This window comes from Pleurodeles waltl, chromosome 9 (genome assembly GCF_031143425.1).
Source record: "Pleurodeles waltl isolate 20211129_DDA chromosome 9, aPleWal1.hap1.20221129, whole genome shotgun sequence".
NCBI lineage: Eukaryota > Metazoa > Chordata > Amphibia > Caudata > Salamandridae > Pleurodeles > Pleurodeles waltl.
In genome coordinates this window covers 982297403-982840657 of record NC_090448.1, presented here as the reverse complement: position 1 = coordinate 982840657, position 543255 = coordinate 982297403, and the positions used below count along the sequence as shown (strand labels likewise).

Below are 543255 nucleotides of genomic sequence, written 5' to 3'. Positions count from 1 at the left end.
GGGGTAAATTCAAGGGTATATTTCAGAATTCCCTTTTTGACTCTGGTATTTACGGTGGACACACTCATACCCACCTCTCTTCCCTAAATGTGTGAATTTTCCTTTTCCTTTTCTGCCTGTTGCCCTTCATATTCACTTGCACCCTTCCTCTTTTTTTCTCCTTTATGGTTGAAAACCATCTGTACTCCCAGTCCATTTCCCTAAACCTTTCCCTATTTATTTAGAGTAAACCTTCGCCCTATACCTCTTTCCTTCGTATCCCACTTATCCTTAACCCTTTCTATTTACTGTCACGCTTTCCGTTTTTTAACACCATTATTTTTGGTTTTCTGACTTAATAACTAGGAAATTTTGAAACAGTTAAGTGTTTAAACTGAGAAAATAACAAGTTATTCCTGCCTACCCCTTAGCACCTCCGTGTCTACAGATGCCCTAGTATCATTATGCCTGCCTAGAATCTAGTCCAGGTACCCGCCTATACTCTAGTACCTCTAGTCCTGTGTATACCCTAGGGCCTCTCTTCCTACCTGTGCTGTGGTATCACCGGCCCAAATCCTATCCTAGTACCTTAACCCCTACGTTTACCAAGCCTAGGTTCTAGTACCTCTATGCATGCTAGAACCGACTATGGGTACCCCTCCTACACCCTAGTACCCCTGCCTATACCCTCATACTTCTACCTGCTCCTTGGTACCTGAACCCCAATATATACCCTATCTGTAGTGCTCCCTTCCCCATTATTCGTGCCATCTTTTTCCTCACCTGTTTTCTTCTGACACATTTTTGAATCTTTTTTCTGGTATTTTTCTTTTTCAGTTTCCTAAAATATGTCAAGGAAAACAGGTCCTGTTTTGGAAACTCACTAAATTATAGTTATTCTAGTTTCACCAGGCTGTAACCACCCTGCAGAGGTAGAGCCGTGTTGTTGTCCCGCGTTGCGCGTAAGAGTGTTTGCTGCTGTTCCAAGCTGCACATTGCTAGGAGTGTTTTGGTGCCACATTGGATTGCTCTGTTGTGAAGACATACCTCTGTCTGCCTTAGATCCACGCTGCACTTACCAGAGTTGCAGTAGTGCCAACATGCACTTATCTGTCTGTGTCGCAGTGTTGTTGAGGGTTACGTGCTCTACTTCTCTGTGTGTCCTGGAGATCCTTGGCCCCTGCTGCACTTACGCTGTATGTGCTGTAAAGTCGCATGCCATCTATCTGTGTGCGTTGTGCTGCCACATTGCTCTTATCGTTTATAGTGAGGCCACAGGGTGTGCATTCTGTCTGAATCGCATGCTGCACTTATATATGTATGTTTTAGAGCCATACTGCACTTATTCTTGTGCACTGTAGACTCCCAGTGCACTTACCTGTGTTAGCTGTCGAGTGATGCTATGCTTATCAGTGTCTGCTGCAGTGTGGTGTACCTACCTGTATATGCTGCAGTGCAGGTGGAAGTTTGCTGCATTTACCTATGTGTGCTGTAGAATAAGGCTAAGCTTATCTGCGTCTGCTGTAGTGTGGTGTACCTGCCTGTATATGCTGCAGTGCAGGTGGATGTTTGCTGCATTTACTTGGGTGTGTTGTAGAGTTAGGCTAAGCTTATCAGTGTCTACTGTAGTGTGGTGTACCTGCCTGTATATGCTGCAGTGCAGGTGGAGGTTTGATGCATTTACCTATGTGTGCTCTAGAATAAGGCTATGCTTCTGTGTCTGCTGTAGTGTGGGTGAGACTCTTTATGTACTTACCTGTATATGCTGCAGTGTAGGTGGATGTTTGTACATTTACTTGGGTGTGTTGTAGAGTAAGGCTAAGCTTATCTGTGTCTGCTGTAGTGTGGTGTACCTACCTGTATATGCTGCAGTGCAGGTGGAGGTTTGCTGCATTTACCTATGTGTGCTGTAGAATAAGGCTATACTTATCTGTGTCTGCTGATGACTGGATGAGAATTATGATGTACCATATATGCTATAATGCAGGTGGAAGGTTGCTGCATTGACTTGGGTGTGTTGTAGAGTAAGGCTACAGCTGTCTGTCAGCTGTAGTGCGGGTGAGAATCATGGTGTACCTACCTGTATATGCTGCAGTGCAGGTGGAAGGTTGCTACATTTACCTATGTGTGCTGTAGAATAAGGCTATGCTTATCTGTGTCTGCTGTAGTGTGGTGTACCTACCTGTATATGCTGCAGTGCAGGTGGAGGTTTGTACATTTACTTGGGTGTGTTGTAGAATAAGGCTCTGCTTATCTGTGTCTGCTGATGCGTGGGTGAGAATCGTTATGTACCTACCTGTATATGCTGTAGTGCAGGTGGAGGTTTGCTGCATTGACTTGGGTGTGTTGTAGAGTAAGGCTACAGCTGTCTGTCAGCTGTAGTGCGGGTGAGAATCATGGTGTACCTACCTGTATATGCTGCAGTGCAGGTGGAAGGTTGCTGCATTTACCTGTGTGTGCTGTAGAATAAGGCTATGCTTCTGTGTCAGCTGTAGTGCGGGTGAGAGTCATGCTGCACCTACCTGTATATGCTGCAGTGCAGGTGGAGGTTTGCTGCGTTGACCTGTGTGTGCCGCATTGCAACGCCGCACCTATACCTGTGTGTAGTGTCAAGGCTGCACCTGCATGTGCTGCACTGTGAGCAGTAGTCATGCTTTACTCATCCACATGCGTGAGGGTCGGACCCTAGACTAGTCAGCGTGCGCAGTAGTGTGCGGTAAAGTCTCACAGCGCCTCTCTTTGGCCTGCATTACGAGCTGCTCTGGGCAGTTTTCCAGCGCGATGCCTTTTAGTAGAACTAAAAGTTTCCGGCTGCATCCAGGAGCGGAATTATTGGGTCTGCAAACTCCCAACCCGATAATTCGAGGCCCAGAGACACAGGACCTGGATCTCCAGGTGGAACTACAGGGGTTAGGGGCAGCCGCTGTACCCTGTCCCTACCAGTCCGCACAATGCAGCATGCGGTGCCCAAAATCCGCACTCCCTGTCAGGTCTCGCGAGGGCCCTGAATAATTACACAGGAATGCTGAGGTGGTGCATACAACTCTTTATTGCACTTCTACATTCGCACTCCCTTTGCGCCCTTTTCCCTCCTACTTATACCCTTCCCCTCCTCGTCACCGTGCAGTCCATCTTACCCCGATGGTAGGGGTGACATACCCTTCACCACTTCCGCCTCCGCATAGTGGTGCAGTACAGCACCGGTGACGACACTACATCGCTCACCAACGGGGAAGGGAATGTTTTTTTTTTTTGTCTTAACATGAACAAACAGAACAAACGAGGTAAAGTGTTTACTGGGCCTATTCAGCTCTTTTCAGTGGACCCGTTCTCTCTCCTCTCCCGGAGGGTGTCCTGGGGTTAATCAATCACAGGCATAGTCCTCGTATCGTCGGGAGGGGCCCGGGTTGTGTCTTAACATGTATCTCCCACTCCTTGACCGGTCTGACACATGGGTCTCTTCTGCTCTCTCGTTGGGTGTTGTCGCTCCAGCAGGTTGCCTCCGCCTTTGATCCACTGTGGGGTGGGCTGTACTGTGTTCTGGGTCACCTTCCGCTTCTCTGTTTGCGGACTCTGGGCTTCCAGTATCCACATCTAAATCTGCCCATTCGTTAGTGTTGTCTATATCTCTCTCAACGGGTGTTGCCTGGGGTAGGTGTTTGAAGAATGCTGCATTGCGCGTTACTGTCTCCGGTCCTCGTCAGGCTGTTATCATGGTGCCTTTTACTGCAGTTGCGATCCATGGTCGTGCCTCGAATGGGAGATGGAATTTCCCTCCTGGGTGGCGATCCTTCACCAGGACGGTGTCCCTATTTGCACTGTCACTTGGCGTGCTCTCCGTTTCTTGGAAGCCTGCGCATTGGTGCTGGCTCTTCTTGCTGTTGACTTGTTTGGCGGCAGTGACCTCATCGCCCACGATGGGTGATGGGTAATGGTGTCAGTCACTGCTCTCCCGAAGCAGAGCTGGCTAGGGGTGGCTCCTGTGGTGGCATGTGGGGTGACTCTGTATTCTCTTAAAAAGGTATATATAGCTTGTTCCGGGTTCTACCCTTCAGCCATGGCTATGCGAATGATCCTGTTTAATGTCTTTACGAACCTCTCCACCTCTCCGTTTGCTTGTGGCCACTGCGGTGTGATGCGCCGATGTTTGGTGTTTGTTGACGGCAAGAACTCTGCCCATTCGTGGCTGTTGAAGGGGGGGCCGTTATCTGTGCACACCTCTCCGAAGAGTCCATGGGTGGCCATCAGCTTTTCAAACTTGGGGATGACTGTGAGAGCAGAGGTGGAGTGTACAATTTCGACTTCTGGGTAACGTGAGTAGTCGTCTATCACTATGACCATATGTGAGCCGTCAGGGAGGCTCCCGAAGTCTGCGCTGACTCGTTGCCACGGTGCTGTAGGCCCCTCTTCTGTGAGGATCGGTGCTGGGGGGTCAGGGTTGCCGCTGGCTTGACATACTAGGCACCGTTTGACTGTATCTTCCACCAGCATGTCCAACCCAGGGAACCACACTTTGTCCCTGAGGCGGGCTTTTGATTTTACGATGCCTTGATGTGCTCCATGTGCTAGGGATACTGTTCTGGCCATCAGGGTAGACGGAATGACTAACCGGAGGTCTCTTAATAGGCAGCCTTCATCGCTCACCGAGAGTTCCTGCCTTACATTGAACAGCGCGTGCAGTCGGGCTTGGGCTTCCTGTGTTCGGAAAGTGTCAGGCCGTTGGAGGGATTGCCAATTTCCCGTCCTGGTGGCTGCTATGGCCATCTGCAGACACTCGTCCTGGGTAGTTGCCGTGATGACTTCGCTGAGTGGTATGGGCAGGGGTCTGGCGCGTTCTACTACCATCCTGACGTACTCTTCTGTTTCCCTCGCTTCCTCCTCTTCCTGGGGTGTGTCAGTGCGGGCATGCCGGGATAGGAAGTCAGCCAGGTTCCTTGTGCCTGGTTGGTACCCCAGTGAGAAGTCGTATCCATGGAGCTGCAGGATCCACTTCTCTATCCTTGGAGGTGGTTTGGAGGACGAGCCTTTGAACAGCAGCAATAGGGGTTTGTGGTCTGTTACCACTGAGAATGGTTTTCCGCACAGGTATAGATGATAATGGCGGCATCCCCAGTGTATGGCGATGGCTTCTCGTTCAATTTGCGAGTACCGCTGCTCCGTTGGCGTGAGTGTGCGGCTGGCAAAAGCGATGGGTGCCCACTCTCCGCAATCTTGTTTTTGTGCCAGCACGGCTCCTAACCCTGTGGGGCTGGCATCAACGACCAATTGTGAGTGACGTTGCGGGTCAAAGAACGCCAGTGTGGTCTCAGCGGAAAGTGCTCTCTTCGTGGCTTGGAATGCGTTCTCTTGTTCCTCGCCCCATTGCCATTGGTGATTTGCTTGCGTGAGTTGCCACAGAGGTCCCGTGATGTCTGCCAGGTTTTGCATGAACCGACTGCAGTATGTGACCATACCCAGGAAGCTCCTAACCCCTGAGACCGAGGTGGGGGCTGGTGCCTCTTGGATGTCTCTGACTTTCAGAGGATCTGGCCCGTCTCCGTTCTTAGAGAAGCGATACCCGAAGAAACAAATCTCTTGCTTCAGGAATTCACACTTGTCTTTGTGTAGTGTCAGTCCTCTGCTTTGTAGTCTCTTGAACACTGCTCGCAGTCTCTTCAAGTGTGTTTCAATGGTGGGTGCGTGGACCAAGATGTCATCACTCATGTTGAGGACTCCCGGGAGTCCTTGTAGGACCTCTTTAATGACATGCTGGAATACTTCCGCTGCGCTAGAGATGCCGAAGTTTAGCCTTTTGTACCTCCAGAGGCCATTGTGGGTGGAGAAGGTGGTGATGGTTGGTGACTCTGGGTGCAGCATGATTTGATGGTATCCTGATCGGAGGTCCATTTTAGAGAACCAGTAAGACCCTGAAAGTTCACTGAGGATGTCGTCTATCGTTGGAGTTCAGTGTCGTTCCCTTTTGATTGCTAGGTTTGGTATGCGCATGTCGACACAGGTTCTGACGGCGTCCGGTTGTTTGGGCTTCCGAGCGACTACAATGGGGGAGACCTACGGTGTTGGGCCCGATACCCTTTCGATGACTCCCGCCTGTTCTAGAAGTCGTAGTTCCTGCTCAACTTTGGGGCGCAGATGAAAAGCCACCCGACGATGTCTGAGCGCTGTGGGGGTGACCGTCTCGTCGATGTGTAGTCGTAGCGGCGGCCCTTCGAGGCATCCAATGCCTTCGAACAGTGTCTTAAACTCTTGCATTAAGTCTTGGAGTGTGTTTACATGGATGGTGAAGGCGAAATGTACTAGGTTTAGATCTTGAGCAGTGCAGCAGCCAAGGAGGAAGCCTGTGCCATCTTTGGAAACGTATACTTTTGTGGCTGTTTCCGTGTTGTCATGGGTGATGTCGGTTGGGAAAACTCCTGCTATGTCTAGGGGTCGGCTGTTTCCAAATGCGAATATCTGTATGTTCGTGGGTCGGAGTGGTGGTAGCGGTTGTAGTAGGTTGTTATACACATCTATGGCCATTAAGTTTATGGACGCGCCTGTGTCCACCAGTGCCGGTGTTGGAGAACCTTTGACTATGACGGTGCATGTGGGTAGACGTCGGCCTCCGACTGCGTGGATTGCATGGACTGTGTGTTGGTCATTGTCCATGTTGCTGTCTGAGTCGTGGGCGAACGTGGTTTCCACCATTTTGACGGTTTTCCTTGTGGCGTTGGTTGCTTGCTTTGGTGCTGATTTGCAGAGTTTGGCAAAATGGTTGAACTTTCCACATGCGCTGCATATTTTGCCCCACGCTGGGCAGGTGTTGCATGTGGTGTTGGGCCACCGCACCACTTACATGGTCTGCCCCGTAGCCTCCCTTTGTAGGGTTCTCCTTTTTGTCGTGTTGTGTTTGTTGTCACTGCGTTGGCTGTCTCTGCCTTTACCTGGGTTGTCGGTGTTTGTTCCATGTGGGCTGCTCAAGCCCGCGCCAATTCTTGGGAGCGTCCCAGCGTGAGGATATCTTTCATCAGCATGTTGGGTTGCTGGAGGATGCGTTCTCTGAGTTTTGACGAGGAGCAACCCTGTATGAATTGTGCTCGGATTTCCTCCTCTTTGTCGGGGAGAGTGCAGGTGCTGGCTAGTTCCTTCAGCCTGGCATAGAAGACGTCGACGGACTCGTCTGTGGTTTGACGGGCTTGGCGTAATAGGAACCTTTCATAGTCAGGGTTGGCGTATGGCTCAAAATGCGCAGTGATCGCCCCTTTTAGTGTTTCGTACGTGCGTGGTCGCGCTTCGTTGACTGACTTGAATACTTTGTGGATGTCTGCTCCACCAATCTGGAGGAGGAGGGGTCTGCGCCGTTCTGGTTTGATGTCCAGGGCTTCGAAGTACGTCTCCAGTTATTCCACCCAGACTTTCCACCTTGCCGCTTGGGTGGGGGGGGGCGCCTGTGATGGTGAAGGGCTCCAGTGGCGGCACTCCGGCCATCGTGAACAGAGTTGAGGTGGGTGAAAGTAAGGCATGTCGGGTTTGGGCACTTGTGTCTGACCTGTGAGGCAGAGAAGGACTCCTGCAGGGATAGGGCTTCTGTCGTGTGCCTCCCTGGTGAGCCGGGTTACTTGTTGTGCCTTGCTGTTGTGTCTTCCTTTATTATAAATTTTTCCTCTTTTTTTTTTTTGTGTGTGTGGGGCGGACACAGAAGTGTTCTCCCAGGTGTGTCCCCTTTTTTTTTTTTTTTTTTTTTTCTTCAGGGTGCTGGGGCTGGGGTGTTTCTGTCCATTTCTTTTGTTCATTATTATTTGTTTGTTTTTTCTCTATCCCCTTTCCTATTTCTTTTGCTCCTCGCACGCGGAGCGGCACTTTGGGGAGCCCGGCGGGCGTGAGCCTCCGAGCATTCAGCCTCAGGGAGGGGTGGGGCACTCTCCTGGTGTGTGCCTCGCTCGCGCCTGAGCGGCGCGCTTTATTTAAGTGCTGCCCACCCTCGCGCTGAGCAGCGCATGCTTCTGCGGGGAGGGGGGGGCGGGTACCTGGTATCGGCACACGCTGGCTGCTCCACAGTTGGATCTGCGTCGCTGGAGAGGCTAGACCTGGTTCTTCAGGTCTTCAGCCACTCGGTGCTGCGTCGAGCCCGCGCACCACTCCTGACAACGCCCGCTGTGAGGAACTTGCCGCTTTTAGGTAGGCGAAGCTCCGAGGGGGCGCTGGCTAGCGTTTTCTCTCCTGCCTGTGTCGAGGCTCGCAGTTGGGTGCCCCGCGGTCGTGGGTGGTGTCACTACCTTCGGTGGTAGGCCCAATCTTCGTCGCCAATTGTCAGGTCCAGCGAGGGCCCTGAATAATTACACAGGAATGCTGAGGTGGTGCATACAACTCTTTATTGCACTTCTACATTCGTGCTCTTTTCCCTCCTACTTATACCCTTCCCCTCCTCGTCACCGTGCAGTCCATCTTACCCCGATGGTAGGGGGTGACATACCCTTCACCACTTCCGCCTCCGCGTAGTGGTGCAGTCCAGCACCGGTGACGACACTACACTCCCCTCCAGCCACCGGTGCCATGGCCTAGGGAAAAGGCCCACCGCTTATTTGCACCTGCTAGAAAAAGGGGGGGGAGGGGAGTTAAATGTCTGTAGATTTGAGAACATTATTTTCCTCGGAAGGGGAAAACACCTAGAATTAGACACGGTATTCCAATGTCCACGTGTTGTTTTGCATCCAAGGGACACAACTTGTAACCCCATATAGATGCAGGATACTGAGCACATTTACCGAAGGAGCTGTAATGAGGCTCTCTGTGATGGTAGTCATGCTGCACTATCAATATGTGCCGTAATGAAACAGACAATCCGGCTCGTGGAGAGCTCTGGAGCAGACTGATATTCAGGCAAAATTGCATGGTAACTGACTAATCAACATTTTTGCTGTTTCCATGAATAGCGTTTTTACACCCTGAATAATCTTAGTTTCAAAAAGCTTAAAACTGGTGCAAACTAGAGGCACATAAAGGCAGAAAAACGGGCTGCCATGGTGTGGAGGGCATGAGCATCAAATGTAGCACTTAACTCTAAAGAGCTTGTAGGAGGCAAACCACTCTCCTCCCTAAGATCTCAGCCAAAGTCAGACTCTAACTGGCCACTGGGTGTCACAAGCGCTGTCTGCACGCCCAGCACAGGACCTGAGGGGTCAATCAATCAATCATGGATTTGTAAACCGCGACTACTCACCCGTGAGGGTCTCAAGGCGCTAGTGGTGGGGGAGAGGGAGCTGAGGATCAGTTGAAGAGCCAAGTCTTGAGGCCCTTCCTGAATTGTGACAGGGTGGAGGACTGCATGAGGTGGATGGGGAGGGTGTTTCAGGTCTTGGCGGCGAAGCATTTTCCTCTGTCTGTGGTCTTGCGGATGCAGGGGATGTTGGCGAAGGCCTGGGCAGCGGAGTTGTCTGGCGGGAGTGTAGAAGGAGAGTCTGTGTTTGAGGTAGGGGTGCCATACATACTATGACTGCTCACATGCCATTCCTTCTGCGTTATCTGTCGGCTCTCTCGAGAACCTCGAGCTGCTCCTCCCACATCATAGACACTGCAGAGACCTTCTGTGACCATAAGTTAGACTTCCAGCAGCTCAAGGAGAACAGCCAACATGCCACGCCCCACCTCCATTACAGACAACCACACCCTCATGGCCACTGCACCACAGTTCACGCCTAGGTCACAGGGCAGCATAGGAACAGCCTGTGCCCCAGCTAACCAAGGACCAGGACACTGCCAGACCTGCATTAACAAAAGGCATGCGCAGTGTTGCATCTGAACTCAAAGTGCATGCTTCGATACAAATGGAAGCGGTCTCCTAGGATTTGATAACTACTGTAGAGATCCTTTGGGTGCTTGGAGGGAAAACAGTAACCGGTGGGTCCAGGCACTAACCTTGCCGAAAATAACAGGCACACTGCAAACAAAAACCTTGACATTAAGGGGGTTATTCTAACTTTGGAGGAGGTGTTAATCCGTCCCAAAAGTGACGGAAAAGTGACGGATTTACCACCAGCCGTATTACGAGTCCATTATATCCTATGGAACTCGTAATACGGCTGGTGGTATATCCGTCACTTTACCGTCACTTTTGGGACGGATTAACACTCCTCCAAAGTTAGAATAACCCCCTAAGAGGGAATTTCCTGAAACCCTGATTGCTGACTAATTCCATTGTGCCTGAAAGGGAAACATCAAGACACGTTTTCTACTTGACACATTCAGCACCTCCCTTTGTTTGGAAACATTTTATACGGTTCTGAATGCCTCCTCTATTACTGGTGTACCTTTGGGTGAAAATTAACTGTATCTCAATCCACGAGATTTAGTAGCAAAGTCTCTATTTACATTTGTAACAGTGACAAGCTCATGATTCAGTCGAAGGACGCGAATCTGGCTTTGTTTGATCAACTCTTCAATTTCCTTAGCCCTTCTTCTAACACCCAATTAACTTGTTCAAATGCCTGCCTTTACCATTTCCCTCCAAGCCTGAAAGTGACATGGTTGGCTTCTCTCCACCTTAGTTGTTTCCTTCTTACTTCCCCCGTCACCTCTAGTATGCCCTTTTCTGCTAGTCATCACTCCATAAGTTGTCTCGTCCACCTCACAGTAGGCTGGCGATGCTATATTTATGTCTACTTGCACATCTTGCAAACAATCCTAGCCAGGGATATCTCCTCTCTGTCCACCTCATCTAGCCCCATCCTGTTTCTTAGTGACCGTAGCTCAGCTCAATCCCTCTGATTCATTCCCATTCCTTGCTTCCTAACTCTGATACCTCCCTCCCCCAAATCTCATCTCTGTGCCTACATTGATAACCTTCCCTCCCACTTCTTTCTCCAAGCCCCTAGCTCCTGTCCCTGCAAACCCCTCATCCCCTACCCAACCATCAGGCTCGCTGCAGGCCTCTTAAGACTTGATACACACACTTCTTGAAGAACGGTTATAACTTGAATTTCACTAAGAGCCTGGCATTTTACACCCCCACTCCTCCAACATCCTCATTAGTTCTTCATGTCTAGATCCGACCTACAGACCTAATGGGCTTATCAAATCTGCTCTTTGAGATATGGAATCTATTCCTAACCCAGCTCACACACTATCTGTGGACCAGCTTGCAGAGAAAATCAACTTCCTAACTCATGCAGTTATCACGTTACGTTTCACTGATAGCCTCAGTTGCTGCCCTCCTACAAATCCCCAACCTCACTGTCTGCCCATGAAGGACAATTACCTTTGCGCTCGGTTGCACAGAAACAGGTGTGACCCTTGTCCTCTTAATACGAGATCCTTCTCAGCAATGGGGAACATGGGGATCGCTTTGAAAGTCATGAACTCTAAAATTGTCCCAATCCTGATGGGGTCTAAACACCTCTCAGCTTCCCCATCTCTACTGACAACACACCACATCGTTCGCTGCCTTTTCCTAAAAAGCCTAAACATAAAAACATCATCATGTTCTAACTGAACAGCTGGCCACTCCCTTTCCCAAGACCACCTTTTCTCTACATGCTGTCTGCAGCAGAACTGCGGTTCGGCAGTTATGCTTGACCTGGATAACCTGGTTCTTACAGAAACCTGGCTCAAACTCACTTCAAACATTTTTCTGGTCCTAGTCTCCCTCCACGGTACTCCTTTCTCCGCTCCGACTAATAATACAGGCAGGACGCTGGAGTATCAGGTACTTACATGGATACAATCTGCTTTAGAACCCTCCCAGTGAGCAATCCTGCTTCCTTCAATGCCTGTCCTTGGAAGTTTCTGCCGTATATGTCACCACTTTAAGATTCTGAATTGATTTATTTTTTAAAGCTTTTTTTATTAACGCCTTTAAGTAAATAAAAATATTAAAAAAGAAAGAAAAATAATAGCCGTGCAGAAACTAATTAACAGGTGGTAAGGGGAATAAAAATGATCATGATAAAATCTGTATGAACATAAATGAATCGTTACCTCATTGGCTTAGACTACAGACAACTTACTCCATTACCTTTAAAGCAAACAGATATGCAATTGCATGGCTGCTAAAGCGATAAATGTGGGCCAAAGAGCAAAAAGGTAGAATTAATCAATTACCAGACATAAAAATGCTCATTGGCATTTATATCAAAGAATCTCCATTAGATTAACAGATTAGAGCAAACAAGATTGGGTCCGATCCAGATATATCCGCCATTAAGCTAGAAATACAATGACAATGCTATCCCCAATTAATGACCAGTTCTTCTAAGTTATAAACAACAATCAATACAAAAGTGCATAGCGTGCTTGAAGTGCCAGGAGCCATGATCTACCAACCCATATTCTAACCCCGAATCCTCCCAGAAAAAGAATCTAAATGAGAGCATCAAGATAATCACAAATTTTCCCGATTGACGTTGCACCCAGTCTACAATTGGTACCCAAATCTTTTTTCCCTGCCACTCATAAAGTTTAAATACTGAAAAAAATCACCCTTGCCATTGGTGGAAGGTTGAAGGCTGAAGATCGAGCCAACCTGCAGCAATACGAATACGACCGCCATCGCAATGAATGCTAGAAACTCCCTGCCGATAGCCCCAGTTGCCTCCGTGACCCCAGAAGCATAATTTGAGGCGTCAGGTCTAGAACTGAATTTAAGATGTCCTCCACAAAGTTGGAGACTTCAAGCTCAAGCAGGTCCAACCTGGGGCAGGTAGAAAACATGTGTATCAAGTCAGCTTCCCTTGCTTGGCATCATGGACAACAAAGTTCCTCGGTGCCACCCCACTTGGCAATCCTTGCGGGGGTGAAGTATAAGCCATAGACTGTTTTATTGTGCTGTGCCTGTAGACCAGAGGAGCACAATATAGTGCTACCAAATTCTAAGGAGTCATAAAAACAGAGATTCCCAGTACCCAGTCTCTGCTGCCATTTAACATTGTGCTTCTCAAGGTCATCAGGCATGTCAGAATTAAGGATTTGATTAACCTGCCTAACCGAGCATTTCTCGGGGCCTAGCAATGAATCAAAATCCAGCAGGCCCACCAATTTTACTACTTAGGATATCACAAATTTGCAGATATAAAAAAAAAAGTCTCAGTTATTTAAATTACATTTTTCACGAAGTTCTTCAAATGATACCAGACTAGTCCCTTCGTAAAACTCTCCTATTTTGGATACTCCCTGTCTCCACCACCCGGACAGAAGGGTATCGTGAAAGATATTTGGCAGCTGCGGGTTCATTTAAACTAGAGTATACCAGTTAAGTCTCCCTAAACCGTTCTTTCCCCGACAAATGAACCAGTTCTTTTAGGCTGCAACTAGCACTTTAAATCGGACCTTCTTATAGTAACTGGGTTCCACCACCTCTAAAAGACATCCTTTAGAGTCTGGCCTGATTAAAAGCTGCTAAATGCCAGGTGTGTGTTCCATAGCTCCGTCTGCTTTACTGTCCATAAGAGGTCTCATATATTGAAGGGCAACGACCAAATGATACAACCTTAGATTCGGGAGTACCCAGCCACCCCTTTCTCAGGGCAGTGATAGAAATTTGTTTGCTCTCCTCGTTTTCCCATATGCTCATATAAACTTGGAAATCATGGTATGCATCACCTTAAAGCAAGAGCTCTCAAACTCTAGCGGTATAGCACAAAAAACATACAACACTCAGCAGAAGTAGCATTTTAATCAAGTTGCATCGACCCATAGTAGACAAGTGCAGGTTATTCCATCTCCCGCGATCTTGTTTGACTTTCCCGACTATTGGGGCCAGAATCAGTTTCACCATCTGATCTACGTTAGCAAAGACTCAGATCCCAAGGTACACCACATGCTCAACCACCCGAGCATCTTCAGTATCAGCTCAGCAGTTCACCACAAGCTGGGTTTCATTACTGTTCAGCGAGTATCCTGAGAAGTCCCTGAATCCAATAGTTTGAACTCAATTGCCCACAAAGCTGAGTCTGGATCAGTGTTGATAGCATATGCTGAATATGTGGCAAATATTTTCGTATTTTCCACCCATGTCAAAGCACTGGAAAAATAGCTGGAGTAGCCTCCACCTTACGGATAAAGGATTCAATATATAGTGCAAAAAGGAACACCGACACCCCTGCCGTGTTCCTCTTTCTATCAGTATAGGCTTGGACTGTCCTCCCATCATCTGTAGTAGGGCCACCAGTTTAGATTATATAGTTTAAACTGCCTTGATGAAGCCTGTCCCCAACCAAATAAGCACATGACCCACCAAAGGTATTGCCAATTGACCATGCCAAATCCTTTTTCTGCATCCAGCATGGCAAAGGGCCCTGGGCTCGTAGGCAACCTCAGTTGTGTTAAAAAGCGTTATGGTCCAGCAGATATGATCCTTAGTATCCATGCTGGGAACAAAGCCATGTTGGGTGGTTGACAATAATTTGGTGATTATACAGCTTAACCTAGTGGCCAACATTTTGGAGTAGACCTTCAAATCACTATTTATTAAAGTTATAGGCCGATACGATCCAGGATCAGAGGGAGCCTTCTCTTTTTTAGGAAGAACTACAATGTTGGCATCTGACCAAGACACTTGAGGCCTTAGGCACTGCTGCATCTGTGCAAAAGGTTCAAGCATAACCGGTAATAGCAAAAACCTAAAGGTCTTGTAAAAATCTAATGGGATTTGAACGGTCCCTACAGTCTTCCCTGAGGGCAATTCAAGGAGAGACCCCTGTAGCTCATCAGCAGTGAAGTTAGCCCCCAAAAGATCATGCGCCTCCAGCGTAGTTCCAGCCAAAGCCATACTGTCCAGAAATTCCTCAATGGCCTGTTCTCACCCAGAGGCTGGGCCTGATGGTCTTTTGTCAGACTCCCTAAAGACTTCTCTGATACCTTCGGGCCTGAAACCAGGTCGCCTTTTGTATCTTTAACTTCTCTGACATGTCCTGCAGCAACCTTCTGGCGCGTACGAACTACTAAAAGGTGCCCTTCCTGTTTGTTATACTCGTAGCATTCCTGTCGCCTAGCTAAACGGTTTTTGGCAGTTTTTTTTAGCCGTTCTCGTATTATTTGCAAATCTAGCGAATACAATATGTTGCTGCGCTGGGGCAGGGTCTGCCCCTTCCCTAATGGCTGTGGCCAAGAGAGCTTTGGCCCTGCTCAAGTTTAGAAAAAGCTCCTTCCAAAGCATTTGGTTCTGCTTCTGTCGTGTTAAGCTGAACCTTAGGGCTTCCCCTCGAACCCCCGCTTTGAAGGCATTCCAGACCACCTCCAAAGACGCACTCCCAATGTTTGATTTCAGGAATTCTGGGATCCGTACATTTATTATATGGATATAAGCAGGATCAGATGGAAACCCTCTCTCAAACTACTCGTCTAAGGATAAATCTATCACCAGGGGATTATGATCTGGCATAACATGGGGGAATAACTATGAACACCGGTTAATAACTCTGGCGACAAGAAAAAATAATCTAGCCAAGCCAAAAATCAATGTAGGGCAGAGTAGAATATAAAATTGTGATAAGGTTTTTTAAGCTCAAGCCTAGCATCTACAAGGCAAATCCCTTTTTGGAAGATACGGAGAGCTTTATACATGTGTGGTTTTCGGCCACCAATATGGTCAGTTTTGTCCCTCAGAACCAAACTAGACCCATTAAAATTGACATACCCACATACCACCTATGGTGTGGGCCAGGATGCCAGCTCTATAGAAAGTCTAAAACATCCAGATCGTCAGAAAGTGAGCCATATAATGAACATAAAGAAAAGACCCCTCCACCATACCTACATTTTGTTATGGCCCATCTTCCAAGTTTGTTGGCGGAGCAACATCTGGAATAACATACCATACCCCGGGCTAATATAGCCACCCCCCTGGTTTTGTACCCTGAGCAGTGCATGTGATCAGTGACAGGCCAGTGTTTCTAACAAATTCTTGCTAGTTTGCTCTATGTATGTGGAGTTCTTGGAGACAAAAAAAAGATCTCCTTTTAAGGCTCTTAAGTCCTCTGCCACCCTTCTTCTCTTTGCCCTATCGTTCAGCCCGCAAATGTTTAAATTAGCTATCTGCATTTTTGCCACAATACTAACAAACTACTTTCAACAGCCAATACCTCCTGTCGTTGACCCAGGAGAACGCTTCCCTCTCCCAGAAAACTCATCCACGTATTTTGGCAGTGCAAGACCCTTGCTCTTTCCTTCTGTTTGCCATCTCAAGTCACCCTTGATGTGACTATTTTATCATCTCCCGCCCCTCGCAGTATTCTCCGCTGTGGCCCTCCTTCATCCTCCACCTCACTGAGATCCCACCAGTACCCATCACCCCCACCTGCCCCCCCCCCCCCCAGACCCTTACCCCGAACACCACCCCTTCCCTGACCTAGGCCCTGCCCCTCAACCACCCACACCAAATGTGGCATTCAGGCCAACAATGGCCTGGGTGATGGCTCCCAATGTTACTCACCCTGCTACCTCCCCCCTGTGCCCCTTTGCCTCAAATCAGACATTCATCTATCCTAATCAGATTGGAAGCCTGCTAGACACCATATCACTGAATTACAATTCCATAGTCCTAATCTGCTAAATAGACTACACTTGATAAGGAGAGATCAGACCATCCAAATATTCTTTGGCCAATATTTCGGAAGTAAAAGCTCTGATTCTGCCTTTGAAGCTAGTTTTCAGTTGGGCAGGGGCCAGCAAAAATGCTTCCGTGCCAGCTTCTTGAAATGGCTTGATCAGCAGCTGAAGCCTCCACCTACGTTCCACCATAGCATGACAGTAGTCAGGGAATACAAAGAATGTATGGCCATTATAGCAACGTTGCGCATCTGGGTGCGCCTTCTCGATGACAGCCTGTGTTAAGAAGTAGTTACCATAATAAATGACAGTTCTGGGATGTCTCGCATTTGCCCGTTCCGAATGACTGTTTTTTTTTTTTTGCATGAGTGGAATCCTGTGTAACGTTGTACCTATGATTCCCAGTCCCAGGTAGCCAAATCAGGGAAGGTCCCTTTCAGCAGAATAATCGTGAATGCTGTGATGTCGCTGCCTTCGACCCCTTCCTTTATGCTGAGAAACCGAAGTTTGTTTTGCCTCTGGCGATTCTCAAAGTCCTCTATTTTCCACATCATGTCAGAAACCTGCCCCATATATGTTTCCACCTGACCTTGGAGGACCCCCATGTCTGCTTCCACCACCACCGTCCTCTCCTCAATAGCATTGAGCTTCTCCCCAATTTCAGTCAGGTTCTGGGCACTTTCTTCAAGGCCCCTTGCAAGTGTTTTGTTGCCAGCAGGACCCTCCAGCTCTCAGCTCAGGTTTCAGGCTGATGTTCCTTAATTGAATTATAATTGAGTGGCAACAAAGGGTCACCAGTTTCAGTGGTGGGGGCGATATGGCCAGCTCCTTCAGATGCCAATGAGCCATCTGGCCCCCACCTCTTGATAGAGGAGCTGAGTACCTGAGAAATCCTCTTTCAGGGCTGCTGCCCCTGGCTATAACCATCCTTATATTTTCCTGTTGAAGGGGCTGCAGACTTTGTTTTAGGCCTCTTATGCAATAGTTTCTGCTGTTTAAATGTAGCACTCAGCTCCGTTAAGAGACTGCTTTCACTAGCAACATAACGGCAAACACCGACTTCTTCCTCATTTGAACTGTAGCTGGGTCTATAACTAGATGATCCAGACCTATCAATGAGGGAATAAAACTTTCCCCCTCCTTCTCAGGAGCGATCTGAGCTTTTTCCGTCCACCATCGGATGAGCCACAACTTTGTGCCCTGACGCACTTGTTGCATTTCCAATGGAGGGATACCTTTCAACTTCTAGGCAAGTGCTTACCTTAGCCTGCGCTGGCGTATTGGGCCCAGCTGAACCAAGCTCCCTTCTCTCTGAGGATTTCCCAGACATATTATGCCAGAAGTAGACTATGAACTCATTGGACTACAAGTCCCAGGCTGCCCTGTCTTAAATTCAATGATACCCAGAGTCTCTGTAGCTGCAATGCCCAGCCCACTGGCTGTAGAGCCCACTGCTGGCCTGGATCACCCTGTCGCAATTGCTACTGGAACTGGCTTTCGGCCCGGCTTGCTGTCCTCCCAGTGTTGGGGCCCTAGTCAGATCTTCATCATTATCTCCAGTAGTAGGGATACTGTCACCCACACTCACCATAATCGTGGTGCCAGCTGAATCAAGGTGCTTTGGTGGTCCCATTATACTGTGCGAGCTAGCCGGAGCACCGGCATGAAAGAACTCAGTGATGTCAGTCTGCGGTGTCTCACGCAATACCTCCTGCTGGGTTAGCAAGACTGGGTCTGGGTTGGTAAGGCTAGTGTGCATGCCAAGAATGGGTCGCTCACCTCCTTAACATTGCAAATGACCACTCTTCTTTCTGTGGGTCCCCCACCTGCACGTTGTTGCTTAATCCTTCCAACACTCGGTGCAGATCGTCTTCCCGAGACGGCAGCCTCCATTTTGGCATGAGAGGCCCTGGAAGTTTTGGGCAACATACAGCTACAGGTAAAGCCGGTACTGCCGAAAGCTAAAGTCAGGACGCCGAATCCAATACCACGAGCCTTCTGTGTGAAACTGCCATAGTAGGTCCAAATAGAGATGTCCGTGCCCCAGGACACCATCCAAGGCGCAGATTTCGGCCACTCTCGCTGGCACTGGCTGAATCAGCTGCTGGCCATTTGGCAAATCTCTCTTATGCCATGATGATTCAGGTGTTGCCGCCACACCTTCAAGTCCTCCGGCTACCTTCAATACATCCAGTCACCAGAGCTCAAGGGAGAGCCGGCATACTGCGGCATCACTCGTTCGCCTCCTCCCACTTTCACCTCCTCCACTATCAGATTAAATGTAATTTATCACCTGATATGTGATAAAAACGAATTCATGGAACAATGAGTGGAGTACTTTGGAAACCAATTGATTCTTACTGAGACAAGTTCCTTGGATTTTTTTTTTTTACATTGGGGCAATATTCAATACTTAAAGGCAGATTTTCAAAGTTGTCACTCAGCACAGCAACCAAAATTGCATGAGAAGGAGAGAGCTGGACAGCGCCATATCTACTAACGTCTGAGGAGATATTGTGCTGTCCTGCCTCTCCCTCTAGTGCTGGTGCACAATCAGTCTGCTTTACGCTACACACACTTTTGCACTATAGTGCAAAGGTATCTGTGTCATGTCTAGCATAGAGTTTGCATTGGAAGGATACCATTGCAGTCCAAACTACTAGGCCTATAAAAACTTTAAAACTTTTCCCACGTTGGATGTGTGCCATACACTGTAACACACATCCAAAGTTAGAAAGGTTTGGAGAAATAAAAGCATTTATTCAAGTTAATGTCAATCTCAAAGAACCCTCATTTTATGGTACAAAATCATGTCTACTAATCTTATGATATCGGGCTTAAAAAAATCATGGGTGGTTGCAGGAGAACACCCACGTACAATGCATGGAACACTCCCTTGACACAAGGTGTTGCAAAGCACTGCATTACTTTCAGGCAACTTTCGCAAACAAAGTTTTGTGATGGAAATAATTTCCAAATAAACATTTTCCACCAGCTTGGTTCACTTTTGTGACGCAAGCCCAACTCAAAGGTCAGTAAATCTGCTCATAGTTGGCATATTACTCTCTGCTTTCCTTCTTGACGACATTCTCCTTCAACACTGCCACAATCTTAAACACTGTTAAGGCTCCATACTTGATCATTTTGAAGGATCTCTTACGGACCATGGTTAAGTCCATCTTTGTTGAGTGATCCGACCATCTTCAGGGCCGTTTCACATTAGCCTCTCTCTGTCCATTGTAAAACCTATGGTAACAAGAAACAGGAGACCTTTTGGTTGGGATCCTAGAATATAGATATCAACGAGTTTGCACATTGGGCTGGATGCATGTTCCCTCTATCAAAATTCATCGAGACAGTGTCACCACAGTGATTTATAGATATTGCATGAAAGACCTGATTTGATGACTGTGCTCCTGTGAAAAATAAGAAGGAAAGAATTAACCACTCGGCTCCCTGGTCCTCAAAAGAACTTTGAGGGAAGAATAGCTCTGCAAAGACTCGAGAATAAATAGAGATATACCCCAAATTGATCAAGCTTAGGGCTGTCAGAAGAAGTTTTAAAATGCACAATTTTATTGCTAAATCCCTTCACATAAAAACACGATTTTGCCAAGAAATGTCCAAAATGTCAATTTGAAGTGGTCAAAAATCCCGATTTCTGCTGGCACTCTCGACATCCCTGAATCTGATTATGAGGATTTCTGAAAGTCTACAGATGAAAATATTAATTCAGTTCAATTTTCACTTCCCCCGCCCTCCCATCCTCCGATCGATTGGAAATTCTTTGAATGGAGAAACCGTCACGTCTGTGTTTATCCCTGGCATAAAAGATGCCTGGGGAACCAGTGATTTCCTCGTGAATTATTAATTAAATCATATATAGTGTTAAGCATTGTCATTGGATTAATGTGATTGCAAAAGCATGATCTGCTATTATGTTTGCCCCTTACTAATGCCAGAGGGGCAAATGTAGTGGCAACCCTGCCTTGAAGAGCACCTCATGTTTTCTAGAGCGTTCCACCCCCTCACCCGCGCGCGCACACACACACACACACACACTCACTCACTCACACACACACACACACAGACACAGACGCACACACACACACACAGACACAGACGCACACACACACACACACACACACGTACTCTGTGCGCTTCGCCATAGATTATTACATGTGAAGAGTAGCGATTTTGGGTCATGAAAATATGAGCAGCTCGGTGACTCGCAGGGGAAATCTAATCTGACTTTTATGCAAATTCTGGCTGTTAATCAGATTTCGTAATCTGCTTTGGCTACTGAACCTACAAGATGGTTTTCACTTGCGGCACAGGACTTGATGCCACACAGTTCGGGCTGTAGACGTTCAGTGCATGAGACATCCCCTGGCAGTGATGAGATCAGTAACAGCTTTAGCTGAACTCCCAGAATGCACAGAGGCACGTTAGAGGCTTCTTCCGTTGTTACTGGAAACACGGGCTGATCTCAGCTTGAAGAGGTGCTTGAGGTAACGGTGGAGGCACATGAAATAGATCCTAACGGAGATATGAGGTGGTTTTTCCAACAATAATGTCAGAACTTGCACTCATTCTTTGATTTGAAAATCACTAGGTTAAGAGAGGGTGTATTAAGCACACCCAAAGCCTCCCCTGCCTTAGTCCTCCATCATCTGGTGTGTATTAACCTCAGACATCAGTAACCAAACTCACAAACAAAATCAAGGCACCTCCTTTACCTGTCACACCGCATTCACCGTATACAGGAAGCGGATCCTTTCTTGTTACCTAAGATCATGAACATAAGGGAATGCCGCCCTTTCCAATGGCAGAGTAGCTATTCCACTGAAAAATGCCACACTTACCCATCTGCTGAAGAAAGCAAACAAAGACCGAGTAAATGACAGACCAAATACTGAACTGACACAAATCATGGAAAGTGTCCAGCCGACAACTGTGGTACATTGAAAAGAATAACTGGCTCCATGACCTTCACTCAGGGTTCAGGGCAGCAAGTGAGAACGAGACAGCACTGGGCAACATCAGAGACGGTCTAAGGGCTACACTGGACACTGGAAACATTGGAAACAATGCAGCACTAATATTTCTCAGACATTCACCAGAGTATGATACAGATGATCACAAGATACTTTTTTTTTAAATGTGGAGGTCCACACTAGAGTGAAATCAATCCTCCCCATGAACTATAGCCAACAAGTAGGACTAGAATCGCCAAGTTGTCATCCATAAGGTTTCAAGGTGTGTGCCATAGGGATGGAGTACCAGTAGACTCCATGTCACTGGGATATCAGTTTTGCAGTCCTGGGCTTTCCTTTTACCAGCGCAATTGGCTGAATAGGATTAAACCAATCCTCTCCCTGTACAGAATGCACCAATACTTTATATTAAATTCCAGGACTGATAGCCCACGTAGAGTTCTATCAATTGCACTCCATCGCAATGATTCCAAGACTACTGGAGATGCAGCTGGAGGTGAGGGACCGGGGTTCTCTGCGGGGAGCTCATGATAATGCTACCTAACCCCGATAAGGATCTGAATGACCCTAGCTCATACCGGGCAATCTTAATGCTGAATGTGGATGTAAAGCTTGGCCACAAGACTGAGGCAGTAGTGCTGAGCTTGATAGCAGAGGACCAGTGTGGGTTCATACCAGGGAGGGGTACCCACATGAATCTCCGGCATCTATCGCATGCAATGCACTCAATGCGGGGAACGGCCCTCAAGGTGGCATAGGTAGCACTGGATATCATGAAGGTCTTTGATACCCTCTGTTGGCAATATCTATGGGAGGTTCTGCGACATTAGGGAGTGGCCCGAGTTTAGGTCTTGAGTGCGCCTCCTAATACAGAACTAGCTGCGCGGATGCGAACGGGGGGGGAACTCATGTCTGAGGCTTTACCGGTGGAAATAGCCACAAAACAGGGTTCTGGAACATGCTCTGTATCTCGGTGATGGGCAGAGTAGCCCTAAGCAAGATGATACTGTTGCCCTGTTATCTATATATACAATGCAGAACTCCTTCTGTGATCTTCCTCAGTCCATGTTCGCGGAACTGATTAGTCTACGCCTGACTTTGGTGTGAGTGGGTCAGGTCAAATTGGACATTCTAAAATTGGACCCTGTTGAGGGAGGTCTGGGACTTCTGGACCTGTGTCTTAATCACTGTGCAGGACACTTGCAGTATGTGGCCCTGTGGCGTGCAGAGGGCCCAAACTGGGAAAAATGATTGCTGGTGGTCTTGGCTACTTGTGTGTGGTGCCAGAATACCAACGGACCATCTGCGAACAGTACGCCAGGAAGCAGTGGCGTGGGAGTGTGCAGTCTGGATAGTCCTTTGTAGGGCACCTTGTGCGAGTCTACTACCACTGGAGTGACTGAAACCCTTCCAGCACATGCAGTCTCTGGTGGACATGATGCACTAGCTGTAAGACGGCGGGCAACCTATACTTAAATGGCACCTTTGTCACTAGGACAGATTTTGCTGAATTGTTTGGAGTCCCTCCGGGAAAGTTCCTCCTGCACAATATGGGGGATTTGGCAGTCTTTCCCAGAGGAAACAAAGGAGTCCAGCACGCTTGTGATTCTATTGGATCCTGGTATTAGCAGAAGCCTCAATTCCCAGATCTATCAGGCACTTAAGACTGACAAGTACATACATATTGACTATGTCCATGCAAAATGGTCGGAGGATCTGGATGCTACCCTTACGGACTCGGAGTGGAGTTGGGCTTTAGTCCAGGTAAAGGACACAGCTAGTAATGCACGTTTCAAACTGACACACATTTACTATCCCCACCAGACATATCTCACACCACAGAGGCTTGGCTGGATCTTTCCCGGTCTCTAGGCCGCTTGTCCTAGAAGTGGGTATTGCCCGGCAGATTTCCTTCACGACGCGACGATGCCCACGGGTGGTGGGTTACTGGGCGGAGGTAATACGGATGTTAAGGGAGGGAACGAGGGTCAAGCTGTGCAGCACTGAACATCCCTGCCTGCTGGGTGCGGAAGATGGGATACCGATTTGCTTTACTGGGCCTGGTGCTAGCCAGACAACGCATGGCGATCCACTGGATAGCCACTGGTCCCCCACTCTGGCAAAAATGGTTAGCGGATCTGAATGAGTGGTCAACTGCGAAGGAGGGTAGGCCGTGACAAGTGCATACAGAGGAGAATGCAGAGCTCTGCCTGGAGATGTAAGGGGCTATGGTGGAACGTCTAGGCAAGGAGGTCGGGCCCCACGGGAAACCAAGAGTCCCTGAAAATGGAACCAAAAAAGTCCTGTTGATGCAAGCCCAGGGTATGTGTGTGGTCCGCTTCTACGCCCCCCCCCCAACCCACCCCCTCCTCCGGAATTTGTACCATTGTGAACTGTACTGTTGCACTGGTTTGATCAGCGGCCCTCACCCCCCTTTGGTTTGTGAATGGGTCCGAACTACATTTCGCATATCTTCCAATGCTCACCTGCCCTGGATGTCAATTTTGCAGCACAGTTTTAGTTAATTTGTTTTATGTCTAAGCTTTTGAAGAAAAACAAAATGACAAAATAGACGTTTTAAATCCCAGGACCGGAAAATTGGTGCCCCAAGTGACATGGAGTCATGTGATCACCCTCCACAGTGAACTGTTTTATCCTCTTGTCTGGGTAATGTCTTTCATGATGTCTGTTGTCACCAGTGATCCAATCTCACAATCTCCATTTCTAAATGCCTCTTTGATGTCTTTCAATTGAACATGTCTACGAGACTGGTCAAGGTGTCAAGCTTGGATTACAAAGTACCAGGATTATGGATATTTCTGGATGAAGGAAAGTTTCCTTTGTCTTAATGGCTCCCAAACAGAGCTCTTATTTGTTGGCAACATCAAGGATGGCATGCTGTTTCACGTGTTCAACATCGAAGGGTCTGTCCCAACAACCACTCGTGGAGTGAAAAAATAATGGCATCGTTTTTTATTATAGCCTTTCTTTTGAACCCACCATAAACCTAGAGGTCAAAAATACAAACTTCCAACCTAAAAGTTTCCAAGCTACAATGTTTATACTTCATAGAGTTAATCCATTACCTTAACCAAAGTCTCTATCATACATACCCTTCTACAATATTATTAACTATGCAGCATCTGCAAAACTATGGATTAGAGAACTTTGAAGTGGTTGAAAGGCGACACACTAGTACTACATACCACTATATCAATAAATAATTGACTAAATTGCATATTTGTTTGAAGCCAAAAATATTTTTCAACTTTCTGACTGAAAAATACCCACACTTAAAAGATACAAGACGTGGGGAATGATTAAATGGCTGGCGGTGCTAGCCGTCAAATAGCTGAGGTGTAATGTATATTAGGAAAATTGCTGATTCTTGTGATGGTCAAGCAAGTGTATGCAGACGGGTACATTGGTCATCAGACATACTGTCCAGGGCTGGTGCAGTCCAAGCCCTGACATTGTAGTGAATCCTATCTTGTTTTAATGGGAAGCAAGAATTAGCTTAGCCCTCTGGCTTGTAGACTTATGCCCCCGTCACCCAATGATTTTAATCCCTACTTAGTTTGCTCTGTTTTAGCACATTCATTTAATTATATCTTTCAAGATGGCTGCATTGTTTCTAGTTAGGCCAATGTTTTAGTTTCATTTTATCAGTGCCACTGCGCAAGGGCGTCACAATCAAGCGACAAAGATAAACAAACTGTAGGTATTCACACTAGATACTTTACCTCTTTGCACTTTCAAGGGAATTGTTTATATATATTGCCGCCTCAAGCATGTCTTGTTATCTATTGTTTGGGAACAGGCATATGTCAGGGGTCCGATCAGACCTGTAACAATACATCTCACACAGACAGTCAGAGGGATTCCGACCAGATGCTCTTGCTGCTATCGATGCTGCACTTCGCCTTGATGCTGACCCTGTCTTCGTGTACCAACAGATTCTGATCTAGAGACCTCATTCCAAGGTAACGAGGGTTGAGGGCTGTTCTCATGAACACCGCATTGGCAGATTAGGTTTATCACAAGTAGCTCTTTTTAGGTTAGGGGTTAGGTTTATCATGTTAGCGTACTAGACATATCATATCTCATGTCATTTTATGTAATTGCAAGATGGTTGGGTCTTTGTACTAATGACTCGTTTTCACAATTCTGTTTCCTGCACTGTTCATTATCCTAATCATTGCAGCCCATGCAATTTATCGTAGATTGCAGTATTTTAACTAAATTACCTATTAAGCTTTTACTGCATCTCCTTCATTGCCTGTGTGTTTGATTGAGACATCATGTTCTTAGAGAGAGGGGTAATCTCCGTTTAACAACGACACTCCCTGAGATGTCGCACTCTTGAGTCCATGCATAAAGGCTGCCACAAATCACCTTTTACTATTTGGGTTTTTGGTGAGATACTGCTTGTGAGCCGGGAGGGTTGGGACGACAATTGCGACTTGTTGTAGGAAAGGCATAGTCACCTACAAACATAAGTACTGTTCTTCTTAAACCAGCAGTCTTGCCTAGAGCAAGAGTTAAACTACAACAACGTCAGGGCCCTGTCATGGCTCAGTGCCTCCCTATGTGTGATGGACTACAGCAGGTTTCACCAACGTTTTCAATAAAAATCATGCCGAGCTCCTACAATCATTAGTGCTGCAATAGTCACCACATCAGATAAGATTTTTAGTGGCTACCTTATGTAAAATTACCCGCAGTGATCACCTCTGCATCAGGCAGAATTGTCAGCTCTAATGTAAAAAAGCCTCTGTCAATTTGGAATGCCTTTATGTGGGTAATACATAACAGCTTAAATGCCTCTGGCACCAAGGTGATAATATGAGTAATAAACCTCCCCAAGCCACATGATTTATCTTTAAAATATCAGTTTTAAATATATTTTGGAAATTCAACCATCAGGTTATCAGTTCTAAAAGTACACACTTTTCGTTTTGAATATACATTTTTTTCAATCTTGGTGTACATAGAATAATTCAAGTCAAGCAAAAGCTTCTAATTTTGTAGACTGGACACAGGACAGCTACTTTTAGATAGCTGAAGAGCTACCAGTAGCTCACGAGCTACGCATTGGAGAAGTCTGGACTATAGCATCACTGCTGAAGGTAGCTCTGGGCGCCTAAGTCTGCAGCTCTGCAGTGCCAGCCCTACACACCAATCAGTCTGTCACCCCACCCTTTGCCAACTCTCCACAGAGTTTGAGAAGGGCAGGGTAAAAAGCAAGAGGCTGAAAGATGGCTCCGTCTCAGTGCATCACCATCCACCCTGTAAATCTGGGTCCATGCTGGTGTACTGCCAGGCTCCAGTTCTCAGCATCCAGCTTGAGTTCTTGAGGTGGGAACTCCTAATGGAGCCCTGCCAGCCGAAGAGCTGAAAAGGGACCCAGGCAGGCAGCTGTGTGTAAGTAAAAAATAATGCTCTGAAATGCTGTGTGCTTGGTGGTGATACTGTTTGCATCTGTATGAATGTGGGTGAGAGTGAATAGTTGAGGAAGCACAAGACAGTCTGTGAGCATGCAAGACAGTGAGAATGTTGTTGAAACTTAATTCATGAGACAGTGATTAAGCATATGGTGAGACAGTATGTGAGTGAGACAGCCTGAGTGAGATCGTGTGAGGCTGTGAGACAGTGCGTGTGCAAGTGAGTGAGACATTATATGAGCATGAGTGAGACAGTGTGGTCTGTGAGTGCGTCATTGGCCGTGCGAGTAACACTGTAACACTGGCTCTCCTTCCTTCACTTCCCTTGTGTTAGTAAACTGTAATACACTTCAAACAAGACTGTAGCTTGAAAACACAACACATACACACAATATGTATATCACCAGCAACTACAAAGCAGCTCTGGTAGCACTGGAGTGCTACCATGTGCCTGCATAGCTGGTATTTGTTTGGATATGTACTCTGATATTGGCATTATTCCCCTGCTGACCTGAGGTGTAGGCACATCTGCTGCTTCTGGTTCATCAGCTGACCTTGTATTCAAGTCTGCCTCTGTCATGTTAATGTTGTTGATGGCACCAGGCCTCACCTTGCAACATGCTGACGGCTGCTGCAGTCAAAGCCATGGAATCCCTAGAAGCGGTGGTGATGACTGGGGTGACTGTGGTGGGTGCGCCAGTGTCACCTGTGCTAAGATTTGAATGTAGTCCCCACAACAAGTGTGGGTGTTGTGGACTTCACACGCCCACTTGCAAGCAGCCTAGTCGTGACCTGGAGCTAGACAAGGTGTTGGCACGTGCTGTGCCTGTAACAGTGGCAGTGGTGACTGTGTGTGCTGCTGAGGATGAGGGGGTCCTGACAGTTGGGCTGTCTTTCCTAGGCCTCGATATTACAGCAGGTGGGGGTGCTCCGCTTGAGGAGGGCATGTCTGGATCCACCTGCAGTGTCACCTGCAAGAAAAGTAAATCTTGCTCTAAAATATGTACGTTTTTTGGCATGTACCTATGGCATTTGAGCCTCTATTGCAAACATGTTTAATTCTAAACTGACAAAGGACCAAAACATTTGTGTTTGCTGACACTAGCATACATTGGCCTCAGCCAACCAAACCACTCCCTGTCACCTACCCAGCAACAATCAACATGATTCCATTGCTTAACTGCTCTGAGGAATATAATAAGATTGTATTTAGAACTACCACCGCATTCCGGGTCATTATGGACACTATTTCCAGTCCTGGTTGTTTGTGTGATAGCCTAATGCATTCTGGGTGTTGTAGTTTTGTTTTGCTTCCATTGAACCAATTAGACTACCCGAAATCAGTGTAAGTGAAAAATAATTCAGGAGTGCAGAGTGTTCTTAATGACCTAGAGTGAGGTGGTCATCCTAATAGTTCTTCTATGCAGATGCTGTGCTCGGCCTCCACCCACCCCACTTCTGCATCTTGCGAGGACCATCCAATCAAAGACCAGCTTTCACCTCTACTGCATGGGCTCCACAACTGACTGACACCCAGGGAAACAGCAAATGTAGTTCCAAGGTCATTCTGTTTTACTAAATTAAAATCAGCATTAAATAATAATACCTGTATTATGATGCAACCGTACCGGCATCATTTGCTTTTCAGCTCTTCATGTATCTGTTTCAAAAAACTTTGAAATGGTCATCAGGCTTTGTGTATAAATTTAACTTTCAAAAGGTCAAAGTAAAATTCGCCTTTTCTTCATCATCTCCGGCTTTTATGTTGCCTTGAAAACCCTCAATACTGGATAGGTGGATGATACTTATAACCCTAGTCTCTCAGGATGTAAACACAAGCACCCCAACTGGTCCTCCACCAGTAGCCATGGTGTCACAGCTGTGTTTTGAAAGAAGGTCAGGCATACACCGTTCGGCAGTAAAGGTCAGGCATACAAACACGTCTTACAGTCCTCAATTGTGTGCGGGTGGGACGATACCGCGTTTAGCTTCGGGGTGATAATCTGTCAAATCTATGTCCATCTAAGTCCATACCATTACCCTGGTTTTGAGTACATCCTTAGCCAGAAATAGTTTTTGAGTACACCATTAGCTAGAACCTAGGCCATCATTAGCCGTACTCTGCAGCTGAAATAATATTTTAGATAGGTGGCTGTTATGTTGCAAGACTGGAAATGGATTACATTTTCCAAAAGGGTTAACCTTGTCAAACACCCTCTCTTCTAAAAACAGTTAAACAGGTACTGATATATTGGTGTCTAATCATCCCATCAAAAAGCTGCTGTTGTTTTTACAAAATGACTAACTTCCTCCCTGTGTAGATCTCATATCTTGTTTAAGCGTATATTTCATGACTACACTGCCTTTCCGGAACAGGAAATATTGCACACTTTAATTCTATGCACTATTTCCAATACTGCAAATACTGTTCATAAATGAAATACATGCGTAGACAGGAAAGGTGCCCTTTGATGCAGTTGTCTTGCTGTGTGATATTTCCTGGCTTGGTAACACCTATAAGTTTGTCGGGCTGGCACAGATAATTCCATTAACACCTGACGCATATCATTCAAAAAACAACACACCATTCCGGCTCATCCATTTGGGAAAGACAACTGAGGTCCACAGAGAGTGAAAGAGCAGTACGAAAGATGGCACCAGATGGGCTGAGGAAGAAACGCCCCTGGAGAAAACTGTAGGGTCCTGCTGATGCACTTGAGAAGTCTGATGGGCCACCTAATGGGCAAAACAAGCAGCAAGGTACGCGGTCAATTCTGGTAGCCACACAGCAGATTAATGCAGTTTCATAATACGCAAGACCTGTGACTGATATAACAAGCATTTGCAATGCAAGGGGTCTCGCATTTCTCCGAGTTAGAGCTATTAGCAGTTGTAAACTCCCAACCGGACTTTTCTTGCCACATTAAATTGAAAAAAAGAGAGCGATCGCGCTGCTACAGTTCACTCATAGTGAAACCTATTGGCAAAAGTGTAATTATCTATGTAACCGGCAAAAGCACAATTAACCATGTAACAGGGTCGATGTCATGGAAAGCGCTCGACTTCTGCCAAGTGAGATCGCGCTGCGAAAAAAGATAAAAAGTAGTCCACAAACTGGACGGAAAACAGCGAGCCCGGCATGTTTTTCAGTACTTGGTCACAGCGCTTGAGGAGGGCTAACCACTGGAGAAGGCATGACGTATGCATGCCTTCCACCAATAAAAGCAAGCAGATTTTAACAGGCAAGCGCACGAACCAATGAAAGCCACTGACGTGACATAGACGGGCTCCAAGCCCTTTTCTAACTCCTAAAGCGTCTCGCAAGCGAAACGCATGCGCAAGCGCATGCGACGCAGGCTCAACCCTAAAAAGAAGAATCAGCGACCTACAAAGGAAAGTGTGTGGCTTCGTGTTGAAGCAGCAGGACAACAGGGGCCAAGGTGGCAAAGCAACTCCTGTGTTAAAGATGGAGCCCTGGGAGGAGAGGGGGAAACCCATCATTCATCGGAGCAGGGATGTAGGACAGATTTGTGCCGATGAAGCAGAAATGGATGTTGAAGGGGGTCACTGAATAACATCTTATGCCACTTCTTATGTAACTCAATATTCAACCAACCCCCCCTCCCCAATAATATGGTAATGTTCATTAAAAGAACACGATGGGCGTGGCTTACAAATTCAACATTAGAAATGTCATAACACACACTAGGGTCAGACCAGTTGTCTTCCTCCTCTGTTTACTAAGACCCATCATTATGACAAACAGAGCTTCATTTACATTCAGAGATTGCACCCAGCACTATGTAACTGGGGCCATGTAAAGGAAGAGCCACGTGAAGGAAAGTAAACATACATCCCTGGCTTAGTGAATACTGAAAAGTAAATAGTGTTACCCTGCAGCAGGTATAGCCTTTAGACTCTCGCTGTGACAAGCAAATTGATTATTTACGTAGTGGTGTGTGTGGGATTATTTTGGTCTGCTCAGAGCTGCTAAAATCCACCTGAGAAACACCGTGAGAAAAAAGGATAAAATAATGCTAAAACTATTAGTGCTCCATTTAAAGAACGAGTGTAATGATATGTCACTGTCATTCCAGGCTGGGCGAGTAAAGGGACATATGTATCCAGGAGATGGTTACTGGAGACTGGAGCGTTAAATACAACACGGAAAAAGACACACTTGGTGAGACGTACGGAATATGGCTTGGGGGGCATAACACTGCCAAAACTCCATCGCAATGTGATAAAGGGTCAGATGTATCAAGGTTTTTTGCATTTGCAAATGGTGTGAATGCCCGTTTGCTAATGCAAAAAGCCAGTTCAGAATGTATGAAAGACATTCTGAACGCAATTTTAAGGAATCGCTAAAATAGCGATTCCTTAAAATTGCGACCCTGTTTAGAGAGTCGCAAATTGCGACTCTCTAAAATAAGAAATCGCAAATAAGGAGTCCTTATTTGCGATTTCTTAGCACATGTATGAAGCCATTCCTAAATGCGGTTTGGGCATTTAGGAATCGCTATTTACCACCAGGTTGAACCTGGTGGTAACCATGTACAAAATGTAAAAATGCATTTTAAATGCATTTTTTAAATGTACATGTAAAGCACACATACCCTTTTGGCATGTGTGCACCTTACATGTCCCAAAAAATAATTTGGGGAAGCAGCAGAGGGGACTTAGGACCCCAGCACCCTGGGGTTTTGCAATTCCAAAATTGCGATTTCTGGTTAAGAAATCGCAATTTTGGAAATGCAAAAAATTCGCAGATATGGGCCAAGAGGCCCATAGGTGCGAATGGGGCCGGTATTCAGTAATAGCATTTGCGATTTTTAAGAAATCGATATTACCGATTCGCAAATGTGATACATGGCATTTTGCGAATCGGAAATAGTGATTTCTTAAAAATCGCTATTTCTGAATTGCAAAAGGCCTTCATGATATTTCTGGCCCAAAATTATCCAGAAATAAGGTAACCCTTCTCAACAAAGGTCATGTTCATAATGTGAAATGTATCTTGAGTCCATAGCAGAAAAAATCTAAATTACTATACAATGATACCACTGAGGGAGAGCAGGATGGCAGGTCATAGTGAACCATCCAAGCATGTATACCAGGAGGGTACTTACAACTGCAAAGACAACCTACTGCATGAAACTGACAAATGCACCTGCCATTGACACGGTTATAGAGCCCTCAACATTGACAAGGTTATGTGCCCGTGCTCCAGTTGACTTCGACACAGCTGCCACAACCTCATATGCCTTATCGTGTTGTCCACCTCAGCCTCTGCTGCAACTGGTGACTGGGGCATCGATGCCAACTCTGGTGCCCCTTACCTTCAGAAGTCATGGATGTACTGGAGAAAGTGTGCGCTTCACAGCCCAGTGTGAGGCAGCAGACAGCCAATTGTGCCATTGTGTGCCCACTGAAATGTCACACATGGAGACCCCTCAGATGCGACACATTGGGCCAGTAATTCTTTGCGTAATCATAAAGAGTGCAGGGAGTGCTTCTTTTTATCCTGGATGCTTACACACCCTAGTAAGCTCATGGCACTGCGCTCTGCACCAGCACAATTCTCAGCACACATGTAACACTCCCCTCCCATGACCTCCTCTGAACATGCTGATGCTCCCATTGTGCCACACTAGTCAGTTCCGGAAGGAGGCCTATGCACAGTTCCAAATTGTATGGGCCTTCACTGTCACCTGGCTAGTGACAAAAAGACTGATATGCCCGTGTTTTATTTGACTTAGGAATTTGAATTTGGAGTGAGTGATGTACTTTACGTTTGAGGTTATTTGCTAGTGTAGGTAAGTGTGATTGATTAGTGCCAGCTGGGAGTAAGGTACCTGGTTTCTTTTATATTTATGGGTGTATATATATATCAACTTAGTGTGACAGAGTCATTTAGGGTGGATGATAGGTTTTACTTTAAGGGGTATATTTTAGTTTAGGTTATTAGAATACTTTTGGTTTCCTTAGGTTTGAGGATTAATTTGGCAAGCACATGGAGCTCTTTTTAAAAAATCTTCACTTTTGAGCAGTCGCTGAGAGGCCATAAATACATAGAATGGTGAAGTAAATAAGTATGTGTGTATTTCTAAAACTGGGGATGGTGATACATTTAAAATGCCCTACGATCTAGATAGCTTTGTTGTCGAAGTGTCATTACATCACCTTTTATATGGCTCAAAGTGCTGCTAACAGGCAGTAAATCAGAGTGTTAGCTGTTTGTACAAAGTGTCTGGGATCCCGTCTATGGTATGACGCGCATCCTGTTTCTTCTTTATGATGCCATTTCCTGTATGTTACCATTCTCTGCCTATTTATAGACCCTTAGAGCACGGTGTACCTCAGGGCTACACACTGAGTCCCACTTTATTCAATATATACGTTCGACCACTAGCAGAGACTGTGAAGCCCCTCGGGGTTTCCGTTGTCTCATATGCAAACGTAACCCAACTTATCGTCTCTTTCTCTGCTGACTTTTCGAAAGACATCACTAACTTTCGGAGCTCCATGTTGTCAGTGGTTGGTTGGATGGAAGACAACTGTCTAGAACTAAACTCCAGTAAAACTGACATCCTGCTGCTTGGAAAGCACATTCAATCTTGGGGAGAACTTGGTGGCCAGACAGCCGGGGCCCCCTCCCTCACAGAAATCATCCATACAAAGTCTGGGCATCTGGCTGGCAGCTCCCTCAGGGTGTGACACACGTCACCTCCCGGGACAGCACCTGTTTTGGCCTTCTGAGGGAACTGAAACATATTACCAGCTTCTTTCATCCTTACATTCAACAGCTGATTATTCAATCACTCATTCTGTCTTGCCTGGATTACTAAAACATCTTGTATCTAGATATTAAGAAACCAATCTCAAAGGAGCTTCAGTGCGGCTGTCAGGTTACTGTTCTCTCTCCCTAAATTCTGTCCCACCTCTGGCCTTCTTCATAGGTCCCATTGGTTTCCTATTGAGAAACATATTACATTTAAAGCCCTCTGTAGGGCACATAAGAGCTTGACTTCTCTTATCCTGTCTGATCGTATGCAACCCTATCTTTCAAACAGAGTGCTCAGCCCAGCCGAGTTACACCTGGCAGTGACTACTCAATTCCAAAGGAAAACAGCCGCTGGCTACTCCTTTCGTATTTTGGCCCTTTGGAACAGCTTGCCCCCGAGCTAAGGAACATACAGAGCCACTTCGACTTCAGGAAAAAGCTTAAAACTTGGCTCTTGACCTATTAGGTTCCCCAGTGTCCTCCTTTTTCTCTTCTCTTAGGTGATTAGATTTGTCCTTGGTGGGAAGCGCTGGAAAGCAGCCAAGCGCTCTAAACATTTTATTAACATAAATTATTTACGGATTTATTGGTTGGTAATATCCTTATTTTTTTCAAACTTGTGTTTTTTTAATCAGTGAACGTACATTACGTAACAACCAGTTTGGGTAATTACAGTAGAATTGCGCCAGAATCATAATGGTAAAGCTCAGTGAAAGCGTACAGTGACGTGGAGTGTACTGGGCAATGTTCCATTAGTGCAAGTCTTCTCGGCCTACCCTGGAGGGGGCGTCATTGTTTTCCCACATGCGTGTCGCAACCACTTGAGTGTAGCCATCAAACATACGATCATAAGGTTTTTTTTTTAAAGAAACATTCAAAACATTTCAAATATTAATGAACATGGTAATACCCTTTGTGGTATTACTAACCAGAAAATTCAAATGAGAGTGCTCCACATAAGGATTTGCATCCAATATATAGAAAACCAGTGGACCTGGAAAAAACTCATAATTCTGGCTCTGGTGCAAAAGTGCCTGCATTGGCACTAGGCAGCGCATAGTGTGCCAGCACAAGGGCAGGATTTGAAAGTACAATATTGTTCTGAGAAGTAAGGAGAGGGCGCGGTTTGAGTGATAAGGCCCGGACATGGGACCATCTGGGGGACTGCCTTAAAGACCCTAAGCTGGTAGCCCCTGACAGTTCCCCGTTGCCTGAGGGTGGGTCAGGAGAGAAGCATGGCTACATCGGTATGGGACTTCTACAGATTGTGGTATGTGTATCTGTGAACATCTGAGAAGGCAGAAAGATCACCGAGTACACGTGGTGCTGTATGTTTTATGGGGCATCTGGGCAGAGGAAGGGGTTAGGGAAGGGTGGGATGGGGGAGGTTTCCTTATAGTTGGGAACGGCCGTTCATTGTATAGTACAATCAACATTGTCGACATCCTGAGATATGTTGATTACAAGTTTATAACGATGGATGTACAACACTTAGGGCCACATGTAGTAAACTCCGAGATTGCGACTCGGAAATTGCGAGTCTGTCCGACTCGCAATTTCCGAGTCGCAATCTTGGATGCAGAACGGTGTCTCAGACACCGTCTGCGACTTGCTATGGGGTCGCAAAGACCCACCTCATCAATATCATCATAGCGAATCCCTGCACTCACAGGGATGGTGGCCTGCTGAAGTCAGCAGACGTCCATGTCTGTGACTGCTTTTTAAATAAAGCTGGTTTTTTTCTTCATTTTGCAGCCTGTTTTCCTTAAAGGAAAACGAGTTGCAAAATGAAAAAAATACCGAAACCATTTGGTTTCGTTTTTTCAGTGTAGGCAGTGGTCCATTGGACCACTGCCTGCTCTGAAAAAACATTCTGGGCAACATTCACAGAGGGGAAGGGGTCCCATGAGGACCCCTTCCCGTTTGCGAATTAGTTACCACCAGTGTGACACTGGTGGTAACTGCGAGTTGCTTTGCGACCGCATTCGCGGTCACAAAGCAATTCTGAATTGCGATGGGAGTCGCAAATAGGAAGGGAACACCCCTTCCTATTTGCGAGTCGCATTCACAAACTGCGAGTCGGTACCGACTCGCAATTTGTGAATGTGCATCGCGTTAGGCCGTTTGCATGGCGCAAACTGCGATTTTCGCAGTTTGCACCATGCAAACGGCTTCCTACATCTGGCCCTAAATGACATATATATTTCTCTGGTGTTCAGCCCAGAGCTATGTTGATTGTTATAATGCATATTAAAGTAACCATTTTGTAAAAAAAAAAAAAAAAGTATTTTGTCAGCACAAGGAGAGGACTAGAATGTGCCATATAATGTTAAATATTGCGCATGCGCCTCCATCACGCAACGCAGCACAGCACGGTGTCCTGCTGCGCTGCACTGGATGACATTTTTATGAATCTGGCCCCAGCTCTACAGCAACCGACTGTTCAACAGGGACCATGTCTTCCTAGAAGATACAATCACTGGGAGCATGCCAAAAGATGATTGTTGGGTCAGGGTAGTGCTCCGTGAAGAGGGGTCTTCAGCTTTTTTCTTAATTGTAAGAGTTGGTGCTGATATGATGTCTGTAGGGATGCTGATTTGCAGCAGGGCTTGCTTCTAGTTTATGTGTAGTTCGGGCATTCTCTAGTATTTGTATTTCCTAGTATATGTGTTGTTACCACAGCTTCTGTGATCCTGTTCCTTGTTGTCATAGCACCTCTATCCATGTTCCTATTGTATGCATGCTCCTTGTCCTGTAATCGAGTGTTTCTAGTTCTGTCCGCATACGTCCAGTCCAACTCTTATGTGTGCAGAGTCCTTGTCCTGAATTCAATATTCTTTTATCTGCATACTTCCTGCTCTCGTTCCTTCTAATCCTGCAGATATTAGGCTGCAGTTGAATGCCTTATCAAATGATCAACAGGAAAAGAGGGAGCAGCTCAGCTTGCTAAGTTAGATCCAGTCCAAGAAAATATGCATCTTGCGGTCCAGCCTGTGCACTAAAAGTGAAAGCCCAGTCCAACCTCTAAATAAATATCACTGTGTGAAGAGGGGGGCGGGCCTCATGCCAAGCGCTCCCTAGAGCTCTCTGCCCTCCACCAACCTCTCCACCCCCCCCAAAAAAAAACTCCACTAACCCCACCTCTGTCTCCACTCCCAAACTAAAAAGGGTAACTGAGAGCATAGCTCACATCCTGGGTTTTTTTCACACTGCTTAATGGACATGGGCTGCTTGCAACCTCCAAAAACTAGCAGGAAGGCCACTCTGTGCAGTAGTTTCCTGCTTGTTTTTCCTGTCACCGTGTGATTTCCCCTCCACACCGGGTAACCATGTGAAGGAAGACTAAATCGTCTGACACATGGTGACACCGTGTGAGTTGGCAGGTCTGCAATGACTGCACATTGTCGGACACTCAGGAAACCCAGGGACTGTTCCTCTGCAGTGGCAGAGGAGCGTAGCCCCCTGGCTAAGAGCCAGAAGATTAAAATTAAAACGATAGTTAGAATATTGTTTTATTTTTCATCTGCTGGCTTTTAGCCAGCAGTGCAAAGAGGGGCGGGCGGGGCTGGGCCACGAGAGGCAGGAGGGAGAGTAAAGTGCATCTAAGTGCGCATGTGTGTTTGGCCGTCTGTCTGAGGCCAGCCAAACGCACAGGTGCACTTAGGTTTCTCCAGCCCGGCTGCGTTGTACAGCTGGGCTGGAGAAACTGCACACACCCCAGGGCTGTCTGAGCGGCTGGCCAAGCCTCTCCGACCAATTCTGATGCTGCTTTCATGCTGTGTTTAGCATGAAAGCAGCGCCAGGTTTCCTGGGGAGCCTCTGCTGGTGTCTCAGTGAACGCTGGAACACCAACCATCCAGAGCAAGGGAGTGTGAGTCGGCAGGAGACGGCGGGAAAGGTAAGTGCTTTTACTTTATTTTATTTTTTTATTTTCCCGTCCCCGTTGTGACCCTCACACCCCACCTTGACATTTGCAGTGGCCGCCTCTGAGGAAACCACATATTTGGTCAGGAAAAGCCTTTCCCATTTGGGTATAAACAATGGCCTTCAGTCACCCACACACACATAGAAAACTCCCTGTGCGTCAGCACCACTGATTTTTTATTTTGTCCGAAACAGATTGCAGCTTTGGGTTTTTCCCTAAAAAACAATTTAATTAATTTGATCATTGTTTCTAAAAAAAACAATACCACGTGTTCCATGACATGGCAGTCCACCCAGCATTCATTTTTGATGAAAATGATTGTGGTGTTCCAGTGGGAGCACTTTTGACTGAAATACGCTGCAGAACAGGTTATTACTAAAAAGGGTGGAGGGCCTGACATTGAGTGGGTGAAGGTGGGCCTCTGCCACCCTGAGGGCACAGTGAGCTACCCACTGGGGTCCAAATGATCCTCCATTTCAAGGCAAGGTAGATTAGAGTTTTAAGTGAGAGTTTACCTCTTGAGTTTACACAGGCTTCAGAGTATGCTGCCCATGTTTTAGCACTTAGGAGATGATTAAAAATGGCCTTCTAGAAAACTGAGCTCAAATACAGCAACAAATGAACAAGCAAGAAAGTAAACTGTGTCACAATCCCCAGCACAATCCCCTTCAAGACCTATGAGAAGCAGACAAGAGTGCAGTGTCTTAAGAAGAAACTCAGACAATGCCTTGAGGATGGAGAGAAGCTGCTATCAGAACAAACATTGGCAAAGCCAGTAGTGTGAAATTGCAAATGTCAAACATTTTGTTTTACAATGCTTATTTGAGCAGCAACATCTGAAACATGTATGCTACAAAAAAGCGCTGATTTATTTTCTGTAGCACCAGTGCAGGCAATGAGCAGAGCAAATGGATCAGGGCCGTCCCCAGAGAAATATATTTACTTTCTTCCGATTTAATTTGCTCACACCAGGACACATTCAACAGCACACCAGGACTGTAGCGCCTGAACTTTATTTGCTTTGCGTCCAGTGCAGCACTTTCATGGTGAGAATTAAGTTTATTCTATTCACTTCCTGCTGCCAAACGCCTTATATAAAGGGTCATCAGAACTGCTTCTGTTCAAGTCCATTGTGGCCGAAGCTATCTGGAGCCCAACACCTTTCAAGTGATAAAGAAACTAACTATAATTTTGAGGTAGGATTTTGTCTAGTCCAACCCCTGTAGGTTAAAAGAGATGTATGGGCTGCAGAATTCCAGACGTATCTGTCTATATGAGTAATTGCACTAATGTTATTTAGATAGCTCTTACTGAATTATTTGTCTTTATTTCTTTTGGAGCGCTACTCATGCCACTGTAAGACGTCAGAACACTTTAGTCACCTAGGTATTATATATAGAGTCAATTAATCTTACACGAGTTCAAGTCAATATACAGTAATTGTTGCATAAGGCAATGAGGGCTATACGGTACAGTAGTCCCATCTCATTCACACAGGTAGGCATTACATGTCAAGAGCACTTGGTCTGGATAAACCCAGTGTCAGGATTTAAGATGCAGGTAGGGTCTCCAGCACACAGTGGCTGGTTTTGTGTGTGCAATAAGTTTTTATTACTACCCAATGAACCATTTGTAATAAACCCTAGACTAATGAAAAACTGAGAAAAACGCAAAGTGATTCTAAAAGTATCCCTTGCAGTTTGCATGCAGCTCCTTGATGCCAGTTCATAATCCCCTGTGCTACACTACAAGGGTTGTAATTTGTGACCTGCAGGTAACACAAGGGCATCCGCACCAATAGCAGTAAGACCCTGAGCTATCTGCAGAAAATACAAATCAGTGTCCTGTATGTTACATGTTGTGCTTTGCAGCAGGCGCATCAATCACCTATGCTATGGTATGATTAGTCAAGCCTATGTCTAAACCACACACTGATCTATCTTGCATTAAGTGCATTAACCATTATCGTACCGTTATTATAATCTGGAAATTGATACTTACACAACGATATCTGCAGCAGGTGCCTTAACCTTCTAAAATATTTCAAAATGCAATCTGTTTCTGGCCAATTGAGTATGCCAGGCGAAATTTACTGTCACGCTTGTTGTTGTGGAGAGTAGGGGGCTGAGTTTTTATAAAAAAATAAATGCAAAGATCGACCAACTGTTCATCTTCGATACTCACTTCTACGCCACTCACTACAACGCCCCCCGCCCCCGGTTCTAGTGGCACAGTCCGGCTCACAATTATTTCGCCACTGAAAGCATCCATTTCCAGGTAGCTTTGCCAGCGCTCACACCCAACCGCTATGGGGTCTTAGACTGATAAAAAGTAAGCGCCGAGCAAAGCGACCCTGCCGAAGAGCTTCCGGTGCGCTGCTCGGCATTGGAGGGAGCGGCCCGGCTGCATGAAGCGTGGCCACGGCCGCTGGCGCCGCTCCGGGCTCGAGTTGGTGCTCTCCGCCGCTGACGCACCAGCCGTGGGCAGTCGGCGCCTCCATCTTTACTTTGACGTAGACGGGTTAGAAAGTCCCCGGTAGTTGCTCCCCCACCTCTCTGCCACCGCTGTCGCCAGTTTCTGTGACCTTTTCCATGCCCGTGCGCGAGCAGCTGTGAGAAAGCCGGAGGTGTTTCCTCGCGGTGAGGCGAGCCCGTGAATACCCCTGACATCCAAGTGCACGGGGGAGGCCACGCAGCCCGAAGCAATTACTGGAAACAGGGGCTGCGCCGCCGCCCGCACTGGATGCAGCGCAACCTGCGGTAGGAACGGGGCGCTTGGAAGGAAGTCTTCTAAGTGAGCTTCCCTCATTCCATGCCAGGCTGGCCTTTTGGGTTATAAGCAAACTCCCGAAATTCCTTTAAAACATTAGAAGACCTGGAGATCGGGATGGTAAAATATTTTTTTTAATTTGCAGTGAGCAAGTGTAAAACTTTGGGCAATTACGCCCATTTCCGCTAGCTGTTCCGCACTCACCGAGCCGATTAACAAAAAAAAAAAGAGTACAGGCAAAATGTCCTGCAGCATAATGATTCCACAGAATGAGGAATACTTGTGACGTCCATCAATGTCAGGTGCTGGAAAATGTTTCTGTTACTTACCAGTAGTGAAGATTACCGGTAGGTAACAGAACTATTACCCCATCATGGGGTCCTCCTCGTCCCATTCCTAACCCATGAGGAAGTAACCAAACCCAAAGAAAACAAAAAGCTTTGTGCAAAACATGTTTACTGAGCAGAAACCAAAGCAAAATCACTTAACAGCAGCCGACAAAACGCCTGAATGAAAATGCCCATCAAGATCCTCACAGACTGACAGATGTTAGTGAGTAAGGAACGTATGCAGGGAGGACCAGGTGGCCAACCAGCACATTTCCTAGAGGGGAAAACCCCTCACCCTCTGCCCAAAAAGTGGACACCGCCCTGGTTGACCACCCCTGGACATCCTCAGGGAGAGACTCTGCCACAGCAGCGTAAGCACAGGCAATAGCCTGTCTAACTCAAATACTAAGAATTTGGGTAGAAACACATTGTCCCTTAGAAACAGAACCGCAAGCCACACAAAAAAGATTGAGACAACCTAAACAGTTTTGTACGTTCCAAATAGATCAAAAAAGCTCTTCTGACATCTAGGGTAGAAGGAAGGGAAGAGGAGGAATCAGAATAAAAACAGGAAGAACAACCTCCTGGGCAAAATGAAAAGAGGAAAAAACCTTCAGAGACAAACCTAGGGTCCAAACTGAGAACCACCTGATGCGGAAAAAACTTAGAGTAAGGAAAAACAGCCAGAAGTGCCCCCCAAATGGCCAATTCCCCCAAACATTTGGCAGAGGTTATGGCTACCAGGAAAACCACCTTAGCAGACAACCAGGCTGACCCAGCTTCTTCCAAAGGCTCAAACAGGCATCCTGCAAAACCCACAAAACAAGGGAAGAGTCCCAAGAAGGAACCATCCGTCAGACAAGTGGCCTCTGTAACCTGAAACTCCAGATTAACCGCAAGATCAGGGGAGACAAGGCAGAGAAGTTATCATAAAAAAAATATCAAGCCAGAATAGAAGCCCACTGAGCAGAAAGAGTGCTAGAGGTTAACCCTTCCAAAAACCCATCTCGTAAAAAGTCCAGGATCTTAAAGGGATCAATACCAGCAGGATCCTCAGACCGAGTGATGCACCAGGTTGGGAAAGACCCCCAAAGTTTCTAATAGGATTTAAGGGAAAACAGTTTACAAGAAGATTGAATCTCCAAAGCAACTTGGAACGAACATCCCAACTGAAGCAAACCTACCTGTTCAATATCTAGGCTGTCAGACAGAACAGAGGAGCCATCTGGCATGACAGCAGTGAAAACTAAAAGGGAGAGTGGCTGCGAGGAAGAACAAAAACCTGAACCCTGGCCAGAAACAGAAGGAGGGGAACCAGTAACAGTGGGGCCAATAAGGTGCAAAGAGGACCATGTGAGCCTGTTCCTCCCAGACTTTCTGAATCAGTCTGGGCAGGAGTGGAATTGGAGGAAAAGCATACAGCAACCATTGTGGCCATGGGATTGACTGAGCATCCACTGTGCACACTAGAGCAAACAGGAGTTCTGTGCAAAAGTGATGGCAGTGTGCATTGCCCAAGGAGGAAAACAGATCCAGCCAAGGAACCCCAAACCATTGACACACCCAGGGGAATAGGGGCAGAGCTAAATGGTACATCACCAAGGACAGTAAGTTCCTGCTGAGACTGTCTGCCCAGAAATTAATCCCCCCGATGTACACCACCCTCAGGTTCAGAACATTCTCCTCTGCCCATGCAGAAATCTGGGATGCAACCTGTTTGAGGGACCTGCATTGTGTGCCCCCTTGCTTATTCAGGTAAGCCCTTTCCACTTGATTGTCCATCCAGACCACAACCTGATTCTGACACTTTAAGTGCACTTGAAAAACATCCACGGCCCTCATCACTGCCACGAGTTCCCTCCAATTCGAGGACTGCTGACTCTCCCATGGGAAAAAAGGAGAACCTCTCTCCAGGTGATTCAACACAGCACCCCAAACCCACTCACTGGCATCCATTGTCAAGAGAACTGGGGGAGCAAGCTGAAACAGGACCCCTTTCAACAGATTGTCCCGGATCAACCACCAAGACATCCCAAGAAACCTGATCTGAGAGAGGGATCATAATGTCACTGGGATCCTATTGACTTAGGGCATTATTTACAATGGGCTTTAAATGAAGAATCCCAGTGACTGATGATATGATTTACAATCAGCTTTAAATGAAACCTTGTCCGGAGGAGCATAGAAGTGGAAGCTGCCTGCACTCTTAACCAGCACGTGTTGCAGAACTATGTGAACAAGTCAACAAGTCCATCACCGCCACCTGGAGAGAAAGAACCCTGTCATCCAGAAGCAATGCAGCACCAAGCTGAGTATCCAGATGAGCTCAGATAAATGTTTTCATCTGGGAAGGAGTAAGGTGAGACTTCGAAAGATTCTCCAGAAAACTAAGTTCACCCAATGCTTCATGCACCGACTCGACTTCTGGTTGTGCCTTTAAGAAAGATGGAGCAGTCAATAACCAATTTATCAACAAAAAGGATAAAGAACAACAGCTTTTAAATACATGAAAGCAACAAAGGGAGCCAATACCTTCGTGAAGAAGTAGCCAGGCCGAACAGGAGGACTTGAAACTGAAAGTGCTGGCCGAAGATCTCGAACCTCAGGAACAATGGACTCTCCACATGCACAGGCTGATGGAAGTAGGCATCTTGGAGATCCAGGGCAGCCACAAAGTCTCCCTTCATGAGAAGAGGAACGATTGATTGGAGAGACACCACCCAGAAATTCTCCACCAACAGATATTTGTTCAAAGACTAGAGGTTGAGGATTGGCTGAACTGAACAGTCTGGTTTTGGAACATACAAACAGGGTTGAGTAGAACCCCAAAGTCTGCTGACTCTCCGGCGCAGGGATCATTGCTTGTTTTTGCAAGAGCAGATCGATGCCCACCGTGAGACTATGTAACTGCCCGGGATCCTTTGGAGAAGGAGTAGCTCTGAAACGCAGGGGTGGAGCACGCTCTTTGAATCAAATCTGAAATCTATGTTCCACTACCGAAAGGACTCAGGTGTTACTTCTCACTTCCACTGTGGAAGAAAATCCCTGAGTCGACCTCCCACTGCAGTAATTTTTATTGCTGGACAGCGGGGTCACTGGAGGAAGAGGGTTGGGCTTTATTATAGAAGAAGGCCCCCCAACCATGGGCCCACCCTAAAGGGACGGTAATCAGTAAACTGAAAAACCCATCTTGGGAAACCCAACTGTTTCTTATCCATCTCTTGTTTGAAAAGGCGCATGATCTTCTTCTTCTCTTCAGTCTCCTCAACCATGTCATTGAGTTCCAGACCAAACAGTTTCAGGTCCAAATAAGGTAGCGTACAAATCAAGGAACATTGGCTCGCCTCGAGCTTCCAAGACTTCCACCACAAGGACTGTCTGCCAGAAATAGAAGCACCAGCTGCAGAAGTTGAGGCCCAGAGACTCTCATAAACAGTGTGCGATAAAAAGTATGCCAACATTTCCATGTTGGCCAACAGCTACGTAGGTTCCTCCTGAGCTTGGAGGCAATCAAATAAGGCATGAAAATCCTTTAGGAGACCCTGCGTTGGCATATACCATGTAAGTATTTGTCCGGATCCCATAGTTAGAGGTAGCATAAGCGCACTTCAAAACAGATTCCACCTTCTTATCTGCAGGGTCACAGAGGACCACATCCTCAAAGGCCATGGAGGAAGAGGAGGACATGGATGCCAGAATGGTACTAACCCTAGGGGTCTGAGGGAATTGTTCTTCAAAACCCTCCAACAAATACCTCTTATGGAGAAATCGAGGAATAGCTGCTTTATCAATATCTCTGCACACTTTATGCAGCATATTCCGAATGATGTCATGGAAGAGCAAGGAGTCAGAAGAAGAAGTATTACATTGTGTCGAAAAGTCGTCTTGAGCCAGGACTTGGGGGGTAAACCCCAACTGGTCTCTGATATGTGACATGACCTCTTTAAATTTCTCGGACTGTATGTATCCTCCTTTACACTCTTCTTGTTCCTCTGCCTCGTCATCCAAATGCTGATGTTTGGCTGGGAAGTCTTTGTCTTTTAATGCAGTTTCCACAGCCTCCTTAATTAAGGACTGCATATCTCCCCTTGACAAGTGCAAGAGTTCCTCGGACTCCTCCTGCTCAGGGGGTTGAGAATGCTTCCGCTTCTCCATTTGTTTAGCCATATCACAAGAATCACCAAAACAACCACCAGGAAGCACAAGGATGCGCTACTGTAGCGCCTGGTCTTCCTGTTTATGAAGGATTGACTAGGCAACCGTATTTCTTCTCACGCGGATCAGTTGCCCAATAAGTGACCACCTCTCCCTTGCCCTGCGCATCAATAGAGATACATTCAAGGGCTAGGGAAGCCGTCATGCTGGATGCTGCTTTTCCCGCACCCCCGGACGCGACCACAGCTCCCTGCCCCAGCTCAGCACATGAGCAGGGAGCGCATCCGAATCCAGTCCCAAAACGCCGCCGCATGCTTATGCAGTATGGAGTCAGCGCCGGCACGGCAAAACAGCGTGCTGTAAGTATACACAGACAAAAAGTAAACATTCATTAAACTGAATGAGGCAGAAACAAAATGAAGCAAAAAATGAACATTGAGTGTACTCATCCACGCGGACAGGAAACAAAACAAATGGAGGCAGAGGGAAATAGTCAATTAAAAAATATACAGAATAGAAGAAGGGCTTCAGTTCTACTCCTGTTGTGGGGAGGGTCAAAACTGATGGGGTAGGACTAGGACAAGGAGGGCACCAAGAGGGGGTAATGAAATGATCATCTTAATAATAATTACTTTAAGTTAATTAAATTGCCCGGCCTATAATAAAACAAGTGCCCAAGAAGGGAACCCTGTCCAGGGCACCTATCTGGTAGAGCACCAGGAAGACCCTGCCCTCAGGTGCTGCCCACATGCTTATCTGTCAGGGAAGTTACTTTCAAGAGCTCTGTCAGGGGCCCGTTCAGTGTATTTACGTTAGTGTCATTGTCATTGTGAGAAACTGGGGCTGATTGCAGAGGCCCCCTAACTTTTTGCCCCCATTTTCCACTTTATGCTGGTGTTTTCCTGACTCTGATGGTGCCCTGGGTACTGTTAACCAGTCCCAGGGCCTGTGCTCTGTGTAAAATGGATATGCAAATTAGGCTAATTATAATTGGCTAAGTTAACCTACCTATAAGTCCCTAGTATATGGTAGGGCATGTAGGTTTAGGGACCACAGCATAGGTGGTGCACACCTAGGTGCATTGCTGAGGTGCCCAGTGTCATTTTAAAAGCAAGCCTGCCTTGCTGGCTGCTTTTAAATTAAAGTTATATGCAAATTCGACTTTGGAATTAAAGGTACTTCCAAAGTCTTAAACTACCTTATTTTTACATATAAGTCACCCCTAAGGTGTGCCCTATGTGCCCCTAGGGCTGGGTGCCATGTAACTATAAGCAGGGACTTTATAAAAATAGATTTATAAGCCCTGGTGAGGTAAAAACAGCCAAATTCGTTTTTCCCTCATTGAAGTAAATGGCCTTCATAGGCTAGAATGGGCAGACTTTATTTTAAATTTTAAAGTCTCCTTAAATGTTACATACCAAGAATTTGGTATCAAATTGATTGTTATAATAAATCCCACAACTTCCAGTTGTTGGATTTAATATAACTAGTGCAGGTAAAAAGTTTAGACTTTACCTAAAAAGTTGCCAATTTCAGCTCTGCATTGTTTTTGCTCCTGTGCTCTGATTGGCCAGCCTGCAGCAGCTTCTGCCAGGCTACTTTAATGAGGTGTGAAGTGGCCTGACTTCACACAAAGGAATGTGCTTGGGGGAGAGAATCTCCCCTCAGCAGATGGGGAAGCAGGAAGGGGGAGGGCTGCCAAACTGGTCTTCAAAGGCAGAGAAGGACATCTGGAGCACCCAGCAACACCCCCACATCCTGCAACCCCAGACAGCTAGGTGCCCCCTTGATTAGATTAGGAGAGGGCAGGAGAGGGGTGTGTTTATGATTTTAGCCACACCAGTGGGTGGGCTCAGCCAGATCTCTCCTCTAAAAATCAGATTCATCCATTTTGGATTTTTAGAGACTGTTGCCTTCTGGGATGGATTTTTGCCACACTTCCCAGGAAGTGGTCATCACAGGGGGACGACCCTGTCCCTGATTGGAGGACCAGGGCCCCCCTGCTTTTCACCCAGGAGCAAGGATAAAACTGGCAGACCTGCACCCACGCCTCAGATCCCCACCAAATTTCAAGAAGAAAGAACTACAAGGAGAAGAAGGACTGCCCTGCTGGACCCCTGGCCTGCACCTGGACCCTGCACTCAGAAAGACTGCACCAGCTGCACACTTGGGCTTCACCACAAGAAGGACTTTGCCTGGCTTCAACTGGTTCAAGGAGGGACTCCCTGTTTGCTACAGGTGAAAAATTGCTAACCAGAGTCCCCTGCACCAACTCCTGAAAAAGTGACCAGCTGACCACTGCCCAGTGGCCAAAAAGGAGTTTGCGCCAGGTGCACTCTGGGAGTTGAAGTCCGCACTTCCCAAGGACCATCACAGAACTTCTGGACCCTTGGGGTGAGCTGTGGACCCCAAAAGAACCTTAAAAGAACATCTGGGTGAAGCCCCAGAAGTTTGGAAAAGATTGGAGAATTTTTGAAAAAAAAGCTCCATAAAGTGACCGACCCGACGCGGAAATTCTAGCCGGCTTGCCTCAACCGCGACCCGGCCTGACTTCGTGGTTCGTCCCGGTAAAGAAAAACATCCAAAAAAGAGACTAAGTCCGAACGTAAAAAGTTGACCGGGACCTCCCAGCCATCGTATCCGAGAAGGGCTCCATGGACGTCGGATCAAGATCCAGGTTTACCCCGGTCGAAGGATTTTCATCTAGAAAAAACGACTAAGTCCGAAGGTAGAAATCACCACCGAGGAAACCGACTTCGCGTATCCGGACAAGGGCTCCAGGAGGTCGGATCCAATTGGCAGGTTCGTCCCGGTGAAGAAAAACTTCAAAATAAAGACTAAGTCAGAAGGTAACTTTTTAACCGAGGCTTCCCGCGACCTGTATCCGAGCAGGGCTCCATCGCGGTCGGCCTGAAAGTTTGACTTTGTCCCGGTCCTGGTGCAACCAGATGACCCGATTGGCGCTTTTTGTTTCTAAGCGCTAGAAAATAATAATACTTTAAAAATTCATATCTCCGGTTCCCCTGAACCGATTTTAATCGTTTTTGTGTCATTTTAAAGATAAAAATATAAGCTATTTTTATAAATTGGTTTTGGGATTTTTAAACTGTTTCCTGTGTTTTATTTAATTACTGTTTTGTGATATTTGAATGCTTTACACTTTGTCTCCCAAGTTAAGCCTTGACGCTCGATGCCAAGCTACCAAGGGTAGAGCTGGGATTAATTTACTGAGACCTAACTGTACTTACGTGGAGGTTTGTGGCTTGTTGCTAGGTGTAGGTACCTACCTGCCCTACCAATAACCCATTTTCCAACATAATTGGAAGCAGCGACGGGATCCTGTACTTGTGTTCAATATCACGTTACAGTTTTAGATAAAACAAATTAAAAATCCTTTAAATTGTCCTAGTGCAAAAATTGTTTTTAATTTTTAATTTTAAATTTTTTTTAAAAAAAAAATTAATTTGGATTAATTTCAATTATTGAATTTTTGTAATTTTTCTAAATTCTTGTTTCCAATTTTTGCAAAAAGTTTTTGTTGACACAAAACTAGGGAACCATGGAGCTTGATCTGGCTAGCCTACCCACACTGACAGTAGTCCAGCTTAGGGGGTTGTGTATTGAGAGGGGGTTGCCTGCAACCACTAATCTCAGGAAGGAAATCCTGATTAAATCCCTGACAGCATGGGCTGAGGCCCAAGAGGTAGAGACAGAGGAAGCTCCAGAGGAGGAACCAAAAGAGGATGATGCTAACTCTAACCACTCAGGGGAGGAAAGGCATCAGACCCCAAGTGAGGAAGAAGAGGAACGGTCCTCACTGGACACAGTCACTAGGGGCAGACCCAAAGCTAGTGGTAGGAAGAGGGTCCTTTCAGGAGGAGAGAACCCATCCATCAGGGAAAGAGAGCTGGAAGCCCAGCTAGCCTACATAGCTTTGGAAGCAGAGAAGCTGGCCCTAGAGAAGAAAAAGTGGACATACAAAGAAAAAAGAGATGGAAGCAGCGATAAAGAAGCTGAGGTGTCCATGGGTGGGGGAGTTTGCCCCAGATTACCCAAGGGGGTAGTTCCTGCTTATATAGAGGGGGATGACATAGATAAGTGGCTAGGGGCCTTTGAGAGGGCACTCCAAATGAGAAGGGTTAAGCCTCAATACTGGGGTTCCCTTTTGTGGGAGTTGGTCCCCAACTCAGGGAGGGATAGGCTTCGGACCTTAAGGGGGGAGGAGGCAGATTCATACCCTAGTATGAAGAGGTGCTTAGTCAAGAAGTTTGGTCTGACCCCAGAGCAATATAGAATGAAGTTCAGGGACACCCAGAAGGTCAGTACCCAGTCTTGGGTTGACTTTGTGGACACCTCACTAAAGGCACTAGAGGGCTGGATTATTGGCAACAAAGTAAATACTTATGAGGGGTTATACAATCTGATCATGAGAGAGCACATCTTGACCAATTGTATCCAAGAAAGGTTACGCCAGCATCTAGTGGACTCTAAGCAGACCAACCCTAGAGAGCTAGGGGAGGCAGCTGATGAGTGGTTGAGAACCAGGGTGGTTGTCAAGTCCCAGGGGGGAGACTCCAAGAAGGGGGGGACAGGTCCCCAAAAACCTAAGGAGGGAGGTGGTAAGCCCACCACAGAGACTCCCTCTGTACCCCAGAACCCTAAGAAGGAGGAGAGTAAATCCCACTCCCAATCTGACATGCAGAGACAGGGAGACCCAGGGTTAAAAAAGCTCTTGGACAGTAGGGCTTGCTTTGACTGTCAGCAGACAGGTCACTTCAGAGGAGATGCAGCCTGTCCAAAGAAGGTGGTTAGCACTGGGCTGTCCAGTGTAGCCATAGAGGAGGACTCCTCAGATGATGAAGTCCTCCTAGCATTGTGCTGGGAGACAGGACCAGATGGTAAGCTGGTGATCCCTGAGGGTGGGAGAAAGCACTTCCACCACATTCAAGTGAATGGGATCCCTACCACTGGCCTGAGAGACACCTGTGCCAGTCACACTGTAGTGAGTGACCGGTTAGTGACCCCAGACATGTATGTCCCAGGAAAGACAAAGAAAGTCAGGATAGCCACAGGGGAGGTCACCTCCAAACCTGTAGCCATAGTGCCCCTAGAGAGGGAGGGTATCCTTGACTGGATTAGGGTGGTAGTCAGTGCTGACCTTCCCCTAGATTGTATCCTGGGCAATGACCTCCCAGAGGTGAGTCTGGTCACAGATGGGGTGGTCGCCCAGGGCGCCCCCCCTACCCAAAGTCCTGGGGAGTCAGTCCCTACAGTTAGGAGACAGGGGTCCCCAAGAAAAGGAAAGAAGAAAAGGAAGGGTAGGCCACTCTTAAAGAGAGTTCCAAGGAGCCAAAGGCCTTCTGCCCCAGTAGGGGGGGAGCCCAGAGTTGGCACTGGTGAGGCCTCACCTGACCCCAAGGAAGTCCTGAGTAGTCAGGCAGCTGTCCAGATGCAAGGTGTTGCCCCTGCACTGACAGAAGGGAGAGTGGAAGGAGGGTGTCTGCCACAGGAGGTGGTAGCCCCCCACTCTAGACAGCAAGAGGGGTACCAGGACCCCAAAGATGCCCCTAAAGCAGCTCAGCCACCTGTCAGTGGAGAGCTTAGGGTGTGGTTCTGGGTACTGACAGCTGTCAGTAGCCTCTGCTGGGTGCTAGCCTTCCTGGCAGCACTGTACTTGGCCTGGGAGGCAGACCCCAGGGCCAATAGCAAAGTAGGCCCCCTGACCCTATTGGTCATGGTGGGGTTGCTCAAGTGTTGGGTGACCTCTTTGGGTAAGCTAGGTGTTGCCCTAGCAAAGTTAGGAGTAGGGGAGGTGGGCACCTCACTACCCAAGTTGGCAGAGAGAGAGGAGGAAGACCCCCCTAGAGGGAAGTTTCAGTTTGGAATGGGTCCTTTCATTGTTGGGGTGGGTTCACTACCCAGAGGGAGAGACCCTGACAGGAGGATGTAAGGCAGAGTAGGCCCTGCAAAGGGACAGCCAGTTTTCTTCACTGTCTTCCTCGCCTAACAAGCCAGGAAGACTCTCCCAGGGTTGGGCTGAGTCTCCTGGGCGTGTGGGCTGGGGGGGGGGTTGTGTGAGAAACTGGGGCTGATTGCAGAGGCCCCCTAACTTTTTGCCCCCATTTTCCACTTTATGCTGGTGTTTTCCTGACTCTGATGGTGCCCTGGGTACTGCTAACCAGTCCCAGGGCCTGTGCTCTGTGTAAAATGGATATGCAAATTAGGCTAATTATAATTGGCTAAGTTAACCTACCTATAAGTCCCTAGTATATGGTAGGGCATGTAGGTTTAGGGACCACAGCATAGGTGGTGCACACCTAGGTGCATTGCTGAGGTGCCCAGTGTCATTTTAAAAGCAAGCCTGCCTTGCTGGCTGCTTTTAAATTAAAGTTATATGCAAATTCGACTTTGGAATTAAAGGTACTTCCAAAGTCTTAAACTACCTTATTTTTACATATAAGTCACCCCTAAGGTGTGCCCTATGTGCCCCTAGGGCTGGGTGCCATGTAACTATAAGCAGGGACTTTATAAAAATAGATTTATAAGCCCTGGTGAGGTAAAAACAGCCAAATTCGTTTTTCCCTCATTGAAGTAAATGGCCTTCATAGGCTAGAATGGGCAGACTTTATTTTAAATTTTAAAGTCTCCTTAAATGTTACATACCAAGAATTTGGTATCAAATTGATTGTTATAATAAATCCCACAACTTCCAGTTGTTGGATTTAATATAACTAGTGCAGGTAAAAAGTTTAGACTTTACCTAAAAAGTTGCCAATTTCAGCTCTGCATTGTTTTTGCTCCTGTGCTCTGATTGGCCAGCCTGCAGCAGCTTCTGCCAGGCTACTTTAATGAGGTGTGAAGTGGCCTGACTTCACACAAAGGAATGTGCTTGGGGGAGAGAATCTCCCCTCAGCAGATGGGGAAGCAGGAAGGGGGAGGGCTGCCAAACTGGTCTTCAAAGGCAGAGAAGGACATCTGGAGCACCCAGCAACACCCCCACATCCTGCAACCCCAGACAGCTAGGTGCCCCCTTGATTAGATTAGGAGAGGGCAGGAGAGGGGTGTGTTTATGATTTTAGCCACACCAGTGGGTGGGCTCAGCCAGATCTCTCCTCTAAAAATCAGATTCATCCATTTTGGATTTTTAGAGACTGTTGCCTTCTGGGATGGATTTTTGCCACACTTCCCAGGAAGTGGTCATCACAGGGGGACGACCCTGTCCCTGATTGGAGGACCAGGGCCCCCCTGCTTTTCACCCAGGAGCAAGGATAAAACTGGCAGACCTGCACCCACGCCTCAGATCCCCACCAAATTTCAAGAAGAAAGAACTACAAGGAGAAGAAGGACTGCCCTGCTGGACCCCTGGCCTGCACCTGGACCCTGCACTCAGAAAGACTGCACCAGCTGCACACTTGGGCTTCACCACAAGAAGGACTTTGCCTGGCTTCAACTGGTTCAAGGAGGGACTCCCTGTTTGCTACAGGTGAAAAATTGCTAACCAGAGTCCCCTGCACCAACTCCTGAAAAAGTGACCAGCTGACCACTGCCCAGTGGCCAAAAAGGAGTTTGCGCCAGGTGCACTCTGGGAGTTGAAGTCCGCACTTCCCAAGGACCATCACAGAACTTCTGGACCCTTGGGGTGAGCTGTGGACCCCAAAAGAACCTTAAAAGAACATCTGGGTGAAGCCCCAGAAGTTTGGAAAAGATTGGAGAATTTTTGAAAAAAAAGCTCCATAAAGTGACCGACCCGACGCGGAAATTCTAGCCGGCTTGCCTCAACCGCGACCCGGCCTGACTTCGTGGTTCGTCCCGGTAAAGAAAAACATCCAAAAAAGAGACTAAGTCCGAACGTAAAAAGTTGACCGGGACCTCCCAGCCATCGTATCCGAGAAGGGCTCCATGGACGTCGGATCAAGATCCAGGTTTACCCCGGTCGAAGGATTTTCATCTCGAAAAAACGACTAAGTCCGAAGGTAGAAATCACCACCGAGGAAACCGACTTCGCGTATCCGGACAAGGGCTCCAGGAGGTCGGATCCAATTGGCAGGTTCGTCCCGGTGAAGAAAAACTTCAAAATAAAGACTAAGTCAGAAGGTAACTTTTTAACCGAGGCTTCCCGCGACCTGTATCCGAGCAGGGCTCCATCGCGGTCGGCCTGAAAGTTTGACTTTGTCCCGGTCCTGGTGCAACCAGATGACCCGATTGGCGCTTTTTGTTTCTAAGCGCTAGAAAATAATAATACTTTAAAAATTCATATCTCCGGTTCCCCTGAACCGATTTTAATCGTTTTTGTGTCATTTTAAAGATAAAAATATAAGCTATTTTTATAAATTGGTTTTGGGATTTTTAAACTGTTTCCTGTGTTTTATTTAATTACTGTTTTGTGATATTTGAATGCTTTACACTTTGTCTCCTAAATTAAGCCTTGACGCTCGATGCCAAGCTACCAAGGGTAGAGCTGGGATTAATTTACTGAGACCTAACTGTACTTACGTGGAGGTTTGTGGCTTGTTGCTAGGTGTAGGTACCTACCTGCCCTACCAATAACCCATTTTCCAACAGTCATTATGGTAAGTACATTCCACAGCCCCTCAAAGCGCTCTTAATAGCAACGGAGTCGCAAGTACCGAAATCCACTAGAATATTTCTACAACCCTAGGGACTGTGGCAGAGAGAGTTGTATGAAAGGGCAGACTGCCATGACTGACTCTTCCTGGGCCCATGTGCCCTTCGAGATGCTTTCGAAATTGTCTGCATTCCCCAGTCCAGGGGGCCTCCCACTGTCTTTCCCCGGCAGTACTTCGCTTAATTTTGGGATTAAATTATACATCAACATCCACAGTTGAACTCAATATGTCTTACAACCTCTAAGGCTGTACCGTAGGCTGGGATACCTACATGCTGGTCGGTCCTGGGCTTGGAAACCCAGAATCAGTATACAGGGGATGAGGCGTAAGCTTGCTCAACAACTGGTGGAACCTAGGGGCCAGAATACACATCATTTTTTTTTCTCGCAAACACCAAACTGGGATTGCGATGGGATACCAATTGCCTATTTGGAAGGGGCATGTTGTGGGTATCCCTTCTAAATACTGAAGCAGAAATAAAGTAATTGCCGTCGCAAACCATTGAAAAGTTTCCTACTCCCAAGTTCGGGTGATAACCCACTCACAAAAGGAAGGTGCTCCCTTTGCACCCCTTCTCCTTTGTGATTGCTATGGAAAGCTTCAGGAATAATAGACAGACCATAGACAACTCTCAAAGGAACTTTCTAGGAAAACGGGCTGCTCTGCTAAAAAGTTTCTTTAATGAAAGGCAATCACAGACATGGTGGTCTGTTGACCCCTGCAGGTTACCATACCTTTGACAGCGACCAATCTAAAGAGTCACAATTTGTGACCCACCCCATAGATATTAATGAGGTAGATCACATTGTGACCCTCTCTGATTTGGAATTTTGGCAACTGATATTCTGGCACATAGGCTGGTTCACAAAATTCCACACTGGTTAAAAAAAACTGTTCACAAATTGCAACAAATTTTTGTGATCAGTATATTAGTACATCTGGCCTTAAGTTCTTTCCCACCCAAGTTGATAACCTCCGACATTAAATCACTCTTCAAAAACAAAAACTTTAGTTTATCCAACACAGCAAACTACAAACCAGGTAATTTCTCGTACCTAGGAAAAAATATTTGAAGAAGCAGTTTTTACTCAACTTTCCAAGTTTATAGAGAAAAAATAGTTTATGTCAGGCATACATTCTGTATTCAAACCAGACAGAAACACAGAGTCAGTGATCATATTAATTTGAGATGACCTAAAGCTAAGTAGACAAGCGGCAGCCCTATTGCTATGGATCTATCACCACCATACACTGCTATGAAGACTCCATCACCTCAAAATATGTGAAAATGCTCTAAAATTGATTAACTTTTACCTAAGCGACAGAGTGGAATTCCCACCAGCTTTCTCATCAGCTTCTCACACTTAACACCGTGGCATCCCTCAGGAGTCCAATTTATGTCCTCAATTATTCAACATCTACCTAACCCCTTACCTGACCTGGTTAGAGCATTCAATCTCACCTGTTACAAATAAGCGGATCATACACAAATCCTTCTAAAAATGACTGGTTAGGACAACCTCTACAAACCGAACTTGATGGCTTCCTTCGTGCAACAAAGGCAGGGGTAATGAGTAACTGCCTAAATTCTGAATTATGACATTCGGATACCACACCTCTAGCTTACTCATTGCAGAGAGGATTAAAAAATACCAGGATGCGATGCTGTCCAGAGGAATTCCCACAGGCTCTCATTAGCACATTAAATCCATTACATTTTGATGTCTAACCAATCAACCCATGGCACACCATCTGATGACATGCCTTCTCTTGAGAATACTATGCACGACTTACATGTGAGAACGCACCTTTGGTAACTCAAGACAGAACAATCCAACAACCTCCTCTTTGGGCAGCTGTCTCCAAGTGCCTGCCTATCAAGATTTCAGCAGCTCGTTCCCTGACTTGCTAGAAGTCCCCTCACTCTGCCACATTCTCCCACGACAAAACACTCCAAACCAGATAAAATTACAAAGTTACATGTAAAATAAATCCAAAAATGGCATCTGTAAAAAACATTCAACTTTCATACTCCTTCAACCAGGAAGTTTCCTAACATGTTTGCAACAATCAGTGGGGACTTCATTTTCCATTTCGATGTGGACCTCTTCACTAGATCTCACCATTCCTTGGCACAATGCTGCATGCCCAACATGGAATAATACATTGGTAGCACAATAGGACAGACAGTCAGGTTATTTAAAAGTGTTTTTGCAGGACTAAAGTGTGGCAGTAAAAAAAGCAGAGAAGAAATTTGGGGGCTGAAAGTTACAGCAATGGTAATTTGAAGGTGGTGGAGGAAGAAATAGAGGGCACTTGGGAAAGGGCCAGCCTTAGTTTGGGAGGCGCGAGCTGGCTGGGTGACCTAGATGGTCCGGATGATGGAGGACCAATAGGTTGAATGGAGAAATGGGGTTCAGCAGGGTTGGTAAAGGAGTGACAGACCTGATACAGGACACAGAGACAGGAAGGTACAAGCTATTAACGAAAAACGAATCAAGAAGGTGTGGATTCAGGGGAGGGGGAGAGGGTCAAGAGCCAAATAGGGAGTATGTTGATATATCCAGGAGCACTGGGGAATTGTAGTAGTTTCATGTATAGGTTACATAGAATGGAAATATTAGGCCCATATTTATACTTTTTTAGCGCCGCATTTGCGTCGTTTTTTGACGCAAAACAATAGTATTTTGTAAGTTTGCGCCGATTTTGCGTAAAAAAACGACGCAAATGCGGCGCTAAAAAAGTATAAATATGGGCCTTAGTGTGTATGCCAACACCGCTGAGGATGTCTATTGCAAGCTCCATCCTGCCAACACAATAAAGTAACCTTCATTTAACTTTAAAAGCTTATTTGCGTGCTCTTCCCATAATTCCCAACATCCGCTTTGCACAGGATGCACAAACTCCACCACATTCCATCCTCTGACATCACTATATTCCCTTTCATCTCTGCTGCTGTTTGTGGCTCCAAAAACAGACTAAAAGTATTCACAACATCCAAGGAGCCATGCACCACACTCACATCATAAAAACCCTGCATCATTTAGCATTTTGGCACTTGAATGAATTCCCTCTGTTATATGCCCTGTACCAGTGTAACAGAAACAAGGTGGGGTCTGGCCTTTGCAGTGATGCATATTATACGCCCTTTGGTCTCTGGGGTCTTTGGATGCGACATAAAGGTTATATATATTATTGCTGAATGCTGTGCACCTATGGCAATGACGTTGATTGATGTGATGTCACATTCCTTTTTCCAAGTTTGGAGTATTACATTTAAATAAAGATAAAAACAAATTATTGCATTGGTGCCTTCCTTCTTGATGAACACTTAAGTGAAGCAGTCACTCTTCTTGTGATAACTTTACTAATTGGTGGTCCCCCATCCACTTCGAGTGATATTCAGTTGTTTAAGGGAATTATTATCAATAAATAATAAAAACAAATCTGAACAAAAGTCGCAAAGTGTAAAAGTGGAAGGATAATACTGTAATAATAAGAGAGAGAATAGCTGAAGATAAAATAAAATCACCTTATATGTGGCATCCGAAAAGAAATGTTTAAGAAACAGTCTTCATTCAGTTGAAAAGGCCGGACAGCAGCTATGAATGAGCGCCGCAGACAGACTCTTGCTTAGAAATGCAGAACCTACAGCCAATTCCTTAGGTCCAGATATTTCCATGATTGATGTAATCCCCCTACCGGAAATTAGCCCATTCTGAGCCTCGGGTAACTGATTTGCGAGGAAGCATAATTGACTCAACGAGGTATATAGGCAACGTATTATCTAAGTAGGAGTCATCAAACAGTTTTGCATATCTACACACACAGGTCAGCGTATCTTGACAAAATTCTGTCATTTGGTCAACACTTTTTCATGAAAGAGAAATGGGCCAATGTCTCATTCCAAATTTCAGTAAGAGATAAATGTTAGATTGCTAGCAGCAGTTGGGCGCGCCAAGTTAAGTTGCAATCAGCGGAACTAGTCTACATTTCATTACATTATAGCCCTTTAACCTGCCTTCAGCAGCATGCCTGGTGCAGCGCCTGGTGCAGCGCCTGGTGCGAATAAGAGTTGCATCAAACACTAGTCCGGATTCACGCCTGAGACGGAAACTTAAGGAGATGAAACAGCAGCCTAAGCAAGTTATTTGTTTTCTGAGTGGCTGATGTTCCAGTTTCCCTAAAAAAGCCTTGATGCCATAATTAAGAGACAAATGGTTTTAAAGCATTGTTCTGTCTCCTGCAAGGTCGCATCAAGCATTGCTGACCATCAGGGCTTTGGGTGAGGGCGGGAGTGAGTGGTCTGCTGTTGCTTGACTCAGAGAGTTCAGTACATATATGATAAGGGCAGTGGCAATTGTCAGAAGTGGAAGATTCTAATCATAAACTTAGAATCATTCATGTCCCCAGCATCACTGCCCTGAAGATAATGCTGTTAGTAAACCACGAGGAAAAATATTTTTTGTTCCCTGTACATGATCTAGGGTGTTACTGTAGATGATGTAACACTATGGTTGTTTGCTTTTGTGAAGCACACATCCTGAACTTACGCATTTCAAGGTGCTCTCATGTGGTGATGAAGGAAAGAGGCAATGTGAAACATGTAATCGCCAAGGATTACACAATGTGGTCAAGTGGGAGCTGGATTGATGCAGGGATTTTTTAAAATCTGTCTATTAAACAAAAAAGGGTCGGACAGCAGGACTGCAAGAAATGACTTTCACATAGAGTTAGGAAAGCCAGCAATGCATTATTACGACATGAGATGTCTCCATTGAGGTGCAAATGGCGGTTTTACGGCCCACATAATCTTGTGCAATCAGACCAGGAATCATGGTGAAGTCTTCTCTTCAAATATCCCACAGTCTCCTCATTACCTCAACCCTGTATTCCTCCCATGCTCCCCATACTTTCTTCTCTTTGTGTGGGCAGCCCCTACTCTCGCACATCACCTTCTCAGCGCTCCCACACCAGTCTAGGTCTGACTTCCAGTCCACCACTAGTAGAGCCACAGGGGCACCACATGTTCTGGCTATATTATGTTTAGTTACTCCTGCGGCCAATCTCAACCAAATCCATTGATATTTTGGTATGTTCTGCTCCCCACCGGAATTCCAGTATCAGCCATTTGGCATCCAGGGGAATCACCACCTTGGAGACTCGGGACATCACTTGTGTAATCTGAGACCAATAAGTTTAAATTAGTGGATACTCCCACAGTGTATGGAAGAAAGGGCCCTCCCCATTACAGCCCCTCAGTCACAATGGTGTGGGTGCCTTGCATATCTTCTATAAGACTTTCCAAGGGTAGTATAATCTATGCAACACTTTGAGTTGAACCAACTGGAAGCAAGCACAAATTGCTATCTTCCAGGGGGCCCGGAGGGCCTCCTTCCATTCTTCATCATTGAGGACTCCCACGTCTTCCTCCCATAACACCATGATGCGAACTAGCGGTCCGGTGCATTATTGACCACTTTGTTTAAAATAAACTATGGTGACCCCTTTCCCAGGGAGAGGCTCAGACAGTATCCTGTCTTCCAAAGGGGAGGCCTTCGGTATCTCCCCCCCCTTCTCTTAGATATTCCCTGAGGGCATGACCCAACTCTAAGTATCTATAATATTCAGTTGTAGCCAGGGCATATTCCTGACTGAGAACTTCGAAGTGGATCATTGCCCGTTCTCTCCATATATCGCTCAGGTGCTCAACCCCTATCGTTTCCCAATTCAGGAACCCCTAAATCCCCACCACATCTGGCAATAAATCACTATGCCAAAGCAGAGTCATTTCTGTCAGTTCCCCCTTCCAGCCCAGATGTGTAATGCCATCCCTCCAGGCTCGGACTACTGTCATAGTATGTTTCGGGAGCTTCCTGTCCCCCCTGGTGTTGTTTAGTACGGCCTCTTGACCTTCCCTTCCCATCGCGTCTCTATCCATCCTATAGGCTAGATCAAGGATACACAATGTACGGCCCACAAGCCTCATGCGGCCCCTCTGACCTTCACTTGCGGCCCCTTGGGCAACAGAAGCACTGGGCAGCTGTTTGCTCGTCTCAGCACTAACAATAAAAATATTAAATAGACACACAATCATTTACGTCAAACTTAATTGGTGTTAAAGAAAGGAAGTAACTAGGGACTCCTGCACTTAATTTTAGAAATGCCTTCATTTTAAAGACATCTTGCAGCACAAGTGTAAAACTAAGACAGTCTGTTCAAAATTAAAAAAGTGTATTTAGCTAACATGCAGAATCTTTTTCCCTTAGTACAATTTATTTTATCAGTGCACTGAGATGTATTCATTTAAAAGTGATAGTTTTCAAACATAAATTTGGAAACATTAATTTTTTCCCTTACCCTGAGAACACCACCAATAGTAAATTAAAGTGGCAAGTCACTTGATATGTGCACTTTTTGGGTGGCCTGGGTTCCTATCATACATTAACATTATAGTTTATTAAATCAAACATAGAAGCAGGTTTTGTGCAGCGCACACCATGAATCATGTATTTTGAGGTCATTTTAAATATGATAATGCAGAAAAAGAAGGGAAAGTGAGACTAAACAATTGCCTAAGATCACAATTTGGAAAAGTGGGTAAGCCGGGATTAATTCCAGGTTTTCTGGTTTCCCATTGTTTATTTCAGCCACTAGATGTATATCATTTGCTTCTCCTACACCATGGGTACTCACAAACTTTTTCTCGGGGGCCAAAATTGCAGTATGGTTTGCGGCCGAGGGCCGCACTGAAGTGACAGTGGGGGGGTGGGGGGTGGGGGGGCTTAGAGGGGGAACAACCACCCCACCCCCTTTTTCAAAACATTGTAACACACACAGAACCATCTGCACACAGCGCCATCTGCTCCCACCCCTACCCCAGTAACACACACAGCGCCATCTACACACAGCGCCATCAGCACTCACCCCTACCCCAGTAACACACACAGCGCCATCTGCACACAGCGCCATCTGCTCTCACCCCTACCCCAGTAACACACACTGCGCCATTTGCACACAGCGCCATCTGCTCTCACCCCTACCCCAGTAACACACACAGCGCCATCTGCACACAGCGCCATCTGCTCCCACCCCAGTAACACACACAGCGCCAGCTGCACACAGCGCCATCAGCACTCACCCCTACCCCAGTAACACACACAGCGCCATCTGCACACAGCGCCATCTGCTCTCACCCCTACCCCAGTAACACACACTGCGCCATCTGCACACAGCGCCATCTGCTCTCACCCCTACCCCAGTAACACACACAGCGCCATCTGCTCTCACCCCTACCCCAGTAACACACACACACAGCGCAATCTGCTCTCACCCCTACCCCAGTAACACACACTACATTAAAAACAAATAAATAAATAACCAAAGAGCCTTACCTGACTCAAAGCACTGTAAAGATGCCACAAATGTAGAACGGCAGGCAGGCGGGCAGCAGACGTGGAGCCGGTGACAGGAAGCAGACGACAAAGCCCTGTAAAAGTTAGCTGCAAGCGCTGACTTTTATGGGGCTTTGGCTTCCAGGATCGTCACGGTAACGCCATAAACAATGGCCGCCGTACGTAAACATAGAGAGGGCCGCGGGAGCATGCGCAAAGAAGCCACTGTTGCGCATGCTCCCGCGGCCCTCTTCTATGTTTACATACTGCAGCCATTATCATATGGCATTTGTTGTGCGTCTCGCGGGCCGCCAATGTAGGTCCGTGGGGCCGCTGGCGGCCCGCGGGCCGTACTTTGAGTAACGTCGTCCTACACCTACCTTGCCACCAATTCCCCCAGCCACTCTACCCAACCGCCACCACCCTGGCATCAATGCGGCCCCCAGGCACATTACAGACCAAACATTTTGGCCCCTGGGAAAATGTTTGCGAGTACCCATGGGCTAGATCCTGTCAGTCTGCAAATACCCATTCATTAACTATGAGGAGCTGCAATGCCCAGTAATATTTTCGAATGTCCGATACCGCCAATCACCCATCGACAACCCCTCTGTGCAGTTTGATGTGCCTCTGCTACAAAGGAGCAGGCGGACCGCTCATTCTATTTGTCTGAACACCTCCAAAGTTATCAAATACAGTGTGTTTTGGAAAAAATAGAGACAGTGTGGCAAGCTCATTATTTTGTATAGCGCCGCCCTACCCATTAGGTTTAATGAGAGGTCACGCCAATGAGCCACATCACTCCGCAGTCTATCCAGTTGAAGGGACACATTTGTGTGTAGGAATGCTTGGGATCCCATGTAACACAGATACCTAAGTACTGAAAACCCGACGTGACCACCGGAGTTTCACAGCCCCAAGGTAGACAAGGACTCGCACTTGAGAGGGGGTAGACCACTGATTTAGTACAATTAGTTCTGTAGCCTGAGTGGTCCCAAAAGATTCCAAATATTTGCATGAGTTTGCGAATAGTTAGGGAAGGTTGGGTAACATACAGAAGAACATTGTCGGCATATAGGGAAATCCATTCTTCCCACCCTCTGGGTGCCTGTATCCCCGCACCAAAGGATCCTCACGAATCCATGCCGCCAGCAGCTCCAACACCAGACAAAATAGCCTGGGGGACAGGGGGCAACCCTGATGAGTACCCCTCTGCAGTGCAGAATCTCAGGAAGCCACCCCATTTACCTTCACCCAGTCCCAATTAGGCACCAATTTGTGGCCCAAACCCAAATTTCTATTAAGTTGCAAATATGTACTTCCACTCAATGGAATTGGATACCATCCTGGCGTCCACGACCATTAAGACAGCCTGTTCTTCTGAGGGCCCTGCCATCATGTGAAACACTCCATATAGGCGTCTGAGATTAAAGCCTGGTGCTCCTAGTGGGCATAAACCTGGATTGATCCGGATGTATGAGCGTGGTAATAACCTTGCGCAGTCTGGAAGCCGATATTTTCACTGCAACCTTCGTCTCCACGTTTAATAAGGAGATTGGCCTATATGAGCTACAGGACTGTGGGGGTTTCCACTCCTGATGGAGCACTACTATTGTTGCTGTTTGTTGGTCAGCCAGCAGGCATCCCTCCTCACAGGCCTCCCAAAACATGGCCAGCATTGGTTTGGATATATTACTTGCCAGTCCTTTGTACATCTCAACTGGTAGGCCGTTTGGGCCAAGGGCCGATACAGGGATTTGCTGCAATTCAGCCACTACATGGTTATCTCATTCTCTTTCCCATTTTAGACCAAAGCTTAATGGTTTGTGTTTCATTCATTGAGGCACTAAATCACCGTACTCTGTTAAATCTATCCAGGCTATGCATGTTTCTGAAGGATTACTGGTGGTTGTATTTAGGGAGGGTGAAATGTTAAAATGATAACCAGAGCACCGGTCCCTAGTTAGACTGATATCATTCGATCCATATAACTAAAAGTCTTTATTCATTGTCACCCATTCTTGAAATAATACATCCACCCACTCTTACCCATCATTTATTGAGCCGTGCAGCGACATCTCCAATCTCCAGCTATTCAATAAGGTTTGATAATGAATAATGTGCTGTAAAACACGCGACATTTGCATTTTTTAAAACATTTCTTAGCAAGGATAACCCCTCAAAGCATCCTTTGCAGAGGCCAGACTGGCTCGCTGCATGGAGTATGGTGGCGGGTGTGTCAAATTTGCCAGGGCAGCTTCGGCTTCCCAGTTACGCCTGGAGATAGGACATATCTGGCTTTGATAAGGTTGAAAAATGAGAGCAGCGACGGTCAGGACAGAGCTTTAGGAAGTTTATATAACACAAAAGTAAAGAGGATACTTCAGGATCCAGCTTAGACAGGCAATGTTTATGGCTGCTGCATTCATGCAGTCATATGTCAGGGTATTTGTATGTCACAGCCCTTTTTAGGTTGCAGCCAACCACAGCACAGCTCTCTGGTTTGCTAAAGACATCTTAGGGACTTTCAGAAAGTGGTCCTAGGAATGAATTCCGCTCGGTGATTCGCATTGGCTTTGTAATTCACATTTTCTGGCTTTCCATTTGCTGGCTTTATTTGCTTCAGGCTCTCCAGGTTCAGATTGTCCCTCCTGTTGCCTAAACCGTGTTTTCTGTATTCTTCCATGAATTCCCTTTCTGTAAACAGGCCTTTAAATCTTGTTCTTATCTTGTCATTATGGCAGTGCATTCAAAGACCAAGGTCAAATGTAAGGTGCTGTCTTCCAAGGGTGCGTGTTTACTTTTCTTTCTCTGACTTCAAAGTGAGAGGATTTATGTGACAATCTTACTGGATACTGGGGGTAGCAAAGAGTTTTCAAAATGAATCATTAAACTAGGTGATGCAATTTCCACACGTTATCGTCTGTTCACAGTAGAGTTTTGGAAGTAAAACTGTATGTCTGTGCAAATCTAACAGTCATTTCAGTTGAAAATGTGTCTGTAATGGCAGTGTGCTATCAGACCATGAATACTCCACTCTATGTCACTCTACTCTACTCTGCCCCACTCCATAAAACTGCACTCCACTCTGCACCACTCCACTCTACACCACTCCATGCCACTGCACACTGCACCACTCCACTCTGTCACTGCATTCTACGGCACTTCATACTACACCCCTCTACTCTCCCCTGTACCATTCTACTCTACACCATCTCACTCTTCGCCATTGCGCTCTACACCACTTCAATGTAGGCCACACCACAAAACCAGTAAATTACAGTGAATCATTGCCCATGATAAATGCAGGTTCCATACTTTACATTCATTTTGTATTACAATCAATGAGAAGTAAAGGTACATCGCATAGTATGAATAATACACACTGTAGCCAAATACTGATATCCTGGGCCCCCTCTATTCTATGTATCTGAATTTCATAGGTTGATGTGTTTAGCATGTATGTCACCTTTACAAGTTACTTACTCTGGGCCAGTGTGCTAATGGCCTTCGTTTCATGACATTTTTGCAGCCCCTGCCCATTTAAGGGACAGTTGGTTCTATTGTAGCTCTTGTCCCTTTGATGCAGGAATGGAATTCAGCTACCCCTTACAAAACACCATACCTGCTTTCCCAGCGTGTCAGGTAGAGGGGTGACCACCTCACTCCAGGTCATTATTCAGTTCTGAACTCTTATCTACAAATCATTGATTTCTGGTGGGTTATTCTAAATAGTTCACTGGATAGAAACACAATTTCTAAACCCAAAATGCCATAGGTTATCACACAGTGCAGGCAGAGATGTTTTAAAGGCATGAGGAAAGTGGGCTCTGGCCCATGGCCCCAGCCTTTCAGGGGAACCCCTGATTAAGCCATCATTGTTCTCCAGGCAGCCTTGCCTTGGGGACCTTGAATGATTCTTAAACTAATTGTTTAAAATACCATTTTCTTTTAACTTATTTTTTGCTGTGGGTGATGGGTAAGAGTGCAAGGAAGACATTTACAGACATTTTGCGGAAATATGTTTTTGTTTCATGCAACATCCATAAAAAAGTTTCTTTTACATTAAGGCAGGACCTCACATTTGAGAAATGGAAAGGGTTACAGAGGTTATTTATAGTAATATTCGTGAGCTGCTGTTATATTACAATATTGAAAACATACCTCACTATCCCTGAATATTAGATGGAAGGACATTTAGAATTTGGACAAGTGTGTCTGTCAGAAGAGGGCATGAAAGAGCTGAAATTGGATCAAAATTTCAAAGCTGTTCCGAACAGTGGTCCCCAAAATACGTTTTGCTCAGGCTTCCCAAAGTCCTTAAGCTGAAGTATTCATATCTGGAAGGCGGTGGTCATTTTATTTACGAACAGAATCCTGCCTCGTCATTTTTAATGAGTCAGGATTCTGCAAATCCAATTCAGAGTTAATTTCACACAGTGATAGAATATCCTTTGCAGTGCAAAACAACCCCAAATCAACAACCTAGTCAAACCTAAAAGAGCGACAGCCTTGCGACCCTGGGCTTTATACAACACGCCCAGTGTGCTTTATGGCGTGTGTGTTAACGTCAGTCTTTTGCTGCCACCTGGTGGATTCTAGAGGTAGACAAGCGACTAAAAGCCAAACTCCAGCGTTATATATCTGATTCTGACTCAGCCCGAGGTCCTCTTGGGCCGTCTAAGCCAAAACGAGCCCAACCTTAATGTGGCTACTGCCTGCACCCTACACTCTAACTACCTAAACCCAGAATTAAAAACAAATCAGTGAGCTTTGAAGTTAAAAACAGAGAGAGGATGATATACCCATCATGTGGCCGAATCCCAACGGTACAATGTGAAACCGGAAAACATGGATTACTCCCAGCTTTCCAAATTAACCCCACTGTGTGATCCTAGGCAACTATTCTATTTCACCAAGCCTATATCTTCTTCATTTTTTCATATGAGAGGACTTTCAAATACGGATTCTCGATGACCCCTAAACTAACATCTATGGTGAGTGAGTAGTAGACTATATTCATTCATATTAAGAATCCAGTACAACAACAACAAGGTGAAGGACGGAATGCTTGAGTTAATCTCATTATCAACCACAATAATTCCAGGAGATAACCACAAATTATTAAATAGATAGGAAATATTAAGCACAAGAACAAATGGTGCCACAATACACAGTAATGAAAAATAGAAAATTATTATTCACTCATAACATTTACACATTTCACAATGGCTCCACATGTTACACTAACATACTTTACAAAGACAACAGAGTAACAAAGGAGAAAAGTGACGGTACAAAATAATAAGATAAAAAAGGGAATACAATAAGTCAAGAAAACAATCAATTCTTGTGTGCAATCAGCTAAAAGGGCATCAACGGCCTTTCGACCCTTGTTGTTCAGTGGGTCATCATCAGGACATGAACATTACAGAGCACATATAACCATCTCTAAAAAGCAGAAATAAGACTCTGATAAAGCACCATAAACTAAATAAACAATATCAGTTTAAAAAGTGGACCCGGAACAAATTCTCAAATTATAGCCTCCCAGCAGTAATAACTCAGCGACAAGGAGTTAATCCTACAAATAATAATTACAAGACAACTATTAATATTGAACCGTGAGCCTCCTCAAACCACCATGTTCAAAAAATGAAAAGCATGCAGCAACCAATATCACACCCTCAAATAGTTTTCAATGCCACCATAAACATGAAATATGTTTAATAATTAATAAAAAAACACTTGGCTGTATACTAGATGAGAAGATCAATGCATTAACATATTTTGAAACACGAAATTACAAATTGCGCTCAACACTCTCAAATTTCACTCGAAGTAAACTGGTCGCAAACCTAAATAAAATGCACACTGCCACTTAATTGAAAGTTGTATAAATCACGTGGTCATAATAAAAATCATGCTTACAAATCAGATAGTCAAGATTTAAATAAAGACTAACAATTTGAAGACCTAAAATAAAGCCACACTTAGGAAGTGTCAAAATGACATTAAACAAATCACTTAGTCAAGATTTAAACAATGGCTTACAATTTAGAGATAAAGTATAGCCACATTTAGAAGCAAAATATAAAGTATCAAAATGACATAAACAGTCACTTACTTAATAGAAATCTGACTTTTAACTTACTAAGGCTAAAGTATAAGCAAGTTTAAAATAAACACAATGTGCGTATTGAACACGAATGAAATAAACTCACTGGGCACTCAAAGACACACAATTTCTGAGAATGCAAAATCAATTACTCCATCATTCAGGGTAACAAAGTTTAGCCCAATATCCTCTACCAAGTAAACCTTCCGGCAGCTAAACCGCCAACGTCATCTTGGCACTTTTATGGCCACTACTCACGTGTATCAATTGGTCAAATGCACATGCTCCAAACCTACCACTCTCATGACGGAGCATGCGCAGACCCAATAGCGACAAACAACTGTATTGATGTTCCTACACTACTTTTTAAAATAAGAAAAGCGAAGCCAATGCTCAAAAGCAAAGCACTTCGGTCATAATCAATCCAAAACCGCCTTAGTCATAACCCTTCACAGAAAATTATACAGCGAAGGGCACTTGAGACCCTAACGGGTGAGTAGTGCGCTATACAAGTGCTAATTTACAATAAAAACCTTGCAGACTGTCAAGTCACTTCTCTAAAGATGTAAAGAGAAAGGATGTGGCCATAACCTCAGCAATTCTATACAAACACCCAACGAACAGCATTTCAAAGCACTAGTTTTGTCGCTAATATTAATGTGATCAGCCCAAAGATCATACAAATCATCACCAGCAGTATCTCACAAAAAAAGATAAGTGTTTGGACCCAGCTGGAAGTAGAAGGGCGAAAAAAAGGGGCAGGGGGGGTGGGGGGGTGCATATCCCATTCTTAAACTAATTATCAACATCACAGTTTACATCTCAACAAGGGAAAACATTTGCATATATTAAAAAGCAGAATTCAAGAGTTAGCATGCAAAATTCATTTAAAGCAGACTCGAATAATAAACGTGTAATAAAAAAATACATTTTTCTCTTAAAATAAAAACCTTGATTATGCTGGCACAACATAAAGGAGGGAAACACAGAATGTAACACAGATAATCAACAAGTAATCAGAGAATTGCACTCTTCTATTGTGTTGAGACCCTTGGTAATGCTGTCACAGTGTAACATCCAACGGCATGCAGCCCTATTAATGGCCACCTCGTGGAGGTATTTTAATCATCTCAACAATTTGCCACCGTAAATCATTGGGTGAATGATTAAATTCCATAATGTGGGATACAAGAGATGCTGGCAAAGATTTAGTGCAAATACGTCTCTTGTGTTGGGACAATCTGGTTTTCACCATCTGTGTAGTTTGGCCCACTCCTCACCTAGCAGGCTCCTCGTCCACCAGGGAGGCAAGCAGACCACTTTCCCTAGTCCTAGTTACAGGAATTACAAGTCTGACTGATCTCTCCAGTTGAACCCAGCTGTAGAACAGTGCACTTGAACAACTTGTGGGGATCGTGCTTAAACTTTTAAAGAACAAGTCCGGACACAGATGTGATTTAATGTCTGGTCCTTTAATATTCCCATTGTGGGCATCAACTTCCTTGAAATCCCCCCTCCTCTGTCCTGTGCCTTTTCAAAGAAACAGTCTGCCACACCAGGAGTGGCTCCAATGTTAAGTGACCCACAACACAGGGTAGGGGAGTAACCAGGGATCACACTCAAATGTCTCATAAAGCTGCAAAGGCATAAGCCTTGCCCTTTTACACAATTCCTTGGTCAATTTAATTAACCATGCAGAACAAACAGACACAGAGCCCAAAGAAATGCCGACCCCCAGTGAAGGCCAACTTAATTCCTGCAAAAGTCTTAAAACCTGTCTTTTCATGTACCGCATTTCTTAAACATACTCTTTTGGGCAAAATCGGTCTTGGGTGGCTTGTGCTCCGATTCAGGTATGATCTTACCTGGCAATTCGGGCTGTACTGTTACTAACGGAGTAAGGTCATGCCTGATTTCTAGATGGCTGGGTCCAAACTGAGGTGTCATGGTGAACAAAAGGATGATGAAGTGGAATGCTATCCAGAGCAATTGCCAGTGGCTTGACTATTTGCAAGAATTTCTCCCCTCACCTCCTGGGTTTTTGATGCAATGCCCTAAGCAGCCAAGGGAATGCTCAGACGTGGGTCCTGTGCTCACTGAGCCACTGGAATCACACTATACCCCACTGAAGAACCTCAATCTGGGCAAAACAGGTCTGGGTTGCCTGCATTCCAGGTCATGGAGGATCTGGCCTGGTATTCTGGGCTGGACTGTTCCTATTGGAGCAGGGTGTAGACTGATTTGGCTGGGTTCAAACTGAGGTGGCGTGGGGAGCAGAAGTGCGATGAGCTGGAGTGCTACCCTGAGCAATTGCTAGTGGTTAGACTTATTAGAAGCATTGCTCCCATCACCTTTTGTGCGTTTAGTGTAACATTCTAAGTGGCCATTGATATGCCCAGACATGGGTCCTGTGTTTACTGTGTCGCTGGATCAAGTTACACCCCAATGGAAGAACCCCAAGCAGGGAAAAACTAGTCTTGAATTGCTTGTGATCTGAAAGGATCTGGCTTAACAATTTGCATTGCACATTGAACTGCAGGCTCAAGACTGATTTCAATATGGCTGAGTCCAAACTGAGGTGGCATGCTGAACAAAATATTGATGGGTTGGAATGCTTCCCCGGCGATTGCCTAAGCGTATTAAAGCAATTCCCCATCACATTTTGTTTGTTTGATGAAAATACTAGCACCCAGACACCCTGTTCAAAGGTATCAGTTGAACTTCACAAATATACGCTTCCTCATTATTATATCCCTATCAGGCGGTGCGAGCTAACACTAGTTTTCTATCAAGATATCAGATGCATTGAACCCCTTTAATTAATGCTGACCCCTGAAAGACCCATGGCTTGTGTGTGTGCTGAAACTAGGGATGCTTGAAGTACAGGCAAAAAAGACTCACACCCTCATTTATACTTGTCCTACTAATCTGCATTTTTTTCTGTACATTACACATTCCTGCTGTCTTTCCGATTCCGGTTGCGTGGATAATGCTTGTGCACTGCATTTATTTAAAAAAACCACACCCACACATATTTGAAACAATGTGTTTTTTTGGCATTATAGATGGCCGCACCTAGATATGCATATTCTGCGGATCATTCCTCATCGGGAATCAGGAAGTATGCGTTTGTGCATGCGCCTCAATTTTTGTTTTGTTCATGGAAGCAGCCGTCTTTTGGGGCTGAGGGGGAACACCCTCCTCCCCCCCATCTTTTGCCCCTCACGAAGAGTGTCTGTCAGGCTGAGAAAAGGTCAACTTGACAGACACTCTTCATTTTCAGGTCAGGCAGCCAGGATCTGGACATGTACTATTTGTGCAGGCTCCTGGCTGCCTGAGCTGAAATTTGCTGGGCTGAAGAAGTCACAGTTCTATGGGTGTGAGCTCTTCAGCCTAGCAAAGGTGCCTCAAAGGCCTCCCCCTCATGAGGAGGGGGAAGGTCACCGATTGCTTCGGACCTCGGCACTTCAGTTTTAAGCCGAAAAGTGCCTAGGGTCGAATGTCAATCAGTGACACCTTGTCACAGAGTGGGGTGGGGTGGGGTCTGCAGTCTCACTGACCCCATCCCACTCTGTGACGAGTTGGGACTTCTGCCTTCCCTCATTGGCCAGTGAGGGAAGGCAGCAGTCCCAACCCTTCCAGGACTTCTGAGGCAGAGCTAAAGGTAAGTGTGTGTGTGTGTGTGTTCTTTTTTAAATGAATGTTTGGTGCATGCATGTTTGAATATTTGATGAGTGTTGTGAATAGATACAAAATGTGCACATGTGTGTGAATGAATGAGTGTGCATGTGTGCCTTTGTGTCCCGCCCGCCCGATCCTAAAAGTACCGGCCGCCACTGCTTGGAAGGACAGTATAAATGTGCTTCTTTGCTTCCTGTGGCAAGCACACACGTTGGAAAAGTAAGCGTGTTTCATATAACGCTTCTTAACCTTGTTTAATCTTTGTCCTCGCCTGACAGTCTTTAGCTGTTAACTGTGAGCACCTGAAGGACGTTGCCAATGGTGCCCACAGCCCATCCTAGCGCACTGCGAGGTACAGGGCTGGGGTGCTGTCAGCAGCTGGTCTCCTTGAGATAATTATAAAAACTGGTACCTCGCTTTTCAGTCAAGCGCATGGGGTCGGCTTTTGGGCGGTTGGTCCAGTGCAGCTGCATCTAGCGCTGACTTTGGTGGGGGGGCACTGTGTTTAAAAATAACTTGTGGGCTTAACGGCAGGTGAATTTCCTTGCATCCAACAGTTTCAGGCAACAATAAAAATGTCAAGATAACTCTGGCGATTCATTTACTGCTGGTGAGAGATCAGAATTATGTCTAGTGCCAGTTTATACTCGTCAAAGTAGTGCAGAGGGATAACGTGTCTACTGCAAAGAACTTGTGCCATGCAGATCACAAAACTGAATGTTAGTGAACTGACTAGCACTTTAAAAAATGAAATCTATGTCCAGAGAGGGAGTATAGAGAGATGAGGGGCACTGTAGGAGACTGGCCACTTATTTAGGGCAGTTTTTCCCGCCCTTTCTGCCCTGTTGCGATGAGGGTTAAAATATGAGAAGTAAGAAGTCCAACCTAACTTCTTCCTCATAGTTGACCCTAGAAAACTGCATTTTAAACATCTATAAATGATGCTGCTAGTCTTATTCACAAAGGTAAAAACAGTCATAAATGTAGGTTTGTTACCAAATCAAACTTACATTCAAGGGGGTATACAGAAAATTAACGTACCCCCCACTTTGAACCAAAGCTCTTATGGCACCAAGCAAGGGAAGGAAGTCATTGCGACCCTCCCCAAAAGAGCTTGCTTGTCTCGCCCAACTCTTTCTTCTAAGTATCTATCTGTTCATCCTTTCATCCACCATTTCCTTATACAATCTAACATCCACCCAGTCTTTCATCCACCATTCAGTCTGCCACCATTCGCTCATTTATCTTCAAACCTGTCCATCAAACTTATCCACCCACCCTTTAGTCACGCTCCTTTAATCCATCCATCCTTTAAATCATCCATCCTATCGCTCATCTATCCATTTCACTCTATCCATCCACCCTTTTGCTTCAACCATCCTCCCTTCCATTCATTAAGCCACCCTTTCACTCAGCCATTCATTCAACTCATCCATCCACTCATTCATCCACCGATTTACCTTTTCACTCATCATCCATCCTTTCACTCACTCATCCATCATTTCACTCATCGCCATTCACCCTTTCCCTCATCCATCCATCCACCCTTACATCCAGCCCGGCATCTACTCTCCCTTTCACTGATCCATCCTTTAGTTCACTCACCCATCTATTGACCCTTTCCTTTATCCAGCCATCCACCCTTTCATCTAGCCCGGCATCTACTCTCCCTTTCACTCATCAATCCCTTCTTTCACTCATTCATCCTTTCACCCTTTCAGTCATCCATCCATCCAGCCTTTCACTCCATCCATCTATCCAACCACTCATCAATCCATCCATTCACCCTTTCACTCACCCATCTGTCCTCCCTTCCATCCAGCTATTCATCTATCCTCCTTTCACTCATCTCTGTCCTTTCACTCACTCACTCATCCATCCATCCTTTCTCTCATTATCCATCCATTCACCTTTTCACTCATCTATCCTTCCTCCTTTCACTCATCAATCCTTACATCTAACCTTCACTCATTCATCCATGCATCCATTGATCCACGCTTTCACTCATCCATCCATTAACCCTTTCACTCATCCAACCAACTGTCCGTTCTCCCTTTCAGTCATCCATCCTTACATCCATATTTTCACTCATTCATCCATATATCTGTCCATCCACCCTTTCACTCACCCATCCATCCACCAGTCAATCCGTCCACCCATCCATCCTATTTTTCTAGGTTTATTAGGGGCCTTTGTCTGCCGAGTTTGCATACAAAAGAGGCCCATCAAGAACACCACCCCTGCTGTAGCTGGTAACGCGATGGGTGGGGAGGGTGGGAGAAAGGAGGGGGGGAGGGAGAGCGTTAACCACGCCCCTACTTACATATGCCTGCCAGCAATTCAGAAGGGATTCCTGGCACGCACAAGTTCAAAACCCCTCCAGACGGCCCATTCCCGCAAATGATAACACCACAGTTGGTATGCGTTTGGAAAATCTTTGGCCGCAGTTTATTGAACAGTTAGTTTACAGCATGCCTGCCCTGCTTTTATGAGGGCCATAAATCATTCTGTCAAGTTGTTATGAGCGATAAATTTGCCATGTTTGTGGTTCACCTGGGTACATTTGTACATCGCTTTGCCTTTCCACTAAACAATAACTTCTTTGTTACATGCCGTTCATTCCTTTGCTTTCAATCAATCTCCCATTTGGTCCTTCGCCGTTATTCCTTTTTCCAGTAGGAAGGTACTCGTTTCTCTTTAGGCTTAACTCGCTACCTTGTTTAGTTCTTGTGTCCCGTTCTCCGGCGGACCCGGGCTGCGAGTGCCGTGTTTTCGAGTACCTCCGCTGGCTGCCTTACCCTGCCGTGAGGCATCCCAAGGTAAGTCGCCCTGCCACCCGCTGCGTTGGGTGTAGCCTTTGTATTGCTTTTTTATCTCTCCTTTCCACCACGCTGTCCTTTGGGCTACTGCTCGAGGGCGGCTCCCCCACTTCTTCTGAGTTATTCACAGCCGGCCAACTGCAGGGCGGCCCACAAGTTGTTCCAGAAGGCCTCGGTCCCCTGGCGGGACAGGTGTACCCCGTCTTTCGCAAAGTATTCCGGCCTCTGTATGTTGATCAGCCCATGTCTGATGCTCTCCCAGCCATTTTGCATACAGAATTTTTTGGCAGCCACGTTCAGCTTTTTCCTTGATCTGTCCAGTGCGCCTGCTGACATGGCTCCTCTCCATTCCTTCCTAGGGATAATTTCCGACCACATCAACGTTACTTTCCCTAGCGATCTGGCTGCTGACACGAGGTTTGCCCGAATGGTTGACAATAGCTCCCTCCTGCCGAGTTGTGCCAATTCGTTTCCCCCTAGGTGGATGATCATTACATCGGGTTCTGGGTGTTGTGAGGCCAAGAGCTCTCTGAGTCTGTCTTGGAAATGTTCCCATTTCATGCCTGGGAAGCCGAACAATTTCACCTCTGTACGACGAGGGCGTTGTGCATTCGTGGGGTCGCCCGATTCCCACCATGCCCGTGTTCTGTGCACGAAAGAATGTCCGATTATCCATGCCGTTCTGTGTTGACCTGTGTGTGTAATGGGGAAAATGAGGGTCTGGTTTAGGCTAGCACCGTTCCTCTTTGTGCTGCCCCCTGATGTAGCCTTTGTAGGCGTTGGAGCTCCATCTCCCGATTGCTTTGATGCCATGCTCTGGTACGCCGTGGCGTGCCGCCGTGGTTGCTGCCCCTATTCTGAATGAGTGGGTGCCCAATTTGTTAGCGGGGAGCCCTACCTTGGTCAGGGCCCTCCCCAGTACTGCTTTGAACTGGTATATACTCAGGAAGTCTCCATTTGCGTGCTTCAGTAGTGTTCCCTGCCCTTCTGGACCTAATTGGATGAATTCCTGTGTGCTGCAAACTGGGCATAACTCGTGGTCATCCAGGCACTTCAGCTCTATTATTTTCCCTTTTCCCAGCTGATCGGTCTTTGATTTCCGTATTAGGATTTGCATGTTTCCTTTCCCTATCTGCACGTCTTGCCTCTGTATGCATGTATCTGCCTGCCCGCTCTTTGCTGGGGCCACCAGCTCGCTTACCCTAAAAGCTCCAAAAAAAGGCCAGTGTAAATGCTGTCTTGAATAGGGTATATTCGAAGTTTCCGCGGCAGATGTGCCTGAGGGCACCCACCAGCTGCTTCAGGGTACTGAATTCGATCGGGCACTGTTGGTCCCGTGCTGGCCCTTCCAACCGGCGCCACCCTTTCATTGCGGACTTTATGTAATGGGAGTTTGCAGGGTCCCTGCCCGTTGTCAGTTTGCTGTAGTGAGCCACTGCTGTCAAATGTGCTTGTGCCCAAGACTTGGTTTTCTTCTGTGTGTAAGCCCACTGTAAGAAATGCTCGATAGCTCTTTGGGATTCCTCGTGGTCCTTAAAAGACTGTAGACCTGTCACGGCTAGCACTCTGTTTGCGTATGCTGCATAACGCTTCGCTGTCTTGGGTGCCAGGGCGTGCTCTATTAATGCCATTAGGTCCCCTCTACCAGGCCCCATAAACTTGTGGGGAATGGCGTCATCTCTTTCTCTGCTCCCGGCGCCAGGCTCCTGAACTTCCCCATCTGGAATTGAGAAAGGGCATCAGCTTTAATGTTTGCTGCGCCCTGCACGTGCCTCGCTCTTATGTCTAGGTTGTTTTCAAGCTGCATAAACACCATGTATCTCAGTAGTTTTAAAACGAATGCGCACTGGGATGCCCCTCTATTGATGGCGTGCACGACCGCTTGATTGTCAGACCATAAGGTGAGTTTCATGTTTCTCAGTTGTTCCCTCCAGATGATCAGGGACATTGCGATGGGAAATAATTCTAAAAGTGTGATGTTCCTTGTGAGGCCTCGGGCTGCCCAGGACTCTGGCCACTTTTTGGCGCACCACTTGTCCTTTAGCAGGGCCCTGAACCCTAAGCTGCCTGCCGCATCGGTGTACAATTCGATCTGCCTGGCAGACACCCAGCCCTCTCTCCAGATCAATGTGCCATTAAAATCTGCTAAGAAAGCCTGCCATGTCTGCAGGTCCTGTTTGACCCCTGGGGTCAGCCTGACGTGGTGGTGTTTCTTCTATAAACCCCTGGTTAGCTGGGTTAGTCGTCTGGCAAATACCCTTCCCACTGGGATGACTCTTGTGGCAAAGTTGAGTTTACCTATTAGCTCTTGTAGTTCCCAGAGGGTGGCCTTCTGTTTGCCCAATAGCCTTTTGATGTTTCTTTGGAGGTCCTTGACTTTGTCTAGTGGTATGCTCGAAGTGCCTGCTATGGAATCCAGCTCTATTCCTAGGAAAACTAGCCTGGTGGTTGGACCCGTGGTTTTGTCTCCTGCCAATGGTATGCCCAATGTGGCTGCTAGGGCTTGGAAGGAATCTAGTAGGTCTTGGCATTCAGGCCCGCTGGGTTCGCCTATGAATGGGAAATCATCCAGGTAGTGCAGCTTGACGCCCCTTGGGTGCTGTTTGTGTAAAGCCCACTCCAGAAGTGTGCTGAATTTCTCAAAGTAGGCGCAGGCAATCGAGCATCCCATGGGCATTGCTTTGTCAAAGTAGGTCTTTCCCTCAAAACTGAACCCCAGTAAGTGGTAGCTCTCTGGGTGCACTGGCAGCAGTCTAAAGGCTGCCTCGATGTCTGCCTTTGCCATCAGCGCGCCCCGCCCCTTTGTGCGCAATAAATCGACTGCGTCGTCTACTGATGTGTAACCTACGGCGCAGTGGTCCGGGTCTATGCCATCGTTCACTGACCTGCCTTCTGGGTAGGATAGGTGGTGGATGAGTCTGAATTTGCCCGCCTCTTTTTTGGGAACCACCCCGAGTGGGGAGATTATGAGATCAGGTGGGATGGGGTGTGGCAGGGGGCCCTCCACTCTCTCTAGCTCTATTTCTTTGTTGATTTTATACTTTATGATTTCAGGGAACTCGCTTGCTGAGCGCAGGTTCTTTGGCGTTGTGTTGTGTGGTTGTGACCGAGACGGTATTTTAAAACCTTGTTCAAAGCCTTCGCATATTAGTTTAGCGTCTTGTTTGTTGCCGTATTCGTTTGCCAGTTGCCTCAGCCTGGCTGTGACAATGGGGAATGCTGCTAATTCTACCTTTCTCCCCAGCCAGGCAACCGTGCTGGCGTGCCTACTTCTTTTTATCTTTCTCCCTCTTGGCGCTGCTCCCTCCCCCTCTTTTGCATTCTGTTGTGGGGTGCCCTCCCCCGCATGTCGAGCACACATGCCTGAATTTGCATGCTGAGCCCCATGTGCACTCGTCCTTCTCAAATTTGTAGCATACTGCCGTGGTTGGTCTGCTTGCCTGCTGCCCTTTCCACTGTGTGAACTGTTGTCTCTTGTGATAGGGCTTTGCTTTGTCATGCTTGCCTTTTTGGTAGCTCCCTCGAAAGGGCTGCTCGCCTTTATTTGCCCATGACCTTGCCTCTCTCGCTATCATCATTTTATGCATGTACCCTGCCACGTCCTCTTCGTCCCATTCCATATCTGGGTGTGCCTGCATTTTTAGCCTAAAGCCTTTGTCGTAGTCTAGCCATGCCTCTCCCGTGAATTGCCTCTGCGCCTCGTGTATTTTTGATTCGTAGAGCCACAGATCTTTTGCACAATGCGGGAATTTTTCAACTATTATACAGGCCATGATTCTAAATGCGTCTAGCCAGTTGTCAAAATTCCTTTCCTTCCTGACTCTGTTACGTTCTCTCCTCTCCTCTCCCTTTTTGTCAACTGTGGTTAGATCTAGGCCCTCCACTTGGATTTCTAGCAGCGTGAATATGTCTATGAATTCTCTGCGCCATATCCTTTCTTTTACTGCTAGTGGGATCAGACTTGCTAGCCCTGGCGCCCTTGCCACCATGTATGGTCTCCCCAGGGTCCCCCTTTTGTAAGCCTCTGGGGCTCGCCTGCCTGCTGATGGGCTGCGCCGCCTGCATGCGTTCTTATCCGTGTCCCATACCTGGGTTGGCCTTGCTGGGGGGTTTACAGGAGCTGTCTCCTCCCCCCCACTGTCGGGTGATGGGCTTCGCTCGCGCGTTATTTCTGCTCTAGGGGCCCTTGACCCTCTCCCCTTTTCCCTGCTGAGGCCTGGGTCACTCTTGCCTTCCGTGTCCCCCAGTTCTTTCGCCTCCTGTGTCCCCCCTGCTTTTACGAATAATAGCGGTGCCATTGATTTCAGACATTCTTGGACAATCATGCTGGTTTGCTCACCATTGTTCACCTTTGCTATCTTGCTGGGCCCCGGGGTCGCTGCTTCAGTGTGGTCGGCCGCTTCCCTCTTGTCTCCCTTTTTCATGCTTCTGCTCGTGTTCCGTTGCCGTTTCTTAGCCTCAGCCTGTGGTTCCTCGCCTTCCAGTGCTGCGCCACCTGCTCCCTTGTCATTGCGCTCTTCTTGTGTCATCCCCCCTTCTGCGCCTACTCCTTTTATCTGTTTCAGGATCCAGTCCTTGCTGCGCGTTGTTGCCGCTTCTCTCGCAGCTTTGATGTTCTCCTCGATGTCAAGCTCCACCATTGCCCGCTGTTCTCCATGGCGCCTTGTTGATCAGCCAGCTCGCAGGGTCGCGTCACCCCGACTGGGCTGTCCCCTGTTGCTGTCAGGCACTCAACACGGGTCGCATCGCCCTAAGGGCTGTCCCCGGTTGTTGCTGAGGGTGAGGTTGTAGGAGTTGCAGCCAGGTCGCGTCGCCCTGTGGGCTGTCCCTGGCTGCTAGCCCTCCCGGTTTGTTGCTTGCCTGGTGTGTGGCCCCTCGTGTTATGCTGCCCTGTTGTAGGCCTCCTGCCTCTTTTGCCGGGCGAGGGAAGGGTGTGCTTCCCTCCTACAGCTAGATTCAGTTTGCACGCTCGTATCCTTTTTTTTTTTTTTTTTTTTAAACTTCGCAGCTGATGCGCCTTGCACCCGCGCACTCAGCTGATCACCGGTGTTTTTGCCCTTGAGGGACGGGGGCTCGCCACGGGAAGCGGTGTAGCGCTTCCGCCTCCCTAAACAATGTTCCTGCCCTTGAGGACCGGAGGCTCGCCGCGGGAAGCGGTGTGGGCGTTTCTACCTCCCTAGTCCGTTTCCGCCTGCTTCTGGCAGCTTCCCACCTGGGAGAGGAGCTTGCCGCTGGAGCGGTGCAGGAGTTTCCCCTCCCTAACGTATTGGTCCTGTCCTTGCCGGCTAGGGGTTCGCCGCGGGAGCGGGTTCGGCGGGTTCTCCTGAGAAGGGCCGCGCCTTCACAAGCTCCGCCCCGCCTTGAATGGAATCCCCTTCTGCCGTACCTGGTCTGCACTGCTCCGGTGACGCGGCGGGTGAGTGTCTTCTGTCTTCTTGTTTTCGACGGGCGGCGGGGTTGAAGTCACTATCGCGGTAGTCGAATGCTGAAATGCGGGGCTCCCGATCCTTTCTCCTTCTCTGCTGTAGTTCTTCCGGTTGCTGTGGACGTGGTCGTGCTCCGGGCTGCTGGATTCAAAGGTGTCCCCCGTTGGAGAGTCGTTCCGGCGTGATTCTGTCGTTTTTCTCCTGCTGCCCGGTCTCCTGCAATCTTTGTAAATCCTTAGAGCCGGGCAGCCTTTTTATCCCCCATGTCTGCCCTCCAGGCATTCGGGCGCGATTCAAAAGATGCCTGCGCACCCCATTGGTTTACCTGTCTATTTCCTGCCCCCCCTTTCCGTTTCCGTCAAAACGTCCTGCTTGCGTTCTGGCCGGAAAGGGTGGGGTGCTTGTTTTTGTTTTTTGCAGGCACTTCCCCCCCCCCCCGTTTTCTTTGATCTTGCGTGCCGTGTTCAGCGCGTTTCTTGCTCTGGACCGTGGTGGGGTTTCCGCTTCGGCCCTCCTGAGTTCCCTACGGTCGTGGGCCTTCGCCCATTTACGGTCCAGTGAGCTTAGACTCCAGTGCAGAGTTCTCTGCACCTGCAGATCCCACCGGAAGGGAGACTAATGTTGCATTCCAAGGAGTAGTTAGACTTGGAAACTTGTTGACGCCCACACACACATATGTGGGCATTAGAAAACTCCTACAATTCCCCCTTTGAAGCCTTGAAAGATCAGTTTTTTACTGCAGCACAGTTCTGGCACACATAGGGATTTCGGAGCAGGAAGGCGAATGTAGGGGAAGAGGTTATTCCAAAAGGAAACATTATTTCCCTGCACAAGAAAACAAATATGCATTTGCACAGGAATTACATCCCTCTCTATGCGAGGAGTACTCTGCTACAGAGAACTCCATATAGCGGGAATTTGATCCCGATTGGAAGATCATGAGATTCCAAGTATCCAAATGGAATCTTTCCACTAACTACACATAAGAAAACACCAAAAAACAATGTACACTATAAACTATGGCTCCTCCAGTCCCACATAAGGACATCTAGAAACAGAAAGTAATACATTGACAAAGTGTAATAACGAGGTTTGAAGTGCTATCCAAGTACACGTATTGATATTTATTTTATTATTTATTTGCGAAACATACCAACTTAGCAGAAGGAGGTATCATTATATAGTGACAGCTTTACATCTCATAAAATCTATCCACTGTAATTTAGTAAGATACAAATTTTTTAAACAAGCATTTTCAATGCAACGGGTCTCGTATTTGCTCGAGTTAGAGCTATTAGCATTGTAAAACAAAAGAAACGCAGCGCGATCACGCTATGTAAAATGCAGCACGATCGCGCTGCGTGGAAAATAAATAGATAAAGTAGTCCGGACTCCAGGCTGAAAACATCGAGCCTCGTATGTTTTTGGTACTTTACCGGTGCTGTGTAGGTGGGCTAAACACCATAAATGGCATGACCTATGCATGCCTTTCACAAATGAAAGCAAGCGGATTTTAAAAAGCAAGCCCACGAACCAATGTAAGTGACTCATCTAAGGTCTTTTGAACAATGGTGCCAGGCATAGTTCTGTTACAATTTCCAGTTCTGGACAGATAATTAACATATGGACCATACTATACGATGGAAAACTATATAAATTATTTGAATTATCGATCTTTGCTCCATTTAATAAACCACCTGTTTTCAAATTAACATAAAATCTTCTAACTTCTGACACTATATTGGCGGCCAAATAAAATAGCATTTTTTCAAATGCTGCCGTATAATAAACAGGAAGCAACACATTTATTTTTAAGAGGTGATTAGAACTTTGTTTAAAAGAGTTTAATTAACAGAGGACTCTTCGAATATATGACCAACATTTCTACATCTAATTTGGCTGAGGCAACTTTCTCCATTTTGGTAAACTGATATAGCATATTTAAATCGGTTGCTAGCTCCTGAACAATGACGCTACACACTGTGTTTGGAGATGTATGTGGCATAGCATAAGAGTAATGCAGGATATTGGAATAGCCCTGATGCTTAATGCATGAGGTGATAAGGCTTCCAGTGATAAATTCTACCTTAAAGAAAAATAATCTCTCCATAGATTTCCTTCAACTTTACCAGCACATGCTACTTGTTTACATGTTGTGCAGTTCACGCCAAATAAAGGAATGGGTGGTATTTTTGGAGTATAAGGGCCATATGTATGAACACATTTTCCCATTGACACAGAATGGGTAAAACCCTTTGCTACATCTGGCCCTTAATCCGTAATAATGAGGACACATTTCTTTCTGTCTTAAGGGATGGCAATCATTTTAGCCTCTCAGCTAAAGAACAAAAGTTGATTCCCACAACTGGGATTGCCCAGCAGAAGTGGAAGGGAGGGAGTCTTCTGTGCTGCATTCTGGAGGGAGGGGCAGACAGCTAAAATAAAAAGAATAAGCGTTCTTGGAAGGATGTCTACTTCCCTAAAGTAATGCAAATGTGTGCAGTTGGTTAATCGGCAAATGTAATGGCTGCAATGGAGGCGTTAATGGATGGAGTCACTTGCAGCTTCCTGATGACAAAATATTTTCTTTTTGAGAAGATACTGTAAGAGTGTTCTAAGCTGAGCTATGGAGTGTGTGCTTTTAATGGACAGTTATAAAAAATGTTTGCACTAGGTATAATCTGCATATTACTGAAAGCTATACTTTAGAAGCACTTTTTATCTTTAGCCTAAATTGATATGTGCGTTTAGTGGCAGCCTATATTATACTTTGCATAATGCACGTTTAAAATAATGACAAAGATTTGCAATGCTTTCAGGGACCTCTTAGCACTTAAAATACACGAGTCACTTTTCCCTGCTGCATCGAACAGGATTCAATTCTGTTGGCCCCTGGTTGCAGACATATATATATATATATATCTGTAATAATGATCACATTAACCAATAGAGATTTCATAACATAAAATAGTGCATTTCCCCCAATTAGTTTTACTGTTATTTATTTTTCAGTTAGGGTGTGCGTTATTCTATTAGTAGTTACCTGATGGTGAGAGATCAATAAAATAGTTACATAATATTTTTCTCTTTTTAGCCACACTTTTGATTCTGCGTCTGCATTAACTGACCCCGTCCTCTTCAACTGCTGCATTGAAGCAATGCAGATAGGTAGGGGTAGGAAGTGAGAGAACACACGTTATTTTGTTACATAACCATCATTTTGTAAACCTTTCCATACAGAGAGAGTGGGAAAATGTGTGTGTTTTGTCTGTGTGTGTAAAACTTCCTGGTGAAATCTGACACTCACCATACCGAACTGAGAGTACCTATTTATCACAAAATTCTTTTATTAGCAGGGTGTAACACCCCAAACTACCCCCTTGCAGCTACACCCCTGTTAACTCGACCCATAGGTACTGGAGTGCGTTATATGAGCACTGCATACATTGCACAAGATTGCATTCAATGTATATAGGCATGGGGAGATTAGGTAGTTTGCCCAGACTCACAGGATATTAGGCGGATGCTGAGACGCAAACTTGTTTTCTCAGTCCCAAATTTGGCAGCCCTGGCCCTAACGCCTCTCCCTGGGTAGAGGGACGGCGGAAGGCAGACACCACATGAAGTCTTGTCGTATTACAGGCTCGAGATTGCAAAAGGGCCTCATGTTGAGCCACAGCAAGGCTTCAGAATTAAACCTGGCTCAAGCTTTCAGTGACTTGCCCACCTCTAGAATAGCTATATAATTTCTAAAAAGTGAGTTATAATGGCATCTGATGTCTTGCCTTCCTGTCCCCTCATTATGGACCTTTTTTGAGATATTGTGCCAGATTAACCTGTGATCTGTACATATTTATTACAACATAATATTCATTTTACAGAATTGTACAAAAACACTGTCTTCTGGTTTTAAATTGGATTTGGAAAAATTGGGCTAATATAGTCAATGGCGTAAGTGCACTTTGTGTGACCAGGAAGCCTGGTTCAAATTCCAGGTTTCCTACAAGGCTAAATTGTTTGATCTTAGTCAAATCAATATACTTCATGTGTCTAATTCACTTGATAGTGACATTTGAGAGCACTTTCATGTAATTGCGCTTAAGATGGCCGTGTACAAAAAAACACTTCTATGTGTCATTAGCCTGGAATGTTCCACCATCCATAGCTATAATATTGGCGGTGATGTAAGGAACACCAGGTACTTAGTTCACTTCGTTCACTCCTCGTGTTGCCAAGAGGGAGTGTTAATGAATGTTTTAAAATTCATGTTTAGAAACTTTCACTTCAAAGAAATGTCAATGCAGTGTTGTGATCTAATGCACTAAACTGAAACACTACCATATGTTTTTTAAACAGATTTTATTGTTTTATGCCAACATTTTATTGTTGTAAGTCAATAGTAGCCAGGTATATAACAAAAGATTCCATCTTACAAATACAGAAGAACAGTGCAGGGCTATCTATGAATAGTTAGCATTCAGTTTTTCAGTGTAACAAACTCACCCATTATAAACTCCCTCCCCACACCCCTGCCCAGTTGCAGCTGCTTTAACTATCAGCGTAGGTAAGAAGAATTAACCCTGTGCTGCTTATTAGAAACTGTTCGAGAGGGGAAATCAAGACTGTGTGTCAAATACAAGCACCCTTAAATCACTGCCTTGAGACGTTGCCTAGATGTGGCAAGAACAGCTACTATATAGAAACTAGAAGTAAAAGTGTCAGGGTTGGATTTTCTTGGTGTAGTCTTTAGTGCCCTCCACCAAAGTATCCCGCGCCTGTGCAATAAAATATTTGATCAGAACCAGCTCATTTTTCCCTGTGGAACAGGATGCTCTCAGATTGAAACCAAGGGAGAAAGACCTTGGTCCAACTTAAGATATCTGGTGGAATTCTTCCAGAGGAGGTTAATATTGTGTTTTGCTAGAAGAGCTAGGTCGAGGAACCTAGTGGAGGGTTTCTGAAATTTAGCCTGGGGGAATATGCCCAATAGGTCCACTTCTGGGGAATTCATTAGTAAAAGGCCTATCGTTGTCGACAGCAGGAGTGTGGGACAAGACCACAGCATATGAAGCAAATCAGCATCTAATTGCATACGAGGACATGCAGCTTCAGCTCCCTGGTATATATTTTTTAATTTGGGCAGGTGTAAGGTATACTCAGTTCAGAATATGAAACTGAATATAAATTGAATGTTAAATAGAGAATACTTAAAATGGAAGCTATGGGTTACTTTGGGGTGATATTTCAATATTTTTGGCCAGGCCACATAGTGCAGAGGTTTGGCAATGTCAGTCTCCCAGTTAGTACGTGTCCAGGAAGCTTCTTCATTTCAAATGTGGATGTGCACCACGTTTCAGATGTTTGCTTTTTTCGTTAGTGATTCTCTGGGTGCCCTAGTACCATTCGGGTACCTACAGCCTCAGGATAGGTTGGGGGCAGTGAGGAAATAGCAAAGCCCCACCCATCCCTGCTAGCCGCACAGAATGTCTGGCCTTCCTGGTGCAGCACATCCATGGTGGGACCAGTGGGATTTTCTGTGCCTACCCATGGCACGGTGGCAATACAGTGAGGGGTGCACCTGTCCTCCCATACACAGCCTCGGGGGCAGCGACATATCTAGCAAACAGGTCCCTGTCTCAGGGAATAGGGTACCTGTGGCAGGAAAATATTTGCATCTACTCCAGGAGAGATGGAGGTGCCCGGGACAATTATGAGTCAAACAAGAGGGACCCATGCATGCTTCCTTCCCCAGGAGCAGAATACTACATTTTAAATGGTGGCTGTGTCAACCCTCAGGGGGTCGGTCCTACTTGGGGATATTTCCTTGGATGACAGTGAAGCACCATGCACTTCATTCAATGCTGGGTTCCTCTGAGGGACCAGGCTGAATCCTGGGCCTTATAGGGCCTATATCCATGAGGGATGTATCATTTTGGCGCCACCAGAAATAAACCCCTTCGGGCCTCCGGGCCTGTAAGGCTCTTTTTTCAGTGAGCTGATTTTTTAAGGACTCCTTGTGCCAGAACTGTCTTCTCTTGTCCTTAGTGCTCCTTTCCTGCTGAAGGGGGCATCTTGCACAGTCTCTCGGCAGTTACCCAGCAGAACACCCTCCCTGCCATTCTTCCCCAGCCCAAGAAACATTCTAGAGGCCAGGCACCACTGGCCTCGCCCAAGATGCTAAATCATCCTTCCATCTCTGAACCAACCCACCTGCACAGCATTCTGGGACAAACCAATATGCAGGTTTCAGTTATCTGTCAAAGGGTAGCAGAGTAATTAACTTGGCCCGGTAGGAGAGACAAAGGCTTAGAATCTGATTATGAGCTGAGACAAGGAAATAGGACAAAAATCTTAAAGTGCCATAAGATGTGTATGTGGGATGCTGTTTGACTGTAACTGCACACTGGATACATGCTTATCCCCAAATTGGTACCTCGCTGGACCAATTAAGACAAAGTAGCGTGAAACTGTACTTTGTGCCAGATTTTGTCCAGAATGTGTACATCAGGTAAGCACTACAGGCCTTCAGTGAGTATGACAGACTACACTATGAAGTTCCACTCACATTATAAGGCTTACCAGGCTACGCAAGATGGTAATCTTACACATGCAGCCCACACGTGTGTGCACACATGCTCACATGTAACTAGGCCATAGCCTTTTGAGCTGAATGCGTGAGACTCATTCACAGTTAATGCTGGGTAGTCAAAAGCAAAAAATCCTGGGGGATTAAATGTGCAGAAGACGTTTGCTACAGTTATGTTTTGTTATGTTAATGTTATTTAATGTTAATGTTATGTTCTGTAATGTTATGTGATGCTATGTTAATGCTGTGTTATGTTAAGTTATTTTATGTTATCAGTATTTGTAGATCAACTTCTGTGAATAGGCAGGTTCCACAAGATTTTTAAAAATCCTATATAGGTGTGTTTTTGGTTTTATATGGTTTGTAGAGATTTGTTGTTAAGAGTCTAGAGTAGTAATGATCTGTGTTGGTTAATACGAAAGTTAAAATAATTTGGTCCTTCCAAAAAATCTTTGTAACGTGTTATGCATATGCATGTTTGTGTGCCAAAAGACTTTTCTGGGGTTCATTGAGCCGGTTGGTTGGCTGATTATAGCCCATCCTATGCACATCATTTTCTAGACACCTTTGATGTCCTGGCAATTGACTTTAATACAGTTTTGCGCATCTGAGAGTGTGGAATGTCTAATCCTTTTTCTGAAGGGTTCAAAGGTGTATTTCGGTGTGGTATGGCACGAGTTGAGTTGATATCATTTTGCCAACTATGTGGCTATGGTGTCGAGTTGTGTGCATGAGGTGTCAGGGGCAGTGTTTAACATGTTCTTTTTGACAAAAGCAAATTATAAGTGCAATTGGAAATGTGGTTTGTAATGTGGAGTGTTGGCTGAGAGGTCTATTGGAAGTGTGATAGGACAGGCCTATCATTTTATGTGTGGAGTACTCCACCACGACTATGGAGCCTCCACACCCATAACTCTAACATTAAAATGCAGCTCTGTGAACACTGAAAATGTGTCAACTTACAGAAACATGTAAAGTTACCTTTGTGAATCAGGCTCCCAATGTCTAGTCTGAAGAAATATAAGGATTCTATAATGCCGAGATAAAGTTTTATTGAAATTAATGTAAAAGAAACTATGACCTAATCAAAATGAAATGCTAAAAAAGACAAAGTACAAAAATGGTAAGGTTCAATCAATCAATCAATCAATCATAGTATTTATAAAGCGCGCTATGTACCCGTCAGGGTTTCGAGGCGCTGACGGGGGGGAGCGCTGCTGATTTAGCGGTCGAAGAGCCAGGTCTTGAGGAGCCTTCTGAATGCGAGGAGGTCCTGGGTCTGGCGAAGAGATGTGGGGAGAGAGTTCCAGGTCTTGGCGGCGAGGAAGGAGAAGGATCTGCCGCCGGATGTCTTGCGCTGGATTCGGGGTACGATGGCGAGGGGGAGGTTGGCGGATCGGAGTTGACGTGTTGGAGTGTAGAAGTTAAGTCTGGTGTTGAGGTAGGAGGGTCCGGTGTTGTGAAGTGCCTTGTGAGCGTGGGTCAGGAGTTTAAAGGTGATCCTCTTGTCTACCGGGAGCCAGTGGAGTTCCTTTAGGTGAGGGGAGATGTGACTTCGGCGGGGTATGTCGAGGATCAGTCGGGCGGAGGCATTTTGGATACGTTGGAGTCGTTTGATGTCTTTGGTTGGGATGCCTGTGTAGAGTGCGTTGCCGTAGTCAAGTCTGCTGCTGACGAGGGCCTGGGTCACCGTCTTTCTGGTTTCTGTTGGAATCCACTTGAAGATTCTGCGGAGCATTCGAAGGGTGTTGAAACAGGAGGAGGAGACGGCGCTGACCTGTTTGGACATGGTGAGGGCGGAGTCCAGGATGAAGCCGAGGTTTCTTGCGTGGCTGGCAGGGGTGGGCGGGGGTCCGAGGACGGAGGGCCACCATGAGTCGTTCCAGGCCGAGGGAGTGCGCCCGAGGATGAGGACTTCCGTCTTGTCGGAGTTGAGTTTCAGGCGACTGTTGTTCATCCAATCGGCGATGGATTTTAGTCCCTCGTGGAGGTTTGTTTTGGCGGTGAGCGGGTCTTTGGTCAGGGAGAGGACGAGCTGGGTGTCGTCGGCGTAGGAGATGATGCTGAGATGATGTTGGCGGGCCAGGTTACCAGGAAATACATTGTGTAACAAAATAACCCCAGGTGAAAGTTCCTGACTTGAACTGCCGGGCACCATGAGGAAGGAAGTTGTTCCGAAACGCATCAGGAGTTTGTGTTAATGTCAAGAACTTTCAACTGGGTTTGTTTTAGGTCAATAAATTGTGGACCATAATGTTGAGTGCATCTCTGTCTTTGGGCCATATATATATATATATATATATATTTTTTTTTTTCACTGAAAAAAAAGGTTACAGGAAGTTATAGTGAGGCTTACATTTCAAATGTACAAAACCATAGAAAAACAGCTGTTAAATTTTGAGTTGTTTCAAGTATTCGTGAATTTCACTGAGAATTTAAACATTTACACAACCCTATGCTTTTTTGTCCTGGCAGGGTACCAAAAGAGCCCCCAGGACCATGACTAGAGGGTTAAGGAACTCCTACCCTGCCTCTTTTTCTTTTGTTATCATTTGTTTTGGGACCCGGCTGAAGCAGAGTCCCAAAATGGCTGCCAACACTTCCTGGTTAAAATGTTGGCAGCTAATCAGATCTGTGCATGAGATCAGGACTATCCAAGAAGTATTCGTGCTTCTAGCTACAAAAATTTGGATTTCCTTCAATATCTTCAATCTGCTGAATGGATTTACAACAAATAATAAAAGGCGTGCTTTCTGGACCAAAAGCTACCTTTCTGCCATATTTGGTGTAATTCCATCCAGCATTTCGGGCTGTAGGCGTGTTCAAACTCCCTATGGGAATAAACATGGGAACACACACTTTTTTGACCCCCCGCTCCCTTTTCTCGGCCCCCTCTAGACAGATCACCATAAAACTTTCCATGCACAACAAGACCCAACTTGACACATTTTTTGGAAAATGTCATGAAGATTCGTCAAATTGTGCCAAAGATATAGCCAAATATGTATATATATATATATCTATTCCATAGGAATTTGCATTAAAAAATCCATATCGCATTTTAAAGAGTGACTTAATTATTCCAACTGGTAACACTTATAAAGGGAAATTTATGAATGGAAGAAATATAATTTTTATTGTAGCTAATATTACCCACCAAGACGGAAACAAGGGGTGCCATCCACTCGTCAGAATAAATATTCTAGTTTTTATGTCAATGAAATTATATTTTCTTGTACGTTTTATGGAATTAAAATATATCAATCTTTAACATATTTTACCACAGAAATTCAAATCTTTGAAAAATATCTTTAAAACAATACTTGTTTAATGGCAATACTTCTGATTTATCAACCTTAAGTTTGTATTCCAATCTGCTAAAGAAATTATCCAACTGTTTAAAGAAAGCTGCCAAAGTTGTGTCTGGTTCAGGGTAACAGGATCATCTGCTTAAGCAAGGAATTTCACCTCCCTGTCAACCCACCTTCTCATCCTGTCTTGAAATAGTTTCAATAAAAAAATGAGTAATAGAAAAGAAAGGGGACAACCCTGTCTGGTCCCTCCCTTTTGTGAGAGTTAATTAGGAAGATTGAACCTGATTGTGTGGATGCGGGAACTATGTGTCATCAGTAGGTATATCTCACTAATCACAATAGCCCTGTATCACTCATGTTGCTATAAAGCAATTTTCTCGAAAATAGCTAGATTACATAAACAGATGGTACCACAATCAGAAACCTCCATCTTTTGAGGTTGTATTTGGGTCCTGCAATTACATTTGCACATTTTTCTCCAGGTCATTACTGAATTTGGAACAAAGTGTAACTGGTCTTGAATAAATTTCTGTTCTTCGTGCACACTTTCAATACCACACACTCATTTGTCTTTCCATTTGGTATGGAGCAATAATGGACATTTCCTACAAGGACCATTGTCCTGAAGAAAGCGTTTGACACTGGATCGGACACGTTGACTTTGAAGGCTACAAGGGGTTCCTAATTACTAATTCCAACTATTTGATTGTAATCTTACTTCAGGGAGACATTAGTAAAGTGACATTGTTTACCACTGGGGAATTTTAACGTTTCCATGTAGGTGTCCATTTTTCCTTACAGTTTGGGGGAGCGGGCTCTGTGCTAGTTGGCCCCCTACATCAGGCGAACACAAAATGTATCCCTAAGAACTCATATTTGAGTGTACCCTGACAAAGAACACTGGTCAGGGCGAAGAGAAAACCCTATGATCAAGCATGCTACTTTGGGGGATGAGCTGCTCGCATCCTATAATAAATAGGTTTACTGTATATTACAAACTATTCCTTCATCTGCAGACACCAGGTCCATCATACCTTTGTTTCTGCCATTGCTCTGGCAAGAGAGTTGTCTGTTCAATCTGATTTTCTGTATCTAATGGAATCCATGTGTCTATAGTATATCTCATGAATTCAATAGGAACCGGCATTCAACTGGGAAATACATGGGTGGGTCATAGTAGGGGTTCTAGGCCAGAGCAATTGTTGCAGCTCAATGATGCAGTAAATAATAAGACGGTGGAGAGCGACTGAACAAAAGCAAGGATTTCCTCTTTAATACCTACTCAGCAACTCCCCATGTGGCAACAAGCCATCCTGTATGCTATCTTCATGCAACACCTTGAGCTATAATACTCCTTGGGTCCCCAATGTAACTTGCACAACACTCTTCATGCCATCTCATGCAGGGTTGTGTGTTATGACACAATGGTGTTAATTGCATCTCCCCATGCTAACCTTTTTTAAAGTTTGTATTAAGAGTTTTCTCATTTTGTCAAACAGAAGGGTTCTCAATCGAGTAGGCAAATACTGAAATCCTTAATATGTCTCCGCCTGGAAGGCACACATGCAGCTAAAAACCATCACCTTAAACAACCCCCTATTACTGCCATGAGACCCCTCAAACAAAGCACGTTTTTGGGGCTTAGTTGGTCTCTATAGCAGTTGTTTCATTGTCCAGGGTCCAGGACTGCCAGCCACAAGCTGAAAGAGCATGCCCCTCCATTGAGACCAATCCTTCCAGATCTGTTGATGCTTATATGGGCATCCCTTAGCACCATGTGCAGCCTCTCTAGATTCATACAGTTGTTCACCCTTTCTTCCACCCCTCTAGCATTGGCGGTGCAGGGTATTTCCATGCTCTGAGGATGCTCCTCTTGGCCACCAACAATCCCAACCAAAGTAGGGCCATTTTATATCTGATACTATCAATGCCTGTTGTACTGTGCAGTACAACCACCAACTCTACATGTAACACAGGCACATGAGCACTCCTCCCCTAAAGGAAACACACTTTATTCACCTCCAAATCATATTAAAGATATCTCAAGATATCACTTCCTTGGATAAGCATCTTAAACATAATGCTGAGACAACTACTGCCAGCCAGAGTCTGTCATGTGAGAAATATGCCAGATGGAGATATTTCAATTGTATGTCATGCAATTGCGAAGTGATCTCAGCCTCAAGATGGGATGTCCGCACCTCTCCCCAATCATCTTCTGTCAGGGAGCCCGGGTCTTTCCCCTATGATTCATGCACTTTATCAAAGGAATAGTGAATTTGATTACTAAGGAGCGATAGATGTTTTTGTGGTCTGTTATTTCATATAGGTACACTTAGGCTTCTATCGGATTATTGCTTGGAAGTTCTTAAAAGTCAGTAATGTAGGAAGTAAGGTTATGCCGAAGCTGCAAGTACCGAACTGAGAAAATTGGCAGCGTTGGAGGTTGTACGCCTCCTATAGCTCTGTGAAGGATTTTAGTACCGTCCCTGTCATCACACACCCAATTTCGAGATGGCAAGCAGATCCCTACTCCAGAATCCCTGCAGCTCAGACACCTGCCTGAGGCAGAATTTATTCTACCAATAGATCTCTCTAGTCAAGTGTAGGGACCAACCCAAAGCCCTCGCCATCTCATCCTGTACCTGAAATACCACGTTCATGCTAAGTGTAAGAAAGTTGTCCCCATACAATAAAAGAGAGATCTGTATGTCCTGCATTTCCCATTTCTCAAAGGCGAAAGCTGGATCTCCTGTGGTGTTAAACCACCATTCATGAAGGTCAGTCAGGTGGGAAGTTCTTTAGTAGGAGGTAACATATGGCTATCATCCAATAAGTGTGGATTGAAAGGTTTTCAGCCATGCAATTCTTGGGGCCGGTGGTTCCATAGAAACCCCTCAGCACAGCGCTGATGCGGGTAAAAACGGAGCGGGATGATGTAAATGGATTTCTGTAGTTGGTACAACAGGCAGGGAGACCATTTTAAAGACTGCGGATCAAATCACTCCCAAAAGGACCAGTGAACCAGGTAACGCATTTTAACACAAGACTGTCTTGTCATCTTCCCACAGTTCCCTATGTTCTTCTAGGACTGTTCCTACTTTAGCACGTGGCAGCACTTTTCACTCTACAGTGCCACACATTACAGCATCACGATGCCATACTTCATGAGGCCAGCTTCTAACTCATAAGCCTTCCACTAAACCACGAAACATTAAGGATGTAGCCTGATGCTAGACAGGCCATGAAGCGAGCCACACTATGTGGTGAGGCATCGACAGTCACACATGCTGACTGGACCGCCAGGGCAGTTGCGGTGCTCCATTTTTTGCGTATCCTGGATGCTGTGCTACAACTCATTCTTTGGAGGAATCGGGGATTTAGCCAGGGCAGGATACAGAGACGACAAATACAAAGACATTAGTATGAGCCAGAGGTGAAGAAATGGGGCTGGTCCAGGGTGCAAACCTCAGTATAACTGTTCTTCATGTTCCCTGTTGTTGAAGCAATGCTGTGCACTGGTGCATTGACGGGCAAGGCCTAATGGTACAGTGATGCCACCTAACTGCACACTGCTAGGGGAGCATGAGTCTACTCTTGGCCTTTACCCATAGTTCTAATGTTCTAACAAACCTAAAGGACACCCCAAAACACTATAAGACGAAAAGTTAAATAAATACCGAAAAAGAAAAACCGGCATCTCTTCCAGCCGCAGTTGTTAAAACATTCTCCCGCGGTTCTAACTGCTGGGTTACAACACCGATCGCACCACACTTGAGTTCCACATACCCCCCTCCCTCCACCTAGTAATCCACAGGGCCAATGCTTGCCACATGACAAAACAATCTGAGGTCAAAGGGGGACATTTTAAGCAGCAGGCTTAACTGCAAGCGGACTGCACAAAAAGAGATTAAAAGCATACCAGAGCAGGACAAACAACATAATTAAGTTAGGCTAACAAGTGGGAACATGTGAGAATTGTTTTTCGAAATAAGTGCAGGTCTTGACATTACAATACAAGCATGCCAACTCCCACCATTTAGGGTGAATACCTCTGATTGTTTTGTTTATACTTTCTACTGCCAAAAACACCCCTTACTCTAAAGCATGGCCCTAGACAAATAAAACTGACGCTGCAAAAGTGCAGTTAATTAAGGTGGGTGTGTTGTGGAGAGCCGCCGATTAAACATCGGTGAGAAAAGAATTGGGACCAAAATGCCATGAAACGAACAGAAGAGAATCAAACACGGGAAGAAACGATGGACCAGCGGGCCACCCGGGCACATAAGCTCGCGGTGGGAGCTGTTTTGTTTGGTTCTTAGGATTAATGGCGTTTTAGCGCCACTTAGACCATAACTATTGCCAGGGGTCTCCCTGGTTGTGTTCTTCTGTGTGGAGCCGGTGTAAACCATCAGAAGTTTTAAGCATATTAAGATTGTTGCCAAGGGGAACTAAAGTAATGCTGCTGCGGTTTTTTCTACGTGCCTCTGAGTACCTACTGTACCATAAAATTCACCAGAAATCGTATTGATCGTTTAGAGCCACGCCTTGACCTTCATAGCTTGCTGCGTGTATTCTCATTAGATAACAGCAAGGGTCACAACAACACGACAACACTACAACTACAGCACACAGCATTAGAACTGTACTAGAACCGCACTAGCTATACCACCTGATGACGAGCACTGCAGTACTAGGACTACAGTGCTACACATATACCACTACAATACTTCAACTAGTAACCCTACAGAAACAAATGCATCCTTATTCCCGCATTGAGTGAATTCCAGGGGTGTATTATAGAAGGTGTCCCCGGCCGGATTGGGCATGTCTGCCCACTGTGTGTGTCCCTGGGGCAATTTGGTATTACAAAAGGGTCCGCCGATGCTAGTGTGGCCTCTTCTGTGACACAGATAGCGCTGGCACACACGTAGCACCCGATCTCGCTCGAGGGCATTTCTTCATGTGCCTGGGAGTGTGGCCCCTTGCAAATGAGGGAATCTTTTTACCTCTGTGCCTGCGCTATATTCTGGACATGGGCAAATAAACTGTCAGGGGGTACACTGAGAGTGCCCCACAAAAAGGTGCTTCGCTGTTAGTGCGCCCCCCTTAGGCAGCATTCTGGAGGTGGGAATGGGGCTCCCCATGGACCCCCCAGAGAAACCCCTGACAGGCGGTGCAGTCACACACCTGCAAGGGGATCTCTAATAATTCTTAAAAGTGGGGGAGGGGTTGACGCCTGCACTGGGGGTCACGCAGAGGCTTTGAAGCAGCTGCTCTGTATTTCACCTGAACGCATGGTCACCAGGGCAGCTCGAGTTTGCAGCCGCCCTGAGAGCAGCGCATTCTTTATAATTCTGCGCACTTTTCCCTGTCTGTGCCGTGGCGCAAACAGGAAAAGTGTGTCCTACCTGCAACAGCGCCCCCGCGCACCACCCTAAAGCATAACTCGTTATCAAAGCCAAATATAGCACATTTGCCACCCCAATAATTGTTCTTTTTATTGGTGATGGTTATAAAATGCAGAGCTTTTTGTGAGGGCTGGACACTTTGCACGGAGTGAACGGAGATATGTGGCACTTGTATGCGGCGGTTAGAGTTCATGTGAGAGTATTTATAAAGCCAGAGTGGACACCCACAGTTCCTTAGTTATGTAAGTGTGGTTGAGAAAAGATGTGCGAGGGGTTCCGGTAATTTCTGGAAGTGTAACAACTAGGGACTTGGAGTGTGGCTGAGATACATCCGTGTGAGGAGGGAAAAAAGAGTTCTCGCGAGAGAGCCATGGCAGATATGGCCCCTGGATACGATGGATGACGCTTTTATTGAACATGAAATTCGCATGCCAGCCTGGCTGTGACGCAAGTTAGAAACCGAACGACGACTCGTCTGGTAAAGAGCTTTTCTGTTTTTAGGAGCAAGCAAGCCACTGCCTGGTTCTGGCTCAGCCTGAGAACCTCTTGTACCCTCGAGCTCGAAACGGGCCGAGCTTTCGTGTGGCTTCTGCCTGCCACCCTCACGCTAACCTCAAGCGCCAAGCATGAAAGACATCTCATTCATTCTTAATGTAAAACAGGAGAACTGGGTAGCCATCTAGTGGCTGAAATACACAACTAGAAACCTCGACTTTCCATCTTGAATGCGTCGTCCTAAGCGACTATTTTATTTCCACGAGCCTCCTTTTTTAATCACATAAATGAGCGCCTTCAAATACGCGAGTTCAGCCGTGTGGGCTTTATAAAAACTTCTCATGTTTCTTTTAATAGCTATCAGGTTGCTCCATCTATATTAAGAATCTAAACCGTATATAGACAGGGCCGCTGGAAATAAGAAGCTGGGCCGCATCAAATTATGTGGAAGGTTTGACTAAATTATGCGTCAAGAAAAGGCAAATCATCCGTCATAATTCAGAACATTTTTTAATAGTATTTCTTGAATATTTTCCAATTTTAACACATGGTAATACTATCAGGCCAAATATTTCACCTCATTTGTACCGAATACAGAAATAAGCAATTGAAAAATTACCCGTTAACCTTTGCGAAGAACCTTCCACTGCGTGAACACATGTTGCCACATTTGTAGTATCTTGTGATCTGTTTAAAGCAGTGGCCAGGGAATCACATAATCCCAGTGGCCCTGTATATAGGGAACATGAGCGGTATCCTACTACTCACATACAGTAGACTTGCCTTTTATTTAATGGCATTGTCCGGGCTGGAATGTTCTGATTTCACATTTAAAATCTATCAATGACTTTAAATGCAGTGTTATAATCAGACATCCTAAGGTGAAACACTCCCGCATGATAAAGAAATACACTTTTTAGAATGTTTTAGAGACAGACATCATAGTTTTAAACAATGGTTGCTGTATGATTTACAGCCAAAACTTTTCAGGTCTCAGCATGTACAAGGGCTCCTAAACCCAACCCAGACCCTAGGCTCAGCCCTGGCTTGGCTCTCCCTGCTATTTTTTTGGGGCTTGCTCACCTCCAGCTCACACTTAGCTCTGGCCCCATAGCAGTTTTCAGGTTTCGCCATATGGGAGACATTCTGTTCTTCAAGGGTCTTTGAGCCCAGCCACTGCTTACCATTTGTTGGCTTCATTGTCAATCTCCTTTATTGCCTTCTGATTGGGTAGCGCAAGCCAGCTTCATTTTCGCTTTTTTCGGTTGGAGCACAGACCAAGTACTGATTGCTTTGTGTGAATTGGGGTTTTTCCGCTGCTGCCGCTGTGAATGAAGTACTATTTTTTTATTTGCAAGCCTCCACCCCTCTGCCTATGTTGCTTCTTCCCCTCCCACCCCAGTCCATGAGGCTTCTTCTCCATCCACCCTTCTGTACATGTGCCTCTCCACTCTGTGTTGCTTCTTCCCCTTCCACCCCACATCCCTGTAACTTTTCCCCTCCCGCACCCATCTGTATTGCTTCTTCTCCTGCCATCCCTTTCCTGTTGCATCTTTCCCTCCCAGTCAGGTCAATGTTGCTTCTTCCCCTCCCAGCTCCGGTCTGTGTTGCTTGGTGCCCTCCCAGCTCAGGTCTGGTTGCTTCTTCCCCTCCCAGCTCAGGTCTGGTTGCTTCTTCCCCTCCCAGCTCTGGTCTGTGTTGCTTGTTGCCACCCCAGCTCAGGTCTGGTTGCTTCTTCCCCTCCCATCTCAGGTCTGTGCTGCTTCTTCCCCTCCCAGCTCAGGTCTGTGTTGCTTCTTCCCCTCCCAGCTCAGGTCTGGTTGCTTCTTCCCCTCCCATCTCAGGTCTGTGCTGCTTCTTCCCCTCCCAGCTCAGGTCTGTGTTGCTTCTTCCCCTCCCAGCTCCGGTCTGTGTTGCTCGTTACCCTCCCAGCTCAGGTCTGGTTGCTTCTTCCCCTCCCAGCTCAGGTCTGGTTGCTTCTTCCCCTCCCAGCTCCGGTCTGTGTTGCTTCTTCCCCTCCCAGCTCAGGTCTGTGTTGCTTCTTCCCCTCCCAGCTCAGGTCTGTGTTGCTTCTTCCCCTCCCAGCTCCGGTCTGTGTTGCTTGTTGCCCTCTCATCGACTTGTCCCTGTTGCTTATTTCCCTCCCCACTTCGACCGCCATAAGAAAAACAAATCTGTTATAATGCGGCCAGCGCTGGCCGATTCATAGTGTTTTAAAAAAAAATGTTACATCCTGCTGACTGTTGGCAACCTTGACCCAAAGGGCAAAGCCTATAGCTCGCCGATAGGTGAGACTTTTTGGCTTTGCCACTTCTTGTTTAATCTACTAGCAGGTAGAGTTCGGATGTTACTAGTGGACAATTACTTTGTGCAAAGGTGATGAAACCAAAGGCCAGCTGCCTGAACGCATTTTCTGTTTGCAAACCCTGCAATTCAGAAAATCGCAAAGTTTGCAACACGAACATGTATTTATTAATGTACTAAATTTACATTTGAATTGGTGTAAATTGGTAAGTTCCCATGAGTGCCTTCTCACACTACATCTCTAATCTCAAGGACAATTTCTCATGATAACTCTGAGAATCCGTATAAAAAGGTGTCTTCAGCTCTCTCTACGAGACAGTAGCGTTTTCATCTTCCAGAGAGTTTGCTATTTCTTCTTCACGGTTGCTGACTAGCACAGTGGATTCACAAAGAGAAGCTCCCTGCCTTCACATCCAGTCTTTTGTCAAATGTATGACATCCCTCACAATGGAAACTTTTCAATGCTAATACGTATTAGCCAGGGCTTAGCAAAAAGGGCATTCTTCTCCAGATTTGTTGTGTGTACTCTTGAGAAAAAGGATGACGGAAACCCTATTAAATCCATTTGTTTCTGAGAGGCAGAAACGTTACTTATGTGAACTCCCTCCGGGTAAGTTCAGTGCTGGGATTTTTTCCCCCACTCTGAATGGTAAGTTGGTTACTTGCTCTGCCTTGGAGTCAATGGGAATCTCCTGGGGTTTGACATGATTGGTCCTGTCAGCAACACAAAGAGGCATGAGGAAGAATCAGAATTAGGCAGCCTTGGTATTCAGTAACCTTCGACAGCAACAGTAACAGCTCTCAAGAAAAACACTTGCCCTGCATTTCTGTTTAAAAAAAAAAAAAGCACAGCTTATGACTAGATTGCTGTTGTCATGAAGGTGGGAGAGCTTACTTCTACTAAGCACTGCACAATGCAAAATATTACTGGGGCGCGGCTTTTCCAGACTGCATCTTATGAAAGGCTTCTTTTGGTATGAGACTTATCTTTTGAAACTCTAAGTGTTTCTGGAATTTCACACAGACCAGTGCTATGGCGACAACCTGTTATGCGTTGGAGTAAGACTTCTGTGATTGAGAGCTCGTGTTCTTGCCAGCCAGTTAACCAGCCAGGTTAGGAGACATAACCTGAAGTCCAACTAATAATGTCATCACCAGCAGGCTCGACTACGACAACACCCTCTCGTTGGCATTACTGCCCAACTCAGCAAAAGGCTCCACCTAAAAGGTCTTCACTGACTACCAGTCCTCAAGCACATCCTTTCTAAACTTCTCACATAACCTATAAAGCACTACACAACCGAATAGCCAGCGTACCTCAACAACTGCATCCTCTTTCATTCCCCCGCAGACACGTCCACTCAGCCAGCCTCCTCCTCTCCCACGCCCCAAGCATCCGCTGGGTCAGAGTCGGAAGATGAACATTCTCAAATCTTGCCACCAAAGCCTGGAGTTATCTTCCGTACCACATCAGAGCTGCAGCTCCATCCTTGATTTCTAGGAAAAACTAAAAACCTGATTCTTGGAATAGGCCCCCAGACAGGTTAGTACTGCCCCTTCACAGACACCATCATACCGTCCTGGGTGATACGTGTGCCCTAGAAATCAAAATAATACAACACAACATAACATAACCCAACACAACATAAAATAGTTGGAAGTGCTGATGAAAATCTAAAAGAGAGGAGCCTGCACTTGCTGCAAGTATTGGCAAGCAGGACCGGCTTTAGCGCTAGTGGCACCTGGTGCGACAATCTTTTTTGACACTCCTCGCCCCCATGACCTCCTCCTCAGATTCCCTCTGTACCACCCACAAAAGTGCTCCTCATTTCTCCATAGCCCCTCTCTCACATATATTTCATTTGCTTTAAAGCTCTGGTAAAGCCTGGTTTTACTAATCCAGTCAGCTACTCAAATAAAATACAGATCTGTTCCTTGCAGCAGGCATATTGACCCTCTGTGCTACTTTATCAATCAATCAATCAGTGTTTATGAAGCGCAGCTACTCACCCGTTAGGGTCTCAAAGCGCGGGGGAGTGTAGCATGTACCGGTGAGGTGGATTAAATATGCCATGTCTTCTGTTCCTCCGTGCAGCTGGGGGAGAGGTGGTTTGTCTGATGTGGATCGGGAGGGTGTTCCAGGCAGTGGCTGCGAGGTAGAAGGAGCGTCCTCCTGTTCTGGTTTTCCTGATGCGGGGTACTTCTGCGAGAGAGAGCTGGGCTGAGCATAGGGCCCTGTGGGGTACGTGGAAGTTGAGTCGCTGGTTCAGGTAGCCTAGTCCGGTGTTGTGGAGGGCTTTGTGTGTGTGGGTGAGGATCTTGAAAGTGATTCTTTTATCTATGGGGAGCCAGTGCAGTGTACATTGGTGTTATGAGATGTGGCAGTGTTGGGGTAGGTCGAGGATCAGTCTGGCAGCAGCGTTCTGGATGTTATGCAATTTGTGGGTGAGTTTTTTGTTGATTCCGGCATAGAGTGCGTTGCCATAGTCCAGTCTGCTGGTGACGAGGGCATGTGTGACGGTCTTTCTATGTTTGAGGGGAATCCATTTGAAGGTCTTGTGTAGGAGGTGGAGGGTGCAGAAGCAGGTGGAGGTGACTGAGTTGATCTGATGGTTCATGCCGAGGTCGAGGTCCAGGATGATTCTGAGGTTGCGGGCTTGGCTGGCGGGGTGGGCGGGTTTCCGAGGGTGGGTGGCCACAAGGAGTCGGTCCATGTGTTAGGTTGAGAACCCATGATGAGTATTTCTGTTTTTATGAGTCAAAACTGCCACTAGACAAAACTCCATCTCTCTCTCTCTCTAGCAGGAGCAATAATCACAAGAGTTATTTTGACATTTTTATTGTTGCCTGAAACCTGAAGCACAAGGAGCTCTGCTGCAAATCGTAAGATACTCCTGAGGTTAGTGCCTTCGCCTCCAGGTCAGCACCCAGTGGGGCCACACCAGTCGCTCTGTCATAAAGTCGGCCCTACTGGAGATACTTCTGCAGAAGGAAGCTACCTGAAGGAGATCCTACCCTAACCTCTTGAACAGAAGAAGCCGACCAAAAAAGGAGGAGACCTACACAACCTGAGAACAACTGCACTAAAAGTCACAGGGGGAGACTAAAATTACCCCACTCCATGGCACGGCTGCAGCTCCGTGCCTCCAGTGCTGCCTCAGTCTAGGCCTTAAGCATGATCAGTCCTGTTCCCAGGCCTGTGAGTATTCAATGACATATTGAATAATGTGGCTTTAAGCATCTCGCCCCACAATAGTAAGCTGGTGGATGCTCAGTGCTGTGCTGACATCAGAGCATGGGAGTCCCATTATCCCGTAGGACAATGAAAGCCCCAACACTTCTCACAAAATTTCCCCAAAACACAAGCAGAAACTGTGATTAGCAGGTTCTCGTAACAACGGTGCACATTTTGGTGTGTCCATTCACCCCTTAATCCCCGCCCATCCTCCCTGTAACCCAGGATACAGTAATGCAGAATCTGTGCAGCAGCTCCAATCCCTACTGACTCCCAGCTCAACTGCAAGTGGAGCTTTCCCTAGGCCTGAACTAAAAAGGATTTTTTGGCCATTCACAAAAGGGAAGGGATCCTTTGGGGACCCCTTCCCGTTTGTGAACGGATTACCATTACATTTCAGTAGTCGATAAAATAATAATGTTTTATGACCAGATTTCAATTGCAAAACAATAATACATAAGGAATCACTGTTTGGAAGGCATACCCTAAATATACCCTTTCTAAGTAGAGATTCCCAACGGTTTATGTACTTACGCAGTCTCAATAGACTTATTACATGAATATATGAACATATCAATTAAAAGCACACTTTCGGAATTTACAACACACATAAAGAGAACTCGGGGCTCTTATGCCAAAAAGGAATGATTGCAGATGCATAATACGGCGGGCACTGAATAATCAAGGCATCTCACTGCAGCACTGCACGTGCCATCCACGCGTTTGACAGGGCTTTGGGGCTACAGGTCACCCAGGCAGTGCAGAACGTCTAAGCTGGCGGGCTCGTAGGTGCTGGCTCGAGCTGCACGTGATACGGTGGGCGCGCGAGCGCTGGCTCAGCCTCACAGGAGCACGGGGCGCTGCACGTCGGCAATGGTTCCCTGCTTGAGCCTTTGTCGCGTGCCAGCGAGGCGCTTTATATTAAAGGAAATTGCATTAAATAGTCCTTTAAGCACTCGCGCCACGCAGCGGCGTAATGAAACTTGAAGGGTGCCCCCCGGGGGCCCGCTCCCTCCTGACCCAGTCAGGAGCCTGCAGCCCGTGTACAGTGCTGTGTGCTGAGGGGGCCCCCTGGAGTGCAAGCCCCACCACCCGCACCTTGGCGGTTGCAGGGGTCCTTTGTTACGCCACTGCCGCTACGTCCCTGGCACCTGTACTCACAGCCCCTTATGCCGTGGTCCGTAACAAGAGGTTGTCATCATCCTCCTTCGGATGTTTGGAAACCACACATACGTAGTGGGTTCCAGGATCTTTCTTCAGGCTGAAAACTGCAGCAGCTGGCCAAGTCGTCGCCAAGAAATGTAGTGATGTTCACACGGAGGCAGGAGTAAACCTTGAGATGAATTCATTACTTACAACCTTAAGGAACCAGATCCTCCCAAGCCAGACACGGAGCAAATGACTCTCCAGCGAATATTAGAACAAAACACAGTTTCACATTCTGCCCACCAGCCCACTACATTACTACAAACCTCTACCTGCAGGCCGAATCTTTCCATCACTAGGGGGTCCGAATTTTCATTCTGATTGGGACCTAGTCAACAGGAACCTCACCAGGGCATTTCCAGCTCTGAGAAGTCAGACCTTCTTCTGGAGAACTCTTTGATGATCTTTAATGAACCGCATTGCACCAGCCAAGAAGGTGTTGCTCCCCCTGCCCCCTGTATATCTTTGCCACCTACCCAAGAATATTTTTTCGAAACCCTGATTCACTACTTGGGGACCTTATATGGCTGAATGGGCACTGCAGACTGCTAAACTGCGTCACCTAGTAGTCAGGGGTGGGCTGAGGGGCCCTAACTTTGAACACTACTTTCTGGCAGCCTATTTACAGAGGGTATGTTCATAGCTCTCAAGAGACTGTGTAGATGACGCTTGCTCCGAGGAGAGACATTTGCAACTTGACATTCTATTTAAGTTCTTCCTACCTCCCGCTAATTTTGGACCTTATCAGCCCTGGCTGCTGTGTGTAGACTGGTGTTGCTTTGGAAGACTTACTAGGCAGGCGAGTCCCTAAACGCAGCTATCCTCCTATTGCGCTTGCAAAAAATTGTGGTTCCTTATCCACAGCAGAATTAAGAAATTGGAGCTCCATGGGTCTCGCAAACTGGGAGACAGGGCGTCTGAACCACCGGCTTTAGCAGCTACAGGCAGGGTGGGGCTCTTTCTGGCCCTCTTCTGACTGCAGCTCGGCAGACCAAAGCTCCTAATTAGCAATAAAGAATTGCAGCGTCAATAGAAGAGCAAACCGGAGCAAGGAGGAGCGAAAGATGTGCAAATAGAGAATGGAAAGATGGAAGAAATATTGCATGGGAGGAATGCTGAAAGCAAGGAAGGATGGATGGCAGGGTGTAAGTATGTATGATGGGTGGGTGAATGGATGGATGGCAGGGTGTAAGTATATATGATGGGTGGGTGGATGGATGGAATAGGTAAAGATTGACTGATGGATCGAAGATTGAATCAGTTACAGAATATAAATGTGGAATAGTGGATATCAGCAGGTGGGTGGAAGGGAATAAGGATGAATAGATAGATGCTTAGATGGAAGAGACAAGGGAGCTCTTCTATGGAGTGTTGGGGTCACTTGCTTTGATTGGTGCCATCAGAGCTTTAGTTCAAAGTATGGAGAATTTTAATTTTCTGGCTACTCTCTTGCGAGGAGACCTGTTTCAAGAAGGTCACTGTAGGAGGCTGGATATTTTGGAAACAACAGAGGGGGATCTGTCCCTAACTGACTGAACCCTAGTAACTTGGCCACTAGGAATAAAGACTTCCCTACTGTGATGGGATCCTCCATTACTACCAACATTACTGGGTGTCTTGTTAGAGGGAAAATCCTGATCAGAACCCTCCCTACTTTCCTCAAGGAGATCCCCTGAGTCAGATTGGGAACCTTCTATTAACCTCTCATTTGAAGTGCCTGCTTGGGACTCATCATTCACAATAAGCATGTTAAATAGAAATTCTTTGGTAGGGTTCTTTCCTATCAATAAACCTCTCTCTACGCAGAGACTCCTTAGGCTCTTATAATTCAAATTGTCATAAGTAATATTGACCATTTTAAGAGTAGAATCTTCTGTAGACATGATAGTAAAAGGTTTAGAAATAGTGAGAAGGAAGTAAAAGTTTCAGAACTTTTTAAAGAACAGAGAAAAAACGTTTTCTAACTTTTTAGAAACTTTTAGAAGTTTTAGAATACTTTTCAACACTTTGAAAAAAGTTTAAGAGGAGAAAAGCAAAACTTACACTGAACTTGTTTTGTATATTATTCTCTTATGAAAAGTACACAATGACAAAGTGGTAAGTAGTTACAAGTACTCATCCCACCGCTGCCATCAATGTAGGAGGCTGGCCTGGCTTGTAGTGGGTACCAGAGGTACTTACACCTTGTGCCAGGTCCAGTTATCCCTTATTAGTGTAGAAGAGGTGTTTCTAGCAGCTTAGGCTGATAGAAGGTAGCTATGGCAAAGCAGCTTAGGCTGAACTAGGAGACATGTAAAGCTCCTACTATACCACTGGTGTCATATGCACAATATCATAAGAAATCACAATACACAGAAGTACTAAAAATAAAGGTACTTTATTTTTATGACAATATGCCAAAAGTATCTCAGTGAGTACCCTCAGTATGAGGATAAGTTATATACACAAGATATATGTACACAAACCAAAATTATGCAGGTAATAGCAAGAAAAGTAATGAAAGCAGTGTAGAATTACAGTAGATTGCAATAGGAGCACATAGGTATAGGGGCAACACAAACTATATACTCCAAAAGTGGAATGCGAACCACGAATGGACCCCAAACCTAAGTGAGCTTGTAGAGGGTCGCTGGGACTGTAAGAAAACAGTGAGGGTTAGAAAAATAGCCCACCCCAAGACCCTGAAAGGTAGGTGTAAAGTGCACCTACTACCCCAGAGAGCACAGAAGTCGTGATAGGGGGATTCTGCAGGAAAAACAAACACCAGAAATGCAACAACAGTGGATTTCCGGACCTGAGTACCTGTAAGACAAGGGGACCAAGTCCTATAGTCGCGACAGTGTCGAGAGTGGGCAGGAGACCAGGAAATGCCAGCTAAGGGTGCAAGGAAGCTGCCACCGGATGGAAGTTCTGCAAGAAAGAAGAGAGCTAGGGACTTCTCCTTTGTAAGACGGGTGTCTCACGTCGCGATGAAGCTTGCAGAGGTGTTTCCACGCAGAAAGACCGCAAACAAGCCTTGCTAGCTGCAAGGGTCGCGGTAGAGGTTTTTGGGTGCTGCTGTGGCCCAGGAGGGACCAGGATGTCGCCACTTGGAGGAGGAGACAGAGGGGGCGCCCAGCAACTCAGGAAGCCCTCACAGAAGCAGGCAGCACCCGCAGAAGTACCTGAACAGGCACTTGGAAGAAGAGTGAACCGTAGTCCATGCGAAGTCACAAAAGGGAGTCCCACGACGCCGGAGGACAACTCAGAAGGTTGTGCACTGCAGGAAGGAGTGTCGGGGACCCAGGCTTGGCTGTGCACAAAGGAAATCCTGGAAGAGTGCACAGGAGCCGGAGCAGCTGCAAATCACGCAGTACCCAGCAAACTTGGACTGAAGAGTCACTGGACTGTGGGAGTCACTTGGACAGAGTTGCTGAGTTCCAGGGACCACGCTCGTCGGGATGAGAGGGGACCCAGAGGACCAGTGATGCAGTCTTTTGGTGCCTGCGTTAGCAGGGGGAAGATTCCGTCAACCCACCGGAGATTTCTTCAGAGCTCCTGGCGCAGGGAGGAGGCAGGCTACCCCCAGAGCATGCACCACCTGGAAACAGTTGAGAAAGCCAGCAGGATGAGGCGATACAAGGTTGCTAGTAGTCGTCTTGCTACATTGTTGCGGTTTTGCAGGCGTCCTGAGCAGTCAGCGGTAGATCCTTTGGCAGAAGGTGAAGAGGGAGATGCAGAGAAACTCTGATGAGCTCTTGCATTCGTTATCTAAAGAATTCCCCAAAGCAGAGACCCTAAATGGCCAGAAAAGGAGGTTTGGCTACCAAGGAAGGAGGATTGGCTACCAAGAGAGGTAAGAGCCTATCAGAAGGAGCCTCTGACGTCACCTGCTGGCACTGGCCACTCAGAGCAGTCCAGTGTGCCACAAACACCTCTGTTTCCAAGATGGCAGAGGTCTGGGACACACTGGACGAACTCTGGGCACCTCCCCTGGGAGGTGCAGGTCAGGGGAGTGGTCACTCCCCTTTCCTTTGTCCAGTTTCGTGCCAGAGCAGGGCTGGGGGATCCTTAAACCGGTGTAGACTGGCTTATGCAGAGATGGGCACCATCTGTGCCCATCAAAGCATTTCCAGAGGCTGGGGGAGGCTACTCCTCCCCAGCCCTGACACCTATTTCCAAAGGGAGAGGGTGTTACACCCTCTCTCAGAGGAAATCCTTTGTTCTGCCTTCCTGGGCCAGGGCTGCCTGGACCCCAGGAGGGCAGAAACCTGTCTGAAGGGTTGGCAGCAGCAGCAGCTGCAGTGGAGACCCCGAAAAGGCAGTTTGGCAGTACCCGGGTACTATGCTAGAGACTCGGGGGATCATGGAATAGTGCACGCGTGTAATGGTGTCCCCTCACTCACAAAGTCCGGGGAATTTGCCCTGAACGATGTGGGGGCACCTTGGCTAGTGCCAGGGTGCCCACACACTAATCAACTTTGCACCCAACCTTCACCAGGTGAAGGTTAGACATATAGGTGACTTATAAGTTACTTAAGTGCAGTGGTAAATGGCTGTGAAATAACGTGGCCGTTATTTCACGCAGGCTGCACTGGCAGGCCTGTGTAAGAATTGTCAGAGCTCCCTATGGGTGGCAAAAGAAATGCTGCAGCCCATAGGGATCTCCTGGAGCCCCAATACCCTGGGTACCTCAGTACCATATACAAGGGAATTATATGGGTGTACCAGTATGCCAATGTGAATTGGTAAATTTAGTCACTAGCCTGTTAGTGACAAATTTTAAAGTAAAGAGAGAGCATAACCACTGAGGTTCTGGTTAGCAGAGCCTCAGTGAGACAGTTAGGCACCACACAGGGAACACATATAGGCCACAAACTTATGAGCACTGGGGTCCTGGCTAGCAGGGTCTCAGTGAAACATAACAAACATACTGACAACATAGGGTCTTCACTATGAGCACTGGGCCCTGGCTAGCAGGATCCCAGTGAGACAGTGAAAACATCCTGACATATACTCACAAACAGGCCAAAAGTGGGGGTAACAAGGCTAGAAAGAGGCTACTTTCTCACAGTCACCTCCTTACCTGTGAGCATTTGTAATTAATGCATGTTGGGCCAAACAGAATATTAACTGCTGTAGAACCCCAAATGTCTGCTCTTCTACAATCCTCACACACAATGGGCTCCATGGACTCCTAAGCTGGATCACAAAGGCGGAAGAACATGCACAGGTTCTTCTGCAAGAACTGCATGAGGTGGGGAGAACTGAGCTGGGGGGGTTCTACACGATGAGGAGAGGGATGAGGCACTTGCTTACCCTCACACTGTTTCCTACAATGCGAGATTCAATTATACACTATTCACCCTTCTACACGGAGCTTACCTCACATCTATGATGCTAATGCCATCTGTCCTCGCTCTGGTAACCCCACAGCGAGTCTCTTGCATATTCTGTGGACCTGTTCTTCTCTGACAGGTTACTGGGCTGCAGTCACTGACACACTTACCAGCATCACTGGCTGTCCTAATCTACACAGTTGGGAGATTTGTGCTTTGGGTTTATTTAAGAGCATCTGGAGGAACACACTGGCCAACCACTTTGTAGACTTTGCTCTGCTACTAGCCAAACAATGTATAACATTGAAATGGAAAGCCAATAACTCCCACTACCCCATGTGTATTGCCCTGGCATCAGACCATGATAAAATGGGTTGAGTCCAGAAGCTGAGCCTGGAGGCGTCAAGGACCTCAGAAAGCAGCCTATATTTAATGGCTCGGATGCCATGGTACACTGTGAAAAACTAACACGAAGGATGATTGCCTTTACACAGGACTTTGTTGGGCAGAGGTGAGTGGTGGGGACGGGGTACTGCAGAATCTCCATAACAAGAGTTTATGCCTTACTTATTCTGTTTGACAGGAAGGATGAGGGTGGTCACGGTACTTTATAGAGCTTTACTGAAGATGCCTCAGTTAGACTTTACACAGTTAAGGCAGCCCTGGGAGAAGGATTAAGGCTCACCCTTGGGTGTTACGGCACGGATGATGGGGACTCTGAAGCTTACCCCCACGGTGTCCAGGAATGCTCGCTTTAAACTCATTCCATTTTATTACCTGCGTAGGGCGCACCTAATCCCTGATGCCTACAAGGCATGTTACCCAGTGTTGCACCGACATGCGGACGATGCAGCATTCTGTGATGGAATGGTCCTGCTCGACCTTCACGTCACACTATGCTCCTGCATTACACGTCATCTGCGAGCTCCACGCAGGAGCTCCGAGTGCACTCCGCAGTTGTGTCTGCTCCAGCGCGGCCCGAAAGGTGACGGACAGATTTATGCATTTGGCACTTACACTTGCCCTTTGAACAGCTGTTAATGAGCTGGAAACCAGCCGGTGGCCCGGATATATATAGAGAGGATGGAGGGCTGGAGCTGGTGAAGTGGCTGGAATACAAGAGGAAAGCGATTCGGAAAGAAGGCGGAGTAATGCGCAGAGGTCCCATACTGCCTGCCTGAGGTGCTGTTATCGTGGCCTGCCCCAGACTAGATGCCAGGGGACAGATTGTGGCTGGCGAGGTGCCCATCCCCAGATGCCGGGATGGCCCAAGCGGCTACCACCTGAATTCTCTGGGCTTTGGCTGTATGGCTGATGCTAGTCTGATTGCTGGGTTCGGATGGGATGGCAGTAGCGTGGGATTGCTGAAATGGGGATCTATCTGCTCGTGATTCATTTACATTGTCAAAGTTTGTTTACAGAAACCATGATGTCGGCCTTCACCAGCTATGCCACATAGATGTTTACTCTTTCACCTGATGCCCCTGTTGTATTGAATGTTTATTATTAGTTGCCTGGCTGGCAGCCCACACGAGCCCCACTGTGCTTTATAGAAAAGAATGCTCGTTTGAAAATGCAATAAAAATATATTTTTTAAAAGAATGATTGCCTTCCACCATAGCCTATCTGAGGATGCATAAGACGCCTTGAACTGTCTAAGTGCGCACTAGATCGACTACTTTATAATTTTTTACCCCTAGAGGTAGGCCGATCGCCTCACATCTGCAATACTTACTGTGTTGCTCTTATCACACCCTGCTCCAGAAATTAATTTGCCTCTTACATGCGCTATATAATTGAAATGTCAGATGGACGATCATACTGTGACCACTCTAAGATTATACATCTTTTTGTTATAAACCACTTTCTCCACTCCCCCGCCTGTAATGTTATTGTTTGTTGTGATTTGTTTTGGTGCAAGATATTAATCCACAACATTACATCAGGCCAAACTCCTACTATAGATTCCCTCACAGTGTTCAAAGGGGGCATAAATGCTCTGTATCAACTCTATGTTCATTACTTTCTTGTACTTTACTTATTTTCAACAATGTCAAAATATTTAAAAAATGGTTTGCATCTGATCAAATAATGCACAATGGTAAAAAAGAAAAACAGAAAAAATGCAAATGTCTAAATCAGCTATTCCCCTGGGTGCAAAACCTAGCACACAAGCTAAATTCAAAGCAGGACCCCAAGGAAAACAACAGCAGCTCTTTGCCCTTCTTACTGTGAAGTCTACACACAGTCAAGCTGGCAACAACAAAATCAGTGGGGTCGAACGTAGGCTTTATCAGAAATGGTGACAATGAAAAACACACCACTGGCACCATAAGATGTGCTGAAGACACAAGAAGTGCAAAGTAGAGAAAAGATGATGGAAAACTGTAGTAAAAGGGCCTTCTCGTGAGAAGGGCAACAATGTTAGTGCAGGGGACAAAGTGATAGGCGACACAGCAGTAGAAGCAGAAATCAGAGTACGGTTATGTCAATGACACAAGCAGCAAAGCAGAAAAAGGTGATGGGAAATGAGGCAGCAGCAACAGTGATCCATCTGCCTATTTTTCTACACCCCCGCCAGACAACTCCAATCTTCTCAACTTGCCCTCACCGCCACCCCTGCAATCAGGAAGAGCACCGCGGGAGGCAGATCCTTCTCCTAGCTCGCAGGGCAGTCCTGGAACATGCTACCTACCCACCTCAGACACACCCCCTCGCTGAATCAGTTCAAGAAGGACCTCAAGAGACGGCTCTTCGACTGATCGGCACCCTCACAACAGCACCTTGAGATCCCATGGGTGATAAGCAGCGCTATACACATCACCGATTTATTGATTGATCTGCAGTTGCACTGCCCCCCACACAGAGTGATGAACTGCAAGCAGCTGGTCAGCTGCCACCGATCCACAGGGGATACAGATTGAAGATCCAGAGGAACTTTGAGCATAACCGTATGATAGCAGGCATGGTACTGAACCATGGGCCTTGCTCCTGTGGGCAAGGATTCATGAAAACTCAAAATCCAGTATTAGTGCATATTGGAAAGCAAATGCACCGCCAAGCAGAACGCAGGAGCATGGTGGCAGTGCTATTCCGAAAGATAAAGCCAATGCATCACCTTTAAATGATGATGAAAATGGCTACACTGGCAATGAGGAGAACAATTAGCAATCCAGTGAAAACATGCGAAATCAGTGAGCCCAGAAAAGCACCAAACACAGACTAATATGTAGACTGCAATTCAGAGCCTAGGTTCCTAAAAGTATTGGAAATCCCAGTCGTATTAAGGTGTTACCAAAAGCACCAAATAGATAAGCAATGTGAGTTGGGTACTGGGTGTTCAGGGGACACTGTATCTCTGCCACAGTTATGTGCTGCTTGGAGGTCAAAACTGGAGGTGCTGAAGTCAAAGAAGAACTCAAAGAAGCTTCCTTTGTGTAAGAACTGAGTGTAACATGTTCGGTGTAGCAATGAGCAATGCGCATGGGAGGAATCGGACAATCAACCGAAAGGGAATATCAGACCCTCGGCAGGAGGAGGATCCAGTCGAACACCACAGCACTCTTTATTCTTTTGATCCATAAGCACTTAAACATAATCTTGGTGCAACCCACAAGTGCACGTCCTAAACACATAACTATCCTTGTCAAGGACAGCACGGTGCGGGGGAGTGACAGTGGCAGGTACAGCCAACAACTGGCAAGCAGTGCCAGGATTCACAAAGTTGCAAGGACAATGTATAAACATCAAATTAGACACTGCAAGGGAAGAGTCCATCAGTGTAAAAGGCAGGCATCACGAATACGTCCATACAGTCTCATGGATGTTTGTTTTAGGCAGCCGTAAAAGTGAAAGTTGTGATAGATAACGAAATAGTCCCATAACCTAACCACATTAAGTTAGGGTCATCAGTCAGTGAAGGGGTTGTAGCTTTGCTGGACAGAAAGGAATGGTAGACTGTCTCCTGTATAACTTTATATCTCTGTTGTGCTGAATAATTGCATTGAGAGAGGGCAGTCCCCTTGGGAGGAGCCAGCTCTGTGACCTAAGATGTATAAAGACCAGTACAGCTATGTGAGTGCACTTCTTTGTACTTGCTCCTGGCAAAGAGAAGACAAGCTTTTGAAAATATTTTAAGGGTTGATTATGTAATGGAGAATAAACAATAGGTTCCTTTAAACAGTGTTGTGCATGGTGGTCTACAGGTGAAAATTGTGTTATTAGAGTACCTGTCTATTTCTCTAAGGCGAGTAGCAGCTTTTGCCTAGAAAAACGCTGCCTTCTGTTGAATCAACATCAACACAGAGATTGGGTCTTAACTCTTTGTGGTTGGAGCTAGACCTAAAAGCAAGGCCATTACACTTGTACTATCATGTATCATTTGAATGTACAGTTTAACAAAATGAAGGTCTGACCTGGGCAACCATAGTCGACACAGTTTGCCTACTCTAAATGTGATGATATTATCGGTGAATATCTAGGAACTTTTTTGTTTGCTCAGGCTCACAGGTCTTTGGAAAAAATTTAAGGGGGCACTTGTTATCTTTGGACTGACCAGAAAGTGACACCCTTTGTTACAACGGATAATGTCTTAATGGTGCCATTCCTTTTATTCCTGTAATCGGTAATCAGGGCTCTTGCTCGTTTCCAGTATGAGATGTGTGTATAATCACTGTTAGGAGCCACGGTGGTTCGCGCGCTATTACAGCAAGCCAAGTTCAAACAGATTGTTTGCGGAATAGTTTCACTAAGTAAAATGATTTCTTTAGGGTAGAGACATGCAGGGAATAAAGTATAATAACTCTTATTGTGCCATGGCTGGGTACGACAAGTACAATACACTCCGACTGCAACATCCCAATATTTGCAGTCCCGCTTTAATTTAAAACGAAGTCAGGAGACTAAAATTAATATATTGCTTTAGGACATGCAAGTAAAACTACCAGCAACAGTTCAGAACCCTAAATAAAACAGCAGATATATCAGAGCTACAAACCACATCAAAATATGTAAATTGCACTTGTGAAACCTTCATGTTATTGGCAAGGGCGGAGGGACAACAGCGACCCCATTGAGTGTAATTGTAAAGTTCACATTGGGCACTTTATTGGTGAATATCGTGATGAGCATAATTGTGGAAACAATTCTTCTTGATCATTTTCTATGCAGAGGTAAAGATCTTCTTTGTAAAGTGAAGCATATGTGTTGTAATCATCCATGAGTTGGTAAACTATGTTGATGCCACATGGACTTGCAAAAGACAATATCATCCAGAGAGATGTGTAAGAAATGAGGCATCTTAACCATGTTTCTAGGTCTCAAAAGACCCCATTGGAAAACAGGTATGCCCTGATGTTTACAGCCGGGTAGCTCCATGCCACACGATGAAAGGATGAATGTGGCTGCAGCTCTTTTAACAGGTGATGGTGAAGGATATGCAAGAAGACAGTTCTCATGCACCATTTACTAAATAATAGTGCAGATGATGTTGATGCAGGTTCAATAGTTGCTGCCTCTAGATCAGAATTTAGACTGGGCAATGCTGGAAACTCAGCTTCAAGAGAAAAGATCTCGATTTAGATGATCTTTCCTAATGGTAACTTCAGAATAGGAGAGGGCATAGTAGACTAAATTGGAGACATCTTGACATCAGTGAGGATCAGAATTGACCACATGATGCTTTTTGATGTTATCTTTTTTTGTTTTTTAGGTACTTGGCAGTGTTGGCAAGATAGCATTATGACTGCCTTCTACCCCGAGAACTGGAAAAACCATTTAACTTGCCAAAGTGAAGCAAAGTGATATTGTTATCTATGTTGGATACTTACCTGCAAAAATACATACCTGCAAACTGAATCTTATGGTTCTAGAATAAAGTAACAAAACTTATTTTTGCTATTTAAAAACCATTGGCCTGGAGTTAAGTCTTTGAGTGTGTACTAAATGTATTGCCTGGGTGTGTACAACAAATGCTTTGCACTACCTTCTGATAAGCCTAACTGCTCGACCACACTACCATAAAAGAAAGCGTTATTATTATGTACTTTAGCCTCTGTTAAGCATCTGGGGAACCCTTGGACTCTGTGCACACCATATCTCATTTTGATATACTATGTACATAGCCGGCCTCCTACATACACTTATTCTTAAAGGTAATAAAGTTCAGAAAAGGTTAGCTGAAATACATGCAGCTTAGGATAATATATTTATAATGCTTACGTACTGTGCAATTTGCATGGAAAGAATTGGTTACCAAAAATGTTCCTTAAAATGACAAAAAAAAACGGAACATCTCGATAGATAAGCTTACATCACCAAATGTTTCCCTAAAATAAATATACATATTAAAAAAGAGAAAGGCATTATGAGCTAAAAAACATCATTTGAATTAGTTAATGACCCTTCTCTGCCATTCCCTTCTTGAAATCAATATTGTAAATATTGGCAGCGGGAGCAATGCAGACAGATTGCACAAATAATACAGCTCTACTATAAGGAAAGACCAATACTCAGGAATCTAATACGTTGGTGCACAGTAAATAACCTCAAGCACAATTAGGCACTGCCCTAACGTCAGAAGGATGCTTAATAGTCACCATAATTAACAATATAGTTAATCCAGCAGATAACATTTTCAAACATAATGAAACATTATCAGACTAACTGAGGACCAAGCTGAAAACTTGATATCCCATAGAGAAGTATACTTTGGACCAAGAGGGTTAGAAAACATGTTTTCTTCAAAAGTCGACAAATAAAGGGTTGTTCACCCACTGGTTTTTCATCCACTGTGATGTGCTCCGCAGAAGTTGTCGATGGATGGGTTCTGTTAGACTGACCTTGGCTCATGAGAGAAGCTAAGAAGCCCACTATTAGGGTCACATCCGCTGACATGAGATCTGCAACACAATTAAGATGCCCAGACATTATGAGACTCTATTTGGACCGATATTTTGCACTGGAGACAAACTCTCAAAAATCTGCTAGTGGTTTGGGGTATCTCGTGAATGGTTGATATATTTGACAGTTGTCTGATTGCCCATCCTTAATAAAAGAGTACAATTGACCATGTCCTTTGCAAAACATTGAATTGCAAACAAACTGACAAGAATCTCTTAAACAGTTTAGGTGCAGAGATGACTCCTGCTTGGAACATGTGCCTCCAGTTGAGACTTGACACATCTTGTGGTTTATCCAGTCAGATTTGCATCTGATTCTAATTCTAGATTTGGGCGGAAATGAGGATAGTCTTTCCACCCTAATAGTTTAGATGATCTAACTACCACTGGCTGTGTAGAAAACACCTCTTGGTCTAAAGGAATAACATACGGGTAAAAATGACCTTTATGGAGATGACTAATTTTTAATATTTGCAGGGCTCAATTATGAAGAGGGGCTGGTAAAACTGCCTAAATCGACAAAGATATTAGTGTGGCTATTCCAATAATAGTACTCAGGGAAATCGAGGATTTGTGCAAAACTATTTGAACATTGTAAGGAAATGCCTATTTTTGCATGTTCCACCCCACATTTCTAGACAGATGCTGGGGGTTTTCTGACTCTGCTAACCAGACCTCCGTTTCCATGTTTAACCCCATACAAAGTACTTGTTGAACTGGATACACCCCATTGGCAAAACCTAACTTACTTATAAGTCCCTAGTATATGGTACCCAGGGTACCTACCGCATGTAAGACAGAGTGTCCAGTCAGGGCTGCAGCACTGTTTGCGCCACCCTTCGTGTGAGAAGGTAAAAAAGGCTCCGAGCCTGACACAGCAGACTGGAAGGACAGTGTTTTCACTGCCAGTTCGACTTTGCTGCTCAAACCCATGACAAAGCAACCTTATCCCTTAACATTATATGTAAGTCTCCCCTAAGGAAGGTCTACGGAGTCCTATGACAGGGAGCTGTATTTTGATGAGTAAGGCATATGTTTTCCAATATGATTTAACAGTAACACTTCCAAACTGTCGCTTTTCTGTGGGTAAAGTTGGTAGCCCAACTGGCTAGCACAGGGTTACTGGGTGGCATCCCAATCAGGCTAATTTTTGACTGGGACCACCAAACGAGGTTATATAAGGTATCAAATTAATCGTGATATTAAATGCGACCTAATGGCCAGGTTGAAAGTAATGCCACTATTAGGCAACTTTTAGAAAATTACCACTCTGTGCTCTTCTCATAAAGGCACATACACACAGACAGCTTTCTGACTGCCTGTGGAGACAATTGAATGACTCCTAGGCTCAGGAACAAAGGCAGTGCCACAGCAGCAGGGTGACACCTCCTCTGACAGGAAGGCCACTCAGGAGTTAACCCAGATGCGAGCTTCAAAGGGGAAGCCACCTTTGATGGGCCACCTGGCCCAACACCCCTGAGCATGATGCCTTTTGTTCCTATAGACATCTTGGAGACAGGGCCAGAAAGGAGGAACTCGCCCCAAATCGGTTTCACCATGGGCGTGTTGCCCTCAGGTAGCCACACCTCTAAGGTGGGCTACCCTGCTCCTGAAGACACAGGAAGGATCATGCCATCTTGAAGAAACTCGCCTCCAAATCGGTTTTACCATGGGTGGGAGTGCTGCTCTCGGGTGGCCACACCTCTAAGGTGGGCTACCGTTTTCCTGTTGAACAAGGAAGGGTCATGCCATCTTGAAGGGGGCAAAAATGTGGCATTCTTAGATCGTCAGATGCCACACATCACAGGAACTTTGTCACTCGGTAGGAGGGGACCCAGTAGCCCATTTGCTAGTGACCACATGGTCCCCTCGGGGCACTTTCCTAGGATAAATAAGGCACCCCTGGCACCCTGACCATCATATCATACTGGAATAGGAGAGAGGACTAAAGAAGGACTGCCCAGTTGCCCTTGAATCCCCACAAAGACAGGCTGTGCACTCGGAAGGACTGCACTTGCTGCACTTTGGGCTAGCAAAGGTTGGGCTTTTTTCCCTGGCTCTGGGAAAAGTCAGTTCACAACATCCAACAAAAGCAGTGACTCCACAAGTCAGTTGGCTGATCTCCTGGAGCCAGTTCCAGGGACACAAGAGCTAACTTTGTACAAGTCACATAGTTGGCAGCCACCGCAGACAATTTGCTGCTACTAGTCGCCGGGCACCCAAGAGGACAAATTCAAAATAGCCAAAATCTGCACCGTGTCTACTGACCCGGGAGTGCTATCCAGGACCGGATTTGTCACACTCAAGGGACCAGTAGCCGAGCATCAGCTGGCCAGCTCCTGCAACATAGAGGACTTTGTGGGACCCCAACCTCCTTGGCCAAGTTCACCTCACTTCATCCATAGACAGTGGGATCACCACAAAGGCACCCCCCGTCAACCACACCACAACATGGGCATTTTTCAGCCTCTTTTTGCCTGCATCCCTCAGCATCAGGACCACTCCCTTGATGTCTATGGCGGTCATCCTGTAAAGTGTGCATCTTGCCTTGAAAAAGCTGTGATGGCCAGGTAACTGTCCAAAATATCCTTTCTGGTCCCCTAGGCCCCTGCCCTGCCAGACTTGGTTGCCGAACTTAGGCTGAACTGGTCAAACTAACTTTTACAAACTTTTCAAAAGTTTCCAAACTTTTTGTTGGCCAATGCTTGTTTGCGGTTGATATAAAAGTTATTAATTATTTCTAAAATCTGTATTTCCAGAGCCCTCCGGTGGATTTCGAAGCTTAAGGTCTCTAAAAAGTTATACAAATTTAACCGATTTTTATAAATAGATGCCTTGTTTCTTTTGTGTCATGTAACTTTCCTAATCTGTTCTTTGGTACTGTTAAATGATTTACTCATTGTTTTTTTTGTTAAAGCCTTACTGCTCGCAGCCACAGCTACCTAGGGTTGAGCTTAAGGTTAAGTAAACATACCTGAGTAGACCCAAGATATCTGTGAGTGTACTGTATGGTAGGGCTTCCCAGCCATACCATAGAGTACACCCAAATCCTCACAAATGTCATTCTGAATTGCTAAAACTGCTTTGGAGAAGTGAAGAATCAGAGTTGCTAAGAAACCCAAAACGCTTGTCACCTTGGAAGGGACCAGCTATGACTTCTCTGAATTGATAATTAACCCAAAACATTGGAAAAGTAGAAATGTTCTGGAAAGCTGAAGAACTAAAAGGAATTTGCCCAGAGCCATGATCAAGATAATATTTAGGTACACAATCATTTTTATACATTGGGTTTTTAGAACTGCTACCAGAGGTTTTAATAACTTAGTAAACCATCATTGTGTTGCTGAGAGCTCAAATGAGAGACAAGTGAGCTGAAACATTTGAAAATCCCACTAAAGCTTTAGATACTTCTTGTTTTTTCAACAAGCTATATTGGGTTTTACAGAGCTCTGCCAATGATACAGATACAAGATTATAACCAGGTTTACTATATTCAATCAAGAGTACAAATATATCCAAAGGTATGGCTCCACACACCACATCATGAGAATCCTCAGCAGACGCCGACACACCCAAAACACAGCAGTAAGGGCAGGGGAACAGCTCCGGTGCAGGAATGGTAGTGTGTCACTAAGGACTCAGTCTGGGACCCTCTCTAGACACCCAACTGGAGGCCACCCTCTAAACCTGCAGCCGCATACTACTCACAGTTAAGGCATACCTTGTTTAGATTAACCTAGTATACTTCCACCATCTCACCAACTGTCCTCTACGCTGCCTCTGGATTGAGACCTTACCTTACTCCAGACTGAGTCTCCCAAATACCATATATCATCTCGCTATATACGGATGATGTCCTGTTTTAGCTCCAAGACATGTCTGCTGTCCTTTACCCCGATCACCTGTGTGGAGCCATACCTTCAGATATATCTGTACTCTTGATCGACTATCCGTCTTCCGAGTGGTGGGAGCAGAGGTCACAGTGAAGATTCAGCAGCCACTTCGCGTTCCTGGGCTATATATTCCTTCATGGCTGCATGAAGGTGCAGAGCAGTGTCCAAAGTACTTCCAATACGGTCGGGTGCAGAATCCCCTGACCACCACCTTAAAGGTCTCCCATTCAACTGAGGGTGATGACGTTTAGTCCTCATTGGTCTCAAAATAATCTATGCTGCTACTGGAAACTGCCTCCCTAAAGATGGGGTCCTCAAGGGAATAGGGGAAATAGAGCTCTCAGTTGACATCCACGATTAGAGGACTATGGGCCAGATGTAGCAAAGAAACATTTTGCGACTTGCAAATAGCGAGTGATAGCGACTCGCTATTTGCAACTCGCAAAATGTTATGCAGAACGGTGTCTCAGACACCGTCTGCGAGTCGGTATGGGGTCGCAGTGACCCACCTCATTAATATTAATGAGGTGGGTCGCAAATTGCGGCCCCATACCGACTATGGGCACTCGCAAACATGGAGGCCTGCTGTAGTCAGCAGACCTCCATGTTCGTGACTGCTTTTAAATAAAGCAGTTTTTTTTTTTTTAAGTGTAGCCCGTTTTCCTTAAAGGAAAACGAGCGGCACTTAAAAAAAAATCCGAAACCTTTAGTTTCGGTATTTTTTCAGGGTAGGTAGTGGTCCCTTGGACCACTACCTGCCCTGAAAAAAATGTTTTGGGTCCATTCACAAACTGGAAGGGATGGGGACCCCTTCCAATTTGCGAGTGGGTTACCATCCACTTGAAGTGGATGATAACTGCGATACCCTTTGCGACCGCATATGTGGTCGCAAATGGTATTGCATTCCACTCGGAATCGCAAATAGGAAGGGAACACCCCTTCCTATTTGTGATTCTGAAATGCATATTGCGAGTCAGTCCCGACTCGCAATATGCATTTCTGCATAGCAAAGAGTCATTTGCGCCTCGCAAATGGCCATTTTCGCCGTTTGCGATGCGCAAATCCTTTGCTACATCTGGCCCTATGTTCTGATAGTTCTCGGCCCAGATAATCTAGTGAGGTTGTAGAGGGACATAACTCCAGGAAGCCACCCAGGGGGGCATAAACATCATGCACTGGGGAGTAGTAAGAATAAAGGCATATATTCGGGTGGCGGTGGTGCCAGATATCTGCTAGAGACCATTGATGGAGTCATGCTGTCAGGCTCCTAGCATTCACGATGGGATGCTGGGAAGGGGAGGGTAGGAGCATTCCGGCTCTGGACCCAGACAATTATTTATTAAATGACTCACCAAATAACAATCTTTTGGACTGAGAATCTGCTTCAGTGTCGCCACAGATCATAATTTAGGATTGATCATAAGCAAGAAGCCTTTCCTCTGTTCATGTGGCACAGCTGCATTGGCATTGCCTAAAATACAAATTGACCTCAGAGTCAAATTAGTTAATTCAACAGGATCACTATTCATGCCCTTCAATCTTGCTTCCTCAACAATATCTGAGGTTCAGAATATCAAACTTCAACAGCATATTGGGTAGTGCCTCAGAAATAAAACATCTGGTATAGAATACTATTACAGATCTTGCGTACCCACATATTTTACAACTGCCAAGCTTGAGGGTTACAAGTAGCAAGGCATGTATAGACATCTAATTCTGGTTACGTATAAAAGCATTGCTATGGATAAATCAGAGGAATAATGGGTAGGCCCAAGAGAGTATCTTCAGCAGAAAATGTTTGCTCCCATTGTTACTGAGCCTTGATCTTTCCAGAGAATCAGTATGACTCTTCTCAATACCACCAGTCCTGCTCATCCTCCGGGTCAGGTTTGCAGATCCGCAAAGGATCCTTGACCCAAAAATAAAATAAAAAATAACAGGCTCTCACCCTTTCTAAAATAAGACCCCCCCCCTCGGATGGGGCCAAGGCCCAGGGGGCTAGAACACTTTTCTTTTTGGGGATGGGGGCATTCTGCCCCCCAAGCCTATATGAGGGTGTGATGACCCCATCCACTGGGCCTGTTTTAAAATTTTGGGGAGGGGGCATGAGTTCTGCCACCATGAGCCTCTATGAGGCCCCTTGGACCCTCATCCCCTGGGGTATTTTTCAACTTGAGGGGACATGCGGCCACATCCCCTAAGCCATCCCCTGTGGCTAGCTTTTTACAAGACTGGGAGGACTTAAGACCACCCTCTCAGAGCCATAGATCGGCCTCAGGGACCCCATCCCTGGGGCATGAGCCAAGCAGTGTCCCGGGGATCACATTCCCCAGGTCACTGCTGTTTCCTGCCCAGGAGAGTGCAGACATACCCTGCCCACACTCTCCCTGGCAGGAAACACAACTTTCCTTCAGCCATGCGGAAGCACAGAAAATGCAGCTCCCACCCGGCCAGAAGCAAGGAACTGGAGCCGTCTCCCAACAGCACCACAATGGGTGCTGTCCTGAGAGCCGGCTGGTGCCGAGATAGCCTTGGGGCTTCCCCCACAACCTACAACAACAGTGCTGTTGTAGGGTACCTCAGGTGGGCATCAGTACTCCCACAGTGAAGTAAAAGCCAACTTCCACTGGCATTTACAATGGGTGCCAAATAGGGAGCCGACAAAGGTAGCAGGGGCATTGGTGCTCCCCCCATGGTCACTAAAGATTTGACTACATGTAGGTGCTCACGTTCTTACTTAATTACTCATGCCTACTACCCCTCCTGAAGTTTAGGCCATCAACCAGGATTTACAGCCATCTATGTCCTGGGTGTATCTTTCCATCTGTCTCCAGGTGTAACCCACCTCCTTGAAGTCAGCCTCACCAGCCTCAACGCCACATGTTTCTTGGCCTTCCTCTTTTACTTTTCCCTTGAGGGTTCCAGATGAGGGTTTGCCTAGTGGTGTTTGATGCAGGCTGGCAGAGTATGTCACCTATCTAGCCCCATCGTCTTTTCATGATTTCTTCATGAGCAGGGAGTTGGAAAGTATGCTGCCATAGGTCATTGTTATTGATGGTGTTTGGCCAGTGTATTTGGAGGATTGTCCTCAGTCAGGTGATGATGAAGATCTGGACTTTGTTGGTGGTCACTGATGTCCTTCATGTTTCTGCTTCAAACAGAAGTACACCTTTTAGTGTGTGTTAAAAAGCCTTATCTTGGTTTGCAGTGTTAGGTCCTTGGAGCTCCTGATCTTCTTTAGCTGAATGAAGGTAGCTCTTGCTTTGCCGATTCTTGCCTTGACGTCGATGTCTATGCTGCCTTGCTTGTCTATGACTGTCCAGATCGGAGATGGACTCAATCTCTTCCAGTGCAACGCCTGCAAGAGTAACTGCAGTTGTGCAGGCTGTGTTAGCCTTCAGGGTCTTGTTTTTTCCCCTGTGGTTGATAAGGCCAAGTTGTGCTGATGTGGTTGCCACACTGTCAGTCTTCTTTTGTATTTGCAGATGGGTATGGGAGAGTAGGGCCAGGTCATCTGCAAATTCCAGGTCACTGAGCTGCCTCCAAGGTGTCAACTGGTTCCCATTTCTTCTCCTTGCTGTGGATGTATTCATGATTAGTCTATGGCCAGCAGGAAGAGAAAAGACTCTGGTCCTCACTTCAAAGTCTTCAGTGAGTTGTCCTCCATGGACTATCTTGGAGGCCATTCCCTCGTAAGTGTCCCCGATGTGCTCACTTTCACAAATAAAAAAAAAATGGCCAGCTCCCCTACGGAGATGGCTGGGGAGCTGGTGAAGGCAATGGAGGCCCTCGGGCTCCTCCTGCGGCTTCTAACTTTAAAGAAAGGTGCCCTGGGTTGGCACCAAGCCATCCAAAAGACATTAAAAAAACAAGGAATAATAAATGAGCTGGGACAGCTGCTCATTTATTTTTCACTGCTCCAGACAAGGAGCACCCCATAATGTCCTGCAAGGTCTTTTTGTTTATACTTTTGGAGAGGTATGGGCACACCAAGCATGTTTATAATGTTGTGGGGTGCTGCAGGGAGAGCAGCAGCACTCCAGCAACATTAAATAAACACAGTAAGTCTCCAGTATCATTGAATCTGTAACCCCAGGAGAGCTTACTATATTTTTTAGAGCACTCAGCTAGAGCTGTATGCTCCTAATCTGGAGTGTAGGGACCCCGTTATGGTAGGTACTGTGTGGCAAGAATTTTTTTAAAACAAAGACCTGAAACATGTTGATTTTTTTTAAAATAAGGCTTTATTAAACAAATGTTGTGACCATCACTTTTATTAAAATTGCAATGTGTGAATTTATATAATATACATTTGATTATAATTATTGGTGACTTTTTGTTAAAGATAATATGTCTGTTTTATATATTTTAATATGCTGACCCCTTCATAAAGCCAATAGGTCCACTTTTTATATTTTGGTGTTGTGACCCTCTGACAAAGTCAGCAGCTCTGTCTTACTTAAAATGACACCCTTTATAATGTAACAGGGTGCCTGCTGAGTTTTGGGCGCAGAGCCTGGCCGCAGTCTCAGCGCACAATCTGCAAAGGATTGGCACCCAGCCCCACACCACGCATCCGTCCATCCAGTACATGGCTTTGGAAAACAGAGAGCTGATGTGTCAGCACAGTAAAACGCCTCTGAAACCCATTCTCTGAGCCAAGGGAGCTCAATCTCTAACTCTTGCTGAAAAGCAATAGAAAATTAAAACATCCAGAAATTTCGGTGAGCATATCATGTTATCAAAGGTAAGAATTAAAGGGTTACAGTGATCATACACAAGCCAGGCAATGCTAAAGAACACTGTGCCGACCAATTTCATTTCTCAACTCAGACTGAAAAATCTATATGAAGATGTTGACGAACAGAGTATATGGGTGTATGCCATTTCTAATTGATCCAGACCAATCAGGACTTTAAGGAACCATCAGACCTTTGATACTACACATTCAAGGGGTCCTACACTTGATTGGAAAAAAAACAGATGATGCATATCGATGTTGATCCTGGTTATTTACTAAGAACAAGCATCTGACCTGGCCGAATGACCTTTTCTTCAACAAATATTAGACAAAGAGTCAATCTGCTCCTATGTGCAAAAATGTATTTAGACTAGCTAAAGATATCTGAAAGCAAGGATCCTGTTAAACCGGTATATGTCAGACAGCTTAAGACTCTCATGGGGGAGGAGCCAGGGATGCCCCTTATAATTGCTTTGCACTTTCAATTAAAACTCTTGCTCAGTTGATTAGAAGACTCCAGCGGTGAGGGACATCCAATCTGTAGATTCTCCACAAGATCCAGCTCTTCGCAGATGACATCTTGATGCTCTCATACACCCTGAGCACTCCATATCAGCGGTTTGTCCTGTCCAACAGCATCACAGAAGGGTATCAATATTTGCAGTTAATTATACTAAATACAAAATCATGGGGATTAAAAATAGACATAAGAGTAAAAATACAATGGGCAAAGGTAATTAAATATTCTGGAGAACGGATTACATCAAAGCTCCAGGAACTGTTCAAAGTGAACTACCCATCCTGTGGAGGAGAAACAAAGAACAATCTGGTTAGATACAAAACAATGTTCATCTCATGGATGGGAAGAATAGAAACACTGAAGATAAACATACTCCAAAGACTGTTGTATTTCTTCCATGACTTACCAGTAATAATAACCTAGCAAGATGCGTGCTAATTCATTAATGATCTTAAACAGGGCATACTTTACTTGCAATAAATTATGGAAAATGAGTATTAGAGGCTCACCGCCATGCTTTCGAAATCATTCCACAAAGGGGAACTTTGTGCATGCCCTATGCGACTGTCAGGTCTTAAAAGATTTTTTGGGAAGTACTTTTTCAGCTCTGGGGTAGTGGTCGACATGGAAATACCTGATGATTTGAGGGTGATCATCCTACTCATTAACACAGACCTTGAAAGTAACACGTACACGTTGGCACTGTTGTGTCTTGGCTTGATGAATGCCAAAAGGTACATCACACATAGATGGAGAGAATGGGGAGAACTCAGTGGGGGAATGGAAAAGGGATATAAATCAATGTATGAGTTTTGAGAAGCCTATCTTTACATCCAGAGGGTGTCAACAAAACATCTAAAATTTGAGTGAAACTGTGTCAATACCAGGGAATTTATTTTGATCGGGTGATGCTGGCGAACACAAGATTGGACAAAGAAATTCAAGAATATATAACCCCTAGAAAGCAAACACAACCGGGTGGGGTGAGACATTTGGAGAAGTGTGGTCAGAGTGGACATTTATAAAACTAAAACAAACAAAAAAATCAGAGGAGGGTTGGATAGGGTTCAGATTGTTAAATTTTGTATCTGCCTTAGAAAGAATGTTACTGTGCATGGCACCGTCTAAAATCAATAAAATGTGTTAGTTAAAAAAGAGATACATGTGTCAATTGCAATCTACATGTGATAGATTTATCTGTCAGAAAAGTAAACCTAGGTTCATGGCTGCGCAATTACCAATCACCATTAAATGGTTACTCTGTGAACCATTGGCCCATCATAGGGATGCACTTACTAGGTAGACAACTGAAGGATCTACTTTGGCTCCCCAAGCACAACAGACCAAAAGTGATTTGAGTGTCAGACACTGTGAAGCCGCTTGTTGAGTTATGGGACTCCCTTACTAGAACTAAGATGGTAACATCTTTCACATCTCCTTTTACCCTGGTATTCAATAATCCAGACTTCACCCCTTTATTGGATGCAATACAACTTGTCTCATGGAGGGCAGGAGACTGCCCCATGCTGAGAAATCTATTTCAAGGCTGTAGTATCTTATGTGCTTGGTTTGGCCTCTACTGCATTGTAGCGCCCGAGCGCTCCATGTTATGATTTCGAGGGTGGAACATTGTTTGTGCAGACTGAGGATCTTGCAGGCGCCGGTCGCTCTCAGTTGTGAGTGCTTTTACTGATGGAATAAATTCCTTAAACGCTTCAATCATCTCAGCTTCATTTACCTAATCGTGGCGACGAGTAGTAAACCATTCTTCTTATCGCAAACACCCACCAGCCTTTTTGTTGGGTGCTCCTGTCTTAGATGTGCTGAATTGTGAAAACGGTTGTGGAGTGAGGGATCTCAGTCTGTTCCGCTGCAGACCGTGACTCACCGGCTGTATGTCTGTGATTTGCCTGACAATCGCGCTGCGTTTTTCCCCAGGAATGAAGCTTATAACACAATGTCACCTTAGGGCAGTGGTCTCCAAACTTTTTAATGCCGTGCCCACCCAGTTGAAAAATAAAAATCATTGGGCCACCCCCTCTGAATTTTTCACAATTATTTTATAAAGATGGCAATGTTTAAATATGTCTAGACCTATTTAAACATTGCAGTTAAGTACTGTTACCTTTTTAAAAATGCAATAACACGGTCCTGCTTAAAACAAAGGCCTGTTATCTGTATAACGGTTCTTTTGGCCAGAGTCTGGCGCCCCCCCACCCGGATCACTTGAGGCCCCTCTAGGGGGCCAGCCCCCCAGTTTGAAGACCTCTGCCCTAGGGCAAGGAATGTACCCAAGTCTTCACAACATCACCTTTTACCACAGAGCACGCGCACTTCTTCGGTTAAGTGATCGTGGGTCATTACACTCTGTGCCGCTTCGCCGCAAACATGTTTCTTTCTTCTTGAGGGGGCGCGTCTAACGTGACATTTACCCCGCCAGCGCTGTTACAGCTAGTCAAGTGTTTGGTGGAACATGCGTTCAGCAATACAAATTTCAGCACCTACAAAGGCAATGAGTGCTTAAGGAATTTGTCAAGGAGGGACGGCCTGAACACACGAAGACAGGCACACCATCATCTTGGACCACAAAGCCTGCTGCCTGAATACACAGTGGCAGGCACACCATTATTTTACAACATGAAGCCTGCTGCCTGAATACCTGGTGACAGACACACCATTCTTTTAGACCATAAGTAGGACTTTAAAAGGTAACATTTTGCATAATTTTTACACCACAATCCTTGGAATACAGTTTACTTTAAAATGCATTTCCATGTTACCCATTTCCATGGCTACCTCTCAACATCTTGTGCAACCACCTCCATTTCTGCAGCAACCAGTCAAACCTAGCATCAAATGTTCTCACTGAGAAAAGATTTTTGAAAATGACCTGGTAGCTATTGACACAATTAGATTTCCTCCAGAACGCAAGGTGGCAATTTTGTATGGCTGTATGGGGCTAGCTGCTCAACGGGTTTTGAAAATCTACCATGTGTTCCTCCACCACAAGGTGGTGCTGGTGATGGTGAGTATTGGGATTGTTATAAAGAAGCAATGGCGCATTTGAGTAAACAATACACAGAAGTGCATAACATCGAGGGTTTTAGCAGCCACTTGTGGGTTTGAAGCATATACTGAATATATTAGGGATCAATTTGTTTTTGCCTGTTTTTTTAAATATAGGAAAGACTACTTAGTGGCAGAAATCCCACTTTGTCTGAAACTGTAGACATAGCAAAAAGTATTGAACGTTCAATGATTTCAACAATGGCTATCCATAATGATCAATCAATCAATACTGTGAATGTTGAGGAGGAAAATGGCGGAAATGTATGTGCAGTTAATCTAGGCAAATTAGGAAAGCAAGCGTCTAAGAAAAGTAACACATTTTGCTTTAAATGTGGTTCAAAAACTCATGTAAGCAATAATCCAAGCTGTCCTGCTGTTGGTAAAAGATGTTGATTTTGTAAGAAAATTGGTCATTTCCAGGCGGTGTGCAAATCATTGAAAAGATCGACGCCTATGAGTAGTGTAAATGTGTCAGATCCGGTGGAAGTATGCACAGAACAGTTACAAAATGTCATTTTAACCACTGAGTGCAATACAGTGGGTGATGTGGATGAAGTAAAGGGTCCATGGGGCACGGCAAGAATTGGTGATTCTGAAATTTCCATCATGGTTGATTCGGGATCACCAATTACCACTTTATCAGAAATTTTGTTTTTGGAAAAGTGGGGTGGGAAAGTCAAGTTGAAGCCAACAGATATAAATCCCAAGTCGTTTGGCGAGTTTGATATACAGATGCTGGGGTACTTCATGTCCAGAACAAACTGTTTATTTAGAAGCATTTTTACCAAAATATATGTGGTTGTTAATGGTCCAAACATCATAGGTTGGCAGGACCTAGCCAAGATGGGCTTACAGTTAATTCCGGGTTTGCCCAATCTGATAGATTTAAGCGACAGTAACACTCATGTGGGAAGCATTGATAATGACTCACAGGGTTCAGAGGTAGAAAATGTATTGAAACAATTTCATGAGGTATTTTCAGATAAGCTTGGGACGGTTAAGGGACTTGAGCACAATATTTGTCTAAAACCTAATGCTGAACCCATTGTTCACAAAGTGCGTCCTCTTCCACTCAGTGCTATGGATGAACTCAAATATACCCTTAAAGGTTTTGTGCTGATGGAGTCATTGCACCATGTAATTCTTCAGAATGGGAATCTCCCATTGTAGTAGCGAGGAAGAAATCTGGTGAGGTCAGACTTTGTGCAGATTTGCGCTCACTGAATAAAAACATACTGATTGATTATCACCCTGTCGCAAGATAGAAGAATTGCTTGCTAAGTTTGGTGGGGCAAAGATTTTTTCTATCATGGACTTGAGATCGGCTTATCACCAGATACCATTCACAGTTGAATTGCAAGAACTTAAAACATTTTTTACCCCATTTAGTGTGTATAAATATTTAAAAATACCTTTTGACCTAGCATCGGTGGCTAATGTCTTTCAAAAACGCATGGATAATATTTTGGAGGGTATCCCAGGGGTTCAGGCATATCAAGACAACATTTTGGTTTTTGCTCATAACTGGGAAGTGCACAATCTGTCCCTACATAAGGAATTATCAACATTAGCCAAGACAGGTATAAAAATAAGAAAGGATAAATGAAGATTTGGCACTCGTCAAATTGAGTATTGAAATCACATGATCACACCTGAAGGCATTAGATCTAAGCTGTCTTTGATCAGAGCCATCTGTAATGCTGATCCCCCTAAAGACAGGGATGCTCTGCGTTCATTCTTAGGCCTGGCAGAGTATTATGCCCGGTTTGTTCATGGAGTTGAACAGACTGTGGAGCCTTTACGATCTCCGTTAAGAGAAGAGGTTACATTTTTTTGGACAGATGACATCACAAACCTTTGAAAAAATCAAAAACATGGTTGTAGAAGCCCCTGCATTGCATCAATTTCAAGATTATTGCAAGTGTTTTATCACTATTGATGCAAGCTTGACAAGTTTAGGAGCAGTCTGGGGACAATGGGTGTCAGGCAAAGATCACACTATAGCGTTTGCATCAAGAATGTTGAGGAATGCTGAAACACATTATAGTACCATAGAACGCAGAGCCCTGGAGTGCTTATGGGCAATTGCCAAATTCAGAACTTGCTTTTGGGGACGAGAGTTTGAAATCTTCACAGATCATAAGCCACTAGTGCACTTATTAAGTAGACAGTGGTTTTGGTAAAAGATCAGCAAGATTAGTACATTTACCTTCCAAGCTACAAGAGTATCACTTCAGTATTAAACATTTGTCAGGAGGAAAAACCTTTAGGGCTGATTGCCTGTCACGCATGCCAGTAAGCAAAGAAAATGATGTGGTTGACTTAGATGATACAGAATGCGTGGTAGCTACGGTTGACACTGTAGAGGAATGTACCCTCATCAATTAACAGGCACGGGAGTAAGTATGCTCTGAAGACGCCAAACTTGGTTTAGTGAAGGAAATAAAGGAAGAAAGGGTGGCCAGAAAAAAAAGTCTCAGGTGATTTGAGTGTCTTTTGTCAGGTGGCACCTGAATTGTCAGTGGAGAAAGACATGGTCATGCTTCACAAATTGTTTAGCAACAATGAGAAAAGATATCATATTAGCTGCACACCAGGGACATTTAGGAGTCACTAAAACATGCAAACTTCTCAAAGAATATCATTGGTGACCTTCATTAGAGGTTCAAGGTAGATCTTTAATTGACGCATGCACTGAGTGTTTGGTCTCAGATAAGAAGTGGAAAATATTGAATAGTCCCATTCATCCTGTTCCATTCCCAGGAAAACCATAGGACAAAGTGGTCATGGACTTTTCTGGTCCATACAAAATTTTCTGAAGCAATATGAAATATTTAATTCTTCTGATTGATAATCATTCCACGTGGTTGTATCACTTGTTCTGTGATACCCCTAGTACTGGAAATGCCATAAAATTCCAAGAACGAGTGTTTGCAGTTGAAGGGTCACCAAGAACAATTATCACAGACAATGGAACACATTTTTTGTCACACAAAATGTGTACATTCTTTGGAACTAATGACGTTAAACATATGAAAGTTGCATTGTACTCTTTGAATTCTAATGGTTAAGAGAAGAGCAAATAGAATAGTGAAGGAGGGCATTCATACAGCTGTTTCATCAGGACGTGATGTTCAGAAATTCATCAAAGCTAAAATATCAAATTATAACATTGTACAACATAGCACCACTGGGGTATCTCCTTTTACGCTGTTGAGGGGAAGAGAGGTGCACACAAGTTTGTTTCCTGAATGGTTAAAGAACAAAGATGCGTGTGGGGGCAGAGAAGTGAAAGAGACAGCAGAGGCTTCTCATGTGCTGCATAAACAGTTGGCCATGAAGAAAGATTTGATGATGGTAAGAACTTTAAAAATACAAATCTGCTTGTTGAAGACTGGGTGTTTGTTAGACTTTTCATCCTTGGCGTGGTCTCCCTTAACTTTTTGCCTCTGTTCCCCAGGTTGTTGATGTGTGCTGGACTCTGATTTTATTGTGTTTGTTACTCTGGGCACTTTACCACTGCTAACCAGTGCTAAAGTGCAAGTGCTCCTGTTTAAAATATGTACGTAATTGGTTCTCCATGATTGGCATATTTGTTTTACTGTTAAGTCCCTAGTAAAGTGCACTAGAGGTGCCCAGGGCCTGTAAATCAAATGCTACTAGTGGGCCTGCAGCACTGGTTGTGCCACCCACATAAGTAGCTCTGTAATCATGTCTCAGACCTGCCACTGCAGTGTCTGTGTGTGTATTTTTACACTGTAAATTCGACTTGGCAAGTGTACCCACTTGCCAGGCCTAAACCTTCCCTTTTCTTACATGTAAGGCACCCCTAAGGTAGGCCCTAGGTAGCCCCAAGGGCAGGGTGCAGTGTATGGATAAGGTAGGACATATAGTAATGTGGTTTATATGTCCTGACAGTGAAATACTGCTAAATTAGTTTTTCACTGTTGCAAGGACTGTCTCTCTCATAGGATAATATGGGGGCTACCTTTAAATATGATTAAAGCGTAGATTCCCCTAGAGAGTAGATGGACATGTGGAGTTTGGGGTCCCTGAGCTCACAATTTAAAAATACATCTTTTAGTAAAGTTGATTTTAAGATTGTGCGTTTGAAAATGCCACTTTTAGAAAGTGAGCATTTTCTTGCTTAAACCATTCTGTGACTCTGCCTTGCTTGTGGATTCCCTGTCTGGGTCAGTTGACAGTTGGGTTGTTTTTCACCTCACACCAGACAGTGACACAAAGGGAGCTGGGGTGTAACCTGCATTTCCTGATTAGCCATCTCTGCTAGGAGGGAGGGGTGGAGTGGTCACTCTCATCTGAAAGGACTGTGTCTGCCTCTAACAATGCCGGCTCCAACCCCCTGGTGTGTGTCTGAGGCCTTGCCTGGGCAAGGCAGGATTTCACAAGTAGGTGTGAGTCCCCTTTGAAGAAAGGTGACTTCAAAGACTAAAATGGGTATAAGAAGGGCACCCAAATCTACAGACTTTAGAAACACTTCTGGAATCAAGAGGAACCTCTGCCTGGAGAAGAGCTGTTAGCTGAGGAGGAAGTGCTGCCCTGCCTGTGACTGTGCTTTGTGGAGCTTTCCTGCAGTGCTGCTTCTGCCAGAGTAAGAGGGCAAAGACTGGACTTTGTGTGCCTTCCATCTTGAGAAGAAATCTCCAAGGGCTTGATCTAGAGCTTGCCTCCTGTTGTTTGAAGTCTCAGGGACAGCAAAGACTTCTCTTTGCCAGCACCTGGAGCCTCTGGAGAGACTCCTACTCTGCCCTGTGGTGCCCATCCAGTTCCTGGGACTCTGAAAGGAGAAGCTGGCAGCCTAAAGACAAGAAAATCCACGCACAGAGCGCCGTGCGGGGAAAAGATCGACGCAAATCCGATCGGCGGCTGAAAAACGACGCGCCGCCAGCTCCGCGGCTGAGAAATGACGCTCGCAGGAAACGCGACCGAAGAATCGACGCACGGAGCAGGAGAAACGACACGCAGCATCGCTGACGGAGGCTGGGAGATCGCAACCTGCGCGGCTGGATCGTCAACTCATCGTGCGGCTGGATTTTTGACTCGAGTACCGCCGTGCGGAGTTATTTTCGACGCACGCCCGCCCGCGCGGGGTTATTTTTGACGCACACCAGGTACATTTTCACTCTAGCAGCGCTAGTGTGTTTTTAAAAACTACTTAAAGACTCTTTTTGATTTTTAATTAATAACTTGACTTGTGTATGGTGGATTTTTGTCGTTTTGGTCTTGTTTTGTTTAGATAAATATTTCCTATTTTTCTAAACCTGTGTTGTGTCATTTTGTAGTGTTTTCATTGAGTTACTGTGTGTGTTGGTACAAATACTTTACGCCTAGCACTCTGAGGTTAAGCCTACTGCTCTGCCAAGCTACCAAGGGGGTAAGCAGGGGTTAGCTGAGGGTGATTCTCTTTTACCCTGACTAGAGTGAGGGTCCTTGCTTGAACAGGGGGTAACCTGACTGTCAACCAAAGACCCCATTTCTAACAGTGTTGATAAACAAAATCCCAGAAAGGAATGTCAAAATGTTCCTCTCCTGCACAAGTCACAAGAGTAAGTAAAGGATCAGTCCTTCTTGGTTACAAGGGATGGTGGAATAAAAGAAGTCTTGTACGTCTTTCTAGTGTGAAGGCTTCTTCCTTGAGGAAACTCTCAGAAGAGGTGGTTGACCAATGTGATTGGTCCAACTGATTGCAAGATCCACCAGAAATGGCTTCTGTTCCTCGAGAATCTTTCTCTGCTCGACATGACACTGGAAGTAATTTAAGGGATGTAGTGGAGAGTAAATCAGACGTTGACATGTTTACGAAGAGGGGGGCGTCTGAAGAAAATACTTGCAGATTAAATTATTATGTGCTGGGCTAGGTCTACTGATTGAAATAAATGTATGTTAACTATATTCTGGTTATAGATATTAAAAAAGGAAGGGAAATGTAGTATATTATGTGCTTGGTTTGGCCTGTAATGCTTCGTAGCGCATGAGGGCTCCATGCTATGATTTAATTTATGTTCCGCATTCGAGGGGGGGGCTGTGTTTGTGCAGACTGAAGGCAACTGGTCAGTTGCCTGAGGATCTTGCAGGCGCCTGTCGTTTTTGGTTGTGAGTGTTTTTACTAATGGAATAAATTCCTTAAACGCCTCAATCATCTCAGCTTCATTTACCCCAAAGGCCTAACAATAAAATTATTCACCCAGCGTAAAATGGGCTTTAATCTACGAGTAACTGACAAGCAGGGCTAGCTTTAGCTCTGGTGGCCGCCGGTGCGACTATCTTTTTTTGCTCCCACCGCCAATAACCTTGTTCTCCCTGGCATGCAGAACTTCAATGACAGTTCATAGAGTAATGCGCTATATTATGTAACTTATGAACGGCAAGTAACAAAAGGATCTCTGTGTCAAATGCAGAATCCCACTAAACTATCTACATAAATTACAGTTCTGTAATCTGCATTGTTCAGGTGCTTTGTGGACGGAATATTAACCCTCTGCGCTTCTCAATGAGTCTACAATGCCACTAGACAAAACTCTGAACTCTCTCCAGCCGTAAGTTATTTCTAAACACAACACCCCCTCCCCCTCACCCTAGCTCAGCACCAGTTGGAGCTGCACCAGTTGCACCACCTTAAAGCTGGCCCTGCTGGGATGTACAGATTACTGCAACCAAAACACTGGGCGATGCACCCAGTGTTACACTGGAAGCACTCACAGATGGTCATAAAAGGCCTTACATGCAAAAATGAGAGTGGTATCTTCGGACAGAAATAATGCATGGGGAATGATCTAAATTATGGAGAAACAAGCCAAAGATGACCCGTGTACAGGGAAGTGAGATGTCTAAGATTATGTATGATTAGTATATGACACCACATGAACAGTGACTCTAGTACCCAAACACGGATGGCATATGTTGAAGAGTGTGCAATGAAGAGGAATCTGCATTACATGTTTGGTGGATCTGTCCATTGATTGTACCCTTTTAATAAAAAAGATATTGAGACATGCAAAAAAATGCCACTTGCCTCCCAGTTTTACCACACCCTATAACAACAGTGCTGGGTATTCAACCAAGAAAGGATGGCTTATGTTTCCTGTTTCTTACTTAATTCAACCTCAACGTATTTCTAACTTTCTTCTCTCCTGTGATATCTTAAACTTCTGTCTTGTTCCAGTCGGAAATTGGAACACGTATTGGCGGAGTTGGCAGTGGTTCTCTTCTTCCTTGTATATCTTACTTTTGCTTTAAGTTTGTGATTCTGATTCCTTGTCCCAGTGCATGGTGGGTGCACCCTGCAATTTATCTCCAAATCTGTATCCCTGTTTGTGATTTCTGAAGCACTAGTCATGATTTCTTGTCTTGGTTTTCTCCCTCAATCCCTGCCACTATATTGTTATTTGAGCTACTTCTAATGTACCTGCCTTAAGTCTTTGTCTTTTACTCTTTCCTTTTGCATGGATTCCGGCACTTGGTCTTTGTCCATCCTCCATTCTAAATATTCTTCCCACCCTGGCTTTCATAATTGGCTCACTGTGTGTTGCAGCCCTGTTTCTCTTTCCATCGTGACCTCTTGCTTGTTCTCTTTTCTGAATGGGTAAGAGAAAGACCTTGGTTGTTGAGTCAAGGTCCTTGAAGTCTTACTCGTCTTTGTGATGTTGTCAGTCTTGGTTCACCTAACACTGAGTACAACAGCCTCTATGACAACAGGTCCTAACTGTGGCTCTGCTGTATGATTGTATTAAGGGCAATCTGCTGATTTCAATCTAATAGGATTTCCCCAGAACACCCCTTGTGATATACCAGTAAAAATGTGGGTTTTTTTCTCACCAAAGCTTACCACTGTCAATACCTACCTCACTCAATGTTTTGTCACAGAATCTCTCAATACTGGCCAGATCTTTCAACTCCTAAAGAAACCTACGCTCGACCCTGATAACCTCAAGAACTACAGGCTCAGCACTAACCTACCATTCATTGGCAAGACAACCGAAAAAGCAGTCTATTTCCAACTCCAAGATCACATTACTGCAACTATATCTGGCAAAAATACCAGTATGACTTTATATTACACTGTTGCAATGAGACTACTAACTTTTAACATCATAGATGACGCCCTCCTGATTACAAAGGAAGATGATCTCTGCCTCCTGATATTACTGTTCCTCTCAGCTGCCTTCGACACTGTGAACTAACTGGTTCTCTTCCTAGCTTTCCAACCAACAACAGTTTGTTCACATGAGCAACAATAGGTTCCAGAAGATCTCCTTCACCTGAAGGGTCATCCACAGTTCCTCAACATCTACATTGAGCCACTTGTTGCTCTATTCACACATATCAAGATTCACCAATATGCCAATGATATACAACTGCACATGAAAGTCTCCTCTGCTTCAGACATCCAATGTCTCAGATACTGCCTGCCCATCATCCAGACCCGAATGTCTTACCTGGAACGCAACCCAACCAAGAGAGAATTCATATTATTTGCCAAGAACAACAGGCAGGAAACAGTACAAAACTGCCTCAAGGACATGGCCCCTGCTTGCTTCAAACCCCACTTTCACTGAAAACCAAGTCACTTGGATTCACCCTGGACACCATCTTCATCCTCAGAGAACATACTGCCATTAGAAAACAAAAGACAGCCTGGTACCAGCTCTCTCTTGTAAAGGAAGTAAAATGGTTTCCTCTAGAAAGTGACCAGAGCTGCTATTCAACCCTCGTGTTCTCTTTTCTGGATGGTGGTAACACCCTATTCCATGGCCTACCAGACTCTACAGTGGCACCATCTAAGGCCACCCTATACAGTGCAGCACATCTCACCTAAGCCCTGAAGAAATATGATCACATCGACCCATCCTAATGGAACTCCACTGACAGACTGTACCATCTTTAAACCAGCTGCATCATTTACAAAACCAACACAAACTGCACTCCTGCTTGTCATCTTTAATGGTTCTCAGCACATCCACAGCCAGGACACCTTCAGACTGCTTATAAAGCCCTGCAAAACACTCGTAACCTGAAAGTCCCTCTCCTTGACCGCCAATAGTGATGACCATGAGGTCCAAACTTCCATAGACCAGTCTTCCTTAATCTTCCTGTTCTTCCAATACAGATTCTTTGGTGCACAGTCCTAGCGGCAAATCCCTGTGTTTTGGGAACACCTTTATTCATTATAGGACAGTACCCCACCAACCTTAGGACCCACCTCTCTTGGTGCTGGCATGTGAGGGAACTTCTGGTGAACAGAAGATATTAATCAAGGGTGTAATAAATGTGGAAGGATGCCAGAAGCATTCCACTGGTCCATAACCCTTATAGGTCAACAGGCCCCTAACATTCCTAGAATCAAGTACAACCTCTACCTCAAATTCAAGAGATTACAACCTCTACCTCAAATCCAAGAGACTCATCCTTGATGATTGGAAGAAGTGTATTAGTTGTTTAATGTGTGGCAGATTTCCCTCTGCAAATGTGGATGATTGAATGTATACTCCAACCCTGATGAAGGTCTAATGCCACTGCACTTTGTCCTACCACTCGAGATACTAAAAAAGGACCCATCATTTTAGGTGCAAACATGGTGTCTAAACTGGACACCTTCAGGAAAGGACAGCCAGACTCTACCCCTTTTTCTATAGTTTGGATTCTTTTGTCAGTGATGATCATCAAATCATTTATATTCAGCCTTGGATTGCTGCAAATGGAGTAGGGTAGAGGAATTTACTGAAGCACTGTGATAAATGAGTGCTTTAACACATGGTACTGAGGTCACCTGTTTGCTTTCTGGGAAGATCTGAGGATTAAAACCCAAGGTGCAAACAAAAGCAGGATGGCTCAAAGAGGAGCACAGTGAATTGTTATAAGACAGTTCTGCTACTGGCAGCCACAAAACCCATTGTACTGGATGCTTCATAGTACAGCAACTGCACAATGGACTGTTTAATGTGCTCGGTCTGAAAATCAGTTTGGGGATCAGGACTGGTAGACTTGTAGTTGACTGTTTCCAAACTACGAAAGTAATTTGTTGCTAAACTTAGAAATGAACTGAGCACTTCTGTCCATGATTATATTTGAAGGTAGCTCATGTAGCCACAATATTTCCTACAAAAATATCATGCTTAATTGTGGTGCTGTTCATAGCTTTTGCAAAGGAATGAAGTGAGCATATTTAGTAAAATAGTCCACCACAGCCAACACTATGGTGTCTTTCTTTGAAAGGGGAAGATCTGTGATAAAACCCCTGGAGATATTTCCAAGGTTTTTCAGGAGTGGAAAGCAACTCAATAGCAAGTCTTCCTTTCTCCTGGACATCCTACAAAGGGAACATTGTGACACCAGTAAAGCACTTTTTCCTGTAATTCAGATGAAGGACAAACAGTTTATTTTTCTGAAAGAATAATCCTTCTACTATTGGCGATCGCTGAAAACTTCCTGAATCCAATGTTGTGGATAACAAGAGTTTAGTTCTGCTTTTATCTGAGGCAATAACCCTTCTAAAATGGATACACTGACTTTTTGAAAAGTTGAAATATGATGATCAATCATCAGAGGTTTCTCGGGTTCCAAATAATGTGACAGAACATCTGTTTTCTCATGCGTTTTTCCTGGTAAATATGAGATTTGATATTGAGATCTGGAGAATAATAACTTCCACACAGCATGCCAGAATTGGTACATTTCATAGACTCTAGAACTCGTGACAATAATACCTCATGAAATCCTGTCCTGTTTATTTGAACCTTTTCATTGACAACTAGAAGTCCTTTGCAGTCCAAAATTTATTTTAATCTGACCACTAATCCATTCTAGATCATACCCTCAGACCCTCCTACTTAGATGGGGAAGGGAAATAATGTTTGGACTGACCAGCATCAGACTTAGAAAAAAAAGATCTAAGGCAAAGAGCCCATCCCCTCCTAGGCTCCCCTTTCCCCCGCCATGTGGGGCCCATTGTGTATAGCAGCAGCCATCCAATGAGGAGCACAGCCCACTTTGGTGGGTGAGGGCTTGTACATACCGAAAAGGATACTTACAATGACCTGACTATGTCCACTTACTATAGGGTGGCAATCAGGATCCACTGAACAGCACACCTTGTCACTAATTCTGGGCAGGGAGTATGTGTGCTGGACACCTCTCTCTCACCCTTATTTTGTACCACAATATGGTTTGTTCAGCCAGGAGGAAAACCCATATGGGGAATTCTCCAGACCATGCTACAATTGGCAGGAATGTTGCCCCTATAAATTCTAGCAGGGTCAGTTGGTTCCCAGATAATTTATGCAATATGAATCGTAGGAGCACTATTTTATCTCCCAGAGACAGGGTGAGCTTTCATAGAACATTAGACTTGCGGATGTATCCCGAAGTATTTGCAAGATTTCACTTGCATCAGGCCTTTCGAACTCAGTTCCCACACTGTTATACGATTCCTATAAGATTAGTAGGACTGTGTATATAACAACAAGAACCCCAGAACATAGAGACTCAGTCTACCTAATCAGTAGTTGTCTGTTTGTTTCGGCTAGCTCACTGTACCACCCCTAAACTGAACAGGGAAATAGATGTTGTCGGCAACCTCAAACATGACACTCAGATTCTTAAGGAATCCGTGGGAACATGTCTAACCCTTTCGTGCAGTCACTCTTGCATGCCCAATGTAAACACAAGAAAGATACAAAAATGCATTTTCAAAGCATTTATTGAAATGATCGTATTCTTGCACAAATGAGCTGCGATTATTATAAAGACAAAACATGTTACTGTAATTAGCATTTTTAGAACAGTAAGCATAAACAATTCAACCATATAATTGCTACTAATGTTGGCTCACTCTTGCCTATATCTAATACCATTCTAATGAGAGCATAGTGGGAGTACCCTTCTGCGATATCTGTAGGGATAGTCTAACCCACATACCTTTGTCTTAGGTGTCAGGAAGCTAATGTTCCTTAGCAGGATGGAGGTCGGAGTCAGCGGGGCTGCATCTCAGTCACAGTTTACAGTGGTTACATGATCATCTGGTATGCAGTGCTCCTCTCAACGAGTATAGCACAGACACTGTTTATAAAATAAAACTCTCTCCCTATCATACTGTGACCGAGGTGCAAAACAGCTACTTTGCCAAAAACGGGTTGTCTCTTAACAATTACAGAAAAGTAAAACAAAGGCATTGCATACTGACTGTATGGTGCTGGACAAGCTGTGCAGAGGGTGTCAATGCCTACCAGGGGTAAATGCATAAGCAACCCATTCTTGTGTTAGTAGGAAAGTGAAAAGTCACCATTAGAAAAAAGATGTCAAGCTAAAAAATCTGAATCTAAAATAGAGACCTAACACAGGCCAAAACAAAACTGGAATTAGTAGAGCTTGCATCACACCAACTTTCATCTTGCCATGGCTGATCTCAAGCTTCTTTATACAGCAGTATTTACCTAGTGCCTTTAATGTATATAGCAAAACCCAACCAAGGTTTGGTCTAGCGTGTCCGTGACATCTGTGTATTGCACCATTTATAGTGGGTGGTTGTTTAGTTTTCAGGAGCAAGCTTGCTCCATACTTAGTGACATGCCAGTATCTGATGCATGTAGATTAAACAAATGAAGGGCTGAAACACAGCTTTCTGTTAGGCCTTTTTTAAAATACATTTTGTTTCATAGGTCCATCACTTGACTGTTTTATGCGTTTATTGACTAAGGGGGTGATTCCGAGTTTGGCTGGCGGCGGGCGCCGCCAGACAAACGGGAACCGCCAGAATACCGCTGCGCAGTCAAAAGACCGCCGCGGTTATTCTGGGTTTCCCGCTGGGCTGGCGGGCGACCGCCAACAGGCCGCCTGCCAGCCCAGCAGGAAACACCCTTCCACGAGGAAGCCGGCTCCGAATGGAGCCGGCGGAGTGGAAGGGGTGCGACGGGTGCAGTAGCACCCGTCGCAAATTTCAGTGTCTGCTAAGCAGACACTGAAATTCTAAGTGGGGCTCTCTTACGGGGGCCCCTGCAGTGCCCATGCCATCGGCATGGGCACTGCAGGGGCCCCCAGGGGCCCCACGACACCCCATACCGCCATCCTGTTCCTGGCGGCCGAAACCACCAGGAACAGGATGGCGGTATGGGGGTCAGAATCCCCATGGCGGCGCAGCAAGCTGCGCTGCCATGGAGGATTCCCCTGGGCAGCGGAAAGTCGGCGGTACACCGCCGACTTTCCGTTTCTGCCCGCGGCGGTACAGAATGCCCAAAGGAGCACCGCCAGCCTGTTGGCGGTGCTCCCGCGGACCCCGGCCCTGGCGGTTTTTACCGCCAGGGTCGGAATCACCCCCTAAGTCTCTCCATTCCTAAGTTTTGAGGAAATTGAGTACAACTTGGTGAGATGGATCGTCATTTGACACTTTTAAATTGCTTTCTTGGAGGGCACATGATTAATTATATATCATTTGTAATCCTTAGCAAAAGAACATTTTGTTTCACATGAGGCAAGCACAATGGAAAATGTTAAATTTGTAGCCTTACAGAAGAAGATCCTACCACTTAATCACTGGCACATTCAGTTTTGGGTTAACAAAGATGGAGGCCAAGGTTTGATGGTCTGTGATAACCGAAAACGGTTTGCCATATAGAAATGGATGGAAGTGTTTACATGCCCATACAAAAGCTTGACTTTCTGTGCCTGCTTGAGAATAAGCCTGATCCAGACTCACAGGGCTATGGCTACCATATGCCACCATATGATGAGTGGCTCCTAGGTCAGAGTCCCTCTAGACTAGTACTTTCCCCAAATGCACTGGGCTCGCATTAATTAACATCTGTGTGTATAGGTCGGGGTCAAAGTATGCTGGTTTCTCTGCATTTTAAATTCTGGCACAGATTGACTCAAAGGTCTCTTGGCACTCACTATACTACTAGAACAGAGCTCCTTTGTTCGTCAAGTTCCTTTGTGGGTACTGCCTGTGGCCAAATCTGGGATATACCTATGTAGGAAATTGGGTTATTAATTAAGGGGGGGTTAGTACCCACCTCAAGTGATAATCACAGTCCTGGTCAGGGAGAACCACTAAAGTAATTAAATAAACCTGAGCTGAACCCCCTAGTATCTATGGCACAGAGCAGACAGGTGTAACTTAGAGGCAATGTGTAAAGTATTTATACAGTAGATAAACAATAATAAAATCAAAATGCAAAACAATAAAAAAAATCCCAAAACTAATTTAGAAAAATTGAGTAAAATCAAATAAACAAAATGACAAACATCCAAGAAGAGGAACTGGAGATACAAATTTTAAAAGTTTTAAGTAGAAACAGCGCGAATAAGCACAAAGTGCCAATGACAATCAACAGTCGTGGTAGAACGGGACCCAACAACAAGGTTGAAGAGTTTATCTTCTGAGTTTTGTCCTTTAAGTCCAAATCCACTACACAAAAACAGTTCTAAAGTCCCCCAGGACCTCGCATGAAGCATTTAGAAACTCACAGGGTGGCAGGTAGAGGCCAACAGGAAGGACCAGTCAAAGTCTAGTTGCCATGGTCTGCTTGGCAGTTACAGGAAAAGGCTGTTTTTTGACTTAATTGTCGTGTCCCTGTAGCTTTAACTGGAGGCCAGCGTTATAACCCTTGGAGTCCACTTTTTTGTCCTAGGTATAAGAAGAAGAGCAGGCCCCATCATGTAGGCTCTTCTGAGGTCTAAGACAGCATGTACAGTCCACTTCTGATCTTCCACAGGTCGTCCAGGAGTGTTTTGAAGTGAGTGCCTGGTGGTAACACATTTATGCCTGGCACAAGCCTATGAGTAAGAATGACCCCTGTGGATGGCCTAACCAATAGGTAAGGTTCTCTGGACTAACACTACCCTTGTTTGACATTTTCAAGATGGCCGAGACTGACACACTGTAAAATCAAAAGAGAATCACTGATACTGGGCCCTGCCCAAGTGCCAGCTAACATTTGCCTGTGACAAGGGATGCCTCTTTGAAGTGCATCCCAAGTGTTATATGAAAAGCTCCAGCAGACTTGTCGGGCAGAATGTGACATTCAAGCAGGAATTGACACTTTCATGTCAAAAAGGATCTTCCAAGCCTCCCGCGTGTCTTTTGACAGGTTTACAGAGGTCATCTCTGTCCATTGAGATCAGTATATCGTTTTGCTTCTAGAAGCATGTTCACATCTCATTGATGCCGATTTAAATGCAAATTAATTGCTGGCCAAAGTGGGAAATCAAATTGCAGATTTAGCTTTCCAGGACCTCAGACAGGGCAAAGTTAACATTTCAAAAGGTATGTCTTTTTTATATTTTGAACAAATTCGACTTCACCATGAGATTGGATTTTTAACAACAATTAAAAAAAGTTGTTTAATTCTTTTTCTAGCTAGTCCCATTCCCAAGATACAGGATTAGTATTTAATAGTGCATCCCACTATCTTCCAATGGAACAGCTATATCTGATACAGTGAAAATGTCTTTAAAGAGCTTTCTGACAGTAAAAACATGTTTATTGTTGTAAAATACCATGCATCCTGCCTTTATCGGCAATAACGCCTACTAAGGGATGACATCAAAATATTTAAAAGGAAGGTGTAGGCCTGTCAAAAAGGTTTATTTGATAGGCTGACTCTGCAGTTAAAACCTGCAAAGCCAGGCTACTGGTGGCAGGCCGGCAACCATGTTTACTTTGTCACTGTAGTAGATGGTACACTGGGTACTGCAGTATACTTGTGACATTAATTTTACAGATCCTGGGTACACCTTCTTACCATATACTAGGATCTTCTAGGTATGTCAGATATGCCATTGAGGAGTATGCAAATGTGACCATGTTGAAAGGATGAGCACAGACCGTTACTGCTGGTTAGCAGTCCTCTACAGCCAGCAATAACAGGGTTCAGCAAAAAGGCAAAAAAAAACTAAAGTGACCCTGCAGAAATGGCAAATTTCCAACAACCTTGCACAGTAGCTGAACTGACACAGAAAACAGCACAAGGTAGAAACATTTTGTGGCGCTGATTCGATGTAAATTCTGTGATCTAATATAGATCAGGATGCATTTCATCATGAAAGAATATGGGTTCATAGAATTTGGGGGTGGTTTTGCCAAACAGACATTTTTCTATGTTTAAAGTCAGATTTGTGTCATAGCGATTCGCAGACTTGATACAGGTTTCGTTTTGCTCCTTCCTGAATCCCCCAAATACTAGTCACTACAATACAAGCAATTCAAAATGGCTCGTTTAATCCAAGAGATTTCTTCTTGGAAAACCTCAACTGCTGAAGAAACACCAAACGTGAGGCATTTGTATCTAAACAAATACATTTTATTTAGGTCCAAACTGGGGAATTTCACATGATTGAGTTTGTAGAAGTGCATCAACATCTGGGCCTAATCAAAGACAGAGACCATCCAGGTATAGTAGGTAAAAGAAAAATGTATTCACTGTGACACGGGGACAACTGACTCCAAAGCTGAGCCATTTATCATTTCTTAGATAGCAGATGCCAAATGGCTCCAGGATGACATTTCTGAACTGGAATGATAGGGATACCCGTGGTGTGGGAACATCCACTGGTTCGATGATCTTCTTCTTTAACAGATTACTAAATTAACCTTCATCCTGTTTTAGATATTGAGTAGTATACCACAATACTGCTGGGCTACAAGGTTCTACTGACTCCCCAATGTGCAGGTGACTTACTTGGGTTTTGGGAAACAATTGACTGACATCTGTGGTCTCTTCTTCTGCTACGCAATTAGCACACTACTTGTAAGATTCCTGTTTTGACTCTGACCTGAAACCAAGAAGGCACCCAGTGGCAGCAGCTGTCTGCACCACAGTTTTCACTCTTAATAGCATGAGGATGGTAAGAGAGTATTAAAACAGCCAACATTAACAAATTGAGCAGGTATAGCATTGTTACAGATTGTAATAACCCTGCACTCCCCCCACCACCCCTAATCAAACGTCACAGGGTACTGCATCCACAGTTAGAATGTCACCACAGTGTTGGTCGTGTATATGTACATAGATTGCCCCTGCGTGTGTTCCAATTTGCCCTGATTTTCTCCCATTTCTTCGGGCATCCTCTACTCACATAAACCGCCCGATCCGTCAACAAACAACAATCCAAATCGCAGTTTCATGCATCAATGTGTGGTTATTGAGCTGACCCTTATGCTTTAGCAATGTTACTCTTGGCCACCACTAGGCCCATTATCATCCAGATTCTAGTTGCCCTTGTGGCATCAGCCTTGACCCAAAAATTCTGAATACACTGTTTAGCCGATAGTTAAATACCCGTAACCCCAATTGATCTTAGATAATTAATCACCTCAATCCAGTAGTTTTGTATAAGTGGCAATCCCAAAGGATGTGAAAGATGGTACTTGTCTCAATGCAGGCCATTAAACACGATTCATCTCCTGTACACCCCATTTGAACCATGGTAGTTCTAGCATAGTAGGAATGATGTAGGATTCTGATCTGGATCAAGGGAAATCCTGAATGGATAGACATCTCCTTGGGGGATGCCATTGCCTCTTCCCACTCGCCCTCTTTAAAAGTCTGAACATCGCACTCGTACTTCCCCTTCAATTGTAGCATGATGGCAGGCGTATTATTAATCAGTTTCGTATAGGTAAGTGATATGGTATTCTGTTGCATATATTCATCAAGAAGTCTATCCTCTAGGGGTGATGACTCTGGCGGGTCCACCTCCTCTAGGAGGGTCGCCTGGAAAGCTTGTCTCACTTGTAAATTTCAGTAGACCTCAGCAGGTCGTATTTGGTATTCTTGTCATAACCCAGGCCAAGGAATGACCCTCCCCTTCCCCATTTACAAAGGTCTCCTACCCTGGAAATTCATTTACATCTCATTTATCAAACCCCTGGCTGATCCTGTAGGGTCTTTAGGATAGCGGCGCCCCGCAATGGTGTAACTTGCATGATGGTGTTTTTCCACCCCAAAAATTTCATTACTTTCTTCCAAAGCTTTATTGCCAGCCACGTAGGGCCTGGCCTTCTGTCTGCACTTTGTCACAATACAGGGCCCTAGGGTATCTCCGTAGCCTCATCACCACCCTATCCATGCGGAGCGCCGGTTCAGACTGTGAGAGACATACCCAGCCATTGATTACAGTGAGCTGGGCCGCCCAATATTATTTCAGGATGTCAGGCACCCCAATACCCCATCAAACCATCCTCTAGTGAATTTAGACAGGGCTATACACGGCAGTCCCCCTGTCCATAGTAGCATACACGTTTCATCCTCAATCGCCTTGAAGTAGGAGCCTGGCACCTCATAAGGAGTATTTTGCAAAGCACAGAGAAATTGGTGCAGTGACATCATGTTGAAGAGGGCTACCCTGCCCAGGAGGGAAAGTGGGAGCTACTTCCAGTGTCTCACATCTTGTTGCAACCTATCAAGCACCGGAAACAGTTTTTACTGCTGAAAGAGAGCTGGGTTTAGAGTAACATAAATCCTTAGGTAGCGGAAGCCCGTCAGATCAATTTTCGCTGCACAGTCAGACAGCAACCCTTTAGGGGGTATAGCATAGATTTATGCCAATTAATAGCGTAGCCAGAATATTTACTAAAAATGGTGATGACCTGCATTAACCGTTCCAGGGTCATCACTGGGTCAGTCAAATTTAGGAGGATATCATCAGCAAATAAGGATATTTTATATTATCACTGTCCCTTCCACTACATGCCCCTCACCAACGGGTCTTGTCTGATCCAGGCTGCTAGAGGATCAAGTGCTAAAGCAAAGATGAATTGGGAGTGGAGGGGGCAACCTTGCAGTGTATCTCTTGATAGTTGAAATACCTTTGAAGAGCTGCCATTCACCTTGTCTTGTGCTAAAGGTCCCGCATAGAGGAGCTGCATCCCTTGGATAAACTTAGGGCCAAATCCGAGCCTTGCCAGCACCGCAAACATGTAGCACCATTCTAACGTATCAAATGCCATCATGGCATCAAGTGACAGCAAAAATGCCAGTATGTTCAAGTTAAAGATTTGTCCCAGCACCCCATAAAGACGGCGGATGATGAGGTTGGTGCCTCAGTGGGACATAAATCCAGACTGGCCCAAGTGGACTAACGTGGTGATGACCTTAATCAGGTGTTGCACCAACAGTTTAGTCAGTATCTTGACCTCCACACTGAGGAAAGATATCAGTCTATATGAGGCACAGTACTCAGGTGGCTTTCCTGCTTTAACCACTATGGTGGCAAATTGTTGATCGCGCACAGCTCAACTGTTTCCCTGCTTTCTCAATACATGGCTTTTAAGTGTGGGGCTAAAGTGGTGCCCATCAGTTTATACAGTTCAACAGGTATCCCATTAGGTCCCATGGCCTTGCCTGATTGGAGCTCTCTCCTAGCTTCCTCAATCTCATCCTCAGTAATGTCCCCCTCTAGTAGTGTTCTGTCCACCTGTGACAGGCCAGGCATGTGTTTGTCTTGGAGAAACTCCTGCACCACTGCAGCTGATGTAGCAACCATAGGGAATTAGAGAAAGTATCAGCTATTTGGTCACTATCTCTGACTAAACACCCCGCCCCCCACACCGGTCTGAATCTCAAGCAACCACCACCTATTTTGTTCATGTTTATCGAGCCAAGCTAAGAGCTTACTGACCTTAATGGCTACATCAAAGAGGTGGTACTGCGTGACTCTGTGGAGAGCCCTTACCGCTTTCACTGCTATGTCCTGATATTCATTAAGCTATTTGCCAGTGCATACCTAGCTTCAGGAGTAGTTAGCAGTGGGAGGAGGCGCTCCTAGGTTAATACCTCATGCTCAAGGTCCTCTAACTTTCTATGTTTATCTTTCTTGTGTCTTGCTATGAGAGAGATAGCTTGTCTCCTAATCACAGTCTTGTACGCTTCCCACAGTGTTAGGGCAGATTGAACCGAGGGCAGATTTTCGGGGAAGTAGTGTTGTATACTAGTGATCAGCCCATCCAGTATGATTGGTTGTTTCAGATACCATGGATTAAATGGTGGGATAACCCCCCTTCCTTCCGCCCAAGGAATATTTCGCCCAGAATGGTGAGTAGTCTGAGATACCGTGAGCCAAATGCCAAATCTTCAAGTAAAACTGTGTATGGACACACTGTGTAAGAAGGTAGTCCAGCCGTGATAGACTCCTATGCACACCAGAGTGGAAGGTGCATTGTCTCTAAGTGAGCTTGTGTGCACGCCAAAGGTCGTCCATCCGTATGGCTATCAAAAATTCACTAATTGGACTATGAGGTGCTCTTGTAGATATCTTTGGCCATCGATTCCGCCCAGCATCAAGAGCGAGGTTAAAGTCACCCCCCAGCAACAACACACCTTCCGGCAGCTTCAGCAAAATGGCACCTATGTCAGAGAAGGCAGTCTGGTGCAAGCGCGGCGGTGCATACACAGAACATTGAGCGTCCGACCATCCCACATACAGGAAACTGCCACATACCTCCCTTGAGTGTCAATCCAGGTGTGTTGGATCGTAAGATGGAGCAATCACTTCATCAGTATGCCACCCCCGCAGCTGTATGTGTAGCCTACGTGTGTCACATTTTAAGACCCCATCTATTTAATGCTCTACATGTGTTGCCCACTAAGTGGGTCTCCTGGAGGAGCACCACATCAGGCGAATGGTGTTTGAGATATTGGAGCAATACCCCTCTTTTAATCTTATTCCCAAACATACCAGGAAATGAATTTGATCTCAGACCCACTTCACCAATATAGCCATTGCTCATCCATGGGCATGTCCTCCAGAGTGCTGATGTGAGTACTCCCTTTCAGGGAGGCCCAATGATGGGGGCACAAGAAGGCATGTGTGTCAGTGCATAACCACAGTGTCTGCTGAAGGACTTTCTCAGTAACAAAACAACCATAAACAAAAAAATAACATACCCCTCATAACCCTCCTCCCTGAATGGCAGACTCAAAACTGCCCCCCCCCCCCCAAAATTGCAGAGCGCCTGTCACTCCCAACTAACTTTATTCTAAGAGGGTATGATGGACACCACGATATATCTACTCCCCTCGCCTCAAACTCCCTCAGAGAGTTTAACGTATATAGCACATAATCATAGGACTGGAGGCCGCAACATCCATTTTCAGGATCTGAATAAGCAGTGTCCTATTGTTCATGTGTCCATCACCTGGAAAGGGGACCATGCCTCAGGTGAACATTATCCTCTTCCGGAAGCCTTTCCAAGTCCACCACTCGATTCAATTAGACAGTTCACCAGGTTCTGTTACAGTCAGTCTGCAAGATGACATTGCAGTCTCTATAATTGAAAATTAGGGGGATAATGGTTCAAGCTGCCACACCTGGCTTTAGAAGGACCCGTGGCAATCTCTGTGCCCACTCAACAGAGAAGAAGTTGTACAGTCCTCACGGCTTCAGGTTTTTGTGATCAAGTATTCAATGAAGAGGTCTGTGCTGGGGCCTTCTGCCTGTTCTGGAGCACCGATCACTTGTATATTATTTCAGCACAAACGATCCTCATTATACTCCAGTCGTGCCTCTGTGTCCGCTGCTTTGGGCTGCAACATTTCCACATGTTTTTTTTTACTTTTAGTTCCACCCTGTAAAGTCACATTTGCAACTTCCACTGATCTTGCTTTGTCTCCCATGTTGTACAGATCAGTTTGGGTCAGCACAATTTCAGTGATGACTGAGTTCATTTTCAGTTCTAGGGAACCGTGTACTCCCTGAATGGAAGCATTATGTCACTCAACGTTGGGTACTCTCATTCTTGTTGTGGATCTCCGGGAACACCCTTCGCTTGGTCCACCAGCAAGTCTCACTGGAGGGCGTATTTATCAAGCTTGGTCTGTTGGATATGCCAGGCCCCTCTCTCTCCTGTCATTGTGTATCATGGGATTGGAAGGCTAACATGTGTGACGAGGATGATAAGAGAGATTTCAGCAGATTTGGCCTAGGGACTTAGGAGGCTTCTTCGGACTACAGGTTTAGAAGTATTATTCTACAGCTGCCAGGGGAGATTTGCTTGGCAGAGTCACAATAGTGGTGTTTGTCATGACAATTATCATGGCACAGTATCTACTAGGAAAGGGAGTGGTACCCCTTGCACCAATTCAGATGGCGCATCATCATCCCCTGCTAGGTCACTGCCTCGGATGGAAAAGACCTTAGTTGTCCTTGGAAATTATTTCTCGTTGAGCAACATTGCAGGTGAAGTGTTGGCATGGGAAGCAAAGGTGTACTCTTGAGGTGTATCTGAGTTTGAAAATGGAACTGTCAGGAAAGGGGAGTGACAGTTGCTATTTCTGTGCTCAGTTTGGCTTCTGCAGACAGTTTCCAAGTGACCCATCTTTCTACATTTCCCATAGCTGCTCTGGGTATCAGGGAAGCGGCCAGTGTAAGACAGATGGCAGCAAGACCTGTGGCATAGGGGTTGAGTTTCAGTGTTTTTTATGCTCAGATCCTTAACATTAGTTACAGATTTCTCACTTGTATTTGAACATTTATGGAGGGTCATGATTTCAGCCTGGTATTCAGCTATGTGACTGAATGAAATGAGGGGAGAGAGGTGGAGCTAATTTGTAAAACAGAATTGGCCGTGAATGTCATGTCTCTTGACTCAGTTCCAGACTGTGACATACACCTCTATTCAGGCCTGATAACCATAACCAATTCCATTAATTGCACAATCATTTCTAGAACACCTATATCTGCATCCACTCCTGACATTATCACCCTAATATTTGAAGTATGACTTAATAGTAAACACATTATCATGGAAGGAGATTTCAGCCATCACAAAGAAAGTCCTGAAGCACCAAAGCACCTGACTTTATGAAAGCCTCAAAGACATTTGGCCTCTCTCATTGGGAACAAGTGTCAACTCACAAAGTAAGCCACACCTTGAATCTTATATTGTCATCCTTTCTTTGGCTGAAAGCGACCAATACTTCTTCTGCGGAGTGTACAACCACTTTTTTATTCATTTTCTTACCATAGTAGCATTCTCACAGAAGAGGGAGGCAACAACCCTACCACCCAGCCGCTGTTAGGCTGTGTTAAAGCCAAAAAAGCAGATGAATGGCTGCATCAAAGGGCAGATGAACTTAGCACGAGAAACAACCCTGGTAACCTCTTCTATTCTCTTACCTCAGAGTGGAGTAATGTACTGGAGGAGTTAAAGGCTCAAATTTAAAACCAGGAAGGTAGCGCATTAATCAATGAAATCGTATTCTAACCGAGATAGATTCACAGTCATGCTACAATATAAAAAGTATGATTGTGCCATTAAACAAGCTATACATTATTTTTAATTACTAAAATACTGGAAGCATTTAACTCCCTAAAGCACAAATGTAAAGTAATAGAGTGGATCATGAGAATCAAAGTACCCTGAAAATGTGATGTCTAAATGTCAGGATTTTAGTAATGTGTTGGCATCTTTTTATATACTAAGGTCTAGTCAATCTACAGCAATATAAAGTCCTCTCTGCTCCCAGTCAATCTGACTATTACATTCTATGAACTAAATATGAATTGGTAGAATTTGATGTTCTGAGACCAAAAGGAACATTGGAGCTTTCCTCATTTAGAGTTTGGCGGATGGGTTACTCCATTACATATGTGACGGATATCCCGTCCGCCATATTACAATTCCCGTAGGATATAATGGAATCCTAAGATGGCTTACTGGATATCAGTCACATTTGTGACCGAGTAACCCCATCCCCCAAACTCTAAATCAGGCTGTAAATCAGTGTTTCCACTGGAAATCTGCCCATCAGAAATTACCAATAATATTGCTTCTAGAATCTGTGAACCAGTTATTAAACAATTCAATTCTTCTTTGACTTTAGGTGTTGTACCTGAAAATTCAAAAGTGAGTGTACTGTCACCTTGAAGAAAGCTCATCTTAAGCCGGATGACCCCATAAATAATCAGCCCAATATATAACTTCCATATGTCACTAAAATCTTGTAGAAGGCAGCAGTACTTCAACTATCTAAGTATCTCAAAGAAGCCCATGTGAAAAATGCCTTTGTCTGCTGCAGTTAGGCTTTCACCAGACTAAGATGATGGAGATACAACAACCTTACTTGTATTAGATCTCTCAGCTGAAAAGTATACACCAATCCATACAATTTGTCACAACCACCTGATGAAGATTGGACTGAAAGACACAATTTTGGTCTGGTTTCAATCATTTTTGTCCAGTCACGCTCAAATGCAATTTCTGGTGCTCCCATGTTCTCTGAAGTGCTCTCCAGACTACTGTCTGTCGCCTCCCCTTTTTACCCCTCCCTGTTTCTCAGATGATGAGATTGTATGGGCTCAAGGCCATGTCAAACATGGATGACACACAAATCATCAGAAGACTAGACCCGCAAGTTGCTAATTCTGCAACCCAGCTAATGGGCGGACTTATCACAATCCATCATTGAATAAAGTCCACCTTTCTAAAACTCAATGCAGAAACTGAGAAAACATCATTTCAGGTTCAATGACAGCCTTTGGACTAAGGAATTATGGCCACTCTAATTAGCAGGTACCACATCTAAAGTTCTGGTGTTGTCCATCAACTCTGACTGCTCCCTTCCTACACAGGCCTCTTCAGTTGCCTCCACCTGCTTTTTGATACTATGGGGGTTATTCCAACTTTGGAGGAGGTGGTAATCCGTCCCAAATGTGACGGATTTACCACCAGCCGTATTACGAGTTCCATAGGATATAATGGACTCGTAATACGGCTGGTGGTATATCCGTCACTTTACCGTCACTTTTGGGACGGATTACCACTTCCTCCAAAGTTGGAATAACGCCCAATATATGCTTAGGAAAATCCTGCCTTTCATTCCTGCAGTTAAAATGTCACAGTGTTATCTGCCTTTATCCCATGTTGCTAGACCATTGTAACAGACTATGGACCTGATCTAGGACTCAGCGGACAGGTTACTCTGTCACAACAGTGACAAATATCCTGTCCGCTGAAATCTAAATCCCATAGGCCATAAGGGGATTTAGATTTCGGCAGCCGGGATATCTGTTACTGTTGTAATGGAGTAACCCGTCCATCAAGTTTTAAATCAGGCGCTATATGTGTAAAGTCCTGCACACTATTTAACTAAACTTCAATGTACCCAAAATGTCTCTAGGCACACAGTATGCACGCTGCAGAAATTTGAACATGTTGCAAATGCAGGTTGTTCACTACACAGGTGAAAGGGTGTTTTCATTAATAAATGTTTTTCCATTTTATCAGCATTAATATGTAAACACCCAAAGGCTTTTGACTGTGTATTAAACATGTTTAGAATAACCATAGCTAACGAAGGTCTGTGTTTAGTATGGCTAACAACTTGCCTCAAGCCATGTGTATTTTTTTCTAGAAGAATCTGAAGTTACAATTAACAAACACAATGAGAGTTTGCTTTGTTTCCCATGTGAAATGTTTTCCTTTACGTGATAACTGTAGAATGTCCTAATTAATTGTAACAGTACACCTGCAGAGTACAGGCCGATCCAATGTCTCTCGGTTTGTCGTAGATAGCAGTAAGGTTAAAGGACGCATACAGCAGCCGTATTGTGAATGATCCTGAGAAACTAACAAGCTCTAGATTGTATCTTTATGGTTAAGAGTAGAGCACTTTGTGGGAACTATATGCAGGTGAAACAAATTTTAGAATTGTGTGACTTAAGTTAATGCAATGTAGACAAGAGTTCTGAACCTTTAAGGACCTTTGCAGACATGCTTTGTCCACTTTCCTCAGACATCTCAGAGTAGAGTATTGTGCTCTCTTCATGGGAGAATTGATTTACCTATTTTTTTTCCTTTTGAGGCTACTTTATAATAATTAATCCTCTTACCTACCTGACATTGCTTTTAACTTCATATTTGCTAAATGCAATCATGTATTGATTGACACTAATTGAATGTTTTGAACCTACAACATTTTAACCTTTTAATAAGCCTTTATGGTTTGAAAACATAACCACTCTCTGTCCTCTTTGTGTAGCCTAGTATGCGTCATGTTATTTAAATGTATTGAATTGATGAACAGCCTCAGCTGTGCATTTCAATTAATCTGATAGTGCTTTATGAGCCCCTAATTTGAACAAAGAAAAGCACTAACACATGTTAGCAGTAGCACAGCGTATACAATTCAATTATGTATGCATTTTGCACAGAATCCTTCACGGTCGGTGTTTTAAGTGCACGGTGCTGACTTAAGATTCATGCTCGCCCCATACTGCCCCAGTTACTCAAATTATTCTTAAGTACTACTACTTATTGTACCTAGAAGAAAAAAAGAATACTGTGGAGGTTGATCTCTTCGCTATCTTACCCCCATTATGTGGACCTCTCTTCCTTTGAGCACCAGAGTCATAGCTAATCACCTATTTAGGATTACACAAACTCATCAGGAAGTCACTCTACAAGAAGGCAGAACAACTTTACCTAGCTTGCAAAACAAGTTACATCAATGGTGCAAGCAGACACAGGTCTGGAAACTCTGGAAGGTGGGCGCTGAGAAGGTCCTTTGCTGGTGAGACTGAGAAGCCTTAGGCATGAGGGGTTGGAACAATTACACTTCTGGGGCATGAGAAGCAGTATCAATTAAAAGGACAGCTAACATGAAGGCTGACACTTGGCAATAGCTGTTGTTGGCCTTCCTATGCTTTCACCCTAGTTCACACCCGTTTGGTAATACTGCGTTTTTTTTTTGTTTTCTCTTACTCTGCTCCCTAGGCAGTTAAGTCCGGCCTAGATTGGGTTCTGGTTGTTTCCCTTCTTTCCCCTCTTTGTCCTTATAGTTCTGCACTAATCAACACAGACATATTTCCAAATACAGACTCTGCCTCCTCTGTGACTCTGAGACTGAAGACTCTCTCTTACCTTGAGCTTTCTGTTCTTTCACTTCTCTGGCTGTATCCTGGTGTCTAGAGTGCCAATTACAGCAAACCCTCTATCCAACCTACAAAGCACAATTCTGGGTTTGGGTCTCAGGGGCAGGGTAGTGTAAATTACAGATGCACTTCTAACATATTCTGTGTTTCTCTTATAAAAGCCTGAAGGTCTACTGAGTATCTGAGAATATCCTTGCAGTCCTGAGCCACCATGACGCCAGAACAATTCCTGTCTCTCTCTCCATATACTATCCTTATACCTGGGACAGCATTACTCTTAGACTTGTCCCCGTGCAGAATGGGGATAGCTGTCTTGAGAAGAAATGCAGAGTATCTTTGCTCCTGAGAAACCATGACCAGTCTTCAATCCTGACAGTCATGCGCACGTAACAATTTCAAAGAAAAAGGCCCAGATCACGATGGAGAAGACAACTACATCTATACACTCAGATGACAGCAGTGAAACGATCCCACAAGCAGATTCACTCATGGCCATGGTCAGAACTAGGCCAGAAGTGATGAAATTCGATTTTAAAAATAGACAAAGACATACTGATTAGCTGCCAAACCACAGAGACTCTCAAACAAATTGCTTTTTCATACCATGGTCACACAGCAGGATGGAGATAACCAATCAGTTTCACCATGTGTTCGGAGGCTGGGATGTCTGAAGGCAACATGGGTACACATGCAAATTGACAGCTCCAGATAACCTATTACCCTATGATGTTGGAAAATCAAACACATACACCTCAGGCCGTCAGGGGAGTAAACATTAAAGAAACCGGAAAAACTAGATGTAATTGGAAAGTAACTGAACCAACACCATTTTATCCCGTGGTAGTAACAACAAAGTCAAAACAATCGGGAGCAGTACGAATCTGCATTAATATGAAACTGCCAAATAAAGCAATCTGATGAGAGCACTACATCACTCCAACAATGGATGACATTCTTCACAATTTAAATGGGGTGCAATGGCTCTCCCAGCTGGGCCTAAATGAAGGATATCATCAGACCAGAAAAGAAGCAAAGGATCCTCAAAACGTATCAGAGGTGAGAGGTTTCCTAGGTATGGTGACATAGTTGTCACCCACTTGAGCTTTAAGACACTGCTTAAGAACAGCCTAATTGCTAACGCAGCCTCATTAAGAGCACTATCAATGTAGGAAATAGCAGAAACCACAGCAAATTACATGTCTTCAACTGGCAATAGAGGCATCCATGACAAATGAGTGGAAGATATATCTATAACAAGCCAGACAGAGAGCTGTGGAATACAGCCAAATGATAGTTGTGCTGTGGGGAATAAGACATGGAATAAGACATGGAATATCCGCTGCTCCTGAAGGGGTAATATTACAAGGACTGAAAATAATAGTACTAGCAAAGCTGATAAGTTCAGTTGTTCACTAGCACACCAAAGGGTAGTCAAGACAAGCAACTGTCTGCAGGAAAAATTGTGATGTCCTGGCATAGATAACCAAGCGGAGATGACAGTTTCGAACTACATGATGTCAGCTGACAAGGCAACCAGGAGCACTTTGCACCAATAATCACAGAAGACACCAGCACAGAACTAAGAGCCAGATGTATCATTATATCCAATAGCGATTACCTAATTGCTATTTTTTGCAAATCGCAATTAAGTAATAGTTATTGGAATGTATGAAACTCCAGGAGTTTCATACTGCGATTCGCAAGGGCTCGCAAATGGACCGACCTCATTATTATTCGTGAGGTGCGCCGCAATTTGCGAGCCATTGCGAATGGCTAAAATCACAGGGATGGTGGCCTGCTGGGCTCAGCAGACCACCAGGTCTGTGATTGCTTTTTGATAAAGCGATAATTTTTTTAAAAATGCAGCCCATTTTCCTTAAAGTAAACAGGATGCGTATCAAAGTGCAAAATGAAAAGTTTTCTGCTCATATTTTAAGAGTAGGCAGTGGTCCGTGGGACCACTGCTTGCTCTTAAAAAAATGTTTCCGCAGGCATTCACAAAGGAGAAGGGGTCCCTTTGGGACTCCTTCCCCTTTGCAAATGGGTTAACACCCATTTGAAATTGGTGGGAACCGTGATTGTTTTCCGACCGCATTCACGGTCACAAAACAATCATACATACCTCTGTGATTAGGTATTAGGAAGGGATGCCTTGACACACCCCTTCCTAATACCGAATCGGTATGTAGTCGCAAATACAATTTGCAATTCGGTATCAAGTTACCGAATCGCAAATTGGATTTGTTAAATGCCAAAATGCTGTTTTTGCTATCGGAAAACGGTCCTCTGGGCCGTTTGCGATCGCAAAACACTTTGATACATCTGGCCCTATGCTTCCAACTCAGTCTAGACTTCCATGTGCTCCTAATGAAAAACAGCGTTTAGTAGTAACAGATATATTTATCAAGTATCCAGCAATTGAAATTGTAAACTTAAGAGCATATGATCAAGTCAAAGCCAAGCTGGAAAAATCTATTTGCTGCATGTGGAATACAATACATGAACCACTAAGGACAGACGAAGGACCTCCATTTCAAGGAAACAAATTTAAGGAATACATGGTAGAACTTTGAATCACACACTAAAAAAATCATCTTAAGGTGGCCTCAATCAACATAGAAGTGGAGTAATTTATGCACTACCTGAACAGGACCCTCAGCATATCAACTTGAACAATGTGACATCACCAAGTTGGCAATTCACAATTTCCTTACAGCACACTGGAGGATGCCACACTGCACAACTAACTGGCCTGCCACATCTTACATTTGGGAGACTTGTCTTGGATGTAATTCCAACATGCCTCCATTGGTATCCTGTCAAAATCAACAAATAAACAGAATGAAAAGAGCTATGGCTCAAGCACCATGACAAGCTTTGTGCAAGTGGATGACTTGGTAATAATACAAGACCAGTACCCAAAGGAGCAAATTCTGGATGCTGTTCGAATGCAATCCACAAAACATAATGGGCGAATGTAGAACACTGATATACACTTCAGAGAGGGCCCAAAGTGAGTACATGTAACATATTAATGTTCAACAAAGTTGCAAAGCATGACAAAATCGAAACTCCCTGAGACACCATGCAGGACCAATGGAAAAGCCCAGTTATGAAAGAGAGAACCCAGAATGCAACAACAATGCAATAACAATTCAATATAACCATTCTGCAATCTACTCCCTGGAAACACTTCTCGATTCTTCCTTGAAGGAAAGTGAACATGGACTTACTCTGGAAACTGAACCAGTTTCAAGATACAAGATCCTCCACCTCCCGAAATGGTCTAGAGGCACATCTCTTCCCTCTCACAGAATATATAAGCTACAATCACTCTGCTAAAAAGTAAAGCAGGTTTGACATTTTAGAACAACAAGTCCCACCCTCTAGAATCGTTTCTCCTCCACCTTCCTAAGGCATCCTGAGACTATCTTTCAGATTTAGAGGCCTACCCTCTGCTCTGAATAAACTAGGGGAAATCCAATTACTCTGACATCCCTAGGTACCTCTACAGGGGGCTTAGTTAGCTTCAAGTGCCTCCCAGAGAGTACTGAGTTCCTTACCTCTCACACCATATTTTAGCTTGTCGATGCTCTACATGCCACCATGTTAAAAATGCCTCTTGCCTTTTTCCGTCCATTGGGACCTCATATCACCTTCTGCAACTTCATTACCGCCATTGACTCGAAGGACTACATGTTCCTGGTCAACCTCAACTTCCACCTCGGAGAAACAAACTGACCCTAACCCTGCCAACCCCTTCAATAGCCTGAACAACATCGGCCTCAACCAACTCGTACACGACCACACACACATTGAAGGACCCACGCTGGGCCCCATATTCACCTCCAGCTGCATCAAATATAGCCACACCATCAAACTCACATGGACTGACCACGCCACTACCCACTTCATCATTACAACCCTCTTTCTTCCCCCCCCCCCGAACCCAATGGAAGACAACATCACCCGTTGCAGCTGGAACAAGGCCTAAGAGACCGAATGGACCAATACCCTTGCCTTCAACCCGCACAAACATCTGTACAATGTGAACCAAGATGTCAGAAGCTTCAACACCTGGATCACTGACTGTGCAAACAGCATTGCCCCTATCCAGAATAAAAAAGTCAGAAGATCCACCAAGCATGCTAGCTGGTACACCGAAGACCTCAAAACAGCCAACTGCCACTGCAAATACCTTGAGAGAAGATAGCGCACCAACACTCAGTTGACAGAACAGCCTAGAAATCCACACTCAACCTATACCACTGCCTAATAAGTGAGACGGAGAAAAAAGACCTGGCGTTGCGAGTCAAAGCTAACCCCAAGTCAGTAAAGAGCTCTTCTGCATAGTCAAGGAACTCACCAACCCCACATTGATGACAAGCAAGATCAATGCCTTTCAGGACCTATGCAACAGCCTTGCTGATTTCTTCCATAACAAAATTGCCAAAATCTATAGAAAATGTAAACCTAACTCAAGCCCGAAGACTTTTTCAACAGCCATACCGCCACTCCCACGACCATCTCATGACTCACCACCTGGAACCACCTCACTACTCAGGACATCATCATCGAATCCATCCACTCAGGGGCCCCATCCGACCCATGCCGCCACCACATCTTCTACCTAGAAGCATCCAGGATTGGTCTCAAACTTTCCACCCTATGCAACACTTCACTGGATTCTGCCACCTTCCCAGAAGACTGGAAGCATGCAGAATTCACACCTCTTCTGAAGAAACCTTCAGAGGACTGTGAGAAAGTAGCCTCTTTCTAGCATGGTTACTCTCACTTTTGGCCTGTTTGTGAGTGTGTGTCAGTGTCTTTTAACTGTCTCACTGGGATCCTGCTAGCCAGGACCCCAGTGCCCATAGTTAAAACCCTATTTGTCAGTTTGTTTTGCCTGACTCACTGGGATCCTGCAAATCAGGGCCCCAGTGCTCAAAGTTTGTGGCCTAATGTGTGTGTTGTCAGTAGTGCTTAGTGTCACTGAAGTTCTGCTAACCAGAACTCCAGTGCTTATGCTCTCTCTGCTTCTAAATCAGTCACTATAGTTTAGTGACGTCATATTCCAATTCCAATTGGCACAGTGGACCCCCCTTTTAAGTCCCTGGTATATAGTACCTAGGTACCCAGGGCACTGGGGTTCCAGGAGATCCTTATGGGCTGCAGCATTTCTTTTGCCACCCATAAGGAGCTTAGACAAACCTTTCTTCAGGACTGCCATTGCAGCCTGAGTGAAATGGTGCACACACTATTTCACAGCCATTTTCACTGCACTTAAGTAACTTATAAGTCACCTATATGTCTACCCTTCATTTACTGATGGCTAAGTGCGAAGTTACTAAGGGGGTCATTCTGACCCTGGCGGTCGGTGATAAAGCGGCGGCCAACCCGCCAACAGGCCGGCGGTCCAAAATATGCAATTCTGACCCTGGCGGGAACCGCCAACACAGCCCGCCGCATTAACACTCCGACCGCCACGGCGGAACAAACAAACAGCGCGGCGGTCACCGCCAACAGCCAGGCGGCAGACAATGTACCGCCCACCCTATCACGACCCACCAATCCGCCACCTTTTCCGGGGCGGGAGCACCGCCGATAAAAACACGGCGGAAACAGACTACGAACGGGAAAACGCTCACCTCCACATACTCCACGCGAGATTACGGCAGTATGGAACCCGAGTTACAGGTCATCCCCGCACTCCTATACCTGCTCCTGTACCAGGAGCACGCCCGGCGGCACGGAAGACATCGGTGAGTACTGCACCTACGACACAGGGGAGGGAAAAGATTACCGGCACACACCCACCCACCCACACCCACTACAACACACACATCAATGCATTCCCACAGATCACTGTCACAACCCACAAACCCCCCCCTCCGAAATAATGCAAAGACCAAAAGAAGAGATCCTAAACGGGCAGATATATTGAAAAATGGACAGCAGTAATCCAAATAAATAAATAAACTATGTACAAAATATATACATCAATTATATGTAGTCCAACCACTGTCCGTGGACCACAGGGGTCCTGAGCAAAGGGGCAAGGCCCAGTCCCACGACAAGAACTCCACGGAGAGAACACTGCAGGGGCATCAGAAAGAAAAAAGGACAGGCACCTCAGGGGGAAGGGAAGGGGGGGCACCTCAGCCACTTGAGTACACAACGCCAGATCCACGAGGGGACTCCATGACCACTGGCCCATCCTGGGGAGATCAAAGCCACAGTCCATACAGTCCATACAGTGGGTGGCCTGCCCACTGGGCCATCCTGGGGAGTGCAAAGCCACAGTCCATACAGTCCATACAGTCCATACAGTGGGTGGCCTGCCCATTGGGCCATCCTGGGGAGTGCAAAGCCACAGTCCATACAGTCCATACAGTGGGTGGCCTGCCCACTGGGCCATCCTGGGGAGAGCAAAGCCACAGTCCATACAGTCCATACAGTGGGTGGCCTGCCCACTGGGCCATCCTGGGGAGAGCAAAGCCACAGTCCATACAGTCCATACAGTGGGTGGCCTGCCCACTGGGCCATCCTGGGGAGAGCAAAGCCACAGTCCATACAGTGGGTGGCCTGCCCACTGGGCCATCCTGGGGAGTGCAAAGCCACAGTCCATACAGTCCATACAGTCCATACAGTGGGTGGCCTGCCCATTGGGCCATCCTGGGGAGTGCAAAGCCACAGTCCATACAGTCCATACAGTGGGTGGCCTGCCCACTGGGCCATCCTGGGGAGAGCAAAGCCACAGTCCATACAGTCCATACAGTGGGTGGCCTGCCCACTGGGCCATCCTGGGGAGAGCAAAGCCACAGTCCATACAGTCCATACAGTGGGTGGCCTGCCCACTGGGCCATCCTGGGGAGAGCAAAGCCACAGTCCATACAGTGGGTGGCCTGCCCACTGGGCCATCCTGGGGAGTGCAAAGCCACAGTCCAAACAGTCCATAACAGACTCCACTGCCACTGGAGGAGGCATGTTGGCCAGAGGACATCCTGCAGCCCTGCCCGAGACAGATCATGCCCTGCCACGTCTGCCAAAGGGCCAGCGGTTCTTGCCTGGAAGGGCCCAGTTCAGCGGATCTTGCCTTGAAGGGCCCAGTTCAGCGGTTCTTGCCTTGAAGGGCCCAGTTGAGCGGTTCTTGAGACGGCGGTCCCCAGCGGAGCGGTGCTGGAGCCGGCGGGGCCCAGTTCAGCGGTTCTTGCCTTGAAGGGCCCAGTTCAGCAGTTCTTGCCTTGAAGGGCCCAGTTCAGCGGTTCTTGAGACGGCGGTCCCCAGCGGAGCGGTGCTGGAGCCGGCGGGGCCCAGTTCAGCGGTTCTTGCCTTGAAGGGCCCAGTTCAGCGGTTCTTGAGACGGCGGTCCCCAGTGGAGCGGTGCTGGAGCCGGCGGGGCCCAGTTCAGCGGTTCTTGCCTTGAAGGGCCCAGTTCAGCGGTTCTTGAGACGGCGGTCCCCAGCGGAGCGGTGCTGGAGCCGGCGGGGCCCAGTTCAGCGGTTCTTGCCTTGAAGGGCCCAGTTCAGCGGTTCTTGAGATGGCGGTCCCCAGCGGAGCGGTGCTGGAGCCGGCGGGGCCCAGTTCAGCGGTTCTTGCCTTGAAGGGCCCAGTTCAGCGGTTCTTGCCTTGAAGGGCCCAGTTCAGCGGTTCTTGAGACGGCGGTCCCCAGCGGAGCGGTGCTGGAGACGGCGGGGCCCAGTTCAGCGGTTCTTGCCTTGAAGGGCCCAGTTCAGCGGTTCTTGCCTTGAAGGGCCCAGTTCAGCGGTTCTTGCCTTGAAGGGCCCAGTTCAGCGGTTCTTGAGACGGCGGTCCCCAGCGGAGCGGTGCTGGAGACGGCGGCCATTCTATGGCCAACTGCTCATTGCCTGGTGGTGCCCTCCTGGGCAGCGGGATGGTGCTCCTTCAATGCCCACCTGGGCTGTGGGTGGTGGGGCCCTCCTGGCCAGCTGGGCTGGGTCCTCCCTGGGCAGCGGCTATGGGGGTGGTGGGCTCTCCCTGGGCAGCTGTGACGGTTCCTCCCTGGGCAGCGGCTATGGGGGTTGTGGGCTCCTCCTGGGCAGCTGTGACGGGTCCTCCATGGGCAGCAGGCCTGCTGCCTGACTTCTCCGCCTTGCTGCCCTTGCCCTCCTTAGTCGGGAGTCTGTGGCCCTTTCCTCCCTTTGGAGCTGTGGCTGTTGACGGTGGCTGGCTAGTGTCCTGGGGGGATATAGAACCCGGGCTCCTGCGGCGGCCCTTCCGCCTTCTGCTCCTCTTCCCAGGGGGTGGGCTGCCTGTCCCCTTGCTGCTGGGCGAAGATCCAGACATGCGGGCTGGTGGGCTCCAATACCCCTGCACCCTTGTCAAGGGGGCTGCAGGGCTGGTGGTGGCTGAGGTGCTCTTTTTACCCCGACGAGAAGGAGGGGGGGGCTCAGGGTCAGGAAAGAAGGTAGCAGTAGAGAGATAGATTTTCTTGGGACAATGGAGAGTGATAGGTACAGTGGGAATGGGAGTGGAGGGAGAGGATGTGGTTGTAGGTGAGTCACGTTTGCTGTCGTTGGGTGCAGGTGCAGGAGGGATAGGCTGTCGTGAGGTGGATGGCTGTTGGGTGGGTGGGTGGCTGCGTTTGTGTGGTGTGGAAGAGGGGGTGACAGACACAGTGGGAGAGGACACAGGGGACGTGTAAATGGCAGTGGGGGTGGTGACTGCACGTGTGCGGACTGTTCTGGTGGGTGTGCTGGTGATGGAAACACTGGCTGATGGTGAGGTGAATGAAGGTGTGAGTGTAGACGTCACAGGGAGGGAGGAGGGAGACGAGGAGGTGGGGGTCACAGAGGTGGAAGTGACTGTTGGCATGTCTGCATCGGAATGTTGCTTGTGTGAATGTCTGCGTGATCTGTGGTGCTTATGTTTGGATGAGCTGCTCTTGGGTGTTGAGGTGTGTGCAGGCTGGTCTGATGGTGTGGGTGGGACAGGCAGAGGAACAGGAGACTGGGAGGAGGGAGTTAGTAGAGGGAGGCAGGAGACAGGGACAATGGCTGCCGTCAGTGCTGAGGCCAGAGCCTGGAACGATCGTTGATGTTATTCCTAATATTTTCCATATTTTTCTACGTTCACATTAAATCTTATATTTATGATACATTCAATCATTCAATCATGAGTCTCATTGACAATCTGTCAAATTGATTAGGCACTATATTGATATCACCTTGATAGGTACATATTATTTGTCATTTTTATATATTTATTGGGTCAAAAATGTTGCAATTTGTTTGATATATTAATTGATGCCCTGTGTGCTCCATTCTTTTTCTAATTAATATTAGATCGTTGATGGGCAGCCTGACCCGAATGAATGCCCTCCAGGTACGCATTGCTGCGATGAACCTCCCTCTCCACCCCCTGGATGGCATTCAAAAGGGTAGTCTGCCCAACAATGAGCGTTCGGAGGAGGTCAATGACCTCCTCACTGAGGGCAGCGGGGGTAATAGGGGCAGGGCCTGAGGTGCCTGGGGCGAAGGAGATGCCCGGCTTTCTGGCAGAGCGGGCACGGGGCGAACGCTGAGGGGCTGCTGGGAGGGCGGAGATGGTGCGCTGGACGTGTCCGTGTCGCTGCAGGGTCCAGTCGTCCCCGTTGTGGAGCTCCCCTCGCCCTCCGTCTCACTGGTCCAGTCAGACTCTGTGGCATGGCCCTCCTGGGCCATGTGAGATGCAGCTCCCTCCTGCCCCGATGCCACTTCTCCTCCGCCTGATGATGCTGATGCACACAAGCACAGAAACACAAACAAAAAGGGGGGGGGGAGAGAGAAATAAAGAGATTTTGAGTACATGGATCACCGGTACAGTTAGCGGACATGACAGACACAGATGCCCCCTGCACTAAGTTGCGCACTTGGGGTCCGCTACGCATTCCGTGGAACATGCCCTACACGCCTAGAGTTGACAACTGCACCCATGGATGACACGGCCCAGGGATGGCTGTACTGACACACTACTGAGGGTGGTGGCTGGGGACACAGGGGCTTACGGGGGTGCCCAGCCTACAGATATCGCCCTGGCCTAGGGGGACCCACAGCCCTCCTCCCCCACCCAGACACCTCCACTGCGCGACAACAGAGTAGATTATGCATGTACTCACCCCCCACCAGGCCCCCCGCCAGGCCCAACATGCCCCCCATCCCCGCCATGCCCCCCGCCAGGCCCCCCGCCAGGCCCAACATGCCCCCCATCCCCGCCAGGCCCCCCGCCAGGCCCCCAAGCCAGCCAGTGGCCCCAAATACATATTGAATTAAACTCACTTGTTGGTCTGGAGGACCGTAGAGTAGCGCATACTGGGGGAGGACCCCATCCACAAGTTTCTCCAACTCTTCTCCAGTGAAGGCAGGGGCCCTTTCCCCAGGCGCAGCAGCGATTGTCCCTTCCAGACCGAGGTCACAGCAACACTTGCAGTATAGGTCCTCTCCTGTGAAAGTTCAAGTCGCGAGTGAATAAGTAGATAGAAAATGGCGGTCACGCCCGCGGCGGTGCGTACCGCGGCGGTGCGTACCGCCACCGCCGGCGCCCTTCGCCATTGGCTCCTGAAACCCATAGGCTTCAATGTTAACTAATGCGGCTTCGCGCCGCGGTCTTCGACCGCCGACCGCCGCGGTGTGCCACGCCAGCGCATTGACCTCACATCCCATTGTCACACTTCACAGGTCAGGCAGCCGCCATTTCGAGGGTCCACATGGCTCAATTTCAACTGCGTCACACAGGCCTAGGCCTTGCATAGCCACTCATACACGCCATTCACTGCATAGAGAATCGTTTACTGTGCAAGCTGTGAGTACGTACCTGTGGGTTGCTTGACTGTGTGCTCCATGTTGTCCTTCCTAGGCACCGTCCGCTGGGTTTGGCGAGGAGAAGGAGGAATCCTCCCGTGTACAGACCGCTGGTGGACCTGTCGACAATGGAAGCACGCCACATTATCCTGACCTACCGGCTTGACCGTGCCACTATACATGAACTGTGTGCCCAGCTGGAGCCCGACCTGATGTCCCCCATCCGCCAACCCACAGGGATTCCCCCTCTGGTGCAGGTCCTGTCAGTACTCCATTTCTTGGCAAGTGGGTCATTTCAGACAACAGTGGGAATTGCTTCTGGGATGTCTCAGCCCATGTTTTCGAAGGTGTTATCCAGAGTGTTGTCTGCCCTGATGAAATACATGAGGAGCTACATCCTTTTCCCTGAGGTGGGCGAATTGGCTACAGTGAAGGGTGATTTCTATGCCCTTGGACATATTCCCAACGTCATTGGTGCCATTGATGGGACCCATGTGGCTTTGGTTCCCCCAAGAGACAGGGAGCAGGTGTACAGGAACAGAAAAAGTTACCATTCCATGAACATCCAGGTGGTGTGTTTGGCTGACTAGTACATCTCGCATGTAAATGCCAAATTCCCTGGGTCAGTGCATGACGCCTACATCCTAAGGAATAGCAGCATCCCTTACGTGATGGAACAGCTAGAGAGACACCGTGTATGGCTATTGGGGGACTCTGGGTACCCCAACCTGTCGTGGCTACTGACCCCAGTAAGGAATCCCCGGACCAGGGCAGAGGAACGGTACAATGAGGCCCATGGGCGTACTAGGAGGGTGATCGAACGCACCTTCGGCCTCCTAAAGGCCAGGTTTCGGTGCCTGCATATGACAGGTGGATCCCTAATGTACTCACCTAAGAAGGTGTGTCACATCATCGTGGCCTGCTGCATGCTTCACAACCTGGCTTTGCGCCGCCAGGTGCCTTTCCTGCAGGAGGATGGTCGAGACGGTGGTGTTGTGGCAGCTGTGGAACCTGTGGAGAGTGACGAGGAGGAAGACGACGGGGCTGAAACAGACAACAGGGACAGAATCATTGAACAGTACTTCCAATAGGACACAGGTAACAATTCAAACATAATTTAGTAAATGTGAACTACTCTCCTGCATCTCTGCTGCCTGTCTATTTGCCCCAGTGTATGATGACTGAGTTGTGGCTTTTCCCTCCCTATTTCAGATCTGGGGTCCCCACTACGAGTCCTGTGCTTCGTTTCCCCATGGACTACAGCTTTGTGGCAGCTGTTTGTTGACTTCACTATGTACAAGGACATATTTGCACTGTCATGTCAATTACAATATTTTGAAATCACAGCCAGACTCCAGATAGTTTTGTGCAAAATAGGTGTTTATTTCAGTGCTCAAAATGGGATGGGTGGTTTCAAGTGGGTGGGGGCTATGGTGAAGGAATGTCCATGGCAGAGTCCAGAGTAACAGTCACACAGGTGCATTGTCCATAGGCCTGTGGAGAGATGGAGCATGGGCAGTTCAAGGATGGACAGGGTGACAATGTGGGACAGTGGGATGACATCAGGTGGTATCCTTTGCTGGCGGGGGTCTTGACATCCTACTCTGTCTTCTTGCGAGATCTCAGGGCCCTCTTGCGGGGTGGTTCTTCTCCTGCAGGAGGTGGGGGTCTGGTGGGCTGCTGTTGTGCGGGGGCCTCCTGTCCACTAGCGCCGGCGGAGGTGGTTGGCTGTTCTTGGTCCAGGCTAGTGGCAGGGGCCCTTTGTTGTTGGTGAGTGTCCGTCCTGGTGTTGATGAGTTCCTGCAGCAGCCCTACCATGGTAACCAGGGTGGAGGTGAGGGCTCTGATGTGCTCCCTGTACCCCCGATAGTGTTCCTCCTGCAGTACCTGGATCTCCTGGAACCTGGCCAGTACCGTCGCCATCGTCTCCTGGGAGCGGTTGTATGCTCCCATGATGGTGGTGAGGGCCTCGTGGAGAGTGGGTTCCCTGGGCCCGTCCCCCCCCTGTCGCACAGCTGCCCTCCCAGTTCCCCTGTTTCCCTGGGCCTCTGCCCCCTGGCCGGTGTGCCCACTACCACTGCCCCCAGGTCCCTGTTGTTGTTGGGGTGGTGGGTTATCCTGGGTGCCCTGTAGTGGTAGACACACCGCTGATTGACGCGCCCTGGAGACAGAGGCATGGGCCCGCTGGGTGGGAGCTGTGCTGGTGTTCCCGGAGGGGTTTGGGTCTGTAGTGGCCTGTGGCTGTCTGAGGGGAACCGACTGTCCAGAGGTCCCCGATGGTCCGGGCTGGTCATCAGTGTCCAGGTCGACAGAGCTGCTGTCATCGCTGACGGCCTCTTGGGTGGGAGGTGTGGAGAATTCTGGGCCCTCCGTGGCGGTGTGTTGGCGGTCGGGGCCTGCAGGGGTATAGAGGTATGGTTATAGTTTCAATGTGTGCCATATGGGTGTATCTGTGGGTTCCCGTGTCCCCAAGTGCTGGCATTCGTGTGTGGGGGCTTTGGTGAGGGTGGCTTGTGGGGGGGATGTGTATATGCATTGGGCATGCTTTGGTGATGGGTGTCCATGCTTAGTGGACGCATGCAGGCCTAGGTTTTGGGATGTGTGGGTTGTGATGGTGAGACATTGGCAGGGAATAGGTGTGCTGGGGGTGGGGGTGAGGATGGTGGTGGGGGTGAGGATGGTGGTGGGGGTGAGGATGGTGGTGGGGGTGAGGGTGGGGGTGAGGATGGGGGTGGGGGTGAGGGTGGGGTTCGAGGATGGGGGTGAGGGTTGGGGTATGATTTGGCATGCAGGTGGGGGGGAAGCAGTATTGAAGCTTCAACTTACCAGAATCCATTCCTCCGCCGACTCCTGCGAGGCCGTCAGGATGCAGGATGTTCAAGACTTCCTCCTCCCATGTTGTAAATTGTGGGGGTTGAGGTGGGGGTCCTCCGCCAGTCTTCTGCACGGCGATGTTGTGCCTGGATACCATGGAACGCACCTTCCCCCGTAGGTCGTTCCATCGCTTCCTGATGTCTTCCCGATTTCTGGGGTGCTGTCCCACAGCGTTGACCCTGTCGACAATCCTCTGCCATAGCTCCGTCCTCCGGGCAATGCTGGTGTATTGGACCTGTGTGCCGAAGAGCTGGGGCTCTACCCGAACGATTTCCTCCACCATGACCCTGAGTTCTTCGTCTGAGAAGCGGGGGTGTCTTTGGGGTGCCATGGAGTGGTGTGTATGATGTGTGGGGTGGAGTATGTGTAGTTAAGTGTGTTGAGTGTGGTGGTGTGTGTTGTTTTGTGTGTGGATATTGTGTGGGTGATGGTGTAGTGTGCCTCTGTGTGATGGTGTTCTGTGATCGCTGCTGTGTCTCTCAGTGCTTCTTTTTGGATTTTGGTCGAAGGGGTTTATGGGTGATGTGGGTGTGTGTTTTATATTGTATTGTGTGTGTGGGAGTGGTGTGTGTATGTGTATCAGGTGTGTGGAATTCAAATCATCCAATGTGGCTGAGTTTTGTTCGTTTGTGTGTATTCTGACCGCGGCGGGGTGTACCGCCAATGGAAAACCGCGTTTGAAAGACCGCCGCGTGGATTCGTGGGTCGTAATGGCATGGGCGTATTTCTGTTGGCGTGACGGTGGAGGTTTGGTCACCTCCACTTTTCCGCCGACCGCTGGTCTGGCGGTCTGTTGTGGCTGTCGGATTTTCGGAGGTTTGGCTGCTGCGGGTCAGAATGACCGTGGCGGATTACCGCGACCGCGGCGGAATTATGGAGGATTTCTGACCGGCGGTAGGCGCCTTTTACCGCCGAGGTCAGAATGACCACCTAAGTGTGAGGGCACCCTTGCACCTCAAAGGTGCACCTACGCTGTCCAGGGCCAATTCCCTGGACTTCGTGAGTGCGGGGACACCATTACAAGCGTGCACTACATATAAGTCAATACCTATATGTAGCTTTACAATGGTAACTCCAATTATTGCCATGTAAGGTGTCTAAGATCATGGAAGTGTCCCCAATTTCAAATCTGGTATTGGGAGGCCAATCCCATGCATCCTGGGAGCTCCACCATGGACCTACAGTACTGCCAAACCAGCTCTCCGAGGCTTGCACTGCAGCTACAGCTGCTGCCTCCTCACAGACAGGTTTCTACTCTCCTAGGGTCTGAGGAGCTCAGTCCCAGGAAGGCAGAACAATGCATTTCCTTTGGGAGGAGGGTGTTACACCCCCTCCCTTTGGAAATAGATGTTACAGGTTTGGGAGGGTTAGCCTCCCAGAGCCTCTGGAAATGCTTTGAAAGGCACAGATGGTGCCCTCCTTGCATAAGCCAGTCTACACCGGTTCAGGGACCCCCAGTCCCTGCTCTGGCACAAAATAGGACAAAGGAAAGGGGAGTGATCACTCCCCTGTCCATCACCACCCCAGGGGTGGTGCCCAGAGCTCCTCCAGTGTGTCCCTGGCATTAGCAATCTTGTTTTCCAAGGTGTGGGGACACTCTGGAGATCTCTGAGTGGCCAGTGCCAGCAGGTGACGTCAGAGACCCTTCCTGATAGGTGTGTACCTGCGTAGGTAGCCAATCCCCCTCTCAGGGCTATTTAGGGTCTCCCCTGTGGGCTCCTCTTCAGATTCAGCTTGCAAGACTCCTCCAGGAATCCTCTGCATCCTCTGCTACAGCTTCTGACCGTCGGATCAACCGCAGACTGCTCCAGGAACCGCTGTAACTGCAACAAAGTATCCAGGACGACTCCTGTGACTTGCAACTTCAGTTCCAGTCAGCATTTGCAACAGTTTCCAAGGTGTGCACGCTCTGACGACTCCCTGTCTTCACCCTGCATCAGAAGAACGGAGGAATCTCCCGTGGAGTGACAGAATCACTTCCCTGCTCCTTCCAAGATGACAACCGGTTCTCTGGGACTCCTCTCCTGACGACGAGCGTGGTCCCTGGAACACAAGTGGTGGACCAACACGCCCCAGACTGTCCTAAGGTCCAGCTGTCCAAATTTGGAGGAGGTAAGAGCTTCATCTCTAGCTCCTTGGGCTTCTGTGCACTTCTTACTAGAATCCTTCGTGCACAGTGTAGCCCAGGCCCCCAGCACTCCATCCTGCGACTCACAACTCGCTGAGATGTTCTTCAGCAGCATGGGACCTTCTTTTGTTGTTCTGCACCAACCACAATTTGCACCTTCTTTGTCCCTGTGTCCTAGGACTCCCGTGGGTGCTGCCTTGTCATCTGTGGGCTCTACCCAGTGTTGGGAGCCCCCTCAGTCCCAGTTGAGACCCCCACCTCATTCCTGGGACCAGGCAGCGCCATTTTGATGCAAACCGCGACCTTCCTTGAACAAAGGCTTGTTGGATGAATCCAGTGACACAAATAGCCTGCATCCAACTTCACGACGTGGGACATCTCCTACACCATGCAGGAACCCGCAGCCATCTTCTTTGATGGTCTTCTGCAGACTTTTCCTAACCGGAGAATCCTCTTTTGCACCATCTTCTAGGTTGGCAGGGGCTCCATTCCTTTCTCAAATCTTCTTCGACTTCTGGACTTGGTCTCCTCTCTTCACAGGTCTTCAGGTCCAGGAATCCACCATTTGTTGCTTGCAGTCTTGCTTGGTTCTTGCAATAACTCTTATCACGACTTGTAGTGTGTCCTGAAGAAAAAACTCTACCACCACCAGAACCAATTTCCACAAATCCATGACCAACGTTGCCAACTGGATGAGGGACTACTGCCTCAAGATCAACACAGACAAGACAGAAGTCTTGATCTTCTGCAGCAACAACTCCCCCTGGGATGCCTCATGGTGGCCCACAGAACTATGGCCCACTCCTACCCCAGCTGAGCATGCCAGAAACCCCTGTATCATCCTGAACAGTAAACTCAACATGAAGTCCCAAGTCAAAGCTGTGTTAGCCTCCTTCTTCTTCATCCTGTACATTTTATGTAAGACTTGAAATGGAGAAGAACCTAGTTCAAAGATTACAGACCATCCAGAATGCCACAACAAGACTCATCCTGGATTTCCTTTGTCGCACCTACATCACCCCCCACATCAAAAAACTCCACTAGCTCCTGGTCCAGAAGCGATGCCAGTTCAAGCTCCTCACCCATGCGTTCAAGGCACCGCATGACTCCGGACCCACTTACATCAACCACTGTTTATATTCCACTAACCAGCCAGATACCTCCGCTCTTCCTCCTTTGCACTGGTCACCGCCCCCGCATACAATGCATTGTTTGATTGACTCAAGGCTCACTAGGTGGCCTATCTTTTCTCTTTCCCGCTCAAAACCCCTCTCTAAATCAGGGTGTAACTCCTTTAAAATCACCTATTCCCTTAATCTTTCCAAATATGCCATGAAAAGGTGCAAACACAAAATCTTAAGGAAGCTCCTGGAAGCATTTAATGTTGACAATATCACTGTGCTTGAAGGGGATCCTTCAAAACCACCTTCCCTGTTCATTCAAAAACAGACCATTGGCTAAACTCCTTTTAAAGGACCTTCAATATTTTGTCAATGAAATCCCCTGACGACAAAGCTTAAGGTTGCATGCTTAGTACTTTTTAATGGCTATCTACATGTTTTAAAAAAGGTAAAATCATGAATCAATCCTAGAATACAAACCTGATACAGGCTGATTGCCTCTGCTTCTCATCTGTAAACCCCACTTCTACTCCTCCCAGATGCTCTCCCTTTGATACCTACACAAGTCCCCTATAATTCTAATGTTATCTCAGTGGGCTCTAAGCCCTTCCACTGACCATCACTCCATCCTCACCCCACAACAATCTCACCAATTCAGTTAATATCACAGCTTTTTTCCCACCCTCTTCTATGTGTATGCATTAATGCTCTCAACCTCTCTGCCTTATAGTTGGCCCACCATCCTTTCCTGCTGCAACTCTTCTGGTCTTTCTTACACCCAGAAGTCACATTCTTAGTCTTTTTATCTCAACCTTATCTTCTACTCACCTCACAGTAACACCCTCGTCCACCTTTCATCCTCTGTTTGTACCGCTCTGTCTTTTTCTCTAAAAGCCCTCCTGTATATGACCTTGTCTCTTATTACTTCACACATTCCCCCAATCGTTCTCAACCGACCTACCACCAATTTGTGCATCCCATATATTCCATCGCTTCCACACAGACACAGCACTCCTATCTGCCTTACCCCGGCTTAACACCATCTCATTCCCACAAGTACTGGGGTAAAAGTAACTTCAATCAGAAACCCACAGTCTCCTCTATCTTCCTCCTCTAATACCATGCATACATAAGGAACTTTCTATTCTTTCTTAGTTGCACACTGAATGCCAAATGAAATCCATAGTCCAAACCCTCTTACTCATTGCTGCATTGTATGCTACATAATTGCGGTTCTGCAGTCAAACACGGCTAGCAAATCTCAACCTAGACATCTTGGTTCTGACAGGAACCTGGCTCAATGATGCTTCAAACAATATCCTAGACTTCCTCCTATCCCCATATTACCCCTTTGTAAGCTCGGCCAAGATTTCCGACATGGGGGTGGAGTAGTTGTCATCCACAAAAACACTAAGTTGCAGGCATGTTCTTACTGATCACTTCCAGTCTTTCTGAGACTCTCAACCCCTAAAGCCTTCTGTCTCCACATGGCGTCATATGCCACCATCAATGTGAAACAAGTATATTCCTCAAAGAAAGAACAGAATTGATGTTGTTGCAGCGGAGTCAGATAATCTCTGAAACCACCATATTCCAGAGGATTTTAGTCTACACTGGGGTGAAGATAACAACAAACCTGTGAGACTGGTTTCTTCTTTCCCCAGTAAAAACAACCTCTGCCAGCACTGCCAAACAGCCACCCACCATAAAAGCTCCATTCTGGGCCTAATCATCGCAATGACACACTGCGGATGACCTCATTCCAGTACATTGATATGACCACTTCAAATTCCCTTGTCTCTGTCAATTGTCCAGCAGAACATTTTGGGTCAATTTAAAAGGGAGACAACATTGTTCCTTGACACTAAAACATTAACATTACTATCCTAGCTAACAAGGCTAGTGATGCCCTTCTCACCTTGTACGCAGATCATGACATTAAAGTCACAACTGAGAAATACAATAAATGAATGGAAAACCTGATCAATGAACATGCTTCCATGAGAAGCACGAGGAAAAATCCAAAACCTGCTAGCTCCTCATGCTCAAAGGAGCTATATGACTAAAGAAATCAACTTAGACATCTTGAGAAAATGTGGAGGCAAGCACCCTCACAGTCTAATCCTACTATACTCAGGAATGCTAGAAGAATGTATATACTGAATATCTGTACAAAAACAAGGTATACACAGTTCCACAACGTAAGTATAATCAGGAAAACCACATTGGGTCCTGATCTAAGGAAAAGATCGTAAAAAAGAGAGAAGAAAGAAGAAAGAAAGCCAGGTCCCTGGAAAATTAATTATTTTGGAACAAGAGCCCTCACTCACCAAAGGTGACATGCTTCATCCTCGGGCTTTGCTCCACGTCAGGCCGGCGCTGCAATGCCTGACGGGCCCCTCAAGGGGGGCTCTTTGCCGGAGATCTTTTGAGATATATGCCCGGTTTAGAAAGAATAGGATATAGGATTGGAAAAATTCTATTTAAAAATAACTAGAGGTTAGGCAAATTTTATTAAATAATCCAACCACTGTCATGATTAAAACCAAAGAGCGGGGAGAGAAAAGAACAAGGTCTATGCTCCCCAAAATATTATTCACTTCCTCACTCAATTTGAGGTTAGGAATTGTACGCACAGGATCCCCTGTACGATTCACCAGAAGGTCAACATGTTTCTCGCTATTGATGTCCTATGGATCTAACGCGATTCTTCAGGACCTAAACTACCTAATCCTATGTGTAAATATAACCTATAATAAGGAATATTAGTACAATGCAGGGACCTGAAATGAGAAGAATAACAAACAAAAAGAACAACACATTATTCACATGCACAATATCAACAGCAATGTGCTCTGTGCAAATCCACACATAGGTGAAGTATGCCCACTGTGGATCAATGTGTAAATCAATGTGAAAATAATGATGAAATAAATGCTTACCCTCCTCATACTAGTGGATGGGCCGCATCAGGTAAAGCACCAAGTAACGGAGGTCCTACTGAGCTAAATGCGTGAGTTCAATTATCAGATTGTATTTAGGGAGAAAGACAAAAACAGTAATACCGGGAAGTTGAGGGATATAGCGTTTGCCAAACATTCACGTGTCCCATAATCAAATGTAGCAGGATGGTACACATATTATGACTGACCAGGTTTTTAAAGTTCACTTAGCTGAGAAAACATCAAATAAACGTAAAATACGTGGTGTGCTGATGGCAGATGTTGACAGCATATATAAGGAATGTCATAGACACATATATGTATAAGTATATATAACACGCTCAAAAACGCTGTAGCCAAGTATGCAGCGGCGGTGTCTACACACGAGTGTTCGTGGTGGGAAATGCGTGTAAACAACAAAGGACCAAATCAAAGGGTATATAACTGCCTTTTCCCAAAGTAACGTGAAATGATCCTAAGGATTCCCATCTAAACACCCAACAATATTACCATCCACTTACTTGGGACCTGTCCGAAGTTTGCGGCATCACCTGCCCCGTCTCGGTGTTCCTGGAATAGGAAAGAGCACCCAGTAGGCTGGGCTATATATCTTCAATCCTCAGCATAGAAAGAGGACAGAAATGGCGGACATCTTGTGTTAGGTCCAGCAGTGGGATAGAAATTAAAGAGGGACTCCATCATGTAAGCCCCAAAAAAAAAAAAGGAAGAAAGGGGTCGGCCATCTTAGTGTTACAGAAAACCAATTTAAAAGACACAGAACTAAGGTTCAAATATATGTGTCGGAAAAAGAATGGGATTAAGAGGCAAACTGCTCAGACTTAAATAAGCATAAAATCTATGGAAAGAGATGGAATAGCCACAACCAGTAGTGAGTGTACTTAAACCTGGTCAAGAGATTCCTTAATCATGATCGATGCACAAAGTCTGTCCATGGTATGTCATCATTAAGTCCTATAATATGTGTCTTAAGTCGATAGACCCAACGTTGCTCTTTTTCAAAAAGGCGGTTTGTGGATTCTCTTTGGTCTCTGATGGTCTCAAGTATAACCCACCTGAGATCATTAGGGGTGTGATGTAAATCAATGTAATGTTTCGTCAATTTTGTGGAGGACCTCTGACATCTAATAGTACTGCGATGTTCATTTATCCGAATCTTGATCATCCTAGTGGTCATCCCTATGTATCGTAGTTTACACGGGCAAGTGATCATGTAGATACAATTCTTAGTACGGCAATTGGTATGTATCCTTAACTGCCAGGTATAGGGTTCTCCCAAATCTAATTCTTGGGTGGTAGTGGTAAGTGAGCAAACATTACACCCACCACAAGGATGATGTCCCCTGACCCCCAGCCAACGTGTCTTTATCAATTCTCTAGGTTTTGGCACAACAGGTCTGGTATGGACTAGTAAATCTCTAATGTTTTGAGTTCTTTTGAAAGCAAAAAGAGGACGTTCTAGGGATTCTCCCGAACTGTTCAGGATACTCCAGTGTCTCAAAATGACCTTCTTGACACGGTTACTCAGAGGAGTAAAGGTAGTGACACATGTCAGTCTGGTTAGTGGTTCTCGGACATTGGTGGCTAGCAATGTATCCCTTGGGATATTCTTAGTTCTCTTCTTAGCCTGTTTTATAACAGAGTTGGGATAGTTCCGCTCTTTAAGTTTTTGACTCAAAATATCTGCCTGTGTATGAAAATCAGCCAAATCAGAACAGTTACGTCTTGTCCTTAAGAATTGGCCGAATGGAAGATTGTTCCTTAAGGATTTAGGGTGGTGACTGTCGTAGAGCAGGAGACTATTCCTGTCAGTGGGTTTGTGAAAGATGGATGAATGTAGTACTCCATCTGTAAGTATGATCCGTAGATCTAAAAAGGAAACTTCTTTGTCAGAATATTCAGCACTGAAGCGAAGATGCACATCAAGAGTATTAATCCACTGGATGAAGGCTTTAACTTGATCCACATCTCCTTTCCAAACCACTAGTATGTCGTCAATATAACGACGCCACAGTCTGATGTTGGAAAAGAAGGGTTGAGTAGGAACCAGTATGTTGTTTTGTTCGAAGGTGTACATATACAGACAAGCCAGACTCGGTGCAAAAGTGCTGCCCATAGATGTACCTTGTACCTGGTGATATAAGTTATCTTCAAATTGGAAGAAATTTTCTTTAAGGGCCAGGCTCGCACATTGCATTATAAAACTGATGGGGGTATTGCGAGTCCAGGGAGTGGACATCAATGTGTCTTGTACTGCTGTAAGTGTAGCTTCCTGGGGTATGTTAGTATATAGGGCTTCAACGTCAAGACAAATTAACATATCCGTTAAGCCTGTAGTGTTAATGTGATCTAAAAGGACTAGAGTATCCTTAGTGTCTTTTAGGAAAGTGGAAGTTTGTTGTACAATAGGTTTAAAGAAGAAATCGCAAAATTTAGAGAGAGGTTCCAACAGGGATCCTATCCCTGATACAATCGGTCGGCCTGGAGGGGGGGTGCCCTTATGAATTTTGGGGAGACAGTAGAAGTATGGCACCCTAGGTTCTTTGGTGTCAAGGAATTTGGCTTCCTGTTGTGTGATCCAACCTGCTAATTCTGCTTCGCTAATCATTCCACGAATGATGTGTTGAAGGCGGGCTGTAGGATCAACATTAATAGGTTCGTAGTATGTATCATCACTTAGGAGTCTCAGGCATTCTTGTCTATAGAAGGTGGTATCGAGTATCACAATAGCACCTCCTTTATCCGCAGGTTTGATGGTAATGTCAGGATTCGAAGATAAAGAACTAATGGCTGTTCTTTCTAATCTAGACATATTCTGAAAAGGACGAGTAGGTAAAAGATGCTGTAATTCATGCCGTATCGCCTTCTCAAAGGTTAGAACTTCTGTTGGAACAGAAGTGGACGGAGGCATGAAGGATGACGGATTCCTTAAATTCGTATCACCCAGGGGTATCGAGGGGATACGATCCTTAAAGAAGAAGTGTAAACTTACCTTCCTAAACATTGCTGAAATTTCGCAATTTAGCCGGAACTGGTCTTCTTTTGGGGTAGGTACAAAACCTAAGCCCTTTTCCAAAACTGACAGTTCAGAGGGGGATAGTATGGTGCCAGACAGGTTAACCACTAAGGATTGTTTGTTGGTGTCGCACTGCGGCTCCTGGTCACCATTTGTGGTTCTTCCTGGGCCCAGTGCACGTTCCTGCCTCTTCTTTTGTTTCTGCCTCTGCCTCTGCCCCGGCCTCTCCCTAAAAAAGGATTGAAACCAAACTGGGGTTGCGGTTGGAAAAATGGGTATGGCGGTTGTTGCCACATAGGAAATTGATGGTATGGGAAAGTCGGTGTCATATTCATTAATGGGACCTGACGATTCTGATAAGATTTTCGGCCTTCATCACTGCTCCATTCATCCGAACTGGAGCTGGGATGTGAGCCCCGAGGTCTATGTAGTGAACTGTCCGAGTCATCGGAAGTATCGGAGGTTCCTACCGATTGAAAATCTTGTTTTGTGTAAGGATAGACTTTCTCCCTACTAAATCGCTTGATATCTTTTTGTAATTTGGATATCTTCTGTCGTGTTAGTTGTTCTTTAATCTCATTCAAATCTGAGTTCATCTCTGCCAAACGAGTTTTAAACTGGGACAGTTGTATTGTAGTCTTTATGGAGGTTTCAATCATAGAGATCTGAATGGTGATCGAATCAGCCAAACGTTTTGAAGTGTTAATGATTAGAATCAACCAATCACGGGTACACTTCCAAGAAATTTGTGCCCAATCAGTACGGAATTGTAAATCTTGTAAAAAGATCCTGGGAACATTGGTAACAATCAAACCATGAGGTGAGATGTTAGCCCTAAGATATTCGGTCATAATTGTCCCATGAAGTACTGTTTTTATAAACTCTTTCTTCAGGGCTGATAATTTGACCCAGTCTTCCTTAGACACGCCCGAAGGACCGCTATTATCATTCCCCAAAATAGAAGGAGTTTGGAGAATGGCTTGTACCATATCATCATCAAAGCTGAGACCCTGTATACTGAATATCTTCAGATTCAAATCTTCTGTCATCAAGTCTTTTCTAGATAGCTCCAAAAATCACCAAAAACTTTTGTTTGATATTGATAAACAGGTTAATAATCATTCCTCCATAAGCCCCTGCTCTGGAAACAACGGCAAGCAATTTGTGATATTCTTGTCAAAGAAAGTAAAACTTATTGCCCAATCTCTACCACCAAAATCTGACAACCTGGTTGACTACAAGTTAATCTGCATAGTCCAATGATCCTGGTCACATTTTAATACAGTTTCTTAGCTGGGAGTTATTTGATAAGATATTCAAGGTCAAACCTACCATTCACCTTAAGACGCACTGCAGTGGTTTGGTCAAAAGAAGTGGACACACTGCTGCTACTCAACTGAACTTCCCTGGTGAATTTCTAATTGAAGCAAAGTGTTTTCTCAGATAGTTTGCAGATCTGCCAAGTCTCACCCTTTTTAAAGAAACCTATGGCTGACAGAAGGAAGACCGTCTGTCCTGTTTGAACACTTCCATTCCTAGGGAAGATGTTAGAAAGTTGTATCACATCACAACTACTGATAAACTTCTTGATAGCTTCCAGTCTGGATTCAGAGAGGGTTTTAACAGCTATTCTTCAGGTTGGTGACAAACCCCTGTGCATCCTTGATTCAGGAAAAACATCTTGCCCTTTCAGCCACCTTAGATACAGTCAGTCAGTCACCTCACAATCATTACAATGTTGAGGGAATGGATGAGTATTGAACGTGCTGTCCTGAACTGGTTAATTTACTATTTGTCTGTCGCAACCAAACCAACCTAGAACAAGCAGTTTTACATGGCTCAATCCTATCCTCGTTTTTGTTCAGTTTATATCTTATATCTTGGACAGATCCTGAGAACCTCCGGAAACATGCATCACCAAAATATGGATAATAACCAGATATATCTCAAGACTTCACCCCCAAATTACTTTATGCTACTTACCATCACCTTGAGCAGAGTCCAAACATAGATGGTTAACGACCATTTACATCTCAACTCCATAAAAACAGGTTTTACTAATCTTGCTAATAACAAAGCTTGCCGGCAAGAATGGTTCGAACACTGCTCTTCCCTGACTTGCAAACAGACTGTTGTTTAGAATGCCAAATCCCTGGGATTTTTCTTTGACTACCGCCTAAACATTTAGAAACAAATATTGGCATGGCCATGAAACCCTTCACCAGCTCAGACAATCCATACCAGAACAGGACTTAAATTGTGTAGTCCAAGCACTAGTCCTCTCCAGACTGGATCCTGGAAACTCTCTACTCTTTGGTCTGCCGAAAACTAATTTGTCACCCCTGAGAGCGGTGCTTACGAAGCTGCCTCTTTGTCACAGGTCACGAGAAATTTAACCATACCAACCCCATCCTTTGCAATATACAATGGCTTCCCACTGAACAAAGAGCTGATTTAAGATGGTAGGTGTGTCACTAATAAACCTCTACACAATTCTGCACCTTCCCTCTACGAATGAATGCAAAATTCCTTTTTCTGGACCATTGGACATTCAAGCATGTAGGCTACACGAAGCAAGCCTTCTCTAGCAATACCACAATGATGATGAACTGTTTCCCACCAGGCCTACATACCACAGTAAATCATATCATCTTCCAAAAGATCTCAAATTAAAAACCCAGAGAATAATCTAATACCGATGCTACGCAAAAGAAAGGAATTTGGTGCATATTCTGGAGTGATGATGAATTGGAGCAAATCTGAGGTTTGCTAGTTAACATCAACAACCAAAGAGACTGTGCTGGACTATCCTCTAGTATGGAGAGAGGGCTCAATTCAATATCTGTGCATACAGAGAGACAGGGGAGTAGCTATTAGACATAACTATGGTACAGCAGTATCTAAACTAAAAGCACAGGTGTGTAAGTGGGTTACATTCTTCTCTCAGTCACTAGAAGGGTGACAATTCTGAAAAACGTAATTATGACTCACTTCCTGTATGTATTAATGAATATACTAATTCCTCCATCACAATCAATCTTTAAAGCGCTGAGTTCTGAATATAGCAGATTGCTATGGGCTCATTGTCAGGTCTAACTGAGGAGGGCGATAATGACGAGGACATTGGCTAAGGGTGGTCAGGGACATCTTAAGGATTTTGGGGCCCTGGGTCAAACATATGTTGGGGGCCTCTGTTTGAAACAGCTTTGAATTTATGAAACAATGTAACTCTTTCATGCCCTCTTGGCCAGGTCACTGACAGTGCACAGGTGCACTCGACCAAATTCTAGATTTGTTTACACCTAATATTAACCCCTTCGCTGCCAGGCCTTTTCCCCCTCCTGTGCCAGGCCTTTTTTTGCCTATTTGGGGCAGTTCGCGCTTAGGCCCTCATAACTTTTTGTCCACATAAGCTAACCAAGCCAAATTTGCGTCCTTTTTTTCCAACATCCTAGGGATTCTAGAGGTACCCAGACTTTGTGGGTTCCCTTGAAGGAGGCCAAGAAATTGGCCAAAATACAGTGAAAATTTCGTTTTGTTTCAAAAAAATTGGAAAAAGTGGCTGCAGAAGAAGGCTTGTGGATTTCCCCCTGAAAATGGCATCAACAAAGGGTTTGCAGTGCTAAACTCAGCAGCTTCCTAGCTTTCAGGAACAGGCAGACTTGAATCAGAAAACCCAATTTTTCAACACAATTTTGGCATTTTACTGGGGCATACCCCATTTTTGCAATTTTTTGTGCTTTCAGCCTCCTTCCAGTCAGTGACAGGAATGGGCATGAAACCAATGCTGGATCCCAGAAACCTAACCATTTCTGAAAAGTAGACAAAATTCTGAATTCAGCAAGGGGTCATTTGTGTAGATCCTACAAGGGTTTCCTACAGAAAATAACAGCTGAAAAAGAAAAATATTGAAATTGAGGTGAAAAAAACATCAATTTTTCTCTACGTTTTACTCTGTAACTTTTCCCTGCAATGTCAGATTATGGAAAGCAATATACTGTTACGTCTGCTGGACTCCTCTGGTTGCGGGGATATATAGGGCTTGTAGGTTCATCAAGAACCCGAGGAACCCAGAGCCAATAAATGAGCTGCACCCTGCAGTGCGTTTTCATTCTATACCGGGTATACAGCAATTCATTTGCTGAAATATAAAGAGTAAAAAATTGCTATCAAGAAAACCTTTGCATTTCCAAAAAGGGCACAAGATAAGGTGCTGAGGAGCAGTGGTTATTTGCACATCTCTGAATTCCGGGGTGACCATACTAGCATGTGAATTATAGGGAATTTCTCAAATAGATGTCTTTTTTACACACTCTCCTATATTTGGAAGGAAAAAATGTAGAGAAAGACAAGGGGCAATAGCACTTGTTTTGCTAATCTATATTCCCCCAAGTCTCCTGATAAAAATGATACCTCACTTGTGTGGGTTGGCCTAGCGCCCGCGACAGGAAATGCCCCAAAACGCAACGTGGACACATCCCATTTTTTTTAAAGAAAGCAGAGGTGTTTTTTGCGAAGTGTCTACCTGTAGATTTTGGCCTCTAGCTCAGCCGGCACCTAGGGAAACCTACCAAACCTGTGCATTTCTGAACACTAAAGACCTAGGGGAATCCAAGGAGGGGTGACTTGCGGGGCTCGGACCAGGTTCTGTTACCCAGAATCCTTTGCAAACCTCAAAATTTGGCTAAAAAAACACATGTTCCTCACATTTCTGTGGCAGAAAGTTCTGGAATCTGAGAGGAGCCACAAATTTCCTTCCACCCAGCGTTCCCCCAAGTCTCCCGATAAAAATGATACCTCACTTGTGTGGGTAGGCCTAGCGCCGGCGACAAGAAACACCCCAAAGCGCAACGTGGACACATCAAAAATTTTGGAAGAAAACAGAGGTGTTTTTTGCGAAGTGCCTACCTGTAGATTTTGGCCTCTAGCTCAGCCGGCACCTAGGGAAACCTACCAAACCTGTGCATTTCTGAAAACTAGAGACCTAGGGGAATCCAAGGAGGGGTGACTTGCGGGGCTCGGACCAGGTTCTGTTACCCAGAATCCTTTGCAAACCTCAAAATTTGGCTAAAAAAACACATGTTCCTCACATTTCTGTGGCAGAAAGTTCTGGAATCTGAGAGGAGCCACAAATTTCCTTCCACCCAGCGTTCCCCCAAGTCTCCCGATAAAAATGATACCTCACTTGCGTGGGTAGGCCTAGCGCCCGCGACAGGAAACACCCCAAAGCGCAACGTGGACACATCAAAAGTTTTGGAAGAAAACAGAGGTGTTTTTTGTGAAGTGCCTACCTGTAGATTTTGGCCTCTAGCTCAGCCGGCACCTAGGGAAACCTACCAAACCTGTGCATTTCTGAAAACTAGAGACCTAGGGGAATCCAAGGAGGGGTGACTTGCGGGGCTCGGACCAGGTTCTGTTACCCAGAATCCTTTGCAAACCTCAAAATTTGGCTAAAAAAACACATGTTCCTCACATTTCTGTGGCAGAAAGTTCTGGAATCTGGGAGGAGCCACAAATTTCCTTCCACCCAGCGTTCCCCCAAGTCTGCCGATAAAAATGATACCTCACTTGTGTGGGTAGGCCTAGCGCCCGCGACAGGAAACACCCCAAAGCGCAACGTGGACACATAAAAAATTTTGGAAGAAAACAGAGGTGTTTTTTGCGAAGTGCCTACCTGTAGATTTTGGCCTCTAGCTCAGCCGGCACCTAGGGAAACCTACCAAACCTGTGCATTTCTGAAAACTAGAGACCTAGGGGAATCCAAGATGGGGTGACTTGCGGGGCTCGGACCAGGTTCTGTTACCCAGAATCCTTTGCAAACCTCAAAATTTGGCTAAAAAAACACATGTTCCTCACATTTCTGTGGCAGAAAGTTCTGGAATCTGAGAGGAGCCACAAATTTCCTTCCACCCAGCATTCCCCTAAGTCTCTCGATAAAAATGGTACCTCACTTCTGTGGGTAGGCCTAGCGCCCACGAAAGGAAATGGCCCAAAACACAACGTGGACAGAACATATTTTTTCACAGAAAACAGAGGTGTTTTTTGCAAAGTGCCTACCTGTGGAGTTTGGCCTCTAGCTCAGCCGGCCCCGGGAGGGGGGGGGGGCAGAAATGCCCTAAAATAAATTTGACCCACCAAGCCCCCCCTGCCCCTGCCCGGGAACAACCCCTGCCTACGGGGTCGCTCCCCCTGCATGACATTGGCGCCAAAAAACAAATCCCAGGTGCCTAGTGGTTTCTGCCCCCTTGGGGGCAGACTGACCTAAAATCGGCCAATCTGCCCCCAAGGGGGGCAGAAATGGCCTAAATACAATTTGCCCCCCAGGGGAGCGACCCTTGCCTGATGGGTCGCTCCCCATCTCGAAAAAAACAAACAAACAAAAAAAAAAACACAACAAAAAAATTTGCCCTGGTGCCCTGAGGGTTCTGCACCCCCCGGGGGCAGTTCGGCCTAATAATAGGCCGAACTGCCCCCAGGGGGGGCAGAAATGGCCTAAAATAAATTCCCCCCCCAGGCCACCCCCCCCCCCCGGGAGCGACCCTTGCCTACGGGGTCGCTCCCCCTGCGTGACATTGGCGCCAAAAAACAAATCCCAGGCGCCTAGTGGTTTCTGCCCCCTTGGGGGCAGATTGACCTAAAATCGGCCAATCTGCCCCCAGGGGGGGCAGAAATGGCCTAAATACAATTTGCCCCCCAGGGGGGCGACCCTTGCCTGATGGGTCGCTCCCCATCTCGAAAAAAACAAACAAACAAAAAAAAAAACACAACAAAAAAATTTGCCCTAGTGCCCTGAGGGTTCTGCCCCCACCCCCCCTGGGGGCAGTTCGGCCTAATAATAGGCCGAACTGTCCCCAGGGGGGGCAGAAATGGCCTAAAATAAATTTGCCCCACCCCCGCCCCCGGGAGCGACCCTTGCCTACGGGGTCGCTCCCCCTGCGTGACATTGGCGCCAAAAAACAAATCCCAGGTGTCTAGTGGTTTCTGCCCCCTTGGGGGCAGATTGACCTAAAATCGGCCAATCTGCCCCAAGGGGGGCAGAAATGGCCTAAATACAATTTGCCCCCCAGGGGAGCGACCCTTGCCTGATGGGTCGCTCCCCATCTTGAAAAAAAAAAATAACACAACAAAAAAAATTGCCCTGGCGCCTAGAGGGTTCTGCCCCCCCCTGGGGGCAGTTCGGCCTAATAATAGTCCGAACTGCCCCCAGGGGGGGCAGAAATGGCCTAAAATAAATTGCCCTCCCCCCCAGGGAGCGACCCTTGCCTAAGGGGTCACTCCCTTTGCGTGAAATTCACGCAAAGAAAAAACTCCCTGGTGTCTAGTGGTTTCTACCCCCCTTGGGGGCAGATTGGCCTCATCAAAATAGGCCAATCTGCCCCCAAGGGGGGCAGAAATGGCCAAAATATAATTTTCCCCCAAGGGATGCGACCCTTGCCTAAGGGGTCGCTCCCCACCCAAAAAAAAAAAAAAAATGAAACATAAAAAATAAAAAAAATGGTCCCTGGTGCCTAGAGGTTTCTGCCCCCATCGGCCTAATAGTAGGCCGATCTGCCCCCAGGGGGGGCAGAAAAGGCCTTCCCGAAAATATGCCCCCCCTGGGAGCGACCCTTGCCCAAGGCGTCGCTCCCTTTTGTCAATAACAATAAAAAAAAAAAAAATCCCTGGTGTCTAGTGGTTTCTACCCCCCTTGGGGGCAGATTGGCCTCATCAAAATAGGCCAATCTGCCCCCAAGGGGGGCAGAAATGGCCAAAATATAATTTTCCCCCAAGGGGAGCGACCCTTGCCTAAGGGGTCGCTCCCCACCAAAAAAAAAAGAAATGAAACATAAAAAAAAAAATAAAAAAAAAAAAAATGGTCCCTGGTGCCTAGAGGTTTCTGCCCCCAGGGGGGGCAGAAAAGGCCTTCTCAAAAAAATGCCCCCCCTGGGAGCGACCCTTGCCCAAGGGGTCGCTCCCTTTTGTCAGTTTCAATAAAAAAAAAAAAAATCCCTGGTGTCTAGTGGGGTTTCAAAAGCCGGATTGCAAGCAATCCGGCTTTTGAAACCCTCGGAGGGACTTCAAAGGGAAGGAAATACTTTTCCTTCCCTTTGAAGCCCCTCCGGGCCTCCCAAGTGATTGAAAAAGTAATGCTTTTGCATTTCTTTTTCAATCGCGCTGGAAGCAGAGCTTCCAGCGCGACTAGGGAGGCCCCTGTGACAAATCAGCGCGCGCTCGCGCGCTGACGTCACAGGGGGGGGTGGGGGGGGTCGGGGGTGGAAGGGGAAGGTCTTCCCCTTCCATCCCGACTTGGGGGGGGGGAAGAGGGGTGCACGGGGGCGCGCTAGCGCGCCCCCAAGTTCCCCTGTGCCATGGACGAGATGATCTCGTCCAAGGCACAGGGGAACTGTAGCCTTGGACGAGATCATCTCGTCCAAGGCACAGAACCGGTTAAGAGATAGTGGCATATGTTTTCAATATTGTAACACAGCAGCAGTTCCCTTATATTAATGCAAATATTCTCTATGACACTCTCCCATTTCTCATATGTGAGGTCCAATTGTGATGTAAAAAAAAACTTTTTTTATAGTTGTTGCTTGAATCATAAACAATAATTCTCTGCAAAGTGTCTGTAATGGACTCACACATCACCTACGTTAAAAAATAAATTACAGGAAAATGGTATTTAAAACAACCTGTTTAAAAAATTATTGAGGGGCATCAGGACAGACCTCTCTGCAGAAGAGAGCTAGCTCTATCAGGGGCCCCTTGAAAGACAGGGGCCCTGGGCCAGTGCCCACTTTTCCCATGCCTTTAAATGTGTTTAAGCATGGTTTTTCGGTACCAGACCCGGAGCACTATTATCTCTCTATTCAAGCCTTTTTTGCTATTTACTAGTATCTTTCCTACACAATTATACTGCTTGTGGTTGTGGAAACCAAGAAAATAGCCCTAGGTAAACTGAGCTCATGTCTATAGTACATTGAATATTGCATATGTCTTAATGCTAGTGTGCACTGGAGTATGTATGTTTGTGAAGAGCACAATAAACAGAAGATACAGGATTCCCTTTTGGGAGATCCAAGCCTTGCTGGAGGAGCAGGGTTCGAGGGTTCACACAGACAGATTTGAGGATCGCTGCTTTTCTGAGCTGGTGTAACACACATGGGCGGAAGGAAGAGTCAGGCTCTGCATTGCACTTATGGGAGCTTTTATAAAGCACATGTCACTGAGGCTAACATACCGGTGCTAACCTCTGGTCACTCCTGTAACCTGTGTTTGGGGCTATCAAGATTGGAGACTGTCCTGCTGCAATAGCCTGCTCTCTGGTGGAAGGGCAGAGCAAAAGAGTGGGCGCTCACTTCAAAGTGAGCAAACTCCAGAACATGTGAATAAGTGTATCTGGAAATAGATTATAAAAAGGGGAGTTTGAAACGCCTAAGTCATCAAAGTGAAGCTGTGCATCAGTGTGGAGAAGCTCAGCACAAGCTCTGCTTGTTGTGACCTGGCATAGACCTACAGCTCTGCCAGTCTCCCAAGCTGGAAGAGGAGACATCACCCAGGAGAACCAATACCACTCAGCTGTAGCCTGTAGCACCAGCTTCTGTCTGCCCCATGACCATTGGGCACTGTGAGGTGAAGAGGATCGCTTGGAGGGAGTGAGGCCCAGTGAGGATCCTATTAGCTGGATCCCAGGAGGGAAATGTGAGATTCTGGTCCACTGGGACTGCCACACCAAATGGGGTATAGGCCTGTGTGCCAATGTCTGTGACCCCCCTTGCTAGATGGGAGCTGCGGTGAAGAATAATGGTCACTACCCTTTTTGTTGCACTGTTAGAGATGAAGGGCCATTGCCCAATACATCACTGTGACCACCAGAGGGCTGTCACCTTGTTTGTGCCACCCGTGTGCCAGCTGGGGCCCACAGTGAAGCGAAAGGGCCATCGCCAGTGATTGCCGGTGGAAGGCGCAGGCACTTATTTTTGGGGGCCGGCACCAATTTCTCCCCATCAGACATTTCCTGAGTCCAACGTAGGGAAAAACAAATAAATCAAAAAAATGGAGGAAGAGAAATATAGAAAATGTGTTGCAAAGGGAGAAAGCATACACCTATAAGAGTGAGGTAATGGAACAGGGAGTGCCTCACAGTGAACTGAAGAGGCCTGAAAAGTAGATTCAGGGCTGTGCACCCCAGCTATTTGTGCTCTGACATTTTATTGCGCCAGCCGTCGGTGCCTGAACAGCGATTTGAGCACCAGCACTTATAATTTTACCAATAAAGCACTGGCCTTCACCCTGTATGTGCTGCAGCGACTCTACCTGTGTGTCAGGAGGAAGGAGTCTTGAAGGAGGAAGAGGGCCATAGCCCTGCCCCAACGTGCTCTAGAGAAGACACCTCTGGCTGTGACCCATGTAGAATGAAAGCAACAACTTAATTTCTCTGTGTGACAGCATCAGAGATCTACACCCGGACCCCAGGGGAGACCTACTGCAAGGGTCGAGCGTCAAGAATAGTGGCAGTCACTGCTGCATCTTCCCACTGTCTGGACACAATCAGGTGTCCGAGGGGAGCCAGGGGACTCCGAACAACCCTTCTGCCAGAGTTAAGATTGCTGAATGGGTTGCCAGGCTCTGGGAGAACTTGCTCTGAACTGACACACTCCAGTGTGAGAACTCTGGGATCCTGCCAAAGAGTCCCATAGAACTTTTGAGACTTGGTTGCGTTAGCGGGCCTAGCTTGGAAGATGCCAAGTTCGAATGGGGAATAACAATCAGCCATAAAACGGGAAGTGGGACTGACAAGCTGACCCTGGTAACACTTGTGGGTTTGCCTCAATAAGGCTGTGTATACTGTTTGCGGTGTATTGTATTGTACTATGCTTTAGTACATAAATACTTCTTTTTACATAAAAACAAGCATTTGACAGAACATTCATTTATTGTGGTTGCTGGATGTATTTTGAGTTGTGAGCCTGTGCACCTACAACCTCACTGAGATGACTTGGACTGCTTGACCCATGCTACCACTGAGATTCAAGTGCGAAAGGGCTCATTGCTTGGACCCTATAGTTGGCCGGGCGCTAGACATCCGAAGTAAAAAGACTTAACCAACACGGTCGGGCCTAGTAACTCTGGCTTGCCCCTCGGCCCTCTGAAGGGTGTTCTGACACTGAGCTTCTCACAAGTATGACTGCTTGCAATGTCAATGTCGAGATGTTTGCCAACAGGCCACCTATTAAATATATACCCAACGATATATTGCACCCCAACGCCATTATTTGTTAATGCACCAAGGAGACCTTCCTTATGATAGATCAGAATTAGTATCGGCCACCGAGGACCGACACTACCTATTGTGATTAAAGATAAAGTCACAGAAATTTCCTTGAAAGGTCGGAGGTAACCCGAACTTGGATATGATCTGAAGATAAATTGTTTTAGGCTGCTATCTAGATATTTAATTGTACTGTCTGATTATTGGGTCCACTGTACCTTTAAATGCCTTGTATGCTCATGGCCGTTACATGTTTGATTACCTACTCTCTTTTTTTTTACCTTTATATAGCGCAAACTCGATCCGAAGTTATTGGATCGCTTTACATGAGCACGACTTACATCATACAGGGACCCGTTCATTTTTTTTAAGACGGGAAGATTAAGTGATTTGCCCAGAATCACAGGACGCTGTGCCGAGGCCAAAGATTGGAACCTGGTCCCCCAATGGAGGGGCCCGCAGAGAACAGAGGACCGCTCTAGTGTCTGCGTGGGCTCTTTCGGGAATAGGAAGTGACGAAAGGAGACAGGATTGGGTGTCAGGTAAGTGGGGGAGGGATTTAGGAAAGGGTTAAAAGGGGGGTGGGGGAAAGGAACAACCTCTTTCCGCGCCGACTGTTTGACGGGCGGAATTTGGTCGTTCCTGGGGGGGGGCGTAGGCCGGAGGGTGTGCCCCGTGTGGCCACGAGGCACAACAGGTATTGGGGAGCGGGCAGGCGCGTCCTGCCATCAAGTAAGGTGGGGTAGTCAGCGGCGGGGGGCAATTTCTACGGGCCGCGCGGGAGGAGCAGTTAGGAGCCGGCGGCTGGTTTTTGGGCACAGGAATAGATTTTTTTTTTAAATTAAAAAAGGGATAAGGGACTACACCGCACACCGCAGGGCGCGGAAAGTGCAGCAAGGCTTCCCCAGCTGCGCGGCTGGGGAGAAAAAAAAGCAGAAGCGGCTTGTACCGCTGCACCGCGTGGGCGCCATGGCAACCAGCCATGACGCCGAGGCGGTGAGGGCCGCGCTTCGCGTACTCGGCGAAGCCGGACGTTCGGATCTGCTCAGGCCTGGGGTCCTAGACCAGGCCTGGGTGGGGATGACTCGGCCGACGCGCGCTGTGTCGAGCCGGATAGCAGCTGTCATTCCCGCTTGCAATACGCCAAATTCGGATGCTGGGGAGGACGGAAGAGGGGGGGCCAAAATCAGTTTAGCACCCCTGGGGACCGAGCGCGAGGCACGCCAGGCCCCACTGTTCAGGCGGAGGAAGGGAGGGATGGGGGCCACTTGGGTGAGGGGAACTCAGGGGCCAGGCCCCTTACTAATGAGCCCGGAGGGCCACACCTAGAGCAGATGGCGAACCAGGGGTCTGTGGGCCCGGGTTTTTACACAGAGGGGCAGCCCCTGCCGGCCACCAATAATGCTGGGGTGCCATTGGATTTATCTTGTCAGAGGGGGGTACCCGCCCCTGACGGGGGCCCTGAGGCCCTGGCAAAAAAACGGGGAAAATACGCAGTTAAGAGCAGGGGGGGTGCATCCAAACCAAATGCAGTGCCCAGGGCAGGCAAGCCCAGTAAGGCAAAAGAGGTGGAGGGGGCGGCGGATGCCAGCCCCACGGGCACCATGGTTTTAGGAGGCTGGGACCCCGCAGAGGCCTGGGATCTTGAGGCCAGGATCAGGGAACAACGCAGGGCCGTCGCGGAAACAGAGGCCAGGTGGGCTCAATTGTGTAGGGACCGGGAGGAACACAGGGCCAACTTGGAGATGACTAAAAGGTTGGGGGAAAGCGGCGATGCCAGGGGGCCGCCGCCAGCCAGCTCAGGACCCGAGACTTGGGTTGGGTACCGCAGGTAGACAGGAGGGGGGGGGCAGGAGGCTTGTGCGGCCGGAGGGGCGGCCGGCGCGGAAAGCCCCAGTGATGCACACAGTCACGGGGGCGTAATCAGATCAAGGCCAGCAGCTGAGGCGGGCAGAAAGAAGCAAATGCCAATGGGGCGCAATACGGCCCCAGCGCGTTGGTCGGAAGCTATAGAGGGGTCTTCGGCAGCCTTCTCTACACCGAGGGATCGGGGGTACCACACAGATGGTTGGCGCCATGAGGGTCAGGAAGCTACAACTGAAATTGTGGCAAAAAACAAGGGTTTTGGCCCGAAGAGATGTGATTGGGAGGGAGATGAGGAGATTGAGCTTGATTATGATGAATAAGGGGATGAATGGGAAGAAGGAGAGCTTCGGGAGGAAGAGGTGAGCGGTGTCACAGGGTGAGGGCAAGGGCGCAAGAGCGGCGCGTTCCTCTTCTTCTGTTTTTGTGTTACAGGATGCCGGGCAGCGGAGGGGACGCCTGGAGGGCGCCACACGGTGGCGCGCGGTCGATTAATGAAGAGGGCGGCGAGGCCAGTCAGGACCATGGAAAAAGGTAAAGGGGGCTGGTGGTCAGTTTGGGGAGAGGGGTCAGCAGGCAAGGGCGCATGCACGCGAAAATCCATTGGTGTGGGGGACGGGTCAGTCTTGTTTCCGGTCGGGGACGGGCGAGTAAGGACGTTGACACAGCTAAGGGAAAAGAGGTCTCGACCACGACGGACTCAGAGACGGTCACACAGAAGGCAGGTGAAATAGCGGGGTCAGAAGACAAAGGGGTGGGGCAGCGGAAACGGCTCCCATATATGGGCCTGGCAATGCCTCTGGGGTCACACGTGGCTGACAAGACCAAAACAAAAATTTGGAAACATGAGTATGTAGATGTTTTTAAATTATTGCACAGGGACATTCAGGCAAAGGAAGGGTCAAAAGAAGAGGAGTGGGAGTTAGCACGTAGGCCAAGGGTACCCATTACAATGGGCAACTGGACGTCAGCTTTCTTGATTTTTGCGAGCATATATTGCAAAAAGTACCCGGACAGAGCCATAGCGCTTTTCAGGTATATGGACATCATACGTAAAGCGCAGATGCATTTTGGAGGTTTCGCTTGGCTTAGCTATGACGAGGAATTTAGGGCCAGAGTGAGCGTTAATCCTGACAAGCCTTGGGGGGATGTAGACCCGGAGCTATGGATGCAATGGATGGCATCGGCTCAATCCTCTGCGTCCACGCACACGGCAAGTGGTTTGCCGGTGGTTTATAAGCCTTTTCAGTCTCGTCCCACCCAGGGAGGGGCGGGTGGGGGTAACAAAACATCAGTGCCCACCACAGGGGCTTGTTGGAATTTCAACAAAGGATTCTGTTCACTGCAACAGTGCCGTTTCAAACATGACTGCTCCAAGTGCGGGGGTCGTCATCCAGTCACACAATGTTTTTCCCTCACCAGTCCAGCAGAACAATGGAGGGCGGCCAGAGGTCGGGGCGCGCAAAACGCTGCTGGACCAAAGGGGTCCTACGCCAATTAGGCTAGAGACTCTGCTGCCCTGGTTGAGTATTTACCCAGTTCAAGAAAAGGCCAAAATGCTGGAGCGGGGATTTAGAGAAGGTTTTCGGGTGGGATATCAAGGTCCTTGATGTAGGAGATGGGCGGAGAATTTGCGATCCGCGAAGGAACAGCCGCAAGTGGTGCGAGACAAACTGTCAAAAGAGGTTTCACTTGGGAGGATAGTAGGCCCCTTTTACGACTGGCCAAGTAGGGAACTGATTATATCACCGCTGGGGGTAGTGCCCAAAAAAACAGAGGGGATTCACCATTTGTCATGGCCGGAAGGGGCATCGATCAATGACTTCATCGCACCAGAGGACACGAAGGTGGTATATGCCTCGGTGGACGATGCCATCCAGCTGGTTAGAAGGTGTGGGCAAGGGGCGGAGATGGAAAAATGTGACATCCAGTCAGCATTCAGGCTCCTGCCTATACACCCAGCGGATTTTGACCTCCTGGGAATGCAGCTGGATGGGGCCATTTATGTGGATAGGGTTTTGCCTATGGGATGTGCTATTTCATGCGCACTTTTTGAAACCTTTAGCACTTTTCTACAGTTGGTTTTTGTGAAGCAAAGTGGCCATCGGACAGTGACTCACTATCTGGATGATTTTCTTTTCGTAGGGACAGCTGGTTCCGGGGTTTGTAGGGGAGCTTTGGAGGTTTTTCAGGGCTTAGCTCAATGGACAGGGGTGCCATTGGCACCGGAAAAGACTGAAGGGCCTTTGACGGTATTAACCTTTTTGGGCATAGAACTGGACGCCAATGCTCTATTGGCTCGATTGCCGATGCAGAAAGTGGGGGAGATGCTGGAATTCTTGGCCACGGTATGGGTACTTCACAAGATGGATCTGCGCACGGCTCAAAGGCTACTGGGCTACCTTAATTTTGCCTGCAGGGTCGTGAGGGGTGGAAGGACGTTTTGTAGGCGACTAGGTTTAGCCATGTCAGGGGCTGTGCTTCCGCATCACAGGATACGAATCTCGTTGGCCTTGAGGGAGGACATCAAGGTGTGGGAGGCATTCTTGAAAGACTTTAACGGAGTATCCATGTTATTCAATGACTCTGACACAGTTTGGCAAGTTCAAATCTTTTATGATGCAGCAGGGGCCTCTGGTTTTGGCCTGTTTTGGGATGGAAGGTGGTGTGCGGAAAAATGGCCCCAACAATGGTTGCAACAAGGGAGGAGTATTGCCTTTCTGGAGTTTTTTCCGCTATTAGTGGCGCTGGAGGTCTGGGGGCAGGAGTTAGCTAACCGGACAGTACTATTTCAGGTGGACAACATGACAGTGGTGGATTTAGTGAATAGACAGAGAGCTAGGGATCTCAGGGTACTGCGCTTGTTGCGTCATTTTACGCTGCGTTGTTTATCGTTAAATGTTATTTTTAAAGCAGCACACATACCCGAGATATATAACGAGATTGCAGATTCCCTGCTCGTTCACAGTGGCAAAGTTTTCGCGAATTGGCCCCAGGAGCGGAATGGAACAAGACTGCGGCCCCAGCAGACATTTGGGAGTGGGGGGCTTGATGATAACGGGGCTGGTGGAGGAGTCCATAGCGGTGTCTACAAGGCGGACATACAGGCTTGCATGGCTGGATTTTCAGTCTTTTGAGTTGTGTGTAGGTGGTTTTTGGTCCCAAGGTCCGCAGAGGCTTGAGGCACGTGCGCTGCGTTTCGTGCTGTTTCTGATTAAGGAGGGCTTATCCCCGGCGACAATTGGAGGTAAACTGGCCGGAGTTTCCTTTTACGGGAAACTTTTCTTTGGCATTGATCAAGTGCGAAACGGTTTGTTGGGAAAAATGTTAAAAGGTTGGGGCAGGGTTGAGTCGGGTAAAGCAGCCAGGGAGCCCATCACTTTTGAAGTACTTTTGGAACTCTTACATGTGTTGCCAGTGTGCTGTAGGGATGAGTACGAGTTGGCATTGTTTCGCCTTTGTATGTTGGTGGTAGGCAAGATGGTAGGGGTCAAGGTCAGGGAGGTTTGCACGCACGGGGATAGGCTGGGTATTTGGCTTAGGCGATCGAAGACGGATCAGTTGGGGAAAGGGAAATGGATATGGCTGGACAAGGGAGGGAATGTTGCAGCATGCCCAGTGGTGGAATGGATGGCGTTCAAAAAAAGGTTAAGCGGAGCAGGGGAGAAGGGAGTGTTTGTACACAAGGAAGGTAAAAAGCTCACAAGCTACCAGCTCTTGCAAGTGTTGAGGATGGCGCTGAAAAGGATAGGAAAAAGACCGATGGATTTTGGTACGCATTCCTTAAGAATTGGGGCAGCGACAGCAGCGGCACATTTGGGGTGGGATTGGGCCAGGATAAAGGCCATAGGCAGATGGAGATCTAGATGCTGCGAGCGTTATGTGAGACCATGAGGCGGGGAAGCGAAGGGGGGGGCGGGAAGTTGGAAGGACGTTAAGAGGAGTAAAGTGGTCTTGGAACAGCCCTTACAGTGTTTTTTCCGTTACAGGATGTGTGGCTGGACCATAGAAGGGCAAGACAGTGACATGGCTGGTTGGCCATTCCTTCATGCACTTGGCGGCAAAGTTTGCGGAGAAGCAAATTTACGGTAGAGCATTGGGACTCCCCAGCAGTCGCCATGAATTCATATGGTGGGGAAAAAACGGCATGAGGTGGGGCAGTCTGCTTCCATTTATAACTGCTAACTTGCCAGTATGGGGGTGCCCGAATTTGTTGGTGATTCATCTAGGTGAAAATGACATGGTGAAACTATCAGGGCTGACACTGATACAACATATGCAGAGGGATCTGGAGCTGCAAAAGCTGAACCTACAGGGTACATGTTTGGTGTGGACAGAGTTTGTGCCCAGGAGAGTTTGGAGAGGGGCGGTTAAGCACGCAGCAGTGGAACGGGCTCAGAAAAAATTGAACAGGGCAATGAGGGTATTTTGCTGGGCACAGGGGATTAAGGTCCTGAAGCACGAGGACATAAAAGAGCAAGAGGTGGCACTGTTCAGAGCGGACGGAGTGCACCTGTCGCAGTTGGGCAATGCGTATTATTTGACAGATTTGAGGTTGCTGTTAGAAGAGTTATGGGGAGAAAAGTTGTGGGTTAGAGAATAGGCATAAAGTAAAAAAAAAAAAAATTGTGCCCGGGGTGGGGCAGCAAAACGCCATAGCGGGTTTTGCTGATTGGCCGTAGATGGGGGAGGGTGGAGAGCCAGATGCGGGCTTGACCACCCTTCCAAGGGGAAAAACAAGGAAGAGAAGGAACAGAGTGGGGGTGGGGGGTGCATGAAGGAAGTAGGGCAGAACGGATTTGAAGAAACAAGATGAGCAAAGAAATATTGGAAAGTCGGTGTTCTTTAAGGTTTGGAGAGATGTTGAAAACTTATAGGTTGTATTTTGGTAAATCCTGTCCTAAATAAATGACCTTTTACACTAAATTGACTGGTGTCACTGTAAGTGTGTCCCGATTCCACAGTCGACACCTCTGGCCGTTACTCCACATCCTCTCCTTTGCTACGTTATAAAGCGCTCTTTATACGACAAATAACTGTAGAACAAGATTGTTTCCCTTCATTCCCTTTTACACAAAGTGCTCGAACACGATTTTGGATAAAGCGCACACAAATTAAAAATAAACAGGCTCGGCCCCTGAATCCTCACCACTGTCCCTGTCAATCAAGCACTACTTCGCTCTGCTCGCCAGCCGACGAGGAGTCCTATGGTAAATAGCAGACCTAGCCAATAGGCGCACTTATGCCCTGAGCCAATCAGAAGCCTAAACTACTGGTAGCGCGTCACAGACGCCCATAGCTCAGCAATGCGCGCGCACATCGGGTTGGCAGTCGCCAATAATCAGTACCTCCGGCTGCCAACCAGGCCAGCCGTCCCCTAAAAGGGTTTCTGTGAAGCGGGCGGACGCAGTAGGTGGAGCCAGTGGGCGGTGCTTGTGGGTGGGCGGGTGCTCAGTTAGTAGGTAGGTTTAATTCACTCTTTCGGCGGGGCAGAAGTGGGTGGCGGACGGCGCGGGTTAGAGGGGAGAAGAGGGTTGAAAACAAACCTCACGTGGGGCGGAAAGAAGGGAGGGACCGGGAATTAGGAGAGGGGGCACTATGCAAAGAGACCGCTGAAAGTGTTCAGAGGAGTCCGGGACCCAGGAAGTGAGGGAGAAAGTAGGGCGCTGGGGGAGAGTGGGGGGCGAAAGACAGTCACGAGGACTTCAGTTTACACCGTAAAGAAACTACTAGCAGTAAGTTGACGGCGTTGAGATTGTAAAGGGGGAAATAGTACGCTTTCCCATGAAAAGAGGATACTTCGAGAAAAAGTGGCGATTTTTTCGACTATCCCTTCTAAGACAGGGAGGACGTCGTTCGTCTACAGGAAACTTAATTTAGAAGAAAAACAGGAACCCATGTCAAGCCAACCACAGAGAGACAACCACAGCCTTTCACAGGAGGACGCCCGAGAGAAAAGTTCATTCTTGGTAGGCGGAAAGTCCAAAGAAATAATCTTCAAAGTCACACATAACTCAGGACCCCACCAACAATAAAGACTCGGAGAGGAGTTTTCAGCCCTCCAGAAAGGGGCAAGAGTTCAACCAAGATAAAACGTAACCTCTTAAGAGTTAACAAAAAACTAGAGCACCAGCAATTGGCCACTTGAACCTTGTATCTGCCAAACTTAATTCCGAAATTAATACTCGGCGTACATGAGGACGCTATCCTCCCAATATAACAAGGACTCCTAGCTTTCCCTTAGGACATAGATAAAGATAGGTCTTTTATCCCTCAAGACTACAGCCTCCTATTACCTCAGCTAAAGACACACGCATTTCCTGCAAAGAATTTCCACCCTACCCTCTTTCACCGAGGAGTGATTTACAAAATCCATCCTCCTGTTTAAGAGAGCACCGAATAATCCCTGCACTCTTAAAAAATAAAACTGCCCCCCTTAAAATGGTGATGAGAGAATGCGCACATTTATAAAGCTGTCACCAAGACAAAGGGTAGCTTTGGACAGGTGTGCTGTAGCAGCCTATAGGCACTTCCCACATCACAGTCGGGGCTCAAAGTGGTTGGATCCGAGAGAGGATGAGGGAAATTGGTGAGACCCAAACTAGGAGGTGGTGAGTACATCATCCTTAAAAGAGGAGATATTTTCAAAAGGGGGGAGGGGGGTGGGGGGGGGCGTTGATTCTAGATTATCACGTGAGAATTGGGTATGTGCAAAACAATGAACAAATTAAGGTGATCTTCTACAGTGGAAGCAGAAATTCCATTATCTTTGGTGAGCATACTCTCAGTTGTATCCCAGTCTTCCAGAGTGAAACTAATACTGTTGGGGTATTGGGACTATCAGGGGACCTGTAAAAGGGACAAAGTTAGTTGGGTGCCAGTCTTGGACAGCCCTCATTGGTAAAGAGAGGAGCAGTTTTGTGCTTTATAAATGGACAGGTAATTGGAGAATTTCTGATTTTAGAGGGAGGGATTTGAGGACTCAACATCCTATGTATATAAAAGTTGTGGGACACAAGTCTGAAAGTACTAGAAATACACAAATTCAGAGAGTAAACCTTTGATATGAACCCTTCACTGTGCGAGTTGAAGGAAACCGGCTGAACTTCCAGGAATGGCTTTGTAGACTTAGTGCCTGCTGACATCACCATCTTTAAACTTCTCATAGAGTGTGGGTGTGTCCACCTCCACTGGGAGGGGCAGAAGTTTCCTTCTGGGCAGAGCATGGACCAGCAGATCTCCACTGTCCAGTGTTACTCTGCAGGAGGAGCCTCTATCTCGGCCACAGAGGCTGAAGGCTCATTCTTTCTTAAGTGCTCCTGGCTCAAGGTTCAGTGTCTGCTCTGCTTCCCTACTGGTGTTCAGTTGGCTTTGACTTGACCTCTGAGGATTTCCACAGTCACTGGTGCTTCTAGAGTGATTTGTGGGATCTACTTTCATCCTTGGATAGTTGGTTGTGAATGATAAGCTGAGAAAATATTTTTGTGACCGTTTTCCCTGGAGGGAGGCTTACACTTGTTCCCATCTATTGGACTTGACACTGCTGTGAGGCGAAGACCATTTTAACCCATTCCATCTCTTCTAGAAGTGATGGGCAGCCAGCAGAATAGTGCAGGGCTGCTGACCAACAATGAGCTTGACCCACAGCACCAAGAAGCAGGGAAGATCATGGAACAAGATGGGGACCTGGCCTCGACACTCCCCAACGGGGCCACCACAGATGACCCCGCTCAGCCTATCCAGCTCTACCGCCGGCGCTGGGCCATCGTCTTCCTCTTCAGTTCCTACTCCTTGTGCAACGCTTTCCAGTGGATTCAGTATGGCATCATCAACAATATCTTCATGAAATTCTACGGCGTGAGTGCCTTCTCCATTGACTGGATGTCTATGAGCTACATGTTCACCTACATCCCCCTGCTCTTCCCCGTGGCCTGGCTCCTGGACAAGAAGGGGCTGCGGGTCATCGCCCTGGCCGGCGCCGCGCTCAACTGCGCCGGGGCCTGGATCAAAACTGCCAGCGTGCGCCCGGACCTCTTTGGGGTGACGGTGCTGGCGCAGGTCATCTGTTCCACGGCGCAGGTCTTCATTCTGGGGATGCCCTCGCAGATCGCAGCCGTCTGGTTCGGACCCACGGAGGTGTCGACGGCCTGCTCCGTGGGCGTGTTCGGAAATCAGGTATGTGCGCGCTGCTTAAGCCCTGCTCGGGCGGCGGGGACAATGCTACACACTAGGTATTTCTGCGCGTTCTGTATAGCGCTTAAGGAATCAACTCAAGGCACGTTCGTAAGGTGTGTGTATCTCACTCTTGATCACTTGTACTCACTTCACTTGTTCAGTATATTACCGCGCTGAATGTCTCTGTGTGCTTTTTGTTTAGTTGTGTGTAGCACTTTAAAGCATACATTCTTTGTGATTTGTTCATAGCACATCTATAATCATCAGGATGTAGAGTGATCTGTTTTGTTACATTTCTGATCTTCCTGCAGGAGAGTGAGCTTTCTTGCACAGTGCACTCAGTTATTTGGGCGTTTCAATGAGAGGGGTATTTTTGTAAAGCTCACTGAAAATTAATTAAGATCTAGGCGCTTGAGTGAGTTGATTGTGTAGTACAAACATATCAGATGACGTGTTTGCAAATGGGTGGGTTGTGTCATGTATCTCGCACAATGAACTATAGAGCACCTCTGGGCGCTATGAAGTGTTTCTACCCGGTGTGTTGCACGTTCAGCAGGCCGTATTATGTGGAGGAACAAGTGTTTAGGGAAAACGTTTAATTCCTGGTGAAAACTGACAGACACCTTACTATACCCGACTGAAAGCACCTGTACCCAACTACGTATCACAAAATACATTGGGAGATGTAACACCGCCCCCAAGCTACGCCCCTTGTTAACCGAACATATGTGTCTGCAGTAAAACCTATTCCTTTTACATGTCAGTGGTGACGTCGGAACAGTTAAAGTGTGTGAAGTTCTGTGTAGATGGCAAGGTGCGCGCGTCTTGTAACTTAGTGTGCGTTTTTACAAACCTAAAACCGCCCGCCCTAGGATATGTACTCCACGCTCTACTTGCATACTTGTTTTTTTTTTGTTCCGGGAATTTACTCACGGTTGGTTAACATGCATACCTCCAGCCGCGAAAAGCCTATAGGGATGAAAGTAGTCTAGCCTTCCCCGCCGTGTTTCTTAGCCCAGGCTGGTGTAGCTTCCAGTCCGGGATCAGAAACACGGACTGCTGCTGTGGACTGGCTGGGCAGTGGCTGCTGCCTTATCTCAGTCTCAGCCAAGAATCTCACAGGCCTGTGAAAGACCATATACTTGATAACAGTGGCTGCCGGCAGCTTTAGGAGGGAGGGGGGATTGCGGGAAGCACACCCACACACACGCACATCCATTAACAACACTCATAACATTCAAGCATGCACCAAGCATTCATTTTAAAAGTTCGCACACACTCATTCATTCACACATGCACGCACGCACATCCATTAACAACACTCGTAACATTCAGGCACGCACCAAGCATTCATTTTAAAACATCACACACACACTCATTCTTTCACACACACACGCACATCCATTAACACTTATAACATTTAAACATGCACGCACGCACCAAACATTCATTTTAAAAGATCACCCCCCCACCCCCCAGAAGGATTGGTACTGCTGCCTTCCCTCATTGGCTGACCTAAGGGAAAGCAGCAGTCCCAGCCTTGTCACAGAGTGGGATGGGGTCAGTGAGAATGCTGACCCCACCCCACTCTGTGACGAAGTATCACTGATTGACACTCGCCCTGGGCGCTTCAGGGCTTAAACCTGAAACGCCGAGGTCGAAGTCAATGGGTGACGCTTTCCTCGTCACCCAGGGGAGGACCACGAGGCACCTTTTCTGAGCCGAGGAGGTCACGCCCATAGGAGCTGTCCCCCACTCTGCCTGTTCCTTCCATTCGTAAATTAAATTTGCTGCCACAGTGGACATTAGAGGGGCGGGGTGCCATCTGGTCGTGTTTCTACCTGAAAATCGGTATTTAAAAAATATGCAAAATGACCAAATGCCGGATACTTTTAGCTTGGATTTGTACCTACTTTAACCAACAAATATAAACAGAAAGTGCCTTTAAATGTGTTCTACAGCCGTTTTAACGATCCCTGACTAATAATTTGACAAAGGTAAAAAACTTATTTTACAAATGAACACTTACAATAACGTGCTGGCCTTTTTGACTCTTAACAACAAATCGCCAACATTTTCTCTTGGAACGGTGGCAACCCTATAAGCAGGGCCCCTAGAAATATGCAGTGGTGGATGGCCAAATGGTTGAGTAAAATATGCAGCAAGAAAAGGCAAAATATGCATCACATTTTGTGATAACATTACTTCAATATTTTGCAAATTTTAAACTTGTTAACACTGTCTTGGCATTATTTTCAACTCTTTAGTACTAGTTTAAGACCCAAATATAGCAATAAGCTTTAGAAAAGTTACCAGTCAACCTTTGCAAAGGGCCTCCCACTGTGTGGCAACACTGTTGCGTTTTTAGTAACTTTTGAATTGTTTGAGATAGAACAGTTTGTTGAAATCTGCAGTTTATGCAGCAGATGATGTATAATGCAGCAAATATATAACTATGCGAAAATCGCTGTGGCTGCACAATCGCATAATTCCAGTGGCCTGGTCTAGAAGGCATATTAAGAGGTAAAAAGTTTGTTGCAAGATCCGCAAATCATTTATTTCGCCCTCCCTCATGTCTGCTTGATGCTATAATAGCAATAGTTTAAATTAGATCTGAAACCCCACTCACCAAAGGTGGATAACATGCTGAGTTATTCAGTATCTTGGAATGCATCCTGCTTTCAGACAACTCACCCATCATTCTCACAGCTCACACTTCGCTTTCAAGCTCACCCTACACTCACTGCCATCACACTGTACTTAGACCTCTCACCATGCACTCACGCAGATCACTCTCATCTCACCCTGCAGTCACATGATCAAACCACTCACCCTGCACTCACATGACCCTCCATTCCTGTCACTCTCATGCTTGCCCTACAGTTTCATTTCACCCTGCACTCACAGAGATCACACTGTACTTACACTTCTCACCATGCACGCACACATTTCACCCTGCACTCATGACATTCACCCTCCTTTTACCCTGCTTTCACCCAAGCACACCGGTCACCTTCCACACACATGACACTCCATTCATGTCACTCTCACCGCTCACACTACAGTCTCACCCTGTACTGACAGCGATCACACTGTACTTACACCACTCACGCCATTCACTTTCCGCTCACCCTCCACACACGCCGTTCACCCTCCTCTTACCTTACAAGCACACTGCTTACGCTACACACACAACACTCCACTCGCCTGTCGCTCTCACCGCTGACCCTGCACTCACAGCGATCAGACTGTACTTATACAGCTTACCATGGAAACATGCCATTCACTCTCCTCTTACTCCACAGTCACACAAACGCACAGCTCATCCTGCATTCACTTGACACTCCACTCACTGTCACTCTCATTGCTCACTCTGCAACCTTGCCAGTCACCCTGCACTCAATCTCAAACAAGCACATTACTCACCATGCATTCAGTCTTCCCACTCTGCACTTTCACTCTCACCCAAACTCAAATTCACCTTGCACTCACATCACTCCCCCTGCACTCACTCCTCTCACCTTACTTCACATGGGCACATCAGTAAGGCATGCCGGTCACTCATATAGGCGCACTGTTCACCCATCACTCGCACGGCTCACCCTGTTTGCACACAGGCTCAGTAGTCTGCAGAACTCAATGGGACACAACACTCACCATGCAAGCATTCCTCTCATCATGGCTCACCAGTCACTCCTGTAGCTCAACCTGCACTCGCGCAGGTCAGCGGTCAAAGTGCATTAAAAGAAGTATGGAAACTGTGATGCTGCCTGCAATGGGGGTGGGGTCAGTGAACATGGGGATGGAGTCAAAGGCGTGGCTAAAAAAAAACCTAAATATTCCGTAAGTTGTGTTTTTTTTTTTTTTGGGTCTTTCGCCTTCACGTACCTACATATAAAAAAAGTTGCAGCTTAAATGAAAAATACGTTTAAAAAAGTTGTTATTCAGTGGCCTACACAGGAACATTACGAAACCTCTATTAGTTACCTCACTGCAGAGGTCTGTGCGAAACCAGAAAGCCATAGAATAACATCTTGGTAGGTACAATGGAGAATAGTGGCTTGTGTATTGTTGTTGCTATGAGGGCCCAGCCTGTGACGGAAAGCGCTGAGAACATATGCGCCTTATTTTAAACTTGCATTATACACAGTACAAGACAAACTGCTATCAAATGTGCCAAAAGGTTTCAGATAAAATGGTGCTTCTAAAATATAGATTTTAGTAATAACCAGACTGTACTAATGATTTATTTTTATATGACTGCCCTGAAAAGCACACACTTCACAGCTCAGTTGGTAACTCCCTTGCACTAACAGTAGAAAAGAATAAATCTTTGTCATCACAAAGTTTCATGCGGATCGATCAATTAAACCAGCTTCCAGACCCCCTTTACATTTGCAGATTAACCAGTTCTGCACATTTGCATTTCTTTCAGGCAAGCAGGCACTGTGACAAGAAGGCCTGTGGTTTTTTTGTTTTTTTGTTTTTTGTTAAACTGCCTGCCCCTCCCTTGATCTCACATTACAGGAGAGTCCCTGAATGAAAGTTAAACTGAAGCATTTGTACTATTGGAATTTACTGTCCTGGAACGGTTGCCAGTTAATAAAGAGTAGATCGTTTTTTCATTAATTAAAAAAAGTACGGGCACATCATGGCCCCCCAAATCCTGCCTATTTTGACCACTGACGCAGGTGCACTGATCTCTCAGCACTCACATAGGTACAACAATCACCCAGCATTACACTGTTCACACCACTCACCCATCACTTATTCCACCCACATGGGCCCTCCATTCACTTTGGACTCATGCAGCACAACCTGCTCTCACATCGGCACACTATTTAACCTACACTCGTAATACTCACGCTGCATTCCTTACAATACTCACCATCACCCAGCCCACCTCTGATCCTGCACACATAGACCTTATGTACCACATGTCTCGCAAGTGAACACATGCACGAGTAGCGGATGTGCTGTCACAGGCGAAACCTAAAAATTACCTACCTCTCATGAACATACACATTTCTACAAAGGCACCTACAGAATACCAGCTCTTTCTGTAACGGTAGTGTAGCTGGGGCAAGAGGGGAGATTGGACTGAGGATGTGGGATGGTTAGAGGAAGGGGACCAGGGCTGAGGCTTTGCATGATTGAAGATCAGTCTAAGGCTGTGGGGATGAACTGGGAGTGATGGGTTGTGTAGTTTCTACAGAAGGAGAAAGCAGGCAAAGGCTGCATAAGGGGGAGGCAGGCTCAACAGACTAAGGATGAAACAATTCAACAGAGGTTTGCTGGTGAGGAAATCGAATTTGGACTTCAGGGAAATGGTGCGTTGGGGGAGGGGGAAGCAGCCCTGGCTCCAGAAGTATTTTTTTTAATTCTCCAACTGTGCCCTCTTGACCTACATAAGGGACTAGTGTCTTAATTTCTGCTGAAGCCAAAATATAGATCACTGTCTGGGCTTGTTGGCCTGCATGATGGCACTGCTGTGTGGAAGCAGGTACCACAGTGAAGAGCTACCTGAGGCTGTGGGCACGGCACAGGCTTCTTTGTTACACTGGGGCTCAAGCCCCTACAATATTTTGGCTGAGAGGCTGGGACTCACGAAAGCACATCAAACCCTGTGCCCTGCATGGGAACACAAGTGCTAGCAATGAGGTTTATTGTTCATCTTCTCAATTCAGGCGTTCAATTGCTCCTGTACTCAGCATGACCAAAAGAGGGGTGGGGGCTGCAGGTGATGCTGTAATATTGGCCCTACAGTACCTTGGACTGTCAGGCAGTCATGTTTTTAGTAAGCTCCAATGTTTTAGAGGCGTTAGAATATGTGACCGTTATCCCTGGAATTCTAACATCTGCAAATTAAATGCAATGTTTGTCCTTTCAGCTCTTCACTGATTAAATTATGATTGTTTCCAACAATACAAGCTGAATATCGCAAACTGACACTTTTTGCATAGTTGCCCATTGTATTGTGTGACACCTTCAGCCAGTCCTGGCTTTGCATTCATCTCAATGCTTCATTCTGGAACGTTTATTTATTTTTTCACGTTATATGTTAGGTCTGAAAATCCCAACATGTGTAACTCATGTTACTGGATAACAAAACATGATTGCCAAAGGAGTCAAGCATTTCATAAGATCAACTGGCGTGAGTGATATTCATTTGAAAAAAGTGGATACATTAATTTCCAATAGTATTGCTGCTTGATTCACAAGTAAAACCAAATATAAGCCCTGTAAGGTATTTTAAGGAAGTGCACTTTTCATTCACATCATACTTGTTATCAGAGACCTTGTACTTGTTTTATAAGGGGTGCTGATGGCAAAATTCTGACCCTTGTGTACCGAAGGTAATTTTTGAAGGTACTCATGACTATTGGGTGGAGTATCCATGACGAAATTCTGGGACTGGCATAGTGTACTTAATCCTTGGAATAAGGGGCTCACCTATGAAAAAATGCTGACCACAGTTTAGTGAAATTCATTTTTGACCTATGACAGTTGAAACTAACATTGGCAACTCCAATATGTCACACCAATGCAAGAGCTATTTTTTTTGCCAATGGTTTTTAGCCATGTTGTACACCAGCGTAAATTAAACAAGCGCCCTCGGAAAACAGTGCCTCAGTCTGTGACTGTACAGAAAATGTGATGACTTAAGAACAAGATTTACTGGCCTGTTTACAGAAAGGGAGCACTTGGAAGGATACTGTAAATAAGATTTGGGCAAGGGAAGGTACAAACGCAAGCTTGACGGCCTAAAACAAATAAAGCCAGCAAATGGAAAGGAAGAAAAAGTGTTACAGACCAAAAAGTCAATGGCAAGCAACGGGCAGAATGGATTACTAGGTTCCTAGGTTCCCGTGACATAACTCGTTATCCAGAAGCAATGCAGTGGTTTTATAACACTCTTTTATTCGCATTCACATTGTTTTCATTTCTTTCCTTTCATGCATTTTTTGACAATAATCTTGCACAGTTCCTATTAGCACCCATTGTGCGTATTACTACCTTTGACATTTTAGTAAGTGGATGACAGTGAATAAATGAAAGTAGGTAGTGCACAGTTGTCCTGTCGGAAAACGTATCCTTTCTAGTAGAGCAAATATTTATGCAACATTTTATTTTTCCTAAATTAATATAGGCAATCTTAATTTGTTCACTCTGTAAATGTTTAGCGGACTCCGCTAAATGCATCATTGCATGGATGCTAACCTGCTGTACATTTGTGTCTCAATCTATAATCATTAATGTATCGTCATCAAACTCAATATATATTCCTTCCAATAATTGTCTGTGTTTATACAGCGCACACCTACACAAATAGCCACTGATCAACATTAATATGGTGAGCAGCATGGAAGTGTCATTTTCATTTCTTCTGAAGAACAACACAGGAGCAGGTAGCAGGGAAAGCTGGCTGGAGCCAAGGTTCCTGATGCCTGCCTTGCTTCAGAGGAACCTGCCCTGTGTCTTGGAGAGATAACCTACTGCTTAAGAGCAGACAAGGCTCAGGACACCTGCTCATGAGACAGTAAATCTAAAAAGGAATAGCTTACTCTGGGCCTCAAGAACAGATAGAAGCTTTCACATGAAAAAGGGCGCTATAACCACAGTACCTGGAATGGGAGTTCCTTAAGACACCCTGATGCCTTTGAGGCCTTGGACTGTGCATTAGCAGCACAGTCAGTGACCTGTGCTGTGTGCCTTCAACACCGGAATTACTTCCAATGCTCCTAACGATTTTAGACTCCCCTTCTTCCCTCTCCTTGCTCAAACATTGCTCAGTTACAGTTTCAGCAGTGCTGCACAGTTCACTAGAAAACAAATCATGAAATCAACTACTCACCTTTAACCTCCTGATCACACAGGACTTTATCAAGGCTGTAAAATCTTGTAGATCATTATAATCACAGGGAGACCAATGTCGTACTCACATATGCAAGAATATACTCATTAATAGCTCTAGTCAGAGGTAGCAACTACTACTTGGATAAATGGCTCCTTCTAATCCTAATAACTTTCTAGGCAAAAAGACTGAAAGATCAGCGTCAAGACAAATAGCTACATTCATCAAAAAAGTAGCCTCCTCATAGATTACCAAAACAGATTCCTGTATCACTGTGGCACAAAATCAACACTGACTTTCACAAGGGATGATTCACACACTAAAGTGGATTAAAATGGAGTACCAACATGCCTTTTACTTGACTGCTGCCTTCCCATTGAGTCTGTTCATCTCTACAGTGTCTTGTGATTGGACAAATATTCTTCAAAAATAACTTTGTATCTGTAGTTAGCTAGACCTTCAACATTGAGACTGACACCTCTCCTCCTAATGCTCCTTACAAGGTAACTTTTTTTGCCAGCTCATCAGTATTAGCCGGACGTTTCCTGCATGGACGTTTATCAATATGCTGCATATATTGGCACTGCTCATTGTGGTGTGCTAACAATTACTATTGGATTTTTTTTTAGTATAGCTCAGGTGTGTTGCAGTGCATTTACATGCAACAATATTACCAACTCTTTGGCACACAATTAAGTCAGGAAGAAGGAATTGTATTATTATTATTATTTTATTATTAACTCTGTGACTTAACAGTCACATTCTTCAACTAGATGTTTGGTAACTCACTAAGCAGTCCTTAATTTGTAAAATAATAAATGCAAGGCACACATTTTTGCTTAGATGCCCAACCCCAGCAATATCGAGTGTCGGGAGAGCTGAATACCGAGCCTGCCTAGATGTGATTCTACTGTGTGCCACTTTCATCCACCACCAGGCACACCCTGACCCTTTATCTCACTCCTGCAGCTTCTATTTCATTTTTGCTTTCACCCTTTTTTACAATTTTTCCATCTTTCTCTTCCTCCTTTTGTGTTTTTTCTCTCTGGAACAAAGTCTAATGAGGAAACCCAAAAACGAGTGCAAGTGGGTTCCACCTGCAACCACCGACTCAAATTAGACACTACTACTAAGCCTAATAGTTTGATAACCGTATATAAGGGCAGCCTCATCCATGACTATTTTGCAACATCCAATAGGATCAACTTAATTGTACCTTCAGTCATTAATGGGACGCGAGCATTTTTCTGGACTTGCAATGATAATTATTTTTCACATGCAAATTGTCCTGTCACTGAAAGATCAGGGAATTAACAAAAAGGGTAATTTTGCGAAAACTTGTCTAATGTGCTTTGGGTTAAAATTCACAGGCACTTTTTTTTTTAGTTCTCAATGCACTTAGTCTCCTTTTTTTTTTTTAAAGATAACTGAGAGTAGCCTAGGAACACTGTCAAATCTACAAATACAGGTTTGTAATAATTTCAGGTTGTCAAATATGTTAACATGTGCAATTTAATCATCTCTTTTTCACATTTTGGCTATGAGGATAGCTCAGACCACACTTCTAGAGATGCTTGTGTCTGACCCATATGTTGAAAGTGTTAGCGGCCTCCCCCCCATCCCTAAATCTGTATCTAATCGTGCCCCTGCATACCTCACATTCTCCTCAAGGAGCTGTCTTCTGTTGTTAATTGTGTCAAGTGGTTTACTGCAGTTTCATTTGTCTTGGTGTTCAGACATGCCTCCATAAAATGCATTTATTTATTTATTGAGCGGCTCTCGCGTAATGACCTTTAATGATGGACGTAACAACGACATAACAGAACCTACTGGGCGTTATCAGTTTTAGAGGAAGCACATGGAGAAGTAGGTGGGTATGAATTGATGGCAGCACATTTCATGCATTTACGATGTGTTCATACTTACAGCGTGAAAATCACAGGAGAGACAGAGGAGGACGTTACCCTGAATGTGTCTGTTAACTGAGCAGCAGTGGGTGGGGGCAGCATCCTCTTGCTTTGTCTGCTTGAGGGAGTAATAATACATAATTTGCCCCTTAAGGTGCCCCACTGGCATCCCTCTAAGCTGTAGGGGTCTTATTGATGACAAGTGTGCCTGCCAGAATTTTCACCAGACTGCACCAAACCATTGATTTCCCCTGCACTCAGCTGTGTATTTAGGACACGTGGTACACATGCAGCAAGGTAAAGTGACATGCAGGATATACTTTAAAATCTTGGCGAGGCCTACTAGGCCTTACACCTTTCTGATGTCAATACATTGTACATGAGCAAATTGCATTCTAGTAGCCCACTTGCTATTTACATTCCTCACAGACTTTGATTCTGTGCTAACAGCCGGCACAGAAAGTTCTCATCTCAATCCCAGTTTAGCAGGATGGTGGTGCTGCCTAGCACTTGGCTTTTCATTTCTAAGTTTATTTTTACAGGAGTTCTGTGAAGGGCCAAATATGTTGCCATAAAACAGTTATGAGTCGCATGTGACAGGTAGAGACCAGACTCCAATTAAAATATTTGGGTATGCGAGGTAAGGCTCTATTCAATTGGCAGATCACTTTAAGTTCTTAATTTAGACAGTTTGCCCCCAGGAACCGGACGAAGCACACAAGATACTTTATTTATGCCAAAATAGAGCCTTTTTATTTAGCCTAATCTAAAAGAACTAATATTTTTTGTGCATGTTTTTTGGTGGGGGGGTCTCGAAACAATGTTATATTTCTTAGAAAGCTGAGTTGTATTTTTCTCCTTGATTCTCCCCTACACAACTAAACGGTGCACGTTAGGGTGAACTTTTACTGCATTGGGATCAAGTTTAGCGTTCAAGCTGCTCTTTCACTTGCTCAAGGAAATACTATTTCAGGGGTGTGGAATTAAAAAAAAAACATCTACTTGTCCATGGGACAGGTTGCTTCTTAAATCTGCTTGTCCTGTGAACAAATCTACTTGTCCCTTTGGTGCCATGTAGTACAGTGACACATTATGGCAGCAATCTCATAATGTAAGAGCTCTGATAATAGCCTCTCTGATTATACCAGGCGTAACACTATGGTAGGGCTTGAATACTAGTGAATACTAGCAATTTCAATCCCTGCTATGGCAATTTCCTTATTTTGCCCTCTTTTCGCATATATACATATTGGGGTTGGAGAAAGCAGTAAGCAATAGTTCCAGGGCTGGAGTGCCTTTGATTCTGTGCAAACCTATTAATATGCATGTTTTAATGATTTACACCAGCTCTTCTCTAATCTTTTCCTGTGCTGAGAGAGGTTTGAAATTGACTCCTGACAAGGGCAGAAGTAAAAGTTCTTTCATGGTTGGGGGAAAACTGGTTGGTGGGAAAGTGAACTTGTAACTGCTCAATAGATTTTCACATGAGTAAATCTACACATGCATATTTCCTCCTGCTAAAATACAGTTCACAAATATGTTCTAGAAGTATTATTTCCTGGTCTACTTCTGTAAAGACTTGTGAATTTATGAAAGCCATTAATTCAAAGACATGTACAGTGGGTGCACTTTTGTGACTTTCTTTGAGAACAGGGCCCCCGATTACATCTGACATTAGCTGAGACATCTTGGTTTTAATAAAATTCTGTTTCTCTCCCTATAGGCTGGCTTCACTGTTAGTGATAGTATTCTGTTTTTCCACAAGGAGCACATTGGCACACAAAATAGTTTTGTTCAGTGCCCGGAACTGCTGTGGCAATGTGTGCTTTTTAAGACCCCAATTTTTTTATTTTTTTGCTTTTTGCCAATGTTTTACAATGGTGAGGGACTGGCGGCTTCCACAACAATACAAAAGCCATATCAAAACAAGACACGCATAGACAAAGCCAAAAGACTGACACCTTATTTCTGATCGGTTGGCTTTGCCAGTGCTTGTTTATTTTCATGTTTCTTGTAATCTTGTTGAAAATGGTTACACTGATTTTCCAATGTGAATATTTCTTGGCAATATTAACATACATCAACACATTTTATTAAATGATGCTTCAAAGAAATAGTACCTAAACTTTCTCAGTAAGTTAGCAAAATGTTTTTTCTACTTGCACTTTTTTCCACACCATTTTATTTTGAAAGCAAAGAATCATCAATCTTGCTTGCAGATTTCTGTGAACATTTGCATCTAATCAGATAGCATTCTGGGGTCATTATACGTAGCCTCATTGTTAGACTTCTGAAACTTGTGTTTTTTAATTTTTTTAATTTTGACTGGAACCACTGTCAGTAATGCAGTGTGACCTTACAACGTTTATTTAGATCGCTCGCCCTAATAATAAAGACTTTTCATTAATAAACCATAAATAAAAGTTCGAACAGCATTAACACACGGACACAAATATAATCTCAACTGCAGTTTTCTTCCCTATAAACTGGCAGCCAAAGGGTTTGTGCTGCAGTGGGATGGGCCTAAGTGTCCCAAGGACAAAATAAACAGGAAAACTTGTTGTCCTTGACTCCAAACAATATTTTCTGGGCATCGGGCTATAGGAATTCCACACCCATGCTACTCTAGGGAAAACTGTTGGTAGACTCTCGGCTGGCAGTGAATCTAGGAGACCATTTTTAATATTATGAATTTGTATGAGAAATTAAATACTAAGCAGTACAGTTGAACTCAGCTAAGGAACACGGTTGAGACAATCCAATTCATAAATAAAATGTAAACCTCAAGATAGATAAAACATAGAGATTTATGCCAGACATGGACTTTTAATATAATGATGGCTTGTGTATTCAGTAAAAAATAAGATTGGTAAGTAATGGAGCCACCTGGACCATATTTGAGCCACAAGATTCCTAGGTAAGATTGATGAAGCCGATCTCCACAGCGAAGATTATTACTATCCTCCTTCTGGCCTTAGTGTGAGGCACCCAGATACTTGAAGACATTCTTCCCTGTGCAGGGGTCCCAGTATCCCACATCTGTAGGTGGCTCCAGTACCTTTGCCATGAATGTTTGTGGTGGTTCACTCTACTTGTGCATAGATGAAAAGCAAAGTTAACGTAACATTCAGCAAAACAATATCAGTGCTTAGTCTAGGAAATCTCATATTATATTATTAACATTGGCAATGGACCATGTGCCTCTGCCATCTTGGCAGGCCGGAACGTTTGCTCTTTCTCGTATTTATTGCTTTTGTTTGCCTGGGCCTGCTGGTTAGTTTGCTTTCGTTCATTCTGACCACGTGGAGAAGCACATGGTGGCTAGTTTTGTGACTGCTGCCAACTTTTTCAATCTTGCTAACTTGAATGCTAAGTGTGAAGTGATATTTGTTTTGACTTTGTGGCAGGTAAAAAGTGGAAATTATCCACTTGTTGAGCGGGACATTATTCTAATGTGGCCTCCACTGAAATGTGAATCTTTCCTCCATCTTTTGCGGACACAACAGGCCTCTGTAGCCCACCTGGCCCCATTGTGTTTGCATTGCAGACCTAATCCCTACTGGGTGCCCAAAAGAAAAAAGTTTCTAACTGGATCTAAACTTCAGTGACGCATTCACCCTACTCTGAACACCACAGGACGTCAGTGAGAGTAGGATCAAGGGATCAGGAAACACTGACTAGTACATCATACCCGACAAACAAGCCAGTGACACCACGGGCATCCCACATACTCAGGAGAGCAGGCTGGTATTAACAGGGCCCCAACCATGAGATGTGTTGCAACCAGAAGCTAGCTGTCAGGAGGTATCAATCACAGTGAGAATGGAAGCATGGCTACATGACTGCCTATACAGGCACAAAGAAAGAAGAGAATTCAGGGTTGAGGCGACATAGCTGAGGAATGAGGCCACATAGGGGTTCACATACATGCCCACAGTGTGAAAATCCCCAGACCCCAGTGGGTCATCCTTTATTCATGCCAGCCCACCCTCAAGTTTTTTGTTTTTTTTTGACAGCGAACTGGGGCTGTTTAAATAAAACAAAACCGAAGGAACAGCACCTTGCTGTTTAAAACCATTTGAACACATGAGGGTGGCTGAAATACCCGCCAGCCTCGCAGTTCAAGAGAACAGAAATTGCTGATTTAGTTACTGCGATTTAAAATGATTTTCAGCATACCCTCCCAGCCTAGCCTAGGAATGGCTGTTGCAGCACCGGTCTTTCTTGAAATTCTCCCTAGTTGATCTACCCGACTCGAGTCTTGAATGTCAGTTAGAGAGTAAGTGTCAAGTGGATGTTCTTTTCCTCAAACATTACCCTGATCATTTATTAACTGCAAATAACGTACATATCTTTGTTTTCAACACAAGCTAGCTCAACTGGAGCACAAAAACTCCTTTGAGGTTTTGGACGATTGGTTACTGTTGGGATGTTAAAATTGTAAAGCTAGCTGTCCGTGTAAGTCAGGCAATTTCAAATAATAAGCTTCAAAACAAACGCAAGGACGTGGCCCATGGGGGAGGCTGAGAAACTATAAAGGGGTATTTTATAGCCAGAGAGAATAGCCCTTAGTAAATTCTTTCAGTTCAAGGTCATTCACTTCTCCTCCCTCCATCTGGTCCACATGGACTATATTGTACTCCCCAGAGATGGCTTCCACTTAGCAACAAGCTGGAAAGAGTCCAGGGGAGAAGGGACCCATCCCCCTCCCTGAAGAGCTCACTGGAGGGATAACGTCCCTAATCTGGGCCCTGCTATCGAGTACGCCTCCATAGGGGTAGGCCTCCTCTGTCCACCCGTAAGCCAAGAACTAGGAAGGGGACTGAGGCAGATTGTTTCCAAAGTCAGATGCCCAGGCTGGCATCATGCAAGGACTGTCTCAGAGGAAGGGCGGAGTCATCCTGTCTGTTTAGGAATTGGCTCCCAATTGACACTCAGCCTGTGTCTAAGACGGTATGTAAGACCCAATCCCTTGTTCTTGTGAGCAGCTTAAATACTATGCACATCATCATTTGCCAGATGTCTGCCATATTCGGAATCAGTCAGAGTCTGGACTGGAGATCTGCACACTCTGGCGCTCACAGCAGCATCTGAAAAATGAATGCTACAGTCAACAAGTAATTTAAACGAGTGATTTATGAATAAAATGCATATCTGACATAGCTCATTGAATGTGACAAAAATATTAATGATTGACCATACTTTACTGATGTAAAATAGTCTCTTCAGCCTTGTGTAGCTGTTATTTTTGTGTAACCATTTACTTTTTGGAACTAGTAATAAGGAAATATTGGCATTCCAAATGGCTTCATGCCAGCACTATTTTCAAGACCCTGGTTTGGGCCAAACTTCCTCGTTATGTTGCCCTGAAACAATTGTAGTTCTCTTCTGCAAAAATCTAAAAAAGAAATATCTAAAAACAAGCATTGGCAAAGCTGATGGGTCTGCGTTGTCTGCCAGCCTCTTGGCTTTGTCAATGTTTGTTTTATCATGGCTTTTGTAAAACTTTGTGGTTGGGATCTGCTCTGCCCTCATCAATTTAAAAAAGAAAGCCTAGCTAAAATCAAAAAATATTGCTTTAGTTTAACAAACACTCATTGCCATAGTAGTCCCTGGGCCTAAAAAATACTATTTTGTTTTTGGATGTGCTTTCTATGAAAGATCAGAATAACGTCAATCACAACGAAGTTAGCCAGTGGCTTTAGTGGGCTGATCCCATGCTGTATGCTGAAACGGGCAGAAGAAAAATGTTAATGGCACAACAGAGAAACAAAAATGGTTGAAAAGGGCTGGCTCAAAGGCACCTATTAGTTATGTGTATGTTTGTGTATATATATATGTGTGTGTGTATGTATGTATGTGTATGTGTGTATATATATATATATATCATAACACAATGTTCCTACTGGAGTCCAGGAGCCTCAAGGGGTGGAGCATTGACAGCAGCGGAGCGGCTTTTAAAAATCTGTTTGGGCGAAACATGTTATGAACAACATGCAGTAAAGTGTGCCTGCTTCACTGCATATTCTGAGTGAGCATTTGTACTTTGTATACTTGTTATTGAATATGTGTGTGTGTGTGTGTGTGTTTGTGTTTGTGTGTATGTGTATGTGTATATATATATATATATATATATATATATCAGAATGATTCTGGTATAGCCCAGCGTCTTCCACCTTCACGGGGTCGGTGCAGGTCATGGCCACCGGCAGCTGTACATTTATGCAAGAGAAGGCGCCACTTGTCACGGGCTCCAAAAAGACCGCACTCTAACGTTTAGTGACAAAATCAGAGTTTTAATGGCAACGCTTTTTGGTCTTACAAAAATCTTCCTCACAGCCCATACCGCACAGCCTCATTTAAAGACAACATGAAACACCAACATATAGACATAGTGAAAATACTCTTGATTCAACCACTGCTGTCTACTAGAGAAAAAAATCCCTATACAACCTGCAATTTTAGAACATTTTTTTTTAATATATAAATTGTACAAAAAATTAGTTTGATAGATTTATTTTAGATTTTCCCTTTTCTATCATACATAATTGAGAGAGATTGATATTCATTTTTCTGTTTTGAATCAATTACATAATCCAGCCAAATGTCCATAATGATGAAACTCGTAGATTTTAATCTTTCTCTATTTTAAATCAATTACATGATCAGGCCAAGTGGCCATAATAATTCCTAAGCAGCCAAACCAGAATTTCTTTTTAAATTGAAAACATATCATTTCATACCATAGTCTCAAAGATATATGTATGTGCACATCATACTCTTGGAGCATATTTAAACCACTAGATGAACTTATATATCATCCCAAAGAAAATCTCAAAAAAGTACATAAATGGAACCAAGGTGAAATCCTGGAAAACCAAGACTAAACTCACATGAACAGAAAGTTCCTCATCCAAGTTAAGCCCCATCAGGCCTTGCTATGAAGACGGACTATGTATTCTGAGTCCATGATGTGTAACCTCCTCCCTGTTGCCTCCTCTTTCTGTCAACAGCACCCTGTCCATACCAAAAAATGAAAACATATTAGGATTTTAGGAATGCATTTCTTTCCAATGTCTTGCTACTGGATAATTCTCTTTGCACTTCTTGATTGCCCTCAAATGCTCAAGAATTTGCTTCTTCGCAGGAAAGATTGTACTTCCCACATACATCAAACCACATGGGCATGTCAGAATATAAACACAAAAATCACTATTACCTGTTATCAATTGGCCAATTTTCCTGTTTCTTCCATTAGGTAGCAAAAACGTTTTTACATTCCTACTGCCTCTTCCTCTGCATGCTTTGCTTCTTCCACATTTGAAAAAACCCTTTTGTTCTGATAACCAACCTTGCTGCCTAGTTCTCATGTTACAATTACTGTGAACCAGCATATGTCTCAAAGGCTTTGGTTTAGGATAGGTAATCGTGGACTATGATGAAACTCTCCTCCCAATGAAAGTATCAGGTTTAATCGGATGCCAATGTTTTGTGATCATTTTCTTAACATTGGCTTATTCAGAATTGAAAGTGGTGATCAGCCTTGCATCCTGTTCATCACTAGAAGCCTTAGCTCTTTGGGTAAAGAGATCCTGTCTGTCTTGAGTACTGGCTCTCTCCTTGGCGGCCTTTAAAACGTACCAAGGATAGCCTCTCGCTCTGAATCCTACCATGGTTCTCTCTTCCTTCTCAAATTCTTCTGTGCTGCTACAGTTGCGTTTTTCTTTAAGGAGTTCCCCATAGGGGATACTCCATTTCAGATTAGTGGGATGATGACTGTAAAGAATGCAATAAACTATTGCCTGTTGTCTTTTTCCAAAAAAGGGAAGTACATACTTTATCACTCTTTATCTCCACATGCACATCCAAGAAATCCAACTCACTACTGTGTATCTGGTGTGTAAATGCCAAATTCAGCTCATTATGTGATATGTGTTCTTGGAATCCTTGCAACTGGCTCTTTGGACCATCCCATATTACAAAAAAATCATCAATGTATCTGGTCCAGAATATTATATACCTAGTCCATCCAGAATTCTCATCTGCCCAAACATGTTGCTCCTCCCACCACCCCATTAAAATGCCTTTAAAACTTGGAGCAAAGTAACTGCCTATTGCCGTACCGGTGACCTGTCTGTACCATGCATCATTAAACACAAAAACAATTGTTTTCTAGACAAGAGTTTAACATGTCCAAAAGCATCATAGGTGATCATATAAAAAAGTAGCCTTGTCCCAAAAGAAATGCCGACATGCTCCAATACCCAAATTGTGATTAATATATGTGTACAAAGAGACCTCATCAATGGCTACCGTAAGGTACGTGGGCTGCCAGGGTATTTCCTCTATCTTAGTAATGAAATCCGCTCTGTCTCCACAGTAAGAGGGTAAATTCAAAACATATGGTGACAAATAAAAGTCTAAATACATAGAAGTGGGTTCTAAAAGAACACCGTTAGCTGTAATAATAGGCCTGCCAGAGGATTATTCTTGTTCTTGTGAATCTTAGGAAATGGGGCCCTACAGGTTTCTGAACATACAGGAATTGAAATTCTTCAGTACTCAAAAGACCGCTTTCTCTCCATTCACTCAAATTGGTATGATATTGCACAATGGACTGCTTGTAATCTTGATACCTAGACACCTAATAATCATTTGACCTAATAAGTTGTCTATTCGCCTCCTGTACATACTTATGAACATCCCACAGGACTACATTTCCCCCTTTGTCAGAAGGCTTGATCACAATAGTGGGGTCCTATGTTAATTACTTTAAGGCTAATTTCTGATGTCCATTAATATTTTCAGCATAGTGGTTTTTACTCTCTTTCTAAATATTTAGAAGATCTCTAGTCAAAACTTCATGGAAGGTATCGATATTATAAGGGGTGTATTAGGGATATATTTCGACTTAGGTTTGAAAGAATTTGAAAATGTTCTATCTAATTCAAGATTCATAGAAATCAAAAATCTCTCTCCATACCATAATCCAACACCCCTCCTTCCAAATAATTTATTGCCATAAGCCCCTCAGTGTCACTCAGACATAAATTGTCAGATGTATGATCCATAGTCAAAGGATTAGATGGAACTTTAATTCTTTTACTTTCTTGCTGGGAAACGATCTTGGCCAATTTGAGTTTTCGAATAAACAGAAACATGTCTATATGTGTTCTACAAAAATCCATATTGGCTACAGGACAGAAAGATAGGTCTAATTCTAGAAGGGATTTTTCACCTTCTTTCAGCTCATGTGTAGACAATTTACTAACAGTTAAACGATTCTCACCCATCATTTTTTCTTTTTCTGCTGTGTACCCCTCCCATGCAGCATGCCTGTTTTGTCTCCCTTCTCAACCTCTCCTGATTTTTCTCCTTTTTCATTGTTTGCGCCTCTTCCTTATCCATATAAATATATATATATATATATATATATATATCGCCCGTGTATTTTGTAAAGTTCTTTTCTCTGACTGCTGGTGACCTCCTGCAAGATGATGGGCTGTGTTTTTGTCATACACCAGAGTCTACATTACTAAAACTTGACCTGTCGTGTGTAAGGGAGATTGCAAACGATATGCAACCTTGCATGGAAATGGAGAAAATTTACTTTGGGAGATCACGAGAGTAATTAAAAAATATATATTTTATGATGTGAGGTAGTGAATAAGCTGCCCCGCACAAATGCTTTTTAGTAACCCAGCATGTCAGCTTTACATTTGTACTGGCACATCTTAACACAGCTCCTACGGTTTTAATATTCTTTTAGCAACCGTTCGTACCAGTGCTACAGTACTTTGATGCTCGCTCAGGCGCAGGGAGTCTGTGCCATTTCTCCAACCCGCTGTTAAACACAGCGGGTTGGAGAAATGTAAGTGTGCATGTCGATTTGGCTGGACTAAGATGTCTGGCCAAACCCACATGCGCACTTTACAGTGCCCACCACTCCTCCTCCCTGCCATGCCCCACCCTGGACTTGCATGGCTGAGTCACAGTGACAAATAAAATGATGATAAAATTATTTTAGAATCATTAGGGTCGAGCCTGCGAGTGCATGAACTTGCGCATGCGTCTCGTATGCAAGACGTTGTTGTGATCAAATAGGGCTTGGAGCCTGCCTGTCACTCGCCATTTGTTGGTTTGTGTGGCACTTTTGTTAACAGCTTCGTAATTCATCAAGGCATGTCTGGCATCTTTTCTGTTCCTCTGTGTGGAGCAGGTATCAAACACTAATTGATTTCAACTTAATTAGAGCCCTTCGCTGCTCCTAATGTGATAGAGGTACTATTTTGTTCTAACTTTGAATGCCCCGCAAACAGAAGGCTTGGGACTGGCAAAAACGTGCCCAGCAGGCACAAAATTGCAAAGTTTTATTTTTTAAAGCTAACTTTATTTGGCTAAGTCGTCAGTTTCCACTCGTGTTTTTTTTGTTTGTGGGCGCTGTTGTCAAACATGACAATTAACTTGTTTGAAATATGCGAGACCCATTGCATTACAAATACTTGTTTTATTTGTCACTGCCTGACTCTGAGCAGGGGGCCGACGCTCTTCCACTATTACGGAGGAGCTGCCCCTGGTATTCTTATCTTTTAGGCAGAATAACTTAAAGAATTGTGGTCCACGCGGCTCTGTGCTCACTTTGAGACACTCTCCTTTGATGTGGATATAATTGGGTTCAATTAAGAAGTTTGAGTATTTCTCTGTGGCAGTGTCTCTGAGTTCTGAACTTGCATCTCAGTGAAGTAGCGGTATGTGTACAGAGCGCAGCCCATGCCAGCCTGCACCAACAAAGAAATCCCTGGGCTGCAGAGGGAGCCACCCCTCTCTACCCACACTTTGCGTGAATGCATTTCCTTCTCCGAGTTACCCACACAGTGACTGTCTCTGGTGTGTCTTGTGGTTCCAAACTCATAGCAGTTCCACTGTAACAGTACTTAGACCTGAAACGCCATTCTAGGTAGTGAATTGCGGTCAGGCATACCAATGACAGTGAGTACGGCAATTGGGAGGGTTGGGAGGGATGAATTTGGGGCTGGAGTAGCAGGTTTAATGTGAAGAGGGAGGGTATTTGTGAGGAGAGTTGGGCTATTCTGAAACGACAAAGAGCTGGGAGGTAAAACAGAATTGAGGTAAAATTGTTAAGCCGCAAAAAAATGGACAGGTGGCAACCGTAGTTCCTACCTACTGCCATGGGTGAACGAACACCTTTAGAGGATGCGCTATAAAATGACCTTTACTTGTCCATCCTTGAGAGAGGCACTTCTGTCCATGTTTCCATCTGTGCATGGATGTCATTTTGGGGTCACCAGAGGTTACAGTTGCAACCCCTGGGCTCTCCCTTGCGACCCCTGGTGTTGTTCTTGTGACCCCTAGCCTCTGCACCAGGAAAAGAGCAATCTACTTCCATGTTACCTTCTTTTAAAAGAAGAGCAGACTGGCTTAGATTGCTGAAATTATGAACATTTGCACTACAACTGTTACAATTTGTCTGGTGACAGAGCAACCCACCTTCCAAGCCCGGGGTGCACGGAAGCTTCACTGCACTGTAGACATTTGGGACGACACTGGACAATGTGTCAAATTAACATAAATCTAGTGGGATCAAAACCGCTTCATGGAACAAACAATGCTGAAATAGGGAGCCTTTGTTGGTAAACATTACAACATGCTGTCACATTTTCTGATTCCCTGCTTGTGTGTGTGTGTGTGTGTGTGTGTGTGTGTGTGTGTGAGAGAGAGAGAAAAAGAATGAATGTGAGCAAGTGTGTAAATGAAAATTAAAATTGTCACTTTCATTTTGTATGTAATTGTTGGCAAAAGTCTGGCACTGGCATAGTGTATGTAATTCTTGGCATAAGTGTACACCCATTTCATGTAGGATCTAGCCAGTGACAATCATGGGCAACCACAGCTCATTTTGAAAAAAATAGGTGAGCTCCTGCTACATTGATCTGGCACACCACTGGCTTTTGAGCGACTTTGCGTGAAATTCGACCCTATTTTTTTCAACATTTTCTCAGAGAAGAATCCCCCTACCTCTCCTTGCAGAAGTCGAGTATGATTGAAGCCTGCACTACTGCACCCAAAGCTGTTCCTGATATTTGTGCCTTTCAGTTATAGATGTTCTTTTTCATGAGGCGCTGCCACAAATTGTGGGCAGTGATTGGACGCTGGGGGTGTAATTAAGCAGCATAGGCTAGACATCTGGCAAAGCATGGCTGCCCCGAGGTATAGAGATGGCTTCATCCGTGAAATGATTGAAGCCCTGTTGAAATACGTGTAGTAACTGAATCAGATGTGTATGTCCTCGATCACTTTTTTATTTTACTGTCCTCTATGATATAATCAGGATCACAAGTCACATGACATCACTTCCTGTAATGCTGCAGGGGTGATGATATGTGATGTCACTAACTACGATGTCACAGGTCAAAGGGCTTGTGATGTTACTTTCGCTAACCTTGGCATTTTATTGTAAATGGGCGTCGGTGCATCCGCGCCACTTGCTGTACACTTGGCCTGTTTCGCGCCATGGCGCTTTTGGCTGGGACGCCGGTCTCTAGTTCATCGCTGTTAGGCTTCCGTGGTCTGCAGGGGCATGTTCAGAGGTCCTATGAATAGATTTGTAACTTTACAAAGCCCTTCCTGTCGCTCTAAAGCACGCCACAAGCCAAAGGGTTGGGCCGGGCCAGGTCCCGGTGCCCGCGCGGCTCCTGACGTGGCAGCTCATCCCTGGAGTTTGAACCCGACAAACTGTTATTTACCCTGTGATGTGGCCTGTGCTCGGTCGGGACAGGGGAGGCCCTCTCCTTTCTAGGTATGGATGAGACAGGCCTGCGGCCCTGGGCGCTTCTTGGAGCGGTCTGCCCAGGGAAGGGCCTGTTCTCAGAAGTGGCGTCACGCTGCTTCATTTTAAGCAGCCAACGCCTCATAGAAAATGATTTCCAGACTCTGCGGAGTGCAGTGCCTGGGGGGTCTCGCCGACTCTGCCCCAGCCCCCTCCCACCTGATATGCGGGAACTGGGTCACAGACACAAGTCTTAAACTTCCCAAGACATGCGCCCTCTTATAGAAATATTTTTCTTTTGATGAACACCTCGAACAAACATTTTGTAGAAAAGTTAGACTATGGCTTTCGTCCCGTCCGTGGCTCCCCAGCCCCTCTTTTGTATCTTCAAGGCGCTCCGAAGCAACTTTACTTATGGTAATCAATGAGGAGCTGGTGGGTGCAGCCATTTGAAGCTAACACCCTTTTCAGTATCGTCCCGTTGTTCTCTGCTCCTATTTACTTCCTCTTCTCTCCCAGTGGCTGACTGACCTACGGGGTCATCACGGGAGAAGGAACACCGGGCCAGTCATTGAAACGCCAGTAAGGTTGGGAAGGGGTCAGTTGCGTGTTAGTTGGAGTCCACTCAAGTTTTGACATGTGAATGATTCCGCCCGAACACAGCCCATCTTTCGGCCACAAGTCGAACTGGGGCATCTATGGTGAGTGAGGGGATATAGGTGACGTGTATGCGATGCGCATCTGTCCTCGCCCTGCAGCTACACACTGTCTTCACCGGAAGCCCAGGCATGCTTGTGTCACAAGACCCACGCCAATCATCATTCAGATTTTATCCAGCAGCCGCAAACCACCCACACACAGGCTTAGGGCGGCTCTGCAGAGCACAATGTTGAGGCTGAGACAGACTCACTGTTGGGTGGAGGCTTGAGTGGAGCCCCAGCGTTGGTGCATTGAAGTGGGGTCTCTGCACACACCTAGAACCAACCCAGGTCAGAGAGTCTTGGATGAATAACATGCCTAGGAAAGCCCCGGGGGAGGGTGTAGGAGAAACAGCACTCTTACCACAGACTTCTTCCTCTTCTTCGTGAAAACTTTTACTTACAAATTGAATGGGGAGATGTTAGAAGTTAGCAATGTACACTCCCTGTCGAAGCACAGACATGTCCGAGTTTGAGGAGGAGGACTCCTCAGAATGCTGTAGTCATTAGCCTGGCTCTCACCAAGCGTACGGTGGCCATGGCCTAGGCTGCAAACGTTTAGGACCCCACCTGTAGTTGCTTAGATAGCTGCTCTGGGGAGGACATGGTGATTTTGGCTAGCTGAGGCCATAGGACTGTGTTTGGGAGTGTTTGAGAAGTTTGGGTGGAGGCAGTGTAACGACTCCTGTAAATCTATCGGTAATCTTGAGAAAAACAACCTGCAGGTCCTGCTTTTAATAGCCTTCTCAATGTGCATTGATTAGCTAAAGTTTCACTAACGGCTGGATGTGTAATTTACGTGGATAACCTGATGGTGACTAAGAACACCTGTTGGCGGTTGGAGCTATTGGTGTGTGTGTGTGGGGGGGGGGAGGGGGTCCTCCCCTGTTGCATGCAGAAAGCAACTTGCAGAGGGGCAGATCTATATTCCTCCGGGTCACCAGTATCAAGGTGATAAGTGGTGAAAAAGTGTGTCCGCTTGCTTTATGGAGAAATTTCACAGACAAGACTACCCTGTCTGAATGTAAAGGTAGTGCTTGTACAAAAAGTATTGCTCCCGGGCAACCATTGTTTGTGGTGCGCAAAGGCTTGTATTCACCCATAACAAATAACAGAATAATGAGTGGGTGAGATCTTTATTTGATGAATGCCCAAGTACTGTAAAGTGGTTTTCCTCTGGAGGGCCACCTTTGTGAACATGCCTCCCTTTCTCTGGGAAAGACGTGCATTATCTATATTTGGAGTTGTTTTGTGTTTTTTTTTGGGTTGGGGGCTGGAATACACATTTCTTCCAGTCGCGCCTGCCCCACGGTTGGCCCAGGTTTTTCAGGAGAGGACATGTTAAAAGTAAGTGTATTCCTTAATGTCCAAGTGAAACTTCTGTTGGGAGCTGGGCTCATGGCAAGCTTCCTTTGTCTCTGTTGGTATTGTACCCTTGCTACCGTGCTTTCAAGAACTTTACCATTAAGACTGAGCAGACGTGAAGAGCGCTTCCTCGACCCTGGAATCACATGCTGTCTATTCCCCTCCTGCTGCCTGCCTGAGTGTCTTTGTTTGTGAACCAGAAGGGTTTTCTAGCCAGGGATGGCGATCTACCCAGAACCAGCCTGCTAGAGACTTGTACCCAGGGATACAAAAACACTTTAAAGTGTCTGGTAGTGGACAGTTTTGTACTGCAATAACCCCACTGTGAGTCAAAGCTCTTTGGCACCAGTCGAGACCTAAAAATGACCACCGGCCAAAGGAATCTCAGTGATAGCAAGAAATGTCTTTTTGTTACACAAACTCTAATTTTTGGCACATCACCTACACTGGTGCAGAGTTCCTTGTGAAACATTACCAGTCACTGCATAATTCCAAGCATTGTATCAGTGAGATAGCAAAAATGCCTTTAGCCTTAGTGCAAGCAATGAAAATGGGCCCATAAAAGACCGCCATAATTTGGGTGTCATTAAGACTCAAACCCCTTGACCCCAGTTTCGCTGCACCTGCTGTACTAAAACCAGCTACGCCTCTGAACTGTGGTCTAGGTAGTGGTTTAGTGTTCGAAGTGACACAAAGCCATTGACTACAGGATGATTCAGCCACAGATCCGAAGACTGGGGCCTTCACTGACAGTGGGATCCGAGGACATACTAAGTTACTTAAATCCTGCCCTTGACTAACATAGCCACATTAATTTCATTGGCGATATCTACCACTCCGGTAACGTCTTGTAGCGTTAAATCTGTTTGCGGTTCTATCAAGTCATCTGTAAGGGAGAGATTGCAGCTCTCACTAATGTATGCTGTAGGATTCGTAGTATAAATAAGCCACGTTAAAAAATAAATCAGTTCTCTGGCAGGACATTGCTTGATTGTGTTAAACTGAGTACACCCCATCTTCTAGCTTCTAAAAGCAAGACTTTTCCGTTGCACCAGTTACTACTGTACAGTTAGGGAAAACTAAGGCAGCCTGGGCTGATCATGCTGCCCTAGTATCCACTATATTTGATGAGTAGGAAGTACAGACATTTTTACCAGTGATATTCCTCAGTTCTGTGTGCAAACTCAGGATTTGGAGTAAAGCTCAGTCTGGATGCTCTAGGTTTTTATCTGCATAGTGTGTATGTTTCTGCGCATTATAGTCTGTTGTGGTGCTTTTCCACCCTGTTCTGGGCTAAGGCTGACATCCATTTGGGTGGTCTTTGGTTTTGTATGTCACTGCCAAATAAGCATTACAATACGTTATAGGCAGCATTATGATAGTTATCGTAGAACACGCGATTCTGTGCCACATCTATCGCAGGGGAGTGCACAGTACCAGCAGGGCCCCTGGGGTCTCGGGCATTGATGTGCTCAGAATGCTGCCTCTTTGTTCCCAGTCAGCGATGGAAGCGTAGTGCAACCTGTGCCCCTTAGATAGGGTGAGCAGACGTCCCGGATTTCCCCGGACAGTCCCGGTTTTTTGAGGACTGTCCCATTGTCCCGACGCTTCTCTTAATTTTAAACAAATGTCCCGGTTTTTGGGCCAAAGGTCAGATCATTACATAATTGTCCGGGTTTTTGGCACAAAGGTCAAATTATCTAGGGAAGCATAAGTTAAAGGTATGCTCTCCTTTAACAGGTGCCTACAAAGTATACAATAATTAAAGTAATCTATCTGTTACTGTCCGACAACACAGTCCCCTGTCTGCTCCCAGCAGAGAGAGGAGTGGGGAGCAGAGAGAGGTGGGTTGGGGCGGGTTGGAGGTGCAGGGTGGGAGGTCAAGCCATAGCTAATTTTATATGTGTAGTCTTGTAAGTGTGTATATATGTGTGTGTGTGTGTGTGTGTGTATATATATATATATATATATATACACACACACGTATAAGCACACGTTCACAAAGCTACACAAAAAAACGGGACAGGCCAGATATAAAAGTGAGTGTAAAGTCTTTAGGCTTCCTTTTATGTCTGACCTGTCCCGGTTTTTGCCCCTCAAAATCTGGTCACCCTACCCTTAGAGCAGTGCTTAATTTGTAAATACAAAGGTTCCGGTGCCCAAAGCCCTCCTCTCAAACATGCGGCTGCTGCAATTAAATGTGTGAACATGGAATACCCAGGCCGCGTAATCCTGAAGCCATCTCAGGCCTCTACAATCAATTTAAAGCCACTCCCTGCCCCTTCACCTCACTCTTGCAGCTTTCTACTTTCTCCCTTTGTGACGCTTTTTCGTTTTTCCCTTCATCCGTCTTTCCCATATGTGTCTTTTGCTGGCAAAAAATGCTTGAGGCAGAAGAATAAGCTCCAGCCCTCAAAAATAAGTGCCAGGGCTCAGCACCGGAAACAACAAGCACAAATTAAGCACTGCCTTAGAGTACGTCACCGGAGAACACACAGACTTCTGTTCCTCCTAATTCTCACTCACTAACGAGCACACATTACTGCCCTTAGTTCTCCATCATCTGTGAACACACAGGGCCTCCTGTGCCCCTTCAGTCTCAGTCACTTACGAGCAGATGCTGCTTCCCCTTAAAGTTCCATCAGTGGAGAGCACACACTGCAGCGAATGCCTCTTAAATCTCTCTCTGGTGAGTTTTACAGCTTAGATTAACATACACCGCCTCTGCTCCCCCTTAAATATTCCACTAGTGAACACATGTTCCTACCCTCTCATGTCAGTCACTGGGTTGGGTGCTCACCAAGCTTCCCCATAGCTCACCATCACAGCGCGCCCTTAGATCTCAGCCATAAGCACACCCTGTTGCCCCCTTAGGTTCCCAATGCAGCGTCCCTTAGAACCAGTCACTTGTGAGCACACACCCCTGGCTGCGCTCCTGGATCACTTCCACACACCGCTGGCTGCGCTCCTTTATCACCTCCACACACTGCTGGCTGCGCCCCTTGATCACCTACACACACTGCTGGCTGCGCCCCTGGATCACCTCCACACACCGCTGGCTGCGCCCCTGGATCACCTCCACACACCGCTGGCTTCGCCCCTGGATCACCTCAACACACCGCTGGCTGCGCTCCTGGATCACCTCCACACACCGCTGGCTGCGCCCCTTGATCACCTACACACACCGCTGGCTGCGCCCCTTGATCACCTCCACACACTGCTGGCTGCGCCCCTGGATCACCTCCACACACTGCTGGCTGGAATTCCCTCTCACGTCCCCCACGCCGCCTCTTCGTCATCAGGGGCGTAGCTTCAGTGGGGGGTGTTATGGGTGTTACACCCTCTAATAAATGTATTTTGTGATAAATAGTTTGGTACAGATGCTTTCAGTTGGATATGGTGAGGTGTCTTCCGGATTTGACTACACATTGAGAGAGAGAGGAGAGTGAGAGTGTCTCCCTCCCCCACACCCCACCTTTTCAAATTCTTCGCAAATGTTGGTTATTTTACAAAATATTTTGTATTTTCACTTAATACCCATACCAATCCGTATTTGTCTCCCTTTCCACTCACTACCCCTTTAGCCCCTCTCACGAGCCCTGCTTGTCCTATAATGTATTTTAACATTACATGCCAGCAATTGATGGAAAATCGGAATCTTACACCCCCCCGCCCCCATTTCTTAATGACCAAGCCCCGCCCCTGCTGGTCATCCAGCCACCGCTACACCTGCGCTTTGATCTGGGAGCCCCTCTGCAGGCCGGGAAGGTCGCGCTGCCCTCGCGGGCACTGTGCGTTCTTTGTTCAGATACCAATCCAGCACTCTAAGCACTGGGGCCCGTGTCCTGTCCTTTGAGCGGTGCCGCTCAGTTGGGTAGGGAGAACACGGGGTTTTTAGAGCCAACGGACCGTCCGGTTCGTGGTGTGCCCTGTTGGTCACTCGTCCAGAGGCATGTGTGTAGTATTGTGCCGGTGAAGGGCGCTAACGGCGCGCCCGTGGTTCTGTTCTCTCCTCGCTTCTGTAACATTTTTATCTGAACTTTTTTTTTTTTGTCCCAATATACGTCGATATTATCCTTGGGAATGTTTTTGTTACTGCAATCTGCATGTGCTAGGCCTTGAAACGAGCCTGGGACATTATCTAGTTAGTCCATTCTCACACTTTTAGTTTTTTCTTTCGCAGACTCTTTCGATAGTATGTTTTTCTTACTCCAGAGGCAACTAACAGTCTCATTCTGCATTGCATGATTTAGTGGTGATGGAGTGCAATTTTAGGTGTTTACCAGATTCTCTGAGGGTGCCGCTGGAAGGCAGTTGTTATCGGCCACCGTGGAGGTAGAGGTCTGCTGCTAATGCTACCTTGCTGTTTTTAATTTCCCCTCGAGAAATGTCCCTGCCTGTTTTCCCATGGCCTTATAATTAGGACTCTCACTTTTATGGTAGTCATTATTTACATATTTCCAGCTGTTTTTAGCCATATGTATTTTTTTGCTCACTTTATCATTGTTTATCCATATTTATATTGTATTTTGTGTAAAATGAAGCTGCGACTAGTATCTTTCCACGTTTATTTAATCAATAAATATACACGCGCCTTTGCTGCCTAGTGGTTTTAGTGCTAGGAAAATTCTCAGACAATGCAATGCTCAAATAGAGTACACTCCTATTCACTCCCTTCTCTCTCAGTCTGCGCAACTACTGGCCTTATAGGAAGAACTGAAAACAGTGAGAATTGCTCAAAAGACGACGCCTCTTCCATTTTTTTCATGTTACAAATAAATCAACAAATAAATTTCTGTCTATGCCTACAAAAATCCCTATTGACAAACAGGATACCAACTTTAGAGCTCCCCATCTGAGGTAATAATAGAAGACCGATGATCACAAACAGATTCCAACCTACCCTCAACTCATTATGGGATGGCTTCCCATTCAGTAGCAGTTTAATTTGTTTTTAGGGCTATGGACTTTTTTGCGGTTCCCTATGTGCGGGTGTACGTATAGTCCACCCCATGCCATCACACAAACTCCATGCAATCTCCCCTAATCTAAGCCAATTTGTTTAACCTTGGTTTTGTGGTACCTGCAAAATAAAGAATTACACAAGTTCTGAAGCTTGGAGTGTATCTACGTAGGGTCTTTCCCTCCCATGATCTCCTACATTTCTTTGTCCATTTATATCCTTGTTTATAAGATGTCTGTCATGGACTGATTATTATACAGATCGTCCCTCCTAACCACCTCAAAGTAGTTTTTCATGAGGGAGGCCCAGCAAATACTCTTTCAGTCCAATTTTCTGGCCACCAAACCCTTGAACCAGCCTTAGTGGGAGCTAAACCAATGACCAGCACCCTGGAGCTGAATAAATATTAGAAACGCTCAACCTGTAAAGCAAAGAGCTCTTCCTCGACAAGACTAGCTTGACAATGATAGAATGCTTTTAGTTCTCCATATGCGAAAACCGAGCCTGACAAACTCTGCCCAGGCTCCTGCAGGAGCCCACATGCCTCCTCTGTTGATCTCAGCATCGACATAGAAGAGGCATACCAAGTAGTTACGTAAATAAGGCTTGAATGCAAGTGAGCAAAATTCTGCTTAGTAAGCTCACTACCTGTGGTGCCAACTTTGCCTTTTCCAAAAGAGCCTCACCCACTGCGAGTCTGCCCGAAAACACTACCAAAAGTCTCCAGTTGGTGTTTTGTCGAGCACAGACTAACTGCTTCCCATTGCCACAATCCAGTAGAGTGCCTCAAGCTGAACCTTAAGGTTCCCCCTGTGCTTCAACAGCATCTGGTTGGATAGCCGTGCCCAGGGAAACTGCTGTGTCCTTCTGTGTATATATATATATATATATGTGTGTATGTGTATATATATATATAGATATATATATATATATATATAGATTAATAGGTAGTTATAGTTCGGATCATGTTTCCATAGAAAAAGCCTTTTTTGACTTGCCTATACCTTTGGCACCGTTTGACGACTCTTCACATAACTTTCCAAAAGAAGTGTGCCGATGATTCTTGTTGCACACAGAAAGTTTTGGGGTGATCCGTCAAGCAAGGGCCAAGAAAAGTGGGCAGTGTGGTGTCCAAAAAGTTGCATTTCCCAAATGACCTTTAGACACACCTACAGCCCAAACTACTGGTCGAAATGACACCAAATTTGTCTGGAAAGCTGGCTTTCGGTACACAGATTGTGCTTTGGCCTATTTGGTGTAAATCTGTATAGTAGTTTTTGAGATATTGAAGGGGAAATACATTTGTACATTTGATGTTGCAAACTCTTCATGATGACTTTGTAAAGACTAAGAGCTTGTGCACGGAGCTGCAAATCTCTGACTGGTTGCAAACACTTCAAACCAGGCAGTGTTGGCAGTCATCTTGGGACTCAGCTTAAGCCGAGGAAAAGGAAAAAAAAAAGAAGACAAGGGGCCATGGTAGAGTCACCCTGACCCCTTAGCTCTGGGTGCTGGTGTCGCAGAGGGACCCCCCGATAAAAAACACAATAAAAAAAATTGTTGCGATTTAGTGACAGTGTTGCAAAAAAACAAACGCAGGCTCCTTTGCTTGTTTTTTTATAAGCCCCCGGGTGGGCCAGGTCCTGGGGACATTCACATTTTCAGTGCGGGGGCCCCCCACAGCCTCAGGGACCACCACATCCCCAGGGCAATTCTCAAATATGCGTGCAGCCCCTGGGCTTTAAAGTAATGTGATGTTGCTTCAGAAGCTCTCTTTCTGTGACAACAGTGCAGGCTCCCACAGAAGGTGGGGAGGCAGCTGTGCCAACATTGTCATTGGATGCCCGGGGGGGCACCCAGGTCACATTGCCACGCCCCGTGGCCTAGGGTTCCCAGGGCTGAGATCGGCTCTCATGGCCCCTCCTCCCCCAAAATGATTAGGTTGGGCCCTGGGTAATGGGGTTTCCCATGCCAAGATCAGCCTGGGGAGGGGGGCTGTGCGACCTCCCCCACCCCCCAAAAAATGTAATGTTTAGGCCGGACTCTGGGGGGTGGGGTCCCCGGAGTGAGATCGGCCTCGGGAGGGGAGCCACGCATCCCCGTCTCCCCCACAAATTAAATGTTTAGGCCGTGGGGCCAACCTCTTCTGGGTAGATTTGTTCATCAGTCCGAGGTATGTGAACTTGGGATCCATATCGACTGGTCACTTTCCTCAGTATTTTATAGACACTGACCCAGTAGGTCTTAATGATCTGGTACTCCCAGATCACATGGAGCAGCGTACTCTTCCCTGGTCAGCACCTAGTGTAGCTCCTGTCTCGCCCATCCGCCTATTGCACCCACTCTCTCTGGAATACTGTATACACAGTGGAGATGTCTGAACTGAACCAGCTGCCACCCCCCTAATCTCTCTGTGCCCTGTGCCAGCCCACAGTTGTCAATCTGGTTGGTGAGAGGAGGGAGAGGGAAAAGCAAGAGCGATACAGCATACTCAAAAGTTATGACCCACTCATCAAGCTCCTCTCAAGCCTGTAAGCTAGATCATACCTGGCACCAAAGAGCCAATCATTTATTAGAAGGAGTTGGGATACTAAGCACTATAGATGAATACCTGCCACACCCAGCTCACCATCGGAAAGTGATTGGACACGCTTGTTAAATAAAACCCGTGTGGTCTTCCAGACTACAGAAAGACTCCTGTCTGAGTTCTCAGGTCTCTGAAAAAGCCCCGGGGTAGCTGATGAGGATAATTTTGAAGCGTGTATATTAGTTTGGGGAGGAGGATCATTTTGAACAAGCAGCTTTCCTTGCTATCGTGAGTGGAAGCCTGTTCCAGAGTTGCATGTCCGTCCGCACCTGATCAACCAGTGGTGCTCCGTTGAGGCTCCAGCATCTATGTGCATCACTGAAGATTACAATGACAAGGTGCCTCAAACTATCACTGCCAGATGAAAACCCTCACTCCAGCCATCATTTCTTCTGTCTCAATGGAATGTAAGCCGATTTAACTAGGAGCCCAGAAGCCTTCCAATACACCTTTGCCATGTGTATTAGCCGGGCCCCGAAATATTCAGCATTTATAGAAACAGGGGAGGATAGTCTGCTTACAAGTATACTGTCCTCCAAGTTTTCGTTCTAGTAGACGCCAAATACCTGCACATCTTGTTGAGAATCCACTCAGCTGGCCTCTCAATGACAGGCGAACAGCAGTGAGGACAGAGCAGCACTACAGGGTACTCCAATGTGTTGGGATAGAAAAGTGGAGAGTGCTATTACCCGTCTTTGGGCCACATGGATGTGTATTACATTTCAGCATACCTACAGAAGCTATGGCTAAAGTTCATCCTCTCCAGTACACCCTGGCCCTGACCGGATGCAGTTAGTAAACACCAGGATGAGTGTCTACCCTAAATGGGACCACCCCTAGGGGGCCCAGAGCTGAGATGAACCCATCCTGGCAGAATCCTCTATCTTACTTTGGAGGTGATAGCCAGTAGGATTAGGATTGTGCCCCCGTCCCCAAAGGGAATGGGCACAGGAAGGGTGTAGCCACCCTCCGGGGCAATAGCCATTGGCTACAGCCCTCTGACACCTGCAACGCTCCTACATCTAGTATTTAGGGGTACCCCTAAACCTTGCTCTTCAGAGTCCTGCCGACCCCAAAGAAGGACTGAAGAGCCGCACCAGCAGAAAAGACTCCAGACAACATCTGACTTGGCCTCAGCCCTACTGGCCTGTCTGCAGCTTCAAGACTCCTGCTACAAAAAGGTGATATATCCTGCAGGACCAGGGACCTCTCCAAACCCCCAGAGGACTGACTGCCTACCTAAAGACCAAGATCTCCCGAGGGCAGTGGCCCTGTCCACAAAGAAACCTCCAAGAAGGATTCCAGAACCACCCTGGATCCACGAGTCCTGCCCACTCTGCACCCAACGCCCACGGCCAGTGTCCAGGTGACACACCGGTCTAGAGGTCCCCAAGCAATCCCAACCTTGAGTCCACCCTAGGTTGACCCCTCCTGACCAACACAATGACACCTGCAAAAATCCAGAGGACCTCCTGACATGAAGATTTCCTGACATCTAAAGGCACCCTTGCACCAGCATCCCCCTGGCCTTGGGGAACCCAACTGATGGTCCAGCACCATCCATAGGGCTCTCTCCTTACTTATCTACCTGTTGTTGGTTTTCTTCAGCTGACTTCCTGGACCAAGCCTGCAGCATCTTTCAGGGGTGTGGAATCCCTATAGCCCGATGCCCAGAACATATTGTGGGGGTCAAGGACGACACGTTTCCATGTTTATTTTGTCTTGTATTTATGGTTCATTAATGCAAAGCCTTTATTATTAGGGTGAGCGCTCCAAATAAACTTCACACTGCACTACAGTGGTTCCAGTAAAAAAAAAAAAAACACTGCACTACCTAAAGTGATTCTATTCCAAAAAAAAAAAAAAGTGTACGCACGTTTGAAAAGTTTAACAATGAGCCTACGCATAATTCTCCCAGAATGCTCTCTAATTAGATGCAAATGTTTGCAGAAATAATTTGTAAGCAAGATTGATGAATCCTTGCTTTCAAAATACAATGTTGAGAAAAAAATGCAAGTAGGAAAAAAATGTTTTGCCAATTTACTGATGCATTTTAAGTACTATTGTTTTGAAGCATCATTTACTAAAATGTGTTGATGCATGCTAATATTTCAAAAAAATATTTAACTTGGAAAAACAGTGTAACCATTTTCAACAAGATTATGAGAAACCTGAAAATAAACAAGCACTGGCAAAGTCAACCAATCTGATATTGGTTGTCAGTCTTTTGGTTTTGTCTATGCGTGACTTGTTTTGACATGGCATTTGTATTGTTGTGGGAGCCCCAGTCTCTCACCATTGTAACAAACATTGGCAAAAAGGAAAAAGGTTTCTTGGTCTCAAAAAGCACCCATTGCTACAGTAGTTCTTGACACTGAGAAAAACTACTTGTGCACGAGTGTGCTCCTTGTGGAAGAGCAGTGTGCCAATGTGCTCCTTGTGAAAAAGCAGCATACTATCACTCACATTAAAGCCAGCCGATAGATAGGGAGAGAAATATATTTTAATAAAAACAAAATATCTTGGCTAGCATCAGACATAATTAGGGGCCCAATTCTTAAAGAATGTCACAAAAGTGTGCCTATGGTATATGTCTTTGAATTAATAGCTTTCATGAATTCACAAGAATTTACATAAGTAGATCATGAAATTGTACTTCTAGAACATATTTGTGAACTGTATTTTAGCAGGAGCAAATATGCATGTGCAAATTTGCTCATGCGAAAATCTGTTGTGCTTTTACAAGCTCACTTTCCCACCAACCCCTTTTTCCCCAACTCTGGAACAACTTCTACTTCTGCCCTTGTCAGGAGTGAATTTCAAACCTTTCTCAGTACAGGAAAAGATTAGAGAAGAGCTGGTGAAAATCCTTAAAACATGCACTTTAATAGTTTTGCATAGACTCAAAGGCATTCCAGCTCTGGAACAATTGCTTACTGCTTACTCCAGCCCCAGTATGTAGATACGCAGAAAGGTGGCAAAATAAGGAAACTGCTATATTAGGGCTTGAAATTGCTAGTTTTCAAGCCCTACTATAGTATTAGCCCTGGCATAATCAGGGAGGCTATTATCAGAGCTCTTACATAATTAGATTGCTGCCATAATTTGTTGCTCCACTACATGGCACCGAAGGGACAAGTTGATTTGTTTACAGGATAATTAGTTTTAAGATGCAACCTGTCCCATGGACAAGTAGATTATTATTATTTTTTATTCCACACCCCTTATCTTTGTGACACCTGGGGTTCCTCTGTTAAGCACTGGGTGCTCGATGCTGTGTTTGCACCCGGCCATCCCTGTGCTCCTGAGGGTGTGTGTTTGGTGCTGATCTGTGGCCCCAGGTCTGTGCACTGAAGTTGCAGCTACTTACCTGCAAGCTGTTTCTTTCTAAGTGCCCCCTGTCTCCATAGGATTCGATTGAGCGCCCAACACCAACTTTGACCTTTGTACACGGCCAGCACCGTGATGCTGGTGGGAACCCTTTGTGTCTTCCTAAACTTTGCCCTTTGTACACTCTTAGGGCCAGATGTAGCAAAGATTTTTACCCATTCTGTGTCTATGGTAAAAAGTGTTTGTACATATGGTCCTTAATCCCTGAAGACTGGGATTGTAAGTAGAGTACTTAACTGCAAATTGTGTTGTTGCTTTTCCTCCCCTAGGACTGCATTGCATTCTATGAGAAATGACAGTCTACTTTTGAAACTGAAAAGTACTACTTACCTGTAAACTGTCGTACCTGTGAATTCTAAACAAAGAAAGTGTTACATTTTCTTTAACTACTTACTTGCAACAAAGATCCTTTTGGTTCTAAAAATAAAGTAAAAAAGTATTTTTGATACATAAAACACTTGCCTGGAGTTACTCGTTGAGATTGTGCCTCATTTCTTGACTGACTGTGTGTACAACAAATGCTTAGCACTACCCTCTGATACCTAACTGCTCGACCACACTACCACAAGGGAGCATTAGTATTATCTACTTTAGCCTCTGGGGAAACCCCTGGACTCTGTGCACACTATATCTTACTTTGGTTAGTATATACAGAGCCAGCTTCCTACACATATGACACCCTTTCTCCAGGCTAGAAAGTGGCTAAGGCCCATTATTGGCTGCTAAATGTGTTGTAAGTCTGTAGACATTCGGACAGTTCACACGGTTTAGAGCATAGGAAGTATAGAGGCTTCTTAAAGACACATTCTGTCTCTGATGGCAGCAGTGGGGCCACTACCTATGCCATGCTTAGCAAGCATTATTTTCTGGTTCTCAGTTGATTGGGACGGAAAGAAAACAGGATGGCAGAATAAGGGAAAATGGCCCTCCTGGTTATTTTGATACTCTTCGTCCTTTGTCTCCCTGCCTTGAAAGGGGTGTCGCTTCCTGGGGAAAAAGTGTTTTCTGGAATGGCAGTGTGCTACAACACCATTCAGACTCCACTGTATGCCACTCCACTCTCCTCTGTGCTACTGCACTCTACCCTGCCCACTCACTCTATGCCCCTTCACTCTACTTTGAAGCAATCTACTCCGTGGCACCGTACTGCGCTACTCTACTCCATTCTATACCACTCCACCGTGCCCTTCTCTATTCTAAGCAAGTGCACTCTACAGAACTGCACTCTGTCACTGCACTCTACTCTGCACCACTGAACTCTAGGCCAATGCACTCTTCACAACTGCACTCTTCGTCACTGCACTCTACTCTGCACTACTGTACTCGAGGACACTCTACTCTGCAGTACTACACTCTGTCAGTGCACTCTACGGAACTCCACTCTGCATCACTCCACTCTGCGCTACTGCAATCTGCATCACTCCATTCTGCACTTGTCTGATCTACACCACTGCATTGTATGTCGCTGAATTATGTGGCACTGCACTCTACACCGCTGCATCTACATCAGTATACTCTGCAACACTCTACACCAATGCACTTTACAGCGTTCCATCCTATGCCACCACTGTCTACTTTGCAACACTATACTCTGTCACTCCACTGTACTCTGCACTACTGTACTCAATGCCACTGCACTTTAGGCCTCTCTACAAAACACCACTCAGTGGTAATGCACTCTGTGCCACTGTGCTCTGCAGCACTCCACTTTGTCACTGCACTCTGTGGCACTATATTCTACTCTGTGCCACTCTACTCTGTGCCACACTACACCCTGTGCTACTCTACTCTGCTCCACTGTACTGTACGCTACTGCACTCTATAGTGCAACACTCTAATCTACGCCACTACATTGTACACTGCTGAAGTCTGTGCCATTGCACTCTACACCACTATACTCCGCAACACTCTACGTCATTGAACTCTGCACCAGTCTTCCCTACTCAACTGTAAGCGACTCCACTCTGTCACTCCACTCCACTCTACTCCACTACACCCCACTCTCCTCTACATCATTAAATTTTAGCAATGCTGAAGAGCAGACATCCTGGTGTACAACATGGCTAAAACACACTGGCAAAGCCAATAGCTCTTGCATAGGTTAAACCTGTTGTTTTGCCAACACCTGTTTTTATTTATTGTCACATTTGAGCACACTTCTAAATACTTGAGTTCAATATGTGCGCTGTACAAGCACTTCTTATATTTGATTTAACAGACTGGAAAGTAGCTTCATCTATAATAGGAATCTAGGCCATGTTTAGGGTTTACATGACTGCTGACTTGCGTCTTAGTTCACTAATGGCCATGTCATTGGTGGGTGAGCCAGGAATATTTCCAAACACTACCACTTTCAATAAATACCTGCCTATAGAGTGATATATTCTGATGTAGTAAGGTGAAAAGTTTCCCCATGTTAAAGACATACACTTTTTTTAAAAAACTTTGGAGAGGTTTTATCATATTTTTACATTGTTTGTTGCACAGTATATATGCTAAACATTTCCATAGTTTTGCTCATGCACTGATCCTTAGAACTGAGCAAGCTCTGGCTTGCCCTATTAGTGTGCCTACGTGCCCACCTCTTGGCAACTCTGACTTTGTACATGGGGCCGTCAATCATGTGATGAAATTATTTATAAAAGGTGAGGATTTGAAACATGTAGTCCTGCGTACATGCACCTATTTGACAAATATACCATTAATACTTTTTGTAGCAGACACGAAGAAGAGTACAAGCAGTGAAAGTACATTTAAAATAAGTGATCCGAGGGTAGGGACTCCAGGCCATTGTGTTGTAAATGACCGTAGTCATGAGTTCCCAGGGAGAAATACCAGGTCAAGTTTGGACGGGCTGGGGTGTAACTTCAGCAGGGTGTATTGGGTATGGCACTCTTTAAATACATTTTTGGTTTAGTAGTTGGGTCTGGGTGCCCCGAGTCAGGTTAGGTTCCTGTTGGTTTTTCTCAGAGAATCTCATTGACTAAGCTACACTTCTCCATAAACCTATCTAGCCATCCCCAAGATTGGAATATGCTTTGTTGTAGTCTAAGATGGTGGACACAAAATCTAGGAACTGGTGGTGGTGGTTGTTGACCCACATGTAATTTCACACAAGGATGGCCTCTCAAACATAGAGGGTTCTGAAAGTATTTTTCTTGGTTCTCTTGGAATTCTAGCTAGCTTCGAGCAGCATCCCATGTGCCCCTTATTAAGACCAAGGGGGATATCTCTATCTTTTTATGGGCATCAGTCAGTGCCAGAAAGAGGCCAGGATCTTGTGTGGTCCCCTCAACACTGTGGGAGACAGGGTGATAAACAGTAGATTGCACACCTTGCAGAGGAGGTCTGCTGTATCCTATGCTCCTCTCAGTGCACAAGAAGACCCAGCTTCATCCGGTGTGCCTAATGGGGTACCAGACGGTGGTGCTTTTCAGATCTTCTGTGAGGTACAGATGCCCATTCGAATGCCCACTTCCTCTGGGCAAGATCAGGCTGCTGTGTGTGTGTGTTTGTGTGTGTGTGTAGCACTTATCAGACATGCAAATTGGCAAGAGAGGGTGGTTATACTCCATAGCCTACCCAAAAGGTGAGATAAGTTTGACAGCAGACTTAAACATCATAGCAAGGTGTCTCCGCTCAGAGTTCATATGCACAGTGAGTCATAGGCACATAATCACCCTCAGACGTTCATGACTTTAGATAGGTTTCCATGTTTATGGTGCCCGCAGCCATTGACAAGATATCTGTCATGTTTATTGAAGTGATGACAATCAAGATTAACCTTGGCTCAGAGTAACCCTGCACAAGGAACGAATAGTCAGTCCCCTGATAACAAACAGGGAAAGAAACTCCCTTTAGGGTTGGGTGACCTCCTCTGACTGAGCCAGTTTGCTTGACGTAAGTGACTGTTTCTTGAGCCTACTTTAGGTTCTTCTATTCCTAAATTTCTGCATTAATTGGAGAAGACGTGTTTATTTCTGGTCCTGATGAAGCGTCAATGGATCTGGCTGGACCGCAGACGCGAAACATGTTGACCCTAGTTTAGAGGCACCATAATAGTTGTAGTCCTCTGTGGTTTTTTGCTCTTTGAAAGTAATTGAGCATTATAACTCATTTTGTTACTTTCCTGGTTGTTTTTAATCTTGGTCTTCATCCTAGTCAGAACTGATTAAAATGTTGATGTATCTTATTGGATGAATAACCAATTTGAATTTCCTATATTTTGCTCTCTCCACTATTGTGTGGTCTGTATAGTATGAACCTACCAGTCATTATCAGATCAACACTGCTTAGAGCCCCCTACCAGGGAGCCTGTGATGCTTGAGGGCTTTTGCTCCTGAGACATCAGGTCTCCTAGTACGTTGGAACAGTGTACCTTTGTTTAAATTTTAGAACAATATACAAATCTTGAGATTGCTGCTTTGGTCATTACATTTTAGAACACTTCAGATGCGTTGATAGCGATTCTGTACTCATTGAGACTGGCCAGTATATTCCCGAGGCAAGCTTGCTTTTGGTAATAAATGTGGCTGGTTTCAATCTACAAATACGTTTCAGAAACACCTATTTCACTTTTGTGTCAATATTGGAAGTTTCTTGCATATTGGTTAATGGGCAAATGTATAGGCAGTAGTCTGGGGCTCCATTTTAACTTGTTCTCTTTTAGAGAAATATTGTGTGAGGTACAGGAAAAAAAACACACATGCTGGACAGTAGGAGACTGCATTTGGAATGCTGATTCTAGTTTCACCTGTGTCATGACCAATTAGTCTCGCTTTGTGACCTATTGACTTACCAAATGCTTTTTGTCAAATATATAAAAGGTGTCATGACGCGATGCGTGCAAAAGCGGGGACTACTGAATTGACGTGGGCTCCATTTTATTTATTTTTTTAATTGTGGACTCCACTTGCATAAATAGTAAATTACAAAAAATACACGTTCCACAGTGCTGTTTTAACAGCAGAGTAGCCTGGCAGCTAACGGGTTTTATTTTATCTATTTATTTTTGACAGCGAGTGAGAAAGCAGTGAAGGAGCAACAAACAGTGGGCGGCGAGAGCAAAGGGTGGATGAAGCAATTGACAAGGATAATGATAATTTATGAAACAATTTTAAAATAAGTCTTGGAGGGAGAAGGAATATAGGAGAAATGAGCAGTATGGAGCGTGTGGTGTGGATGGCCGGGTGACAAAGCTATTTATCGTTTTTTTTTTTTGGGGGGGGGCGGGGGGTCGGGGGCTGAATAGGGTGGGATATGCTTCTATCCTAGGCTGTCCAGCACACACCAAATTCTGATGGAAAATGGCACTTTTAAACTTGTTAAGTGTTGTTTTATGGTCCGTGGAATAAAAAAAAAAAAGAAGGGAGATTGCCCATCCAGATGTTATTGTATGAACTTGTTTAATGAGGATGCCAAGATTATTGTAAACAGCAGCGGCCCAGAGACCACTGACTCGCAGAGAATACCACCGACCCCAGGGTTCCATGACATGTCACAACACTCCTCTTTCATGAAATCCACACACCAGTATATGAGCACACTAAGCCCACAAACAAAAAGTGCACATTTGTAATGTCCCTTTTCCCTTTTCACTTAGTACAAAAAGAAAATCTGTGGCATTCCTTCCGTGCGAGCTAACCTGCTGTTATGATATCTCCCACCCCCTCACCCAGTCTTCTCTCTATTTCCGTCGATGTTTCCTGACCTTTTAGAACCGTCAGGGAGCAGATCTGTTGCCCCGCATGCCTCCAGTTTTTGTCACCCTACCAATATGGCCGCTGCCTTTAGGGCAGCCGTCCCTGTAGTGAATACTTAACTCACGGTGCGCTGATCCAGTACGGTTCTGGTCACTGATCAGATATTCGCTAGAGCGGTGTGCGTTGGTGTGAATTGGGCTGGGATGGTCGCCGTGTAGTAGCACACGGGTGAAGCTGACTTAGAAGTGGGCACCTGTTTGTTTTCTGAGGCATAAGATGCTCTTCTGTGGATTCTTTCCCTTGCAGATGTGAGAAAACTTGTAGGGGCTTGACATACCCTATTTTGAAAAGAGTAATTGTTCTGCTAGGCAGCGCTAAAAACAGACGGGAAAGGAAAAAAAAGCCCCCGCGGAGTTCTGAACGTCTCCCGTTGCATAGCTGCCATTGTTTCAAATGGCCATGAGTGATATTTTGATAACTTAGGTGTTAATATGAGTGACATTTCAACAACTATAAGTGACACTTTTTTTGCGAGCAAAATCAAGCAATGAAATACTGACTGACTTGCACTTACATCGAGGTAAGTGGAGGTAAGGACACGGAAAAAGCACCCCCCCCCCCCCCAATCTGACACACTCCCACAGTAGCAACGCAGGCGGCGCCGGTGGGGTCGGAACCAAGTCTCTTCTGTCTGCGGAATCATCATACCGCAGCACACAGCCGAAAGCGTTCAGCAGATGAGTCCTGTCCGAGGCTTGTCTGGAAGCATCGCACGCTGCCACAGTTTTCATTGTAAGTGGTGCATTAGAGGTGCACTGGCTTGACAGCTGTGAGAAGCTCTATAAGGCGTGATTTTGCATTTCATTGCAAAATGCGGACCACCACACTGAAACGCGTTAGTCTAACGCCTGATGCGTGGTACTTGGCAGCGTTGCCGTTGGTGAAAAATGCTATGTAAGGCCTACCCTATCTGCTGAGCAAACGAAAAGCCCCTGTGGGTAATCCAAATTCCTATTTAGAGAGTGAGGAAACATAAAGCTAATCCTAGCTGTCTTTTTGACACTGCCTGTTACATGCAGGCTCAGTAGTGTGTGGCAAAAACTTACGCTCGCCAGTGTATCCCATTGAATCGAGATTACACCAACAGAATCTGAAGCCTGACTCCCTTCTTCAGCATAGTTAATGCAGATGCTCGCAATCTTTCTGGGTGGGAGTAGCTGCATCGCTGCAATGTAAGCATATGATCATAGTACGGTGGCTGAGAAGCACCATTGTCATGGCTGTCCATCCATAGTAATGGGTACAAATCTTCCCTTCTCCCCCCCTCAACAAATAGCTCCCCTAAGAGTGAGGGGTTGGGGGAAATAAATCCGATATAAGTGAGGAGTGGGTGCAAAAGCCATGCTGATTGTGTCTGGCTATGTGCATTAATTTTTATGGTTGCATTTGCCATAAACTCTATAAATATAAATGTGTAGATATATATTGCACATAGTCGTTCATATGCCGGAAGCAAGAGACACAACTGTCAATACGAATAAAACATATGTAGGCTCTGTGACCACAGTTTTGCTTGCATGTTCACTGCCTGACCAGTCTGTGGGAGGAGGTTTCTACCAATGTCTGAGTACCTGTCTATCCTATCCTTCAAAGTGGGATTTTAATTCTGTGTCAGGGCCGGGGACGAGGATTATGCTTGCCTTCTTTGCTTTGTTATAACAGCAGCCATAACCAAAACAAAACTGCAACTCCCATGAACATCATTCTAAATTTCATCAGAGCGAATCCACCAATCAGGATGTCCCAAGTCCATATGGGTTCTCGTCAGTCCAGATCCTTCATCTTTCTTCGCTGCTCCCTGTAAGATAAGTGCTGGCCTCCGTCACTATCTTATTTCTTGTTGTGGCACACTGGTTGTATTTGACTTTAATTGCTGCTTCGCATTTTTACCCTCACAGGATTGGCTTTCGTGCTCTGCGGAAGCCTGTCCGCTTCTACGCATTGGTCCCGTCTCTTTGAGACATGTCGGGCTGTGCGGTGTGGTTGTCCAACTGCAGTGTGGCGCCAAAACGTTTCTATAAGGACTCTTTCCTGCGGCTCGCCTCTATTGTCTCCATAAGGGGTCAGTGACCTCCAGTTCCTATTGATTTATGCCCCTGCCTGGATCTGTATTTTGAGGCCTGTGGCCACATGCTTGGTGCGTGTTAACACTTTCTTTTGGGGGACACCACCTAGCCTTCCATGCACTGGTTGGACAGCTATGCCTGCTTCCAGTTTTCTCTTTCATCCTGTGAAGCTGGGGCAGTAGTGTTCCTGACCAAATTAGTGCCTCTGGCTCACACATTCTGGCTCTGCCGCTACATACATAAGCCCTAACAATGCATGAAATTCACAATTCCTATTCATAGGAGGAGGCTATTACTTACCTCCCCATTGACAAACATTTCTGTGACATCATGGGTGCCTCCTTCGATAAGGCTGTCTCGGAAGCCATGTCGCCGCTGGAACGTAAACTGATGAATCTCGCAGCGCAGTGCCTGAGTCCCCTCAACCCAAGGACAGACCCTAAGGGGCTTATCCCCATTCAGTCTTCGGGTGTACCAGAGACACCTCTACACTCCTATCAGTACGCCAGCGTTGATCTCAACACCTTTGCCTATCTTAAGCACGTCTTCCTTGACCAACTGCCCATTGAAAAAGCAGGCGCTTCTGACCCCCCCCCACCCCTGCCTAACCAGAGCTCACCTTCCCTCGCTCCCCAGACGCTGATGATTCCCCATCCTCTGACGATGTTCTGGAATCTGACAGCCCCTGGTGTCTGCATTCCGATTCCCCTGCTTCAGACAGTCTTACACCTTCGACACCTCCCGACTTGGATATGTTAGATTAGGATCAGCTCCTGCACCCATGCTATTCCGATTTGGTTCCGACTGACAAGGTGACCGCCTGCGTGTCGGTACAATTGAGAAAACCTCTAAACAAGGGGTTCATAACTGCCTTAGAGCGGAGTGTCCCCACCCATCCCTACAGGACAAAGTGGCCTTGACTCCTGATTCGCTCATGGCGACCTTCCTGGCAAAATACATTTGGGATGCCAAGAAAGAGATTGACTGGTCCTTGACCCCCGTGGCGGGCATCAACAAGGAGTCTCACATGGTAAGTATGCTCTCATTTACCATTGTGAAGCTGTGGGGCAGGATAGCTCAATTTCTTCACAACTGGCAATCTCTGACCTCCCACGCTTCTAATCTCTAAGGAGGAATCCTCTTTTGTTGACACAGAGGTTCGGGATCTGCTGTCCAAAGGGGCCATCATTTGTACTTTTCCCCATGATTATCTCAGTAGCCTGTTCGTGGTGGACAAACGCGGCGGTGGGAAACACCTGGTCACCAACATCAAGAACTTCAACGAGTGGGTGGTGTCGCACCACTTCATGATGTATGGCATTCATCTCCTATGCAATCTTCTCCTTCCCAACAATTGGTTGGTTCGCAAGGATCTAAAGGACGCCTGTCTTACAGTCCCTATTTTTCCTTCCCACCATTGCTTCCTCCAATTCCAGTGGTGCCACATCACTTACGACTTCACGACCCTTCCCTTTGGGTTAACTTCAGCCCACTTGGTGTTTCACCAAACTTCTTCATCCAGTGGTGGAACTCCTCAGAGCCAGGAGTGTCCGTCTGGTCATCTACCTGGACGATATCCTCTTGATGCATCAGGATCAGCAAATCTGGACACTGATCCTTCAGTGGACCAGTTCTCTTCTCTCATTCTTGGGGTTTCTCATCAACGCACAGAAGTTGGTTTTGTCCTCCTCACAGTCCCTCGTCGTCTTGGGTTTTTTGGTCGATTCAGTCCAAGCCTTCGTCAGTCTTCTCTCCAGGAAGATGCCCAAGATTCAACACAAGATCACTTGCGTCCTAGCCAAGCTGATTAAGTCTTCAACAGATCACCGGGTGGTCGGCCTTCTCTCATCCTCCATTCAGGCTATTTTTCCCAGCCCCTTGTATTATCGAGCCCTTCAGCACCTCAAAATATCCCCTCTGTAAAAGGGGCTAACTTACTCTCAGTGCATCCCTCTTCTGGACAAGGTGAAAGTGGAGATCTGGTAGTGTCTCGCGCATATGGAGGCGTGAAATAGCTGTGCCATTTTTGGATCCCATCCGGATCTCGTTAAAGAGTTGGATGCCAGTGGCAGAGGATGGGGTGCACATTGTGGGGAGTTCTCCAACGGCGGAAGATTGTCAGGTGAAAAGAGCTCTTTTCACATCAACTGCTTTTAGCTGTTGGCCAGCTACTTTGCAGTCCATTGTTGGACAAAGGATCGGGTTCGGTGCAATGTCATCCTCAAGATAGCCAACATAGCTGCAGTCCATTACATCAGCCACCTCAGGGGGGACACGCGCCATGACTGTCGGACCTAGCCAGAAGCTTTTAGGAATACTGTCTGGAATACCAGATTTCAGTCACACCAGCATACCTTCTGGGTTCAGACAGTCGAGTGGCAGTCCTGTTACCTTAGAGACCTCTACCTCTGGAAGTTGGATCCCTCCATATTCCCAGCATTGAATTCTTGATGTGGCCCCTCTCTGTGGATCTATTCGCATCTCATCTGGACCATCAACTGGACAGGTTCAGATGGAGGACGGATCCCCTAGCTCAGGCTTCAGACGCATTCCTGCAATATTGCAAGAAGGAGAAAGGCCACTCTCATAAACAGATTGTCAATCCAGGTGGGCCGCCAGCAGGCACAGTTTGTTGTGATCACCCCTCTTTGGAGGCCTCGAGTGTGGTTTCCAGTTCTGATGGAACTTTCTTGGGATTCTCCAATCCCTCTACCCCGGTTTCCTCGTCTCCTCTTGAATCCGTCCAGGAATCCCGATCATCAGGTCCTTCAAGGCTTGCTGACCCTAATGACGTGGAGGATTACTGGGGATGTTTGCATGTCCTGGGTTTTTCAATCCAGGCTGCGGACCTCCTATCCAAGGCATGGGCAGGTTCCACTGTTAAGAGTTATTGATCAGCTTGGTCTAGATGGATGGGTTGGTGTTGTCAACGAAACGTGGATTCCGTGGGGGCTTCCATTGTCCACATCTTGAACTTTCTCGCCTCTCTAGTCACAGAGGCTATGGTTTAGAGGACAATCAACACCTTTCACACGTCACTATCGGCAGGACATTCTCCGATTGTTGGTCACCCAGTGGGCGAGCATCCACTTACTTGGAAACTCCTTTATGAAGTTACACTCTCCATTCCCCCTGCTCCGCGCTACTCGTCTCCCTGGAATGTTAATGTTCTGTTGAACCTTTTCCTCTCTTGGCCGAGTAATAGGCATCTTTTCCGAAGGCAATTGTTGGCTAAACTAGCATCTCTCTAATGCTTGATCTCTTGCTGGAGAGTCTCTGACGTCAGAGCACTGGATATTACTGGCCAGAGAAAGTTAACTTTTATCTGTCAAGGAGAGCGAAAATGGGTTCCAGAGTAATTTCCTACCAAGCTTTTCCGTATTCCCCAAAACTGGGTGTGGTTAAATGCCTTAAATCCTATGAATCTATGAGTGAAGATTTCCGACCCCCTTGGTAACGTCAGCTTCTCATTGTTCTTACACAACCTCAGTCTCTGCTCCCATGATTGCTAGGTGAGTTAAGTGGACCATTCAGAGAGATGGCATTAACACTCAAGTGTTTGCCCATTCCACCAGAGGGGCTATGGCCTCTAAGGCTTTCACCTGGGGAGCCCGGTTAGAAGATTTCATGAATGCAGTGGATTGGTCTTCAAACTCTTTCTTTAAGAGCTCTTACTCTAAACCACTTCATTCCATGGCATCTTTGGTGGTGAATAAGCTTTGAACTAGCAAAATACTCACCTCCGGTCCTGACATAGAATATAAAATGTCCTAGCTTTTTCGTAATGGAAAGTTTTAATTCTATTAAGGACGTGGAGGTGAGGATTATCCCGCCCAGGGTCGTGAATCGATTACCCCCCCCCCCCAATTCTGAGGATGTTTCGTATCCAGTGTAAGTAATCTTTTTGCGATGATTATTCTTTTCTAATGTTTAAGGTCAATAATGTTCAATAATGTTGTTTCTCCTGATTATCTCTGTGCTGATATGCCATTGCTTTGGCTTCACAGGCTTGTTGGGCTTGTTGGTAGAGTGTTCATTCTTTTGGTTTTCCGCTTCTTTCATATAAATTGATTTGGGCAAGCAGGAGTAGAGGTTGAATTCCATCTGCTTGTCGTTCGAAGATAGAAGAAGGATCTGGACAGACGAGGACCCATATGGAATTGAGACATCCTGATTGGTGGATTCACTCTGAGGAAATCTATTGTGATTTTCATGGGAGTTGTAGTTTTATTTTGGTTATGGCTGCTATTATAACAACGCGAAGGAAAAAAGCATAATCCTTGCCTCCTTGTCCTAGATAGAATTAAAACTCTCAGTTACGAAAGCTAGGAAAATGTATATTCTCTCCAGATTAGGAGGCCCTGACCATCACCCAGCATAAAAGGAGAGGGTCGTCCCAGCAGAGGAAGTCTTAGCTAAATACAGATAAGAGCTAGTGCCTACCCCAACTCAACAAGCTTCTACTAAGAATAGGGAGGTCCATGGGGGAAACTGGAATGTCAGGCAGAACGGATACCAGCTCAGCTCACATTAAACACAATGGCTCGCATCCTCACCCAGTGAACCCACTGGCTCTCAATACCCACATCCAGATAACAGGGAGGGAAAAAGAACCAAGATAACCAAGACTGCACACACTTAACCAGGAGGAAGCTGGTAGGCAGCCCCTCTTAAAGGGTACAGGAGTACAGGTACCCATGAGTATAAATTAATGCTACCACCACTTCCAGCCTACCACAGCCTGGGTAGAGAAACTGATAGCCACTCTGTAAAAGATGGGTGCACTATACAAGTCCCCTGAACCTCGGAGACCAGCTCTAGGTTCCCAATCCGTGCAAACAGGAATACTCTTAGTGGATTAGTGATTGACATGTTCACTGAAGTAGAGATCAAGAAAACCATTAGTACTTTCAAGTGACTTGCCAGAAGATGGACATAAGGAAGGGAAGCATGCCCCCCAGAGCCATACACAAGACTTCCCGTCCCAAAATATGCCTCCCAAGATCAGAATGTCTGTTCCTTCTCCCCAGTGCAACAAAACTGATCATCTGGTTAGGTAAATTGGCAGGAAAGGCGATCTGCATAAATCTGCTCTAATCCGGCCTTATGTTCCACAGTGAAATAGAATACCTGCAGAGATATGGGCCACAAGAGCAAATTTGGATTCTCCCCTTCATTGCCATCAGCTGCATGAGGGGTTAATGATCTGTCTATACTACAGTCTTTGCCCCAAAAAAGTAAAACCTGAATTTCTGACGGGCCCACACCCTGGCAAAGCATTCTTTTTCAACAGCAGACCGGGTCTACATCATGGGGAGCAAATTGCAGCTGAAAAAGGCCATTAGATGCTCCCTTCCCTTCTCATTAAGATGTGCAAGAACTGCCCAGACTCCCTTGTCTGAAGCATCTGTCTGCCCAATGAAGGTCGACTGTAATCAGGGGCCTTAAATTCTCATTTGCCACAAAGTTTCAATAGTAGCCAGTAAGGCCCAAAAAAGGGACTTACGTGGGTATCGTGAAACTCCCAGACTAGCACCACCTAGACCTTCGACTCTAGGGATTGAATCTTCCCATTCACACCTGATGCCCAAGATAAACGGAGGACTGCCTGTCCAACTTGGCACTTGGTTGCCTTGGTGGTTGGATTTGCCCCCTACATCCTCACCAGCACCTGCACCTGGTCCTTCCATGAGTTGCTGAACATACCAATGTCATCTAGGTAAGCCACACAAAACTCTTCCAAGCTTGACAACACATGGTTGACTAAGCACTGGAAAGTGACAGGGGCATTCCCAAGCCCAGAGACATAACCTTAAATTGGTAGTGGGCCTTTTATGGTTGGAAATGCTGTCTTCTCCTTGGCACCAGGAAGGCAATCTGCCAGTAGCCACTGGTTGGATCAAAAGTACTAAGATACTTTGCTGCACCCAACGTATCCACCATGTCATCAACTTGGGGTATATGGTGGCCATCAGTTTTATTCACAATATTTAGGCCACAGTAGTTCATACAGAAGCACAGTCCTACCTTGAAGCACTCTTGAACTCGGTCTGACATTCTATATATTGCCTTTAACTGGCAGAGTGTACCCAGTGTCTGTCATGGATGCAGACATGTGTCAGCCCTAGGGTAAGCAAGAAGAGATGGGAGAACCGCCCCAGCAACTGTTTACACTCAGTTTGCTTTTCAGGTGTCAGTTCAGAGGAGAGCTACACTTCCTGAACTGAACCATCTTTCTCATCACCTTGCAATAAGTCAGGGAGTGGCTCACTCTCTTCTACTTTTACTTGCAAGTGTAAAAACCATGTCATCCTACTACTTTCTGTGGTATTTCTCTGTAAGCGAACAAAAGGCATGTCAAGAAGACCCCCCCACCCCCCTTTTGCCTTGAGGGGATCAGAGAGAGAGAGTCCTCATCATGCCCTTTAGAGTCTTATTGAATCCATCCACCAATCCCTTGGTTTGAGGGTGGAGAAGTAGTAAGTTATGTTTCCTTCTTGACACATTGCCTTTATTTTTGAGGAGATGACTTTTGTTTGTCTGTCTGAAACCATAGCCTGGGGGAATCCAACTTAGGAAAAGACCCCTAGGAGATCCCTTATTACCACCTTGGCAGTAGTGCTCCTCAAAGCCACCACCTCAGGGTATCTGGTGGGATGATCTACCACAACAGGTATGTACTTGTTACCCAAGGGTAATGGAGGGTCAAAGAGACCAACTATATCAGTCCTCACCCACTCAGAGGATATCCCACCACAGGAAGGGGCACCAATGTTACCTTTGACTGGCCACCAGACAATGCCTGACATGCCAGTCAGGTCCAGCAAAATCTGTCCACATCGTCACCAACTCCTGGCCAGTAGAACAGAGGTGCAAACCTGTTTGTCTTTTTTGATATCCATTGACCTGCTAAGGGTACTTCATGGGCCAACGGCAACAGGATATTCCTGTGCAATCTGAGGAATCACCAGTCTTTTGCTGGATCCTGGTCAGGGTCTGCAGGCTCACTGTATAGGAGTCTATCTTTCCAAGCTACCTTGTGCTTTCCAACTACTCCAGTGGAGACCACATCCTGAGCAATCTTCCGCAGGCCGAAAAGTGTAGGACACTCAGGGGGTCATTCTGACTTTGGCGGCCGCCCGGCAAAGTCCTGCCGTCAGAATACCGCTGCGCGGTCAAAAGACCGCTGCGTTAATTCTGAGTTTCCCGCTGGGCGGGCGACCGCCAGAAGGCCGCCCGCCCGCCCAGCGGGAAACCCCCTTCCACGAGGATGCCGGCTCCGAATGGAGCCGGCGGAGTGGAAAGGGTGCGACGGGTGCAGTTGCACCCGTCGCGATTTTCAGTGTCTGCTATGCAGACACTGAAAATCTTTGTGGGGCTCTGTTAGGGGGCCCCACGACACCCGTTCCCGCCAGCCAGATTCTGGCGGTCAAAACCGCCAGAACCAGGCTGGCGGGAAGGGGGTCGGAATCCCCATGGCGGCGCTGCCTGCAGCGCCGCCATGGAGGATTCCTCAGGCCAGGGGAAAACCGGCGGGAAACCGCCGGTTTCCCTTTTCTGACCGCGGCGGTATTGGCCTGGATGCACCGTCAGCCTGTTGGCGGTGCATCCGCGGTCCCCGGCCCTGGCGGTCCATGACCGCCAGGGTCGGAATGACCCCCTCAGTCTTTGCCTTACATAACTCCTCTTGGGATGGTCGTCCTGCCATAAGCCGCTCTGGCAGGGACTCTGACTTCAAAACCTTATCTGCTGCTGGATGCTTGTCTACCTCTCCAACTTGAGCAGGAGCTACAGACACCAGGACAGGTGCCTTCTCAGAGTCTGCCTTTGATTCTGGCCTGGTCCCTCTGGTTTCTCTTCCCCCAGAGTGGACCCCTCCTCAATAGGAAGCTGCTTTACAGCCTGTGCCCTGGTGAGCATATCTGATGTAGTTCGGGCCATACAGGCCTCTGGCCTTCGCACTAGCCCATGTTGAACAAGGTCATTCCCCAGGAAGCATTCAGTGCCCTGCTTCTCTAACACCCCCATGTCGGCCTAGGCCTTCGTACTTTTCACATCTACCTCCCCTCTGGCAAGAGGGTAGTTTGTGTCATCACTGCAAACTACCAGACCATAACTCTTGGAACCAATGATGAGCCCTTCACGTTTGAGATTTTTCTGCTCAACCATAGTCCTGGGGCCACCAGTAACGTTTATGACAGGATCCTTCCTCTCATTGATACCTGCAGCACTCCTATACCTGCTCGTGTTTGTGTGAATATTCGGAAGAATCGCTGGGATTAGTCGCTGGTGGCTAAGTTTAACTAATTTGAGCATCCCGTTATGTTTGGACCCACTGAAAGCACACTCGCTATCATGGGTGCCTCTGGCACCACATCCTTCCCTTGGCTGTCCCTCTTTACGTGTCCCTCTTGGTTACATATAAAGCATTTCAATACCTTGGGCATAAAAGAAACCTTCTCTCCAATCCCCTTCTTTCACTGACTAGGTTACCTTTTCCCTTTGGACTCTTGTCATGTCTGAGAGCCTTGGGACTATTCTGCCCCTTTCCCTCCTGGTTTAGGACCAGGCTGGTGGGAGGTCTTCTGCCCCTTGGTCTTGGAACTGTGGTACTACTACCCCCCGTTCACTCTGTTGGTAAGCCACAGTCAGTCCACGCTGCAAGTTTTTCTATATCCATCTCAGTGCGGTCAGACAAGTGCTGTATTGGGAGTGTTAGAGCACTCTTCCCTGAGACGCTCTGCTATCAAACTACCTTATCGGAGCGTTCTTCACACACTCATATGTCAGATTTTTCTTCTCTGACATTGTTTCAGATACCTCAATCCCTTCATAAGTACCTTACCTAAGTAAGTTGAGTTGCTGCTCTGGACTGATCATTTATGCATTAAGTCCTACAAGCAAGTTCAAAAGTACCGATCTAGCAGAGAATATCCTATGTATCCATTCATTTGACACCTTGGTGGTGTTGCCCTTCGACTTGGCGAGGGACTCACTTTCACCAGAGCTGACCTCCTTCCTCTGCTGCCAACCTGAGCTTTTCTTTCCTCAGGGCTATCTGCGCATTCTTCAGTTCCCTATCCCTCTCCTTTTCCCTGTCACTTCTTTCTCCTTCTAATCCCACCCATCTTGTCTATCCCTTTGCTGCTTCTCATCTACATTGCTGGCAATCCTTGGCTTCTTCCTCTCAGATTCCTTTGCCTTCTCTTCAACTAAATCCTTAGCTTATTGGCATTTCAGCTGAGGTTTCAGGGTCTCTGCTAGGTCACTCCTCCAAAGGAGGTGAATCCTGTGGCAGAGAAAAGGTAACTCTAGAGATAGGGGGGAGAAAGAAGTTTAGAGGAAGGCCTAGGAGAGAGCCTAGGAGAAGCCTGCACTAAAGGACTTTGAAGGTCTGTGCCATCCGTGCTTTCCTGTAAGTTTTCAACTTCCTCTTCACTTTGAGCTAAAAATGGTCTCTCGCTCCAAGAATTTACCTTTGTGACTAACCAAGTGCTTCCTGTCCTTAGACCTTGAGACCCTCCATCCCCGGTCAGCACATATTTGTTTTAATTCATCTGACAGTTCCAGAGGTTAAGATTCCTTTCCAGTGTTATCAGCCATTTTATGTATAGCACATGGGCATTTGCTGGACTCATCAGCTGGTATCAGTGTCCACTGAGTAAGAAGTCTGGTGATCCAACACTGCTTCTCCACCAATGTGACAACTGGATTTCTGGGGCTCCAGGGCATTCAGGGGTTACTGGGCTCCAGTTGAATCAATTGGAGTTTTTCACAGCCGGTTTCCTGGGTCCACAGTATTACTGTACTCCAAACTGGATAAGCAAGTACTCTTAAACAGCACTTGATTCTCTCAGGGCAGTGAGACTGAGTGGTCCTTGGCTTACTCAAGGAGGTGAGGTGTGTTAGCCTTTCGGAATGCAGTTTATGCCGTAATACCAGCTAATAAGATCAGTGTCCAGTCAGTGCTTTACTTTGTAAAAAAACAAAAAAAAACAAAAAACTTTAATACACACTAGAAGAATATGCTTCACATAAAACTAAGTTACTCAGTGAAAACCAGAATGTTTCCAGATCCAGTCTGACAACTGGGGAATATTTGAAGATAAGGAATCTGCTGTCGATAGCATCTAAGCATATAAGAAAAGGTGTTACCAAAGATAAGTAACTTATTCAGTTAGACATTCCTTTTTATTAAATTGCATACTGTTACATTGTATTGAGTTTCCAACCACTGCATCTCTTGGGGTATGCTTTGACTGTTTGAGTTTACTGTCCCTAAGCTTCAAGTGGCCAAAGGCGTAGTAATTTGGGGGTTAGTGTTATGACCTGCTCATTGACTGGTATTTTTCAGATGCACTGGACTGAAGAGGCTGATAGGGCTGGGAAGTGCTGAGGTTAAGGGACTAGGGAATTCTGTGTTGGTATTATGCACCTGGGTCTGTGGTTTGTGGCATGCTTAAGTGAATGGAACATGTTCATGGGGCCCAGTGTGGCAATCTCAGGGGTGTGCATGGTAGTGGTGCATGTTATGCTCATATGCTCAGGACACTGGATATTCCACAAACATGCAACAGCAGGTATGGCATGCTGATGGGTCATTTGCAGCAACAGTAGTCAATATCAGTACCCACTAAGACACTACCCAGTAACCATCCGCTGTCCGTAGACCCCCCCCAGAACATGCCTCACTGCATACATATGTGACTCAATGGTGTGTGATATAGGCTTGGAGTGCGGGCTCAGCTTATCATGTGGCAGAGAGGTGCCAGCTTTATGTGTCTGTGAGTTGGTGGGCTGTAGGAAGGCTCCGGTTGTGTCATGCTTATGTGACCTGAGTGATGTCATACCCTTGGAACTGCAGTATGGTGTGCTTGCATGTTCATGGGGTAGAGTGTGAACTGGCTTGCCCATGTGTTCCACATACTCATGATGCCCAGTCTTGCATGGTCTAGAACTGTGTCTGTGGCATGAGCATGGGTGTGATTGTGGCTTTGTCCCAGAATGTGGTTTGGCCATAGGGTATTGCATGTTCCTCAACTTGTTTGTGTTGTGCCTTTGGGAGGCAGGTGTGATTTCTTATCTTAAAAAGTGTGTTATGTTAATTAAATCTTGATAGAGTGTACTGTCACCTGAGGTCTCTTGGTGCCAATAACTCGGAAAAAAACAGCCAGGAAGCTGAATTAAGCAAAAAGGAGAATGGCACAAGAATTTTAGGTGTCTTCTAAAACAAAGATGGGATAAAGTGTTCTGAGTCTGAAGGTAATTCTTACTCAAAAGACGTGCTAAATAAGAAAATGTGTAGCTGACTAGGCAGACTTAATGGACTCTGGAACTGTGTTCTGGGATGAAGACTGAAGAAGTCTGGTCTGATGACTCAGAGAAAGACGTTTAGCATTGAATTTAGAAACTGTGCCATAAACAGAATAGTGAACAAGGCAAATCAATGTGGGATTTAATTTGAAGATGGTATAAAAGCATTGAAGATGGAAGTCATGTGACAGAACCATGGACTGGTCACTACCAGATGAGCTGTCTGATCTTGAATATACAAGCTGGCACTGACTGATGTTTTACCTAAATAGGGCCATCTACAATAATTCAGTCAGAAGCAAACAATTGCTGGGAAATTTTCTGCGTTCATCAACAGAGAAAAATACTTTCAGTCATCTTTTTTGTTGAATGAAATTACGAGAGAGGCATTAAGTTCAACCCCAAGACTCTTTACAGAGTTGGAAGGATCAGGGCTTTACCAAAACGAGACGGTCGAAGAAGAGTCCGACTACCAGTGACCAGAATTTGTTTTCTCTGTGTTCAGTTTTAACCATTCTCTGTTGTGACTAGACCACTTTGGAGAAAGGAATCTTGAAGAGCATGATTACTCAGAAGTTGAATGTGTATAAAGCTATGGTTGCAAATAATCACAGTCAAGTAGCAAAATTAGATTTTAAGTTATAAAGCGGAACACTGAGGACCAAGAGCTCCCCTCTAAGTTCTGCTTTGTAAAAAAAACAAATAATACAATTTAACACGCTACTAGAAATGACCATAGCTCCTTACTGAAAATCTTACTGTTAGACTTTTCATCCTTGGCTTGGTCTCCCTTAACTTTTCGCTTCTGTTCCCCAGGTTGTTGATGTGTGCTGGACTCTGATTTTACTGTTTTTGTTACTCTGGGCACTTTACCACTGCTAACCAGTGCTAAAGTGCAAGTGCTCCTGTTTAAAATGTGTACGTAATTGGTTCTCCATGATTGGCATATTTGTTTTACTGTTCAGTCCCTAGTAAAGTGCACTAGAGGTGCCCAGGGCCTGTAAATCAAATGTTAGTAGTGGGCCTGCAGCACTGGTTGTGCCACCCACACAACCCTGTAATCATGTCTCAGACCTGCCACTGCAGTGTCCCTGTGTGTATTTTTACACTGTAAATTCGACTTGGCAAGTGTACCCACTTACCAGGCCTAAACCTTCCCTTTTCTTACATGTAAGGCACCCCTAAGGTAGGCCCTAGGTAGCCCCAAGGGCAGGGTGCAGTGTATGGATAAGGTAGGACATATAGTAATGTGGTTTACATGTCCTGACAGTGAAATACTGCCAATTTCGTTTTTCACTGTTGCAAGGCCTTTCTCTCTCATAGGATAATATGGGGGCTACCTTTAAATATGATTAAAGTGTAGATTCCCCTAGAGAGTAGATGGACATGTGGAGTTTGGGGTCCCTGAACTCACAATTAAAAAATACATCTTTTAGTAAAGTTGATTTTAAGAAATCTTTTAGAAAGTGAGCATTTTCTTGCTTAAACCATTCTGTGACTCTGCCTTGTTTGTGGATTCCCTGTCTGGGTCAGTTTGACGGTTGGGTTGTTTTTCACCTTGCACTAGACAGTGGCACAAAGGGGGCTAGGGTGTAACCTGCATTTCCTGATTAGCCATCTCTGCTAGGAGGGAGGGGTGGAGTGGTCACTCTCATCTGAAAGGACTGTGCCTGCCTCGGACACTGCCGGCTCCAACCCCATGGTGTGTGTCTGAGGCCTTGCCTGGGCAAGGCAGGATTTCACAAGTAGGTGTGAGTCCCCTTTGAAGAAAGGTGACTTCAAAGACTAAAATGGGTATAAGAAGGGCACCCAAATCTACAGACTTTAGAAACACTTCTGGAACCAAGAGGAACCTCTGCCTGGAGAAGAGCTGATAGCTGAGGAAGAAGTGCTGCCCTGCCTGTGACCGTGCTTTGTGGAGCTTTCCTGCAGTGCTGCTTCTGCCAGAGTAAGAGGGCAAAGACTGGACTTTGTGTGCCTTCCATCTTGTGAAGAAATCTCCAAGGGCTTGAGTTAGAGCTTGCCTCCTGTTGTTTGAAGTCTCAGGGACAGCAAAGACTTCTCTCTGCCAGCACCTGGAGTCTCTGGAGAGACTCCTACCCCGACAAGTGGTGCCCTATCCAGTCCCTGGGCCCTTGAAAGGAAAGTTGGTGGAATCCAAGGAAATCGCCTTCGGACGACTTCGGACCGACACCGCTGCTGAATCCGGTAATGCCGCCTGCACCTGACGCCGTGACCTTCACTGGAACGCGACGCTCTTCGCAGGCCCGATGCCGCAGCAGCCCCGCTGAAGTCCGCGACTCCGTGGAAGTCGCCGCACCACGTCGTGACCGACGCCGCTCGAAGTGCACGGATTCAACGTTTCGCACAGACGCCGCGTTTCCCGACTTTGCGCATCGGCTTGTTTTCACTCTTCACCAAAGGTACTGTACTTGGGGGTCTACACGACTCCGTGTCCGGTGCCGCTGGTGTCGGCTTGTTGGGAATGACTCCGTCACGACGCCGTGTTAACATCTCATCGAAGCATTTTTGTTTCTATGCGCTATTTTTTTATTTAATCTTTAAAAATTCATAACTTGACTTGTGTATGTCGGATTTTTGTCGTTTTGGTCTTGTTTTGTTTAGATAAATATTTCCTATTTTTCTAAACCGGTGTTGTCATTTTGTAGTGTTTTCATTAATTTACTGTGTGTGTTGGTACAAATACTTTACACCTAGCACTCTGAAGTTAAGCCTACTGCTCTGCCAAGCTACCAAGGGGGTTAGCAGGGGTTAGCTGAGGGTGATTCTCTTTTACCCTGACTAGAGTGAGGGTCCTTGCTTGAACAGGGGGTAACCTGACTGTCAACCAAAGACCCCATTTCTAACACTTACCATCAACAGTGTTAAATATCACTCAGATATCTAGTAGAATCAGAACATTGACACTGTCTACATCCACTGCCAAGCAAAGACCATCAAAAACAGCAACTGATACCACAACTGCTTTGCAGGTTGAGCGAAAGCCCGTTTGAGCACCATCCAGGATTTTCAATTACTCAAGAAAGAAATATAATGATTTTCCCACACGTCTCCAAAAGTGTAGCTGCTGCAGGCAGTAGGGTGATGCCTGGCCCAATGGAGATTCAACTTTGCATTTTTAAGTTACGGTAGATGGAGAAGGCTTATCAAGGAGATCAAACTCAGATCAAATAGCCAGTGACTGGGATGAAGTAGTAGCCAGTCTTTAAATGCAGTAACGTTCTTTGCGATGCTCACGGTGATTTAACTGATTGTAGAAGTGAAAATCTTGGTGACTTACCGGTAAACCTCATTACTCAGTTTACCTTTGCCTATTAATGTGAGAACTGGGACATGTTGTGGTTGAGGCGGTATTTAAAGAGCAGTGTTCATGGTCCTGAAGGAATGATGTGGTCACAGTGCGGCAGTGGGGTGGTTGTTATGCAGCATGAGGCCAAGACCCTTGCCTGCCTCTAGTGCACATTCTGTTTGGGCAGGTCACTCAAACCCGCCCTCTAGCGTATCACATGTATGTATACTTCCGCTTTGTGTTGTTACGTAGGCTCTCATTATTCTAATGAGACTTCTGGATTTGAGCGGCAGAATCGCTTGCGGTGTGGGGGACTGATTCTAACCCACTACAGTTGACACCTGTCGGATTAATCCGGGTTTTGCTCCGGCTAACTAGCAGTGCCTCATTTCTACTTAAGAGCAGGGATGAGTGGGCAGCCGAGCACGTGACACAATTGACTCCTCAGGGAAATCGTGGTCACTCAGATCGCATCAGTTTCTCTCAGTTACATTAGTCTCACATATACTAGGACGGTCGGAGGCAATATGTTTCAGTAAGGTTTTAATGAAGCAACTGCATCTTAGATAATAAAGCATGCACTGCAATAACCAGGACGATGAAGCATGACAGAATTAAAATAGTGACGAGGAGAGTAAAGCATAAAAATAACGCTACCATATTGTCACTAGAATCATTAAACTAATCCCTTCGTAGGCTATATTAGAGCAAAGCATATTAAGCTCTAGTTCTGCCCTTCAGGTTCCCCTAAGAACCTGAGCAAGAGGCCTTAAGTCTGCATCAGCAGCTGTAGTGAAGCATTCATCAATCCGCATACAGTTGTGGTCATCTGGCTGGAATCTCCCTCTAACGTGTATGGGACAGGGAAGTGTTTTTAACACAGCTGATATTCTAAGAAAATGTCCCTACATAAGGATGTGTTTGTTTCTATGAATACCAGAGGCAAAGCGTTACCATGTTTACCGGCAACCTATCTTACTGCAGCCTTGAGAAAAGCACAGAGTGAAAGAAATGTCTAGTTTAGGAATGCAGTGCTGGCCTAGGCAAAGAACAGCTAGATGGAGAGAAATAAAACAAGACCACAAATGTGGCTATTGTTAAAATAATACACAAAGCTAAATAAAATATATCTAGGTTAAAGTGCACAGTGGCAGGCCTAGTGTGCTAAAATAACGTGCATGGAGCTATAACTGAATGGCTACACAACAGTATGCACCTTCATAATAGCGTGTGCAAACATGTGTTTGCCTTTCATTAACTCTCTGGATGATGCCTGGTTGTGCAAACACCCCGTTAAGAGGTGTTCTCGCCTTGCAGTTGCAATTTGTGTCATTTTCTAACTACGTTTTGTGTGGAACGTCATGTCCTGTTACAGCAGCCTGTTTAGGTCTGTCATGACGAGACAGCTATCCGTGACATATTGTTAACAAGCATTTACAATGCAATGGTTCTCACATTTGCTTGAGTTAGAGCGATTAGCGTTGTAAACTCCTAAATGGACTTTTCTTGCCACATAAATTGAAAATGAAAAGTAATACATTTTCATCTAAACGAGCCGCTTCAAAGCGCCACGGCATCCGCATAAAAGAGCACACAAAAGGAAAAAGAAGTTAGCTCGCAGTCAAATGTATCAGAAAACGTGCAATTAGCCATGTAACAGGGTTGATGTCCAAGGCGGTAACTAAACCGCCCTAAGAAGGGACAAACGTAAAGCATATACCAACGAAAATAAAGGATTTTTCAATGGCCATCCGATGAACGAGTGATAGTGATGGGTGTGCCGTGGGCATGTTAAAAGCACAGATGCATACCAGCAGGTCGGAAAAGCAGCACTGTTGTGCTGCTACGCTCAACCTAAAAAATTATTTAAATAAATTCATAGAGTGGACTTTGGTTCTACCTAGTGGGGCATTAACCTTTCACTACATGCTGTTGGCTGTTAGGTGTACACTAATCTCTTGTGGTGTGCTTGAATTGACATGCATGACACTCCGAAGAACAATGCACTTCATTTATTAAATATCAAATTAATTATTTCATAGATGCACTGTGTAAACAATCGTTTTCTGTTTTGTTTCTTCACTGCTTCAGGCTTTTCAAAAATATTTTAGTCCGGATACAGAATGCAAGCCAGATCTACTGGTTTTGCCAATGTCCTTTGTGTTGCGTGGTCCTGCTCCAGGTATAGCGCCTTGTTTCCAAACATAATATATTTGTGCGTCAAAGTGACAGGTGGGTTTACAATGTTTCTGTGAAAGACATATAAAAAAATGCAAAAGAAAGTTGATCTAAAACTCTGCCCTCCCTTTTGAACCTAGAGGTGCATGTCATCCAGCTGAGATCGCAAACTAGCTGTTACTTGAATCTCCAGGGCCTTTGGCTGCGTTTCCTACAAACAGAGAAGGGTTTAATACAAGAGACCCTATGGAGCAATCTCACTTCTAGGGCCATAGCTTAATTTGTAAGAGAATAAGTGCAAGGGCCCAATCTTTTGCTTAGAAACCCTTGGCTGGCACTATCGAACAGAGTGCCAAGTACCATGGCTGCATTGTCCTGATCCCACCTCATGCCTCTATAATTCACCACCAGACACTCCCTGCATCTTTATCTCGCTCGTGTAGGTTCTTTTTCATCCCTTCTTTCTTCCTTTGTCACCTTTTTGTCCATTGTTCTCTTCCTCCTCCTTACCCCTTTTGTGCTTTTCTCTCTCTTCCTCTGGGTCAAAGTCTGATGAGGAAAAATGAGTGGCTATGGGTCCCACATGCAACCACCGGCTCAAATTAAGAACGGTCTGCTGCAGACCATTATTGACGTGTCTGCACTAAGGACCTATACCTCGCTCTGATGAGTAATTGAGGGGACACATTGTGTCACTTAGTTATACATTATGTGCGCTAACTTACAGCACAGTCGTTTGCTTATGAATGTGTGACCTTAGCCGGTGCAATCAGGACTCTTCGAGCAGGTCCTCATGTTTTAGGACTTCATATCAATCACACTGCAAACCAAACCTTGGATGTCATTTCAGAACACACTATTCCTTTTGAGGCATGGTTTGCCTTAGAAATATTCCGAGTTCACAAGATTTTGTTCTCTGTACCTTGACTGTTTGGAAAACAACACATGTAAAGGGACAGACTGGTAATTAACACAATCTAGTCAACGCTGAATGGAGCGAGCTTTGTTTAAGACTTAGCGCCTCAGACCTCCTGCTTGGAGTGTGATTCACCCTAGATGTCCACATTACTCCTATTTAGGATCTCTAAAAGGTGGAAACAGATGTTTCCAAAGCTGCACTACAGTACTCCATCTGTGGTTCATGGTTTGCCATTTGATTGACTGGTGGCCCCTCACAGGCACCCCTCCCCAGCTGAAGTTACAGTTTGCAGGGTTGTGATTTGCTGAGATGAATAAAAAGGATGCAGTTCACAGTGGGAGAGCCATCATGTTGATGTCAAGTTATAGGTGGGTTTCAGGTTTGCTTATGAGAGGCCATTATCAGCATCTTACTTTTAATTTTTTTGGTGTTGAAGTACCTTGTCCCACCCTTGCATATAGGATGTTGGATCATTGTCTTTCCTACATGTCAGCATTTTCTGAAGAATAATTGAAGTAAAACACTAGAACAGTGGTTCGTAATCTGGGGTCCGGGGAACCCTGGGTTCCTGTGACCCCCCCCTGCCATGCTCAGGAGGCCCTTGACTGCTTAGAAAATTAAATAATATTAACAGATTATTAAAGTGTATGTAATTAAAGAAGTAAAATTGAACATTTCAACATGTTAGGTAAATGTGGAAGAATGTGCAATTGAAGACTGAAAATTAAGTTGGTTTCCTCATATTGATTGATTTGTGGGAGCAGTGCAAGTATAGAATGGACAACAAGTGGCCTCAGTGGATTTACAATAGCACAACCTTCCCATTCAGATTAAAATGTAGATTTGTTTATATATATTTGTGAATTAAATAACTTATTTCATTATTTGTGTTTTTATGAATTTTTGTTTCTATATTTTTATTTATTATTTTGTGGTTCAAATCATCCAAATTGCCTAAGTCGGGGGTCCCTGGCTTCCTGTAATGAATAAGTGGGGGTCTGCGAAAGTCAAAAGGTTAGGAACCACTGCTCTAAAAGTTTAATTTTACTTCTGGTGATGGATGGCTTTGAGTTGAGAGTTTGGGAAAAAGATACCTCAGGCAGAGATCATAGTTTTGGATACTAACAACTATTTCGCATTAGATTTTATACTTGTCGTTGCCAGGCTTGTGACCTAGAACTGTATTCTTAGCATCGCTTCCCCTGCAGCGTCAGCATGAATTATCAGTCATCATCAGTGAAGCTTGCACGGTGAAGGCGACTGGGATGGAGGGAGGAATAGAGCAGTGGTGAGCTCCTTCTAGATTTGTGCATGAATATGATCCGGTGGTGTACAATAAAGAGTTTAGCAAGGTGGCAAATGGAGAAAGGTTGCTGGAAATTACAGCTTTACTCTTGTTGCACAGATGAATGTAGATTTAATTCTGGATTTAGGGTCTGATTGTTTACTCCTTGTTAAATTATATTGGTGAGTCTCTCCGAAAAACGCCCAGTCGCATTTTAGGATATGGTGATACAACCTTTCATCTTTGTGTTCTATGTTGAATTTTCCTGTAAATTCGTTAAAAGTAATTGGGATGTAACCTTTAGAAAATTGCTTAACACATTTATGAGTTCCCTTATGGGTATTCAATATCGGTGTTCACTTCGTATTTGAAACCTTTTTTATTTAGTTTGGCATAGAGGCTTGCTATAGTTGTTGATTATTTTTTTGTGAGGGTGGGCATAGTAAGGTTGGCATTTGTCTTTGGTTCTTGGTGGATGAAAATATAATCAGTGGAAGAGGATCTGTCATCTCCCACTGTCCAATCCTGTTCTTTAGTGGGCATCCTCTTAACTTCAGCCTTGGTCCACCATGCACATTGGAACCTGCAATATACCCCTGTTTCAGCATAACGGGGAACGACAATCGGAGATCCAATCCTGTAACATCTGTGACCGCCTGGTAGTGTGCAGCCTGCACCAGCAGCACCTTGAGTAGCAGTGCTGGTGCTCTGAGCATTCCCATGGCAAAGTAAAGACCCGTAGGTCACAGTCAGAGGCCCTCTAGGAGGCTGGCCTGGCTTGTAGTGGGTACCAAGGGGTACTTACACCTTGCACCAGGTCCGGGTATCCCTTATTAGTGTAGAGGGGTGTCTAGCAGCTTAGGCTGATAGAAAAGGTAGCTTAGCAGAGCAGCTTAGGCTGAACTAGGAGACGAGTGAAGCTCCTACAGTACCACTAGTGTCATATGCACAATCTCATAAGAAAACACAATACACAGATATACTAAAAATAAAGGTACTTTATTTTTATGACAATATGCCAAAGTATCTCAGTGAGTACCCTCAGTATGAGGATAGCAAATATACACAAGATATATGTACACAATACCAAAATATGCAGTAATAGCAATAGAAAACAGTGCAAACAATGTATAGTCACAATAGAATGCAGTGGGAGCACATAGGGATAGGGGCAACACAAACCATATACTCTAGAAGTGGAATGCGAACCACGTATGGACCCCAAACCTATGTGAGCTCGTAGAGGGTCGCTGGGACTGTAAGAAAACAGTGAGGGTTAGAAAAATAGCCCACCCCAAGACCCTGAAAAGTGGGTGCAAAGTGCACCTAAGTTCCCCAGAGAGCACAGAAGTCGTGATAGGGGAATTCTGCAAGGAAGACCAACACCAGCAATGCAACAACGATGGATTTCCAGACGAGAGTACCTGTGGAACAAGGGGACCAAGTCCAAGAGTCACGATCAAGTTGGGAGTGGGCAGATGCCCAGGAAATGCCAGCTGTGTGTGTAAAGAAGCTGCCACCGGATGGTAGAAGCTGTGGATTCTGCAAGAACGACAAGGGCTAGAAACTTCCCTTTTGGAGGATGGATGTCCCACGTCGTGAAGAAGCTTGCAGAGGTGTTTCCGTGCAGAAAGACCGCCAAAAAGCCTTGCTAGCTGCAAGGATCGCAGTTAGGGTTTTTGGATGCTGCTGTGGCCCAGGAGGGACCAGGATGTCGCCAATTGCGTGAGGAGACAGAGGGGGTGCCCAGCAAGACAAGGGGCCCACTCAGAAGCAAGCAGCACCCGCAGAAGTAACGGAACAGGCACTACGAAGTGGAGTGAACCAGAGCTCACCCGAAGTCACAAAAGAAGGTCCCACGCCGCCGGAGGACAACTCAGGAGGTCGTGCACTGCAGGTTAGAGTGCCGGGGACCCAGGCTTGGCTGTGCACAAAGGAAATCCTGGAAGAGTGCACAGGAGCCGGAGCAGCTGCAAATCACGCGGTACCCAGCAATGCAGTCTAGCGTGGGGAGGCAAGGACTTACCTCCACCAAACTTGGACTGAAGAGTCACTGGACTGTGGGAGTCACTTGGACAGAGTTGCTGAGTTCAAGGGACCTCGCTCGTCGTGCTGAGAGGAGACCCAGAGGACCGGTGATGCAGTTCTTTGGTGCCTGCGGTTGCAGGGGGAAGATTCCGTTGACCCACGGGAGATTTCTTCAGAGCTTCTAGTGCAGAGAGGAGGCAGACTACCCCCACAGCATGCACCACCAGGAAAACAGTCGAGAAGGCGGCAGGATCAGCGTTACAAGGTCGCAGTAGTCGTCTTTGCTACTTTGTTGCAGTTTTGCAGGCTTCCAGTGCGGTCAGCAGTCGATTCCTTGGCAGAAGGTGAAGAGAGAGATGCAGAGGAACTCTGATGAGCTCTTGCATTCGTTATCTAAAGGATTACCCAAAGCAGAGACCCTAAATAGCCAGAAAAGGAGGTTTGGCTACTTAGGAAGGAGGATAGGCTAGCAACACTGGTAAGAGCCTATCAGAAGGAGTCTGTGACGTCACCTGCTGGCCCTGGCCACTCAGAACACTCCAGTGTGCAAACAGCACCTCTGTTTCCAAGATGGCAGAGGTCTGGAGCACACTGGAGGAGCTCTGGCCACCTCCCAGGGGAGGTGCAGGTCAGGGGAGTGGTCACTCCCCTTTCCTTTGTCCAGTTTCGTGCCAGAGCAGGGCTGGGGGATCCCTGAACTGGTGTAGACTGGCTTATGCAGAGATGGGCACCATCTGTGCCCATCAAAGCATTTCCAGAGGCTGGGGGAGGCTACTCCTCCCCAGCCCTGACACCTTATTCCAAAGGGAGAGGGTGTAACACCCTCTCTCTGAGGAAGTCCTTTGTTCTGCCTTCCTGGGCCAAGCCTGGCTGGACCCCAGGAGGGCAGAAACCTGTCTGAGGGGTTGGCGGCAGCAGCAGCAGCTGCAGTGAAACCCCAGGAAAGGTAGTTAGGCAGTACCCGGGTCTGTGCTAGAGACTCAGGGGATCATGGAATTGTCTCCCCAATGCCAGAATGGCATTGGGGTGACAATTCCATGATCTTAGACATGTTACATGGCCATGTTCGGAGTTACCATTGTGACGCTATACATATGTCGTGACATATGTATAGTGCACGCGTGTAATGGTATCCCCGCACTCACAAAGTCCGGGGAATTTGCCCTGAACAATGTGGGGGCACCTTGGCTAGTGCCAGGGTGCCCACACACTAAGTAACTTAGCACCCAACCTTTACCAGGTAAAGGTTAGACATACAGGTGACTTATAAGTTACTTAAGTGCAGTGGTAAATGGCTGTGAAATAACGTGATGTTATTTCACTCAGGCTGTAGTGGCAGGCCTGTGTAAGAATTGCCAGAGCTGCCTATGGGTGGCAAAAGAAATGCTGCAGCCCATAGGGATCTCCTGGAACCCCAATACCCTGGGTACCTCAGTACCATATACTAGGGAATTATAAGGGTGTTCCAGTATGCCAATGTAAATTGGTGAAATTGGTCACTAGCCTGTTAGTGACAATTTGTAAAGAGAGAGCATAACTACTGAGGTTCTGGTTAGCAGAGCCTCAGTGAGACAGTTAGGCATCACACAGGGAACACATACATATAGGTCACAAACGTATGAGCACTGGGGTCCTGACTAGCAGGGTCCCAGTGACACACAACAACCATACTGAAAACATAGGGTTTTCACTATGAGCACTGGGCCCTGGCTAGCAGGATCCCAGTGAGACAGTGAAAACACCCTGACATACACTCACAAACAGGCCAAAAGTGGGGGTAACAAGGCTAGAAAGAGGCTACTTTCTCACAGGCCCTGTTTAAAAGTACTTGACACTAGCCTACTTGAGCATCAAACAACATCTTTACAGGCCTGCATGCTAAGCTGCAGTCCGGCATATTTGAACAAAAAGTTAGGCATGCTGGAATGTTCATCGACATGTTTTTGGGAGCATCATAATAAAATTGACCATACACCGAAATATTTGAGCCACAATAGAATGTTTATGGAGTTTATGCCATCACACCTCGTCGGTACCATGGCAGAATTTCTTTGGAACAGCATTGATGGGTATTTTATCCTGGACAGTGTTTAAACCAGGCGTTCTTGCTCTTAGCAATGCGTTTTGATTGATTTTATTTGTCCAGTGACCCCCCCCCACCAAATTGTTCAGACACTAACGTCCATTAGCTAAATGGTTATTAACTCCTGAACTACACGAGTATTAGCCCAACTATTTGAAAGGTGGTGCTAAAACATGTACAATTTATTTTTTCTAAAACCTTTAAAGAGTTGTCAAAAAAGCTAGTTGCACATTTGTGTGCAGCTGTCGCAGGCATCCATGAGTGAGAACAAGGTTTAGTACATGCTGTATTGTCAGCGGACACATTCCTACAATAGAAGTAAACGTCCATGTTTATTTTTAACTGCAGTACAATATGTGCTTGCAGTTCCATTATGTGAGGACATTTAAATTAAATATTACGGCTTATCGCATATTTATTATTTAGGTTCTGTCTTGTATAGAAACATGATCCAGCCTGGACCCTCTATATTCATGCTATCTGCCTTGTTATGGAGGGTCTGCTGTGTTAAGATTGCGTCCCTCACTATAACTCGGACTGGTAAACTGAATTGAAATATTACGAGACCGTAGTAACAGGACAGTATTTTCAGGGCACAAATTTCTGCTCCAATACAAGACTTCCCCTGGGAAATGGGAACTGACAGATGAAATCCCTGTTTTCCACAGATGCACGATTCCTCCCCCCCCACCCCCAATCCAGGTACTTTTCTGCTGGCATAATCTGTCTCGTTTTCACTGACTAAGTGTATCCTACTTGGCCAGCCAGTGGTAATCACCATGGCCATGCTCCAGTCCATCGTTATTTTGCACACCATGCCACCTCAGTTTGGACCCAGCCATAGGCAAATGAGTCTTGTCCCTGCTCCAATAGGAGCAGTCCAGCCCACATTGGGATGCAGCCCCAAGTGATTAGCAGTGGATAACATTAATTCAAGCATTCCATCTATCACTTTTTTTGCATACTTTAGTGTGTCGCCCTAAGTGGGATGGTATATCTAGATGTGGGTCTAATGCACACTGTGCCTCTGGAACCAAGCTATAGCTGGCTGATGAGTCCTAACTAGGGCAAAACCGGGCCTGGGTTGCTTGTGTTCTGGTTTGGGAAGGACATGGCTAGACTGTTCACATTGGAGTTGGCATGGTTTGCAAAGTAACAATAGACTGGGATACGGCTCAAGTGATTACCAGTAGCTGAGATGAATTTAAGCATTCCATCTGTTAATTTTTGTATACTTTAATATGCCCATTTTAACAGCGGGCCCATTTACTTACAAGAGCAGCGGTCACCTAAACGTTTGCAGCCTATAAGTGGTGTCCCCAGGACATATGTTGAGCTGATTTGTGATTTTTCGCTCGTAAGCAGATGCACTGTACTAGGGTAGTCCCAACACTGAACGACAGTGTAGCGGTTTAATACTTTGACAGTGTGCCTTGCACTGTCATACTGCAGTCACAATAAGGGACTATGGGCCACATGTACCAAAAAGTGTGTTTTCGATTTCCTAATTGCAAATGTTTGCGATTCACAATTAGGGAATCTCAAACAGCACTGTACTTATTTGTCCCAAACATATTTTGCGATTCCCAGCGGGTCTAACCACTACAGGGTAAATCCAGACATCCCGGTTCTCGAATATAAACCTAGAAAAGCTAACAATGAATCCGCCGACATGACTAGACCCTTTGGTGACATCCATATGTTCCAGAACAGCTAGCGGAAGGACCGCTGTTCAGTCACATGTAATAAGCCACACGTAGTTACTATAAGAATAAAAAATACCAATTTCTGCAAGAAGTTGGACAGAACCAAACCTACATGATATAAATGTTCCTGATCAGACACAAGCCTAGGGCCCTAAGAACTAAACCCCCACCAGGAACAACCAGGAACACATTCAAGGCGCACTTGCCTGTTGGACATACCTTTCCTGAACGTAAGCATGATCACAAATAAATACAAGTGCTCCCTGGTAATGCGAAATTGTACAGCAACATTGGTACTTTAATGTTCATGAATGAGCCGTGTCCCTCACCAAGAGGGGTGCAGAGACTGATTTCCACTGGTCCTCTACAGAAAAGAAAACCAGATCAGAAATCTCTGGTAATGTCAAAAGTCACGGAGGTCCAGACAGATGGGAAAACTCTTTCCCTCGGGTTCTTGTTACAGAGCCGTGCTTTTATTTTCGTGTTACTAAAGCATGTTCCGTACCCTTAGGGGTGCAGAGATTTCCGAAAGTCTACCAAAAAGAAAACCAGTTCAAGAATCGTTGGTAGTGTCAAAAGTTGTAGAAAACACATGTCCCCTCTCTTTCTTCAAAGTTGTACTGGGATTGTCATTAGTTTGCTTTGATAAATGAATACTGTCTCTCATCCTTAGGAGATGGATATACGCGGATTCTCGTTCTCACTAGAGAAGAAGAGAGTGGCATTTCTGGTAATTTCTAAAGAGAGGGGAACATAATTCTCTTAGTTTTTGTTTCAGAGCGGTACTGGGATTTTCACAGTATTGCTTTGATAAATGGCTCTTCACCCTCATCCTTCAGAGGTGGATAGACACAGATTGTCTTTCTGTCTAGGGAAGATCAGTTCCGAATCCTAATGTCAAGAGTCATTGCGACCTAAAGAGAGGGAAACATTTCCTTCGTTTTTGTTTCAGAGCCTTAGTCACATTTTCATAGTTTCATGTTTCTTCTTAAATAATGTCTCTTGCCCTTAGGAGGTGCAGAAGAGTGTTGTCTTTCTCAGAAAAGAAAAACAGGTGAAGAATTTGTAGCATTGCCAAGAAAGACATCGCAGAAGAACAGATGGAAATACTTTATCTGCTCAGACTTGTTCAAATAAATGTTGATTTTTGTTTGAAAGCCTACTTGAGGGCTACTCTCATACCCTGAAATTGTAGTTGACATAAACCTTTCTGTGTGGTTATAACACATCGCTGGCTCATTTGTTTACTTCCTAATCTTGATCATGCTATTACAGGTCCTCAGTATTCAGCTTACTAGATCTCCTTCTCCCTTTGGGAGTCCACGCTTTGCTTTCATGATGCTATTCCGAGAAAGAATATCTGCACCAGAATACAGAGTCATGTTGTAGACTATGAACTCATTTACAGATAATAAGTATCAGCAAAACCAATAGGTCTGGCTTTAATGTGCCGTTACTTATAAAGACAGGCATTCACAAATGATCTTTTCATACATTGCGCGTGCTAATGCTTTTTATCACGTTAAAGTCTGTCTTTTTGGCTTTCACCGCTAGATAAAATAAGGAGCAAAAGCCGATTGCTTTTTGCACAATGCATGTAGAAGATAACTAATTAAATGTCCGTGTGTGATGATTGAGAATATATTTCAGTTGTAAAATAGCCCCTCGTGAATTTCAGTGAAAGTATGTTGTAGGCGGAATGATGCACATAATAGCCAATAGTACAAGGGGAGAGAGTAATTCTCTTCTGGGTGGAGCCAAAGCCCACTCTGTGTATATTCTAAATAAATGGAAACAATAAATCTTAAAGGCATCTTCACTCTCCACACAGATTTAATCATGAAGTACAATTTCACGAAGTCTGCCACTTGACTATGGAGAAAGCGTTAATTACCCTCACAGAGGGGATTACACTATCTCTGAGAAACTATGATAAATAATACTTTATTGGTGCACTGTTAACTTCACCTTGCAAAGATCCACAATAATGATCCACAATAATGAAATTCAGTGTATTGTCCTTGGGAGACAAGGGTTTGATTCGAACCAGTTTGTTTTCAAGCTTGTGTCCTGCCTGTATACGTACAGCAACTGAGCTCATAAGTTTTTGAATTATACAAGTTAAGGATTGAACCATCCTTGGTGGTTTACAAACTAGTGGGTGACTGGTACACACAGACGAGAACATATATCACTGTGCTATCTTTCCACAGATAATGTTTGAGTCGACTGCGTACATGTGAAGTGACCACCGAGTGCCTGCAATGCCTTGTCTGTTGGTACATATATGACTAGATCGAAGCATGCATGTAAATAAATTATCGCAATGCTGCCTCGGGTCACATATGCAATACAAGTGCAATGAAACTCTGTGCCCACAATGCCCTCTACGCAGGAACCACGGCTATACTCCAGAAGAGGCTGCAATGCATCCAGAACGCCTCCGCACTCCTCATCCTGGACATCCCCCGCCACTGCCACATCACAGACCACCTGAAAAACTTGCACTGGCCCCCAGTCAACAAGAAAATCACCTTCAAACTCCTCACCCACGCTCACAAAGCACTGCACAACACCGGACCAGAATACCTCAACAAATGACTCTCCTTCTACTCCCCGACCCAGCATCTCCGCTCCACCGCCCTCGACCTCGGAACTATCCCACGCGTCCACGGAACTACAACCGGCGGTAGATCATTCTCGCATCTCACCGCCAAAACTTGGAACACTCTTCCCACCCACCTGCTCTAGACCAAAGACCTCCTTACCTTCAGGAAACTTCTCAAGACCTGGCTGTTCGAGCAGTAGCAGCACTCCTCCCCCCACCCCCTCACCTCTTCAGCACCTTGAGACCTTCACGGGTGAGTAGTGCACATTACAAATCCCTAAATGATTGTTTGATGAAAAAAAAAATTGTTTCATTCTTTTTAAGTGCCTTGTGTTATGTGTATTTTCATAGTGCCTTATCACCCGTAAGGGTATCCTGGCGCTTTGCAGGTGAGGACATTCCTCAAGGCCTTACCAGAATAGCCAGGTTTTCAGCTTCTTGCTGAATTCAAGAAGCGATGAGGAGGCTTTAATGTTGTGGAAGTAGTTCCATGCTTTAGGAGAAATGTAAGATAAGGCACAGCCTTCTGATCTGTTTTTGCGTATGTGTGGCCTGTGTGCTAGTAAGATCAGGGGTGTGGAATAAAAAAAAAAGGCTACTTGTCCAGGGGACTAAAAGCAACAGAAATCTTTTTTTTTGTAAAGAGATCAACTTGTCCCAGTTGTTGCCTAAATGGATTAGCTGGCCTAAGGGTGGTAAACCTCTTGGTTCCTTTATTCACACACACCATAGGCTTACATATTCTGATACGCCTGACAGATGAGTTCTTTACCTCCAGTCTTACAGTATAGTCATACAGGGAATGTATGTATGATAAACTCAACAGCCAGTCTCAGCATAGAGTACAGTCTCGGGCTTCCATCCAGTCAGAGTCTGTGAAACATTTCCCTCCGCTGGCGATATTTGCCTCCATTTACCACCGCCTGTGATCAGCGTTGCCCACAGTGTTGGTTCTTTTCACCGTAATTGCAGGTGAAAACAGGTATAGGCAAGGATTTTAGGCTGCTAGTTAAAAAATAATTGATAGTCCGATTATAGTAGGTCTATTTGGGTAGAAAGAATGTCTGCTTGTCCGTCGGCAAAATAGAGTTCAAAACTTGTCTCTGACAAAAATCCATATGTTCAGGGTGTCGGGCGATAGACATTTCATACCCCTGCGAGACTTAGGCTGAGCGGAGGAGCCTGATCGAACTGCACACAGGCTGAACCCGTGCTCTGTAGTACTTACTTTGTAGTACCTTGTATGTGTGGTTGAGGAGCTTCAACTCTGTACTCTTTTCTATAGGGAGCCAGTGTACTTCTTTGTTGTGACTTGAGACTAGTGTGGGACGTTAGAATATGGCGGAGGGATTGAAGGGTTTTTCACTGCTATTTTGAGTAGGGGTGGGTGCTAAATTCCGCTCTGCCGATGGAGTTGGCGGAATTTCAGCCACTCCGCTTTACACTTGTAAAATCGAGTTCTGGCAAAATGCCACCAACTGCCGCGTGGTGGAGTGTTTTTCTTGTGCATAGGTAGCCAACGGTACGTTGGTGAATGCAAGAGAGGATTGGCATCCCATATCAGGATTTTTGGGCGCTAGAAGGGCACCTGGTGAGAATTTCCTAACACAAGCAGTCACGGGTGGTGATGACTTCCTGGAGAGAAATCTGCCGCTGGAGTTTCAAAATCTACTCAGGCAGCAGCAAAACCAACTCAAGAAGCAGCGCCCTCTTGTGCGTCTTGTGGTGCCATAATGAGCTCCCAGCGGATCTTCTGAACTTCTAGTCTAGTTGTGGCTTCTGTCATATAAACATGTGTGCTTAGTCTCAATCATGTCTTCTGTTGTAGCCAACATCACAGCTCAAAGTGTATGCATATATGAAATATTTCTACATATGCTGTGAGCCCATTTTAAAAATGTTTTTTTTTTTTTTTCTTTTTTTTTTTTAGGCTCAGGGCATGTATTTTTGTGTTTTTTGTTGTGGTTTTTTTTTAAAGAAAAGAAAGCAAATCAATATTACAGATATAATATTGCAGTTGTATAATAAATAATCACTAAAACTACTCACACTTGACATGGGTCACTTGGAGAGGTTGAGAGCTAGGAAGTCGTTCCCATGTCAGATTTTTGTGTGTGTGAGAGAATGAATGTGTGTGTGTGTGTGTGTGTGTGTGTGTATGTGTGTATATATATATATATATATATATATATATATATATATATATCTCCAAAGATATAGGCAAGTCAAAAAATGCTTTTCCTATGGAAACGTGGTCCTAACTACCGTTTTGCGAATCTTCACGAAATGTTCCCAAAAAATTGTTGCAGAGATTTTTGTTGCACATGGAAAGTTCCAGGGTGATCCGTCAAGCGGAGGCCTAGAAAAAGGGGCAAAAAAAATGTTGCTTTTCCGATGTTAATTTCCATAGGATTCTTTAGACACGACTACAGGCCGAACCACTGGACAGAATTACACCGAATTTGGCAGAAAGATAGCTGTCGGTACGCAGATTACACTTTTGCTTATTTGGAGTAAATCCATTGAGTAGTTTTGGGGAAATTCTAATTTGTATATCTCTGGCCACAAAGTTTGTGCATGCAGATGCACAGCTCTGATTGGCTGCCAACACTTCAAACCAGGAAGTGTTGACAGCCATCTTGGGACTTGGCTTGAGCCGAGTCCCAGAAAAAAAGTAAAAAAAAAAAAAAAAGGGGGGGGGGCCAGGGTAGGAAAACCTTGACCCCCTTAGCACTGGTGGGGGGTGGGAGAGGGGGCAGGGGGGTCCCGGCCCCCCCACCACAGCTTTGGGGACCATCACCTCCCCGAGCCTTCATTTTATTTTTCGATTCCGGGGGCCCGTGGCCCTCGTGGTGCCCTGTGGATCGCCACCTCCAAAGGGCTTCAATTTTTACATATGAGGGGGGGCCTGCAGGCCCCCGCACCCTGGATACCACCAACCCTGGGCTTCTATTGGATCATAATGGGGGGTCTGTGGCCCTCCCCAGCTGACCTGGGGAGTGCCACCTCCCCAGGGCTGCCTTAGTTATAATATGTGGAGGATTCCAGTCCCTGGGTACCACCACCACCCGGGGAATTGCTGAAAGTATATGCAGGGCCTAAGATAACTATAACTTGCACCCTTGCCATGTACAGTTTTTTCATCCAAAATGTTACTGAAAATATTACATGGATATTATCAATGATGTTTCAACGATGTCATGAGTACCGTAATTTGTGGGTAATTAGCAGTGCATAGCGAGGGCATGCGTTATACTTACTTTAGGGCACAAGTTATAGTTACTTGAGGTAACCTAACTCAACCTAATGGCCCAGTAACCTTTGTTTTTTTCAGTGAATGCATATATATATATATCTCAATACATGAATGAATACATCTTGGCTTTCTCCTTTTCTGGGCAAATAGCTCATTCAGGCCTGTTTTTTCTTGTGTTATATTTGTTCCTCTTTTCTGAATGGAGATGCAGATCTTCAGGTTCCAGAATGTAAACAAAAAACACAGAAGAGCTCTATTTGCACTTAAATTCTCCATTCATATACGGACTGTTTTCTGGGCAGTGCACTTCTGGTGAAAAGCAGAAGCCGCTCACCTTTGCGTGTTCCATAACAGGAGTTAGTAGTCGGCTCTATGTTCTTGGGACTGTGTGCTATCCCTGCCCCAACTGGTAATGTCTGGTCATAGATCCTTGTTCTGCAAATGTAATTTTGCCCTAGAAAATTATTGGGATAAGGTACTCTGGAAGTCTTGCCTGACCTGCTTTGTGCTCTATGGCGAATGCAGAAGTGGAAAGTGTGAATCCTACTGTGTGCTAATCCAACTGGAATTAAACTTAATCTCTACAATTCACAAAGTCTACTTTGGTCTGTTCAAGATGTTCAAGCTTGTGGCAAATAATTGGTTCATTACGCTCATATTCAGAAATATTGTTGATAGTGTGTGCCGCCTGCCTTGTGAATGCCTGTTTCTTCACAATCTCTAGTGAACGCATGCCTTTAGGCACTACAGACCTTGTCAGTTTCTTGGCTTTGATGATTCCTGACTGTCTCCCTGCCTGTTCTCTTCCCTCCAGCTTGGCATCGCTGTGGGGTTTCTACTCCCACCTCTTCTGGTGCCAAACTCTGATGACATGGATGAGCTGGCGTACCACATCCGCATCATGTTCTATGGGACAGCAGCCGTGGCCTCTGTACTTTTCATCCTGGTTGTATTAGGTAAGTGAAGCAAACTGTGCTGAAGTGGTCTTAGAGGTAGAGGACTGCTGTTTCATGGGCAGGAGCAGCCATAGAGTACAACAATCTTTATTATGGGATTTTCATTCATATTTATAAAGATATCTTGAAGCCTGTTTGCAGGATCCTTGAATATTTTTTTTTAAGGAGATATCTCTTTTCAGAAAATAAAAGTGGATGGATGTTTATTTATCTAATGCCAGATCATTTGTTAGTTATTTTCTTACTCTAATTCCCACTAAAACCTAGGAGCAAGAAAGTGGGCTGAAAAACACGTTCTAATTTTTTTTTTTATAAAGAGTGCAGATAAACGAGTGCGATACACGGGGGCCACACTAGACGCAGCAGGCTACTCTTGGGCCCACTCAAGGACCTCGTGCTCAAGGACACCTGTGCTCCAGTTGGACACGTTTGGCTTTATTTTAATTTACATAAACAAGTATTCGTTTTGGAAGCCATAATTTGGCTTCACTTGATGTCTCCTAGACACCTTTTAAAGCTCTTATTTTGGTGTGTTTATGTGCAGCAGAGATTTTCTCAACTGTACCCTCAGTGTTCTCTCTTCCTCCTTTTGATGGATGTTCCTTGTGCAGCGGTACAAGTTCTGGATTGGTAAGCATACTATATGTGCAGTTTGAGTTCCAGGTGGTCCCTCTGTTGAGAAGTGTAAGCTTTAAGATATTTCATTAAGGATTCCGAGGGTTCTACTGCAGGCTGAACGGGATCAACTCACAGTGGTTAAGGTCCTTGGCAGTTACTTGCTCAACAATGAGTTGTATTTTATTTTAAAGATAAAACCAAACTCCACCATTATATTGTCCTTCAGGCCGGACTTTAAATCTAAGCTTGACTTGATGTTTAGTACTCCATCCACAGGGTGAAGTGCCAAGGACAAGGCACCATTCCAGAGAGGAGACATAAGAGATCCAGGGATCTGCTCCTCCAAAGCCAGACATTTTTCTGCTCACCCTCATATGCCTCAACCCAAAAGATGTTCTGAACCATCCTGTCTCTTATACCTGAAAGCCAGCTACCTAGAGAAAGTTATATATCTAGGTGAGGCAGGAGATCACTAGAGCTCCACTATTCCAAAGGAAGGTCCTGTTTCTGGAGAATAAGCTGAGAACTCAGTAGACATGTTGGGCAAGGATAGAAGAACCCTTCAGAGAAGTCATCCAAGATTCAGCCTAGATTCAAGCTAGCTACGTATTTTCCTGCTTCTCTAGAATTTCACCAATTGACAAGGTAACATTCCATGAAGTGACAGGTCTGCCAGGAACCTTGCTATTGTCTCTACGAGGGCTCAAGTTCAGATACCATGTGTTTGAGGGGCAGCTGCCTCATGAAACCCTTAGCTATTTTTCTGCCCCAATACTGAGCCCTTTTTTATGTTTGGGGCACTTCACTCATAAGGCTTCAAAACTTGTTTTTCGTAAAAGGTATCCCAGCCAAATTGTTATTTGTCTCCCCATATATTGGGGTTTCTAAAAATACTTTTGTTTTGTGGATTCCATTGGAGAGAACCAAGAGAATTTCCAAAATGTAGCAACATTTCAATTTTTTTATGGAAAAGTGTGCTGTGAAAGAAAGCATATTTGTTTCTAAAATTGGTATAAACAAAAGGAATTTGCTTCCCAGCTTTCAGCAATGAGCAGTGTTGTAAAATAAAATATTTTTTAACCATATATTTGGTATTTTTCCCATGTTTTTATTTGAATCTACTGGAAGTTTGTTGTGTAAACAAGTGTGAAAGCCATGGGGGAACACGGAAAGCTATACGTGTCTAAAAACTACACATCATTCTGAGTTCTGCATGTAGTCATTTGTGTAGATTGCTAATGGTATTCTCAAATAAACTACTTGTTGATATAGACATAAGAAAAATATGTAGGAAAAATAGCAACTATTGAAGTTAAATGTGCAATTGTTTTTGTCCTGATGGCTGATTTACAAAAGTAATATACTAATATGTCCATCAAATCCTTCTGGTCACAGGAATATATAGTGGTTGGTGGATGTCCACAAACATGCAATACCCAAAGCCAAATTCTGGGCTGCAGTTTATACTTTTTTGTTGTGTATCTACTATGCAGCAATTCATATTGTAACATAATGAATGAATGAAAAATAGGTTTGAATGAAACCTATGTATTTTTTAAATGTGCACTGAGTTTGGGAACCATAGTTATTTGTATACATTTAAACTTAGGGCCACTCATACTATTGTGAGTCAAAGGACATTATGCAAATTGTGATCTTTCTTGCATATTGGCTTACATTTGGAAGCAAAAATGGAGAGGAATCCAATTGGCATTAAAACATGTTCTACTGTTCTGTGTTTCCACACTTCTGCTGATAAAAATGGTACCCAACTTTTGTGGGTGGGCCTAATAAGGAAATATTGTGTGGGAAGAATTTTGTGAATCTGTGCAGATTTTGGAACTTTCCCTCAAAGGAATAGGAGAAAAGGGCATGATTTTAGATAAAGTTTGAGGTTTATTGCGTATTCTGGGTAAGAAAAGTTAGTCTGACTTTTGGGGCCTTAGGGTTGAGGGATAGGCCTATTCCTGGGTATATTTTTCCCTAAAAAAAAAAAAAAAATGATATCCCTAGTGGGCTTTCTGCCCCCAAGTGCCTGGGAACGGGGGCTAATTGCAGTGAAACCCTCCCTCTACTGCCCAGGTGTGGCAGAAAGACAGTTGCACCTGTTTAGGGCTGGGGCATGGCCTGGGACTTAGGTTAGCTGCCCCACCCCTTCTCTTGTTTAAGCCTATTACCTTGGTGTCTAGAGGGCTTTCAGGTCCTGGAGGGGCCGAAAGACTTGTTGGATTAGAGGGGGGTGGGGGGCGCTCCCCCAAATAAAAATACCCAGTGGTCTTGTAGGGTGGTGTGAGAAACTGGGGCTGATTGCAGAGGCCCCCTAACTTTTTGCCCCCATTTTCCACTTTATGCTGGTGTTTTCCTGACTCTGATGGTGCCCTGGGTACTGCTAACCAGTCCCAGGGCCTGTGCTCTGTGTAAAATGGATATGCAAATTAGGCTAATTATAATTGGCTAAGTTAACCTACCTATAAGTCCCTAGTATATGGTAGGGCATGTAGGTTTAGGGACCACAGCATAGGTGGTGCACACCTAGGTGCATTGCTGAGGTGCCCAGTGTCATTTTAAAAGCAAGCCTGCCTTGCTGGCTGCTTTTAAATTAAAGTTATATGCAAATTCGACTTTGGAATTAAAGGTACTTCCAAAGTCTTAAACTACCTTATTTTTACATATGAGTCACCCCTAAGGTGTGCCCTATGTGCCCCTAGGGCAGGGTGCCATGTAACTATAAGCAGGGATTTTATAAAAATAGATTTATAAGCCCTGGTGAGGTAAAAACAGCCAAATTCGTTTTTCCCTCATTGAAGTAAATGGCCTTCATAGGCTAGAATGGGCAGACTTTATTTTAAATTTTAAAGTCTCCTTAAATGTTACATACCAAGAATTTGGTATCAAATTGATTGTTATAATAAATCCCACAACTTCCAGTTGTAGGATTTAATATAACTAGTGCAGGTAAAAAGTTTAGACTTTACCTAAAAAGTTGCCAATTTCAGCTCTGCATTGTTTTTGCTGCTGTGCTCTGATTGGCCAGCCTGCAGCAGCTTCTGCCAGGCTACTTTAATGAGGTGTGAAGTGGCCTGACTTCACACAAAGGAATGTGCTTGGGGGAGAGAATCTCCCCTCAGCAGATGGTGAGGCAGGAAGGGGGAGGGCTGCCAAACTGGTCTTCAAAGGCAGAGAAGGACATCTGGAGCACCCAGCAACACCCCCACATCCTGCAAACCCCAGACAGCTAGGTGCCCCCTTGATTAGATTAGGAGAGGGCAGGAGAGGGGTGTGTTTATGATTTTTAGCCACACCAGTGGGTGGGCTCAGCCAGATCTCTCCTCCAAAAATCAGATTCATCCATTTTGGATTTTTAGAGACTGTTGCCTTCTGGGATGGATTTTTGCCACACTTCCCAGGAAGTGGTCATCACAGGGGGACAACCCTGTCCCTGATTGGAGGACCAGGGCCCCCCTGCTTTTCACCCAGGAGCAAGGATAAAACTGGCAGACCTGCACCCACGCCTCAGATCCCCACCAAATTTCAAGAAGAAAGAACTACAAGGAGAAGAAGGACTGCCCTGCTGGACCCCTGGCCTGCACCTGGACCCTGCACTCAGAAAGACTGCACCAGCTGCACACTTGGGCTTCACCACAAGAAGGACTTTGCCTGGCTTCCACTGGTTCAAGGAGGGACTCCCTGTTTGCTACAGGTGAAAAATTGCTAACCAGAGTCCCCTGCACCAACTCCTGAAAAAGTGACCAGCTGACCACTGCTCAGTGGCCAAAAAGGAGTTTGCGCCAGGTGCACTCTGGGAGTTGAAGTCCGCACTTCCCAAGGACCATCACAGAACTTCTGGACCCTTGGGGTGAGCTGTGGACCCCAAAAGAACCTTAAAAGAACATCTGGGTGAAGCCCCAGAAGTTTGGAAAAGATTGGAGAAATTTTGGAAAAAAGCTCCATAAAGTGACCGACTCGACGCGGAAATTCTAGCCGGCTTGCCTCAACCGCGACCCGGCCTGACTTCGTGGTTCGTCCCGGTAAAGAAAAACATCCGAAAAAAAGACTAAGTCCGAACGTAAAAAGTTGACCGGGACCTTCCAGCCATCGTATCCGAGAAGGGCTCCACGGACGTCGGATCAAGATCCAGGTTTACCCCGGTCGAAGGATTTTCATCTCGAAAAAACGACTAAGTCCGAAGGTAAAAATCACCACCGAGGAAACCGACTTCGCGTATCCGGACAAGGGCTCCAGGAGGTCGGATCCAACTGGCAGGTTCGTCCCGGGGAAGAAAAACATCGAAAAAGAGACTAAGTCAGAAGGTAACTTTTTAACCGAGGCCTCCCGCGACTTGTAGCCGAGCAGGGCTTCATCGCGGTCGGCCTGAAAGTTTGACTTTGCCCCGGTCCTGGTGCAACCAGATGACCCGATTGCCGCTTTTCGTTTCTGAGCGCTAGAAAATAATAATACTTTAAAAATTCATATCTCCGGTTCCCCTGAACCGATTTTAATCGTTTTTGTGTCATTTTAAAGATAAAAATATAAGCTATTTTTATAAATTGGTTTTGGATTTTTAAACTGTTTCCTGTGTTTTATTTAATTACTGTTTTGTGATATTTGAATGCTTTACACTTTGTCTCCTAAGTTAAGCCTTGACGCTCGATGCTAAGCTACCAAGGGTAGAGCTGGGATTAATTTACTGAGACCTAACTGTACTTTTGTGGAGGTTTGTGGCTTGTTGCTAGGTGTAGATACCTACCTGCCCAACCAATAACCCATTTTCCAACATAATTGGAAGCAGCGACGGGATACTGTACTTGTGTTCAATATCACGTTACAGTTTTAGATAAAACAAATTAAAAATCCTTTAAATTGTCCTAGTGCAAAAATTGTTTTTAATTTTTAATTTTAATTTTTTTTTTTAATTAATTTGGATTAATTTCAATTATTGAATTTTTGTAATTTTTCTAAATTCCTGTTACCAATTTTTGCAAAAAGTTTTTGTTGACACAAAACTAGGGAACCATGGAGCTTGATCTGGCTAGCCTACCCACACTGACAGTAGTCCAGCTTAGGGGGTTGTGTATTGAGAGAGGGTTGCCTGCAACCACTAATCTCAGGAAGGAAATCCTAATTAAATCCCTGACAGCATGGGCTGAGGCCCAAGAGGTAGAGACAGAGGAAGCTCCAGAGGAGGAAGAAAAAGAGGAAGATGCTAACTCTAACCACTCAGGGGAGGGAAGGCATCAGACCCCAAGTGAGGAAGAGGAGGAACGGTCCTCACTGGATACAGTCACTAGGGGCAGACCCAAAGCTAGTGGTAGGAAGGGGGTCCTTTCAGGAGGAGAGAACCCATCCATCAGGGAGAGAGAGCTGGAAGCCCAGCTAGCCTACATAGCTTTGGAAGCAGATAAGCTTGCCCTAGAAAAGAAAAAGTGGGCAAGCAAAGAAAAAAAAGATGGAAGCAGCGATAAAGAAGCTGAGGTGTCCATGGGTGGGGGAGTTTGCCCCAGATTACCCAAGGGGGTAGTTCCTGCTTATGTAGAGGGGGATGACATAGATAAGTGGCTAGGGGCCTTTGAGAGGGCACTCCAAATGAGAAGGGTTAGGCCTCAATACTGGGGTTCCCTTTTGTGGGAGTTGGTCCCCAACTCAGGGAGGGATAGGCTTCTGACCTTAAGGGGGGAGGAGGCAGATTCATACCCTAGTATGAAGAGGTGCTTAGTCAAGAAGTTTGGTCTGACCCCAGAGCAATATAGAATGAAGTTCAGGGACACCCAGAAGGTCAGTACCCAGTCTTGGGTTGACTTTGTGGACACCTCACTAAAGGCACTAGAGGGCTGGATTATTGGCAACAAAGTAAATACTTATGAGGGGTTATACAATCTGATCATGAGAGAGCACATCTTGACCAATTGTATCCAAGAAAGGTTACACCAGCATCTAGTGGACTCTAAGCTGACCAACCCTAGAGAGCTAGGGGAGGCAGCTGATGAGTGGTTGAGAACCAGGGTGGTTGTCAAGTCCCAGGGGGGAGACTCCAAGAAGGGGGGGTCAGGTCCCCAAAAACCTAAGGAGGGAGGTGGTAAGCCCACCACAGAGACTCCCTCTGTACCCCAGAACCCTAAAAAGGAGGAGAGTAAATCCCACTCCCACTCTGACATGCAGAGACAGGGAGACCCAGGGTTAAAAAAGCTCTTGGACAGTAGGGCTTGCTTTGACTGTCAGCAGACAGGTCACTTCAGAGGAGATGCAGCCTGTCCAAAGAAAGTGGTTAGCACTGGGCTGTCCAGTGTAGCCATAGAGGAGGATTCCTCAGATGATGAAGTCCTCCTAGCATTGTGCTGGGAGACAGGACCAGATGGTAAGCTGGTGATCCCTGAGGGTGGGAGTAGGCACTTCCACCACATTCAAGTGAATGGGATCCCTACCACTGGCCTGAGAGACACCTGTGCCAGTCACACTGTAGTGAGTGACCGGTTAGTGACCCCAGACATGTATGTCCCAGGAAAGACAAAGAAAGTCAGGATAGCCACAGGGGAGGTCACCTCCAAACCTGTAGCCATAGTGCCCCTAGAGAGGGAGGGTATCCTTGACTGGATTAGGGTGGTAGTCAGTGCTGACCTTCCCCTAGATTGTATCCTGGGCAATGACCTCCCAGAGGTGAGTCTGGTCACAGATGGGGTGGTCGCCCAGGGCGCCCCCCCAACCCAAAGTCCTGGGGAGTCAGTCCCTACAGTTAGGAGACAGGGGTCCCCAAGAAAAGGAAAGAAGAAAAGGAAGGGTAGGCCACTCTTAAAGAGAGTTCCAGGGAGCCAAAGGCCTTCTGCCCCAGTAGGGGGGGAGCCCAGAGTTGGCACTGGTGAGGCCTCACCTGACCCCAAGGAAGTCCTGAGTAGTCAGGCAGCTGTCCAGATGCAAGGTGTTGCCCCTGCACTGACAGAAGGGAGAGTGGAAGGAGGGTGTCTGCCACAGGAGGTGGTAGCCCCCCACTCTAGACAGCAAGAGGGGTGCCAGGACCCCAAAGATGCCCCTAAAGCAGCTCAGCCACCTGTCAGTGGAGAGCTTAGGGTGTGGTTCTGGGTACTGACAGCTGTCAGTAGCCTCTGCTGGGTGCTAGCCTTCCTGGCAGCACTGTACTTGGCCTGGGAGGCAGACCCCAAGGCCAATAGCAAAGTAGGCCCCCTGACCCTGTTGGTCATGGTGGGGTTGCTCAAGTGTTGGGTGACCTCTTTGGGTAAGCTAGGTCTTGCCCTAGCAAAGTTAGGAGTAGGGGAGGTGGGCACCTCACTACCCAAGTTGGCAGAGAGAGAGGAGGAAGACCCCCCTAGAGGGAAGTTTCAGTTTGGGTTGGGTCCTTTTACTGTTGGGATGGCTTCACTACCCAGAGGGAGTGACCCTGACAGGAGGATATAAGGCAGAGTAGGCCCTGCAAAGGGACAGCCAGTTTTCTTCACTGTCTTCCTCGCCTAACAAGCCAGGAAGACTCTCCCAGGGTTGGGCTGAGTCTCCTGGGCGTGTGGGCTGGGGGGGGGTTGTGTGAGAAACTGGGGCTGATTGCAGAGGCCCCCTAACTTTTTGCCCCCATTTTCCACTTTATGCTGGTGTTTTCCTGACTCTGATGGTGCCCTGGGTACTGCTAACCAGTCCCAGGGCCTGTGCTCTGTGTAAAATGGATATGCAAATTAGGCTAATTATAATTGGCTAAGTTAACCTACCTATAAGTCCCTAGTATATGGTAGGGCATGTAGGTTTAGGGACCACAGCATAGGTGGTGCACACCTAGGTGCATTGCTGAGGTGCCCAGTGTCATTTTAAAAGCAAGCCTGCCTTGCTGGCTGCTTTTAAATTAAAGTTATATGCAAATTCGACTTTGGAATTAAAGGTACTTCCAAAGTCTTAAACTACCTTATTTTTACATATGAGTCACCCCTAAGGTGTGCCCTATGTGCCCCTAGGGCAGGGTGCCATGTAACTATAAGCAGGGATTTTATAAAAATAGATTTATAAGCCCTGGTGAGGTAAAAACAGCCAAATTCGTTTTTCCCTCATTGAAGTAAATGGCCTTCATAGGCTAGAATGGGCAGACTTTATTTTAAATTTTAAAGTCTCCTTAAATGTTACATACCAAGAATTTGGTATCAAATTGATTGTTATAATAAATCCCACAACTTCCAGTTGTAGGATTTAATATAACTAGTGCAGGTAAAAAGTTTAGACTTTACCTAAAAAGTTGCCAATTTCAGCTCTGCATTGTTTTTGCTGCTGTGCTCTGATTGGCCAGCCTGCAGCAGCTTCTGCCAGGCTACTTTAATGAGGTGTGAAGTGGCCTGACTTCACACAAAGGAATGTGCTTGGGGGAGAGAATCTCCCCTCAGCAGATGGTGAGGCAGGAAGGGGGAGGGCTGCCAAACTGGTCTTCAAAGGCAGAGAAGGACATCTGGAGCACCCAGCAACACCCCCACATCCTGCAAACCCCAGACAGCTAGGTGCCCCCTTGATTAGATTAGGAGAGGGCAGGAGAGGGGTGTGTTTATGATTTTTAGCCACACCAGTGGGTGGGCTCAGCCAGATCTCTCCTCCAAAAATCAGATTCATCCATTTTGGATTTTTAGAGACTGTTGCCTTCTGGGATGGATTTTTGCCACACTTCCCAGGAAGTGGTCATCACAGGGGGACAACCCTGTCCCTGATTGGAGGACCAGGGCCCCCCTGCTTTTCACCCAGGAGCAAGGATAAAACTGGCAGACCTGCACCCACGCCTCAGATCCCCACCAAATTTCAAGAAGAAAGAACTACAAGGAGAAGAAGGACTGCCCTGCTGGACCCCTGGCCTGCACCTGGACCCTGCACTCAGAAAGACTGCACCAGCTGCACACTTGGGCTTCACCACAAGAAGGACTTTGCCTGGCTTCCACTGGTTCAAGGAGGGACTCCCTGTTTGCTACAGGTGAAAAATTGCTAACCAGAGTCCCCTGCACCAACTCCTGAAAAAGTGACCAGCTGACCACTGCTCAGTGGCCAAAAAGGAGTTTGCGCCAGGTGCACTCTGGGAGTTGAAGTCCGCACTTCCCAAGGACCATCACAGAACTTCTGGACCCTTGGGGTGAGCTGTGGACCCCAAAAGAACCTTAAAAGAACATCTGGGTGAAGCCCCAGAAGTTTGGAAAAGATTGGAGAAATTTTGGAAAAAAGCTCCATAAAGTGACCGACTCGACGCGGAAATTCTAGCCGGCTTGCCTCAACCGCGACCCGGCCTGACTTCGTGGTTCGTCCCGGTAAAGAAAAACATCCGAAAAAAAGACTAAGTCCGAACGTAAAAAGTTGACCGGGACCTTCCAGCCATCGTATCCGAGAAGGGCTCCACGGACGTCGGATCAAGATCCAGGTTTACCCCGGTCGAAGGATTTTCATCTCGAAAAAACGACTAAGTCCGAAGGTAAAAATCACCACCGAGGAAACCGACTTCGCGTATCCGGACAAGGGCTCCAGGAGGTCGGATCCAACTGGCAGGTTCGTCCCGGGGAAGAAAAACATCGAAAAAGAGACTAAGTCAGAAGGTAACTTTTTAACCGAGGCCTCCCGCGACTTGTAGCCGAGCTGGGCTTCATCGCGGTCGGCCTGAAAGTTTGACTTTGCCCCGGTCCTGGTGCAACCAGATGACCCGATTGCCGCTTTTCGTTTCTGAGCGCTAGAAAATAATAATACTTTAAAAATTCATATCTCCGGTTCCCCTGAACCGATTTTAATCGTTTTTGTGTCATTTTAAAGATAAAAATATAAGCTATTTTTATAAATTGGTTTTGGATTTTTAAACTGTTTCCTGTGTTTTATTTAATTACTGTTTTGTGATATTTGAATGCTTTACACTTTGTCTCCTAAGTTAAGCCTTGACGCTCGATGCTAAGCTACCAAGGGTAGAGCTGGGATTAATTTACTGAGACCTAACTGTACTTTTGTGGAGGTTTGTGGCTTGTTGCTAGGTGTAGATACCTACCTGCCCAACCAATAACCCATTTTCCAACAGGTGGACTATGCAGGGATCCACTAGGTAAGGAGCAAGCTGAAAAGTTACCTTTTTTCCCTTTCCTGAGCTCTCCTCCCTTGTTGACCAGTGCTCACTAGGGAGAGCATTGTTCCAGAGCACTGATCAAGAGTAAAAGCAGAGCGCACCTTTAGCAAGGTCTTCTTTAAGGTTGTTGTGTTGTGAACTCAGTGCACATAGCTTGTTGCTCGTCACAGCAAAAAAAGCTAATCAAACCTGTGACACGGAAGAAGCTTTTCCCTTACATCCAGATTTTGATTTTGGAAAAGAAAATGTTTCTGGTGTTCTCACCGGAAACATTTTCTTTTACAGGATGGTGGATGACCCATTGACTATGGAGGTAGTGCGGCGGATATCAGTGAGTCGCCCACCTTACTAAAGCAGTTAAAGGCTCTTTGTTCTTTCTTTATTTTTTTTAATTTTATTTACTAATTTTCTGGTAACATTACAAAACCATAACAATGGTAACAAAGGGATAGCACAAAACACAGGTATACTGCAGCAGGACCCCAATTACAGTAGGACAGCGTAGGCAAATCCATAAGCTTGACAGCTAGAAATGCTTAAAGTAGTGCAAGGTATGAACACTGGACAGTGACCAATAGCTAAGGTAGGAGCAAAATGAGTAACCCCACCAATATAACAGTGAGCATGCCAACAGCCACAAGGCAGCACAGAAGTATAAATGTATGGAACAAGAAATTCACACGCCATGGACTAAAGTCTGCAGGATGTAATTGCAGATAGACCTGGAGGGGATGCCAAATATCTCTGGGGCACGAAGAAATAGGTAGAACCTCCGTGTATGACAGTTGTTCATTACAATATACTAGATCAATCATCCAGTCTTTAAACTTTGGTGCCTGCCCGTGGCCCCAGTAGCAAGCAATACATCTTTTGGCAAGCAGTATAACTAAGGCAACATATTTCTGAAAGATAATGGGCAGACCTTAACATAACCCAATAAGGCCATCAGAGGTGTCCGCAAGACCCTCTCCTCTGTCATGAGTGAGAGTGCGTCATGCACCTGAATCCAACAAGAGTGTAACTGTCCGCCTGCCCATACCAAGTGTAAAGAATCTGCACCGTCTAAACCACACCAGACACACCAGGCGTTCTGCCTAAGACCAAATCTATGTAACGTGACAGGAGTATAATACACTCGTCCGAGGAATTTGTAATGAATAATTCTGAGGCTGCTACTGATAGATATCAAACCCGTCTGGGTGCAGATGTATCACCACTGCTCATCAGAAAGGGCAATTCCCAATCCCTGCTCCCAGCAGATCTGAGCCCTGCTGAGGGAACGCAAAGGTAGCCTGTGCAGTGTGATATAGTAACAGCGGCGGCCGCCGCCGCATAACTGAAGTGGAGGGGTAAGGGAGACAAGGTTAAAAAAAAAAAAACACTTACCTTGCCTCTGTCCTTGCTGCCTCGCGCTCCTCTTCTTCAGGGACCCAAGCATTCACTGCTGGGATACCAGCACAGGCTCCCCAGCAATCCTGACTGCTGCTCAGACACAGCCCTGGGGTCTGTGCAGTCTCTTCAGCCCAGCTGTTGAACACAGCTGGACTGGAGAAACCTAAGTGCGCATTTAGGTGCACTTTTCCCTCCTCCCCCCTTCCACCTCCCGTGGCCCAGCCCCACCCCTCCCTGCACTGCTGGCTGTGCCAGAAGCAGAAAAATAAAACCATAGTAAACTATTGTTTTATTTTTCTGCTTCTGGCGCAGCCAGTGGGGCAACGCAAATTCGCCATAGCAAAGAAGTCTCCACTGTATAGCAAGGAGACCAAATGTTTAGGGCTAACGACCTTAAGCATGTTATGTAGTGTGACGAAGTTGGGAGGCTCTTCTGGGGCGGTAGGAGTAGCTGCCCTAGAACTGCTTTTCAGCCAAATGGTGCTGTGTTCTTTTTCTGTTTAATTAAGCTAATGCCTATGTGACTGCATCTCCTTTTTTTTTTTTTAATTAAACGGGGATTTGGATAATGATGAATCAGCTCTCTGATTCCACCCTGGTGGGGTTTTTAATTACTAGTGGCCTCTTTTTTAAAAGAGAGAATATATTCAGTCAGTGTAACCCCCCAGGTAGGAAAGCTGGTACATGTGTGTGTGTGTGTGTGTGTGTGTGTGTGTGTGTGTGTGTGTGAAGTTATTTAGATTTGTCACTGAAAATACAGCGTAAAGTTATGGTTCTGATTTTCAATAGAAAAACACTGAAATTGGCCGGTAAAAGATAGCAAACCAATAATAACTCGCCTCCGGGGTACTGTTCATGACCTCGCATATTACAAAAGACATTGCAAATAATGTGCAATAACAGTGATTGTGCACCCGGCCTCTCTGATCTACCCCAAATCTACCAGTCTTGTAGATCAGGTACTGGAGCTTCCAGTGCTGGGTCTGTATGGTGACACAGGCTTCACCAGCCTAATAAAGCATGCACAGTAGATACCAGTTCCCATTGCTTTTGTTTGATCAGCTAAACTTTGCTATTAAGGCATGTGCAGCAGTGTCTTGGTTGTTGCCACTAAGCAAAGCAGAAGACTTTTTCTGCAACTTCGGACCTTACTGTTCAAAGCACTGATAAATGGCTTACAGTGCATATTATGATAGACATTATGAAAACGTGCACTCTGTGCTCCTTTAGCTTTGTGCTAAGTGGGAGTGTAGCTGAGTGGAGCGGCGTGACTTGGTATTTTGACCTTCTTGTGCAACGAGAAAGCCAGCTTGTTTAGAGGATGTAGAAGGCAATGGATGCTGGGATGAATTTGCAAGAAGGTATATGAACTGCTAGTGTGCCATTCTCCCCCACAATAAAGGTGTGATGCTGACCTCCTCTCTTAACAGTCCTAGTTTTGAATAAGGTTCAGCGTCTATAGGTAGTCCTGACGGAATACATGAATGTAGATCTGTTATAGAATTGTCCAACTTGTTTCCTGCTCACAACCTTTCTGCAACTGTCCTTTTAGGTCTGTGCTGGTGCGAAGTAAGTATTCGATGCTTGAGATTAGGTCAAGTAACGTGGGCCTCAAACATCTGTACAACAGCAGCTGGTTCGGTCTGGTACAACAGCAGCTGGTTCTGCCTGGTAGGTATGTGAATGCCTGGAGAAGGCCAACCTCGTGGTTACTGTCACAGGTGTTGGGATGGAGAGAGGCCCTCATATGGTTCTGAAGAGTGTGGCCCCTGCCTTGAAGTACCCATGGCAAACTGTAGAGTTTTTAGCACCACCTCAGCCCACCTGACCATCGTGTGTGTGATGAGGCCTTTCTGTGACGTAGAATGAGACTGGTAGCAAGGCTCTTCGGTCTAGAGGGCACACCAGGTGCATTTCCTATTTTTAAGAGAGGACTACTGTCACCTCTCAGGGATGTACAGGACTGATAGTGGTGGTAATCACATGAATATAGGAGAGGCCATCCGGCTCTCCCTCGTTTGAAACAGGTTTATCAGTCCCCTATGACCGGCCCTTTGCCCATCCAATAGAGGAATGGCTCGGTGGCTGTTGCATGTGAACACTTTGCTACCGTGGGAAGAGTGCATGTAGCGAGCAAGAAGGTACACGTGGCTCCAGCTATAATCGGTTTCATTTTGTATCAGGAATACCCTATGTTGAACCAATATGGAGGCTTGGAGGGAAAGCACAGAGAGCAAATTGTAGGGCTTCCCCAGAACATTCCAAAAGATCTTTCAGTAGGTCAAACAGTGGTGTGCTGATGAAATCAGGAAAGTAGACCGTGGGTCCCTTTGAAGCTAAGGAGTTCCTTCTGCCCCTTCCCTGACCATTGTTGAGTAAAAGAAGCTACACTCTCCCCTCCTCTCCCCCTTCTCCGCTCACTCCTCCCCAATTCTTCACCCACCCCTCCCCCTTCCTGACGCACTTTTCCAGGATAATAACTAGTATTAAGTGGGCAGCCTTTCTTGCTTTTCTGCTATTGTTCTGAGTTGCTTGAAAAGGAGTCTCCCATCCCCCACTCTTTTGCCCACCCCCACTTATCACAAACATTGTTGGGTTAATCTGCATAGAATACACAAAAGCGGGCAACTCCCCAGAACCGATCACAGAACGGAACCACTGTAATACACAAGGACTCTCTGCAACTTGAGTAAAAAAGACGCAGAAAATTTCTTTCAGTGTTCCAAGATTTCCTTACCAGACGTCTGGGGTCCCACATTAGCGGCACTCGGCAGATTTCTTTGAGTACCAGGGTTGTGTACTGACTGTGCGGTTCGAGACCAGTGACCTGGGGAAGACTTGCTGAACTTCGCAGGGGTGGGTAGAAAGCGGACTGGGCGTAGATGTTACTTATTGGGCGCATTGGCTACATGTGAAAAATGCAAGTGGAGAAGGAGATTGCTCATATGGCTACAGCCACTGTGGGTTTCATTATGTATCGGAATACTCTGTATGATATTGAAGGTGGAAGCATCGAGGCAGAGCCCTTACAGTAAGTTTATATTCCTGGGCTGCCTCCTGAGCATTCCTGGGCCCTCTTTCAGTAGGCCAGACAATGCAGTGTTGCTTAAGTTAAGAAATGGCACTGGGTCCATTGAAGCTCGGATGGCTCCCCTGCTCTTTCCTGGCCCTTCCTTCCCTGGGAACCGCTAGTTCCACGTGTTAACAAGGGTGCAGTTTCAGAGGTGCTCTTGTTCGGCTTGCTACTTACTGTGGTGACCCTCCCAGTTCCCACGATCTAATGCTCACTCTGATTTTTAATCCTGCTGATTTCTCAACTCCGATTTCTCAAGTATTATGGGGGTCAATGTAGCGTCCGTACCGCCAAAAGGCTGGCGGTACGGAGGACCTTATTACGAGGCGCACCGCCGGGGCCGGCGGTTTCCCGCCGTTTTAGCCCCGGCGGTGATAATCCACCAGGGCAGCGCTGCCCTGGGGATTATGACACCCCTACTGCCAGCCTGTTTCTGGCGGTTTGCACCGCCAGGAAGAGGCTGGCGGTAAGGGGTGTTCTGGGCCCCCTAACAGGGTCCCGGCCAGCTTTTCACTGTCTGCATAGCAGACAGTGAAAAGCGCGACGGGTGCAATTGCACCCGTCGCTCGACCGCAACACCGCCGGCTCCTATGTTGCGGCCTCATCCCCGCCGGCCCAGCGGGAATGTCGTAATGGGGGCCGCAGGAGTGCGGCCGCATTGGCGGCTGCACGGCGGTTACCGCTTGGTGGGCGGCGGTAGCCGCCCGCCAATGTCATAATGACCCACTATGTCTTTTAATATTTTTTTTTATATAGGTGCACCTTTGAAATTTCCGAGTCACTGAAAATACATCTACCTCAGTAGCCCATCGGTGAATCTTTCACCATAACAAAGGGAACTTCTTAGGTGGATTTCACTTTCATTCATTTTTAATAATAGTTTGAAAATCTTCTTAGTTTCTGTGAGCATTGATTCCTAGTCTTATCAATCATTGCCATTTCATTTATACGTTTCCCAGCGTACAAATCCCTAGGTGTCTCGGGATAAACATAAATGCAACACCAGGACCTCTTTGCAAAATAAACTAAGTAGCATCATCTTGAAGCTTAGTAAAGCCATGCATGTCATTAGACTATAGTGAACTGTGCTAACATTGTGCAAATATTTCCTCATTTGAAGCCTGGGGTCCCACACCAGTGGCAAACACTAGATTTCTCAGGAGGGACATTAGAGGTGTCCTTGTGAAGAAGAGGCTGAGGCAAGGCAACTCTGACACAATGACATGGGTAAAACCTGCATCAAAAGGCGACCATCGAGGTCCAGTCAAGTCTTTCATGTGGAAGTGCATCAACACCTGGTACTGAGGGTACCTTGGAATTTATCGTGAAGAGAATTCCATTCCAAAACTTAGTGCATAGAAGGTCTGTAGTGCAGAGGCAATTGCAACCCTCAACGTTGGTTGAATTTTCAAGCATCTTTAAGTACTGAAAGAAACACAACAAGGTCTGGACAACGCTGCACCCCTCTGCTTGTTTGAGAGGAGGGTTTAAGATTGAGCCTGAGGAAGACCCAAGCGACAAGATCCTCATGACTGTAAACTGCACTATAACCTGAACACTATCACCGAACGTGTGCGGTGCTGCTGTGGCCTTCCTTCCCTTAACTGTGGTTGCAGATGGAGAGCGAGATGAAGCATGTACTTTGCCTGTTAGGCAGAGGCCGTGACTAGGGTTTCCTTATGTGTTTGACTATGCCAAGTTCACGCAATCGACACTGCCAGGTTCACACAATCCACTTACAGTTGTGCCTGTGAAAGAATTTCCTGAGCTTCGCCACTGAGATTACAGAAATGTATTGTGACATTGTTCTCTCTGGGGAGATACACATAATGAGGGAACTACTTCAATTAATGCCCGTTTAACTGTCCTTGTGTAGAGTGAGTGCTTTTGTTTTCTGTATTTAGACTAAAGCACTTTATTTTGTAGAAATCTAAGTACTGGGTGGACAGTGAGTGAGTCTGTAACCCCACACCATCTTGAGTAAATCTCAGACTGCTCGATTTTGCTATCCTAAGGGTGAAGTGCTAAAGGGGGGTACTTGGTTATCAGTTTTGGGTCCAACAGTGAGGTTGAATCACTGGACGCTAGTGGTAAATGTCCCTGGTTGATATAATCTGAGCCCATTGAGTCCTGTTTTCCCAGCTACTCCTGAAAAAGTTCCCACACTTGGTGTGTCAACTTAAGTGTCCAAGACCCTGGAGAGCTCAGCGTGCTCCATAGTGGCAATAGGTGCCTCGATTTAGGTGTCTGATTTCCTGAGGAGGCCAGTCTGGGACCCACTATCATTGGCCTTGTGTCTGAGCTCTGTTGCCTGTTCTGTGGTGTTTATGTGCATGTATTTGACCTCCTAGGGGAGGACAGACTGCTACCTTACACAAGTAGCTGTATGGTGCAGAGGTGTGGGTATCTCAGTTCAGTCTCCTATTGTTGAAAATACCAGTGTGGGGATAATAAGTGGCATATCTTCCCAGGCTAGGTCCAGAATACCCATTGTCAGCTTACAGTTCAAAACTGGGTTTAACACCTTCATCAAGCAGAATAATTACATCTGGCTTGTTTGCTCAATAGAAGAGGAAAGCATTTGGCTTGTTGAAATGAGCGTGATGTGGAGGAAATGAAAGCTAAATCATCCCAGCACAGATGTCCCACCAAACTTCTAATAGATCAGTTCCCTCCAGACCCATCCTTCTGGAATTCTGGGACTCCCTGCAGGCTCTTGAAGGAAAGATGAAGAGAAGTGTTTTTTTTTATTGATTAACTCGAATGGTTAATTAAACTCTAATGGTTATTGATAGGTTAAATTCAATTTATATTTCATATAACCAAAGAAAGAATACCAGCTCCATTGAAGCTTTTGTCAAAGCTCTGAGGGTCTCCCCATGGAAAGTCAAAACCTTTTCTCAATAGCTGCAACTGGTTACATTTTAAAAATGGAAATCATCGTGTAGTTGTCCTGTTGAAAAAAAAAAAAAAACAGTGTGTGAGTGTTGGTTAAGTGGGGTGGGGGCCAGATCGTGGTTCACATTGTCTTGGTTCAGTTTGCACAATCAACTTTTTATTAGGGTCAGGCGCAAAAAGCGCTGTGTCCCTGGTGTAATCTCTTTGTGGGCTTTTAACCACACCCATCAGTTTGATTGGTTCGTGGGCTTGTCTTTTAAAATTCACTTGATTTAGTTAGTGAAAGGCATGCATACGTCATGCCTTTTCCTGTGTTTAGCCCGCCTCCAGCGCACCGGCCAACTTCTGAAAACATACGAGGCTCTGTGTTTTAGGTATGGTTTCTGTACTACTTTTTCTCTTTAGTTCGTAGGCAGCGCGATCTCGGTGGGCAGTAGTCGAGCGCTTTGAATAACATCGACTCGTTACATGGATATTTGCACTTTTGCCAGTTACATGGATAATTGCACTTTTACCAATACATTTCACTGCGAGCAAACTTCTGTTTCCTTTTGTGTGTCTGCTTTGCGCTCATGGCACCCACCGGCTTGTTATGTGAAACTGTTTTATTTTTCATTTTCAGTTTATGTGGCAAGAAAACTCCAGTTAGGAGTTTACAACGCTAATAGCTTTAACTTGAGCAAACGTGGGACCCATTGCATTGCAAATGCTTGTTGAAAGTTTGGAAGTGATGAGCGGATAAATGTATTGCTTTTACTGAAAGGGATGTCCAGTGATATTTTTTATGGTTGTGGCCAAACACATAATAGGCAGTATATTGAGAGGTTTTTAAATATTTGTTTTGGCTTACTCTACTTTGACCAACCATTCTGTAGGTAGGACCTGCTTCATTTCCAACACTATAAAATGTTTTTCACCTCTCTAGTGTATATTTTTAATAAGAGCAGAAAAAACTGTTTTTGATTCTTGTTCTTGTCAGTAGGCCTATCTGCTTCTCTGTGTTAGCCCCTAGTGAGTCCCTTTTAAGTCAAAGCCTACCAGGAAGTGCAGCTGTCTCTTTTGCTGATGACATCTTGGAGACATTTGCAAAGCTTCCCTTGGAGTGCATTCAACCCATTGCCTGACCATTGGCATTGTTGTTTGTAACTCGCATTTGCTTGCTTTCTGTTTGCTGGCTGGATTTGTTTTAGGCTGTCCAGCCTGAGTTTGTCCGTCCGGTGGAGCTAATCTTGTTGGAGGTACTCTTCCAAGTGCTTGTTTTGTGTAAACAGGCCTTTAAATCTTGTTTTCCTCTTGTCACATTTACTGTGCAATCCAAGACAGAGGTCAGATGTCAGCCACAGTTTTCCACAGGAGCGTAGTGTTTACTTTTCTTTCTCTGACTTGACAGTAAGAGGATTTTTGTGACAACTTTCTGTGAAAGCTAATCTAAATGTCTGTAAATGAACCGTGCAGATATTTAAGAATATATCAGAATTAAGAAGGAAGAAATGAAGCACATTTGTTTAGTAATTCTGAAGTGTGGTGAAAAGAAATATATTAATACGATCAAATCAATACACTATGTGATGCCGTTTTCACACATTATTTTTTGTGCACAGTAAAACTGTATGTTTGTGCAAATGTAGTAGTCATTTCAATTGAAAATGTGTTGTCTGTATTGACAGTGTGCTGTCATACCATGCAAACTTCACTTTTTGCCACTCCACTCTATACCACTTCACTCCACTCTGCACCACTCCAGTTTACACCACTTCACTCTATGCCACTCTACAGCACTTCACTCTGCACCACTTCACTCTACGCCTCTCTACTTTACTTTGCACCACTCAACTTTATATAGGTGCACTTGATGCCACTCTACTTTATACCACTGACCACCGTTCCACTGTGCTGTACGCCACTGCACTCTGCCAACACAACTCCATGCCAATGCACTTTACTTTTCACCACTGCAATCTATGCCAATCCACTTTGCTACTTTACTGTACTCTGCACCACTGCATGGTACCCTACACCATGCCACACCACTTCACTCTACACTGAAACAATCTACTGGATTACCACTAGAACTCTACGCCATTCTACTTCACTCAGTGCCTCTCCACTCTGCACCACTCCACTCTGAAACCCCACTCCACTCTACTCTACACAACTCTACTTTAAACCACTACACTCTATGCAACTCTAACCTACATCAATATACTTTGCACCACTGCACTCTACGCCATTATACTTTATTTTGCTACACTCTGCGCTACAGAACCCTACACTGCTGCATTTTACACCACTATATCCTACTCTGCACCACATACTCTATGCCAGTGCATTGTACACCACTTTACATCACTGCTCTCTACAACACAACTCTATCCCACTCTACTGTTCACCACTGCACTCTGCATAATTGCACTCCACCACTGCACTCTACTCTGCACCACTTCGCTGCACTATACGACAATGCATTATATTCCATTCTACTCTGCATCACTCCATGTCACTGCACTGTACTCTACACCACTCTGCAGCACTTTACTCTAAGCAACTACACACTATGCCACTTCATTTTACAACACAACACTCTGTCACTGCACTCAGTCTGCGCTCCTCCACTGTGCACCACTCTAATCTTCCCCACAGCATTCTACGCTGTAGCATTCTATGTGGGTGCATTCTGAGCTGTGCTGCATTCTGTGCCTTGTTGCACTCTACGCCCTTCTGCACTCTACGCCCCTGCGCTGCACATTGCACCACTAAGCTCTATGCCACTCCACTCTACTTTATGCCACTCTGCGCAACTCCACCCTATGCCACTCCTCTGCATGACACTCCAAACTCTACGCCACTCCACTCTACGCCACTCCACTCTACAACACTTTACTCGACTCTGCCACTCTGCTTCACTCTATGCCACTCCACTCTTGTGACAGACTACTTCACTCGACACAACTCCATATATTCCACTGTTCTTCACTCTACTCTACAACACTCCACTGTACTCCACGAAAATCCACCCCATACCATTCTCCTTTATGCCAAAAACATTTAGCCATGTTTAACTGCAGCCACGCTGATGTACAACCTGGCTAAAACACATTGGCAAAGCCAATAGATCTTCCATAGGCAAGACCCAATACTTGCCTGTACCTCTTGTAGGTAGGTCTGTCTTCTTAAGCATGTTAGCCTCAGGCGAGGCTGCCTGTCTGTAGATCTATTTTGGAACATGAGCACCCAGAGTGGTGTGCTCGGTGTCCTTCCTCTGTAGGGTCTGCCTGTCTTGGTGTTGGCCCCTTGTTGCCTTGCATGGTGCCTGTTATAATTAGGTCTTTCTCTGTAGGTGTGTTTGCGTCCCCATGACCCCGAGTCTTTCATCAGTAGGACTGTTTCACGGTGTAAGGTAGACCTGCCTTCTGCTGCTTGCTATTAGACCTGTTGGCTTAGATATGTAAATCCTGGGCGACAGACTACCTGGTGCCAATTGTCAGCAGGTCTGAACCCCAGGCAGAGGAGGAGGGCCTTCCCCTTGTCTCATAAGTATTTCTGTTTGCCTTTTTAATAATTTGGTTTGAAGAGCGCTGGCTTTTAACGGAAGCGGTTTCATAGTGCTGCTACAGCTGACTAAGTTGTAGGTGTGCGAGGTCGTCACAGGCGCCTGCCTGGGGCTTCATGTTACATGTTTGGTCCTTTTCTTGCCCCATGCTTATTCCCTCCGTTCATTACCAGCCCCGGGCTCTCAAAGGAGGCAAATTAAGTTACTTGCAAATATTAACATCCTTCTTACATTGCTAAAAAAAAAAAAAGTGTCAGGCGGGAGTTTTGTGTAAAGAGCCGTTTTGAGATTTAGGATTATAATATAGCACAAGGTGCATAAATTGATGGTTGCTTTGGTTTTGCAGGGGGGTAGTCTGTGTGCATGTGTGTGTGTAGCTGGCGTGGATCCTTCCAATGTTCAAGTGCGCTGGCAGATCTGTGCATGTTCCTCCTAGTCCTGCGAAGACTTCACGTGCAGCAGGTTGGGTCTTAGATACCCTGGCATACTTGTGCGGGTCCCAGCACTGGAATAATGCAGCTCAGAACTGAGAATAGAGCTGTGCGCAGGTCAGCAGACTATCTGGAGAGGGTACTCCAGGCCTCCTTTGAGGTGCTTTAGATGTCACGGATGTGGTGGGATCAGGCGGTTGTATTGTTCCCAGTGGGAGCAGCGAGGTATAATTGCATGTCCACCAAGGATCATAAGTGTAAAATGATTTGTCGGCATGTCATCTCTGGTTGTAGGTGGCAGGAAGTGATCCTCAGTTAATCTCTTCCTGTGGTCGGCATGGGGCTGGTTTTTGGAGAGTGGCCTGTGTGGTTCCGTCCACCAGAAGAGTTGGGATTGCCTTGGACACTTATGAATGGATAGTGGACCTAGCAGTAACCTGTTGTATTCTAAGCTTGGTTTGAAAGGCAGTCCAAGATTACCGCCGGTTACTGAGCAAACGCATTACTTTCCAGGACGTTCATAATACAGCAATATGCAACAGAAAACACTTTGGATTTGTGATATAGTATATAAAAACTGCAAGCCGGTCGCCTCCACATGCTTAGACGTCAGTAGCCATTACTTCAGCTAGCATTTATGAAAAATAAAACTTTTCTCTATTTTTCTCATAGTTATTGTGCATATGTAGTCACATGAGTAAGCCCGTTTTGTTTCTCACCCTTCGTATCACTGGGACATCTTGTTGTACTCCTGTCCTTTTCTTTAGCTAAGCCCAGTTTTAAACTCGAATAAACCTACTGGAAAACTAACACTGCACCTTGAAGGAATCTCAGTCTTCAGTAGCCAGTCATGCTCTGCTAGTGAGGTCTGTTCTTTATGGATCACGGGGCAGTGAACTCTGCTTTTTTTTTTTTGCTTTTTCTTTTGTGTGGACCTTTCAAACCCTTTGGCAAAAATCTCAGCAAACGTCTTTTTTCCCCCCCTTTTTTTCCTTTAGATTGATTTGTCAAAGATAACTCACAGGAATTGTTTTTTTTAATTGTTTCTATATTTTTTCACAAAATGCCTTTGCTGTTTGGGCCTTTATCCACCCAGAGGTAGGGAAATTCACAATCTGATCCTCACAACATCTGCATGGTCTCCGTCCCTGAGGGCTAAACATTTGAAGATCGTCAGCACTGCCAGAAAATGCCCCAGGAGGACCCTGAAGGACAGGCAGAAGATCCCACCCATGGAATTCAGGGAGATCAACATTGCATCAGGTGTCTCCTTCAGGGAGGTCCGAAAGGGGATGATGAAGGAGGAGGCCTAGAAGAGACATGCTCTCCAGAAATCATCCTTGGGAAGAGATGTAATTCCCACTAGTCTTGACGGTGAGCACAATTGCTACTTGCTTGCTGTTCAAAGCAGGTATGCCATCCAGACATTCCGTGTCGAGACAGATTGCTTGACCAGGACATTGTTTGCTGCCAAATTGCTGCTCAGCGTGTAAGTACTAGTCTGTTTCAAGGATTCCATAACTGTTGGAGACTGCCTCCACACCAAAGCATCAATTGGCATCAAGGATATAAAACAAAATGTATCTTTTGGGTGAATGGATAAGAGAAAGTTGAAAAGGGAAGAAACCCTGAGACTTCTGATACTGAAAGGTTTATTCAGCTACTCATTCTGCAGGAGGCGTTATATTTCCTACATTTCTCTCTTTCCTCTGTGGCCTCACTACAAGTGTCTTTACCAGTGTAGGTTCAGCCAGCTGTTCCAGTTCCATATCAGTCCATTCCACAAACAACTCTTACATGTACACCAGTTGGACTTGATAAGAGTCTTGGCGGACTATCAAGGTCTACTTCCAGAAACTGATATTTCCATTTGCAACATTCCAGGAAAAGATCCTAAACGCCTAGCCAGTGTTGTTCATTGAGGTCTGTTAAGTCTGTCTACCGTTTCTCCCTCAGGGAGTACTCACCTACTTTAACAGAATCAGTGAGATTCAAGTCTCACTGCAAGAACCAACACAGTGTTCAAGAAGAACAGGGTGGCTATGAGAACTCATCCGGGTTTCCTTATCAAGGTTTCAGATTTCATGTGAATAAAACCTTTTCATTGTCAACCCTTTTTGTAAATCCGTCTTCTCCAGCTGAGAGGTACCTTTACACTCTTGATGTTAAACATTTGAAATTCAACCTTGAGAAAATTAAAGTTCTTTAACCGATGCTGTATTTGTAAATACATACCTGGGTGGGTAGTGTTTCTTTTTCTCTGTTATCAAACAACTGATAAGAACCTCATTGGCAGGCCTAAAATGCATTCTACTAGGTGCAAGCAGCTACAGTGAACCTTCTAAAAAAATGTTTTCCCATTTCAGAAATCCTCAAGCTGCCACTTGGAGTTCTTTCTTAACATTTGCAAGACATTTTGGTCTTGAATCGGATTTTTTTGGCTGTTGCCTAGGTGAATACGGCTTCCTTGAAGATCCTTTTTGAGTAAAGCAAATTATCTCTTGTATATACCTCCACTTTATATATGGGATGGGCTTTCTGTTGTACTCAATGCTTCAGCCTATTAATAAGGATCGCTTAGAGAAAAAGAAACCAGTTGCATACCTAAAATCCCGATTAACTTCCAAGATCATCCTCATTAAAGTTGTTAGCAATCCTCCCACTTCCCTAGATGGATAGCCAAGTTGTTTTTTGTGGAAAGTACCTAGAGACTGATCTTCTTGAAAATAAAAGAAAAAATGTTATAGAATTGCCGTAGGCAGACCATGATAGGATACCGGAAGTCTGATTCCCTAGAGGTGCAGTTTGTTTTTCAGCATGGGCTCTCTGCACCCTCCCTGTCTATGTTGCCCAGTTTTGCCTTTCTGTTTTCTTAGGTTTGTGAACGATCAGGCTGCGATATGGTTTATTGGATTTTTTTTTAATTGGGTTTTCTATGAAAAGGAAGTGGGTGGCCAGGCCCGGGGAGTGTGATGTGTTCCTGTGCATGGGCAGGGTGGTACAGTGCTGATGAGTTTAATAATGATTCTCCAGGTTGGGAACTAGAAATAGAAATAAGTACATTTCCTTGCAGATTTTGTAGTCTTGGTTAACTTCAGTTAAGCACATGAAAGCTGTAATTTGTAACAAGAAGACCCGTAACTAGAAAAGAGATGTCCACATGACCTTGAGTCATCAGTGCCCTTCGTTTGTGAACAATCATTATGGAATCTGAGCCTATCTCAGGCATTGTAAAGAAGATTTGGAAGATCACACCCTTCTTATAGGTAAATCCAGGTGCAACTGTAATTCACGAATCACCTATAATGTACTTCCTACGCAGCAGAGTAAGAACTGCAGCCGCAAAAAACATAAGGATTAATTAGACGAGACTAGGAAGTGGGATAGAAGAGACCCCCAAAGGACGATGTATAACTTTATAAGAGCCGCACTCATCAGTCACGCATAAGCAAAACAGGTTGATATCTCTCTCTATATATATGATAATAATTTAGCGTTTGGCAGACTGGAATCAACATAGGTGTGCACACTAGCACATCTCCTTGACAAACTTGTGACTACAGGGGAGTGCCACGCTGTTGTGACCAGTGTTAACTTGGACCACCTTAAACTCAGGGTTCATCTCTTCATGAAGAGATCCAGAAAGGTGAGAGCATTAAGCCTCAAATGACTGCATGAGATGCATGTGTAGTTGGGCAGGGATTCTAGTAGCCCTGACGAAAGCCAGAGACCTGAAGGGGCTTTCTGAGCAGCTGAAATGTTGACATAGGTACATGGGTTGATAGGACATTGCATCTCATTCCATACCTGAAATAGTGGTGATTTTAATCATATCTGAGGCACCCATAATAAGGGTAGAACCCCTGGGTATATCTCAAGATAATTTTAACTTCAGTTGGACCCTTGTAATTATCCTGTATTGATTTATTTACGAACTTCCAGCAATGGTTGAACCTGCCATGGTGTGGAATACTGCCTCTGATGAAGCATGCCACCATTAGTTGTGGCCGATTATTTATAGGTGAGGAGGACATGACCAGGCCGTGGTCCTCTTTCTCTCCCTTTGAGTACATATGATTGATAAATATATATATATATATATATATATATATATATATATATATATATATATATATATTCACACTGAAAAAACAAAGGTTACAGGGATGTTATAGTTAGGCTCAGATTTGAAATATACAAAACCATAGAAATTCACCTGTTATAGTTAGTTATCTTAAGTAACTATAACTTGTGCATGGTGGGGGCACGAGTTATGGTTACTTTAGGGCACAAGTTATAGTTACTTGAGATGACTCTAACTGTAACAGGTGAATTTATATGGTTTTTTTAACTCTATTTCCTAACTATAACGTCCCTGTAACCTTTTTTTTTTTTGTGTGAATTTCTATGTGTTTTTTTACGTATAGTAATTCTCATTACTACATGTTAATCCAACCACTGCCAAGCACAGCCTCTGGCCGTGCACAGCGGGGATTGGCCACAGGGCATGCAGCCAACCCCACCCTTCCTCTCCCATGCACAGTAGAACAGTCGGTCTCTCTTTGTGTGAGAATAGGTGTGAGAGGTTGTCTCTGGGTGCGAGAGTGTCTGTCAGGGTGTGAAAGTGGGTGCGTCAGTGTCGTAGTGGGTCTGTGAGTGGGTGCGTCAGTGTCGTAGTGGGTCTGTGAGTGGGTGTGTCAGTGGCTGAGTGGCTCTGTGAGTGGGTGCATGAGGGTCTGAGTGGGTCTGTGAGTGGGTGAACAAGGGTCTGAGTGGGTCTGTGAATGGGTGAACAAGGGTCTGAGTGGGTCTGTGAATGGGTGAACAAGGGTCTGAGTGGATCTGTGAGTGGGTGTGATGATGACTGAGTGGGTCTGTGAGTGAGTACATGAGCCTGAGTGGGTGCATGAGGGTCTGAGTGGGTTTGTGAGTGGGTTCATGAGTGTCTGAGTGGGTCTGTGTGTGGGTGGGAGCATGAGTCTGAATGTGTGTATGAGCGAATGAATTAGTGTATGAATGAGTGAATTTTTTCTTATTCATGATTAATCTCAATTAATCTTGAATATCGCGCATGGTGAAGTAAAATCATTTAAAACCTATAATGTGGCCCTCAATCACCCCTATATATCACACTCCTGGGGTTCTGGGTACCGCCACCCTGACCCCTTATGCTACTTTTCAATTTGTTTTTCAGTCCCAGGGACTCTCGCCCATAACATAACATTATAGAAAGAACTTTCTGTTCAGGTTGTGGCCAGCCAACTACAGCACTTCATTCCTTGCGAAAATTCACGAATATTAGCAATTTATTCGGAACCTCGGATATACAATTTTTTTTTTTTAAATTTCTCGTAAACTACTGAACGCATTTACACCAAATAAGTGAAAGTGTAATCTGGGTACCAAAACCTAACTTTCTGCTAAATTTGGTGTAATTCCATCTGGTGGTTCAGGCTGTAGTCATGTCTAAGTGTGCCATGGGAATTAACATGGGAAATACAACTTTTTTAAAATCCTCCCGCTCCCCCTCCTTACCCTTTTCTAGGGCCCCTGCTCAGCGGATCACCCCAAAACTTTCTGTGCACAACAAAAATCACTGGGGCACTTTTTTTGGGGGGGAGAAATGTTGTGAAGATTTGACAAACGGTGCCAAAGATATAGGCAAGTCAAAAATGCTTTTTCCATGGTAACAGGGTCCTAACTATACCTAGTGGCGACCGCTGCTAGGTGTGTGTGTGTGTGTGTGTGTGTGTGTGTGTATATATATATATATATATATATATATATATATATTTGTTTTTTTTAATCCCCAAAAGGTCCAATTGAGGCGCCCTCTTACGTTGGTGCCCACGCCAGGGAAGGATCTTTCCCTTAATTAATTATCACACAAACTTGACACTTCTGTCAGTGACAGGATTTCTCAAGTGTTCATTTAATGTGCAAAATGATACCAAACAATCATCAACGTGTTTCAACCTTCACGGTCGTGATCAAGACCGTGAAGGTTGAAACGCAGATATATCTTTAAACAGTTTGAAAAGAAATGATGGAGTGTGGAAGTTAACGTTTGAAACAGATGATTAAAGAAAAAAGGCTGTCAGGTTTGCTTTTTTAAAACAAAAAGAAAATGTTTAAGTATCAAAGTAAAACTATGAAAATAAAATGAAATTGTTATTAATGTAGTAACAAATTGATCTTGTTGTTTTGATTGGTCCCTGAACGGTGTGCTAATTCGACATAGGTAACCAAAATCCTGATACCCACTGGAGGTGGTTCTTTAACAACCTAAACCACCTCCGTTTATTTGACTTTTGCGGAGCCCTCGTTATTTGTTGGCAGGTTTTTGGGTGAAGGTTTCTTTTACAAAAAATTTCTGGACACATCAGCTTTGGCTTTTTACCACTGCCATGTCTGTTGCACCCACAGCCTTAGCTAGGCCTGTGTTGCGACATTGTGTTTAATTGTCTGGCACCTCTGTTCCTTGATGGGCCCATTGACCTTGACAATACTCAGTCTTCTCAATTCACCAACTTCATCTATGGGGAGTAAGGTTGACTCTAATGACAATTTTTAAATATAATATAGCACTTTGATTATAAAGCTACACAAATTGTGTGGGTGGCATCTGGGCCCCAGGAAAGGTGCCAGCACCTGACACTAAATCGTGGACGTGACTGTTTCTTTCCTTTTTTTGAGTTTACATCTCTGCATGTAAAGGTCCTAGGTTCTTTGAAGCCAAAGCACTGGCTGTGTTATGTATTGTGCTGCGCTATATCCAAGTTTCTAATCTTTACTGCACCCTAGACTTGCGCTCTACAAACATGTTTAGTGTTGTAGTGACAAGTATAGAAGCCTGCAATCTTCTTCCTCCTTGGGTGCTGCCACTTCAGCTCTTTTTTTCTCAGTGCTCACTCTTTCCGCACCAGACAAGCCTTTCCCGGGCATTTGACCTTCTGCCTTGAACAATTCATGCTTTTGTGCGATAGAACTCGGTATGATCCTTTTATTTCAAAGTGTGTGGACCTTACAGTGTGGCGAACACTTATCAGAAGTCTTCCCTCTTTTTGTTACAGGGCAGTGTGGCGTCTCCCATGTCACGTTATAATCTGTGAAGCTGAGACATTTTAGATAAAATTGTGAAATATATATTTCTATTTGAAATAGAGTTACTGTTGTACTTTTATCAAGGGGAAACGAAACAGGGTTCTAGCAGTTAGAAGTAAACTAGGATATTACGGACACAATATCTCAAGCCATGCTTGGATGGGTACTTTATTTGCAGAGACATTCCGCACAAAATCAGAGACTCAACTTTTTAATACAAAAACCTTATTTTATCTTCTTTGAAATATTAGTGTTTTTTGTAATGTTGTTGAGAGTTCCTCTAAAGCAACTGTGTTACCAGACTTCACAGGCCTTCAAAGCTTTAAATGGTTGCCTGGAATCGAAGGATGGCTATAAGACATTGGGGTTTTAGTTGATGGGGTACATACCCACTGCAAATATTAACCACAATCCATGTCTGGGTCAACCACTAAAGTCACTAAATAAACCAGACCTCAACCATTTTTGTAGCTGTAGGCAGACAGGCTTAACTTAATTTAATAAACAAGATTACACCAACATGACAAAAAATCCAATTAGGGGAACCAGAGATACGAATTTTAAAGTTTTAGGAAGAAATAGCACTCAGAAGCAGAATGTGCTAACAGTAGCCGTAGAACAGAACCAGCTTGCCGTTTAACACTGACTGCGATGGAGCGCAGGTCAGATACACCAAGCAGGTTGGTCCTGGTCAGAGAATTTACCTTCTGACTTTAGTCCTTTAAGTACCAGTCCACCACAAGAGTACACTTCCAAAGCTCATAGGACCTCAGGGGAGGCACTAGAGACACACAAATTATCCTACTACCACCTCATGAAAGTGAGAGGAAAGAAGTTAATAAATAACACCTACTAAAAGACACCTACTATAACACCTGTATATAATGAGAAAACACCAGCTTACAGCATGCAACCCATAGTGTGTAAAAGTATCCACAAAGGAAATAATTATGATCAAATACCTTGTAAATCCACCACAATTCAGAAGAAAATAGTCAAAAAAATGTATCCAAATCAATGTGTGCTTCAAACGTAAATGCTATCCAATTAATACTTCCAATCTAATGTGAAGAAAAAAGGAGAATACATACATTTCAAAAAAACTAATAATTTGCAAAGTCAAAAATACCTTATTTAGTCAAGATAAGCACTGACAACCATGATCCAAAGGATATCACGTGCCAAAGACACTGCTGTCCCCATTAAGGTGTGTCCTTTTTATTCCAATTCTCTACTTATGTGTGGCTTTTGTGCTGTAACAATTATATCATTGTTTGTGTTTTGCACGGTTTCTGAGGATTTCCGATTTGTTTCATGTCCAGTAATGCTGACATAATGGCTGTTTTTTTTTTCAGTATTCCGTGAGAAGCCTCCTCTTCCTCCAAGCCGAGCTCAACTTGTGGTGCGTGCCAGGCCCCCTGCTGATTACTCGTATAAGCAATCCATCCTCGCGCTGCTACGGAACCGCAACTTCATCCTTCTCATCGTCTCATATGGTATGTAAAAGCAAACATTGATGAATTGACAAGGACGTTTGTGACAAGTTTAGAGAAATCAGGTGATACTGAGAGAAAAGGCCTGTGTACCTCCAAATGGCTGTTGCTAAGATGGGAAAGTCAATTTATGTTAAGTAAACTGTTCATCTGACAAGACATTCACGTTCGACCACAGGGCTTTAGGCATCAGAGGGCAATGATCCTCAGGATGGGTGTCCTGATAAGAGGAGACATAGGAGATCTGTGAGTCCGCTGTTCTTGGAAGAGACCACACAAGATCTCAGGTTCCTAAGCAAATCGGTTAATGTTTCTCAGCACCTATTGATTTTATTTATTTGGGGTATTTTTGTAGCGGCCACATTGCCTCATAGCTGTTGTAGCTATTTCAAGCACCAAAAGAAGATGTTTAGGTGAAACGCTATCTAGGAGTCCGGCTTTTGCTCATCGGAGTGGGTCATCGGGACAAAGTGTATTTTCTGGCCTCTCCAAAATCTTAATCATTGCCTTCTAGTTTGAAATGCAGAGAGAGAAAATTCCAGAGGGTAGAGCTTTGAGTGTAGAAAGATCTTTCCCAGATCTGCTTCTATGTTGCTGGTGAGATGGCTGGAAGGTTCAAGGTGGCTGGCCACTTGGTATAATGAGCACGGAAGGCTTCCCTGCAGCAATTTGGTATGTTTTTCAGGCCCCATTGCCCCTTGAGATGAAGGATAAGTCTGAATCACATCTGACTTTGGACCCAATTCGTGTGGAATTATGTACATTTTGTAGTTGCTATTTTAAAGTGTTTAAGTCAGATTGTAACATTGCAGCTGCCAGCACTTCGAGTACTTTGAAAAGTGGTGTTTTAGTACTTTCTTCCTCTGAAAGAAAAATAATAGTAAAGTGCATGACACAATTGAAAGGCTATTATTTAAAAATAATCACTAGATGTAAGGTCAGAGCAGTGATTTTCTTTTACTTTTTTTAAATGTTTACTTCAATTGTATGATGCCAACGTTTTCTTGGCTGCGTGTTTTTTTTCCTTTTTATTGTAGCATACACATGCAATAAATAAATATAACCATTACGCCAGCTTGGAAAGCCAAGACCTTTTGGCTGTGTCAATGTTATTGCTGACAATGTACTCAGGGTAATCGGTGAACGTCTAATGGGGTTCAAAGAACACATGTCAGGTGACCATTTTGGATTCCTTTTTCACACATTGGTGTGAGCAGCTTTGGTAATATGTTGCTTTATTTTGAGAAAAAAAACAAAGGAAAATTATGTGTTGTGGTCGGAGAGCCGCGAGGACTTCTAATTCAACTGTACTAATATCTCAGTTCTGGTTGTACATCCTAACCGTTAAGATGTAATTTTTGCTGTGAGCCAACATTATTATGCTAAATACTAATACATGGAAGTTGCGCCTCAAATTCTCATGCTGCAGTGGGTGTGCATAATCTGTAATTGTTTCTCTTTCTTTCCATATTTTTAAAGAAATAAAAAGATTCATGCAAAAAAATTAAAAAATGCCTAGTCATTGAATCACTTGCCATGTACTCCTTTTATAACCAGTACATCATTTAATTTGCTAAGTTGGAGTGCTCTGGCCCCTATTTTCAGTGGCTTATTAATACCGACAATAGTTTGCATCAGTATTGTACTTTTACTGCATGTGTTTGCAGGGACATATCCTCAAGATATGTTATTACAAAAAAGAAAATTATGGGTAGATGTGAAGATTTTGCAGCAACACCATTTTTCATTGTTGTTCTCTGTTCTATAGGTGGTCTGTACTTGTAATACTGCAGCAATTCCAAATCCCGGACATTCCTCTTCCATTGGCATCAGTAATTCTTGGTACAAAATGTATGCACCACAACTGCCTTGGTCTCAGGGACCGCTTATTTACAGTGTTGTTGTGACCCAGAAAGTGCCTGTGACTTTAGCCGTTGTGCCCTTCAGGTTAGTTACACTTTTCCAGCCACTGTAAGGTTTAAAGGAAAGAAAATGGACCGCGAGGCTGGTGTAAGTATGCCTTCTAGACTAGGATAAATAACTACAGAGCCTGGATGATCTGGAAGCAGCACAAGAGAGGCTGTTTTTAACCCCAATGTGTTCTCTTCAACGCAGTTATTCACCTGTAGTGATGTAACGTTTGTAAGTTACAGTCTACATTTCATTGTTCATTTCAAGAGCACATACTCGCTGGAGATGGCCTCCTCTTCACAAAGCAGCACTGTTTCATTGGGTCAAGTGTATGCACTGTAGAGCTTTATGCAAATAGTACCCATTAAGTTAGCTCTGCATTATTTCTAAAAATTCATTTCACATCCACCATGCTACTTTAGGCTAAATTAACTAAATTTTCTTTTGTTTTTGGTGTTCACATGTTTGCAGGTCGCAACCTACCAGACAGCATAACTGTCTGGTTTGCAGACCACATCTTGGGGACTTTCCAAAGGTTGGCCTAGGAATGCATTCCGCCTGTTGGGTACCACTGGCTATGTGGTTTTTAACTCACATTTTCTGGCTTTCTATTTGCTGGCTTTATTTGCTTTAGGCTCTCCAGGTTCAGTTTGTCCCTCCTGTTGCCTAATCCTTGTTTATTTTATCCTTCCACGAACTCTATTTCTGTAAACAGGCCTTTAAATCCTTGTCTTATCTTGTCACATTTTCTGTGTATTCAGAGGCCAAGGTCAAATGTCTGGCCCTGTCTTCCGAGGGTGGTTGTTTACTTTTCTTTCTCTGACTTCAAAGTGAGAGGATTTATGTGACAATTTTGCTGGATACTGAGGTTTTTTTTCTTGCACACAACAACATTTAAGTGAACTGGTTAAGTATTTCGGAATATATCATAATTAGTAACACACAGGAAGCACTTTTTTTGTTATTTCTGAAGTGTGTTGGGAACAAATACATTAATATGACCAAAACAAATTATTACACTAGATGATGCAATTTCCACACATTTTTGTTTGCACACTGTATAGTTTTATTGGTTAAATTGTATGTCTGTGCAAATGTAATGGTCATTTCAGTTGAAAATGTGTGGTCTGTAATGGCAGTGTGTTACCATATCATGCATCCTCATTGGCAGTGTGCTTCCATACCATGCATACTCCACTCTGTCACTCCACTCTACTCTGCACCACTCCACACCACTTCACTCTACGCTACTCCACTCTGCCACTTCACGCTACGCCCCATACTCTACCCTCTACCACTCTAATCCATGCCAATGCCGTGTTTGTCACTCTACGCCACTGCACTCTTCGCCAGGGCACTGTAAACCAGCCCAGTCCAAACCAATTCAGTCTGCATCTCCGCCACTCTAGATCACTGCACTCTACGCCACTGCCCTCTATGCCAATTCACTCTGCACCAGTGCACTTTGCCATTCTACACAACTGCACTCTACTTTGCACTACTCTTCTCTATGCCACTTCACTCTACTCTGAAACAATCTACTCTAAACCACTGCATGCTATTCCCCTTCTCTTAACCACTGCACTCTATGCCACTGCATTCTATTGTACATCACTGTACTCTACTCCACTGCACTCTGACACTCTACTCTGCAACACTGAACTCTCCACCACTCTACTCTGCGCTAATCCACTCTACGCCTCTGCACTCTAAGGCACTATATTCTACTCTGCACCTCTCAGTGCTGCTCTACTGTGCATCACTGCACTCTATGCCACTCGACTCTGCACCACAGGCCTCGGCATCAATCCACTCTGCACCACTCTATTCTGCACCTCTCTACACCACTCCACTGTGCGCCACTACAATGTTCTATGTACCACTCTAATCCTTGCCACTGCATTCTACAACGGTGCATTGTATGCTGCTGAATTCAATGTCACTGTGCTCTATGCCAATATACTCTGCAGCCTTCTATGCCAGTGCACTCTACACCAGTCCACTCTACTCTATATTACTCCAGTGTATGCCACTCTACGGAACTCCACACTATGCCTCTCCAATACATTACACTATCTGCAACTGCACTCTACAACTTTTTACTCCATTCTTCACCGTTCCATTCTGACACTCTACGCAACTTTCCTCTACACCACTAACTTTTAGCCATGCTGAACAGCAGCCACACTGGTGTACAACGTGGCTACAACCCATTGGTAAAGCCAATAGGTTTTGCATATGCAAGAGACCTATTGTTTTTGCCAATGCTTGTTCCTTTAGGGCTTACGAGCCCCTTATGAGCTGATCCTTCCAAATTTCTAAAACCATTTGGTTTTAGCCCCTGATCTGATTTTTTTAGGAGAAATTTGACTGTTTAACATATCAGTCAACAAGTGATTCGGTGGAAGAAGACAAATCTCCCTGTACTGTGTTTTAAAATGTTGTTCCTTGGCTGAAGTTCACATTCCATATTAAAAGGTGCAACCAAGGAGAAAACGGTAATAACAAACTTTCTAGCCTCAATTGGAGAACCAACGCAATGTGGTTAAAATGACGATAATGTATAAAAGTACACCGTGGCTAATCTTCTGTAGGTTTTTTTTAGCAGTTACGCTATGTGCTTTATAGGCAAGATCAAAAACAACCTGGGTATGTTCATGCATTAGTGCATAAAGTATGGAGACCAAAAGCTGCGGAAACTAGCCTAAACACACACCATGAAATGTGCGGCAGCAGATAACACATCTTGGACTTACGTTTTGAGACCTTCCCCGGTGGATACTCATAACCACTTAGTTCCAAGCAGACAATAACTTAATTGCTGCTAAAATAACTTTTAGATCTGCCCTATAAGACGCCTTTAGGTGTTTCGCTAGACATTCCCCCCCCCAAAAAAATCCTAATATAAATATATTAGAGGGGATATTGGTCAGATTGATTGATCCAATGTTGTGCTAACTTATCATTCACATTTTGATTCCTCACCATTGCGTATAGAACGAGGTGATGGGTCAGGCCTCTTTACCTGTTGGCTTCCTTCACTTTGAGTGACAGAACAAACGCCTCTGCACACTGTTCACATCCACTTACTTTCTCTTCAGTGACAAATCTGGTTCAGCATTTCTATTTTATTTATTTGCTATTATAAAGTGTTTAAGTGACATTGTTACATTGTAGGGGCCTTTGTATAGCTGCCTGCGATATGAGTACTTAGTTAGGGGTTGATGTATTACTATCTCCTTCACAAGTAATATTGTGTAAGTAAATTGAATGGCACATCTCAAAGGCTTGTTATTTTAAAAAAACTCACTGATAAAACATTACTTCAGTGAATATTGTTTTTTAATTTAATTTATTTTTTATTACTACCTTATGGTGACCCGCATTTTGGTGGTTCCATATATTTTTCTATTTATTTTTGTAGCCTGTGCTTGCAGTTAAGAAGAAAAAAAATACCCATTGCAGCTTGCATTCTAGTAAATTTCCTGGAAACTTCACAGCTGCCTCTCCTAAGCGGATATGTATCACACTCTCCACACCCAGCCTAGCCTGTCACCAGGCCTAAACCATTGTCTCTGTCCTGGGAGCAGTTTTTTCACCTTATTAAGGTCAACCACTGGCAGGGCAGCTGCTATCAAACTAATGCAAGTTAGTCTCTAGGGGTTTCAGGCAGGAAAAAGGTAACATTCTAAAAGTTACTTTTTATAATTATTTATTAAAAATCTAACTACACCATTGAATTGGGTAATCAGGATTAAAAAATAGTGATTGAACCATTTCTCTAGCTGGTCCCAAACCAGAGATGGCAAAATTAATATATCAATCTGGCCTAAATGTCTTGGGAGCCCTTCCAGCCGAAACAGGCCAATAAAGAGCTTCTCCCCTTTCCATCCAGAAGGTTGATCGTTTAGGCCTTGATAATCTCACGCCTACACTAAAGAAACTGTTTGTGTTTTGACTCTCTCAGATATGTGTTAAAAGGGCTGCAGGTTGTTCAAAATGCCGCTGCTCACCTCCTCTTGAACATCCCAAGGCATCAGTCTGATAAAAATGTTTTGGTCAAACTTCACTGGCTTCCGGTGGACTAGCGGGGGCAGTTCAAGGCACTATGCACAGAGCCCTCTATAATAAAGGATGCCTGCTTTTACAACCTCTGCCCACACCTTACATCCCTGGTAGGCCACTCAGATTGTACACTGGTTACCGTTTGACAGAATCTAAGAACCGTAGATTGCGGGAAGCCATTTGTTTGCCCCTAAACTGTGAAACTCTTTACCAGTTGGACTACGTCAGCTTTCAGAAAGGCTCTGAAAACCTGGTTGTTTGTGAACTAGTCTCTTCCCAGTCCAGTTTGGCTGCTGCAGTGTTGGTTCTAGCGCTGGGAAGCCTCCATGTAGCCATGAGCTTTACAAGTCAAATTGAATAGAATAGAATCTGCACTCTAGTTTACCTCATTGGATGGCAAAGCCTTCCACATTGAAAATAGTTTGGGGCTTGTCACTGTAGGACCATACTAACATTAAATAACGACATGTCCCACTTTTTAAATTCTAGGCGCCCTTGTGGACTACAAGGCCTTTGGGTGGCGTATTAATATTTAAAAGGCAGGTTTTCCCCCTGTCCAAATAGGTTATTTTGACAGTCGGACTTCACATTTAAATTGCAGCAATAAGACTACATTGGTAGTCCTGAAGCCACATTTTTCTTGTCACACGAGTGAATGGCTCAATAAGTTCTTACATCCTCAAGTGATATTTAAATTTCCATGTCATGTGTATGGTTTAAACACCATATGTTATGGCCATCTAGGAGAGTTAGATATGCCAATAAGCTATTAGCCAGTCTGTCAATGTTTTAGGGGTAAGAGCACATGCCGGACAGCAGTACCCCAGTGTGCTGAGTCTAAAAACTTGAAATAAAATTCAAGAAAAATGGGGTGGGGGTACCATGCAAAAGGAGCACTTTCTCGTAGTTATTGAGATTAGTTTTGTGCTCTGAAGGACACCAATCCCTGCATATAATCCAGATTATTTTGGTGGTTTAAATTAATAGACGTTACACGTGATCATTAGTGGGGGCTATGATGGTTTATGAGATGAACAGGTAGGCAAGAGAATATTAGGTATTGTTTGGTTGTATGGATATGGTTTCAGAGCTATGAGGGAAGTGCTGGTACTGTGCAGAAATGTAATAGAGAGCAGACAGGCATGCATTTTAGAGTAAACTAATCTTAGAGTAATGTATGTAGAAGATGCAGGTTAAAGAGACGGAACAGTTGCTACTTTTAAGTCAAGGTCACATTTTCATGCATAGTTTTAGGGATGTAGAAGAGGCCTTTTGAGGTAGCAAGCAGCCGGAGAATGTGGAATTCTAAAAAGAAACTATGCTATTTTCATATGGGATTGCATAGTGCGCTGTAGCATTTTTTTTGTAATACCGCCATGTGGGGTACTTTAGCGCCTACCTACACAAATTGCGCGCTGCTCTGAGATGTGTTAAATAATGTACACAAGTCCCTACCCAGCGACACGTAATTTGAAACTTCTCTATCGTGTGCTATTTGTTGCAGAGGTGTATGTACTGAATAGTTTGTTCCTGGGGGTTATAACTTGCAGAGGTCTTGGAGGGAAGTTTTGCATGCAGAGCCTATTAACTGAGATATATGTGAAGTGTTATTTATTGTTCTACGGGCGCATTTATCGCACAAACCCGCAAAGCAGCCTGGCAGGCTTAGGAGTTTGGATATGCATAGTAAGCACATGCATTAGCTCCTGGTGAACGGAGGGAACGGGTGCATGCGAGTCAGTGGCCTAACGAAACTGGACGACCACTCCATCCTGCAAAGAACATGGAGGAGACCCCTCCGAACTCACTCAGGCCAGATGCTGTGCCGCGGAGGCCCCCTGAAGCTCCGAGGCTACCTCGGGGGTCTTTGTTACGCCCCTGATGCGAGTGCTGCCAGCTCTCCGTTGTGTCACCTTGCGCTCTGTGCCATCTGTGATTAGCTCAGGTTTAGTGTAGACATCTTTTGAAGATGGAGTGCCCCTTATAGAGAAAGTATTTATTTCTCAGCTGAAAGCGCCTGGGGCATCCCCCGCCTCAGCGCGGTGGCACGTGCAGCTTACAGGAAATGGATCAGAGGTGACAGACTCCCTGCACAGCTGACAGGGCTTTTCCGGCGTGGGGAGTGAGTTCAAAAGCGCGAGCCGCAGACGGGTGATCTGTGGCGGTCACTTGTTTAGGGTGACGCTCGCTGATAAAGAACTTCCTAAAAAGAAGGGAGCAGCAGTGTGGCCAAGAGGCCCCCGTGAGGGTGCCCTAAGAAAACGGCACTCCTTTCAACTGGGTAGGCTGAAGCTCTCGCTCACGAAGAAAGTCCAGTGACCATAATTCCTCCCGGGGGTAGAGGACTGTTATGCAGAGCTAATAATGCCATTACAAGTCACTGATGCACCTGACTTTGAAAAAACCTCCTGGTAAAACGCGTGCAAGAGGGACCTTTGCGTTTTACTACGCTCAGTTGGATTACTATTCACGGATAGCTGCGAAAAACAGCGCATTGCTCTGGACTTTTCCCGTCTCTTCTTGGTTTCACCCCCTCACTTCCTGCAGCACTGGAAGCGCGCACGGGCTTGTGCCCTGGCCAAGACCAGCCCATCTTTGCTCGTCATTGGCTGGAAGAGGCCGGGCTGAGCCTCTACTCTTGGTCCGTCTGTCCTGGTGAAAGTCGTCTTTTTGTGGTCTTAACGTAGCCCTCCCACTCTTACTATAAGGTAGGTATTGGGAAAGGGAAAGCTGCAACCTCTGGCAACCAGGGAATTGGTTCTTCCTTATCAGAGTCATCCATCACAAATTATCTGTCCACTGTAATAGGGGTGATCACCTCAGAACTTGAGCGAGTTGAAGGAGAGATTGATGCAGTGCAGAATCAGGCCCACAAACCCCCACTGGAACCGGAGGTGATTATCACCAATAAGGGCACATTACCCTCCGGTAGTAATTTTGGACAGCCTGGAAGCTGGGCAGCTCACGGTTGTGCCTCCACCCAACAAAGTACCTCCCTCACCCTCGCCTGTACGGTCCATAGATGAGCAGTTGGCTAGGGGAGAGTCTTCAGTGTTAGCGAGCTGTCATCCTAAAAAAAGAAGGGAGGTAAAGAGCAGACCTTGTGTTAAACAAGACAAAAATCAGAGCAGATCACGTCAAATGGGGGCCTTAAGAACAGTTACCAGCAACCAAAAATGATACCCTTGTGAATCAGTTGTTGAAGGAGTTCCTTGCTAAAACAGGTTGAATGATTTACGTAGGAAACTTGAATTAAAATTAACATCTTTATTGAGGAAGGAGGTGGAAGTCCTGACCAGTCAATCTTCTCCCTCAAACAATGGGATTCGGATTACAGGTCTATGCACAGAGACGTCCCAGTCAGTGGGACACTCTGCGACAAGCTGTCCATCTTTGCCTGAACAATGTATAGCTGAAAGAGATCCCCAGGCAGTAGTCCTCAGTCATGATGCTTATGTTAGAGAAAAGGCACCTCCACAGCATAAATCAAACACCACTGAAAAACGAGGTCTCGTCAAAGATGTTTACAGCTCCAACCCGATTGCACCCCATATGTAATTGTTTTAGAAAATGAACCACAACTGGGTCAGGGAGCATGTGAGGATGACAAGTCATTAAAGCGGAAGGCCGCTCATTGGTTGCGGAACAAAGCAGTGGTGGCCGCAGATTTAAACAATAAGATTGTCTACACTTGAAGGGTGGACAGATTAGGGCGTTTTCCCAAAAACTCAGAAGGAGATTGTGTGATTGTTAATTTTCGAGACCCAGAATTTGTGTGTTCACTGTTACTACATCATTTAAGGCCATTATCCAGGAATCATGAGGGTATATGTGTGCATTCGCTGTTTTTTTTTCTCAATAAAGTAGAATTTGTATGCACCTCAGTTACTCCACACATGCAGAGTCCACACCCCCTTACCACGTTTGAAGCAAGTTTTATTTCCCCGTGGGCTCCCGTTTTGACCCATTTAGCAATTTAGATATGCTAGACTGACTACAATTGCCAGGCACTGCCAGCCCACAAAAAGGAGATGGGTAGCCTCCTTTTGATGTGATCATAATAAAACGGGGTACAACCAGTGGGGGGTGGGGGGAGTGGGTGGGGTGCCAGTAGTGTTAGCAAAGGAAGCTATAGCCCCTGTAAGGTGAAAGGGCTTAAGCCTGATCTCGTGGAATATAGCAAGTGCCTGCTGTAAATTGGATAATCCAGATTGCTAGGCTTTGTGACCTCTGTTGATGATATCTGCTGCCAAGAAACCCGTGCAGCAGAGTCCCTCCATACGATGGGCTTTGTTCTTTGGTACGGCCAGCCCTCCCATCTCCTGCTGGGAGAGCAAAAGGTGGCCTGGCTACGTTCGTGTCCATCTAGCTCATAGACACCCAATTTACACTTGTATGGTCCTCTCGTTTCTTTTTGGTAACTCGGTTAGCATCCCCCACGGAGCATGATGTCCTCATAATTAATTTTTATTACAATATTTTTACCCATAGGGTGGGTAACACAATAGGATGACCTAGATTGCCTCCTGGAGGATTTCAGCTTGCATCTGACCCATAAGGTTGTGATAGTTGGACAGGGGATTAACGGGAAACAAGTTTGAGTGTGTTTTTAGGAAGGGAATATCATCGGTCACATTTTAGGCACAGAGTAAGAGAGGAAACTCTAAATGCTCTCATATTGAAATATGATCCTATGTTTGTGGGGGATGTAGTTCACTGGGCGGAAAATGATATCTCTACCTTTATCAGAAACTATGGTAGCAGTAAAATTGATTTCATTTTAATTTTGGCCGAATTTTGTCCTCTCCTCTCGGAGTTAAAAATCATCCCAAAGTGCCATAGTGACCATAATTCACTCACTATTGTTTTGAATTGCCACTTTAGGAAATCTCAAAGAGGAAAATAGGGGATATAGTTTATTAAAAAATACATAAGGGCCTGAGACTGAAATTGACAAAAGTTAATCCCATATTTAACCAGAAAATCATAAAAGAAAACTTGCAGGTGGTGATAAACTGTTTAGAGGAGGATCAAGATTATCACGCAATTCTAGCTGGGTGTGATAGACCATGCAGATCTATTTGAAACAACCTGATTAATACTCGGGCCACACCAGTTTCCAAACCACATGTTAGTTTAATAAAGTTTGTACAGCCGCCCATAAACACTTGAAAGCCACCCTGAAAACCAAACCCCACTCAGTTGAACATATAAGAGAGGCGAGGTGTGCATATAAGAATGCCCTAGATGATAGGAAGAATGGGATCAGGAGTAAAGCCTGGGAAGGCCTGACATTGGCAGCCAATACGAGAGATAGTTCTCTGTTCTGGGCAGTTGTTAACCATTGCTTCTTCATAGACCCTGAGACCCAGAGGATTAAATGCTTGATTACAGCTGATAAATGGCTGTCTGATTCACAAAAGCCTTCCAGCCAAAAAACAGATTACCTCACCCCACAGACTTTTCCAGTGATGTAAATTGGGTGGCTGAGAGAACATGGAACCCCATTTGTACTGAACTAAATGAAGTTGTTTTGGCAATCAAACAGTGTGACTTGGGGAAAGCACAAGGCCCAAATGGGTCCCTGCCGACTTATATAAATCAAAGACACCACTTTAGACCCCCTCTGTTGACAAGTGTCGTTAAGAGCAAAATACTTCTTTGAGGACATCTATAGTGGTCCCCGTTTTCAAGAAGGAGAGAGCGTGTCATCTGCATGCTATAGGCTGATTTCCCCGCTAGACTCCACTGTCAAAATCCTGGAGCGAGTAATTTTGTCTCGACTGGAATACTGGGCATTATATAATAAGATTCTGTCGGATGCCCAGTTTGACTTTAGACCAGGTATTGGTACTGTTGAGCAATTTCTAAATCATTACCTTATTGAAGGCAGGTTCGTACCGGCCAAGAAGGGTATCGTCCATTAGTCATTTATAGATCTAGCAAGTGCTTCCGATCTGGTGAATAGGGAAAAGCTATGGTTTAAAATGGAAAATGTGGGAGTAGAGCTCGAACTGTTGGCTCTCATTAAACAACTATACCACAACTTAACAGTCTCAGTCCGCTATGGCCTGCAGGGAGAGAAGACCACACATTTGTTCCCTTCAGGGTGTGAGGCAGGGCTGCATCTTAGCCCCATTTTGTTTCTCCTATACATAAACAGGGTTAACAAGCACCTTATATGAATAGGTAGGGAAATGCCAAAGATTGGGAACCAATATATATCAGTTGTACTGTATGTGGATGACGTGGTTTTAATGTCCCGCACCGCAAAAGGCTTACAGTTGCTTTTGGACTCATTTTTGTTATTCCATGGAATCTTTAGATTTAAAAGTAAACTTTGCCAACATATTTGTTATGACTTGTGGGAGATCAAACACAAAACAAAACTCTTTACAATGGTAGGTACACACCTGGAGAAAGGTGAACAATTTTAATTACCTAGGCATTACTTTTTGCTTATCCCTTTGCTGGAAGGCACTTTTACCTTCAAAGTCACGCAATTGGGAAGGAAAATGGAGGCTATTTTTGATCCGCCTGGAAACCTAAACAAACCCATTAAAAAATTGCTTATCCTATATAGAAGCTAATGTTTATCTGCTGGGCTTTATGGTGCAGGTTTATGGGGGCTATGGGAACACAGGATATCTCCAGCGGTTGGAAAATGCATTTGCCCGTAGATTACTGGCAATATCAGAAAAACACAGCAACTGTTGTACATTGAGGATCAAATAGGGCTGGCCCCGCTGTTGTTGTGCTTGAAGTGTTGGGGGAATCCTGAGGCAACGCTAGTCCGATCCTGCATGGCAGATTGCTTGGCATTCAGTAGTAGCACCAGAATTCCTTGGCTTGCATATGTGAGGAATATCTCCAGTAAACTAGGTCTGCCAGAGGTTTTCTCCAACCAGCAAGGATTTAACCTAAATTGTAAAGGGGCCATTAAAAATCGCTACTCAGCGATGTGCAGTGAAGGTAGAATTAGAGAGCCTTTGATTTACCAACAGTAGTGAGGTATGCCCCGGTGTCAACCACCAGGTCTCTCGAGCCATACTTGTCATGGGTAGTAAATCCATTTCAGCGCTATCTCGTTACTCTTTTTAGGCAAAACCCAGTACACTATAAAGTGTTTTCTACAACACAGAATACTTGCCAGTACGATTTACCCCCGTGCCATTGTAATAACCTCACAAAACAAAATACCTGCCACTTTCGTTTATGTCCTTCAGACCTGGGCCCACATCAATCATTCTCGGTTCCTGTGTGGCGTAACTTTAACGTTAGGGAGCACCAATTAGGATTAGAACTCCTGCAAAGACTTCCACTTCAGAGATGTGTATGCTGTTTAATATTTGGTTAAGTGGTCACTAATTATCAGAAAGTGTTATGAGGAGTTATTGTTTGAAAAATGCACGCTGTAATGTGTTCATATATGGGCGCCTGTTCTGAGGCATGAATACCAAGTAATTCTCTTTAAAGAAAAATGTACTAGTCACTTTATAAATTTTATGGTTTTATTTTTGTTACAAGATTTTAACCTACAAGTCATCCTGGCCATACAGTATTTTGGACATGCTATTCTGTGACATACACACAACCATATTTCAAATTAACTTAGATATTTTTACATTTTTTAATGCAATCCGAATTATAATTTGGGGAGATATTTGTATTTGAATATACTTGATGGATTTGTAGCTTACACAATTAAATCCCAAATAAATTCCGATAACGCCATCAACTGCATGGTGACAGCTGTAAGGGATTGAAAAGGACTTAGAATCTTTGGGCAGGCAAAGGGAAGCTTTTTAAAAATTGCTGTTATGTAATAAAGGGGTGTGGAAATCCTATAGCCCGACCCTCAGGACCTATTGGTTGGGGTCAAGGACAACAAGTTTTCATGTTTTATTTTGTCCTTGGAACAAAGTAGTCCCTAATCCCTGCAGCACAAACCCTTTGTCTGCCAGTTTGCAGTGCCTTGAGACCCTACAGGTTTTTAGACCCTCTTTCGAAATCACTGATTGATTGAAAGAAACTCTCTGCATTTGAAGTAATATTTGTGTCCATATGTTAATTTTGTTAGAACTTGTATTTATAGTTAATTAATGCAAAGCCTTTATTATTGCGAAGAGCGCTCCTAATAAACGTACGTTCACACTGCACTACTGACAGTGGTTCCAGTAAAAAATAAGACAGCACTAATGACAGTGAGTTCCATAAAAAAAAAAAAAAAATGCACACACTTTGAAAAGTTTAACAATGAGCCTATGCATAATGCTCCCAGAATGCTCTTTAATTAGATGTAAATGTTTGCAGAAATGTGTAAGCAAGATTGATGATCTTTTGCCTTCAAAATACAATGTTGAGAAAAAAAAATGCAAGTAGGAAAAATTTGTTTTGCTAAATTACTGATACATTTTAGGTATTATTTAATTGAAGCATCATTTATTAAAATATGTTGATACATGTTAATATTTCCAAAAAATATTCACATTGGAAAACCATTGTAACCATGTCCAACAAGATTATGAGAAACATGAAAATAAACAAGCACTGGCAAAGCCAACCAATCTAACGTTGGTTGTCAGTCTTTTAGTTTTGTCTATGCGTCACTTGTTTTGACATGGCTTTTGTATTGTTGGGGGGAGCCTCCAGTTCCTCACCATTGTAACAAACATTGGTAAAAAGCAAAAAAAGTTTTTTGGTCTCAAGCACACATTGCTACAGTAGTTCTTGACACTGATCAAAGCTACTTTGTGCACCAATGTGCTCCTTGTGGAAGAGCAGTGTGCCAATGTGCTCCTTGTGAAAAAGCAGAATACTATCACTCACAGTAAAGCCAGCCGATAGACAGTGAGAGAAACAGAATTTTAATAAAAACAAAATGCCTTGGCGACATATTTAGGGGCCCAATTGTTAAAGAAAGTCACAAAAGTGCATCCATGGTATATGTCTTTGAATTAATGGCTTTCAGGAATTCACAAGAATTTACAAAAATAAGCCATGAAATAATACTCCTAGAACACATTTGTGAACTGTATTTTAGCAGGAGCAATACGCATGTGTAAATTTGCTCATGTGAAAATCTGTTGAGCGTTTACAAGTTCACTTTCCCACCAGCCACTTTTTTTTCCCCCAACCCTGGAAGAACTTCTACTTCTGCCCTTGTCGGGAGTAAATTTCAAACCTTTCTCAGTACAGGAAAAGATTAGAGAAGAGCTGGTGAAAATCCTTAAAATTTGCACATTAATAGTTTTGCACAGACTCAAAGGCATTTTAGCTCTGGAACGATTGTTTACCCCTTTCTCCAGCCCCAGTATGTAGATATGCGGAAAGGTGGCAAAAATAAGGATATTGGTTTAGTATGGCTTAAAATTGCTAGTATTTAAGGCCTACTATAGTATTAACTCTGGCATATTTAGAGAAGCTATTATCAGATCTCTTACATAACGAGATTGCGGTCATAATTTTGTTGCTGCACTACATGGCACCAAAGGGACAAGTAGATTTGTTTTCAGAACAAGTAGATTTAAGAAGCAACCTGTCCCATGGACAAGTAGATTTTAAAAAAAAATTCTGTACCCCTGGTAATATTTAGAACAAATCCAACTTCACTAATGAATTGGATTTTTAACAACTATTAATAACAGCTGTTTATTATTTTTCTGGCTAGTCCCATTCCTGAGGTACAGGTTTTGTATTTAGTATTGCATCCCAGTGTTTTACTATTGAACAGGCAAATGTGCTACTATGAAAATAGCTTTGAGAGCATTTTCACTGTGAAGACATGTTTAAATCTTAGCTTTTACATGTCCCACTTTTAAATACCATGCACCTGCATTTATCGTTAATGTAGTCTACTTAGGGGTGACTTACAAATATTTAAATGAAAGGTTTAGACCTGTCAAATGATGTTATTTTGATTGGTTGAGTACAACTTTTATAGCCAGGCTGCTGATGGCAGTCTGCTGTCATGTTTACATTGTCACTGTAGTGGATGGCACAGTGGGTGCTGCAGTCAACTTGTGACATTCATCTAACAGGCCCTGAGTACACTTTTGTACCGTATTCTGGGGTCTAATAGATAAATTAAATATGCCAATCAGGAATATACTAATTTTACCATGTTGAAAGGAGGAACACAAGCACTTTACCACTGGTTAGCAGAAATGAAGTGCACAGATGTGTGTACCCAGCAAAAATGCAGTTTTGCAAAAAAGCTAAAGAAATAGAAGTGATCCTGCACAAAGTGCAATCTTTCAACGTGTGTAGCTGCGGGTGAAAATGCTTTATGTGTAGGAGTACAGATCGGAATGAGGGTGTCACCCGCAATATGCTGTGAGTTGACAGGCCTAAAGTGTGCGTGTTTTACTGCCCGGCCTAGGTAAAGGTGGACCATTGTCTGTGCTTTCGGTTGGGCCCATTGCACTCTTGCAACATGGAAAAGTTCTATAGTGTTTTTTTATACCATGAGTGAACAAGCCGACAATTAAATATTAGGGTAAAACAGCTCTGGGTTTGAGAATTCATCTCAGCTGCTGAATTCCACCCAGATGAGGGGCAGCCTACCAAAAGGAATGAGACTTTCAGTCTCACGCTTACCAGGCCTGAGTCCAGTATCCATATCTGGTGAAGCAGGATCATTCACAAAACATAGGAGAGATATCGACCATACCTGTGGTGAGGCAAGGCATGAACCAAGATCTAGTGTTCGATGCAGTTCTAAATATACTGCTTTATTTTTTAACTGCCCTCTCTCTATTGTTGCGCCTCTGCTGACTTTGCAGTACCAATTCTAAATTAGATGGCACTACTTTTTATTAAAATAATAATCACTATTGAACAGCTCAGCATTAAAACATGTATTACATACATTCATCAAGCAAACCCTGGCAGGGTCCCAGTGACACATACAACTAAAACAACATATATACAGTGAAATATGGGGGTAACATGCCAGGCAAGATGGTACTTTCCTACAGATGGCACTACTTTTTATTAAAATAATCATCACTATTGAACAGCTCAGCATTACAACATGTATTACATACATTCATCAAGCAAACCCTAACCTAAAAGAAATTCTGGGATGGTGTGGGAAGTATTACAAATCATTGGGAGGGAATCCTGAACCTTGAATCTCTCCATCAAAGAGTGGGTGATAAAACACTACCCAAGCCAGTTCTTGCACCTAGCTGTTTAAGTAATATAAGGGACTTGTATTAATAAAACAGTCCATTGCATTGACCCCAGTTAAACCTCGTCTTCCACTCCGGAGCACAGTCTCGCCAAAGAATCTCCTGCGACTCCAGTTATTTGAACATGTGGCTCTTCCTGTCAAGTGAAACCCTGATGTCCATAGAGCCGTCTTCGCTTATATGGTGTGGAATGTTCTCTTGAGCTGCTGTGCTGCCCACACCTCTGCAGAGTGGACTTGTGGTAGTTTGGAAACAGGAACATTTTTCAGCTCTTCTGTATTGGTTTGCTTCTGAGAGGCCAATTTCAAAACATCTTTGCGACAATCATATTCCTAGTGGTACTCTTCTGTGGACTCCTCGTGGCCAGTCTGTAGAATTCGCTCAGTGATTTGTAAGGGAGCTTCAAAGGGATGAATCTCTTCATTCAAGAAACTCTGAATTTAATCTAGTAGTGATCACCTGCCTGCCAGTGGTAGGACTGGTGGAGTAGAAACCCTAATTTACAGCATGGTCGTGCACTGGATTATGAGGATCATGGCAGGGCTAAAGTATTTAGTGGTGGCCCCAGAGCAAGAAATGTGACCCATTTCGAGGGAGCTGTGGGACTGCAGACTATCTCTGCTTATGTACTCCCAGCCACTGTCTCCTCAACCTCTTTGATCGACACAAAAGCTTCAAATGTTTCCAGCTAACAAGCATTGTTCTTTCTTAAAACAACCGTATAAGCTTCATCAGTTGTGCTAGAGGAAAGGAAGAGCTTTTAAGCAAGCTATTGATACTTTAGTACCCATTGTATGTGTGTTTATTTTATTATGTTTTAAATCTACTGCATTTGTAAGAACTATGTGCCTGACGCATGAAGCCATGTGTTATGTCTCACCTGTCAAATTTGAACCTTTGTGACTCCAAAAAAAGCTTTATTATATGCATAAATCACAAATTGAGATGTTAGAAAAATCCCAATTTGGATTTTAGACAAAATACAGAAAAGATATTCGGAAGGAGTTTGTAAAGGGCGTCCCTTCCATATACCGATTTCTTAACATATGTATTAATATTTTACAACTGACATTTGGTCGGAAAACATTAATATTTTACCTTCAAATTGGTGGAACCATTCCTAAACAGGAAGGACACCATAAGGGAACCTTCTCTGGGTTAAGTCCATCGTTTTTTGCACACCACGCCATTCCATTTTGGACTTGGCCATGGGCAGTGATTTTTTTAAATTTTTTTTTTTTTTTTTTTTTTACTGAATCCACTGTCAGTAGTGCAGTGTGACCTTATGTTTATTTAGAACTCTCATCCGAATAATAAAGGCTTTGCATTAGTGAACCATAAATACAAGTTCAAACAACATGGACACAAATATTACCTCAACTGTAGACAGTTTCTTTTGCTGTAAACTGTCAGCCAAAGGGTTTGTGCTTCAGGATATTGGGCCTGCTGGTCCCAAGGACAAAATAAACATGAAAATGCGTTGTCCTTGAACCCAAACAGTATGGCCTGGGCGTTGGACCATAGGAATCCCACACCCCTGCTGGATTCGGGCTAGCCTGGCTGATGATGGGTGATACCTCAAAACTGGTACCGGGATGCCCGGCAGTTCGGGTTGGACTGTTCCCAAGTGGAGCCGAGTGACGACTGATTTGCCAATGGCTCGGTTCAAACTGGGGTGGCATGGTGAGTAAAAGAACAATGGATTTGACCCAGATCTCTTGACTGTGGGTGAGTGTTTGAAAAGTTTCAGCACTTCGTCCATCATCTTGTGCTTGCTATGTGCGCACTAAGCAGCCTATATTTGGAAGTCAGAATGCAGAGAAATCCAATTGGAAATAACACATGCTCTCCTATCCTAGGTTCCTGCATGTCTCCTAATAAAAACTCTACCCCACTTGCGTGGCTGGGCCAAGCACCAGTGACACAAAACACCCTAAAAGGTGATCTGGAGACATCACATTTCACCCAGGGAAATCTTTTTTTTGTTTTTTTACAATGTAAGTAGCTGCAGAATTTGGGCCCCATCTCAACCGCCACCCAGAGAAACTTACCAAACCTATACATTTCTGAAAACTAAGACACTCAAGGGAGGCCAGGGTGGTCTGGCTTGTATGGATCCCTTTACCTTTTCTTACCCATAAAGCCCCCAGCCCTCAAATCTTAGCAAAAAACATGCATTTTACTTATTGTTCTGTGAGAGAAAGTTCCAGAAGCTGCAGGGATCCACAAAATTCTTACCACCTAGTGTTCCCACACTTGTTCCTATAAAAATGCTGCTTCTGGAGTGGGAGCATGTCTTGAGGCCAGGGTAGGCAGCCCCGCCCCTTTAGTAAATATTCCCTGGTGTCTATCAGGCTGTCCACCCCTCCAATGAGGCAGATTGCAGGCAAACCACGCCCCCTACGGGGTGGAGGCTTTGGGATGGGGAGGAGCTTGAAAATCCATTTCACCTTCCCTTTTCCAGTAATGACATCAGCATGTGATTACACACAAAAAAACTCTTCCCGAACAGCCTGAAATGGAATGACCAAAAAAGAAAATCCTCTGGTGTCCCTGTCAGAGGGACTCTCCCTCCCCTTGGCAATTTGACCTGACCTCCACGTCAGTAGTGTCTGGCTTGGAGCTGTCGTGACGTGGCAACCTCTTCAGTAGTGTACTAGAGGTTAAATAATACCATCCATTTCAGTTCTGGCTCAGAGCCTGCAACCTCCTTGAGCTTTGCCCCGATGAGTTGTTGCAGCAAAATGTCCAATCTCCATTCATGTACACTGTGCTTTGCCCTTATCTCAGGCCTCCTGACTCTTATCAGCAGCTGGGACTCCCAAAAACATGGATTTGGTGTCCAGGAAAGAGATGCTCTGTGTACTCATGTTGTAACCACTTCCTGGAAAGAACCTCGCCTTTATAGAGAAACATTGTACTTTTTACCCGGAAGGTCTCGTGTGAGTAGTTTTACAGGAATCCCATGGCAGTCAGGGATTACTGGTTGTAAGCACCTGTAGTGCCCCTTATGAGGAGCAAGTCAGCTCTTTTCTTCCAAGCAGCATCTCATGGAAATTTTAGTAGACGAATCTAGGTTTCTGACCCCGAATCTGGCAAGGGAGTGTTGGGACTGAGCACAAAGAGGTTCTTGATGGCCACTGATGTGGAGATCTCAGATTCCTAGTAGTGAGATTGTGGCTGGAAATTTCTATCTCATCTTTATAATATAAGTGCAGGTGATAGTTTAGTAATCCAGCAGTGAGCTCTGAGACATGTTTTGCATATTCTGCTCAGATTGGTCAAGGCAATAAAGTGCTAGCAGGAAGTTGGGGTGGATCAAGCGGTCTCTTGCCAAGAGAGACCCAAAAAGAGGAAAGCCCTTCCAGAGAATAATGAGCAAGAAAAGAACCGGAGGGAAACTCCCTAGCATCAGAGGACCGTCTGTCACTTCCCCTTCACTCTTAACAGTTTGACACACCACAAAAGATCCCTGGATTGATTTGGGAGAGTTCTGCTTGTACATTTGCAGCTTGGTATGTCCCCGGACCTTCATCTTAGGCACCACTTGGATGTAACAATTACAAAATGCTTTCCACTGTGGTTTGGGCCCTATGTATCATATAGACTCCACACACTTTCCCTGCACATGCAAACTCACTACATCCGTTTCTCACACAGCTGGATGAAGGACCTGGTTGTGGGAGACTGGCCTTGGGCTGGTTGGTGACTTTTCCAGTTAAGGAGAGGAAAAAATATCTTTATTGTCACTATAAATGGTATCACTGCCATCACTGGCAGCCATCTCTTGCCCGGCATTCTGGCACTTCACAGGTATGATTGTCGTGTGTGTTGAGGTGGAGGAGAAAAATTCTAGAGCTTGCCATCATGAATTTGATGTAGAGGTGACCACTCTCCAGAGCCATGCAAGTGACCTTTCGCTGAACCAACACCTTTTACTTAAGAGTTTCTTGACACCTGCCCAGCCAGCAGTTCCCTTGTCTGCAGCAGCTGTCACTTCTACCTCACTCTTTACAATAAGCTCTATTGAACCAACTTCCATTCACATCTTCTGCACCATCCTGTAACAGCTATCGTTCTCCATTAAGCACAACCAAAGCGCTCACACCATCATCCTGAATGTTGGCACCATTACTCCATGTCTGTAGCTAGCTCTCAGACTCTTTCCTTTGCTTGCTGTGTTTCTATTGCAAACCATCCCTCAACCTGCGTTCATACTCCATCTCTTGAAGACCTCTTGTGTTCTTAGGTCTTCAGCAGTTACTGAATATGCTTGAGTACTTTCATCTGATCTCACTTAGCTTAACCCCTTTCCTGCCAGGCCTTTTCCCCCTCAGGTGCCAGGCCATTTACCTTATTGCAGGGAAGTTCGTACCGGCCAAGAAGGGTATCCTCCATTCGGCGTTTATAGATCTAGCATGTGCTTCCGATCTGGTGAATAGGGAAAAGCTATGGCTTATAATGGAAAATCTGTGAGTCGAGCTCGAACTGTTGGCTCTCATTAAACACCTACACCACAACTTAAGAGTCTCAGTCCGCTATGGCCTTCAGGGAGAGAAGACCACACATATTTGTGCCCCTCAGGGTGTGAGGCAGATCTACATCTTAGCCCCTTTTTTGTTTCTCCTATACATAAACAGGGTTAACAAGCACCTTATAAGAGTAGGCAAGGATATGCCAAAGATGGGGAACCAATATATATCAGTTGTACTGTATGTGGATGACGTGGTTTTAATGTCCCGCACAGCGAAAGGCTTACTGTTGCTTTTGGACTCATTTTTATTCTTCCATGGAATCTTTAGATTTAAAAGTAAACTTTGCCAACACATTTGTTATGACTTGTGGGAGATCAAACACAAAACAAAACTCTTTACAATGGTAGGTACACACCTGGAGAAAGGTGAACAATTTTAATTACCTAGGCATTACTTTTTGCTTATCCCTTTGCTGGAAGGCACTTTTACCTTCAAAGTCACGCAATTGGGAAGGAAAATGGAGGCTATTTTTGATCCGCCTGGAAACCTAAACAAACCCATTAAAAAATTGCTTATCCTATATAGAAGGTAACGTTTATCTGCTGGGCTTTATGGTGCAGGTTTATGGGGGCTATGGGAACACAGGATATCTCCAGCTGTTGGAAAATGCATTTGCCCGTAGATTACTGGCAATATCAGAAAAACACAGCAACTGTTTTACATTGAGGATCAAATAGGGCTGGCCCCGCTGTTGTGGTTGAAGTGTTGGGGGAATCCTGAGGCAACCCTAGTCAGATCCTGCATGGCAGATTGCTTGGCATTCAGTGGTATCACCAGAATTCCTTGGCTTGCATATGTGAGGAATATCTCCAGTAAACTAGGTCTGCCAGAGGTTTTCTCCAACCAGCAAGGATTTAACCTAAATTGTAAAGGGGCCATTAAAAATCGCTACTCAGCGATGTGCAGTGAAGGTAGAATTAGAGAGCCTTTGATTTACCAACAGTAGTGAGGTATGCCCCGGTGTCAACCACCAGGTCTCTCGAGCCATACTTGTCATGGGTAGTAAATCCATTTCAGCGCTATCTCGTTACACTTTTTAGGCAAAACCCGGTACACTATAAAGTGTCTTCTACAACACAGAATACTTGCCAGTACGATTTACCCCCGTGCCATTGTAATAACCTCACAAAACAAAATACCTGCCACTTTCGTTTATGTCCTTCAGACCTGGGCCCACATCAATCATTCTCGGTTCCTGTGTGGCGTAACTTTAACGTTAGGGAGCACCAATTAGGATTAGAACTCCTGCAAAGACTTCCACTTCAGAGATGTGTATGCTGTTTAATATTTGGTTAAGTGGTCACTAATTATCAGAAAGTGTTATGAGGAGTTATTGTTTGAAAAATGCACGCTGTAATGTGTTCATATATGGGCGCCTGTTCTGAGGCATGAATACCAAGTAATTCTCTTTAAAGAAAAATGTACTAGTCACTTTATAAATGTTATGGTTTTATTTTTGTTACAAGATTTTAACCTACAAGTCATCCTGGCCATACAGTATTATGGACATGTTATTCTGTGACATACACACAACCATATTTCAAATTAACTTAGATATTTTTACATTTTTTTAATGCAATCCGAATTATAATTTGTGAAGATATTTGTATTTGAATATACTTGATGGATTTGTAGCTTACACAATTAAATTCAGATAACGCCATCAACTGCATGGTGACAGCTGTAAGGGTCTGAAAAGGCCTTAGAATCTTTGGGCAGGCAAAGGGAAGCTTTTTAAAAATTGCTGTTATGTAATAAAGGGGTGTGGAAATCCTATAGCCCGACCCTCAGGACCTATTGGTTGGGGTCAAGGACAACAAGTTTTCATGTTTTATTTTGTCCTTGGAACAAAGTAGTCCCAAATCCCTGCAGCACAAACCCTTTGTCTGCCAGTTTGCAGTGCTTTGAGACCCTACACGTTTTTAGACCCGCTTTCGAAATCACTAATTGATTGAAAGAAACTCTCTGTAGTTGAAGTAATATTTGTGTCCATATGTTAATATTGTTCGAACTTGTATTTATAGTTAATTAATGCAAAGCCTTTATTATTGCGAAGAGCGCTCTTAGTAAACGTACGTTCACACTGCACTGTTGACAGTGGTTCCAGTAAAAAATAAGACAGCACTACTGACAGTGGGTTCCATTAAAAAAAAAAAAAAAAAAATGCACACACTTTGAAAAGTTTAACAATGAGCCTATGCATAATGCTCCCAGAATGCTCTTTAATTAGATGTAAATGTTTGCAGAAATGTGTAAGCAAGATTGATGATTTTTTGCTTACAAAATACAATGTTGAGAAAAAAAATGAAAGTAGGAAATTTTGTTTTGCTAAATTACTGATACATTTTAGGTATTATTTAATTGGAGCATCATTTATTAAAATATGTTGATACATGTTAATATTTCCAAAAAATATTCACATTGGAAAACCATTGTAACCATTTTCAACAAGATTATGAGAAACATGAAAATAAACAAGCACTGGCAAAGCCAACCAATCTAACGTTGGTTGTCAGTCTTTTAGTTTTGTCTATGTGTGACTTGTTTTGACATGGCTTTTGTATTGTTGTGGGAGCCTCCAGTTCCTCACCATTGTAACAAACATTGGAAAAAGCAAAAAAAGTTTTTTGGTCTCAAGCACACATTGTTACAGTAGTTCCTGACACTGATCAAAGCTACTTTTTGCACCAATGTGCTCCTTGTGGAAGAGCAGTGTGCCAATGTGCTCCTTGTGAAAAAGCAGAATACTATCACTCACAGTAAAGCCAGCCGATAGACAGTGAGAGAAACAGAATTTTAATAAAAACAAAATGCCTTGGCGACGTATTTAGTGGCCCAATTGTTAAAGAAAGTCACAAAAGTGCATCCATGGTATATGTCTTTGAATTAATGGCTTTCAGGAATTCACAAGAATTTACAAAAATAAGCCATGAAATCATACTCCTAGAACACATTTGTGAACTGTATTTTAGCAGGAGCAATACGCATGTGTAAATTTGCTCATGTGAAAATCTGTTGAGCGTTTACAAGTTCACTTTCCTACCAGACACTTTTTTTCCCCCAACTCTGGAAGAAATTCTACTTTTGCCCTTGTCAGGAGTAAATTTCAAACCTTTCTAAGTACAGGAAAAGATTAGAGTAGAGCTGGTGAAAATCCTTAAAACACGCACATTAATAGTTTTTCACAGACTCAAAGGCATTTTAGCTATGGAACAATTGCTTACCCCTTTCTCCAGCCCCAGTATGTAGATATGCGACAAGGTGGCAAAAAAAAGGATATTGGTATAGTAGGGCTTAAAATTGCTAGTATTTAAGGCCTACTATAGTATTAACTCTGGCATATTCAGAGAAGCTATTATCAGATCTCTTACATAACGAGATTGCGGTCATAATTTTGTTGCTGCACTATATGGCACCAAAGGGACAAGTAGATTTGTTTTCAGAACAAGTAGATTTAAGAAGCAACCTGTCCCATGGACAAGTAGATTTTTTTTAAAATTCCATACCCCTGGTAATATTTAGAACAAATCCAACTTCACTAATGAATTGGATTTTTAACAACTATTAATAACAGCTGTTTATCATTTTTCTGGCTAGTCCCATTCCAGAGGTACAGGTTTTGTATTTAGTATTGCATCCCAGTGTTTTACTATTGAACAGGCAAATGTGCTACTATGAAAATAGCTTTGAGAGCATTTTCACTGTAAAGACATGTTTAAAACTCCGCTTTTACATGTCCCACTTTTAAATACCATGCACTTGCATTTATCGTTAATGTAGTCTACTTAGGGGTGACTTACAAATATTTAAATGAAAGGTTTAGACCTGTCAAATGATGTTATTTTGATTGGTTGAGTACAACTTTTATAGCCAGGCTGCTGATGGCAGTCTGCTGTCATGTTTACATTGTCACTGTAGTGGAGGGCACAGTGGGTGCTGCAGTCAACTTGTGACATTCATCTAACAGGTCCTGAGTACACTTTGGTACCGTATTCTGGGGTCTAATAGATAAATTAAATATGCCAATCAGGAATATACTAATTTTACCATGTTGAAAGGAGGAACACAAGCACTTTACCACTGGTTAGCAGAAATAAAGTGCACAGATGTGTGTACCCAGCAAAAATGCAGTTTTGCAAAAAAGCAAAAGAAATAGAAGTGATCCTGCACAAAGTGCAATTTTCAAAGTGTTTAGCTGCGGGTGAAAATGCTTTATTTGTAGGAGTACAGATCGGAATGAGGGTGTCACCCGCAATATGCTGGTGAGTTGACAGGCCTAAAGTGTGCATGTTTTACTGCCTGGCCTAGGTAAAGGTGGACCATTGTCTGTACTTTCAGTTGGGCCCATTGCACTCTTGCAACATGGAAAAGTTCTCTAGTGTTGTTTTATACCATGAGTGAACAAGCCGGCAATTAAATATTAGGGTAAAACAGCTCTGGGTTTGAGAATTCATCTCAGCTGCTTAATTCCACCCAGATGAGGGGCAGCCTACCAAAAGCAATGAGACTTTCAGTCTCACGGTTACCAGGCCTGAGTCCAGTATCATATCTGGTGAAGCAGGATCATTCAGAAAACATAGGAGAGATATCGACCATACCTGTGGTGAGGCAAGGCATGAACCAAGATCTAGCGTTCGATGCAGTTCTAAATATACTGCTTTATTTTTTAACTGCCCTCTCTCTATTGTGGCGCCTCTGCTGACTTTGCAGTACCAATTCTAAATTAGATGGTGTAGGAGGCTGGACTGGCTTGTAGTGAGTACCAAGGGGTACTTACACCTTGCACCAGGCCCAGGTATCCCTTATTAGTGTAGAGGGGTGTCTAGCAGCTTAGGCTGATAGAAAAGGTAGCTTAGCAGAGCAGCTTAGGCTGAACTAGGAGACAAGTGAAGCTCCTACAGTACCACTAGTGTCATATGCACAATATCATAAGAAAACACAATACACAGATATACTAAAAATAAAGGTACTTTATTTTTATGACAATATGCCAAAGTATCTCAGTGAGTACCCTCAGTATGAGGATAGCAAATATACACAAGATATATGTACACAATACCAAAATATGCAGTAATAGCAATAGAAAACAGTGCAAACAATGTATAGTCACAATAGAATGCAATGGGGGCACATAGGGATAGGGGCAACACAAACCATATACTCTAGAAGTGGAATGCGAACCACGAATGGACCCCAAACCTATGTGACCTTGTAGAGGGTCGCTGGGACTGTAAGAAAACAGTGAGGGTTAGAAAAATAGCCCACCCCAAGACCCTGAAAAGTGGGTGCAAAGTGCACCTAAGTTCCCCAAAGAGCACAGAAGTCGTGATAGGTGAATTCTGCCAGAAACAACAACACCAGCAATGCAACAACGATGGATTTCCTGACGAGGGTACCTGTGGAACAAGGGGACCAAGTCCATGAGTCACGATCAAGTCGGGAGTGGGCAGATGCCCAGGAAATGCCAGCTGTGGGTGCAAAGAAGCTGCCACTGGATGGTAGAAGCTGTGGTTTCTGCAAGAACGACAAGGGCTAGAAACTTCCCCTTTGGAGGATGGATGTCCCACGTCGTGAAGAGTTGTGCAGAAGTGTTTCCGTGCAGAAAGACCGCAAACAAGCCTTGATAGCTGCAAGGGTCGCAGTTAGGGTTTTTGGATGCTGCTGTGGCCCAGGAGGGACCAGGATGTCACCAATTGCGTGAGGGGACAGAGGGGGCGTCCAGCAAGACAAAGAGCCCACTCAGAAGCAAGCAGCACCCGCAGAAGTGCCGGAACTGGCACTACGAAGTGGAGTGAACCGGAGCTCTCCCGAAGGTGCACAAGAGGGTCCCACGAAGCCGGAGGACAACTCAGGAGGTCGTGCAATGCAGGTTAGAGTGCCGGGGACCCAGGCTTGGCTGTGCACAAAGGAAATCCTCGAAGAGTGCACAGGAGCCGGAGTAGCTGCAAAACACGCGGTTCCCAGCAATGCAGTCTAGCGTGGGGAGGCAAGGACTTACCTCCACCAAACTTGGACTGAAGAGTCACTGGACTGTGGGAGTCACTTGGACAGAGTTGCTGAGTTCAAGGGACCTCGCTCGTCGTGCTGAGAGGAGACCCAGAGGACCGATGATGCAGTTCTTTGGTGCCTGCGGTTGCAGGGTGAAGATTCCGTCGACCCACAGGAGATTTCTTCAGAGCTTCTAGTGCAGAGACGAGGCAGACTACCCCCACAGCATGCACCACCAGGAAAACAGTCGAGAAGGCGGCAGGATCAGCGTTACAAGGTCGCAGTAGTCGTCTTCGCTACTTTGTTGCAGTTTTGCAGGCTTCCAGCGTGGTCAGCAGTCGATTCCTTGGCAGAAGGTGAAGAGAGAGATGCAGAGGAACTCTGATGAGCTCTTGCATTCGTTATCTAAGGAATTCCCCAAAGCAGAGACCCTAAATAGCCAGAAAAGGAGGTTTGGCTACCTAGGAGAGAGGATAGGCTAGCAACACCTGAAGGAGCCTATCCGAAGGAGTCTCTGACGTCACCTGCTGGCCCTGGCCACTCAGAGCAGTCCAGTGTGCCAGCAGCACCTCTGTTTCCAAGATGGCAGAGGTCTGGAGCGCACTGGAGGAGCTCTGGGCACCTCCCAGGGGAGGTGCAGGTCAGGGGAGTGGTCACTCCCCTTTCCTTTGTCCAGTTTCGCGCCAGAGCAGGGCTGTGGGATCCCTGAACCGGTGTAGACTGGCTTATGCAGAGATGGGCACCATCTGTGCCCATCAAAGCATTTCCAGAGGCTGGGGGAGGCTACTCCTCCCCAGCCCTGACACCTTATTCCAAAGGGACAGGGTGTAACACCCTCTCTCTGAGGAAGTCCTTTGTTCTGCCTTCCTGGGCCAAGCCTGGCTGGACCCCAGGAGGGCAGAAACCTGTCTGAGGGGTTGGCAGCAGCAGCAGCTGCAGTGAAACCCCGGGAAAGGCATTTTGGCAGTACCCGGGTCTGTGCTAGAGACCCGGGGAATCATGGGATTGTCTCCTCAATACCAGGATGGCATTGGTGGGGCAATTCCATGATCTTAGACATGTTACATGGCCATATTCGGAGTTACCATTGTGAAGCTATACATAGGTAGTGACCTATGTATAGTGCATGCGTGTAATGGTGTCCCCGCACTCACAAAGTCCGGGGAATTGGCCCTGAACAATGTGGGAGCACCTTGGCTAGTGCCAGGGTGCCCACACACTAAGTAACTTAGCACCCAACCTTTACCAGGTAAAGGTTAGACATATAGGTGACTTATAAGTTACTTAAGTGCAGTGTAAAATGGCTGTGAAATAACGTGGACGTTATTTCACTCAGGCTGCAGTGGCAGGCCTGTGTAAGAATTGTCAGAGCTCCCTATGGGTGGCAAAAGAAATGCTGCAGCCCATAGGGATCTCCTGGAACCCCAATAACCTGGGTACCTCAGTACCATATACTAGGGAATTATAAGGGTGTTCCAGTATGCCAATGTAAATTGGTAAAATTGGTCACTAGCCTGTTAGTGACAATTTGGAAAGAAATGAGAGAGCATAACCACTGAGGTTCTGATTAGCAGAGCCTCAGTGAGACAGTTAGTCATAACACAGGTAACACATACAGGGCACACTTATGAGCACTGGGGCCCTGGCTGGCAGGGTCCCAGTGACACATACAACTAAAACAACATATATACAGTGAAATATGGGGGTAACATGCCAGGCAAGATGGTACTTTCCTACAGATGGCACTACTTTTTATTAAAATAATCATCACTATTGAACAGCTCAGCATTACAACATGTATTACATACATTCATCAAGCAAACCCTAACCTAAAAGAAATTCTGGGATGGTGTGGGAAGCATTACAAATCATTGGGAGGGAATCCTGAACCTTGAATCTCTCCCTCTAATGAGTGGGTGATAAAACACTACCCAAGCCAGTTCTTGCACCTAGCTGTTTAAGTAATATAAGGGACTTGTATTAATAAAACAGTAAACCTTCCACTGCATTGACCCCAGTTAAACCTCGTCTTCCACTCCGGAGCACAGTCTCGCCAAAGAATCTCCTGCGACTCCAGTTATTTGAACATGTGGCACTTGCTCTCAAGTGAAACCCCGATGTCCATAGAGCCATCTTCGCTTATATGGTGTGGAATGTTCTCTTGACCTGATGTGCTGCCCACACCTCTGCAGAGTGGACTTGTGATAGTTTGGAAACAGGAAAATCTTCAGGCTCTTCTGTATTGGTTTGCTTCTGAGAGGCCAATTTCAAAACATCTTTGCAACAATCATATTCCTAGTGGTACTCTTCTGTGGACTCCTTGTGGCCAGTCTGTAGAACCTGCTTAGTGATTTGCAAGGGAGCTTCAAAGGGATGAATCTATTCATTCAAGAAACTCTGAATTTAATCTAGTAGTGATCACCTGCCTGCCAGTGGTAGGACTGGTGGAGTAGAAACCCTAATTTACAGCATGGTCATGCACTGGATTATGAGGATCATGGCAGGGTAAAGTATTTATTGGTGGCCCAAAGCAAGATATGTGACCCATTGCGAGGGAGCTGTGGGACTGCAGACTATCTCTGCTTATGTACTCCCAGCAACTTTCTCCTCAACCTCTTTGATCGACACAAAAGCTTCAAATGCTTCCCGCTAACCAGCATTGTTCTTTCTTGAAACAACCGTATAAGCTTCATCAGTTGTGCTAGAGGAAAGGAAGAGCTTTTAAGCAAGCTATTGATACTTTAGCACCCATTGTATGTGTGTTTATTTTATTATGTTTTAAATCTACTGCATTTGTAAGAACTATGGGCCTGACGCATGAAGCCATGTTATGTCTCACCTGTCAAATTTGAACCTTTGTGACTCCAAAAAAAGCTTTATTATATGCATAAATCACAAATTGAGATGTTAGAAAAATCCCAATTTGGATTTTAGACAAAATACAGAAAAGATATTCGGAGGAGTTTGTAAAGGGCGTCCCTTCCATATACCGATTTCTTAACTTATGTATTAATATTTTACAACTGACATTTGGTCGGAAAACATTAATATTTTACCTTCAAATTGGTGGAACCAATCCTAAACAGGAAGGACACCATAAGGGAACCTTCTCTGGGTCAAGTCCATCGTTTTTTGCACACCATGCCATTCCATTTTGGACTTGGCCATGTGCAGTGATTGTTTTTTTTTTTTTTTTTTACTGAATCCACTGTCCGTAGTGCAGTGTGACCTTATGTTTATTTAGAACTCTCATCCGAATAATAAAGGCTTTGCATTAGTAAACCATAAATACAAGTTCAAACAACATGGACACAAATATTACCTCAACTGTAGACAGTTTATTTTGCTGTAAACTGTCAGCCAAAGGGTTTGTGCTTCAGGATATTGGGCCTGCTGGTCCCAAGGACAAAATAAACATGAAAATGCGTTGTCCTTGACCCCAAACAGTATGGCCTGGGCGTTGGACCATAGGAATCCCACACCCCTGCTGGATTCGGGCTAGCCTGGCTGATGATGGGTGATACCTCAAAACTGGTACCAGGATGCCTGGCAGTTCGGGCTGGACTGTTCCCAAGTGGAGCCGAGTCATGACTGATTTGCCAATGGCTCGGTCCAAACTGGGGTGGCATGGTGAGTAAAAGAACAATGGATTTGACCCAGATCTCTTGACTGTGGGTGAGTGTTTGAAAAGTTTCAGCACTTCGTCCATCATCTTGTGTTTGCTATGTTCGCACTAAGCAGCCTATATTTGGAAGTCAGAATGCAGAGAAATCCAATTGGAAATAACACATGCTCTCCTATCCTAGGTTCCTGCAGGTCTCCTAATAAAAACTCTACCCCACTTGCGTGGCTGGGCCAAGCACCAGTGACACAAACCACCCTAAAAGGTGATCTGGAGACATCACATTTCACCCAGGGAAATCATTTTTTTGTTTTTTTACAATGTAAGTAGCTGCAGAATTTGGGCCCCATCTCAACCGCCACCCAGAGAAACTTACCAAACCTATACATTTCTGAAAACTAAGACACTCATGGGAGGCCAGGTTGGTCTGGCTTGTATGGATCCCTATACCTTTTCTTACCCATAATGCCCCCAGCCCTCAAACCTTAGCAAAAAACATGCATTTTACTTATTGTTCTGTGAGAGAAAGTTCCAGAAGCTGCAGGGATCCACAAAATTCCTACCACCTAGTGTTCCCACACTTGTTCCTATAAAAATGCTTCTTCTGGAGTGGGAGCATGGCTTGAGGCCAGGGTAGGCAGCTCACCCCTTTAGTAAATATTCCCTGGTGTCTATCAGGCTGTCCACCCCTCCAATGAGGCAGATTGCAGGCAAACCACGCCCCCTAGGGGGTGGAGGCTTTGGGATGGGGGGGAGCTTGAAAACCCATTTCACCTTCCCTTTTCCAGTAATGACATCAGCATGTGATTACACACAAAAAAAACTCTTCCCAAGCAGCCCGAAATGGAATGACCCAAAAAAAAAAAAATCCTCTGGTGTCCATGTCAGAGGGACTCTCCCTCCCCTTGGCAATTTGACCTGACCTCCACGTCAGTAGTGTCTGGCTTGGAGCTGTCGTGACGTGGCAACCTCTTCAGTAGTGTACTGGAGGTTAAATAATACCATCCATTTCAGTTCTGGCTCAGAGCCTGCAACCTCCTTGAGCTTTGCCCCGATGAGTTGTTGCAGCAAAATGTCCAATCTCCATTCATGTACACTGTGCTTTGCCCTTATCTCAGGTCTCCTGACTCTTATCAGCAGCTTTGTCCTGGAACTCCCAAAAACATGGGTTTGGTGTCCAGGAAAGAGATGCTCTGTGTACTCATGTTGTAACCACTTCCTGGAAAGAACCTCGCCTTTATAGAGAAACATTGTACTTTTACTCAGAAGGTCTCGTGTGAGTAGTTTTACAGGAATCCCATGGCAGTCAGGGATTCCTGGGTGCAAGCACCTGTAGTGCCCCTTATGAGGAGCAAGTCAGCTCTTTTCTTCCAAGCAGCCTCTCATGGATATTTTAGTAGACAAATCTAGGTTTCTGACCCCGAATCTGGCAAGGGAGTGTTGGGACTGAGCACAAAGAGGTTCTTGATGGCCACTGATGTGGAGATCTCAGATTGCTAGTAGTGACATTGTGGCTGGAAATTTCTATCTCATCTTTATAATATAAGTGCAGGTGATAGTTTAGTAATCCAACAGTGAGCTCCGAGACATGTTTTGCATATTCTGCTCAGATTGGTCAAGGTAATAAAGTGCTAGCAGGAAGTTGGGGTGGATCAAGCGGTCTCTTGCCAAGAGAGACCCAAAAAGAGGAAAGCCCTTCCAGAGAACAATGAGCAAGAAAAGAACCGGAGGGAAACTCCCTATCATCAAAGGACCGTCTGTCACTTCCCCTTCATTCTTAACAGTTTGACACACCACAAAAGATCCCTGGATTGATTTGGGAGAGTTCTGCTTGTACAGTTGCTGCTTGGTATTTCCCCGGAACTTCATCTTAGGCACCACTTGGATGTAACAATTACAAAATGCTTTCCTCTGTGGTTTGGGCCCTATGTATAATATAGACTCCACACACTTTCCCTGCACATGCAAACTCACTACATCCATTTCTCACATAGATGGATGAAGGACCTGGTTGTGGGAGACTGGCATGGGCTGGTTGGTGACTTTTCCAGTTAAGGAGAGGGAAAAAGGCCTTTATTGTCACTATAAGTGGTATCACTGCCATCACTGCCAGTCATCTCTTGCCCAGCATTCTGGCACTGCACAGGTATGATTGTCGTGTGAGTTGAGGTGGAGGTGAAAAATTCCAGAGCTTGCTATCATAAATTTGATGTAGGGGTCACCACTCTCCAGAGCCATGCAAGTGACCTTTCTCTGAACCAACACCTTTTACTTAAGAGTTTCTTGAAACCTGCCCAGACAGCAGTTCCCTTGTCTGCAGCAGCTGTCACTTCTACCTCACCCTTTACAATAAGCCCTATTGAACCAACTTCCATTCACACCTTCTGCACCATCCTTTAACAGCTATCGTTTTCCATTAAGCACAACCAAAGCGCTCACACCATCATCCTGAATGTTGGCACCATTACTCCATGTCTATTGCTAGCTCTCAGACTCTTTCCTTTGCTGGCTGTGTTTCTATTGCAAACCATCCCTCAACCTGCGTTCATACTCCATCTCTTGAAGACCTTTTGTGTTCTTAGGTCTTCAGCAGTTACTGAATATGCTTGAGTACTTTCATCTGATCTCACTTAGCTTAACCCCTTCGGTGTCAGGCCTTTTCCCCCTCAGGTGCCAGGCAATTTTTTGGCTATTTAGGGCAATTTGCGCTTAGGTCCTCATAACTTTTTGTCCACATTAGCTACCCATGCCAAATTTGCATCCTTTTGTTCCAACAGCCTAGGGATTCTAGAGGTACCTAGAGTTTGTGGGTTCCCCAGAAGGAGACCAAGAAATTAGCAAAAATACAGTGATTTTTCTTTTCTTTTTTTAAATGGGGGAAAAAAGGGCTGCAGAAGAAGGCTTGTGTTTTTTTCCCCTGAAAATGGCACCAACAAAGGGTTTGCAGTGCTAAAATCACCATTTTCCCAGCTTTGAGGAACAGGCAGACTTGAATCAGAAAACCAAATTTTTCATCACAATTTTTACATTTTACTGGGAAGTACCCCATTTTTACTATTTTTGTGCTTTTAGCCTCCTTCCAGTTAGTGACAGAAGTGGATGTAAAACCAATGCTGTATCCGGGAAAGCTAAACATTCCTGAAAAGTACACAAAATTCAGAACTTAGCAAGGGGTCATTTGTGTAGCTCCTACAAGGTTTTCCTACAGAACATAACAGCTGAAAGAAAATAAATATTGAAATTGAGACAAAAACAGGCATTTCTCTCACGCTTTACTATGTACCTTTTTGCTGCCATGTCAGATTTTCAAAAGCAATATACCTGTACTTAAGCTGGACTCTTCTGGTTGTGGGGATATATAGGGTTTGTAGGTTCCTGAAGAACCCTAGGTACCCAGAGCCAATAAAGGAGGTGCACCTTGCAATGGGTTTTCACTGTATACCGGTATACAGCAATTTATTTGGTAAAATATAGAGAGTCAAAAATAGGTATCAAGGAAACCTTTGTATTTCCAAAATGGGCACTAGATAAGGTGTTGAGAAGCAGTGGTTATTTGCACATCTCTGAATGTCTGGGTCCCACATACTAGCATGTGTATTACAGGTCAAACAGACATCATTTTTACACTCTGTCTTACATTTGGAAGGAAAAAATGTAGAGAAAGACAAGGGGCAACAACACTTGTTTTTCTATTCTGTGTTCCCCCAAGCCCCCCGATAGAAAATGGTACCTCACTTGTGTGGGTAGGTCTAATGTCCGTGACAGGAAACCGAAAATAGACACAGCACATTTTTACATTGAAATCTGACGTGTTTTTTTTGGAAAGTGCCTAGCTGTGGATTTGGCCTCTAGCTCAGCCGGAACCTAGGAAAACCTACCAAACCTGTGCGTTTTTTAACACAAGACACCTAGGGGAATTCAAAATGGGGTGACTTGTGGGGCTCTCAACAGGTTCTGTTACCCAGAATCCTTTGCAAACCTCAAAATTTGCACCAAAAAAACACTTTTCTGCACATTTCGGTAATGGAAAGTTCTGGAATCTAAAAGGAGCCACAAATTTCCTTCCAGCCAGCGTTCCCCCAAAGTCTCCCCATAAAATTGGTACCTCACTTGTGTGGGTAAGCCTAGTGCCCGGAACAGGAAATGCCCTAAAACACAACGTGGACACATCAAAATGATCTATTACAAAACTACCTGTTTTTGCTTGGGGGTGGTGGGAGAACAGTGTTGAGGGAAGGGGGAGGGGTTCACCTCCGTTTGTGGTCCTAGGTGCAGCTGTCATCTAGGGAAACCTACCAAACCCAGACATTTTTGAAAACTATACACCTGGAGGAGTCCAGGGAGGTGTGGTTTGCGTGGATCCCCCAACATTTTCTTACCCAGACTCCTCTGCAAACCTCAAATATAGCTACAAAACAAATCACATTTTCCACGCTTTTCTTTGTAGGATGTCTGTGCCGGTACAAATTTCCTACCACCCAATGTTCCCCCTCAGTCTGCCGATATAAATGATACCTCACTTGTGTGGGTGGCCGAGGTATTTCCAACAGAAAAAGGCCAAAACCCTGTAGTGCTTGAGGGGATAGCACAGCAAGTTGATAAGCAAACATTTTTCTTTTATACATCTTTAGGCTGACTCAGCTTTGGGGGCCCGCACAAGTGAGGTATCATTTTATATGGGAGACTGAGTTCAATGCTGGGTGGTAGGAAATTTGCGCCGGAGCAGTGATCCTACATAGAAAAGTGAGGAAAATATACTTTTTTAAGCGAATTTTGAGGTTTGCAGAGGGGTCTGGGTAAGAAAATGTTGGGGGATCCACGCAAGCCACACCTCCCTGGACTCCTCAAGGTGTCTAGTTTAAAAAAATGTTTGGGTTTGGTAGGTTTCCCTAGATGAAGGTCGCGCCCGGGACCAAAAACCTAGGTTCCCCCAGACCCCCCCAAACACAGGTAGTTTTGTAATGGATCATTTTGATGTGTCCACATACTTCTGTGATGTTCAAAACACTAAAATTGTGAAAAGAAATGTACTTAGGTTATGTTAAAAAGACCCCTCACCCACCAACCAAGTTGGTGGCATGCTTCCTCATCGGGGTCCCACCCAAGACACCAAGCATGTCATGGGTGTGCTGCGACGCCTGTTTACAGCGAAGCATGTTTTGACATTTTTACCACACATACTGGTTGGATCTCGCACAATGGTGAGTGATGATTCAGGAGATCAAATTTTATTAACAAGAAATTTCACAAAAATGAAATGCACTTATTACTTGATAGGCCAAAAATCGAACCAATGATTCACAGCTCGTGAGCTGTAAAGCCGCGTCAACGCACCAACCGCTTTACAGTCTATTCACACACCTTTCATACATGACATGCACAAGACCATTCACGCCGCTAGCCGCGAGCCCAGCACATTAGAACACTTGCATCAATAGACAGCGCCATTCAAGGGCTCATCACTTTCATACGCCCACATGCCTGATACAGCAATCAACCCAGCTGACAGTAGTGTGTGGACTAGCGTTTGACTAGCGTTTGGCACCACCAGCCAAGCGCTGCTCCATGCACATCACCAGCCAAGCTCCACTCCACGCGCACTACCAGCCAAGCGCCACTCCACGCGCACTACCAGCCAAGCGCCACTCCACGCGCACCGCCAGCCAAGCGCCACTCCACACACACCGCCAGCCAAGCACCACTCCATGCACACCGCCATCATTTTTTTTTGTTTTTAAACAACAAAGAAACCACTAACTAATTATAAATAAGTACAAAACTACAAACACAAAAGCTCTAACTGAATACATGACAGTAATGCCAACTGTGAAACTGAACATATGAAAATATAAAACGGCAGTTTATGGTCACTGTAGTTCCCAGTAATTCTTCTGTGTGTGGTAACTCCTGAAACAGCCAGCCACACACAGCCCAGGCTTTGAAGGACAGTCCGGGCAGTACATCCGGTTTTCACTCCGGATACCTCTTTGGACACAGACTCTACATTTCTTCGTGGGCTAGTCTTTTTTGGGAGTGGGAGGAATGTGATCAGGAAAGTGACGATCTTTCAATCTAGCCACATCCTCCACCACTGCTACTCTAGGAACTCTTGCCTGTTCCACCACAATAAGGCTCTCTATCACTGACTCCTGAAATTTTACAAATTGCATCCTTGACTCAGGAGAACAATCCTTAAACACAATAAAAGCATTGAAAGTTGCCAAATGAAACAAATGTATGGCCAACTTTTTATACCACATGTAAGACTTACAGAGAGCAGTGTAAGGTTCCGACCTCTGATCTACTCTATCAACACCACCCATGTGCTTATTGTAGTCCAAAATGCAAGCAGGTTTGCGCACTTCCGCAACCTGACCCCAAGCAGTCACAGGTGAAGTACTCTTATCATGGATGGTAGTTAGCATGTACACATCCATCCTGTGTGCAAATTTCAGAGCTAGCAGCTCATTATTACGCAAGGCACTGTGCTGTCCCCTTTCAAGTTTCTTATTTTTTTTATTTTTTTCAGACAAGCTCCCTTGACTAGCCTTTCCGGTTAGAACGGATTGTGCCACAAGCAACCGTGTCTGCTCTGAACAATTCCTTGAACAACTGCACTGCAGTGTATAAGTTATCTACGTACAAATGGTGACCTTTGTTAAATAGTTGTTTACCAAGTTCCCACACAATTTTCTCACTAACTCCAAAAGTGGGCAGACAGCCAGGGGGGTCAATACTGGAATCCCTACCAGTGTAGACCCGGAAATTAAACACATATCCTGTACTACTTTCAGACAGCATATACATCTTAATTCCATACCATGTTCTCTTGCTAGGAATGTACTGCTTAAAAACCAAACGCCTCTTGGACAGGACCAAAGACACGTCCACACTTATTTCTTTGCCTGGAACATACACCTCTGAAAACCTGTTCTACAAAATGATTAAGTACAGGCCTAATCTTAAATAGACAGTCACAATCAGGGTGATCTAGTGGCAAGGCTAAAGCATTGTCAACAAAATACAGCATCCGAAGAAGAAGTAAATACCGATTACGAGTCATGGTTGCAGGAAATATGGCTGTTGCCATCAAGGGAGTAGTAGACCAATAAGAAGCCAGTTACTGCTTCCTTATCAACCCTGTTGCACCTGGCCCTTTTTACAGGGTCATCCCCAATCTTTTCTAGGAGTCTGGGCTCTTTACCACTGCTAATCAGTGCTCTCTTTGTAACTTGTATTGTTGATTGGTTTATTCCTTTTTGGCATATTTGATTTGACTACTAAGTCCCTACTTAGGGGCACTAGGGGTGCCTAGGGCCTGTAAATCAAATGCTACAAATGGGCCTGCAGCACTGGTTGTCCCACCCATATTAGTAACCCTGTAAACATGGCTCAGACCTGCCACTGCAGTGTCTGTGTGTGCAGTTTTAAATTGCCAATTCCACCTGGTATTTGTACCCAATTGCCAGGCCCAAACCTTCCCTTTTTGTACATGTAAAGCACCCCTAAGGTAGGCCCTAGGTAGCCCCATGGGCAGGGTATAGTGTATATAAAAGGCAGGACATGTACTGGTGTGTTTACATGGCCTAGCAGTGAAATACTGCCAAATTCAGGTTTCACTGTTTCAAGGCCTATCTCCCTCATAGGTTAACACAGGGGCCGCCCTTAAATAACTTAAATAACTTTGAAACACAGATTTCCTTTGAGGGCAGATAGAAATATGGAGTTTGGGGTCTCTGAACTCACAATTTAAAAATATATCTTTTAGTGAAGTTGTTTTTTAGATTGTGAGTTTGAAAATGCCACTTTTAGAAAGTAGGGATTTTCTTGTTTAAACCATTCTGTGACTCTGCCTGTTTATGGATTCCCCGTCTGGGTCAGTTTGATAGTTCGGCTGTTCACACCTCTCCTCTAGACAGTGACACAAAGGGAGCTGGGGTGTAGCCTGCATATCTTGATGAGCCACCTGAGCTAGAGTGGAGGGTGGAGTGGTCGCTTGCACCTGAAAGAACAATGTCTGCCCTCATTCAATGCAGTCTCCAACCCCTTGGTGTGCGTCTGGGGCCTGGCCTGGACTAGGAAGGATCTTACAAACACTTGAGACTTTGCTTTGAAGTTTGCCAACTCCAAAGGCAGAAGGGGGTATAAGAAGACAACCCAAAACCCCAGACTTTTAGAATCTTTCTGGAATCAAGAGGAGCCTCTGCCAAGGGGAAGAGCTGAAGTGCTGGAGGAGGAGTACTGTCCCTTTGCTGTGTTGCTTTGCTGGACTGGCCTGCAGTTGCTGCTTCTGCCTGAAAAGGGTGCAAAGGTTGAACTTTGCTGTGTGTCCTGCTTGAGAGAGTTTTCCAAGGGTTTGGAGTAGAGTTTGCTTCCTGTTGGAAGTCTCAGGGACACCAGACACTTCAGTTTCCTCGACCTGCAGCATTGGGAACTGTGTGTTTTCTGCTGTTCAAGAGGAGATACCACTGTGCCGCCACCAACGAAGCCACTGACCTGGCCTGCACCGTGACCTGCCGATGCTGCATGGAGCCACACTGTCCCGCTTCGCACTGCGACACTGTTCTCACTGACGCTGTCATCAGACCACTTCACGAGCCACTGCTCACACCGTGACCTGTGGGCCCTGCACTCCAGCATTGCCTGCTCAGACTGCAGCCTAGGCAACCCCGACGACAACGCTCCTGCTGACACTAGCGCCGCTGCTTGCACCGTGGCATATGGACCCTGCTTGTGAGGAGCACAAAGCACCATCCTGTCCCGCACCGCAGCCCCGGTCTCCCGACGCAAGCACCATCAACTCAAGTGTCGTCACCAGGCATCCCTGCCTGCACTGTGGCCTGTGGACACCGCTCATGAAGGTCACGAAGCACGTCCCAAGCCGCACCGCCCGCTTAGGCCTATGGACGACAGTGCTTCAGCACTGATGATGCCTGCACCGTGACCTGGTGACACCGCACGTCGCACCGCCCCGCTTCACACCGCAGCCCTGGTCTTACCGACGACGCTGGATGATGTCACCGAGCCACTGCCTGCACCGTGACCTGTGGATACTGCACGTCGCATCGTCGCGCTTCGCACCGCAGCCTCAACTGCGGAACCGACAACGCGACATCCGCGACGCCGCTCTCCAGAGCTCACCGCGTGGATCACAACGCCCTGCAATTCCAAAGGCACTGTTTTGCTGGTCTTCCCGACACGGTAGCTGGCACGCAACGCTGCCGCTGACCTGAACTGTTGGTTTTGTTGATCACGACGCCGTGATAGCCCCAGTTGGAGCTATCGACTTCAAGGAACTGAATTTTTGAATAAATCTTGAAAAATTCATATCTTTCCACTGTATGTTGTATTTTTATCGTTTTGGTCTTGTTTTACACAGATAAATATTGGCTATTTTTCTAAAACTGGTGTGGGGTCCTTCTGTAGTGTTTTCACTTATTACTGTATATTATGTGCAAATGCTTTACACATTGTTTCTGAGATAAGCCTGACTTCTCGTGCCAGGCTACCAAGGGGGTGAGCAGGGTGTATCGGAGCGGGTATCTCCCTTATCCTGGCTAGAGTGAGTGTCCCTACTTGGACAGTGTGCAAGCCGACTGCCAACTAGAGACCCCATGTCTAACAAACCCTATCAAAAAAGTCAAACCCAAGAACGTTATTATCTGTTCCAGATTTGTGGCTATCCACTGGGAAGCTCTAGTCTGAGGCCTAAGTCTGGCAGCGTTGTCCCTCATAGTGCTCTGCATACAAATTAGTCCGCTCAACAATCTCTTCCAAAAATACATCGTCCATAAACAACTGAAAGAAATTGACAGGCAAAAAGTTTTCCATATTCACTCTACACCAAGGGAGACCAGTAAAGGCAGGCAACTGTGGCTGCTGCATGTTTGGGGCAACCTAGAGTTCATCTCTTCCAGTGGGAAACATTTCAGCCCCAGGCTGCTGCACTACTGGCACATCAGTGTCCTCCTCTAAAACAGGCCCTTCATCTGCACTGAGAGTGGCTTTCTTATCAGAAGATTCCTCTCTGACAGAAGACTCACTGCCAGAATCTCTCACTTCCTCCTCTGCCTTAGATGCAGAGTCAGTTCCATAATCATGGTCAGAAGATGACTCAAAAAGCATGCCAACAACCTGCTGAGGGGTCACTCTTCGGCTAGCCATGATCCTTTCTAAGAAGTGTAACTTCACAAATGCACCAAAAACAACCATCACTGTCTAAAATAAGTAATAAACAAAGTGTGGATTTATCACAAAGAGTTGTATACTCAAAAACTATACCACTCACTTGCCTGAAAAAGCTAGATTCGCTAGCAACAACTCTGCACAGACACAGCAATCACCAATGATATCCCGAAACAAGGATACTGTATTGTCCCCAGGGCAGCGACCCTTGCCTAAGGGTTCGCTGGCCTAAAACATTATAACGATAATCCCTGGTTCCTAGTGGGTTTCGACACCCCAGGGGGCTGATCGGCTGAAAGAACAGCCGATCTAGCCCGTGTGGGGCCGAAACATGGATACTGTTTTGTCCCCAGGGCAGCGACCTTTGCCTAATGGGTCGCTGCCCTACAACATTATTAGTAAAAATAATCCCTGGTTCCTAGTGGGTTTCGACCCCCCTCGGGGCAGATCGGCTTAAAAAACAGCTGATCTAGCCTCCGGGGGGCGAAACACAGACACATTATTGCCCCAAGGGAGCGACCCTTGCCCAAGTGGTCGCTCCACAAAATACACAACGAAAACACCCCTAGTGCCTAGAGGTGGATTCCTGCTCCATGATCACGGGCCTCACCTGAGATCGTGGAGCAGGAATCTATTGAAAAAAGGGACGGGGGAAAGGAAAAACTTTCTTTTTCTCATGTGTCTGTTTTCCACCCCCAACCTCCCCCTAGGAGAAGGACTCTCCTCTTTTGCGTCCTCTCTCTTAACACGCTGGAAGCAAATGGCTTTCAGCCCGTCCCTGGCACCATTTGATGACGTGAGTGTGCTTACGTCATCAGATTTTCGGGGTGGAAGGGGAAGCCATTGCTTGGGGCACATGTAGAGTCTTCAACCTCTACATGAGTATTGGGCACAACACATGTGTCTAAGCACTGGGGTTGGTACTTGAAGGCTGAATCTGTGAAGAAGGCCTTCAGCCTATTTCAAGGTTTGTTTTGTGTAAACCACCCAATAATGGGGACAACTGCTCCCAAGCACAAGACCTGCTCCAGGGCACAAAACCCGTACCTTGTCAGATGACTCGACCTTAGTACTAGTTCTGCACTTTGGCTTGGCTCCTGTGTAGGAGCCTGCACACGAGGCCTTCCCCTGTGGGCAAGTGGGTTTGCACTTGGTTTTGAGGATTGCCTATGGGCTTGAAGTCAACCCTGTCCTTGATGCAGGTGCTGTGGGCCTGTATTTTAGGCCTAATCCCTGCTCAATATTATGAGGCGAGAACCCGGACACAGGGCATTATCCCTGGCAGTGATAAAGGTAACACAAGATGATCAGGGCCAATACGTGATCCTGCACGGCTCCCTCAAAAGCACTTTATACAATATGAGCGTATATGTCCCACTGGCCACACAACAGTCTGGCAATCCTTAGGGAGCTGATAATTGCCTTTCCACACTGGCTGACCATCGTTTGGAGGCTGGGGGTGGACTTCAAGGATGTCATGAGACAACTGGATTAACACAGACCCCGGGAAAGACCCCAGAGGCAGGGGAAGGGCCTAGTAGTGTGGTCAACTGGGGTGGGACTCAGCAGTTCCTGGCGTGTGTGGAACCCTGGGAAATGGGAATGCACACATGTTTCGGCAGCGCCTGGAACGCTATCTCACATAGACTGTTTCTCCGGCCTCTGACCTGCTGCAGACCACGGGGTCACTTATACTCCTCTTCAGGTTATCGGACCATGACCCGGTCCTTACCTACTGGCCATGCCTCCCCCGTTCCAGGGATCGCCCAGTGTGGCAACTTAATGCTTGGTTCCTAGTTCACGAACAGTTTATGGAATATCTGACCACTGAATTAAAAGTCTTTTTATACTTAAATAAGGGCACAGTAGACTCAGCAGGGGTGTTGTGGGGGCATGCAAGGCCTACATGAGAGGTATCGCCCGCTCCTATGTCAGGGGGATGGAACGTGAAAAATAGAGACAAATTGCAGTTTTAGAGGACTACCCGGGGAATACTACTGCAAGCTCCGGCCGGGCTTCCTTCCACCCATCCCAGATTTATGCAAGGAGGCAACCACCAGTGGCCACTTCTACGCCAAGACAGATGTGGCAACAATAGTCGTCCTGCCCAAGACAGGTCGTTCCTATAATGAATGTGCATCTTACTGACCCATATCCCTCATCAATATAGAGGTCAAATACTATGCAAAGCTTCTAGCTAATCAGCTTCTGTGAATCATCCCCCACCTGGTGCACCCAGACCAATTTGGCTTTATGGCTTTATCCCACGCCTTAGCAGTAGACACTGCATCTGGAAGGGTGCACCTGGCCCTGGACCGCATCAAGGCCCTCGGTGGACTAGCAGAACTTTTATTGATAGACTTTGAGAAGGTGTTTTATACTGGTCACTGGTCGTTTCTAGAAGAGACTTTCACAATGGGATGGTTTGGGCTTAAATTGCGTGCATGTGTTAAGGTCCTATATGCTGGCCTGCTGGCCAAAATTAGTATTAATGGGGTACTGTCTTGCCAATTTTCAACTGGATGGGACACCAGACATGGCTGTCCCCTCTGCTCCCTCTTGTTCACCCTGGCCCGGCCATGGAGCCCCGGGCGGTTTGGATTCGGTGCGATCCCCATGTCAGGGGTCTCTACTGATGTCTAGTGATAGAGGACTGGATAGCCCTCCACACTGATGACTTGTTACCATTTTTGTACAGATCACAGGAAACAGGACCGCAGATCATTTACATTGTGGATGCCTTCATGGCAGCCTCCAATCTGAAGGTAAACAGTGATAAGGAACTACTTGTGCGTCTGAGAGGGGGCCGAGAAAATGAAACCCCAGATCCTGATACGGCACATTTGCTTTCCATACCTTTAAATGCATATTTCGTAGGAACTAGGCCTCACCTGAAGCCTAAACCTTGGTCCTCTGATGCGTAAGAGTTGGGAGAATTTGGCGCGATGGGACAAACTCCCCCTTAACCTTCTGGGTAAGATAGACCTTTTTAAAATGATGATCCTCACAAGGCTTCTTTATGTTCTTCAGAATCACCTCCCACATCCCAGAGACCTCGTTTAATACTTTGACGGCCAAGGGAGCAGATTTAAATGGACCAGTAAACACGGGAGAATAGCGTTTGGAAGGGCATCTGTTCAGTCTGATGGAGGCCTTGTCATGGCAGAAGTCCGCCTGTATTACTGGGCGGCCCAACTAGTACCCTCAAATGAGTGGAGACATGGGGGGGATGAGAGAATGTAGTGAATTCCCTCTAGGGTGGTTGGGTCATGGATTGAGGCACACCCAGAATCACATTTGTGGGCATACTGGAGGGTGTGGAGGGTTGTAAGGGAGACAGGATGTTGGTGGAACTGTTAACTCTTGTAGCCAAAAGAGACATCTCTAGGCAATGTAACTCTCCTGATAAAGGGAATGGACTGGTGTGGCAAAATGGAAGAGACAATATATACTGCCAGGGACAGCCCACATAAATTTAAGACCATTTGTAGGAAATGGTGGACATATTTTGGCCTGGAGAATGATTGATCGGACCCGAACACTGGCATATAGGATGGAGTGACTGGGATCAGGGATGGGGAAATAATTAGCACTGTATACGTACTGTTTGTTGAAAGAAGAGCAACTGTTTTTGTTGTTTTGTTTTTATATTGGAAATAAATGCCAATAAAAATGTTTCTATTAAACAAGTATTCATCTCATCTTCATGGCACTAGGGGTTGCAGGGTGTTGAGTATTAAAAGTCTAAGCCTGCCATCTATGCTCTCCGTTAAAAGCACCTTTCTCTTGTTCCAGGTTTGAACACCGGAGCCTTCTACTCATTGTCCACATTGCTGAATCGCATGGTTATCGCCCATTACCCGGTATGTGATGAATTGCAAGTGCACTATACTGCTATACTTATATTGCCTAATTTACTCTCAGGGATGTGCCCTTGTTTGCTTGTGATCCTCATGCACAAGTCCACAGGGAAGATTAGGGGACATCAACCTTGGCTTTTGAGTCCAACCTTCAGTTTCAGGAGCATGGGGGTGTTGTGGGTTTGGGGGTTGTGGTGTTGCATCTCATAACCTTATACCAATGGCTGAAGGAAGACTAAAAGGGGAACAAGGGCACAAGTATCCATATGCAACATCTGATAGGGCTGCTTGCCAAGGGATCAGAAGTGTAACAGATGAGTAAGGTTTGTGTTGCTTTTGCTACTCTTGGGACTGCAGGTGTGTAAACAGTTCGTGGTAGATGGCCAAGTCACCAACAGATTTGTTGTGTAGGGTAGTGGAGTGCCTTTGGATCCGTCTCTAACCTGAAGTTTCTCCGTGGATTAGCTGTGCAGAATGTAACAAAAAAGGACCCTTAGTGGATCCCATACAGGGCATTTTTAATGTACCTCAGTCCTTCACTACTAACAGCATTGTGTCGAAAGCAACCCTACAACCAGAGTCGAATGTCTTGCGGATCGATATGTGTAGGTGGCTAACTACCCTGACCATAGTTACTTCACACGCAATATATAGCTACTTAACTGTCATCACCACCGCTCTACTGGACTACACAGCATAGGGCTCTGAAGAGCAGCCAATCTGGCGTATTAGACCAGTTGCTCAAAAACAGCTAACTATTCTGTCTTATCCCTTCCCTCTCACCCCTCTAGCTTACAACCCAGACTTTCCTCCAGGCACGATTCACCCTGGTTTCTTTTTGGTGGGATCGCGGGCGATCGCCCAAACTGAGAGATTACTATGACAATGGGGACCTAGGAACCAGTGAGATCCTAGTGAAGAAGTTCACCTAGACTAGATGGGACATATACGAGATTGGGCTAGTATTACACTGGGCTGGACAGCCCCCTGCTTGTCTGACTGTGCAAAGGGAGAGGAGGCACTCGGAGAATCCTTGTACCTTTCAAATGTTGGGCGTAAAGGCATATTGTGGCTATATTGATACATATTCAATCTCACCCAACCAAAGAAACTTGCATATGTGAAGCAGTGGGAAAGGGAATTGACCACAGATATCACAGATGAAACTTGAGGAGCGATATGGCAGAGAGCCTCTAATATCTGGATCTGTCTCCCCTACAAAAGAACTCTTACAAAATCCTCATGCTGTGGTATTTGACACCTGTGTGCTTGCACGAAATGTTAGGGAGCTTAGAGTTATGTTGGAAGGGCTTCGGCGAGTGTGGTACATTCTTACACACTTGGTGGGTGTGCTTGAGTGTGCAAACACTTTGGGATGAGGTTGTACTTACGATACACTCCATTACTAGCATCACGCTGCCCTGCAACCGACGCGTGGTCCTATTGGGCACTCTAGGAGCAGTTAGGCTCTTTCCCACGACAACCTCACAGAGACAACTTATTTCCCACCTACTCTTAGCAGCACGGCTGTGCATAGCAAAAATGTGGAAGCAGCCTCGACTACTTTCACTAAACATGTGGTGGGGAAAGGTGTGGACCCTTTAAGCCATGGAAAAGCTTACTGCAATCATCGGGGACGGGGTGGCTAAATTTGATACAACGTGGCATCCCTTTACTACATATGAGACAACAACATCAAACAGGGGGATTACACCTAACAAGGCCTGAAACACTGAGGGTCTCAAACATACGAGTGATTTCCCCTTCACTTACAGAAAGTGACCCACCCTGACCCAAACAATTACAAAGCCTCTCTGCCATAAGTTTAATCATTGCTTCATTGATGTTTCCTCTTGATATACATTTTGTGCATTTTATGTGATGTTTAAATCAGGCGGGTTGGGTGCACAGCAGCTGTCATGGGTCCAGTAACAATGTTGGACATTGCTTTATCAACCCTCTTGTACAAACCTGGGATATGGATGTGAGCCAAATTCTTCCAGATACTTGTCTTCACTGAAATTTATGATTACTCTGAAATGTGTGGTATGTTTTTTATACAGATGCTATATAATGTGGTGTCACTCTCAAACTTCTGGTCTCAGCACAAAAATGCAGCATCATAAATGGTGTTTCTGTTCCCTGCATCATCATTCCTTTGGGCTCACTCAAATATAAAAAATACTTGCTCACCCTTGCTGCCATCCTCCGCTCCTGCCTTTTTGGCTCGCGTAAAAAATACCATCTGATCTGCCACGGTGCTCCACTAAATCTCTAGGTTTCTCTGTGCCTGAAAAGCCACGCATTGTGTTGCTGAATTCTTCCAGGTAATTGTCAACCGAACCCTTCTACTTTTCATCCCGTTACCTTTGGAAATTTTACTTAGCTCCCAAATTCATTAGGTCAGTGGTTCTAACTCTGTGGCCAAGGGTCCTCTGGAGGTCCATTACACCTACTCAGGGGGTCCACGTCTACTTACACTTTAATAATCTGTTGATATTATTTAATTGTGCATGTAAATAAAGAACTACAATGTAAAATTTTAAAAATGAAAACATTAAGTAGCTGTGAAAGGATTTATTTACAGTTGGAGGCTAAAAGTTAAGTTGTTTTCCTCAGACTGATTTGTGGGAGCAGTGGTAGAAAAGCACCAACCTTCCCATTAAAATTAAATTTTATATTTTTTCTTATATTTGTGAATTAAATATTTCATCATTTGAGTAGCTGTGTTTTTATGGATGCTTGTTTCTATATTTAAGTGTATTGTTTTGAGATTCAAATCCTCCAAATTGGAGGGGGGAGGGTCTCCAAATTCCAATGACGCGTTGTTGTGTGTCAGGATTCAGTAATGATTAATTGGAGGCACACTGAAGTCGAAAGGTGGTTAGTTTGTAGGTCTCACCTCAGACAGCATATGTGCTGTCTCCTGTGTGACCTTTTGTTGTCTATTAGTGCGCTTGGAGGCCGCCCATTGCTTACTGTTGGTGGGCTTCACTGTCACACTTATTTGCTTGGTTCTTATTCATCAGCTTCCGTGGGCTTTCCTTCCTCTTCTTGTGTTTGTCCCGCCGGGTGGAACAGGAATGTTCCATGCACGATGTACAGTTGAGTCCCCTGCCCAATTTCCCCATCACCTTGATACTGTTTTTTTTTTTTCTTTTAGCCTGCCATACAATAATCTTGTGTGCACACATCGACTTAAGCCCCGTCCTTTGACATTGATTAATTCTGGACCTAGACCTGAACCGGGAGGGGAGCACCAACCAATTGCACCCTCATAATAACGGGTGACTACAGTCCCTGTCATAGGTTTCATGCATGGAGTACACCAATAGTAGCGTACTATGGTTGGTGACTTTTAGCGGCAGACTTGTACCTGTGTAACATGAATGCGTGTTTTACAGGCCCATTTGTCTAAAGTGCTGTAGTGTGTGATGCACCCAAAATCAATATCCCAAGCTTGTACTTGTGCTAGACGTGATCGTGTGCAATGCATGCGTGATACAGGCCTGTGAGTTCCATTTGGAAAACCCACAGCCTAGACCAGAGTACAAGATGGAAAACAGGTTGCTTTCTCTAGGCGGCATATGTATAATGTTGGCATCTCCTAATTGGGAGAGGGGAGCATCAGATGCAATGGTGAGGAGAGACTTTCATTAGACATGCCTGGGGACTTTCTCAAACATTCGATTGTACTCAGATTACTGCTACCATTAGGTAGATTAAATGGTACCAGGAGAGGCCTACAGTATCTGTTAGGGAAAGTAGCCCAGATTCTTGACTCTCTCTCAGATCTTTGAGAAGGGGCATGAATAGGTGGGTGCAGCCTCCTCTCACCTCTTTGTACTTTGGTGGGCACTCCACCTGTGGACTGTCCTGCTGGGCAGAGCATTCTTGCTAACAGAGGCCAGGCCTAGAAAGGTGGCCTGGCAAGGACACACAAAAGGGGACTTGATCCAAGTCGGTTCCTAGGAAACAGACCAGTAATACACTCCCTCTGTGAGAAAAATAGGTAAAACGATGGAAGCTCAAGGCCAAGTTGTTGTGGTTTCTTTTATCAGGGAGGGGGTACTTTGCAGAGAACTTTGGGACTGCTATGCAGTCAATGGTTGATGTTGCACTGGCAGCTAACTACCTTTTGGAGTGCAGCAGTGAGGTACGATCTGCAGCTCACTGCCCAGAAGATGGCGCTCTACAGAAGCCTCCGTTCCTGCCGCGGCCCATCAAGCATCATGCTACCTGATCTCAGAGAAGACTGCTGCATGCAGCCTGGAGGCTTCTTTCTGCTGCTGAAACCCTGCTGCCACAGTGGGGAGCATTGGGTTGGGTTGGGGGGGGGGGCTGTGTGTGAACGCTGACCTGTTTCTACAGACTTGGTGAATGACTGGACGGGCCTCAGGCTGACGGGCTAAGTGTTAATACAAACCTGCATAACCACGAGCTACACCCATAGACCTACCTCAAACTCTGAACCAGGGAAGGGGGGGAGACTTACTGGAGACACGTAGAAACCAAGTTGGCTGAAACTCCTAGAGCACCGAGACTCGCACCCATCAATGAGGTGTTTGTGCATTAAGTGTGAGGTGGAATTCTGTGTTGTCTGTGTAATAATGTACTTGTCTTTTCTAAAAGGAGAGGCACTGGGCTGGACATTGATCTTGTGCTTGCTCTGCTGGGGATGGTATTGATTATTGAAACTGTGAAATTCCCAAACTCTTCAGCATTACATGTGTTTTTCAGCTGTCTCTCTCCTGTACTTTGTCACCCCTCCATGTTCCTCCTTTATACCCCTCACGCACACACTCGGTTGTCAGCTTGCTTCAACAGACCCTCCTGTCTGTCTTCTGGTGTCCTTGTTTTTCAAATCCCTGCCTGCCAACCAGCCCTCTGTCGTCCATGTGCATGTCCCAGCACTTCCCACCCACCCTCTGTTGTCATTCTCTGTGTTCGTACACTAGCCCTTCTCCCTGACCCTCTGTTCTCTGCCCACTTGCTGTTGTCTGTGTTCCCCCACCCCTCCCACTTGTCCTTTCCTTCCAGCTGCACGATTCTCTCCTGCTCTCACTCAGTCTGTATTTCTTCGTCCCCTAATCTACTTTCTCGTTTTTTGTTTTTTTTTCCCAACAATCTGGGTGTGGGTTGGTGGATGAGGCAGCATGGAGTGAGGAAAAGCCAGAGAAAAGAACGCAGGTCGGGGGAGATGACAGGCGAGAGGGTATGTGGAGCACATGGCTAAAAAATATTTATTAAAGAAGCTCTATGATGGAGCCAGTGCTAACGTGCTTTGGAAGAAAAAAAAGCACATCAGAACAGGCTGCGTCATAGCACCTTTAAAAAAAAATACTTTTAGCCATGCTGCACAGCTGCTGCTGTGCTGTACACCATTACTACAAATTAATGCCAAAACCAATAGCGCTTTGAAGTGAAACCTATTGGCTTTGCCTATGCTTGTTTGCTCAGTTGCCTTTGGTGGGCCTCCAAGAACCTTCAGACTGTTGCCAAATAACCTCCCGTTACTAGATGACTTGATTTCATCAGAGACATCAACCGATAGCCCTGTGCTTTCATTCAACAATCCAATGACTGTTGAGTTTTGTACTCCTTACTCACCTTAGCTGAACCAATTGAGCTAAATTTCCAGATTGCAGCTGCTTGAAAAAGGGAAGACTTTACTGGAATAAGGTGCCCGGGATAATGTGGAATCATCTAGTAACCTTACAACTAACTAAACCCATGCTTTACCAGCAGTTTCTGCCTTGGGTTTGATGATTGCAGGAGGGACATGGTGGTGTTAATTGTATTGCACCCTGGACACAGATGAGCACAGCGGGGACTCTGGTAATTCGCCAAAGTCAAGCATGTTGGTGCAGGATATGCTGCCTCATTCCAAGCTGTGACAAGGTTACACTATGGTTGCCAAACTCTGACACTGTACTGAGATCATTGCCAAGTGCTTACAAGATCGCTGACCGAAGCTTATGTAATCTAGGCAATCAATGAGAGGGCCCTTCTAAATCTCTTTATCTTTGTTACACTGTTGTGACAATGAGAGCAGAGATGCATACCGTTGCTGAGTAAACCGAACCACTCAAAATCAGGGTGTACTCAAGTCCAGTCTTTAATGTTTGAGCAGAACACATCTTGCAGAACTGCAAACTGGTGGCTACAAGTTCCTCTGTGAAACGTGAGGACACGATTTTGCCACCTTAGACTTAAACATCCTGTTTGTTTTAGAATCCTGAGTTAAGTAACACACTAATTTAAATCTCAGTCCTCTGGTACCAATCATCATCAAAACAGTGGTGAAAAACAGAACTTCTGGTAGGAGTGAGATCCTGGTAGTAATACAAAATGCCAGGATCCCTGTCTGCATGCTGGTTTCACTTGTAATCAATCAAATTCAAACACACCTAATGAAGTGAAGTTTTGTTTACATCATTATCCTCTGATTCATCAATCTCCTGTCCCTGATGCAACATTTGCAGGTTCACAGAAGAATGTAGTTGCAAAACTAATTACCCTGTTGTCTAATGAAAGTGTGCTTGGAGATTGCCACAGTCTATCATTCGAAGGAACCGCTCCCCATCTCATGCCTTGATGGTATTCCTAAGGGGTCCTAAACATAACATAAGTGAATGATCCCACAGATATTAGGAGAGTCATTATTAACTTAGATTCTGCTAACTCTTGGTGGTCAGGTCATCATAGGGCTGGTTTCAAAAGAGTGGGCACTAGTAGTAAGTTGAGCAAAAGGCTGATTGATGACCTCAAAGACATACGGACACACAAGACATATAAAGTTGATAATCACATTAGAAATTACATTTAGCAATGTGGCGGGTCCGTTAGAGAGCTCTAATAATAATAATATTAGATATTCTTGACCTTCTGGCACACATAGCCAAATGGTTTACAGCTGAGTTGGCAAGAATAAAAAACAAAATAAGTTAGGATTTTTTTGTCAGAACTCCAAGCCTTAAGTCAAGAGTGTCTGAAAACACAAGACACCTATTTCCAATGCTAAAAAATATTAATCTAGGATATCAATTGTCTCGCCTCTGCCAGAAGTCAGACGTATATAAACTTAGTGAGAGACTGATAACTGTCATAGACTTTTAGCCTGGAAGACTACTCAGTACTCATTAGCAGCAAAGGTGCATGTGCAATTCTTTGCTAGCAATTGTATTGAAACAAATCTTAGTTGATTCATGTGCCAGTCAGTCATTCACTGTCAGAAGGAGAGCTACCAGTGGAGATTAAACTGACAGACAACTAGCACCTACTTATAAAAAGTTTTTTTTTTTAAACTCACAATCTTACTTATTAACCCCAGGAAATACCAAAAAATCTTGCATTTGCTCTTTCCCTTCTCAACCAGTAGAGTACAAAGATTACTTTTAAAGTTTTAACTATTGTGTACAGAGCCTACTATCAAACTGATCTCAACTTCCTCTCTGATCGTTTTTGCTCCTTACTGGCCACTGATACCATTGAGCTCTGCCTGTAATAATCTTCTAGCTATCCCGAAGTTCAGGTTGCAAACTAAAGGAGGCAGATCTATATCTGTACTCAGGGCAAAGACGTGGAACAATCATCCGCTCACTTAAAAACAAGCTGTCAACCTTGCTACTTTCAGAAAACTTCTGAAAACATGGCTTTTCAGTCAATTGTAAGTGTTTATTTTCTGGCGGGACATATTTATTTCTTTTGTTTCAGTGTTGTTAGTGCCAAGATGTCACTCGAGGTGGTTGGTGCGCTTTATAAATGCCAAATTCATCCATTTGTTCAGTCAGTGAGCTGTAAAAATCCCTATCAGAAGTTTCTGGTGTAAGGATTTATATTTGAGTACTTTCAGGCTGGTTTCCCACAGGAAGGTGGATAGAGTTGTTGCTGACGGCCACAGTAAATTATCTTGAACTGCTAGTGGACAATCACATTGTCGGGGCTTTGAGCTTATGTAGATGTATTAGTCGGCTTCGACATTGTCACTTCTGAGATCCTCCTACAAAGATTCCGACAGGTCAGTGCCACTGACACACCCTAACCTGTATTTAATATTTTCTGTGGCAATGCTGCCATTCACAGCCGTAGTGTCTTGCAGGTTTTATGATGGAACCCTTTTGGCGCTGAATGGTCTCCATAAAAGTGTGATGTAGTTGTTAGACTGAAATGCAATAAAAGCTTGGTGTAGAATGTTGAGTTAGCAGTTATATGCAGAAGAATAAAAACATGTAATATTCAACTCTGTATGTGGCCTAGTAATTGGCGGGTACCTCAGCTAGGGAGTACGCTACAACTGGCGACGAGATAAGAAATAAGTAGCCCGAAGAACAAGTGTACTCTCACTGAGAGTTTACTGTGGTCCTAGCAAACTGCTTGTGAGTGCCATGTGTTGCTGTCGAAGTACAGATTTGAGGCTTCATGCATGTGGAGTCCAAGCACAGCTCAAGCCGCTGTGAAGCAGTTGAAGACAACAAAAGCTTTAAAACGAATCTACACGTTGTTGGCTAAGAATCTGCTGGTCAGATCATACATAAAGGTACCGTGCTTCCACACAAGATAAAATTGTACATTATACAGAACGTTAACACTGAAGGCGGATACAACCAGGTTTACAAAGCACAGCCAAAGATAATCCTAATTTGCCAAATAATGCTGCGAACAGAAGCGCTGCAAGGCGGAGAGCAACCAGGTGTCAGGAAGTGCAAACTGACTTTTAGAAAAGATTAAATAAATGACTTACTGAACGCACTAAAGAGAGTCCTCATACCGCAGCATTCAGTGAAGTAGCTCAAGAAGAAGTGCCCAGGATTGTGTTTATTGAGCTGTCCATACCTGAAGTGGTTTGCCCACAAAGTTGCTGAGTGAGACTCAGAACAACTTCAGAGGTCTTCAAAGAATAAAGAGCCGAAAGGGACTTTCGGAATAGTGAAATTTTTCAAATGGCAGCTAAGAAAGAAACCACAGTTCCAAGTAATGTAGAGACGATCCTGAGGCCAGCACGTCAAAAGACCTCTGAGAAGGTTTGCATAAACATGATTACCGAACGGTGTCGGAGAGCCAACTACCCTCAACATCAGTAAGTTCCACACTGGTCTAACAATGCTGCTGCCTTCCTGAAACCACCATCACCTTTCGATACTGCCAAAAAGCAAAATATTAGTGATAGATGGACTGCTAGGATAGATACATATAATGATATCATTGCTACATTTGAAGAGACTAATAACAGAAAGATTATCAAATATCTAAAAAAAAAATCTTGCTGGTGATGGTGTGAAGAAGTTGTAGACAAAATGACCAGAACTGACCAAGAAGTCACATCCCGTTCGATTAAAGCAGCGTTGAATTTGAAATTCAATTCAGTACCAAACGTTAACTATGAAAGGTACATTTTAAGAATGCCAAAAAATTGGTAAAACCATCAATTAATTTGTGGAGCGACTCAACACACTCATCAAACACTGTAAGTTCAATTAATTTATTGATGAAGAAACTATGCGACAGAGTTGTTGGTGGATACTTGTCATATTTGTTCAGACGACAGATGCTGAGAGAAATTCTTAGCCTGGAGCAAGTGTTAATGCCTGCCAGAGCTGAAGAGCACACAAAAAGACAAGTTGCTGACATGGAGGGCAGTCATGAATGTGAAAAGTAGCAATAAGACTGAAGGACACAACATGATGTCTACATGTAAAAAGAAGTTATGTTTTAGATGTGGATTTTCATTTCCACATGAAGGGAAATGTCCCGCCATTGGACACATATGTAAAGGCTGTGGGAAGGAGAACCATTTTGTGATGGTTTGTAAAGTGAAGGGATAAGTAAATGTGTCACGGCGTGAAAACAAAATGGCAGCCAGAAGCAACTCCCACACACGCTCACAAGACCAAGCAACAACATCAGTTGAGGCACAACGTCACTCAGTGAAATAGATCGTCCTCTAAATCCTCGTCAAACAGTTCTTCTGCCTTAATATCAAGTGAAAGTGAGGAAGATGGTTGTGCGATGTCGATGTTTACCTCAGAGAAACATGTGCATGAATGTTTGACTGCCCACATGTGAAGAAAAATGTCAGTCAAAGAAAAGTTGACATGCCCAAACACCAATGCCATACACTGTCCAAAGATTACATTGACATTAAATGGTTGTTCAATACATTTTATATTTGACAGTGGTGCATCGATAATCATAATGCCTGAAGAGAAATACAATGAACTATTTCCACTACCGCCGCTTATTCCATCAAAAAATAAAAGTGTACATGTGGGCAGCATCAGCGCCCATTAAAAGTCAAGGTTCATTTGTAGCGACGATGAAACACAAGAAAACGAAGCATCCATCCATGTGCTTCACGGTACAGCGTTGAGTGCCTGTCTACTCAATTTCAGCACAGCGGCTGATATGGGACTGATTTTGTGTGAATTACAACATAATGTTCATCTCAAAATAGCATGTCAATTCACTTTGTTTCATGGCTTAGGAAAGCTTAAGACTATGAAAGTAAAGCTGCATATTAATGAGGATGTTTGCCCTGTTGCTCAGAGACATTGACAAATTGCATTTCATTTTCAAGAAGCTTGAATTCTTACTCAAGTGTGACATTAGTGAGTGTTCTACTGGTCCAACGCCATGCCCAAAAAGGAGTGTGAAGGAGCTGTACAAATATGCATTGACAAGCATCAGGCAAACAAGGCAATTGAACGAGAACCACATCCAGGTCCACACATTGCTGACATGATAACACCATTAAATGGTGTAAAGGTCTTTTCTCGCCTTGATTTAAATAGATTATCATCAGTTTGAACTTGAAGAAAATTGGAGGTACATTACAAACTTTCCACCTATGTTCGTCTGTTTCAATACGAAAGACTTAGTTTTGGTGTGTCATCGACTGCAGAACTTTTCCAAGACATCATTCAACGTGTCATATAGCCGTTGTGAATATGTTCAATTATAGTGATGACACGATAGTTGTGGGAGCTACACAGAAGGAGCATGATAGAACTCCCACACAAGTATGTTGTTTACTTACTGTTGCAGGTTGTACTTTGAATGCAGACAAATGTAAGTTCCACAAGACAAAGCTAAAATTCTTAGGCCGTATCTGTTCTGAGGGTATGACACTGGATCCGGCAAAAGTACAAGCACTATCAAATGCTGATTCCCCCACTAGATGTTTCTATGGTACATTCATTTTTCCGCATTGGCAGTTACTGTTCAAGATACATACAAGACTTTGCCACTGTAATTTCTCCATTACGAGAGTTGATGAAGAAAAATGTTTAATTTCAATGGTCACAAGAATGTGATGAAAGTTTTAAGAGAATCAAAGAAGCCATTGAAAATGCTGCTGAAATGGCATACTTCAGTCTGAAGCTGCATACAGAGGTTTTTGTTGACACTAGCCCACTCATGTTAGATGCTATCCTTGCACAGCACAGTGCGCACCCAAATGCTCAAAGTAATATTGTGGCATATGCTAATAGAAGTTTGACCCAAACAGAACGTGCTTAATCACAACCTGAGAAATAAAGTGTAGTCTTGGTGTCAGCTTTTGAACATTTCCATGTATTTCTGTGCAGAAAGATTTTTACGCTGGTGACTGGTCATCAAGATTTGCTGATTATCCTTGGAAATCCAAAAGCCAAAATGCCTCCTCATATTGAACGATAGGGACTAAGATTACAAGAGTACAATTATACCATTGTGCATCATTAAGGGAAGGAACAAAACCCTACTGACTACTTTTCCAGAGTCCCTAACAAGGTCAAGGTCCTCTATCGAAGACGGCTGATGCCTCTATTAATTTCATTGTAAAATCAAATTCTCTAGCTGCTTTCTCATTAGCCCAGATTATCACTGCCACATGCCATGATAGTTAGTCATGGAACCGACACACTCGGCCTCTCACTAGTGATGGTGAATATTAAAAATACAGAAATGTTAAAGATGAATGGTCCATCACTCAGGAGGTAGTGATGGTCGAGAATCCTGTTTACAGTGAGAGTACAGCAGAAAGTAATTGAAGTGGCTCACAAAGGACATTGTGGTATTGTTACCACAAAAAGAGCTCTCTGAGGCGGAGTTTGGTTTCTGTATTTAGATGAGAGGTTTGAAAAAGAACTCAAGGCCTGTCATCTGTGCAACTGCCTCTCTACAGATGTTACTCAACATCCTCTAAACATATCATAACTCCCTAAGCATGCACAGGAGAGAATAGCTATCCACTTTTTCAGTCCACTCTATAATGGACATCACCTGATGGTGATTGTGGACGAATACTCACCTTTGCCATTAGTCGAAGATCTCTCATCCACAACTCATGAAAAAGCAATTGAGAGACTAAATAACATCTTTGCAACATGGGGTGTTCCCGCCATTTTGAAGTCTGATAATGGCTTGTATAGTAACAGTCGAAAATTCAAAGAATTCATGGAGCATCTGAATATAAAGCATCAAAACATCTTTGTGGCCGCAGGCCAATGGACTTGCTGAACGTTTTATGAGTATGCTAAAGAATACAGTACACCGTGCAACTCTTGAGAAGCTCATTTTGAATTCTTTCCATACAAGCTTATTGTTCAACACCTCAGTCGGCCACAGGCGAAAGTCCTGCGTATTTGATGTTCTGGAGAGCAATGAAAACCAAGTTACCTCAATGGACCAACAAGAGAGAAAGAAAGAAGTGAGAATACAATTCATATAAAGGACTTGGTTAACAAGCAGAAAATAAAAACCTATGCAGACAAGAGGCTACATACAAAGACTATTGATTATAAGAGAGAAGATTTAGTGAACGTGCAACGGATGCAAAGAAAGAAATCTGATGCACTGTATGATGCTGAACCTTTTCACCAAAGGACCCATGGTAGCTGCCCAGTGCCCTGGGAAGTTTGTTACCAGAAACTCTTCTCACTTTAGGCCTTTGATTCATTGGTCTTCAAATCGCGATGGTGAAGGAAGGACTAAACCTGAGAATTCAGCGACTGCTGTTAGCTCTTGACCGTGTTCAGAAATCTCTGACTCTGAAGATGACAGCTCCCAGCTTCCCGTAACCAGATGAGATCAAATGATCAAAGCTCCAATAAGGTTGATTGGAGAGATGTATGTTTTTTATAGTTGAAGGGGAGATGTAGTGTCTTGTGACTTTTATGACGGAACACTTTTGGTTCTAAACAGACACCTTAGAAGTGTGACAAAGTTGTTAGAGCGGAACACAATGAAAGCTTGGTTTAGAACGTTGTGAGCAGTTACATGCAGAAGAATAAAGTCGGGTAATATTCAGCTGTGTGTGGTGTAGTCATCGGTGGGTACCAAGGCTGGGGAGGACCCTACACTATCCACCTTTAACAAGGTATATGTGGTATTCCACAGGGCTCCTGATGCCCAACTTTATTCACTGTGGGATGCCACTGAGGGCTTCCTTTGAGGGTTAGGTGTGTAAGCATTCTGTTGACATGCAGACGGTGGGGCTCCTGGTTCTATGTGTCTGGGGCAGAGTCGCACCCCAGAAGGACAGAAGAGGCAGGAGGAAAAGGTTGTCAGCAGAGTGCTCTGCTGGACAACTATTGCATAGACTTGGCAGACAGTAAAGTTTCAGCAGAGCAGCACACACACTTTGCTTTAGCGTCTCCATTAGCCGAGACTGCAGCAGCGTTTTAAGAAATGTAGCCCACAGACACCTGAAGCTGGTAAGAATATGGGGGGTATGTTGTAGGTTCTTCAGGTACCTTCCAGGAGAGAAGTCTGAAAGGGACACTGTGGAGCAGCAGCGGTTAGCCCCATAGCAAGACCATTGATAAGGTTACAAGAAAGACCAGATGGAAGTTTGTCCCCTACCTTTGAGTTTTGGGGTGCGAAGCAGTATGGCCACTGGTTGGAGATCAAAAATTAGGCTGTGGTCTAACCGCCCAGTGGACTTGCACTTGCCTCCCAAAGTTTGTCGAGAGACAGCAGAAGGACTGTTGCAAAGGTAGCAAGTTAAGTCAAAAAGAAAGCAAAAAGTCACCGCACCCAAGAGCAAACCAAAGTAAAAACAGCCGTAGTGGTCACAGTCTTACACTTCACTGCTTTGATTATGGTTTGTTGCATGAGGCTAACCCACCTATGAGCAGGGGCGGCTCTTTCGCTATGTCCATTTCGGGCCTGCCAAACACACATGTGCACAAGGGCTCTCTCCAACCCGCACTGTGTTTCCAAGTTGCAGAAAGCCGTCCCAGGCTCCCAGTCTGCACTGGAGAGCCGAGCCAGGGCACTCCAGCCAATCATAACGCTGCTTTGAGCAGCGTCATGATTGGCCGCAGGGCAGGCTGGGAGCCTGCCGTATGTCAGAGAGCAGCGGCGACATTCAGGTCATTTTTTATTTATTTTTTTAATCCCCCCTGCCCTGCCTTTTTTCCAGGTCATCAGTTGCGACTGCATAAGAGTGGGCAAATTAAAGAGCAATAAACTATTGCCTTTTCTAACTCTAGTTTAGCATCTTCCCCTAGTTCTTTAAGATAGGATCAAAGAGTGGCGTGCGTGCCTTTGTCAATTTAAAGGGGGGGGGCGGGCAATAAATGTTGAGGGAAAGATTCTGTTAGGGTTTGTTGAGGACAGAACACCTGGCTGCATGCACTCTTATCGTCACAAATGTAAATACTGTTTCTCCCCTCCCATAAATTTGTTGACCATATCTTTTCTGATGGGGGGGGGGGGGGGTATGACGCCCACAAGCACTGACACTCTTCCCCCCCCCCCACCCCCTTTGTAAATTATTTGATCATCCCCAATTACTGTTCAAGATACTGTCCATTGGGTTTACATAAATCCGTGCCAATTGCATTTTCCCGTGTGATTATGAGTATGCCATAGTTATTACATATTCTGCCATATATGGCTGAGTTTTCAGATTCAATCAAAGCTGTCTCACGCTCAAATTCCTTTTTCCCTGCTGCGTCCTTACCGCCCGGTCACATAAGCCTGAAGTGGAAGAACAATGCTTGTTTTCTTGCCCCGTGTGCACATTGTCTTTGGGGTAAGTGCCAAGATGCGAGAGTAGGAACCCCATGTCCCCAGGCAGCCTTCCTTCCCCATCATGACAAAGACTTCTAAGGAGCGCGCGCGCCTCCCTGCAGTGAACTGACTGAGAAGCCCTCGGTACTGGAGCCATGCCATGGAGGTCTGCCGAGGTGTTTAACGCCAGTGTTACAAAAACATCACGTATTCAAAGCTCTGCAGAGAGCAGGGCAGCCCCCATGGCCGTGCACGCTAAGCTAACCCAACGTGTGTGAGCAATAAACCTCCGACATATTTTATTATTGTGTTACGTGCATTAGATTGTTATTATAAATTTTCAAGTGTCCTCACATCTGCCAAGGACTAGGCGTAGCAATGGTATGTGTATCTGTCCTCGCTACACCGCCTGCTGCGTTCAGAAACAACTGAGTCCCGCGCGCCCGGCTAACCTGCAGTTCACAACAGCGCCTCCTGCTGGAAGAGACCGGAAGCTCCCCCCTCCTATGGGAGAGATGCGGATTACAGGAGTGGGGAGGTCTTTTGTGAGTGTTTTTTTGTTGTTGCGCACCGTGCCCTCCTTGAAACAGCTACAGTGTGCTGAAACGATAGAAGAAATAACGGGTAATATGAAAGGGGAAGGAGCCTTAGGATGGGTCAAAGCGGAAAAAGCCACAAATTCGAATGGGCAGGCGGGTGGCCCAGAAGGGGGCATATACACGAATCGGGACGGTTACTTGGAACGCCTAGAATCTATAATAGGTGAAAGATCACTGTCAACTCAGACTTGAAGGTAGCTATCCCCAGTTAACTTAGTTCCAGGTCGCATGAGGTGTGCGAAGGGTTACCCCTCTTAAATGTAGGAATTATATATTTGCTGGCGGGTGTGCCCACTAGGATGTTTAACTCTCAAATAGTCTCATGCCGGCACAAATGGCGGTGGTCCTGTCCCTCTGTTCAGATGTCCGTGCAACTCACTGAATACTGTAGTGGGACTGTCCTATGCATGTAGTACCATTTATAGATCTCAAAACTGTCCTTATTTTGACCACCGGCTAAGGTAATTCTGGAGATCTGTTGTATAATGTAGCAGTGTAACGTTATTGTCATGCCAAGTGTGTTTTCGTATGTCATTAGATCAAACGCACAGATGATCCTCCGTTTAAAAATGTAATAAAGACATTAAAAAAACAGGGTGAAGGAGCCTTGGTGGCGTTCATTACCCACTGCATCCCTAGTGGGAGCGGCAGAGACAGCGGGTTCTGTGGCCACCCTGGCACCTTTTCCCAGGAAGCACCGCTCCTTCACCCCTGTCCTCATGCACACACGCTATTTGCTACATTAATTTTAATTTCGTGGGAGGCTGTATATATAGTTTTGTGGGCCCATCATCCAGTGCTCCTTACTCCAGTAAAGCTCCCCTTGATTGAGCTGACACACCCAGTGCCCTTCGGCACCCGGCACGGTGCCTGTGTACTGTAATGGCAGAAGGAGGGTGGGTGATACCAAGAGGCAGGTCGGTCGCATAAGAGACGAGCATTAGCAAAATCCGTAGGTCTCGCCTATGCAAGAGCTAATGACTTTGCCAGTGTGTTTTACCCATGCTGTACTCCACAGTGGCTGCTGTTTAACATGGCTAAAAGTTAGTGGCACATGTGTTGCGGGTTATGATGGAGTGACGAAGAGTGGGGTGGAGTGGTGAAGAGTGATGCAGAGGGGTATAGTGTGGAGTAAAGTGTCATAGAGTGGAGGAGCTTGGAGTGTCATCGAGTGGAGTAAAGTGTAAGAGTGTTGACTAGTGGAGTGTCCTGGAGTTAAGTGGAGTGTTCATGATGCAGTAGTGCCCCTCCATTACAGATAACACATTTTCAATTGGAATGATCATTACATTTGCGCATACAGATTTTCTGATAAAACTATACAGCCCACAAAAGATAATGTGTGGGGATGGCATAGTCTATTGTACTGCTTTGTTTTGATCATATTAAAATATTTGTTTCCACTGCACTTCAGCATTGCAAAAAAATGTGCTGCATTTGTGTTTTCCTAATTCCAATCTGTTCTGAAATACTTTCACAGTTAATTTACAGTCATTTAAATGTTGTTGTGTTCTAGAAAAAAACATTTATTTTCCACCCAGAGTACCAAGCAAGATTGCAGCATAAATCCTCTCACTTTGAAGTCCGAGAAAGAAAAGTAAACACCAAGGGCCAGATATATCAAGAATGCATTTTGCGAATCGGAAATAGCGATTTTTAAGAAATCGCTATTTCTGATTCGCAAAATGCAATGTATCACATTTGCGAATCGGTAATAGCGATTTTAAAAAAAATCGCAAATGCTATTACCGAATTGTAAATTGCGAAACAGCCCCCATTCGCATCTATGGGCCTGTCGGCCTATATATGCGAATATTTTGCATGTCCCAAATTGCGAATTCTTAACTGGAATTCGCAATTTAGGGAAATGCAAAGTCCATGGTGCTGGGGGCCTAGGGCCCCCTCTGCTGCACCCCAAAACATTTTTTTACAACATGTAAGGTGCACACATGCCAAAAGGGCATGTGTACTTTACATGTAAATTTTAAAAATTCATTTTAAATGCATTTTTTAAATTTGCACATGGTTACCACCAAGTTCAACTTGGTGGTAATAGCGATTCCTTAATGCCCAATTCGCATTAAGGAATTCCTTCTTACATATGCTTTAGAAATCGCAAATAAGGAATCCGTATTTGCGATTTCTTATTTAGAGAGTCTCTAAACAGGGTCGCAATTTTAAGGAATCGCTATTTTAGCGATTCCTTAAAATTGCATTCAGAATGTCTTTGATACATTCTGAAATGGCTTTTTGCATTCGCAAACGGGCATTCGCACCGTTTGCGAATACAAAAAGCTTTGATACATCTGGCCCTAAGTTCTTTCGAATTACTAAGCCTGACATTTGACCTCTGTCTTTGAATGCACAGCATATGTGACAAGATAAAAACAAAATTTAAAGGCCTGTTTAAGAAAGCAAGAACTTGTGGAAAAATGCAAGAAGTGAGTCAGAGAGGTGGTAAACAGGCTCCACGGGAAGGACAATGACATGCTCAACAGCCTAAAACAAATAAAGCCAACAAATATAAAGGAAGCAAATGTAAATTACACACCACAAAGCCAGTGGTAAGCAAAGGGCCAAATGCATTCCCAGGGAAACTTTCAGAGTGTCCCTAAAAAGTCTTTCTGCAACCAGACAGCTGCGCTGTTTTGAAGGCTCCAACCTAAAAAGGGAGACTTGGTAAGGAGATGCAAAATCTGAAATACTAGAGAAAGACCCTGGTTGTTTTTATTTTGCTGTCAGCTAATGTTCTATTTTAACAGTACCTCCTCCAAGTTTAACCCCCCGCCGCCACCACCCAGAATCTTACCCCGTTATCAGTTAATAAATGCCAGACTAGGCAGAACTTGGCTCACCAGGAGGCTTTGCAGAGAGGATGGATTGCTGTTCACAGCTCAAGAAAAGGCTTTGTTTACCTAAGAGTTCATAGTGCTGACCATTTTAGTAGCCACTTTAAACTCTTCAGAGACTCCTCTTAATATTGGCAATGGGTATGAAGCTGGAAAATCAAACTTTCACATAAATTATGGATTATGACTTTTTGCCACTTTCCTCTTAAATAAACCATTATAACGTGAACACCTTGAAACCACCCCAGATTAAAACCTTTCGATTTTATCCATCTGTTCTGTTCTCATTTAAATGATTTATGTCATCATCAGATTCCATCTTTACTAACTGAATTGATTCAATGGGTAAAAATGAATGATTGGAAAGTCACAACAGAGTGCGAAGGCAAAACTGGATAGAGCTACTTAAGTCTATGCAATAAAAAAACACCTTAACCCCGCGCATTGCTCTGTACCTCCGTAGGCTCCCAGCCTGCCCTGCGGCCAATCCGAACGCTGCTCAGAGCAACGTCACGATTGGCTGAGATACGCTCACCATCATAGAATTTTGGCCTTTTGTGCCTAGAGATTAAATGAAACTTGAGCTTCCACTACCGACATTTCTTTGCCATAAGGCCAGTTCTATTCCTTTTGGGCCCCATCAGTGGTAGCAGCCAGACTGAGCCACAGACACTTTCAGATCCTAAACCTATCTGTCCATGCATATACAGTGGACAGAAAAAATAGACAGTATGGTCCGGCATCCCCAAACTCATTCTGGTGCCATTGAAGGCTACTCTCCCTGCACTTACCTTACCGTCTCCGTCGCTGCAGGCACAGACCCCCAGCCTGCCCTGCGGCCAATCCTGAGGCTGCTTAGAGCAGCATCACAATTGGCTGGGAGCGCCCAGCCAGGGGCTCCCACCCCTAATAGAGGAGCCACCCGTGGCGGTACCCATTAATAAAGGTGATAACCTGAGTTTACATCCATTTTTTTTTTAAGTGACCGGGATCCCTTCTTGTCCAGAACGGTTTGATCTAAGAACTCCCTCTACCTTGAGGTTGAGTCCGCTCCGGTGGTACCATCGTACCAGAGTGGGGAGAGGTTGCTGATGATGAAGCATGCCACATATAGTTGAGGAGGATTCTTCTTTCAATAAAACTGGTATTTCGTAAGGGAAATCCCCAGTACCCAATTGGGCAGTTGTCCTGGCATAGGCTTAAATAGGCCTATCTTGTTTTTCCTTCGCACTCTGTTGTGGCTTTCTGATTATTTAATTGTGGAGGGTGTGCTTTGGTTTTCCCTCCACCTCACTCCCTGTGTGTTCTGAAGTTAAAATGAATGCTTGCCACTCATCAAAAGATACATTTTATATAAAGGTACTTATATTTAATTAGAACATCATTGCACTCTTTTAAGTTGTAGCTGCAATCACTTTGTAAGATATATTTCCTGATTGTCTCAGCCAAACTAGTTCTGAAAATAACTCCTGGTTCCACAAATGTACGCAGTATGAAGATTATTAATACATTTATCACAGTGAAGCTAACTTTGTCGGATTTTTATACAGGGAGAAAATGTACATGATGATGCAGAACATTTTTGGCTGTTGTGTTCTGCTAAAAGAAATTCTGTGCTCATAATGTGACCTTTTTTTCAAAACAAGTTTTTTTTTTTTTTTTTTTTTTTTTTTGTTCTTCACTCGTTTGGGTGTCAGCATGCTCATCTTTCCACAAAGATACTAGGGCAGCTGTTTCCAGCATGTGTCCAGATGGGCTGGATGTATGTGGATATCCAGAAAAGGGAATGCACGTTCTCCCAGTCGCTCCTGAAATAATATATTTTGAATAGCTGACTTTATAGGGGTTGAGAAGTATATTTAAAATGTCATCTTCTGTATGAAAACCTGAAGCATACAAATGGCAGAATCCGATGCCCACTGCAGGTGAGTTAGGATTTCTTGCGGTGACATGTCTAGAAGTGGGATTCAGTTGACAGATGTGGAGTACTCCCATTGCGCTCATAGGATTGCATTATTCACTGGTTTCAAGTCTCCTGTTCTTTCCCTCCAGGGCGAGGAGGTGAATGCCGGTAGGATCGGTCTGACAATCACTGTGTCCGGGATGCTGGGTGCTCTGCTCTGTGGATTCTGGCTGGATAAAACCAAAACATACAAGTAAGTGGCAAATTATTGCTCTTTGTTCTCCAATTCTGTTTTTCCTACTGTGTTCAGCTCCACCAATACTCAGCTCCCCAAGATTCCTCTGGAGTACCCCCTCCTTCTAGCACCCAAGCCCCTTTAGCTCCAGAACATCACATTTCTGACCAGCACTGACCACCAAAGGCTAAAGTGGTTGCACCTGAGTGTCATTGGGAAAGGGAAGAGCAACTTGTTAAAATCACACCATTCCATGCTCAACACCTTTTAGGACATGGTCCAGAGAAGAGCAACTTGTTAAAATCACACCATTCCCTCCTTAACACCTTTTAGGACATGGTCTGGAGAAGAGCAACTTGTTAAAATCACACCATTCCATGCTCAATCCTTTTAGGACATGGTCCAGAGAAGAGCAACTTGTTAAAATCACACCATTCCCTCCTTAACACCTTCTAGGACATTGTCCAGCAAGGCAAGCTGCCTACTCTGGAGTAAAGCATGTGTTCCAATCTCCAGCCACTTAATTTAATTACATGTAAACCTAGGCATAGCAGAATGCTTATGGCTGCTTTGTAGAGTAGGAAAGGAAACAAACGCCCGTTGTACCCCGGGCTGCACCAAGGTCCACCTGGCTAACCTGCAGGATTATACCCTCACCACCATAGACCTTTGGCCTTTTGTGCCGAGAGATCAAATTAAACCTGAGCTTCCGCTGCTGCCTTCTCTTTGCCATAAGGCCAGTGCTGTTACTTTTTGGGCCCCATCAGTGGTAGCAGCCAGATTGAGCCACAGACACCTTCAGACCCTAAACTTGTCTTTCCATGCATATACAGTGCACAGAAAAATTAGACACTACTGTCTAGCTCCCCCAAACTCATTCTGGTGCCTTTAAATGCTACTTTCCATGCTACTGCATGGTTAATATCTAGGACCAGGATATTTAACTGCACCAGCATGAGCCTGACCTCTCTTAAATAGTTGCAGGTTGAAGCCAGGAGGATATTAAAGCTGATGTGCATTGAAAATAAAGAACTTCACCATGTGATATCAAAATGCTCTGCCGAGAAACTATTTACCTCAGAGCGAACTTGCTTACATTGAGCCTCAGAAACCACCCTTCTTTAAAGCCTAATTTTCAAGAAAAAATGTGCACTTAATTGAGCTTTCCCAAGATCTGCACCCTAAGTATGGAACTCCACCTCCCCCCCCCCCTGCACACAAACAATTAGATCCAACCCGACTATGAACCATTCAAAAATGAGTGGAAAGATCTCCTATTGCAACATTACCACTAACTGATAGTGTGTCTACCTTAATGCTTAAGTGATGCCTAGTCTCATAGTCGTAGCAGCGGGCATGGTGCGGTGATGGCTTTCTATCTGTATTGATGTATGCTTCTGTCAGTTATCTACTACATCTTTACAGCTGTGCTCCATAGAGGTATATATGCTTTGTCACTCATTCCTTATACTATCCTCTTGTAGATCTCTGTAAAGTACTCTTGCCCACTTTGGTCTGGTACCCACTATAAATAAATAATTTGCATATTCCTTGGGATATGTGAATGATTCACTCTCCGACTGGCTGAAAAACTTTGGGCCATTCAGGAAAATACAAAGATCTGGTTTGGCGTGACAGGTGCTGTTGTGCGAGTCCTATGCTCTGTCAATTCTCGCACTGTCTTCTCCAGCTAAAGTGTCACTAAGTTGGGGTGAGTATCTTATTGGTGAATCATTATGGAGGAAAGCAGGCTATGGTCGGGTTGTGTATTATACTGGGATGCTTATTAGGTTTCCAGGTTATTAATTCACAGAAGAGATGCTCTATTTCAATTTCTTGCATGGTTTTTAATGTTGCGTAATCTTGAGGTGGGTTCCCACATAGTATGGAGAGTGTGGCATTGCAGATACGCAAACGACTGGATATAACAAATGGCAGGTATAATGGAGACAAAGTTGTGCAAAAAAAGAATATTATACCCCATATATGAAAGCATTCACATATATTTTGGCAGTTGAAAGCATGATTTAATTCCTGAAGTTCAAGGTCATAGTCGATAGACGTAACATGAGTACACTGTTAACAAAAGAAAAACTGTTCCCCGGACTGTGTTGAGGAATTAGGACTCTTTTGGAGCCAAAGCAGAGTGGCAGGACAATGCAATAGTCTGTACTAGAGATAAATGCTATACTTTCCGTGGGTGTTTTTTGTGGGCTGGTCACTTCCTTCATGCTCTGGTTAGCCTGTGGGGGTACGAAGATTGACCAGCACAAAGAATCAGTTGACTAGAGCATTGATCTGTGCAAGGCAAGACGAATCAGACGAGTGTTTACAACCATTAAAATTGAATAATTCCAGCAAACTTCTGCTTGGATTTACTGTGAGCCAGTCTAAAGCTGTAATATTGGCCTTGGCCACTTGCACTTGCTGTTGGACTTCTAGAATTGCATTGCCTTCTCATTTATGCTGCCTCACACAGAACAGGACAGATTAATTATCTCACATACTAAAGAAATGTGATAGTTATGGACTCCGTTGCTACCATTAAGTGTATAGTACTTATGAGTCACAGATCTTTAAGTTCACAGGCATTCTTCCTCCTTCTGCTGTCTTGGTTCCAGGTGCATTAGGCCAGGCCAACCTGAAGGATCTGACAGGAAAAGAATATGCCTTTTGACTTCAACATTACTGGTTGATCGTTTGTGACAAGGAGTGATCTCTTCATCTTAGTTTCTTGGTTCGAAGTGGTGCCTGTGGTGCCTTTAGTGACACAGTACACACTAGTGCTTTGATACAAGCACTAAGAATGAAAGAGAACTGCTTCACATACCCTACTCCTACCCATTGCTGTGTGTACATAGGTGTATATCTTGTTTGTGACTATTGTAATCCTTGATTTGTTGACTTACTGCGTTTGTTGCGGTGCATGGCTGATGACATGGGTATAGGATCTCCGCATGTAATGGTGATTCCATTTCGCCTATAGTCATGTATCCATTGCATTACGCAGGGATAGCAGAAGTGTCATCACGCACGTTTTGACACTCCATTTTCCCTTCCTGACACCTTCAGTTGAACCCTTGTCCTTCCCGTAGCCCTTAAATGCCTCTTGATTACTGCTAAGCCACTAGTGGAATGGCATGAAGTGACAACTGCAGAAATTAAACACAGCTTCTACTGTACTTTTTATTAGGTGGAACATAGGCAGTGTGCATGCACTGTGTATCGACGTGCAGTAATCTTCATCTCTGGGCTTGCCCCACACTCAACACACACCCACCAGTTTAATTCGTTCCGTGGCCTGCCTTTCAAAATTTCTTTGGTTTCTTTGGTAAATGCTTTACTTTTGTCCCACCTTTTGGCTGTTTTGTTCCCGTCCTGAAGACTGACCCTGTTACATGAATTATTGCACAATCGCCCATATACGTTTGTGTGGACGCACTACTTTTTTCTTTTGCTTCGACTTGTTTGTAAGTTTTCTGCTCGTGTTCTGCTCCCTATCTGTTCTGCTCCGTATCCGCAAATGCATTCAAGGTGGACTGGTCCCACTATACTAGCACACACTTTGTAAAATGGTAAATGCATTGAAAGTGGACAGGTCCCAGTACACTAGCAGAGACTTTGTAACATGGTAAATACATTGAAAGTGAACTGGTCCCACTAAACAAGCACAGATTTTGTAAAATGGTAAACTGATTCAAAGCGCTGTGCTTTTATCAGGGTGCAAACAAGGTTATAATAAAGCAGGATCACACTGCTAAAAGCATGTCAAGGAGAGTAATCGCCTGGCGTTACTTCAAACAGGACAAGCACATCAGATTATGTTTATGGAAGACGAGTTGAAATGCATTAAAACCTAAACAGGCTGTTCCAGGGCTCTCCAAGCACGGACCCTGCCAGTTGCTTTACGTCTAGGTTAAATAACAGGGCCAGCAGACTCGTCCCACCACGCTGCTTCATACCTTGTCTGTACCAAACGTCACCCATACATGGCTGCTCCCCAAAAGCAACTGCCTGCAGTGTAGAGAAAAACACAGACCTATTTCATGAGACAACATACCAGCCCCACCTCTTTAAGGGACCTGTCACAATACATACGCTAATTCTTTACAGTCAAAGCCACCATAATTATGGCAAAGGGCTGAAATCACACTTTGCTCCTTAGGCCTGGTGGCATTAGCACCCCCCGAACCTCTTCCTATAGAGAATGGTAGGACTTTGAATCTATAGGATGCTGGTTGAACACCTTGTTCTGCACCACTTGCATTAACTCACTGTGCTATCTCATCATCTCCAATCCATTTAATTGATAGTTGTTGCTTAAATGATAGGCCCCCCAAGTGGGATGAATCTTCATATGACTTATCTAAAGAGCATGTTTGCTTGAGGGCGTCTTAGCCCTAGGGATACTAAAAAGCAGCTCACTGGGGGAGGTATTCAGCAAATCAGGAAAGGTTTCAGATTTTTTTGAAACTGCCCAAAGTTCGAGGGGTGCAAGCCAGAATTGGGGGACCCAGGACTAAAGGAACTCCTGCTGCACCAGGCATGGTTGAAGTGAGAACCATGACTGGTTTTCCGATCTTGGGCCCCTGCCAGGAATATATGTGGTTAAGGATTTGTAAAAATACAGGTCCAGTGCAATAGTAGGGTTGATGCACCCTGCAAAACGTTTTGAACTGTATGTGTTACTTGATTGGAAACCAGTGAAAAGCCTTCCCAGATGTAAACACATGACCGTGGTGGCGTATTTTGTAGTTTGACTACTTTCACAGGGAGCTCCAAGTAGATGGAGATGGAATGGAAGTAGTCCAGATAGGATGGCACAAAAACACCTACCCCTGTGGATGACAGAGTTGGTGGTGAGGGAAAGGGGGGGGAGTGGGTGAGGTGGGGGGTGGACCTGGAGGCCTAGAAGCCCCATTTGAGCCCACTGTGCCTAGTTTTTACGTGTCACCTACACAGTGCTTGTGCTTGCGAAATCTCTTGTGAACAAAAGAAAAACTTAAACAGGGCTTAGAATCTGCCCGTTACTAGCCAGTACTTACCATTGGTTAGCTCCTACGTTGCTTTTGTTTTATTGATTGATTCGTTAGCGCCTCCTGCTCCTACCTGCTTCCTCGCAGGGCTTGTGTTGAGTCTGACATGGAGCTTGGACCAAGTACAGTTTCATGCCTGTGGCCAGTGTCCTTCCACTGGCGGCAGGCACCTCCAGGTCCATGGAGGCAATTAAAAAAAAAAAAATTGGACATGCCCTCTTCAAGAGTGGATGTCTTTGCAGTTGTGCCTTGCTCCCCTGTCTTGCTTTTGCCACCCCAGCCTCTTTCATTGACCATTATTGGTGCTTCTGCTGTTGCTTCTCACAGGTCCATCCTGTTTGCTTACCAACCTCCTCCCACAGTCCTTTCTTATTGCTCCCTCTCTCCTCCCCCACACCCCATGTCTTTTTGTAGTTCTTCTTCACTGCAAATTAGCAAATCCAATAGGTTTTGCCTTGCAAAATTGATTGGCTTCGTCACTGTTTTACATGTTGCACAGCGGTTGACCTGCTGTTCAATGTGGCTTGAAGTTTTAAAAAAAACTTTAAAAAAACACAGAAACAGGCAGCACTGACCGCATCATATCGTTTTTTCCATTTTACGTTAAGCCATGTTGCACAGCAGCTCAACTGCTGTGCAACATGTAAAAAACAATCAACGCAGTTTTTGCATGGGCGAACTCTATTGGCATTGCAGCACTTTCTGCACTACAAAATTATTGCTGTTTACGCTTTTGTAAAACACTTGAATAATTTTTAACTTTCCCCAAAATATTCCAGGAGTGGTATTAGAATAGTAAGTAAGCCTCCTGGACTATATGAGGAAGAGTTGAACTTTCCCTTTTTTGGACTAGTGTTAGAATATAGATTTGATATTTTCAGTGTCCGTAGTGCTCTCCGCTGACCTGTGCAACTCAAGCCAGGAGGTGGCTGATCTGTCATTAAATCATGTAAAGCTCCAATCCAGCAGAATTTGAATAATTTAACATAAGGCTGCCTTGTCATTGCTAAAGTTAATTCCTCTAATTATTCACAAAAGAGCAATACACTTAGAGACAGCACGAATTTGTAGTGGGTCTGGCTTCCAGGTTAATCTAAGCTAGCAGGCCAGTTCAGCTCCCGGGGTTGTAAGAGTTGCCCGCTATGGATCTGCACTGCACCAGGGTGACCAAAGGCTGGGCCTGTGAGACCGGGTCAAGTAATCTCCTGCAGCGGTGTCCGGCAGAGTTTGCAGTTTAGCTGATGTGCACTCTGATGGCTTCTTGTTGTTATGAGCATCCATGAAAACACTCCTATGCTTCACCCATGAATGCCCTCAAATTCTCAGCAGAGCAGCAGGTACGCTTATTATACTTGCTTGACATAGTGTGGACTTGTATGAAATCTTTTGCATGGGTTGCTTTGGGCTCCGAGTCTGGCCCTGGCCTAATCACGTGACTGTGTGCTGCCTCCATGGCATAAGCCTCCGCCACAAGTTTTTGTGCCAGGTTATGACAAACATTGGCAAAACCAATAGGTCATGCTGTGTTGACCTGTTGGCTTTGCCAGTGTGACAAATACAGGCTGAGCAAGGTGAGACAAGACAAGCCATTGAAAAAGAAGAAACAAATGAGTGACAATAAAGGTAATGAATACAAATCAAGGAGTGGAATCTAAACATACTGTAAGGTATTAGTAAGACCATGATACGTGTAGGACGTTGGCTCTGTATGTGCTATTTCAAAGTAAGGAATAGCATGCACAGAGTCCAAGGGTTCCCCTTAGAGGTAAAATAGTGGTAAAAATAGATAATACTAATGCTCTATTTTGTGGTAGTGTGGTCGAGCAGTAGGCTTATCCAAGGAGTAGTGTTAAGCATTTGTTGTACATACACATAGACAATAAATGAGGTACACACACTCAGAGACAAATCCAGCCAATAGGTTTTGTTATAGAAAAATATCTTTTCTTAGTTTATTTTAAGAACCACAGGTTCAAATTTAACATGTAATATCTTGTTTGAAAGGTATTGCAGGTAAGTACATTAGGAACTTTGAATCATTTCAATTGCATGTATACTTTTCAAGTTATTCACAAATAGCTACTTTAAAAGTGGACACTTAGTGCAATTTTCACAGTTCCTGGGGGAGGTAAGTTTTTGTTAGTTTTACCAGGTAAGTAAGACACTTACAGGGTTCAGTTCTTGGTCCAAGGTAGCCCACCGTTGGGGGTTCAGAGCAACCCCAAAGTTACCACACCAGCAGCTCAGGGCCGGTCAGGTGCAGAGTTCAAAGTGGTGCCCAAAACGCATAGGCTATAATGGAGAGAAGGGGGTGCCCCGGTTCCGGTCTGCTTGCAGGTAAGTACCCGCGTCTTCGGAGGGCAGACCAGGGGGGTTTTGTAGGGCACCGGGGGGGACACAAGCCCACACAGAAATTTCACCCTCAGCAGCGCGTGGGCGGCCGGGTGCAGTGTAGAAACCAGCGTCGGGTTTGCAATGTTAGTCAACGAGAGATCAAGGGATCTCTTCAGCGCTGCAGGCAGGCAAGGGGGGGCTTCCTCGGGGAAACCTCCACTTGGGCACGGGAGAGGGACTCCTGGGGGTCACTTCTCCAGTGAAAGTCCGGTCCTTCAGGTCCTGGGGGCTGCGGGTGCAGGGTCTTTTCCAGGCGTCGGGACTTAGGTTTCAGAGAGTCGCGGTCAGGGGAAGCCTCGGGATTCCCTCTGCAGGCGGCGCTGTGGGGGCTCAGGGGGGACAGGTTTTGGTACTCACAGTCGTAGAGTAGTCCGGGGGTCCTCCCTGAGGTGTTGGTTCTCCACCAGCCGAGTCGGGGTCGCCGGGTGCAGTGTTGCAAGTCTCACGCTTCTTGCGGGGAGTTGCAGGGTTCTTTAAAGCTGCTTCTTGAGACAAAGTTGCAGTCTTTTTGGAGCAGGTCCGCTGTCCTCGGGAGTTTCTTGTCGTCGTCGAAGCAGGGCAGTCCTCAGAGGATTCAGAGGTCGCTGGTCCCTTTGGAAGGCGTCGCTGGAGCAGAGTTCCTTGGAAGGCAGGAGACAGGCCGGTGAGTTTCTGGAGCCAAGGCAGTTGTTGTCTTCTGGTCTTCCTCTGCAGGGGTTTTCAGCTGGGCAGTCCTTCTTCTTGTGGTTGCAGGAATCTAATTTTCTAGGGTTCAGGGTAGCCCTTAAATACTAAATTTAAGGGCGTGTTTAGGTCTGGGGGGTTAGTAGCCAATGGCTACTAGCCCTGAGGGTGGGTACACCCTCTTTGTGCCTCCTCCCAAGGGGAGGGGGTCACAATCCTAACCCTATTGGGGGAATCCTCCATCTGCAAGATGGAGGATTTCTAAAAGTCAGAGTCACCTCAGCTCAGGACACCTTAGGGGCTGTCCTGACTGGCCAGTGACTCCTCCTTGTTGCTTTCTTTGTTCCCTCCAGCCTTGCCGCCAAAAGTGGGGGCCGTGGCCGGAGGGGGCGGGCAACTCCACTAAGCTGGAGTGCCCTGCTGGGCTGTGACAAAGGGGTGAGCCTTTGAGGCTCACCGCCAGGTGTCACAGCTCCTGCCTGGGGGAGGTGTTAGCATCTCCACCCAGTGCAGGCTTTGTTACTGGCCTCAGAGTGACAAAGGCACTCTCCCCATGGGGCCAGCAACATGTCTCTGGTGTGGCAGGCTGCTGGAACTAGTCAGCCTACACAGACAGTCGGTTAAGTTTCAGGGGGCACCTCTAAGGTGCCCTCTGTGGTGTATTTTACAATAAAATGTACACTGGCATCAGTGTGCATTTATTGTGCTGAGAAGTTTGATACCAAACTTCCCAGTTTTCAGTGTAGCCATTATGGTGCTGTGGAGTTCGTGTTTGACAGACTCCCAGACCATATACTCTTATGGCTACCCTGCACTTACAATTTCTAAGGTTTTGTTTAGACACTGTAGGGGTACCATGCTCATGCACTGGTACCCTTACCTATGGTATAGTGCACCCTGCCTTAGGGCTGTAAGGCCTGCTAGAGGGGTGTCTTACCTATACTGCATAGGCAGTGAGAGGCTGGCATGGCACCCTGAGGGGAGTGCCATGTCGACTTACTCGTTTTGTCCTCACTAGCACACACAAGCTGGCAAGCAGTGTGTCTGTGCTGAGTGAGAGGTCTCCAGGGTGGCATAAGACATGCTGCAGCCCTTAGAGACCTTCCTTGGCATCAGGGCCCTTGGTACTAGAAGTACCAGTTACAAGGGACTTATCTGGATGCCAGGGTCTGCCAATTGTGGATACAAAAGTACAGGTTAGGGAAAGAACACTGGTGCTGGGGCCTGGTTAGCAGGCCTCAGCACACTTTCAATTGTAAACATAGCATCAGCAAAGGCAAAAAGTCAGGGGGCAACCATGCCAAGGAGGCATTTCCTTACACAACCCCCCCCCCAAACGAAAGAGGATGAGACTAACCTTTCCCAAGAGAGTCTTCATTTTCTAAGTGGAAGAACCTGGAAAGGCCATCTGCATTGGCATGGGCAGTCCCAGGTCTGTGTTCCACTATAAAGTCCATTCCCTGTAGGGAGATGGACCACCTCAACAGTTTAGGATTTTCACCTTTCATTTGCATCAGCCATTTGAGAGGTCTGTGGTCAGTTTGAACTAGGAAGTGAGTCCCAAAGAGGTATGGTCTCAGCTTCTTCAGGGACCAAACCACAGCAAAGGCCTCCCTCTCAATGGCACTCCAACGCTGCTCCCTGGGGAGTAACCTCCTGCTAATGAAAGCAACAGGCTGGTCAAGGCCATCATCATTTGTTTGGGACAAAACTGCCCCTATCCCATGTTCAGAGGCATCAGTCTGCACAATGAACTGCTTAGAATAATCTGGAGCTTTTAGAACTGGTGCTGAGCACATTGCTTGTTTCAGGGTGTCAAAGGCCTGTTGGCATTCCACAGTCCAGTTCACTTTCTTGGGCATTTTCTTGGAGGTGAGTTCAGTGAGGGCTGTCACAATGGATCCATATCCCTTCACAAACCTCCTGTAATACCCAGTCAAGCCAAGGAATGCCCTGACTTGAGTCTGGGTTTTTGGAGCTACCCAGTCCAGAATAGTCTGGATCTTGGGTTGGAGTGGCTGAACTTGGCCTCCACCTACAAGGTGTCCCAAGTAAACCACAGTTCCCTGCCCTATCTGGCATTTGGATGCCTTGATAGAGAGGCCTGCAGATTGCAGAGCCTTCAAAACCTTCTTCAGGTGGACCAGGTGATCCTGCCAGGTGGAGCTAAAGACAGCAATATCATCAAGATAAGCTGTGCTAAAGGACTCCAAGCCAGCAAGGACTTGATTCACCAACCTTTGGAAGGTGGCAGGGGCATTCTTTAAACCAAAGGGCATAACAGTAAACTGATAATGCCCATCAGGTGTGGAGAATGCTGTTTTCTCTTTTGCTCCAGGTGCCATTTTTATTTGCCAGTACCCTGCTGTCAAGTCAAAGGTACTTAAGAATTTGGCAGCACCTAATTTATCTATGAGCTCATCAGCTCTTGGAATTGGATGAGCATCTGTCTTGGTGACAAAATTGAGCCCTCTGTAGTCCACACAAAACCTCATCTCTTTCTTTCCATCTTTGGTGTGAGGTTTGGGGACTAAGACCACTGGGCTAGCCCAGGGGCTGTCAGAGCGCTCAATTACTCCCAATTCCAGCATCTTGTGGACTTCCACCTTGATGCTTTCCTTAACATGGTCAGACTGTCTAAAGATTTTGTTTTTGACAGGCATGCTGTCTCCTGTGTCCACATCATGGGTACACAGGTGTGTCTGACCAGTGGTTAAGGAGAAGAGTTCAGGAAACTGTTGTAGGACTCTCCTACAATCAGCTTGCTGTTGGCCAGAGAGGGTGTCTGTGTAGATCACTCCATCTACTGTGCCATCTTTTGGGTCTGATGACAGAAGATCAGGGAGAGGTTCACTCTCTGCCTCCTGATCCTCATCTGTTACCATCAACAGATTCACATCAGCCCTGTCGTGGAAGAGCTTAAGGCGGTTCACATGGATCACCCTCTTGGGGCTCCTGCTTGTGCCCAGGTCCACCAGGTAGGTGACCTGACTCTTCCTTTCTAGCACTGGGTAAGGGCCACTCCATTTGTCCTGGAGTGCCCTGGGAGCCACAGGCTCCAGAACCCAGACTTTCTGCCCTGGTTGGAACTCAACCAGTGCAGCCTTTTGGTCATACCAAAACTTCTGGAGCTGTTGGCTGGCCTCAAGGTTTTTGGTTGCCTTTTCCATGTACTCTGCCATTCTAGAGCGAAGGCCAAGTACATAGTCCACTATGTCTTGTTTAGGCTCATGAAGAGGTCTCTCCCAGCCTTCTTTAACAAGAGCAAGTGGTCCCCTTACAGGGTGGCCAAACAGAAGTTCAAAGGGTGAGAATCCTACTCCCTTCTGTGGCACCTCTCTGTAAGCGAAAAGCAGACATGGCAAGAGGACATCCCATCTCCTTTTGAGCTTTTCTGGGAGCCCCATGATCATGCCTTTTAATGTCTTGTTGAATCTCTCAACTAAGCCATTAGTTTGTGGATGGTATGGTGTAGTGAATTTATAAGTCACTCCACACTCATTCCACATGTGTTTTAGGTATGCTGACATGAAGTTGGTACCTCTGTCAGACACCACCTCCTTAGGGAAACCCACTCTGGTAAAGATACCAATGAGGGCCTTGGCTACTGCAGGGGCCGTAGTCGACCTAAGGGGAATAGCTTCAGGATACCTAGTAGCATGATCCACTACTACTAGGATGTACATATTTCCTGAGGCTGTGGGAGGTTCCAGTGGACCAACTATGTCCACACCCACTCTTTCAAAGGGGACCCCCACCACTGGAAGTGGAATGAGGGGGGCCTTTGGGTGCCCACCTGTCTTACCACTGGATTGACAGGTGGGGCAGGAGAGGCAAAACTCCTTAACCTTCTGGGACATATTGGGCCAGTAGAAGTGGTTGACTAACCTCTCCCACGTCTTGGTTTGTCCCAAATGCCCAGCAAGGGGAATATCATGGGCTAAGGTCAGAATAAACTCTCTGAACGACTGAGGCACTACCACTCTCCTAGTGGCACCAGGTTTGGGGTCTCTGGCCTCAGTGTACAGGAGTCCATCTTCCCAATAGACCCTATGTGTTCCATTTTTCTTGCCCTTGGACTCTTCAGCAGCTTGCTGCCTAAGGCCTTCAAGAGAGGGACAGGTTTCTTGTCCCTTACACAGCTCCTCCCTTGAGGGTCCCCCTGGGCCTAAGAGCTCAACCTGATAAGGTTCAAGCTCCAAAGGCTCAGTTCCCTCAGAGGGCAGAACTTCTTCCTGAGAAGAGAGGTTCTCTTTTTCTGACTGTGTTGCAGTTGGTTTCCCAACTGACTTTCCTTTTCTCTTGGTAGGCTGGGCCTTTCTTCCAGACTCCAGCTCTACTTTTTCACCCTGTGCCTTGCATTGTGCTCTTGTTTTTACACACACCAGTTCAGGGATACCCAGCATGGCTGCATGGGTTTTTAGTTCTACCTCAGCCCATGCTGAGGACTCCAGGTCATTTCCAAGCAGACAGTCTACTGGGATGTTTGAGGAGACCACCACCTGTTTCAGGCCATTGACCCCTCCCCATTCTAAAGTTACCATTGCCATGGGATGTGCTTTAGTTTGATTGTCAGCATTGGTGACTGTATAAGTTTTTCCAGTCAGGTATTGGCCAGGGGAAACCAGTTTCTCTGTCACCATGGTGACACTGGCACCTGTATCCCTCAGGCCCTCTACACTTGTCCCATTAATAAAGAGCTGCTGCCTGTATTTTTGCATGTTAGGAGGCCAGGCAGCTAGTGTGGCTAAATCCACCCCACCCTCAGAGACTAGAGTAGCTTCAGTGTGGACCCTGATTTGCTCTGGGCACACTGTTGATCCCACTTGGAGACTAGCCATTCCAGTGTTACCTGGATTGGAGTTGGGAGTGGAACTTTTCTTGGGACAGGCCTTGTCTCCAGTTTGGTGTCCAGACTGACTACAGTTTCGACACCAGGCCTTTTTGGGATCAAAGTTTTTACCCTTGTACCCAGGATTGTTTTGTGAAGAGGCTCTGGGCCCACCCTCCTGTGCAGGTTTTTGGGGGCCTGTAGAAGACTCTTTACTATTTTTAGTTTTGGCTGTCTCACCACCTTTCCCCTGGGGAGGTTTTGTGACCCCTTTCTTTTGGTCACCCCCTGTGGAAGTTTTGGACACCCTTGTCTTGACCCAATGGTCCGCCTTCTTTCCCAATTCTTGGGGAGAAATTGGTCCCTGGTCTACCAGATGCTGATGCAGTTTATCATTGAAACAATTACTTAACAGGTGTTCTTTCACAAATAAATTGTACAGCCCATCATAATTACTTACACCACTGCCTTGAATCCAACCATCTAGTGTTTTTACTGAGTAGTCTACAAAGTCAACCCAGGTCTGGCTCGAGGATTTTTGAGCCCCCCTGAATCTAATCCTATACTCCTCAGTGGAGAATCCAAAGCCCTCAATCAGGGTACCCTTCATGAGGTCATAAGATTCTGCATCTTTTCCAGAGAGTGTGAGGAGTCTATCCCTACACTTTCCTGTGAACATTTCCCAAAGGAGAGCACCCCAGTGAGATCTGTTCACTTTTCTGGTTACACAAGCCCTCTCAAAAGCTGTGAACCATTTGGTGATGTCATCACCATCTTCATATTTAGTTACAATCCCTTTAGGGATTTTCAACATGTCAGGAGAATTTCTGACCCTATTTATGTTGCTGCCACCATTGATGGGTCCTAGGCCCATCTCTTGTCTTTCCCTCTCTATGGCTAGGATCTGTCTTTCCAAAGCCAATCTTTTGGCCATCCTGGCTAACTGGATGTCCTCTTCACTGGGGTTATCCTCAGTGATTTCAGAGTTGCTGGTCCCTCCTGTGAGGGAGCCAGTATCTCTGACTAGTATTTTTGGAGTCAGGGCTTGAGAGGCCCTGTCCTCCCTAGATAGGACTGGTAGGGGGGAATCTTCCTCCAATTCACTATCCTCTTCCTCTGAGTTGCCACCCTCAGAGGGGTTGGCCTTTTCAAACTCTGCCAAAAGCTCCTGGAGCTGTATTTTGGTAGGTTTGGGGCCTATGGTTATTTTCTTTAGTTTACAGAGTGACCTTAGCTCTCTCATCTGTAGATGGAGGTAAGGTGTGGTGTCGAGTTCCACCACAGCCACATCTGTGCTAGACATTTTGCTTCTAAAAGTTGGAATACTTTTTAAGAATCTAAAACTGGTTCTAGAATCTAATTCAAACTTTTACAAACTTTTAAACTCTAAAAGAAATGCTAAACAGGATCTAACACAAGGCCCTAGCAGGTCTTTTAAGAATTTAGAGAACTTTTCAAATTGCAAAAATCAATTTCTAATGACAATTTTGGAATTTGTCGTGTGATCAGGTATTGGCTGAGTAGTCCAGCAAATGCAAAGTCTTGTACCCCACCGCTGATCCACCAATGTAGGACGTTGGCTCTGTATGTGCTATTTCAAAGTAAGGAATAGCATGCACAGAGTCCAAGGGTTCCCCTTAGAGGTAAAATAGTGGTAAAAATAGATAATCCTAATGCTCTATTTTGTGGTAGTGTGGTCGAGCAGTAGGCTTATCCAAGGAGTAGTGTTAAGCATTTGTTGTACATACACATAGACAATAAATGAGGTACACACACTCAGAGACAAATCCAGCCAATAGGTTTTGTTATAGAAAAATATATTTTCTTAGTTTATTTTAAGAACCACAGGTTCAAATTTAACATGTAATATCTTGTTTGAAAGGTATTGCAGGTAAGTACATTAGGAACTTTGAATCATTTCAATTGCATGTATACTTTTCAAGTTATTCACAAATAGCTACTTTAAAAGTGGACACTTAGTGCAATTTTCACAGTTCCTGGGGGAGGTAAGTTTTTGTTAGTTTTACCAGGTAAGTAAGACACTTACAGGGTTCAGTTCTTGGTCCAAGGTAGCCCACCGTTGGGGGTTCAGAGCAACCCCAAAGTTACCACACCAGCAGCTCAGGGCCGGTCAGGTGCAGAGTTCAAAGTGGTGCCCAAAACGCATAGGCTATAATGGAGAGAAGGGGGTGCCCCGGTTCCGGTCTGCTTGCAGGTAAGTACCCGCGTCTTCGGAGGGCAGACCAGGGGGGTTTTGTAGGGCACCGGGGGGGACACAAGCCCACACAGAAATTTCACCCTCAGCAGCGCGTGGGCGGCCGGGTGCAGTGTAGAAACCAGCGTCGGGTTTGCAATGTTAGTCAACGAGAGATCAAGGGATCTCTTCAGCGCTGCAGGCAGGCAAGGGGGGGCTTCCTCGGGGAAACCTCCACTTGGGCACGGGAGAGGGACTCCTGGGGGTCACTTCTCCAGTGAAAGTCCGGTCCTTCAGGTCCTGGGGGCTGCGGGTGCAGGGTCTTTTCCAGGCGTCGGGACTTAGGTTTCAGAGAGTCGCGGTCAGGGGAAGCCTCGGGATTCCCTCTGCAGGCGGCGCTGTGGGGACTCAGGGGGGACAGGTTTTGGTACTCACAGTCGTAGAGTAGTCCGGGGGTCCTCCCTGAGGTGTTGGTTCTCCACCAGCCGAGTCGGGGTCGCCGGGTGCAGTGTTGCAAGTCTCACGCTTCTTGCGGGGAGTTGCAGGGTTCTTTAAAGCTGCTTCTTGAGACAAAGTTGCAGTCTTTTTGGAGCAGGTCCGCTGTCCTCGGGAGTTTCTTGTCGTCGTCGAAGCAGGGCAGTCCTCAGAGGATTCAGAGGTCGCTGGTCCCTTTGGAAGGCGTCGCTGGAGCAGAGTTCCTTGGAAGGCAGGAGACAGGCCGGTGAGTTTCTGGAGCCAAGGCAGTTGTTGTCTTCTGGTCTTCCTCTGCAGGGGTTTTCAGCTGGGCAGTCCTTCTTCTTGTGGTTGCAGGAATCTAATTTTCTAGGGTTCAGGGTAGCCCTTAAATACTAAATTTAAGGGCGTGTTTAGGTCTGGGGGGTTAGTAGCCAATGGCTACTAGCCCTGAGGGTGGGTACACCCTCTTTGTGCCTCCTCCCAAGGGGAGGGGGTCACAATCCTAACCCTATTGGGGGAATCCTCCATCTGCAAGATGGAGGATTTCTAAAAGTCAGAGTCACCTCAGCTCAGGACACCTTAGGGGCTGTCCTGACTGGCCAGTGACTCCTCCTTGTTGCTTTCTTTGTTCCCTCCAGCCTTGCCGCCAAAAGTGGGGGCCGTGGCCGGAGGGGGCGGGCAACTCCACTAAGCTGGAGTGCCCTGCTGGGCTGTGACAAAGGGGTGAGCCTTTGAGGCTCACCGCCAGGTGTCACAGCTCCTGCCTGGGGGAGGTGTTAGCATCTCCACCCAGTGCAGGCTTTGTTACTGGCCTCAGAGTGACAAAGGCACTCTCCCCATGGGGCCAGCAACATGTCTCTGGTGTGGCAGGCTGCTGGAACTAGTCAGCCTACACAGACAGTCGGTTAAGTTTCAGGGGGCACCTCTAAGGTGCCCTCTGTGGTGTATTTTACAATAAAATGTACACTGGCATCAGGCATTTTTACAGTTTTCAGTGTAGCCATTATGGTGCTGTGGAGTTCGTGTTTGACAGACTCCCAGACCATATACTCTTATGGCTACCCTGCACTTACAATTTCTAAGGTTTTGTTTAGACACTGTAGGGGTACCATGCTCATGCACTGGTACCCTTACCTATGGTATAGTGCACCCTGCCTTAGGGCTGTAAGGCCTGCTAGAGGGGTGTCTTACCTATACTGCATAGGCAGTGAGAGGCTGGCATGGCACCCTGAGGGGAGTGCCATGTCGACTTACTCGTTTTGTCCTCACTAGCACACACAAGCTGGCAAGCAGTGTGTCTGTGCTGAGTGAGAGGTCTCCAGGGTGGCATAAGACATGCTGCAGCCCTTAGAGACCTTCCTTGGCATCAGGGCCCTTGGTACTAGAAGTACCAGTTACAAGGGACTTATCTGGATGCCAGGGTCTGCCAATTGTGGATACAAAAGTACAGGTTAGGGAAAGAACACTGGTGCTGGGGCCTGGTTAGCAGGCCTCAGCACACTTTCAATTGTAAACATAGCATCAGCAAAGGCAAAAAGTCAGGGGGCAACCATGCCAAGGAGGCATTTCCTTACAATACGTCTGTCTGGTAGGCAAGACTTTTTAGAAGTGTTAGCAGGCACCTTTTTGTGTGTGTGTTGCTATATTTTTTTATTTGTTGTGCAATTATGCTTTTTGTGCGTTCCCTCCTGCTTTACCACATTCATCGGAATACAAGTTTCTGTTTGACTGACTGTGTTTGTTCATGAGAATCCCTTTGCATCAGACACAGGTTTGAGGGGTGGGGTTACTATTTGAGCATTCTCAAAGCCCCAATAGACTATTTTCTGTGCTGGTTGTGGGGTGGGCACAGGGCTGCAGTACTGGGCGCACACTTTCTAAAGGCGGTTCTTTTGAATTGCATTGTTGCTTGTCGTGCGAGGGACACGAAGTCTCGTCTCAGTCGATTCTATCCCTAGTGTTACTGGCAAGATGAATTGGAATAGAAAATACCAGGCTAGGATACAGGTTAACCAGAACAGTGTGTGAAAACAAGACACTGCTAGGCTCAATGATTCAGCGGGATTTCTGTGATATAGAAAAAAATCAGTGCGTCCAAATACAAGAAAACACATGGAGGCCTGGAGAACGATATCTTCATTGAGCGAAATTGGTGTCAGCTGCAAAGAGAAACTCAATGCAACTTCAAAATGTAACAGTTGGACCGTATTTTAATTACTGCGCCCAATATGGAATTGTTAGAGAAATACAAGCGCCGTACGTCGTCTGCTATGACGATATAAAGGCCCGCGTGCCGGCCTAACTGTTCTTAATTATTCATGCAGATCTGTGTGAACAGCTGTCCCTTTACTAAATCATTAACTTCTTTTGGTAGCGAACATGTTTACAGCTACACTAGAGGTTATATTTGCAAGTTAATTTACTTCTGCCGAGTTACAGTTCCATTTTTAAATAATTTACAGTCTCATGTGTGTTGCATAACCGAAGGTTGTTGCCTCCCACGGGCTGCTCCCAGCTATCTACACTCGACCTTTGCTCCTTCCTTGTTGTGGCCGTCTCTCTTACGTGTAAAAGCGCTGACAGTGCACCGGCCTAGGCCTTCATGCAGCCCTCAGCAGGCCTCCCGCCCATCCCCTCGCGCACACTCGTGAGCGTCTCGTGCCAACAGCAACATGGACATGCACAAGCCTTTTTATCACGCGCCGCTGGGGGTAGGGCTGTGGTTCCCCATCTGTTGTCCAGGAATCCCTGGGGGCCCGCGAAGCCTCCTCAGGGGGTCCGAGACGGCTTAGAAAATTAAATAAAATTAACAGAAAAGGTCCCCAGCTTTCAGTAATGACTCAGTTGGAATCTCTAAAAGATGATTGGAAAAAGTGGCACAGGGAATCCTTTCCAAGAGGCGTGCCCTATATAATTAAGGTAATGACTTTAAACATGTAAACTAAAATCCTGTACTTACTGCAGCTTGCGACATGACTAGTATATGGGTGCACCTCTGTTATCTTTTTTTGTTAGGCATTAGGTCTGGCCTAAAACAAGCCAGACTTATTGAATTGCCAGTACTTTTTAGGCATATCAGATTTATAAACCACAACAACAATATTCTTGTGAATAATGACAAGTGTAACAGTTTCATTTTCTGAAACTATGAGAATGACGTAAACACTCTGGAATGTTAGGGGTCTTCAGGGTGTCACTGTCACTTGTGTTCCTGCCTTCACCCGTCTTTTGTCTCAATTCTCTCATACTGTTAAGCCACTAAGGCCTGTTTTCTCCACCCATCTTTCTGAAGCCCTCCATTTGCATGCCTCAAACCTTCCCAAATTGCAATTGGCTCATATGAGACCATCGCTCTGTGTGCTCTGCAGAGAGGCCAATAATTGGATGTGCATGTCATCTGCTTATCTTTATGACCCACTGACAGGCACTGTGAGAAACTCCACTGCTTTCTTAGTCAACTTCAGAGTTCTCAGTTGTTCCCCTTCATAAACACCACCCTCAATTTGAACACAGTTAGAGGCGACTCAGTCTAGAGTATGCACAATATGAGTTTATATGGTGCTTTAACAAAAGAAACACTACAGAAAACACATATTCAAAAGACCAAATTCTCTTAAGGAATGCAAGATGAAGTAAAACATAAAAAGTGAACAAGGATTGCATAGTTGACATGGAATACCGTTAGAGTTTAGAGTTTTTACAGTAGTTGTTGAGAAATCAGTCAGTGTTTTTGTCTGTAAAGACATGAAAATTGAGCATGAAACTGACCCGTTTCAAAGTCACAGACTGCTCCTATCTGCAGGAGAACTAAGGCCAATCTGCAAATGTTTCCTTCCTGTATGAGGTGACCAGGGCCCGTATTATAGACAGGGCACAATATCCCTGTTTGTGAAGCAGTAAGCCTTTAAACAGGGACACCGGACACAAACTGGGACTGTGCCCCCTATTATGGTTGTGCTGCCCTTAGGACAGCCTCAAACTCTTGTTGCTCTCTGAGCAGCGTATTTAGTTGTTTCAAAGCTGCTGTTTGTTTCTTTGTGCAGGCGGCAACCCACCTGCACTTTAAAGAATGCTCTGAGATCCCCCTGCTGGCGAGGGTAGTGAGTGATAGCACCAACCGGTCTGGGTGTGGGGGGGGAGGGGTCAGTGTGACCCCACTTATGCCCTCCAGAGGGCTTCCCTCAGCGGGCACACATACAGTGTGCTACCTTTTTATGGAACACTGTCAGTGCGCCTCTTAAAAGTCTGTTTGCCTTTACTCTTCCTTTTATAATATGGCATGGGCAGAAAGGCAAAGTGACTCCCTCACCTGTATGGGCCAGACACCCATGCAAATGAGGGCATGCCCTCTCCACATAGCATTAATGCTAAATATCCGCCAATGCTATCATGCCCTCTCATCATAGCAGTGGTGCTAAATGTGCACCAATGCTATCAGTATTATGGAAGTGGACACTCAAGTGTCTGCTGTCCCTACCGTTATACCATAGTGCACCATGGGCTCACAAAGTGGACACAAACACCTGTTGTGCTCCTGGGGCAATAACTATAATACAACTCCCTGGTAGGTAAAAAATGACAATTTTCTGAGAGTAATTTAGGCATTCCATCCTTCAGTTGTTTTCACCTTGGTTTTCTTTGTAATGTGTTCCGGGAGGGGGAAGATGGTGTTCACAAAAAATTGAAATTACTTGTTATTCATCAAATCATTAACATTTATAAAGCGCGCTACTCACCCGTGCGGGTCTCAAGGCGCTAGGGGGGAAAGGGGGGGGTTATCGCTGCTCGAACAGCCAAGTCTTTAGGAGTCTCCGGAAAGCGGAGTGGTCCTGGGTGGTCCTGAGGCTGGTGGGGAGGGAGTTCCAGGTCTTGGCCGCCAGGAAGGAGAAAGATCTCCCACCCGCCGTGGAGCGGCGGGTGTGAGGGACGGCAGCAAGTGCGAGGCCAGCGGAGCGGAGGGGGCGGGTGGGGACGTAGAAGCTGAGGCGTCTGTTGAGGTATTCCGGTCCCTTGTTGTGGAGGGCTTTGTGTGCGTGGGTGAGAAGACGGAAGGTGATCCTTTTGCTGACTGGGAGCCAATGCAGGTGTCTCAGGTGTGCGGAGATGTGGCTGTTGCGGGGTACGTCGAGGATGAGGCGGGCCGAGGCGTTTTGGATGCGTTGCAGGCGGTTTTGGAGTTTGGCGGTGGTCCCGGCGTAGAGGGTGTTGCCGTAGTCCAGGCGACTCGTGACAAGGGCGTGGGTCACGGTTTTTCTGGTGTCGGCGGGGATCCAGCGGAAGATCTTGCGGAGCATGCGGAGAGTGAGGAAGCAGGCGGAGGACACGGCGTTGACTTGCTTGGTCATGGTGAGAAGAGGGTCCAAGATGAAGCCGAGGTTGCGGGCGTGGTCTGCGGGGGTCGGTGCGGTGCCGAGGGCCGTGGGCCACCAGGAGTCGTCCCAGGCGGACGGGGTGTTGCCGAGGATGAGGACTTCAGTTTTTTCAGAGTTCAGCTTTAGGCGGCTGAGCCTCATCCAATCTGCGACGTCCTTCATACCCTCTTGTAGGTTGAGTGAAAGCTGGGGTTCAAAGCCATCTAGGTTCACGTCATGGAGCCACGTTTACTCTTGTTGCTTATTGTTTGGAAATCAGAAACATGGTGTTTTAGAGTAGTTGTGCCAAATAAAAAAAATGATATATTAAGAGGAACACTGTAATTTTCATTGAAACAAACAGTTGAAAGTCCCTGGACCGGAGTACCACCAAATGAATGGATTTATTAGGTGTGGAACACCCAGTGGCATCTCTTCCGTATGGGCGGAGGAGCGTCTCTCCCTGCCAGCAGCGGCAGCTGCAAAACCTTTTAAAGAAAACGATAATAAACAATGTTTATTATCATTTACTTTTAAAGGGGCGGGCCACGGGGGTGACGTGCACTGAGGGGGAGTGCTGAGCGCATGTGTGTTTGGCTGGCCAAACACACATGCGCTGTAGGCTGTCTCAGCTGGAGAGAGCCTGCACAGGCTCCCAGTCTGCCTGATTGGCGGCAGGACAGGCTGGGAGCCTGTTCCTGCAGCAGCGATGAGGGACAGAGGAGCGTGGCACGGGCCCGTGCCGAAGAGGTAGGTGTTTTTTAGATTTTTAAAAATGTTATTTAATTTACTTTTTCTGGCGCTACCCTCCCCGAGCGCCTCCTCACCTCCCCTTCCCGTTCACGGCCCGTGAGCTGCTACTGGGAACACCACACGTGCCACTTAGAAGATAGCCCACCCTCTTCCGGCAAGTGTAATTGTACTACTGCACTACTCTCTCTTGACTGCTATCAAGCTTGACCTAAATCTTGAAGTGTGTACATTATTTTCATATTTGATAACATAATATAATTTTAGCCAATAGATCTGTGGTAAGATGTGCCTTCTCTGAAGCATAGAGCTTCCTATTCCATTTATGTTGTCATTACACTATATTTCCAGGTTTGCACTTTTTTTTGCTAGCCTTATGCATTCCGTGAGTTGTAGTCATGGTTTGCTTTTGTTGGCTCAGTTGTAAGAACACTGATTTGTAAAAGCAAAGTCCAGGTCTAAAAACATGGTATCCTCTTGGCAGGGAGGTAACCCTAGTGATGTCTGAGCTTATGAACTGGAATCCGAGACTCTGGTGCAGTGGATGCCTCAGAGTGTAAGTATATGTGTCCATTGATCTTAGATGTGGAGCGATACTATACTGTCAGACACTATGCTCACCCTGCATTCGCACACTCACCTCACATCCTCACGCTGTTCATGCAAAGGCCCTTTTATCAGAACCATACCTGCCATATAACCCCCATGCTTTCCCTGTACCTCCAAGATCTCTGCATGCTGTGCTGTAGAAGTTCATGGAGAGTGGCTGTCTAGCATGTAGAGTGATAGTGCTTGGAAAGCATGGCGAGGGCAGGAAGAGCATGGCATATGCAGGCTTGCAGCCCATGCTGGTTCCTGTAATCACCTTCTGCCCTGAGCACTCCCTGAAGGTCACATGCACACCTGTGCTCATTCCTGATAATGGCCACCTGTTTTCGTAAAGCCTTGATGATTTTTATGGTCTGAATTGACAGGACAACTGTCACCAGACAATTATGTGAGAACCACCAGGAAAGTGGCTTTGTCTCTACCCACATGTTGGGAGCCAGGAGTACATATTTTGATTTGGCAGAAGTTGTGTGCTTCAACAAAAAAATGCATACCTTCCACACAACTGTGATCATTTTTTTAATGTATCCAGCTGCCTGAGCTTGACCATTCAGGGGCACACACATGACATTGCATTGTTATTAAACTGTGTCCTTTTTTGCCCCCACCCCCACCCCCTTGTTTGAAGGGCCCCCCAGCCACGGAACACAAAGCAATAAGACAGCCAGCGGTGGCCATGCCATAGCACTTTGTTTTTATTTACTGTAAGTCATGTATCTTTAAAACCATTAAGAAAACCACATAGCTTGCAAGAGCTATTTGGCTTTGTTAATGTTTTTTTAAAGACGTTGCACAGCGGCACAGGCTGCTGTGCATGCAGCATGGCTTAAAGTAAATAAAAACAAAGTGCTATGGCGTGATCAACACTGGCTGCACCATAGTTCTTCTTTAGGGTCGTGCGCGCAAGTGCTCTGGCCTGTTGAAATCTCTCTGTGGGCTTTTAAGGATGCCCACTCTTGCTATTCATTCTTTGTTGTGCTTGTCTTTAATGCTTCATTTTTATTGGTGCATTTTGTGAAATGTCCCTCCTTTGTGTGCTGAGTTCCCTCCCAGGCGCCTTCACTAAGTGAACATTTTTGTTAGCCATCACACTACATCATGCTTCCTCCTGTTACAGCGTGTAATGGCCCCTCCTCCGGTTTCGGTTTGCCTTTCATCCCAGCCATAATCCTTTCTAGACATTCCCAAGCAGGGAGTCAATAACTCTTGCGCTCAAGGCGGCTGAGGCGCTTTGAATTCTCTTGCTTATGTTAACTGTTTTACTTTTCATTTTCAATTTATGTTGAAAGAAAAGTCCAGTTAGGAATTTACAACGCTAATAGCTCTAACTCAAGCAAACACGAGACCCAGTGCATTGCAAATGCTTGTTTTAATTTACTTTGAGCCATGCTGCACAACAGCAGTTGCTGCTGTGCCACATCTTTAAAACATGGACAACCTCAATTTGTATCAAATAGGCACAGCATATTGGCTTTCCCAGTGCTTGTTTGATTTGCATTATATTGTAGTTTGATTTCTGTAGCACTTAACACCCCTGCTGTGGCACTCATACGCTCGGGAGGGCAGATAGCACACTTACCGTGGGGAGGGCCTGCTTGGGCGCTTGGTGAAACTGGAGTGTGGCTGCCGTACTGTTATGAGTGAAAGGAGAGGTTCTCTTTTTTTTTTTTACGGGCGAGCGCAAAGCTCTCCGTTCCGTGTTCTCTCTCTTTGGGCTTCATACCACGCCCATATCAGGTCAGTGTCTTTCATTGGTTCGTGGGCTTGCCTTTAAAATCTGCTTGCTTTCATTAGTGGAAGGCATACACGTCATGCCTTTTCTGGAGTTTAGCCCTCTTCGAGCGCAGCGACCAAGTACTGAAAACATACAAGGCTTGATGTTTTCCGTCCGGTTTGTGGACTACTTTTTCTCTTTTTTCGCAGCGCGATCTCGCTTGGCAGAAGTCGAGCGCTTTGCATGACATCGACTCTGTTACATAGTTAATTGCACTTTTGGCAGTTACGTAGATAATTGCACTTTTGCCAATACCTTTCCCTACCAGTGAACTGTTATTTCCGATTGTGTGTGTCTGCTTTGCACTGATGGCGGCCATCAGCTCGCTTATGTCAAACTTTTACTTTTCAGTTTATATTGCAAGAAAAGTCCAGTTAGTTATGTGAAACTATTTTATTTTCACTTTCAATTTATTTGGCAAGAAAAGTCCGGTAGGAGTTTACAATGCTAATTGCTCGAGCTCAAGCAAACGCGAGACCGTTTGCATTGCAAATGCTTGTTTGTCATTAGGGCTTCCTGCTTTGGTATGAGGGCTGGAAAAGGCGCGAGAGACAGAGCGCAATGACTTTGCATTACTTCTATTTACTGTTGTTTCTTACTGAAGAGGATTCTTTAGGATCCACTGGGAGTTACACAGGGGCCACTCACGGCACGAACTGGATACTGGCAATCGCGCGGATTTTCAGTCTCATCCACCTGGTATTTATCTCCTGATGTCCCTCCTGAGGTGATGGACTCAGGCTGATAAATAATAGTAATCGAACATCATGCGAGCCGCCGCCGCGGAGACAAGTTATCTGTAGGCTTGGCCTGGAGGCGCCGGGCTTAGCTCGTCCCCTCGACGCTTGCTGAGTGTGACGTCCCTTCCGCCGAGCGCAGGGCTCTGCTGTCAGCTTGGCCTGTTTTACGGCGAAAGGGCGGCCCTCGGGAGCGAATTACTTTCAGATGTCAGCTTAATTCACACTGTACAATAAATTGTTTGTCAGTACTGGCATCAGAAAGTTAGTTTTGCCACACTTGGCTGGAGACCCAGGCTGTTTTCTGTGGAGAACACGTGCGGGTTCAGATGCTAGGGCACAGACGGGCTAAAACATGCAAAACTCAATTAAAGGACTAGTACTCTAATAAAAGATAAACAATGCGGCACGCATTCCTGTGGCTTGAAGCAGAAACTAGCAATGATAACGGGGGCAACGAAGGCAGAGAGTGGGCAATGTGGAATTGAGGGCAGAAACCGTGCAGCACAGAGGATCTCTGGGACAGAAAAGAAACCGCTTGATACAGGAAGCAGAAATCAGGGGAAAGAACAGAAGGTGGATATTGTGAGACAGCAGAACACGTAGAACAGTGTACAGAGCAGAAATGAAACAATATTTTTGATGTATACACCTTCCTGCAGATTCTTCACTTTACAAATATCCTCTCCAGGTGTCCACTGGTCCTGAAACTTTCTTCCCCAGCCATAACTGTTCAGTACCACTTTTGGGGTCCAACCACAACTCTGAGACATAACACCATCATACTATAGGTGCTACTCTATGTTCTGACGTCAGATCCTATTTTTCCATGTCTTGTTGATGCAATTCACAGATCTCATTGGTGCTTCACTGAAAACAAATTCTCAGCTTCAAAAACTACTAGGTCAAATGTCTCATCCGAAAGTTTCAGAATTAAAGAACTATTGTAAGTGCCGCAAGCAGATGTCTTTTGCAGATCGACACAACTTGTGCATGTGGTGCCTTAGCTCCTGTCAAGGCTCTGGGCATGTAACTCATCTTCCCTTGTGCACCTGAAGACCATCCTAGAGTGGGAGGTGAAGTTAATTTTGTGTAAGGCATGCAGGGAAACACCAAAGTGTACCTGTTCCCTGTAGGAGGCTGGCCTGGCTTGTAGTGGGTACCAAGGGGTACTTACACTCTGTACCAGGTCCAGTTATCCCTTATTAGTGTATAAGAGGTGTTTCTAGCAGCTTAGGCTGATAGAAGGTAGCTATAGCAGAGCAGCTTAGGCTGAACTAGGAGACATGCAAAGCTCCTACTATACCACTGGTGTCATATGCACAATATCATAAGAAAACACAATACACAGATATACTAAAAATAAAGGTACTTTATTTTTATGACAATATGCCAAAAGTATCTCAGTGAGTACCCTCAGTATGAGGATGCCAAATATACACAAGATATATGTACACAATACCAAAAATATGCAGTAATAGCAAAAGGAAGTAATGCAAGCAGTGTAAAGTTACAATGTATTGCATTAGAAGCACATAGGTATAGGGGCAACACAAACCATATACTCCAAAAGTGGAATGCGAATAACGTATGGACCCCAAACCTATGTGAGCTTGTAGAGGGTCGCTGGGACTGTAAGAAAACAGTGAGGGTTAGAAAAATAGCCCACCCCAAGACCCTGAAAAGTAGGTGTAAAGTGCACCTATATTCCCCAGAGAGCACAGAAGTCATGATAGGGGAATTCTGCAAGAAAGAACAACACCAGCAATGCAACCAAAGTGGATTTCCGGACGAGAGTACCTGTGGAACAAGGGGACCAAGTCCAAGAGTCGCGACAAAGTCAAGATTGGGCAGATGCCCAGGAAATGCCAGATGAGGGTGCAAAGAAGCTGCCACTGGACAGTAGAAGCTGTGGATTCTGCAAGAACGAAGAGTGCTACAAACTTCCCCTTTGGAGGATAGATGTCCCACGTCGTGAAGAAGCTTGCAGAGGTGTTCCCACGCAGAAAGACCGCAAACAAGCCTTGCTAGCTACAAGGGTCGCGGTTAGGGTTCTTGGATGCTGCTGTGGCCCAGGAGGGACCAGGATGTCGCCAATTGCGTGAGGAGACAGAGGGGGGTGCCCAGCAAGATAGGGAGCCCTCACAGAAGGAGGCAGCACCCGCAGAAGTGCCAGAACAGGCACTACGAAGAGGAGTGAACTGGAGCTCACCCGAAGTCACAAAAGGAGATCCCACGATGCCGGAGGACAACTCAGGAGGTTGTGCACTGCAGGTTAGAGTGTCGGGGACCCAGGCTTGGCTGTGCACAAAGGAAATCCTGGAAGAGTGCACAGGAGCCGGAGCAGCTGCAAATCACGTTGTACCCAGTAATGCAGTCTAGCGTGGGGAGGCAAGGACTTACCTCCACCAAACTTGGACTGAAGAGTCACTGGACTGTGGGAGTCACTTGGACAGAGTTGCTGAGTTCCAGGGACCACGCTCGTCGTGCTGAGGGGGGACCCAGAGGACTGGTGATGCAGTCTTTTTGTTGCCTGCGGTTGCAGGGGGAAGATTCCGTCGACCCACAGGAGATTTCTTCGAAGCTTCTAGTGCAGAGAGGAGGCAGACTACCCCCACAGCATGCACCACCATGAAAACAGTCGAGAAGGCAGCAGGATCAGCGATACAAGGTTGCAGTAGTCGTCTTTGCTACTTTGTTGCGGTTTTGCAGGAGTCCTGAGCAGTCAGCGGTAGATTCCTTGGCAGAAGTTGAAGAGAGAGATGCAGAGGAACTCTGATGAGCTCTTGTATTTGTTATCTAAAGAATTCCCCAAAGCAGAGACCCTAAATAGCCAGAAAAGGAGGTTTGGCTACCTAGGAAGGAGGATAGGCTAGCAACACAGGTAAGAGCCTATCAGGAGGAGTCTCTGACGTCACTTGCTGGCACTGGCCACTCAGAGCAGTCCAGTGTGCCAGCAGAACCTCTGTTTCCAAGATGGCAGAGGTCTGGAGCACACTGGAGGTGCTCTGGGCACCTCCCCTGGGAGGTGCAGGTCAGGGGCGTGGTCACTCCCCTTTCCTTTGTCCAGTTTCGCGCCAGAGCAGGGCTGGGGGATCCCTGAACCGGTGTAGACTGGCTTATGCAGAGATGGGCACCATCTGTGCCCATCAAAGCATTTCCAGAGGCTGGGGGAGGCTACTCCTCCCCAGCCCTGACACCTTTTTCCAAAGGGAGAGCGTGTAACACCCTCTCTCTGAGGAAGTCCTTTGTTCTGCCTTCCTGGGCCAACCCTGGCTGGACCCCAGGAGGGCAGAAACCTGTCTGAGGGGTTGGCAGCAGCAGCAGCTGCAGTGAAACCCTGAGAAAGGTAGTTTGGCAGTACCCGGGTCTGTGCTAGAGACCCAGGGGATCATGGAATTGTCTCCCCAATGCCAGGATGGCATTGGGGTGACAATTCCATGATCTTAGACATGTTACATGGCCATGTTCGGAGTTACCATTGTGCTGCTATACATAGGTAGTGACCTATGTATAGTGCACGCGTGTAATGGTGTCCCCGCACTCACAAAGTCCGGGGAATTTGCCCTGAACGATGTGGGGGCACCTTGGCTAGTGCCAGGGTGCCCACACACTAAGTAACTTGGCACCCAACCTTCACCAGGTGAAGGTTAGACATATAGGTGACTTATAAGTTACTTAAGTGCAGTGTAAAATGGCTGTGAAATAGTGTGGGCATTATTTCACTCAGGCTGCAGTGGCAGGCCTGTGTAAGAATGGTCAGAGCTCCCTATGGGTGGCAAAAGAAATGCTGCAGACCATAGGGATCTCCTGGAACCCCAATACCCTGGGTACCTCAGTACCATATACTAGGGAATTATAAGGGTGTTCCAGTATGCCAATGTGAATTGGTGAAATTGGTCACTAGCCTGATAGTGACAATTTAGAAAGCAGAGAGAGCATAACCACTGAGGTTCTGGTTAGCAGAGCCTCAGTGAGACAGTTAGTCATCACACAGGGAACACATACAGGGCACACTTATGAGCACTGGGGCCCTGGCTGGCAGGGTCCCAGTGACACATAGACTAAAACAACATATATACAGTGAAATATGGGGGTAACATGCCAGGCAAGATGGTACTTTCCTACATTCCCCCATATGTAAGACTCCATGTTTAGAATGATCTCCCAAGAGATCTTCCCACAAGACCCCCCAAAAGTGCCACCGGAAGGAGACATCAATTTCTTCCTTAAGGAAATGGGCCTGTTCCAGGGACCTTTTGGAGCCATATTACCCATTTTCTTCGCTGGGATCTTCCTTGTCATTTGCATTGATTCTGATCTGCAGAACATCCAGCCTAAATTTCCTGCTCCATCTGCTGACACAGAGGAGGTAGAGTCCTTCTGCAAGCCATGATGGATATCTTTAGGACATTTTCAGTACCTCTGACTGACTCCTCAAGGGTGTACCTGCCCATTCTTTATTGGAGGCTTCAGCTTTGATGCCTCTCGACTCTAAGCCTCCATAGGCTCCAGCCTTGACATCTAAAAGAAGACCAAAATTTCATAACCTATCTGTCTGGTGTGGTCCTCTATGGCTCCAACAGAGTTGGCCAAAGTGCTGCACTCAGTCTATATTGGCACCATCATTGAAGTTGACTGAAATAATGTGGGTTTCAAAAGAGAGCAGAGCTTGACATGATGAACAGTCTCTTCCGAGGGCACATTAATTTACCTGGATGGAGGAGTTTTTCAGCTCTAAACTCAAAGCCATAACTATTCCCAATAAAGATTATTGTTGCACATAAGATTATTCTAAAGCCAAAAATCTGCTTCCTCCTTATTCCAGTGTTGTCCCTTATCTTGGCCTACACAATCCCAGTAGTCTAGAGGTCCCTGAAAAGGGACATCTCTAACCCCTTTGGGGCCCCAAAAGAGGAAGTGTTCTAATTTATCGCAGTGGTCTGTTAAGGTGCAGAAACTCCAGAACAGACTTTTCCTCCCAGAAGCTGTGTGACAATTTGAGGGAAAGTTTGCAAACTCCTCCAGTTGCAGAGCACTTGCTCACATTTAGCGAGGCATGGATGGAACCTGTTTTGGTTGGCTTGTAAAAACTCTTCCTGTGTTCTGCAGGCCACAGACAAATATCCAGATACCACAGGTCAAATTTAGGTGACTTAAAATTCTCATCTTCACATCTGTCACAAGAGCGCTTGGTAGTTCATGCTTTGTCTGACAAACTGAAACCAAATGCTTTCTGTGCACAGGGAAATTTTTCTGCGACTTAGGCTTTACCATCATTACTCTGAAGTACCACCTCGCACCAGTTCATACTTTACATAGATGTTGGTCTGGGCACACCCATAATGAAGGAGTTTCCTTCTCCACAGAGGATCATGGTTATTCAGGAGATAATTCTGAGATTTGTGATTCAAGCGCATCTCCCACTTCTACAGGTCTGCTTGGCCTTATGGCCTTTTGCATTCTGTTGGACAAGCCAGACGGCTGATGAGAGTCCTTCAGGGGTGCCTGTGATGGGAGCACCTCAAATCCAAATGTGCCTCTAGACTGGTGCAGATAATGCAGTCAGTCTGCTTCGATATACTCTGCATGCTCTTCAGTTGGCTACGTTGGAACACTGTCTCACAAGCCCCCCTCACGAGCAGATTAGACTACAGCAATGCACCCTACGCTGAAATACCCAACCATATCCTCCACCAGTTCCAGAACACTGCAGCAGGACCTATCCTCGACCTCCCACGACGCACCCACATCACACCACATCTCAGTTAGTTCCACTGGCTCTCCATACGTAAACATTGCCAATTCAAACTCCTCATACGCATACAAGGCACTGCTCAACATTGAACCTTCATACCTTAACAACCCTGCCTGAGCTTCACTCTCAACCCACCCCCCCTTGCATCCACAAAAGAAGAACGGGGGGTCTAGAACTTACCTACATTGCACCCAAGACCTGGAATGACCTCCCTCTACACATCTGGCCTCCTCCTCACATGTTAAATTCTTCAAAAAGCTGACCACCTGGCTCTTCAATGAATTCCCTTGGGCTGACTCCAAACACCCAGTGTCCGATGCCTACATCCCTGCTCCAGCCCCTGGATGCCCACATGGGTTATAAGCTGTGCTAAACAAATCCACATAACATAACAGACCACTAGTGGTGTCTGGACCTCTTCAACATAGAGGAGGGTTGTCTGTTCGGCCTTCCACAGGTGCAGGTTACTGTGATCACACATGCCTCCTCACTGGGCTTAGCCACTGATCTGGATGACACAACGGTATTGAGCTGCAACTGTGGGCAGTCAGCTGTACCATGAAGGAATTTATCACTTCCAGCTCAGAGAACGCCATTTATTACCTGTTGGGCTATGTAGTACACCATCATGAAAATGATGTCTCGTCCTTGACGCTTTGGGAGGCGATTTGCCTCAGGAAGTAGATTCAGTGACCGTGACAAATGATATTCCCGCTAGTGTCCATGTGTGTGGTTTCTTCACCATGAAAGCAGAAGCTTTTCAGTCACCTCTCACTGGAGTGCCATCAGTCTGAACTATACCCAGAAGTGACATTCTCCAGTTTGGAGTGTCCACCTGTGGATCTTTTTGCCACAGCCTGGGACAGGAAGTGCCCTGAGTTTTGAGCCGTACACTTGCGCCAGAATAGTTACCTGGGGATGCTTTCAGATTCACCTGGTCTTGGGGCTTGCTGCAGTCTTTTCATTGACTCCACGTCTCCTGGGAGTGCCACAGAAGAATCTGCAGGGGGGTCAGACTCAGCTGATTCTGATCCACTCCATACTAGGCAAGGAAGATCTGGTATTCCAGTTTGTTGGCACTTGGCATTCGGCCAACTCTTACTTGTCTGCGCATTGTGGACCTTCTTTTGCAGTAAGATGCCGGTCCTTCATCCCAATCCCCTAATGCTATGGCTGCACAAGTGAAGATTAAGTGGTGCTTGCAATAGTCCTTTTGCCCCTGGGATGGTGTTCCAGACACCATTTTGGCTGCCAGAAAATATGCTGCAAAATGTATTTATGCACATCGTTGGGACAGATTTTAGTGTTGTGCATCGAGCTGAATCCTCCTGTAGCCCACGGAGAGAGAGCAACATCTATACAGAACCAAGAGTGCATATAAACTAATACTGGACCTGCAGTATGCAAGTACAGGCAACAAAGCACAGAATCAGAACACTGTAAGTGGTGGCCCTAACGAGCCAACACGTAAAAGAGCAGAAAGTAACTGCAGGGGTGAGTGAGAACCAGGGGGAGAGGTCAAGAATAAGAGTGTGAAAAATCGATGTAATAAGCAGTTGACATTCTGTCTTGGATCCCAAGGCTGTTTTTCCAATTTAGACTTTTGTTCTTTGTTTTAGCCTAGGTGTCTACTCACATATCAGAAATGAAAATATATTCTACAGTATTAAACATTCTATACCACATAGTTTTCAACACAAATATGAACATTAACTACATGTAGTGCTCATTACCAGGGAGTTCTGTCTTGGTCAGTAAGTTCCTACCCTGTTTAACCGAGAGTTTTATTAACTACTCAAACCTCTGTTACGTATGCACAGGAGAGTGTATGCAAACACAAGGGATTATATATCAACAAAAACCAGGTATATTCCGAGAAATTACCACTTCAGTGAGCACCAACAGTTGGTCAATAACTGTTTTATTTATTTTTTATTAATCATCACCATTTTTAGAACATAGCGTCACTATAATAGGACCAATACTGTGAGTAAAAAGTACCAGTAAAATGGTAATTATGAGAGTTTAGGGAGCTATTGTGATGAACCATGGTCAATGGGCTCATACAGCACATGGTGACAGAGGGCGCACATTATTGATATTAGAAAAAAATATTCACTACAATCATGTAACAGTAGATCGATCAATGCATTCATGAAGCTCAATGATCACAACAGAGACAGAAACATACTCTATCCTGTTGTCTGTCTGTCTCATGAAAATGCATGACCCAAGTACTGCCCACTCCTTTGCTATGTGTCATGCATTCAGACATAGACAAGCAGACAACGCGCAGACCTCCTCCCACAATTCTATGTCTTTGTGTATCTTTGTCTCTTCCCCAAGAATAAGTGCTATCCCACCATCCAAGCCATTCTTTGAAGAGCGATTTCTTCAGCTGGGCCATAACTCAGATTTCTCACACAATTTTCCGGGGGATTTATTCCCCATTGTGTGACCCAGCTCGTCCTCCTGTTCGCTTAGCAGAGAAATCCACAATGTGAATTACATATGTTCCTAAAAAGGAGCCTATGTTTTGTTGCCCTAGAATGGAATGGGAGAATATCTTCAAGGTGTAAGCTCTCTGCACTTTCTTATTGCTTGGTTTTGGGAAGTGAAAATGGCTGCAACACGTGTGGCCTTTTTCTATCTCCACTTCTAGCTGGCAAGGGCCTTAGAAATATGGATTTGCATACAGCGCCTAAAGCAAAAGCCTACTACTGAGTTGTCACTGGATTTTTTAAGTCCGACTCGGGCATTTTTAGCTGGAGGTGTCTTTGTTACAGATGAACTAGCTTAAGATCTCTCTTTTTTTACTTTAGTGAGACCTTCTATCTTATATAGCTCTTCAAGCCGCAACTTTGTGCTTTTAACTAACACTGTAAATAACCAGTCTTTCTGGTATCCCAATTGGTGGTAGTAAGTTTACAGGTCCCCGTAAGGATGGTTAACATTTAAGTGCTTCATGCTATTCAGCTCCAGTTCTGTTGTTTTGTGTGAACCTCAAGGCCTAGATAAACTAAATGTCAACAATGCAGTTTACACAACAACGTCCCATGTAAGACAAGGGTATCATTTGAGCACAGAACGGTAAGCCACAATCTTACCACCACGACAAGGTTCTAGATCCGGTTCAGCTTTCGTTTTGGCATCTCAGAATCTGGGATTCTTACCGGAGTGAAACAGAAGACACTTTGAATTTCCCTTTAGACAAGCACTAGAAAGAAGATAAACCCATATTACCACAAATTTTTGCAAACAATTCGCTATTATTCATATAGCCATGCTTTTTAAGTCCTAGTTCCAGTCCCATATTCACACCAAGCAGCTTAAAGGCTACTTATTTTATAGTGCAGTCAAGATACTATGCAAGGGTGCCAGAAGTGGGAGATGTGGCAGAGTTACCAACTTGAAAGACCAGGGTTGAATCCTGACTTAGGCTCAACATCCCGTGATTCTAGGCAAATCGCTGTATCGCCCTGTGCCTAAAAAAGGGCACAAATATGTAACATAATCCTGTGCTGTTGCAACGCGCTGTAATACCCTTGGGCCATATTTCTACAATAAAAACTTAAAAAAAACATTTTTATTTTTTGTGGAGAAGTGTGGCTCAATGGTTAGAGCGGCAGACCCTGATGCAGAAATCTTGCCCGGGAACAGGGTTCAATTCCCGTCTTGGTGGGTCTTGGCCTCAATTTCCTCGGACCTGATAATTCTTGCATCAGTGCCTAATCTAATTCATGGGTCCCACTCTGTAACTCTGGGCAATAGCTTGCTTAATCTCCACAACAGCCCCAACAGCGCTGGGATGCCTGGCTTCACCTTGGAGGTTGCCCAGGAGTGGGCACCTCACAGGGAAAAAGCCAGGAGGGGTTCCACAGCGGTATGCGTACAGCGTCTTGAGACCCTAACGGGTGAGTAGTGCGCTATACAAGTACGAAGTTTACAGTTTATTTTTTAGAAAATACGAAGTGATGAGGCCTGCAGGTGATAGCAGAGTTTCAGGACTGGATACAGCCAATAATAGAACCCTCAAGAAATTATAATCACAGCAGAATATAGTTGTATTGGCAAGAGATGAAGAACTTTCGAGGTTAAATTGGAAAAGGCTTGTAAAGGTGCGAAGGGTAGGTGGATTCATCATCGCGTTCAGTTAACAGGTAGACTTTGTAGTCTTGCTTTGAATAGTCTTGTCTGCAGTGAATATTACATAAAGGAAGTAAATATCTTTGGATCGTTCCTGGAGATGGCTTATTTTGGGCTGGATCATCACATATTGAGGTAGGGCAGGCACTTGCATGGAGCAGCCTGCTGCTTGGAGAAAGTGATGGGTGTGGGTCCCTCCTATGATCCTCCGTGCCCAATAGTGGTGTTTTCATTCCCGTATTAGCTCGGGATGCTGGTTTTCCAGCAGCCAGTCCGTTGCTTGGCACAGCCTAGTTCCGTTCACATGTTCACACCAAGCAGCTTAAATCGTTAATCCTAATGCGAAGAGTACAGCAACATTCTTTCCTATTAGTGGGAACAGAGGAGATTAACTTTGGACCAGTTGGAAACTCAGTCACCTGGGCGCCAAGCTCTTATTGTGCCTGTGTGCTCTTGCGGACAGATTTGGCTGCTTGTTGCGTATTCTGTCATAGCTCGTGTTGTGTTTTGCTTGGCTTCCCAGACTCTCAGCAAGTCACCTTTCTAATCACATCAGAGTGCTGCGTTTGATGCCACACACTGGCGTCCCCTCCCCCCAACACAACAGGCTTTTTAAACAATTCTTTTTTTTCAGTATATTTACACAACTATATTTCTGTAGTAATATAACATGTAGTATGGATTTGCCGTTCGTCGTGGAATGTAAGATCATGCATTCACATCCTTAAAGCAGCGCTCACTGGAGCAAACGTTCTCTGTTTGTGATCCGAACTATTTACATTTTCTAGCTGAGAGAACAGCTCTTGCAAGCAGCGTGGTTTTTGACCCAATGGAAAATAACAAGTGTACATGAGAGCGAGAGAAACAGAAGGGGATGGCAAGGGTAAGCATAGCATTACCTACTTCCGGTAGGTTGAACGGTGGAGGCATATATGTATAGATGCGAGTTAAAAATAAGTAGACCAACACTACACAAATCCATAAACCATACTTGGCCATGATATATGGAGGGGGTGTAATGTTTGCAGTGTGGGCTTTACCACACAGGACCTTACAACGCAAGTCTTTACCACGCAGGTAAGTGTCACATAGGTCTTTTTTAGGCACTTTGTAACACAGGACTTAACCATGTAAGTAATTGCTTTGGTATTTTTTTAACTACAATTCTTACATCACTTAAAAAGGGAGATTTTAAGGGTTAAGGCAAGGGGTATTCAGGGATCAGGGCAAGGTAGTGGTAAAGGTACGTAAGGAGTTTTTAGGGTTCAGGGGCGGATAGTGGTAAATGGAGGCGGGAAGTTTTGAAGACTCAGGGGCAGTCGTTAAGGGTGCTAAGCGGGTGTTTAGGGATCAGAGGTGGGTAGTGGTAAAGGAAGGTTAGGATTTGTTTTTGATTTGGGGGCAGATAAAGAGCGTGAAGGGGATTTTAGAGTTCAGAGTTGGGTAGTGGTAAAGGGAGGTGAGTTTTATTTTTCAGGATTCAGGGAGCAGGTAGTGGTGAAAGGAGATAAGGGGTTTTTAGGGTTCATGGGTTTGTAGAGGTAAAGGAAGGTAAGGGATTTTTAGAGTTCAGGGATAGGTAGTGGTAACAGGAGATAAGGGGTTTGGTTTAGGGGTGGATAGCGGTAAAGGGAGGTAAGGAGTTTTTAGGGTTCAGAGGTGGGTAGTGGTAAAAGAAAGTAAGGAGTTTTTAGGGTTCAGGGTCAGGTCAAGGTAAATGCTTTTTAGGGTTGAGGGATGGAGGATAGTGCAAACAGAGAGGTAAGGGGTTTTCAAAAAATGGGCAAAGGAACCAATAGCAAACCGTGCAGCTTTTTTAATGCAAAGGGAATTCCCTTTCCCGCCATGTCAGTCTCCATGTAATATCCACTGTTAGACCTGGCATTCTTGTGTGGTTTCCCATAACATTTTGCCTTCAGACAACCTGTTTTTGCTGCCTTCGGATTCTGCACACTTTACCACTGCTTAACAGTGATAAAGTGCTTGTGCTCTTTCCTAAAAATGTGATAACCTTGACTCATCCCCAATTGGCATATTTAATGTACTTATAAGACACTAGTAGAGTGCACTACATGTGCCCAGGGCCTGTAAATTAAATTTTACTAGTGGGCCTGCAAAAGTGATTTTCCCATCCACTTACGTAGCCCTTTAAACATGTCTGAGGCTTGCCACTGCAGAGGCTACGTGTGCAGTTTTAAACTGCCATGTCAACCTGGCAAAGTGAACCTTTTGTCAGGCCCAAGCCTTCCTTTTAAATATATATATACTTTACCCCTAATGTAGGCCCTAGACTGTCCTTAAGGGCATGGTGCGATGTATCTAAAAAGTTGGACACGTCCTTTTAAGTTTTACATGTCCTAGTAGGGAAAAACTCTTAAATTCACTTTTCACTACTGCCAGGCCTATCCCACCAATAGGATAACATTGGAGTTCACCTTCTTTTACCATATAAGTGTAATTTCCAAATGGGAAGAGATAACCCTCCCAGGTTTGGTGTCCCTGGAATCACAATTTAAAATCCTAACTTATCGTGAAGTTGGATTTTAAATTACAATTCTGAAAATGCCACTTTTAGAAAGTTGGCATTTCTCTACTTACTCTAGCCATTTTGTGCCTACTGCTTGTCTCTAATCATATGTCTGGGGTTGGGTTACAGCTGGGCTGTGTATCCCTCCTAGACTGACACACACAATGGGAGAATAGGTGTGACCTTATGGGCATTGATGGTCCATCCTAGGCAGGATGAGAGGGAGGAGCTGGACACAGCCTCATTTGCACCTGAATAGGCTGTGCCACACACAAAGGGCTACATAAACCACTGTACTGAGTCTGGAGCCAGGGAAGGAAGGACAGGGACTCTGTGCACTTCAAGTGCCTGTCTTTGAAGTCTCTCTCACTTCAAAGGCCCAACAGGTATAAGTACTGGACTTCTAACACCACCACTTAAGTACACTTCCAGTCCTTTGGTTACACTGCCCAGGAAGAAGGACTATTGTGCTGCTGAAGGCCTGCCACTCTGCTGTTTCCTGGACTCCTGATTTACTGTGCTGATGTGTGCCTGCTGCCCTCTTGCATGCAAGTGAGAAGGACTGGACCTGAATCTCTCGAACCCAGAATCCAGGTTGACTCCAAGGGCTAGTTGGCTGGGCTCCTGATTTGAAGTCTCAGGTACATAAGACTTCCAACCACCCTGCTCTTACACCTGGACTCTGCCATCTGTGAGGTTGTCCTGCCAAGGGATGCCATCCCAATCCTGGTCCTTGGAAGTGGGCCCAAAGTGCTTGCTCCAGCAGAACCGTAGCATCCTCTGCTGCTCTGGCAGAACTGACGCATTGCTGCTGGTGCACATCACCTCTACTGCATGGGTTGGAACCAGTGCAAGCTGGATCGCATCAATTCTGTATCTTGCATCTTGAAACCAGCACATCACCTTTGGAACCGACACTGCAGCGCTTATCTGAAAGAGACTTCTAGTTGCAGATTCCGTACCTTATAATTTCTCCCAAGCGTCAATCTGGATCCGGACATTTTTCTTGAGCAGTACCCCTGCGCTCCTTTAGGTGGCAATGATCGGCTCCATGTCTGTCGTCATCCGTGCCCGATATGCCGTTGCTGGGTCCTATATCCGAAGAAAGAGGTACCCCTCAGTCACTTTTTGACTGGTCTGTTTTCGACTTTTGTCAAAGCATTTTGAGTGTTTACCACTCCTCGTGCGTCGTGGGATGTCTTCTCGAAAGACCGGGTTCAAGCCGTGCGGTTTCTCCCGTAGGGTGATGTCCGTGACAGATCCTTATCTCGTGTGCCTTTGGTGTCAGGAGCGTGACCACGACCCAAAGTCGTGCTCCGGGTGCCACTTTGGGCTTGGGGAGTTTCCTGGAGAGAGCTGACCATGCAGAGAATTTACAACCTAGATTCAGGAGTAGGGGGAGTTGGAGAATTCAGTTACAAGCTCATTGATAAAAAAAAAAAAAGCAGTGTGAAGTTATGAACATAATCAACATGGTACATCTTGAACTCTGGTTATACTTTTTTTTAAATTAAATTAAGGGTGACATTCTACTCTTCTTTCAACAAAGTCAGTATAATGAGCAGACCAATTATCAAATCCATCCACTAGTCACTGAGAATGAACAGAACCCTAGAATTGCATTTTAACAGGGTTATAGTCTTAATAGTTTTAGGTTCAACTTTAAAACGTCCCTGTAAAATCAGAGTCTCCATGTCAACAGACGTTTACTTTTGTTCAAAAATGGTGTGGGCCAAGGAAGCTTATCTTACACCCACAAGTTTGTTTGGAAAGCTAACAAATCACAAGAGGGAGGGAGGAAAAAGAGGAGAGTTACCTTATTTCCCCCCACAGAGTAACTCAAAATATCATAGGAGAGGTAACTGCAATATAAAGATAGAGCAGAGGGCAGAGCTCCTGTTTTTAGTGGACTCTTATACACATATTTCTGTGTGCCATGTTTCATCATCGACTCCTCACCTGGTATGTTTTTACAGTGCCATATGGGCTTAATCCCTCTTGTGGGGGGAGCACTTTGTTTTTACTTGCAACTTAGTCAAGGGGATTGGAAAAGAAAGAGAATAAAAAATGCTTACGTTGCTCACTTTAATTTGATTTTTTTTTATATGTAGAGCACCCTTGGCACCACTGAAAACAGAAAAGGGCGTCTATGAAGACCTTAATGTTTTCCCCGCCCACAGGTCAACATGTTTCAGCTGTTTTTAATAGCCAAAAAGGTCTACCAGCCATCATCAGGACCATCCAAGTCCTGCAATAGTTGATGATACCTAAAGTCTTAATTCATGTGGCTCTAGATTGCTACAACTCATTCAGATCATGCATACACTTATATTGTACACTTATACTGCAACTTGTGATGTTGTCCTCCTAATTTTAGGACTTGCTATTCTCTTTACCTTCAGGAGTCATTGGACCTATCTAGGTGCCAGGCCGGACTGTTACCATGATGAAAGTGTGACGCCTGGAACAACTTGCCGATGACTGTCTAAGGGGCCAAAAGGCCTGAGGAGTCAGTACATACATTTAAAATGGAGCAACGTATGCCTATAATTTATAGACATGGATTTATTTTAAGTACAGCAGTATTTCAGACTCCAGCCAGTATCTCCTCTCCTAAGTCCAGCTCCCACTTTTTAAGAGTATTGTTATGAGCTACAGTGTACTATTCAGTGTAGAATCTTGAGACACATCGCTTCATCTCAGGGGCCCCAATCATATGGATATGCATAGGGAACGCCACAGGTTCATCCGGGAGAAAGGCCATTTAAGCATACCACGTTTCTAACTCTAAGGAAAGCAAATGTGTCCAATGCAGGTAAATCTCTATTTACCTTGAATTGTTCCAGCGACTTAAACTCACCATTTATAAACAACGTATTACTTTGTGTCAGACCCACCCTCTCCAAACCGTTTGTTACCCCTTTGGGCAGGATGATGGGTGAGTTGAAGAGCCAGGCAGTAGATCCTTGCTAGTCTGGCCCCTTTGGCAATGCTCCAAATCAACCCAGTTTTGCAGCAGACTGTATGGGCAGGATAGGCGTGGGTTGTTTTACTGTAATAATTGTTTTCAACTCTCCTACATCTATTTACTTACTCTTATTTATGCCTACTACCCCTCCTGAGGTATAGGCAGTCAATCAGGACTCTCCAACCATCTCTGTCTTGGGCTTTTCTTTCAATTTGACTCCAGGTGTTACCCATTTCCTTGCAGTCAGCCCTGAGGCCTTTGCACCAGGTGTTCCTTGGCCTTCCTCTTTTCCTTTTCCCTTGAGGGTTCTAGGTCAGGACTTGCATGGTGGTGTTTACCGCAAACTTGTGGAGGATGTGACCTATCCAGCCCCAGCTTTTTAATGATTTTCATGATTTCTCCATGGGCAGGGAGTTGGGAAGTCTGTTGCCATAGGTCGTTGTTTCTGATTCACCATTGTGCAGTATACTGCCTTCACCCAAGCGGCATAGACCCCATCTCCTGATTACAGAAACAATGACCTGCATATCTTTGGTCTGTTTCAATCAGGAGATGAGGCACGTGCCTCTGTGGGTCAAGCCAGTATGCTTCATAATGGCACTGTGCTGCATGGTAGTATCTTTCTCAGCCAGAGACTGCAAAACTCCCTCTTTAGTATGGTACCATGAGATCCAGTATTCCTGTGAAGCTGCGCGTGCACACACACGCTGTCAATTGCTACTACTCAGGAATCCAGCAGAGGCACGAAGGTCAATGATATCCCCTACCACCAGCAGTCAAAGTGGGAGAGACCGGAGGGGCACGATGGGCTCTTTTTTAAAAATTTTATTTATGAAAAACCATTCCCCTACTTTTTGTAAAAAGGCAACCGCACCGGGCGGAGTTAAAATGTCTCAGCTGAATTGTCTTTCAGTGAGTCTACTGTGCTGTGAAACTGAAGTCAGGAAGACAGCTAAAGAAGCCTTCCTGCCAGGGTGCCTGCTTGCCTGAAAGAAATGCAGATGTGCACAGTGAGTTAATCTGCAAATGTAAAGGATAGTCTGCAAATGTGAAGGATGCTTGGGAGCCGGTACTGGCTTTAATTGATCAAATCACCTGAGGCTTTGTGATCACAAAGATTTATTCTTTTTGAGAGGTAGCGCAAATAATTAACTGAGCTGTGAAGTGCATGCTTTTATTTGTAATTGTACTTATATAGAGCTTACTATACATGAGGTGTTGAAGGGACATTTATGTAAAAACAAATGCATTACTTGCAGTCTGGATATTATTAAAATCTATATTTTGGAAGCACCATTTTATCTTAAACCTTTTTGCGCATATTGTAGCAGTCTATTATATACTATGTATAATGCACGTTTAAAATAATGACTTACATGGTCACAGTGCTTTCAGTCACAGGCTATGACTTCATAGCACTAAAAATACACAAGTCTGCAAGTCTGTATTCTCCACTGCACCAACCTAAATTTAATTCTGTGGCTGTCTGGTTACACACAGACCTCTGCAGTGCATTAACTAATGGAGGTTTCATAATGTACTCTAGTGCAATTCCCACTGAGTAACAACTTTTTCAAAATGTATTTTTCATTTAAGCTGTTCTTTATTTTATATGTACCTACCTGACAGTGAAAACAGACATTTTAAAGCATGGGAAAAGTGGGCTCTCGCCCAGGGCCATAGCCTTTCAGGGGAGGGCCAGATAGAGCCAGCTCTGTTCTGCCGAGAGTCATGCCCTAATGACCTTGAATAATTCTTTAAAATATTGTTTTCCTTTCATTTTTTTATGTGGGTGATGTGTGTCTATTACAGACATTTTACAGAGAAATGTTGTGTTTGTTTCATGCAACATCCATAAAAAGTTCCTTAGATAAAAACAGGACATGATATATGAGAAATTGGAGGGTGTCCCAGAGAGTATTTGCATTAATATTAATGAGCTGCTGCTGTGTTACTATATTGAAAACACACATCACTATCCCTGAATTTTAGATGTAAACATATGTAGAATTTGGATGAGTATTTAGGTGCACTGTCAGTGACCTTCCCAAAGAGGGCATGAAAGAGCTGAATTTGGATCGTAAATTCAAAGCTGTCCAAAAAAGGGACACCCAAAATAAATATGTTTAGCCCAGGGCCACCAAAATTATTAAAATGTCCTGGTGAAAGACCAAAAAAACGTACAGAATATTTCGTTTTTTAAGCCACACTTTTGACCCCAACCACCATGCTCACTGACCCCACCCTCAGTGCATGCAGCATCACAGTTCCCATACTATTTTAATTGCACTGCAACTGCTGCCTACCACAGATATTGAGCAGAAGAGCTTGTCAATGAGCTACACTGAGAACCAGTGCAAAGATATGATTGGAACAGCCTTTGCTGCACTGACAAGTAGGCAAGATTGTGTTGCCCTGCTATGGCTCTTTCCGGTTTAAGCCTTAAGATGTTACTGGACAGGTCACAGGTTTCTCTCTTGCATCCCCACACATTCCTCTTGTCACCTCTGCTGTGTGTTTATCGTGGCTTCGTCTCAGCCTTGATTACCCCAGAGCACTTTGGTATGCACAGATGCCTACAAAAAGCTTCTAATAGGATGGACAGAAGCTGGCCTGAAATGTGCTTCCTGTGCACAGAACTGCAGAACACAATGCACGTTGTTATTCGCTTAGCTGTCACTTAATGTAGTGATTTATTCTAACACTAAAAAAGGTTTGTAGCTCCTCTCACTGGGTGCACTGGGTTTAGGTGCTAGAAACAAATTAACATCTAAGTTACATTTCTTCCTTTTCACGTTTTTAGAGTCAAGCCTGCGAGAGCATGCACTAGCGCAAGCGTCTTGCTTGCGAGACACTCTTGTATTAAAAAAGGGCTTGGAGCCTGCCTGTTTCTTGTCATTTGTTGGCTTCTTCCTCACTCTTCTGTGCAGCCGTCTTAATTGGCCAATGCAGCCGAATCGTTGCTTCTGTTGCTTGCTGTGGAGCAGGGACCCATCCCAGATTGACTGGATTTAATCAGTGCCCGTCTGCTGCTGCCAGTGTGATTCAAGTACTATTTTTATCTGCCAGCTGAAACGTCACTTCCGACGCTTGTTTTCCACAGAGTTTAATTTGCATCTGCCCTAGCATCAGCAGTCTGCTCTGTTCCAAGGAGAGAAACTCTAATCAAAGTTGGGCATGTTTACAACACTTTCTCCACAGGTCATGTAGGAATTTCCAAAGATACACGGTATATACAGCTTCACAGCAGAAAACATGCTGTTCGAAATCCCATGGCACCGCTTTCTCATGCTGTTAAAGCTTCTAAGTAGAGAGTTTTTTATTTATATTGTAAGCACGTAAAATGCAAGAGTCGAGGGAAGTGCTATAAACCACAACCTTTCGAGATTGTAACGTAGTCTGGCTGACACCATATTTTGCTTCTATTTTTTCTAGAGCACAGCGATGCCTCCAGTGGCGGCTGCGGCCAATCTAAAGTGGTAGGGTGGGGTGTTGGGGGAATTATAAAAAAATAAAAACTTACCTGCCACTCCCGATCCCGCTGCCGGCCACCTCAGTCGCTCCTCTCTTCCCGGCAGTCACTGAGGCACAAGCTCCCAATCCAGACGCTGCTCTCATGCTATACCAAGCATAAGAGCAGTGCTGGGATTGGTCTGAGCGGTCTGGTCTGACGCTCGCTCCGGCACAGGGAGCCTCTGCCATTTCTCCATCCAGCCGTGAAACACAGCTGGGTTTGAGAAATGTAAGTACGCGTGTCGGTTTGGCCGGCCAAACCGACGTGCACTTTACAGTGCCCACCACTCCTCCTCCCTGCCATGACCTAGACCTCCCTAGACTTGCATGATTCAGTCGGAATGAAAAATAAAATGATAATGAAATTGTTTTATCATTTTATTTTTCATTTGCTGGCGCTGAACAGGAAGCGATGCTCCTTCACTATTACAGAGGAACCGCCCCTGGATGCCTCCTTTCACAAAGCAAACATTTACATCTCTGAAAATCATACGATAGCAGACATCTGGGGCTAGTGCTCAGAGGGAATCCATCTTTGAAATTTCTCTTGTCCAATCCCCCAGTGAGATTGCTCTCTTCTGAGTTGTTAGCTCTTTAATCCTTAAATTGCTGAAACATTTCTTTCGGATCACTTAAGCTAGATAAAAAAAGAATGAATAATGAATGGCCCTTGTTCTGTAGGACTGTCTATGTTCATTTGGTGTGAATTGCTAGATTTTCTTTTGTTTGCTGGTGTGCCTTTATTGTTGCTATTTAGGAAAACTGAAGACTATTTATTTTTAGTACTCTCTGCTATCTCAAGCCTTTCTTCTTATTTTGTGAGCACTTTGCTGCCCACGAAACCATGGCCTTGGGCTAATGTCAAAGAAATTAATCCATTATGTTTGCAAAACTTGTGTACTACCCATACACTAAGAAAGAGCTACAATGGATTAATAACCATAGTTATCACTATAGAAATATCTGGGGTGACCAGATGAATCGATGTCCCGGGGGAAGCGGTCCAGGGATTTGCTATACCAATCTTATCATTCTGGATAGGAGAAGATTAGCCTGATTCCATTCAACCAATCGCACTGACGCACGTGAAAGTAATTCCCAACCTATGGCTGTGTCATAACGTTTTTTTTCTTTCTTGACTTTCAGCCATGTTGCATGGTGAACACGCTGCTATGCAACATGGCTAAAAAAACAATGACAAACCTAAAGGATATTGTATAGGCAAGACCGATTGGCGTTGCCAATGCTTGTTTTCAGAGATAACCGGTTCAAAGAAAAATCCTTTATAGTATTGTCACCTGTAAATTATTTCCACTTTAACTTAGCTTTTGCCGGGAGGACACGCTGCGACATCTGATATTAAAAGTTTAACCTTTGCGTTATATACTGTGAAAACTAGTTTCAAATGCTGTAATGTTACATTGCTGTATGTTCCGATTAGGCATATTATTTATGGACAAGGGTACACACTTTTGTCAGACAGTTTCGCAGGAGGTGACAGAGAAAGAGAGAGGAGCAAAACAAACTGAGCAAAGAGTCGTTTCTCGAGACAACGTGTTAATGAAACAAATATAGTGCAATGACATGGGTGATAATGTTAGTGACTGAGAGATACTGACCTGGTTGGAGCGTGAATGTATTGCTATAATGAGACTGAGTTCAAGTGGCAGAAAGTGAGCATAAGGGTGAGAGAGTGATAGGAAAACTGTGTAGGTTAAGGAGGAAGATATATATGCACTTGGAGTTGGCGTGAGAGGCAAAAAGAGAAAAATAAATGTGAAGGCATAACAAGAAGATGGAAACATAGAGGGTGAAGGAGAAAGTCAACTAACAGCAAAGGCAATCCTTCTGTGGCCCATTAGGTGATGGGAGTATTCTGGACAAGAATCTGATGCTTCTTATATGCTGCATTATATGTCCGAAACCATCTGTGATTGTGAGACCCATAGAACATAGAGCACCTATTTCAAGAGCACCGTCTCGATGCACAGTAGTTGGAAGGCAGGCATTCTGTGGTACACGTATTCCTTTTTCATAAAATATAAGGGTTCAGTACCCTGCTGGATAATTTCATTAGTTCTCATTGAGAAGGCCCACCAAAACATGGCTTTGTACGAGTAAAGTAAATAAATATGCTTTAAAATTTACTAGGTTAGTACCATGTAAGCGTAAATTCCTCCAAATCATTGCTTGCAGTTGTGCACAGAGTGAAACAATGGTGCCCACAAACATTCCCATTCTGCTCAGACAAAAATGATTAGAGGTTTTATTGTAGAGAGCCTCCCAGTTTAATCTAGGAATCTATATCCTTCACAAAAAGCATGAAATAATCCACATAGGGACAGCAATACTTGTGTAATTAGGGCACCTTTGGTGCAACCTCTGTAGACTCGAAATGGTTGGGAAGTGTACCCATTGATGGCACTTGAGCCAAAAATTCAGTGAATGCTATGATTTTGGGCCTCATCCCTATCCTGTGCAGCGCCACAAATCAAAAGGGGCACTGCAGTGACTTCTAAGTCCTCTGAGCATCCAAAAACACATAGAGAGCATTAATATCAGGTCAAACTTGATGCATGAAGGCAAACGGTGTCCGTTGATTATTAGAGGTATGAATCTGACTTCTCTGGCAGTACCAGAATCTTTATCAGTGGATTTAGCCTGTTAGCAATGATTCGAGAAGGATCGTGTTGTTTAAGTTCATTAGAGCTAATGGTCAATAGATTTAAAGCCTTCTTAATCCTTACTAAGCCCACTCTTTGGCTGTGCACAGGAGTTTGTCATTTTTCCAAAGTTTCAGATCAAGGTTAGCTAGGCACCAGACTTGCAGTTCCTTAAACTTCTTATAGAAATCTGCAGTGGGCCCGTATGAGCCAGGGGCATTCCCCTCCGGGATGCCATCATTAGCATTTATGATTTCTTGCACATCAATGAGCACTTGCAGGTAGGATCAAGTACTGCCCTCTAACCAAACTAGGGTTATCCCAGCTAAGGATTCTGTGTGGGAGGTGTCTGCAGTCGTCTTTGGTGCGTATAAATAGTAAGCCTTGAACTCATGTAAGCAGCATCATTTTTCCCTACTATCTCTCCAGAGGCCAATCTCAAGGAGTGAATGACATTTTGCGGATGGGCTTTTCTCACCAGCCATGACAGCATTCTGCTAGATCTCTCTCTTTCCATATTTGTGCGTTGGCATTTCCCTTACCCAGATATTTTCTTTCTCTGTCTGCCATGTCCTTGTATGAGGAAAGAAGGGTATCTTTTATATCTTTGAGCATCATGGGCACTGTTTCATATCTTGCCACTTGTTCATCCAGGATTTTCTCAATCTTTTCAGGCTGTGTTCCGTAATTGGTGTATAACAGTATGCTTATCCATCGTATAGCCTCTAATGTATACCTTAAACGTCTCCTGGACTATTGTAAACAGCTCAACAGACCCTTTGTGTATTTCAGGGAGCTCATTCATAGTTGACTGCATCTTGGGTCTGAATACATCATCTCTAAGGGCCTGTGCGTAAGCTCCACACATGCTGTTGGTGCAGTGGTTCAGGGGTCTCCAAGTTCAGTGTAACTGGGGAGTGATCTGACAGTGTCATGGCAAATATTCAATGTTAACAATCCACTGCAGTGTCTCAACTGAGGGGAGACAGACATCTATGTATGAGTACATGTTGTGTACTGTGGAATAACGTGTATACTTTATCATTCCCTCCGCCCTTCTCCCTCCATGCTTTCCTCAAACCGTTAATGCCTAACCTATGTCTTGATAGACTCACAGGCCCAGGATGATGAACTCCAAGTTGATTCTTAATATCCTGTGAACGTTGCAAAATTAAATTGAAGCCATCACGCTATAGGACATTCCGTGCCCTGTGCTGTCTGCAGAGTGCTATGTCTTTCTCAAAAATAGTTTGACTTTATAAAATTGTCAGGGGTGTCCATAGGTGTTCCTATCACATACAGAAGCCTACCCTGAGACTCCGTATATAATTACGGTATTTTGAATCATAGGGACCTTATGACCAATATAGCCACGTTGCTAGAATATTTGCTGAAAGAGACAAAATATCTATTCTGCCTTCCAACCGGAGACGAAGGAGCTGAAGATCCTACCTCCAAAATGGTTTTCTTGTAGCATCACAATCTCAGCCCTGTCTCTTTCTAGGAATGCCAGGATCATTCATCTTTGTGTTCTCTAAGCGCCTAATATTCCATGTCACTAGTTTTAAGGGCTTGGATTTCCTCATCTCCTCTACTTGTCTGAAAATGCGATGTCACCCATGACCCTCCACTTCTGGCTCACTTGTAATGCTTCTAGCTCTAAATAAATCACACTGCATTATTAACATAACAAGATATTAGGCATAGACCCCATCAATATTCAAAGAATGTCAAGACAAATTCAGCATTCATGCAACAGCCCAAAGTGTCTATCAGTCTGCTAGAGGAACCATCAATATATGACTCATATTCCGACTTTTCTAATAGTGTATGCTGTAAATCTGGTCTGGTCTTGTGTTGTGCAGTTTCCTACATCGGCAACATAGTCATGCTTAGGGGTCTCATCATAATATTATTGCCAAATTAACAGATGGGCATCTTTTAATTGTGATTTTACAGTTAGACAACAAGGTGACCTCATAACCTGTGCCTGGCAGCCGAAAAATGTTGGATTGCTGCAGGTGGCAACAACAACTGTACTGTACCAAATGTAGCCCCTAAGCAATATAAGTATAGTCCAACACAATGAGAGCCGTCCTCTCTACCATCACAGCTGCTGGTGCCCAGTCACTGCTGAAGGCAAAGTCACATAGCAGTATGTCACAGGTCTTTTACAACTGTGCCAGTGCACCATTTGCAACAGCACACCATTTTCAATGCCATTTTGCTCTGACACATAGAGCTGGAGGGGGAGTTTGTAGTCGGACAGCTCCCATGCTGGTGCAGTACACAATGGGTCTCATTACGAACCTGGTGGTTTAATGACTGTCAGGTTCATGGTGGCAGATGGACCACCATCAATGTGGCACGACAGCCTGGCCGTGCTGGCGGTCCTAATCAGCCAGGGCAGCGTTGCAAGCAGCTCTGCCCTGGGGAATCTGACCCCCTTCTCCGCCACCGATTTCATGGTGGTAAAACCGCCATGAAAAGGCTGGCGGAGATGGGGTGTTAGGGGCCCCAGTGGGGCCCCTGCTTTGCCCATTCACTTGGCATGGACAGTGCAGGGGCCCTCTGGCCAGCACTGTCGCAAAGTTCACTGTCTGCTTTGCATCCTACACACTACAGCATTGCCACCGGCTCTCTTACAAGTCGGAGACAATGCTGTAGGCTGTTTCGCGCTGGACCAGTGGGCAGAAACTGAGGTTCTGCTTGCTGACCCAGCGGGAAGCTTGTAATGGGGCAGGCGTAGAGGCTGCCACACTGGCGGCAACCTACCTGTCGGAACTTCAGTGGATGGGCTTTTCTGTCTGCCAAAGTCATATGAGGCCCTATGTCTCTTTCAGCTTCGGTATATAGTCTGCAAGTTCAGTAGTCCGTACAGTGTTGTTCGGTGCATCTTTTTGGCTTACATGGTATCGAGATGGCATCATAGGTTCGGTACTCAGGGATCCACTGGCAGAAGTAGTTCATCATCCAGAGGGAGGACATCATTCCTTTCTTGAGGGAAGGGTGCTTTGTGTTCTGAATCAGTGTTATTCTGTCAGGTGATATGCGGCGTGTGCCTTTTGAAGACCACATAACCCAGGTAAGTCACCTCTTTTTGGCAACACTGTAATTTTGACAATGAGTCTTTTGCGCCCTCTCTCCTGGAGGTTGTTCAGGAGAGCCACAGTGTCTTTGTCACAGGCTTCAAGTGATGGAGATGCCACAAGGAGTTCATCAGCGTACTGCAAGACAAAGCTGCCACCTTCAAGGTGTAGGTTGTTGTTATCTTTATTTTCTGCCTGCACTTTGACCGTGGGACTCTCAGTGAAGGAAGCATACTGGTTATCTTTAAGGGTGAAGGCAAAAAGGACCTTACTCTGAGGATGGACTTTTAATGCTGAAAAACACTGAGTAGAAAAGAATACTTTGCCTTTACAAGTATAAAACATATTGGTGTCAGGCACAACAGGTGTGTTTGTTTATCTGGCTTAAATCTTGTACGTCCTGTATTGCCTTTTGGGCAACTGTTTCATTCCCTCCTCTGCCTAAGGTGACAGTTCCTGACGTGCATATAGCAACTCCATCAATTCTCTCTTTTTCCCAAGTATCACTGTATGGGGAAGGTCTCATTTTTAAAACATTATTTATTTTATTTTTCCCCAAACCTTTCAGTTCACTAGTTGCAGAAGCTTTCACATGACTTTTGTAACACTTTATTGTTGTGGGAGCTGCTAGGCCCTCACCATTGTAACAAACACTGCCAAAAAGCTAAAAAGTTTTTTTTTGTGTCAAAAATCACACATTGCCACCAGTGGCGTAATAAAGGACCCGCAGCCCTGCAATGCATGGGGATCCCTCCAGAAGTCTTTAGCATAGCACCTGCCCTGAGTGAGTCTGGAGGGGGGGGCCTCCATGCTCTTTGCAGGGGAGAGGGGGGCTCCAGTTTCGTTATGCCACTGATTGCCACAGTTGTTCCTGGCACTGAACAAAACTACTTTGTGTGCCAATGTGCTCCTTGTGGAAGAGCAGAATGCGATCATTCACAGTAAAGCCAGCCGATAGATAGAGAGAGAAATAGAAGTTTAATAAAAAGAAAATGTCTTTGTTAACACCAGACCTAATTAGAGACCCAATTCTTAAAGAAAGTCACAAAAGTGCACACATGGTATATGTCTTTGAATTAGTAGCTTTCATGAATTTGTAAGAACTTACAGAAGTAGACCAGGAAATCTTACCCCTAGAAAATATTTGTGAATTGTATTTTAGCATGTGCAAATATGCATGTGTAGATTTGCTCATGTGAACATCTATTGAGAGTTTACAAGTTCACTTTCCCTCCTACCACTTTTCCCCATCCTGGAAGAACTTTTACTTCTGCATGTTAGCAGGTTTGCAGACTCAAAGGCATTTCAACCCTGGAACTACTGCTTACTGCTTCCTCCAGCCCCAGTATCTAGATCTGCGTAAAGGAGAAAAAATAAGGAAATTGCTATAGGAGGGACTGAAATTGCACATTTTCAAGCCCATCTATAGTAGTAGCCATGTCATAATCAGAGAGGCTATTATCAAAGCTCTTACATAATGAGATTGCTGCCATAATTTGTCGCCACGCTACATGGCACCAAAGGGACAAGTAGATTTATTTTTTTAATAGGACAAGTAGATTTAAGAAGCAACCTGTCCCATGGACAAGTAGATATTTTATTAAATTCCACACCCCTGTCCCCAGCAAATTGGTGGGGCTCATTCATATTAAAATCAAGAAATCAATCATTTTATTGCCTACCTTTGTTGTAAACATGGTATTCCCTTCGGGTGTGTGTGATACCTTTATCTAAACACTGGGCTGTGTGTTCCGTAAATAGGCTGATCATCTCTCTCCCCGTCGTCCTATGCTCATCCTTGTTTTCTTTGGAAAGCGTTCCTCATATAGCACTATTTCTCCTATAAGTCTCTTGGCACGGGCAAGAATAACACTGATCCCTACTCTTGTCTCCTCAATGGTATCCTTGTTCTCCATCTTATCTATGCTGGGCCCCTTTTTAATGTTATTCAGTAATGTAAGCCTTACCTTGCTTATCTACTATAAAGGTACTTATTCTTCAAGAAAACAGTGAAGTCTGCTCTGTCCATAATATAATTTGTAATTCATCCTTTATCCAGTCTTGTTAGTTGCATAGTTATGGTCCCTAAAGCAAGTTACAATCCTGTAAAACACATGCTCCTTCTTTTAGTTACATTTTTTTTTTACACTGCAAGATGCACCATTAAGGGGTCAATCATTTGTGTTCTCAGACCTGGAACGGACCTGTGGTGTTCAATCTAGTTCCAGGAGAGCTGAATCAAAACCAGAATTTCATTGTGTCCTCTATGTAAATTATTTCATTTAGTAATTGTATTTAAATTACTAAATACAATATCATAAACATTTTTACATGTATTCAGCATTAATTTGGCCTTCTTTCACACTCATGGAAGCCCCAAAACATTATCAGAGCCAAGTTTTATTTAACATTTTCATAATTAGCACTTTTGAACTACTATGTTCTGTTTTGTACATTACTCTGCATTCTCCCACCATGGAATATTCAGGAAATCAAATACAAAGGAATTAAGTTATTGTTAAACTAATCTTCAAAATTACAAGCCTACATTATATATTTTTTTGGGTCCGTATTGTTTATTTGGAACAGGTTGCACTCCAGTGTGCGTGTTCTTAACTTTTAGGAAATTGTCCTCATTTAGTGTGCTGCGGGCTAACACAAAACTAGACTGTTTCCATGTGTGTGACATAGAGAGCTGTCTCAAATGAGGACACAGCTGCAGGTTTCCCTACTCAAATCATCTGTTGCAGACCCTAAAAATAGAAGTAAACCCACTGAAAAGAAATATCCTCCCCTCCAAACCAGCTCACCCCTTTTATTTTCTTTATTAATACAAGCAGTATATACTAAATAAATGCACAAGTGCTAACACAATTAAAATGTACATGTGTGTATATATAAATATATATATATATATATATATATATGTATCTCCTATATAAAATATTGTGATGACCTGATGTCATGCTTCCACAGCCTAATGTAGACCGTTCAGCACTAAGGGCCAGATGTAGGAAGCGGTTTGCGCCATGCATACAGCCTAACGCGATGCTCATTCACAGATTGCGAGTCGGTACCGACTCGCAATTTGTGAATGCGACTCGCAAATAGGAAGGGATGTTCCCTTCCTATTTGCGACTCGCATCGCAAAGCAACTCGCAGTTACCACCAGTGTCACACTGGTGGTAACTCATTCGCAAAAGGGAAGGGGTCCCCATGGGACCCCTTCCCCTTTGTGAATGTGGGCATAAAGGTTTTTTCAGAGCAGGCAGTGGTCCAATGGACCACTGCCTACACTGAAAAAACGAAACCAAATGGTTTCGTATTTTTTTTCATTTTGCAACTCGTTTTCCTTTCAAGAACAACGGGCTGCGAAATGAATAAAAAAAGCTGCTTTATTTAAAAAGCAGTCACAGACATGTAGGTCTGCTGACTTCAGCTGGCCACCATCCCTGTGAGTGCAGGGACTCACAAAGGGGTTGCAAAATGTGACCCACCTCATTAATATTGATGAGGTGGGTCTTTGCGACCCCATAGCGAGTCGCAGACGAGGTCTGAGACACCGTTCTGCATCCGAATTTCCGAATCGCAAATTCAGACCTTACTACATCTGGCCCTAAGTTACTAAGCTTTGAAGCCATTCCAACAGCCACCAAATAAGCAGTGACCCATAATAAAAGTTCAAATCACACATTTTTTTTTTTTTGAGGCTCTGAAAAATTCTGACCTATTCTTTGCCCAAATGCTGCATTTAGCTTGCACTAGTGAGTTTGTGCATGTGACCCTCTCAAATAATTGAGATAAAAATCAATATTATCAGTGTGCTGCTAACAAACTGGTGTAAAATAAGCACTGGTGTAGTGGTCATTACTTCTTTGCATAACTTTGGATGAAATTTTTTTTAAAGCTACCTATGTCAACATTTTTTGTAACAGCAATGCTAGTGAATGCTAAATACAGAATCTCTGCATCTGACACTTAAACCTGTTGTCGTAAATTCACGTCCCATGTCTTAGCACAGTTATCAGATGCTGTGTAGTGGTTAACCTATTTCACAGTCCCATCAGAGCTCTGCACAACCAGAAGCATGACTGAGGACTGGATATGGCTTCACGCCAACATTTTCAGACTGTGGAAAGGTAGGATCTAAACTTTGCTGTTTTTGTATTTCTGTGCATTGCGCTCTATATGACCCATTTACCCCTGTAGGAAAAGAAAACCTGCTAAAGAACTGGCTCAAGAAAATTTAGAACGCCAGTATGCGCATAGAAATCCTGTGCAAAAAGGCAGTCAGTGAGGCAAGGTACTCGAGATACACTGCAGCCTTTAGGCCACACTGGAACTATAACTCACATTTTAATTTTGTCGGTATGATGCAGTAATATTGGCATTGTTAGAGCTCTGAATCATTATATTTTGTACACAACAAATTTACCTATTTAGATACAGAAACCTGAATGTGCTCTTTTCACACATTGAGAAAAATGACACAAAAAAGTAACAGCACCTTAAAATTGTGCTTGAAACCGTAGAAAGAGAGAAAATGAAATGCAAAAATATTAACTAATTATTATTAATAAAATGTTATAACAGAACACTTACGAAAAGGATAATTTAAAATGTTCTTTTTGACAGAATAATGCAATTCAGATGATGTGACCTAGCCTTTCTATTGCCTTACATTGTAGTACATCATGAAAAGAAAGTGCTGCAAAAGTTTATGGGAAATAGTTTATATTTACAGTAGTGATATTGACATTATAAACCTCAAAATGCAAAAACGATTTTAGTAAAGTGAATTTTTAAGAATAATTTACATGTATGTTTCTTGAGAAAAATGTGTGGTAGTAGGTCACACTTAGCCTTCATCATTATTGAATATTAGCCACTGACAATTTTGTTGTTGTTTTTTTTATATGAAATCTTTGATTTATTTCATTAAGTTTAATTTTGATGTGAGGTATATTTCATGCAAAGTTAACAATTGGCTTTAAATGCATTTATTCATAATACTTATAAAAGACATATTTTGAAACTAAGCACAAAAATAATTCTCACCCCTAAGAAAGGAGGGCCATTATTTTAAGCCATATATCATGTCTATGTAGTTTGTTTTGTTTTAGGGTCTTTAGCTGTAGCTTTACACTGTAATGTCTTTATTCAGAATTCACATTTTGTGTTGATATCTTTATTGCTGCGAGCATGATCCTTTACTGAAAAGAAATTTGTATTTTACCCTTTAGAAATAAGTAATTATTTAGCATTGAACCACAAATGTGTTCCGAAGGGAAGAAATAGTAAAATGATGTATAAAAAAAATAAAAGGAAATAGAGTCCGACTTTCATCTTGTTTTTATCCTCAATAATAAAACAATATTTCAGAGCTTTCAAGACTTGTTGCCTTTAAAGCAAGTGTGTAAGTCAATACAGAGGAAGCTACTTTCTGCTGTTTGTTAGTGGCTTTTAGGCTTGTTTTAAATTACATGCTGCAAGGAATGGCTTTTGCTAATTTTATTATTCCCTGTTTGCTTGGTAGTGCACTGAAGCCAACTGCAGCAAACAATTCGTCATATAGTGTATATTCTATGAATATTTAATATCTTCTGTCTAAGGAGAAGCAAGCCTGTGCCTTGGTCCCTTTTCCTATTTTATTTTTAAGTTTACTTGAAAGGTCTTTTTCTAAAGTAGTATACCATGTGCCCAGGGCCTCTAAATTAAATGCTACTAGTGGGCTGCAGTACTGGTTGTGCCACTCACCCAAGTAGCCTTTCAAACCTGTCTCAGGCCTACCATTGCAGGGCCTGTGTATGCAGTTTACAGCTAGTTCGACTTGGCATTTAAAACTACTTGCAAATCCTTAAACTCTCCTTCTACTACAAATGTCACCCCCTAAGGTAAGCCCGAGGTAGCTAGTAGGGCAGAGTTCTGTATAAGTAAAAGGTGGGGCATGTACTTTTAAGTTTACATGTCCTGGTGGTGTTATACCCAAATTCATGTTTCACTACTGGGAGGCCTTACTTCTCCTAAATTGAGTGCCTTTTTACTAGTAAAGTTAGTTTTATCATTACTATTTTATAAATGTCACTTCTAGAACATAGACATTTCTTTGCTCTTACAGTTCTGTGTGCATGCAGTCTGTCTTTAATACATGCCTAGGCTTCGTTACAGGTACATTCTGTGCCTTCCCTCTCTCTGTCCATACTAGCACACAAATTATTTTACATATTTTAGATAATCTGTGTCCTCCTTACCTTGATCTACAGGGCTATCTGGTGAAAACCTTTCTCTCCTGCCAGCAGGTTATGTAACTTTCTAGTGGGCTTACGATCATTTCCTCAGAGTCAGTAATACAGTACTTCACATATAATCCAAACAAACATTTGCAAGGAAAACACAACTGCACATTACCATCATTCAAAATGTTATTCAAATACAGTTATTGATTAGTAACTTATTTCCTTTGTGCATGTTTCAAAGTTACTTCATTGTGTTCCCGTGCAACACACCATCAGATGTTCCCCTCATTATACTCTGGGAGGGTTTTAAAAACAAAAATCCCCTTCTGGTATGGGCTGTTCTGCGTGGGTCACAGTCATCTGTAAAAATCAGCCACTATCACCCAACGTAATGATAACGGAAAACTTAGTTACTCCTCAGACCCCTGTTTAATTTCCAGCTATATTCTAAGCATTGAAGGGCCAAAGAGGCAAGGCACTTTCACTTACCCATGTGACATTTCATGCTATCCGAGCCACAGATCACCATCTGTTAAGTAAATACTTTTGCACCCTCCCAGGAGTAATGAAAGAAACACACAATACACAGCAGTTGCCCAGGAACAAAATTAAGTGCATTTGTAGGTACCACAGCATGCTTGCTGGCCAGCAAGGAAGAACCGCGAACACGTAAACCGTGTGCCTAATACAAATAGGCTTCTTCTTCCCTGAGTGACTGTCTTTTAGGCCTTATAGGCAGTACAACAATGCAAAATAAGCACAACTAAAATGTCACAGTGCCAAACATGGGCAAGCATAGAAATGCAACATATGCATAGTGCCAAACATACAGACGTGCAGTGTAGGCTTAAATGAACAACCTGATGAGCAAAACTAACGGGGAAGTCAGGAAAAGTGGGCTCTGAACAGCTGTTGAAACTTGTCCCGGCAAGGTCATGTTGAAAGCTCCAGGCAGCTCGTTTCAGTGAGAAGTGAGATAGTTTGGGTGAGAACTATATCTAAGTATATGATATATATATATATATATATATATTTATATATATATATATATATATATATATATATATATATATACACACACACACACATTATATCCCCAACAGTAGGTGCCCAGCCATTCACAGATGGTCATGAAAGCTTTTATATATTAGGGAAAGTGATAAGATGGGCTATCATTTGATTCAGGAACTGTGTAATCCTTCAAACTGTTCTTCTAGAGTTGTGACCATTATAAAGAGAGTAAAAATTAAAGTTCAGTCCTTACATAGCCAGCACACATATCACAATTCTCTTAATTCTGCATTACACCCTCCCCCAAGCCACCTGAAGCATCTGGCTTTACAGCTTCTCAGTTTTGCAGTCTTGAGCTCAGCTAAGACTGATGTATTAAAGGTTGTTTAATGAATCCTTTGTTCATTGGACACAATCACAAGAACTTCATGCATTCCCTGGAGGTACTTTTCATAAGTGTCATAGGATATTTTGTCTTTTGATGCAGCCTTGAAAATTGCAGACAACCTAAACAATACTCTGTTACAGTTATCATGCCAGAGGTCTAGATTGCATCCCAGTGAGCCTGCTTGCCTCCTCTTTCAATGTTGTTAGAATTAATGTTTAAGTAACCACTCAAGCAGTATGTCAGAAAAATATGGGACTGGTTTATTCTCTGGTTGAGACAAACCTCTGACATCATTAACCAAGGTTTCTGGCTTCAAAATGAGGTGGGATGTGGAGTATGATTACAGTCTAATGACTCTTGAGAGTTTTGCCCTAAAATGTTCCACCAGAGCTCCTAGGTGAAGTGGCAAGAAGGGTGCATCTTCCCTCTCTCTCATGAAGTTTCATCATGAATCTTTCGATTCAAGACATAATCAAAAATATAATTGGCAGGGACTCCCATACTACTCCAGAGGCTTGCCTTCTAGGCTCACAACACGCCCGAATGATGCAAATTGAACACAAAATTTGCCTGCCTGCTATTGATACTGGCAAAGTGAATCATCACCATGCATTGGAAATCCACCACCGGCCCATTTATACGACACTGGGGGTAACTAGCAAACGCTTACCAACTAATGAAGGCGCAACTTCACATTGAAAGGAGGCATGTGGACTCTGGAAATTCCCAATTGCTACTGAATGGGGTGACCTATGCGTGGCTATAGCGGAGCATAGACAGGACGTTTTAACCCCGCTTGACAAGCCTGTAACTCCTTAGGCAGCCGCCTCTACAAATCCACAATTTAAGATGCCCCCCATGACAGGGCATGCCTCCCAACACCCAGACACGGAATCCACTATAACGTAACCAGACCCCCATTACATTATTACCTCTGTTAACTGGCTACTTTTATTTTTGACTCCTAACACTTATATGTGACCGCTGCCAGCTGCTCAAAAGTGACTCACTAATAACCTTACAACAAATACCATTGAAACCCCACCTCTCCTACTTGTTAGCCATTGGAAAATTATTTAATTTCTTTTATCTTTAAAATTATATATGTTTCTAGCAGCCATATCACTTCATATGTAATAATAACTGTATCATAATAAAGAACTCATATATAACTCACTATCCGGTTCTAGGCCAACAACCTATTGCCTTTCATTTTTCAAGTTAACTATGTACAAGCTTTGGATAGCTTGCGAACTAACTTTATATGTAATCTTCATCCTGTTATTTTTTGTTTTGTTTTTTGATCCACATATTTCTGTATATAGATACCTTTCCAAGACTGCCACCATTGCGTTATGAATGCAAAAGCCCAACAAAAGAAACTTCTCAACATGAATCTGCATTGTCGTCATTTTTTCCTTGACCTGCAGTTCGGGTCTCACGATGCTGGAGATAGAGTTGATTACTGAAAAGAGAAGTACCATGTGGTCGGTTAGGGCCAGGGGTTGAATTGGGCTTCTATAGACCAGGTTAGAGTGTATAGTAGGTGGTTAAACTACTTTCTGTAAAGTAACCCATTTGTTGTCGAAATAACTACGAGCAGCTTTTGGATGTGTATTTCGAAGAGAGTCTTGACTCTAAAGCAGTAAAATTGCAGTCTCCTAATCTGTAGTTTATTGCACCTGCATATTCTTTTGTGAATTAATTACTGGTGTTTTTATCAGTTGATATAAAATCATTTTCAAGATTTGAAACTTTACTTAGACCCTAAAAATTCTTTGAGCGTGTTGGTCTTATCTGGTTTGAGTGACCAGAAGGAGTCATAACAACAAAATAGAATTCCACCCTTCTTTTGCCGCCTTAAATCTCTATCAGAATCCTTGCTTGGCAGTAACTTTGCTAACTGTCTTATTGCTCCGTCTTGTAAGGAAGTGAAATAATTGTACACTCATATTTCACACAGTTTTTTAAACTGATCCTCCCAGTTGAAGAATGCATTGTATTATGATCTAATCGGGCTGCCTTCAAGGCTTTGGATATATCATAGTAGGGGGTCTATCAAAGCTAACACATTTGTAATTCTGTTTTTTAGGATGACAACGCTGATCGTCTACCTCATGTCCCTGGTGGGGATGATAGTTTACACGTCCACTTTGGCACTCGGGCATCTCTGGGTGGTATTTGTTACTGCTGGATCTCTCGGGTAAGTAGTAACTCCTGAAAGTCAACAAATAATAGGTTTGAGAGGAGAAACGTGAGTGGTAAATGAGTTAAAAGGTCAGGGAATAATGGTTTTTGGTGGGGAGTATGACACTGTATAGTTTTGTGCAAAATTGTGCTTTTACCAAATAATGTTTGCCGTATCTTTTTTTTTTTTTTTCCCTTCCTCCAAGAGTGCATATTTTGCACAGAAAAATAATGAGAGATACTGGAAAGAGGCTGGTTGGGATAAAACAACATTTTAGGGTGAAATATTTTCTGTGGGCAAAGATTTTGTGAAATCAAGTAATGTGATAGATATGTAAACGTCATGTAACTTAGATATTACTTATCCCTATTAATAAATATTCATCTGACTCGATATAATTCTGAAAACTGTACTACACTCACTGATTCAACACTTGTTAGTGTGCAAGTGAGTAAAGTACCTCAAACCATAATCGAGGCACAAGGCTGAAGAATACATTTGTTAAAACCAACATTTTTATAGTAGGCAATACGTATTATTTAAAACCTTTTTTCACTGAATTGCAGCAAAGTATTCTCTAGAATTGTAAAATCCTCTTGAATATGTTTTAACAAAGAAAGTCAGTCAGACAGAAAATAGCCCTTCATTGTGCGAGTACCACTGACCTACTGTCTAGTATCATGCAGTATTCTGTTGTTTGTTGTAGGATTTTCCTAGTGTATTGCAATGTCCAGCAATCATTCTAAATAAGTAACTTCCTTTTAATGTAACAAAACAACTGTTTTATATTTGAGTGGGGGCACCCTGCTTGCTGTGGACTTGTATACATTTTTGAATTGGTGCTTGGTCTAGAATCTGCATCCCAGGTTTCCCTCCATAAATGAGGCCGAACAAAGTTAAAACCAGAAGTACATGGCAAAAAGTCGCTGAAATAGGATATAAATATAAAGAAATAGGGCACGGTTTCAGTTTCAGTTTTAGTCTTTTACCCTAGATTCCTGATTTGGTCCCATTTAACGCTCACTTTCCTCCAACTGGTCGTAAGTAATCATAGCGTCAACATGTTTCGACCAAGTTTCTGGTTTTGCCATATTCGCAATGGACAGGCATCAGCTTTTCGCTCGTTGTCTTGGTTTTGGGGGATACAGGTGGAGCTTGCAGTTCCTGCCTTAGCAGGCGTCATTTAGTGAGTTTGTATTTGCTGCACACAAATGTAGTTCATGATTCCAGGCATTGATAAAAAAAAACTGGTATCACAATTAGTCTTTCACTTCTTTTCAGGATGCATACTTTCATTTCTAGGTAACACTGATTTAGTACAGAAAGTGTAGAGTCAGTACCCTTCACAATCTGCTTAAGAGGTTGTGAGTAGCTCTTAGAGGAAACATTGCAAGTCTCAAAACTTGGAAACCTGTGGTATAGGGCAACATATTCAGACCTGATAAGATTGTGATTACACCCTCTGAAGCCTCTTTCTGCATTTGTACCAACTCAAACAGTATCACATCATTTGCCACACCACCAGCAAAGTTTAGGTTTCAGCTGTCTCCCCTCATTCAGAAATTAAGCCTACCTTCCTTCCAGGGTATATACCGGTAAACCAGCGTAGATTCCTCTAGGACCTCTTATAACTGCACAGGTACACATAACAAAATCCATCACCAGCTGTGACTTAACAAATGTTATACAGGTGTTGAGGACAAAGCTTTCTCTAGAAGTACTAACCTTGCCTTGCTCCTATTCTTCCCCATTCACAAATACACAAAAAGTGTAGCAAAAGAGAGAGAAAAGAAAAAGTGAGAAGGCCTAAGCATCATTCCTCTGTACTGTCATGGTAGTTGTCTCAGCCAGTACAAGGGTCAACAATTGTTGGGTCATCTTACTTGGTAAGTACCTCTTTAGTTTGGATCTAACAGTGTACCATCTTGGATGGCAAACATAATTTTAACTCCTAAGATGTTGTGAACACTGCAGCTGGAGCAGTTACTGGTTCGTTGTGTATGAGCAGGCCTGCAGGGCTCAGAGAATTGCCATTTCATTCTAACATACAAGATATGGTTTTGGACTTGCCTTTTAATGGTAAAGTTTTTTCTTATTGAGACTTCTTTATGTAGATTGCGCACCTTTTGAATATTCTCCAGGCATCAGACTGGATCCTGAACTTTCCCAGCAGTACTTATACGTGCCAATAGATGGTGCTGTGCAGCTCCACACTGATGCTGTTCCACAACGGAAATGACATGCATAGCTAATATAGGGCCACTCCTGTGTGCCAATGTCAGTTTCTTTTTTTTGCACCAGAAGGTGTTGATCTGGATGAAAATTAGCTAACCCTACCATGAAGAGTGTTGGTATGATGATCTCCAAGAGGTTAGTAATCAAGAGCCAGAATCAAGAAAGATGGCCTTGACACCTTTCTTGATTCTGGCCTTCTCACATCCCTAGGTCCTGCCAATGAAAAGAGTGCTTCTTTTGTGGTGGTCATTTTGAGGGCGGCCAACATTCTCAACCACCAGCTCTGCACCTTAAAGATAAAAAAAAACTACTGTCTTGACTGAATTTGTCCAGCCAGGGCCACACACTATTTTGCCCTTCCTATCTTTTAATGAGGCAGTAATTTATACTCTCCCAGAGACCTGGGCCACACCTTGCTCCGGCCCCCTAGTAAATTGCCAAATTGCAAGACGCCATCAATCTGCCTGAGGCAGCTATGCATTTTTGTCTCAGCACCCATGTCCTGCGACATTATTTTTGCAGGTGTCTACTGTTCGACAAACCCTAAAACGTTTCCAGCTTATCTCCCAGTAGGAGGACTAAAAGAGTAGTGACCTTTGAGAAGGTGTTTTCTTTTACCAGTCTGGCCCTCAGGTCATGTTGGGCTGCTATTCTTGCACTCTTTGGGACTCAGTGGCTCAATCCTCCCAGTAGTCCGGGAAGATCTGCCATTTCTACCTTACAAAATCAACCTTTTGCCAGGCCTAAACCTTCCTTTTTAATACATATAATCCTCACCGACGGTAGGCCGTAAACCGTGCATAAGGTGGGGTCTGTTGTATTTAAAAAGTAGGACATGTGTCTTTAAGTTTTACATGTAATGGTAGTGAAAAACTCCCAAATTCGTACTTCACCACTTTTGAGAGCCTACCCCTCCCATAGGATCATATTGGGTTACCTTACCGTTTGATTGGGAACAGATAGATATAGCATGTTTGGGCTCAAATGAATTGTAATTAATTCTAATCTTTCTGAGGCCTTCTTGGAGTTTCCATCTGCCTAGTCCTGTTAATTGACCCACCACCCACTTCACCCCCTCAAAATCAGGAATGTGTATTGGGTCCAGACATTGAACAGTAGGACTTGGGTGTAGCTTGGAGAGGGCCATCCTGCCCAGGCGTGTGGGGCAGAGCTGCTCACTGACCCACTTACATTTCAAAGGCTTCCTCTAGCGTACTCGCAAAGAACTTGACACCAATCGTTTGTCACCCCAGATCCTTTGGAGCCTGGACAGGGATGGAGAAAATTCCAGAACCAACTGTAGGGGGGGGGGGTCTAGAAGCTTCTTCCACTTCAGTGCTGGCAGGAAGGAATAAAAATAGGAGCCACAGAACCCACTCTTCATTATACTCCTAGATTGCAGGAGACTACAGAAGGACTGCCTTGTACTCCAGGGAACTGCCATGCTTCATGAGGCCTGCCTTGTTGCTTAGATGACTGCCTTGCTGCTTGAAGCCTGCCTTGTTTCTCAGAGGACTACCCTGCTGTTACCAGGGAACTGCCCAGCTCCTACCAGAGGACTGCCATGCTCCTTGAAGCCTGCCTTTTTCTTAAGAAGACTGCCCTGCTGCTTGAGGCCTGCCTTATTTTGCAGAGGACTGCCCTGCTACTTGATGCCATCCTTGCTTTTTGAAAGAGAGGGCCATCTCTTTGAACCTTGGACTACCAGATTGATTTCGAGGATCATTTGACTGATCTCCTGTTCTGAGCTACAGGAACACAACAAGCTCCAGAAGCCGCCCTACAACTGTCCTGCTGACATTCTGCAACTGGACTTGCAACTAGCCCTGCTGGGACATGCAACTGGACCTGTCCGAGCCCTGCTGACCTCTGCTGGAGTCAGTTCCTGATCCCCAAGAGGTGCCTCTGCAGGCCTTTGATCCTTAGCTGGCATCAGTTGAGCACTGCCTGAGAAATCCTGAAGTTTTGAACTCGGCGCACAGTACTCTAAAAAGTTACGTTTTTCAGCAGACCCACCTGGTCCTTGTATTTAGCTTACACTGCATCGTGGTTGGCCCGAACTTGTGACTTTTTCCCAGTCTAGCGTGACCCGATGTACACAGTTAGCACTTTGTGCTTCTTAGCGATATTTTTTACTTAAACTTTTTAAATTTTATATCCCTGGTTTTACTGATTTGAATATTGTTGTTTAGTTTAGATATTTTTTTAATTAAATGTTACTCTATTTTGCTAAATTAGTAGTGGATCTCTCTTGTGTTGTTGTTTCTCTTTATTACTGTTTGTGTGCTACATCAATACTAAACACTAGTTAAGCTTGAATGCTTTTGTGTCAAGCTATCAGAAGGTTAAGCACTGGTTTCTTAGGTGACTTGTGGTTCACCCCTGACACGGGTTGTGGTTTTTGCTTTAGAAGGATTTGTTTTCATCCCCGTCAATAAAAATCTAATCTCATACAACCTGTGTAGGAAGTTGGCTCTGTATGTGCTATTTCAAAGTAAGGAATAGCATGCACAGAGTCCAAGGGTTCCCCTTAGAGGTAAGATAGTGGCAAAAAGAGATAATACTAATGCTCTATTTTGTGGTAGTGTGGTCGAGCAGTACGCTTATCCAAGGAGTAGTGTTAAGCATTTGTTGTACATACACACAGGCAATAACTGAGGAACACACACTCAGAGACAATTCCAAGCCAATAGGTTTTTGTATAGAAAAATATATTTTCTTAGTTTATTTTAAGAACCACAGGTTCAAATTCTACATGTAATATCTCATTTGAAAGGTATTGCAGGTAAGTACTTTAGGAAATTTGAATAATCACAATAGCATATATACTTTTTACATAAAACACATTTAGCTGTTTTAAAAGTGGACACAGTGCAATTTTCACAGTTCCTGGGGGAGTTAAAGTAATGCTAGTTTTTGCAAGTAACCACCTATGGGGTTAAGATTGGGGTCCAAGGTAGCCCACCGTTGGGGGTTCAGAGCAACCCCAAAGTCACCACACCAGCAGCTCAGGGTCGGTCAGGTGCAGAGTTCAAAGTGGTGCCCAAAACGCATAGGCTCCGGTCTGCCAGCAGGTAAGTACCCGCGTCTTCGGAGGGCAGACCAGGGAGGTTTTTGTAGGGCACCAGGGGGGACACAAGTCCACACAAAAAGTACACCCTCAGCAGCGCGGGGGCGGCCGGGTGCAGTGTGCAAACAAGCGTCAGGTTTCCAATGGGAGTCAATGGGAGACCAAGGGGTCTCTTCAGTTGGTGCAGGCAGGCAAGGGGGGGGCTCCTCGGGGTAGCCACCACCTGGGCAAGGGAGAGGGCCTCCTGGGGGTCACTCCTGCACTGGAGTTCCGATCCTTCAGGTGCTGGGGGCTGCGGGTGCAGGGTCTTTTCCAGCTGTCGGGATTTTAGAGTTAGGCAGTCGCGGTCAGGGGGAGCCTCGGGATTCCCTCTGCAGGCGTCGCTGTGGGGGCTCAGGGGGGACAACTTTGGTTACTCACGGTCTTGGAGTTGCCGGAGGGTCCTCCCTGAGGTGTTGGTTCTCCACCAGTCGAGTCGGGGTCGCCGGGTGCAGTGTTGCAAGTCTCACGCTTCTTGCGGGGATTGCAGGGGTCTTTAAATCTGCTCCTCTGAAACAAAGTTGCAGTCTTTTTGGAACAGGGCCGCTGTCCTCTGGAGTTTCTTGTTCCTCTTGAAGCAGGGCAGTCCTCTGAGGATTCAGAGGTCGCTGGTCCTGGGGAAAGCGTCGCTGGAGCAGGTTTCTTTAGAAGGCAGGAGACAGGCCGGTAGGACTGGGGCCAAAGCAGTTGGTGTCTTCTTTCTTCTTCTGCAGGGGTTTTTCAGCTCAGCAGTCCTCTTCTTCTGTAAGTTGCAGGAATCTAAATTCTTAGGTTCAGGGAAGCCCTTAAATACTAAACTTAAGGGCGTGTTTAGGTCTGGGGGGTTAGTAGCCAATGGCTACTAGCCCTGAGGGTGGGTACACCCTCTTTGTGCCTCCTCCCAAGGGGAGGGGGTCACAATCCTATCCCTATTGGGGGAATCCTCCATCTGCATGGAGGATTTCTAAAAGTTAGTCACTTCAGCTCAGGACACCTTAGGGGCTGTCCTGACTGGCCAGTGACTCCTCCTTGTTATTCTCATTATTTCCTCCGGCCTTGCCGCCAAAAGTGGGGCCGTGGCCGGAGGGGGCGGGCAACTCCACTAGCTGGAGTGTCCTGCGGTGCTGGAACAAAGGGGGTGAGCCTTTGAGGCTCACCGCCAGGTGTTACAGCTCTTGCCTGGGGGAGGTGTTAGCATCTCCACCCAGTGCAGGCTTTGTTACTGGCCTCAGAGTGACAAAGGCACTCTCCCCATGGGGCCAGCAACATGTCTCGAGTGTGGCAGGCTGCTAGAACCAGTCAGCCTACACAGGTAGTTGGTTAAAGTTTCAGGGGGCACCTCTAAGGTGCCCTCTGGGGTGTGTTTTACAATAAAATGTACACTGGCATCAGTGTGCATTTATTGTGCTGAGAAGTTTGATACCAAACTTCCCAGTTTTCAGTGTAGCCATTATGGTGCTGTGGAGTTCGTGTTTGACAGACTCCCAGACCATATGCTCTTATGGCTACCCTGCACTTACAATGTCTAAGGTTTTGCTTAGACACTGTAGGGGCACAGTGCTCATGCACTGGTGCCCTCACCTATGGTATAGTGCACCCTGCCTTAGGGCTGTAAGGCCTGCTAGAGGGGTGACGTATCTATACTGCACAGGCAGTGTGAGGTTGGCATGGCACCCTGAGGGGAGTGCCATGTCGACTTACTCGTTTTGTCCTCACCAGCACACACAAGCTGGCAAGCAGTGTGTCTGTGCTGAGTGAGGGGTCCCCAGGGTGGCATAAGATATGCTGTAGCCCTTAGAGACCTTCCCTGGCATCAGGGCCCTTGGTACCAGGGGTACCAGTTACAAGGGACTTACCTGGATGTCAGGGTGTGCCAATTGTGTAAAACAAAAGTACAGGTTAGGGAAAGAACACTGGTGCTGGGGCCTGGTTAGCAGGCCTCAGCACACTTTCAAATCAAAACATAGAATCAGCAAAGGCAAAAAGTCAGGGGGTAACCATGCCAAGGAGGCATTTCCTTACAACCTGGAAATGTTTTCTCTCCATAAGTGAGGAAGTTAGGGCGCATGTTGATTGTGCCAATTTGGCTTTGCCTCTTTAATTTTCCAACTGCTCAAAAAAACATTTGCCTTCATACCTCTTGTTTTTGCTGAATTAATTTTTGCTGGCCTTAGGACTCAGCACACCTTACCATTGCTAACCAGTGCTCAAGTGGCTAGGCGGGAGGAGCTGGGCACAGCCCCACTTACACTTGAATAAGCTGTATCCTTCCTCCACACAAAGGGCTGCATACCCCTTGTAGTTAGTCTGGTGCCAGGGCCAGGAAGGCAGGGCATCTGTGCACTTCCAAGGCATGCTTATAGCCACTTCATAGGCACAACCATGTGTAAAAGAAGGACCTCAGACACCACCATTTCAGTACACTTCTGGACCAGTAGATACTGTGCCAGGAAGGAGTGCTGTACTGCTGAAAGGACTGCCACTCTGATGAGCTGCTACTCTGGAGCTACCGCCCTGCAGTGCTGACCTGCTAGCCTCTTCCCTTGGGAGGAAGAACTGGTCCTGCAACCCATCTTGACCCGAGGACCTCAGAGGGACTCAAGGGCTAGCCTGCTGGCTTCTTGATCTGAGCCCCAGGAACATAAAGGGCTCCCCAACAGTTCCTGGACCTGGTGTCAGTGAGTTCATTGTTTTACTGTTTGAAGTGTTGCACGGATACTTTACACATTGCCTCTAAGTTAAGCCTGACTGCTTTGTGCCAAGCTGCCTTGGAGTTGAGCGCAGGTTAATTTGGGGTTTGATTGTGCTTTACCCTGACTAGGATTGTGGTTGCTGCTTGACCAGGGCTCACATCCCTGTCAACCAGTAACCCAACCTCTTACAGCCAGGCTATCTATCCCTCGCCCTGCCGGGTCTTTAATCATTAAACCATTCAAACCATGACATGGAAAGATGATTATTGTTTAATTTCGCTTCATAAATAAGGATTTCTTTCAGAGCTTCAGTATCTTTGTTCAAAAGATCACTATGTGATATTCCATAAAGGCCCAATTGGTCTGATAATAGCCCTTTCCTGTTTTCATTCCAATGCTTCCGTTAGAATGTCCTGTGAATGAGGAAATTATTCCTCATCTTTTAAATCAACATCTTGTTATGATTTGGAGGAGGGCATTCCTCATAACCCTGAACTTTCTAGGGCTCTTAAATTATATCCAGTTATCTTTTAGGAGGTTATATCTTTTGATCACCCTTGGTGGTCTTAGCCTAGGAAATAATGTGGTGAAGGTAACTATTTCCAGGGTGGCAGCAAGGTTAATCTCTAAAGCCTGCAACAAAAGAGACATCCTACCCCTTACAACTGTTTCCATTGAAGCAGGGTCAAGGCTGGTTTACATATGACTGGGTCAAATCTGAGGTGGCATGGTGTGCAAACTAACAAAGGACTGCAATCGCGCCTGAATGATTACAGTGGCTGAAACTATTTCAAGCAGTCCATCTATCATGTTTTATATACTTTAGTGTGTCGCCCTAAGTGGGACTGGTATGCTCAGATGTGGGACGTGTGCACACTCGGTCTCTGGAGCCAAGCAGTAGCTGACTGATGAGCCTTAACTAGGACAAAAACATTCCTGAGCTGCTTTTGTTCCTGTTCAAGGAGAACCTGGCCTGGCAGTTTAGTTTGGACTGATTCCACTGGAGCCGGGTCAAGACTGTTTTACATATGGCTGGGTCCATACTGAGGTGTAATGCAAAACATCAGTGGACTACGCTGCCGCCCCCAGTGATTACCAGTGGCTGACATGAATAATTTGTTTGTATTCCTTGAGTAATGCATCTGGGGTCTTTTCCCTGCTTGCTGCTCCCCCCTAAGTGGTGTCAATTTGCTCTTTGCAATACCTGGATTACACAGTAGTTATGAGCAAGGCATAGCAGTTCAGTACAAGTCTCCTTATGAAACAATTGTCTATTGGCAAATTGGTCATCCATCAATAGTGCATTGCCCACCTTTACTGTACGGAAGCCTGCATCAGTCACATTTGTAACAAAATCTAATTTATGAACTAGTGGAGATATTGGGGAGGGAAATGTTGTCGTGTTTTTCTTCCTGATTCAACAATTCCAAAAACAAAGGATCTGAGCTTGAAGGCCTCTGAGGTTAGGGTTTGGGGTGGGCGGAGCTCACAGAGTTCTACTGAGCGGAATTCTACTGAGTTGGCTAAAAACTCCATGGAATTCCACAGTGTTCCGTGTGCGGCAGAGTGCTGCTTGCCCTACCACCATGGCCTGAATGCTCCCGATCTTGGAAGCTCTTAGCAGGGTCTGGTAGCCTGACCCTGATTAGTGCTTCTGAGATTGGGTGCATTCAGGCCAATGGTATGCTGTAGGGAGCGAAAGCTGCCATTTCAGGCTTGCTGTGCCGACACAGCTCACCAGCCTGGAGCCTGCTGCCCTCACACCCGCACACTTCCCTTCAGCAACTGCCTTCCATCACAAACTTGCTATGGAGGGCCAAGCACTACCCCTGTCTTGCACCAGCCGTGCAGCAGCTTCGTCAGCACTTACACACAGCCTCAGACCTCCCTTTCTTTATGGCCCAGCTCTAGCAGCAGGAAACCAGCTCACCACCAGCAGCCTGATATTTTCACAAAGTGCCTAGCCTTGCTTGCCACTGGGTTCTAAGACACTCTTAGTCCACATACATCTCTATCTGGCAGGGGTTGCCGGACTACCACTCAGCAGCTGATGCTTCCCTGGTCTCCAGCTCTCCCTGCTGGCCTCAGCACCGTAGTCCACAACACCACTTCCTTTCCCAGGGACTCTGGGGGGACAGGATCTTTTCAAGTGGATCTCTGACTGCAAGTTTCTTTTTTTCCGAGCACAGACCCCACTCATATGCAAATTCTGTCTATGCCCAGTGCCAGCCCCCGTGTGCACATAAAAGAGAAAGCAAAAGTGAGTTAAGAGGAAGACATGCTTGAGATCATGATTGCCACATTGGAGCCACATTTGAGGGAAATACTTTTTACATTATACTCACATGCCTGTTGTATTGCTTGCGGAGAGGCACTCAGGAAGTGTCACCATCACTTTTTTTTTTTATTAACCAGAAACAGAGATATTGGAAGGGTTTGTGGAAGGAATGGTAGTATAATTGGCTAAAGGGATCGGTGAGACCTTTAGTGAATGAGGCATGGGTACACAATATAAATAAATGGGGTACAGAAGGGTGAGTTCAAAATATGTTGCACTAAATGCAGTTGAGTCCAACACAACTGCAGAAGGGGAGTGTGTGTTATTCGTTTTGAGCTTTTTTTAGTCCACTCATTCAGTCTGGGGCTCTTTCTGCTTGTATCGGAAGGAAGTGAGCTGGGCCTTTGGAATACAATGACTTATCCAAACACACCTACACCTCTAGGGTAGCCACAAGCACGAACTGGTGATGGGGATGCTTCCTGCATTTTAAAAGGGATTTTACCCCTGCCCTGAGTGGACCCAAAAAGAAAGAAAAAGAGGAATAGAGAAGAGGAAAAGAGAATACTAAAGAGTCCTGGAGCGAGACAAAGAATAACCTTAGAGAAAAAGAAACTCGGGATGGCAGAGACAGCTACGTGTGAGAGAGGCAATTCCTCCTACAACTCTGCAGGACTTAATGCAACGGTTTCAAGCGAAAGGCAGTTCCCACCCCCCTGAAATCCTGTGAAGTTTCCATAAATGCTTTTGCACATGTATATGTTAGGTGACCCAGCACATGGCCCATTCACCTTAGCACAGAAGGTTGCAAAGTAACTTCTGAGTCATCACGGAAGGATGTGGTGAACTTTGTGATCGACATCTGGAATTTGATGGTGCCATTCATGAGGTTGTGGAATTTAAATCTTTAGGCAAGCCAAGAGCTGATAAAGGAGTGGTATGACAAGAAAGCCACACTGACTGGATACCATGAGGGTGAGGAGGTGCTGAAGCATATTTTCCATTGAGCTGCGGGATAGGTGGTAGGGACCATACATGGTGATGCAATAGATATTGGAAGTAAACTATCTTGTGGACACAAAAGCCGAAGAGGAGCCTAGAGATTGTTCCATGCAAACCAACTGAAGCCATACCTCCGGACAGATGTTACAGTGAACATCCTGGCAATGGCAGATGAGTTTGAGGGGGACAGTGTGTCACCTCTGATCTGGTGTGTGTTGGAAGGATGGCTCTGTAGAAGTGGCTACAGTTTACCCCCAAACTGACTTCTAAACAGTAGTGCCATGTGCAGCAGGGTTTCACATGATGGTAATGCATGTTACGTGTAAGACATGTCCGGTCTGATTGCATCTAAACATGACTGTATTAGTCACTAGAGAATGTTTGAAATAGGCGTAGGGCCTAGAAAATCGAAAATATGGGCTTCATCGCCTAGGTTTCAGTTTAGAAAGATATTTTTTTGTAACCCCTTTGAAACTAACAACACAAAGAAGGAAAATGCTCCACTTCTCGGGTGCACATGTTGTAATTGCCTTCCAGAGATTAGTCGTAAAAAAGAAAGAAGGAAAAAGTATAAATAGCTTCTGTAAGCTTCTGACACATTGTTTGCATATTTTTGTAGCAAAGCAAGAGCCAAGCACAAGTAACCCCTCCTCTCGCCATAAGAGATGATAAAAGTATATAAGGCACTGGTGTACGGACAGGGTTGGATACATAGTACAGGTGCTGAAGGGCTGAATTCCGATGACAGTATCAGTTACTCAGGTAAATTGCTCATGGCAAGCTTTTTTTAAAGCGTAGTAAACTGCTGGATGCAGCCTTGTAAGTCAGATGGCAGGCAAAGTTTGGGCACTTTTGATAGTAAATATACTAACTTGTTAGGGATGTGCGATGAAGTATAATCAAAATTTATATGACATTCACTCTGATTTTTTTATTATCTGTGCAGTTGTTAATGATAGTTATGATCTTCCGGATACAAATTTGATTTGTAGACCAATACTGCAAAATAAATAATCCTGTGATAGTAAAATAACTATTTTGTATGAATACTGATTTATCATCACCTGCAGATAAGGGATTCTTTTGCAGGTTTGTCAGACTCCTAGCGCTCCCTAACTAATAGAGCATAATTCACTAGAGGAGGTGTGAGAGATAACTGCCAGTGCTCATTTTATCTGAAAAGGGTCCATTTCCATGAGATGCTAATGGGATCTATGTGGTGTGATCCCAATAAAACCGGGGTGGACACAACAGCAGGTAGATTGTACTGAGATTTTTCGTCACTGCCCCATCTATTTTCATTGAATAACAGGCATGACACCTGTCTGTGTTTGTGACATAGTGGACAGCTTGCCAGTGAAGAACAAGTATTTATGATGTCAGGTTGAGTCAAAGACTGTGTCAAGGTAGGGGTTATGTGTACTATAGGTTTTATAAAGCACTTTTATCCTCTGGTGCTGGAAATCATAAGAAGATACCCATATACAAATGGAAAAGAGGATTAGCTACAGAAAAGGAAAGTCCTAAGGCTCTTCCTAAAGAGTAGTTGAGTTGAGATTAATTTAAGGTCAGGTAACAACCCATTCTGCAAATTGTGTTGCTAAGATATTGGACATGGAAGCAATTAAATGCTTCTGTAATCCATGGCTCTCCTCAGTGATATTGGTTCTAATCCAAGGGTTGACATGTACAAATGTGCCCTCAATGAGGTGACTAAGGACATATACACCCCTGATCCCTGATCTGACGAGCTGGTGGACAGAATGGGTGTTGCCTAATTTTTGAGTACCTTTGATCTGACCAGTGGCTAATGACAGATCACATTGGCGCTAGAACCAAGGAGAAGAATGTCCCTGACACTTTTCAGTGCCTTGTGAACAATGCTTTATCAAGGAATGAGAAGTTCTGTGTGGCCTACCTACCTGACATTGCCATCTTTGGCAGTCCTGGGAGGACCACCTGAAACACCTGGAGGTGGTGTTTTCAGGACACGGGGAACAAAACTGCTGGGCAGGGCAGTCCTCTTTGGTGTGCCTTGGACACCAGAGCTGTATTATTTAAAGTGACCCACTGGTGCAAAAACAGTACTCACTTGGGGTACTCTGGTAGTAAAAAAAAAAAGAAAAGTGGCCGCAGATGCTTGCTTGGCCCCTTCTGTAACATTGATCACACCAGTACACATGTAGTGCAGGTGCAATCTCAAAAGTTAATTCCCTTATTTGCATGGGTGCTTTGCCCCATGCGTATGAGCAAACAGCTTGCTTATGCACCCGCTCTGTGTGAGAGGTGTGGGTGCAAAGGTAACAGTTCAGGAGGCAAACTGAGGGTGCCCCCCCCCCCCCCCCCCCTCAAAGGACGTCTCTTTGAATGAAGGAAAGGGGTCATATGGATCTCCCCTAAGCATCCGCCTGCAGGCAGTCACACACTGTTCCTGCCTACAAGGGGAGCTGGGCCCTCCTTTCAAATGAGGGCTAAGTTGTTGTCTGCATACAGAAAGGCAGACCAGCCACCTCAAAAACTTGGTCTGCCTTTCAGTAATATAGTTTCCTGAGGGTAGGAATGAGTTTGAGGCTGCACTGGGGAAATGGAACATTCATTGTGATTGTGTGTACTGACCCAGTCTGCCCTGAGTACACACAGTTAAAAGGCATCCCAGTGCAGGCCAGAGCATTGCGTCTTACCAGTAATAAAGGTGAGCTTGTGAAATGCTAAGATCCAGTCTATTTTGGATTGGGCGACCCCCCACTACCTTACCACAAGTTGAGTCTTTCTATGACTCCCAGTATATTACTGGAGCTTTGTGGCCAACTATGAGAACACAGGTGCACTCTGACTTCCAAGTGAGAAAGGGACCTGAATATGGTTTGTCTTTCATTGTGTCAGCTGGCACCTCAGATGAGTGTTGGAGAAATCCTAGCTGAACTCCACTTCAAGGGGAGAGAATATTCAGTGGCATTTATTAGTCACAGACTGCTTCCTAGGGAACAGAACTGGGCTGCCAATGAGAAAGAGTGTTAATGTCGGCCTTGAAGAGGTTCCATTCTCATAAGGTTCTGGCCTTGTTTGATACCAGGTGTGTAGTCCAGATAGGGATCACAAGCCACACAAGTGATTGATGGCAGTTAAGGGTGGAGATCTCAAGTTTTCTCTATAAGGCCTAGAATTCACTGTTGGACACAAAGCCGTATTGCGGCATGGGAATGCAGGTAGACTTTCACTCCTGTTCTGCATATCCAAAAGCCAGGCTCTGCAGTGGAGTAAGGTTCCTGTGAGTCAGACCTGAGAGGGGTATCTGTAGGGATGAGAATGGTTTCTGCATGGTTAACCCCTGTCCTGAGTGACCCGACTGTATGTGATACCTGATATTTTGACTGTTTGTGACCTAGCTCTCCCACTAATCCAGCATGTGTGCTAAACCCTAATCCTGCCGTAGATTCTGAGGACCTGAATTGGCTCACCAAGTTTGTTCTCTTGCTGAAATGTAACTAATGTCTGTGTTCATGTTTGTTCTCATTAAGCTGAGATGGCACCATACATTTTTGTATTATTTTATCAATGAACAGACCTTTTTCTGACTAAAGAGGAGTTTGGCACATAGTGGCCCGCTTCTGAAGAGTTCTGATAGTATGAGACACCACACCCTTGCACTGACATCCTATGTGCATGTTGAATGTGTGTTATGTAACATGCATGGTAGCAGAACTCCATCTGGATGTAAGTGTTAGATTGCTGAGAATGGTAGGATCCATTTTCAATTGCATCTCCTTTTAAATTGCACATGATGGAGCTTGTGGTACAGCCTAACCCCACAAAGTGGAAATCTATTGCCTACATTTCTCAGATAAAGTGTGTAACCCTAGAATCTGAGTTGTGAGTTGGGGGCAGGACTGCCTTTAAAAATTCTGTGATAACCTTTTTAGCGAGAGATTGCTGACTAGTCCTTCTGAGCACTGTTGTTTGGGCTAATGGTAGGACGATGGGGAGAGTCAGCAGATTCTGTTGCTAGAGGAAGGGAAGCTTCTAGGCATGGCTTGATCCTTTGTCTTTGTGTGTCTGCTACTTCTGGAAGGCTAACTGGATACAGAGGTATCACATGTTGCTGCGCTCATTTTATGTGTATTTGTAAAGCGCACTATCATCCGCAAGGGTATCCTTGCTCTGAACATGTGTGTCTGCTAACACTACCTAGGATAGGTTGGTTAATTGAAAAGCCAGTTTTCAACTTCTTATGAAATTCAAGAAAAGAGGAGGAGGTTCTGATGTGGAGTGTGAGGTCAATCCATGCTTTAGGAGCGATGTAAGAAAATGCTTGTCCTCCTGGCCTATATTTGTGTAAGTGTGGGAATATGTGCGAATAGCAGTCCTGTGAAGCGAAGTTGTCTGGGTGGTGGGCTGAAAGAGGTGTGAATGTTTAAGTAGATGAGGCCTAAGTTGTGTAGTGCCTTGAATCTGTGTGTGAGGAGTTTGTATTGAGCACATTTGTGTGTCGGAAGCCAGTGGCGCTCTCTGGGTTGTAGTATGATATGACTTCTGTGTGGAAGGTTTAGAACAAGGGTGGTTGCAGTGTTCTGGATGTTTTGTAGTATTCTGGTGAGTTTGATCCTGGTGCAAATGAAGTTCCTGTAGTCTAACTTGCTGGTGACTGGACTGTGACTGAGTTGACTTGTGCGGCCATGTCCGTTTGCTGTTGATGAGGATTCCAATGTTACTGGCATGGTGTCTGTGCTGAGTTTGGGTCTCACTTTGTCTAGCCACCAGTTAGAGTTCCACAGCAAGGTGTTTCTGATGAAGATCACTTGTTCTGTCTTGCCAATGTTGAGCTTGAGACTGTTTGCTTTCATCCTTTTAATGACTTAGTTCATTAGGAAGAGGAAGAGGGTAAACTGTTTGTTGTGTTAGGGGCGCTTGTCTGAGATAAAGAGTATGAGTTGTGCAAGAGGCGTAGGAGGGAATGTTGATGTGTGCTCAGATGACGTTGGTCAGAGGGATCATGTAAGCATTGAAGAGTGTGGGATGAAGGTACACCCTGAGGTACTCAGCAAATGAGTTTGCCGGCTTCCTGGGAGTAAGGTGCCAGGCTGACAGCGTGTTTTCTATCCATTAAGAAGAAGCACATCCATCGAGAGCAGGTCCTTGGATGCAACTCTTGTGCAGGTGCCTGATGAGAATGGGGGGGGGGGTGAGACGGTGTCAAATGCTTCAGAGAGGTCCAGGAGAATGTTGGGCTGCATGGTCTTTTCTGTCAAGGAGCATGCGGCTGTCCTCTGTGGTAGCAATGGGAGCTGTTTCTGTACTGTGGTTGGGCCTGAATCTTGACTGCGTGACAATGAGGAGCTTGTGGTTGCTGGGGTAAGTCGGTAAGGTATTTGTTGATTAATTTCTTTAAGACCTTGGCTGGGTATGGTAGGAGGAGATGGGTTTGTAGTTCGAAAGTGTGGTAGGGTCAGCAGATGGTTTCTAGAGCAGTGGGTGACAGTGACCAGGTATACAGGTGTTTGGAAATGTGGCGGAGTCAATGGAAGCGTTGAGAATGGATGATAGCACTTCGCTGATCGGTGGGAGCCCTTTGGTGACGGTGTGGTGATGACAAGGCTCATATGAGGCCTTTGAGTGGATGGTCTTCATGGTAGCAACAGTTTCCATTGTGGTGACGGCGGCCGACGTGGTCTGGATTTGTTCTTCGGCCGGGATGATTTGAGTTCTTATGGGTCTGGTTGAGGGTCAAATTTGCCATATATGGAGCGGAGTTTGTTGTCGAAGAATTACTATAGCTTGTTGCAAAAGTCTTGTGAGGGTGTGATGTTGCTGGCAGTGGCAGGTGGCGCAGTGAAGCCTTTTATGGCGAAGATGTACTTGCTGCTGTTGTGCCAATGTAGATCATTTATTCTTCCACATTTACTGGTGGTAGTGTCTTAGGATTGATTGGAAAATGTATTAATCCTTGATGTATTGACTTGCACTTCATTTGTGCTGCAGCTGTTTGCAGTGGCGTTTGTCACCCTAAGTTCCTCTGTGTATCAGCTGACCTGATGTCAGGCAGTTGCTGTTGGGTTGCACCTGAGGGGAGCTTGGGTGCCGGCAATATAGTAATCAAGCTGTTCTTGATAGCTTTATGCAAGTTGCTGGTGTGCTTGGGTTGGTTTGCAGGAGAAGGCGGAAGCCCACTTGCAGCAGGCAGGTCCGATAGTTGTAGGTCTGTGGTGGTGTGGGATGAGTATGCTCAAACTGATGAGGACATAGTCCGTCCAGAATATAGTTGGTGGCTTGTCCACTATAGCAGCAGCATGGTAGTGCAGTAGGTTCATCATGTCCGTGGTGTGTTTGGTGAGTGAGCAGGTGTTGAGAAGAATGCATGTGAGTGTGGCATGTTGTGTGAGTACTGGTTGGTCTTTATGAGCGTGAATGGATGGCTATTTTGTGAGAGTGTAAGAGAGTGGGGTGCTGTTGGTGCAAGAGTGGTGAGTGTAGGTTTTGAGAGAGTGAAGTTTGGGAGAGGTCCTGCATAAAGGGAGGAGCATGGGGCGTGGTAGGTTGTGTGCAGATGGATGATGGGAAGTAAAATACATTTTCTTGCCAGCTTGATGATGGAAAATTAAGGCCTCTTGCTTGGCTTCTTCTTTTAAAGACTGTTTTGGTGTGAAACACCTGTTATGAGTAATCTTTTCTGGACCCAGCATCGTCACTGCCAGCTGTCAGATCCATCACCTTTTACAAAAAGTGTGCCTGCGCTGCTGAAAGGGCATGAAATATGAAAATGAACTACCCCAAACCAGTTCCCGGCCATTAATAATGAGACCCAACATCTCTTGTCTGGGAAGTGTGTATAAAAGTGGGACCCAAACTAACCCAATTGGTTCAAGGTAAAGTTCTTCAAGACCAAGGAAGGAAATGCTCTACAGAGTACACCAAGAACTGGTCCGAGCCAGGGACTGTTGTCTGTTGGGCAGGCAGTCTCCCAGAGGTGAAGGTATATCACTTTGTCTCTGCATCTTAATGGAAGAGCTGTGGGTTTGTTTGTAGTCTGACAGCCTGCCAGTCCTACTGAGAAGGGGGAGAAGCATGTCCTGACCCCTCAGAATCTGACTGGTTGAGGAAGAAGGCGGCCAGCTGCAGGGTCCGTAAAAGGGGCACCCAGAAGAGGAGTGTTTTCATGAGAGTACCCAGAGTTGGCCTGAGTCTGGCCAAAGGTCTCTCGGTCTCCCCGAGTGTAAATACATTTAAGCATTGAGAGCTGAACACAGGCAAGAGTGGTATGATCAGAATGTCACCCGGTGCACCAACCTGAACAACAAAGCTACATGGCTTGAAAACTAAAATGGATTTGACTTCTCACTGTCTTGATAAAGATGGCTGGCTTTGTTTAAGTGAAACACAAGCCCATCAAGAACCCCTTAGAGTCTTTCATATGAACCATCTTAAACCATGCCACTGTTGCGTGCATACAAAGAAATGCCGTGTAGGCTGAGACAAGGAGGAAAGTTTGAACTGCCCTGGTCCACTTCAAAAATGGGGTACCAGAACACCATAGAATGACAGCAGTTCAGAAAGCTGTGGATTATCCTTAGTGACAGATGTTTGTATGTAATAAAGGCATTTATCATTTAATGTAGAGAGCGAATCCCAGTTGTTGCTAGTTCCAGATAAGTCTTCTCAGTGATAAGTGCTCTCTAGATCTGGATTCCATGTGCAGTGGCAAGGGACAACGCTTCTTGGATGATAGAGAATCCCAGCTCGTGTACACACTTACTCCCCTTTATTACTTCTTTGACTTTGGCATAAATAGGTGTGCTAGATTGTTGGAGGCCTAGGCATTATTTAACCTTTCTGGCCACTTGCATTAAGTGCATTGCAGATTTTTCTTCTGACAACTGATTGATTTCTTGGACGGTTTCTGGACTTTGTGGATTATTTTGCACTTTTTTGCTACTCCAGTAGACTATTATGCAATAGTGCCCTTGTGATAGTGTCCTTGCTTTTGTCATTTCAACTGTGCTGTCCATTTGTGAGAGGGGGTTAGCGATTAGTGATTTTTTACTACTGCTGTGATTCAGAGGCCAAATCTTTTGTTTACAATTTTCAATTTAGAGTTTAGGCCATTCTATTTGAAAGTTAAGCTATGCCCTGATATACCTATCTTCCAACTAGTATGTTTTGACTTCGGTAGAGGCAACACGTTTCACATGGTTTCTACATGCGCACTGTTATCTTACACAGTGAATGTTTTCTGGAGTACTTTCTTTAAGCGTGAACTTGATATTTTTTATGCCACTCCATTGTTGAGCCCAAGGTATTTTCAGTGGATCCCTGTAACTCTAGTCACTTTAGATCGTAGCTTGATTGAGAGCTGTGTAAATGTGGATTTCTAATTTACATATTATGTTTAGTCCCCTGAAATTGTAACTCTGCTACATTTTTCTCAGACTTACACTTTTTCAATTTCAGGTTTTTTATGACTGGGTACCTCCCGCTGGGATTTGAATTTGCAGCTGAATTAACATATCCTGAATCCGAAGGAACCTCATCTGGCCTCCTTAATGTGTCTGCTCAGGTAACCTTAATGTTCTGTCTCGTGCACACATAGCAGATTCACAGTGTGTACCTCCGTCCCATTTGCATCCTCTTGGCAGGCATATCACATGCCCCACCTTCCTAGGCATCTTCTACCAGACCGGGTCCTCATTGTTGGACCTAATTGGAGTTCCTTGGAACAAACTTGGGCTACTGGCCACAGCTGTGGTGGTTGAGGTCATTTGCCACTGGTATCTAGTGGTCCATTCTACTGTGACTCTGAAAGTGGGTTGAGTACCACCCTTTTCTGCACTTGACTGTCACATTAGCAAGGGTGAGCGGTCAAAGGTGTCTCAGGGAAGGTACAGTGTGGACACAACCTTAGAACTCAACAGTCAAACAACAGACACAATAACTCAATGTCTGACCAAGTGCCGGGCGTATTGCAAAAGAAAGGTTTTTTAATCGCCATGCGGAACTAAATATTACACAATTCATGGTTCGAAAACGGGGTATTGATAAAGATTTACGCCCCCACCCCCTTTCTTCCACCCAGTGCTCTGTACATGCCTGAGTAACCATGTTCATTAAAGTTCCCAGTAGAGTCTGGCACAGTTAGGCTTAGATGTAGATACTATAGAGTCAGTTTGTTGCAGTTTCCCTGTCCAGACCACAGGCAGAAACTTTGGTACTGGCTTGTTTTTTCTTTCCCAGGCATGAAGGAAGTCAAGAGCAGGCTGCGTCTTCAGTGCACTCAGCCTCCAGGCAGAACAGTTGAATGCAGCTCAGCTGACTTTGTACAGATCTCGTCGTCTTTGGCAGTTGAAGGCAGATCCTGCAGCCCTGCAGTTGCGATCCCCCTCTGGGCTCATGTGCCCGCAGGCATGTGCTCCTGGCAGTTGCAGTCGTTTTAGCTAGTTCGGCCCTCTGTGGTGTTGCAGCGTTCCATGCAGGAGGTAGCAAGGCCACATTGCGGCGTACAGTCAAAAAGGGGCATATGGATGGGTGCACTTGCTGCATTACCACAATCACAGTCGGCGAAACCACACTAACCAGTAAAAGCCGCAGACAGTAACGTGCTGCATGTGCCATGAAGCTGCTGTTTGTGATTGTCACTCAAGGAAGAAGAATGACTCCTGCAGGGAGAGGCACGTGCATTACTACATATACTGACTGATTCACAAAACTGGAGTGGCTCGGCTCATAGAAAAGACAGCCTGCCCGGGACATTACATAGTTGATGATCAGGATAATCAAAAGAGTCCTGATCCCCAAACTATGAACCACCAGCACAAATTAACCACTGCTTCTTTCTCTGTTCTCAGACATAACTGTGAGGAGTTGAATGCAAGGATATTTCTCACTTACAGATGCATGAGTCCATAGTAGCATATTAACCACTTAAGTTCTGAGGCTTTTTCATCCCAATGCTGAGCCCTATTTGGTTACTTTGTGGTTAGGCCTCCATAGATGCTTTTTCTTTTTTCCTTTTTACATAAGCTGTCCAGGCCAATTTGGTGTCCTTTTTTCCCCCAATATCCTCGGGATTATAGAGGTATCCCTGGTTTGTGCTTTCTCCTGGTGGGCACCAAGAAAATGGCTGAAATGTAGCTAGATATTGAGTTGTTTGGGGGGAAAATAGGAAAATGTGTCCTGCAAAAAAGTGTCTCTTTTTTCCTAAAATGGCATGGCTGTGCAGCTAAAGTCACCGTCTCTCCAGCTTTCAGAAACATGCAGACCTGAATCAGATTCCTATTTTTTTACCACAGTTTTGGTATTTTTCAAAAATATGTAGCATTTTTCCTAATTCTTGTGCTTCCATCCTAATTTCAGTTTGTGAACCGGTGTGAAACCCGTAGGTGATCATGGAATGCTATAGATTTCTGAAAAGTAGACAGCATTCTAAATTCAGCTAGGCGTCATTTGTGTGAATCACTCAAGGTTTTCCAAGAGAAACTGTTGAAATAAAAATAAAACAATTAAAATGAGTAGGAAAAACTGCCTTTTGTGACAACGTTTTCATTTCTGACTTCTTGTCACAATGGCCAACTTTAAAAAGCAGTATAGCATTACGTTCGCTATACCCTTCTCTCAGTGGGATATATAGGGTTTGTAGTTTGTCCCGGAGGTACCCAAAAGCAGCAACTGAGCTGCACCTTGTAATGGTTTTTCCTGGTGTGTCGACTATAGAGTGTTTCACGTGGTTTAATATAAAGAGTGAAATATGAGTATGAAGGAAACCAATGTATTTTTTAAATGGACACCCGAAACTAAATTTAGGAGCTGTGGTTATTTGTACATGCCTGAATTTGGGGGTACCCATACTAACGTGATTCAGAGGACATTTTTCAAAATGTCTTCTTTCTTATACTCTGGCTTACATTTGGGAGGCACAAATGCAGAGAAATCCGGATTGTAATAGTATATGTTCTACTATTCTGTGTTCCCACATGTCTCCCAATGAAAAAAAATAGTACCTCACTTGTGTGAGTAGGACTATTGCCCATGACAAGAAAGGACTTAAATTGCAACATTGACTAGCAACATTTTCTCACTGAAATCTGACACTCTTTGCAATATGGGTAGATGTGAAGTTTGTGCCCAAGCTCAGCTGGCACCTAGGGAAACCTTGTAAACCTGGACATTTTTGAAAACTCAACACATAGGGGAATCCAGAATGTGGTGACTTTAGGTAGCTGTTGCCAGGTTTTCTTACCCAGAGCATATGCAAGCATCAGGTTTTGACTAAAAACACTGATTTTTCTTACATTTCTGTCAGGAAAACATCTGAAATCTGTGGGGAGTCACAAGTTTCCTACCAACCAGCAGTCCCCAAAGTAAAAATAGTACCTCACTTGTGTGGGTAGGCCTAGTCCCCGCAACAAGAAAGGGTCCAAAGTGCAACACAGACACATTACATTTTTTCCACTGACATCTAACCCTTTTAGGTTTCTGCCTACCAGACAGCACAGCTGTCTCCGTTGCTAAAGACATCTTAGGTTCTTTCAATATGTTGACCCAGGAATGCATTCTACTCGTTGATTACCATTGGCTTTGTGGTTCGTAACTCACTCTTTCTGGCTTTCCATTTCCTGGCTTTCTTTGCTTTAGGCTCTCCATTTTCAGTTTGTCCTTCCCGTTGCCTAAACTGCATTTTCTGTATTCTTCCACAAACTCGATTTCCGTTAACAGGCCTTTAAGTCTTGTTCTTATCTCATCACATTTGCTGTGCATTCAAAGACTGAGGTCAGATGTCAGACATTGTCTTCCAAGGGCGCTTGTTTACTTTTCTTTCTCTGTATTCAAAGTGAGAGGATTTATGTGACAATCTTGCTGAATCCTGGGGTAGGAATTAGTTTTTTCGAACACAGGACAACATTTAAATGAACTCTGTAAGTTAGAATATATTAGAAATATGAATACTCAAATGAAGCACATTTTTGTTATTTCTGACTTGTGTTGGAAACAAATACTTTCATATGATCAAAACTAATCATTTAACTAGGTGATTCACTTTCCACACATTTTCGACTGTGCACTGTATAGTTTTATTAGTAAAACTGTATGTGTGTGCAAATGTAAGGGTCATTTCAATTGAAAATGTGTTGTCCTTAAAGGCAGTGTGCTACCACACCATGAATACTCCGCTCTATGCTACAGCACTCTAATCTGCACCAATCCACACCACTGCACTCTGCTCTGCACCACTCCACTGCACTTTGCACCACTCTACTGTCACTGCACTCTTCGCTACTCTAATTTACACCACTGCACTCGACACCGCTCCAGTCTAGGCCACACCAATCTACTCTGCACAGCTGTACTCAATGGCACTCTGCAACACTTCAATCTACACCAGTGCACTGGATGCCAATACACTCTATGCCAACGCACTTTACTCTGAAACACTCAACTATATGCCCCTGCCAAACCACTGTACGCCACTCTAATGTACTCTGTGCCACTGCACTCTACACCACTTTACTATATGCCATTAAACTCTATGCCACTCTACGCACCTGCACTCTACCCTGCGCCACTTTGTTCTGTTCTGAAATAATCTACTCTATGCTGCTGCACTCTGTTCCACTCTACCTCACTCTGCGCACTGTACACATGGCTTACTTCATTGATAGAAGAAGATAAAAGCTCTAGCAAATCCACCACAGTCAAGGGGTCTGTTAAAAACTGTCATAAGTTTATTGCATTGTACAATGCAGTGTAACGCCCTCAGCATAGGTCCGAGAGCATGTCACACAAAGTGCTTCGCTTACCTCCTATTTATACTCTTTTTGCAGTTTACATACGGTGGGCAGGAATGTTCAAGAAGACAATTCAGAACATAAACATATCCTAGAAATACATATGGAGGATCTTAGAAAACACATTCTGTCTTGTCTCCAGTATAGGGGTACCTCTTTTGTAGCAGTGTGCAAAGCGTCCCAAATTCAGAGGTTCATGAGCTGCTACACGTGGTACTACTGTGATACTGGGTGTAGGGTAACCTAGAGCACACGTTCCCTCCCAGTCCTAGGGGATCTCCTTATAGCCCCTGTTACCACATGCTAATTACATGACTCCTTGCACTTGGGTTTTCGTCTCATAATATTCTCTAGGAGGGAGGTCTACCCCTTCTGGCACATCATAACGGAAGCTGCTACACCACCTGTAGTCCCTCCAAGTTATTTTCAAGCCACTGACATTCATCCAAGGGGAAGTGTAGGAGCTTTGGGCCGTCCAAAGCGGAACTCCAGGAGTCTGGACACAATTTGTGGAGGGATAGTGCTTGAACTCGAAGCCTCAATCAGTGGTTCATATTTGGGCCCTTCAGGGGCCACCATCACAGTATCTCTGTCTATAGTCTGGTTCCAATAATGGACTGTGTAGTTGAGGCACTGTGACCCGGTAGCAAGGGTCCAGTTTCTACTCTGTAACTCTTTCCCCTTCATCTCCCAGTTCCCAGTGACTACGTCAAACTCAATTAGGTTAAGGAATTCATCCTCCTTCAAGTTTACCAGATGCTGGGCCTCTGGGTTGCATCCCAGCGACTGATGTCGAAAGTACAGTGGGAACTTGTTATGGGTAGAATGTTCTCCAGGAGTGGGGGACAACTCTTACTGGGCCTGGACATTAGATTTCAAGGTGCAATGGGGATGCTTCCCATCTACCCTTGCAACACCCGTCCAGCTGACGTCTGGTATGTGGCAGACATCTCCGTCTTGATATTCACCCATCCCCACGGGTGTGGCATGTAGCTTTTAGGGTCCCCTGGATGCCTGGACAGTTGCTGACGGATCCAACAATTCTCTAGACTCAGAATTTTGGCAAGCTGCTCATGAACCTTGATCAGGGGTTCAATGGTGGCTTCTGCAACAAGGGGGTAACACAGCCCATCAAGCTCATCAGAGCAACACATTCCTGCCACCTTATTTTTCATATACATTATCTCAGTAAATATGGGGGAAAATGTAATGAGTCTTGGTATGGCAACTGTTATTGTAAGTTCAGTCGTTACTACTCCGGGTACCGGTGGAGCAGATTTGCAATTAATTCTCTGTCATTTACTTCTCATCCTGGTCTGTAGTCTGTTTCTTGGGCGGCTTCCCAGACCTGCTCTGCAGTGTCCCCCTTTAGTCTAGCTTTTGGCAGGTGCAGGCCAACACCCTTCTTTGAGATTTTGTTGTCTAAACTTCACTCAAGTGCATCTTGTGGCACTGGACTCCTTTTAACATGCACTAGATGAATTCATGTTGGGCGTGCATCCACTTTGACTGGAGTGTGGGAGGTTAGTAGCACCTGGCAGGGCGACCTCCACCTTGGCTCGAGGCAGTCTTTCCGTCTGAACTCCATCACGCAGACTGAGTCCCCCAGCTTTAGATCGTGGGCAGGGATTGCAAGAAGGAGAGGTTGAGGACCTATAGCAAGATAATGATATTGGGTCAGAGCCCTTTCCATCCTTCTGCAATACTGCACCAGGTCCTCTTCCCCACCTTTGAGAGAAACCTATGGAAGTCTAAAGTGCTCTGCGTGTGGAAATGGTCTTCCAAAAAGGATTTTGTAAGGGGTTTACCCTTGCTTCTTTCTGGGGCTGAGTCTAATGGTAACAAGGACCACAGGGAAAGCTTCTGGCCATTTGAGTCCTGTCTCTTGATACATTTTGGCCAGTTTATTCTTAATTTGCCCGTTCATCTTCTCAACTGCCCCTGAAGATTGGGGATGATAAAGATTCTGCAGACTCTGAGACATCCCTAGACACTTAAAAATGTATTTAAACACTTGAGCTATGAAATGGGGGCCATTATCTGAGTATATAGATTTGGGCATACCGTGAATCCATGTAAAAAGTGACCTGCGTTGCCGCAGAGAACTCACACGCTCTAGTGAGAGCAACCAGTTCTGCAACTTGAGCCCTGCCAGCATGTGGCAGGTCAGCAGCCTCTATTGTAGCGGATTTTGAACACACCACATGACCAACGCATAGTGCACCAAGGTCATCCTATAAAGCAGAACCATCAGTGTAGAGAATAGAGTGTGCATTGGGCAGCGGTGTGTCAGTGAGATTTGGATGTGGACTGGTGGTGATGGCCAAGACCTGGATACAGTCATGAGGCTCTCCATCCTCCACAGTATGGAGAAGCTTGGCAGGATTGAGGGTGGTACACCTAACTATCATGAGGTTGGTGTCTCCAAGAAAGGCCTGTTTATAGTTGGTGCTGGACTGAGAGATGCTGGGTACTAGAGCCGAGAAGCAGTACTGCAACTGCATGTGGCACTGCAAGAGTCAATGGATGTCCCAGGACAATATCAGCCACTCCCTCCACAAGGGTGGCTGCTGAAGTGACCGCACAAAGGCACAGTGGCATGCCCCGGGTCATAGGGTCCGGGAGAGCAGAATAGTAGCCCACTGGTCTTTGTTTATCCGAAAAGGGCTGTGTAAGGATACCAGAGTCCACTCTCTGGCGCTGGTGGCAATATAATGTGAATGGCTTTTTGTAATCAGGGTGACCCGGAGCAGAGGCTAGGGCTTGCTTGAGAGCAGTACAGGCCTCCTCCTCTACAGGGGTCCACTGGAGTGGGTCTTGGGCACTGTCAGTGATGAGCGCAAACAGTGGTTTAGCAATCAGAGTAAAATTTGGGATCCACAACCGACAATATCCAGCAGCATCTAGAAATTGGTGCACTCGCCGCTTGCTGACAGGCTTGGGAATAGCAAGTACTGCTTGCATGCAGTCAGGGGTCATGGAGGTGGATGCATAGGAGATGACATGACCTAGATATGTGACCTCGTGAAGGTAAAACTGAAGTTTGGAGAGTGACACTTTGTGACTCCACTCAGCAAGCTTAGTAAGTAGGGGATGGGTATCAGAACAGCAGACTTCAGCAGAGACACTGGACAACAAAAGATCGTCCACATACTGTCAGGACAGAGCTCCCTGGGAGCTCAAGATCCTGCAAATCTTCTTTCAGTATCTGGGAAAAGATGGTTGGACTCTCATAATACCCCATGGCCTTGTCCAAGAAAGCTGACTGCTCTCAAAGTTGAACGCAAATAAGAACTGAGAATCAGGGTGTATTGGGGTAGAGAAGAACGCACAGCAAAGGTCCACCACAGTAAAGTTGGTAGCATTTGCGGGAAAAGTGGTAAGAATAGTAGCTGGATTGGGAACCACTGGAGTGCAGGGGATGACAAATGTATTCACTGCCCTAAGGTCTTGAACAAAACCTTACTGAGGGGTACCGTCTGGTAAGGGTTTTGTCTTCTTCACGTGGAGTATAGGGGTGTTACATGGTGAAGTACAAGGAACCAAAACGCCCTGTTGCAGGAGAAACTCAATGAATGGGAGTATGCCCTTAAGGCCTCTATGGGGAGAGGATACTGTGGTTTGCAAATGAATGGGGGATCAGTATGGTAGGTATTCTGGACAGGACAGGCAGATTTCAGTAATCCATCTTAATTTGGATGGGTAAACCATAAATAAACAGGTATACTCTCCAAATAGGAATATGTCAGTCCATTATCTTCAAATGAGTTGGCTGTCGGTATGGAACGAAGGATGTGCACCTTATCACTGGGGAGGGAAAGATACATTCCTTTAGGGTCACAATATATTGTGGCTCTCATTTTACAGATGAGCTCATGGCCCAACAGATTATCTGGGGCTTGAGGGCTGAGTAGAAACGTGTGTATCTTTGAGGGGGCCCAAAGAAGACCAAAAGAGGTTCAGATAGTGGGAGACTTATGGGGGCACCAGCAAAGCCTTGAACAATGGTGTTAACATCTGAAGGCGGTATTTGCTGTCCCCCAAAGAGCTCAGCAACGCCTCTGTGTTGACCAGCATTTCACAGGGATGTCCATCAATAGTGAAGGTAACCTGAGAGTCCTTAGGGTCCAACACATAACAGGGCATCATGGTGAATGGTACCCGAGGGGACGGGGAACACTGTCGGAGCTAATGGGGTACATGGCAATGGAATTTCCAGAGTGGTTCCCCGGGTCCGGTTCACGCAGGGGCTGGTCGCGCTGGGGCTCATCAGATCTATTGTCCCTCTTTCTTTGGGGCAGGACTGCACCCATTGTCTTTTCCCATGACAATACATACACTCATCGTCTGGACGGGGTCCCCACTGTCCCGGACCACTTGGTCTTCCTCTGCCCACTGTTTGCGCTACATCCCTGGCCCCTGTAGTGTGGCTTGCAGGTTTTTAAGCTGAAGTGCAAGGACCTTGCCTTTCTTTCCTCCTCATTCAACTTATCTCTCTGCTTTCGCTGCCATGGCAAAGAGCTGCGGGAGTCCCATACTCTGCAACCCCATGGTATGTTCCTCAATGTACCCTCTAATGTAGGGAAGAGAATTTATGACATAAACTCTGACTACTAAGTGGGTAGAGTCCACGGAGTCTGGATTTACTCCCCTGTGTGCACTAAGGGTATCCAGTACTCTAGGAGCAAAATCTGCAGGGTGTTCATTTACCCCTTGCATTCATGATTCAACTCTAGTCCAACTTACTTGTGGCTTTCCCACCTCTTCCTTTGACCTTATTAGGGCTCTCTTGGCATTGCCTAACAGTGATCCCCAACCTTTTGACTTCTGTGGACCCCCAACTTTATCATTACTGGAACCTGGGGACCCCCACTGAATCATTATTGGAATCCAGGGACCCACTTCTGAGTCATTACTGAAATCTGGGGACCTAATGTGTTAATATTGTTTAATTTTCTAAGCAGTCGGGGACCCCCTGAGGAGGCTTTGCAGACCCCCAGGGGTCCCTGTACCACAGGTTGGGAACCACTGGCTTAAGGTGCCTAACTGGGCACTGTCTGCTGCTTGTATGTCCCATAGGGGGTCCTGTGCGAGCCACACCTGTGCAGTATTATCAGTGTTGTGAGCCTTAACTATTTGGGAAACCACTGCTAGCTTCTCTGCTGGAGTAAGAAAAATTCCTAACATCATTTCAACATCTGCCCAACTGTCTGAAATCGCCTGATGAAATCACGGGAGTCCTCCTGAAAATTGGGGGAAATCTGGATGAGGTCAGAAGAGGTCCACAGAATGTGAACTGGCGTGACACCCCCCCCACCCTCCCCCCCCCCCCCACCCCCCCACCCCCAGCTGCTGGCAATGTCCTGTTCCTCAAAGTCATTCCCTCATCTCCGCTATCCAGAAAACCTTCATCTTCCCTTTCCTCCTTTCCCACATAATGTACCTCATCTTTCTCCGAGGCACCCCCCCCCCCACCTTGGTTGCTGAGTTGGTGGATATGGCCTGTGCTGGAATTGGGGAGGGGGTTGGAGGTGAATTCCTATGTAGGAGTCCAGTACTTCTTCACCACCTTCATAAGGGGTGGTCTTGTTTCCCTCTCTTTAACAGGGGCCTGCAGGGCAACTCGTGAAAGTGAGCTGACATCCCCCTTACCCCCCTCAGTCTCTTGTTTACATTCCTGCAATTTTGTTTCAAGCTTTTTGTCGGGGTCCTGCAAGCTAGCAATAACTGAGTTATCATATCTGCTTGATGCCTCATTATACCTCAAATAAATAGTCCATTTGCCCTGGTTGGGGCACATCTAAGAAGCCCCCCAGATGCTTATCAACTGCATAACCGTTCCAAACCTGACACAATGGTACCAACTTTTTCTATGTCAATCCCCCTGTTCCCAAAAACTCAGAAAAATGCTTACACATACATGCCACTGGAGTGTTACCAGTGGGACAAGAAAATGTCCCCCCATTCTTTCACCCTCTGTTCTGCCCCTCTTTTACAACACCCACTCTTCACTCTCCAGTGCACAGAGGGCAGTCATATGGAAAGTAGATGCTATAGGTGTTGAATCATAAAGGGGATTGCCATCCTTACCGCAGAAAAGGGAGAAGGAAAATAATTAGCAGAGACAGTGTAACAGACAGAGAGAAGGAAGGGTGTTTCCATGTAAATAAGGTCGAACACATTGTGAACCTTGTTTTCAACTACAGTGCCTTGACACTGCAATTGGTGCAGCTTTCAACCGTGTACCTAGAGTCAAGAGATCATGCATTCAGGAAAGACAGAGAGCCACATGCTGCATACACTCAGAAGAGGAAAAAGCACTCACATAGATAATCGCACACAGTACTAGTTTCCCTCCCTTCCCAGGTCCGGACTGTCTCGAGGGGGACAAGCAACAGAGAGCTACTGTTTGCTTTTCACCTGAAGAGGGCTCACGCGGATCCCTTGTAACAGTGAATGACCATACTATCTTGCCACTCTTAATTAATCCCTGGTCCCCATACACCTTATCTGGATGCTTTTGGGCTGCCGATTACCACTGTCCCCAGTGGTCAGTGGGCAGGAAGAGACCCCACACAAACTGTCGAATTGCTGACCTTTGTCTGTTCCTGTGACGGCAGCCCCCGCAGACAGTGCAACAGGCATCCCACTTCTGACACCAGTGAATTGTTGCGGAACTGATCCTGAGTTTAGTCAGGTTCTTGCCGGTTCAACCTGGGCGCTAGCCAATCAACCACATGCAAGGTGCCCGTTAAAAAGCGTCATAAGTTTATTACATAATTGATAGATTCCTGGTGCCGCAGTTAGTAGAACAAGACTGTGAGTGTGCTTCCCACCCCAGATAGTGATACAAACTCTTTTGTGGTGTGAAGTTTCTGCGATGTTTACTCAGGGTAGAAGTTACACATTTCTTCGAGGAATGTTTTATATGCTTTTTTTTTTAGGGTCGAGCGTGCAAGCGCTCTGGCCCCTGTTGTAATCTCTCTGTGGGCTTTTAACCACACCCATCAGTTTCGTTGGCTTGTGGGCTTGCCTTTTAAAATTTTTTGATTTCATTTGTGAAAAGCATGCATACGTCATGCCTTTTCTGGTGTTTAGCCCTCCTCGAGAGCACCGGTAAACTACTGGAAACATACAAGGCTTCATGTTTTCTGCATGGCTTCTGGACTACTTTTTATTTTTATTTCCTACGTAGCGCGATCTCGCTGGGCAGTTGGTGAGTGCTTTGCATGACATTGACCCAGTTACATAGATAATTGCATAACTGCTAATACTGTACGTTTGACTGTGAGCTAACTTATGTTTCCTTTTGTGTGCTACTTCACGCTTATGCTCATGGCGTGGTGCTTTAAATAGGCTTGCTTATGTAAAACTGTATTACTTTTAGTTTTCAATTTATGTGGCAAAGTCCGGCTAGGACTTTACAGCGCTTATAGCTCTTTTGAACAAATGCGAGACCCATTGCATTGCAATTGCTTGTTTAACTGAGCGACCTACTTTTGGTGCGTACGAAAAGCAGCACAATTTGCCGAAAATTCTAGAATGTACAAAGTTTAATGTCTGTGTCACCTAAGTGAAAAAGAGCATGTAACGCTTTCAGAACACAGGAAAGAGTGAACAGGAGGAAGCTGTGCAGCAACCCCAGTTATTTTTCGTATTTGCTACACTGGGGCTGTTTTGGGGGACTGATTTCCTATTTGTAAGCAATACTTGCCTGTCATGAAGGTGGGTCTTGCAGGAAGTTTCCGTAGTATTTGAGCTCGAGTCAGTGCTGTTTTTCCCTTCCACCGGCAAGCAGTGCGGAACACACTGCTTTCCTCCCTTACATTACATGTGAGAACGCGCTAGGGCACAAAAAAGCGTAACTGTGAGGTATGTCAGTCGGTGGTTTTTTACACTCCTCGGAGGAGAGCTGTCTTTGCTGCGCCAGTTACTCTTCGGACCAGATTTTTTTTTTTTAGTACTAAAACACCAATTACAAAACATGCCCTCCCGAGGGAGGAGGGTGGGGGCACAGACGCACACGGGCTAGAGATGGCAGCCTGTATGGTGTGGAGCTAGAAGTACAGGGGTGAGGACTCTGGTTCACACAAACGCACGGGTGAGAGAGCAACCTAAACACGAGCATTGGAAGGTCATAGTACTTTGGCCATGCTCCAGTAAACGGGCAAGCACCAAAGATGACGTGAAGCCCTTGCACGCTAACAAATGAGAGAGACGCGGAAGCCTATCAGTGGTAATCACTGGGCAGGCTCTAAGCACCTTTTATGTAAACAAAATGCCGGCAAGCCACAGTGCAGGTGCTGTCTCAGGTGAGGCCGAAGATAACCTTGCTGGTAATCCTTGCACTCCCGCCTTCACAGCGCCCTCCTCCCTGCCCTCTCAGCCACTGCTGTGCCAGTTACACATTTTGAAAAAGTGGTGGACAGTGGGCGAGCCGGTAGGTGATGCCTGGTAGGTGGCGGGGCTCGCCCAGTGACACAAAGGTGGTGTGTTAGGCTCACTCATATGGAGACACTCTGCCGTGGAGCCACTCCCGTGATAGGATTCTTTAGAGAATCTTTTTCCAGTCCAGCTTGTGCAGGTTAAGCTCAGAAAAAAAGTGAAGGGAGAAGAAGGATTTAAAATACTGTGCTTACCCGCATGGGCGTAGGAAGTGTGGGGGACGCAGGGGATATGTCCCCCCCAGATTTTGGAGTGGGGGGGACACGGGGGACAAGGGTGGGGGGGACGAGGGGACAGAAGAGTTTTCCCTTCTCTTCCGTAATTCGCAGGGCCATTAGCGCATGAAAGCGCAACCTATACTGGCCCTGCACTTGACCTGTGACCTGCCTCCAGGACACTCTCCCACTGCCCTTTTGTTGTGCAGCAGCACACAAGGGATTCCTTCTCACCTTGCCATCAGCTGCCTGCAGTCTGCACTTCGGAAAACAAAGGGAGATGAGAGAGGCCCTGGCCCTTTGTTGATTGGCGTCTGCATCCCGTCCCTCCTGAGCCAGACCTTCCTGTCCCTTGAAGATGGAACCCTGAAGACAGCAGCAAGACTTGTGGAGGTTTGGGTAATTAAATAAAGTATTTCCAAGTATCTCCCCTTATTTTTAAATACAGTGTTGTGTTGCCAAGTATCTCCCTTTTTAAATACATTATTGTTGAGTTACTGTGAAATATGAGCAGGGCAGGCTTTAGCGCTGATGTGACAATGTTTGTTAGGGCCCCCGTTTCTGTCGCCTCTCTCTCACTCTCTTCTCTCCTCTGTCTTCAGCTTGCCTACCCCAGTGCTAATTATTGTCCCCTAAATCGACATCCTGCCTCCCCAACATTCCGGTCTCCTGTCTCTCCCTCAGCCATTCTGGCATTTGTGACAGCCCACTCTGAAGGCCAAGGGCTGTCTGTAAATCTAATTTCCTGCCAATGGCCTGTAGATGCAAAGCCAGCATTGTGGCAACTCAAAGGCTTTACAGGACTTCACAGGCTGTGGTGGAACAGAGCCTGACACTGCTGGATAGACAGCGGAGAGACCAGCACACAGCATGGGTCCCAGAAAGAACCAGATGGGCTGAGAGATGGACAGGGCCAGGTAAGTCAGCAGGGCCAGCTCTAGGGCGATGCAACTGGTACCACTGCACCAGGTGCTTACTTAGGATGGGGGCACCATGTTTGCAAGCATGTTGTGGCTTTAAAAGCACCTGCTGGGTGTTCCTTGCCACCAACAGTTTTCAGGCAACAATAAAAATCTCAAGATAATTCCGGTGATTGATGGTCTGAAGAGAGATTGAAGTTTTGTCTAGTGGAAGTTTTGACTCATCATAACGTACAGGATTACTATGCCTGCTGCAAGAACGTCTACATGCAGATCACAAAGTGCATATAATGTGAATATGTCAGTGGGTTACTGCTTTTGTCAGATGTAGGAAAGTATCCTCTTTTTGGCATGGTTACCCCCACTTTTTGCCTGTTGTCAATAAGTTTTGACTTTGTTCACTGGGATTCTGCTAATCAGGACCCCAGTGCTCTGTCCCATTAAATTTGGTTGCTTGGACCACACACACACACCACATTTATCATACTTGTGCCCCTTATAAGTCCCTACATACAGGGAGTGCAGAATTATTAGGCAAGTTGTATTTTTGAGGATTAATTTTATTATTGAACAACAACCATGTTCTCAATGAACCCAAAAAACTCTTTAATATCAAAGCTGAATATTTTTGGAAGTAGTTTTTAGTTTGTTTTTAGTTTTAGCTATGTTAGGGGGATATCTGTGTGTGCAGGTGACTATTACTGTGCATACTTATTAGGCAACTTAACAAAAAATATATATATACCCATTTCAATTATTTATTATTACCACTGAAACCAATATAACATCTCAACATTCACAAATATACATTTCTGACATTCAAAAACAAAACAAAAACAAATCAGTGACCAATATAGCCACCTTTCTTTGCAAGGACACTCAAAAGCCTGCCATCCATGGATTCTGTCAGTGTTTTGATCTGTTCACCATCAACATTGCGTGCAGCAGCAACCACAGCCTCCCAGACACTGTTCAGAGAGGTGTACTGTTTTCCCTCCTTGTAAATCTCACATTTGATGATGGACCACAGGTTCTCAATGGGGTTCAGATCAGGTGAACAAGGAGGCCATGTCATTAGATTTCCTTCTTTTATACCCTTTCTTGCCAGCCACGCTGTGGAGTACTTGGACGCGTGTGATGGAGCATTGTCCTGCATGAAAATCATGTTTTTCTTGAAGGATGCAGACTTCTTCCTGTACCACTGCTTGAAGAAGGTGTCTTCCAGGAACTGGCAGTAGGACTGGGAGTTGAGCTTGACTCCATCCTCAACCCGAAAAGGCCCCACAAGCTCATCTTTGATGATACCAGCCCAAACCAGTACTCCACCTCCACCTTGCTGGCATCTGAGTCGGACTGGAGCTCTCTGCCCTTTACCAATCCAGCCACGGGCCCATCCATCTGGCCCATCAAGACTCACTCTCATTTCATCAGTCCATAAAACCTTAGAAAAATCAGTCTTGAGATATTTATTGGCCCAGTCTTGACGTTTCAGCTTGTGTGTCTTGTTCAGTGGTGGTCGTCTTTCAGCCTTTCTTACCTTGGCCATGTCTCTGAGTATTGCACACCTTGTGCTTTTGGGCACTCCAGTGATGTTGCAGCTCTGAAATATGGCCAAACTGGTGGCAAGTGGCATCGTGGCAGCTGCACGCTTGACTTTTCTCAGTTCATGGGCAGTTATTTTGCGCCTTGGTTTTTCCACACGCTTCTTGCGACCCTGTTGACTATTTTGAATGAAACGCTTGATTGTTCGATGATCACGCTTCAGAAGCTTTGCAATTTTAAGAGTGCTGCATCCCTCTGCAAGATATCTCACTATTTTTTACTTTTCTGAGCCTGTCAAGTCCTTCTTTTGACCCATTTTGCCAAAGGAAAGGAAGTTGCCTAATAATTATGCACACCTGATATAGGGTGTTGATGTCATTAGACCACACCCCTTCTCATTACAGAGATGCACATCACCTAATATGCTTAATTGGTAGTAGGCTTTCGAGCCTATACAGCTTGGAGTAAGACAACATGCATAAAGAGGATGATGTGGTCAAAATACTAATTTGCCTAATAATTCTGCACTCCCTGTATGGTACCCAGGTACCCAGGGCATTGGGGGATCAGGGGTTCCCCATGGGCTGCAGCATGTATTATGTATTATGCCACCCATAGGGAGCCCATGCAAAATGTGTCTGCAGGCCTGCCATTGTAACCTGCGTGAAAAGGTGCATGCACCCTTTCACTACAGGTCACTGTAAGTCACCCCAATGGTAGGCCCTCCTAGCCCCGAGGGCTGGGTGCAAGTACCTGTGTGTGAGGGCACTCTGCCGGAGCAGAGGTGCCCCCACAAACCCCAGCTCCATTTTCCTGGACCTCGTGAGCGCGGGGTCACCATTTTACATGTGTACCGGACATAGGTTGCTACCTATGTCCAGCTACATAATGGTAACTCCGAACCTGGGCATGTTTGGTATCAAACATGTCAGAATCATACCCCAATACTATTGTCAGTATTGATTGTATGATTCCATGCACTTTGGGGGCTCCTTAGAGGATCCCCAGCATTGCTCCTACTAGTTTTCTGGGGTTTTCCAGGCAGCCCACGCTGCTGCCACCCTTCAGACAGATTTCTGCCCTCCTTCTGCTGCTTGAGAAGCTCATGCCCAAGAAGGCAGAACAAAGGATTTCCTTTGGAAGAGGGAGGCAACACCCTCTCCCTTCAGAAATAGGTGTTACAAGGCTTGGGAGGGGTAGCCTCCCCAAGCTACTGGTATGCTGTGAAGGGCACATTTGGTGCCCTCCTTGCATAAACCAGTCTGTGCCAGTTCAGGGACCTCTGCCCCTACTCTGGCACGAAACTGGGCAATAGAAATTGGCGTAACCACTCCACTGTTCATCACCACCCCAGGGCTGGTGCCCGGAGCTGCTCCAGGTGGCCACTTGATTCTGCCATCTTGAAACCAAGGTGGGCAGAGGCCTCTGTGAGCATCTGAGTGGCCAGGGCAGGCAGGTGACGTTGCAGCCCCCTATTAGGTGGTCACCCTGCTAGGTGACCAATCCCCCTTTCTGGCCTATTTAGGATTTCCCTCTTGGATGGGTCCTCAGATTCGACGTGCAAGATTCCAGCAGGACTCCTCTGCAATGTTTACTTTGACTTCTGGCCACTGGAACCGCAACTGGACTTCACAGTAACCTACAATTTGCAGTCCCAGCGACAACTTCGCCCTGCAACACTGTTTCTCTGGCTCCTTCCAGCAACTGCAACATTTACCCGGGCTGTGCTTCCTCTGAGGGCAGCAAGTTTTCAGTCTGCATGAGAAGAAAGAAGGAAAATTCCTTGGAGTGAAGGAGTCACTTACCTGCATCCGCAGGCACCAACTGCAACAACAGCTGGCTGCGTGGATCTCCTCTCCTCCTGAACTGCGTGGATCTTGCATCAGGGGTAGTAGTCTGGAGTGGTCTCCTTGGTCCTCTCTACCAGCTGACCAACTTTGGAGCAGGTAGGTCGTTGCCTTCCCATGCAGCACAGTACCCACATGCACTGTGTCTCTTGCAGCTACCAAGGCTTGTTGACCTCTCCTCCAAGGGATCTTTATGCTCTGTGTAGCCCCATCACTATTTTCTGTGAAGCACAGCCCTCTACGTGCTTCGCCTGTGACATGGGACCTCTCTTTAGGTGTGCTGCGTGGGCGTCTGTGCAGCTCTTGGGCTCCTTGCCTGTGGGTCTTCTGTGGGGGCTGCCTCTCCTTCTCCAGACTCTATGCCTTGCTGCGGGTCACCTGGGACTCCCCTCCTTGGGTTGAGTCCCCCTTGACCTTGCTGGTCCCCGGCAGCTCCACTTTTCTCCTGCTGCGACATTTGCCTTTGCCAAGGCTTGTTGGTGGGTTTTCCACACCACAGAATGACTGCAATTCTTCATCTGGCATGAGACATCGATGGGCATCACCTAGGAACACTTCATCTGCTCCAGTGCTGCATTACTGACCGTCTTCGTCTCCCCGTCAACCAACTCCTGCATCCACAGACGGTGGGTAGTGGCTCCTGCCACTACTGGACACTCCAACGTAAACTGGACTTCGTCCCCTGCTTTTTCAGGTCTTCCTCTTTCAGGATCCACCTCTGGTTTCTTGTAATCTTGTCTGCGTTTTGCAATATCCTTCTCTGAAGTCCTTTAGGTGGGTTGGGGAAAAACCAGTAACTTACCTCTTTTCTCCTGTGGGGGGCACTCTGGTACTTACCTGTGGGGTTTCCTAGTTCCTCCAGCTCCCCTCTACCGATTCCACTTCCTTGGGTGGGGACCCGGCTTTCGCATTCCACTTTTTTAGTATATGGTCTGGTCCCCACTAGGCCTTCAGTGTTGCCTATTGCTTTTCACTGTTTTCTATTGCTATTTATGCCAACTTCTGATTGCTACTGTACATACAATAGTGTGTTACTTACATCCTATTGGAGTATTGCCTATCTGGTGTTTTAGTGTTTGTGATACTGTAATAAGGAACCTATATTTTCGTAACACATGTTTCTTTCATGTGTGTAAGTGCTGTGTGACTACAGTGGTATTGCATGATCTTTGCATGTCTACTAGATAAGCCTTGGCTGCTCATCCACAGCTACCTCTAGAGAGCCTGTCTTCTAGACAATGCCTACATTACCTTAATTAGGGATAACTGGACCTGGGATAAGGTGATAATACCATACATAGGTACTCACCACACACTAGGCCAGCTTCCTACATCAGAGAGCTCCATTTTTTGTCCCCTGCAAGTTATAAATTAAAACTGAATATATAACAGTGAGCAATTAATTCATCAAAGAGCTGCATGCAAACATCAAGGTATAGATTAGAGTGTTATGATTTCCCCTCACTTTTTCATTAACAATGTTGCAAAACAAGTTAATTTGAGCGCAAATCAATTCTTATTATTGAACCATGGTGTTATGTTTTAAATTCAGAGTTTGCGCTTCTCCAGATAAAGCACTCTTAAACTACAGTATATCTGCTACCAGTATGGTTGACCTATGACACCTACACCTTGTAGTCCTCTGTCTTATGTAACATTTCATATACAGCGATTTACACACACATGATGATTGTCTCTGCGTAATGTCTGTGCGATGTAAAGTGCTTTGACACCCTAGACTGGTATGAGGGCTGAATGATGGAACAAGACATGCTTCTATCATGCATGCCTTAACAAGGTGGTCTCAACAACGACCGTGTCTTTACTACGCATGCCTTTACAACAAATTTCGTTGTAAAAGCATGTTTGGTGAAGGAACATGCGTGGTAAATTCTCCCCGCCCTGCCCCCTTACACCTGATACCATACTCCATCCTGCCCAAGCACTTAAAACTGACTCTGCCCTGAGCCCTAACCCCCCCGCCCTGAGCCCTAAAAGTAACCCTGCCCTGTCCTAAAAACTACCCGACCCCCACTCTGAACCCTAAAACCTACCCTGAACTGCCCTAAAAACTACATTGATGCTCCTGCCCCCACCCTGAACCCTAAAACCTACCCGCTCTGTCCTAAATACTGCATGACCCCCACCCTGTACCCTAAAACTTACCCCATACTGTCCTAAAAGCTACTTGTCCCCCATGCCTTCGTCCTGAACCCTAAAACCTACTCCACCCTGACTTAAAATCTACCCTGACCCTACCCTATCCTAAAAATGACCCCAACATCCCACCCTAAACCCTGCCACAGCCCTACTTACCTCTCTCTCCTCTACTTCTTCCTGTTCCACCCAGACTGCTAGACTGCTCTCTATGCTGTAACCACGCATATGCGTGGTAAAGACGTGTGGTAAAGGCATGTGTGCTAGACCCATATATGTGGCAATGGCAGTGTGGTCATTGCATTGCATTGCATTGCATTGATTGCGTTGTAAGGGATATTTCCCTGTAGAGTGGTGCTTATAAAACTAATGAAATGCATCTGAGAGAGAGTGGTGATGGATAGTAGTGAGGAAATCCGTGGCAGAGGTGGTCACTGGGGGGTGCCAACAAACAGTGTCGCACAGGGCACCACCAGCACTAAGGCCGGCCTTGTCAGACAGCACAGCAGTTCACAGGAAGGTAGCAGCACTGCCACTTGACAGTCAGACAAGGACCTAGCAGCAATCATAGGCCTTACTGGCCTTCATAGGCAGGCGGGGACCCAGACTCTGACACAGCCTGACAAGAAAGAAAGCGCCCAACAGGCAGCACAGTGCATGGCAGGCATCACAGGAATCGACAGGAAGCACTGCGCTCAGCAGGCAGCACAAGCCTCTTAGGACTTCACACAGGCGAACAGCAGCACAGAGCCTATCGCTGTCTAACAGACAGCAAAGGGTCCAGCAGACAGGGAATTGCAGGCCTCACAGGACTCGACTGGAAGTGATCCCCTTCCCCTATCTACCCCCCTCCACCCCCCACAGCAACCCTTCTGTGTGCAAACTTTGTGCAGGGGGCCCACCTCAAGGTTGTCCCTGTCCCCCCCAGAAATGTAGTGTCTCCTACGCCCCTGCTTACCCGGGGGTAATGTTTCTTCTCTTGCATACTCATTTTGTCACATTTTTCCCATCCGCAGGTGTTTGGCATCATTTTCACCATCAGCCAGGGGCAAATCATCGACGACTACGGCACCTTAGCCGGAAACATATTTCTGTGTGCCTTCCTGCTGGTTGGGGCGATCATTACAGGTATGCGCTGCTCGCTGTTTCCGCAGTTTTACTTTCATCTCAGCAGCACACTGCCGCGCGCAGGATTCCTTCCAGCGACCTTGCGCTGCTGCTTCCCGGCCCCAGCAGCTCTGTCAATGGCCCTGGGCTCGCAGCGTGCCCCGGGGCCCGTGCTGCCCAGTTCCTCTGATGCCAGCTTGCTCTTCTGTCTGGGCAAGGACTAGTAAAGGGAGAAGAGTGGAATCGTCAGAACAACCTATGCAAAGAATGACCATATAAACACCAGCCATATCAGACCGAATGATGAGGAAAACACGAATATTTCTACTATGAAGTTGATGTGGCGCGTCACTTTTGACTAGGGGCAGCCTCTTATGGAAACCTAGTTTTTATGTGCCAATGGCCTGCGTCTGGTCTGTTGTTTAGCAGAGGGCTTTATCATGGACTGTATTAATCAGAGTTGCAATGTTCATTGGGTTAAAAGTATCACCCCCAGTACCCTGTGCTGTGAGTCTTAGACCGGGCTCTGCAGCTTCCTGAACACATAGTATTCTTCAGCTGATGGATGCTGGTTGGGCCTCGGTGACAGCCTACCAAGTATTGTGCAGTTCATCCACAGAATGAAGTACATGAAAAAGTATGGGAACTGTGTTAAAGTAATCAATGAGAAATGCATTCTTACATACTAGGAAAGCACAGTTGGTTAATGCGATCACTGCAAATGTGTAACCAGTCAAATAACTGAATTCTGGTTGGTAACAGTGGTGTGGTTTTATAGTGCAACGAGGTCCCATCCTGCGACTGAAAGCACTGTGAATATGCAAGTCATTTACTAAATATTGTATTACATACAGTATAAGCTAGTCTGCTCCATAATATACAGAGATTTGGGCCCAGATTGCAAACATTTTGCACCAGGTAGGAGTCACAAAGGTAGCACAGACCCAGTGAAAAGGGTTGTGGTGGGATCTACTGTCCATCGAAAATGATGGTAGCATTGCGTGCTTCCTCCAGGAGCGTGCTGTTAGTTCTATACCACTTCAGCTGTGTCCAGCTTCCCCCAGCAGCTCCATGTCACTCCTGTCGGAGGATGTGATCAAGCTTCTGACGCAGTTTCCTCCTGGTCTTCTGGGTCCTTAGACATATGACCTCCTAGCAGTGTCCACATACCAGGGTGTGATGTTTGTCGTGAGAAGACTTCATATTTCGGGGTGGTGCACTTGTTCACAGTTTGCCAATGCATCACGCCTGTCCCTCTGTACTGCTGTACTTTACTGCCACCCTTATCCTGTGCCACTGCACTTCTGTAGTGCATTGCAATTCTGCCACTCTGCTAATTGTTTGTGCTTCTGTTGCCGTGCTGCTTTGTTGCACCTTCCTCCTTGTGCTGTTTTATTTTTCTCATCTGTCTTATTTTGCCTCTGTTCTCTCCTGCAGTGGTATCTGCGCACATTTTCCCCATTGATTTTTTTTTTTTTTGCACTTCTACCAGTATGGTGAACTTCTTTTGCGCTACTCTTCTCACCATAAACTGGTATATTGCACTTCTCTGTGTTTCTCTACATGTGCTGGGTTTTTTCCCTCTTTTCCATTTGCTGTTGTGGTGTTTTGCACTTCTCTCTGTATGTTGTTTTGGGACTCATCTCCCCTTGCACTTGTATGTGCACACCTTTCCCCATGTGCTGCTTTGTTTCACATCTGTGTGCTGGTCTGCCGACCTTCCTATGAGTTGGTATGTTGCACTTTTCCAGATGTACCGGTGTCTGTTCACTTCTTTCCTTTTGCCTTTGTGCTAAACCTCTTATATTTTGGTGTTATTGCACTTTCCCCCAAAGTGCTGGTATTTCAGATTTATGTATGCTAGTACAATACATCATCATCAAAACACTTTATTCGGTATGAAAATAATCAACCATAAAGATAAATAAGCAATACAATACATAAAACCTGATGTAATTAAGCCAGTATTTAAATACCATAGAATTCGTTAAAAGAAAATAATAGAACAATCAAGTAAAAAAAATGCAGAACTTTTAAAAATACTCTAAATTATTCCGCCAGGCAATAGCACCCTTCAGAAAAGACCCCAGCCCATGCCACACCACACCAATGCATCAGGAGCCATATGCAGCCACAAAAAAGCTGGGCGATATTGCACAAAACCCTTAGGCCTCAGCATGGGGAGTGAAAAACAGAGGCTAAAAGGCGCATAAAAATCACAGAACAAAATAAAATGAATCAAAGTCTGTAAAGACACACCATCGCAGGGGCAAAGTCTGATAGATTTTTCATCGTACTGACCTAGCGGAAAGCATAGGTTACTTCTGACAACCCCGAGACGCAATCACGTGATGAGACACCTTTCTCTCACATTTCTTATCTCTAAGAGATGGGGCTCAGGGCCCACCCCCATCCTTAACATAATATAATCCCTTACAGATTTTTTTCCTTAGGTCCTCCTCCTCTCTTTTTGCCCCCAGGATTTTCAGGAAATTTACCTTAGCCCAATGTTTATCACGGCTGGTCAGACCCTCAGGAGCCTCAAACATATCCGGACGCCCCAACAGATAGGCTACCTTTCTTATGTACATCAGCCAAGGAATATCCTTCACATGATCACAAGCCAAGCAGTCCTGTAGGATCTCTCTGTTAAATGAGGCATCTTCATTAGTCCAAATAGAGCTCCATAGCAAGAAGGGAGCAAGCTGGATGGTGTCTTGTACAAACTCAAGAGCTAGTTCAGTGTGCAAGCAAAAACCAGAAGTATTTTGGCCAACTCCCACTAGCCTTCTGCAAAAACGGTTTTCCTCTATTGCAGGGGCCCTGATGTCCGCATACCCCCAGAGAGCAGGGCCAAACAGGAGGACTGGAAGGCATTTATGCCTACAGACTTCGGGGAGGGGCTTGATAGGTTTATTTCCCAAAGCAAAGTCAAACGTGGCACCAACTGTAACATTAAAGAGAACCCCTATTCTAGACATACAGGGTTTCCAGGTATCTTTGTCATCAAAAACAACCCCCAAATAGGGGAAATCCTGAACCTTGCTAGTACAATACACTTCTCCTGGGGAGCTTGTGCTTATATGACATGTCTGTCAGAAAGACTGTGTCTAACACTTTTTTCCATGGCCTGCTATGTTGCTGGAGACATGTGGCACACCACTATCCGCTTATGAGTACCCTGTCACACTGTAGGGAAACCATAAACTACATTTGTAACTGTTAAAACAGAGTGTTACACACTGGTACTGTGCATGCATGTGCATGTTATGTGCAGCATTCAGCCATCTCCACTCCTTCCTCATCCACTGATGTGCTGCTTTCTCTTCCGATGTTCTGCATTTCTCCTGTTTTACTTTATTTCTACACCATTGCTTCACCACTACAGTGTGCTGCACTTCTCAGTTCCTAACGGTGTTGCACTTTTTTTCCTCACATGGTGCTTCTTTTTCTGTCATGCGTCACACTTTTCTTCTTGTGTGCAGAGGCATAACTGAGGCCCCTGTGGTGCATAGTGGCCTAGAACCTTTCAGGCTTCTCCAAAACCTCACCGGGCCCCTATTCAACCCAAGACCAATGTATAAGTGAGATGTGGAAGAGTCACGGACCCTCTTTGTTTTCTGCATCATTTTGTGTTGTGCCACTGATTGTGGGTTGCACTTTTCTCTTGTGTTGTTACATGTTTTCATTCTGGATCTTACATATCTTCCAGTCTGCAGATGTGCTGCTCTTATCCCTATGTTCTGGTGAGTTGTGCTTCCCATATCCCAATGTGTTCCTTCCCCCTACCCCCACAATGTGTTCCCTTCCCTCCCACGCCAGTTTGTTGCTCTCCTCCCACGCAAATGTGACGTGATTCTCCCAGTGTGTAGCTTTTCCACCGGTGTTTTGGTCTTTTCCCCCACTGTGCTAGGCTCCCCGTGTGCATTACGTTCCTCCATTTTGTTACATTCATCCCATGTGTTGCGCTTCTGCACATTCAGCCCCAATGGCTGCACTTTCCGGCCCATCTGCTGCACTTTCCGGCCCATCTGCTGCACTTTTTTGGCCCACCTGTTGCATTTTCCTCCCCATCACCATTCTCTTCACCACCCGCTGATTAGTGAATCTCCTCCCACCCCAGAGAGTAAGTTTGATGGATTCCCTAAAAAGGTAAACATATAATTTTATTCATGTCAGAGATTTCTTGTGCCCAGTAGTATGTTGAACTTTTCTCATACGTGTTACACCTCCCAATCTGTTGATGCGCTGCAATTTTCTATGTGTTTTAGTGCATTTTTTCTCCTGTATTATAATTGGATTTTTATTGTGCTGAAACTGTCCCTGACGAGGCGTTACGCACTTTACTGTAAATAGCATGCAGCTCTGGAACCCAAGATTAGTGGTTAATCCAGTGATTATAGATAATTATTTTATTGTTCATTATTTGGATTATTAGTATGCTTCCAAGAAAATCAGTCCATGCGTTTGCTTCAGTTTCTTTCTGGTAGATTAGATAAATAGGAGTTGAGTATGATCCTTGATAAGGCTAAGTGATAGCTTGCAAATGAGTGATGGGATGAAAAGTGAGGCTAGAAGTTTTGATATTGTTAGGTTGTATGAGTGTGGTTCCAAAGAAGGGGGGTGTGATCTATGAAGTGAGGTGTAGGCAATTTGCAGAAATATATGAAAGGAGATTAAGCAGTGAAGCGAAGCTTTGCAAAAGGAACGGGGGGGGGGGGGAGAGGCATTCCGTACTCCAGGAGAGCACGTGGAGACTGATTTTCTGAAACGATGAGTGGAGGGAGATCTTCCGTCTTTGTAACAGAACGAGTGAGAACCTCCAGAGGAGGGGGGGTTTCTCTGTGAGATGTGGTGGAGTTTGTAGGTTCAGAGCATTTAATGTGAAGCGGGCAGTTCTTCGTGTAGCACGCATCAATAGGGAGCCATTTAAGGTGGGCAGATGCAAGATAGTGCGCTCCCACTTTTCAGTGTTTGTGATGAACCTGACCACAGCCTGTGGCACTGCTGAGTGGAGTTAGTCTAAGCCACTGAAGAGGAAGGCGCCATATTCGGGCCCTGGACATTACCATAGCCTTCAGTGCCACCAGCAGCGCATAGAAGGGTGAGAATATCTGTAAACGTGTTGATTATGTGGCGGAGATATCTGTCTAGCTTGGCTGTAGTCTGGTTGAGATTGAGCAGAGGTGCGTTTTGGGGTGATGTCTTCCAGTTTAAGGGATTTAGTGCAGAAAACATTTCGCACAGGTTTGGGTGATTCGGAGGAGAAAATCAACCTTCTGTCTATTGCATTCGAGTTTCATTTGCTTCATCGTGTGTGGACGTTGTAAAGTAAAAATACTTACTTTTAAAATAGAATAAGTGAAGTCCAGTTCGATGTAAACCTGGGTGTTTTCTACCTATAGGTGGAACTAGATACTATGAGCTTTAGGGATTTAACCCAAAAGTTCAACATAAACGTTAGAGAGAATGAGCACTTTTCCACAGTTTCCCCAGAGCATTTTCATTTTCTAATGTCCAGTGTTGCATACTGTAATCCCCATGTGTTCTCTGCCTCAGTGGCCTGTGCATGCATTTTTCCCACATCGTTTTCATTTTTCGACGTGCAGTGTTACATGTATTCTCTGCCTCAGTGGCCTGTGCATGCATTTTTCCCACAGCGTTTTCATTTTTCGACGTGCAGTGTGTTGTCTTTCTCAGTCTGCTGGCGCATACACTTTTCCCAAATCATTTTTATTTTCGCTGTGCACTGTTGAACACTGCAACCCCCCGTGTTTTCTGCCTGCTGGGGCAAACCCTTTCCCCAGAGGGTTGTCATTTTTCGGAGTGCCGTGGCGAACACTGATAATCCACGTGTCCTGTTTCTCTGAGTGCTGGTGCGTGCAGTTTTCCCGGAGCATTTTCACTTCTCCGTGTGCCTTACCCTGGTGTGCTGCTTCTTCACGTCTCTTGTGCGTTTCCTCTCCTTGCAGGTTGATTAACGTCCCGCGAACAATGCACTGATTTACAGCCTCACTTTGTCACTTTTCTTGCTTCCTATCAGGATTCATTAAGGCAGACCTCCGAAGACAGAAGGCAAACGCAGAAGCATCAGAGACCGTAAGTACCACGTGGGAATTGTTTGCCACACCCCCTTCCCTCTCACTCCATGTGTCACGTATGTGTAGTATTCGTTGATAACATGCCAGGTGTCAGCCACTTGTAATATAGTAATTGTCAAACGACCGTAGGTTTAAGGCATTGGAGCTAAAATGAGCATCATCGTTGTGCTGGGGCGGCGGGGGCTGTGTCTGCGGGTTTGATTCTTGGAGTGTCGTGATGTTCTTTCAGTTTGCAGCGGTTCACAGAAAACAAAAGTAAAACAAGACAACCGGACCCATAATCAATCAATCAATTTCCTCTTTTGAAGCATTACGAGACGTGTCTTACTCTCCGCCATTACCTCGACAGTCCTTTGACAACGAGGCACACTGACGTTATTTTCCATCGATGTTCCCTCTCCCCAATGTGATAAAACAGTTATTTTGTACTTTTACTGATAGTGCGGTCAGTGAGGGCCTTTGCCTGCACATGCAGTTGTGCATTGCAATGTTCATGCTTTCCAGATGCTTAAAAACAAATCCAGACAACAGAAGCCCAGGATCTAGCACAGGAGGCATGCATAGTGCCAAGTCACTTTGTGATTTTGGTTTTCTTTATTATCATTTGCAAATTCATTTACACAATTTGTTCATCCTATATCTTTGAAGCAGACCAGGTTATTTCACAGGGCAGAGTGCAGAACTAGGAGAGCTGATATGAGTAGGTGATAATTTGACTATTTATTAAAGTAATACATTGCCTGTAGAGAATACTGTGGTGTGGAGTATTCAGAGTCCGTAGTATTATCCCAGGAGATTCTAGACCTATTACTGAGCGGATCGAGCTCTGATGATGAAATGTATGCATCCTGCAGGCTCCCGGTATAGATCCAACCAGCAGCAGCATAGCATTTCATTCTTCGTAGGTAAAGTGAACACCAACATTTTGAAAATTAGTTATGCTTTTGTGTGAACTAATCAACTGTGTGAAGAATTTTGACGCTGGAGCGAGTATAGTGTGCCCTGTAAGTCCATCTGTTATTATTTGCGCTTTTCTTGTGCTGTTCTGTATTAAGCTAGCTTTGAAGTCTCTATATTTGTGCTTCCAAGAGCCTCTTGAGGGTCTACATGCCTCCTTAAAGTAAATGTCAGGAGCCAACCAGTAGCAATGTCGCAGTGCCTCATGCTGAGCCCAGATAAACAGTTGGCCAGAAACTCCCGTTATATGCATCGATTCAGGCAGTTGTATAATAGGAGCGAAACCAAGGGTTCTCTGTCATGGGGTCTTCGTTGAGCTCCATAAACATAGATCTCTCTGCCTGTGTGTGAAATCCAGGATCCTATAGATAGGCAGTCGTATTCAGTGAGGATACCCATGGAGGTGAACTAGAATTTACGATTTAGTAACATCCACTTTATCTCACATTATGTGCAGGATCCAGGATCCGAGACAAAGGTGGAGATGTTCTGTAACTCGAACATAGGTGGAGATATGTAGTGCTTATGATTATGCAGAAGATACCATGACCAAGAACTAGACTTGCAGCTTTTGCTTCTCACTCAAGCAGTCTTCATTGACATTCATCATCGCTCAATTTGTCTAAGTGTTAGATCTACAGACATGCTCATAGGCAGCCTTATACAGTGCTTATGAATTCAATAACAGTTGCAAGATGAAGAATGGGGATTCTAGATGAGTGATTTTTCTTAACTGAATTTTTATTTGAAATATGGTCATAAATAGAAAGAAGGCCATTATTTCAGATTAGTCCGTTTTGTGTTACTTATGTACTTTGTTGGGAACCTTTTCATCATTCATTTGCAGTTCCAGTAGCCCAGTGATCTCAGTTCTTCACCAAAACATGTTTGTTCTGTTCAAACACCAAAGATGGTTTCTACTCTCCAAGTGTTTTGTAGTGCTTGGTGCTACTTTTTGGTTCCAGACTGTCTTTGATCTAAGATATCCAGCCTCCCACCGTGCATATCTTTGAGGTCTTTTGCACGTGGCAATATGTCCATATTCTCTGTAACTGGAGGTTCGAGTATGATGGATCTGACATTTTCCATTTACCTCGGAGCACATCAAGTACCTACAGCAATACATTTAACTGTCCGATTGCCTAAATGTGACTTTCAGGCTTCTTCCCTCCAGGAGTCTTGGGGCTCTCAGCACAAAAAGTTTAAAAAAAAACTCTTGTCAAGTTTGGACATGGTAAAGAAAAGTTATATTTTCTGCAACATTTTTATCTTTCATGGTGCCTCCTTGCCTCATGAATTGAAATGCAATGTTTCTAGCATTATGCGTCTTTCCTTCACAGAAATATATCCTATCAGTGTCAGTACTCCTGCAAGGAATAATTACAGATAGACTTCTCTTTGGTCATTACAGCTTCTGACCTGTGATTTCCTTTGAGCTCATGGGTCAGAAACTACGAGCTCAAACTTCTAATAAACCAAGCACTCTATTACTCGGGTTAGGTTAGGGTTCGGTGCACATTTCTCAACCACCTTCTTGGAAATGTGCCTTGTCTAGGAATGTTTTTTAAGTTTTACGTTCAGGTTTTCATTGATAATAAGTTAGCTATCAACAGAGACGGAAATGGCTGACCAACCTGCCTGTAATTGTTCCCATATTTCACTATAGGGTCAATAGACTCTTGGTATGAAAGGGCAACATTAGATTCTGCAAGTGTAAGAAGTCAAGAGTCCTTGCTTGGCTACAAGGACTTTTTGACACATCCCGACCTCATGTATGTTTTAGTGTTTGGTATTTAAAGTAATGGAACAGAGGAGAGTGGAAGAACAAGTAAGTCGTTTGGAGTGCCCCTAGCATTGTCTAGTCACAAACCTGCCTCACATGCTTAGTCTTATATTTTAAGTATGACTTACGGACCCAAGTCTCTTGAATGCATCCGTATGTATTCAGGGGCTTTCAGCCAGCCCTCTTCATTGGCCTGTTATAAACATCTTGCCTCCATCCACCACCATATACAGTATGTAGTAGCGGGTCGGGCCCACCAGCCATTGACTTTCTTTACTGTGAGTGGCCGCATTTTGTCTGTGCACATCATCCTACAATGTAGTCCACTTCAGTGTCTGGGCACGTGGTCTAATCTCTGCTTTCTTTCCTTGTATGTTTAATGTAGTTATTTATGTATTCATTCATTTTTTTGCTCTTTTATGTTTGCAGAAATATGCACACTACTTTTAGATGGCAGCATTTTTACCTTTTATTACTTTTAAACTTTAATTGCCTATGTTTGCAAACAAATTCTATAAATTAAGTCAAAATCACAGGCTTGCCAAGGCCAGGCCATGTGTCTTTGCCAATGCCTGTTTTTTTTGTCTTTTGTCAAGAGCTTGCCTTTCTTTCCCGCCTGGTAAGGTTCTCCCCCCCCCCCCAATATAGAAGAAAGGGGGCAAATGTTTTACATTGAGTACTCTTCCCAATTGTGCCAGGTTATATACTGTTGTCTAAAAACCTTCATCAGGCCATCCTACAGTACTAAGATGTTTTTTCAGATATTGATTTTGAACCACGTTTTCCTCCAAGCAGTAAGGGCCAGTGCCTGCTTATACCATTTCATGCTATCCTATTCACGCCTTCCTTAATTGTGCACAGTGTTGTGTAAGTGTGGCCCTGGTGACACGTGACTGTCCTTTTCAGAAGTTTCCTGACAGCCCACTGCTGACCAATTATGGCTCGTTAATTCGCACAGTTCACCAGTTGCCTTCAGTCGTAGCTCACAAAGGTAGGAAAATCATGCTTATCACGCTGGCAGGCTTCTCTAATCTCTCAGCTGGCAGAGCACTGGCACTGTTCCTTGGGGTCTCAGCACATAGCTAAGGTAACAGCATCTAAGCATGTTGCACCCGTCCAAAGTGATCGGGTCACCAATAATGGGTAGCAAAGGGACCTGACGTGGGCGGTGTAGTCTAAATACATAGCATCTGGCATCAGCAACAGACCATGTGCACTTCGTACTAGTAACCTAAAGGGTGCGGGTACCCACCACTTTCAGTAGTCTTAAAGTACCTGCAACCAACAAGAAATAGGGATATGGGCACATAGCACCAGTAAGAGGTACTGTGGGATCTTTTGGGCGCATGGCATAAGTAGCAGCATGTCTTAGTAACTGGTAGTGGATTCAGGGCAGGGATTCCAGATACCTGGAAATGGTAACAGGGAGTCTGTGCACCTTGAAGCCTTGAAGGCAGGGGCTTGAGAACCTGACTTCAACAAGCGTGTGGACACCAAGCACTAATGCAGGGATGTATGAGTACCATATGCCAATTAAATGGTCTAGGTACTTTTGGCCTACCCCAGTCCTGTTGTACAAATTCTGGGATCTTTTCTGGTAGATTAGAGCATTCATTTGACTTTCTTACAGATCTGAGCGCAAATAATGACTTTGTATCAGAATGTCACTGGATCCTAGATGCGAAATACCTGCTCTACAACAATGGCAGATCTGGTGCTGCATAGGTAGCATAGTACCGTAATGGGATGTTCAGTATGGCCTCTAGCTTCTGTGTGGGTGATAAGCAAATGGCTCTGATGATCTTCCACATCAGTGGAAAACTCCATTAGCATATTAAAGGAGTCTGATCGTCATGTATTCTGCAGTCATTATGCAAGTCTTAAATATGAGGAGAGGAGTATTTATAGCCATATTTAGAGTTTGGCAGATGGGCTATTCCATCACAACCTTAGGAGATCCCTTGTTCACCATATTGCAAGTGCTTTAAAGCCTATGGTATTTATAATAGGCAGACGGGACACCAGTCACGTTTTGACTGAATGTTTCTTGTGCCAAACTCTAAGTGAGGCCCTTAATGAATAGTTCAGGAATTCTTGCTTTCTAGAGTTTCACTCCTTGCCACTCCTGCTTCTCATTTCAGTTGACATTCCAGGATCTGGCTCTGGGGTTGAGGGTGGCAAGTCTCTCTTTACTCACTTCTCCTTTCAGGAAGAACTGTGGCGGAAAGTGCTTGAGTGGTCACTTCTTCTAAGGTGTCTAGCTTTCCACGGTATGGCATGGTGCCCTTGCCTTTCCCAGTTAGGAGATAAACTGTAGTGCAAGGTGTACTCCCTGCATCTCCTAGCAGGTTGAAGATTGTCGTATAGCTTCTAAAACATTAAATGGGGTAGTTTCTAGTTATTTACTTGAGGGATAGATTGCATTATGAAAAGCACAGATGTTGCTTGCAGTGCAGACTCCACTGGTGCCTTTGCTCACATAATTGCATGAAAATCAATGCTTGTGCAGTTTGTTGCCAACCTCTATCCTGTGCCCTTTCCTTTGCACTGCTGGTGCTATTAAAGATGGTGATGGGAACATCTATGTGTTTTGCACAGTTCACATGGCTCTACAGCTCTGTGGGCTCTCTGGTGCCAGCCTCTGTCCTTTGCTTTCTGCTGATGGTGGTATTGATTGCACTAATGATGGTAGTAGGAATGTTTTTTGTATTTGTTTCACAGAGTTAATCTTTTACGCTTGGTCACCTCTAGCCATCATGCTTTCCCAGCTCTCACTGAAATTTGTTAGACCTCTTAGACTCTCTCATCTCTCTCAGATTCATGTTTGCCTTTAATGAATATTGCAGAAGACTGTGAAGAGTCAAAAACTGTTGCAGCCATTGGCATGAATGAACTACTACCAGCCATTTTTAGGACATAATAGATAAGTAAGTTTCCCTCTTTTTTAGGTTGGTGGTTTGACGACTGCTTGCACAAAGATCCACGAGGGCTGCCATTAGGGATCATTGTCTCATCATCTTGTTACTGCTGGGTGTTGAATGATAAACAAAGGGCCTAACTTAGAGCTTAGTTTGTGGCAGTACTGCCAGCACGACCGGTAAAAACCTGTTGATGAGCCCATATCTAGGGTGAAACTGATCCTGGGTTGCTTGTGTTCCAGTTCAGGGAGGACTTGGCTTGACAGTGTAGGCCGGACTATTCCCACAGGAGCAGAGGGGACTGATTAGCATATAGCTGGGTCAGAACTGAGATGGCATGGTGTGCAAAATAACGATGGGTTGGGATGCGTCCCAGAGTATTTACCAGTAGCTCAAATTAATTCAAACATTCCATCTATAACTTTTTTGTATACTTTGGGAAGTGGCTAAAAGGCAAAACAATCAAATGCTTCTCTGCTTATGAATTTCCCATTTGACATCTTCCAGAAACACCATAAGAAAGGAGAGCTGTTGCATCAGTACAGAACTGCCCCATTCATCCCTGCAAAACCAAAGTATTTTAGAGTGGTGGCACCTGAAAGGCTCCAGGGAATTTGGAAGCCCATTGTAGACATAGCCCAAGAGGATGGGTATACCTGTTTGAAAGCTGATAACGGCTCTCGCGTCCGCTTTTCCATTCTGGTGTAGAATGCCATGCTGGTGGCAATGATGTTTAAACCCTTTCTGCACTTCTGACTGTAAACCGGACCAAATTAAACTTGAGGGTTCTACTTTCATGCTTTCCTCACAAGCCCTCTTAAGAAAACCTGTTTATGCATTGGTTGAGTTACTATTGAAATTTTATAGGGTGTGCTTGGATTAATGTCTCTGAGCGACAATGGACCTGGCTGCCATTAAGCTTTTGCCAAGTGGTGTCCAAATGTAATTGGAAGAGTCACACACCTATATGTGTAGCTGAGTGTTTTGCCCCAACATACAGTGCAATTAGCATGTTCACAAGGTACAGCTTTGAAGACAATAAGTTCTGTTAGGTCACTGATGGCGAGAAGATAAGCTCATTAACATTCTTTGTAGGATCAACCTATTTACACAGCAGTCCAGAACCGTTCCGTGATTCTCCGGATCCTTAGTAGCTGATTCTCTCTTTGGCTGCTTTTATGTAAGCAGCCAGAGGTACACATGGAATGAAATCTCCAAGCCGACAACCCAAAGTTCATCTAACTTTCTAAGCTCACTCTTAGTCACATGATCCAGGAAGAGAGAGAGAGGAATGGTTGTTTCACATACTTCCCAGATGGCATCTGATCAGATCAGACAAATTTTTTCTGGTGATTGCCTACTCTGGGCACCCCAATCAGTTCCACAGAGAAGTCCCTTACCTTTGTTTGGGTATATAATAATCCAGATTTTTTTCAGGTGTGCACATACTCCATTTTGAGAATTGGGAAAGTGTGGAATTGAGAAATGGAAAGCAAGTGTACACTAATGGTTTATTGTTGATCCTTGAGAACAAAGCACAGCTGAAAATTACAGAGCAGCATTGGTATTATTACACCAATAATGGACATCACCAGAAATTTAAAGCAAGGTGGGAGTGACTGGATTGAAAACCATCATGCAACCTCTGTAATCGAGGGAGCAGCAAACGTAAAATTTTCCATTTCTATAAAGTTATCTAACAAATTCTAAAAAATTATATGTAAGAGAAATGACTGTATATGCGCAAATAGAAAGTGGCGATTCAGAGGTTAATCAATTTGTTTAGAAAAGAAGTATGGTGCTCAATTATGAACGTGTTAATATGTATTCAAATTTAAACTGGCAATGCTTTTTTGTTAAGCATGATATTTGACACCTCTGACATAATAGATAAAACTTGACAGATAGATGCTCAAGGAGTTGTAATCTGTTTACTGGCCTGTTCCATAGCTGATAGAGTTGCCTAAAAGCCCACAGCTTCTGTGACGAGATTGAGTCGTTATATTTGAAATTGCTGGTATCACATTGCTAATGGACCCAATATTTATTCTGCATCGTGATAAGCTTGGACCCGATAATACATCTTGAGATTTGTACTGAGAAATAATAATGTCCGTAGGGATGGTTGGATAAATAAACAACATTGGTGATCCGCTGACACCTCACACCTGCTACGAACATTTGGCAGAACACATGGAACATCAGACATGGCAAAGTTTTCAGCCAACATAAAATGTGAATCTGAAAGGTTCAAACGGCTCTTTGCCATATTTCTTTATGCAAACTTGACAGTGCATGTTGCCCACGCCTGCCCTCATGCTTGTGGCATGTACTGTTCCACTGACAGAATTGAACTTTCTAATACAAACTTACACTCAAGACAGTCAGTCACAGTGCGTGCCATACAACGCATGATGGACGGATTTAAGCAACTCGAAAAATAGTAGGCCAATAAAAATGCTCAGTTTTTTCTTTTAACATAAATTTATAGTTTGTGCTTGATCTCTGTGGCACTTGCAGTGACTGTTCTAACTGAGCAATAAAAAGAGTTTTCAAAATGAAAAGATGATGGAGAAAGTCCCATAACGTTGAAAAAAGTAACTTATTTTTCGAGTGTTCTAAAAGGGTCATAAGCAAACATTTTAAGGGATATTAATGCTAAAAGCTGTGAGCTAATGAATAAGCTCAGAATGCCTGTGTTGCACAAATGTACCTACCACCAGTTAGGTTTGGGACTGCATGCCATAGACCTTCCACTAGTTAGGTTTGGAACTGGATGCCATAGATTTACAGGACGGTCTTTTCATATACTGATCAAGGATCACAGGATGTTTTTTCCCTTGGAGAACTGTTGTCAACATTACTCTTACAAGGTCCTATCCTTCGGATTAAAATTGGCCCATAGTGTATTTTCAAGTGCTTGAGTATGATGGCAGCCTTCCTTTAATGTTGATAAAAAGTATTCTACCCTTACTTGGATGTCTAGCTGAAGAAAGGCAAGAGCAATCCACATTCTCTGTGAATTTGTTGTCCATATAATCTTTGATACATGCGTAATCATTCCAGTAGAAATCTTCGATAACTTAGGAAAAGTTTAGGAGCTGTCATCCGACTGCCAAAGTATCTTCTCTTTTGGGCTCCATAGCATTGTGTATCTTCATTGTCCTGAACATACAAGTTCACCTGACCTCTGTAGGAATTTCTAGAGGCTTAGTGGTGCCAGATAAAGAATAAGGAGGGCAACAAGCTGTCTCCGGCCTCTTTGACTCTTCAGCCAATCTCCTGTTGGGTCTACACAAAACAATGCTAAGAAGAAAACCATAATTGACATCCCTTCTTCCACAGTCAACGCAGCAGATTACACGAGGCAGGGTTGAGGCACTCAGTAGTAGTTCAACAGCACAAAGAACATAGCAAGCGCAGAAACAATTGTATAATATATAGATGTTGGAGTTAAGACCAATTACCTAACCCTGAATTCTGTCCTGCCTACTGCACTGAGCTCCCTATTGATCAAAACAGACAATACAAGGGCATTGTAGTATCCAAACACGTGTGAAGAATGACCTCCAAAGCACTTCTGAAGCAGGCTTAGAAGATCTGGCACTGGCTCCTTGCTTGGTATCTCATTATCATTGTGTTGCAACTAAAAGGCCTTCACTACAACAAGGCAGCCAGCTTCGAAAATAACTTGAATGGATTCCCAACATTGAGGTGCTCTACAATGCCTTCTGTATTTGTGGCATACTTGTTCTTAGCTTAATTGCAGCAGCAAACTTCCCAGAGTTTGTAACTGGTGGCCTGCCATTTTATTTTTTTAGAATATCTAGAAGCATCTCGGCTTTTCCACCACTTCCCCCCTTCAATGAAAAGAGAAGACACCAGTCAGCATGCGCCAACCAAAACATTAAACAGGATACCAGCGCAAGGAGACCTTTAAATCCTGTGATTGTTACATTTGCTCTGAGTTCAGAGAGAAAGGTCAAAAGTCAGTTTGTGTTATAATATTCCTTCTGACTGCAGAGTTCCATCATTTTGTTAGTTTTTCCTACACACATTTAAATAGCTTAGTTTTCTGTACAAACATTTTAAAATATATTTCAGTAGTTTCAAAAGCCCATTGTTTGTACTTCTGTGTGATGAAAAAAATATTTTATTAGGGTGAAAACCGATCAGAACACTTAACTTGGTGATGTTCAAAGAATAAATATGTTTTTGGAAGCCAGATTTTCACAGATTTGGTAATACATTATATAGTTTGATCAGTAAAGCTGCATGTTAGTTGGAAGGATTTTAGACATTTCTTGGAAATGATCTGTCTGTAAGTGACAGTTCGTGACCACATCATGTTTTAGTAACATATTTATTAAAAGTGAGTGTTTAAGAATAAACCCTCATGCTCTAATGCTATTAGTAAAATAAGAGGCAAATAATGGATCATGTGTCCCCTATATGTGGGCTACATTCGTTTTATACATGGTGAAAAACGTTTAGTATATTTAATGAAACATAGAAATGTATTTGTACAGCAGAAATGCTACGCTCACATATTTGAAGGTCATATGTTAGAATGAAGAACAAGGTGACTCTGTAAACTAAAATATTTTCCTAGGATCACACCATTTGAGACCCATTTACGGGTTAAGTACATTACAGTTATGGTCGAGTAGGTTATTCAAGTTACTTGACCGGTAGGTCCAGTAAGATTTTTATGATTTTTCAAGGCCTGTACAAGCTTATGGTGGAATGCAATAAAATTGGAACAGTATGTAGATATTGAAGTCTACATTGGAGGAAGAGCAACATAGCAACCTCTACTAGACTGAGATTGCAAACAGAATAATATTAACCTGAATGATACATTTCCTAGCTATCATAATGGAAAGTTTCAATTCTATTAAGGACACGGAGGCGAGGATTATACTTTTCTTTCTTTCCTTCCTTTAAACAAACAGCAGAAGTGAGAAGCAAAAAACATTTCCCAGAACACCCTGGGATAGGACTACAAAATTTCAACAGCCAATCCAAATCATTTTACTGTCCATATCTCGTTGCACCTCCTCAGGCACCAATTCTTTCTTGTTGCGAGATGAAGATAATGGATGAGTCATTCAACTTTTTGGCCTCATTACCTACAAGAAAAAGTTACAAACAACATCTGAGCAGGAATCAAAACCACGTGCACCCTAATATTCGCTGCAAAGAAAGTCGTTAACATCAGTAACATGCCAAAACCTAGCATTCATTTGACATCTTATGTGCCATTATAACATCTGAATACTTTACTTACTCTTAACCAGAGCTCCCATGGAGGCGAAAAAACATCCACCGAGTGGGAATAAGACGAGCTGTATCCGGGAGGGAATAATCTTTCCCTCCGTGTCCTTAACAGAATTAAAACGTTCCTTTACGATAGCTAGGGAACTTTTCATTCTATGTCAGGACTGGAGGCGAGGATTATGCTTGTTCAAAGCATATCCATCACCAATGATGCCATGTCCAACACTGGTTTAATGCATAACTTCTTGAACATGGAATCTGATGACCAGTTGGTGGCATTGATAATGTCTTCCAGTCTAGCACCCAGAGAGAAAGCCTTAGATGCAATGGCACCTTTGACCGAATGCACCCCAAAACAAGCCACACTGATCCCTGCCTCCTGCATAACCCTTCTTACCCATCGGGCTATGGTCAGCGATGAGACTGCTTTAAAAGGTTTTCGAATGGAAATGAGCAACTGATCTACCTCCCGGGGGGGACGAATGTCTGAAGTTGCACTCTCATATGCCTTGAGGCATCGTACCACACAACTTCGGAGCGTTGTCAAAAGCGGGGTAAGAAATCACCCTTGTGTCCATTTCTGTCCGTCTGGATACATAAAATGTGACTCCCTGAGGCATAAAAACCCTACTCGAAAGGTCCAGGGCTCAAACATCCAAAACCCTTCTGCTAGAAACAAGGCACAGTAACATTGCTAACTTGCCCAATATGTCCTTCCTTGAAAGGTTTGTTTGCCAGGACTGGAAATGCTTAAGGACCAATAAATTGTAGTACTTGGATTGCAGAGAAGAGCAAGGCGAATACCCCTTAACATTTTACACACTAAAGGGAGTTCTCCTATCGGCAAACCCTGAATAGGAAGATGACCCGCCAAAATAGCCTAGTGGTATGCATTAACTGTGCGTTAAGCCGTACCCTTGGATGCCAAAGAAGCCAAGAAGTTCAAGACCGGGACAACGTCGCACCACATGGAATCTCCTTTGCGTTGAAGATACCAATGCACCCACTTTGTCCATGCAGATTTGTATCTCTTAGAAGTGCTGACGGCACAGGCTGCGGCCAGCAGTCTTTCAGCTTGCGATGAAAGGCCTGGGTCTCCCCATCTTTCCCTGTAATCCTCCAGGCCACGAGAGGGAGATGGCCTTGGAGAACCAATGGATGACTATGACCCAGAGGATCCTTCAGAATGTCCAGATCTTGGGGGAGAGGGATTGGAAAATCCTAAGAAAGTTACGGAAGAACCAGAAACCACACTTGAGATCTCCAAACTGAAGTGATCACTACCACCTGCGTCTCCTGTCTGTGCACCTACGCCAAGAGGCGCGTTATCATTGCAAAGGGGAGAAAGGCATAGCCCTTCTCCTTGGACCAATCTTGGAGAAATGCGTCCATCGCCACAGCCTGTGGGTCTAGTTTCCAGCTGACATAGGGGGGAACCTGGTGATCCAGCTATGACGCAAAAAGGTCTATCATGAAAGGACCCCACAGTGCATTGAGCTTGGCAAAAAAAAAAAACAGATCTAAACACGACAAACTTGTGTCTGGCCACTCCCTTGACACCAGTCCGCTATCTGAGTCGAAGACCCTGGAAGGTATTCCGCTGTGACAGATATATTGTATGTCAGACAATATGCCAAAAGATCCTTGGCCAGAACTGCCAGGACTTTGGATCTGGGGCCCCCCAGGCGATTGATATAGCGGATTGCAGAGCGATTGTCCATCTTGAGTAAAACCGGACAATTTGCCTTGTCTTTGGTCAAGCATTGAATGGCGAACGAGCCTGCTAGGAGCTCCAGACAATTGATGTGGAGGGTTTGCTCGGCTGACAACCATCTTTCCCCGTTGCAGGAATCCCCGCAGCAAGCTCCACATCCAGAGCTGCTGGCATCGGATTCTATGATAATGTCTGGAACCAAACTGAAAATTGCTCTACCGTTCCAGGCCTCCATATGAGAGAGCCACCATCACATCTCGTTCCTTGTGTCCTCGGTCAGAGACACCTGATTCGAGTAGGAGAGGTCCCTGCGCAAGTGGTAGGCTTTCAGGCACTGTAGGGCCCTGTAGTGCAGGGGCCCTGAAAATATCACCTGTATGGAGGAAGCCAGAAGCCCCCCAATACGAGCAATCTGGCACAGGGATGTCAAGGGCTTTGAAATTGTCTTTCTTAACTCCCTGAGAATCTTCGCAACCTTGCAAGATGACAGGCTGAGAGTCTTGACTACCGAGTGTAGGAGGCTGGACTGGCTTGTAGTGAGTACCAAGGGGTACTTGCACCTTGCACCAGGCCCAGTTATCCCTTATTAGTGTATAGGGTGTCTAGCAGCTTAGGCTGATAGATAATGGTAGCTTAGCAGAGCAGCTTAGGCTGAACTAGGAGACGTGTGAAGCTACTACAGTACCACTTAGTGTCATATGCACAATATCATAAGAAAACACAATACACAGTTATACTAAAAATAAAGGTACTTTATTTTTATGACAATATGCCAAAGTATCTTAGAGTGTACCCTCAGTGAGAGGATAGGAAATATACACAAGATATATATACACAATAGCAAAAATATGCAGTATAGTCTTAGAAAACAGTGCAAACAATGTATAGTTACAATAGGATGCAATGGGGAAACATAGGGATAGGGGCAACACAAACCATATACTCCAGAAGTGGAATGCGAACCACGGATGGACCCCAAACCTATGTGACCTTGTAGAGGGTCGCTGGGACTATTAGAAAATAGTGAGAGTTAGCAAAATAACCCTCCCCAAGACCCTGAAAAGTGAGTGCAAAGTGCACCAAAGTTCCCCTAAGGACAAAATAGTCGTGTTAGAGGGAGAATGCAAGGAAAACACAAATCAGCAATGCAACAACGATGGATTCCTGTCTGAGGGTACCTGTGGAACAAGGGGACCAAGTCCAAAAGTCACAAGCAGCTCGGAGATGGGCAGATGCCCAAGAAATGCCAGCGGTTGGTGCAAAGAAGCTCTTACTAGGCTGAAGAACTGTGAATACTGCAGGAACGACAAGGGCTAGAGACTTCCCCTTTGGAGGATGGATCCCCCACGCCTTGGAGAGTCGTGCAGAAGTGTTTTCCCGCCGGATGGACGCCAACAAGCCTTGCTACACGCAAATCGTGCGTTTGGCGTTTTTGGACGCTGCTGGGGCCCAGGAGGGACCAGGAGGTCGCAAATTGGACCTGCAGAGAGAGGGGACGTCGAGCAAGACAAAGAGCCCTCACTGAAGCAGGTAGCGCCTGGAGAAGTGCCAGAAACAGGCACTACGAGGATGCGTGAAACGGTGCTCGCCGAAGTTGCACAAAGGAGTCCCACGTCGCCGGAGACCAACTTAGAAAGTCGTGCAATGCAGGTTAGAGTGCCGTGGACCCAGGCTTGGCTGTGCACGAAGGATTTCCGCCGGAAGTGCACAGGGGCCGGAGTAGCTTGCAAAGTCGCGGTTCCCAGCAATGCAGCCCAGCGAGGTGAGGCAAGGACTTACCTCCACCAAACTTGGGCTGAAGAGTCACTGGACTGTGGGGGTCACTTGGACAGCGTCGCTGGATTCGAGGGACCTCGCTCGTCGTGCTGAGAGGAGACCCAAGGGACCGGTAATGCAGCTTTTTGGTGCCTGCGGTTGCAGGGGGAAGATTCCGTCGACCCACGGGAGATTTCTTCGGAGCTTCTGGTGCAGAGAGGAGGCAGACTACCCCCACAGCATGCACAAGCAGGAAAACAGTCGAGAAGGCGGCAGGATCAGCGTTAGAGTTGCAGTAGTCGTCTTTGCTACTATGTTGCAGGTTTGCAGGCTTCCAGCGCGGTCAGCGGTCGATTCCTTATCAGAAGGTGAAGAGGGAGATGCAGAGGAACTCGGCTGAGCTCATGCATTCGTTATCTAAAGTTTCCCCAGAGACAGAGACCCTAAATAGCCAGAAAAGAGGGTTTGGCTACCTAGGAGAGAGGAAAGGCTACTAACACCTGAAGGAGCCTATCACAAGGAGTCTCTGACGTCACCTGGTGGCACTGGCCACTCAGAGCAGTCCAGTGTGCCAGCAGCACCTCTGTTTCCAAGATGGCAGAGGTCTGGAGCACACTGGAGGAGCTCTGGACACCTCCCAGGGGAGGTGCAGGTCAGGGGAGTGGTCACTCCCCTTTCCTTTGTCCAGTTTCGCGCCAGAGCAGGGGCTAAGGGGTCCCTGAACCGGTGTAGACTGGCTTATGCAGAATTGGGCACATCTGTGCCCAACAAAGCATTTCCAGAGGCTGGGGGAGGCTACTCCTCCCCTGCCTTCACACCATTTTCCAAAGGGAGAGGGTGTCACACCCTCTCTCAGAGGAAGTTCTTTGTTCTGCCATCCTGGGCCAGGCCTGGCTGGACCCCAGGAGGGCAGCTGCCTGTCTGAGGGGTTGGCAGCAGCAGCAGCTGCAGAGAAACCCCAGGAAGGGCAGTCTGGCAGTACCAGGGTCTGTGCTACAGACCACTGGGATCATGGAATTGTACCAACAATGCCAGGATGGCATAGAGGGGGCAATTCCATGATCATAGACATGTTACATGGCCATATTCGGAGTTACCATGGTGAAGCTACATATAGGTAGTGACCTATATGTAGTGCACGCGTGTAATGGTGTCCCCGCACTCACAAAGTTCAGTGAATTGGCTCTGAACAATGTGGGGGCACCTTGGCTAGTGCCAGGGTGCCCTCACACTAAGTAACTTTGCACCTAACCTTTACCAGGTAAAGGTTAGACATATAGGTGACTTATAAGTTACTTAAGTGCAGTGTAAAATGGCTGTGAAATAACGTGGACGTTATTTCACTCAGGCTGCAGTGGCAGGCCTGTGTAAGAATTGTCAGAGCTCCCTATGGGTGGCAAAAGAAATGCTGCAGCCCATAGGGATCTCCTGGAACCCCAATACCCTGGGTACCTCAGTACCATATACTAGGGAATTATAAGGGTGTTCCAGTAAGCCAATGTAAATTGGAAAAATGGTCACTAGCCTGTCAGTGACAATTTGGAAAGAAATGAGAGAGCATAACCACTGAGGTTCTGATTAGCAGAGCCTCAGTGAGACAGTTAGTCACTACACAGGTAACACATTCAGGCACACTTATGAGCACTGGGGCCCTGGGTTACCAGGGTCCCAGTGACACATACAACTAAAACAACATATATACAGTGAAAGATGGGGGTAACATGCCAGGCAAGATGGTACTTTCCTACACAACCCCCCCCAAACGAAGGACAATAAGACTAGCCATTACCTGATGAGTCTTCATTGTCTAAGTGGAAATATCTGGAGAGTCCATCTGCATTGGAGTGGCTACTCCCAGGTCTATGTTCCACTGTATAGTCCATTCCCTGTAGGGATATGGACCACCTCAACAATTTAGGATTTTCACCTTTCATTTGTTTTAGCCAAAGTAGAGGTTTGTGGTCTGTCTGAACAATGAAGTGAGTGCCAAACAGGTATGGCCTCAACTTCTTCAGAGCCCAGACCACAGCAAAGGCCTCCCTCTCAATGGCAGACCAACGCTTTTCGCTAGGGGTCAACCTTCTACTAATAAAAGCAACAGGTTGATCCTGGCCCTCAGAATTAAGTTGTGATAGGACTGCCCCTACTCCTAATTCAGATGCATCAGTTTGGACATAGAATTTTTTAGAGTAACAAGGGCTTTTCAGGACAGGTGCAGAGCACATGGCCTGCTTCAGCTCCTCAAAAGCTTTCTGACAGTTTGCTGTCCATAATACCTTTTTAGGCATTTTCTTGGATGTGAGGTCATTAAGAGGGGCTGCAATGGAGCCATAGTTCTTAATGAACCTCCTGTAATACCCAGTGAGGCCTAGGAAGGCTCTCACCTGAGTCTGAGTGGTAGGGGGAACCCAATCAATAATAGTTTGGATTTTCCCCTGAAGTGGTGCAATCTGTTCCCCACCAACAAGGTGTCCCAGATAAACCACCTTACCCTGCCCTATCTGGCACTTTGAAGCCTTGATAGTGAGGCCTGCCTTTTGCAGGGCCTCCAAAACTTTCCATAGGTGGACCAGGTGATCATCCCAGCTGGAGCTAAATACAGCTATATCATCCAAATATGCTGCACTGAAAGCTTCCAGCCCTTGCAGGACTGTGTTCACCAACCTCTGAAAAGTGGCAGGTGCATTTTTCAAACCAAAAGGCATTACAGTAAACTGGTAATGTCCTCCAATGGTAGAAAATGCAGTCTTAGGTTTAGCATCTTCTGACAATTTGATCTGCCAATACCCTGCAGTCAAATCAAAAGTGCTTAGATACTTGGCAGATGCCAGTGTATCTATGAGCTCATCTGCCCTGGGTATAGGGTGAGCATCAGTTTTGGTTACCAAGTTGAGACCTCTATAGTCGACACAAAACCTCATTTCCTTCTTTCCATCTTTAGAATTGGGTTTTGGTACCAGTACCACAGGAGAAGCCCATGGACTGTCAGAGTGCTCAACCACTCCTAGTTCCAACATTTTCTGAACTTCTTGCTTTATGCAGTCCCTGACATGGTCAGGCTGCCTATAGATCTTACTTTTGACAGGTAAACTGTCTCCAGTATCTATAGTGTGCTCACACCAAGAAGTGGTGCCTGGCACAATGGAGAAGAGTTTTGAAAATTGTCCTAGGAGATTTATGCAATTATCTTTCTGCTCAGCAGTAAGACAATCAGCCAAAACTACCCCTTCCACAAGAGCATCTTGTTCTGTGGAAGAGAAGAGATCAGGTAGAGGATCACTGTCTTCTTCCTGTCCCTCATCTGTTGCCATGAGCAGGGTGAGATCAGCCCTGTCATAGTAGGGTTTCAGGCGGTTGACATGGAGCACCCTAAGGGGACTCCTGGCAGTGCCTAAGTCAACCAAGTAGGTGACTTCACCCTTCTTTTCAACAATTGTGTGGGGTCCACTCCATTTATCTTGGAGTGCTCTTGGGGCCACAGGCTCCAAGACCCACACTTTCTGCCCTGGTTGGTACTGAACCAAAACAGCCTTCTGATCATGCCATTGCTTCTGGAGCTCTTGGCTGGCCTGAAGGTTTTTACTGGCCTTTTTCATGTACTCAGCCATCCTTGATCTGAGGCCAAGTACATAATCCACAATATCCTGCTTAGGAGCTTTTAAAGGTTGTTCCCAACCCTCCTTTACAAGTGTGAGTGGACCCCTAACAGGGTGTCCAAAAAGAAGTTCAAAGGGGCTGAAGCCCACTCCTTTCTGGGGTACCTCCCTGTAGGCAAAAAGGAGGCATGGTAGAAGGATATCCCATCTCCTGCGGAGTTTTTCAGGGAGTCCCATAATCATGCCTTTGAGAGTTTTATTAAATCTCTCCACCAGTCCATTTGTTTGTGGATGATAGGGTGTTGTGAACTTGTAAGTTACACCACACTCCTTCCACATGGCCTTTAAGTATGCAGACATGAAATTGCTTCCCCTGTCTGATACTACTTCCTTTGGGAAGCCCACTCTGGAAAATATTCCCAGGAGGGCCTTTGCCACTGCAGGAGCTGTAGTGGTCCTTAAAGGAATAGCTTCAGGATATCTTGTGGCATGGTCCACTACCACCAAGATAAACCTATTGCCTGAAGCAGTAGGAGGGTCAAGGGGGCCAACTATGTCAACCCCTACCCTTTCAAAGGGAACCCCAACCACAGGCAGTGGGATAAGGGGTGCCTTTGGAGTGCCACCTGTCTTGCCACTGGCTTGACAGGTTTCACAGGACTTACAAAATTCTTTTGTGTCCTCAGACATCCTAGGCCAATGAAACAATGGTACCAATCTGTCCCAAGTTTTCATTTGACCCAGGTGCCCAGCTAAGGGAATGTCATGTGCCAGTGTTAGGAGGAACTTTCTGTACTCCTGAGGAATCACTAATCTCCTGGCAGCTCCAGGTTTAGGATCCCTATGCTCAGTGTACAAGAGGTTGTCCTCCCAGTAAACTCTGTGTGAGTCACTGACATCCCCATTAGCCTGTTTGACAGCTTGCTGTCTGAGACCCTCTAATGTGGGACAGGTTTGCTGTGCCACACTCAGCTCCTCTCTGGCAGGCCCCCCTTCACCCAAAAGCTCAGCAGTGTCTGCTTCCAGCTCCTCTGGTGTAGGTTCTGCACAGGGAGGGAATTCTTCTTCCTCAGAAGTAGAATCCACTGTAGAGGGAGGGATAGTAGGAAGTGGTTTGCCTCTACTAGCCCTAGCTTTAGGGAGCACTTGGTCCATTGTTCCAGGATCCAAGCTTCCCTGTCCTTTTTGCTTTTTGGCCTGAGCCCTTGTTAAAGCAAAAATATGCCCTGGGATGCCCAGCATTGCTGCATGGGCCTCCAACTCCACATCTGACCAAGCTGATGTCTCCAAATCGTTCCCTAATAGACAGTCTACAGGTAAATCTGAAGCTACCACAACTTTCGTTGGACCAGATACCCCCCCCCAGTTGAGATTTACAACAGCCATGGGGTGGCTTTGTGTTATGTTGTGAGCATCGGTTACTTGGTACTGGTGTCCAAGTATGTGTTGTTCAGGGTGCACCAGTTTCTCAATCACCATTGTGACACTGGCACCTGTGTCCCTGTAGGCCTGGACCTCAACACCATTTATTAGGGTTAGTTGCTTGTACTTCTCCAAGTTATGGGGGCAAGCAACCAAAGTGGCTAAGTCAATAGCCCCTTCAGAGACTAAAGTAGCCTCTGTGGTCTCCCTAATCAGACCAACCCCAACTAAATTACCAAAAGTGAGCCCAGCTACTCCCTTGGATTGGCTATTAGTAGGTTTGCTCCCACCACCACTGCTATTAGTAGGGACACTAGGTGTAGCAGTAGGGGTTGTAGTGGTAGGAGCTGTGGTGCCTTTCTTTGGACAACTGGGATCTGTTGTCCAATGGCCTTTTATTTTACATAAATAGCACCATGGTTTCTTTTCCTTGTTCTGATTAAAGGAGGATTTGGGCCCACCACCCCCACCAGAGTGTTTTTGTGGGCCTGATGAAGACTCATTTTTAGATTTGTCCCCACCCTTGTCAGAAGACTTACCATCCTTCTTTTTGTTGCCATCTTTGTCACCCCCTGTATGAACTTTTCTGTTCACTCTTGTTCTGACCCATTTGTCTGCCTTCTTTCCCAATTCTTGGGGAGAGGTCAGATCAGAGTCCACCAAGTACTGGTGCAACAAATCAGACACACAATTATTAAGAATATGCTCTCTCAGGATCAAGTCATACAGGCTGTCATAATCAGTAGCTTTACTGCCATGTAACCACCCCTCCAAGGCCTTCACTGCCTGGTCAATGAAATCAACCCAGTCTTGTGAAGACTCCTTTTTGGTATCTCTGAACTTTATCCTGTACTGTTCAGTGGTTAAGCCATAACCATCCAGGAGTGCATTCTTAAGAACTTGGAAATTATTAGCATCATTTTCTTTTACAGTAAGGAGCCTATCCCTACCTTTTCCAGTGAATGATAGCCATAGGATAGCAGCCCACTGCTTTTGAGGGACATCCTGTACAGCACAGGCCCTCTCAAGTGCAGCAAACCACTTGTTAATGTCATCCCCCTCCTTATAAGGGGGAACTATCTTGTGCAGATTCCTGGAATCATGCTCTTTTGCAGGATGACTATGGGGAATACTGCTGCTGCCACCATGGGTATCTAAACCCATCTTCTGTCTTTCCCTCTCTATTTCTAAAGACTGTCTATCCAAATCCAGCTGTTGCTTCTTGAGCTTCAGTCTGGTTTGCTCCACTCTCAATCTATTGAGCTCCCTTTCTAACAATCTGTCATCAGGGTGGGTGGGAGGGACATTTCTAGATACAGAGGTATGATGGGAATGAACAGAAGGAGACCTGTCCCTTACAAGGGGCACCCTAACAGCTTGGCTACCAGCATAATGTGAGAGCACATCATCAGTATGATGTGATTCAACCTCTGTACCAACTATGCTAGACTGTCTAGTAATGGGCAGGCTGAGAAGTTTCTTTCCTGAACCTTTTCCTGGGGGAGTCCCTGGATCAGATTGAGAACCATTAGCTACTTTTTCTACAGATTGGGCACTTATGGCCTTATCCTGTACTCTAAGCATATTAATTAACAGTTCTAAGGAAGGATTCTTCCCTACACTCAAACCTCTCTCTATGCAGAGACTCCTTGCTCCTTTCCAGCTAAGGTGATCATATGCAAGTTTGGACAGTTCAACTTTTTGGCCTGTGCCAGACATTTTTAGAGAGAGTTAAAGTGATAGACAAAGAGAAAAAAGTTTTCAGAACTTTTTGGAAAGACAGAAAAAACTTTTTAAACTTTTAAGAACTTTTTGAAAGTTTAGAAGTACTTTTCAGCACTTAGAAAAGAGTGAAAAGAGGAAATGCAAAACTTTTTGGCTATGTGTATATACACTGACCTTGTTTTGTATATTTTTCTCTTATGAAAAGTACAATGACAAGAGTGGTAAGTAGTCTCAAAGCACTTATCCCACCGCTGCACAACCAATGTAGGAGGCTGGACTGGCTTGTAGTGAGTACCAAGGGGTACTTGCACCTTGCACCAGGCCCAGTTATCCCTTATTAGTGTATAGGGTGTCTAGCAGCTTAGGCTGATAGATAATGGTAGCTTAGCAGAGCAGCTTAGGCTGAACTAGGAGACGTGTGAAGCTACTACAGTACCACTTAGTGTCATATGCACAATATCATAAGAAAACACAATACACAGTTATACTAAAAATAAAGGTACTTTATTTTTATGACAATATGCCAAAGTATCTTAGAGTGTACCCTCAGTGAGAGGATAGGAAATATACACAAGATATATATACACAATAGCAAAAATATGCAGTATAGTCTTAGAAAACAGTGCAAACAATGTATAGTTACAATAGGATGCAATGGGGAAACATAGGGATAGGGGCAACACAAACCATATACTCCAGAAGTGGAATGCGAACCACGGATGGACCCCAAACCTATGTGACCTTGTAGAGGGTCGCTGGGACTATTAGAAAATAGTGAGAGTTAGCAAAATAACCCTCCCCAAGACCCTGAAAAGTGAGTGCAAAGTGCACCAAAGTTCCCCTAAGGACAAAATAGTCGTGTTAGAGGGAGAATGCAAGGAAAACACAAATCAGCAATGCAACAACGATGGATTCCTGTCTGAGGGTACCTGTGGAACAAGGGGACCAAGTCCAAAAGTCACAAGCAGCTCGGAGATGGGCAGATGCCCAAGAAATGCCAGCGGTTGGTGCAAAGAAGCTCTTACTAGGCTGAAGAACTGTGAATACTGCAGGAACGACAAAGGCTAGAGACTTCCCCTTTGGAGGATGGATCCCCCACGCCTTGGAGAGTCGTGCAGAAGTGTTTTCCCGCCGGATGGACGCCAACAAGCCTTGCTACATGCAAATCGTGCGTTTGGCGTTTTTGGACGCTGCTGGGGCCCAGGAGGGACCAGGAGGTCGCAAATTGGACCTGCAGAGAGAGGGGACGTCGAGCAAGACAAAGAGCCCTCACTGAAGCAGGTAGCGCCTGGAGAAGTGCCAGAAACAGGCACTACGAGGATGCGTGAAACGGTGCTCGCCGAAGTTGCACAAAGGAGTCCCACGTCGCCGGAGACCAACTTAGAAAGTCGTGCAATGCAGGTTAGAGTGCCGTGGACCCAGGCTTGGCTGTGCACGAAGGATTTCCGCCGGAAGTGCACAGGGGCCGGAGTAGCTTGCAAAGTCGCGGTTCCCAGCAATGCAGCCCAGCGAGGTGAGGCAAGGACTTACCTCCACCAAACTTGGGCTGAAGAGTCACTGGACTGTGGGGGTCACTTGGACAGCGTCGCTGGATTCGAGGGACCTCGCTCGTCGTGCTGAGAGGAGACCCAAGGGACCGGTAATGCAGCTTTTTGGTGCCTGCGGTTGCAGGGGGAAGATTCCGTCGACCCACGGGAGATTTCTTCGGAGCTTCTGGTGCAGAGAGGAGGCAGACTACCCCCACAGCATGCACAAGCAGGAAAACAGTCGAGAAGGCGGCAGGATCAGCGTTACAGAGTTGCAGTAGTCGTCTTTGCTACTATGTTGCAGGTTTGCAGGCTTCCAGCGCGGTCAGCGGTCGATTCCTTATCAGAAGGTGAAGAGGGAGATGCAGAGGAACTCGGCTGAGCTCATGCATTCGTTATCTAAAGTTTCCCCAGAGACAGAGACCCTAAATAGCCAGAAAAGAGGGTTTGGCTACCTAGGAGAGAGGAAAGGCTACTAACACCTGAAGGAGCCTATCACAAGGAGTCTCTGACGTCACCTGGTGGCACTGGCCACTCAGAGCAGTCCAGTGTGCCAGCAGCACCTCTGTTTCCAAGATGGCAGAGGTCTGGAGCACACTGGAGGAGTTCTGGACACCTCCCAGGGGAGGTGCAGGTCAGGGGAGTGGTCACTCCCCTTTCCTTTGTCCAGTTTCGCGCCAGAGCAGGGGCTAAGGGGTCCCTGAACCGGTGTAGACTGGCTTATGCAGAATTGGGCACATCTGTGCCCAACAAAGCATTTCCAGAGGCTGGGGGAGGCTACTCCTCCCCTGCCTTCACACCATTTTCCAAAGGGAGAGGGTGTCACACCCTCTCTCAGAGGAAGTTCTTTGTTCTGCCATCCTGGGCCAGGCCTGGCTGGACCCCAGGAGGGCAGCTGCCTGTCTGAGGGGTTGGCAGCAGCAGCAGCTGCAGAGAAACCCCAGGAAGGGCAGTCTGGCAGTACCAGGGTCTGTGCTACAGACCACTGGGATCATGGAATTGTACCAACAATGCCAGGATGGCATAGAGGGGGCAATTCCATGATCATAGACATGTTACATGGCCATATTCGGAGTTACCATGGTGAAGCTACATATAGGTAGTGACCTATATGTAGTGCACGCGTGTAATGGTGTCCCCGCACTCACAAAGTTCAGTGAATTGGCTCTGAACAATGTGGGGGCACCTTGGCTAGTGCCAGGGTGCCCTCACACTAAGTAACTTTGCACCTAACCTTTACCAGGTAAAGGTTAGACATATAGGTGACTTATAAGTTACTTAAGTGCAGTGTAAAATGGCTGTGAAATAACGTGGACGTTATTTCACTCAGGCTGCAGTGGCAGGCCTGTGTAAGAATTGTCAGAGCTCCCTATGGGTGGCAAAAGAAATGCTGCAGCCCATAGGGATCTCCTGGAACCCCAATACCCTGGGTACCTCAGTACCATATACTAGGGAATTATAAGGGTGTTCCAGTAAGCCAATGTAAATTGGAAAAATGGTCACTAGCCTGTCAGTGACAATTTGGAAAGAAATGAGAGAGCATAACCACTGAGGTTCTGATTAGCAGAGCCTCAGTGAGACAGTTAGTCACTACACAGGTAACACATTCAGGCACACTTATGAGCACTGGGGCCCTGGGTTACCAGGGTCCCAGTGACACATACAACTAAAACAACATATATACAGTGAAAGATGGGGGTAACATGCCAGGCAAGATGGTACTTTCCTACACCGAGTCTATGACAAAACCCAGAAAGGTTGTCTGTCTGGAGGGAGTCAACACCGACTTCTTGGCGTTGATCAAGAAACCCAAACTCTCTAGAAGAGAAATGGTGTACTGTAGCTGCTCTCGCAGCCTGTGGGGGCATTGATCCATCATCAAAAGGTCATATAGGCATATGATCAAACATATTCCCCTCTCCCTGAGATGTTCCATTGCCGGCCTCAGAAACTTGGTGAAGCACCAGGGGGCTGAGGACAGGCCGTACGGCAGTTTCATGAATTTGTAGACCTGCCCCTTCCACTGAAACTGTAGAAAAGAACGATGGGGGGGTGGAATTGGTACCACGAGATAAGCGCCCTGAAGATCCAGGCGCACCATCCAATTGTTTGGGTGCAGAAGATGCCTTCCATCTTGAAGTGGCGGTGAAGCAGCCAGCCATTGAACACTCTAAGGTTGATTACCGGACGCTGGCCCCCATCCCGCTTGCCCACTAAAAAGATGTTGCTCAAGAAACCCCAAGGATAAAGCATAGTTGGAACTATAGCCGTCTTGCGGCACAATTCCTTCACCTTCTGGTCCTCCAAAATTTCTTGGGAATGGGTGAACACTAGGGAATGCTGGCGAGAGACTTGAATGGGAGACCCGAAGAACTCTAGTTGAAAACCTCTGATACTCTGAAGAACCCAAGGGTCTGAGGTAAGTGACCTCCAATGGTGTGCGAAAAGAGCCAACCTCCCCTCAACCAGCATGAAAACCCCTGACATTACTCTCACCAGTTTGGGATCCTTGCAGTTCTCCCCGAAGGGACCCTTTCGCTCCTCTGCCGCGTTGACCCCTTCTGGTGGGGAAGAATTCTCCGTAACGATGTTGCTCAACTGCCCTTCATGGGGCTTAACCTGTGGCGGGGCTTTGGATGTAGAAACGGCTGGTTGAGCGCCCTCTCCCATGGCTGGTCAAGATGAAAAGGCGTGGCTGAAATATCTTTTTTATGGAGGACTGCGCCTTGTCCAGGGATGTAAAGGTAGCAACAAGCTTTGACAGTTACTTAAGGAAAGGGTCGCCAATGAGGTTCCCTTGTGCCACTGGCCCCTCCTCCACTGAAGCAAGGTCCCCGAGCTTCGAATCCACCTTAATCGGGAGAGACCTGCGCCTCTTTGCTGAGATTCCACAGTTGGCATTCCCCAGAAAGATTATAGCTCTCTGGGCCCAGCCGGAGACCACCTCAGGGGACAGGGTGTATCTGTTGCCTTTGCCTGCTCCACCAGTTCCATTATCTTCGTAAGAGGCCCAGAAATATCGAGCAGCTTGTCCTGACGATTCCCTTTTTGGGATACTTGATGAACTTTTGTAGAAAGGTGGCCATCGTGGGGTCTATGTCCGGGGTAGAGGAGACTTTCCCTAGGAAAAAAAGGGGCGAGGACATTCTGCCCTCAGCTGTGCTCGAACCTCTTTTTCCAGGGGTTTGGGCAGCCTGGCAGCAACATATGTGACCTTGTCATGGGGGACCCATTTGGAGGAGCGAGGGTGGACTAGGTCCTCAGGGTCTAGCATGTCCGATGACCCCGTTGCCTGGTGGAGCTCCGAGGGAGTTTGGGTTGGCCTCTAAGGCCTAGATGGGCCTGCCTTGTCATTGGAGTCATGTGAGTCAACCCCTTCAGGATCCGCTGACGGCAACATTGAGAGAGAATCGCCATCCAGGGAGGCGCACTCTGCAAAAGCCTGCTTCACTTTATTAAAGGCTGTCATGTCCAGCCCGCCCTCCCTTTTGCGCTTAAGGGGTCTTTGTGTTGACTGCCCCTATTCTGAAGATCCCTTTGCAGGGAGAGACAGATTAAGCGGGGTTGGGCATGAATACGCCAGCTGGAATAGCTGTCTCTCCAGAGGCTCAGTTGTGGCAGCCACCTGCTGGATGGACGCATCCACCGCCTCGCAGAATTCATTATCAGTAGGAAGGACCAAGATGGTCTTTTCCTCTACGTACTCCTCGCCCTGCATATTGGAGGTGTATGGGAGGCATAATATGCAGCCATCTGGGGACACTTAAGTTGCTGGTGAAAAGCCAGAGAAATGACTGAGGCTCACTCAGAGCATCCCACTGGGCCGGACCAGGTCCAGCAAATTCAGGCACAACGTGCAATTGAATAGGGAAAAGCACCTTAAAGGATTTGCCTGCTTAAAGCCTTTGCTAGGCCATTGGGGGTAACCTCCTGTGGCCACCTCCCTTTGGCTCCAACGAGAGATAATGAAATGCCTGGGCCCAGCCCCCAAGCTGAAAGCCCCAGTGAAAGCACTCTCTTGCAGGGGTTAATTGCCAGGAGTGTTGTGGCTCGATATTGACCCAGAACAGCAAGGCATCTGCCACTGCTAGAGTAACTGGAGCACGTCGACTTGCCTGTGCCCTATACGGACCCCGCGTGGGGCGTCTGGGCTTCCAATTCCTGCGGTGCTCCAAAAACGCATTTCCACGGGCTCACGCTCCTGTCAGACAGAGCAGTACCCCGCAACCAAAAAGACACACGTCTAAGCACCGCTCTGCCCTCTGCAGGTGCGCGGGGTCATGCAGTGCTTGCCGGGCGAAAAGAGCTGCGAGTGGAGTCGGTGAATATCGCACCGTGGCTCCCTGTGAAAGGAAAAAGTTAACACGTCACTTAGAACTAACTGCACGCACGGCTTAAGTAAGTAAATCGAAACAGGTTTAACTACGCAAAACAAAGGCACTTATCTCCTTCCGCAGCAGGAAAGAAAGAGGAAGTGCCTGAGGAGGTGAAACGGGATATGGAAAGTAGAATGATGTGGATTGGCTGTTGAAATTTTGTAGCCCTATCCCTTGGTGTTCGGGGAACTGTTGTTTTTTGCTTCTAACTTCTGCTGCTTGATTGAAGGAAAGAAAAAAAAAGCATAATCCTCGCCTCCAGTCCTGACATAGCATTGATACCCCCTGAACATTTAGGGTCCGCTTGTCGGAATTATATTATGCACAAGAAAGTGACTGGCAAAGGTATGCTTGAAGCTTTCCCAAAACAAAAAGTATCAAGATAGCAAATCGAGGTAGGTTTCAATAATTCAGTTATTGGTTAAAAATTGCCCAAGTACAGGCTAAGGTAGGAGGGCCACGTGGGAAATTGATGTACATTCATATACTGGGCGTAGGATGATTCTCTAGATCTGTCTCCTGATTGGCATAATGCGAAAAAGCCAGAAGACTCCTGAGTAGGCCAGAGGTTCAGTTCATAAGGTTAAAAGCACAATTCGTAAATACTCTAATAAGAAATATCCTGTTTGCAGAAATTTGCAAAGCTCACACTTTCCCGCAAAATGAGCACACTGAGTCTGATACACTGTGATATTTTAGTAACTGAATCCTCACAGCACAATTGTATGTATTACTAAGGATTCATTTTCCCTTCCCTCCAAGGAGAGGTTGATGAGCTTGCTATTAAATTGTACTTCTTATGAATATCAAAGAAAATCCCACATTGGAGAAAGAAAACAAGTTATTTGTAAACAGACTTCACCCATTGGTGTTTTTATTCGAAATTAAAGCAAACCACCCTCCCTCCAACCACGCCCCCCCCCTTTAAGCAAAGAGTATAGCTGACTTTGAGTTTTTGCATTTTGCATTCTTAGTCAGTGCTGACAGTCAAAACGTGCAGACTAATGTCTGGAGGCACCATTCCCTTCTTTGTTTACTTCAGGATTGGTGGGGAGGTTAAAGGCATGTATATTTTTCGGTTAAACATATATTACACTGTCTGAATTTATGTGTAAATGACTTGAGTGGAAAATAAATTGTGCCTTCTGTAAATGTGTGTTTCTCTATGGATTTTTTTTTTTTCAAAAGTTACATTTTGGTTATTTAGTATGTATCAGAATCCATGCACATTTGCAGAATAAAGTGGGGTTCATGAATTAAGAGAAAATACTTGATTGAGACCTAGCTTAAGAGAAGGGTAACCTTTCTTTACAGGTCAGTAATTCTGTAACATCTTGAAGAAGTAGAGAGCAGTAGGCAGGAAATTCCCTAAAAGCAGAAAGTTGGCTCTTCATAGTTGACCTGATCCTCCAATGAAGCAGACAGTCTACTTGACTCTTCCATCAAGGTGGAGGGCTTCTTAGGTGCCCTCACAGTCCTAAGGAGAGAGTTATGGGCTTGTCTCATTGAACAGATTAAGTGTAGGTCATTCCTCTTTCTAGACTCCAACAGATATTTTGAGTCTGAATCCTTGTCCACTACTTTTTACTTTCTTCCAGGAGCATGGAGGGAGTGTGGTTTGGAAGAACAGCAATTGTTTTTACTGTTATTCACATTTTCATTCCAGGGTTTGTCAGAGGTATTCATAACCTGCCCCAATATGTGCCCCAGGATATCCCCTCTTGTTCCCTCATCTGTGTACTTCTAATTTTTCCTCGGTCTTCCTGTATGCTCTCCACTGCCTTAACCTGTGTGCTACACTCCCTCATTTCTCCATGCTTTTAAGCTATTCCTGGAAAAATCCACTCATTAGTCAGCCACCACCTGGCCTCCACCCCCATGTTACCCTCTCGAGGTGAGGCCAAGTACTTGTCCATCATTTCCTGGCTCCGCGGCTTTGGCTTCAGAAGCCGACAGAGTTGCAGCTGGTTATGTTTAGGATACTTGTTTCCTGATGATTGTAGGCATATTGTGTTTTGAAGCAGGCTTTGTATTCCCCCCTGTAGATGAAACACAGCTGCAGTTAGTGGAAAAAAACGGCTTAATAGTGTTTAAGATCAGTTTCCAGCATCTTCCTGCTCGTAGCTGTTTGGCAACAAAGCGGCACCCTGTAGAGCTCGTAAAACAAGATACAAAGCTGATACTGCAGTGATTGACACCTCATTGCCTCCCACGTGCCTGCTTTGTCCCAATAGTGGGAGCACCACAAAGCGGCACCCTGTAGAGCTCGTAAAACAAGATACAAAGCTGATACTGCAGTGATTGACACCTCATTGCCTCCCACGTGCCTGCTTTGTCCCAATAGTGGGAGCACCGGCAGCTTTCCCTGCCTATCTTTACTACCCTCATGTATCTATGCCTTTGTGTTAAATTTATGGCTGACCTATAGCAATTTCCAGCACTAGTACTACTGGACAAGACATTTAGCTCCACCAAAGCATTTCAGTCCTCCCCACTTGAAGCAATGATCCTACCTACAGCGTGGGATGTGCCTTTCAGTGCTGATGCAGAACCTGAGAGGAGTAGCCAAGAAAACACAATAATGCACCTAATAATAAATATGCCATACAAAGATGATGTTCAGTCTGATGTACTTGTTACCGGTGTATGTTAATATGCTACTCATACTAGACTGCTATACATTTAAATTGATGCCTGTCTAGGTAAGATCAGTCTTAATTACAAATGAAAACCCCGGGAGAGTGAGTGGTCTTGCTGGAAGGTTTCTGGGGTGGTCTTCAAATGACCTGTCTCTTGAATATACTTACTTTGGAACAATTTTTGTTTAAAAGAGAATCCCCCCAATCCTTTAGGCAGTATTTTAATGTGAATGTGTCTGTTTAACCGCCTTTGAGTAACAGTATGGACTTTGTATTAAATTATATTGGAATGGAGGAGCTTATGATGGGCAAAGTGCCTACGAGAGGAAAGACCGGAATGCTGCAGATTAGTTTATCTAATGCCTGTACACCCTTTTAGTGCTGCTACCCACAAGTATTGTTCACGTTCCCCCCCTTAAATTAATAATTTCTCATCTTTCTCTCACTTTAAACCCCAGGTATCTTCTGCAGCTAAAAATGTCTGTTGGTGGATGCAGTTTTCTTAAGGTTGTTGGATTATGTCAACACTGATGCTGTTCACAGTGGTGGCCTAAATGTGAGGTGACATGTGAAAGCAAGAAATATGAGCACACAACAAAACATCAGTAAATAACAGAGACACAAACAATTATTTGTACTTCCATGAGAATGCCACTGACGATGTTGAATGTGAGGTCAGATTAAATGCTTCCGATGCCATTTGTGAGATATGAGGCCATGAACCGGTCCCTGGGGTTAAGTTATCTTTGTGAGGTCTAAACATAATTCATAAATTTCAGTGATTCACTAACTGTATATGTGTGTATGCTGATGTGCAGAGTGTTATGTGCAATTTTATTATTGTTTTGTGTGAGGCAGGGACGTAACCTGCAGTGGTACTAAATAGCATATTAAACTCTACATATATTGGTTTAAGTTATGCCATTTCAAGTACACTTGTTTAAACGAGCATTGGTGAAGCAAATGGATGGGGCTTTAATATGCTGCACCCTGTACTCTTTTAGGCATAACATTGGCCATGCACCCATATAGGCACAGTCTTTAACTCTAGTAAAACAGGCGTATCAGGTGTCTGAAGGTGACAGATGAGATAGTTAGGTAAGCCAAACAAGATTGCATTCTTGTAATCTAAACAGGGTGAGAAAGCTGCTTGGGTCATTAGCCTTCTCCCTTCAACTTGGAGGCAAGAAATAATTTTCCTTAAGCTCTTCAAAAGAGTACAATGTTCCAGTAATTTTTTTGACATATGGGCAGAAGGTGAGATAGCAGTGATAGAAACACCAGCAGTTTTCGTCATAATACCATGGGCCAAGAGCCATTGACCACAAGGTGGAGGACCATGTCTAATGATGATTCAGTAAAACCATAAACTCCATTATATATGTATTCAACTTCAAAAAGTTAGTTGCCATGAAATATGACAATGAAGGAAAACATTCCCAAAGTTTAAGGGGATAGTCCGGATTACTATCAATTTGTTACATCAGTAATTAAATATCAACAGCATAGGTAAAAGAAAAAGTAAAGCGAAAAGAACAACTTCAATAAACTAAAGGGGTTAAATAAATGTTAAGGAACCCCACAAAGTGCACCATAATTTTTTTATGACTGTCTTGTGTTTTTACTTTTAAAAAGAAAAGGTGCTTCCAGTGATCTGTCAGAAGATCTTAGTGTTCAGCAACATTTATTTCAGTGCTGTGATATTTGTCAAGTGGTTCACAATATGAAGTTCTTTCTGTTCTAGTTGTCTCAGTTCACCATGTAGAAGCTATTCATCTTCCACTTCTCAGAGATGTCACAACACAGACTTCCTTCACAGTGCAGTTGTCAGAGTTTACAATGTAAAACCTGACTCAGGGTATAAAGACAGAGCAGCCCAAGACTGACTTAAGGTGGTTAGGGCTACAAACTCAGGACTGAGCAACGTACAATAAATTACTTTTGATCCAATTATTTTTTTATTTTATTTTTTTATTAAAAAAGCAAAAGTACTTGAATCCACATGTAACACAATACTTAGAATGGAAAATATTTACACGATTTGAGATGGAATTACAAATTCGGAACCACTCCTTTAAGAGCCTTACAGTTTAAGCAGTGTGCAGCTCACACCCTAAAGAAACATTGAAGTGGGCAACTGACCGTGTGAATATAGTCTGCTCTGTTATCTGTGAGGTTTCATGTGGCAGTGTGCACACTAGGCGTTTTAATCCTAAAATACAGCAATGCTCCTAAATGGGCATGTTGGAAAATATGAGGCTTTTATAGTCAAAACAGTGGTTAAAAATGTAAAATTATATAACTACTGCTTTTATTCTATGCTAATCAATAAAGTGAGCCATTGACTCAGGGCTAGTAACTTCTAACTGTGTGGCACCTCCAGACCATAAACTTGGGAACAAGCGCCTCTTTGAGGACTTGTCTCTAAGGGTTACTAGGCAGAGCACTCTAAGGAGAAATTAGAGATATTCTGTGGGTTAGAAACTGAGAACACAGCAACGCACAATACCAGCCAATAAATTGGTGTTCAGCCAGTACGTTTTTACGCGGCTCATACAGACATCTTCAAGCCGCTGAGAGACCTCTTGTGCACCATAGCAAAAACTTACAGTACGCTTTGTGTCAGCCTGTTACTTACAGTTGGTTGGTTTTCTTGTCACTTTCATTTGCTGGCTTCTTGTTCAATGGCTTTTCCTACTTTTCTTCTGTTTGTCCCTCCGCTGGAGCATAACTTCTTTATCATCCTTCATTTTGGATGACTTGCAGGCCTCGAAGAATCATAAAAATGTTACTAGCCCTGCAGGTCAAGTAACTTGAATAATCTACTCAACTATAACCATAATGTACTTGACCTTTAAACTTGTCTCAAATTGTGTGATGCTAAGCAAACATTTTAGTTTACAGTCAGCTATTTTTCATTGTCACATATGAGTCTGCCTTCAAATATATGAGCTCAGTATTTCTGCTTTACAAAAAAATTTACTTGTTTGATTAAACTGACTAAAAGTGTGCACCATGTAAAAAAAATAATCTAGCCCCCATATAGGGGACACTTGATCCATGACTTGACTCATAGTTTACTAAAAGCATTGCTACCAGGGCAATAGTGTTTGTAGGTTTGTTTAAACACTCACTTTTAATGAATATAGTACTAAAGCATGATATGGTCGCAAACTGTCATTTACAGTTAGAAAATTCCAGAGAAATGCCCAAAAACCTTCCCACTAACTTGCAGCGTTGCTGAGAAAACTACATAATCTATTAACAATCTGTGAAAATCGGGTTTCAGAACACATTTATTCTTTGCACATAACCAAGTAAAATGTTCTGATTAGTATTCATCCTATTAAAATATTTTTTTCATTACACAGAAGTACAAACTATGGGCATTCACAAATACTGACATATATTTTGAAATGTTTGCACAGTTGACTTAACTATTTAAATGTTGTGTGTTAGGGAAAACCTGACAAAATCCTGGAATTCTGAAGTCAGAAGGAAAATTAATTGTAAGACAAACTGACTTTTGACCTCTACCTCCAACAGGGAGCAAATAAGACAAGAACAAGATTTAAAGACGTCTTTCTTGCTCCTTCACTTTGTGCCTGAACAGAACAACTGTTCTTTCTCAACTCCCCAGAAGGGGCGAGTAGGTCCTAAATATAGCTCGACCTGATGACTCGCCATAGCGAGTGGGCGAGTAGATTTTTCGAAGCCTGACTTGTATCCTTCCACTGCTCACATTCAGGGAACTACTTTAATCTTTTGCTTCCATTTGTTTGTCTCTGCACAGTGTTTTCTTTTTGTGCTGCATAACCCTCATAAAATGTCCACCCCCACCCCACATGCACTCTGGTGCTCTCTCCTCCCTGCACCCAGCTGATTGCTTCTCCCATTCTAGATGATTTTTATTATCCCCATCACCCACAAGCTTGTCTGTTCCCCTCGCTCCTTATTGCTTCCACACAATCCACTCCCTCCACCTGCACCTCTGTTGCTTGCTCCCCACTCGTACTACATAAAATGTTTTAGGAGGGCCTTGCTGATGCCATTTGGTGTTGGGCTGCTCACTTTCTTTTTTAATGTTTTTCTACAAGTAAAATTTTTTTTTTTTAATTTATCACTCCAGGTGGCATCTAATCTTGGAATGGTAAATAACAAAAAAATGAATAAACTTGTGCCTGTGCCATTTAATACATACAACAATGGCTATTTTAGATCCTATAATTATGTATTTAAAATAATTGATAGAAGTCGAACAAGAGTCTTCACATAGTTTAACCAATCATTATAAAGAAATTTACACACACACACAATGGTTGTACACCTCCATAGGTAGAATATATTTTCTGTAATAGGTTTTGTCATTTTGTATACAATATATTATCAATATATATATATATATATATATATATATATATATATATATATATACGCAGATACACATGCTGTCCATATATTCCGCCATCTAGTGCTGGGCTCGGAGTGTTACAAGTTGTTTTTATTCGTTTGTTAGATTGTTTTCTTTCCGCTGTCAGGTTTGGACGTGCTTCCTCTCACTCCGAGACTTTCGATTTGGAAACTTTATATTAACTTTATTATACCGTCGGTATTGTTTCGATCGTGTTTCCATCTGCAATCGATCTTATAGTACCGTTGGAAACAAGAAAACGCCCTTTTGGGCGCTTGCCCCCTACTTGGGCCTGTTCAGGCCTACCATGCCATAACCTGATGGATCGGACTCCATTCCGATTCTGTCCTCAATGCCACGCGAAATTCCCTTACACTAATCACCACGTGGTATGTAATCTTTGCCTTTCTCCAGAACATCGAGAGGAAGATTATGAAGCTTGTCGGTCGTTTCGGTCAAAAAAGACACTGCCTGACCGGAGAGCAAGAAGACTCGAGATGGCGTCAAAGTATACGGAGTCCACCAACACCTTGGAGAAAGAGCAGGTACAGATGGCTGTTTCGATTCAGTACACCGGCTCTGATGAAGACAGCCAACCGATCACTGCAGCTCAGCATGTGAGTACACCTGCCCCTACACCCACTACTGAGAGACCTATTAAGTCCTTGGGTGCACCACTGCCAGAAAGCCATGGTTCCACCTGAAAGAAAATTGTCGGCGACTGACCCTCTGGTTCGGCGCCGAAAATGGCTGTCACCCCATAAACAGGCCACGCCTGTTTCGGTGCCAGAGTCAAGCAAACACATTAAAAGCTCCACCTCCGAGCCGACATCCACACTCTTTGGAGTCGAAAATTCAACGTCCAGCTTCGGAACGGAAATCACAGATGGTATCTTCGGGACCGAAAAGATTAGGTATTATTTCGGAGCTGAAAAAAATCTTCTACACAGAAGAGACAAGACTTTCAAGCCGTCTAAAGCACGTGTCAAAGACAACTACTGAACAATCCTCTTAAGGCATAAAACCATCTGAAAATCATTCTGAGGACTATGATATCCAGCCAACTTTGGAGGTTATGGACAGTAGACAAAGAAGGACACATATCCATAAGGAGACGGGGAAAATTATTGTTTCACCTCCTCCACAGACCAAAAGAAAGCTAGCATTTCAAGAGACTCTTGACACTGCTCCACCACCAGCAAAAATATTTAAAAGAAAGGAGAAGCCATCACCTGTACAGCTCCCTCCACCACATTCGCCACAGCTTTCTTTCTCTCCACCAACTACTACCCCACCACCACTGCCTTCACCAACACACTCACACACCTACTGACAGGGAGATACATTGGACCCCTGGGAATTGTATGACCCAGATCCTATACTATTAAATGACCCAGATCTCTATCCTTCCAAACCTTCACCACTAGAGGGTAGTACGGTTTACACTCAGGTCATTTCTAGGGCAGCTGCATACCAGGGAGTTAAGATGCATGCTGAACCATTGGAGGAGGATTTTCTTTTTAATACATTATCCTCCACCAACTCACGCTACCAGTGTTTACCAATGCTTCCTGGTATGCTTAGACATGTGAAGACATTTAAGGAACCTGTCAAGGCTAGGGTTTTAACCCCAAGAATAGATAAAAAATATAAGCCTGCACCAACCGACCCAGTTTACCTCACCCAACAGGTACCATCAGACACTATTGTAGTTAGTGCTGCAAGGAAAAGGGCCAATAGCCAGTCTTCAGGGGATATTTCTCCCCCTGACAAGGAAAGTAGAAAGTTTGATGCGGCTGGTAAAAGGGAAGCTACACAAGCAGCTAACCAATGGCGTATTGCCAATTCCCAAGCCCTGTTAGCAAGGTATGACAGGGCACACTGGGATGAAATACAAGAGTTCGTGCAATATTTACCCAAAGATCATCAGAAAAGAGCACAACAAATTGTTGAAGAGGGACAAGCAATCACTAATAATCAAATTAGATATACCGTCAACGCAGCTGATACTGCAGCTAGAAGTATCAACACTAGCATAACAATTTGTAGACATGCATGGCTAAGATCCTCTGGGTTTAAACCCGAAATACAGCAGGCAGTGCTTATTAACATGCCTTTCGATGAGGAACATCTATTCGGACCTGAAGTTGATAAAACTATCAAAAAACTCAGAAAGGACTCTGACACTGCAAAAGCTATGGGAGCCCTAAATACCACACCTTATCGGGGTTCCTTTTGCAAACAGCAGTTTAGGGGAGGTTTCAAACCCCAAACTTTCCACCTCACATCCTAAACAAACCCAACAGTATCATCCAAGAGGATCATTTAGAGGCTCTTACAAAGGCCAACGCTTTAGAACCAGAGGAAAATGTAATACCTCAAAGAGTGTCACCACTCCACCACAACAATGACTTCCTCAACATCCCACACGTCTCTTGTGGGAGGAAGACTGCAACAATTCCACCCTCACTGGCAAAACATCACCACAGATCAGGGGGTACTTTTAATTATCCACAATGTTTACTGCCTAGAACTCACTTCTAGTCCACCAAACATTCCCCCTCGCTTTTACAGACTCTCCCCAGAACACAATGTTCTGCTAAAACAAGAGGTACAATCTCTATTACTGAAACCAGCAATAGAAACGGTTTCAATATCACAACAGGGAACAGGAGTATATTCACTTCATTTCCTGATACCAGAAAAGGATGGTACTCTCAGATCCATTCTAGATCTCAGACCACTAAATCTATATATCCTGTCGGAACATTTTCACATGGTCACTCTACAGGACGTAATTCTCCTACTACAAATACAAGATTACATGACGGCATTAGATCTCAAAGATGCTTACTTCCATATTCCCATACATCCAGCTCATCGCAAATACCTAAGATTTGTAATAGAAGGCAAACACTACCAATTCAAGGTACTTCCCATCGGCATAACAACAGCTCCAAGGGTTTTCACAAAATGTCACCTCAGAAGACAACACATACATGTCTTTCCTTATCTAGATGAATGGCTAATAAACTCAAGCAATATTATACAGTGCCAACAACGCACTCAATGCACAATAAACACCCTACACAAATTAGGGTTCACAATCAATTATCAGAAATCTCATCTTCAACCAGCACAGGTTCAATCTTACCTAGGTGTGATTCGCAATACTAAAAAAGCATTAGCCAACTCAAATCCACAAAGGATACAGGCTTTTCAAAACCTCACATCACAGATAAAGCCCAATCAAAGTTACACAGTAAGATTTATCATGAAACTATTGGGAATGATGGCATCATGCATAGCAATAGTACTGCATGCAAACCTAAACATGAGACCACTGCAACAGTGTCTCTCACAACAATGGTCTCAAGCACAGGGTCAATTACAGGATCTAGTGTTTCTAGACCGCCAAACTCACAAATCTCTACAATGGTGGAATCACAACAACTTAATGAAAGGGCGGTCATTTCAGGACCCTGTGCCTCAGACCATAATGACAACAGATGCGCCAAGGACAGGTTTGGGAGCTCATCTCAACAACCTAACCATACATGGGGAATGGTACCCAACGCAATTAACTTATCACATAAACCATTTATAATTGTTAGCTGTGTTCCTGGCCCTAAAAGCTTTTCAACGTCTCATCAGGCACAAAACAGTCTTAGTAAAAACATACAATATGACAACAATGTATTATCTGAAGAAGCAGGGGGGAACACATTCATCTCAATTGTTCCTTCTAGCCCAAACAATATGGAAATGGGCAATTCACAATCAGATGTATTTGCTAGCGGAATACATCCCAGGGATACACAACCAACTAGGAGACCTACTGAGCAGGACACAGCAACAAATACATGAATGGGAAATTCACTCACAGGTACTTCAACAGTACTTTCAAATGTGGGGAAACCCAGACATAGACCTTTTCGTAACAAGCGAAAATGCAAAATGCCAAAACTTCGCATCCAGACACCCACACCCTTTGTCCAAAGGCAGTGCTCTATGGATCAACTGGTCAGGGATGTTTTCTTACGCTTTTGCCCTTCTCCCATTAATTCCATTTCTGGTCAACAAACTGCGTCACACCTCTCTCACCATAATATTCATAGCTCCCTTGTGGGCACAACAACACTGGTACACAACACTCCTAGATCTGTCAGTAGTACCCCATCGCAAACTTCCAAACAGACCAGATCTGGTAACACAGAACGAGGGTCAAATCAGGCATCCCAATCCCAGTGTAGTCAACTTAGCGATTTGGCTTCTGATGTCATAGATTTTGGATATTTATACCTTCCATTAGAATGTATGGAAGTTCTAAAACAAGCACGCAAACCAACAACTGGACAATGCTATGCTAACAAGTTGAAATGGTTTGTTTACTACTGTCAGCCCAAAAATATAGATCCAATTAAAGCATCTATACAAGATATTGTATGTTACCTGCTTCATTTACAAAATGCAAATGCAGCTTTTTCTTCTATTGAAATTCATCTCGTTGCTATATCAGCGTACTTACAAACCATACAACATACTTCTCTCTTCAGAGTCCCTGTCATAAAGGCCTTTATGGAAGGACTTAAGCGCATTATTCCACCAAGAACCCCACCAATTCCTGCATGGAATCTCAATGTGCTCACAAGATTAATGAGACCACAATTCGAGCCCATGCATTCATGTGATATTCAATTTCTCACCTGGAAATTTGCTTTCTTAGTAGTAATTACTTCATTAAGAAGAGTGAGTGAAATACAAGCATTCACTTTAGAGAAACCATTTTTCCAAGTACACAAACATAAAGTTGTACTTAGGACAAATCCAAACTTTTTGCCAAAAGTAATTTCTCCTTTTCACATTAACCAATCAGTGGAATTTCCAGTCTTCTTCCCACAGCCAGACTCAACTGCTGAAAGAGCTCTTCATACTGTTGACCTTAAAAGAGCTCTAATGTACTATGCTGATAGAACAAAAGAGTTCAGAAAAACTAAACAGCTTTTTGTGGCTTTCCAACAGCCACATAAAGGAAATCCTATCTCTAAACAAGGATTAGCTAAATGGATTGTAAGATTTATTCAAACATGTACCATTAAAGCAAAAAGACATCTTTTGATAACTCCTAAAGCACATTTCACTAGGAAAAAAAGGTGTTTCCATGGCATTTTTAGGAAACATGCCGGTGGCAGACATACGCAAAGCTGCTACATGGTCCACACCACATACATTCACAAAACATTACTGTGTGGATTTATTATCAAAGCAACAGGCCAATGTTGGTCAAGCAGTACTTAAAACACTATTTCAAACCACTTCAACCCCTACAGGCTAGCCACCGCTTTATTGGGAGAAAGACTGCCTTTTTTATTGGGAGAAGGATGTGCAGCATTTGTATCTGCAGCTACACATGTCATCAAATGGAAAATGTCACTTACTCAGTGTACATCTGTTCGTGGCATGTAGTGCTGCAGAGTCACATACACCCTCCCTCCTCCCCGGAAGCCTGTAGTTGTTGCCGTGCTTATTTGTACAAATGTATATATATATTTACATTTGCATGGACATCTATTTTACTTATTACATTTAGTTGTACACTCTATCACTCCTTCCTATACCCTTCTGCGGGAAAACAACCTACAAAGGAGTCGATGCCCATGCGCACTATCACCGAGAGGAGGAGTCACTCAATCCCGTGGCTCGAGAAAAGACTTCTTTGAAGAAAAACAACTTGTAACACTCCGATCCCAACACTAAATGGTGGAATATATGTACAGCATATGAATCTGCAGCACTACAGCCACAAACGGATGTACACTGGGTAAGTGACATTTTATATATATATATATATATATATATATATATATATATATATATATGTATGTTCGATGGCATGTGTAGCTGCAGATACACATGCTGTGCACATCCCGCCATCTGGTGTTGGGCTCGGAGTGTTACAAGTTGTTTTTCTTCGAAGAAGTCTTTTCGAGTCACGAGACCGAGGGACTCCTCCCATTTCGGCTCCATTGCGCATGAGCGTCGACTCCATCTTAGATTGTTTTTTTTCCGCCATCGGGTTTGGACGTGTTCCTTTTCGCTCCGTGTTTCGGGTCGGAAAGTTAGTTAGAATTTCGGAAAAATCGTCGGTATTGTTTGCGTTCGGTATCGGGTTAGTTACAACAGATCGACACCGACTTTTGAAGAGCTCCGGTGGCCCTTCGGGGTTTTTTCGATCCCCCGTCTGGGCCTGGTCGGCCTGGCCATGTGTCTCTTCAAGGCTGATGGAACGGACCCCATTCCGCTTCTGCCCAAAATGTATAACAAGTATCCGTATACAGATCAGCATCTGGTCTGTAACTTGTGTCTGTCTCCAGAGCACAAGGAGGATACCTGTGAAGCCTGTCGAGCGTTTCGGTCGAGGAAGACATTAAGAGACCGAAGAGCGAGAAGACTGCAGATGGCGTCGGCGCCGACAGGACAAGGGCGTTTCGAGGAGGAAGAAGAAACCTTCTCCATCCAGGAATCGGACTCGGACGAGCTCGATCCCGAAGAAATGCCGAAAACCGTGAGTAAGACGTCAAAACATAAAACTCATGAGTAGACAACAAAAGCCCAGGGGACGCCACCGCCAACAGGCCATGGCTTAGACCGAAAAATAGGTGACTGATCATCGGCACCGAAAAAGGGCACGCTTGTGGCGAAGTCATCCGACTCTGGTCGAGATACCGCCACACAGCAATCTCGGGCCAGAGACAGCAGCTTCGAGCAGATTCGGCACCGAGACAGTGGAACCGAAATGGGTCGGCACCGAGACACCACGATGCCGAAAATAAAGAAGGTTTCCTCAGAGCCCAAAAAGGCGACCGAAAAGGTTTCGATTCCGAAACATCCAGCCTCAGAACTGAAAACAGGTTCCTACACAGAGGAACAGGGGTTGTCCTCCCAGATGCAAATACATAAGTTCGGAGAAGAACTTGAATCAGTAGAGCCAGACTACACTCAAAGAAGGCTCCACATTCAAAAAGACACAGGGAAGATAAGCACTCTTCCCCCAATTAAGATGAAAAGAAGACTTGCCTTTCAAGAAAAGGACAAGCAGCCACAGGCAAAGGTGGCAAAACCAACAACTCCACCACCATCTCCACCACCATCAATGCACACATCACCGGTAGCCACTCACCACTGATGCAATCCCCGACTCATACTGCAGTGAGTCAAGATGATCCAGACGCATGGGACCTTTATGATGCTCCTGTATCAGATAACAGCCCAAACTGTTACCCTGCGAGGCCGTCGCCACCTGAAGACAGTACATCCTACACGCAGGTGGTCTCAAGGGCAGCTGCTTTTCATAACGTCACCTTGCATGCAGAACTAATTGAGGATGACTTTTTGTTTAATACACTATCCTCCACTCATAGCCAATACCAAAGTTTACCTATGCTCCCGGGAATGCTAAAACATTCCAAACAAATATTTCAGGATCCTGTAAAAGGCAGAGCCATAACTCCAAGGGTGGAGAAAAAGTACAAGCCACCGCCAACAGACCCTGTTTATATTACGCAGCAATTAACACCTGTGGTTGTCGGGGCAGCTCGCAAGAGAGCAAACTCTCATACCTCGGGAGACGCACCACCTCCAGACAAGGAGAGTCGCAAATTCGATGCTGCGGGTAAAAGGGTTGCAGCACAAGCAGCAAACCAATGGCGCATTGCCAACTCACAAGCACTTTTGGCGAGATACGATAGAGCTCATTGGGACGAAATGCAGCATTTCATAGAACACTTACCCAAAGAGTTCCACAAAAGGGCACAACAAGTGGTGGAGGAAGGACAAAGTATCTCCAATAATCAGATATGGTCAGCAATGGATGAAGCAGATACGGCTGCAAGGACAGTAAATACTGCAATAACAATAAGGAGACACGCATGGTTGCGTACGTCAGGATTCAAGCCGGAAATACAACAAGCTGTGCTGAATATGCCCTTTAATGAACAGCAGTTGTTTGGTCCGGAAGTCGACACTGCTATTGAGAAACTCAAAAAAGATACTGATACGGCAAAAGCCATGGGCGCACTCTACTCCCCACAGAGCAGAGGCACTTTTTGCAAAACACAATTTAGGGGAGGGTTTCGAGGTCAACCTACAGAGGCCACAACCTCACAAACAAGGCCCACTTATCAAAGCCAATATCAGCGGGGAAGTTTTCGGGGGCATTATAGAGGGGGACAATTCCAAAAGAATAGAGGGAAGTTCCAAAGCCCCAAAACTCCTCAAAACAAGCAGTGACTTCCAAGTCACACATCCCCAACACATAACACCTGTGGGGGGGAGACTAAGCAAATTTTACAAACATTGGGAGGAGATAACAACAGACACTTGGGTACTGGCAATTATCCAGCATAGAATTTCTCAAATTCCCTCCAAACGTCCCACCGAAAACACACAACATGTCAAAACAACATATAGATCTTCTAGGACTAGAAGTTCAGGCATTGCTACAGAAAGAAGCAATAGAATTAGTACCAAACCAACAGAAACGAACAGGAGTTTACTCTCTGTACTTTCTTATACCCAAAAAAGACAAGAGTCTGAGACCTATATTAGATCTCAGAACATTAAATACCTACATCAAATCAGATCACTTTCACATGGTGATATTACAGGAGGTAATCCCACTGCTCAAACAACAAGATTACATGACAACACTAGACCTAAAGGATGCATATTTCCATATACCAATACATCCTTCACACAGAAAGTACTTAAGGTTTGTATTCCAAGGGGTACATTACCAATTCAAGGTGTTGCCATTCGGAATAACAACTGCGCCAAGAGTTTTTACAAAATGCCTAGCAGTCGTAGCTGCACATATCAGAAGGCAGCAAATACATGTGTTCCCGTACCTAGACGATTGGTTAATCAAAACCAACACGCTAGAACGGTGTTCACAACACACAAAGTATGTCATAGAAACCCTCCACAAACTAGGTTTCTCAATCAACTACACAAAATCACACCTTCTGCCGTGTCAAACACAGCAATACTTAGGGGTGACAATCAACACAGCAAAAGGGATTGCCACTCCAAGTCCACAAAGGGTTCAGACATTTCACAATGTAATACATGCCATGTATCCAAAACAAAAAATACAAGTCAAAATGGTGATGAAACTCCTAGGCATGATGTCCTCATGCATAGCCATTGTCCCAAACGCAAGGTTGCACATGCGGCCCTTACAACAGTGCCTAGCATCACAATGGTCACAGGCACAGGGTCAACTTCTGGATCTGGTGTTGGTAGACCGCCAAACATACACCTCGCTTCAGTGGTGGAACAGTATAAATTTAAACCAAGGGCGGCCTTTCCAAGACCCAGTGCCACAATATGTAATAACGACAGATGCCTCCATGATAGGGTGGGGAGCACACCTCAATCAACACAGCATCCAAGGACAATGGGACACTCAGCAAAAACAGTTTCACATAAATCACTTAGAACTATTGGCAGTATTTCTAGCGCTGAAAGCATTTCAACCCATAATAAGCCACAAACACATTCTTGTCAAAACAGACAACATGACAACGATGTATTACCTAAACAAACAGGGAGGGACACACTCAACACAGTTGTGTCTCCTGGTACAGAGAATATGGCATTGGGCGATTCACAACCACATTCGCCTAATAGCACAATTTATTCCAGGAATTCAGAATCAGTTAGCAGACAATCTCTCTCGGGATCACCAACAGATCCACGAATGGGAGATTCACCCCCAAATACTGAACACTTACTTTCAGAGTTGGGGAACACCACAAATAGATCTATTTGCAACAAAGGAAAACGCAAAATGCCGAAACTTCGCATCCATGTACCCACAAGATCAGTCTCAGGGCAATGCGTTATGGATGAGTTGGTCAGGGATATTTGCTTACGCTTTTCCCCCTCTCCCACTCCTTCCATATCTGGTAAACAAATTGAGTCAAAACAAACTCAGACTCATACTAATAGCGCCAACATGGGCAAGGCAACCTTGGTACACAACACTACTAGACCTCTCAGTAGTGCCTCATGTCAAACTACCAAATAGACCAGATCTGTTAACACAACACAAACAACAGATCAGACACCCAAATCCAGCATCGCTGAATCTAGCAATTTGGCTCCTGAAGTCCTAGAGTTCGGACACTTAGGCCTTAAACAAGAATGTATGGAGGTCATAAAACAAGCTAGGAAACCTACCACTAGACATTGCTATGCAAATAAGTGGAAAAGTTTTGTTTATTACTGCCATAATAATCAAATTCAACCCTTACACGCATCTGCCAAAGACATCGTAAGATACTTACTACATTTGCAAAAGTCAAAGCTAGCTTTTTCTTCCATTAAGATACATCTTACCGCAATTTCAGCTTACCTGCAAATTACGCACTCAACTTCACTATTTAGGATACCAGTCATAAAAGCGTTTATGGAAGGCCTAAAGAGAATTATACCACCAAGAACACCAACAGTTCCTTCATGGAACCTCAACATTGTCTTAACACGACTCATGGGTCCACCTTTTGAGCCCATGCACTCTTGTGAAATGCAATACTTAACATGGAAAGTTGCATTTTTAATTGCCATCACATCTCTAAGAAGAGTAAGTGAGATTCAAGCATTTACCATACAAGAACCATTTATTCAAATACACAAGCATAAAGTAGTTCTACGGACAAATCCTAAATTTTTACCAAAAGTCATATCACCGTTCCACTTGAATCAAACAGTAGAATTACCAGTGTTCTTCCCACAGCCAGATTCTGTAGCTGAAAGAGCACTACATACATTAGACATCAAAAGAGCGTTAATGTACTACATTGACAGAACAAAACTAATTCGAAAAACAAAACAATTATTTATTGCTTTCCAAAAACCTCATACAGGAAATCCAATTTCTAAACAAGGCATTGCTAGATGGATAGTTAAGTGCATTCAAACCTGTTATCTTAAAGCAAAAAGAGAACTGCCTATTACACCAAAGGCACACTCAACTAGAAAGAAAGGTGCTACCATGGCCTTTCTAGGAAATATTCCAATGACCGAAATATGTAAGGCAGCTACATGGTCTACGCCTCATACATTTACCAAACACTACTGTGTAGATGTGTTGACGGCACAACAAGCCACAGTAGGTCAAGCAGTACTACGAACATTGTTTCAAACAACTTCAACTCCTACAGGCTGAACCACCGCTTTTGGGGAGATAACTGCTTACTAGTCTATGCACAGCATGGGTATCTGCAGCTACACATGCCATCGAACGGAAAATGTCACTTACCCAGTGTACATCTGTTCGTGGCATTAGTTGCTGCAGATTCACATGCGCCCACCGGCCTCCCCGGGAGCCTGTAGTCGTTTAGAAATTGATCTTCAACATTTGTAAATTTGTAAATATATTACTTTAAACTACATTATGTACATACGTATTCACTCCATTGCATGGGCACTATTACTAGCATACACAACTCCTACCTCACCCTCTGCGGGGAAAACAATCTAAGATGGAGTCGACGCCCATGCGCAATAGAGCCAAAATGGGAGGAGTCCCTCGGTCTCGTGACTCGAAAAGACTTCTTCGAAGAAAAACAACTTGTAACACTCCGAGCCCAACACCAGATGGCGGGATGTGCACAGCATGTGAATCTGCAGCAACTAATGCCACGAACAGATGTACACTGGATAAGTGACATTTTCCATATATATATATCTTAAACAGGGTGCTCCATGTGCAGTGACTGTAGACACAGGACACATAAAATCTGAGTGTGCATGTAAAACAAAACAATAAAAAAAAGTTGATGACATTATGTATGGACTGGCTACAAACGTAGAAGTATTCTCCAGTTGGGTGAGTACAGCAATCAATATATTAGTGCGCTGAGTAGTATAGATTGTCAACATTTCGACCCATATGCTTGTGTGTTAGATTTCATACATTTAACTGGATCTTTTTCAGGACAGAAAATGGTAACACCATCATATCTGTGAGCTTATGCTTGATGATGTAAGTAAATGTGGAAGCTTCATACAGTCGCTTCCACATTGTACCTAAGGAGACATGTGGACACAACCTCTTTTCACTAAGGGCTTTAGGACCCAGGGTTAGTCCTCTGAGGCATATTGTGGAATGAGCACCCATCCTAATATGTAAGATCTCAACACATTTTAACTGTGGATATTCATAGTTTTGTTTTTCTTTTTGTTACATTTTTATTTTGGCATGGTATAGGATATTTTGATCTTCTGAGATATTATTATCACCAATATTTGTTGTTATTTTAAGGTTCCATGTGGGTTGAGCTAACTCAACAGCCATATCAGATTCCACAAAACTACCAGGCGGCTCTGCTGAGCCAGACTTCTACTTGCACACATCCCAGGCATTCACAGAGTGGAGGGTGCACCTTGCCCTACATCGCTCCTAAAGACCCTTCAGTTTTTGAATCCTGCAAGAAAGTCAAGACACAGCTCTTCGACTTTGAACCAAGCTAGACCTGGCCAGACCCAGAATGCTTTTGCTTCGGGCCAGGAGACCCTCCAGGGTGAATGAGTGCTTTACAAATACACAAGTTTGTCAAGGTGGGCAATCTCACTAAGAAACGTGCCAATCCATCTCTGGGTGTTCTGCGTTGAACTCTTCTTTCACCCTAAACGTTTGAGTTGCCCATTTATATACTAGGAAACTGCAGACGGTTGCTGTGGTGATTCTGTAGCAATGCTGCCTCCTAAAGAATGTTAATATAGGACTTCTTCCCCATCAACTCCCAGGTTATCCACACCCTAGGTCTTTAGCGAAGATTGGAGTTGGCATTAAAGATAACCAGCTGAGAGACTTTATAGATGAACGGATTTGGCAAACCTATCCCTTGGTCATGCACCTGTTTATACACCATCTTCAGAGCTGTCTGGGATGTTGCTCTCCTACATACTAGCACTTGTAGCTCACAATCCACTATAGAGCAAACAACAGCTGTAGAAGCACATTTTAAATAGATTGCCTTCCTCATTCTCTTCAAAACTTTTCGGAAGCATTGTTATTATAAAAGGAATACATCTGTATATGTTGTCTCCCAAATATTTTAACCACAAACTCTATGGCTAATGCTACCCAGAGGATTATACAATAATGATTACACCTTGTAAACACTGATTTCCTAGGGTTTGGAATTTTCTGGGTGGGATAATTAAGAGTGTCGCCTTTTACATGGAATAACATGCTTTCTCCCCCAAAATCTGCATGTTATGGTATTTACTGGGCCTTCCCTGCCTCTTACTTTTACTAGTTTTGACCTCCCAAAAATTAATCCGGGCTGTGCACTTTATTGCACCCGATAATACTGAGGTGGTTATCTCCGCCACGCTTTTAATTACATTCCGTGCACAAACAGATGTTTGTGCAGGGATTGTTAAAACCGGGGTGCTCCTAATCAAGGCTACATTTTTTGTTGATAACTCAAACTCATCTAAAGCTACCCTAGGTTTTCAATAGCTCAGACAGAAGCAGATGACAGCCTGGCATTTTACACCTCAGAGTTTGTGGCCAAGCCTGGCCTTTCTCCTGAACTGTGATTTAATCCTCGAGTAATATCTTCTCTTCAGTCTTTAGGGGGGGCTGTTTTCCCAAGACTAACAAATCTTTATCCTTCCCAGAGTGGTAAGGGCAAAGTGCCCTGTAAAAAAAAAAAAAGAATATGCCTTCTTGATGCTTTCACCCAATTCCTTATAAAGAGATCAATGAAGAAATGATACAGAGGCCCCATTTTGATCTCAACATTTTTGGTTTACGAAGCTCCAACTCCTCTCACAGATACAGATTTCTTCACACTGATACATGGGTTGATTCTTCATCTACCCTTTTTCTACAAACCCTCCTTTCTCATCATAACTCACAACTCTAGCAGGCATTGCAGGTCATTTTGGGGAAATATGTTTTCATTTCATAGGGAGACATTTATTAGTCACATTCTTAAAAATAAGCATATTTGTATAAGTTATATATTTTTTTGTAATAAGTCTTACAAAATATAACATGAAACAGATTTTAAATTCATATGTTTCTTGATTTATTCCATCAATGACATTTGAGAGAGGTTTCTTTTTTAACCTTTACCCACGTGTATTTTGTGATTACAAACCATATATCTACAATGTATATACCCAATAAAAGGGTTTTATTCAATTAAGTAGGGTTCAATATTTTCATTTTGCACACATCACTCAAAAGTTGTCTTTCTCTTTTGGTCTTATTTGAGCTGCACAGTGGTGTGCAGTGTATTTGAAGAGGGTGCCAACTAAAATGTCAAAGGTTTTTAAATGTTCAAGTTGCACTTTTGATTTTGTAGGTGTTTCTGTTGAATCCTGGGAGTCCGACATCTGGAATCGGATAGTAATGTGTTTCGGCTGGCACATTTATTTAGAAGGGCTTAATTAGAACTAAAGGGTGGACTATTGAAAGCACCATTTATAGATTTAGAGTGTCTTTACTCTCAAGGAAGGGCTAAGGGTTGATTGCTTTGTGGAGCCAGTGCCCCGAACTCCTAATTATCTACGCCCACTTTTTTTGTTGCTTTAACATTTGCTGAAAGAGTGTATGTGTTGGCTTTGCAGTGATTTCCTTTACTATGTATTTGCATATCTATTTATTACTCTAGTCCTACTGTACAAAATAAAAAAATAGATAAAAATAAATAACATTAAATCTATAAATATATATATATTTTTTTAATTCAATTAAAAAATATATATATGTAAATTTTACTCTCTTGTAAGCTTTACTCTGTCTCCCCATCACCGTGTGTCTCTGTCTATCCTCCATCTTCGCTCTGACTCATCCCAAATCCATTCTTCTACTTTGATCTTCAAAATAACCCTGCCTAAACTCTTCCCTCCTCTACCGCATCTAGCTCACTCCCAAACAACCCTACTAAATTCTCCCTCATTTTATCTCACCTTTGACTCACCTTCTGCTACTTTGATTTCCCTAACCCCTTTCCACGGACTCTTCCCTCCTCCATCTGTCCTTTACTCATCTCAAGTCTCATCCTCTTACTATAAACTCCCAGTGAACACTTATGGATTCTTCCCTCTTCTATCCCTCCATTACTCTAGTCAATCCAACTAACAAACTCACATATCCTCTGCTCAAATTAACTCCTACTAATACTGTACTCATATTTCCCTATACTAATCCACCAATAATTCCTCTTGGGTTCCGGAGTAGCGGGCTACTCACCGAAAAGCGCTTTGACGCCTCATCAGGGGTAGTAAGAGCTATATAAATACAATTACAATTTATTTTTGCGACAAATGAGAGGTGGGCCAAGATTCATACTCATAGATCCATGTTTTAGAATGTTATGTACATTTGCATGGGTGCTTGAACTGTGGCTCTCACTGGAAGTTGGTGTGATGATTTCAAGACAGATTGAATAGATAAATTTGTTTTCTTATTAAAATAATTAACATCAGTACGCCAGCAAATTTTATCTGTTGCACCGTATCAATGAGCTTTTTGTAAAGGCCATTATAGACTACATTTTTGTAGTTCTATAGAAAAATGACAAGGATATAGTCAGCTTTAATGTGATTAATGTGGCAGAGTAAAAGAGTTTAAAGCAACTACATTTTGGTCGTTCACCTCTTAAGTCAAGCAGTCCCCTCTCTCACCTCAAGTCAGCAAACGATCTATCTTGTCTTTTGTGGCTGTCACCATGAAGTGACGTGTTTCGGTCCATAAGGGCTGAGAATACCTCTGCTCATCCAGTGTTAGATATAGTTCAGCCAGTTCGTTGATTTGGCCTTGTTGTGCCTCTGCACATTGAAGTTTGTGTTGTTCTTTAGTTAAAACCATTGGTCGCATTTTCATTGTCTGTACGGCTGATGTTGATTAGCCACGGTGTGTTCTGCATGACACCCTTCTCATACAGTGCCTGCTGCTCCCAGCTGATTGATTGTGGTTATCAAAGAATTACTGAATTCAATTTAATCCAATGCCTGAGATCCCCATTCACTCTTCTAGTATGTTGAGTAAACTGCTTTGTGCTACTCCATCACATGAAGCTGAAAGTTGAAGGAAAATCGGAGAAGTGTGGTGATCGTCATCTGGCATGATGATGATGTCTTCTCAGTTTGCTGGTGAGGTCCAGCAATACACTAGATTATTCAACATATTCCTAAAGTGTTTTGTGGCTTCTATCCCAATATTCCTACTGGAATTGGTAATGTTTGAAATAGCCCCGTAATTGGAAAGACCTCCTAGCCAATGTAGGGTTTGTTGACCAAAAAGGCATGGATTGCCTGTTTTTAGCTGTCACAGGTGGGTTCTGTATTTTCAGGGAACATGGTGGCAGTACAGCGCATAATTGTTGCAATCGTGGCGACGCAGTCGCCTGGGTGTCAAAGAACCACGATACATTGAGTGTTTCTGCAGTTTCCAGGCCTCAGAAAATGCTGCATGAAGCCTGTGGTTGCATGTTGTGAGATTCACTCACCTGGGGTTGCCTTCTCTCATGCTTCTAGACTGCTACCTGTTACTCCTTGCTTCTCCAACTCCAAAATGGCAATCACCTGCTTGAAGATTTGAAGCTGCCTTTTAAAGCTGCTCCACAGCTAGTCCAGTTCAGGTTTTGTTTCTTATTTCTTTCCCATCATGACTGTCTCTTCCTTGAGTCCTTTCTGTTTTTTTCCCGATTCTTTTGTATTTTTGTCATATGGTGTTAAATGTAATTTCCTTCTTCTGTTCTTTGACTATAAAAAGGCTTCAGTCCGGTAGTAGGGTGCGTTGCAACAGTCTTTGCCTCCACTAGCTGAATCTCACTTCACTCTCCTGAAGAATTCCACTCGGCTTACAAAACTCCTGTTTTTCTTCAATCCTCTGTAGTCTTTGTCCAGCAAGGATATTTCTGCGCTTTTGGCACTTTCCTTCTGTCAAGGTGGCAGGTTCTTGTGGGCACTTGCCTACAATATATTTCAATGTGTGGTGACATTGTTACGTACAGACACAGTGACCCATATATCGGACAGAGGAAGACCCGGACCAGATTACGAGTAATCACCCAGACCTGAACAGTAAAACAGACAAATGGATGACTGGATACTGTGTGTTTTCATGTGCACCATCTCATCTATTTCCATATTTTGTTGAATAACTGAGAGATGTTTGGGTTGGGTGATCAATGTTCATTTGGGCTACAAAGTGTGCTGCACATTAGGATTTACTCTGAGGGCATTTGGAATTGTATAATTGGTAACTAGTCTTATCTCTGGAATTTCCAACAACTGAATAATGAGGCATCCTGGGGTTATGTTCCTGCTCTTGGTTTGTAATGCCTGCATGCTTCTTTTTTCACTTTTTCTAAATCAACCAGGAGTGGAGATATGTTCTGGCACTCCAACAAAACTCAATTTTTTCTCGTAAATAAGAACCACTTCATTGCATGTGATCATGAAAAACGATTTCAGAATGAGGTTGATTTGGGCTCAAGCATTCATGTGGAGCTTATTTTGACGAGAGGTTGCATGTCTTGTAACTGAGCTGATGTCACCCATAGCAACTTGATTATACAGTAAGAAACAAGTTACTTACCTGTAACTGTAGTTCTCCGGTATTGGAACTTTCATAGATTCACATGCTTGAATCATTCCCCGTCGTTGAGATGGGAGCCTCCGGTGTAATACAAAACCACATTCAGTTGCATATAAAGCTCAGAGGCACTAGACCTCTTAATTTAGTAACATCTCACAGTCATTTTATAAAGAAGGACCAAACTTAAGAGACAACCAATCAGCTCTCACCACCCCTTAGAACCCTCCTGGGAGGAGCTGATTTCCCTCAGATTTTCCACTGCATGTTGTGCTAAGGAGTCTCCTCTGGGCTCTGCTCAGTTTTTCTCTCAGAAATACTGTCTGAGTGGATTTGGATATTTTCTCTCTTCAGGATTACTTCAAGGTGATTCAAACTGACTACCATGTCAGAGACACCTAAGAAAGGGCTCTTTAGAGCTTGTGCTACATGCATGAAGAAAAGGCTGCAAGTTGATGACCAGCATAAAGACTGTTTTATTGGCTCTATCCAAACCATAAATCTAGAGACTGCAAGGTATGTAGAACATTTTCTACCACGACCCTTAAAGATAGAGAGGGTCGTCCCAGGGACAACCCTGTCTCTGATGAGGACAGTGCCTCTTCTGTTTCTGTGGTGAAAATGCCTGTCAAACAACAATCTGATGTTTCTTCAGAAGAAAGACCAAGAAAAAATGCCGAAAAATCTGCTGAGGCATCCTCAAAGACTGGTGGCCCTTCAAAGATGAAGACTAAAACTTCTCACTTTAGGTCCAAAAAGAAGCCTGTTTCTAAGCTGTCGACACCACCATTCAAGATAAAGTATACCTTCAAGAAACCAACTTCTGTGCCATCGACAGGTTCATCGTCGACGGCTCAGGTATTGACAACTTCTACCGTTGCTTCACCGTCGGTGGTGACACCGTCCACGCTCTCATCGACGACCCCGCTGACGACGGCCTTGTCGGCGCTATTCCCGCTGTCGACGTCCTCGTCGACGCGGTTTCCACCGACGATGGCTTCGTCGACAGAACACCAGCCGTCAACGACACTCTGTTGACTATGACTCTTCTCACGACGTTCCCACCGTCGACGACGATAGATGCAGCGATGCTCTTGTCGACGATACCACCTCCGACGTCACACCTCTCATCGACGACGAAGACTGCAGGAAATGTGCAGAGACCAGATTACCTTGTTGACTGGCTCTTAAATGATGTCTCCCAGGAAGAGCTTGTTTGGATCCTTACTCTAAACAGTGTCCCTACTGCAGTTTTGGATTCCCTCTGAAAAACTCCTAGACAAAATTCATATCAACAATAAGAATTTAGTGTTTTGGAGCTCTCATTGACACTTCATTTGTGAAGACATTTCCACTTCCAAACAACATGTCAAGATTATCCCTTTATTTATGGTAGATCTGTTTGCACCTCACTGGAGACATTTGATATTTTGATATTAGGAGTTTTTACTGTGCCATGCTCTGGATTATAACATGTTGATTCTCTGGATTTGTCAATCAGATCATTCAGATGGCATTAAATAGATGCAGGAAGTTTCAAGTGGCCATGATCCTGGTAGCTCAGACTGGCCTAGAAAGATCCGATAATTAGATCTTTTAGTTTGCAGCAAAGGGGGGTGGCCAGACAGCTAATCTTTCTCTTTTGACACAGGAAAAAAAATTATATGTTTCATGCTCCTAATATTTTATTCAAGAGTGAGCCATCTGTAGCTTCACTTCAGCCCCAGAAAAACTAGGATTTACTGGACATGACATATCAAAAGTTGCTACATTTTATGGTGGATGCGAAACAGTTGTACACCAGGCAGCTTACAAATGTAAATGTATGAGGCATTGGAGATGTGACCAGAGGATTCTGTATGGGGTCTCTGCTTCTTTGTCTGTGGTACTGGATATTTTTGTTTCACCTGGCAAAGAAATGTTTGTGTTGCAACTATTAGAGGTTAATGGATGCCTTGGTGCATTTTTGTTTTCCAGGAGCAGGGTGAGCCTTCTCTACTTGAGATTCCTTTGGTTTTACGGTTTCTGAAAGGAGCAATGAGCAGTTTTGCACTTCCACCTTACATTACAGGGTTTTAATTCAGTGCTTGCTCAGTTGATGGATTCCCTTTTTGAGCCCCAGCCCAACTGGGATATGAAATCCTTGAGGCTGGAGACTGTTTCTCTGTGGCCAAAGGAGTCATGAGTTGCAAGCTTTCCTGGTAGATCCTCCACACATAGTGCTTGCTACCTGACTTTAAAAGTGAAATTGTCGGTCTTGCTTAAGTTAGTAAAGTGTTCCACTAGAAGTCAGTCAATTCTCCTTCTGGTGTTCTGCCTTATGGCTATTCCCGCTAAGACAGAGTACAGATTCCATAGACTAGACCGCAGGATGGATCTTAGCCATGACATCACCAGGCCAATTAACCAATTCATTGTTTATGGTCATGCTTCCAAAGATGTGGGTGTGAGCAGTGATATGCATTAGATCCAACACTACCAAAGAAAGGTAGGCTTTTTCCCCCATATAGATCTGTTTTCACCCATATATTTGTTTGCCAAGTATCATACCTTCTGCATCCAACAATTAAATCTGCTGGAATGATATCTGATTCTCCGTGGGCCCTTTTTGTAAATGGGTAGAAATTGATTACTCTTTTTATGTTGAGGCGATTCTTCGTCTGTGTTGAAAGTAATTAAACCTTAAGCGTACTAGGCTATGTTACATGACAAAAATATGTTTCTTATTTCCTCTGAACACAGAGTGCCAGAGATCTTTGTGATCTTAATGGCTTACTAACAGGTCCATGCCCTGACATGTTTCAGCAGAGAACCTCTGCAATATACACATCCTGTTTTGTGGCCTGGTTGGGTCCATGACCAAAAAGGTGTGTGCTGTGCCCTAAAGTGCTAGTCATGTAGAGGCTGGTATGCATGGACTGGAGTGAGTTGTAGGGAGAGACTAAAGAAAAAGACAGCTAGGATCCGGTGGCTCTTGGAACTGCCCATTTATCTATATAATTCAAACATACTACTATTAGCAACTGTTACTGGAAAGATGTTTATAAGAAAGCACATGCTTTTTGTTGCTGTTGCTTGTTGTGTAATGTTAGTAATGGTCTCTAATTGGCAGTGGTTTGCACCCTGTCCGAGTAGGGTCAGTCAGGATAAGGGAGCCACACAGCTAAGATAACCAATGCTCATGCCCTTGATAGTGTGGCTCAAGCAGTCAGGCTTATCTCAGAGGCAATGTGTAAAGTATTTGTACACAAACACAGTAGCACAGTGAAAACACCACAAACGTACTCCACACCAGTTTAGACAAATAGCCAATATTTATCGGGTGTACAGCAAGACCAAAACAACAAAAATCGAACATAAATAAGTAAAGATATCACTTTTTAGAGGTATAAATGAGTCTTAGTCAATGGTTGTATCTTTTTATCACAAAGTACCCAGAATGCATCAAAAACAGATGATGCGGGCCGCAGGGGAGGTGAGGTGCCAAAAAAGCAAATCGGTGCATCAGTTCCTTACTGCGCAGGGGAGGCGATGTGTCTATTCTTTCCTTGCAGGTGAGGCGATGCGTCGGTTCCGTACTGACAGGGGAGATGATGCGTCAGTTCTTTCCTCGCAGGAAGGAGGATGCGTTGATTTCCAGACATGCAGCTTCAGTTCCTTGCTGCGGTTTGGGGTCAATGAGAATTAACGCCCAAGGTTGATGCGTGGAAAATCCAGATGCGCCATGTTGAGGGAGCCACGGTGAAACAGGCGCTGCATCGATTCTGCAGCTGAGGGACAGGTGCTGCGTCAATTTATTTATTTTTGTGTTTTGGTTTTTTAGCCCCGGTGCGCTGGTGCGTAGATTGTTTCCTTTAGGTCACCAGCTTACACTTCCAAGGGACATGGGACTGGAGTTGGCACCACTTGGCAAGTCATGGCACTCAGAAGAAGAGCCCAGGCACTGGCAGATGAAGTCATTGATGTCCCGGAGACTTCCTAACAGGAGGCAAGCTCAGTTCAAGCCGTTGGAGAAACTTGGAAAGCAGGATGTTGAAAGCAAAGTCCTGCCCTTTGACTCCCAGGACAGAAGCAGCAAGCCTACACAACAAAGCAACAGGCAAGAGTGGCAGTCCCTCGTACAGCATCCAGCTCTTCTTCCTGGAAGAATGTCCTCAGTCCAGGCGTGTTGTAACTATGTGGTGTCAGAGGTCCAGTACTTGTACCCATTTCTGTCCTTGTAGTAGGCCAACATCAAAGAGAAGTCCTTGTAGTGCACAATACCCTGTCTTTCCCTGCCCTGACCCCAGACACACTCCAAGGGGTTGGAGACTGCTTTGTATATGGACAGGCACAGCCCTATTCAGGTGCAAGTATCAGCTCCTCCCGCCCAGGAAGATTTATCAGGATATTAAGGGCACACCTTGGCTCCCTTTTTGTTACCGACTAGAGTGAATGCACAAACAGCTCAACTGTCATCCTGACCCAAATGTGTATTCCACAGCCAGGCAGAGGCACAGAATGGTTAAGCGAGAAAATACCCACATTCTAAAAGTGGCATTTTCAAACCTACCATTTAAAAAACCAACTTCACCAAAAGATGTATTTTTAAATTGTGAGTTCAGAGACCCCAAACTCCACATCTCTATCTGCTGCCAATGGAAAATGACCCTTACAAGGTATTTCAAGGTAATCCCCATGTTAACCTATGGGAGAGACAAGTCTTGCAATAGTGAAAACTGAATTTAGCAGAATTTCACTATCCGGAGATGTAAAACACACCAGTGCATGTCCTACCTTTTAAATACATGGCACCCTACCCATGGGGCTGCCTTGGGCCTACTTTAGGGGTGACGTACAGGTAATAAAAGGGAAGTTTTGAATCTGGCAAGTGGGTGCACTTTGTCAGGTCGACTTGGCAGTTTAAAACTGCACATACAGGAACTACACTGACATGCGGGAGGCATGTTTGCAGGGCTACTCATGTGGGTGGCACAACCAGTGCTGCAGTAGCTTTTGATTTACAGGCCCAGGGCACACATGGTGCACTATATTAGGGACTTACTTGTTAATAAAATATGCCAATCATGGAGAAACCAATCACCAATACAATTTAGACAGACAGCATATGCACTTTAGCACTGGTTAGCTGTGGTAAAGTGCCCAGAGTCCCAAAGCCAACAAAAACAGGCCAGGAAAAATAGGAGGAAGAAGGCAAAAAGATTGGAGATAACCCTGCAAAAAGGGCCAAGTCCAACACGTAATAATGAAGCTGTGTTTTATCTTGAACTTTCTTTATGTAAGGAGAGAGGCTTGCTGACTTTGTATAGGTTGAGGGATGTCAGGGGTCTAGGAGAAACACTATGTAAACAAAGATATCTGATGGGTATACAGCGAGGTACGCTTTATGGATCACACTGGATGTGGATGTACAGAGGACCCCTGAGTTGAATCCTGGCATTTATTGGGAACCAGTCAAGAGTTTTTAAGAGCAGTTTTGAAGTGGTCCTGTTTTATTTTTATTTTTTTTACATTAAGACACATTCTGGCTGCTTGGTTCTCGAGTCTTTGGAGCCTGGCATCGAAGTTCTTGGGGAAACCACAATAGATAATGTTGAAGTAGCTTTAGTCTGCCAGGATTTTTGCTTGATTCTATGTTCAGTTTGAAAATGTACGAGTGTTTTGTAGAGAAAAGTGCTACATATTCACACACTTTACTCACTGTAGGGGATCGGGAGGAAGAAGGGGTTGGTATCAAAGGGAATTCCCAGGTTCCTCATTTTAGATGAGCTTGAGGGATGTGGCTCAGGTAAACAGTGGTACACTGTGCTTAGACCTAAGCTCATTAGGATTGCTGTTAGTTTGTCAGGCACTTCTTTTGGATGTCTGCCAATGAGTTGATGTGGGGAATGGAATGTCCCTTGCATGGTGTAAGGTTGTGTTCCCCTGCTGTGAGTCCCTGACTGTGAGTATCTGGTATCCTGGTTTTTGATTTTGACCCCAGTCCCTCACTAAGCTAGAGTGTGCCTAGGCCTAATGAGTTAATTGATGAGGTGGGCCGGAGCAACAAGTTGGATGATTATGTGGCTTAAAACACAGGAGATCCATGACATGTCAATTCGCAACCAGATGATATTGCTTCCTTTCATTCCCTTGTAGTTAGGGCATCCAAGTGGTTTGAACTATTAGGTGTCTGAAACAGAAACAGATTGTTTCCTATATAATTTAAAGAGCCATCAAAGACCACCATGAAAGTGATCCCTATCGTAGAATACATTTGGCAAGAAGTGCATACATCATTGTCGGTCTCTGCATTCATATCTCACCTTGCCAAAAAATAGAGTGCCAAGTGACACACCTCTTTGTCTGACTGGACATCTAAAAGCAGACTTGGGAAGAAGGGCTCCTAATCTTGCCTCACTGTCTACTGCACCTTGGGACAGGAAAGACAGGAAGATAGTGAGGTAAGATGGTCTCCATGCTGGCAACCACTTCTGTTAAGATGGTTGATTGCCTAGAGATCATTGGTATTATGAAAGACAAAATGTGGTCAGAAATAGTATGGTACTTACAGATGAATCCAGAGGACAGAGAGAAAGAAAGAGCCATTTTCTGAGGAGAAAAGACATTTGCACTGATGATAGATTACTGAGTGGATGTGACAAGTTTGGGTTTTATACAGCTGGAAGGCATGCTGTGGTCTACGAATGTTGTGGATGGTTCAGGTGCACCTCTGCCTGTCCCAGTATCCAAATCTTTATCTTAGACATGCAATCTGGCAGTGAGGCTGTTTGGCCAACAGATGAGTGAGGCTTACCAGGCTATCATGCCGGGCCCTGCCAAATCACTGTAAGTGCTCCCATAATAGAGGTAAGTGCACTTTTAGGGTGCCCAACGTAGATTTATATCCTCCTTTTTGGTGTGTGTCACCCCAGTGCTCCCAGCAGCAAGAACCATATCATCACCTTTCAGTAGATGACTGAACCCAATCCCCAAAGAAAAGGGGAACAATCTCCCAAATCAGCAAAATTCAGTAAGGTGTTGCTGACAGTTTATTGGCACCGACTATCTAGCGACCCTATCCTACTCCACAATGCTCCATAGGCGGAATGATTTCAAGTTGTTACACGGTATGGGCAGTAATGCCATAAGACAGATGGGCATTTGATTTGGTTTTATTTGGGCACAGGCTCGAGTTAGGCCACCTCAACTCCTACATGGCAAACCAATCTCAAACAGGTACAAGCTGAAAATCTTGCCCATATTCAATAGAATGCCTAAAGCCTATCCCCAAATCCCAATGAAGCAAGGGCTTTTTTTCAGGTTCTTCCTAATCAGGAAAAAATCAAGAGACAGAACCTCAATTCTGGACCTTTAGCAACTGAACAAATATCTTAAAGTCGGATGGTTATGCTGCAGCAATTCTTCCACCTGCTTCGTGAAGGTGATGTGGCAGTCACTGGATTTACAGGATGCCTTTTTCCATGTTCCTACTCTCCCAGACTTGGAGTTTCCACAGTATGCCAATACCAATGAATCTTCGCAAAGAATCAGCAGATTGTCATTCCCTAGGTGACTTCATGGCCAAATGAGAATCACACAGCTTTATCAAAATCATCCACAGAAATCACTATGCAATACTTGGATGTTCTCCTAACACAAGTAAATCCTTCCTAGCTCCTTCTATGCAGATTCAGTTTTTAGTCTCTACTAAGAATGTTTTCAAGCATACCACTTATAAATATGCCCCCTCCAACAAGAGATGAATGACCAAAGACTCCAGATCACATGATCCTTCAACGACTGCATCTCTATCACGTTTAAGATCAAGATGTTTCTCTTTTGGCAGTTTCATAGGTAACATCACAGTGCGCCATCATTTTCAACATTAAGCAGCTCACTTCATGACTACAGTCAACTACATGGTGCCCTGTGGAAGCACCTTGACAGCATTGTGCAAGACCTCAGAGTGATCAGCAGAGGCATCCAGCCTTTCCTGCCCAAGATTATGGGAGAGCTGTTGCTCATAAAGTTGGATACCATATTGCTGTTTTGAGATTGAGAAACAAGGTCCCTCTTGCTTTGGAGGCGCTTAAACACACATGTTACTGAACAAGTCAGTATAGAATCTCCATGATTGAAGAGCATCTACCAAGCATCAGAGGTGTGTGGGCAAATGCCTTCCGCTGTACATCAAAGCACAGCTAAATTAATTTTCAGTGTGGGGGATGTCCTAGACTAAGCTTCTTTGCCACAGTGATGCAGAACCTACGCCAGAAGACTAGAATGGGGGATCAAGATGGGACTCTTTTTTTCAGTTGCATCGTCTACTTACTTTCTGTATGCTTTTCCATGGCTTCCCTTCAACCTGAGAGAACCCTGTTGCCTGATTGCGACAGCCCTGGCATGGTTACACCGGTACTGGTTCACAAGCCTTCTTCATCTCTGGCCCTACACATTATACAGAACAAGCAGCCAGACCGCTTGATGAGAGTTGGATGATAGACTCCATCATGACCTGCTATTACTGAACTTACTGGCCTGACCACCTGGAATTCACCCAACAAGATATTCAGCAGGACTGCCATGAAATTCTGTTAAAACCAGAGAATCCTTAAACAACAAAACATACCAATCCTAATGGAGAATGTTCTGCTTCTGGTGGAAGTCTAAAAGACTGCTCACAGTGGTTGCTATTGTTCTACATCTTGACCTGGTTCAGTGGGACCTCATCCATGGTTCATTTAAAGTTAACTTATCAGAGATTTTCAGATCCTGACATTCACTGGACAGTTAATTTTTGTTTCCCTCCAGACTTACCAAAAAAATCTTGAAAGCTCTTTTCCAGGCTTTTACCCCAGTAAGAACAACCACCAAGCATTTACAATAAAATACAAGTTTTTGAGATTCTATCAAGACAAAATTGTCTTCCACACCAATCCAAAGTTCATATAACCAGGAATACTAAAAGCCCCTTTCCTGTACATTTCCAGTGTGATGGAGAGATCTCTGGATTCTCTAGTTAACCACAGACTTCTCAAGTTTTACATGAACCGAAACCTTCAGAAAGACTGTAATTGTTCAGCCTCAAACAGTGCACATTCATTCATGCTATAGCTGGTTTTCATCTTCACAGTACTCTAACGGCACATTCAACCTTAGTGGTTGTTTGCGGGATGGTAACATGAAACATCCACCGCAGCTTTACAAAACAGTGTTGCTTCCATATAGAGGCATCAAGAGATCATGCTGTTGGGCAAGTTGTACTCCAACATCTTTTGTTACAGACATCTGTTTAATTGAGTTATAAATCATTTTGTTTTTTATTCAGATTCAAGCATATTGATCTTTACAAGAGCCTAGACTGGAGAGGAAATTACTTGCCTGTAAATACAATTCTGTCTTTAATAGATTTACAAGCAAGCCTCCTTCTTCCCTGTCAGATGCTCACCTTCTCTACAGAACCCTAACACATGTGCTTTCAAATCTGAAGGATTGTGTTCTGTAGGGGGAGGGGAGTTCAGTACACTTCCACCTCATTATCTGGAGTTTGGGTTTTGCCAATGAGGTGATCATGCTACTAAACTGACACTGTTTAAAGCCTTTCAGGCACAATGTAAGCTTACGCTACTATTTTAAACTTACCATGGGACTCTAAGCTCGCCCATATGGGATTCAAGCCAATGAATCTGTCAAAGACACCATAGCTAGAGATCTGTAGCTACACTTAAGCAGCTGATTAATTGATGTTGTTCAGTTATCCGATCGGTGAACAGTCAAAGGATTGGATTGTACTGTTGGGAATTGTGGAAAGGTGATTTTTGATGTTTAAGCTTGCACTTCTCCTTTCCAAGCCTGCCTTCTGTTTTTTAGCAGAATTTATTGACAGTATACCATCGACAGAGTTGAGGGTATATTGTGGAGGAAGGTTTGAAAGGGACCCATTGCTGGTGGTGTGGATGTCCTGTTGGGAGATACCCTTTCCTATGTAATTTGCTAGCAGCCATTTACTATGAGAGATTAAATGTTTGGTTAAAAGGTACCCTGTTCGTAGTTTTTTTTTTCTTCTTGTGGTCCTGTGGAGTGTATGTGGATGCTTGAGAAGTGCACTACACTGCATAAGCTTGATGTCTTCTGGAGTCTAGGGGGTTAGTCTCATTTGGACTTTTCTAGTGGTTGAATATATTTTTTTTTTTTACTTCGCAATATTAACTAGAAAGAAGTTTTGCAAGAAGTTTGTTCTCTTGTTGGTTTTTTACGGGCTTGCTTCCTTGTGTAAGGAGCGAGTTGAAGGGAGTGGATGGAGAAAATCCATTCCAGCTTCTCGGGGTGGGAGAGTGCAGCTACCAGCGCAACGTACAGCTGGAACTAAATGTGAAGACTTTATATCCATCAGGGTGGAGGTTCAGTTTTTGCAGTTAAAGGGAGTAGTTCAAAAACACTTTGTAGCTTCACCACAGAAGAGTTTGCGTTTGTGTATTGCATGGATAAAAACAATAGGTGGAGGCACAGCATGTTTTGTACTTGAGAACTTAAACACAACATTCTAAATTATCTTTGTCTTGGAGCTTCTGGGCTCTTTAGGGGACCTAAAAAGACTCTACTCATCAGTATCTTGACTCACTGAAATTCTGTCACAAATGCTCCAATCTTGAATATAAAAAAAGTTTTTATGTGTATATAAAAAGGCGGAATACTATTCTTCCTACATGTGGTTCGGTCCCACACATTAGGGCAGTTAGCTTTTCTTTTTAGTGGTGGATCTCCTGCCAGGGATCTAACTTTTTGACAGAACTGTTGTCCCTGTCACGTGATTTAGTCTTGGAAAAGCTATGCTTTTACAGATGTGAAGCTCCTTCCGTTTATCCTTTATGACTGCTCCGCACACATTTTACAGATTGTTCTTTTCCAGTCTGGTTTTGCCCCTTGTCCAGCACTGGTCCCTCTTCACCCTTCCTACACATGGTGTCCTTCTCCATCTGGTGGTCCCTATCTATCTTACCATACTGGTCCTGTTCTCTTCCTCCCATTATGGTTTTGTTCCTCTGCTCCTCACCTGGTCCTTTTCCTCTCCACCTGGTCCTGTTCCTCCCCTTCCATCCAGGTTCCATTCGCCTGCTAACTTCATGTAGCCTCTGCTCACTTCCCTCCCACCCTCTGTCTCATTCATCTTCTTAACGGATTCATTCTCCTGGTATACATTGCCCGTGTCTAGCGCCATTCATGTCCGTATCCTGTAATATATTTCCCTACCCTGTCCCCTTCTGGTCTCCATCAAGTTCCATGGTTTCCATGCCGGAGACATGCCTGCTCTTTACCAGTGCCAGACCATTCATGGATTTAACTTGCAATACAGGTTCCCTTCTATGCCCCTTCGCCCTGCTAAGGCTACACTTTTTGGTTACAGATTTTTTCTAGTGTGCCTTTTTTAGGTCGAGCGTGCAAGCGCTTTGACCTGTTGTAAGTGTAGTGGGCTTTTAACCACGCCAATGTCGTACCCATCACTTTCACTCATTCGTGGGCTTGTCTTTCAAAAATCACTTGATGTTTTACCTTTGTCACATTTTACAGACTGCCCCTGTTACATGGATTATTGCACGATTGCTGATAAACTTCAATGTGGGCAAACTATTTTTCTCTCTTTCCTCTTCATGCTGCATGGTTGACATGACACTCACAGCCAGAACAGGCACAACAGTGCGAACTCGATCTGCAGTATTGAAGTGCTGGTCATATTGTTCACCATTATCTAATCAGTCATTTCTTATTACTCTCCCCTTGAAATTGGTAAATGATTTACATAAAATAGAAATCCTCAAAGCAAAAGCGGCTCTCCCGGCACAGCAAAATTCGAACCATAATGCTTTGCAAGCATTTTTTTTTCATAACAGTTTTGCACATAGCTCAGTCTGTGATGGTCCTAGGACAATGGGATCACCACCAAAACGTTCAGCACAACACACTCTGTCTAGGTCATATCTGGGTCCCCACAATACGTTATTGGGGACACCAAAGTAATATTCCCTCCCACCATTCAATGTCTTTTTAAACATTCTCATGGCTGGAACTTTTGTTACACGGCTGGAATAGCTTGTCTTTTAAGGGTCTTGTTATTAATATAATTACTATAGGCCTGCTGCCCCTGAAGATAGGTAATGCACACTGCCCTCTAGGGGCTACCTATACGGTTACTCTGCATTATTTATTGCTGTGTTTTTTGTGTGGTTATGCCCTCAAGGGGCTAACTATATAGTTACATGACCATGTTTCTTACAAATGCTATTTTCATTGTGGTGTCCCCTAAGGGCTGTTCTATGCATTACAGTCATATCAACATATTAAAATATTTGTAGCATGGAAACTTGCCCCATAATGCTTTGCAGGGCATTACTTTTACAAAACATTTTTGCTCATAACTCAGCCTGTGGTAGTCCTGTGACAACAGGACCACCTTCAAAACATTGACCACAATGTGTTCTTTGTGTCTACATGTTAGTGGGGACTCCAATATAATAACCCCTCCCACCATTCAATGTCTTTTTAAGCTTTTTCATGGCTAGAACCTTTTTTTTTTTTTTTTTTTTACAGCTAGGAGAAGTTTTATTTTAAAGGCCTTTGTAATATCATTGCAGTAGGCCTGCTAGCCCCGACAACACCCTCTAAGGGCTAAGTATGTAGTTACACTGCATTATTTTCTCCAGGTTTTTTTTCTCATAGTTATTCCCTCTAGGGGCTAACAATATGGTTACATGCCTAAGTTTCCTACAAATTATATTTTTTTTATGGTGCCCACTAGGGGCTGTTTTGAGCATTACAGTCTAATGCCAAAAGTTTATTATAATTGTAAATGTTTTAATAATCTCTCCTTATTACAATTATTACCACAATATAGGCCAATTTGACATCCTTATTACACTGAAAGTTTGAACACTCTTGATATGTTTGGTGACCCTTCCAGTTTATTTCTCCTTGTGTCTTTTTTGGGGGGGAATTATGTTAGCTAGCCAGCCAGCAACTCTGATGGTGGGCTGGTGAAAGTGGTATTCTATTGGAATTAGCATGGCAGATTTAAATTAGGATGCTAAATGGCAACATTTTTATTTTTTGCTGCAGATAGAGGATTAAGGTAAATGGTAGTGCTTTAGTTATATGTAGGGCCACTGGAATTATGTAGCAGGTAAAGACGAAATTATGAGGCAGGGTTAACCAAGTTATGTGGCAAGAAAAGTCCAGTTATGAATTTACAAATATATATAATAAAGAATGTAATACATAATGTAATTTAAATTACAAAAAATAAAGTTTAATAAAATAACTTTTTCTAATATCTTCCACAATAAAAAAAAGTTCTGTTAGTTTTTAGATAATACATATCTCTTGTTGCTCTTATGTTTATTTATTAACTGTTACATAAAGACATTATTTCCTGCTGCTGCTTGCCTCTCTTTGTCTTCAAAATGTTGTTCTTATCTGACTTGCCCTTTTACTTTGAACAATGCGTGCCTTCTCTACAACCTTACTACTGGCCTTGTGTAGCAACAACCAGAAGCACACCGCAAAGGCAGAGAAACAGGTAGATGTTGATGTGGGTAGAGTAGAGAAGAACATAGCGAGGCGAGCAACACTGAGACAGGGGCGAGGGAGAAGCACACGAGGGAGACAGCTGGAAAACACATGCACTCTGAGTACTTACTCTAAAAGAAAAAAGTAGAACCCCCCAAAAAAAAACGAGCAGTGTAAGAACAGTCATTTGGCCATGTTCCAAAGAAGGGACAAACAAGGGGAAGTAATGCCCTCACAGGCTGCCAAATAAGAAGCAAGCAAATGAGTGACAATCAGACTAGCCAATGATTAAAGAATTGGTGGGCTCTTAGCCCACTTTAAGCTATCAAACGTCTCGCAACAGTCCACGTATGTGCTGCTTTAGGTGAGACCTAAAAAACACACAAAGGGAATATGATTATAAAAACCATTTATGCTGTGCGAGTACGTTGGCAGCATGTATGAATCTTTCTCCAATGGTGGGCCCCGTTTTGTTTAAAAAAAATATATATATATATTTGAGTATGATGGGCCTTGCAGTTGTAGAAAGACAAGTGGCGTTAACATGTGCACAGCTCCACTAAATACATAGATTTACCACAAAAACATATTTAGCTATTATTTTAAATATATAGTCTGAGGCATTTTGCAAATGGGTTACTACAGTACACATTATTTCAAAATTAAATTTTGTGCCTGGCATGGAATATTTTTACTGCATATAATTTCTGGAACCAACATGTCTTGGACCATAGAAAAATAAATTATGGGATGAGATGCGTGAGTGACTGGAGATGCCTAATGATTGCTCCTTTGGCGCAGGTATCTGAAATTGTCCATGTGATGGAGGTAGCATATACCCATTGTTAAAAATGGAGGCGGCTGAACGTATTTATCTACAGTGCAATTGGGTAATAGCTTGTTGTAGTGCTTTCAAGCATGGCTTGCTTCCAATGCCGCTTTTGGAGTAGCAATAGTTTGTGGTAAAACATATTTTTGTCTACTGGGCAGGAGGGACCTTCACCCAGAGGAAAACTTTACATAATTTCTAAATGTGCTAACTCCGACTTCTATTTCTGTGAACTATAGAAAATGGCGGCAACCTTGGATGATGGGCACCATTCTCCGAGACCCCTTCTGGAATCAAAACTGTGAAGCTGTCCCATTTATGCTATGTACAGCAGACTCTGACACCTTGTGTCCTGCCTCTGGACGGCGGCTCTGCGGATCCAAAGATGCCTGTGGGTGTACGCTGACTGGTACTCCTGGTCACCTCAGCATCTGGACCACTCAAGGATCGATGAACTCTGCAAGCCCCTGTGCAGGCTTGCCCCGCATTTTCACCTCCGTTTCTCCCAGATTGTTGTCTCTATGGGGGTTCAGTATTACTTTAAATTATGACCAGCTTGTTGGTTATATTTGTAGCAAATATATTTATGCTTTCTTCTTTTTGTGCAGACCAGAACAACTGTGGCCCGACATGGACAACCGTATATGAAATGTATTTGTGAGAGCCATAGCAAAATCTTTTGGTGAATCCCCTATGTATATCATCCAGCGGTTTGTCAGAAGCTCAGATACATTTTAAAACTTTTATTTAGTTCTGCAATTTAAGTGAAAATGCCCAGAACCGTAAGAAATATTCCAAAGTTTCTTTTGAATCTGAAATCCTATTGTGTCACAGCAGATGTCCAGCACTGACCACTTCTCCAGGAATTTTATCTTCCTCATTGGGGGTGGGGAGGAGGTGGTGTTCCATTGTCGTTCTCCAACTCTCATGCATATTTACATCTTAATTGGGCAAAACAAATGGCAGGGTAGACCAGGCAATGTTTTTTTTTTGGGAGCGCTGCGCCCCCTGCATTGATATGGGTGCCCTTTAATCACAAAGGGATGTTATACACATTTGGGTGAAAGAACCGGTCCAAGTTTGCTTAGACCAGAGGACTGCCTGAGCAGATGAACATGATATCCACCATTATTGCTACTGAGACAGTCCATAAGTGACAGGACCCATACAATATACCAATGCCTGTGCGGACCCCATCTGCTTTATCAAACCGCTGAACTCCACAGAGAACTTCAAAAATTCAACCCTCAATTGCACATTTCTACCCTGCACTGTAAGAAACTGCACAAACAAGTGTTTCTGTGGCTTTATTGGTATACAGGGTTAATTTCTACCATTTAACTCGTCTGCATGAACCAAATCTAAATGATGTAAAAGCTGCTGATGGGAGGTTGGGCTGATTCCAAAGATATGGGTAGATGAGTGTTCCTACCAAGCCTGGAAACGTTGACTTTCTTAGTGAAAAATAACTCAAAGCTTGTAAGTGAATACTGTAGTTTCCTCCTATCCCTCTGTTCAATTAATCTTATTTTGCAAATAAATTCGATAGAAAATACTTGTTGTACAAGCTACGCCGACAATACTAATAAAGTGTAAATTAATTATTTTCAGTGGCACCATCTATTGGATGGACATTTTGGTGTGTTTCACGTGTTAACTCTCGAAGGAAGTTTGACTACAATAAACTCCTCGACTGATAGCCAACTGCACATTGGCAGCTCCTGTCACCCACCAAGATGGAAGAAGATTGCACTCTGTGAACTGGCACTTTTACCTTCCAATTGGCAAGTTAAGGCAACAAGCATTGGCAAAGCCAATAGGTTTTGCAATGGGATATATCTTGTTTTTGTCAATGTTTTAAAGGCTCCAGCTTGCAATGGTATGCGCTAGCGCACACGTCTTGCATGCTAAACACTATTGTCAACAACAAAAGGGCTGGGAGCCCACCCATTGCTTACCATTTGTTGGCTTGCCTAGCACTATTCTGTATAGCATCTTAATTGGTCATTGCAGGCCTAGCATAATTTCTGTTACTTTTTGTGAAGCACGGACCAAGCATTGATTGATTCAACTTAATCAGTGCGATGATTGAGGTACTCTTCTTTTTGACTTGTAGTGCCCTTCAAACAGAAGGCATGTGACTGGCAAGAATGTACCCAGCAGGACAAACACAGTTGCAAAGTTTTATTTTCTGTAGTTAACTTTTATTTTGCCAAGTCTTTTCCCACTTTGCACTTCTTTTGTTTTTGGTCATGGGCGCTGTTTTCCAAAGATAATGAATATTTTGTTATAAATATTTCAAAGCAACATTTGCTTTCTTTTGTATAATTTCCAAACTAAGGCTTTAACCCCTTCCCTGCCAGGCCTATTCCCCCCTTCTGTGCCAAGCCTTTTTTTCCGGCTATTTGGGGTAATTCTCACTTAGGCCCTCATAACTGTTTGTCCACATAAGCTACCCACGCCAAGGTTGCGTCCTTTTTTTTTCCCTCCCCAATATCCTAGGGATTCTAGAGGTACCCAGAGTTTGTAGGTTCCCCTGGAGGAGACCAAGAAATTAGCCAAAATACAGCTTAAAGTTTTTTGTTTGTTTAATAAAAGGGTTGCAGAAGAAAGCATGTGGTTTTTTCCCCCTGAAAATAACATCAACAAAGGGTTTGCGGTGCTAAAATCACCAGCTTTCAGGAACAGGCAGACTTGAATCAGAAAACCAAATTTTTCAAAACAATTTTGGCATTTTACTGGGACATACCCCGTTAATTACTATTTGTTTTTTGCTTTCAGCCTCCTTCCAGTTAGTGACAGAAATGGGTGTGAAACCAATGCTGGATCCTGGACAGCTAAATATTTCTGAAACATAGAAAAGATT

At 45.1% G+C, this 543255-nt stretch overlaps 1 protein-coding gene across 5 annotated transcripts; it reads left to right on the top strand.

Annotated features, from left to right (window-relative positions):
* The first annotated feature begins 194472 nt into the window (after positions 1 to 194472).
* Positions 194473 to 541999, top strand: FLVCR2 (FLVCR choline and putative heme transporter 2). Of its 5 annotated transcripts, none has more exons than XM_069208451.1 (12): positions 196289 to 197023; positions 271904 to 272045; positions 302527 to 302667; positions 347961 to 348028; positions 368523 to 368626; positions 427795 to 427905; positions 447629 to 447734; positions 468099 to 468210; positions 474233 to 474288; positions 477940 to 478021; positions 479877 to 479957; positions 540629 to 540741. In XM_069208451.1, the coding sequence occupies exons 1-11, from the start codon at positions 196439 to 196441 to the stop codon at positions 479948 to 479950; spliced, it is 1581 nt and encodes a 526-aa protein (XP_069064552.1). In that variant the 5' UTR covers positions 196289 to 196438; the 3' UTR covers positions 479951 to 479957; positions 540629 to 540741. The 5 variants fall into 5 exon arrangements, with proteins under 5 accessions (XP_069064553.1, XP_069064554.1, XP_069064555.1 ...); XM_069208450.1 differs by having other exon boundaries at positions 477937 to 478021; XM_069208452.1 differs by lacking the exon at positions 479877 to 479957 and having other exon boundaries at positions 194473 to 197023; positions 477937 to 478021; positions 540629 to 541999.
* Positions 542000 to 543255: the final 1256 nt, after the last annotated feature.

What these genes read in the sequence shown, in the direction of transcription:
- FLVCR2 (XM_069208450.1), top strand. Translation starts at nt 196,439, where the DNA reads ATGGGCAGCCAGCAGAATAGTGCAGGGCTGCTGACCAACAATGAGCTT. An exon ending in TGGTTATCGCCCATTACCCG is followed by an intron (nt 348,029 to 368,522) that starts GTATGTGATGAA and finishes CTTTCCCTCCAG; the next exon opens with GGCGAGGAGGTGAATGCCGG. An exon ending in TTCAGTCGTAGCTCACAAAG is followed by an intron (nt 478,022 to 479,876) that starts GTAGGAAAATCA and finishes TGAATATTGCAG; the next exon opens with AAGACTGTGAAGAGTCAAAA.